Genomic DNA, 576716 nt, shown 5'->3' with positions numbered 1-576716 from the left:
TAATTTTCTCTGCATGCTCTTTTTAATGCACCACTCTTGCATAAATTCACCCCGCGTTAATTTTAATGCACTCGATTTTAAATGGGTTAACACTACATTAAGCATAGTGCAGAGATGAATTTACATGAAAGCGTTATTTGGTCCAGTAAAATATTGCACTGGGGAAATCAAACCCACAAATGAATTTTTTTTATTCATTCATGGGATGTGGGGGTTGCTGGCAAGGCCAGAATTTATTACCCACCCTAATTGCCCTTGAGAAGGTGGTGGTGAGCCATCTTCTTGAACCGCTGCTGTCTGTGTGGTGAAGATACTCCCGCAGTGCTGTTAGGTAGGGAGTTCCAGGATTTTGACCCAGAGACGATGAAGGAATGGCGATATATTTCCAAGTCAGGATGGTGTGTGACTTGGAGGGGAACGTGCAGGTGGTGGTGTTCCCATGCACCTGCTGCCCTTGTGAGGGAGTCATTACTCCCTCGGTATGACATTTTAGCAAATTCCTGCCTGTGCACTTTTAATGCAGTCATTAACCCATATATTTTACATAAGTTAATGAATGTGAATGGTTTGATTTACCAGGAGAATGGGAAGGTCCTATTGCAGTTACTGTGAGCAAGCTGAAACCTATGGTAATCCTGGTGCTAACTTTCTCAGAACTCTGGACAGCAAACCTTTACTAATTTAACAATAACAGTTTGCTTACATCAAACATGGTGCTTTTCCTTCACCGGTTTTACATGTGGCACATGGAGCTCTGAGCAACACTAGGACGCTGGCAGGTCCACATCTACCCTGAAGAAATAAATCTTTTGATGTTGATCACGGAAAACTGTTAACAAAACCTGGGAAGAGGTGCACAGCTATGAATTGGTATTCTTTAACTGACTTGCAAGCTGTATTTCTTTAAGTCTACCATCTTGTTAAGGTCACCTTTAATTAAAGTTCAATTGTTCTGATTATGCTTGAATTGCATTACAGTTGGATTAAATAACTTGCTAAGCAGAGTTCAAAAGCCATAAACACCAAGGAAAATTCCAAACCATTAATGAGATTTTTTTATGATCTACCAAAAATCATCTTGAGTCTTTATACAAGGTGCAAGTTCTTCTATCTCTTCAAATTCAAATTCAAACACCATAATATTTAAGCTCTAAACAGAGGTTTGAGTTTGTGGATCTTTATGGAGCAATGTTTTTAAAGTTAAAGCTTTAGACCAGAGAGTAAATGTATGTCACAGTGAGTCGGATGGCACAGTGAGTTGCAGTATTGTCTTTCTGCCTTTAGAAGTCAGATCAGAATTCAGTCCTGACAAAATGGATAAAAGAATCTCCTCTCTGATGACTGTGACTATTGGTGTAAATGAGTTCTAATCCAGATGCTAGGGACTAGCATTCAGGTTAATTAGGATTGTGGATTTGTCTCCTCTTTCCAAATTCCTTTCCATTTCTGTGGAAAAAGCTCCTTCTTTCCAATCACCACTTCCCTTGACTCCATTCCTTGAACCCACCACCTCCAATCCCTAGCAAGCTACGACCAGACTCTAACATGCAATGCCACAACAGTGCTTCAATGCCCCTTTTTCTGAAAGAAGCCATCCATATTCTAAAACAATATAACCATCCCCCACCTTCCAATTTAAGAGCATTGTAATTGTAAAGGAAACATGTTAAACTTTGTGAAGTTTCTGAAAGTTCAAAGAAATTATTTAATTGCAGGAAATGGCAATTAAAAAGAAACCCGTGCCAAAATATATAAATCTGAATATTTCTTATAAATAATTCAGCTTGTAGTGTTCTCCTCACACTGTTCTTATTTGTGTCATTACCCATGGAACAAGTACTTGCAGGCTTGTCCAGACCACACAGGTCAACAAATAATGGGTTTAGGCCTCCACATAAGTGTCTTGAAAATGTTAGTAAATTGTCTTTAAATGCTGTCTTTAGAAAAAAAGGACTTTTTACAAGTTAAGACATAAGGGACAATTTATAAGTCCATGCTGGTGTTGGGGAGCCTCCTACTGCTCCAATTTTCAAACCATAATTCTAAGGTTACTCTGAGTGATGATGCATCGCCAAGACTTGTAAAATCACCTGTCTGGACTGATCCAGTCACAATCTGATCGGATAACATTATCTGGTTGTCCAAGTCATTTAATTATCTCTCTTTAAAATAATAGTTATAGCCACACAAAAAAGTCCATTTGTATTAAAAGTAACACTCTGTTGAACATTTTATTTTAACTTGACTTTTTCAGCTGATTCCATAAGCCTTTGATGTTATGATTTTAGTTTTGGTACATGTTTAAAGATTTATGTAAAAGGCTGGGATTTTCCGCTTCTGTGTTGTCCAACCCGTGATTTTCTGCCATTAAAATATATGGATGGAAAATAATGGATTGGTAAGCATTGTAATGGAAGACCCAGGTCAAAGAGATTAGCACAAGTGCCTCTTCGGCTAATTTACACTTCCTCCCCACCCTGTCACCCAATTTTTCCCCTTCTCTGCTGGAGGCTCTGCCTCTTGCTGGAGTGTGGTATTACAGACACTGGCAGCCCTTCAGTTTCTGAACATGTGGCCATTCTTCAATCAGGAGCTGAGACAATGAGTGTTGGTTGGCTGTCCAACTGTTGGACACATCATATACTTGATCATCATCCCATTCGCACCAGGTGTCCACCCGTGCACTTCCAGCCAGATCACTAGATAGAAGGAGGCAACCTGGCTGATTTTTTTCCTCCTCTTTGGCATTGAGACCAACTGTAGCACTGAGTAATAAAGCATTCTCCAATTCTGATGATGCTCTGAATGATGATGCACTAATTTAGAGGTAACTCTTGAGTAACAATCCTCACTCCTCATTTCCTCTGAGTAACAATGCATTTTTCTGATACAGAAGTTATTCTGAGTAACAATGGACTCCTCCGATTCTGAGGTTAATCTGAAAAACCGTGCACTGTCCTGTTTTTGCTGAAGTTAAATGCAATAACCGTTTCCTTTCAATACATTTTTTATTACTGTTGAAAATGAGGACCGAGTTAAGTTTTTGAAAAAAGTTTTTGTTCACCCGACAAGTAGGATAATTATAACAACAGTGAAAGTAGGACTAAAACTCTGCTGACTTGATATTTTAACTTTATTTTTAAAAATTAAATACTTTCAACTTCTCATTCAGCATGCTTCCTATCATCCCCTTCTATCTGTACCTCTCAACTGTACCATTTTATTTGTAACTTCCCAACATTAACTTCTGGTCACCACATTACAGGAAGGATGTAATTGCACTAGAGAGGGTACAGAGGAGATTTACAAGGATGCTGCCAGGACTGGAGAATTTTAGTAATGAGGAAAGATTGGATAGGCTAGGGTTGTTTTCTTTGGAACAGAGGAGGCTGAGGGGTGATTTAATTGAGGTGTACAAAATTATGAAAGGCCTAGATAGAGTGGATAGGAAGGGCCTATTCCCCCTTGCAGATAGGTCAATAACCACGGGGCATAGATTTAAAGTAATTGGTAGAAGGATTAGAGGGGAGCTGAGGAAAAATGTTTTCACCCAGAGGGTGGTGGGGGTCTGGAACTCACTAGCTGAAAGGGTGGTAGAGGCAGAAGCCCTCATCACATTTAAAAAGTACTTGGATATGCACTTGAAATGCCATAACCTACAAGGCTACAGACCAAGTGCTAGAATGTGGGATTAGGCTAGGTGGCTCATTTTCGGCCGGTGCAGACACGATGGATCGAATGGCCTCCTGCTGTGCCATAAATTTTCTATGATTAAACAAAGCTGCTGAGAAAATGAACAGTGCCGTGCCAGCCCTCTCATGCCAGCACAATCAGCTATTTGCTAGTTCTGCAGATAGAATCATAGAAAGGTTACAGCACGGAAGGAGGCCATTTGGTCCATCAAGTCCGTGCCAGCTCTATGCAACAGCAATCCAGCTAGTCCCACTCCCCCCACCCTATCCCCGTAGCCCTGCAAATTTTTTCCTTTCAAGTACTTATCCAGTTCCCTTTTGAAAGCCACAATTGAATCTGCCTCCACCACCCCCTCACCCCAATCCCCCCCCCCACCCCCCCGGTAGTGCATTCCAGATCCTAACCACTTGCTGCGTAAAAAAGTTTTTCCTCATGTCACCTTTGGTTCTTTTGCCAATCACCTTAAATCTACGTCCTCTGGTTCTCGACCCTTCCGCCAATAGGAACTGTTTTTCTCTCTCTATTCTGTGTAGACCCTTCATGATTTTAAATACCTCTATCAAATCTCCTCTCAACCTTCTCTGTTCCAAGGAGATAACTATGTTTCCAGCCAAAGCATTGACCTGAATTGCACTCTTTCAATATATAGCCACATAACTCTCACCCTGCTATCATTTTGTGTATAATATAAGCTAAGGATGGCAAGATGGTATTACAAAGAGAGCAGGTTGCTTGCCTTTGCCCTCAGCCTTCAGCTGGTATGTGGCACATGAAAACCAACACAGGGCATGGGCAGGAAATAATAGTTGATAGGGGTGGGAGGATGAATTGATATTACTAAGTTGTTGTCCCTGTGTCTGTTCGTGATTCTGTGCCTGAAGCTATGTGAAGTAAGGGAGCAGTGGATGCATTTCATGGAATCAATCGTCAAGTTTTTTTTTCTGCGCTATGAAACTCTTGTTGATGGATGAAAATACATTTCTCCTCACTGGTAACCGTAACAAAGATAAAGGCTGACAGAATCAGAGGTTTTTCGTGCTAGCATTTGAAGTGCCACATTTTTAACACCTTGTGGATTTCCTCGGGCAAATTGACACCTGAAAAGCAGTATAGTCTGCTGTGTTTTCAAATCAAGATCAGACTTCCCTGTCAGCAGTATTTTTTTTGTCTCCTGCGTTTCTTTGTTAGTTTTTGCTCAGAACTTTCACAAGTGAAGAAATAACCGAGGGGAACATGGAAAAGATTTAAACTGTTGAGATATTTTCATGTTACATTATGTATGCACGAGCACCATCAAGAAAATATATGATTGATACATAACATTTTAACTTTGTTTATGCCCCTCTTGTTTTGGATTTTTGCTTTTCTCCTCTCAGAGTGCCTATTTGTTCTGATGTTTCTTTCACTCTTCCTGTTGCTTGTTTGTCTTTTAATTTTTTTAAATGTCCGCAGAGAGAAGAGACAATCATGCAGTCACTCCAAACTAGGTTCAAACCTGATGGATGAAAGGATAGTGTTTTAACCTACTGTACCACACAATTCCTCATCACCTTAGTTTTCTAGTATGGGATAGTGAATAATAATAATAATAATACACTATCAAAAGAGAGTTAAGTACAGTTGAGTCTTGATAAATGCAGACTTTTTTGAAAAAACTATCATTAATGGTAATCTTTGCCTGGCTACAGGGCACACATAATATACATGTTCAACATAATCTTTCACCAAGTTCAAATGAAGGGCATGAGGTGATCATAGGGATCAAGCCAGCTTAACACAAATATCTAGTTTAGCACCCAATTCATATTGATGTAGTGCTTCACTTGGTTGAACAGGTTATTAATAAAAATTCTCAATACTGGCTTCTCTGTGGCAGGCCTATAGATTTCTGTTCATTTTACAGGTACCAATTCCAGAGAAAAATGGAGCTGATAAAATGTATGCTTTTTTATATGTCATGTTTCTGCCACTCGGCTTTTCATTATGCAGAAGTTGCAGCTGCCAGGATACTAGCAATACTGCCCTGTACCCATCTGATATGAAGTGAAAGTGACAGTGGACAGACTTTGCCTCCGCCTCTTTGGGTAATATCTCACATTCTATTAATCATTTCCTCAACACTGGAAAAGATGAGAAACTTGCTGTATATGTATGATAAATTTTATGTTAGGTCTTCGAACTCTGGAAATAAAAACAATGATGTCATCAGGTGATTTACTGTGGTTTCTCAACCTTAAAAAAAGTCAAAGCATTAAAATTATCTTTTTTTTGAACAAAGCATGCCACCAGTACTTTAAATCCAGAATATAGGACTTTATTTTGTGTATTTATGTTTTATATTTTCACGAATCAACCTGATTGCCTGTGTACTCATGAATTTTTAATATCATAACTGAGTTATGGCCATAAGTGGTAATGGAATTTATTACATCAGGAGGTGTTCAGTATTCAGCCTATACAAGTGACTATGAAAACAATTATATTGTTCACAGTAGAAAACATTTACATCCATCTAAAGCAAAAATATAGAGATAAAAAGAAAATCTATGAATGTTGGAAATTTGAAACAAAAATAGATAATACTTTAACAAGTGTGGAGTCTCATTCCTTCAGATTTTAATTTTAATTTTTAATTTTTTTTCTTTCTGTCCCATTTACATCTCTTAATTCAATCTTTCTTTCCCTCTCTTTATTTCGCTTTCTGTACCTGATTTGACATTGAATTCACTATTCTAACTTACACTTCCTGGTTCTGACTGCTGGTTAATTGGTTAAGGGGATAGCCAGTTGCTTGCCCTGTTCACACAGGTCCCAGATGCCCTGTGGAGGGTACAGGAAAGGTTTATAGGTAAGTGCAAGTCTAACGGGCGGCGGGCACTGTTCGTTCGCTGCTTAGAGGAAAATCTGGTCCAATATTTCAAGTAGCGTCTTTCACCAGAACCACAGAATTCAAAAAAAAAATTGCAAGAAACTTTTTTAGGTTTATTTTTTTACTTTACCAGATAAGAAACTTGAATAAAGTGATTGATAATGTAGCAGACAAGAGGAAAATAGCTTTTAACTTTCCATCTTAAAAATACAAATGGTAACAAAATGGCTGTTTACTCAGCACCTCTACTATCTTTAAGAGAACAGTTAATGACATAAAGGCAAAGATAAGTAATGGACGTACAATTGGAAAGACCTTTAGTGGGTGGTAGGAGATAAGTGCCTCCCTCCATTGTCTGTGTGGGTGTTCACTCAGCTAATGGACATTAGGCAGAGCATTGGGTGCTTGATCAGATGTTGGATTTGACACATGAAAGTGAGATCATTTCACCTTGGGAATGCCAATGAGTTCAATGTAAGTGATGGAATAAATGATTTCAAAAATGTTTATTCTGGTTGTCCACACATATTTCATAAGGACAGCTGACAATCTTAAAAATATTTCTAGAATATAAAATGTTACCTTGCAATGGGTACTATCCCAGAACAGAGATTATTAAATATCTCGAATCTTGTCACTGACATCCTGCTACTTCTCTACTTTAATCCTTACATAGATGCATTGAATATGATCACAGAATGTAGATAATATAAACAAATGTCATCCACTGTCATCATTTTTCATTACAAATTTTTATGAATAATACATACCTCTAAAAGGAGCATGACTGTCTCGGTTGATCGAAATACCAGTTTTGCAAAAGGTTTTCAGTGTAATTTTTTATTTCAGTACGTTATCCCATATTTCCTTAACGTTCCTCAGTTCACATCTGTGTTGGTGACTGAGAGGACAAGCAGAGAGGTCTGCTCCCAGATCTTCACCCAGCTGTGACAAAGCAGAAATCACTACACAGGACATTTCTGCTTGAATTTTTTCCCTTCTCCCTGCAAGGAGACACCACAGGGAGACTTTACTCAGCCAGTTCCTACTTGGCACAGGTCTGGTTGGGAACTGAATGTAGGATTGAACCTGCATTATTCCCACTTAGTGGAACTGAATGTTAATGCACCAACACTCAGCACCACCATGATGCCCTTAAGAGGGCTTTTGAAAGAAAGTGATACACAATTACATCATTCGAACATTCACTGTGTCGTTACCATTCATCCTGGGGCACCTCTTAGAATCCACTAGCAAATCACTAAGTCAACAATGCTTTAAAATGTAAACAATTTTACAACACCAAGTTATAGTCCAGCAATTTTATTTTAAATTCACAAGCTTTCGGAGGCTACCTCCTTCCTCAGGTGAACGATGTGGAAATGTACCCACTGATCCCCAACACTGAAAGTGTGTGATGAAAAGTTACAACAGCTATATTCTGATTATATTTGCCCTGAGGGGCCCATACTCAAAATGTTTCAAGAAAAAATCCATGACTAATCATCTTGAAAACAAATATCTCATCATCAGTAACATCTACTGATCTCTGCCTTTGGGTTTTCACCTCAGTAAATCGAATTTTAAGGTACCATCTCCATAAAATGATGGTCAACTTATTCATAAGACGGTCTTACATATATTTTTAAATAAATAAATTCACCGTAATCCACCTTTAAAAAAGACTTGAAAAGCTAGGTTAATTATAGATCAAAACGCGAAATACAAGCAGAAAAAAATACTGGCAATAATTTTCAACGAAAGGAATTGCATCCAGGCATGAATTTATAAGGTGGGCTCAGGTCGTGGAAGTGAGTAGTGGTTAATTGCGACACCTACACGTTTCCAGGGTATATAGCAATTTCGAATGAGAAATACCTACCAAGATACGCGCTTGCAAGCTGTATGTTGCAGGAGGGTGTTTTAAAGCTGTCTAACGCTCACTTACATGTGCTCAATGTGTTAGATTTTCCCTCCCCACCCCATGCAGTTAAATCTTCTAGGTGTCTTCCTAACCTATCTCTACAAGTAACAGAATGGATTTTTCTATATCCTGTAGGTTCATGGTTAGGGAAATTTACCAGTTCCACATCTGGGTGTATTTTTCAGTGTAATTAACTTCTATCCTTTCTATATCGCTACCCAGATAGCGAATAAAATGGTGACATATCTATGAACTGGGGGTACAGGGTTAAAGTTGGTGATGTTAAGGCAGTCAGTCATTCATATTCTGTCAAGTGTAGAATTGATGAAAAATAATTTTGGCATAAATATCACAATAGAACTCAAACCATATTTAATGTTCATTCTGTGATAACTATCTGCAATGCCACTCGAGAAGTGTTCAAAGGGTTATATGCTCTGAACTTCCGGTTGGGCAAAAGCATGAAATATCGAAAGTACGTTTTACATCATAACTCGTGTAAAATGTCAGCGGCTGTTACATATTGATGTCACGTCATCTAGTGGGACCCACCAGGAATTACTGTTGTAATAACCTGAACTGAGGTTTAAAGTGTTTCTGGACTATAATTATCACAAATCTGCATAACAACAGGGCGAATCCAAATAAAAAATAACTGAGCGGAATTTTAACATGCATTAATTTTAAGCAGGCTTATGCTACAGCCCTTAAAAACGAGGCACTAGTTCGTGTCCGACCGGATACAAACGTTGAAATTGAAACTTTCATTTGTTCGAGATTTCAAACAGGGCCTTTTTTGATCACCGTATTTGCTGCCCAAAAGCCTTTTGTATTTTCGGTTTAATTTTTTTCCCAACTTCCATTTAGATTAGATTTAATTCCAAAATGTAGTTAAGAAGATGACCAACACTTACATGATTTCTCCATGGGAAAAGCACCATTGCTATCAGACATTTAAACTCTCGATTTTAGATTCTTTAAATTAATCAAAAGTTGGTTAGTCTAATAGAAGAGAAACGAATTCGATAGGACTATTGACACATATATGTAATTATAGTTTTATTCTGCCATGGCTCAGTTTTAAAGGGCCGATATTATTTTAGCTGCATGCTTTGTAAACACAGCATCCTAACCGAGTTTTATGGTATTAAGGACACCTTCAGTGAAAAGTATCTCAAGACTTTTACAGTGTTTGATCGAATTATATTATTATTGAAATCTTGGTTTTGCGTATTAAATTCTATTACAATTCTTGGGATTAATTAATAAAAGCATTTCTGTCTGCTAAATTATTAAAAACAAGTGTTTATGTTATAATGTTGGAACAAATTGTCATTTTAAAAGGTTGGAATTAAAATAGTTTTGTAATTTTAGATATTTATCATACACACTATCTCCTCCAAATACTGCATGCATTGATAGAAATGATAGAAGTAGGGATTAGGGTACCTCGGAAACGAATGTCAGTTCTGCTACTTGTCTATTTGTTCCTTCTTGACTACTTTTTTATTGGGGAGGGAGGCGTATATTATGATTTTTACGGAAGATAAGATATCTGTCAGAACCGGAAAAAAAAAACCATGGAAAGTGAGTGGACATCGATTTTTCAATAACTCAGCAATGCAAAATAAGTCTAAGGAGGTGATGACAAAGGAGCGCCTCCCTCGTGGTCCTAGAGCCCGCGGCAATAAAAGGAGCTGAGATCTTGAGCAGCTTCAGAAGAGAACTGAACACGGCTGAGCAAAAGAAACAGGACAGGCACACTGGGATTTTCTCTGCTCGTCCACAAGACATCCAGACAACAGAAAATGTAAGTACATGTGTGTTTTATCCAGTTTCGAATTCCCAAGTTACTTTATGCTGCTTTTCCCCCCACAGATACGGTGTTGTCACTTTTAGAAATGTTCTAATCTATTAAAATGAAAGTGTGAGGTTGTCGAGGCAATGACAGCAACAGCCCGCGGATAGAAACCTGAATGAACACAGCTTCACATCTGAATAGTAGTGCATGCTAGTTTTGTAGGTCTAAGTATTCAGTAACTGTTGCTACCATTTCAAGAACATGTAAGTAGTAGATTTTGACCATCACTGTAAATGTAATATGTGAGGTGAAAGGGGAGAGAAGAAATCGAATTGATCACCAGAATAACACAAAACAAAAGCTTTCAGTACTCTCACTACTCACTGAATAACTCCAAACTAAACTGCTTTAAAGAAACATCATGTTCAGAGAAAGGTGTTTGGCAAAACCTCTTTGGGATTAGAGAAACGCTCTATATCATTTTTGCTTTATGGCGTGATGTGCATAGGATGCATTGATTGATTTCAGGTTATTGTATTGTCTGTGTTCAAAACTAAACAATAAAAGTTTACCGAACTCCTTTAAATTGAAGGGCCCCTTTAATACCAAGTGGTGTAAATTATTTGACATGGTACCTTTAACAGTGAGCACTGTTTGTCGGGGTACGACTTACCAGCAGCCTATTCTGCAGCACTGTGTGTTTTATGTAGTTCTTGCAGAACTTCAATGGTACAATGGAATCCCAATTAACATAATTAGATTGCCACATAATTAATTTTCCAATCATGTTTATGCCTGCATCATAAGTGAGTGGGAATGGGAGTAGCACAGACCTCTATATTTGGAGTCACAGTTCATATCCCAAATTCCACTGCATTGTTTAGTGTTATACATTGGCTTGGTGCCCAATGAAGGAAAAGTTCATTGTGATATGTCTTAAATAGCAGCAATAAGGCATTTACAGAAATAAGGATAACTTTTTATAGTAACTCATAGATACTTGGCTCAGTTGGCTTTATTGGTTTATTTTATCACTGTAGGTGGCAATGTTATATATAATAACACCAGTCTAAAAAAATTATATAGGGAATGAACAGGAGTTAACTGATGGCAAAGAAGGTATAGAAACCTAAGAAATGTCAAAGAGTTCATTCATACAGATCAGCAGAAAATGAGGGCATAATTCATAACCTCCAGTTTTATCACTAAGATAGAATGGAAAGTCTTTAAACCTTAAAGTGACAGATCAAAAGTGTATTACGTGGATATTAAGGTGGTTTATTTTAAATCATCCATTATTTGTTCTCCCAGATGCTAATTTTAGTTACTCAGAAAGTCTCACCTTCTTTCCCTTGGTATATTCATGTCCAGCATGTAGTCATCTATACTATGTCTAAATGCAAATGGAACATTTTATTTTTCATTTTTCTTACAATCAGATTGATAGGTTTTTGAATGTTTCAAATGTAGACTGTATGGTTTGCAGATGTTAGTTTTAAATATTCTCAATCACAAGCAGCATTTTTATGATTAATATATGATAAGTATCAGTCTCTACCGATGGTCACTTCGCATATTTTTGCTTCCCACCTCCACTCTTGTGCTAATCCCACTCTTAATTTTGTCATTGTTTTTTTTTACTTAATCTTCTGGTCTAAGTTATGATGTTCTGAATTCCCTTATTTGTTTGAAACGCCATAAATACACATTTTAAATATTTGTGTCCATGTTCATCCCATACTAACTTTAAACTTTCATTCTGGCATCTACCAGATACTGATTTTCAACCTTGAGTACTACATTACAATAAAAAGTTTCACATTTTCAAATAATTGAAACCATACAAGACCCAAAGAATGTTCTTTGCCTCTAATTGTTTCTTTTATATACTTTTCCTGCAAACGGTTCTTTGACTGACTGGGTAGAGTTCCACCAATTCCAGATTCTGTTCTTGGACTGCTCTCTACCAGGCATGATAGACTGGGGCAAATTCACCTTGTTCAGATTTTCTCTCTTCTGGTAGCTGCCTCCTTCACCAATCCTCCTCCCGCCCCCACCACCCCCCCACCCCCCCCCCCCCGCCATCTACCACCAGCTTGGTGCTTCTCCCATGGACAGCCAGATTGAGAACAGGACTGTACATCCCCACTCCATGGTGCATTGTGTTACCGTGCCAAAGCAGCAGCAAAATTTAATGGATCTCTAATCTGATGCATTTTAGTGAAGGCAAAAAAGCCCCTTTTTAAAGAACTAGAGAAATTCATTGTGTCTATTACTCCATTGAACATTGCATGCTCAATTTGAATTCTCTCTGTTCTCTAATCAGTACTTAAGACTTTGTTTTTAAATGTGTGGAACATCTTTGAAATTGTTCCAGAGTTACAGTAGTACAAAATTAATCATATAAATACCTAAACCAGCCTCTAGATAACCCTACACTAAATTGGTTTATGAACAGTCTTTGCTGATTTTCAAGAGTCCATCCTTGGTATGTTGCGCTGATTTTGGATTTTCCTTCTCTGTGTGACAGATGGTGGCTGTGCAGAAACCTTGGACAACCCTGATTGCTCTTGCTATCTGTGTGCTGGTATGCCTAGGGACCTTGGTGGATGCCTATCCTCCCAAACCTGAGAACCCAGGAGAGGATGCACCCCCTGAGGAACTGGCAAAGTACTACTCCGCTCTCAGGCATTACATCAATCTCATCACACGGCAGAGGTAAGCTGGAGGCACACATCATTGAATATGCAAGATAACAACCAAGTCAGCATCAATTCACACTGCATATTTATAACTCACACTAGAGTCAGTTCCTGCTGCACATCATTAACAGTGCTAAGCAGTCACCTCATGTGATTGATTTGATTACTTTACTCCCTTTGTTGTTTAATTAACATAATATAGTTTTCTATTAAAAACAAGCATAAGGTTCCCCAGTTGCTGAGTTGGCAAGTGCACTCCCAAGTATGGCACTGCACAGATCAGGAAAGACTCAGGTCCAATCCATGCTCTAAGCAGAGTTAGCTGATCAGTTGAACGTCCTAATCATGACCAGTATCTGATGACTCACGCTGGAAAGCGACTGTGACTGGATATTGAGTGAGAACAGGATCAAGCTCAGATGTGATGCCTCCCTCATTCAAATAGCCTGCTAACAACTACTATCCAGGCTCACACAAGGAATTTGAGCAGTTGAGTGAGGCACTGGCAGCGACTGGTGCCTGTGGAGCATGAGTCAGCGAAAAGAAATCAAAACAAGTTTAAAGCTTCTGTTTCACGCAGTGCAGCTATATGTGAGCAAGCTTTACAAATTGTCTTGTTTGAATTAAAGCACTCTTCAGTGTGACCTGCAAAGCTGATTTCTGTTACGCTGGAGTCCCTACATCCATGACGAATATTGTTCGGGCATTACGTGTAGTATTTGGTTTGAAAAAATTGCAAAATAATTAATCTGGGGAGCGCAGAAGTCACTAAACAAAACTGTATGGCTGAAAGTACTCAGTCAAGTAATAAATGCATTTGGCGAACATGGAAAATATTTTCAATTCATCTACAATTTTTTACTGTATGTTCATTGTTCAGCTTTGGCTATTATCCATGTGCTGTCAAATTGTTTCCTTATAATTGTATTAATACGAGTGATTCATACATGACTAATAACATTCATGAATAAATCATTAATGAAAGAAGTTTGCTCAAACTTAGAAAAAAGTCTTTAAACTTTATTTCTTATGGGAATATGAACTAATTATTTTTAGATAAAAATATAAATGTGCAATTTTATTTCTAAATGTTGCTTGTAATATTGGCTTTACATCAGCAACAGATTGAGAACAATGAAATTTTTTGTGACTGGAAGGCTGTTTCCAGTGGGGTTCTGTAGGGCTCAGTACTAGGTCTCTTGCTTTTTGTGGTATATATTAACGTTTTGGACTTGAATGTAGGGGGCATGATCAAGAAGTTTGCAGATGATACAAAAATTGGCTGTGTGGTTGATAGTGAGGAGGAAAGCTGTAGATTGCAGGAAGATATCGATGGACTGGTCAGGTGGGCAGAAAAGTGGCAAATGGAATTCAATCTGGAAAAGTGTGAGGTAATGCATTTGAGGAGGGCTAACAAGGCAAGGGAATACACAATAAATGGGAGGATACTGAGAGGTGTGGAGAAACAAAGGGACCTTGGAGTGCATGAACACAGATCCCTGAAGGCAGCAGGACAGGTAGATAAGGTGGTTAAGAAGGCATCCGGGATATTTTCCTTTATTAGCTGAGGCATAGAATATAAGAACAGGGAGGTTATGCTAGAACTGTATAAAACACTAGTTAGGCCACAGCTTCAGTACTGCGTACAGTTCTGGTCACCACATTACAGGAAAGATGTGATTGCACGAGAGAGGGTACAGAGGAGATTTATGAGGCTGTTGCCAGGGCTGGTGAATTTTAGCCAGGAGAAAAGATTGGATAGGCTGGGGTTGTTTTCTTTGGAACAAAGGAGGCTGAGGGGAGATTTAATTGAGATGTATAAAATTATGAGAGGTCCAGATAGAGTGGATAGGGAAGGACCTATTTCCCTTAGCAGAGGGGTCAGTGACCAGGGGGCATAGATTTAAAGTAATTGGTAGAAGGATTAGAGGAGAACTGAGAAGAAATGGTTTCACCCAGAGAGTGGTGGGGTCTGGAACTCACTGGCTGAAAGGGTAGTGGAGGCAGAAGCCCCCAACTCATTTAAAAAGTACTTGGATGTGCATTTGAAGTGCCGTAACCTACAGGGCTATGGACCATGTGCTGGAAAGTGGGATTAAGCTGGATAGCTCTTTTTCGGCTGGCACGGACACAATGGGCTGAATGGCCTCCTTCTGTGCCATAACTTTCTATGATTCTATGAAATCTATTAAGATTGAATGAAATGTGCCTGTCGTATGTTTATAGGGAGTGCAGGTGCAGAACGTATTGAAAAGAAAAGAAAGAACTTCCATTTGTATAGCGCCTCTCATGACCTCAGGACGTCCCAAAGTACTTTGGAAATGTAGTCACTGTTGTAATGTAGGAAACGTGGCAGCTGTCCTCGCTGGTGAGCATCCCCATTATAAAGCACAGAGAAACAAGTACCCAGGCATTTTATAAGCTTGCAAATGAGCATTTGAGGGCACATATATGTTTCAAATAGTGTTCCAAGGACATTCTGAAGATTTGTTTCACTTCTGAATGACATTTTATTTAATAACATTTGTTGTAAACTATCCTGTTGTGACATTAGCAGTGCTGAAAATGGCTATTGATGTTGTAAGACCCCAGTATACTCACTCATAATTGAAATCCAGAATTTTAATGATACCTTTTCGTTCCAGTGGCTTGTTTTTAAGCATACCTTAATATTTTGTGCACCATTTCCTTATTGATTGAAGGCAACAATGAACTCTTAAGATGTATGTATTTCAAGGGTTTTTAATTCTGCTTCACCTCATAATCCCTGGTGTAGTAAAAGCCCTGCTATATGCACACCCTGTCATTATTGCTTTATACATGAAATGCACTTGAAAATTGAGTGATCTTATTGACTCATCACTCTGTTCTGTTTTCCAACACTCAGAAAATCCTTTAAGCCTACCTGTATATTGTAAAATGTGAACCTAAAATAAATATGAACTTGGCTTATGCTGAACTTTATATAATTGACTGTAGCCACTGTGTCAGGTTGGAGTGTTAGAACTAATTAAAGTATTGACCTTATGCTTTAATTATGCTTCTGTCTCTGCTTAAATCTAAAATCTGAAGGTTCATTCACTGCATCTTTATTATTGGACATGTCAGCAGCTTACTGGTCATATCTCCACGGTGGTTGCTATCTAATGTTTTTTTCAATAATATAGCTTCAAAAAAGCACTGTAAAAAATAATTACCTGGGAAGGACTTAGAGGAGAGTAAGGTCACCTCAAATAATATTTAAAAAACTGCAAATGCTGGAAATGTGAAATAAAAGCCAAAATTTCTGGAAATACACTGAATATAAATCAAAATCTGTAAAGAGAAAAAATAATTATGATATTTCAGGAGTGTTCCCTTCATCAAAACCTGCCTTTTCTTTTTCCAGATGATGACTGACTTGTGTATTTCCAGCATTTTCTGTTCTTATGACCATATCAAATTGCACTGAGTAGTCAGTATACCTGGAGTGACATCAGAGTGTTTAATGTGATACTAGTATTTATATGTTTTCTACAACATCAAGAATATTCAAAACATTTAACAGCACTGGTTTGTTTTCCTCACACTATTAAATTTGGCAAATGATTCCAGAGCATCTTTTTCTAGTTCTATATTGAAAGAACAGAATGGATTAATCTTTACTTTTAAGGCACTTAGAAACCACTCTTGTATTTTTTTAAGTGGCAATATATATGACCAGAAGCTGCAGTGTCCTTTTTCCAACAGTTAACTTAAGGGACAATGGACAGCTGTCTGTACTGTGTGGAACAACAGGGATGCACAGGAAACTGTGGTCTCATCCTTCAACCATCAGTTTCTCAGTGTTGTACAATAGTCTCACTCTTAAATCATCTCTCCCCCATTCCCTTATAATGTGGAGATGCCGGTGATGGACTGGGGTTGACAATTGTAAACAATTTTACAACACCAAGTTATAGTCCAGCAATTTTATTTTAAATTCACAAGCTTTCGGAGATTTTCTCCTTCCTCAGGCAAATGTTTCAAGATCTCCTTGAAGCCTACGCATTTATACATATTGAACAATAATACATGGTGTTTACAGACTGCCCCTGCAACTGCCCGTTGCCAAGGCAATCACCGTGTTCAGACAGAGAGGTGTTACCTGCAGAACCTCCGAATACACATTCAATAAAAAAACAAACAGGGAAAAAAAACAGAGAAAAAAAAACACAGAGAGAGGCAGAAACATCCGGAAGGCAGAGAGAGCCAGCAAATGACCCATTATATTAAAAACAGATAACATTTGTTCGCTGGTGGGGTAACGTGTAGCGTGACATGAACCCAAGATCCCGGTTGAGGCCGTCCTCATGGGTGCGGAACTTGGCTATCAATTTCTGCTCGACGATTTTGCGTTGTCGTGTGTCTCGAAGGCCGCCTTGGAGTACGCTTACCCGAAGGTCGGTGGATGAATGTCCATGACTGCTGAAGTGTTCCCCGACTGGGAGGGAACCCTCCTGTTTGGCGATTGTTGCGCGGTGTCCGTTCATCCGTTGTCGCAGCGTCTGCATGGTCTCGCCAATGTCATTGCTCATTCCCTTATACACTAAGGGTCTCGCTCATTCCCTTATACACTAAGGGTCTCATCTTAAGTCATCCTAATAGCACTAATGTAGCAGTCTTAGCCTGATTTATTTAATTTCCTAATACAGGACAGAAAGAGTCTGCTATTAATATTATTCAATTAAAATTTCAACTGCTGTTTCAGCCATTTCCTTGTTTCTCTCCCCCAAGTGCTTCACAGCATTCAAATTTAGCTGCCTCAGTTCAAACATACAATCTTGGAAGAATACTCCATAGCTGCTATTGATTGGGACTGATTGATTGAAACTTGACGCCCTCCATATTATATGGTAGTGTCTCATGAAGGTATCTCCAACTGATGCTTAGTATCCTGAACTGAATTTGAGAGTTGATCAGAATGCACTGATTAAGATATCAATATAAGACCAGTTGAAATATTCAAACTTACCAATCAGAGGTCTTTCAGTTTTGTTTTTCCTTAGGCTGCTCTAGAAAGGAACCATTATTGCATAGATTACTGTGAGCATTTTATTTACACTGGTAAATTTTTATACAAATCATTATCAAGGACATCAATATTGGTGAATAGTACACTTTTCTCACTTTTTACACTCTAGTGTTAATATCGGGGAGGTCAGTTGCAAAGTAAAACTCCCTCTGCTCTACTCCATAACATGAGTTAACCTAATTCTGAGAATAACACTCCCTACTGCATCAGTGTGATATTTCAATTCTCCCCACCAGCTAGCCATTACTTGTCACTCAGACTGGCAATTTAGTGCCAACTAGTCTTGAGTTGTGAATAATTTTGTTCTGTGGAATGACTGCTCTTTTGAACTGGATTGGAGTCTGAAAAACTAATTTCACACGAGTCTCTTCCACCAGTATCCAACTGTACAGATGAGTTGAAGGAGACTCTGAATGCATCAATCTAGGCTGGATTCAAACCTAGGACTGAGGTGAAAGGAATGTGTTCAAACTCAATGTGCAATGCAGACCCCTAATTAATGCAATTTTTGTAAAAGAAGAAAAACTGAGAAAATAATTGTAGGATTGCTACTGGGAAGCAGTGTACTGAACACTTACACAAAGTGATTGGTGCATAGGTGGCCTGTTCCAACACACTGGTGGCTTTCTTATGGAAAAATAAGTGAAGTGAAGTCCACTTACTGCTTTTAGTTAAAAAAAAGTCTGAGCTCTTTTTAATAGCTCTCCATTCACTTTCTGATCTAAACATGCCACATTCTTATTCTCAGCACGTATCACCACTTTTTATACAAAATTATTCACATGTGCCACTGTACTCCTTCATTTTCATGTCACTCCAGTCAGACGCAAATGCTCACAGCTCCATGTAAATGGAGGGTGTGAACAGAAATCTCTTCAGAATTACAATATCAGTAACTGCAAAATGGGACTTACTCATTGCACAGACATGTTATCACAAAATGGTTCAACCTGAATGTTCGCCTCTAAGGAAACTGACATCCCATTCGACTGGAGTGAAACCTTGTTATTCTCACTTTGTCCTTATTATCTAGCTCACTGCCAGACTAAAAGTGACAGCAATAAGAATCATCTGCATTCATTTCTCTTGATGGACATTGTTAATTCAATTATATATGTATTTAGAAAAGAGGATTTGGATTGACAGCCTGTTAGCTGTAGTGGGACAGCATTGAATTCCAACATTGAAGGTCTTTGTCCACACTAGGTGAGTTTTTCTAGCTCTTGACTAGGTCAGACGAATATGGCGCCATATCACCAAGCTCCATCTCAAGACGGTCAGGAAAGGGTTGGGCGAGGGGTTACAATCTTGAAAATCGAAATTCCACCCCCAACCTGCCACGTTCCCGGTCACCGTAATATTTACGGCACCGATTCAGGTAATTGATGAGGCTCCTGCTGAAAGCAGGCGGGGGCCTAATTAAGATGCACACCGTGATGTAATATTAACATCAAGCTGGGGGAGTCCTGTACTGTCTGCTGCCCAGCAGCAGGGTCATGGCGGGAGGTACTGACTGACCATAAGAGGCCAAGGTAAGTTTCGAAAATGTCCTTCTCTTTGAAATCCTTGTGGCCAGGAGGAGCAGGAGTGGTCCATCCTCCCCAGCCCTCCCTGATTGCTGACCATGATTGCCGTGGAACCTCTGCTCGCACTGACTGCTGGGGATCATTCCCACGGATCTCTGACTGCAGCCTCCTGTGGCCAAATTCCTGCTCTTGCCCGTCGGCCAAGTAATGAATCTGGCCAGGTGTCGGATGGGACTCCGAGAAGTTTTATTTTATTTTGCCATTTAAAACGTGGGACAGCATTGCATTCCAACACAGAAGGTCACAGGTCCAAGTCTTTGTTCACACTAGGTGAGTTTTTCTAGTTCTTGACTAGGTCAGAAGAAATATGACATAATGATCTCTTAGCTATGAGAGAAAAGTGGAGGCTGGAGTCAGCACTTGAAGAGGTAAGGAGGAAAAGAGGAAGATAAACTATAAATGGAAAAAGAGAATTTGACTCACCAAAGATATCTGTGCTAAAACCTAAGAGGAAAATAAGACAGGCAATTTTAATTTTTCACACCATTAAATTAAATGAAATAACGATCTCCATCAATATCTAGTTCTAAGCACGAAACTCATTTTTATTATTTCATTTGAGTAGTGCAAACGTATTTAACATGGCTTTGTTCACCTATCTAACAACACCTATTGACACATATGTAGAGAAAGTATTGCATCCCAAAGCGCTTTACAATCAATGGATTTCTTTTAAAGTGCAGTCACTGTTGCTTTGCAGGCAAAATCAGCAGCCAACCTGCACACAGCAAGGTCCCACAATCAGCAAACAAATGAATGACCAGTTAATGCATTTTAGTGGAGTTGGTTGAGGCATAATTATTGGTCGGGACACCAGGAGAACTCCCTACTCTCCTTTGAATATTGCCATGGATCTTTTACTTCTGCTTGAACAGGCAGATCGGGCCTTAGTTTAACATCTCATCCAAAAGACAATACAGCACTCCCTTAGTACTACACTGAAATGTCAATCTAAATTCTGTGCTCAGGTCCCAGAGTGGGGCTTGTGCTCCCTTTTGACTCAGGTGAAAGTGCTAGCAACTTAGCCAACCTAGCATTTTGTATATATATATACACAATGACAGTGGTAAAGAAGTGAGTGACAGATGTGTGATTCCTCATTATTTTTAGGACTTGCAGCTGTACAGCTTGCACATACACAACCCAATACTCACGGTGGTACAGACATTTATAATTCACCATTTATACTAAATTGTTGCAGTTATACTGCGTATCTTGTATTAGCTCAAAATAGTTTTTGAGTATAACTGTGCCAAACCCATAAGGAAAGTGTCATTAAATAATCTTTTCAATAACAAAGTTTTTTACTTTCAGCAATATCCTGTTCTATTACAAATCTTGCACCATCACACTTAACAGTAACTTCCAAATACATGCCTCAATTTTTACCTGTATTACAAACAGAATATGTAGGGAAAGTGGAATACCCTTTTTATCGCAGTGCTGAAGGAAGCTGTTTACAACTCACTTGTAGCCGTCATTTTTGAGCCCCTTATTCACGGAGCTAAATCAGTATTCATTTTTTGTTCCCCATTATGTATCTTCCGTCATATACTCAGAATTGATAGTTTTCCAAAGATGTGCATATATAGTTAAAATAAACCAAATGTAATTATATATTTCCCATTTATTAATGTTCAGACTGGTTGAGATACGTACATGCAAGTGGCTGGGAATCTGTGTGAGCTCCTATTTTATACTAATTATAATGGTGCCAAAAGTTATTGTGTGGAAGGTATTTTGAAATTTCGTTGCTTAATATACAAAGGAAATTAGAATTTTGGAATTAAATTGACTTATTTTTTTTCTCTAACAGATATGGGAAGAGAGATAGTCCAGAAGCTTTGTCAGATTCCCTTTTTGATGATAGCAAGGATCACATTGGGAGGTCAAGGTAAATACAGTTTGGAGAAGTGTTTCTAATGCTTAAGAGCTCAGTGCCCTACAGTGAAATGGGAGCAACTCACATCCTCATACAAACACTTTTCAACCTACCCATTAATTATCATAAAACTGCAAAGCTGATTCACTATCTTTTGTTCCTAACTTATTCAAAAGTACTTTGATTCTTGTTTAAATCACTTTAGATCCTTTTACTTACTGGAGAACCCAAATTTTAGAAAAATGACTGTATTAGTGAAGTTAAAAAAATAGTAATATTATATGTTGATTGGAACTCTTAAAGCAGCAATCCCAATAGAAAGGATCGCACTGGTTCAGTAAATCAGCTTCAAAGTTTTCCTCATTTCTGGAGAGTCATGATGAGAAATCCAGTTGAATTCTAAATGTTATGCTGGAATCAGGACTATGCTCAGATCAATATTTATAGTAACAGCAGATAAAACTGCCAATTTGCAATTTGTACCACTTCCTTTAACCAATAGAAAAGACAAACCAATGCTTGCTCTGTACAAAAAGGAACATTCCTAAAATAGTTGCTGCTAGGTAAAATTTGGCAGGGATTCACTTTATTTAGTGTGTTTAGTATTAAAATCTGAATAACTAAGCAACATCATATGGCACAAAGATTGGGATTTTGTGTCTAAAAGCCAGGCTTAAATCGGGAACTCTTCACTGCAGGAGTTAGTGAGAAAGGGTTTGGCGCACTAGAATCCTGGAATAAATTTAGCAAAAATTTGAGTACAAATCATTTGCACAGACCTGCCTTCTGGGTATGAATCATGTATGGAAAGCTGTACATATAGAACATTACACACATTAGTATTGTGAGACATTTTTCAATATGAATGACGTGAAGTCATGGGTCGTGTGGTACTCTATGATGGTGTCCATGCTGTCACACACTGGCAGTGGTATGCTGTTGATATTTGGATGTCTGTATGTACAACCTGTACTGTATTGCACAGTGTAGAACAATATTTTAATTGTTACCAACAGCAGAACATTGCAGAGTCATTGAAAATAGGATTAATTACGTTTGGACCGCGTTATTATCATAATCATTGAATGGAGTCATGGAAACCATAATATTAAAGCTAAACTAAAATTAAAATGACATATAGAATAGAATGTTCTTATACAAACAATTCCAAAAATGATGCAGAAGTGTTTATTTGGTCTTGAGAGCTATATCAATTCATCATATTGTCTGAAGTGTACTGCGAAAGTATCCCAGTCGTTCAACACTACTGAACTTTATCCTTTTCTGGTGGTTTATATCAGTTCCATAGAGGGAAATCCACAAAGCTGTGAGTTGAAGTTCACAGTACGTGATTTAGGAACAGGACTGGTATGATATTGCAACACAATGTAAATCCAATACTTCCACTTTATAAAGCTCTTTGAAGCACCAAAATCTGCAATTATAAATAAAAGCTTTATGGCACCTGCCACTAACAAAGAACCTGTTAAAACATCATTTTTTATATATGCCAGCCAGAAACACTTCCAAATGTTATCTTTTTTCTGAATAGCTAATGTTAGATACATGGGTGGAATAAACTCTGGGGTGGATTTTAACTTGGAGCGGGTTTCGGAAACCTCTCCAGCAAATTAATTTCCCGCCTACCAGTGACAGCAGGAGGCTGTGGAGATTTTAACAGATGGGCCTCATTTAAATGCTGCCAGTCCACTTCCTACCCATTCCGGGTATTCCGAAGTTTCTGCTGGCAGGAGAAGCCTGGGCACTCTTGGCCTCCCACCGACTTCCACTTATTTGGTAGGGAGGGGGTTTCAGAAGGGTCTCATGGGAGAGAACGGGAGGAGGAGTCTGGAGCAGGGGAGGCTGTGACTTTCCTTGTGGGGCCTTGAGGAGCACTCCTGCTCCTCCTGGCCCCACAAAGGAAATTTTTGGACTTACCTGGAGGACTTCTTCATCCTTACCACAGTTGCTGACCTGCTTCAGCCTGGTGGGAAAACTGCAGCAACTTCCCCACTCAGGCCCCAGTTAAAATGCATTCGAGGTTCTAATGGCGTAATAGGACCCCGTTTTGCATAAATTCATGAGACTTCTGCCTACTTTGGGCGGGCACCTCAGAAATCACGGGAAAGTGTTACGGTCCAAGAAGGTAAGTAACATGTTCATTTTTAACTGCCCAACATCCAGTTTCCACTGGGCGGTTAGGGTTAAAATCAACCTCTCCGTTTTTATTTTACTCCTTTTGTACTGTAATAAAACTCAACCTTAAGCATCACATGCAACAGCATTTAGCAACCAGTTTACAACATTTTCTGGTGACTTTATAGCAATTAGCAGATGTCTGTAAGGTGCTTTGTTATTTGCTTTAGTTATTTCTTTAATGATTGAATAATGGACACTTTCAGTTCCTAGGAAACAGGGTGCCAGCAAATGTTGTCAAAATTGATGTTGAATAAGATTGGCTTTTCAAAAACTATAGTTAAAGGACATAATTGGGGGAAAGCTATTACAATGGGAGTAAAATGAATCCTGGAGAGGAAAATCCAGTGTTGGTACAGCCCTGGTAATGTGGAAAAGAACTGCAGCAGGACATAAAAGTTCTGGTGCAACCTGAAAGAAGGGAAAGAAAACATTTGAAGGACTGGAGATGGAAGAACAGATTAATATCAAGCCAGTGTGTAGGTTTTTTAACTCTTCAAATCAACAAAGTTCAAAATAACTTATTGCAGGCTAGCCCATAAGTGGAACATTGTAGACTTGAATGGATGGTACTTTTGATGAATTACAGTAGAAGCTGCTAATTATATTATTTTATATCATAATTTATTTATTGGCCCTAATATGCAAGACCTGTGGTCATTTCTATATCATGTAGGCTGTTTCCCACTAGAGTAGAATTGAAATGCTGTCTGTATTGAAATTGCCAGTTTATGATCGGTCTGGGTGTTTCCAAATTCACATTCAGATCAATTCAAACTTCAAATGACACCTGTGCCCAATACTGATTATTACAGCTTCAGGGCATCATGCAGTCTGAGATCTGAAAAATAAAATTGCTAATCCAATCGAAACTTAAATTAGGATTCACCAGCTATATGCATCTGTATTATGGATTGTGTAACACTATCATTTTTGTGAAGATAGGTATCTTGGCTAAACTGAAACAAACTTAAATCTAAACCCATATTCAGTTTAGACGTGTCTAATTTTATATTTAACTTCATAGTGATATATTTGTTTGCGCAATTAGCAAGACATTCAAGTTAATCCTTTCGACTGTTTTGTATCATTGCTTTCACCCTCTTTCTCAACTCTATTTATCTGCCTTGCAGAACTCAGTTTCTATTCTCATTATTATTTTCTCTTTTGATTCTTTACTGGTTCAATTTTTCTTTTTCCACTTTATTTCTAAACTCTTGCGATGTCATAGTCTGATAGGGTAATGTAACTCTTACTGAAATAATGGGAACTGCTGCATTTTATCAAAATGATTAAAGAAACATAAGGTCAACTTTCAGCAGCACAATGAGAAGAAAATTGTATTTTTTTTATTGAGAAGCCCAAGTGAAGGATTTAGGATTTGCCATGGTTAAAAAGAGCAGGAGAGAAGAAAAATAAATCAAGGAACAATGGTTGGGTGATGTTACAAGTTTCTTGAGGTCCTGAGAATGAATGAGCTTCAGTAGGATGAGTCATGATTTCAAGACAGTGAAGTTGTAAAGAACAGGAAGAGAATGTAAGATGGAGTATTTGGAGTTTAGTATAGTCTTCAATATTTACCTCAGTAAGCTGCAATACTCCATAATTGAAATATTTTAAATTGACATCCATTTCAAGTACACTCTATATTTAAGACCAGGACTCTCCATTCTCCAAGGTCTGATAGTTTTTGGACTTCCAATGCTCTGTAATTGTGACTGATTTGTAAGCTCAGGTGAAATGGTATATTAAATGTGAAAACATGTCAGTTGTACTCATGCTAGGCTATTGCCTCTTTTCCAGTAAATTTTCACCGTAATTGATAACATTGCAGATGCCTGCCCTGTAATTTGGCTGTAAGATCCCATTTGCAGCAGTAGAGTTGTTTTATTAAAAATGAACAAAACCCATTTAGTACACACAATACAGAATTATATTGTAAAGTCTTGAAAATCACATTGTGCATATTAGTAACAAATCATTTGGTCGGTTTGTTTGCAATTTCTTTGTCTGGTATTTTAATGAAGACATTAACCTGTTCTTACTGTATAGTGCAATCTAATGCATGTATTTGACTTATTTTTAACAGCTTCATTATCACTTTCCACAGGTTCGATGATTCCTTGATGTGGTGATTCCCTCCTCTTTGTACCTTGTCTACCTTTTGTGTCTTTGCGTTTTAATTATGGTGCAGAAGGACCTGACCTCTAAAGAATTATGTGAAGACTACACCAAACCAAAAGGATCACTGCATGCAAACCTTTTTCATGCATTGAGAAACCATTGAAGCTTTTCTGTGGCAGACAATTGTACATAATTTATTGTTAAATACAATATATGGCAATCAAAAAACAAAATGTGGGGTCTCTCTGAAAAAAAATCTTCTGTTTGTATTGTTAAAAATGTTTATGTGCAAATAAAGTTTAATGGATGAATCAAATTTGCATCCAAAAGGAAGTCTGTGCTTCTGTGAAATGACATTTTACTACCTGGGCATTTTTAGTGAACTGACTCCTCAATATAGAAAGAAAAGAAAGAACTTATTAATGTATAGCACCTTTCACTACCTCAGATCATCCCAAAGCTCTTCACAGCCAATGAATTACATTTGAACTGTAGTCATTGTTGTAATGTAGGAAACGCGGCAGCCAATTTGCACACAGCAAGGTCCCACAAACAGCAATGAGATAATGACCAGATACTCTGTCTTAGTGATACTGGTTGAGACACCAGGGAGAAATACCCTGCTCTTCTTTGAATAGTGCCATGGGGAGTTTTATGTCCACCTGAGAGGGCAGACGGGGCTTCAGTTTAACATCTCATCTGAGAGATGCCACCTCCAACAGTGCAGTACTCCCTCACTACTGCATTGGAATGTCAGCCTAGATTTTGTCCTCAAGTCTCTGGAGTGTGGCTTGAACCCTCAATCTTTTGACTCAGATGCAAGAATGCTACCAACTGAGCCACAGCTGCTACCTCAATATAGCATTCTCTCAGACACCATGGATTTAGATACAAACTATGCTCAAACCAGTTGGGTGGCATTTGTTAAATATCAATGTGCTCTCTGCAGTATATTTATCAAAATATTAATGTTGTATGTTGAAAGAACATTTTTTAAAACCCTGAGCTGTGTAACTTGTTAATATTTCAACATATGCTTCGACAGACGGGAAGTGTCGGCTGGATTTTACACTATCAATACATGCTGATGTTTCCGAGGGAAGGAGGTGCTATTTTAAATTCATTGCTTTCAGTAGGAAATTGCTTCAAATTTCTTGAAACGATATGGCCAACACCACGCAAACTTCATAACAACTGTGCATTCACTAATCCTCTCAGACACCTATGTTACAAGTGGAAATACTTGGAACTACTTCCGACATCCTAATGAGGCTAAAAAGAATAGTCCTTAATTATTGAAATTTCAGATACATTGATGTTTATATCAACTTAAAGCCTGTCAATAAAATATTAAGAGCTCCTCCCATAATAGAGAAACAATATAAAACATCCTCTATCAATTTATGCCTCATTAAATCACCTAATATACCTTGAAAGCAGTCCAATGTAACTCCTCTGGTCCTGACACATATTTTACCTCAGTTAAAATCCTGGGATTCAGTATCCCTTTACAATTAGCATTGCATGAAATGTTCTGGAACTGTTTTCAAGCTAGATGTCCCTATTAAACTTTTAAAGTTCAGCTTTACAATATGTTGCTCTCTTAAAATTGGATTTTAAACCAAATCCGTAGAATTACAAAGAAATTACAATGTGAAACAGGCCGTTTGGCTCACGTCCGTGCTGGTGTTGATCCTCCAAATGAGCAGTAGTTCTAATCGTATGTGCCCACCCTGTTCCTGTGTCCCTTTATTCCCCTTTCCATTTAGGAAATGTTTGAATTTTTAAAGCAGCATTTGCAGCCTTAATGTATAAAGGAGTGTAGACTACTATGAACAAAAGGATTACATAGGAGAGTTTTCAATTTTTGTAAAGCCTAGGATATATATGAAAGAACATACATAGGAAGTATGGTACACAAAAACCCAGTTAGCCCACGAAGCCCACTTCTTATACCATTTGCAATTGTACTTTCATATAAAGTATTGCATAGATCAGTATTGTCTAACACACACATTCAATGTTACGAGGGGATACGAATCTCGAATACTTCAGTAAAATCCTCTTTTTCTGTCAGCTGACACTACTATGGTCCTGGCATCATGCAAAGTACAGGTCACATGATGCAGAGCTGCACCGAAACCTTCAACAGGCGTAATGATGGCAATAATGGAAAACATATAAGAATGATAAAAATCCAGTAAGAGAGCTGTAAGAGGGGTGTATGTAAGAACTATATGTATTATAAAAGCAAATTATATAAGTAGATTTCCTGCGGCTTTGCTAATGGGAATTCCAGGGCATGGGACCAGGGAGCAGAACTTTTGGATAGAGAACAGAGTACTGGGCTGTGAGGTAGTAGAGTAAACAAACTACGGTTGGGTTAGACTTAAGCCCCAATTTTAACTTGAGGCATAAGTGTGACATTCGCCCACTGCAGCGTGAGGCCTGGAAATCAACTCCCGGGACTCATTTAAATTGGCAGGAATTGTTATCTGGCCGGCAGGAGGCTACCACCAGGGACCCGAGGGAATGGTTCCAGCATAAGGTAAGTGTGTAAGGAGGGTCCTGAGGTGATCACGGTCAGGGAGGGAGAGGGAAGCCTGGGACAGTGGAGGCCCAAGGTTTCCTTGTGGAGTTCAGAGCAGCACTCCTGCTCCTTTTTTGGCCACAAGGAAACCTTCAAAAAATTAAAAAATAAAACGTACTAGGCCCTCTTCTGGCCACGATGTTGCCTACTACCAGGTTTCACTGGCAGACCAGACATGCAGCATCGCTGCCACAATCGGCAGTAAAGATTGTGTCAGGGTCAGAATGACATCATCAGACCTTGACATTTAAATACTTATGAGGTCCACATCTGCTTGCGGCGGGCCACCCTGATACTGCCGGAAGCCCGTCAGTTAAAATGGCGATGGGCACAAACGCATCAGGAATGCAGCATTAAATCATTTTAATGCTGCATCATTTAACCACCTGCCTGTTTCATTTCTGCTGGGAGGGTAGGGTTAAAATTGGGCCTACAGAGGCTGAATACACTGGGATCACAGCATGCAGCTATGTTCAGGTCGGGCACAGCAGAAAAGTTGAGTGAGTCAGGGCCTGGCAGTGAAAGATCAAAAAATAATTATAAAACTGGGAAAGCGCGAAGGACGAAAGTAGAATTATTTTTTTAAATGGTTCGCTTATGCGTTCTTATGAGAATCTGATTGGACCACGGCATCATGTGGTTAGCATGGATTATTGTTGGGTTCTGATTGGTAATGGTGCCATGTGGGTAGCATGGACAAATCAATGTGATTAGAAACTCTGTGTAATATTACAGACACAAAAGGGCTGATTCCCAAATCAGGTGCTGCCAACGAGGAGTGGCGTTCGTAGGAAGTGCTGATTAAGAGCCCTTGATTTTCCAACCAGTAATTTGATTTAATCGAAAATCACAGATTGTGAGCCTGCGATTTTCCTACCAGCCACTCCTTGCCGAGAACGTCCGATTGGGGAACAGTCTTAAGAATTTTAATAATCTAGCAGGTAGATTTTAGAGTACGTACCAAGCAATCACATACTTGATGGATTGGTTAATATTGGTTAAATCACTTGAGGCTTGTTCTCACACTTTCCGACATTGTGTGGCCACTTGTGTGTGGCACTGCATTGCGACAAATTCCAGTTTATTCTTCTTTCATTGCCATTTAGTGCTGCTCCTCCTCCAATGGGCCGGAAAGTTGCAGCCTCCCCTCCCCCCTTCATCCTCTCTCCCCTTCCTGAAATCCCCTACCCGAGACTTACCAGATAGCCAGTGGAAGGCCAAGGACCACCCAATCGTTCCTTAACGACAGTTGCTCCGCGCCCCCTTTCCAGGTGGGTACTTGGACTGGCGGCATTTAAATGAGGCTTGGCAGTTAAAATCGCCAGGGGCTCCTGCCGTCACTGGTGGGCGAGAAACTGGCTCGCCAGACTGTTTCCCACCAGAAACCCGCTCTGAGTTAAAATCCACAACATCAGTTCTAAATTTGCCTCTTGTCCTACTGTCACAGTTTAAATTGAAATAAAATCATTTCAACATTACAACCAATTCCTGTTTGCCTTTTCTGTGTTCAGTATTTTATTGCTTTTTGACCATGCAGATTCTCTGTATATCACTTTCTTCGTTGTATTTTAAATAAAATGCAATGTTCCGCAACTCTTCTTCCTGTTCTTTTCCTTTTCCCCACAAATCTTCACTTACATTTTCTGCTTTGTACTATTTTAAAGTCTTCCTGTTAATTTCAAACAGTCTCCCCAACTTCTTTTCCATATTTTTAACTAGTTTGATGTTTATTTGGGAAAAGATTTCTGCTCCAATTTATAAAAATGTGTTTTCAGGATGTGGGTGTTGCTGGCAAGGCTGCATATATTGCCTATTATGAACCCCAATGTCTCCTTATTGGTTATTTTCGAAAAGGTACTGAATGTTATCCAGCCGTCTATTGGAAGAGTGTGTTAGGTTCTTGTAGAATATACTGGTTTAAATATTTATCTTCCAATGAGGACAGGGTTGAGTTCAGCTTAATTGGTTTCCACAGTCAACCAGCTCACTTTCAAGGTTTACATAAGAACGTAAGAAGTAGGAGCAGGAGTAGGCCATACGGCCCCTTGAGCCTGCTCCACCATTCAGTATGATCATGGCTGATCTTTTACCTCAACTTCACTTTCCTGCCCTGTCCCCATATCCCTTGATTCCCTTAGTGTCCAAAAATCTATCGATCTCAGTCTTGCGTGTACTCAACGACTGAGCATCCACGGTCCTCTGGGGTAGAGAATTCCAAAGATTTATAACTCTCTGAGTGAAGAAATTTATCCTCATCTAAATGGCCGACCTCTTATATGAGACTATGACCTCTAGTTCTGGACTCTCCAGCCAGGAGAAATAGCCTCTCAGCATCTACCCTGTCAAGCCCTTTAAGAATTTTATACGTTTCAATGAGATCACCTCTCATTCTTCTAAACGCCAGAGAATATAGGCCCATTTTACTCAATCTCCTCAAAGGACTACCCTCTCATCCCAGGAATCAATCTAGTGAACCTTCATTGCACCGCCTCTAAGGCAAGTATATCCTTCCTTAGGTAAGGAGACCGAAACTGCACACAGTAATCCAGGTGTGGTCTCACCAGAGCCCTATATAATTGCAGCAGGACCTCCTTACTCTTATACTCCAACCCCCTTGCAATAAACGCTAACACACCATTTGCCTTCCTAATTGCTTGCTGTACCTGCATGTTAATTTTCTGTGACTCGTGTACAAGGACACCCAAATCCCTCTGAACACCATCATTTCTTAGTCTCTCACCTTCTAAAAATTATTCTGCGTTTCTATTCTTCCTACCAAAGTGATAATTTTACAAATGAATGGCCACTTTGTTGAGGTAGCAGATGGTCATTCAATAATAATGCTGGTTGTTGATGCTGGAGTACAAATGAACACAATATCGATTCAGCTCATCTTGTCATCTGGTGGAGGCGGGGGGCCCCAATGGAGGGCTCTCTACGTGGGAGTCCTCCCCTGCACTATTGGGGATTTGGGATGGAGAGTTGCACAGAACAGTCACTTCACAGACTTCCAGGCCGTCTGTAACTTCTGCGGCTGATCTTTGGCTGCCCGGCGCGGTGGGGCGGGCGGGCAAGTTGGAGGACCTCCTCGTGGATCTGCTCCTGGGCCTGGCCAAGATGGCCATCCACAGGTCTAGGTTGGATGCGGCCTGTGGGGTGGTCGCTCTGGCTGGCTGCCTGCCTCTCTTCCACAGCTTTGTCTGTGCCCAGTTGGCCCTGGAGAAGGAGCACATGATGTCTGCCGATATGCTTGAGGTCTTCCATGACTGGTGAGCATTGCAGGGTGTGTACTGGACATGGGTGGAAACTTTATTGTATAAATCCTTTTTTATGATTTGGGTTTTACTAGTTGTGCCGCTCTAAAAAGGGGGCATTTTTGTTAGATCTTTTGTTTGATGACACTGGGGCAACCCAGAGTCTCCTTAAGGGTTAATTAAAAGAGGCATCGATTAGGTTGAGTGAATAACCAGTGCACACTGGTTCCTAGTTAATGGGGAAGTAAGACAGAGTTGCTGTGTAGTGCAAGAGGTAGGTACTGAAATATGGCTGGTAAAGACATGTTAAGTTGTGTTTTAATCCCTCAAATAATACAACTGCCATCTGTAGTACCACATGCAGCATAAGATATCATTGGCTGGACAGGGAGGAGGAGAAAATTGGATCTACAATTGAGCAAAAAGGTGAAAAATATTTGAGAAACTTTAACTTTAATGATTTGAAACTTAATTCTCAACCTCTTTTTGTTTCTTTTATTCTTTCTACTCTGAACTGGAGTCCTACCTCCTTAACACTTCTATTCCTGTGTGCTTTTTCCTTTTTTGTCCAGGACCTGAGTTTGAAACACCTTTCCTCTCTTGCTTTAGTTTTTTCTGTCTAAGTTGAAGTGGCTAGTTGTACCTATGTGAAATGCTTCTCCTCTTATTGTGAGTTTTCTGTGTCATTTTTCTTTGTCTTTGGCTTTTATACCTTTTTTTCTTTTGTCTTTTACCCTCTCTTGATTATTTGTAGCTTCATATTATTTTAGCCTAAGCTTACCTGCTTCAAAGATTTAGTGCTTTTCAGTCTCTGTTTTCCATTCAGCTCTTGTTATTTCTAAATTCTTTCTGCTTATATTTCCCTAAATGTACCTTCAAGCCCTCACTCAAATTTAGGCTAATCCTAGTTCTGCCATGTCCATCCCGCCATGACTTTTTCCTGAGTCATCATAGTTAGTCATGGCCTGTCCTGTTTACTTGCAGCACTTCCCTGCTCCTGGCTTCTACAGTTGATGGACCACCTGTGTTCAGCTTGAGCCTGGAATGAAATCTGCCCTGATGTTTGATTTGACTGTTATAAAACCTGATTTCTGTCATTGTCGCTGGATGTAGATTTCTCATTGCATGTAAATTAGAATTTGTAATTAAGGGGAAATGAATATGTTGTTTAACATATTTTAATTCATAGAATCATATAGAACAGAAGAAGACCATTCTGCCCATCATACCTGTGCCAGCTCTTTGAAAAGAGCTATCTAATTAGTCCCATACCCCTGCTCTTTCCCCCACAGCCCTGCAACTTTTTCCTTTTCAAGTATATATCCAATTCTCTTTGGAAAGTTACTATTGAATCTGCTTCCACCACCCTTTCAGGCAGTGCATTCCAGATAATCATAACTAGCTGTGTAAAAAAGAACTCCTCATCTTCCTTCTGGTTCTTTTGCCAATTATCTTAAATCTGTATGCTCTGGTTACTGACCCTCCTGACAGTGGAAACAGTTTCTCCTTTTTAAATAAATAAAATCCCTCATAATTTTGAACTTCTATTGAAACTCCCCTTAATTTCTGCTCTAAGGAGAACAATCCCAGCTTCTCCAGTCTCTCCACATAAAGTCCCTCATCCCTGGTAGTATTCTAATAAATCTTGATCAGGTGGATGCCGTAAGGATGTTCCCAAGGATGGGTGAAACTAGAACTAGGGGGCATAATCTTAGAATAAGGGGCTGCTCTTTCAAAACTGAGTTGAGGAGAAACTTCTTCACTCAGAGGGTAGTAGGTCTGTGGAATTTGCTGCCCCAGGAAGCTGTGGAAGCTACATCATTAAATAAATTTAAAACAGAAATAGACAGTTTCCTAGAAGTAAAGGGAATTAGGGGTTACGGGGAGCGGGCAGGAAATTGGACATGAATTTAGATTTGAGGTTAGGATCAGATCAGCCATGATCTTATTGAATGGCGGAGCAGGCTCAAGGGACCGATTGGCCTACTCCTGCTCCTATTTCTTATGTTCTTATGTTCCTCTGCACTCACTCCAAGGCCTTAACATCCTTCCTAAAGTGTGGTGCTCAGAATGGGATGCAATACTCCAACTGGGCACTAACCCCCGTTCTTGGGTATAGTATCTATGATTAACGATGCTAATATTCAATGGATCATATTCACTGATTCCCTGAACTCTCTTAATTGTAGAAACTAACTAGTTGAGGTGTTTCAATGTGATTCATCTAATGAATAGCACAACACAGCAATGTTATATTCCACTCCAACTTTATTAAACTGCTTGCAATAATGTCATATCATTAATGTTGGCCAAATGATTGATAACTTTGTTAAAGGGGCACTGAAAAGGCTTTGAAAACAACTGTTTGAGGGGTTGGTATCAGAAAAAGTCAAGTATTATTTTCACCATAGGAGCATCACACAACACTGGAGGCTAGTTTCTTATGGCCTGGCAGTAAAGTTGAAAGTTGCAGTTCTTAATTAAAATCCCCTGGTTGATATCTAGGAATCGATGAAATATTTGGCAACAACTTATTTCTAAAACTGATGTTTGATTATCTACCATTGAAAAACACTTTTTTTTTCACATTTCAAACTGACATCTAATTAAAGGATTTTTAAAAAGCCTCCACTTTTAACTTGGCTCTTGTGGGATATTCTGGTTAACTTTTTTTCCCCTTGAATTTACTCGCCTCCTTCCCCAAAGGTAATGACTCGTGTGACACCACAGCTTTATGGGTGCATGCCAACACCTTGCCCAGATGGTCACTTCTCATGCACAAGCTCAGAAGAAGAGCTGGGGAGTTCTCCCTGGTGTCCTGGCCAATATTTATCCCTCGACCAACATCACTAAAACAAATTACCTGGACATTATCTCATTGCTGTTTGTGGGACCATGCTGTGCGCAAATTGGCTGTTGTGTTTCCTACATTAAAAGAGTGACTACACTTCAAAAGTATTTAGTTGGCTGTGAAGCTCTTAGGGATGTCCTGAGATTGTGAAAGGTACTATATAAAAGCAAGTCTCTTTCTCTTTTTCAGCACAGTCAAGTTTTTATTATTGAAAATCTCACCACATTACCATTGTGGTGTCACCTGCTGGAGCTTCAGATACTCTGCATACAAGCTGCAATAACACTAACTGGTGTCCTTTCTGGATCAGGAACTGTGCTGGGGAAGGTACTAAACACTTTTTCTTTCATAGCAACTAAGTTAAAATAAAAGGGAGAAAACAGGAAAAACACAGAAATTCACAATGATCAAAATTACAGCCATTCAAAAGAATTACAGCAAAGAATGGCTCACCAATGTTAAAGCTGCATTACTGTCAGGATTTTCTGGTTTTCAAGCATGAGAGGATGACATGCAAAGCTAAGCAAAGCAGTATTTTTTGGCAAATCCAGATGGTGATGGAAATATATGTCTGCTGTCATTTTTCTAGTTGAATAGCTTTTCAGTGAAGATCAATGTGAGGATTGTGCCTTTTAAAATGTGTTTACTCAAAAAGCATGTGATGTTTTCCAGAGTAATGTCTGCACACTGTTAATGCAATCTTATATAATCATATTCCAAGTAAGTCCGTAAAAAGTTGTTCCCTTTCCTGTCCCTATAGTTTTGTCCTCACTGTCATGTAGCCCTTGCAGTAGCTATGTAAAGGAATGCTAGTGTCTGAGGAGGGGGGGTGGGGGGTGTTGGGTTATACTTAAGTCTCACAGTGCAAGGAAACTGACAAGTAAAAACCATGGGACAAGAGTGGCCAAAACAACCCACCAAAAATAAAAATTTAACTTTTTCATCATCTTATACAGATTGCTTGAAGTAATTTCTGAGGTAAACCTTTTTGGGATGAGGATTTTTTCATGTCACTGATGTTTACATCAGGCCTGAGGAGGATGTTTTTGAAGCACTTTGATGCTGAGCTCAGGTGTTGCAGCTGGAGTCGGTCAGTCGGGCCTTGCATGGTGAATGAGCATGTGTTCACGGTTCCAGTCATCGGAAAGTCAACAGTGGGAAGAGCCTCCTTGATGCATCACTGCACCAATGACCGCATAAGCAAGAACTACAATTCCACTGTGCCTTTGTCTTCGTTCTTTCTCATGCCTGAGACAACAGCATAACCATTGGCTACATGCTACAGTACCTTTAAATGGAGGTAGGAATTTCTAACTTTGGTCATCTTTGTTATTTTACTTTCACCATGGGTAACTTCATATTAGAAATAGGCAAGTACACAGGCTCACTCCTTGGCAGATGGCAAGTCCAAACATATAAGTAGCTATGGCCTTTAAGTTGCCATTTTGCCCTTTGATCGCTGGTAATGACCTGGATTCAGAAACAAAAGATAGGCTTCATATTACTTGTCACTGTTTGGATGTATTTGCTGTTGCCATAATCTACAGAATGCCCAAGTTCCTGATATTATGCCAACCTCTGCCATAGCTTGATGTTATTATGTTCGTAAATGGCCAAATCTATTTCTTTTGCCTCTAGGAACAGTTTTTGTCTCCACCATAAAGGTCCTAAGAGCCTAAGTATGCAGTTTAATATATCTGATAGCAGTGAGTGAATTCAAAGAGTTACATAAACATTAAGGTTCAAATTTTATAGTAAGATCTTCAACATATACCCTTATAATCTGAATGCCTTGTAGTGGACTTGCAGTCATTTGTTATTTTTTAAAATTCGCACCCGGGATGTGGGTGTTGTTGGCAAGGCCAGTTCCTAGTGGGTCACCTTTGTGAACCACTACAGTCCGTGTAGTGAAGTTGCTCCCATAATACTGTTGGATAGCAAGTTCCAGGATTTTAACCCTGTAACGATGAAGGAATGACGATATATGTCCAAGTCAGGATGGTGTGTGACTTGGAGGCGATGCTGCCCTTGTCCCTCTAGGTGGTGAAGGTCATGGGTTTGGGAGGTGCTGCTGAAGAAAGATTGTATCTGTTACACTGCCAATGCTTTTTTTATTAGTTTTTAATCAGACTTAGTGGACTATACATTAGATAGCTGTCCCTGTCATTAAGTTAATTTCTTTAGTTCAGCAAGCTACCCATGTAGTAATACCAAAAATATTTGGAGCTTGACACTTGCATTCCACATGGTGGTGCCATGGACCAAAATGTAAGGTACAGTGCAGGCAAGTAGTTAAATAAAAGGATCATCTGAGAGTTCTTTGACAACTCTCTATGTATCTGTGATCTATGAGGTCATGTACCATCGCACAATGTTCTGTAAGGAACAGTGCCCAGCCCATGACCTCTAAAAGATCAGACATTGTCAACCCTATGAAACCAAGTTAAAACACCACTCTCTTAAAATATATTTTTACATTTTTAAAAATGCATTTAGGCGGTCGCCAGAAGATTATAGGCTATTACAGTTTAACAGCACCTGGGCCTCTTGATTAGATTATGCCTTGCAATCTGGTCTCAACCTGTTCAAGGATCTCATTATGCTCCAAGTCATTTGTAGCTGAGCAGCCATGATTTATAAACCCAAAAATATTTATTAAAAGCTTAACATTTTGCATTTATTGAATAGAACCTGGAATAAATCCTGGAACTCCCTACCTAACAGCACTGTGGGAGAACCTTCGACTCACGGACTGCAGCGGTTCAAGAAGGCGGCTCACCACCACCTTCTCAAGGGCAATTAGGGATGGGCAATAAATGCTGGCCTTGCCTGCGACGCCCACATCCTATAAACGAATTTTTAAAAAAAGAACCAGTTGATTAAAAAAACTCTTGCAGTACATAATGACTGCCATTTTGTTTAATTTTAGGATGTATGATCAGACTTTTGCTGTAATTGTTTTTGCCCTCCATTTTTCCTGTATATCCCAGTTGTCATTCCTTATATTTCCCTGTGCACAAGAGTGCACCCATACCAAGAAAAAAGTCTGAAAACTATTAAACTGCACTTTGTCCAACTTCATAGCAACTGTTACCTGTACATAAGCAACCTAATGGCATGGTTTAAATGTGGTGCTGCGACCTGTGACCCATTGTCAGTCCCTTCTCCTACAGAATGTGTATACACTGAGTTTGAACTTTATTAGTGCCATGGATCCAGGCCAAACTAATGGGGTGAACGCGTCTTTCTACCAATGTAAGGATAATGAGTTTAGGTGGTTTCAACCTAGTTCCTTCCGGGCATGAGTCTGTAGGATGAATCACTATTATTTAGCCCTACTTAGGACTAAATTGGCACTTAGTCAAAGAAATCGCAAGGATGGTGAATTCAATTGGGGGGCTCTTCTGAGGCTGAGGTTTTAGCATGTTATTTGAGGGATTACAAGAAAGAGCTTTGCTCTACGTCTGACCATCCCACACTTGACCCAAGAATGCTTGATGCTAAGATTAAATGACAATAATTGAAAAGAGTTCCATTCCCTTGTACTAGCATCTTTCAATATGTTGACCATAGCAATATTCAGAAAACCTATTGTTAAAATCAATGAGGTGGTCACTACATTCCATTTCAAAATGCATTGAATAGTCCTATGTTAGGTTCTATCTATGGAAAAATTAATTTTTCCATCAACATTTGAATGCATTTAACTTTTGAACCTGTAGGTGGCAATATAATGGCGGTTTCAAAGGAAGAAAGACTTGCATTTATATAGCACCTTTGCACGTGACCTCAGGACATCCCAAAGCGCTTTATGGCCAATGGAGTACTTTTTGAAGTGTAGTTACTGTTGTAATGTAGGAAATGTGGCAGCCAATTTTTTGCACAGCAAGCTCCCACAAACAGCAACATTTATACCAGATGCCATTTTAAAAAAAAAATCGGACTTTTTTGTTTTTCCCCCCTCCTCGCTCCACGCGATTTAAAAAACGAAAAGCACAAAAGTCTCTTCATTCAGGACAACAGAACACACCCTTACGCTCGACACTGACAGATAATCTGTTTTCAGGATGTTGGTTGAGGGTTGAATATTGGCCAGGAAACCGAGAACTCCCCAGCTCTTCCTCGAAATAGTGCCATGGGACCTTTTACGTTCACCTGAGGGCGTACGGAGCCTCTTGTTCACGTCTCATCAGAGAGACGGCAACTCCGGCAGTGCAGCTCTCCCTCTGTACTGCAATGGAGTGTCAGCCTAGATTTTGTGCTCAAGTCTCTGGAGTGGGACTTGACCATGCAACCTTCAGACTCCGAGGCGAGTGTTTCAACGTTGATGGTGCTACATACCCAATCCCCACCACAGAGAAGCTTCTTTTTTTCCGCACATTGAATTATGCCAATAATGTTCAGCTGATGCGTAGCCTATTCGCGAGCAATTTGTTGCTCCCACAGTGCTCTCGTGGGAGAAAGAGGGAGAGATGAGCGGGCAGAGAAAGAGAGAAATTGACAGGATCGAGAGAGAGAGAGATATATTGGGAAACAAAGATTGTGGGCAAAGCTAAATATTGGAGGTAGAGAGAGAAAGATTTGAAAGACAGAAAGGGGTCTAGGTGGACAGGAAGTACAAAGGGGATAAAGAGATTGCAGGGACAGTAAATGTTGTGTGACAAAGACAGATTGGAGTGACAGATAGATGAAGGCATAAACAAGAAAAGAGATTGTGGCACAGCAAAAGTAACATTCAGGGGGAAAGACAGCACGAGATTGCAGTGAAAGGCACAAATCAACAGAGAGAAGAAGATTAGAGTGCAGACAAAAAAGCTGCAAGAGAGACACAGACAGTCCAGGAGGACACTGCAATCAGGAGGGAGAGATAGAACGATCGGAGACACTGAGAAAAACATCCGGGAGATATGACGAGAGACACGTCAGGACAACAGAGAAAGATAAGACGGGTCACAAGGTCATAGAAATCTGTGGATACTGAAACAAAGATCAAGTTACAGATAGACACACAAACATTGTAACAAAGATAAAGATAAAAGATCAAGGAGATTCACATATCGCAAAAAACAAAATTTCTAAGAGAAAGCACGTCCTTGAGGAAGAAAGACCACAGACAAAGCTCACAGCAACACAATTAGGAAGAGACAAACATCAGGGAGCAGAACGTTCACCATGAGCAATGACACAGGCGATCTACTAGTAAAAATATATAAAAAAGAAAATACTGAATGTGTTGGAGAGTAGGCATGATATGAATATTTTTTTAAAAAATGGATCTGCTTTACTCATTTAGGACCATGACAGAAAATGTTCACAAGCTGCCCTACTCTCAGCACCTTGCTGCACTAACTCAATGAACACTTTAATATAATTTTCACCTTGTAAATAAACATCCTTCAACAAGTCAGCAGCACGTACAAAAACCAAAGTATTTGAGCATCACCAGCTTCACAATCCATCCTGCGTCAGCCAAAGGAAGAAAAGAGGATACACTAAGAAAGAAGAAAACTTTATATATGTGGGAAGAAAATCATGACAGGAAATCCAAGCACCGACAAACCTATTAAAACTGTCCAAGGTTGCTGTCAGAAAAAAACATTCTTGACGTCATAGATTTTGATAAATTTGAACACACTATCTAGCATTTGCCAGATTGTTCTTGCAGACCGAACTCTGCAAAAATGCATCATAAATTCTTAAGTTTATGACATGTTTATGTTTGCTGTATGCCTAATATTATAGGAGTGTGGCCTTAGTACACCTTGCAGGAAAAATCACTGATAAACCCATATTGTATCAAGCCACGGGGACCTCTTTAGTCAACCAGTACACAGCCACCATTACTGCCTCATGGATAGTGCATTTTAATTCAGAACAGATGTAAACTTGCAACAAATCTGAATTTTACAGTTACTGCAGAAAGAGGGTGTGATTTCATTGTGAAGGTTATAGGCCCCATTAATAAACCGCTTCTGGCAGCAGGCCTCCAATGTACCAACAATATTTTAACAATGTAGCAAAATGTGTTTCTAATATAATAAGATTTTTGAGACCAAAATCTCTTTTCCATTCTTTTTGTTGTACTGAGAGTAATTTTGCAGGGCTGTTTATAGCAACAATGCGTCAAATTAAACTTGTTATGTAAGGGGTGAGGAGATATCTAAATGATGTAGGTGATTACATCTTTCTCATGTGTGGTTCACATAACTCAGTTGCAAGCTTTCACAGTTAGCTTATGGGTCACTTATGGAAATAGACTGAATCCTAACCACGTATTTACAGTGAGATGTTAGTTGATGGCACCATTTGTATATATTAATATTTGACTTCCCTTGCTGTTTTTTCAAATGCTATCTCTTCCTCTCAATTTCTCTCTTTGTCTTTATCTTTCTGTTTGTCTCCTTCTATCTAGATGGTAGATGGTAACATTTTGGGTTAAGCTTTTTATGTGAGTTTTTAATTGTGATAAACTATAAGAACATAACACTCACAAGATGTTTTTGATAGTATAGATAGATGTGATAAAATATGTGTAGAAGTTTGACTGTAGATTTTAGCCATGATTTTAATGTTGGTGGATATGTTTTGTTTAAAAAAAGAGAACGTGCAAGAGTAATCCTTGCTATCCAGTTTATCATAACTTCTGATGGAACCTCTTATAAGGGGAATAAATGTTTCCTATGAGCCAAAAAGAGATTTAAGGTGCAACAGTGTTGGTATTTGTCTGTGCTTATCTCCAACAAAGCATTTTCAGCTGGGACAAGGAGAAAAGCAAAACTTGAAGGACTGATCCAGTCTGATGTGGACCTTCTTCCCCTAAATCCTGAACCCCAGAAATGCCTTTCTACCTGCTCGGCTGGAAGAGGGAGGAAGAGCGATATCAAGGTTGCAGCAAACACTTTTGTTATGGGCAAAATCCCTTTTGTGTCAATATAACTGACTTTTGCCCTGATGAGCTTGCTAGAAAATTCAGCTGATTTAGTTTTGGTGTTCTCATTAAAATGAAACTAACATGCCCTTTTGGACAACTGTACGGAATCTTACAACACCAGGTTATAGTCCAACAGTTTTATTTGAAAATCACAAGCTTTCGGAGATTATCTCCTTCGTCAGGTGAGTGAGTGAATGAGAGGTTCTCAAATCGCATATCTTATATTAGGCTGGGACACCATCACACCAATCAAAGGTGTCGTTGGTGTTCAGACAGGTTAGCCACGGAAAACAGTAGGTCTCAGTATACTGAATACACAATGGGTCAAATTACACAGACAAAGAGAGGAAGAGACCCGAAAGGCAGAGAGAGAGAAAGAGAATGTCCAGTTGTATTACAAACAGATAACTTTTTTTTCCTGCTGGTGGGGTTATGTGTAGCGTGACATGAACCCAAGATCCCGGTTGAGGCCGTCCTCATGGGTGCGGAACTTGGCTATCAATTCCTGCTCGACGATTTTGCGTTGTCGTGTGTCTCGAAGGCCACCTTGGAGAATGCTTACCCGAAGATCGGTGGCTGAATGTCCTTGACTGCTAAAGTGTTCCCCGACTGGGAGGGAACCCTCCTGTCTGGCGATTGTTGCGCGGTGTCTGTTCATTGGACAACAGTCTTGCTGCACTGTAACTCACTCTTCGTATGGCTTCCAAAGAGAATCAGAAGGTTCTGCTATATTTTAATAGATGAAAGGTCATCCTGTACCATCTGTAATTTAACTTAATGCTCATTTGGAATCTGACATAAGGTTAAAAGAAAACAAAATGCTCTATAATACTATTATATTCAGGTCGAGCTTTGTATGGATGTTTCCCGTGACCTTTATAACGTCTGCAATCTTTGTATCTCTTGCTAACGTGAATCTGCTTCTGAAGTACAAAACTGTACTTCCCTGTACAGGCCTGGGTGTGTCATCATAATTCCAAATTGTTCCAAAGTGGGCAAATTCATCAACCTCTCGTTGATTCAAGTTCATTTAACTGAGATTCAGATGAAGCTTAGATCTGTTACCGCCTACATTAAATGACATGGTTTTCTTGTAAAATCCTAAATATTTATTTTTCATACACTATATAAGGTAAAATATGGTTCATATTTGGCAGTACAGCATATATAATGTTCAAAGGCTGTCAAGAAGAAATATCTAAAATATTTGCATTCTCCTTTAACTAGTAGAAACAATTTATCATTCTCTAAACTGGTTCAACTCATTGGAACAAATGGTAATATCCACTGATCATTCCCATTCCGTGACCGATGATGATCTATTTGTTGTACTGAGTTAGATAGATTCCACTCCTGCCTTCGGTGATGTGTAGCTTTGCACTTTGTTGATCAGTAAAAGCTTGATAGAGACATTTGAATAAAGGCAACATTTTGCTTCCCATAGTGTATTCATAAGCTTCCTCAATTTTAGTGCAGCTGTAATCTATCGAACCATAGAGCAGGCAGCACATGTGCCAGTATTAAACTGTGCATAGGGAATGACTCATTAGCTGTTAAAATATCCCTTTCAAAAGAAATCCTTTCCTATTTATGGAAATGCAAAGTGTATTTTGGTCCCTAAACTTGGGTAATAATGGATGCCTGTGTGCACTGCTGTGTCAAATACTCTTCAGTCTTTGAGGCAATCCTAATTACAGCAAGATGGTGCACACAAAATCCATAATAAATCAATCACAGAGTTTTGACCAGAAGTTTCCAAAGTATACTGGTATTTGGGTGTAATTACTGTCAGCGAAGGTCTCTTATATTAGTTGATAAACTAGCTATGATCGGATTTATTATTGGATTTTCTTATTTTGTTAACATTTCCCAGTAATTAACAGTAACTGCTAACATTTTTCAATTTAAAGATATTTATATTTAACCAAAACTAAGTAGTCTGGTAATTCACTTTCCTACTTCCCGGTAGCTCCAAGCTTCTCTCAGTGGAAGATTTGGTGGAGCTATCACTAGGAGGACATCAGATCATCAATTCGCATATGTAACTGTCTCCAGCTGGCATATTGTGCTACAGTGCATTACGGATGGCTGAAGAAAGTTTGCATATATCTTGAATATTTTTTAAAAGCTTGTCACAATGATAACAACCCCAAGGTGCTTCAAAGAGTTGTAATCAGACAAAAATGGACTCTGAGCCAAAGGAGGAAATATTAGATGGGGTGACAAAAAGCTTGGTCAAACAAGTGGTCTTTAAGGAAGAGAGGGAAGTGGAGAGGATTATGAAGAGAATTCAAGACTGTGGGGTCTAAATGTTGGAAAGCATGGTTGCCACTAGTGGGGCAAAGGGAGGGGAGGATGCACATGAAGCCAGGGTTGGAAGAATGGAGAGTTTGGGAGAAGGTTGCAGGGCTGGAGGAGTGGCAAGGCCATGAAGGTATTTAAAGATGAGGCTGAGAATACTAAATTGGAGGTGTTGGGGGATTGTCAGCAAGGACCAGAGTGATGGGTGAGCGAGACTTGGTGCAGGATAGGATATGGGTAGCACAGATTTAGATGAGTTGAATTTTACAGAGCATTAAGGATGGGAAATTGACCAGGAGACTTTTTGAATAGGCAATTCTGGAGGTGATGAAGGTCATGGACAAGAGTTTTAGCAGCAGATGGGCTGAGGTATGGGCAATGTTACGGAGGTGGAAGTAGGCGATCTTTGTGATGTAGAGGATGCGGGGTTGGAAACTCAGCTCAGGGTTGAATAGAATACTGAGATTGTGAACAGTCTGATTCAACCTGAGACAGTGACGGAAAGGAGGATGGAATCAATGGCAAGGGCACGGAATTTGTGATAGCGGCCGAAGGTGATTTGGACAAGCACACAGGCACTGAAGGGGTGGAGAGAGGTGGCAGAGATGTAGAGCTGGGTGACATCAATGTACATGTGGAAGCTGACTCAATATCTACAGATGTGAGCATTGGAAGAGAGCCATTGCTGGAGATGCTCTGGTTATGATTGATAGGTAAGAGTGGAACCAAGCGAGGGCATTCCCATTGAACAGTGGAGAGATGTTGGAGGAGGATGACGTGATTGACTGCATCTGCCGGACTCTGATTGGAGAGATTCAAAAATGAGCTGCAGGAAAAATGGGCATGGATTTGGGAGGTAACAATATATTCAAGGACTTTGGCGATCAATGGGATGTTGGAGATTGGGTGGTAATTTGCAAGGACATGAGGGTGGAGGATGGATTTTTGAGCAGGGGTGATGCCGGTTTTGAAAGGAAGGAGGACAGTACTTGAAGAGTGGGAACCATTTACATTGTCTGCTAGCATGGGAGCCAGGTAGGAAAGTCAGCAGTTGAATGGGAATGGAGTCAAGGAAGCAGGAGATGGGTCTCATGGACAAGATGAGCCTGAAGAGGGAATGAAGGCAGATGGGAAATAAACTAGAGAAAGTTGTGGGACCAGGGCTACAGCATGGGGGAGTCTTGGGGGTAGTTTGGCTTGGTGGGGAAGATAAGGAAGCAGCAAAGGTAGCTGAATGGATATTCTCAATAGTGACATAACGTCCATGAGCCCTTTGCATTTGTTGTTGGAGTGGATGGAGAAGAGGGATTTAAGGAGATGGTTGGTAGTAGAGAAAAGAAGCTTAGCTCTCCAGGATGATCTTGAAGTAGTGGATAATTTTGGCAGACAAAAGTGAGGCTCGATCGTGCCTACTGTGGTTCAGCCAGATCAGGTGATCGATGACTAAACCAGTTGTATGCCAGAAATCCTCAACTCTATGCCCCTTGGACTTGAAGTGAAGATGGGTGCCATACCGGGGGGAAATGACCTGGATGGGAAAGAGTAAAGATTTTTCTGGGGACAAGGACATCAGATAAGGTGAGGGAGTGATTGAGCAGATCGGCAGTTGCAGAAGTATTGTGGTGAATAGAAAGACAAAGGCTAGGCAGCTGGGAGTTTGAAAGTGCAGTTGTAAGTGACTTGAGTTTATGGTTGCCCACCCTCCCAGATGCTGCCTGACTTGCTGAGTGATTCCAGCGTTTTCTTCTTTTGTTTGAGATTATAAACAACAACAAATATAAAGCATTTGTCTTGCGGTAGTATCTCTAACTTGCAAGCCCATCTCGTATATCAATGTCACAAATCATGTGAACACTGTTGTTCAGAACCTTAAGATGTGGATCTTCACATCGCTCCCCCTCTTGCCTGGGCATTGGACAGATGCAGCGCACCAGAAGTGTGCTCTAAAAGACATATAAAAATAGGACATCTCAAAAGAAGCAAAGCTGCAAGCCTGGCTGCCAAGCTTGGGCCCTTCTAGCTGCTGTTGGAAAACCAAATTTGAACTGGACCTGCAATAAAATGAAGGCCACTTAACTATTGGCCCTTCTTTGTCTTGTTGCATAGCTCCCTCGCATCCTTTAGGAAAGGCCTGGAAATCCTGGGCAATGTAATGTGGGGCAGAGACCTAACAGTCCTCCAGCTGCTTTTCCTCTCTTTAGTGCCTGGGAAATAAGCATTCCCCTGATGCTAACGAGAGCAATATCAGAGCTGTGGAGTCCATTCAGTAAGCTGCAAGTTTCAGATGATTAGCTGACTGAAGTGCTTTATCTTCCCCCAATATTTTACCTTATACTTGAGGGTTGACATTGTTTGCTTTCTATTTAACCCCTTTGTGCATAGCATATCAGGCCTGCAAACCAATTCATGTCATTGAGATAATTTCTGCAGTCTTCGCTATCCTTTCCATTGGTGTAATTATTATTAATTTGGTCGAGCATCATGACGTTTTTTTTAATCTAATAACAGCCTCTTGCCTTTTCACAACCTCCTGACTGGCAAATCACGTTCTGAATCTGAATCTAAATCATGGCTTGTGTGTTATAGTCCTTATAGAGAACTCAGGATTAGCACTTTGTTGGTAAGTTTCTCCTGATTTAACAAACAAATAGCCCAGTCACAAACCACTCCAAAATCCAAGCCATAATCTTTAATTATTAGTAACCAATGTGCAAAAAGCAGGCACAATTGTGTTACTGTCAGGGATACAGTTTGATCTGTGTGTATAATCTTTACTATGGTTTTTAGCAAGCAATACAGCATATGGACCAAACCCTATTCATCCCAGACATTCTGGTACTATGTGCTGTGGTATATTGCTTGCCATGGAATATGAGTATTAAAACTTGATTGGGTGACATGAGTGATAACTGATCAATAATTGTTGCAGAGACATGGGGACTTTTGCCCTTATACAATCCCTAAAGGGGAACAAAGAAGGGGCTTTAAAGCTAATGAGATTCTGAAATCAGTCAGTTCTCATTGGGGAATATCAGCTCAGGGGAAGAATGGCTCTGATCGCTATGTGTAGTGACATCTTGTGTGGTGAGGCTGTGGTACGGGACTTGCAAACCAGAGTCAAGAGTTCAAATCTCACCAAGTTGTGAAACTGAATTCAATCTGGTAATCTGCATGCTTCCATCAGAAGAATGCCATGAAAAACTGTCAGATTGTCATAAAGTTAGTTCACTAATGTCATTTAGGGAATGGAACCTGCCCCACCTCTCTGGTCTGGCCTATGTGTAACTCCAGTACCGCAATATGTGGTTGACTCTTAATGTCCTCTGACATGGCCTAGTAAGCAATTAAACAGAATTCCCTACCTGATGTCATTATGGGAGCACCAGAATCAAAAGGACTGCAGTGGTTCAAGGAGAAGGCCAACAACACCTTCTCAGGGCAACTATGGATGTGCAATAGATACCTGTATCAATGGGGAATAAATGTGGCCTCGCCAGCCTCACCCACATCTGCCCACTCTGGTTAGACGTATTCCAGGAGGTTTCATCACATGATCTCCTGCCCCCACGCGCCAGCCATTGGTCACCTGACACATCCATCCTCACAGTGCACTGCCTTAACACGCCAATTGCAATACGAACACTCTTTTCCCATCTCCAATTTTTTTTATAATTAATAAATGAAAGTGTTCAAAGAAAATGAAAAAAAACCCACTCTTTTCATGCCCCTATGATTTTCTCCCGGGTTCCTTGCAGCAGTGTGATAGAGATTAATGTTCAATTCCTGTAGGGCTGGCAACCCTACCCACATTCCGAGAACAAATATAAAAAATAACTGCATTTCTTTTGATTGTATTTACGATGTCACATAGTGACCAAAGCATTTCTTGCCCCAGATATAAATAGAAGCTCAGTGTAGTACTTGAATATTCTAGCCATGGTTACTTGCTTTTCTCTAGTATGGAGATAATATAAACTAGGGAGAGTCGATCGTGGTGAAAATTGTATGTTTATTTTTGGAAAGGAGTGGGTTTCACAGATAAATTGCCCTTTTCACTCCATTTCATTTTATGTTCTCATATAATCTGCTATAGCATGTTTTATGTAAGGTGCAGGATGTCTCACCTGCAGGATTGCTGTGTTCTACAATATAAATAAAATGACTTGGTTCCTTCAACTGTGACTTCTGCTTTGCCAAATTTAGGAAAACAATTGTGCTAACCTGAACAGTCACCAGTGTACTCTTAATAAAACTCCACTGTACCTTTGAGCTATTCATTCAGCAATTGAACTATGCTTTTAAAACCTAATGGCCCAGGTTTTGCTGTCAAAATAATGGTGAGGCTAATGGTGCTCGCTGTTATTTAAGTGTAAATGGTACAGCAACTTCAGGCGGGGGGTAGATGCGCGGTTAAATGCCAATACCCAGAAGTTGCTGTCTGAGTTGCACCGCTCAGCCATCAGCTTCACACAAACGGCATTTCACTGCCTCACCACTGAATGGCATGAAGTTGCTGTATTTGCGCAGTGGACACGAACTAAACTCGCCACAGAAAATTAAGTCTTGTCATTTCAAGCATAAGTATCCTTTTAATGATGTGATATTTTGTTAATTACTGCCAATGAACCTCTCTAGCACTGAAAATTAACTGTTACAAGTGAGGAGTCTCATTCCTGCAGATACTAATTGTGGGAGATTTTAAAAATGTAAACTTTTAAATTTGTTTTTTTTTACTTTTCCTTTGTCTCTTTTCATTCCCTCTTAATCCAATCTTTCTTTCTCTCTTTACTTCTCTTTCTGTACCTGATTTGACATTGAATTCACTCATTCTAATTTACACTTCCTTCTCAATCCTTGTGATGTTAATTTCTCAATCCTTCAAGCTGATTAGTTAAGGAGATAGAGAGTTCCTTGCCCTGTTCACTTAGGCCCCAGATGCCGTTTCCCTCGCTGCGATGTTAGCAGCTCGCAACTTCAGCAAATTTCCATTCAAAAAATTTGATAACCTAAACGTCCATGGGCAAGTTTAACTAATGGCAAATGCCGTTAGATGTCCTGCTATAGCAAAATCAGGGCCAATGTATAACATTTAGTCCATTATACACTCAAACATGGATTAGACACTTAACTCTCACTACTACTACCTTAATCAACCATAAGGAAATTAATTAATATACAACGATGTGCATTTATATAGTGCCTTTAGCATAATAAAACATTCCAAGGTGCGTCACAAGAGTGTAATCAGACAAAAAATGACACCGAGCCAAAAAAGGAGACTTCAGGACAGGTGACCAAAAGCTTGGTTACCAAGGTAGGTAGGTTTTAAGGAGCGTCTTAAAGGAGGAGAGAGAGAAAGGGAGAGGCTTACGCAGGGAATTCCAGAGCTTGGGGCCTAGGCATTTGAAGGCGCCGCTGCCAATGGTGGGGTGAAGGAAGTCAAGGATGCGCAAGAGGCCAGAATTGGAGGAATGCAGAGTTCTTGGAGAGTTGTAGGGCTGGAGAGGGTTACAGAGCTAGGAAGGGACGAGACCATGGAGGGATTTGAACACAAAGATGAGAATTTTAAATTCAAGGCATTGCTGCACTGGGAGCCAATGTAGGTCACACGATGATGGGTGAAAGGGAATTGGTACAAATTAGGATACGGGCAGCAGAATTTTGATGAGCTCAAGTTTATGGAGGGTGCAATGTGGGAGGCTGGCCAGGAGAGCATTGGAATAGTTGAGCCGAGAGGTAACAAAGGCAAGGATGAGGGTTTCAGCAGCAGATGGGTTGATGCAGGGGCAGAGACGGACAATGCTACGGGGGTGGAAGTAGGCGGTCTTAGTGATTGAGAGAATATGGGATCGGAAGCTCAGCTCACGTTCAAAAAGGATGCCGAGGTTGTGAACAGTCTGGTTCAGCCTAAGATGGTGGCCTGATCCCTCATGGCCTCACCCTTCCCTATCTCTGCAACCTCCTCCAGTCCTACAAACCTCCAAGAACTATGCGTCCTCCAATTCTAGTCTCTTGTGCATTCCCGATTTCCTTCGCCCCACAAGTGGTGACCATGCTGTCTAGGCCCTAAGCTCTGGAATTCCCTCCTTGAACCTCTCTATTTGACAGCCCGGCCACAGTCATGTGGGGATGGTGTCTGGGATTGAATAGGTTTCACGAATCATGCACACTGTTCTCGATGATGCTGGGCTTTACCGAAAAGTGACCTAATGTTTAATCCGAGGAAATTTCTGCTCATCTAGTACTGGATGTCAGACAAGCAGTCTGACGACACAGAGGCAGTGGAGGGGTTGAGAGTGAGGTTGTGATGAAGTAGAGCTGGTTGCCATCAGCCTACATGTGGAACCTGATGTGTTTTCAGATGATGTCGCCGAGCGGCAGCATGTAGATGAGAAATAGAAGGGACCCAAGGATAGATTGTTGGGGGATTCTAGAGGTAACAGTGTGGGAACAAGAAAAGAAGCCATTGCAGGAGATTCTCTGGCTCTGACTGGAAAGATAAGAATAGAACCAGGCAAGGGCAGTCCCACTGGACAACGGAGGTGGATGGTGTGATTAACCATGTTGAAGGCTGCAGACAGGTCGAGAAGGATGAGGAGGGATAGTGCACCATGATTACAGTCACATAGGATGTCATTTGTGACTTTGATTAGGGTCGTTCCAGGGGTGGAATTCTGATTGGCACGGTTACGGAAAAGATGGGCATTGATTTGGGGGACAACAACATGTTCAATACATACTCATATTCAATGTATACATTTAAAAATAATCTGTACTTATCCAACCATTCATTTTGTTTTTCTTGGGCATCCAAAATACAGATTAATGCATATTTTGCTCCTGTCCAGAGAATGTAGCATTTTGCAATAAAATACACCTGTAAGCAGGCTGCTTATTAACTGTAAACATAAACTAGAGATTTTGCCTCTCCACTATTGCCATTTAATTGTAAAAAAATGGTGCTTGGTGGAATTAAGTATTAAAAGGAGTATTGTGAAGTGGTTTGCTCTACAATGAAAATAAGACTGCTTTTTGGGAGATTCATTGAGACACTGCACATTCATGATGACACTGATGGGAGATGGTACGACCCTCCCATTGGCATTGAAATTGAATTCAATTCATCTGATTGGGAAATCTAATGCTCTACATACTGTCAAAAAAGGTTTTTTTTTACAGCACAAGTTTGGAGCATTGCCATAACTTGTCCAGTCACAGACAATGTAGTGTTGTTCCACAAACTGAGATAGAGACATGATGTAATAACATTCATTGCAAGAGAACTGCAATTAACAAGGCCTATGAGGAAATCTACAATGATGACAAATTAAATCCAGTGGACTGTTAAAGAAGTGGCTACAATGAAAAAAGACCAGGAAGTAGTAAGGGATGAGGAAGCAAAAGAAATCTTTACATGACCACCTCAAGAAATGTCTTTTTTATATATATATAATACACATACACAGAGACCCTGGTCAGTAGATCTTGAGGTGAGTCCTGGCAACAGATCCCACATGTGGCCCTCTAGCGCAAAGAATGATTTGTGATCCATGGGGGACTAGCAGAGGGAGAGAGAATAAATAAATAAAAATTGGTTTTAAAAAAAACATTCATTTTCAGTTTCCATTTTACTAGTACAGTTTTGTAGTAATATCTTTGCTACAGGTAGTGATCAGAGGTATTTGTACCCCTCTACTGGCCTCAAGCTAGAGTTACCATAATGCTAATGTAATCCATGTTTAATTCTTTGTTATTTTGCAACAAAGGGCTAGAATTGAATTACATAGTAAATTTAATTAAACAATGAGGTCAGTGTGACTATGAAGGAAATGAATGAACAGACATGGTTGGAAAAATAGTTACTGATATTAATTCAGTTCATGACACTGTCAGGCTCAATTGATTCCTCAGCCAGTTTACTAATGGCATAAGTAAAAGAATTAAATAAATTAACAGAAATAGAAAAAGTAACATTGCTAAAGATAACTGCTTCTTTATTAATAGTTTGATTTTAATGGGTTACTGATAATTAGAATCTCCTAGTGTTATTGGGAAATGTGTTTTATCGGATAATACATTCTGGGCTATGTGATTCCATGATGTGTCATATTGCGGTTCCCCCCCTCTGAGCAAATTCCAGCTTCTTAATCTTAAAGGGACACTGCCTTCATGTTTAAATTAAGTTTTAAGAGCACCTTTTTATGTTTGGATGAAGAGCAGTGTGCCAATTTTGACTCCATAATCCGTACAAGTGATGCTTTGATGTAAATTGCATCAAAATGCACCTTGCACTTGGCAAACCTTTTCTTATTTTACAAATACTTTTTCAGAAGGGTGATGCCTCTTTGAAATGATGCAATGTGGTTGTACCTGTGACATTAGTTGCTGTCAATTACTTTGGGTTACCTTAAAGAGAATCTTCATGGTGCTGTAATGATTGGCAGCTGTATTGTGCTGCTCCTCTTGGTTATTGGAAGAACCCTTTTGAAAAGTAAGATGGAAAGTCGGGTTGTGATTTTAATCGCTCAGAAAGTAATATAAGGATTCCAGATTCTCAGACCCGTGAGTAGATTTTCTACTAGGTATTGCTTTGTAGTTCTGTCATCTAAGTCTGTCTGTCATTGCTGTCAACGTAAAAAAAAATCCAGCAATATTAAGGTAGCAGCCTGTGGAACAATCTATAATCACAGCTTGTGATGCGATTATATTGTGCTCACTTAAATTGCACAAATTGTAATCCCTATAAATTACAATGACATACTGAAACACAGTTGTGAGAATCATTGGCCTCGAGTTTTACAGAGGGGCGGGAAAGGTACGCGGGAGCCTGGGAATCATTCTGCCCCTACAGTGACATGCTGGGGAAATGGAGGTGTATGTGAGTAGCGTGTTATTTTGTACGTGTGGCCTACTTGTTAATAAAAGAGACACTTTAGGTCAACCTGAACCAACAACTTTCACAAAAAATTTGCAAATTGATCATGTAATTGCTTAATTGGGGTCACTGAGGTTTTGAGTTTGGTTCCAATCTTTTTCCTGTTTTCTTCTAATTTTATGTGCATTAAAATTTATGTTCTTTGAATTTAAGTTTTATATAAAGTCGTTCAAATCTAAAGAATCTCATATACTAAAGAAAATACTTCCTAAATTTCCTCCAATTGTTTCTGCACTTCCTTGGGGTAAATTTTTGCTTCAAGAGGCCAGGAATACAACATCAAATCAACTGTGCAAGATAACTGGTTTTACTAGATCTTTGTGGGAGTGCTTTGTTTAATTGAGTCTTGTACATGGACATAGACACACTGAGTGTTCTTTTTTTGCTCCTACATTTTCATATTCTGCAAATGGAAATTTACATGACGTTTATCCTTTAATGTTTTTTTCACATTCTATTTGGCTAACTGGACCCACCCTCTAACTGTTTCATGGGGCCGTCCTTGTCTGGTGTAATCTGGTGTGACTAAATATTACTTCAAACATTTAGGAATTTGGATTCAAAGTAAGTTGAACATTTCATTGTGAAATATAGATTTAAAAAAACACTCATATCTGTTGTAACAACAGTTGGACTAAAATTCCTTCTACTCTGCCATAATGATGGACTTTGTCTTTAACTACAACCTCAGTGCAGCAACTCCTACTGCTTCAGTGTGATATTTCCATTTCCTAAATCAGCCATTCTTCTGCCAAATGACAGGTAGTTTTGGTGCTATGGGCTCACTTGCCATTAATTGGAACAACACTAACTTACTTTACTTTGAAAACTGACAGCAAGCAACAATAGAACATGTTTGTCCCAACATTTGGGATGGATCTGAATATGCAGCAGTACTGGATTAGGATATGATTCATTGCCCCTAATGACGTTCAGCAATGAATAGGAAGCTGAATCCTGTTGTTAGTGGAGATGCTTGCTGATTGAGCCAATGGCTGACATCAGCTGAGTATATTGCAGGACCTTTGCCAGACCTGAAACGTTGGATCTCTGCAGTGGTGTGATGCCATAATATAATGACTTCCTGTAGGAAGTATCAGGAGAATTTTGATAAATTATATGTGGGAGATGCAATAGCAAAGTAAAGTATATTAAAAGCAATTACTTATAGTCTACCCTTCATTTTAATGGACTCGAGAAATGTTAGAATTGATTTTTTAGTCAAGATCCTATTTGCAGGAACCACAATCATTATAATAGTGATCTGGAAGCAGGGATAGTTCAGCAGTTTTACTCTTGCTTTGTAGGCAACTACTCAAGATACAAACAAAAATCATTGAGCTCCTCTCTTGGCAGGTTGCCATTTCGAGAGTAACAGAATAGGTTGGTAACTTGCACAGTACCATCTCATTCAACACAGCGCTGACACAGTGCTCTCCAGAGATTGTACTTCAGCTGGTACTAGTACTTGGACAAGAAAAATGTTTGCAAAATGACAGGTTCAGGAACTAAAGGTGTACTATCTTAAATATTTATCCGTTTGTAATTTAACTTGATTGGTGCAAGAATTTTTGGTCTGCTTTACATGTGCTTTGAATGCCCTTTCTCCTGTCTGTTTTTGAGTTTTTCTTTGGCTTCTTACTTGCAGCAAAGAAAATGATCATCTTCATTATGGGTTATTCACAGAAAACCAAAGAAAACTTGAGGCAGGGAGCCAAACCATCATGGGAACATTTTTCCCATACAATGCAGATGGGGATAAGATGGAAACCCAATTCATCATCAATGATCAAGTAACATCAAATAGGCATTCCAAGTTCTTCACAAAGCCTGGTAAGCAGGAGAAATTATGCAATGTTTAATTTTTTTAGTGCTTTTTAAAAACAAAATAACCTTACTTTAAACAGGATTGGGAGAATTGATCTTGCACATTGTGAATTAAGTTTTATTCCAAATAGGAATTAAGCAAGTATAACATTGGAATGAATTTCAAAAGATATTCAAGTGTTAGCAGTGAAGAATAAATTAAACAGTACTCTTTATTTAAATCTGGATCTGGCAAGGACGGATGAAGACTGCAGGTCGGCAGCATAAGTATTACATACATTTGTTTAAAAGTGGTCTGGCTTTGCTCTCCTGAATTTGGGGGGCTGATTTAATAATGAGGCTGCTGTAACTTTAACTGAGTTCCTCTGTACTAAGTTATCATCTTACAGATGTACTTTGGCGCTAGGACTCAGTAATCCACAATGGGTTTATGAAAGACTGCACAAATGCGTTTCGGGGGGTGGGGGAGGAATATTTGCCTCTATCAACGAGAAATTCAGACCTGCTCCAAGGAAACACGAGGCTGCGGGTTTAAAACCTCCACGCCAACGAGCGGAGCATTGCCACTTTAAGAGTCAGTGGATGAGACTGAACTGACAGCAGCTCTGTTACGCTGGGGAACCAACACGCCACTCTAGAAGATACACTAAAGCAAAAGGGAGGCTTTTGCGCGAAAAAAAAGGTAGGATCTGATTTACACGGTGAGCCATCTGCTTGCAACTTTTTTTTTATTTGCACAATTGTGAAAAATAACAGGCGCGAGTGTAATTGCATTTCTAAAAAAAATATATACAAACTGTAAACAAGATGTGACTCTCCTTAGGTGGCATTAATACGGATCCATGATGTATTTTTTGAGTATTCACTCATTAAATCTTTCCTGACGTCTTGATCATGCAAGTAATTGACTATTGAAAAGCTGTGATGTTAAAGGGCGTATTCACGTGTGTGTCTGTGTGTGTGTGCACAGTATAATGCTTTTTTTCACTCCGCTCTGGTTTTATTTATTTAACATTTCTTCAGACATCTCGAGGAGGGAAATGGACACGTTTTGTAAATACATTTAAAAAAAAATAATTCTCTGTGTTCAGGTTATTTTAAGGCCCCACTGGCTGACCAGTCCAATCTCTTTCTGACCACTCATCGTCTTAATACATTTTGGCAGAGAATTCCTCTGGGTCCTACCGCCTGTAGATTCATGATTGGATTGTGTAAATCTGTATTTCAGGATAGTGAGTGTACTTTATCATATTGTCATCATGCTCTGTACTCGGATTTAGATTTTTTTTAAAAATGTGAATGAGTTATTTAGTGTATTAGAAGCCCAGATGTTGGTGAGGGGTATTTTGCCCCCATTGAAAGGGATTTGGTGGAATTCATGCATAACAGCAGGCCCTGGAAGAGCTTGCACTGCAAAATAAATATTAACTCATCAAACCTGGTGCTAATAAAGAACAAACCAGTTGGCTTCATGGTAACTGTGCACCAGTGTTCTTTTAAGGAGTGACTACTGTCACTGATTATAATGGCATCATGGACCATGACCATTTAAAGGAGTTGTATACTTTTATACAATAGTCCTGGAAACTGATAAACAAAATTGTGAAAATGATCGTGGTCTCAGTTTGTTGTCATGTTGCATACTAGCTTGTCACCATGGTGTTTTCAGTTTTCAAGATTGTATTGTGCCTTTTAAGATTAATGCTTGAAGTGAGGGATGTCAGTGCTGGGAATCAGAATACTTTTCTACTTTAGGGAAATTGTGTTGACTTTGTGCTGTACCTGACCAGAAGGGCTCAATCAGATACAAAGTAAAGCTCCCTCTACATTACCCCAACAAGGTGCATTCATCCCTATCTAAAAGGTGCATCCATGAATAAACCATTGATAATGTTTCCATTTCCCCTTATTAGGAATTCTAATGGCCTCTGAGTGAGATTGTCAGTTTAATAACATTATGGTAGTTTGTGCTATAATCTTGTAACAGGGTTGAGACTGCCCAAACTAAGTTCATTTAGGATCTAGCAGCTGGCTATCAGAGGAGATTTTCATCCTGTCAGTTTGGGTGGATTTGAGCCAGGTCCCAGGGGTGAAAGGACTGTCTGCTACCTCAGTGCATCACTCTTTGAGTTTTGTTATTTGTCTTATAAAAACAACCAGGAATAACCATAAATGTTTGTTCAAAATGCTACTTTTTATACCTATTGTTCGGGTAGTAGAGCAAATTGTGATTTGAAATCCTACCTTGCTCTCGCCTGTGCTAGGCAGCTAATTGAAGCACTCCTTTTTATCACTATTACCATTGACTTAATATCTTTGCACACTACCTGTGGTATGGATTGTGCAAAATGTTCAAGGGTATAATGAAATCAGATGGTAACGTAGAAGTGATGAGAGAGTAGTTCATTTTCTTTCTGAAATTGAGTTGTCCCAAGTATTTGTTATCTTGTGTCATCTTTTGAAACTAAGGTTGAGGCCTAAGGTATTGCTGAATGTGATTAGGAATTGAAGGTATAGATCACTGTCTTGCCAGACAGGCTGTATCCTGGGAAGAGTGCATGACTGATTCATAAAAAAAACTGTCATGCACCTAAAACATTTTTGTAAGGTTTTTTTTTCTCTTCCACACTACACGCAATCGCTGACTGAGAGACTGGTCCGGGTAGTTGCTCCCATGCCACTACCTCCACCTTGTCTTTAAAAGGTTTGGGAATTTGTAGCACAGTTCATTTTGTCTAGGCATCAGTGCATATTCTTTCTCCTTTAAGGCTTTGTCGCTTTATTTTAATAATGGAATATTTGGATATATTAGTTTACTGTAGAGACAGTTACATTTAATGGATAGCTGTGTGTGGTGTAATGATGTGTTTTGTCCACCTGTCCTGAATAAATTCCAGCTCATTTTCAATTGTATTCTTGCTATTAAAGTGTCTGTTCCATATTAAACTTTGGCAGCAATAACTGCAATCAGCAGCCTGACTGCTTATCATTTGCTGTTCCTGTGTTGTTTCTCATGGCTATGAGAATTTACCTATGGTGTTCTGGGAATTTTCTTTGAGATTTTAAAAAAAATCAGCATGGAAAAATCAGCCAGCTCTCAACTGTTGGACCTCTAAGCGAGGCACTTTGAACTCAGCAAACATCATTCTCCCTCAGAAACCCATTTATTGAGCAAAAGCCCATTCTTCGCAGGGGCTAGAGTATTACAAATGTACATGTATCAATTGGCCAGGCAATAAATGAGAGATTGAAAAATACACTTCCAAATTTTGTTTGTGTAACCCAATCTTGTTTAGGACCAGTCTGAATGCATAAATGAAATGTACTTTACATGTCCATACTGGCAATTATTTAGATGGTTTTGTGATTGTTAGCCTGTTTTTAATGTGCCTTAACATTCTCGAGCTCCGTTGAATGAGGATTGACAAGTACAAGAAATTGGTAACAAAAAGGAACCTGTGCTACTGGTCAAAATATTGTCTTTTATTCCACAAAATATCTTATCTGTATGTATCCATTTGCTGTGTAACTAAGTCTATTGGTATACTGAATGTACTCCATGAACTTGGAGTTCTTACAGAAAACTGTCTTCCTTGGGAAGTTTTGAATCAGTTGATGAGAATTTGAGAAAGGATAGTCACCCCGGGTAGTCCATGAAACAGGTCAATTTTACAACAGTTACCAACCTGTGCCCTTTGGAATAATATAGCAAAGTGTTAAAGTATAATTTATTAAATTGGGAATAATAAAACTTCAACAAACCAATCTCTTTTACCTAGCTGCATTAATGGGGGCGGGGGAGTTGGAACGTTGTGGTGCAACTAATATTGGTGCCACCACTTCTGAGGATTTAATTTGTATTTTTGGCTGTGTACTGAGGTATCAAATGGAATAATTATTTAGCTATCTGCCAGTAAGAAATTTTCCCCTTGATTTACGATCAAGATCTTTTGAGGGGTTTGTTATTTTACACTTTTACCTCGTAATAGCCATGAAGAATAATCTGAGTAACTGTATTCTTCTTCATGGGTATTTCTGCTATTTTCCATTAATGACACCATTTATTTTCCTTTGCCAATTTTTTTTTTCTCCACCCTCCCAGAAGGCATTGACTCTTTAATGAAGAATGATTCCATGAGCCCCAGTCCTTCTTTGGTATTTTGAAAACTGTCAGCACATTGACTGTGGAATTTTCTGACGAGCTACTGATCACAGGGGACATCAAAGCCAAGCCTGAATCTGTCTTCACTTGATGTCCAGCTGGGGTGACTGTGATTGGAGCAGGAGTGCTAGACTAGCCCCCTGCCTTCTATAACCACAGGGCGTAGATACCAACTGTAAAGCCCCTACTGTCATCTTGGCTGAGCTCAGCTAATTCTGTACAGATTGGGAATTGAACCCGATATTGTCCTGTTTTCTGTAGCTCAGCTACTCACTGGGATAAACTCTGAGCCTTCAAGAGAACAGCAACCATCTCTCTCTGAAGTAAGTTTTAACTGATTAAATGAATGGTTATTTTCAGTTGAAGAGAATTTGTGTGTGTGTGCAGCGCATGAGTGTTCGAAAATCTTTGTTAAAACATTGGAACTCATTGAGTCACTGGCTCCAATAAACCTTCATGTTCATCAGGAAATCCAGAGAAATTAATATCGAATTTATAGACCATTGTCTGGCCTTAAAGAAAAATGGCGACCAAAGTCTTTGGAGTTGATAAAGTTCGGTTTACCGATTGCAGTTCTTTATCTTGTTAGAAAGTTTGTTATGAATCACTTACTAACCAAAAGAATAAATAGATTTTTGATGTTTCAAGTTTTTTTAGTCATTACCATTGCTTTTGTGTAACAAGAAAGATGCAAGTTCATAAGAACTTGCCACATTACAAATTTGCCACATTACAAATTTTTAATTTACATGTGCTCATGCTCCAAAAGTGAAAAAAGTATTAATTTTTTGCTGTTTTCCTCTTATCTGAAGCCAGGAACTTACAACCTGCCAATCTTCAAGCAGCACTTGAGTTCTAATTTACTTTGGGATATCCTATTTACAGCGACTAGACTTTGAGGGGGTGCTTCTATGTTAAGCACAGCTGCACCTTAGCAGAATAATACATTGTATAATGCCTCTGCCATTATAAAACAGCATATCATCTGACTTGCAGTGAGCACAGTCGTGAAAGAGCTTCTCATAAGATCTAAAATTTTTATGTTTAGTCGTGGTGTTTCAGTGCTGATAAGGGCTAACTGATGATTTTTGACAGCTCTAGTGTTTAATCCCTGTTTTTATGTAGGGAGTTACTGGCACTACTAAACATGAAAAGTTTACTCTAAATACCTCTATTCCCTGCTTCCTCAAGCATGCAATAACCCTTCCCTTAAATGTGTCAACGCCATCTGCTTCAACCACTCCAGGTGGCAGCGAGTTCCACATTCTTACCACTCTGTGTAACCAAAAAAAAATTCCTCCTAAAATTCCTTGTTTGATCCATTAGTGGCTATCTTGTATTCATGGATCAGCTTCGCTGATCATGAGTGCCAGCAATCTGCTGAACCTGATCCACCACACCCCCTCACAGCTCCTGTTGTCACCTGGTGCTCACACGTGCACACTTCCAATAGGAGTTGCTGTATAGCAACCAAGAGTAGGCACCCTGGCTGTGTTTTCCCCCCTTTTTCCTCCAACCCAGGAGCACTGCAGCCAATTGCACTTCCCATACCAATGCCCAGGCTCAGATTACCTAACTTGGCATTAACTGGGGATTGAGCTACAGACCCTATTAATCTGTATAGCCCAGAAATGGAGACCACTGAATGGTGCAGAAGACGTCAATGTGTATTCCAATCAGCAAATTATTACGGTGAAGTAAAACTTGGATTTTCTTTTATACTCAGAGTTGAGTCATGTTCATGTCATGGTGCATCAGAAAAATAAAAATCTTTTCAAGTCATGATTTTTAATTTAGTTTTGAAACTATGAATAACTCTCAACAGGGAAAATTAATTAAGCAAAATGGGGGAAATTCTTCTGAGAAAGAAAGTGCAGAGTTTCTATTAGTTGTTCCATAAAATTTGCCGAATATATAGAAATGAGAAACTTGATGTGGCATAGCCGGTTAATAATCAGAGTAATTATAAAAGTGTTGGTAACAGTACAGTCAATATAAAACAAATGTCATTGCTAATCTAGATTTTCTAGACTTTACAAAGTGAACATACAAGGGTAAATTTTACAAATTCACCCCCTTGGCATTAGCTTCACCCAAATGGCAGAAATTCAGGCATGGATGGCAGTGTATTTTCCATCCATTAAAATTAGTCATTTTGAGTTCCGACAAGGAACCTCCTATGCAGAGTTTATATCGGAGCCAATGCTATCAGCTCTGGAGCTAAAGCTGTCATGAGCCCTCCATTTGGAAAAAGCTAAATTTAACTCCCACTCAAATTGGGCCATCAAAATTTCTACAAAGCATACTAAGCACATTCTAACACTATCCCTGCTCTCTGCTTCTCAAGAGCTCTTTATAGGTACAAAGAGCCTTAGGAGTCAAGCTCTGTATCGCATGTTGTCCTCCTGCTCTGCTCACCCCTAGTGAAGGAAAACTGGTTATGTTTTATTGTGTCTGCAAACAGCTTGCAACTGAAAATGTGGAATCATAGGATTTTACAGCACAGAAGGAAGCCATTTGGCCTGTCGTGCCTGTGCCAGCTCTTTGAAAGAGCTGTCCAATTTAGTCCCACACCCAACTTTTTTCCCCATAACCCTGCAAATGAAAAACCCTTTTCAAGTACATGTCCAATTGTCTTTTGAAAGTTCCTATGGAATCTATGGAATCTGCTTCCACCATCCTTTCTGGTAGTACATTCCAGATCTTAACATGCCTCTGTGGAAAAAAAATTCTCCTAATTTCCCCTCCAGTTCTTTTGCCAATTATTTTAAATCTATGACCTCTGGTTACTGACTCACTTGCCAGAGGAAACAGTTTTTCCCTACTTGCTCTATCCAAATCCTTCATAATTTTGAATGCCTCTACTAGGTCTCCTCTTAACGTCTCTGCTCTGAGGAGAATAATCTCAACTTCTCCAATCTGTCCTCATAACTGAAATCCCTCATCCCTGCTATCATCCTGGTAAACCTCCTTGGTACCCTCTACTAGGCCTTGACATCCTTCCTAAAGCGTGGTTCCAGAATTGTACGCAATACTCCAGCTGCGGCCTAACCAGTAATTTGTAAAGGCTTAACAAGACTCCCTTGTTTTTGCATTCAATGCCTCTATTTACAAAGCCAAGTATCCCTTTCTTAACCGCCTTATCATCTTGCCTTGCCATCTTCAAAGATTTGTGGATATGCACCCCCAGGCTCTTGCACTCCCCTCAAAATAGTACTATTTAGATCATAGAAACATTGAAATTTGGAGCAAGAGTAGCCATTTGGCCCTTCGGACCTGCTGCGCCATTCAAAAAGATCATGGCTGCTCGTCTAACTCAGTACCCTGTTCCTGCTTTTTCCCCATATCCCTTGATCCCTTTAGAAATATATCTATCTCCTTGAATACATCTAATGACTTGGCCTCCACTGCCTTCTGTGGTAGAGAATTCCACAGGTTCACCACCCACTGAGTGAAGAAATTTCTCCTCATCTCGGTTCTAAATGGCATACCCCATATCCTGATACTATGACCCCTGGTTCTGGACTCCCCAGCCATCTGGAACATCCTCCCTGCATCTAGTCTGTCTCGTCCTGTTAGAATTTTATGTTTTGATGAGATCACCTCTCATTCTTCTAAACTCTAGTAAATATAGGCCTAGTCGACCCAATCTCTCCTCATACGTCAGTCCTGCCATGCCAGGAATCAGTCTAGTAAACCTTCGTTGCACTCCCTCCATGGCAAGGACATCCTTCCTCAGATCAGGAGACCAAAACTGCACACAATACTCCAGATGTGATCTCACCAAGGTCCTGTATAACTGCAGTAAGACATCCCTGCCCCTGTACTCAAATCCTCTTGCAATGAAGGCCAACATACCATTCGCCTTCCTAACTGCTTGCTGCACCTGAATGCTCGCTTTCAGCAACTGGTGTACAAGGACGCCTAGATCATACTTCCTCTCCATGTTGCCCACCCCCCCCCTCCAAGTGCATCACTTCACACTTATCCACCCTAAATTGCATCCCATTTCACCAGTCTATGTCCTCCCGAAGTCTGCTACTATCCTGCTCACTATTTACTACGGAAAGATTATACTAGGGCAGTAGGGGGTGCTGGGCTGGGGTGATGGCTCATGTGTTCCCTCTCCCCAGCCTAGTCAGCCTTCATCTAAAACAAAATCCAGGGGAAAGGCATTCTGTGTAGATCCAAGATCACTCATGGTAAGAAATAGAAACCCACCTCTGATTAACTTTGTGAGCCCCGCTGCAATATTTATCCTGTGTGAATACATTGAAAATATTTCGAAATGTCCTTCCCGCTTCCACATTAATCCTTTTCAAATATCTTTCTTAAAGATGGAGAGAAGTGGGTATTTGGTTGCTGTCAATTGGTGGAAAAGTGTATATATTAAACGGGACAGAGAGTGACGGGCGTTCACTGGTCCAGTGAAACAAAGCACAAGATTGCGTAAACAGACAGTCCCCTTGAGAATCCAAAATCCTTCAAGTGATCATTTCCTCCTTGGAATCATTTTCTTACTTTGACGTGTTGTTTCTGTACAGACGCTTTTGAAGGCTGAATAACATATTTATTTATGAGACCCTCACATTGTTTAAACTGACATTTCATTAAACCGAACTGAGCCTCCTGTTCCAGGCTACGAATCGAACATCTTCTGACGCTGCATTGAAGTTTAAACAGCGGGGATCCGGTTCCCTAAACGGGCTGTTTTCCATGTTCCCTTCACCCCTCCGATTGCTGATTTGTCGGAAGCCGAAAATAAACTTCTTGTAATGACGTGATCTCTTATCTGGAGCTTAAACATTTGTGCAGTATTACTTTTTATGAAACCGGTTTGTTGAAAATCAGAAATATAATCGGTTTTCCGGTTCCGATCTCCCTCTGGGTGAAATTGAAATCTCCCATTTCCCTTTTAAATTCCACTGACCTTAACCTTGCAACATTGATTTTTTTTCCCCCCCTAATCACGGAACCTGGGCTTACATGATTTCGTAACGTGTACACGTTGATGTGCTTGTGAAAGGGGCTCTCCTGGAGAAATATTTTACAAATCTGGAGTTCCAATGCAAATTCTGGGACCGCAGTGCCCTAAAAATTCTTTGTAAAAGACCGCCCTCGGTAATGTTGGTAATATTTTTCTCCCCTCCTAATTTTGCTCCCTTGATTTAAAAGGGTTGCTCTTGTTACCTCACTTGCTATCTCACCTGCATGCTACCCCTCTGTGTAGATAGATAATGGGAACTTGAGGTCGCGTTTCTGGTACAAACACACACACACACACACACTCTTCCACTAGGGATCACGACAGCACTCTTCTCCCTAACCCAGGGGGACTGTGACCCATAGTCACATACCTACCTCTGTCCCTGCTGTTCTTAGCTAACTCTGCATAGAGCAGGATTGAGCCTGGGACTTTCCTGGGCTGTGTATCTCACAGGAACCAAGAGGTGAGCCACTGGCCACAGAATAACTTCTGACCTGCTCTAGTAGCCATGGCATTTATGTGGCTGCTCCAGCTTAGTTTCTGGTCAGTAGTGACCCCCAGGATGTTGATGGTGGGGGACTCGACGATTGAACGTCAAGGGGAAGCGGTTATGCTCTCTCTTGTTGGAGATGGTCATTGCTTGACACTTGTGTGGTGTGAATGCTACTTGCACTTATTAGCCCAAGCCTAGATGTTGTCCAGGTCTTGCTGCATGCGATCATCATTATCTGAGGAACTGCAAATGGGGGCCTCTAATGACCACAACCATCTTCCTTTATGCCAGGTATTACTCCAGCCACTAGAAATTCTCCCCTGTGATTTCCATTGACTTCAGTGTTACAAGGACTCCTTGGTGTCACACTCGGCCAAATGCTGCCTTGATGTCAAAGGCAGTCACTCTCGCCTGACCTCTGCAATTCAGTTCTTGTGGCCATGTTTGGACAAAGGCCGTAATGAAGTCTGGAGCCGAGTGGTTCTGGCAGAACCCAAACTGAGTATTGGTCATCGGGTTATTGGTGAGTAAGTACCGACTGATAGCACTGTTGACGACGACAACTATCGCTTTGCTGATGATTGGGAGTAGGCTGATGGGCCGGTAATTGGCCGGGTTGGATTTGTCCTGTTTTTTGAGGACAGGGCGTACTTGAGCAATTTTCCACATTGTCAGCTAGTTGCCAGCGTTGTAGCTGTACTGGATGAGCTTGACTTGAGGCACAGCTAGTTCTAGAGCACAGGTCTTCAGCACTACAGCCGCGATGTTGTTGGGGCCTGTAGCCTTTGCTGTGTGCAATGCACTCCACCATTTCTTGATGTCACATGGAGTGAATCAAATTGGCTGAAGACTGGCATCTGTGATGGTGGGGACCTCAGGTGAAGGCTGAGAAGGATCATCCACATGCCATTTCTGGCTGAAGATGGTTGTGAACACTTCAGCCTTGTCTTTTGTACTCATATGATGGGCTCCATCATCATTAAGGTTGGGAACATTCATGGTACCTCCTCCTGTTCGTTGCTTAATTGTCCACTACCATTGTATGTGGCAGGACTGCAGAACTTTGATCTGATCCATAGGTTGTGGGATTGCTTTTCCCTGTCCATAGCATGCTGCTTCCACTGTATAGCAAGTATGTAGTCCTGTGTTGTAGCTTCACCAGATTGGCACCTCATTTTGAGGCATGCCTGATGCTCCTATTATGCTCTTCTACACGCCTCATTGAACTAGGGTTGGTTATCTGGTTATCTGGCTTGTTGGAACATAAGAACATAAGAAATAGGAGCAGGAGTAGGCCATCCAGCCCCTTGAGCCAACAAGATCATGGATGATTTTCTACCTCAACACCATTTTCCTGCACTATCCCCATATCCCTTGATGCCTTTATTATCTAGAAATCTGTCGATCTCTGTTTTGAATGTACTCAATGACTGAGCCTCCACAGTCCTCTGGGGTAGAGAATTCCAAAGATTCACCACCCTCTGAGTGAAGAAATTTCTCCTCATCTCAGTCTTAAATGCCCTACCCCTTATTCTGAGACTTTGAGCCTTGGTTTTGGACTCCCCAGCAGGGGAAACATCCTCCCTGCATCTACCCTGAGTGTGGGATATGCTAGGCTGCGAGGTTACAGGTTGTGGTGGTATCTAATTCTACTGCTACGTACTACCCGGTACTACTGGCCCAACGTATCTTGTAGTTGCCAGTTTAGAGCTGCTGGATTTGTTAATCTATCGCATTCAGTGCGGCGGTAATGCTACATGACACAATGGAGTGTGTCCTCAATGTGAAGACAGGACTTGATCTCCATGAGGACAGTGCGGTGGTCACTCCTATCAATGCTGTTATGGACAGATGCATCTGCGACAGGTAGATTGGTGAGGACACGGTCAACTAGATTATTCTCTTGTGTTGGTTCTCTCACCACTTACGACAAGCCCAGTCTGAAAGCTATGTCCTTCAGGGCTACCGGCGGTCAGTGGTGGTACTACTGAGCCATTCTTGGTGATGGACAATGAAGTCCCCCATCCAGAATACATGCTGTGTCCTTACTACCCTCCAAGTGGTGGTCAACATGGAGCAGTACTGATTCATCAGCTGAAGGAGGGCGGTAGGTGGTAATCAGCAGGAGGTTTCATTGCTCTTATTTGACCTGAAACCATGAGACTTCATGGGGTCCAAGGCCACTCCCACCTTACTGTATACCACTGTTCCCCCACTTCTGGTGGATCTGTTCTGCCAGTGAGACAGGACATACGAAGGGATGGTGTAAGGATTCTGGGACATCATGTAATGGGTTTGATTCTGTAAGTATAACTATATCGGGCTATTGCTTGACAACTCTTACCAACAGTCCCCAGATGTTAGTAATGATGTGGAGATGCCGGTGATGGACTGGGGTTGACAATTGTAAACAATTTTACAACACCAAGTTATAGTCCAGCAATTTTATTTTAAATTCACAAGCTTTCGGAGACTTCCTCCTTCCTCAGGTAAACATTTACCTGAGGAAGGAGGAAGTCTCCGAAAGCTTGTGAATTTAAAATAAAATTGCTGGACTATAACTTGGTGTTGTAAAATTGTTTACAGATGTTAGTAAGGAGGACTTTGTAGGGCTGACAGGGCTGGGTGTGGCTTTCGATGTGTAGGTCGTAGCCGAGTGGTCCATCTGGGTTTATTCTTTTGTTCCTTTCAAGCGGTTTGATACAACTTAGTGTCTTGCCGGGCAACTTCATAGGGCAGTTAAGAGTCAATCATTGTTTCTTTCTCCACAGATGCTGCCTGACTTGCTGAGTTTCTCCAGCATTTTCTGTTTTTATTCCAGATTTCCAGCATCTGCAGTATTTTGCCTTTGATTAAGAGTCAATCATTTTGACTCTTGATTTATAGCTGATTATGGGGTAGAATGGCTTTAAGAAGTGCAGAACTGAAATTGAAATGGCTTTTAAGTTGTGATTGAACAGCATTAAGAATACTGATGCATATGGTCATGCCAAACAGAGGATAAAATAGAAAATTGATGGACCTGACCGTGGGGTTGTCTCAATCTTCAATTCTATTTTCAGTCTGGTAAAATGGTATTAAACAATATGTCCATTATTACTAGATGGCTTAATATTGAAAACTAATATGGAACCTTCTTCTTAATCATGACTAGCCATAATGTAACGTAAGTGCGTGTTTAAATCCACTGAACACCCATGAGAACCAGTCTTACAATTGGGGCGATATTTTCCTTATTTTTTAAAAAAATATATTAGGCGACAAACCTATTTTCTTTATTTTTGACCAAATAACAAAATTGCAGGACTATGCACAAAACGTTCAGTGCTGAGAATGTAGTTTTGTTAGCAAAAATGTGGGAACAAAACCTTGGATAATCATGATCCATGTAGCTAATAAGCCACATAGCATGTAAAAGTGTCAAACCTTTCGTTTAGTCCAGCTGTGGAGTGTATAATTTTTATCTAAAATGGCTAAACAAAAATTCTGATTACCCAGGAGGAATATATTTCTAGGCACACACCTATTGACCTGTATATATTAAAAAAACGTGAGATGTGGGTGTTCACTGATTACCCTCAATCAACAACATGCTCCCAACCCTCCCAAACTCACTCAGCACAGTGTCTTTATTTATTCGTGCTTTTAGCATGAAATGTAGAATGTGTTGGATTATCTTTACAGAAAAATCACGCATTTGGTATCCAATTAAAGTAAGGTTTTACACATATTAGTGGAAATTATTTGACAGACTATTAAAGACCTGCACACACATTCCCATTTACTGGTTCATTCATACAAAATCTTGATTAAATGGATTTGCTGTACATTTACTTTTCATTTTGATGTGAAAAGGATTTCTGATGTTAATAAAACTTTCATTAAATTAAGTGTTTAAATTATATAACAATTACTGTTCCTGGAAGCATAGCAGGCTCAGCTCAAACTCTCGTGTCTTTTAGTAATTTAAAAAAAACTTTTAGTCCAGGTTTGTTTGTTTTTTCTTTGGTGCTTCCATTTATTTTTTCTTAATGTTTGCTCACTGTTTCTTTTTTACCTTGTTACTTTTCATTAGCTTCAAATAATAAACACAATTTGAATATCTGTGTAATATATTAAATATTATATCTAAGTGTACTTCCTGTTGGCTTTTTTCATAAATTCTTATGCCCATATTTATAATAAAAACTTTCTGTAAACTTGTCACACTGTAATTACTCTCCTGCCAATCGTGGCACCGTAGTACCTCAGTTTTGCATTGCTCAGCTCCTTAGCCTGCACTCCAGAGAAACCCCTAAACTCCAACCAACTCTTGTCCCAAACTGCCACATGCTTTGCTGTAACAATAAATAATATGAAATCAAAATATTATCTAAAAATAATAAAGAACGTATGATTTTTTTCTATATAAAGGTAGAATTGCAATATGTCTGTGTGCCTGGTTTAATACTCCCTGCCCTCTAACCCCATTTCACATATAGTCATGAATCCTTATGTATAACTGCACTGGAGATCGACATGTGTTTGTGTGTGTACATTTTTAAACATTGCACATATATAATCACATCCTTTGGCTATAGCCGGTACACGTTAATATTTAATGTCTGATTATCAATTTTGAAATTTTATTCACAAGTTGCAGCTAATTAAATTAGCTGCAGTGATGCTTCTGATAATTAATGAGGTTGTGCATTTTAAGTACTTTGAAAAAGAAGCTTTCCAAATTTATTGTCGAATTAAGACGCTCTATTTTCCTGAAATCGTCAGTGATTTTGGTTAGGTGGCTTTCATTTACTGCATTTCACTCTCTCTCATATCTTAATACAAATGATACATAGATTTACATTTTCATTGAATTATTCACTATTCTTTTTAATATAATTTCTCATTTTGTAATACCTTAAAACTGATGTGCTGTCCCTGATGAACTGGCCCTGCTCGCTTCGAAGTGCTCTGTCTTCCCACTCTCTCTGATATGATCGAGTTATACACCAATGAGGGAGCAGTGTTGAGAAAGGACCTTTCGAAAATGCCAGGCGCACACAATTCAAATGGTCGAACCTGTGACATACATAATATAAGAACTAATGGAAAATGTGTCATCAGGTTTGGTAGGCTAGATAGCCATAAGCTGCAGTTTGCAAAATTCACCTCCTTGTTCTCCATAACCTCTTCACAGCATTCAAACCAGTTGACAACTCCATCCTCCTCCTCCATCTCTCCTGTATGGTCCACCTGTGTAAGATCTCTCTTGGTTCTACTCCTGTCTGCCCCAAAGTAGCCAGCATATCTTTGGCAATGACATTTCCTCCTGTCCTTACAAGGCCACCTCTGGAGCACTTCAAAGTTGTCCTTGGCCCCTCCTTTTCCTCATTTTGATGTTGTCCCTGGGCTGCATCATCCTTAGGTATGGGATCAGCTTCCACAGACAGCTCTATCTATCCATCACCTTTAGCTCCATAACAACTAAAATCTGGTCAGATTGCTTATCCAACATCAAGTCATGGATGAGCTAGACCTTCCTCCAGTTGAATGTTTGGAGGGCTTAAGCTAATCCCACCAAAAACTCTGTACCCTTACCCCCTAACTCCATTCCATGAGGCTGCTTGTTCAGGTGTCACCAGATGTTACTGTTCAGTGAAATTTTGATACTGGCATTCATAGGCAGTTGTTTTTCTGTTGCCTTAAAGGTGACATTAACCTGTTTATTTTAAAAAGGTTGATGATTCCATTAAAATTGCAGACAAAGGAATTTCGTATGAGTTAAGTGTTCGAATGGTAATATTACACAACATTTTTTCACCCCACTTGTGATTTAAAGAACCCTCTCTCTATTAGTTGTGCTGAATTTCATATTAAATATTGAAAATTATTGCAAGAGCAACTTCAAAAATTCAAGAAAATACTTGTGTGGGGGGTGGGGCAAGAGATTTACATTTATTTGTAGTCACAAAATGGAAGTTCCTGCCATAACCAACCAGTCCAACAAGCATATGGTTTTGGAATGGGGGTACAGATGAAAGGTCTCTGCTTTTAAACAGGCAGAAACCAAGGTTTGTTATGCAGTGGGTTGGCTCATGCATTTCTGATTATTCGACCTCTAGCTAATGTCAGTGGACTCTACCGGTCCTCTCATACACCAGGTATTGTGTAAATCCTCAGTTAAATAACCTGCAGTACATGAGCTGACTGTTAATTAATGTACACGTAGACACTGCCGCTGAACTCTGTCCTAATGCCTGACTACAAATATCTATCTATGTACACGGTATTGAATTTCAGCCTATGCATGCTATATTTATAAATTGCTGCAAGCTATGCATTGTAGATTACACTAATCTGTAGTTGATGATTTTCTCGGCTTCTTCACAGTAAATTGTGTAGCTCAGGCTTTAAAATCCCAACTGTCTCACTAATGAAAGTAATGTTTTATTCCTATGGTTTAGAACCTTGAAAAATTATCTGGAAATTTTCTTTTAATTAAAGCAACACAAAATGTAACAATGAGTGATGGGGTTTCATGAGGACTGCAGTTTGTTTCTGCACCAAAGTTAAATAGAAAATGCAGATCATACTAACAGGCATTGAAGCATTGGGGATGAACATTCCAGTTGTTTTGGGTTAAGCTTTGGCAGGGCATCTAGGGATAGTTATACTTTGGATGGGAACCCCTCCTCAACCCAGTATCTGCATACATGCCAACCTAGAAACTGGCCAACAGCTTCAAAAAGGCTGGCACAACCCCAGAAAGCTGATACCTCAAGAACGATCCTGATTTATAAGCCTGTGATGTGTGACAACAGTTACATGGGCTTGGTAACTTAAGATGTAGGTATACCCAACATTCCTTGACTTGTATTGGAGGGGAAAGTGGGGGGGAGAACATAAGTACATGGCAGCTTAAAGGGAAATCCCAAATTGGTGGCGCATTCTAGGAGGTCTGTAGCTTGATTCCCCCCTGAACATTTTGAATTTTTACATTAAAATTATGGATTCTGTTTTGTTTTAAGCACTTCACAATTAATTGATTTTTAATCTTTTTTTGAAAATAAAACACCAGCAACCAGACTGACACTTAACCAGAAGTTATTTCAGCAGTCATACTCGCACATCCAATCACTCCACCAGGCCCAATTCAGATACACTGCACTCCATTCAACTCCCCGACCTTTTACACAGACACTCTTTCCTCCTTCAACCCTCCCAGTTCATATTAGTGTCCTTTTCTGTCTCCCTCCTCAATTCAGCTTGGTTTTTCTCCCCCTCCAATCTAAGTTAAGATGGTTATTATTTTCCACTCCTCCACTTAGGCTGGCATTCTTCCCTCATTCACACTGGCACTCTCCCTTCCCATTCCCCGTCAGGCAATCCTGGCATTTTTTTTCTTCTCTCATTCTCAGCACCAGTCCCAGCTTCTGTTCTCTTTCCCCCTCACATTCTTTCATCAATTCCCTCTTCCCTTCATTGCCGTTTACTTTCCAGTCCCCTTCCCGCTTCCCTTCATTGTCCTCTTCCCTACGTTGCCAACCATTTCCTTCCTCATGCTATTTCCCCTTTGAATGGTATCCATTAATTTGGTACCCTTCATTGTCATCCTTTTTCCTCTCTTCATTGCCATCCTTTCTCCCACACCCCCCAGTTTTACTGCTACTTGAGTCCAGCTGCTGATAGATTTGACACTAATAGTGATTCCAGGCTCTGTGTAGTGTAGGCGGCAATTTATGTTCTTACAAGAATGCCTACCTACGGTATACAGAAGCTACTATTAGTGCTGGGAGTGGCATTGAGAAGAATGGTGCCTGGGTGTGGTGAATTAGTAGCCAGATGTGCATAGGAATGGGACTGATGGCAGAGGCCCCTGGTTTATGCGAATTTTTGTCAGCAAACACTGACTTGGCCCAGAGAACACAGACTTCAGTGTTAAATACTGACAGTTGGCATGCACATATCAGTCATAATAGAAAAATGGAGGGGGGGGGGAAGCAAAGTTAACTTTATTGTAGTTTTTGACCCTAGAGAGGGTTATGTACATGTGCCCGTGTTTGAGAGAAATTCCTGTTTTAATAAATAACGGAGAATTTTCTTCTGTAATCCTACAACCCTCCGAGATCTCCATGCCCCTCCAATTCTGGCCTCTTGTGCATCCCTGATTTCCATTGCTCCACCATTGGCGGCCATGCCTTCAGCTGTCTAGGCCCTAAGCTCTGGAATTCCCTCCCTAAACCCCTCTGTCTCCCTACCTCTTTCCTCTTCCTTTAAGTCGCTCCTTAAAACCTACCTCTTTAACCAAGTTTTTAGTCTCCTGTCCTAATACCTCTGTGGTTCGGTGTCAAATTTTGTTTGATTACGCTCCTGTGCAACGCCTTGGGATGTTTTACTACGTTAAAGGTGCTATATAAATACATGCATGTTGTTTGTTGTTGTTGTTATCACCTATTTGTTAATAAAATCTTATTTTCAGAAATTGCATGTTTCAGGCACCATGTTCCTGCGATTTTTTTATCAGCAGGTTAATTGTTGGGGAAAAACAGATATTCTCAAGTGTCTCTTTCATTAAGAGGAATTGCATTTCTGGTATTCCTGTGCTCATTGTTGTCACTCTGCAACACCAGAAGTCCTCATCCACGGATTCCATCCCCTCCCTGGGCCACTGTCTCCGGCAGAACCAGACTGTTTCCTAACTCGGCGTCCTATTTGACCCTGAGCTGAACTTGCGACCCCCTATCCTCTCCATCACCTACATCCACCACGATAATATCATCTGTCTCTGCTACCTCATCTACGCTTTTGTGATCTCCAGACTCGACTGTTCCAATGCTTTACTGGCAGGCCTCCCATCTTCCACCCTCCATTAACTTGAGCTCATCCAAAACTCTGCTGCCCGTATCCGAACTCACACCAAGTCCTGTTTACCCATCACCCTTGTGGTCTCTGACCCTATATTGGCTCACAATCCCCGAACAACTCCATTTTAAAATTCTCATCCTTGTGTTCAATCCTTCCATGGCCTCACTTCTCCCTATCTCTGTAATATCCTCCAGCCCTACAACCCTCCGAGAACTCTGCGTTCCTCTAGTTTTGACCTGTTGTCCATCCCCCACTTCACCCCATCATTGGCGCTCGTACCTTCATATGTCTCGGTCTTAAGGTCTGCAAATCCCTCCCTAAACCCCTCTCTTCTCCTTTAAGACTCTCCTTAAAACCTATCTCTTTAGCCAAGCTTTTGGTCACCTGTCCTAATGTCTCCATCTTTGGCTCAGTGCCAATTTTTGTCTGATTACTCTCCTGTGAAGCGCCTTTGGATGTTTAACTACATTAAAGGCACTATAGCTGATGGCTGTGGGACCTTGATCATTTAGTACTGTTACTTTTGAGTTTGTAGCTTTAGTTTATTATGTAAAAATTCCAGTATTACACCTGATGAAACCCCAGACACATTCATATTTGATGGTTGTTACACATGGATTGGAATAATTAATTAAAATTTCACACTTTGAGAGAAATGATTAAAAGTTAAAATTTTAGATTCAGTGGGGAAATGGAGCAGATAATGAGGTGCAGTTTTACTTGTCATTATCCCCCCCCACAAGGTTAAAAAATAAGTTATTTTATAAGAATGATGCCTACTCTCCCACCAGTTACATTGGTCCCACCAGTTTATATGATACTCCAGTGTGCTGTGCATCTTTTAACCTGTCTTGGACTTTTGGAGAACCCAAATTGAGCAGCAACAGGATGTTATTGTGAAGCTGCAGCTTCCTGTGTTTGTGATCCAGATGATTGGAGTAGTGGCTGAACTGGGTGGTACATTTTGGACGTGGCATTACTTCAAATGGCCTTTTTGGTTCTGATTCTTCTCAATGTGTGTGGAATCATATTGGCCAAGTCCTCCTGCTTTTTGTGCTTTCCTTTAGTGCTATTGTGTTTCTGCAATTTCAGTTTACATTGTAACTTTCCTTCCTTCTCACTCTTTGATGTTAACTTGCAGGCTATCTGGTGGCTACAAAAAAAAAATCTATACGGGCTACTGGGCTGCAGGGAAGTGAGACAGGCTAGCATGAATTATCCTGGGCTGCAGGAAGGCAAGTGAGACCAGCAGGAGCAATCCTGTTCTAGCAAGGAGGAGAGTTACGCTGGAGGGAGGTAAAAGAGATCAGAGCTGCAGCGCAAGAGTGATGAATTAATGATTGCCACACACAGCACATGGCCAGTGAGTTTGAGCAATGAGACAAGCAGTGAGAGGTACTAGAGGCAATTGTACTTCTCAATGAAGAGACTCGTGCATTAACGCTAGCAAGAAGTTTCCTCAGCAGAACTCCAATGTTGACTTTGGCACTAGTGCCATGCCAAGAGTTTCATTGTACCATTGCCAGAAATGCATTGTAACCCTGCAGTGCTGGCTAATGTCCGGGAAAGCAGAAACATTCCGTCGTTTTGAATTTGTAATGGCACTGGTATTTTTAATGAGGCTTTTTTTTATGGGGAGGGGATGGAGAAGATCATCTTCCACCAGCTCTAATTCTTAATAAATAAAAATCTCACCAGTAATTTGAAGCCAACACTTTAACAGAACATGTAACAGCAGCATAGTGTAATGGTATAGTGTGAGCATTTAGAGATCTTCCCTTATTTAAGTGTCAGTGTTTCATATCAGTTAGTGTAAGTCAGAAATGCTTCCTTAACGATCAGTAACTGATGATTCTGCAATTAGACAATCAGTGTGATTCAGACTGCTAGGAGTCTGAAGATGGTATTTTTAAGCAGAATGCTGTCATATATAAAGTTGTTTTAAACATTAACAAAGTTATTCCTTTTTATTCAATCTTGGATTACCATGCATAGGTGTGGTATAATGACTGAAACAGCTTGGGGTCCTAAAAGCAGTGGAACTGCTAATTGATTTTTCTCCTTCAAATGCAAAAGCTACAATATCATAGAGAATCTTTGTCTTAAATGTCAGAAAATTGATTACTAAAAATTAAGACAGCGAAATCGATGAGTTGCGGTAATATTAAATATCTTACTATTCATGCCAAATTCCTGAAAGCTGCTGCAGGTGAGAGGGCGACAGAGGGAGGGGGAGCAGGGGTAGGGGGGGAGAAAGGAAGGAAGGGAGGGAGAGAAATGGCAATGTTGTTGAAGAACCCCCCGAATCACTGTTTCACTTCAGGGTTGTCCTTTTCAGGTCCTGAATGTGATTCTCTTGGCGTGATGCAGTTATGCCTTATATCCAAAGGTAGGGAAATGGTAGTGACCTGAAAACTACCACAGAATCTCGCTGATATCCATGGCTTTTAAGGTGGCCCTTCAGGGTGTCACAGCCTGCACGTGGATTCTCTGATGGCTTGCAGAGTAATCAGAAAGGAAGAAGCTGCATTTCTGTCTTGTGAGGAAGATGGAGGACAAGTTGGGGTTTTATGAGATTGCAGAGCAGTGTGAGGCTCAGGAAGTCCACTGGCATTGCTTTCATAAATTTTCAAAAAGTTTTTAATTTAATGCTTCGTTGGACCCTTGTGAAGAAAATGGAAACTATGGGAGGGCATGGCCAAATTTTGTATTTTACCTGGAATGTGTAATTCATCTCTAAGATCCACATAAGGGTAGATGAGTGCGAGCAATGAGGCAAAGTTGTCCACTGTCAACTATCTTATTCAGTGTGTTCATCAATGATGTGTTGGATGGCATCATAAGAGATGGACATGGAATGTCTGCTTCAGATATTTCTTCTGAAATATTGTGGCACTTTTTTGTGCAGATGAAATTGTTTTGTTGACCAGACTCACCTGGCGACCTACTGTGCTAAAACTACCATCTTAATCAATGGGCAGTGGTGGGCTGTACCGAAGTATAATATTATGGATATAAGGGGCATCTGTTCCAATTGTTGATTCATATTGGTATCTGGGGAGTCCTGATGGATACCAGCTTCAACCTGAACACAGCCTTAAGAAAGGGTGAAAGAACTTCATTATCAATGAAGAGAAAGACCAAAGTTTCAATGCAGGCTAGGTTCTGGCATAAAAGATATGCATCCAAACGGTTCTCCTTCATGGTTCAAAACCCTTCTTGTGGTCCATGTGTGACCAAGCATGGTAGATCCATGGCAAAAGGGGAAGCAGCTGCCCATAGGCACACTCGATGTGGTGTGTCGCCCTGGGCATAATTACATTTACAAGTTTAGTGTTGGTGTGAAGAGCTTTCCACTAAATGTGTGCATGTAAATCCAGAGTTAAGGTTCAAACTGATGCTGGAGGAAAAATGCCTTGCACGGAGGCTATGGTTATTGAGTAAATGTACTCCTAATGGCAGATGCCAGGGCATTGAAAACACATGCAGGATTTGAAAGCTACAAGTAGGTAATGCTTTTAATGTGTAGTGATACTATAGACTGTATTTTTCAAATAAATACAGTTTTTGGGCATGTTAGCAAGACTGAGTTCTGAGCTACTGTCTCTAGGGGAAGTGAGTATAGGAGTTCTCTATCCTGACATCCTTTGCCATTTGCTGTTTTGAATTCAAAGAGTTTCTTTGCAATAAGGCATTGTTTGGAAGTAACTTTAAAAGTCCTTGCAGTGTTAAATTCCTGGGAACACTTGGGGGCAATTCTTTATACAGGAAGACCTGGTGGAGAATGTGGCTTTATTTGCATGAGGAAAGCCTGGGTCACAGAGAATGTGTGTGTGTAATCAATGTAGATAGCATGCTGTGTTTCTTCTGTGTGTGGAGGACCCATGCTACTTTATGAAAGCTTACAACTGATCCAACTGAATAATTCCATAGATACATTAATGTTAATCATTTATAGAAAGCTGCTTATCCTATTCCTTTTGGAGTGTAGAATGGTTGGTAATGCTAAGTACTTACAGGGGCGGGGAAGAGAGAAATGGAAGTTTTATGTTAATATTGTAGTCCATTTGTTTTGCTTTCTTTACCATTTGTCTATGGTACAACAATTTAGATATTTGCTGCAGTAATTCTGTGGCCGACAGGTTCAATGGATGTCTAGTTGCCATTCTTCAAACAAAAACTGAAATGTAGACATCTATGTCCAATCTACATCAGATTGTCTGGCATGCATGAACAGTTCACGATTGACACGAATTTCCCTATGGAAGTCCATTAAAATCCACCCTGAGCTGGGAGGAACTGAATAAATGTAGTTTTTCCAGTTCATAAACGTATGTGAGCATTTGAGGTTGGGAGTGCTGTGGGGATTTACAACAATCAAAAATATCTGTTCATTCCTCCTGAAGATCTTATTAAATTTAAGAATTTTACATTCTTTGCATTTTTTCACAGTCGTCTTCTATTTTGATTGCATGCTCTTTGAAGGAAAACACACTTGTACATTGGGCTCCATGTTGTGCTGTGAATAAATGGAAAGATCCCTGGGATATGTGTAATCCCAGAGACTGATCCTTCAATGTTCTGAGGTTGCTAATAAATGGAACAGGAGTGGGAGATACTTCCTTTTGCAAAGAAAGTGCCTTTTGCCTGATTCCCATTCAAGTGCCAGGGAATGTTACAAAGATTTATTCAGTGCAGAGATACAATAAATTCTGGTGTATTGTTACACCAACAGCTTTGACCTTGACCAGATGACCTGCAAAATATTTGTTTTTACAATGGGCCATGAATTCAATCTTCCCCCAGATTTGCAGGTAATTTTAAAACCCAGATGAAGTATATACACCGTTTTTAAAAATACTTTTGAGTAGCATCATAAAATTACACTTGAGAAAGCACTCAAGGGTAATTTTGACTTTGCGATAGTCTAAAATGGGTAATAGCGAATTGGCAGCCTGTTTTACAGATCTCTTGATCCTTATTTCCATAGAAATAAAAATCGGTAAGATGTAAAAGGGGCTGCCGATTGGCTATGACTCGTTTTACACTATATTGTATAAAGTCAAAATTATCCCCTAAGGTCTTTTGTAGAATGTTAAGTAAAGTTTATATTCTAAACTGTAATGCATATGAAATGTAACTTGGAGATGAAGGGATAAAATGGGATTCTGAACCTAAATTGGTAATTCAGATTCAAACTCCAAATTTGAAGTTTGGAATGGGTTTCCGTTTAGTTTCATGCTTATAAAAGTGACCTCTGATAATGCAAGGGAATAGGGTATTTTCGCATCTTTGTAAGTGTCAGCTTGGCTCAGTTGGTAGCACTCTTACCCGTAAGTCAGTAGGTTGAAGCCCCGGTGCTAATGGAGTGCTGTATTATCTTGGGTGTCGTTTTACAGATGTGGCGTTAAACCAAAGTCCATCTGCCTGTTCAGGTGGACGTAAAAGATCCTGTGGCACGATTCAAAGAAAAGCAGAGCATCCTCTTGGTGTTTTAACTAATATTCTTCCCTCAGCCAACACCACTATAGATATTCATTCATTTGCTGTTGTGTAACCCTGCTGTGCATAAAATTGACTGTTGGGTTTTCCTACACGACGACAGTGATCAAACTTCAAGAGTAATGAAGTGGCTGTAAAGCACTTTGGGACATCCTGAGGACGTGAGAGGCGCTATATAAATGCAAGTTTGTTTTTTGGTTTGTTCATTCTTTCGTTCTTTTTATGCACTCAATGTCAGCATTAGATACAGGTTGTATAGCTGACTCTTCTAACTGCTTCAGAAAATGTGTTTTAATCTCAATCTCGAGTATCTCCTACTGCACCAGTGTGAATATTTCCGTTTCCCACACCACCAATGTTCATTCGATTAAATTCGCTCACACTGTTGGAGCCATGTTCGAATGGGAGAGCTGGTCAGAGTATCAGTGTTGCAGTCCTATCTCTGATCCGTGCTCCCTTTGAATGTGGCGCACCGTTGGGAGGGAAGGATTGGTAAATTTACCTTAGTCTCTTTGGTGCCAATTTTGGGCAATTTATTTGCGGTCCTTGAGGAAAATGATTTCTTGTAGGAGCCCTGCAGACAGCAGGGAAAGAAGACCATCATTCAAATCCAGGTCTTGGAGATGAAAGGACACTGTTCTAAATCACTGTGCCAGACAGACCCAACCATCCCTCCCACCTGTCTGTGACCAATCCAGTTTCAAAAATGTTAGTTTTACTGATTACTTCATTGACTTATTTAGTAGCCATTCAAATTTTCTTCATGATGTGACTCACAAATATACAATATGATTTTAAACAAAAAATGGCAGAATGAACATGAATAACCTAATGGGCAATGCAATGCTCCTGAACAGTTCCTGGACATTTTGTGTATTTTCTAATTGTATTAGACGACTTAAAAAGAAATTGTGACAGTTACGGGTGTGCGCGTATGTGTTGGTGCCTTGTCAACATTACTAGTCCTGATACTAAAAAACAGTTTTCAGTGAACATTCAGCACTGCATCAGAAATTATATTACTATTAAAGCAAATGTTAATACCTACATTTAAAGAAAAAAGCTCTCTGCTTTCCACATTGAAAGTTCTAAATCTCAAAATGTTTCTAGCTGCCTTCATGAATATCCAAAAAGTATTTTTTGTAAATTTCAAATCATTAAAAATGTGGAATTTTGAATTTTATCAGAATCATGGATTTTATTTTGTGGAGGAAAGCTTTATTCAACCCCCAGGTTTTGTGTGTTTGTGCAGGAGCCTAATGAGATCATTGCAATATAATCTCTGGTGACTGCAAACGTGACAAATAAAAATAGACTGAATGTTGTGGTTAATGCTTACTTTTTATAGCTGCTGCGATTTTGGACACAGCAAACTAGGAAATGCCAAAGGCGTGGGGTGATGTCAATGGACATCTGTGTGTTATTTCCTTGTGATCTTGAGGCAGTGAAAGTGAAGGACACTATGCCCTTCCTGTCACTTCAAGTGTTCATGTCAGCAGCATGACTGGAGCGGTTTGACAGCAGACTACAGAGGGACTTTAACAGAAATATTTAGGCTTAGAGATGAACCAGCAGGCTTACCCGAATGGTATGCCCTAATTGACATTAGCAATAGAATCTCTACGACCGGCAATCGGACAATTAAAAATATACTGTTTTAAAGCTTGTTCATTAACAAATGAGTCAAGTATCATGACTGGAATTGTTTCTGGCTGCCATTTTGAATATGGATAAACTGACCAGATTATGACCATATAGATGTTGGCAATGGACACTCTTTCCCAGGCTGTGTGTGTAATAGTGACAGGCTTTCTGTCATGTGTATGTCATTCCATCTGATCTGTGGGGACATGAAACTAAATTGTTGTCTATCTTGTATAGTCATACACAGGAAAGGAACATGCTCCTTTTAAAATGTTGTACATCCAATATAATACAGTATTATATTTGACTTTACAGGCTAGCTTCTCTGTCCTGTTTCTGTCAGATTATTGACAATATTGTCAAAGCTTTTGTTAGGTAGAAATTTACAGACATCCACTCGATGTTTTGAATTTGTCATGAATGGTGTAATTGCAAGGAAAGAACTTGCATTAATATATAAAAGTACCATGACCTTAGGACATCCCAAAACAGTTTACATCCGATACATTTCCTTCAGGTTGTACATTTTCAATGCCCACAAACTTTATTCCTCCCATACTACAACGGCTGAATGACTACTTGATCTGATCCTTGCAATTCAATGTAGCAGTGACAATCGTGGTTCTTTCGATTCTTCAAAAACACATTTTCTTCTTGTCTCTTGTAAGACTAATCAAAAGCTATCACATTTTACCTTTTGATGGCTGTAACCTTACTTATATTGCATTTACTGACCTTTTCAGTCTGGTTATATTCTTTAGCCTTAAATGGAATTCCCACATGTTCTCCATTGCTAAAGCTGCCTCCAATAAACACTTCTTCCGGATAGCAGCGCTTAATTCTCAATAAAGCCCAAGTCTGTTCAAGACATGAATACAGCGCCGATGTCTGAAGGTTTTCTAATATACTTCTGTACTCCTGGACAGATTACAAGGAAAAGCTTATTGCCTGATAGGAGATTACTCTCATTTTTCTTTTTTCCTTTTCCCTCTTGCCTCCCTCCATCACAATCTTTATTGCCTCTCTATATTTACCAGTTGGTTGAGGTTGAAGATCAGCCATGATCTGATTGAATGGCGGAGCAGGCTCGAAGGGCCGTATGGCCTCCTCCTGCTCCTATTTCTTATGTTCTCATACTATTATGGTTAATGCCCCTCTTATCTTTCCTCTTCTTGTTCCTCAGCTGCAAATATATCATCCCGAAACACTCCACTCCTCATCATCATTGTCCTTATTCTCTTCTCCTTTTTCACATCGTTAGAGTTGAAATCAACAGTTATTGTAAGGATTTCAAAATGGTGGAACCCCTTACCTCAATTAGTCTTTCCTCCGACAATTTTTTTACCAAGCTTGGTTTCACCAAATTACTATTTGCCGGTGTCAGCTGTGACTCACTCTTGCCTTTGAGTCAGTAGGTTGTGTGTTCAAAAATGTGATGCATTAGGTATTAGTTTTGATATAGAGTAAACCAAGACCATCTGAGGATAGAGCTCAAGCAGAAGTTGTGTTTGGCGTCTCCTCTATCACACTCATTATACCTGTTAGCTGATTATTTTCTTGTATTTTTTAACCAACTCCCTGATTACAAATCCCACATCGTGTAGGAGGAGAAATACTTGTTTGCAGTTCTGTTTATATAAAGGCCATTTTCTTCAGTGCCACCATCTGGGCATATTGGATAAGCCAGGAACACTAAGGCTGTTATGTTTAGCTAGCCTTTTCATTTGGGGCCAAAGATGACTTCAGCTACCTTTTATGGGACAAAGTGTCTGGCAAATCTTTTTTTCCTTGTACTTGGCGAAATGTCGATGCAATAACATAAATTGTATTGAAATACACCATTGTGTTGCGTGTATGTGAAAGTATCATGACAAAAATAATGGATATTTTTCACTGTTCTGTTAAGTGAAACTTTTGCCGATCCTGAGCGTGCTCCTTTTCGTCCTTCACACACATGCTAGGGACAGAATAAAATTCTACCAGAATTTGCACTATCTGTACCTGATCTTGTCAAAATCCATTTGGGAATGACAGCTCAAAGGTTCTGTTGTAAATCACTAGCTCTGGGCTCAGGCTATTAAAGGGAACTGGGCAGAGAGGCAGTTTAAATCGGTACAGTGAAACCATGTTTACACCTGTACTCCAAGAAACTAAGTCCAGTTTATACTCCCATGCCTTAAATCCAGACAAGAAACTGCTGACCATTTTTCTTTATTTTGAAGGGGGAGAAGGGTGGGAGGACAATATAAGGTAGATAGATTTAGGTTTTTAAAAAGCCTTTTCCTCCTCAATCAGTGGATTATACCATAATGTTTTGTCAATTCTTTTGAAATGAGGAACTATCATTAAGATTGGACTATCTAATGTTTTGTAAAAAATGATTGCTTTCATGTAATTAGAGAATTTGCAAGAAATGCTGGGAAATGTTTTTTTTCCTCCTAATACTCACCTATGTAAAATAGTATTTGTTTTGTGCTCCTTCATGCTCCCCAGATTGGGGAGGCCATAATCCTGATGGTCTTGTGTTTTACAATAGTTGAAAGGCTCCTTGTGAGTTTAGGAACTTGTAAACAATTTTACAACACCAAGTTATAGTCCAGCAATTTTATTTTAAATTCACAAGCTTTCGGAGGCTACCTCCTTCCTCAGGTGAATGATGTGAAAATGAAATCCTCGAAATGAAATCGCATTTATAATTCACAGAACAATGCTTGGTGATTACAGACAGTTTTTTCAACTGCCCGTTGCCAAGGCAATCAGTGTGCAGACAGACAGGTGTTACCTGCCAGGTCTCAGAATATACAAATCACCAAAAAAAACAACAAACAAAAAAAAAACAGAGATAGAGAGGTAGAAACATAGAAAAGACAGCAACTGACCCGTTATATTAAAAACAGATAACATTTGTTCGCTAGTGGGGTAACGTGTAGCGTGACATGAACCCAAGATCCCGGTTGAGGCCGTCCTCATGGGTGCGGAACTTGGCTATCAATTTCTGCTCGACGATTTTGCGCTGTCGTGTGTCTCGAAGGCCGCCTTGGAGTACGCTTACCCGAAGGTCGGTGGATGAATGTCCATGACTGCTGAAGTGTTCCCCGACCGGGAGGGAACCCTCCTGTTTGGCGATTGTTGCGCGGTGTCCGTTCATCCGTTGTCGCAGCGTCTGCATGGTCTCGCCAATGTACCATGCTCTGGGGCATCCTTTCCTGCAACGTATGAGGTAGACAACGTTGGCCGAGTCACAGGAGTATGAACCATGCACCTGGTGGGTGGTGTCCTCTTGTGTGATGGTGGTATCTGTGTCGATGATCTGGCATGTCTTGCAGAGGTTACCGTGGCAGGGTTGTGTGGTGTCGTGGACGCTGTTCTCTTGAAAGCTAGGTAATTTGCTGCGAACGATGGTCTGTTTGAGGTTGGGTGGCTGTTTAAAGGCGAGTAGTGGGAACTGAGAGGGTTATTGATTGGTTGGTTGAGTTTTCCCTCTCCTGCACTGTGCTCTATTTCACAGCTGGTTTTGCATCTATTATCTTCCATGTATGCTATTATTAGATGGCTATCAGCTTCTTAGAAAACCTTATTACATTTAATTCAAACTCCTGCAAAAATGTAATGATACAGGTTAGTTTCCAGAGATACTAAAGAAAATAGAATTGAGAATAAATTGCCATAATTTAACTTTAGTGGTAAAATCAGCACTTGAATTTCCTCTTTGTATTACATCAATGTTTATCAGCCTGAGTTTGGCAGACTGAGTAAAATGCAACTTGAACAGCTGGGCTTTCATCTGAATTATGAATTCACGATTGATTCAGTAACTGTTGCATAACAGGGAGTTGTAGATAGTTTTATCAACCCGCGTACGTGCTGTGTGAAATATTTCTATTATTTATTGTATTTAATATTTGTTCAGTCTGCTGCGTAAGAAATTGGTAGAATAGTTGCAACGGGAACTGTAGAAGACCTGATAACTTGTGATAGACAAGGTGACAGACTACTAAAGTATACCTAACAATTGGAATAAATTCTATAATCCACAATTCCCTATTGACGATCCTGCTGATCCCACTGGTGTATCTTTATAATGTTTTTTGAGCGTAGCTTGGCTCAGTTTTTTCTTCCTCATTAGTTAAGTCTCTGTTTTTCTCATTTCTAATTAGTTATTTTATACTGTTTTATATAGATCAATCATAATGCAAAAGCCTTTCCCCAATTACAATATTCTTTCCAATTACATTGGACAGAATTATTTTTTGATACCACATTCCACCAAATAAATCTCCACGATAAAGGTGCCATGATAGTTCCTCGCCTGCTCTACTACACACTCTGTCAAATAAAACTTAATCGTGTCACAAACACATTTTGAAAAATCATACTTGTACCCACAAACTTGGGTCTAACAACTTGTTCTCCCTTACAAACAACACAACACATCCAGCTAGGTTTCTGAACATCCGGGTCTCTGGGTAGTCCCTCCAGCCCCGTCCATACTTCATGATCCATAATTGGCCAGCTGACTACCCAAGTTCTAAGGCATGAGGTAATGGGTCTTGTATAAACAAAAAAAATGTGTGTACTTAGGAGTTGGTCTCGGCTGTAAAGGAAAAAAACACAATTCCCTAAGCCAATGTATGTACAAAAAGAACTTGCTTCTTTCTTCTTTTCACCGATGATGTCACAGATCTGCATGTGTGTATAAGAGATTATCTTTGAATGACTTCCCAAACTGGAGTATGAAGGGAAGAGGAGAGACCAATAGACAGATTCTAATGGAGTGAGGAAAATGGACCTTTTTGAGGGGAGAGGGAGCAAGACCCGGGGGAGGGGTGTTGGGGGGAAACAAAAAGCAGAGAGCCTTTTGGGGATGCATCTGATTAGGACGACCGAGAGAGACTGAGGATATAAGAGAAAGTCATCCTATTTGTGAGGGGAGGAAAGAAAAATAGACTCTGTTTAGTGGGGAACAATTGTAAACAATTTTACAACACCAAGTTATAGTCCAACAAATTTATTTTAAATTTCACAAGCTTTCGGAGGCTTCCTCCTTCCTCAGGTGAATGTTGTGGAAATGAAATCTTCGAAAATTCGAAGATTTCATTTCCACAACATTCACCTGAGGAAGGAGGAAGCCTCCGAAAGCTTGTGAAATTTAAAATAAATTTGTTGGACTATGACTTGGTGTTGTAAAATTGTTTACAATTGTCAACCCCAGTCCATCACCGGCATCTCCACATAGTGGGGAACAAGAAGAGAGAGGGCAAAATACATTTTTGTGAGTGGTGAACAAAGAGAAGCTGCTGGGACAGGAGTGGGACCTTGTGAGGAGCTGGTGAAACATAGTGAGGCATGCAATTAAGTTGTAGAGGAGGAGGAAGAAAGATTAAAAAAGCATCTTGCAGGATGAGGGCATCTTGATTTCTGTTGAGAGCATGAGGAATGGTTTATTGGGCCCATGTTACAAAACAGCATAACCTCTGACTTATCGTGAGGAACACAGAGATGGTAGGTTCATTAGTAGTTAAATTTATTTTGAAGTATTTATTTAAGGACTTTTACAAATGTGGGGATACTCTCAAAACTTCTGTATAGTTCATGTGAATTACCTTGCTCCAGATGTGAGTGGATGAAATATTAAATTCATATCTCAGGGGAGAGTAGAAGTATATGGAATTATTTAGATATGTATGAGGTGTTGGATCTGCGAATTAATGCAAGCAAGGAAGGAAAAATGCATTTTCACACCGTGAGGATGAACAAGATTTGAGCCCTACTGAACTGCATTCTGGGTCTGTACTGCATCAAGCAGCAGTTGCTAAGCCCTTATGCTGTCTCCTAGTGGAGGGAAGGGAAGAGAAGAGAAAATGTGTGAGGACAGTCACGCCTGGGATGCCCCCGGTACATTCTGGCACTAGGTGAGTACTGAGAGCTGGCTGGCAGCAGGCCATGTGCTTAGGTCCTCGGCTGCCAAATGGCTGAAGAGATGGGATAGAAATATATTAAAGATGAAGCCTAATGCTTCTAAAAGTAAACTTTATAAAACTGGAGTTGGATTGCTGTACTATATGAAATTACTTAGTATTGAAGGAAATGAAGGGGCACCTTGCACCTAAATTCTGTGTAGTCACCTAACTTTAGCTTTTATTAGAAACTTGCTTGATAAAGGCCTCCACTTTGCATGATACTGTCATGGTGTGTGATTGACAGGTAGTCTTCAAACCTAGCATGAACAAATATCCTCTAACACCAGGGATCGGCCACACTCAGTTATGAGCAAAAGTTAGAAAAATTCTAGCGTTGAAAGACGGTGAAGGAGAGGGAACCATATCGAAGTATATATGAGACTATGTGGAATTGAAAGGGTTAATCCGGAACACTATTCCGCAGGACATAGATACAAAATGGTAAAAAGCACGTTCAGGACTGATAGGATGCAAATCTTCAGACAAAATAATTAATACCGGAAATGTGGGTAGGGTAGTGGCGATAAATTCACTGGAATTAGTTAAGAGATAGCCAGATACTGTGCTGGAGAAGCCATAAGTTTATATGAAAGAATGAGATAGATGGGCCAATTTTCTGTGTTCAATGTTTAGCTTATTCTAATTTTAAAATAACATGCATCTGATTTCATTTTTTCAAATACACAATGCCCTGAACACCACCTGAATTTTGAAAATAATGATTCATTTCTGCATTTAAAAATAGTGGAATGAATGTCAGTTGAACTTATAGGCCATTGTTACTTAAGTCACATTGTCAGATTCCAAATCAAAATTAATATTAATGGTATATTGATATAACTTTTAAAAGCTAATTAAACCGTAATAATGCATTCACCACGTTATCAAAACTACAGCCTGGAGTTAAAATCATTTAGAAAATCATCCTGTAGATAACATGAATTATTGAATTCATTAATTTAATTACATTTTCCTCTTGAATTGACCATTTTTAAAGTAAATGTTAGCTTTCTCGTGCTCTCTGTTTCTGTCTCGCTCTGTTTCTCTTTCTCTCTTTGTTTTTCTCTCTGTTTCTCTTTTTCTTTCTCTTCCCCACTCACACCTATTCTTTCATGTGACTAATGTGTTTACTACTTATAGCCAGTTTGCTCTGTCATCATCTTGAGCTTCTACATTTTCTTTGGCCTCTTCCTAAATGTTGTTGATATTGTTCCAATGACTTCTTTTTTCAATCAGTTTACACTTTCCTGCAAACCTCCAAACTAGATTTAACTGCAATTGCATTTAAAGAGGGTTATAGTTTAGGAGTAAGCAAAAGGAACTCTACATCTTGCTGTCAGATAAATCCAGAAATCAGCAGTAGCATTTTTACCTAGTTGTGCCTTGGATCATTCATATTAATTGTCAAAGGCAAAAAGAAATTTGTTGTCCTTTAATCTGGGCAAGTACTTACTCTTCCTGAATAGATGCCCTTTACAAGGGGTTTGTGATTAGAATTTTAAGCCAGAAATAATTTCCTGTAAGCAAACTACCTACTTTGCAGTGCTTAGTATGGTGGTAAACTGCTACATTTGTTTTGTTATTTTTAAGGGTTTAAACTATTTAAAAATAGATGAACTCATTGAAGTTGAAGTATCAGGCTACTGAAGGAATTACAGCAGCCATGCATCCTATCATAATGTCTACAGTCACTTGAAGTTGCTTAATTTGAATTATTTGTTCATTCAGATTGAAATAGTGTATAAATAGCATCTGTTTTTTAAATTGCTTAATTTGTATTTCTGGATAATTTGCATCTTTTTCAAGCAAAAAGCAACTTTGAATTAACAGGAGCAGTAGTATAGCTGCTGGTAATAGTGTAGGTTATTCTAAGCTGTATCCATAATAGCTTGGTTGTTGCCCTCAGTTTTGGTACATTTCCCCTGTTGTGCATGTATATTTTGCACATTTAATTTTAAAATGCCTTCTATGCTTTTTCATACTGCTCCATCCCCACCACACCCTAAAAGATAGCTAACTGTTTGAAGTAGTACAGAGAACTTTTATGTGTGGCCCTGGACTAGAATTATGCCTAAGAAGCTCTTATGATTACACATTAAAGATGGATCTTTAATGATGGATGGTGTCAACACAAGATGATCATGGTACATAGCACATCCTTCCAATCCTCCATCATAGTCATTGCTATTCCCACAAGTAATAAAGATAGAGCATGCATTTTTTGCAGGACTCGGGGCACACCAAATGTTGGGCTAATGTTCCTTTTTACTGTTTGACATGACCTAAAGCAAAAGAGATTATTTGTTCCTTTTTTAATTCATTCTTGGGATATGGGTGTTGGTAGCAAGGCCGGCATTTATTGCCTATCCCTAGTTGCCCTTGAGAAGGTGGTGATGGTCCTTCTTCTTGAACCGCTGCGGTTCATTTGGTGAAGGTACTCCCATAGTACTGTTAGAGGCAGAGAGTTCCAGGATTTTGACCCATCGACATATATATGTCCAAGTTGGGATGGTGTGTGACTTAGAGGGGAACTTGGAGGTGATGGTATTCCCTTGCACCTGATGCTCTTGTCCTTCTACGGCCAGTACTTATATTGCATTAATGGGTTGAGTCTAGTAACTACAGAATCAATTCACAACTGGAAACACCAGTATGTGAAGGGGATGCAAAGGTGTTCTGAATGTTCTTAGTGCCCAGGCCCCAAGAAGTCCTAATCCAGCTCTGTTGGGATCCAATCCTAGAGATATGGGGCATGATTTTATCTGGGGTGCAGCAGGGGGGGTAAATTCCTTTAGGGAAGCCTGGAACTACAGGCTTCCCGGGCGTCCTTATGATTTTAATGTAAGGACGTTTTAATTTTTTTTGGCAGTTTCCCACTCAACAGGCTGGCCTGATTGATAGGCTGGCCTCAAATGGACAGGAGAAGAAGAAGAAGGAGGAGGACGTGAACAGGTAAGTGTTAGATGTTGGCGGGGAGGGGGTCAACGGTGGGGAGGGGGGCGCTCAGTCATCGGGGGTCACCAGGTCGGGGGAGGGTCAGTCATTGGAGCATGGGGCTCCGAACTGGGGGGGGGAGAGGGCGTGATGTTGAGTCACCAGGTTGGGAGGGGGAGGGGTCGGCGATCATGGGGAGGGTCGGGGTCAGGGTCATCGTGGGGGTCGGAGATCATGGGAGGGGGGGGTTGGGATCGATCGTGTTTGTAGGGTTGCTGCAGGCATGCTTGTTGGACCTGGGAGGACCTGCTCCTCCGGGCCCACACGCTATGCTATAAAGGCACTTACCTACAGTTTTGGGCTTCTCGCCTCCTGAAGGCCTGGGAATCTTGGCCCCTAGGGGTTAAAAACACAAAATCTGTCAAAATGGAGGCCCACAGCCTCCTGGAAAGCTTTTACTGACTGACCCGCCTCCTGAGAACAGGTTAGTTGCTCGTCCCTCGTCCCGCCTCTGTGAAAACTGGCTGGGGGCGGGTTTTAGATTTAAAATTTTTTTACTGCTCCCTGCCCCCCCACCCATTTTTCCCATTTAAAATCACGCCTGTGCTGTCAGTTTTACATCACTGCAAAATGGAGAGCACTTAGCAGTAATGCAAAAATGGCATATAAATGCACCCTTAATTCTGCAGTAGTTGGAAGCCTCTGAATTAAGTGCCTTTCTCAGTTAATTGCCAGAGAGAGGGACTGTGAGAAATTCAGCAACATCCTTCTGATTATCAATGGGGATTATTTACTCAGATCAGCATTTACAGGGAAATTGTAATCAGGTTGTTTGTGACGGTGCCTGTGATTTTGTCAGAAATATTGACCAGAGTAAAACTTCCCACATTTGTTTGCGGTGTTGCTGTACAAAGCAGCTAAAGAAGATCATCCCCAGAGATTGGAGTCTCTGATTTTAAACACTTGAAAATCTATTTGGCTTGAATGAGAGCACAGAGGTTTTCTTAATTGGTGAGAAGATTAGACTGGATCATTTTGATTCATCTCAGTGGGGTGTGGGACAGTTGGATTGGGAACAGCAGGTAGTTTGAGCATTAGCAAGACATTTCTTTGTGTTCAGTTAAGGGCCTGTGAATCAATAACTTCCTGACCATTACAATAAGTAGGTTGAACACAACTGCCTCATTGCATTTCAACTTGCTGTACCAAATCCATTGACGGTTCAAGGGCGTAATTTTGCATTGTAACACAATCATACAAATGCCATACGCATCATCAGGCACTGATATTTGGGGGCTGAACACCAGATGGTTTAGCATGTTAATACTTCCCCATTATCAGTTATGCTAAGGGGTTAGTATTGGCTTGACTCAAAGGGAGGGTAGGAGATCCAGCGAGAAGTATGACTTGTCCCTGTTGGCACTTGGGGCCCCTACTGTATTTACACAAGAGGAGATGGGGTACTTGTTGAATTGTGCAATCAATTGCATGAACTTACTACTGTTTACCTGTGTCCAGCTAACATTTCTGTTCTTTTTCTAATAAAAAGGTTCCCTTTTAGATATGGATTTTATTATAAATTGGGACCTCCTTGCTCTTGCCTCTGCATTTGACATTTACTTTTCTGTAACATGATGTGGAGATGCCGGTGATGGACTGGGGTTGACAATTGTAAACAATTTTACAACACCAAGTTATAGTCCAACGATTTTATTTGAAATTTACAAGCTTTCGGAGGCTTCCTCCTTCCTCAGGTGAATGTCTGTAACATATCATGGTTGCCAGATCAGAGCAAAACCTGTGCACTGCCATATAAATTGAACAAATTTAGAATGATACTTGTGTTTGTATGCTGTATGGCTCATGTCTTCATGTCAAGTCTATGCATGTATGTTGTAAACTGAGTAAGACATATGTCCACCATACTGGTATTTGACAGCATGTCAAATTGTGTTGGTGATGAAGAGCCTCAGATTGTACAAATGGTATGGAAAAAAAAAATATCTTCTGTTCAGATGGAGTGCAGTCCTAAATGATACAAGTAACAGTCGTAGTGTTTCAGATGATGTGTGGTCTGTAGGTGGGTAATATTCAACTGTTCTGTATACAGAATGTGAAGTGCATTAATCTTATGGCAATACAACAGAATACTCCTAGAACAGGTATGATGGGCCGAATGGCCACCTTCTGTGCTGTATCATTTTATGACTCTGTGATTCTTGATAACAAATACCCTTTACACAGGCGCACAATGGGGTGGGTAGGTCATAGGTCAGAATCTTACCCAATTCCAATCTCGCAATCTTTTCCAGTGGGACTTAGAAAATGTATAATGTGAGAAGCTAATTAAAGGGATGAATGTTAAGTAAATTTATGTAAATAGCTGTTGCTGATGAATTCCAAATGTATTTTGCTGACAGTGTAGTGAGCCCATATAAAATGGGTACTGGAGTCAAGGTAGGGTCTAACCTTTGAAAGTTGGATTCTTAGAGGACTGTTGTACTATTTTTGCTGTTGCATTGGAAGTTGTTTTATTACTACTATATGGAGCAGTTTTGCTGTCTTTTGTTGCAATCCTCTTTGCTTCTGCTGGGCTTTTTAAAAAAAACTGTTTTGTTTTCATTACCCCTCTTCCCATCAATCTAGTGTTGCAAGCTGCAATTTTGCTTGTAGTTTCATTTTAAATGCAAGCAGCAGCTCTTTAAGTTGCATCTTCGCTGAAAATCCAGCCCCTCCATCAGTGTGCTGCTTGCATCCGACTCAATGTGTGCAGGACGCATCAAGAATTTAATCAAATAAGCTGACCTCAGAATTTCTCAGGAGCTCTCCAGTGAACAGGTGCATATGCTCAGACCCAGCCCTATTGGGACTGGAATTTCTACCCTAAAATGTCAACTTAATTTTTATTTTCTCTTGTTCTAAATCTGTGGGGGTGTGTGTGCTCATGCGTGCACGTCTCTCTCTCAATCTGTGCCTCTTGCTGACTCTTACTCTCTATGTCTACGCTAGCTGCTAATGAAGTGAAAGTTTATGCCTTATGGGATATTCGACTCAGCAGTCATCTGCTGCACCCCTCATTGTTGTAGATATGCTCAATATTTCATTTGCTCTGGCATGTGTTTGGCTGTCAGAGACACTGAAAAGCAATTCAAAATGACACTGAAGAACAGATGAATGCATAGAGAATGTTAATTGACTGCAGAATCTATGCATCAGGCTTGTCTCCAGTGTGGAAGGCCACGCACATCACTGGGGAGGTGAGCACCAGTGAATTGTAATAGAATTTTCCAATCGAACAGGATGTTAACAGTGCTGAACTCCCAGCATGTAATACACTTGAATATGTGATTTTTAATTAGAAGTTAACAGATGGCTTTATATTTTTTTTAAGGCTGAAAAATATTGCAGTGAAAGGAAAACATAGAACCCTCCAGCTGAATTGAATTCTGGATAATGTATGAATGCCTGTGAAAACTTAATGAATGTTTCTGTGGAATTATCCCTGAACATGCTTATAAGTCCACCATATCGATTATCATCATTGATAAATAGCCATTAACTTTGAATAGCATGTTTACAGCTTGGGGACATTTGTGATTAGACCTGCATTGTGCTGTTAATGAAAGCCCATTGAAACACTGCAATATACATTAGCGGCATTTTCAGGCAAAACAGTCCGTGTAAATTCCTGAATACTTTTGAGCGGTAGAGCAATAACTCTATGATGTAATATTTACATCATCTCAAAGCCAATGTAGAATTATTTATCTAATATAGCGTGGTAATATCCATTTATTCCTTTTTTTTGGAGACTTCAGATCACTATGCTCTTGAGCAGGACGGATGTTTTATACTAGAGATCAAGGTGAACCCTATGAAATTAATACCTTCTCTGTCATACAGAATTCTTGCTTCTAGCTGCAGTTTGGCAACTGGTCCCTATTGGTATTGCCTACTTTGTAGGTGAAGCTGCTTTATAAATCATGATTTGGTTTTATCAGTGCAAAGAACTGTGGAAAAGGGTGACAGCCATTAGTGGGGAACTTCAGGCTCCAAACAACTTCAGTTCAATAAATAGAACACCTCTGAAATAATGGGGCAGAAATTGCTCGTGAAATCACAGAGAGCTCAATAGTGCTCTCTGTTGTTCATGGAGAAATGGAGGAGCAAGTTCTGGCATTCACACATGCGCAGTGAAATGCGGAAATCTGGATCTTGCTCCTACTGGTTCGCCGGTTTGATAGCTTCGAATTAAAGGGACATCACACGCTGCAATCAGAGAAATCATTGAGAAAGCGCCAACTTGCTTATCTGCTCAGCTGGAAAGTAACTAATTACGCCACCAAACAGGTACGCAAATACCAGGTCTAAACTAAGTTTTAACTGCACAGTTAGTCTTAATACCAAACAACTAAAAATTAACTTCAAATGTGGAGTCTCATATTACTCCTTATTTTAACAGTTTCTCGTCATTAAATTTTGTTTTTAAAACTTAAAAAATTTTTGTTTTACTTTTCCCTTCTGTCTCTTTTATTTAATTCAATTATTTTTTACCCTCCTTTTTTCGCTGTGTATAACTGTTTTTACATTGATTTAAAATGTTGTACTTTTCACTTCCTGGTTTTCATGTTCCAAGCCTGCAGAGACAGTGAACGCAGCTGTCAGAAATGCTGCGATCTGATTGGTCGTGGGGAGAAATTGATTCTCTCGCTTCCCCCAGGGTCCTAGCTCCGCCTGAACTGACGCTGGGCTCTTCTCCGCTTCCTGTTCGAGGAAGTGCCCGAAGAAAAGACCGCGGCAAGTTAGTGGGTTAGTATAAATCTATGGAGCGGAGAGGAGCGTTGGTTTGCATTGCTGGGTAATTTCTACCCCCTCGTGTCTAATGGTAATTCATTTTAATAGATTTATCGTGCTATAAAACAAACTTTTCAGGCTGATGTGTCACAGTTAGTGAGGACAAAATTTGACTTGTGGGAGTGCAATCAGTTTTTCCTGCGTAGATGACATTTATAAGAGTGAGTTGGTGCTTGGAGCTAGTTATCAGAGCAGTATTCTATTCAACAGACATTGCCTAAAGACCATCCATTTTAAAAAGATGGGAAAATATTAGGAAGAAAAATCTATGAAGGGTACTACGTGGATCTCGATATGATATATTTAAACAGTGAGTGGACTCGACCACATAATACACAAGTCACAAAGTTACAATTGTATTTTTTCTAGTTGGGTCTCCAATTGTTTTAATGTGTCACCTGTTACTGGCTTTAATACAGAGGGGAAGTAAAAAATGTTCAGAGAATTTTTAAGAACCTACCACATTTATGTACATGATGAAACGGGAACATTACAGTTGGTGTCATGATAATATAAGTTGTGCAAATCTATAGGTTGGAGATTGGGTAGTGAGCTTGAACATAGAGAATGCAATGATTAATTTTTCATTCGTCTTTGTAATGTTGGATACTTTCTCGTGTTTATTTGCACATTTCATTGTTACCTTGTATTTTGTATTTTTTTTGAAATTCGGTAAGTATAATAATTTAGCAAACCTATGTTTCTTATGTGACCATAAGTGGACAGAGTAAATTTTTTTCTGAAATAACTAAGTTGCAGGCAGATTCTTTGATCTGTAGATTGGCCAGGATGCAAAAGCTTGGAAATAGGTGCAAATCAAATTATTGGTCCGTTTGAAGGACCAGGGGTGTCTTATTTGTAGATTCCAAACCATATGGGAGACTTGATCTGCTTATGGAAACTGTCTTTCTACAGTGAACACAAATTAAAAACATTAATAGAGGATCGCAATAGTAACAGCAGCAGTATGACACCAGACCAGATTGTACACCTCATGGTTGATGAAAATCACCTTGAGAAAATGATATCACACAAGTATCACTTCATGAGCAAAAGTTAAGATAGGTGGAAATAAATGTGTGTGGGGCTAAACTTCATGGAGTTATAAAAAATCATGTAGGATGCTGTGATATCACTTTACAGACAATAGCTTCAATTCTGCTACCTGGATTTTCTTGCACTTCATCAGTTCTGAACAAAGTTATAAGACCAGAGGAATTGCCTGAGGCTTTCATTACAGAGTAGCAGATGATGTAATCCTCAAAATGAAATACCAAGCCTGAAAGAGGAGAGATGGAAACATGATATATATGATAAATTATGTATATTTTTTAAAATATAGATTAATAAAAGCACTTTGTAAAAAATAAATTATACTGCTTTAAGAACCGGATTGTTCTGCACTGATGGGGCCCAATTTGAGTTTTCATCGAATGATCTGGTCTGTGAAAGATGTGTGAAATTTCTTATAATTTTGACCCACGCCAATTCCATTAAACTGTTCAAACATTTCTTGATCAAATGCAAGAAATGGACCTTTATAAAAATAGAGGCCCATCTGTTATCTGAACGACAAATGCTCTGAACCTTCAATTATTCAAGCTGACATTTCTAAATTGCATTCTGCGTTCTGTCGATAGCACTAACACACACTGCTCCTATGAAATCCTTCACTTATTGCTGCTCATTTAACAGCCGTCAAATTGGCTGCGTTATCGGGGCATCGAGGTACTGAATCCATATACCTTTTTATATAGAAATGAACTCACTATAATTCTGGGCACAAAAGGTGCACAATACAAAGGAAAAGTAGCCTCAGGGAAAGAATGACATAAAGGATCAGCATGCCATAAATCAGTTACTTCACTGTGATTGACTGATATTAGCAGTCCTGAGACCGCAAATTTAGTTTTTTAAATATCTACCTTTATTTCTTTCCCACATCCAACTTCTCACATTTGGTGGGACTAAGCTCACTACTCAGTATAAATATTTACATCAATATTTTTGACTTTTTCACCCGCCTGTTGACCAATTGCACTCTGCCACCTGAGATATTGCTACCATGACAGTTCCCCACCTGACTAAACCTCTGCCCTGATCTTCAACACCAGCAGCAGCACAACAGCTATTTCTGTTGGAAGGTTTCTAGGCACCGCTGTCTGTCTTTTATTTCCCCACTGGCTGATCACTTGTGGATTTTTTTTGGACGTGAGCATTATAGTTAATGGTACTCGTGTCATTCATCTGTGGCTCTGCTGGGAGTAGGAAGCAGGGCTACTGACAGGGCATATTATAAAGCAGTGTATCACCAAGCATTCTGTGTGTCTACAGGACTCCGGGACTCCACCGGTATAGAATCATTGAATGTTACAGTACAGAAAGAGCCCATTTGGCTCATCGAGTCCGTGCCAGTGTTTTTCTCCATAGGAGCCACCAGATATAATTCCATTCCTGTTTACTTTCTATCCCCTTTAATATTGTTTACTTTTAAATAACTGATTCTTTGTGATTATATTAAATTTGTACCCTCTTGACACCATCTTACTGACCAGTGGAAACAATTTGTAACTGTCTGCTGGAGTTTTAAAAAAAAACAGCCCTAACTGCTCAAGTCTCTCTTCACAACTCTAACCCCTTATCCCTGGTAACATCCAGTAAATCTCCCTTTTCAATTGCATTTATCTTTTCTATAATGGGGTGCCAAAAACTACATAATACTTCAACCATAGTCTAACTAACAAATTCAACATTACCTCCTTATTTCTGTATTCTATACCTATAGATACAAAACCAAATAATCTGTTTGCCTTGTCTACTTGTGCTGCCACCTTTTTAATTCCTTGTTGTCTTTTTTTTATTCGTTCACGGGATGTGGGCGTCGCTGGCAAGGCCGGCATTTATTGCCCATCCCTAATTGCCCTTGAGAAGGTGGTGGTGAGCCGCCTTCTTGAACCGCTGCAGTCCGTGTGGTGACGGTTCTCCCACAGTGCTGTTAGGAAGGGAGTTCCAGGATTTTGACCCAGCGACAATGAAGGAACGGCGATATATTTCCAAGTCGGGATGGTGTGTGACTTGGAGGGGAACGTGCAGGTGGTGTTGTTCCCATGCGCCTGCTGCCCTTGTCCTTCTAGGTGGTAGAGGTCGTGGGTTTGGGAGGTGCTGTCAAAGAAGCCTTGGCGAGTTGCTGCAGTGCATCCTGTGGATGGTGCACACTGCAGCCACAGTGCGCCGGTGGTGAAGGGAGTGAATGTTTAGGGTGGTGGATGGGGTGCCAATCAAGCGGGCTGCTTTATCTTGGATGGTGTCGAGCTTCTTGAGTGTTGTTGGAGCTGCACTCATCCAGGCAAGTGGAGAGTATTCCATCACACTCCTGACTTGTGCCTTGTAGATGGTGGAAAGGCTTTGGGGAGTCAGGAGGTGAGTCACTCGCCGCAGAATACCCAGCCTCTGACCTGCTCTCGTAGCCACAGTATTTATATGGCTGGTCCAGTTAAGTTTCTGGTCAATGGTGACCCCCAGGATGTTGATGGTGGGGGATTCGGCGATGGTAATGCCGTTGAATGTCAAGGGGAGGTGGTTAGACTCTCTCTTGTTGGAGATGGTCATTGCCTGGCACTTATCTGGCGCGAATGTTACTTGCCACTTATCAGCCCAAGCCTGGATGTTGTCCAGGTCTTGCTGCATGCAGGCTCGGACTGCTTCATTATCTGAGGGGTTGCGAATGGAACTGAACACTGTGCAATCATCAGCGAACATCCCCATTTCTGACCTTATGATGGAGGGAAGGTCATTGATGAAGCAGCTGAAGATGGTTGGGCCTAGGACACTGCCCTGAGGAACTCCTGCAGCAATGCCCTGGGGCTGAGATGCTTGGCCTCCAACAACCACTACCATCTTCCTTTGTGCTAGGTATGACTCCAGCCACTGGAGAGTTTTCCCCCTGATTCCCATTGACTTCAATTTTACTAGGGCTCCTTGGTGCCACACTCGGTCAAATGCTGCCTTGATGTCAAGGGCAGTCACTCTCACCTCACCTCTGGAATTCAGCTCTTTTGTCCATGTTTGGACCAAGGCTGTAATGAGGTCTGGAGCCGAGTGGTCCTGGCGGAACCCAAACTGAGCATCGGTGAGCAGGTTATTGGTGAGTAAGTGCCGCTTGATAGCACTGTCGACGACACCTTCCATCACTTTGCTGATGATTGAGAGTAGACTGATGGGGCGGTAATTGGCCGGATTGGATTTGTCCTGCTTTTTGTGGACAGGACATACCTGGGCAATTTTCCACATTGTCGGTTGGATGCCAGTGCTGTAGCTGTACTGGAACAGCTTGGCTAGAGGCGCAGCTAGTTCTGGAGCACAAGTCTTCAGCACTACAGCTGGGATGTTGTCGGGGCCCATAGCCTTTGCTGTATCCAGTGCACTCAGCCGTTTCTTGATATCTAAACAAGGTTCTTCTGCTCCTCTACTCCATTTAAAATCTTACCATTTAAAGTGTACTTCTTTTTCCTAGTCTCACTTTCAAAATGTATTTCTTCACATTTCTCTACGTGGAACTGTATCTGCCACCTACCTGCCCATTCTGCTAGCTTATCTATGTTCTGTACACTTCCACAGTCCTTGTCAATCAATTTTCAATATTGTTCCTTCAGTTCCTAAGTCCAGATCTCTCAAATTTTAAAAAAAGAATCCCAACACGACCTCTGTGGAACGCTACTTAGCATATTTTCCAGCCTGAGACATTTCCTTTCTCCCTACCCTTTGCCTTCTGCCCGCCAGCCATCTCTTTTATCCATGTGGCCACATTCCCCTTAATTCTAAGCGTCATTATCTTTACAATAAGTCTCTTATGTGGTACCACATGAAATGCTTTTTGAAATTCCACATGAACCACATTCACTACATTTCCTTTATCTATTGTCTGTTATTTCTTTAAATGCTTTTATAAGATTGATCAAACACAACTTGTGCTTTTGAATTACTGACTGGCCCTGATTAGATCATATTTCTCCAGTGCTGAGTAACTTCAGTCTGTAGTTTACCCCAACTGAAGTAAGATTAACTGGCCCATAATTTTCTGTTTTTTTCCCTCTCTACTTTATTTGAAGGGTGCTTCCATAATTGGCATCTTCCAATCCTCTGGCACAATCTTTCTTTCCGCAGAGTTTTAGAAAACCAAGGACACAGCCTCTGCTATTTCTTTAGCTTTTCTCAGGATCCTCTGATGTAAATCATCAGTTCCTAGTGATTTGTCTACCTTAAGTTTGAGTGGCCTTTTTAGTACCATTTCTCGTTGAATAATAACCTCCATTAACTGTTCTGCAATCCCGATATCCACCTCATCTGTGAAAACTGAAGCAAAGTACGTGTGTAGAATCTGCTATTTGTTCATTCTCCACTACAAGCTTACCACTTTCATCCCTTAGTGATCCTTCTCTTATCTTGATTATTCTCTTACTACCAATGTGCATGTAGAAAGGCTTTTATTGCCATATTTTTTTGATAATTTCCTCTTAGCCTTTCTAATCTCTTTTTGCAGCTATCCTATATTCTTTATGTTAATATCGACTTTCATTTTTATTATCTGTCCTATAAATGCTTCTTTTAACTTAAAATTTGATCTAATCTCCCTATTAGCACATAGCCTTATTTTTGCTATTTAAGGGAATAATTGGGCAGAAATCGCTCCCGAAATAATGGAGTGCTCAACAGCGCTCTCCGTTGTTAGTGGTGAAATGGAGGAACAAGTTTTGGCATTCGCACATGCGCAGTGAAACGTGGAAATCCAGAACTTGCTCCTAGTGGTTTACCGGCAATGTGACAGCTTCAAATTAAAAGGGCCATCGCATACTGTAATCAGAGAAATCATTGAAAAAGTGCAAACATGCTTATCTGCCCAGCTGGAAAGTAACTTGTTATGCCACCAAACGGTAGGCTTAAAAATACCAGGTCTAAGCTACATTTTAACAGTGCTGTAAGTCTTAATGACTGCCAAACAACTAAAAATTAACTTTTAAAACCGTGGAGTCTCTTTAATCCTTATTTTAAGTTGTAATAGTGTTTTTAAAAAAATTAAAATTTCTTTTTACTTTTCCCTTCTGTCTCTTTTATTTAATTCAACTATTTCTTATCTTTTTTTCACTGTCTATTACTGTTTTTACATTGATTTAAAATGTACCTTTCACCTTCTGGTTTTCACGTTCCAAGCTTACAGAGACAGTGAACGCAGCTGTCAAAATGCTGCAATTTGACTAGTCGAGGGGAGAGATCACTCCGCTCGCTTCTCCCAAGATCCTAGCTTCCCCTGAACTAATGCTGGGCTCTTCTCCGCTTCCTATTCGAGGAAGTAGCCGATGAACAGACTGCGATAAGTTAGTAGGTTAGTCTAAATCGATGGAGCGGCGAGGTTCGCCACTCCGAGCAATTTCTAACCCATCATGTTTTGATTTGTGATCTTATCCATTTGCTATCAATCTGCCGGATGCAAATATGCAATTTTTAAATATGGAGTAGTACATTTTTTCCAGCGTACCAGACCTGTCATTTTTTTGTGGGTGGGTTGAGGTCACTTCACCTATATATTTATGCACCTTTGCAATCTTGCTTTGCTTCCAAGGCTGCTCATGACGCAGGGACAATAAAAGTCATTTCCTCACACTGATCTTGAGATTGTACCTTACCAGGAGATGGGCGAGAGGTTAATGAAATTAGCTTGGGCTAAAGGAGTATTAATGAAGTGCTTTTTGAACATCATTATATTTTTTTAATGTAATTTTTTTGATGTGCCTAGAGGAGCACTGACTAATGTGGTAGGCGAGCATACTGTCTTTTGACCACGTAGGACTTGCATCCAAATCCCACTCAGGCTGATGGGATGAAAGTTTCTATCTAATGGATCTAAAGGTCCTGTATGGAAAAAGCTTGGGTAGCTTCAATCTGTTTCCAAAGAACATGAATCCACAGTAAAAATAAACTTCCCAAAATTCAGCACAAGTTGCCAATGAAGCCAAAAGAATGGAAAATTTCACACTGGTGAGGTTCACATTGAAATGCATTATTGGGGCAAGCAATTTTTTATTCTGCATCTATGTGCTGGTCATGTTGTACCTGTATTTGGAGTGCATTGAGCTTAGATACAACAGGAAGATTTGGGGGCAAAACGTTCTGAAGCACTGGCATTCCTCACCTTGATGAGCACAAAAATTTATTTAACAAAGTAGAGTTAAGTTGAAGAGTTAACATAAAGAAATTGTCCCAAACACAGGCCAGAATGATAGCAGTATAGAATCAGAACATAGGAGGCAAATACTTAGAAAACTTGGGCACTCCAAACTCTGTGAGCATGTTTCTAGAGTTAGATTGTGGCATCATTCCCTCTGGAGGGTGTTAATTCATGTTCATACTGAATGGAGAGCAGATATTCCAAAAATCATAGAGAAATTAGCAAAGCAACATTAGAATTATTCCTGTATTGCCAGACTCTTCCCAGGGTTAGCTTTGAAAAAAGACTTCTCTTCATTGTGCCTAGTTGCTATCTGTAGGTTTGAAGTGAGTAAGTTGCAGATAATGGAGCTGTTCTTCCCAGAGTTGAAGCTTCAGTTCATAGGTTCGTAGAGGATTGATGTTTTCTATGACTACCTGGTAATGATCTTGCAAGTTGACATTCAGCTCATTCCATAAAGTTAATTAGAAACAATAGGTTACAATTCAACCATAAATCAAACAACTCTTGAGTTTTGTTGAATTGTTTTCACAATGCTCAGCAAACCATTGCATGAGTTTACTTGTGGCTGAGATCCCCCACCTCCATGGGATCAAGTTCCGCTTTGACCTCTCGGGAATGCTGAGAGACAGGTTGTGATTTGAACTACTTGACCTAATAAAGTTCACTATCTGCACTATGTTGGTCATCACCCGATCCATTTTAATGTCATCTCATCTTTCAATTTCTGTTTCTTGAGCCGTATCAAATCAATCTGGTGTGCCATCATGCATGCCGTTTCATGGCACATCAGCACTCTTAATATCTTTGTCGAGAAGTTAAGATATTTTTACTTTGTTCCTCACTGAACTCAAAATCTGCATTACACCCATGAATAAAATTTGCTAATTATGCAGCAGTAGAAATATCAGTTCTCATCAAAAACCAGAGCAAAAATACCTTTGCAGTCAGCCGTTGCAGGTACAAGCCAATCCATTTGTTCAGCTATTGTATTTCAATGGCCTTGTGATCAGAAATGTCTGTTTCTTGAGGGCATAAGATTTTTTGCTACCTTTAAACGGTGGATTACTTCAGAAGTTCATCCTTGGAACATGGTTTCGATGAAGGTGCAAATTTAACGATTACAAAAAAAAATTGGGGGAGGTTAGAAAAAAAATCTTCAAAGGGTGGTTTGAAGATGGAATTCTCTGCCATAGATTGTTGTTGAAGTAGATTCCATAAATTCTTTTTAAAAGGAAATTCTATAATTGCTTGGAAAAAATAAATAAATATTAATGGGTATGGGGAGTGGAGCAGGAGTGTGACATTAGACTAAGTGGCTGAAGTGGAGAAAAATATCAGGAGAGATTTATGGGCTGAATGGCTTGTTTCTGTGCTGCAACATTCTATGATATGTCTGAGTAATTTGGAAAGTAGTTAAGGAATCACTAATGTTATGAGTTTTTAAAAAAAAATTTGTTGATGTGAAAAGTCATTGTTCACTTCACAGAATCTGACACACTGCTTTCCTTCCACCTGCTCATACTTATAACATGGTGTATAGTGTTGACTCTTGACATTGAATTCTTTTGGCACAGCAATGGTTCTTTGGCAAATAAAGGAGCTCTGATCTTTATTATGGCATAATTTGTCATATAAAGGCTAATTATTGCAATTCTGATTCCAACATTCTAATAAATGGAATCTGGAATGCATTGCCTGAAAGGGTAGTGGAAGCAGATTCAATAGTAACTTTCAAAAGGGAATTGTATATATAATGAAAAGGAAACATTTGCTGGGCTATGGGGAAAGGGCAGGGGTGTAGGACTAATTGGATCGGTCTTTTAAAGAGCCGGCACAGGCATGATGGGCCGAATGGCCACCTTCCGTGCTGTAAGATTCTATGATTCTAGTGAATGCAGATACTTTGTGTTTACTTTTAAGCAGTGCAGTACTCTTGCTACTCTGCCGAACTTGCTCTTTTGAATGTGGGCACCTGCAGCTGTGTGTACACACCTACTTGTAGTTTCTCGGGAAATAGGTAACACAGGGCAAATTCCGTAGGTTATCATGTCTGCCAGCCCAGCTGTCCTAGAGAAGGTGGCAAGCCTGATTGGATGATCAATTCCTCAATTCTAAACGTACAATATAAAAATTGGAGGACCAAGCATTTTTGAAACAAGAAAGACGCTTGTTTTTAAAAAAAAAATCTGCTCTTCAGAGTGATTTACCTGACAGTTAAATATTGGTACAGAACTACGACTGACAAAGGAGCAGCATAAAGCTATCACTTGTCTGTATTTTTGCTGCAGCTGTCACTTCTTGATTATATTTTTGGTCTCACTTTCTATGGAAAAGCAAAATCTTTGGTCTGTCATAAATCTAATTCTTTATGACATTTTGTGTGCTCATAGGTTTCTGTGCACCAGAGAATTTTACCAGTTGTCAGGTATTTGAGTAAATTCTCTGTGCAATTAGCAAGTCCCATTTCCAATTTTAACATGCTAATGATCTGAAATTAGAGTAGAGGGAACACAACAATTATACTGAATGAGGGACTTGTTAAAGGTGATTGTCGTGGTGAGTAGCTCTCATACAAATGCCTCGACACATTGATACAGGGCTCCCAATCAAGGAGGCTAAAGTGTTGCTTTGATCATGATGCTAACGAGATGCATTAAAACTCAACTTGCACTGAACTGTCAAGAGTTTTCTAGCTATTTGAAAGAACCTTTCAACATTTCCAAGTTCAGCAGTCTTCTGTGTATAATTCTATTCTCTGATCTTTCACAGAGATGTTTAAGTTTGTAGTTACTGCAGGGACAAAGAACTGACAGTGGTGAACTTTATCTGTGCGTATAGTCACTGAATTTTGTCACGATAAGGCAATTCTTTTTAATTTAGGAACCTACTAATATTAGTCATGGGTGTTTTCAAAGTGTTATTGATTTGTAGTTTTAGGTTTTTTTTACATTCTACAGCAACAAATTTTCTTGTCTGTGGAGCCCTGGAGGATGCAATGAATGATGTGGAGATGCCGGTGATGGACTGGGGTTGACAAATGTAAGGAATCTTACAAGACCAGGTTATAGTCCAACAGTTTTATTTGAAAATCACAAGCTTTCGGAGGCTTTCTCCTTCGAAGCCTCCGAAAGCTTGTGATTTTCAAATAAAACTGTTGGACTATAACCTGGTCTTGTAAGATTCCTTACATGATGCAATGAATGTTCAACATTTTTCTTTGAACAGTGAATGGGCAGCCTGGTAGAGTGGGGTGGTTGACTTTGTGTTGTGCTTAAGATTTCCACTATGATGAGCTCCCCATCTCGGCTCACACCATCAGGTGAAACGGTAAGTGGAGGCTCGGGCTTCTCATTCACTTCCTACTGAACACTTAGGGGAAATTGGCAGAGTTTGGTTTGCCCACCAACGTCTTCAGCCAAAGAAATGGTACATGACAGGGAAAGAAAGAAATTAAAATGAAGAGAATGTTGGGACCAGTGACCCAGTTCATTTTAAAATTCCTTAATTTTTTATTCAAGATTTAATATTGATTTTTATCCATAGTCAAAGAATGAAAATAAATTTATATTAACTGAACTTGCCACTTAAATATTCCAGAAATCATTATGAAATCATTTTGAAGAGATTGATCATGGCAGCACTTTATTTTCTCAGGAGTGGAAGTTTGTCCCTGGGCCATTTAATTCCACCCGCAAAGATGTTGAATGTGTGTTATGAAATCCATCTAAAAAGCAATAAGTAAAATAAATGGATGTGGCCTTTGATCTCTGATGTGTAGTGCAACAGTATCATGACTGACGTCCTGAGCTGGCTTGTGAGCTGATGTGAATACATTAAATTGGATTTGGCAAATTTTCTATTTTGATAATGTTTTGAATAATAGCCCATCTAATCCTTTTTGACATCAGCTCCTTATTTTTGACTCGTTTTTCCAACAAAAGTAATTGTGACGAAACAAAGCTTGCAGTAATTTTACAGTTTTACCACCTGAACCTTAAGGAGGGAGGTCCTGCTTTAAAGATGCTGATTACTGATCAGATGAAAGAAGGCAGAGAGATGCATGCACACGAAACCAGGAATTCAGGAGGAAAGTTTTCTATTTGTATTGTAGAGACAGTGGGGCTGATAATATGATTGTGGGGCAGTGCTGCTGGGACCACAGCTCCAAGGGTGCTCCGTGCACCTGCATTGGGCTGACTTTGTGTGACAATACAAGGTCTGCTCATACAAGTGTGTAGGTGACTTTCCTGGCATACAGTACATGACATAACGGGAGCAACATGGGGTCAGGATCTGGAGTGAAAGGATGCTGCTTGCCTTTTCCTGGGTAAAGCCAGAAATAAAGTAACTGGAAAGAAAGAACTTGCATTTTGCCAGTATTAGCCTTGGCTCAGTGGTGACACTCTCGCCTCTGAGTCAGAAGATTATGGGTTCAGGCCCCACTCCAGAGACTTGAGCGTAAAATCTAGGCTGACGCTTCAGTACAGTACTGAGGAAGCACTGCGCTGTCGGAGGTGCCATCTTTCAGATGAGATGTTAAATCGAGGTCCAGTCTTCCCTCTGTGGACATAAAAGATCCCATGACACTATTCAAAGAAGAGCTTGGGAGTTCTCTCTGGTGCCTGGCCAATATTTATCCCTCAAGCAACAACACTAAAACAGATTATCTGGTCATTATCTCATTACTGTTTGTGGGACCTTGTGTACAAATTGACTGCCGTGTTTCCTACATTACATTTGAAAAGTATCTCATTGGCTGAAAAGCTCTTCGGGATGTCCTGAGGTTGTGAAAGGCGCTATATAAATGCAAGTTATTTCTATTTATATGGCACTTTTCATGACCTCAGGACATCCCAAAGCACTTTACAGGCAATAAAGTACTTTTCAAGTCTAGTCACCATTGTACAATAGTGACTACACTTGTAGAAACTTCTTTATCCCTGGATACCAATTTCCTGCTATTTTTTTTTAAAGTAGACCATCACTTGTGTTCACTCATTGTACATTTTTTGAAACCCTTTATTGTTACCTGAGATGCTGTCAACATTCTTGTAATCTCCTGATTCTCTCATTGCTTTTCTCAGCTATTTCTGCTTGCCTTTATAATTTACCCAAATCTTTTGACCTACTGGATCGATTGTACCTTTCTGAATGCCATGTGCTTATCCCCTGTACTATGTTTTACAGCACTCCTTAACCAGATTAGTCATTTTAATCTTTTCCCATTAATCAGTTTTGATTTGGCCGGAATGAATTTTGATTATGGCCTCAACAACAACAACTTGCATTTATATAGCACCTATAACATAGTAAAATGTCCCAAGGCGCACTTTACAGGAGTGCTATCAAACAAAATTTGTCACCGAGCCACATAAGGAGATATTAAGACAGGTAACCAAAAGCTTGGTCAAAGAGGTAGGATTTAAGCAGCTTCTTAAAGGTGGAGAGAGAGGTAGCGAGGCGGAGAGGTTTAGGGAGAGAATTCCAGAGCTTAGGGCCGAGGCAGCTGATGGCATAGCCGCCAATGGTGGAGCGATTAAAATTGGGGATGCACAAGAGGCAAGAATTGGAGGAGCGCAGAGATCTTGGAGGGTTCTAGGGCTGAACGAGGTTACAGAGATAGGAAGGGGTGAGGCCAATGGAGGGATTTAAAAACAAGAATAAGAATTTTAAAATTGAGGCGTTCCTCGACTGGGAGCCAGTGTAGTCAACAAGAAGGGCGGTGGTGGGAGAATGGGACTTGGTGCAAACTAGGCTACAGGCAGCAGAGTTTTGGATAAGCTCAAGTTTATGGAGGGTGGAAGATGGGAGGCCAGTCTGGAGAGCATTGGAATAGTCGAGTCTAGAGGTAACAAAGGCATGGATGAGGGTTTCAGCAGCAGATGAGCTGAGGCAGGGGCGGAGACGGGTGATGTTACGGAGATGGAAGTAGGGCGGTCTTGGTGATGGAGCAGATATGTGGTCGGAAGCTCATCTCAGGGTCAGGTAGGATGCCAAGGTTGCTAACGGTCTGGTTCAGCCTCAGACAGTGGCCAGGGAGAGAGATGGATGGAGTCAATGGCTAGGGAACGGAGTTTGTGGCAGGGACCAAAGACAATGTCTTCGGTCTTCCCAATATTTAGTTGGAGGAAATTTTTGCTCATCTGTTACTGGATGTTGGACAAACAGTGTGACAAATTAGAGAAAGTGGAGGGGTCGAGGGAGGTGGTGGTGAGGTGGAGCTGGGTGTCGTCAGCGTACATGTGGAACCTGATGTGTTTTCGGATGATGTCGCCAAGGGGAAGCAGATAGATGAGAAATTTGAGGGGGCCAAGGATAGATCCTTGGGGGATTCCAGAGGTAATGATGCAGGAGTGGAAGAGAAGCCATTGCAGGTGATTCTCTGGCCACGACTGGATAGATAAGAATGGAATCAATCGAGTGCAGTCCCACCCAACTGGATGTCAGAGGAGAGATGTTGGAGGAGGATGGTGTGGTCAACCATGTCAAAGGTCGAGAAGGATGAGGAGGGATAGTTTACCACAGTCACATAGGATTTCAGTTGTGACTTTGATAAGGGCCATTTCAGTACTGTGGCAGGGGTGCAAACTTGATTCGAGGGATTCAAACATAAAGTTGCGGGAAAGAGGGTCGAGGTTGAGTTTTTTGAGGAGGGGGGTGATGACGGCAGATTTGAAGGGGAGTGGGACAGTACCTGAGGATTGGGAACGGTTAGCGATGTCAGTTAACATGGGGGCCAGGAAGGGAAGTTCGATGGTCAACATTGTTAAATCACACCTTTCCATTGTAGATCTTCCATCCATTATTGGTTGTGCTCTTCAAGTCTGCTCTCTAAAGTCTAAAATTTTTGTGTCATTGTCCTAGCCTCATAAGCATTTCAGTTCTAATGATATGATCAATGGATCCTTGGTGTGCCTCTACCACTTTATATACTGTGCCTGTGTCATTACTAAAGATTAGGGGGTAGAATTTCCACTTTAATTGCGTCCAAAATGTGCCTGAAATTACGCTGGTTAGGTTACCATTCAAGTTTCAGATAAAATTCATTTGCATATTCACAAAAGTAAAATCTTCCATGACCAGCTCAATCGGGCAGTGTAATAGAACGTAATTGTTTATTTTTTTCTTTCCATTAGAACGTATTCATTGGTATATTTAAGAGTGGTAACCTGGTGCAGTTTTATTGTCTTAAACCCATTTTCATGAAAATGGGCTTATCACAAAAAATAAGCATTTTTAATAAGCATTTTAATACCTGTGAGTAACCTGAGTTAAAATCACTGAAAATTACTTTTTAAAAAAAAAACTATACTGAACCATTAACTAGTTTCATTGGTGAACATTAGTCAGGTTCTTAGTAAATTAAATATTTTTTGATATATAAAAACTTTTAAAACGTGCCAGTAGCCCAAGTAAATTAGCGTGATTTGAAAAGCCTTCCCTAACCAGTGCAATCGGCGGAATCTCGCAGTGTTGAGCTGGGGGCGTGGCCAGTTTTGTGGGCGGGGCCTGCCCCGGGCGAACTGAATCTTAAACCAGCGTAAAAGACTGCGGAAAACACAAACATAAGTGTTTTTGGGCGTAACTCGCTTACGTTTAAAATTCCCTGATCTTTTGCACTGGTTCGTCCAATTGTGCTGGAAACTGGGCGCAAAACAAGTGAAAACAAACAGAAATTCTACCCTTAGACCCCCAACATCTAAACATGTTGTCTGTTCCACAGTGTGAGAATAATTCAACAGGTCACTTTTCACTTGGAGTGACTAAGGAAAAAATATTCAATTATAAATACTACTTTCCATACAAAATCGTTACAGCACAGAAGGAGGCCATTCAGCCCATCGAGCCTGCTCTTTGTAAGAGCAATCCAGTTAGTCCCATTCCCCTGCTCTGTTCCCGTAGCCCTGCAAATTTTTTCTCTTCAAATATTTATCCAATTCCTTTTTGAAAGCCACGATTGAATCTGCTTCCACCACCCTTTCAGGCAGTGCATTCCAGATCATAACTACTCGCTGCGTAAAAACGTTTTTCCTTGCGTCACCTTTGGTTCTTTTGCCAATCACTTTAAATTTGTATCCTCTGGTTCTTGACCCTTCTGCCAATGGGAACTGTTTCTCCTTGTTTACTTTACCTAAACATATAGTGCTTTTCTGTATATGTAATACTGCAATTGATTGCAGTGAGAAAGCACAAAAAGCATGGAGCATTTGCATGTTTTTAAGAGTACATTTATAAAAGTGGAACATTTAAATCTTGTATTATTTATGGATGTGGTTAGAAAATACAAAAGTTGAGCTGAAAGGGCTCAGTTTCTGTTGATTTAGGATTTTTTTCTCCTTGTTTCTCTTCAGATTCAGTCAGACTCTCCGACACTCAAAAGATTGTGCAGCCACTTTATAGGCAGCTGGTGAAACCTGTTCTAGCCTAATAGTCGGTTTGCAATAATACCTACAAATTTGACGGTGATTTTTTTAGCAAACATTGCAGTATGACAAATGTAAACAATCTTACAACACCAGGTTATAGTCCAACAATTTTATTTGAAAAGGTGATTTTCAAATAAAATTGTTGGACTATAACCTGGTGTTGTAAGATTGTTCACATTTGTCAACCCCAGTCCATCACTGGCATCTCCACATCATTGCAGTCTGATTGTGTGACCCTGCTGATGCTCAGATACAGAAAGTTGGCTTACAATACTGTATTAATGATATGGGTGTTTATTTTCAGAGAAGGGCTCCAAGTTGCCATTGAAGTTTCAACACTTACAAGCTCTAGGTTTTAGCTTGTCTAATGCTGGCTTACGCTCTCCCTACATATATCAAGCCAGAAGAAATTTGTTCAGTAGCCCATAATTGTCAGGTCTGATTTCACTTTCCCATCTTATGTTTAAATCTCCAACCTTCTGAGGTACATGGAGGCCATATTTGTTTTTTTATAAAACTCTTATGTGATTTTTTTTTCTCTGCTTTTTTCCTGTATCGTTTTCTTTCTTTCCTGCTCTTTCCCTTCTAGATTTTCTTTCTTTGGCTCTGCTATACTTGTAACTTAGCACTGCATTAATTAAACTTTCAACAGCAACATGCAATGCTTGGACTAGAATACCATAAGTGAGGTGACACATTGCCAAACTAATTTAATTATTAGGCTTTGTCTCTTTCATTTTTGGGGATTTTGATCTTTTTTTTAATATGGCAAGGATTTTGGCATTGAGTTTTGTTTGAGTGTTGTGTTTTGAACGAGAGTGAATTTGCATAGGTTTTAAAAAGGGGGAAGCTACAAGAATTGGATATGTGTATTGAAATCAGTCTGTGAAATATCAAGGTTCACGCTCTGCTTTGTCCTGACACAATAAGGGTCAATTGTCTCATCCCAGACCCATTAGCTAGGATGACTCCCGTTCATCTTGAGAACAGCAGGAGATGGCCTCTTTAAAGTCACAGGTAGCCAGTTTTGTTCATTGGCCCGCTGGTGATTCAGCCCTGTCTCTGGCTGGGGAGACAAAGGGCCACGTGGGCAGACAGGTTTTAAGCAAGAGAGTTTGGCTCACAACTCCAAACCTGGAACAGGAAGCTTGAAGAAAAAATGCAAGAGGAGTGCTTAGAAAATATCTAAAGCACACCCCAAACTTGTAACAGATGAACAGTCTCTCGTTCATCTTGATCAGAAGGTTTAAGGATCAGATTTTTAAATGTGAGCATGGCTGACTTGCAATCACTGTGTTTCACTTGAGTCTAAATTTGCTATTTTGATTTACTAGAGACTTCATAGCAGATACCAGGATGGGCCTCGCAGAGCCTCGTTAGGGATAGCATGCTTGTGGGGTGATGACATGCTGCAATCATGATCTAGCCTGAGGGAAAAGAGAGGGGGTGGTGGGCGGTGGGGTGATTCCTTCTTTTGAACATCTTATTCGGTGCGAAAATCAGGGCAATATGACTAAGAATTTGCAATTGCCATAATTTGTCATTTTAAAAAATATTTAGACATTGCCATTTGTGGAATCTATTTGTTTTCTTGGTATATACTGGATTCAGCACAAATCGTGCATTTACACTACAAGTTTAACACTGGTGCAAAGTAGGTTCTGCTGCATACCGACACTAAACTTGTGTAGTGAAAACTCGGTGTTGTTAAGGCCCAAACTCTCACTGAAGCCACCTGACTCAGATGTCCGGTTGGGTCCTGAATCCTGATTCAGGCTGCATTTACATCACAACTGTAGCGATGGCGTGAAGCAAAACCACTTTGCGTCAGTGCTGCTGTGGTAATGTGAATTCACCCTAAATTTGTAGGTATCAGTTGTTTTGCTTGTTGCGTTACACTAAGCTAATGCTGCTGACTTGCAAATAAAACTTGAGGTCCCAGTGACCTTCACTGGTTTGAAGACATACTGAAGAAACACTGAGTTTTAGTTATTTCATGGTTTAACATGTTACTTGTATGTATCATGAATAGAAGATGTATATTGTGTGTATGTATATTATATGCGTGTGTATATATATGTATATACGCATGCACACGCGGATGTATACACACACTCATACATATATACACATATTCAGCCTAAATGTTTCATTCAATTCTGTAAATGTAGCTGTTTTAGGATACATATGAAATATTACAGGGCTGCATATAATATAATTATGTGCATTATGGCCGTGACTGTAACTCATGTGTGATGTTTCTAAATTTATAGTTGCGCACACACCATTTCTTTCTTTGTATATGGTGGTGCTTTTTGTCAAATTGTTACTAAGGAACCTGACACTGTCCTGTGCCGGATTAAACCATTTAGATTTCAGGCAACTCTCTCTGAGTGAGTTCTGTGATCTATCCTAACCACTAGACTTTAAGGAAGCAGTCTTTTTTAGGACTGGTATGAGTTGATATTTCCAATATTTAAAAACCTATCCAAAAAAGTACATATTTAAAAACAAATTGTAATTTTTCTGTGGACCAACTTGAAAAATCAAAGAGACCTGGTAGCACTTTATAACAAGCACTAGCATGATGAATTGAATAGTGCAGGCTTAAGCCCTGCCAGCTCCCAGATGGGAATTCTTGATTTTGGCTAAACCTACTTGAAGTGGCACAAAACAGGGAAGTGGGATTTTCCTTGAGGGAAGTACAAGTCTAAAGCAAATCGACCCAAGCTATTCTCGACCAGCTCTTGCTGAGTTATTCAGAACAGCATTGCATATAAAAATTAATAAATCATGTATTGTATCCTTTTTTTTGGTTCTATTGGATTCTGTAGTCTTCCAGAATCTGGGCCCAGGGCTGGGAACATACAGCTACAGCTCATCACCATAAATTATCATATTTTTCAAAGATTGTTTGACATTAAGTCCAAAAGTCTAATTTCACCAATAATCTTGATCCAAATTTGATCTTGGCAGGTGTAATTCATCACATTTTCCCAAGAACTCGAGCAATGATGAAGAATCCCCTTTTGGCAGATCTGTCTCTTCATCTGAAGCCAGCAATTGACTGCTATGTGTGACATTGCAGCTGACCTCCGAGCACCAGAGACTGTAAAGAGTGGCAGCGATTGATGACGCACTGCCTGAACTACATTGCAATTAATTTTCATTTAATTAAAAGAATTCTACAGTATTGCTTTTTGAGCTCAATCTTCACAAAGTATAATTTTCCATTACAGTCTAAACTATGGGCTTTGATTGCAAACATTCTTGTGCCATTGAAATGTTGGTCTCAGCAAAATGCAGCAGTGTTTATTCTGATCAGCGGAGCCTCTTGGGCATTCTGACTGTTCTATAGTAGACCTTATGTTAGATGTTAATAGCTGGGAAATAAATGGAAGCAGTACAATGTGACTCAATGATAAACCTGGCGTTACTGGGTATGCAGGTGTGCGGCATTACATGATTTCAAGAATCACATTAGTGTTGGCTTTATAAATAATCCATTTTGAATAAACCATTAATTGCCTTTATGCAATTTAATATTCTTTTTAAACTAGTCAACCTCCCATACACGCCATTACACAGAGAGAATGAAGACCAAATGCTGCCTTCAGGTCAAAGGGGGTGAGAGGGCAGGAGATAATTGGACCAGAAACATGCAGATGTAATTCAGAGCCCATTTTAAATTCATATTTTCTGCCCTTATTCTTATAAAATACTTACACAAAACTTGTGGCAATTTGGGAAGCGAAGAAGTACAAGTACAATAGTTTCCGTACCAGCTGAGGAACTGGGAGATGCGGAACTGGGAGATGAGGAACTGAAGCACCATTACTGGCAGGAAGATGTAATTTAAAGCCTGATATAATTGAAACTGCCCATGTAAATTTAAGTGTGGATATCGGCTTCATCACGGCTTTGACACAGGAAGTGCACATTTTTTAAAACATTATTTAGTAGAGAAATGTTTGTGTGCTTTTGTATTGTTGTGACACAGTTATATCAGGATATACACAGGAAAAGGCATCATCATACACTGCTGGGGTTGCAAACTAGTCTCCTGGAATCTATGATTAATCTCCTGGGCACTGCTGCGAGCAAACCAGGAGAAAATACTTCACTCCATCACGTGTCATGGTGACGCTTTGAATAACCTCTAACTTGTATTGTTTTCCCTTTGTCCGGCAATTAGCTGAAATAGTTTAACAAGTGTTGTTTCTGTCTTCAAAGGATTAAGAACATAAGAACATAAGAAATTGGAGCAGGAGTAGGCCAATCGGCCCCTCGAGCCTGCTCCGCCATTCAATAAGATCATGGCTGATCTGATCCCAACCACAAATCTAAAGAACACAAGAAGTCGGAGCAGGACCCGGCCACATAGCCCCTGGGCCCTCTCCGCCACCCACAGGGCATTGACCGATCCGAACTCAGCTTCATGTCCAATTTCCTGCCCGCTCCCCATAACCCCTAATTCCCTAAGCCAAGAGCCTGCAATAGTGCAGGTTTGATGTAATCACTTTTAAATCTGCTCGATAGAGATGGGCAAAATAAGACCTGGCTTTTAAATGGACTGGCTCATCAATACTATAATTAAAGGCACTCTCTCAGGCACAGTAGTTAACTTTGCTGCAGTAATGAATTGACCATTGACTGACACCTTTTTTAAACGTGACAGTTTCTGAGCAGGTGGTTAGGAACAACTTGGCAGCCGGAAGACTTATGATATCATCATTTTAATATGAAGATGTAATTATTCTATATAATCCAAGTGCTTTTTGAAGAAATGAACTGTTCCCCCATACTGCAGCAAATTTGCTTTGCATGACAGATGAGTTATGAAGACACTGAGCTTTGCCACTTAACCAATATTGAATCCAGTTCTCTGGAATACCACTCGATCTTTTCCAGGAAATTTGCATCTCCACAGGGATGCAACCTCATTCATGTGGCTGGAGGGGAGAGAAGCAGTCAATCTATTTTTAATCGCGCCATTAGAAAAAATGCTCCATCAGTTCCTCTTGAATAAAAGTGTGTTTCCCTTTCCTGGAGAAATTGGTTAACTACATAAATGAAGAAACAATTCTAAGGATATTTCATATATATTTGTGCTGTTACGAGGAAATAAAAGCTTGTGAGGGATGGAAGTCATACAAAAGATAACTAGATAAGAATACTGGCAGACTTGACAGTCTGAAAACTGATTTTAGATGACGTTACTAAGGCTCCAGAGAGAGATTGCATGTTATTGACTAGAATGGTTCTTTTAATGGGTAGGTTGGACAAGTTTGAGAGTAGGGCTATAGGCAGTGAATCCATAATTATGTAAACTCCATCCCTGCTACACTTCCCCTTGTGCAAGCATTTCTACAGGATTTGATGAACATTCTCATGAGAACATTTGTGACATGGGTTGGTAATTGGTTGGAAGGTAGGAGACAGAGAGTAGGGATAAAGGGAACGTTCTCTGATTGGCACGATATGACAAGTGGTGTTCCTCAGGGGTCCATAGTGGGGCCTTGTGTTTTTCACCATATGTACTAATGACTTGGATGAAGGAATAGAGAGGTATATATCCAAGTTTTCAGATGACACTAAGTTAGGAGGCACAGTAAGTTGTGTTGATGGGAGCACAAAGTTACAAAGGGATATAGACAGACTAAGTGAGTGGGCAAAACTATGGTGGATGGGTTCAATATGGGTAATTGTGAGGATCTGAGAAAGAAGAATTGGAACATGCTCTTAATGGTGAGAGACTAGGAACTATGGAAGACCAAAGCAAGTTAGGTGTCCATGTGCACAAATCACTTAAAGCTGCTGCACAGGTACAAAAAGTAATTAAAATGGCTAATGGAATGCTAGCCTTTATCTCAAGGGGGTTGGAATTCAGAAGTGAGGAAGTGATGCTTCAGTTGTACAAAGCCTTGGTCAAACCCCATCTGGAATAATGTGTTCAGTTTTTGGCTGAATCTCAGGATACATTAGCTTTGGAGGGGGTACAGTGCAGATTCACCAGCATGCTATCAGGGCTTAAAGGGTTAAATTATGAGAACAGGTTACATAAACTTGGCTTGTATTCCCTTGAGTTTAGAAGCTTGAGTGGTGATTTAATCGAGGTGTTTAAAATGATAAAGGGACTAGTTGGGTTGATACAGAAAAATGATTTCCTCTAGTGGGGGCATCAAGAACAAAAGGCCATCATCTTGAAATTAGAGCTAGGCCATTTAGGAGTGAAATCAGGAAGCACTTTTTCACACAAAGGGTAGTGGAAATCTGGAACTCGGTCCCCCAAAAGGCTGTGGATGCTAGGACAATAGGACCCTTCAAGACTGAGATCGACAGATTTTTGTTGGGTAAGGGTATAAAGGTTTATGGAGCAAAGGCGGGTAAATGGAGTTGAGGTAGTGATCAGCCATGATCTATTTGGATGGCGGAACAAGCTTGAGGGGCTGAATGGCCTACTCTTGTTTCTATGTTCAGAAATATTTGAATTTTTACATTAAAAGTTAGGAGAATGGGCCAATTTAAACACTTTTGTAACTTCACAATCAACAGATTTTTGGTCATGGGGCAGAAAATGGGAAAATTACATAGACATTACAGCACAGAAACAGGCGGAGCTGGTCTATTCTAGTGTTTATGCTCCGCGTGAGCCTCCTACCACCAGAAAGGTAAATGAAATATAGATTTATCCATATTCAACAGACCAATCAGATTATCACTTTTCCAAAAGCAACATGCGTAATTACTCTCCCATTAACAAAAGCACTCCCGCCTTATTCCCTTTGCAAAAGCACTTTTCCTCTCTAATTCTGCCCTGGTTCAGAGGTACTCATTCCTCTCTAATGATTCCAGATTACAAATGCACTCTTCTCCCCTTCAGTTATAGTGGCACTCTTTGTTCTCCCCAGTCCCCCAACATTACCCAGTTCACGGAGACACTCTCCCCCTCCATCTGCTTCCTCATAGTTCTTAGAGTCACTTCTCCCTGATTGGCAATTTTCTTACTGCTGATCCCTTCTAAAACTCTGGCCTGACGGTGGGCTGCTTTGCTCTGGGAGTGACCTCTATACTGTAGGCAGGAATTCCTGATCTACTGCAAGACCAAGCGCTGTCACTTGCAGCCCAGATTCCTTTTTGCAGCAAATTAGCTGTTGTGTTGCAAGCTTACTGTTTGCCACCCCAGAGGATAAAAAGTTTACTGATTTGTGTATAGTGCATAAGCTTGGCCAGCTCAGAATGAGAGTGATGTCGTGATCCAGGTCTTTAAAACATTCAGAAGCATGAAAAAATGTAGGGGTATAACAGATTATTTAACTTTGGCTGTGACTGCAGACCAGTTTAAAGTTAATGAGGTTCAAGCAGAATGATAAATTGCAAGAAATTATTTTTTCCATACAATTGTGGACATGCTAGTGAAAGGAATTCATTTAACCCCTTTAAAAAAAAAAAATGTTTTCTAATTTCTTCTCTGGATGTGGGCAACACTGGCCTGTAGTGGGGGACTGGAGTCACATGTAGGCCAGACTGGGCAGGAGTGGCATGATCCCTTTCCTGAAGGACATTAGTGAACCAGTTGGGTTTTTACAACAATACAAACAGCTTTAATAGCCATTTTCTGGTGATATTGTACAAATTATAAGATTAATTGAATTCAATTTCACACCTTGCCATGGTGGGATTTGAACTCTCAACCTGTAGGTTGCCAGTCTAATACCATAATGACGACTACTGTACCTGGAATTGGATGAATGTGTGGCGTTGAATGGATTGAAGGTTGTGAAGATTGTATAGTGGGATCAAATACTCCATGTATGTGTTACTGCAGCTGTGGAAAAGCCATCTGCAGAAAACAAATATCCGTGGTTCCATAAGGTTAGATATTCTGCAGTTTTGCTTTATTACTTTTGGGGGACTGGGAGACATTTTGTGTAATGTTGTTCAGATGATAGTACAAGACCAATGGAAGGAATGGGCTTGATGAGCTAAATTGGGCTTTTCTCATTCCACACTTATGTTACACTAAAATCATACCTTGCCGTGATAACTCTTGGAGCTAATTATTATTAAAATTTCCTTTGCCCTTTTTAAGTTGTCATACTAATTATAGGCAATGTAACGGCCGATTTTGTGGCCCCATCACAGTGGTGGTGGAACCAATACCCCTAGAGCCCAATGAGCATCACTAGTGTCTTGACTTGATCTGCATTTGTGAGGTCAGGTCATTTAAATAACGAGAATACTTTCCTTGTTCCACTGGTAAATATGGGGGGATATGGCAACTTAAAGGTACGTGACCAAGTTGGCGGGAGGGGGTGGGGGGTGGTGGTGGCGTTGGGAGGGGAATTCTTCCAGCCTTTAGAAAGGTATAAAATAGCTTTTTTTCCCTCAGTTGTTCCAAGGGCTGTATTTTGGGAGGGGGTGGGGGTGCTGGGCAGGGGGCGGTAATGGCAGGCTATATGCAAGCAAAGGCAAATGCACAATTGGGCATGAGAATCTGTGGGCATGTGGCAGAGGGATAACTTCTCAACTCCCTGTTTGTTAACTGGTGAAGTGCACTGTGTTGGGCAGAAGCTTACGACCGGGTTCAACACTTTGTTGGAGAAAAGGTGAAAGGGCAGATTACAAATTTTAAGGAACTTGGCAAAGTAAGACTACCCAACTGTTCTATGTACCAAACAGATGGCCCAAGACTGCATGCCACAAAATTTTGCCTGTCAGTCTTTTCCTTGCCAAACCCACGTACAACATTATACCTTTGTCATTAGACCTCATGCATATGCAGAGAATACAATGAATTTACAATTGAAAGCCTTGCTACACTCACATCTTCCCATGGCTTCACACATCAAGCCATTGTAACATAAACATAATCACTTACTGATGCCCACTATGTGCTTCAGGTTGGGCATATGTCAACCATGTACTCTAAGAAGTGTAGTAACATTGGATATCTAGTGTGTGCTATTCAGTGGGAAAGGAGATGAAAGTGCTGGCCATGCTAGTTGATGTATCAGGCACTTATTTGATACATATGTGAATAGCACATTAGTTGAGAATTGCAGCACTAGTTAGGAATAAACCACAGGCATATAACAGTAGAGAGCAGTAATGGCCTTGCCAATCACTGGCAGTCACTTGGCTGCAGGTATCCCTGCTGCAGATGGCAAACCTTTGCAACTTGCTACTCCTCGCTGGCCCAGAAGAAGCTGAGGCAGTTGTCCAGTCATTGGCAAGTAGTTGTGCCAAGGTCTCTTGATATGATCTGGTCCCTGCTGGTCTCCATGACATGCTTCCTTTCATCTTGTACCATCTCAACCATGAAAACTGTATTTGAGGAACTTTTAAAACAAACTTATTATAAGTAATAAAGAATATAATTGGATCTAAATTTTTTTCTTATATTAAGTTTATGGGGTTAGATGAAATCAGGTGGGAGGAGGCTCATGTGGAGCATAAACACCGGCATGGACCAGTTGGGCCGAATGGCCTGTTTCTGTGCTGTATATTCTGTCATAAAAAAAGTTCAGAAAAATTGAAAAACAATCTAATAAAAGCAGCACGGTACTATAAACATTATAAAAAGGCCCATACAAAGGCTGTCCTTTAAGAGCTTCATTGCCCATAACATTTGCTTTGCTCCCATTCCAAATGGGCACCGAAGAAAAAAAGGTCATCATTTAAATATTTTTGCATCAGATCTGATGCTTTAATGAGATGAAAGTACCAACTGGGCACAAACACTGTCCCACATAAAATGGGCGCAGGGGCGGCTCTCCCAATTTTGTCACTTTCCCCTGCCCCTGTGGTATAACTGCTGTCTTGGTGCACAGGTTGACATAGTTTTCTCCACATTGTTAGGGTATTTTCAAAGAGAGCTTCTAAATTGGGCACTTTTTTAGATTGATAGCAACCCATTCATTTGCTGATATGGTGCAGATTACAGGTTGTTGCTGATTGAAGAGTGACAAGAGGAGCTTTAGAACATAGTTGGAAATTTGCAGGCGGCAGAGGGTAGGAGGGAAGATGAGCCTTGTGTGGTGAGTCACATTAAATCTGAAATTAGATATATGCAGCCACCTCTATCTGTGTGATTGGCTGTTATAAAGATCTCATTATGAAGAATTATCTGATTTGCTTGGAGGAGTCCCATATAATTCTAACAGTACAGATTCTGAAATGAGAAGCAAAGCAGACAATTTATTTGAAGTCTGCCTCCAAGTATTAATTATCGGGTTGGCTTCAGTTCTATCTGCCATGGGGAAAAGAATCTTTTAATTGAATATTAGAATTAATTAGGAAATAATTTCTTCTAGGCCTGAAACTCATTGCTTTTTTCAACAAAAAAAATAATTGTGGGATAGAGTAGTTCCTATTGTGAACCCAATTTCATGTATAATTGAATATCATATTTTCAATATTTATTAAAAAAGTGTGTATAGCAGTATTCTCGTAATGGCACTTTATTGCCACATTCGGGGTTTCAGGTGCGATGGTTTTCCTGGAATATCCTACTTTGAAAACGCCAATGTAGCTGCACCATATTTGTCATGAGGGTTGGTTTTATATTGAGGCAAATACTGTTGATTATAGTGTGGACTGCAGCGGTTTGAGAAGGCGGCTCATCACCACCTTCTCAAGGGCAATTTGGGATGGGCAATAAATGCTGGCCTTGCCAGCGACGCCCACATCCCATGAACGAATAAAAAAGAACTTACACACAATGGTATCTGCACTTTTTTTAATTTCTCCTTTTCCTTTTCCACTCTTTCCCCTCACCCATTTTCCTTCCCAGATCATGTATTTGGGCTCAAAACACTGAAAAATGTATTAGGGTACCACCAGACAGAACTGCCTGTAATTCAGTGTCAATTAATACTAAATCGATGTAGTACAAATATAACCATGTGGGAAATGTAAAACTTCACATTAGTGCAGTAGGTTTGCTCTCCTGAGATTGGGGTACATTGTTACAGAGTGGAGGGAGCTTTGTTATATTCTTTAATATCTGTCTATAGATTGATTAATGTTTGTACTGGGTAAGAAAGATGGAAATGTTTAATTTGCAAACAAGGAAATCCTTCATAGAAACATAGAAAATAGGAGCAGGAGTAGGCCATTCAGCCCTTCGAGCCTGCTCCGCCATTCAATATGATCATGATGTGGAGATGCCGTTGATGGACTGGGGTGGACAAATGTAAGGAATCTTACAACACCAGGTTATAGTCCAACAATTTTATTTTAAAATCACAAGCTTTCGGAGATTATCCCCTTCGTCAGGTGAGTGAATAAGAGGTTCTCAAATCGCATATCTTATATTAGGCTGGGACACCATCACACCAATCAAAAGGTGTCGTTGGTGTTCAGACAGGTTAGCCACGGAAAACAGTAGGTCCCAGTATGCTGAATACACATTGTGTCAAATTACACAGACAGAGAGAAAGAGACCCAAAAGGCAGAGAGAGAGAGAGAGAATATTAAAAAGATAACTTTTTTTTCCCTTTGCTGGTGGGGTTACGTGTAGCGTGACATGAACCCAAGATCCCGGTTGAGGCCGTCCTCATGGGTGCGGATATGATCATGGCTGATCCTCTATCTCAATACCATATTCCCGCTCTCTCCACATACCCCTTGATTCCTTTTGTGTCTAGAAATCTATTTAGCTCCTTCTTAAATATATTCAGTGACTTGGCCTCCATAGCCTTCTGTGGTAGAGAATTCCACAGGTTCACCACCCTCTGAGTGAAGAAATTTCTCCTCATCTCAGTCCTAAATGTCCTACCTCGTATCCTGAGACTGTGACCCCTCGTTCTGGACCCCCCAGCCAGGGGAAACATCCTCCCTGCATCCAGTCTGTCTAGCCCCGTCAGAATTTTCTTCATCTTGATTAGCACAAAAATTCCCAAAAAGCGTGGTGGAACTGCATGTTAAAGTTTCAACAGTTGGCACTGCTGATTGGTGGAATGCAATTCTGAACTCCAATTTGTTGAATTTCTGGTAGAATTAGCACACTCAGGTGATAAGTGATGGGTGGAAGGAAAATTGGAAAGGGAATTATCCATGAGCTAATCTTGGGAATCTTTTATCAGCCAGGCCAGTCTTATTGGAGGCATGGGAACAGCATGTTCACTTTGCGGCACCCAAGGGGTCTGATGAGAAAAAAGAAAAGATGCGATAGTTTAAAATATTTTTTTTTAACATATATAAATATATATGTTCATGAATATCAAATAGCTTCTGTGAGAGCAAAGTGATATTCTATCATTGAATTACTTGTATTGACTCCAACCCATGACTATCTCTTTGTTTGCTTATAATCAATGACTTATCTTTAATTGTATTTTGACTTTTTGATGTGATTGTGCTTTATAAATTCAGCTGTTGTCTCCGATACAACATCCTTGATTTTTTTTTTTCCATGGCACATTAAAATGTTAGGGAGAAAAACAATACACTATATATTATCCTAGATACTGTAGATGAGAGATCAGAGAGCAAAAAAAAAATAAAACCCAGTTTGGACAACAAGAAGATATTTGTAACAAAAGCATTTAATGTAAGAGGTAAGTGCTGATAATCTGGTAGATAGATATTATTTGTCAACAAGTAATTTTTCATTCTTTCCATCTTAGTGGTTGCCGTAGTAACAGAGCAGTAGAAGCTGTCGGCAGCTTTTCTTTGATAACCTGCATTCATTGAGGTGCAATTTTCTTCAGTATGCAGTCTTACAAGGACTGAGGTGAATAGCTTAGTAAACCTGTCACTGATGTCACTGCAATATAGAACTCAGTAGTTTGATGTTTTTGTATAAAGAATCTTTGCTGTTTTGGCATTCAATGATGAATTACGCCTCAGAGGTGAGGCAACCTAATATCTTGTGCGCACAATAGTCATCTTTCACGAAGGGGATGAATTCTGAACTCAGTATTATGTATATACTGTTTGTACAAGTGCATTTCATTTTATAATGTCTTAATTTTTTATGGGAACTAATATAAGCTTTAATACTTGAATCTTTTATAGAATGTTGCAGCATTGATGCAGGCAATTCGGTCCATCAAGTGCACTACTGTTTTCCTCTACGTGAACTCTGCGGCTAGCTATCTCTACTCCCTAATATGTTTGAAATAATTATCGATGACCTTTCGTCAGAACTGGCGAAAGTTCATCGACCTGAAACATTAACTCTCTTTCTGCACAGATGCTGCCTGACTTGCTGAGAATTTCCAGCATTTTCTGTTTTCATTAATTATTTAATATCTTGTCATTCCCTCACTCTTCATTACACACTTGCCTTCTTCATATCTTGTGTGGAAAGCTGAATATATCAGGCTAAAGAATACTCCCTATTGTATTTTGCAAAGGAAGCTTTGATTTCTGTTATGAGAAATTGGACTGCCGTTTTCAAATCCCACAACAGAAAACTGCAATACAGGACATGAAATACATTTTAAACTACTACTGAAGCAGTTTAAATTTCTAGCTCAGAACTCACTGGGAATGTAAAAATGTAACTACATGGATACTGTGGTGAATTAGCACACTGCCTCTTGTACAGGTGCAAATCCAGCCCAGACTGATGGTGTGAATAGCTCCTTTACATGATGGTGGAATTGGTTGGTGTAATGTCACCAGATGATCATTTCGCCTCCGTTTGGGCTCAAATCAGTGCCCTGCTTTCAGTTGACCAGGAAATTTATATGAATATATTTCAAAATTACTGGCTAGGCTGAATGAAGAACTAAATCAGGATACCATATCTCTGTCATCGGTAAAATCACTGGGCATGATTTTCATGTTGGACCTAAATTGGGCGGGTGGAGGGCAAAGTGAATATAGTGGCTGCCTGGAGGAGTCGGACTGGACCCCTTATAAATTTGATGGTCAGCCCTAATTATCATGCATTCACCGAGCTACCAGTGCGAAATGTGCTCCCAATAGGCAGCTCACCAATTGGAAGGTGAAAAGTCCAGAAAGGTAGCCGGTTCTTATAGGCCTGCAGCAGCACCTTGAAGGGGAGGTGCTTTTATTTTCATGGGGATCACTGACAGGCAAGACTGTGCAACAGCATGCAACATGACTTCCAGCAGGGCCCTGAGATTTTCTCCGATGCAGCGGTAGAGATGCTGATCGAGCAAGTGATAATTAAGAAATAGGCCTTCTTTCCCACAAAGGGCTGATTGGGTGCCAAGGCAAGTTAGTGAATGGGCATGGAAAGGGTAGCACAAAATATCAGTGCCATCAGCATTGTCGCCAGGATCTTTTTGCAGTGCAGAATGAACTGCAGTGATCTACCTTTGCCTCAGCACTATCAATGCCAGAGCCCCTTAAGAGTTCAGAAGGTCCAGCAGCAACTACAATCATTTTGAAATTGTTTAAGATGAAAAAGCCACACATTAACACAAGCAAAATTTCTCTCAAAATTTTCCTCCACATTACTTGAGAGCAACAGATGATCCCTTTAAATGTTGCTGGTTGCCTCTTGACTTGTACCACCCATGGTTGGTGGGCGTGAGCAGGAAGTGGTGGTAGCAATGTGGGCAGAGACCAAAATGGCGTGGGAGGAGTCCTAATTGTATCATTTGACACCCTTTTGCATATATTTGAGCCTTGTACCTGTTTCCAATGGTTGACTGGGTGAAGGTCCGCCTGAAAATTGGCATAGATGGCAACTCCACGATATATTGGTGCTTTCAGCAGTTGTGTAATTTTGGTCCCATTACCCTTCCCCTCATGTTTTTAAGTGCAAATGGGGCAGTAGCAACACAAAAATCACCCCTACAGGGTTCAGATTGTTTTTTTTGAACCTTTTTCTCCCATCCTTTCCTTAAGGTGTTGGAGTATGGTTCCAAAAATGCTTCTTGCTCTGGTATCTCTATAATTGACCTTTCTTCATGTGTAGACAATGAGTGTTTGCAGCCTGTTCGACTATGGGAGTATCACAGGTGAGGATAGTTCTGTCCTTAATTGACACCCACACGTATGTATTTACTAGAAGTGGTCACTGGGTAATAATCAGGAGTGGAAACACTGGCTAGAGGTTTCTTTCCCCCCTTCGTTCAGGGACACTGAAGTCAATTGTAGCGCCCCAATCACTGCCTTGGCCGAGGTCAGATAATGTAGCACAGGTCAGGGATTGAACTATTTCCCTACCCCCTCCCCCCCACTCCACTTGAAGTGGGCAACATGGTGATAGAAATGCTAATTGGAACCTGCCAAAGTTCATGTAAATGAGTCTGACAGCAGAAAATCCACTGGAGTCAGCATTCATCATGATAGGAGCATGACACAATTCTGCCCCATAAGGGTTATAATTGCCAAGTAGGAAAAGCTGTTGTATTTATAAGAGTACTGTATGTTATTGTAGGAATTGTAGGTTTGGGATAAATAAACTGGACTGGGGTTTGTAGGTTCTACATGAAGGGTAGGAACTGACCTGGCCTCGAGTCTGAGCGATAAAGAATGAAGAGAGGGTCACAACAAGGTCTAGGGCCTGTAGGGTGACGTGGGGTCAGAGAGGGAACTGGTGCAGATTCTGAGATTTGGTTCAGAGCCTAAAATTAATTTGAGTTTGAATCGATCTGAGCCAGCTGGTTGCAGACTTCATATTTGTTACAAGTACAAAAAAAGTTTAACTGCTTAATTTGTAGAGAATATGTACAATTTCATGTGAACTGGAATACTACTTCAAAGTGGAAAAGAAATGGTTGGTTCTGTTGTAAAATGCATAGAAAGTATGTCGTTTTGAATTTAAAACAAATTGCTGCCAAACCAGACTTAACCGGCTGAATATGGTTCAATTTAATGTAAGCCTCAGGCTTTGGGTGAACTGGGAGTTTTGGTTCAGTGCTAATAAATAACTAGGTTTGCTGAGGGCCGCAATCAAAGCACACATTCGTGTTATGTATAAATGTAGTTTTCTCCAAGTGATGTTAACAATGTTTGATACCTAGTTTAAAGGCCCTTAGTTACCTCAACAGGCTTAGAGAGCTTAGTCTTTTTTACTATAGAAAAGCATAGACTTCAAGGAGATTTGATTGAGGTCTTTAAATAGACGAAATCTAATCCTTTCACAACGTGGCTAGGCTATTTAAGGTAGATAGGTTCGGGAGGACCAGGAGGCATGTGTATAAGTTGTGTAAGCATAGAAGTAGGGTAGATGTTAGGAGGCTTTTGTAACAAGTTGCAGTTAGTGTGGATTCACTGTAAACATTCAAAGGGAATTGGACGAGTTCCTAAATGTGGCTGACATCACAGTGTACAAAGAGTAGGTGGAGTATTGGGCGATGTGCTTCACGGTCACTGTGATCTCTCCTGAAACTTCTTTGCTTTTTGGGGGATGGGGGCTGGTCACAGAGGAATTTCCTAGAGTTTTTCCTCCCGAATTGACCTAGGGTTTTTTTTCTATTTTTTTTGCCTCTCCAGGAGATTAAGTAAGTTCTGGTGGGTAGGTGGTGATGGGGATGGGGGTCATGGTGTTAAGTTGCACCATGATGGTATGGCACAAGCTTGATGGACCAACTGGTCTTTTCCTGTCATTTTCCTATGTTGGTAATATTTCTGCTTCTCTATACAATGTCACGTGTTGTAGCAACCTTGAAGTTAATTCTCAAATTAATTTCTCCAGCTAATTGGCAAAGTTCATTCCCATCCTTAAACAAGAATTTTACTTTAAAGATCATTGACTGAAAAGGAATAGTCGTCTTGTTGAAGCACAATCTGAAATATACATTTAAAAAAAAAATCCATACCAGATTTCTTTTAATACTTTTGCTAACCTCTTGCTTTGCATTTATTTCTCTCTGGAGTCTGTAAAGGCCACATTACTATTGGCTAGCTATATCTGTAAATGAGACTGATGATGACATGAATCATTGAGACATCCACTGATGAAATTTAATGGAATTAAGGTGGCCAAGTGAAAGTGCATGGGAGATGTCGCGGAGTGGTGTAATGTGCATTTGCTCCTGTTGTCTTCCAAGGGCTAGTTCCTCATTTCAACCATTTCTCTCCCTAGATGCTGTCCCACAGATGCACCTCCAAGCTGCATCTCCAAGCCACCATCTGTAGAGCAGCAATGTAGAGCCATGGGAGCAGGCCTTGTCTGTCCTTCTCCACTGGGGAAGGTCCATGGAAGAAGACCATGTGAAAAGAAAGGGGGAAGACATTAAACTGTCCTTAGGAAAATTTAACACTTAGTTGCAGATCATTTCCTTTCAAATGCAATAAAGAAAAACAAGGCAATAAGCTTATTGAATTCCAATAATTGTAGCACAGTTTCGCAGAACTTAGACGGAAATGAAAGCCTGAGTGGTGAAAACCTTTTCATTGTATTATTTATTTTCCTGTCCTTTTATTTTCTGTGATAGCTCCTCAATGGGCTCCTATTTCTCTGGTTGGCACCGTGTTTAAATATTTTGACCACCAGGATTGCCATGACATCTCTTGTCCTGAGCATTATGAGTAAATGATAATGACCATAGAGAGGTGGTTTCAGTATAAAGCCAACCACACAACACAATTCCAACTTAATGAAGCTTAGGTTGAAGGAGGGGAAAAATTTGGGAAACACAAGCCCCTGATTGATATAATTAACCAAATAATCCTGAGCAGCAGAAAAAAAAATCACGTAGGTGAGGGAAGAGAAATAAAATGGAGATGAATAAGAGGGGCTTTGAAACATTGATAGGAGCTCATGGAGAGAAAAAGGACAATGGAATGAAAGGGGAATCTTTACCACGAGGGTTTCATTCTTCTAAGTCTCCTCACAGGTGGTGTACCACATTCTGAGTATCTATTTATATTTCACACACAGCACAATTATTGTTTAGTCCCCACTCACAAGCTATAGTGTGCATTGTAAAAGGAAGCAACCTGATCTAAGATCTGAGGGATAAATGATGAAGGGAGAGACACTGCATGGTTCCTCTAGGGCTTGCAGGATTAGAGGAGGAAACTGGGCCAGGTTCTGAAATGTAGTAAAAGGTAGTGTTGGAACAAGTTTCCTGGATGCTGTATGGGAGATGCACACCATTTGGAAAGATGTGCATCATTCATACCGCTGTTGTACCAATCTGTGGTGTTGGACAAATAATAAACTTGTGTCAGTGTGGCCTATCTTGCTCTCATGATTAGTTCCTCTGATGTGGTGAACATAAAGTGTAAATTTTTCAGTTGGTAATGCTGTTATTTTTTCTAAAGTCAGCATTGCCGATCGGTAATTGGAGCAGGAATCTATGATGCTGGATCTGTGCCTATTTTGCACATCACACACAATTCTGGTTCTGGATTATGCTGGTGAAGAAAGCTGAAATATTTTAATATTGAAATGAAGTGCCATGATTAGATATGATTTTCCAGTGATCTGCCCACACAGTGCTGATTGATGTTCCTGCCAATTGAAAATGGGCCGCAAGGTTTGCTAGATGCAGATGTATGTGGAAGTGGAATTGAAGAGCTCTGCCTGAAGATCACTACTAGTACTTTTAGGACATCACTGCAAAACATTTTTTTGTCTTTTTGCCTCTTTTCTAATTTAGGTAGTTAGTGGTTGGGAGACATTGTGGCACCACATAGTTGTTTTTAACTACGCTTCATTGTCTCCTGTGCTTAACTGAAGTACAAAGGGAGAGAGAGAGAGACTGTAGCGAAAGGACCAAATCAGAAACACAATGCAAAGTATCCATTAGGACTAGATGCATAGTGGAAAATAGAAGTGCTTAATTGCACCTGTAATACATACATTTTCCCTGGCCAGAAAGCAATGTGGAATCAGCACTTTAAATCATGACCGGTTGGGTTCTCCTTGTAAGCAGGTAACTGTACTCATAGTATAGCTTCCAACCCCAAATCCTCTCCCTCTCAAAGACCGCCTACTTGCACCCCCATAATATCACCAGCCTCCAACCCTGCCTCAAACCATTTGCTGCTGAAACCCTCATCCATGCCTTTGATGGTCTCCCATTCTCCACCCTCCATAAACTTCAGCTCATCCAAAACTCTCCCACCACTATGCTATCCTCCACCAAGTCCCACTCGCTGACTTACATTGGCTCCTATTTGCCTCAAATTTAACATTTTCATCCTTGTGTTTAAATCCCTTCAAGGCCATGTCCCATCTATCTCTGTAACCTCTTTCAGCCCTACAACCCTCCAAGAACTCTTGTGTTCCTCTGACTCTGGCCTCTTATGCATCCCCTACTCCCGTTGCCCTACCATTGAAGGCTGTGCCTTCAGCCATTTAGACCTTGGAATTCCCTGCCAAAACCTCTCCTCTTCTCCATCTCCATCTCCATCTTTAAGACCCTCCTTAAAACCCACCATTTTAGATCAAGCTTTCAGTCATGCCTCCTTATATCGTGAAGCGATTTGGGATGTTTTTCTTTGTTAAAGGTGCTATATAAGTGCACGTTGTTGTTGTTATAGTTATGTCCTTGGATATCAAGCAAAGACTACAAGTTTCATTATTCAACCCTAGCACGTTCCACTGAACACTTTCCAGATTTGGACAATTGAATTCCCTTTACGATCAAGTTTGATAACAACCAGGGTGTCAATAACATGCCCGTATAACCAATGGACAACTGTAAACATAAGCAAGTACTTTAAAGTTCAGATGACTCTATCTTGATAATTGAAAGCTTTGTTCCCTCCCACAGTTAGGTACTATTGTGGAGTGTTGTGGACTTACTGCATCCAAGTGTCTTGAACACCCACAGAAAATACCATGGATTTGGCATAGAGCCAGAACTCTGCACTCCGTACAAGGTCAGCTTAACTGCTCAAATCAGTCATCTGAAAAAAATTATAAATCAGCATTGATGAATTCTCTAATTATTGTCTTGTCTTTTCCGTGTATTCAGTTTTCACGTTAAGTCTTACACTTTCTTATAAATGGCTATACTGGGACAATAATGAGGACTGGTGATTGTAATTTCACCATGAACTTGACTATACTTTTTAAATGATACTAGTGCAACTGCTAAATCTTTACCCCTGCTTGAATAAGATGTTGTAATTAAGAGCACGTTCTATTAAAGGAGATAGCAGGGGCAGCAAAGTATGACAGTAACTTGGAGAGCACAAACACGTGCTATGGACTGGTGAGACTCATTTGATTTCTTTCAACAACAACAACTTGCATTTATATAGTGCATTTAATGTAGTAAAGCATCCCAAGGTGCTTCACAGGAGCGATCTTCAAACAAAATTTGACACTGAGCCGCGTAAGGAGATATTAGGACAGGTGACCAAAAGCTTGGTCAAAGAGGTAGGTTTTAAGGAGCATCTAAAGGAGGAGAGAGAGGCGGAGAGGTTTAGGGAGGAAATTCCAGAGCTTAGGGCCTAGGCAGCTGAAGGCATGGCTGTCAATGGTGGAGCGATTAAAATCTGAAATGCGCAAGAGGCAAGAATTGGAGGAGCGTAGAGATCTCGGAGGGTTGTAGGGCTGGAGGACGTTACAGAGGTAGGGAAGGGCGAGGCCATGGAGGGATTTGGAAAAAAGGATGATAATAAAATCAAGGCCTTCCTGGTCTGGGAGCCAATATAGGTCAGCGAGCACAGGGGTGGTGGGATGTGGTGCGAGTTAGGATACGGGCAGCAGAGTTTTGAATGAGCTCAAGTATATGGAGGGGGAAGATGTGAGGCCAGCCAGGAGAACATTGGAATCATCAAGTACACAGGTAACAAAGGCATAAATGAGGGTTTCACCAGCAGATGAGCTGGGGTAGGCGGTCTTGGTGATAGATCAGATATGTGGTCAATAGCTCATCTCAGGGTTAAATAGGACGCCAAGGTTGCAAGCGGTCTGGATCAGCCTCAGACAGTGGCCAAGGAGAGGGATGGAGTCGGTGGCTAGGGAACGGAGTTTGTGGCGGAGACCGAAGACAATAGCTTTGGTCTTCCCAATATTTAGTTGGAGGATATTTTTGCTCATCGGTCATCGATTGGATGTCGGACAAGCAGTGTGACAATTCAGAGACAGTGGTGGGGTTGAGCGAGGTGGTGGTGGTGAGGTAGAGCTGGGTGTCGGTTACAAGTCACATTGCCATGGGAAGGTTTTGAGCATGGCATTTTTCCATGTGAAATTGGGAGATATTGGAAACAGTGTCATCTCTGGGATGTACTCACACATGTCCTAGAAAGCAAGAGGTATAAGAGAGTGCTGGGAGCTGATTGCTTACCCGTCATCTCGAGTACAGTTGACACGTGGCTTACGAAACCAGGGAATTGGAACACAAATAAGAAGAATTTACCATTAAAGAGATACTAGATTCCCCAAAGAGTGTTGGAAATGTCTTGGTAGAGGAGAAGAGCTGCTGTGTATCACTTTTACCACAGTGATACCACTTACAAGTGATCTGGTAGTGGATTTCAATACAATTTGGGTCATGTGCTCATGTTAATTTTTTTTCTTGTACTGTTGAAGTATTTTTCAGAAGCACTGCTGTACCGTTACACAGTTGAGTTGACCCTATTGCTGTGTAGGCACGGCCCTGCTTATTGCTTAAGGGTACAGTGTTCCACAAAAAATACTTTTATTTCCAAAACAAGGATTTCTTTACCAGATAGACCTGGACCCTACTGACTTTTCTGTATATAATCTGTGCCTGGTGTGTTGAATTCTTCCTGGTCTTCCTCCTGACAACTGCTGGAAGTGCCTGATGTGTGCTATGGAGAAGGTGGTATCAAATTAATGCAGCTTCTGAGAAACCAGTACTATAATATGAGTAAATTTTAGTGGCTGAACTAGCCATGTAACCACACTTCCTTGGAGTGATGAACTTTCCCAGTCACTTATATGAGGAAAAAAAACAACAAAAGGTTTTCACACCAATTATTATTCTCTAATTTTTTAAAGGGAAACTAATAGATTCTTAAAGCAGTGAAAATCACCAGCTGATTACAATCACTCATAGGTTATGCACTTCAGTGAACAGCGAAAGTAATGGAACAGGATCATTTGAAGGGTCTCTTCGGGTAGCAAATCAGTTCAGGCAATCAAGTTCTAACTTGTCCTCTGAATTAATGAAACCTTTTGTAGTGCACCAGAACACTTTGCAGAGCTGGGTTAAAGAGGAATTGTGCCTTTTTAAAAATCAATAAAAGCACTTGCTTGTTAAACACAAAACAAAAAGGTTGCCAGACACTGTGAAACGATTACCCAGATTTGTTCAAATTGCCTTATGACCAGGATATTTTCCTTGTATGTGGCATCAGAACAAAAACTAATAACCGTAGCATACATCTCTTGTCCCAACAACAACAACTTGCATTTATATAGCGCCTTTAACGTAGTGAAATGTCCCAGGGCACTTCACAGGAGTGTTATCAAACAAAATTTGACACCGAGCCACATAAGGAGATATTAGGACAGGGTTTTGTCAAAGAGGTAGGCTTTAAGGAGCGTCTTAAAGGGTAGAGAGGTGGAGCGGTGGAGAGGTTTAGGGATGGAATTCCAGAGCATAGGGTCAAGGCAACTGAAGGCAATGGTGGAGTGATTAAAATTGAGGATGTGCAAGAGGCCAGAATTGGAAGAGCGCAGAGATCTCTGAAGGTTGTAGGGCTGGAGGAGGTTACAGAGATAGGGCGGGTGAGGTCATGGAGGGATTTGAAAACAAGGATGAGAATTTTAAGAGTGCCTTTCTGACCAGCGTTATCACTGTGTGGGGAATCTGCAGACGAACTTCACTCTCTTGCCTACAGAGGAGTTGTTGTGGCATTGTCAAAATCCAACCCCAGAATGCCTGATATCTTAAACCCATCAGGACAGGCACTCAACCTGATACAAAAATGAGATCTGTGCCAATCACTTTCTTCCTTGGACACATGCTTCTGAAATTGTGTTCTGAGGACAGCCATAAGGTGAGGCCAGCTGGCATATTGAGCTCAATCAGATTGTCTGCCAGCATGTGCAAACCTTGAGCAATAGCCAGCATCCTGTGATTACAAACACTAACATATAAGTGTAATCTGCTGTAAATACAGATTGGAATGTGTAACTTTATATCGGTAAATACACGCTACAGTTTAGAATCAATTTATATTATCAAAAATTGAAATTTCCTGCCTATTCTATTCAATATTTGTAATGAGGGACTATATTTGTCACAATCTAATTACATGATTGACAATTTAAGTTTTAAACCATCTAATCTGAACAAATCAGACCAAAAAAAAAATCAGTTGTCTGGGCAGTTTGTAAAAGGGAGGAGGCACTGAGCTGCCAGATTGAGCTGTTGTGGTTTTCAACAGCTCACTATAAGGATATTAATGCTGGAGTTCAAATGGACACAGAATCTATTGGGCAGAATAAATATCAAGTGCATACTGGTTCCTAGTTAGAGGTAGTGTCAGACAGTCACAGGACTGCTGTGTAGTAAAGGAGGCAGATGCTGGAATGGGGCTATCTGCTACCGTTTATTTCTCTTAATTCAAAGTTGCTTAATTCAAAACACACACTCTGTGTGCTGATTTAATTAAATTGCTTAAATCGAATTGCTGGATAATTAGAATTTTTTGAGCAAAAAATTAATTTGAATTAACAGGAGAATACTATTGCAACAGTCATTGAGTTTTGTGATGTTTTTAGTCTCCCAAACAACACATGTACTTAAATTGTTATATAGTTTTAAAAAAATTAATTCTCGGAATGTGGGCATGACTGACAAGGCTGGCATTTATTGCCTATCCTTAGTTGAGCTGAGAAGGTGATTGTGGGTCAACTGAGTGGCTTGCTAGGTCACTAGAGAGGAGTCAGCCGGGATGGTGTGGAACTGGAGCTACATCTAGGCCAGACTGGGTAAGGACAGCAGGTTTCCTTCCCTAAAGGACATTAGTGAGCCAGTTGTTCTTTTTAACGACAAACGACAGCTTCATGGTCACTTTTTCTGATACTAGTTTTTTATTTCCAGAATTTGTAAACTATTCAAATTCTCAGACTGCCATGGTGGGATTTGAACTCACTTTCTCAGCATTATTAGCCCAGTAACACAAAAGAAAGAAAGACTTGCATTTATAAAGAACCTTTCATGACCTCAGGACGTCCCAAAGTGCTTTACAGCCAACAAAGTACTCTTGAAGTATGGTTACTGTTGTAATGTAGGGAAACACGGCAGCCAATTTGCACACAGTAAGCTCGCACAAACAGCAATGAGATAAATGACCAGATAATCTGTTTTAGTGATGTTGGTTGAGGGTTAAATATTGGCCAGGACACCGGGAGAACTCCCCTGCTCTCTTTGAATAGTGCCATGGGATCTTTTACGTCCTCCTGAACCACTACATTACCATACCCCATGTGTGTAAAATGTTTTCAATATTTCATCTGTAAATTTATTATACTGCAAAAACTAACATTTTGGGGTTGAATGTCAAAACTTTTGTATTTTTGAATTTTGAATCACGTAACAACGGAACAAATAGGTATAGAAAAAAAAACCACACAGCAGAATAGGAATACAACAATAACAAACTCAAAGTTTGTAATAGTTGAGCAAATGAGCCAAGATTAGGTTAATTACCAGTAACATCAAAAGATCAAAGACAAGAGGTACTGTGGTGAGGATCTTGACAATGATTAAGCTGAGGAGTCCTTAGGAGACTTAGGCCCTTTATTGGTGGAAATATTGGTGTGTGGGATGAGTACAGGAAGTCATGAAATATACAGTAAGAAAGGACTTAGTGGTGATTTTCAGGGCTCTGAAGGATCAGTCCATCCAGACGGAATGCATATTTGGGGCAGGCAAATGGACAGCCTGCCTTTGAGAGGATAAAAATCAAAAGACAATGTACAAGTAATATTATGGGAAGGGGAAGGGTCACCCCATAGAACAAGTTGAGGTTTGGGAGAGAAATACTGAACCCTCTAGAACCTCAGACCCTGAATAAATTGGAAGATCAACTAAAAACATCAGGACTAGTGCATTCTGACCTTTCCATGTGTGCAATAATACAAAGAGAGAGATTATATCAAGTAATTTAGCCTGAGATTGACTAAGGCAATACGTAATTCTATCAGCAAGCTTCCACAACTGCTGCTTCTGTGCCGTGCTAGATGGCATTGTCGCCCTCTCCAGCGAACTGGAAGGCAATGATTGGAACCTCAAACGGGAGGAAATCGGTTTCAGTGCCGCATTCTGGAATCCAATTGGATGTCCATCGAAAGACCCAAGACACTATACAAATATATATAAATCAACTTTCATTAAATAACTAGAATACCAAAAAATATATATACTAAGGAATACACTACAACAATGTTAAATGTAATATTAAGCAAAGCTGCTGTGGACTTTCCAATAGACGTAGTCTATTATATAGAAATAGATTAGCAATATAGTTTAGAATTAATTGCCAGTGACTGCCAGGTAATCAAGGAAAGATTGGGTTACATCCTTAGAAATATGCCAGTTGTGTTACCAGTTACAGGAGAGTTTCTTTAGAATTCCTTATTTGTTCTCCAGTGAGGGAGTTAAACATTTGATTATCTAGCCTTTATATGTGTCTCAAAGCTTCTTTTATTCCTTTTATTTTCTGTGTTCAATCTCTCTTAATGGCATCTGATTAGAAAATTCTTCCTTTTTATGTAGCACCAAAACAACAGGGTTCAGTACTTAGCCCGGTTGTAGATACATTGCCTGAATTTAGTTATTAAGAATGGGATCCCGAACTGGAAGTTGAAAGATTGGATTTCTATATTCATGTTAAATTGTAATTCTCCCAGGACCAAATATGCCAGCCTGTAGCTGTTTATGTATTAACCTTTGCCCTTGCATTATAAGCCAAGAATTGCATATTGAACAAAAGCCAAGTTTAATGGGTTGTTGTCCCAGATTGATACAGATTCAAAGTAGGAACTCTATGCCTTTTCATTTTTAATATGATTTTGCTTTTCTCACGATTTGAGAGTGATTGGAGAGGCTGGGTAGAATAAATATATAATGGTCAAGGAACGCAATGCTCCGAATTGTGCGGTTTGTGCTAATATTTATAGTTGTGCTGTGAAACGCTTTAAATTAAAATTGAATTGAATTATTTAAAGTAATAGTGAGATTGGTGCATCATCTGTTTCTCATTTTATTTTTCCCCATGCAGGCTTATGGTGTGATGAAAGCAATGCAACAGCAGTGGCTAGTCATCAAGCTTTAAACAGGAAACGCTTCTGTTTGGGGTTTCATCCTTTAACCTGCAGGCTTTGTGATTTAAACAAGTATGGACAACAAATCTTAGTAACCTGTCTTGGTAACCAATATGGCTTATCTAATCACTTGTGGAGGAAGTGGTGAGGGAAAGGAATCAAAAGTCAGGAATAGCTTCTTGTTCAAATCTTCCACCTTGATTTGGCGTTAGGTAGTCATAAAATGGGTTCTATAATTTTTCTCCCATTTCTTGAATTTAGTTTTAATTTTTTTTATTGTCTCTGGTTCTGTGCAGCTATAAATGGAAAAGGGGCGCCAGAATGGACTGTACCCTCACTGGCTGCAATAATTTGGGTAAATGTGAGACCACAGAGAAAGCTAAGGGAGTTCATTATCTTGTCCTTTCTTCACCCACTGGAGCTCAGATGGGACATGACAGGATTGGTGTTCCTTTGTGCAGATCGACATGGACAGGACCTTAATTCTGTGAAATGTAACAAATGGTGTCAACAGGACCTTTTTGAGGCTTTGAATCTGCCAGGCAAATGATTTAAGGTGTGTAGCAGAAATCTAATCCTGAAATGTTATTTCCAATATCTAAACTGGAACCGTTCTTGTCCTTAATCTGCACAAATTGTATGGAATTTCAATGGTAAGAATTAACCAGCGATAGTTAGGAAATAAATGGTTGCTAATTAATTTTGAATAGAGTTTCAATACATTTTTGTTCAAATTATTTTTATCTTTTTGCTCATCAATTTTCCCCATCCATCCACACCTAAAGGTGTTGACTCCTTCCTGTAGTATGGTTGTATGGGTGGCAGCTGCCCTCTGTTACCTGGTCTAACTGACTGCTGTTCATGTGTGAGCCTTGATAGCGAGTTTCTGTAGGCTATTCAACTGCAGGGGCATCACAGTGGAGCCAAAGCATGTTGTCACCAGATGTCCACATGTGCACTTCTATCATGGATTACTGGATTATTCGCCCCTCCCTACCTAACCCAGGGCCTCACATTAGAGGAGCCATATTGTCAGCTGTGGGGTCTGTCAATAGCGCTCTCGCTTCGAGTCAGAAGGTTGTGGGTTCAAGTCCCACTCCATAGACCTGAGCACAAAAATCCAGGCTGACACTCCAGTGCAGTACTGAAAGAGTACTATAATGTCGGATGTGCCGTCTTTTGGATGAGACGATAAACCGAGGCCAAGTCTGCACTTTCAGGTGGACATAAAAGATCCTTCATTCAAAGAAGAGCAGAGGAGTTCTCCCTGGTGTCCTGGCCAATATTTATCCCTCAACCAACATCACCAGAATAGATTATCTGGTCATTATCACATTGATGTTTGTGGGGCCTTGCTGTGTGCAAATTGTCTGTTGCGTTTCCTAAGCAGTCACAGGGATATGATGGGTGACTGCAGCTCAGTCTAACTGCTAAAGTGTACCCTGAGGCTATTTGCTTTGCACTAAAATCCTTCTTCCCTCATGTACTCTTAAGGATGTCAACCTTGGCTCAGTAGTAGCGCTCTTGCCTCCAAGTCAGAAGGTTGAGAGTTCAAGTCCCGCTCCAGAGACTTAAGCACATAATCTCCCCTCTCCGTTGGACATAAAAGATCTCATGGCATTATTTGAAGAGGAGCAGGGGTGTTCTCCTGGTGTGCTGGCCAATATTTATTCCTCAACCAACAGTATTATAGATGTGACTATTAAAAGGCACAGCACAACATGATGATAATGGAGGGAAAAACATGCTCCTGAAACACAACCAACATAGTCAAGAGAACCAGGGGGAAGGTAACTGGTCTTCCTTGCAACGTAAACCAAAGAGTTCTAATGTTCTCATGCAGGAGTCCATTTGTGTACAAGATCCCACAAACAGCAATGAGTAAATGACCAGATAACCTATTTTAGTGATGTTGGTTGAGGAATAAATATTGGCCAGCACACCAGGAGAACACCCCTGCTCCTCTTCAAATAATGCCATGAGATCTTTTATGTCCGATGGAGAGGGGAGATTATGTGCTTAATTCTCTGGAGTGGGGCTTGAACTCTCAACCTTCTGACTTGGAGGCAAGAGCTCTACTACTGAGCCAAGGCTGACATCCTTAAGAGTACATGAGGGAAAATGGATTTGATTTTGTGTAGCAAACAAGAGATGATTGAACAAGTTAAGGTTAGGGAAAATCTTGGAAACAGTGACGGTAACATCATTGAGTTTGGTGCTGAACTTTCTTTGATTGCGCCTCTATGAAGCTCCTTGGGATGTTTTTCTACATTAAAGCCACTGCATATCTGCAAGCTGTTGTTGTTGACTCCCGATGCATAAAAAGATTACAACAAAACTCTTAATTTTAGGAAAGCGGACTTTGAGAAAATGAGGAAGCAAGTAATGGACCTGGTGTTACATAGATTATTAGAGAGACAAGGCTTGGAGTAGAAGTGGTATACTTTTAAATGGACAATGCAGGAATTAGAAGTTCATTTATAGGGACAGAATAGGACTTGAGGAAACCTATCTGGGCAACAAGGGAAGGAATACAAGAAATCAGGGCAAAAAAAGTGTTACTCAAATATAGATTTTCAGGTTCAGTGATCAACAGACAAGGATGTAAAAAGCTGGTTAGACAGGCAAAAATAGACAATAAGATTAGCATTGCAGGGAACACAAAAAAAATGAAAAGCTTCTATAAGTACATGTGGAGTAAAGAGAGTTGAGGAAGTAGTAAGGCCTTTGATAGGGTCTGATGGGAATGTGGTATTGGACAACTGGGAAATGACAGATACCCTGAACAATTTCTTTGTATCCATGTTCACGGAAAAAGCAGTTGACTCTTTCCCAGAAGTGAGGGCTAAATTTCCTGCAAATGGGGAAGACATTTTGAGGAAAATACTAACTTGGCCAGGATAAGTTGTGAGATAAGATATCAAATGGCACTTGTAATGCATATGACAATAGAATAGAAAAAAGTTCATTATTCTTAGTAAACCTTCTCTTACATGTAGCATTTGCTCCCTCTCTCTTTTTCTTCCTTTCTTTCTCACTATTAATAATACTACAGTTTAGTCAGTGCTCTTCTGATGTTATTATTTATCTTCCTCAACTCTAAATCCACGACTGTGCTTACTGTTTCTCCTCCCTGCATCTTCCCTATATTGAAATCAAGACACATCACATGATCTTCTACTCTTAACACATACATAAACTTGAAAGCTGTGCAACCTCCTGCTTCCTTTCCTCCGAGAATGTAAAGTTTAAAACCAACGTTGGTATCACTTAATGACTAGTCCTTGATTCACCTCATCATCTTTATTCCTTTTAACCTTTATGGCGTTCCACGTTTCTCTAGAAAATCAATGAAGATTCCAAGATACAAACAAACTACAGAACAATGGCATTGCAGTGATAATATGTGCGGTCTGTTAGGAGAGGCTAAATACTACTTGCGTAATTTCATACCGTTTTGTTATAAATTACAAACTTTATTTTCTTTAGTTGTCTGCAATTTAAGCAATCTTTGCATACCATTTATTAATGGTGCGGAATTTTCTGGAATGGCACAAATGGCGACGTACACCATAACTTACCCCGATTTGCGTGCCAATCTTCCTGTTGCAGACACAAAAATGTCCTGGAAAAGATTTTTGAATGTGGCACGGTGAACTCAATGGTGAATCAGGGACCTCAGAAGCACTATACCCAATGGTGGGCCCTGCAAACCTTCACGTGCCACAATAAAAGCTTGTTGGATAAAAAAAATTCTGATGACACTTGTTCGATAAAAGTTTAATAAAGGTTTTCTTTTAGCACAATTTTCATTGATGTTGTCTGCTGACTGTAAGTTCATTTTCAACTTGGACTGCCTGTTGTTCCATGAGTGTGCAGCCCCTCAGGGATCAGTTCACGACATGATTGTTTGAGACTTCCTCATGCAGCTAGATTTGGTAGGTTTGATGGTCACCTCTGAAAGCAAGCACAGCTCCTCCGACAGATGTTGGTATGCCAGTTGTTCCCTGCACAGTCTTGGGGGAGAGGGGTAGTAGCAAGTTTGGTGCAGTTTCTGAACATGTTTCCTCATGTGCTGTGCCTCCTGCCTCTGCTCCTCCTCCACATTGTCCATGAAAATAGGAATGCCTACTGGAAAGGCCATTGCAATCCTTTTGACCTTATGAGAGGGGTGTGGGTCCTGATCATATTTATTGCCTTCGGAAATACGCGACACTGGTTGGCAGAACTGACAAAACGGAAGATCTTAGTACCCAAGAAGTAAAAAAAAAAAGCTGAGGTCAATTCCAGACTGCAGAGACTAAGCTCCAAAACCTTAATGGTCCTCCCAGGCTGAGAATGATGAGTGCCATAAATCACAGTGCTACCAAGTGACCAAGGACCCACCCGTGCCATTATTTTTCAGTCTAAGTGGCTGCGGCAAGAAAACTAGCGTAAATCCAGGAAATTCATGATTACCAGTGTCTTGAATTGGGGGTGAGGGGGTTGGTGGTGATGGAGCGATGATAACCCTTCACAGTTTCACAAGGGTTTTGACAGAGCGATGCATAAGTCCTAGGAAATTCTGGCATAGCATGAATAGTGACATGATGCACTCACACCATAATTTCCTCTGATTTTGCACTGCAAAATGGACCTAACAACATAGATATTCTGTTCCAATGGCGCAAGTCTCCAAGAAATTCGCTCCCACTATTTTCAGAGGTCAATAATTATTCATGAATTCGAGATAATTGCTTGCTTGAAACATCCTTCATCCTAGATCGATTCAAGCATATTTTTTCCAGTCCCGATTTAGGCTGACCTTGATGGAAAATTTGCACAAACATATTCTGAATGTGTACTTAGCACATTGAGTGGAGTGAATATTCTGACCATGTATGGCTGAAGTGGATCTGATGCAATGCGTGGATGGCTTGAGTTGAAATTCAATTATTAATCCTATAAAAGTGGAAGGGAAAGTTACTGATACAATGTAGTGGATAATTTCATACAGTGGGCAGCATTCTTAGGAAATAAATTTGAATAAGACTACTTGTGAATTTGTACTGATAAAGAAAATAAGTTCAGTCATTTGAGGTGATAGGTCTGTGGATGTGATTGCTTTTAACTGGTTAGGAAATTTACACCGATGTTCCAGAACAAATATAATGCCCACCTACACTTGCAACAAGGTTTTATTTTCCTAGGACCTGCTGAGAAACCTTAATCCCTAGGCGGTGAGAATTTGTGCATGCAACTTGACCAACTTTGATACTTTGTTCAGAGTGGGCTACACATTTCTATGGACTTCGAAGACTGGCCGATAATCATTTTGACAAAAAACGTTGCTCATGGTAGTTCCTTAATGTGCAGAAACCCTGTAATTGAACATTTGAGAAATTTATATGCAGTTAGAATCTTACAACTACACTGCCGTAACTTTCCAGAACTTCCCTTCTCCTCCAAAAAAAAGTGGCAAGGATATTGGAAAATGCAATTGAACAATTTGTTGGATGTTCTTTGAGAATGTCTATTTTAAATGAATTAGAAGAACATGTCAGAATCATTTCAATAGGTATAAAAGAGCAGATATCTGAGAGTAGTGCTGAAGAGATTATAATATTGGTGTTCAAATAATTTATATAAACCTCCCAAATGTGTTGCAGCAATGCTTCTTAACTTACAAATCCAGTATGTATCACACAACTAAGATGTGTGACATTAAGAGGGAAAAGACTGAAGACTATGTGACAGTGTATAAAGGGGGGAATAAATGGAATTCAAGTTGAGCATGTGGAGCGCTCCCAGAGAAAGTTAACGCTTGACAGGTAGGATTACAACCTTCAAACAGACTTCAGCCATATGGCAGTATGTATCATACACTAAGCGAAGCTTAAAAATGTTGGGTTGGAAGACACAACACTAAGTACAAGTAATTCTAAAGTCGAGTTGACTTACTTCTTTTTTCGAGCACGTGCACAGTATGAGCAAGTCTTGTTGATTTGCACAGAACTCTGATGTGACACTGATGGTTCACAGAAACAGGGAAGGAAAAAAGTAGAGAATTGCAACAAGCTCACAAAAATGTATCAAAATGAACAATTGGTTCTACCCAGATTAGTCTGCAGTCTCTTCTGACCTGCCTCGATTTATCAGTACAATTTCATCTCCTCCCCCACCCTCCTCAATTCTCAACGCGCGCTGCCAAGACTTTCTAACCTCTTTGTGAATGATCACTATCAACAATGTCAAAAAATTCTCGGCACGACCTACAGAGCTGTTTGTTTTGAACTGTCTACTTACCTATTGATTGTGGTACGTGAGGGCTTTCAATTGTAGCCAGACTCTCTTTGTAGAAAGAAGAACCTAAAGGCACAGAGGTTATTTCAGTATAACATTAACATTACGTTCAAAATTGGGATTTTACACGTACTATAAACAGGAACTGGCAACTATTTATTTTGCTTAAAGAGAAGCTTTAAATTACTTAACACCCTATTTCATTAATTGGTGCTTACTTTAAATTCATTTCTTAATTATACCTTTCAGGAACTTAGGTAAATTGTTTGTATAGTGCAATTGTACCTCAAATCTTGTGTTGCTGCAATGTGCTTTCCAAGTCACACTGGTGCAATATGAGCAATATAATTGCAGATGATCTGACATCAGTTTGACATTTATATCAGGTGTGAGACCATCTACAGGCATTCAGCTCTTTTCTAATATTAGAAATGTCATCTGCTGTCAGAGACCAGTGAGCAGAGCTGTGTTTATGTGTTAATACTGCTGAAGGTATGTTTTTGAAATCTACATTTATTGAAGTGATGCTAATAAGTTGAAAAAGATAGCTGAAGCCTTCTTAAAAACCCTATAGTTTAGGACCTAACAAAACTGTGAGTTGCATTATTTTTTTCTTAATTCTCCAGCAGTTCTCCTACTCAAAATGAAATGGCAATAAAATCAAATGGTATCAATGGAGGGTAATAAATTGAAGCACATTGGTGCAGAGATGCAACATGAGGCCATCTCTGTACCTGTCACCAAAATTCAAGGTCAATGAGAGAAGACTTTTCTTTCTCCAGAGCCAACTAGACTACAGACATGGTCAATATTAAGTCAGCATAAAATCCAAATTACTTAATGAGCTAGATTTATGAAAGCTTCTGGCTTGCTGCATTCAGGAATGAATATCTAAGAGGCTAACACAAACACTTAGTTTTAAATTAAGTTGTCAAATTTTATACAGTTAAGTCTCCCTCCTTAGATGATTTTAGAAGGACCAATCTTTGCTGCAAATAAGTACATGCTAAATGTAATAGATCTTTGGTAGTAACCAGACCATTGTTGCAGCCTAGGAAGGATTTACTTGCAGAATGGGTGTGTAATTGGTAAATTAATTTCAATATAGACAAGTGTGAGGTGGTGCATTTTGGTAAGATGAATAAGGAGGCCACATACTGGTTCGATAATATAAGTCTAAATGGGGTAGAGGAGCAAAGGGATCTAGTGGTACAGATATACAAATCACTAAAAGTAGAGACGCAGCTTAATAAGGCCATTTAAAAAAAAAGCAAACCAAGCACCTAGAGGGATAGAATTGAAAAGCAGAGAAGTTATGTTAAATTTGTATAGAACCTTGATTAGACCACACCTGGAGTACTGTGCACAGTTCTGGTCTCCATACTATAAAAAGGATATACAAGCACTAGAGAGGGTGCAAAAAAGATTCACAAGGATCCTACCAGAACTGAGAGGGTATACTTAACAGGAAAGGCTGAACAGGCTGGGACTCTTTTCTCTAGAAAAGTAGAGGTTGAGGGGTGACCTGATAGAGGTCTTTAAGATTATGAAAGTGTTTGATAGGGTAGACATAGAGAAAATGTTTCCTCTTATGAGGGAGTCCAAAACTTGAGGTCATAAATATAAGATAGTTACTAATAAATCCAGTAGGGAATTTAGGAGAAACTTCTTTGCTAAGAGAGTGGTAAGAATGTGGAACGTGCTACCACAAGGAGTAGTTGAGGTGAATAGCATTGATGCATTTAACAGGAAGCTAGTGAAGTACATGAGGGAGAAAGGAACAGAAGGATATGCTGATAGGGTTAGATGAAGAGGGGTGAGAGGAGGCTCGTGTGGAGCATAAACCATTTGGGTCGAATGGTCTATTTCTGTGCTGTAGACTCTATGTAACTTTTGTTCCAGAAATACTGTAGAATAATGCTGGTTGGGATAAATATTTTTCTGTGGAGACCCAGTTCTCCATTAAAGTGATTAGGCCAAAGAAATACATAGACTTGATGAGGAGCAGTCCAAAGTGCTTTAACTGGCTTAGTTCCAAGGATTACACTGAAGATAATTTGGTAATGGGCCAACTGAGTCCAATTCAGTATTCAGTAAACCTCTAGGATCAACACCACAGTCATCCCTGTTGCGTCAATTGAAACCGAATTAACAATGAGTCAGTTTGGTTCTAGAGATGAAAATTGTGGATTAAAAACAGTAAAATTTGAAAAATCACAAAAAGTGTTTAAGAAGAAAGCAGGAGATGTTACGTTATACTCTTTTCCTTCTAACCCTTAAACAGGATCAGGATTAAAATTAGAACGACTTTGGACCATTTTAATGCAATTTATAATACCTTTGAAGTGAAATGAGCTGCATCACATTGTGTTTCTTCCTTTATGCTGCTAGAACTGCCTTTCTTCTGTGGAAGGTGAGGATGTGTATGATCTTATAGTATTTGCTTTAGTATACTAGATCATTTCTTTTCAATTGAAATGAGCTGGAATTGGTTCTAGCAATGGAGCTCAATACGACATTGTCAAGCAAATAAGTCGTTTTAATGCATTATGCATTATTTGTTTGTTGCAATTGAAATGTAAGCAATTCAAGAAAGGAGGGAGAGAGAAAACGGGGAACTACAGGCCAGTTAGCCTGACATCAGTAGTCGGGAAAATGCTGGAATCTATTATTAAGGACGTGATAACGGAACACTTAGAAAATCATAATATGATTAGGCAGAGTCAACGTAGTTCTATGAAAGGGAAATTGTATTTGACAAATCTACTGGAGTTTTTTGACGACGTAACTAGCAAGGTAAATAAAGGGGAACCAGTGAATGTAGTATATTTGGATTTTCAAAAGGCATTCGAGAAGGTGCCACACAAAAAGTTGTTACACAAGATAAGGGCTCATGGGGTTGGGGGTAATATATTAGCATGGATAGAGGGTTGATTAATGAACAGAAAACAGAGAGTAGGAATAAACGGGTCATTCTCAGATTGGCAGGCTGTAACTAGTGGGGTGCCGCAAGGATCAGTGCTTGGGCCTCAGCTATTTACAATCTATATTAATGACTAAGATGAAGGGACTGAGTGTGATGTATCCAAATTTGTTGATGATACTAAGCTAGGTGGGAAAGTAAGCTGTGAGGAGGACACAGAATCTGCAAAGGGATATAGACAGGTTAAGTGAATGGGCAAGTAGGTGGCAGATTGAGTATAATGTGGGGAAATGTGAGGTTATTCACTTTGGTAGGAAGAATAGAAAAATGGAATATTTTTTAAATGGTGAGAAACTATTAATTGTTGGTGTTCAGAGGGATTTGGATGTCTTTGTACACGCAATACAGAAAGTTAACATGCAGGTACAGCAAGCAGTTAGGAAGGCAAATAGTATGTTGGCCTTTATTGCAAGGGAGTTGGAGTACAAGAGTAAGGAAGTCTTGCTGCAATTGTACAGGGCTTTGGTGAGACCAGACCTGGAGTATTTTGTACAGTTTTGCTCTCCTTACTTAAGGAAGGATATAAGAAATGGGAGCAGGAGTAGGCCATATGGCCCCTCGAGCCTGCTCCGCCATTCAATAAGATCATGACTGATCATTCTACCTCAACTCCACTTTCTCGCCCTATCCCCATATCCCTTAATTCCTTTAGAGTTCAAAAATACATCGCTGTCAGTCTTGAATATACTCAACGACTGGCAATTTACAGCCCTCTGGGGTAGAGAATTCTAAAGATTCACAACCCTCTGAAGGAAGAAATTTTTCCTCATCTCGGTCCTAAATGGCCGACCCCTTAGCTTGAGACTATGACCCTGAGTTCTAGGCTCTCCAGTTTATAAATCATTTAAATTGCACTCTCATGAAACCTGTATAACTCTTGAATGCTTACAAAGGCTGGTTTAAAATCCGTATGACCAGAAAGGGTAAACATGGAGCTGCAACATTCTGTCAGGCTTCATGGTAGAAATACTGGCCAAAGGGTTATAGAAATGACTGATGGCGTGTTATAAGACTGAGGGAATCATTGTAGTGTCAGCCACATCTGTAGCCCAAGGAACAATACTTTGTGATCAAAATTTAAAATGAGGTCCAGAGCTCAGCTGCGAGGAGAAGGACTTTCTAAGGAGGCCCTGATGGCATGCATCCTAGAATGTTGAGGAAAATCGGAAAGGAAATAGCAGCGGTTCTGACCGTAATCTTTCAAACGTTCGCCAATACAGAAGTTGTACCAGAGGACTAGAGGTTAACACCTCTGTTCAAGAAGGAATAAAGGATAACTATAGACTAAGACAGCCTAATATCAGTAGTGGTATAAAATTAATACTCACTTAGAAAGACATTAGGTTAATTAAGGACGGGTAGCATGAATTTGTAAAAGGCAAATGGTATCTGACAAATTTAGTAAAATTCTGAGGAAATAACAGACTGTATTCATAAAGGAAATGCAGTGAATGTTGTTTATGATTTTCAAAAGGTATTTTATAGGCTCTCATATAAGAGGCTTGTAAATGAAATTACGGTATATAGTATTAACGAGAATGTGGCAGTATGGATAGGAAGTTGCCTAAAGGGCAGAAAATAGAGTAGTGGTTAATGGTGTTCTTTGGACTGGCGCGATATAAACGTCTGTGTCCCCCCATGGATCAGTGTTAGGATCATAGATCTATATATTTTGGACGAGTTCAGAGGGTACAATATCAAAATTTGCTGACAAGACAAAATTGGGGTGTGTGGTTAACTGTAAGCAATTTGAGGAGGACAAAGAGAGGTTAGTAGATTTGGCAGCTAGATGTCAGATTAAATTTAATGTTGAGAAATGTGAGATGATACATTTTGGGATTTAGAACAAGGAGAAGAAATACACACTAAATGGTAAAAGTTAAAGGGATAAAAGAACAAAGACCCTTAGTTCAGATAGACAATTTTTTATTGGGGAGGACAAGTTAGTAAAGCTGTAAAAAAAAATACAGGTTTAATAAATAGGGGCATGGCGTGCAAACATAAAGGGTAATGATAAATCTAGAAAAATCATTTGTTAGGCTGCAGTTTAAAAAAAACTGCATCCAATTTTGGGCAGCCCATTCTCGGAAGGATGTCAAGGTCATGGAGAGGGTACAGAAGAGATTCACTAGGATGATACTGAAGACGAGAGGCTTCAATTATGAGGAGAGACTAGAGAAGCAGGGACTCTTTTCATTAGAACTGAAAAGATTAAAAGGATACCTGATAAGGCCATTCAAAATGATGAGGAGTTTTGATAAGCTAAAAAAGGAACTGAGTTGGAACAATGTGAGTAAACATATAGAAAATGAGGCAAGGGAATTTAAAAAAAAACATTTTTAAAACATGAATTTAGTTATCTAATAAGCTCCAAAAGATCTCTCTAGTGGAACGTAACCATTTTCTGATGAGCACTCTGTTCTTTCATGCCTTAGAGGCGGTGCAATGAAGGTTCACTAGATTGATTCCTGGAATGAGAGAGTTGTCCTTTTAGGAGAGATTAAGGAGAATGGGCCTGTATTCTCTGGAGTTTAGAAGAATGAGAGGTGATCTCATTGAAATATATAAGATTCTGAGAGATGCTGAGAGGCTGTTTCCCCTGTCTGGAACTAGGGGCATAGTCTCAGGATAAGGGGTTGGCCATTTAGGATTGAGATGAGGAGGAATTTCTTCACACAGAGGGTTGTGAATCTTTGGAATTTTCTACCCTGGAGGGCTGTGGCTGCTCAGTTGTTGAGTATAGTCAAGGCTGAGATCGATAGATTTTTGGACTCTAAGGGAATCAAGTGATATGGGGATCGGGTGGGAAAGTGGAGTTGAGGTAGAAGATCAGCCATGATCTTATTGAATGGCGGAGCAGGCTCGAGGGGCTGTATGGCCTACTCCTGCCCCTATTTCTTATGTTCTTATGTAATTGGAGCCAGTGACAATGTGTACAATCCTTAAAATGGAACTGTCGGATACAAAAGGAAACAAGTGTAATCAAGTGAATGTTACGTGCAGGAGGAGTTTTGCTGTAAGATTCTATGACAGCATTGCCCACATCTTGACAAATTTAAAAAGGTACTGCAACGTGCCAGAAACAGCGAAGAGATGAATAATTAATTACTGTTTCTCTGTGGTATTTGCTTCAGGCAGGAATGTTGGCCAGGACCAGGAGGAACACTACATTGTTTTTTGAATAGTGCCATGGGATATTTAATGGCTAACTGAACACTGCAACAGGTAGATGGGACTTTGGGTTAATAGGTTATCCAAAGGACCGCACTTATGCAGCACTGGTATAGGGCTTGAATCCATAACATACTGACCCAGAGGCAATGGTGCTACAAACTGAGCAAAGCTGACACACAAATATCAATCCTGCTAGTGACTTTTTTTTAGTGGGGGGTCGGGGGGTGGGGTTGGGTGGAAGGAAAATACAAGATTAGAACAAACCTCAATATGGGTGAACATATGGGGCTTGATTTAAGATTTTCCTTTCAACTTGGACATGCAATTTTTTGAATTTTCCTTCACTGAACTGGGCACTTTTTAATTTTTATCTCCACTTCTGCCCAAAAAAAAAATTGGTTAAGTGTGACATAATTCTCCAGAACTGGAAAATTCTAAATGATGCAAGCACAGAGTTGTACAGATAAAATTTTCTTTGGAAATTGGAAAATGCAACTTTCTAGATCATGTAGTTGTGATTTGGAGGGTGTGGGACTAGCTGTAAGGAAATAAGATCCAAACCCAAGGCAGTGAAATTTTTGCACTTTGATTTGAGATGCATTCTATTCCCTGGCTTATATTCAGTGCTGACATGACAGTATATCGTAATGGGGCAAGCTGAATATGAATAGTGTTTTCATTCTAAGTACAGTAGTGAGCATGGTCTCTTCCTAAAGCTAGCATCCTTTCAAAGGTTCTCAGTGATGTGGAGCCAAAGCTGCAGCAGAATGGTAACTTGAGCTGATGCTGGTGCAGCTTCTCTGTACTAACCCAGGGGTGACGAGGAGGTGGCGAATGTTTTGTAATAGGAGGATATGGCATGAATGCTGAAATGTCAGGTAAATGTGCACATTGAGCTTGAGCCAGATAGATCTGAACGAACCTGGCTTTTTCCAATGTAATCAAATTGAGTGACGTTAGAACCTTCTCGTGTTGAATGAGAAGCTGAAAGAAATGGAAGAAGAATAAACGAGTAACACCAAATGGTAAAAGACAGGGGATGCCGAGGAGAAATGTTTTTCCATAAAGTGATGCATTAGAATCATGAAGGAGAAACATTGCTCACGATTCTCACTGACCTGGTTGTGGCTCCCGCCCACCATTGTGCATTTCAATCCTCGTATGGTTAAATCAAGGAGCAAACTTCACGAACAATTGTTAGGACTAAACTGAAGAAAAAGTTCTGCTCAAAGTAAATTGGCTCCATGTATTGACTTTCTTAAATTTACCACGTCTGATTTTCTGATGAGAAAGTCTTTTCTCCATAATTTGTACTTTCTCCTCAGTAAAATATGGCAGTCTGTATTATCAAGGAGGGGAGGACTGTCTGGGTGAATGGTGAACTGCTATTTAATACTGTTCATATTTTACCACATGCTGTGAGTAACCTTAATGTTGGTAACACCATGGTAAAGTAAATTAGGTGAAGCTGCTAAGAGTCTGAGACCCTCCCCCCCACCCCCCCTCAAACGAGAGCTGGTTTCCATAGACGACTTTGGATGCAACCATGTTTGCTGAATGGCTTGGTTCCCTGCAGGCAAGCCAGCAGAAGTTTGACCTGTATGTACCTTCCCCAATCAGCGCAAAAGGTAAAGTGACGTGGAAACAATTTCAGGTACAGCTTGTCTCTGGCCACTGTGTAATCAATGTTTGTGGCGCCAGTATTTTGAAGCATGATTTCAGGAACCACTACTCAAAACAGGTCTCTAATATAAATAATATGATCATAGAATGTTACAACACAGAAAGAGGCCATTCAGCCCATCAAGTCTGCACTGTTGCGTTTCTGCAATTGAACCATCTATTCAATTCCTACTCTTCTGCTATCTCTCCATACCCTTTGATATTGTTCTTTTCATGCAGCTATCTAATTACCTTTCAAAGTATTGATGGCCTACTTCAGCAGTGGTTTGTGGCAGACTATTCCACATGCCAATCACCCTCTCCATGAAGCAATCTTTTCTAACCTCCCTTTTAATTCTTTTTATAACCATCTTAAATTTGTGACCTCTTGTTCCTGCCATGCTAAGTACTGAAAACAATCTATCACTATTTGCTCTATCATAACAATTCATAATCTCATAATGGCAATTTTCCTTTGTAAACTATTGCCTGCCATGTGGTTTCAGGCTCTGGCTAGCAGGTGGCATTATGGCATGAGTTTATGAACACACTCTCCCAAGAACAAATGTTTTAAAAATCCATTCATCATCTTGATTTCCCCCCTTTTCATTTTGTCTATTGCTGGCCTTTTTATAAATAAACATCCCATTCTAAAATTCATTTAATTTCAAATTTGAAACATATAAAAAATAATTTTCTCCTTTGCTGGCCTCAGCAGTTCTTTCCTTGATGGATAAATAAATCAAGGGCCCATTGTGGTCTACCCCAAAGCCACTTCTGGGCCTCCTGTTCCTTAACAATTCACTATTTTATTATTAGAGGTTTCTTTTTTCAGTGGCCAGTTTATTGTGAGCTTCCTAATCATGTTAAAGTCATGCTGAAGCTTCCGACCAGCCATTGCCACGATCAGCTTCAGCTGTTGCCATGATCAGGTTTTGCTCTTCCTGCGACTCCCCATGCCTTACCGCCACCTACACCCATAATTTTATTTCGCAATTTCAGGCTTCCCCCTGCTGTTGCCACTGGTTCGCAGTCCCATGTTCTACCCTGCACCTATTTTCCATTCTTCCCATCCCTCACTGAAGCTTCCCACTGCCTTCTACCGTGCTTCACGAAGCTTCCCTGACGTCAGGACTGTCCCTGTGTTTCCTGCCACCTAACTGCTTCTTGACCTGACTCTTCTCCCCACCCAGTCTTCCAGGCTTCCAACTATTACTCCCAGAATCTTTCTGCCACCTGCTTCAATCATTGGCCCGAAGGCCTGCCTAGGGGTTCCAGCCTGACTCTGCTCCCTGACCTGTCTGTCTGAGTTGGCTTTAACCCAATCTCTGCCCTCTCCTTCATGCCCCCTCTGTCCATTTCAGTCCCCCCTCTCTGCTCCTTCATGGAGATCTCTTTCTGATTCAACACTCTTTCTCTGAAGTCCTGAATGGCTCCCTCTGTCAGCTTCAACCTTGCTGTTGCTCCCATGTTCTATACCAATTTTCCCATAGAAGCCTGCTGCTCTCCATTTCTATTTATTTTGAACTACTATATTTGCCTCTGCCCCGTCCTACACTCTATCTTCATCAACTCTCCCCTACGCCATTCCTGCTACCGTACTACCCCAAGGTACCCCCACTGCTCATCTCCAAACTATTCACCTTCCTAAATGATTTTCTCTTTCTTCAGCTACCTTTCCCCATTAATTACGACCCACCCCACTCTGCTACTCAAGGCACCCATATCCACAACCCTTCCCCTAAAATAGTATTTACTCCCTCCACAATTACATACTTCTCTCCCAACTCAATTCCTACTGCTCCACACCGTTCACCCTGATTTTCTCACGACCCCAATCCACCAAATACCCAGTACTCACAGCACTCCCTACTGCTCCCTACCTCTTCACTACTTAGTGCTCTACCCCAACTACCCTGATCCCCAAGTATTTAATGTTTTCCTCTCTGGCCGAATCACACACCACCTCCGATACTGTCCAGATCAATTTCTGCCCCTCCCCACAGCACCATATCCTATCACATACCAACGCCACATCACGCCCTCATAAAACACGATCTTTTGACTTCCTATCGCAACATAGCAGGAGATCACTAGTAATTTAAAGGAATATAGTTGAGAGGTTTCATATATATCTGCCTGTATACTGGAGTTAAACAGACAAAGGAGAAAGAAGCACTCAATGACAGCAATTCACATTTTTTTCTTAGTAAATTGATACTGATATTTAATCTTAATTTTAATTGGAATTGACTGTTGGTATACTTATTGACCAGTTCCATGGATAGAAAAATGTATTTGGTTGTGTTAACACTTTTATTGATTTACAGAGCCCATGTGCACTTGAAACATGAAAATGTTGCACCAATTTTAGATTTGAGATACAAAAAGATATCTGAAGTCCAATCTGCAAGAATTTCTTCATTAATCATCCTGGATTTTTGCTGCACAGATGGCCACAGTACTGTGGAGGATTAAAGGTGTTTGGAATCACAGCCTGTGTCTGCTTCAGCTGATTGTAATGGATCAGGACTTTTGAACTGTGGCAGAATAAATGCTTTCTGTCTCCAATGCAATAAAAAAGTGGTGATTTTTTTCTCTTTGAATGCCTGGAGTTCCAGGCCGTAAACTACAGGCCTCCATAAACTTGTGCTTCAACTGCATAATGCAAAATTTCTCTAGAGCACAGCAGTGGTAATCAAGATGGATGAGCAGGCTTCTGGGGATGGTTGAAATGTAGAGTTCTCCTTGAAATTGAAGGCCAAGTAATTCTGAACAAGTCAAAACTAAAACAGCAGGGCTTTCTTGCTCTATTTACATTAGCTCAAAATATTAATGAGTTTACAACCGGTTTTGTTTGTGTTCTCTGAGATCAAGGACCTCTCAGAATAATTTATAAGATATGGGATCTAGTTCACGAGGGGATTGACCTAATAATTCGGTCGTGATTTAAAGTGAGTCAAATGTAAGACTTATCCCATGATTCTCATCATACGATGTTGCAGCACAGAAACAGGCCATCAGGGTGATACTGGTGTTTTTTTTCTCCTAATAAACCGCCTGGTCTAATCTTATTTTTTTTGTGCACTCCCTGTACCCTTTAATGTTTCTCGTAAGCAACTGTCTAATTGCTTTTTGAAAGTATTTATGGACTCTGTTTCAGATACGGTTTGTGACAGAATTCCACAATCTAACCACCATCTGTGTAAAGAATTAGTTTCTAATCCCCTCTTTAATTCTTTTCATGATTATCTTAAATTTGTGACCTTGTTACCTGAACAATGGAACAACTATCACTATTTACCTTTCATAATCTTCAGGACCTTTATTTCATCATCCCTTAACCTTCCCAGTTCTAATGAAATCACTTCATGACTTTAAACCCTCATCCCAGCTAACATCCTGGTTAATTGATGCTGCATCTTTTCCACTGCTTTTAGATCTATCCCATTATGGGAACACGTTGCTCCAGCTATAACCTACCTAAGGTTTCATACAAGTTCAAACTTTCCCTCTTTGCTTTTATATCCAGTGCCTCCAGATACAAAACCAAATACTCTGTTTGCCTTTTTTGTGGCCTTATCTAATTGTGCTGCCACCTTTTAATGAACTGTATTAATCTGTTTTGTATGTAAGTAATAAATATAACAAATATAAATTTTGCGGGATGATTCTGCTGACAGCACTGTGAAATATATTTTACAATGTTATACGTTCTCCATTCTGACCTCTCCGTGATATATGAAAAATACTCTTAAATGATAACCAGAATGTTATGAAAGCTATTATTGATGGAAACCACTCTGACCCATATTTCACAGCTCTTTACAAGACTTTCGTCTTGTGGCTTCACCAGGGAGCCAGTGGAAGGGCTCCTCACGAGCTTTTCTGCTTCTGCCCACCATGTGGTTATTTACTGTTCCAAAGACAAACTCCCAGTTTCCAATCATTCTCTCACCTACTCACAGGAATACTCCTGGAGATCACTCTCAATACTCATAACCCCCAGGTTTAGGTGTCTATTGCCCTCCCCACCTGCAACCTCACTGAACCTGATCAGCAATTGAATACATTGCTAGCTTGCCCTCATCCCATACACCACTATACTGGACGAAAGAATTATCGAGCCACAAAGTCATGCTACACCTGTGGAGAAAACCTGTGCATTGGGCAGGAATATATCAAATCAGATTCAGGTTGGCCGGACTGTGAGGACTGGCCTTCATGCTCCCTCATCTAGCTCAATCCTACTTGGTATTCCCAGACCCCAGTGCTCCCATTTCACATCTCCATGTTTGCTGTTTGGTACAGCCTTTCCTCCTCTCCCCACCCGCTCCCCAACACAGATTGTTTCTCCCCCCCCCCCACCCACCCCAAAACTTGGTCCGCTCCCATTTACATTTCAACATTCAAACGTGCAAGCCTACGTTCCTAGAAAGCAGAAAGGAGGAGGAGAGTGAAATAGAAACCATGAGAAAAAGTGGCACAGTGATACAGACGCTACTATAAGAAAATTAAGTGACTACCATGGGGGCGGATGGATGACAGGAGGGAGACACAGAGGGGAAGATAAAGACAGAGATCATGACAGTGTTACAGAGGGGGAAAAATGCAATGACAAAGTTATGGAAAGAGAGTTTTTTTTATTTTCCGTGAGCAATGCCATGGGAAATTAATTATATTATTATGCATTGTGGTACAAAGGTGGTGTAATGCTCCTCTCCTCATGAAACAGCGTATCTTCTGACTCATTGTTATCAATACCACAGGAGCTCTGATATCTTTAAAAGTACTTCAAAATAAGGACACTTAATTGTGATGAAAGTAAGAGAAGAGCTTAGAATAAAGCAATAAAGATTCACGAAATAAATAACACATCCTACAGTAAACATGAAGTGTTTTCCAGGAGATAATTTCTGATGTTTTTTCATGCTTTCAGAATCCAGTAGATCCCTTCTTCATTCAATTTATCACCTGATGGGGTCTGATTTTAACTCTGAAAAATGGGCGGGTTGGGGGCGGTGGGGCAGTAAAAATCTAAAACCGCCCCCAACCTGCCTATTTCCGGTTTTAACGGAGGCGGGACAAAGCTTGGGCAACCAACCCACTCTGAGGAGGCAGGATAGTCACTAAAAGCTTTCATGGAGGCTGCGGGCCTCCATTTTAACAGAGTTTTTGTTTTTAACCCCTGGGGGCCGGGACTCCCGGGCCTTCTACTTCACGTCACGTGAGAGGAGGAAAGAAGGCCCAAAATAGCAGATAAGTGCCTTTATAGCACAGCTTGTGAGCCCTGAGGAGCAGCAGTGCTCCCCCCCCCCCCCCCGGTCCAACAAACAACCTGAAGCGACCCCCCCCCCCCCAATGATCTCCGACCCCCCCCCCCCCCATGATCTCCGACCCCCCCTCGATGACTGACCCCTCTCCCCCCCCAATCCCACCCGATGACTGAGCACCCCCCCCCCCCCCCGCCCCCGATGAAAATCATAAGGACATCCAAGAAACCTGTGCTTCTGGATTTCCCATCAGGAATTCCACCCCCCACTCCCTTCCCGGCTCCCCGATAAAATCATGCCCCTGGAGTCTTGTGCACTAACAGATGCTTGTGGGACTATAATATGTAATTTCAATCAACTCATAAAACCTATTTCAGTTTGGTAAATTAGGGTCAAGCACCATTGAGTGAATCTGAATGTGGAATAGAGAATGTAATTTGTATCACTGTGTTTGGAATATCAAATTCCAATTGTGTAATTCAGATTTAGATTTTCTATACGGTCTTGGCTGATTGCTGTACAGCTTGAGGTATTGAACTTTAAAGCCTATATTCATGAAGCAGAAGTTACATGCCTCTGAATTGGCTCATGCAAGTGTTGCCCAATGTCTGACCTGGATTAATTCAGCTATAGAGAGAAAACCTTGAGGCCAACAGCAACAACAAGAGTAACAAAACCTAATGTGTGGATGCTCGTTAAGTCCTGGAATACTAGTCAAATGCTGGTATCCTAGAGGACAGCTCAACGTTCTGATATTGTAGCTACTTGGCAAGTATAAATATTTTCTTTCATAAAGCTTCTAGCCGATTACAATCATTTTAGACTTGTGTAAAGTGATCAAAATGCTGTGGAAATAATATGAGCAACTAGAGGCACTGATTATTGTATTTTTTGAGTAAACTACATTTAGCAAGTGGCCTGTGAAGCTGTGGGTTTGGAGGACTCAGACAGCTGGGACTGCAGCTGCATCACTAAATAGCAGAAATCTAATGAGGGAGATGGAGGAAGAGTTCTCCAGTGTCACAGATGAGTGCCCTGTGGCATCCTTCACTGACTATGTGTTCATAATTTTAACACTCCAATATTTGTGTGCATTGTGTTTGTATAGTTGTCTGTCTAAATGCCAACTTGCTAATTTGTATGATCATTTGTCGATGAGTGAAGGAATGGAATGTTGCAACTCTGGTTGGCATGGTGCAGAGAAAACTGATTGTTTTCAGTACAGTCCAGCATCATCGAGACCAGTGTGCGTGATCACTGAAACCTATTCGATCCCAGACATCATCCCCCCACGTGGCCAGGTTGTCAACTCTTTGAGATCATAATCAGAACAGCGTCACCACCAAAGGCCTACGTAAATTGTGTTGCAATAGGCTGCTCCTCAACAGATGGAGTGCAGTGATGGCAGATTTCTAACAAAATTGACTCTGCTGGCAGAGGGGGGTCTTGAAATTACACTCTGCACTATTAGTAACAAACATGTTATCGTGTTCGCAGTATGATTTCAATGCAATTATTAAGCTGCACTAATATATTTATGCCAGCAATATAAGCATGTCAACATTCTGTATCATTCCTAAAGGCAGTCTATTGGCCCCAAAGTTTTACACCCTACTTTTGTTATCTTATGGTAAACTGGAGTCCATGGTCCCTCCCATAACTCTATCCATTTTATGCAGAATTTCAAATGCCGACTAACCAGCACCTGCTGAATCTGAACTGCAGAAGCATGCATTAGGCTACATAGGAAGGCTCTGAATTGCCTCTTGATAGCCCATTGTAAATTCCCCAGACCTTTTTGCTCTCACTCTACCATCAGAGTTAATTTTGTTTGAAGCCTGCTCTCACTGTTCATGCAGAGTATTTTAAGGGCTTTTAGAATTGTCATTTTTTTTGGCACAAACATGATTGATTCCTGTCCTGGGCCACCAAATGCGTCATTGTACACGAGAGATGTACCTACACCAGGTAAAATTATATCCCTGTCATTTTCCCAAGGTGACCATGTCCCGTTAATTACTTTTCCCTTTGCCATAAATTTATTCCTCTGATGAATGCTCTCAAGCCCATCCAGGACGGTCACATAATTATGACAAAGACAAATGTCAACTGGCTAAGGATTTAGAAAATTTATCCATCTGGTGTTTGTATTAATTGATAATCATTGTTCCTTTACAAACGTTATCTTGAGCACATTTGACATGCGTGCAAATTTGTACACCTTTGTTTAATATTTCAATAGGAATTTCTCTCCAGTAAATGTTTAAATGAACCACATGATCATCTGACAGTGATGGCTGTCCCCAAGCTGTCTCAAAGCCTTGTCTGCCTCTCAGATGACAGTGACTAGAGCATTTACTAGTGTACTGGATTCGCAATGGCAATATAATGAATGGAAAATGTATTTAACAAGACAAAAATTGGAATATTAATATATCCATGTAACTTACAGTGGAATGAGAACTGGCAGTATAGTTAGTCACAATTATGAGTTTAGAATAATCTTTGGCATTGTAAATCTGTTCCTTTACTCAAAGTATTTCAACTCTGTCCTACAAAGCTATGATGTGGAGATGCCGGTGATGGACTGGGGTGGACAAATGTAAGGAATCTTACAACACCAGGTTATAGTCCAACAATTTTATTTTAAAATCACAAGTTTCGGAGATAATCTCCGAAAGCTTGTGATTTTAAAATAAAATTGTTGGACTATAACCTGGTGTTGTAAGATTCCTTACATTTCTACAAAGCTATGTAAGTGTTTATGTGATGGATGTTCAGGTTCATTTGGGTTTCAGATTTGGACTACACTAATGGTCAGTCTATTGTTTCCCCTACTGCTGCCAAATCAAAAATGTAAACAATTTTACAACACCAAGTTATAGTCCAACAAATTTATTTTAGATTAAATTCCACAAGCTTTCGGAGGCTTCCTCCTTCGTCGGGCGGATGGTGGAAATGATATTTTCGAATCCTTCGCATTTGAAAAACATAGAACAATGCCTGGTGATTACTGCCCGTTGCCAAGGCAATCACAGTGAGCAGACAGAAAGGTGTCATCTAAAAGGCCACTGAATATACACCCCCCCAAAAAAAAAGAGAGAGAGAGAGAGAGAAGGAAGACAGTCAATGACCCGTTATATTAAAAACAGATAACATTTGTTCGCTGGTGGGGTTACGTGTAGTGTGACATGAACCCAAGATCCTGGTTGAGGCCGTCCTCATGGGTGCGGAACTTGGCTATTAATTTCTGCTCGACGATTTTGCATTGTCGTGTGTCTCGAAGGCCGCCTTGGAGTATGCTTACCCGAAGGTCGGTGGCTGAATGTCCATGACTGCTGAAGTGTTCCCCGACAGGGAGAGAACCCTCCTGTTTGGCGATTGTTGCGCGGTGTCCGTTCATCCGTTGTCGCAGCGTCTGCATGGTCTCGCCAATGTTCCATGCTCTGGGGCATCCTTTCCTGCAACGTATGAGGTAGACAACGTTGGCCGAGCCACAGGAGTATGAACCGTGCACCTGGTGGGTGGTGTCCTCTCGTGTGATGGTGGTATCTGTGTCGATGATCTGGCATGTCTTGCAGAGGTTACCGTGGCAGGGTTGTGTAGTGTCGTGGACGCTGTTCTCCTGAAAGCTGGGTAATTTGCTGCGAACGATGGTTTGTTTGAGGTTGGGTGGCTGTTTAAAGGCGAGTAGTGGAGGTGTGGGGATGGCCATAGCGAGGTGTTCTTCATCATTGATGACATGTTGAAGGCTGCGGAGAACATGGCGTAGTTTCTCCGCTCCGGGGAAGTACTGGACGACAAAGGGTACTCTGTTGGTTGCGTCCCGTGTTAGTCTTCTGAGGAGGTCTACGCGATTTTTCGCTGTGGCCCGTCGGAACTGTCGATCGATGAGTCGAGCATCATATCCCGTTCTTACTAGGGCGTCTTTCAGCGTCTGTAGGTGTCCATCGCGTTCCTCCTCGTCTGAGCAGACCCTGTGTATTCGCAGGGCCTGTCCATAGGGGATGGCCTCTTTGACGTGGTTAGGGTGGAAGCTGGAAAAGTGGAGCATTGTGAGGTTGTCCGTGGGCTTGCGGTAGAGTGAGGTGCTGAGGTTCCCGTCTTTGATGGAGATTCGTGTGTCCAAGAAAGAAACTGATTCTGAGGAGTAGTCCATGGTGAGCTTGCTGGTGGGATGGAACTTGTTGATGTTATCGTGTAGTCTCAAATCAAAAATGTGTATTGGGGGGTAGAGGAGGGGGATAGAGAGACAATTTCTTTATGCAATGTGGTAGGTTGAAGTTACTTGTTTTTCCTCCCAATTCAGCCACTGGAGAACATATGGGCATCTTCCCCACTCACTATGACAAGACACTCGGGTAACGAGATGAAATTTCCATACTGGGCTGCCAAAGAACTTGGATGCATTTCTTTTTCCTGCACCTACCCAGAGAGACTAACAGTAGATTAATCTCCATCCCCAATGAGACTGCCAATAAATCAATCTCCCCAAATTAGACTGCTGGTCAGTCAATCTTCCCCCACCCCAGACTGCAACTAGATCAATTTCCACCCCCACTTCCCCCCCCCTGCCAAGAGGTCAATTTCACCCCCCCGCCCACCAGACTGCCAATTACGATAACCCTCCAACTAGACTGCCAATAGATCAACTTCCCTTATGAGATTCTCAATAAATCTATCTCCCAACTAGACTATCAATAAATTAACCCCGCCCCAACCAAACTGTCAGTAGGTCAATTTCCCTTATCTCAACTGCCAATAGATGAGGACCCATGAGGACGGCCTCAACCGGGATCTTGGGTTCATGTCACGCTACACGTTACCCCACCAGCGAACAAATGTTATCTGTTTTTAATACAACGGGTCATTTGCTGTCTTTTCGATGTTTCTGCCTTTTTTTTTTGGTGGTTTGTATATTCGGAGACCTTGTAGGTAACACCTGTCTGTCTGCACACTGATTGCCTTGGCAACAGGCAGTTGAAAACACTGTCTGTAATCACCAAGTATTGTTCTATGATTTATAAATGCGAAAGGTTCGAGGATTTCATTTCCACAACATTCACCTGAGGAAGCCTCCGAAAGCTTGTGAATTTCAAATAAAATTGCTGGACTATAACTTGGTGTTGTAAAATTGTTTACAATTGCCAATAGATCTGTTCTCTGTTGCCATTAAAGAGGCAAAAAAATTCATAGACCATAATTGATTTTTAAAAAAAAATAGGACCCTCATTCAGACTCTTTCATTTATCAGCTGTTGACAACATGAGAGGGAAACTTTGTGCCACTGAAAAAAAACAGCTTAGTATCTGCACAAAAAGACTCAAACTGCCCCTCTACCCAAGTATGGATTACTTCTTTAAGCTAATGGGACAAGCTGAAGCAAAATGTGTGGGCTTTCTTTTCCAGTATTCCCTCAATACATTGAGGCAGAAATTACTCACTTGTGCATGTTGTTACTCAATGGCGTTCTCTCTCCGCCAGCAAATCGATGGAGTAAGCTCATGCATTTGCACATGCACACTAAATCACGGAAATCGTGAACTTGCTCCCATTGGTTCGCTGGCGATTTGACAGCTGCAAATTAAAGGGGCATGGTACGCTACAATCACTGAAATCATTCAAAAATCGTAAACTTGCCCATCTGCCCGGCTGGAACGAAAATACTTACCCCACCAAAAGGTATGCTGAAAAATACCAGGTCTACATTACATTTTAAAAGCGTGATGACTCTTAATGACTGCAAAACAACTAAAAAAAATTTAAAAATGTGGAATATCATATTACTCCTTATTGTAATATTTTTTGATCATTAAAAAAAATTCAAAAAATGTTTGTTTTTACTTTTAATTTCTGTCTCTTCAATTAAATTCAATTATTTGCGTGGCATTTTATTTTTTAAAAAGTTAAATTTTTACTTAGACTGACCTACAGAATAGTTGACTTTAAATGAATGATTTCTATTTGCCTGCTTGTGGGCGTGACTACTCTTCCTGACAGATTTTGTGGGCGTGACTTCCATTCTCACAGACATTTCCCATGCAAATCAACCCACGCTGTTCAGAGGCTGGGTTGATGGCGCGTATTTTTTTTAAACTTACAAATCACGCAAGTCTACGCCACGGATCCGCAGTAAGTAAAATTTGTACCTTTAATCCACAGGAGCTGCTGCGAGCGTTGCCATGCCTCTCTGAGCAAGTTCTAGCTCAATGTTTTATGTGCAGAATACCAAATGGCACATTTGGAGTTTTCAAACTCTCTAATACAAGTGTTCTGTTCTAAAAGCTGGTTTACCTATGTTAAGGAGTTTACAGTAGACATTCTAAACGCTCTTACCTGTTCTGAAGAGACTTTTACCTTCAGTGGCCATAGTTGAGAATGTCTGACATTTGCAAATGTTACATCATTCTGCTTAGAGTAGTTAAAACCAATATAGAATGGAACAGTTTTGCTGATAAAGTATTTGAAAAATGGCCCATAGAAACTGATGTGAATGAACTTGGCTAAAATGTGCCCCCTATGGTGACTTCTGTTATTACAAGTGTTTACTGCAATTGAATTTTGACACCATTTCGATGGGTTTGGAATTCAACTTTGACCCTTCCTAATGCAGTTTCAATTCAGTGACTGTAAACAATGCTGCATGTTGGGGACTGGGCCTGTGTTTGGAAAATGATATTTAACTGAGAAAAGTGTAGTGTTATACAGTTGGGAAGGTCAAATGATAAACATACATATGTCCCACAGGGAAAAGAATTAAAGCCAGTGGTGAATGAAAGAGATTTGGGTATTTTAGTGCATTCATTTTTAAAGGATCATGAGCAATGCCATGAAGCTGTAGCTAAAGCGAACAGGGTCGTGGGGTATATTCACAGGACAATTCACTATAAAACAAAGCATGCCGTTCTGACCTTATACAAGACCTTGGTTTGGCCTCAGTTAGAATACTGTGTCCATTTTTGGTCTCCTCACGTGGTGGGGGATATTGAGGCTGTGGAAAAGGTGCAGAGGAGAGCCTCACGTTTAATTCCCAGTTTAAAACACCTTTGTTACTCAGATAGATTCTGCACTGGGTCTTTATACTTTAGAGAAACGTAGATTTAGGGATGATTGAGGATTATAAAATAAAGAAGGGACTAGATTGTGTTTATGGAGACCAATTATTTCAACTGAATAGGTTAGGAAGGACCAGAGGTTGTGCTTACAAATTATGTAAGAGCAGAACTACGTGTTTCTTCTTTTCCTAGAGAATAGTGGATCCGAGGAACAGGTTGCCAGCTCGTGTGGTGAATATTGATTCGCTGTATTGCTTCAAGCGAGAGCTGGACCTGTTTCTGACTGGGCAAAGATCATCTTGTGCCATATAACTAAATATGATTGGTATCCAGTAAATCAAGGTTATTGTGATCACTAGTTCTGATTGCCGAAGGGGGATGGAGAGGAATTTTCCATTTTTTCCCCTTTAATTGGCCTGGGTTTTTATCTGGCTTTTCACTTCTCCCAGGAGATTACATGGCTGTGGGCGTGTAAGGAGTCTATGTATTGTGATGCATAACGTATCACAATTGTGTGAGACAGGCTGGATGGACTAGTAGATCGTTTCCTTTTCAAATATTCATATGTGACCCAGGCTAGTAGTGATGTAAAATAGTACACGGTTGCTTTAAATCTAACAAATGTTACACCTGTATATTAAGTCTAGCGTGTGCTCATGGCATCACACTTGAAGATGTGTCACACCTTATAGCTGTGGTGCAGAAAGTTGTGACTGTCTGAAATAACCACTTATTTATTAACTTACCAAACATCTTATTCATCAAGTATGGCTGAATCAAAAAGTACCAGAAAATACTAATGAGGGTCAAATAACTAGCCAAAAAAACAAACATTCAAACCATTCAATTTTTTGTTTCAGTGCTGCCATTCACGAGCTATCAAGTTCTGTAAAATTAACCAAGCAAATTACTTAATTTCTACACGCTGTTTTTGTCCACTGTTACCCTCCTTCACTTGCGTGAGTGTATTCTGCTAAAAATAGTCTTTATAGCATCACAAACAGATTAGAAATTATACAGTTCTGAAAAAATCGTTGAATTTGCCTATTAAATTGGTCATTTAATGGTAGGAATGCCTTGATGAAGTTCCCCTGCAAAGGCTTGTCATTCTATCTTGATGTGGAGATGCCGGTGATGGACTGGGGTTGACAATTGTAAACAATTTTACAACACCAAGTTGTAGTCCAGCAATTTTATTTTAAATTCACAAGCTTTCGGAGGCTTCCTCCTTCGTCAGGTGAACGATGTGAAAATTTTCACATCGTTCACCTGACGAAGGAGGAAGCCTCCGAAAGCTTGTGAATTTAAAATAAAATTGCTGGACTACAACTTGGTGTTGTAAAATTGTTTACAATTCTATCTTGAAGCCAAGAACTTGACTTAAAAACGTAATTTGAGCCTTGTATGCTGGGGAATTCCAAATTCGGTGTCAGGGAGTTGTGGTCTTCATTCTGTGCCTATGGAAGGTGTTAGTACATCAAGATAACCGATGTCACATAACAACCAAGTAGAAAGGGACCAGGGAGTGAGCTTCCTTTGATGGTGCGCATGACAGATGCAGCATGGGAGCTGTAGTTTTCAAATTCCCGGCATGTGCTGTGACAGCCAAGCAGAAATTTTACAAGTCAGGTTTTCACGAGCTTAAGCCGTTAAATAAAAATTCTGACCTAGTGATGTTGATTGGGTTTTGTTGTGTCAGAGGGGACTGATGTTTTAAGAGGGAGTTAAAGTATATTTTATAATCATGTAAATAACCAAGAAGAATGCTAAGAATGAACATTAATAATGTGTTTGCATCTTAATCAAATATTGCAAATCCACAGGAGGTAGAGCAAAAAAATAATATTTTCTAATGTAAATAACTGAGACTAAGGTTTTAGGGAGGGCAGACCAGTTACTTGCATCTTAAGCAATTTTTGTAAAGGGGTAGGTCAATAGTATTGCGTATATAAAACCTGTGAGTCTCTCTATCTTTTAGTATCAGCAAGATATTTAATATTTTTACCATGGGTCAGTCTTTGAACATATTGCTTCAGCAAACCTATGGTATTGAACAGGGTAAATAATTTGACATCCATGACAATATATGCATACTTGTATACACTTACCTTGTTTAGTGCAGTTGTGTTCTCATGTACTGCAATTTTGCATACAAGATCCACAGGGGTGTGAAAACGCTGGTTTCTGAGTAGATCTGAGTGCTAACAAAGCATATCATCATAAATCACTTGAATTAGTTATGAAGTAGAGTTGGTGGCAATTCTAAGGATGTGAGGTCGCAAAATCATAGCTTCAAATCAGGATTTCTGTCAGCGCATTTTGAACACAGTTGTTTCTGTTATCAGTAAAAATAAAAACAACTTTCTGCATTGATCATTTTGTCTACCTTTGTTGCTGATACCTTTTGAAATTTTATGGAGACAGGGTCCGTGGGCGTACGTCAGTATTTGCGGAGGGTCCTCAACACACACAAGTTTGAAAACCACTGTGCTGTTGTGTGTGATAAAATCATAGAATGATACAGCAGGGAAGGAGGAAAGAGCTATCCGATTTGTCCAATTCTCCTGCTTTTTCCCCTTCAAGTATTTATCCAATTCCCTTTTGAAAGTTATTATTGAATCTGCTTGCACCATCCTTTCAGGCAGTGCATTCCAGATCATAACAACTCACTGCGTAAAAAAAATTCCTTGTCTTCCCATTCCTGGTTCTTTTGCCAATTACCTTAAATCTGTGTCCTTTGGTCACTGACCTTTCTGCCACTGGAAATCGTGTCTCCTTATTTACTTGTTCAAAACCCTTCATGGTTTTGAACACCTCTATTAAATCTCACCATAACCTTCTCTGCTCTGAGGAGAACAATCCCAGCTTCTCAAGTCTCTCCACGTAACTGAAGTCCCGCATCCCTGGCACCATTATGGTAAATCTCCTCTGCACCCTCTCGAAGGCCTTGACATCCTGTGTGGTGCCCAGAATTGGACACAATTATCCAGTTGGGACTAACCAGTAATCTATAAAGGTTTAGCATGACGTCCTTGTTTTTGTACTCTCTGCCTCTATTTATAAAGCCAAGGATCCCGTATGCTTTTTTTTAACAGCCTTCTCAACTTGTCCTGCCACCTTCAAAGATTTGTGTCTGTACACCCCCAGGTGTCTCTGTTCTCTGTTCTTGAACCCGCTTTAAAATTGTACCATTTAGTTTATATTGCCCCTCCTCATTCTTCCTACCAAAATGCATCACTTCACATGTCTCTGCATTAAATTTCATCTGCCATGTGTCTGCCCATTTCACCAGTCTGTCTATATTCTCCTGAAGTCTGTTACTATCCTCCTCGCTGTTTAATACATTTCTGAGTTTCGTGTCATCTGCAAACTTTGAAAATGTGCCCTGTATATCCAAGTCTAGGTCATTAATATATATCAAAAAGAGCAGTGGTATTAATAACGACTCCTGTGGAATACCACTGTATGCTTCCGCCCGGTCTGAAAAACAACCGTTCACCAGCACTCCTGGCATTCTGTCTCTTAGCCAATTTTGTTTCCTTGTTGCCACTGCTACTTTAATCCCATGGGCTTCAATTTTGCTAACAAGTCTATAATGTGGTACTTTGTCAAGCACCTTTTGAAAGTCCATATACACAACATCAACTGCACTACCTTCATCAACCCTCTCTGTTACTTCATGCATTACTTCGCGATGTGCAGATTTATGTTAGTGAGGGAACACATGGTTATATCAGTGATTGAGTGCCAATGTTGCACCTTGTATAAAAATCATTTTTTAAATGTATGAAGGTGAGAATTTTTTCTGTGATCAAAGGGTTCAAATAACTCTCCTAACCATTACTCTATCCATTAAATGTTAGGCAAGAACTGATCTGGTAAATGTTGCTAATGAAGAAACATTCACATGCATTCTGCATTATTCGTTTTCTGCATAACTGCTCACTGGACCTTTTTGGATTTAAATCTTATTTGTTAATTAAGTTTCTGGCTGACAGTTTGATGGAACTTGGAAAACAGGAGATTGTAACCCTGCAATTGACTGCAAACCATCACTGTGGGGATTAATGCAAAGCCTGACACCATTTTCTGAATTGCAGTTTAACTTGAGCTCAATACATTTTTGGTTTCTTCAGGTTGTAAACCAGACTTTGAATCTGCAGGACACAACTCACGAAATGAACTACAGTCCTGAGGAAATGCAATCCTAAATGTCCACCTGTGTATGTATGTTAAGACATTTCATTTCTGGGGGGAGTCCATATCCTACCTGGAATGTTTTATTTTCCCAAATTATAGACATACGGGAAGTGCTTGAACAATGTGAGGGACTGAAACCTGTCTTTATCAATGTGAGGATTCCACTGCTTCTTGAGACCTAAATAATGAAAGATTAGTCCTTAATTCTGACTAGTTTCTTTCCATTTAGCTATATGGTAAGTGAGCTGGAAGACTGGTTTACAAAAAATTTGGTTTCCTCAGTTGTAAATCTGAGCCAAACCTTTGAATAGTCTTGTTTGAAAGGATGCGAATTGCAACTGACTGAACATCTTCAGAAACCAACTGACGTAGCTGATAAATGTTCATAAAGTCCTGATTTAGCTTTGAATTGAAAAGATCAGTACGCCAATAGCCAGAGATAATGATGGATTAAATACCCGGCATTTCTCTTTTAAGACAGATCTTTGCTGTTTATTCCCCTTTTTAGCCCTTACTCTTTAGCATGATTGTGTTATAACTCATGCTTTTTTTTGGATGTTGTCCATTTTGTGCTGACATTTATTCTAAGTGCAAATTATGTGCTGTGGTGCAAAAATCAAATCTATTCATAAACTCAGTGCGCTGTGTTGTGCCTCTGAAACAAGGTGTATTGCCTTGTGTTGCAGAAATGACATCCCACAGTGCTTAAAAGCTGCCATTTCCTTCTGATAGATATCAATAAATGAAAGATAAAAATTATGCAAAGAATAAAACAGCACCAAGGTTGTCGAGAAGTTGTGAGGTTAGCACTGTGTGAGTATATTTTTTTAACAAAACTAACAGTTCTACCTGTGCAGCTCACTGTAGTTTGGAGAATATATTATTTTATAGAGACAGAAGTATTGTATAACGTAACTTGCATGCATTATTCTCCTGCCAAAGGGGACTTTTGTGTGTTAGCAGATATGGTTAATGGTTTCCTCTCAGATGCTGTCACCCTCCTGTTCAAATCACCCCCCTCCTCAAAAAAACCCACCATTGACCCCTCTGTCCATGCAAACTATCGCCCCATCTCCAACCTCCCTTTTCTCTCAAGCCTTTGAATGTGTTGTCGACATCCAAAACCGTGCCCATCTTTCCCGTAACTCCATGTTTGAACTCCTCTAATCAGGTTTCTGCCCCTGCCACAGCACTGAAACAGCCCTTATCAAAGTCACAAATGGCATCCTATGTGACTGTGATGATGGTAAACTATCCCTCCTCATCCTTCTCGACCTGTCTGCAGCCTTTGACACAGTTGACCACACCATCTTCTTCCAACGCCTCTCCTCCCTCATCCAGCTGGGTGGGACTTCCCTTGCCTGGTTCCATTCCTATCCATCCAGTCATAGCCAGAGAATCATCTGCAATGGCTTCTCTTCCTATTCCCGCACCATTGCCTCTGGAGTCCCCCAAGGATTTATCCTTGGCCCCCTCCTATTTCTCATCTGCATGCTGCCTCTCAGCGACATCATCCGAAAACACGACATCAGGTTCCACATGTACGCTTGATGAACTGGATTCTTTTTTCCCCTCAGTCTGGTTCAGCAAACACTGAGTCGAATACACCTTTAAAGTTCAGCACAACTTTAATAGCAGAACTTAGTCTGTAGCTTCGATTCAGACTCCTGAGGGAGTCCGGTCGATTCTAACAGAGTAAGAAGACAAAGACACATACAGAAATTCATACCTTTATACAGATCAATAGGGGTTGGAACATCTTTAACACAAGGGTCAACACCAATCATAAGCTGGGCATAGGTTGGCCATGCGAGGTTACATGATTGCCGGCCAATCACAGATATTCCATGTGCTGATCATGCTGCAATTAGACATCAAAGGGGATACCTCCTTATCTTCCAACTTGGAATGTCCTTTTGGTCTTGCTGAGCTGTTACCAATATTGATTAGCTCGCTGCATGGAGACACTCAGACCAGACCCTGAAACACATCAAAGACTCCTACATTGATAAGACAATGCAGGCCTGCTGACTACGCAAACATATGGCCTAGAAGTGGGGGGGCCCTCTACCAACCTCAGCTACCAACTAATTAACCCTTGCCTAACCACATTGCTACTTCTGCTATTTTGCCACGTAGACACTTTACTATTTTACTGGACACTGACCACACAGGGATTCTCATTTCCCCCTTTTATCATTTCATGATAACCAACCCTTGCTCACTCATCAGTTCTGCCTGAGCAGAGTCTCATACTCGAATTTGTTCCATTGCTACCTTACAGCAGATTTTGACGCAAGCAACGATCAGGCTAAAAGTAAGTATTGCTACAATTAGAATAACTAATCCGTGCATCAAATACGATCCCCATGAGCCACTGAGAAGCCATTCTAACCAACCTTCTCCTGAGGTTTGGTGTAATTTTGTTACAGCTTTCTGTATATGCTCAGCCAGATTAGTTATATTTTCCGAGTTATCTGGTATGTAGGTGCAGCATTCTGATCCAATCAGTGCACATGTTCCCCCTTTTGCGGCTAACAGGTAGTCTAGAGCCATGCGATTCTGCAAGGTCGCTGTCCGAATGGCTATCATTTCTGCATTAATATCCTTCAGTGTTACTGTGGTGTCATTGGCTACTTCTTCTAATACCGAAGCCATCTGCCGAATTTCCTTAATTGTCCTGGCTACCCCATACCCAGGGAACAAAATAGAGAAATATCGTTCCGTTTCTGTAATTTCCCTTTTAGGTCTATACTGGTGATGATCCGCTAGGGAAGGCAAGTGATGAATATGGGGTACTACATATCCTAAATAACAGGACCCGATCCAGTTCTGAGGCAACCATGGGTACGCCTTATGGCCGCATATGAAATACGTACCATTATATGCAGTTAAATTTCCCTCTTTAGCCATATATATAAGAAGCCAAAAGTCAAGGTGATTCCACAGCAACCCACTGGTTTTATTAAGCGTTGGGGCCCACTGGCCCTGGAACATGACCTGGGTAGTCAGGTTGACCATGGGCGGTAGCCAATAGTGGGTAGTGCTGCAATCACTATGTCCCATAAAAGGGCCATTATTTGGGGCATTCTTATTCCAACATACCGTCCCGTTTGGTCTAGACGTGTTGGTCAAGAGCAGGAACGGGGGCTTATGGGCTCGATTGTAATTAGGCTGATACCATCCCCTAAATTCATTAAGGCTATACCCTGCTGATGCCCACTCTATTGTTTCTGGGGTTCCTATCGCATTTCCCGAATTGTTTCGTCTTATGACCCATTCTGCAGATTCATGGGACGTAAAGGGAATCGGCTTTAAATGGATACCTCCCTTGGAATGGGTAGGGATGTAGGAACACACCCAACAGCTAGAGATACCCTGCCGTTTGGCATACACATAACTCATGTACAGGAAGGTGTTAACGTGCAGTTCGCGCTTTTGGAGTTGGAGATCTCTCTTACGTCTCTGTGGCAGAGAACCCTCTAATCTTAGATAGTTAAAAATATCTATGGGGGCTAACCCATTACGCTTCCTCTCGGTTAAATCTCAGGTACCGATCGTACCTCTGTGTATCTCTCCCTTGTTGACACAGCTCAGGGGTCTTTTTCCCTTCACGTTTACAAACATAATCATATTTGCACTCAGTCCAATAACAAGGTATTCCTCCATGCGATATTCCTAACTCAATCGAGCGGTGGGGCTGCCTCAGGAGCCCAGCACATCCGTCTATCCGGGTGATGTTCCACCTTCCGAATCCGTCTGGGTCGTTATTGTTGCATCGAAGTATGTCTCCTTGGCATAGGTGGTGTATGCACTTAGGCTGGTCCCGTCGACATGTTCTCTTTTTGGTTACTCCCAGGGTCAGCAAGAGCTCAAGGCAGAAGATCCAAGGGAAGACTTTCATGGCTGTTCACGATACCTGTATAGGGAAGATTTCTTAGCAGAGAGAAGTTAGCATTTTAAATTTGAGACGCGGGACTGATAGTTTTACAGTGTTGGAGGTGAACCCAAGCACTCTTCCCCTCTACCTTCACAGCGGTAGGGGTGGTGAGTAGAACCTGATAGGGCCCTCCCAACGAGGTTCCAGTCCTTTCCTTGTCCAATTCCTGATTAACACATACGTTCCCGGTTCGATTTTAGATGGACTGGCTATAGGGGGAAGTTCGACGTAGGCAGCTCTTACCCGAGAGTGGAGGCTTCTCAATGCCTTAGTTAATGACAAAATATAGATAGTCATTTCTGTCGTCATGTGGTGAAAGTGGACAGTTTTCAGAGCGTTTTGATTCCAGGGGGTCTTGAGGGGTCTCCCGTATATAATTTCAGCAGGACTTAACCGTGCTACCCCAGCCGGAGTAGTACGTGTCTGAAATAAGGCTATAGGAAGAAGTTTAAGCCAAGTAGTACCAGTCTCTGCCTGCAGTTTAGCCAGTTTATTTTTCAAAGTCTGATTAGCTCGTTCGACCAACCCAGCGGCCTGTGGCCTGTAGGCACAGTGTAACTGTTGTTTAATGCCCATTTGGGTGCAGAATTCCTTGTTCACCTGATCCACAAAATGAGGGCCGTTATCTGAACTCAATTGATTTGGGATTCCGTACCTAGGGATGATCTCTTTCGTCAGAACTTTTACAACAGTGGAGGCTTTGTTATCTGTTGTCGGATAGGCCTCTATCCATTTACTAAATACATCAACAACAACTAGGACATATTTATAATCCTGACATCTTTCCAACTCAGTGTAGTCCATCTGGAGGGTCTCAAAGGGACCTTCCGGCAAAGGGGTCTTTCCCCATTCGCAAGGCACTCCCTTCCCAGGGTTGTGTTGTTGACAAATGAGGCAGCGACTGCTGATGCTCTGGGCTAGGGCTTGCAACCTAGGATGCCACCAAGTGGCCAGCAGCGTACCACTAGCAGCTTTGGCACCACAATGAGTTGCAAAGTGTACACATTCAATAACCCATAGTGCTAATTCATCTGACATACAAGTCTGCCCCGCAGGGGTAACCCACAATTTAGATACACAGTCATAAGTACAACCAAGTTGTTTCCACATTTGTTTATCACCGTCATGAGTGTCCTCCTGTAATTTAATGGCGTCTTGGATGGTTGGCATTGGCTTTTCAGAGGGAGACTTGCTTTTGTTTGAGATTTAGTCTGACTCATCATTCTAGGGACAACCACCCTCTGTGTCTGGGACGCTTCCTGATCAGCATATCTATTCCCTATATCTACTGGGGTCTGTCCTGTCGTGTGGGCGGAACATTTTATAACTGAGATCTGTCTTGGTAGCATAAGGGCTTGTAACAAATCTGAGACTAACTTCTGATGGGAAATCTGCGTACCTGCAGAAGTCAGAAACCCTCGGTTTTTCCATAACTGTCCAAAATCGTGAACTACCCCGAAAGCGTATCTCGAATCTGTGTACACATTAACCCTTTGGTCTTTTCCAAGGACACAAGCTCTTATCAGTGCAAACAGCTCCCTCTTCCCTGTCTACGGGAGGGACATTCCTTGCTCCAGTGGCCTAGCTGACCACAATTGAAACAGGCATCCGACCCTGTTTGTCTCCCTCCTCCCCTTCTCACTTCAAAATTACGTCTCAGGGGAACGTAGGGTGGGCCATAGTTAGGGGCGGTTGGTCTGTTAGGGTGTGTATCGTACCCATACCCTTCTCCGTCAACCCATCCTGGGACACAACACTGAGGCTCCATCTGATATCCTGTTCTGTCTGGGGTGCGTTTCGGCTCTTCCTTTTTCACCACATACTCAGTTTTAACTCTAACCTGGGCCTGACCTTCCTGGTGCTTATTATCCGTCCAGTAGTATTTCACTGCCCTATTCATCTGGCTGGAACTATTCTCTGACCAGTCCATATTATTAGTCCTAATTGCTTGAGCAACCGGAATCGGTAGGCAGTTCAGTAGCATAGCGCAATACTGTGGTGAGTCTCTTCCCTCACGGTACGCTGTGTCTCCTGACTGATTCTGGTATACTTCCGAGAATCTTTCCAAATATTCGTCTGCTCCCTCGCCCTTTTTAGGCCTGGTGTCTAAGATCTTAGTTATGTCAATTGGTTTTTGTAGAATAGCACTAAGGGCACCCAAAAGACGCTCCTGCCGCTCAACATCATTGTTTGGTATCTGTGCTACCAATGCGGCATGAGTCCGGACATTCAAATGGTCCAGGAGTTTGGTATGTTCAGCATGGGTTAAAACTTGCTGTATTAGCGACCATAAGTCCCTTGATTCTGCATTATAGACGGAAACGGTAGTCTTAAGGAATTCTATAAATGCGGTAGGTGACTTTCTCCTATCCGGCACCCCGGTTAGAATGGCCATTATCTCGTTGGGTTTCCATGGACAGTACACATCTATCGTTCGGGAGTTGCCGGCTACTCCGGCGTTGGCTGGGTTTGGGTCAAAAGCGGGGTTAGGCATCGGCCTCATTGGTAACTGACGAGGGGTCGGCTCATACCTAGCTAGTGTCTCAGTAGTACGTTCTAAGTTTAGTGATGGCAAGTCGTCTCCTGACTCTTCAGTGTCTGCGTCTCTAAGTCCCTGACTGTCCAGTCTCTGATCCCTCCACTGTCCTAAACTAAATGGGCTGGCTGAGAGTTTAAATGTTGGAGCCAATAATTCCCTAGTTTTACTTCTGGTACGGGAGGAGACCGGGGAGACAATTTGAGGCATTATCACAGGGGTTTGAACAGCCAGTCCCGCAGTCGCCGGGAGCGGGGGATAAATGTTACCGTACGCAGGAGGGGCATTAGGACCCTGGGGAGCTACACGGGACCTACAATTCCACTCATCCAATTCATCCTCATCCCCCTCAGCCAAGGCAAGGCCAATCATTGGATTACGTAATCCACTTTCATCAACTGCTTTAGACTCGCCCAAGGTCTTTTCAGACCTCTTTTTAGAGCGCTTTTCATGAGCACATTCTCCTTTTAGGACCTCTACGGACTTGACCACTCCTCCTTCAGTGAGTCCTATCCCTAACTTCAACGCGTTATCCTGCCAACTTGCTAATAACGAAGCTTCTTTCAGTTCTTGACAGTACTGTCTCCATAAAGCAATTAAATCTTTGGTTGCTTTACTTCCGTTATTTTTCCAAATTAATTCCTGCGCTTTTATGGCAGTATCTAGGTTTTTAGTTCCTCCCAATGGCCATTGACCATTCCACAGTTTTTTATTCAACCCGTCTGACAATTGTCTAAATTGTTTTGCCATGTCTGGATATTTTTCACACAAAGTCTGTAAGGCACTCCCTGGTTCTGCAGAGGTATCCAGGCAATTACCCATCTTATTTCCCATTTTCTTTTACTCTTAATCAACTAGTCAACACAACCGTATTCGAACAGAATTCAAGGATGGACCTGACTCCTTGTGCCTCACAATCCTAAGTGCCCTTGGTCTCTACGCCCACTTCAGGGTCCTGACCTTCGCATGGGGGATCTCCCCTCTTAACAACCGGTCTAAGGCTGCGCGTTTGAGACAGGCACTTCCTTCCTTAGTTGATCAGCACAAGCAATCAGTTCCTGTTCATACCCAATCCCCAGGGACTCGAAGTTCCTGTTTATATCCAATCACCAGGAACTCGAACCCTAACCCTCAGCGATAATTTGATCACTGACTCGAAGTTCCGGTTTATATCCAATCACCAGGAACTCGAACGTCGACTCTCAGTGACAATTTGATCACTGACCTACCACTTACAAGTTACTCCCTCAGTACATGTACTGACCCTCAGTGATATCCGACCACTGACCTCTTCCTGCTATTTCTGTGTATTCGCCAGACTGACCTGAATCTTGTAAGGACGCCACACAAGTGTTAGCGATTGGACGATTCGTCGTCAGACTTAACAGATTTAGGAAAGCCGATATAGTAAAGAAGGTTTTACTCACATCGGGCGCGCTCTCTCCTTCCTCCGCTGTCCAAGACAATCTGCCTCTTACTCCGCGAACTCTCGGTGAACGACCGTTGAAATCCCCGTATGGGCCACCAAATGATGAACTGGATTATTTTTTCCCCTCTGTCTGGTTCAGCAAACACTGAGTCGAATACACCTTTAAAGTTCAACACAACTTTAATAGCAGGACTTAGTCTGTAGCTTCGATTCAGACTCCTGAGGGAGTCCGGTCGATTCTAACAGAGTAAGAAGACAAAGACACATACAGAAATTCATACCTTTATACAGATCAATAGAGGTTGGAACATCTTTAACACAAGTGTCAACACCAATCATAAGCTGGGCATAGGTTGGCCATGTGAGGTTACATGATTGCCGGCCAATCACAGATATTCCATGTGCTGATCATGCTGCAATTAGACATCAAAGGGGATACCTCCTTATCTTCCAACTTGGAATGTCCTTTTGGTCTTGCTAAGCTGTTACCAATATTGATTAGCTCGCTGCATGGAGACACTCAGACCAGACCCTGAAACACATCAAAGACTCCTACATTGATAAGACAATGCAGGCCTGCTGACTACGCAAACATATGGCCTAGAAGTGGGGGGGCCCTCTACCAACCTCAGCTACCAACTAATTAACCCTTGCCTAACCACATTGCTACTTCTGCTATTTTGCCACGTAGGCACTTTACTATTTTACTGGACACTGACCACACAGGGATTCTCACGCTGACGACACCCAGCTCTACCTCACCACTACATCTCTTAAACCCTCCACTGCTTCTAATTTGTCACACTGCTTGTCCGACATCCACTATTGGATGAGTAGAAATTTCCTCCGACTAAATATTGGGAAGTCCTAATCCAATGTCTTCGGTCCCTGCCACAATCTCCGTTTCCTAGCCATCGACTCCATCCCTCTCCCTTGCCACTGTTTGAGGCTGAACCAGACCGTTCGCAACTTTAGCGTCCTGTTTGTCCCGGAAATGAGCTTCCGACCACATATACGATCCATCACCAAAACTGCCTCCTTCCACCTCTGTAACATCGTCTGTCTCTGCCCCTGCCTCAGTTCATCTGCTGCTGAAACCATTATCCATGCCTTTGCTACCTCTAGACTTGACAATTCAAATGATCTCCTGGCCAGCCTCCCACCTTCCACCCTCTGTAAACTTGAACTCATCCAAAACCCTGCTGCCCAAATCCTAACTCACATCAATCACTGCTGTGCACGCTGACCTACATTGGCTCCTGGTCCGGCAACGCCTCAGTTTTAAAATTCTCATCCTTGTTTTCAAAACCCTCCATGGCCTCACCCCTTCCTATCTCTGTAATCTCCTCCAGCCCTATAACACTCCGAGATCTTTGCACTCCTCCAATTCTGGCCTCTTGCGCATCCCTGATTTTCATCGCTCCACCATTGACGGCTGTGCCTTCAGCTGCCCATGCTCGAAGCTCTTGAATTCCTTCCTTAAACCTCTTCACCTCTCTACCTCTTTCTCCTCCTTTCTGACGCTCCTTAAAACCAATCCCTTTCCTTGTCCCACTATCTCCTTATATGGCTCGGTGTCAAATTTTGTTTGATAACGCTCCTGTGAAGTGCCTTGGGACATTTTTGAGGGCGCTATATAAATGCAAATTTTTATTTACGGTCCTGAGATACTTATTGTAAAAAATACCTTTTTGGGTCAATTTGAGTCTAATGTCTGTTGGTACATCTGGAAATCAGTTAGTGGGTGTTTGTTTCTGACTGATTTTGACAACTTTTGTAAATCCCTGGGTCCTCCCCAAGGTCAGAAAAACCGGCAGGAAAAGCCCATGAGTAGATCTCTCATGGCAAGGCTGACTAACCACTGGAAACAATGAGCAACAAGGTGGCAGGAACTCTGGATTATCACTGCATGTATGAAGGGGGAAGTTGGAAGAATATTTTAACGCAGGATTATTAGAACATGGAATGGCTTACCACAAGTGGCTATTGAGGGAGAGGTCATAACACAGATTATCAGACAGGGAAATGGGATGAGATGGATCCATTGAAGAATTAGCAGTGGCTCAGACACAATGGGCTGAATGGCCTCCTGTCCTTTAAATTTTGATTGTGGATCTTGAGCTTTATAATTTTACAGAAAAACAGTTTACTTGACTTTAAAAAAAAATGCTACAGATGTACAGATGTTGAGAACTGAGCAGAAATACTTCAATCCCCAGAGGTTATAATTGGCATTATATAGTTCTTCTACCATTCTGTTTTTTTACATTCTGTACAAGTTCTTAAAACCTTTTGGCTTTTAGAAGTTCATCCAGTGGAGAATTCGCAATGAAATGACGTTGTGGGCATTAGTTTTTTTTTACTTTAAGCATCATTTTATAAATGTGTTGTCTCCTTTTAGATATCAGTTGGTGGGTAACAATTCTTTTGAAAGAAGTACAACATTCCTCAGTTTAATTTCAAAATTAATTGGACATAAGTAACAGTTGGATGATGTGGATTAGCACAGTGTGCCATGCTAATTTTTACAGCCAGCTTGGAGGAGGGGAAATCATCCGTTCCTAAATTTAACTCTTTGGCACCATTTTAACTGTAAAAATTTTCACACTGAATGTGAATGATGGACAAATAATCAATACGAGACACTCTGGTAGATTTTTATGCAGCTGTAGCCCCAAACAAATATTTTCTTAATTTGGAGAATTAAGTGAGCCAGATTGGAAATGTAAAGTGTGCAAAATTTGGATTGTTTCTGTGTCTTGCTGCTGGGGTGTGCTCCACATTCTTCCTCCTTCTAATAGTCCAGTTAAGATTGGATATTTGACTTGTGGGTAATAATAGAAGAAACCCACATTCCCATCATTCCACAGTCTATGGCACATCAGTGGTTTGAGCTAACACTAAGCTCTTTTGTGAACTGTCAAACCAAATGGCCATGTCGAACACAGCGTTGGCAAGTCTACTGAATTGCATCTGGGGATGTACACTTGGCTTGTTCAGATAGCAATCATTTTACTACAGACGAAACTTTTAGAAGAATAACGAAGAAAAAAAAAACCCTGAGTTCAAGTGCTCACTGCAGGGCTGCTTTCAAGTATTCATTTTGCTTTCTTACTGGTAAAAGCAGTGATATGAACCAGTGTGTGGCCTCTTCATTAGATCTCTCCCACACCCAAAAAGCAATGTGGCACCGAGTCACTTTAATGAGGATATCACTGAGGAAAAAGTTGAACTCAAAATATTTCACTTTTTGTAAAATATGATTGTTTTCTCAGATGTACTAAATCTGCAAGGAGAATTATCTAGCAACTGTATTAAAGGCTAGAGAATATTCAAAGGGAGGACGGAAAGTTTGATTTTCTATTTTGAAATATTCTCTTTGGCATATAAAGGAACTTTGTATAAATTTCAAAGAAACCTTTTGAAACCGTGTCAAGTTCCTCCAGCAGGCTGGCAGCTAACCGATTCTTAGATTGTGAAATTTAATCCATGAAATTTTTTATATGAAGCTGTCCTCTGGAACAGGTGCAGTGCAAGCCTGCTTCCTTCAGATAAGTGAAGGTTTAAACCTGATTTTTACATAATCTATTTTCAAGCTGCCGTGCCAATCTGTGATCCTCTATAATAATAAACAGCATCACTTTAATCCTTTAGCCTTGAACCTGGTAGTGGAGTTTCTAGTTGTGTTAAATTTCCTAAAAGTACAAGTGAATTGCTTTGTTCTATAGGGTGTCACGTTTCAGGATTAGTTCGATCGTTTTTCCACATAGATTTTTGGGGGAGAAGTTATCTTTTAAATGTATTTTAAATAAAGTGTATTTACACAAGCTGAGGAAAAGAATGGTGCCTAGATTACAGGTGGTTAGTATGCTAATGAAAGATGTTTCCCCAAAGACTGTAAGCAATAAGCAATTCATTAGCTTGTCTCAGTAATAGATAAACACCTCACACCCATCATGTCGGGAAGTCTCTGGTCCCCGGCACTTGGCAAATCTGTCTGATTTGCCTTCCCTTTTGGCTAAGAACAGAGGGAAAAGAAAATGCAGAGACACAGGCAGTTAAGTCCATCAAAAGCTGTGAAGGCAATCGGGTTTTTCAAAACAGAAAGCTGCTAGGAGAAGCTTTCGCCAGGCTGAGAAGGAGAATGCAGAAGTGTCATTAGGATTTGTTTTACGTCAAGTAAGATCACCCACTGATGTGGAGAAGCGGAGCATGTTTGTTACTTTATATTACGCAAAGATAAGTTGTACCGTTTAAACTAAGTGAATTTGATCAAATAATTGCGATTTTATAACCACATGTGATGCAATAAACAAATGGTTATATAGAATCATAGAATGGTTACAGCACAGAAGGAGGCCATTTGGCCGTCGAGCCCGTGGCAGCTCTCTGCAAGAGCAATCCAGTTAGTCCCACTCCCCCGCCCTTTCCACGTAGCCCTGCAGATTTTTTCCCTCGAAGTACTTATCCAATTCCCTTTTGAAAGCCACGATTCAATCTGCCTCCACCACCCTTTCAGGCAATTCATTCCAGATCATAACCACTCGCTGCGTAAAAAGGTTTTTCCTCATGTTGCCTTTGGTTGTTTTGCCAATCACCTTAAAATATTTTGGGTTACCTGTTCCATTAAAGCAGCTATACCACCATATTCTGTGGTAATTTCAGATATATCAATGCTATTGGCTTCCATTTGTCGTGACTGCAAATCTGCAGGAAAATTCAAGAGTTTCATGTACAGATTTAAATTATTACGCAGTGAGATTTTCTAGCATGTTAAAATACTACACGGCATTTTGTTTTTAAAGTAGTCTTGGGATGGATGGTCACAGCATTGGTAAGTCTGGTTCCCTTAAACTCTACCCAAACAGATGGCTAATAGCTTAAAAGTCATGATTGAAGCTAATTACAAGTACCATTGCTCTTTAGCTGATTGATATGTTAAGTTTTGAAAAGAATCCTTATCTTTTTATATTAAAACAACTGAGCAAAAAAAAATCAATAATTACATTGGGAATTTATAATTTCTTGGTATCCCTGTTTGTATTTATCTTTTGAGTCATATTTCCTGTTAAAGAGGGTGATCCCTGTAAATTTGGGCATGTCAAACAAAGTGAGACCGTAGACCCTCAGAAGCAACTTTACATTAATAACACTGGTAGGTCTTCCACGATTAAGGCCAATGACCGACAAAAACAGTCTTGGTGCAATGAGTAATTTTTTTCTTCTTTTGACTTCCAAAGTTCCTAAAGGACTAAATCTGAATAATTTTTATGTATCTTATCGTTAAGTATAATTAACAATTGAATTTCATGTGAACCACATGATTCAAAATATTGTGATGCTGTTCTTCATGGACCTTTGTTACTTAGCATTGCCAACTTTGGTTGGAGGCATTCGTGGAGGTTTGATCATGTGACATTCTGACCATGTGATGTCTGATCACGTGACATCGGATCACCTGTTACTGCATTTACCTTATAAAGGTTGGGTCTCCTGTCGTTGAGTTTCTTTGCGTCTTGTGTTGTGTGAGAAGCTCCAAGAACTAGGAGGCTACCCATGAGCAAGCGAAGGAAACTGAGGCTAGGGAAAAGGGGAAACCAAATATGAGGGAGAAATTTGCAGAAGGGAAACCAGAGGTGGGAGGAACTTTGATTCCACCAGTAATTAATAGTAACTCACTGAAATTGTGCTGATAACTAAACGTATTACTGGTAACATTCAGATTCCCCATATAACCAATACAATATCTCACTGATCATCAATGTGTAGCTGGTAGTAATAGGTGTAATGCCTCAATATCTTACCTGTAACTCGTCGTAATCATATAACCCACTGATATTCACCCTGTAACTATAGCCAGAATCCCCCTGCACTTCACAAGGTGTGGTCAGGCTCCCCAGTCGATGCCACTTTTAACAGAACTGATCTCTCTCCCATTCTTGAATTTTGGTTTGGACTCGGGTTCTGTGTGAAGTTGACAACGCTGAACTGGGAGCCTCAGTCAGAGCTGATCTGGCCATGGACTTCACACGTCAAAACCAGCCAGTACAGAAGGACCTGAACCAATCTGAAAGATCTCACAAAGGGCAGCGGGCTCGGTGTTTGGGGCAGTTCTCACAGGGCACATCATCCTGAACTCAGCTCAGTACGACATTTCTAAACCACCCCCTGGATTCAGATCATATAAAGGAGAGTTTTCATAGAATGATAGAAATTATAGCACAGGAGGAGGCCATTCAGGCCTCAGTGTCTGTGCTGGTGCTGGCACTATCTCCTGTAACCCCATTCCCCCTAGATCTTCCTCAAATATTTATCCCATTCCCTTTTAAATGATGTTCTAGTCTCTATCTCAATACCTACCTGAGGTGAACAAATGTAAGGAATCTTACAACACCAGGTTATAGTCCAACAATTTTATTTTAAAATCACAAGCTTTCGGAGATTATCCCCTTCATCAGGTGACGAAGGGGATAATCTCCGAAAGCTTGTGATTTTAAAATAAAATTGTTGGACTATAACCTGGTGTTGTAAGATTCCTTACATTTGTCCACCCCAGTCCATCACCGGCATCTCTACATCATACCTGAGGTGAAGCATCCTGTAGTCTAATAGCCCTCAGTTCAAGAATCTTTCCTTGGGGCCCGATTGTTTACACCGATTTACGCCCATTTTTATGTTTGGGCGTATTCTAATTAGATTGGCGGGGAATTTTGTCCTATCTTGATTGGGAGAATGGGAGCATTTTTGGTCTAAGTTCCGGGATGCGCCCATGCAGGAAATTCAAGGCCTCTATCTGTATTTATTGTTCTGTGTCACCCATGTAGGCCTGGTTTAGATTGATATCTCTGGTCTAGTCATTGCCACATAAGATGACTGGTGAAACCACTGATAATCTTGAATAGAAGCATTTCATGAAATTAATACTACTTGCAAGATATTTTGTGTATGCAACTGCAGAAGTGATTGATACAAGTTATCTTGTTTCATTGATGCCTTTTGAATATTACATGCCCCATCGTTTTGTGGCGAGATGAATATTCAGAAGCAGTATCAGTGATATTCTCTCCAGAGATTTGGTGTTGAAATGATGTATTTTGGGCAATGTTTAAAGGTCATCCAGTTGCAGAAAAGATAGTAATCATGCAAAACTGAGAATGCCATGCAACTCTTTAGGTCGAGTAGATAGAAAAAAAACTGTTTCCACTGTAACCAGAGAACATAGATTTAAGATAATTGGCAAAAGAACCATGGGGGGATGAGGAGAATTTTTTTTTAACACAGCGAGTTCTGATCTGGAATGCACTACCTGGAAGGATAGTGGAAGCAAATTCAGTAGTAACTTTCAAAAGGGAATTGGATATATACTGGAAAAGGAAACATTTCCAGGGCTACGGGGAAAGAGCAGTGGAGTGGGAGCCCAAATTGGATAGCTCTTTCAAAGAGCTGGAACAGGCAAAATGGGCCGAATGCCCACCTCTTGTGCTGTATGATTCTATATCAGGAGTTCCTGTAAATTATTAGTGATTTTTTTTTTGTCCAGTTTAACTTCAAAATCAGTGTAGCTATCATACATTGATTGGATCTGCAAGATTGCAAACCTATAGATAGGAAATACAACAATTTTCACAAACACAGAATGCAATGTGGGCGGTTTGAGATACAAAAAACATTTTTTTTTTAATAAAGACTTCACTATTGACCCATTTCAAAAATGCTGCAACTATCTATTAATTTCCGAATGTTTAGGCATTCATAAGGTTTAACAAATCTCTGTCACATTCTATCCCCACCCACCCACCAAGAAGTTTGAGACAATGATCGTCATGCCATTAAAAATGATTAAAGTATAGAGCTGTGAGCTTTAATGTAACCCTGACAGCAGTCGATGTTATCTGGTTCTCTGTAGGACCTTGCTACACAGGGCAACTTGTTCTTGACTGCACAAATACCATTCCTGCCTCAGTGAACATTCAGTTTGAAAGATTATCACTGGTTTTATTGAATGGTGGAATGGCAAGCTGCAACATGTCTTTGGGCCCACTGAGGTAGTTCAGCTTGCTGTGGCACAGTATGCGAACTGATGAATATAATTGGTATTCTTCAGCTCTAATTGGTGTGCACAGCACTTCCTCTGTCTTTCAATTAGAAGAGAAATATATTTTAGATTGTTGAAAATTGCAATCTGGCAGTTCGAAATGTTTTCATTTTTAAAAAAAAGTCTACTTTCATGGGGAAGTTGTGATTACTTGTGTGCATTTTTTTTACAGAAATTAATAATGTTTGGACTGCAGAACATAAATGATCAGAGAGTGATTGAAAAATAAAGAGCATTGCAGCATGTACTATATATTTAACAAATTGAATGTAGAAGTTGTGTTGCATTCCATAGTGTATGAGTGGAGTAGTCAAATGTGAATTGTAAAATATTTTGAGGAAAATACTCAGAAGGTAGTCCTCTCCATTGTGTTAATTGAACACATTAATTCATACTTTAATGTATATGTAAAAATAATATATAACTATTATTTTCTCCCTGTTCTTCAGGTCCCTCTTCATCATGTAATCAATTGCCAGGCCATTGTCCACATTGCTCAGTGCCCAGCTACTAAGAGATGTGTGAGTGGTGCAGATACATTTTTCCCATTCCATCCATTCTTGTCTGAGAAAGTTCAGTATTTCTTTGGGTCAGCCTTCTGAAGTGAGGAACTCTGGGGATTTAAAAGAATCCCTATCGTACCACCACTTTGCACAGAGGCGCATACATTGCATACTTGTCTTAGATAAATTCAAGGTTTCATAGGTTAGTACTTGCAGCTGAAAGGGTTAGTTGCCAAATTATTTCAATGAAAGATTGATGTTGATTTTTTTTTGAATTCGTGCAGCCGACACAGAGCTTTGTACTGGGAGCAAGTATTGGGAATTTGTGCATGGAAGTCAGCAGGGCCCCATAGGATATTCCATCCGTCACAAGCTCCCTGCTGTGAGAATGCTTTTGAAAAATCCAGCCTATAACCCTGTGATAAAGCACAATGCTGCACTAATATGCTGAGTGAGGATAAGAAGAATGTAAATATGACAGACCTACTGATCTGTCCTGTTTGAGACCAGAAGAATCTCTATATTCTGTATTTATAGGAATGTGTAACTAACCCATTATTGTAACATTTGTGGATTCTTTTTGCCACTGCATTGAAACAGATTTGCCTAACTGTGCAGGAGACCTTTTTATCTTTCATCGATGCCAGCCTGGATATCAAAAGGAGATATAAGCAGGCTGGTACCCATGCCTTGCTATTTACCTACTTTGCTGTGTCACTACTTGAGCTGAAGACAAATGAAGGGCTGCACAGATTCATCTCTCATATAAAGCTATTTTTTATCATGCATGTATCGTCAAAAGCGACTGGAGAAAATGACTATGCTTGAGTTTTTATAATTTTGGAACCAAAGTTGTAAAGTTAAATGAAGTACTATAATCTATCTAATCTGCTTCTGTTTGATCTTAATTCTTAAACTATTAGCCAATAATTCATATTTATTATCAATGTTGTGTTTTCTGTTAGTCGAAGAGATCGGGAGTGTACAGTGGAATTCCAAGCTCTTTTCAGTGCATACTCTAGGATTTGTTGTTCATCTGGATGACTGCTATCCTAGATACTTTGTACACGGGTCAAGTTTTGGGTCATAGTCTGCGTGTGCTTACCTATGGAAACTGATGAAGCTCAGGAAATGTGTTATATTGTGTAGTTACTGATGGTAGATGGGCTGAAGGATGAATGTTAACTAGGACACCAGGCAAACTCCCTGCTCTTCCCCGAATAGTACCATGGGATCTTTAAAACCACCTGACCCCTAGGACAGGCAGACAGGATCTTAGTTTTGTGTCTTATCCTAAGGATGGTACCTTTGACAATGTGACACTCCCTCAGTACTACCCTGGAATGTCAGCCTAGATTATGTGCTCCAGTCCTGGAGGGGGGCTTGAACCGACAACCTTCTGACTTACAGGTGAGACCGCTACCAGCTAAGTCAAATTGACACTATGAAACTAACAGGGGAAAATGGCATTAAGAGGAAAGACCATTTCAGCACCATTAGTAAGGGAAAGGGCTATATCCGAATTTTCGATTAACTGAAGTATTAGTCCCACATTTATCTATTTCCACCTCTACAACTTTATCAACTTCCACAACTTTGTCATTTCCAGTCTTCACTTCTGCCATGCTTTCCTCATCAACGCCCCGTCCTCCACCCTACGTAAAGGCCAACTTGTCCAAAACTCTACGGCCCACATCCCATCCCACATTACGTCTCAATCCTCCTTCACTCCTGTCTTTGCCAACCTCCATTGGCTTTTCCATCCGCCAGTGCATTGAATTCAAAATTCTTGTCCTCTTTTACAAATCCCTTCATGGCTTTGCCTGATCTTAACTCTGCAATCTCCACCAGAACCGACATCCAACTGTGCACTCTTTTGACTCTGGCCTCCTTTGCATTCCCTGTTTTGCCATTCTGCACTCTGGAACACTCTCCCTAAACCCCTCTGCTTTGCTACATTTCTCCCACCTTCAAAAACTTCCTCAAACCTAGTTCTTTGACCATGCCTTCAGTCACCTCCCCCGATTCCTCTACAGCTACTAATACTCAGTATTGCTTTCCACCCCTCCACCTGGGACATGTACTGTGTTAAAGGTACTCTATAAATGCAGGTTGTTTGTGAAATTGCTTGGCTTGCACTCGGCATTTGTGCATTCAATACACTTAGCTCAGTTTTTTAAGGAAACTCCTTTCCATCATAGGAATGTAGGAACAGGAGTAGGCCATTCAGCCCCTCAAGCCTGTTTGGCCATTGAATTAGGTCTTGGCTGATCTGTATCTTAATTCCATTTACCCACCATGGCTCCACATCCCTTAATACCCTTACCTAACAAAAATCTATCAATCTCAGTTTTGAAATTTTCAATTGACCTGGGATCTTCTGGTCTTCCCCCTTATTGCATTAGAAGTGAGTAATTTGCCAGGCTAGGGAATGGCAGGCGAGACCCTCTTGTTTATGCTTTTGTTTTTAAAGCCTCCTAACTCCAGAGTGACAATAAATACAAATATTTTTAATTCAATCTGGTTAGTTTCTGAACTGGCTACTTACTATTCCTATCTCATGGCTGGTAAAAGTTAGAAATATAAAGGAAACCAAGTTTTTCTCTCTTTCTGAAGAGGGGCACACACCACTAACCACAGCAATGAATTGATTGATGGTATTCATTAGCAATAAAACATTCAGCAGCAGATTTTTTGGGGTAATAATAATTACACATGACTGCTATATAATTTTATGGTGCTGCAGAGTCCTTTTGAAATCATTGAGCTTCCTATTAATATTGTGTGGGTCAATTGAAATTTCTGAGCCCTCCATACATATTTGAGTCTCCTTCCACTTGTACTATATTTAACTCCTGTATGAGATCTAGAATTTGGTCATTCAAATCCATCTATCCATGTTTTATGGTAGCACATCTGACAAGGATTGTTTTTGGAAAATTAGTCTGTTTCCCAATTTGATGTTCTAATGTGAGTGATTGAAGAGTTTTATTTGGTACCAAATTGAAAGATTTTAAATCTCTTTTTCATTCTGAGTGCAATTTATAATCAAATGTTCTTGGACTAAAACTACATGTATATGTTTTGAATATCCTGCCATAATTTCAGTGACACTGACTGAACTTCATAACTTCTTGACACGTTACACCATATTCTATATTATAATGAAGAAAGCAATGACATTCATTCAGTTTTTATCACTTTAAACACATTAAGGTCTTGCTGTGCTTCACTGACTATTTCATTAAAGCCTTAACAAATGACACATAAAGATGACCATTGTGATCTGACCTGTAAAATGAAATGTGCTATAAACAGGGTGGTATAATGGAGCATTGTTCCAGGAGGGTTTCTTACCCGTGATTTCCGAACAAGTTCCTAATCACAGCCCTGTCATCAGAGGGAGGTGCCAAATTGGGGTCAATCACCTCTTGAAGGAGAGTTGGAGGATTAGTCAATGTTCTATATTCGAAGTGTATGGTTGTTTCATAATTGACATCACTGAGTAACATCAAATTGGTGCATTTGAAGCCTTATCTCAAAATTATTTGAATTTCAGAAATGCAGTAGATCTTGACAAAAAAAATCAAGAAAACATTCAGTTAATATTCAAACATAAGGTTTAAGAATAGCATGGTTAGAGATCTAGATTCAACTCGGCTCAGACCAATGGGGTGAAAAGCTCTTCTGTAAAGGTTAATAAATGAGATTGGCCACACCACAAAACTATCCACAATTCAGCAATGAATGGCAATAAATTGCCACATCCACTCGGAAGGGCCATAGTTGGTTGGGGTAAGAAATGATGTGGAGATGCCGGTGGTGGATTGGGGTTGACAAATGTAAGGAATCTTACAACACCAGGTTATAGTCCAACTGTTTTATTTGAAAATCACAAGCTTTCGGAGGCTTTCTTCTTCGTCAGGTGAGTGTGGGATTCGGATTCCATGGAAGGTTGCCGCATTTATAGTCAGAGAACAATACCTGGTGATTACAGATAATCTTTCCAACTGCCCGTTGTCAAGGCAATCAAAGTGTTCAGACAGAGAGATGTTACCTACAGGACCACCGAATACACAAACGGCCAGAACAAAAGACAGACAGAGAGAGAGAGAGAGAGAAACATCCCAAAGGAAGAGAAAGACAGAGAATGACCTGTTGTATTAAAAACAGATAACTTTTTTTCGCTGGTGGGGTAACGTGTAGCGTGACATGAACCCAAGATCCCGGTTGAGGCCGTCCTCATGGGTGCGGAACTTGGCTATCAATTTCTGCTCGACGATTTTGCGTTGTCGTGTGTCTCGAAGGCCGCCTTGGAGAACACTTAGCCGAAGATCGGTGGCTGAATGTCCTTGACTGCTGAAGTGTTCCCCGACTGGGAGGGAACCCTCCTGTCTGGCGATTGTTGCGCGGTGTCCGTTCATCCGTTGTCGCAGTGTCTGCATGGTCTCGCCAATGTACCGTGCTCCGGGGCATCCTTTCCTGCAACGTTGGCCGAGTCAATGGAAGTGCTACACTTTGCTGAGGGTAGGGTCACATCATGTTGAGGCAGTGGTGAAGTGAGACTTTTAACATCTGAACTATACGGTATCTTCAAGAGCTTGACAATGACACCAAAAGGGGCAAAATGTTCCATTCCCCATCACTGACATCTTTGGCCTTGGTAAAGAGAAGAATTCCTTACTGATAGACTGAGCCAATTTAATGGTGCGATTCTGGTTGAGTGCAAGAAAGCTGAATGTAAATAAAACAGTTGATTGGGAAAAGGAAGTCTTTGCATGTTGGAACTTCATCAACTGGCAAATATTAATCTATCTTAGTCCATTTCTTAACATTGAACTGAGGGTCGTAATAGTGATTCATTGCATTGAGCCAACTTTCAGGTACTTTGTTTAATGAAACTAGTTGGAATATTTTACTTCACATCCCTTAATTCACCTACTAATTGCTAGCTCTTTTCCTAGTTTGCTTGTGTCCTCTTGAACTCAAAGATTGTGTTCCATTTTCTCCTATCTCCTTTCACTCAACACATTGGCGAACATGAGCCCAAGCATTTATTTCTATCCAACAAATTGTCTCCAAGAGCTTGGTTCTAGGCTGTTGACATACATTGTCATTGTAGCACCATTTCTGTAAGTGTCAGTCTCCCCCCCTCTCTCTCTCATCTATCTATCTATCTATATAATTTCTGGAGTAAGAATGTATATCTATTTGATTTGCACTTAACATAGGTGAATGTTGTCTGCTGGCTGTGCAGGGTTTGTGATGGTTGTAACCCACACTTCTTAATTGGCACAATTTGACTGTACCCCATGATTCAGATTCCTATCACAGGCAATCAAAGCACAATGGGACTAACAAAATCCAATCAATATCAACAGCATATAAAAACAATCACTCCACCTGCCTCACGATCTTTTGCCATATATTTCAAAATATAGTTGTGGGCTAAGATAACATTTTCCAATATCTTGATCATTATTTTAGTGCTAAGTTTCTGTCACCAAAATTTTAGATGCCTCTCTTCTGAACCCTGAAATGTTTTTGTTACGTACACATTACTAAGATTAGCTAGTGAAAGAAGATTTAATAAAATATTGTGGCATGATGCATAATGTAGTCACCAGGGGGTGCTATTGAGTGGTAATATATTTAAGTTTCCTTTAAACATGACATGGTAACGTCATTTTCTCGGTGGAATGCTTATTTTAATTGGAAGTAAGCATGCATAATGTGTTAGTTACAGATGGAATATTTAGCTACTTGTAGCCTGGAAATATTTGATGATATTGTGATATATGAAATACATGCTAATTGTACCATCTGTTTTTTTACACTATTGTGATGGTGAAGCACAATAAATAAGGGACTCCCAGTAAATCAACTCAAAATCAGACATATTGAATATCCAACTAGACCCTGCCTAGTTATTACATTTTCAGTATTTTAGTACAATTTAGGAAACTTCTGTTATCTTTTAAAAATGTTCTTCCTTCCTGCCCCTCAATTTTCTCCTCTCCTAAAGGCAATAACTCTTGCTGGGGCTTGATTCCATGGGTGCCAGTTTCCCCAAGTACCCACCCAATTCTAAAACAGGAGTCTTGAGTGGTCAGTTTTGGCAGGTTATCCAATTATGCATGTCGACCTAGAAAATTAGTAAAAGCTAATCAACCCCTTCAATAAAATGGAGACATTGACAAAATTTTGACAATTTTAACATGAAAATAAGTAATTGTATGCAGAATGCAATGGGACATGACCTTGTAACTTAAGCTGCTATCAACAACTCTTCATTCATATATTGGAGAGAGAAAACAACTTAAATACATGAAAGCCTGAAGGCAGTACAAATGTTGAAGACACAGTATTTATTTTCAAGGGTGTGGTTGAACAAGATCCATGTCCCCTCAACATTTTTGTGTTTTAATGCTTTCATTTGGTATAGTTTCAAATTTTATTGAAACTATTCTCTTTGGGAACAACTTTTTTATGTTTACAATGTTCTTCTCCCAGTAGCAGCGGATAATCAATTGCTGAGAGAGATTTTTAATTAATTAAGATTAATTGTCAGATGTAGGATTTGAACCGTGTCTGATTCATTGTGGGGTCATTGCAATCAATGCTGCAGGCAGTAAATTTAGAATTCTGCATATTCACTCCAAATGCTGCTCCCTACGCTAATCTTCCCATATGATATTTCATTAAAAGTAGCATCGCAGGTTAACAAGGTCATAAAAATGCAAACAACACACTGGGGTTCATTTCTAGAGGAATAGAATTGAAAAGCAGAGCAGTTATCTTAAACTTGTACAGAAACTTGGTTTGACCACACTTGGAGTACTGTGCACAATTCTGGTCTCCATATTACAAAAAGGATATAGAGGCACTGAAGAAGGTGCAAAAAAGATTCACAAGGATGACACCAGAACGTAGAGGTCATAACTATGAGGAAGGACTGAACAGGCTGTGGCTTTTTTCTCTGGAAGAGAAGGCTGAGGGGTGACCTAATGGAGATCTTCAAAATTATGAAGGGGTTTTATAGGGTAGACGTAAAGAAAATGTTTCCACTTGTGAGGGAATCCAAAACTATAAGTTAATTACTAATATAGCCAATAAGGAATTCAGGAGAAACTTCTTTACCTAGAAAGTGGTTAGAAATGTGGAACTTGCTACCACATGGAGTAGTTGAGACGAATAGCATAGAGTCATTTTAGGGGCAGCTAGATAAACACATGATGGAGAAAGGAATAGAAGGTTATGGTGATAGGGTTAGATAAAGTAAGGTGGGAGGAAGCTCATTTGGAGCATAAACACTGGCATAGACTAGTTGAACTGAATGACCTGTTTCTGTGCTGTAAATTCTATGTAATTCTCTATGGTGCATGGAACATGCTCTTGGAGAATTGTGAAATTTACATTAAAAATGGGAAATTCTGAATAATTAATTAACTTTATACTCGGCAAAATTGATAACATTTTTAATCTTAAAGGAAGAACAAAATGAAATTTGGCTTTTTAACAGACTATCATTTCCTCAAAAGGTACCTCAACAGTTACTGTCCGAACTCCTCCTTCTCCCCCCCCCCCTCCCATTCTGAAAGGGACCCTACACCTTCTGGACCCTATTCAGCAATATTATGCAGTCCCTATTGCACATTAAGCTCACGGAGATTGTTCTCCATAACTCCCAGTTCATACTTCTCCCCTCTATCCCCATGGCGCACTTCTCCATTGTCCTCTACTTAATTCAATCCTGCACTTTTCTCCTCTCTTTTCCACCCCCCCACTTCAACTCTCACCATTCTCCCTCTCCCTCCACTTAATTTAATGTTGTACTCTTCTTCCCTTCCTCAGTTAGTTGGCACTCTCCTTGCCCCTCCCACCTCAGTTCATATTGGACTGTCTTTATGCACACTCTCAGTTAATGATGGTCCTTTCCTTCCTTCCACATCCCAAATACTGTTCCTGGCTTCGTCCTCCTTCCCACGCCCCAAAGAATCAATTCTGGTTTCTCTTCCTTGCCCCCGCTGATTTAAAAATGCTGCTCCCAGCAACCACCCTCTTTCTCTCCCCTTATCAACACACTGGGTCTGCTGCTCAAGTCATGTTGTAACTGTTGTAAGCAATTCCAGCTGCTGCATGCTGGAGCAGGAAGTCCTCGTCCCACCAGAATTCCTCCTCCGTGTGCAGCAGCCGCAACAGGATTTGGGTAGGGGTGGCACTGAGTGGGGGAGGGGCCTGATCCATATTCATTTTCATTTGCTAACTCGGGCAGACAGATTGAGCACCCAAACACTGACTGGTCATGTCATAATGCAGGTGGTTAGCATTGGTGTTCAGTTGGAGAGGGGTGAGGGGGTAAGAAATGAAGGATCATAGCTGAGCCCAATCCTGTCCAAATGTGCATTTTCCAGCAAGAGTCACCGGACAGCAGCAACCATGGCTGATGTGTTTCCTCACTCACTTGCTGGTCCAAACCCATTTGGTGCTGAGGCCACCTACAGTGTCCTTACTGCCACTCCAGCTGAGATTAACTAACTCGACTCAGAGCTAGGATCAAAGGAAAACATTATGTTATAAATCATTATAACTGAATTAAATAAACACTTTCAAATTAACTGTTCTACAGGGATAATGGAAATTGCTGCTTACAGGTAGAAAAAATCTTCGTCTGATGCGGCTTTCTAAATTAATTCAGCATGATAATGAATCTTTTCTTTAACTTGTTGACCTTGCACTGGAAGGCTAACGTTCTGAAAACCATCAGGGTTAGTGCTATTCTGTTGTATTGTGAATACTATGAAACGCTGCTAGGTAACCCTTTGAAATGCTACCATTTTACACTTGCTTATAAGAATGTCTGTACCCTTTTGTGGTTGCGTCACTGACAACACATGTGGTGGCTTCTTGATGAAGAATTACTTCACTTGCAGACAAATGTAAGGAATCTTACAACACCAGGTTATAGTCCAACAGTTTTATTTGAAAATCACAAGCTTTCGGAGGCTTTCTCCTTCCATGGAATCCCACACTCACCTGACGAAGGAGAAAGCCTTCGAAAGCTTGTGATTTTCAAATAAAGCTGTTGGACTATAACCTGGTGTTGTAAGATTCCTTACATTTGTCCACCCCAGTCCATCACCGGCATCTCCACATCTTCACTTGTAGACAGCAGAGAGAATTAGAAAAAAGTGTGTTAGGAAGAAACACCTAGTTCAAGGAAGCTATTTGCTTTCACTTCAGTAAATAACTCTACTAGTTGTGCTTTGGGATAATTTACTTAACAATGAGCTTGGAAGTAAGATATAGAAAAGAAGCAACTTTTTAATTATATCTACAATTACAATGTAACAGCAAGTTTCCAAACTGAAGGTAGTTTTCTCTATTAGTTTGCTTGTATTGTGTAACTTCACTTGATATCCACACAGTATGAAGGGCCATTTCATTACCTGAAGACATATTTAGGTTTGGCAGCAGTTCTGACTGCTTGGTTATGCATTTCTTTCCCTAATTGTATTTTTATTCATGAAGCAGTCAGAATATTTAATAGATTGTGTTGCTATTGTTAGCAAGTCAATTTAGACATTTTATAAGTTTGTTAGAAGTTCATTGCCAAATCTACATTAAATTGCCTCAGCTTGAGTGCAGTTGTGGGTGTTACAGTTGGCATAGGAGACTGTAATCTCAGAAGGATTTTTCAAGTTTTATTCACTACCGAATAATTGGCAAACTTGAAAGGTTGATGTTACTTTTTCTTCCTCTTCATAATTTTTGAACTCTTGCATCTGGGTTTTCCCACGGTATTGCCAGTGGTAATCCATTAAAATGATTGGGTTACTGTCTGCTTTATGACCAGAGAACCTAGGCCTTAATGGGATCTGGTGACCATTTACAGTTCAGCTCTCTCCATAATCTACAGCCCATGTTTCTAGACTTCCTATCCACAGCCTGTCAGCTCTTGGATATTGTAGGAGCCAGTATAAATTGGGATTGTGGCCCTCAACAAAATGTTAGAGTAGTCCTGGGATATCAGATGTATCTTTCTAATTGTATATGTACTGCTCCCCATTACCTAGGAGAATTTGTTTGCTGGATCATTTGGCCACATCATGGAGTTTTGTCTCAGGTGCAAACATTTCAAGACAAACTGTTAGGGAAAACTGTCAGGGAAGCCAACTTTCGGATGAGGGCTTCAGGCACAATCATTGCCCTGATGATTTGCACACAACATTGTAATTATTTTTGGAGCCACTGCTCAAATGTCTTCATTATGCTGTCTAGAAATAACAAAATATTTGTTGTAATGAGTGTTCAGGGAGGAATCAAAATCACACTGATCCTGCTCTGTTGGCAGAAGTGCAGCAGAGAGGGACCTAAATGTGTCCACAGGGAAGGATGCCAACTCCATGCCAAATTGTGAGGCGGGGTCCTATACCTGTGCTTGTAAGGACGCATCAGTGGCGTTCATCCTGATCCACTAGAGGGCACCCGAGGCTCTTCCCGGGCCAAAGAAAAAAGAGGTATATATTTCATCAGCTCAGAAGGGAGCCATACTTCTTTACAAAAGGTAATCAATCCCCTCCTGGATCGATTACCTTAGTCCGGGTACGGTCTGAAGGCTTTCTAAGGGCTTTAATGGTACTCATGTCAGCTGTCAGCTGGCAAGAGTTCTTTAGAAGGGCATGCTGAATGGAATTCCCGGTGTAACTCATGAATTCCTCTGGACACTCTCGCTTGACATGGAGGGGTCAGGCAGAAGACGGCATCCCTTCCCCCCAGGAATTTACTCGGTTAGATTCACAGGGCGGAATACTGGTAGAAGCGGGGCCTTCCCCAAATTCCAGCCCCCTTGCCGGTGAGGTGCCCCTTCTCCATCTCCTGGAATTTGAGAGCCAGGAAGTTTTGACTGTGAAACGAGGGCCTGAAATTCCTGCGCAATAATTTAGCAAAAAAGTCACTTGAGACTTTAGCAGGAAATATTGCTCCATGCTCTTAGAATCCTAGAATTTACAACACACATGCTTGTGCCTGTGCAGGTGCTAGCTCTTCAACTCTGCTTCATTTAAACCCTGTACCATTTTTTTCCAGCTCCTTGATTGCATGAAGAATAAACATAACCTGTAGAAGTCCATTGTTTTAACTCTAATTGGAGCATCTTCGCCTTTGGAGGACGGGTGTCAAAATGCCTGTGGCTTCAGCTCATTCGGACATGGGTGAGTTGTACAAAACCTTGTGCTAGCAGAGTTGTTCCAAAAAAATCTCGGTGCATTAGCTTTATACTTGGATACAGTTAACTGCTATTCTGGCTCTTATGTTAGGAAAGTTATTTTTCTCACTAGCTATTTATTTTGTCTGATTACACTCATGTGAAGCGCCTTGAGATGTTTTACTACGTTCAAGGCGCTATATAAATGCAAGATGTTGTTGTAGCCATGAACTGGGGTTCGTAAATTAGATGTGCATGTTGTTATCTACAAAAGCAGTTAAACGTGCTGGCTAGTTGTTTTTGAACTGGCCTGATATTCTTTGGAGGGGAGTGGGAATGTTAACCCAATTTAAACTATTTTGTTAATAATGCCTCACATAAGGAAGTCCTTTTCAAGTTAAACACAAGAAATGCTCCGCTACCATGTGCTGATAATTGGATTTGTGTTCTTTTTTTAAACTATGAGGGCCAATCAAACATAAATTAGACATTTTAACTGGAAACTCTTCCCATGTCCGTATTGCTTTTTCAGAAAGCCCCATTATTACTCTTGAAATGATTGAGATTTTCATCAATTCATTCTAGTAACTTAAAGCAAACCTGAAGCCTGGTTTATTAGCTGTACTGTTTATTTTGCAATTTCATTGTTGATGGCATTGATTGTTAGATGAGAATTGATGAGTTCTTTTGTGAAAAGAAGCCAGACTCGGGACCTTGTTTCTGACACGATTGCAGTCTTGTGTTAAACTGTCAAAATGTTGTTTGCCTCTGCCTATTCCTATTGATTTGTTTTTCCTCATTTATTACTGTTCGCAAACGTGTATGCAGTGCTGAGATTTTGCACCAGTACGTTTATGGTTAGGATTGTGGGACTTTTCATGTATTCACAAAGCTTCTTGATTTTCTAGTATGCAGTTCCTTGTGGTTATTTATAGAAAGGTTCCCTTGCTTCAAATAAATGCCTTTTTAACATTTTAAAAGAATTCATTAAACACAAAACAATTTATAACTTAAAAAGTCTGAACTTGCACAGTAACCTGAGCTGTATTTTGGGGTGCAGTTATACTGCTACTTTTGCATTGCTTTCTGCATCTCAGTAACACAAAAGTATCAATGTAACTCCATAGTCAGGGCCTGACCTGATCTCTGAGCACAGGAGCGGAAAGTCATTTCATACCATTTGGGCTTGGAATCAACAGAGCTTTAAAGAAGTGTTTGAGGTCTGTTGGAGCAGAGCTTCTTGAAATGTTTTGAGAAAGTGATTGCTCTCACCCTCACTCTCCACAAAAATGTAAGCATTTATCATTCAGGTGTATCGTAAGCTCTCTCCGGGCTGCGAGAGTCAGATTCATAGATAGCAGTATAAGTAAGGTGCTTCTGGCTGTGGATCAGTAACTACTGTATAATTTTGCTGTTTCGGATCCATTACAGAGATGGATATGCCGAAATAGCACAAACTATGATCCAGCTTCTCCATGCACTGGCCTCTGTCCAGAACCATCAGGACAAAGCACAGTCTTATTGTGATTTAAGAAAGAAGACAACGATGTCTTTTCAAATGGATGTCAATTTTTTTATTTCAAACTTTTGTTACGAGGATGAGATTTCTGGTTTGAAATTTTAGTGACTGGGAATGTTTTTATTTAACAAGTGAGGACAGTTGTCTTGTATTGGAGATGGGGTCCGTATATGCTCTCCTATTTGTTATTTCTGTGTACCTATGTTCTGTTTCTTCTTTTCCCCTCCTGAAGACACTGGTGGGACTCCAGTGTCTTACCTACATACCCAATGTCCAGGCTCACACACGAAGAGTGGCTATCAGAAGGCTATTCCTCCATAGTTGGAAGGGTAGGAAGGTTTTGCAGCCTAGCTTGATTCTGCCTTCACCCAATGTCTACACATGCACTTTCCAGAAGGACTGTCTGGCTAGAGATCGTGAACTTTGGCTGTGTTTTACCTCTGTGTCCCCACATGTACTCCAATGCTCAGGGGGCACAGAGGTCTATTATATTGCTGAGATCAGCTAACGTAGTACAGATTAGGGATTGAATCTGGGGCCTTCTGGCCTGTCTTGCTCAGTACCATGCATTGACTCACAGAGCCACGAGGGGGTATAGCTGTCTTTTTAAATGTCCTGTGTACCTGGTGGTTCTGGACAGGGGCCAGTGCATATAGAAGCTGGATCATTGCTTATGCTACTTTGGCAAATTAATCTCCATATTGGACTAGATACAGCAAAGTTTCTCAGTACTATTTATGTTGTATATGAAGGTTAAGTATACTATAAGTGAGCCTCTAGTAAAGGCTGCACCCAGGGCCTGTCCCTTTTCTACATCCTATGACATGCAAATCTGGTTATAAGCAACATGTTATACCAGTTGATACCTGTACCAGCTTCCTTCTGTACTCCAATATTGAAGTCTTTGGGGTGAACTTGAATGGTTCTATGTTTCTATTCCAGTTGTTTGATTCTCTTGAGAAAAGAAAATTTCTCTGAGGATTCTTATTCTGAAAGGATGAAAAACATTGAGCTGCTCCCAGTTTTCACTTGTACTGTTGAATTAGGTGCAGAATGTTCATTCGTGGGGAACATGGCTTCAAGGTTGAAGGGCTGGTACCTTAGTTGAAACTGAATTGATTTCCTCATCCTTGCAAAGTGCTTTTTCAAGGATGGACAATCTGGAACTGTTAAATTCTCGATACACACAGAACTGGAGCTACTCTGCTCTGCTGGGCTGCAGATGTGAAGAAAAAGTGAAGTCTGGTATTGATCTTCTAATGCTGCTGTTTTATTAACCTGTTCTATATCTTTACTACTGGGAAGAACACTAAAATGTAATATTTATTTTAGTGAATCGCTTGGAGTGGAGGTTTAAGGCAAAAACAGTGATGTGTCAGCTAAGGTCATGTACAGTTAAGGGATTCAATTAAAAAGAGCTAAACCGCACACTTTTTGCTAGCGTTTGCTTTATTTTTTATTCCCCAATATGTACATTTGAAGCAGTTGCGTTGTTTTAAGAATCCAGATGCACAGTGGGTTTCTTTCCTAATTAATTTTTCAAAATTTTAAATACAGTTTTGAGTTAATAGCTTCATTCAGGTTTCTGTGAGCTGAACCTAATTCTTGAACCTGAACCTTCGATTGCTCTCTGCTGTCTCTTTGCGTTTTCCCCATTAAGTGGTAAATCCATGCACTGTATGGAGCTGAATATGTTGTAGGATCCTTTTCGAATCTTGGTCTGGAATTATCCAAACTATTTTGGAATAAAGGCCCTGGGCCATGAAAATCAATCATTCTCTCAGTTTACCTTTGTCAGTATATGAAAGCCAAGAGATTTATGTAAAATTAATGTAATAGCGCAACCCAGCAAGACATTAATAAAACCGTGACATATTTAAATGTAGAAAGCAGTGGAAATAAATCTGGTATTTGGTACTTGCTGATTTATGGTGAATTGTAAATTTGGAACTTACTGAAACGAACAACTCAGGGATTGTGTGGAATGAATTAATTAAACCTACCTTATTTTCTTGAATAGAAGCAATGCTTTAAAGGGACACTGTCTTCATGATTTTTTTTTGTTTGAGAGGGAGATGAGCCAAGATTTGTGTGCTATTCTTAGTGACATCATGCAAAGTTGTTACCATTTGCGTATCCCATTGTGTTACACATTATAAAAAGATTTATTCATTATTTTTTTCTCCAAAAGATTGTAGCCCTTTTACTGTCTTTCTCTTCCCTCAATGAATGGCAACAAAAAACTGTGCAATTCATTCATCTTATTTGTTATTTATTCGATCTTATACACAATTGATTGCCATGTTTGCCTACATATCAAGTGACTGCACTTCAAAAAGTAATTAATTGGATGTAAAGCATTTTGGGATGTACTGAGATGAGATATGGCCAAATCCAACTGCTTACTTTCTTCCTTCCACAAAAGTTAAGGATATATTTTCCTCTGTTTATAAACTTAAATCTTCTTTTATGGCAACATTTAGCATTTTTGTATAGCATCTTCAACAGAGGAGAAACAGCTGGTGAGATGTAGTAAGAGAAGAATTAAAGGAGGTGAGCTGTAGGTACGATGGAACAGCTAGGTTTTGAGGGGGATTTGAAGAAGGGGAGAGGAGTAGCAAGGAGGGTTTAGGGAAAGAGGTCCAGATTATGAAGCTGAGATAGCTTAAAGTCCCGTCAATGATGAGCTACATCATTGAATAAATTTAAAACAGAAATAGACAGTTTCCTAGAAGTAAAGGGAATTAGGGGTTTCGGGGAGCGGGCAGGAAATTGGACATGAATTTAGATTTGAGGTTAGGATCAGATCAGCCATGATCTTATTGAATGGCGGAGCAGGCTCGAGGGGCCGATTGGCCTACTCCTGCTCCTATTTCTTATGTTCTTATGTTCTTATGACGGAGCAGAGGAAAGGGGAATTCTTCTTCAATGTTGCCCACCTTATGTCCTAAATTATTAAAACCAGAACAGACTTAACTTTAGGATTATGCATAAAAGACAAAGTGAAAAAGATTCAAAATTTGTACTGAGTAATTGAGCTATATTGAAGTTCATTACATGTAGACTGGGAACAATATCTATGGAAAAAGTATAGAGTATAAATCAATGGAACGCTTGTTCCAAAACTATGAGTTCATTTGAAATTAATTCAATCTTAAATCATGTACAAAGCATATCGTACCCCTTTCATACAGTAGAAGGCAAAAAATAAGCCTGATGCTTTTTGTTGACATTATAACTTGGTACATCCAGATCTGGTTTGTGTTTTGTGGGGGATCCAGTCATCTTACAATTCTGGAATGGAAGGATTCAGATGCAATTAAAAATGGTGTTTATTAGGGACATCCTAAAAGATCTAAAACTAGTATTATTAAACATCTGGAGGTTTCATTTTCTCTCTGTAATATTGCCAAATCAATAAAATTTAGGTCTGAGAACATCATGCTGGTACGTTGATCAGGCTGCACCTTGAGTGAGCTGTAGAGGGACTGAGTTATGAGGGAAAAATTAGAAAAATGTGGGCTCTTCAACGTTAAAAGGTGGTGAATGAGAGGGGACCTGATGGAGACATATAAGGAAGAAGGAGAAAGAAAGAAATTGCATTTAAAGATCACCTTTTATGAACTCAGAATGTCCCAAAACGCTTCATAGCCAAAGAAGTACTTTTGAATTGCAGTAACTGTCGTAATGTAGGAAAGTGTGGCAGCCAATTTGCACATAGCGAGATCCCACAAACATCAATGAGATAAATGGCCAGATAATATAAAGTGCTAAGTGGAAGAGAAAATGTTAATCCCGAGCACAATTTTAAGTTAAACCATGATGCAGGACTTGGATACAAACTAGCAAAAGTCAACTGCAGCACTGGTGTCATGAAGAACTTCTTCACATGAAATGATTAATACCTGGAATAGTAGCAGAGGCGAGAACTTTGCAGTCATTCAAGGGGCAGTTAAATGCTGTGATTGGTTTCTGTGGAAGGATGAGATAGATGGGCTGAATGGCTGTCCTCATCTTTGTGCAATTTTAATGCATTGTATAATGCATTCCTGTCAAATTCCCCTGTTTGGATTTTTTTACCACAGGCATTATCCTGTTTAAATGAATCAACAACTGCACTAAAATATTATAAACAGGAACGTTATAAAAACATGTTTATCAGTGTACCAAAGATAGCTCACAGAGGAAATTAAACTCTCGTGGATCAGAAAGGGGATTTTTAAGAACATTACTGAATTTGGGCCTTATGACATTTTGTTGGCCAAAAGAAAAATGACCCTCCAGCAGCAGAAATAGATTCCCACAGAATCTGTGAATTACTTTAATCTCTTCATGAAACGTGCTCATGCTGAAAGAATTACTTTAAAATTTAAATGACAAATTACTCTGTATGAAGGCAGATGTTGGCAGCTGTATTGCATAATTCTTTTTCTCTCTAACTCCATGGCATAAGAATGGCAGACAAATGGTGCATATGATAAACAGGGAAATGGCCTGTTTAATGATTTGTGGTATAATGGCAATGACTTTAGTTACTGTCACTTAATAAAATCATAGAATCATACAACACAGAAGGAGGCCATTCAGCCCATTGAGCTTGTGCCGGCTAGTAGTGTTTCAGAACCAGGAAGAAGGTCGATTAATAAGTTAGGGAACCCTCGTGCAGATATTAAATTGTGCTTCTATGATGTTGTGGGTTATATTTGTATACGTGTTTTATGTTTAATTAGCAGAAGGGCTGAAGAGGCTGTACAGTACAAGAAATCTAGTCCAAGGGAACTGTTGAACCCCTGAACTTTCACCTTTGATGATGGCTGTTGATATATGCACAGCTCTTGTTGTAATTGTGATAATATTTATTAGTAATGAGCAACAACAAAAAAATCTTCGTCCAATCAATAGCCAACCCAATAGCAAATTGGCATTGCACAGGTTTTACAAGTACTACAGTGTGATTTGTAAAGAGCAAGAGTGCCAGTTGCTCACAGAAAATGGTGCTATATGAAAAACTGTCTTGCCTTTTCACCCTTAAAAGATGGGTACATTTATTTATTTAGTGAGACATAGATACTGCAGAAATAAGCAAGCTATTTAATTGAGATTCTGACTACAGATCTAGAGGATATGAGGACAAATTTCACACAAGCCTCAACTGAGATTGGAGATTTTTTATTTAACAACAGAATAATTCATTTTATAAAAGCAGAGCAGAATAATTATCGAATTAGGCATAGGATTGTATGTTCAAAGGGTAAATATAGAAAAAGACAATCAAATACTGTGTGCTACGCAATTGCTCCCAAGCTACTAGGGCTATGAAAGGCAACTGGTCAAACACAAATAATGTATATGATAAGGTTGGATAGATATTGTGGACTTTTGCTCAGTTACCTTTGAGTAGAAACTTGAGGACATCCATCCAGAAGATTAAATAAGTCACACAAGTGCAAACTATACATGCTTTGTGAAAGGAATGAGCTTGATGGGCTGAATGGCCTATTCCCCAGTTGCTTTCTGATGTTATGAAGCTGTTTGGGAGGAGGGAGTGTAGGGGAACATTCTGCCGTCGCGTTCTGTTACACCAAGGTTGAAGTCAAACTTATGATGACCAGATGTTAGTGTTGGTTGAATGTGTTAAATCTATACCAGATGCTAATAGCAATGCAGTCTTTTGTATCACCTGCCATCGCTTTAAATAAAACCTGCTGAATTGGGTTTTTTTCTCACATAGTTCAGCCAGGGGATAATTATTCCAAATTGCTGCAAAGCTTTTTTTGGCAGGAAAATACCAGCTTCTTTTGCCACCAATTTCCAGGGGCCCCATATGCTCCTAATTCAGTGGAGTACCACTATACTTGCTGGCTTTGACACCATAAATGATTTCTTAAGGGGGACTTTCTTCTTTATATTCGGCCATTATCATGTAGCTTACTCATCAACACAGATCCATAGATGAATTCCAACTGTGTGGTAGCACAGAATTGTGTACTTTGGCATTACCTGAATGTTTAAAATTATACAGGATTATGCTGTTTTAAAGGCATTTTCAATATTTTGTTCAGACACTCTGCTTTTAAGTCCCATCTTCAAACAACCAACTTTTATGTTGTGGTGAAATACGACTTCTAACACTGCAGCGATTCTCCATAAGAGATATAACTATTTTGACTTCTTACATGTCTCTGATACATAGTGGACAGATTTCCCAGTACAGTAGCTACAATATCCAGGTTATGCAGCTTTGTTCTCTAGTTATGCATCAAAGTATATTTCATCATTTGATACTTTTCACATACGAGATGGTGTTAGACGCTGACTATCAAAGTTTCCCTTGCATTGATAAGTGGAAGATCAGTACTTTGTGTAAAGTTTTAAATAATATGCAATGTTATCTGATTTGTGAACTCTCACAGTAATGAGTTAAATCATGCCCTGAATGCATTGTATACAATACCAAGGAACTAGTCCTTTAAATAATTGAGGACGAATACTGTTTCTAAAAAAAAACTTAGCTTACATCCTCAACATCCATGCATCTCAGTATTTCAAGGATCACGTTCCTCTTCAATCTTCTCAGAGAAAACAACTTCAGCTCTGTGCATCTGTCCTTATAATGTAGACCTCTGAGTGCCATCATCATCATCTTTGCTGCACTTCTCTGAATCCTTTCACCATAACAATATCTGTTTGAAGGCAGGATGTTCAATATTGCACAAAATATTCCAAATGTGGCCTTGTGTGTGATCTATAAAAAGATAGAATTTTTTTTTAAAACTTGCAGTGGTCTACCTTTGAGACAGATCCTAATTATTTGATTCATTTTATTGACAACAGCTTTATGCTAACTGAAAAGTTTGGGAATGGTCAATAATGACACTTAAGTAAGCTTTTCCTACCTACCATTTCATCATTGTTAGACCAAGCAGTTTGAAGCCAAAAATGATAATTTCCTCCAGCAAATCGGAGTGATACTACAGACTGATCAGCATTGAGGTGCAGTCTTAATGGGGTTTGGTGCATGCATGCCTTTATGCCTCTACAGAGCTCTTTCCATTGCTAATTTTTAATGTTAGACTAGAATAGGCAGACATGTCCACTTTGTCCTAACTTTTAAAACATTCCACAGGAAGTTTTTAAAAGTTTTTTCTGGGTAATCTTAAAATGTGGTTTTACACCAGACTCGAGTTATACCGCTACTGGTGCAAAATTGGTGGGTTGTGAAATGATGTCTTGGCTGGGTGGGGGATGTCAGATTAGGATCTGTCATCCAAGTTATATTTACATCTTCCACATTGAAAACTGCTTTGCATTGATGTGAATGAGCAGTCTGCTTAGGTTATTTTAGTGGTTCAATTGCAAGTTCCTCTGTGAAACCCTGCAACTACCCAATTCCGTGGGTCTGCACGAGAGATATACACTGGGGTAGGATCCCCTTTACCTCACCAACTGCATGGAGTAGAAATCTTTCTCTGCCAGTCTTGTCGAGATTGTAAGTGGAATTTTTCTGCTTTCCTTTCTCCCCTCTAGTCTTCGTCTAGTATTGGCAAATAAACAGCAAAACTCTGCTGAGAAAAACTTGAAACAAAACCTCATTACAGACCATAGAAGACCTCTGGGGATAAGTACCAATCAGCTGTTATACTCACCAAAAAACTGCTTGCCTTTGAATGTGGACACTTAATGAGTTGAAACATAATGAAAATCTCAAGGATTAAACTCCGGTTCACTTCTGATGGATTATCTCAAACAGATGTAAAAGCCTGGTTCTTTTCAATTAAAATATATTAAAACTGGAATAATTATTCTTGCCCTTCCTGAGCACTGATTCACATATCCAATCTTCATCACTTGACCACATCAATAATACCAACGTTTCATGAAGTAAACCGGAATAGAGATGGGACTTTTCTTGGTATAATAAACTAGTCATTAAATCACCTGATCAGAGCAATTCTACAAAGGAGAGACAAATGCTTCTGTTTTTGTAGTTTCAGATGAAGGATTACATTTGAGAGATTCAGGCTAAACAGAATAAGATCCACCAAAATGTTAACTTATGGAACTATGAGGCCTCTGCACGAAGGAGAATACATGAATGTCAGGCTGAAATACAGCAGTCTTTATCCAGTTTCAAAGTTCACCAATTGATGCAGATTTAGGCACCTGGAATGAAGCTGAGGGAGCAGTTTTTTTTTCAGCAGCTGTCATCTAAGTGTCAAGAATTTCGTTATCAGCTATACAATGGACATCCACCTTCAGTGTGGTCAAAGGATCTACACAGGGCAGCTTGTTTTGTGCCAAGCACCTTGATGTAGATGTCAGAGTCGAGTGCTGCATACTTATTCATCACTAACTGCTCAATCCAGCTCAAAGGTGAATTGATTGTTCCTGGCACTGTTCCCAGGAACAGTGTTTCCTTGCTCCCCCCTTGTCCATAGTAGCTTTTAACAAATTGATCTCAATATTGTCTACACCTGCTGACCTATCATTAGCCCGGTGATGCAGTGCAGAGTCCACTTCCTTCCATCAAACTGCATTATTAAAGCCTTCAATCAATGCAGTCGACTCCATCGGCTTTTCCAACCTCCATGCAGATAAGTCCTTATTACGGTCAGATGCCAACTCTCTCTCGACCCCAGAGTGCCCTCAAGGCGTTATTGGAGCGTACAGGATTTTTCAGTCTTTGGCATTAGCCTGGTGTGGAATTTTTATCCCCACGACTGATGAAAGATGTGAACAGAAAAACATTTTAGAATTTGTTGTATTATCATGTGCTCTTGTGGATTTATGCAACCCACTGTTCCCATGTCATCTCAGTGAAGAGCCTCTGACCTCACAACATGCTGTATTGTAATCTACATTTGCTGCAGCTCTTAATTGTTCTGATAAGGCTTCAAATGCTATTTACAGAGGACATTGTTTTTGATTAACAGCTCTCCTTCCCTTTACAGTTACTCTCACAGGATGCTGCCTAGTGAATGCGCACCTAGCAGGCTCCAGCTTTAGTTTGTTTATGAATCTAGCTGCAGAGGCAAAGATGCTCTTGGCCATCACTGTTGTCATCAAGCTTGCCATATTGGCAGTCACACAAACCTGCTCACAGGCTTTACGGTCAGCAATGTCCTTTTCACTCTCACTTTCTCTTTCTCGCTCTCTTTCTCACACACACACTTCCTGTTGCTTCTATTTCTATTTGTTTCCAATTCTTCCTGACACCCTCTTTCAATAAGTCTTTCCTTTCCTCGGTTTCTCTTCTGTGTATCTACCATTCCCTCTAGAAATCTCTCACACTTTGTCTATGTCTGCATCCCTTTCTTTCTGTCCTCCTTTCTCTGCCTCTTTCTCTATGTCTCTTATTCTGTATGCCTGTTGTAATTTTCCCCCTTTCCCTTTGTCTGTCTGTACGTGCCTCTCTTTCTCTCTATATGTTTCTCACCTTTTCCTCTTCCCCTTTTCTGGCCATGGAGATCTGCAGCCAAACCCTTTAATAACCACAGAAATGATTTTGTTTTTTTCTCTCTCTCCATCTCTTGCGTGTGTGTGCTTGTGCTCTCACTCTCTCTTCACCCCCTCCATAATTCCTGGTGATGGTGTGAGCAGCTGACCTGCACATAAGCCTTGATGACTGCTTCTAGAGTGACCTGCCCACTGATGTTTCCTTCCCTGTGACAGTCAGCTGTGACTGTGATGGAAAATAATTGTCATGAAACTGTGCCCTGCCTCTCCACGACATGGCTCGTTGCTATGCTGAAATGCCAGTGTCAGGATGTGTACTGTTGAAAGCTTTATTAATATCTAATGAAGCGATACTTTCTGATTTTGCAGCTCAAGCAACAAAACTAACCTGATAACGCACAACTCATTAAATGTGACTGACTAACCCAATAAAGCTTGCAAAATGAACAGATAGGTCAACATTTTATAGTTTATACAGCAATTTAATAAAATTATCTGTGCTTTACTTGTGACCATAACACTTTATCCTTTTTGGGAATAAGAATTAAGCAACTATTTTTAAATACAGCTTTCTAAATGAATCCTTGCAGCAATCTAACTAAGTACATGAACTATGCTTCCCTCTTAAAAGAAAATCTATAAAACTTTACAGTAAGCCATTATTTGGGGATTTATTTCGCCCCCAACTGATAGCAGCTCTCTCCATTAACGGTTTATTAACCTTACTAACTTCAGCAGAGCACAGGAATAATCCTGCTCAACATCCACCAAAACAGCCTTTGATCAAGAATTAGATTGTCATCTAAATGATTATTTTGTATATAAAAATGGTTTATTTTTCTCGCAGCAGGGAGGAGCAGTGAGCTGTGTCAATTTGCTGCTTTGTAGCAGTAGTAGTTCAGGTTCAATCCCCCTTCTCTTGAGTTCTTGATTTCAGTCATGCTACTGTGAATAAGAGCTGAGGAAATGCCGGCCATCTCCCCACAGGAGGAGAGTGGGAAAAATTGGAAAGAGAGCTGTCACCCAAGCCGCCAGTGCTTGGCTGCTGTACCTCCTATGAATTGGCTGAAGAGCAATAATGATTGGGCCTATAGATCAAGCTACTACCTCTTCAGCTATGTGCATGTCTGAGAGGGATTGGGGGAGAAAATAGAAGGGATTCCACAGCCTGAAAAAAAAGGTTTTAAAACTCTCTCTCTCTTTTTCTTTCTAACGCCCAACAGAGCAACCTGCTAATCTGCTGCCAGTCCCTTGACTCCTCTATTCTGAGACAAATTTAACAAGTCACTTTTTCTTTTCCTGCCTGCGGAGCTCTCATCAACAAACACCATTGTCTAGAGCTATATGTCTTGTACACAGAAGTTCAAATGCGGAATTAAAACTGCATCCTGAATCAGGGTTGCTGGAGAATGCATTGGAAGGTGGAAAATCTGCTGCTTGCCTTTTCCTACCACAGGTCAATAACTCCATCATAAACAAAAAAAAAACAAAGTGACTGGGAGATGCGTGAGAACAGCTTGGATTGGCCCGCACGGCCTAGTTTAGAACACCCTCTCAACGAGTACCCAGTTGATCTCTTGTCAACCTCATCCAATGAAGGCCCAGCTGAATTTAGGAATTCAGTGTTGGGGAGAATGTGCATCCCACTGTGGCTAAGAACATAGGATTCTTTAGGAGCAGGGAAAATCCATTATGCGCAACAAGCCTGTACCCTCTGATAGCTCAACCCCAGCTATCTGCCTTTTCTTCAAATCTTTCTCTTCCTTCACTCTACAGAAGCTCATTCAACCGTCTCGATAAGGCTATGGGCCCCGACAACATCCCGGCTGTAGTGCTGAAGACTTGTGCTCCAGAACTAGCCGCACCTCTAGCCAAACTGTTCCAGTACAGCTACAACACTGGCATCCACCCGACAATGTGGAAAATTGCCCAGGTATGTCCTGTCCACAAAAAGCAGGACAAATCCAATCCGGCCAATTACCGTCCCATCAGTCTACTCTCAATCATCAGCAAAGTGATGGAAGGTGTCATCGACAGTGCTATCAAGCGGCACTTACTCACCAATAACCTGCTCACCGATGCTCAGTTTGGGTTCCACCAGGACCACTCGGCTCCTGACCTCATTACAGGCTTGGTCCAAACATGGACAAAAGAGCTGAATTCCAGAGGTGAGGTGAGAGTGACTGCCCTTGACATCAAGGCAGCATTTGACCGAGTCCTAGTAAAATTGAAGTCAATGGGAATCAGGGGGAAAACTCTCAAGTGGCTGGAGTCACACCTAGAACAAAGGAAGATGGCAGTGGCTGTTGGAGGCCAGTCATCTCAGCCCCAGAACATTGCTGCAGGAGTTCCTCAGGGCAGTGTCCTTGGCCCAACCATCTTCAGCTGCTTCATCAATGACCTTCCCTCCATCATAAGGTCAGAAATGGGGATGTCCGCTGATGATTGCACAGTGTTCAGTTCCATTTACAATCCCTCAGATAACAAAGTAGTCCATGCCCGCATACAACAAGACCTGGACAACATCCAGGCTTGGGCTCATAAGTGGCAAGTAACAATTGCGCCAGACAAGTGCCAGGCAATGACCATCTCCAACAAGAAAGAGTCTAACCACCTCCCCATGACATTCAACAGCATTGCCATCGCCGAATCCCCCACCATCAACATCCTGGGGGTCACCATTGACCAGAAACTTAACCGGACCAGCCATATAAATACTGTGGCTACAAGAGCAGGTCAGAGGCTGATTATTCTGCAGCGAGTGACTCATCTCCTGATTCCCCAAAACCTTTCCACCATCTACAAGGCACAAGTCAGGAGTGTGATGGAATACTCTCCACTTGCCTGGATGAATGCAGCTCCAACAACACTCAAGAAGCTTGACACCATCCAGGACAAAGCAGCCCGCTTGATTGGCACCCCATCCAGCACCCTAAACATTCCCTTCACCACCGGCGCACTGTGGCTGCAGTGTGTACCATCCACAGGATGCACTGCAGCAACTCGCCAAGGCTTCTTCGACAGCACCTCTCAAACCCGCAACCTCTACCACCTAGAAGGACAAGGGCAGCAGGCACATGGGAACAACACCACCTGCACGTTCCCCTCCAAGTCACACACCATTCCAACTTGGAAATATATTGCCGTTCCTTCATCGTTGCTGGGTTAAAATCCTGGAACTCCCTACCTAACAGCAGTGTGGGAGAACCTTCACCACACTGACTGCAGCGGTTCAAAAAGGCGGCTCACCACCACCTTCTCAAGGGCAATTAGGGATGGGCAATAAATGCTGGCCTCGTCAGCGACGCCCACATCCCATGAACGAATAATAAAAAAAAATACCCATTTGTGTTGTGTGCTTCATCAGCACTTTTCTGATCACTTTGGGTGAATAACTTCCTACCTGAGTTTCCTTCTTAATTTTTAACTTTTATTTCCTGTATTTGAGTGCTTTGGTATAGTGAACAATTTGTTGATCCACTTCAGTGATTCCACCGTAATCTCCAAAACTTCAATTAGATTGCCTTTAAAAAGTCCTTTAATATTGCATGAGACCCACGCTACTGCTGTCAGGTTCCCCACATAAGGGTCTTGTACAGATAGCTGCAAATGAAATGTGAAATTGCCAGGATTTGCTAAGTCTGACTGCTGGGAAGACCCATTTTTAGTGAGTCTTTTGGACTACCAGCCTTGACGAATCCCAACAGTTTTACATTTGGCTTGCAGCCAGTTGCACAAGACCTGTGCTTCAGAAACCCACCAGCTCTAGTGCAGGGTATAAGGTACCTGACGTCATCTCTTCTCAACAAAGTAGTCTTACTTTGGTAACTTTTCCTCATAACTCAAATATCAGATGGCTAGAATCATCTTTGTCACTCCTCTCTGTACCCTGTTGAGGACAATAAATGTCACTCCTATATTATGGAATAGATGTTTGTGCACTGTTCCTGGTGGAAAGTCTTGCTCGGTAGGAGCCTGGAGTTCAGTGTGCATGATTTGCAGTGGTATTTTCCAGTCATCAATCAGCCCTCCCATCGACCGAGCCAGGAGTGGAGTCTCTGAGAATTTATCTCCACTTGACAACAGCAGCAATAAGAAAATTGTATGCAGAGATACAAGTGTATCTTTAGAAATCTGGGTGCTTATATGGTGATACGTGTCCGTTTGCTATTCATCAAGTCACAGACCATTTAAATGCCTTGTCTGTACCAGCTTCCCTATGGCAAACAGGCTTGTTACTAGGGGAAAATAGAGATTTGGGAATCAGCTTGTCTGTGAGGTTGTGACGAAAATTCAGTGAAATTATACTATTGCTTTACCAAACCAGTTACTCCATGCAGCATTCCTGAAAAATGTGCACATGCTTGTCCGATACTGGAGAAAATGCATGTCGCACCATCTGAAAATGCTGATTGATTTAATATAATTCCTTTGTGCCCACATTTATTTCAGTCTTGATAGTGCTATACATTCTAATTTACATAGGGCATTTGTCAGCTAGCTGAGGGTCAGGGCGCTTCTGTGCATCATGTCAGCAACTACGCTGTAGTTATGGAAACGGAAACGACAGTATCTGCTGCAGTGATGTAACTCAGTGTAAAGGTCTCTGAAATTGTGATGGAATATATGAGAACAATTACCTTGATGAGCTGCAACGGTGAAATACCCACACATTATATTAAGTCTTTTTTTAATTAAACGTTCCATTTTCCTTTTAACTGTGTGGCGAATGTTTTGTGTTAAGCCACTTAGTAGAATAATAAGGAAGCCACGTAATGCTGTTTTCTTTTCATGAAGAAAGATAATTACTTGCCCTGTTGAACTCTGACATTTTAGAATTCTAGACACCGCTCTCGTTCATCTCCAGTCCAAAAATGAATGATCCTTTCTAATCCTTTAAGATCTTCACTAGTTTTTCTGCAGTTTATCACTAAACATGAGCAAATAACATCTATTTTGAGCATTTAGTCCTGATCCATTGTTAATTTTTAAAATTAAATCTATCTATGTTAAATAGGTTTAATATGCTATAGTTTAATACTGAGAGTACTGAACAGGGGATAAATTGGATAACCCCTGAATACGGGTGCGGGGATCGCAGTTTGCGATTAACCCACGCCTGCTCATTGCGCTGCAGGCAGCACGTTAAATTCCTGCTGCCTGCTGATTTCCATGATTGCTGCATGCAGCCAGCACTACCCGCCCTGTTGATTAGCTGCATGCATCAGCAGGGGGCCCGATATCGCGAGTGGCCAGCGCTACTTAAAGGTAGCCTGCACCTCTTGAAGGGGAGGTGCATTGTGGCTACTGGAAGTGGTGTCAGGAATTAAATTGATTTTGAACAATTTTGTCATGGTGGCTCAACCTGCGAGACAGCATGCACCAAGGTTCACTGGAGGCCTTGGTGCAAGAGATGGAGAGAAGTAGAGATATCCTATATCCACAGTGGGGCAGGAGGCCCTCGAGACATAAGCATGGGAGGAAGTAGTGGCAAAGATCAATGCCAGGAGTATAGCTCCAAGAACATGGATGCAGTGCAGGAACAAATCTAATGAGCTGACACAAGTTGATAAGGTGAGTGAGTTCAATCTTCAAATGGCATATCCCAGCAACTGCATCACTTGCCTCATCCACTGCTCAATTCACTACACCCCCAACACCCACCTACCAACAATCTCTATCAATCAGTACTCAACAACAGAAAATTTCCCCCAATCCATGTGAACACACAATAATGCATTCAATATTGATGTCTTTCCAGCCATTGCTTCAAAATCACAATGGTTCCGCAGAATTAAATGGACCTCTATGTAATATATTTATTTTCAGTCAATGATAGTAGAGCAATGGTGAAATGTGTACGGTATAGGGACTAGTGTCCAGGTCCGATGGAAATTGGAACTGTATCATCTTGCAATCAGTTAGCACTGAAAGCATTGGGTAAAAAGGGACACTGGGCAAAGCAGTACCTCCAAACTGAAGAGGAGATACGTAAAATTGACAAACATTGTGTTGGAATGTTGAATTTAAATGAATCGAGAGCCCCAGATTACCCTCATATATATATATATAATTCTTTTACCGTGTTGCTTCCTCCTTAAAAGTTGAATTGCTACATTCTCCTTTATGTGGAAATGAGTACATTAATAAATGACCATCAGCCCTCCTTTGTTTCGAATTGTTCATCTGAATTAGATTGGAATATCTTGGGCTCAATTTTACAATGGTGGCGGGGTGGGGGTGGGGGGGTCAAGGTGCACGTGGCAAACCCGCATGAACGAAACTTACCGTTTCCGATGTGATTGCATGTTGATTGATGATGATTAACGTCCTCTCTGGGATTCGCGCCCGGCAGTCAGCCTGATTGACAGGAGCTGCAACGCAAGGGGGGAGGAGGCGAGAAAGAGAGAGAGCGAGACGTCATCTGGCACTGGAACGGAAGACGGGAGGGGGAGGGGAAGATCTGGCGCTGGACTGGAAGAACGGTGGTGGGGGGGGTGGCGAAGAGGGGCACATCGGAGCAGTAGACATCGGACATCGGAGCAGGGTGCAACAGTAGGTTCATTTAGTGTTTTCACTTCCTTCCATGGTTTTTTATTTAATTTATTTCGTTTTTTTGTTCCCTGATCCAGCCCTTCATGCTCTTTAACCGTCATCCCGCCAGCTTTAATTGTTGGTGGGACTTCGGTTTTCGGGTCGCCTGCGTGCAAACAGGTGGGTCCCTGGGAAAATCAGAAGTCGGCGGGTTGGATTCGGCTTCCAAACCCGAACGGGATTTTTGGAGCCCCCCCCCGGCCCCCAATGCACCCGCAATTGCCTCCTAAAATCACCCCCCTTGTGTAGAATCTTTTGAGTGACTCGGTGATGTGATTTCATAAATTGGGAATGTGCTCAGAGGTCAGTCTCCTAACTCGTGATGTCGCCAGAGAGGATTCTTCACAAAATGTCTGCTCGCAGGCTGCTTCTGATCAGCAGCTCTCAAACACAAAAATGGACAGAGATGCCGACAAAAGTATTTTAATAATACATGCCCATTCTGTGTATAGTGGTAAATATGGATGATTAACACCAAGTGTTCAGAGGGATTATAAACTGGGGACACTTGGCTAAGGAAAAGAGTGCAATGAACAGCCTGCACTTATCAGAGATCACGAAAATAAGTGCAGATGAGGGGGTTGTTTAGCTCATAAAGGTATCTGAGCTTGCTTAAAAACAGGTGTGTGTCCTGAGACTTTAGTATGATGGAAATTGGGCTGCTCCTAAAGGGTCCGCTGGATGCTTCCATCAAATAGGATATTTAAAAAAAAGTACTTAACAGAATGTGAAGCCGGGAGGAGAAGGAATGCTCCTCCTGGCTCCACTGCAGTCCCGAAGATCATTGCCGGCCCCTCCTCCCCTGATTGCCTAAACACCCCCCCTTCCCAATCGCCTCTACATCCTCCTGATAGTCTCCCGATCACCTCCCCCCCGTCCCAGGTCCTGTCTGAGGGCCGTTGACATGGAGGCAGCCAGCCTAAATGCATCCTCGTAGAACCAGCGAGCTGGCTCCGAACCCCAGATTGGTGTCTGCAGCTCGCCAGCAATATGCTGATGATGCCTGAGGCCCAATTTCGGGTGGGCCTCTGGCTTCCACCTATTTCAGGCCTGAAAATGGAACGAAACAAATTTTCACCCCATTGTGCCATGGTTTTTGTCACCTAATGGTTCAGCTAGCTCTACTCCTTGAATCATGTCTGGGTAAAACGCAGGAAAGCATTAGGGACTCAGAAGAATTGCTAAAGTGAATAATTTCCTCTGTTAATGTTAGTAAATATATAATAATGTGTGTACCATCATAAGTGAAATGTATTCAACTGTTTGTACCGTGTTGTCAGGGTACCGTGGGCTTTGAAGTGTTTGTCTCATTAGTGGAGAATGATGTGGAGATGCCGGTGATGGACTGGGGTTGACAATTGTAAATAATTTTACAACACCAAGTTATAGTCCAACAATTTTATTTGAAATTCACAAGCTTTCGGAGGCTTCCTCCTTCCTCAGGTGAATGTTGTGGAGGTGAATGTCCACAATGTTCACCTGAGGAAGGAGGAAGCCTCCGAAAGCTTGTGAATTTCAAATAAAATTGTTGGACTATGACTTGGTGTTGTAAAATTGTTTACAATTAGTGGAGAATGACCTAGTATCATAGTCCATTAGCAAAATAAATCTCTCACAGCAGGTTCCATTTTATGTTAGATTATAATCACCATTCCTATTTAATTAAATGTCATTGTTACCTTCAATAGAAATATCGCTTCTGAACTATAAATTCACTGACTCTTATCTTCGGTGCCATTAAAAGGGAAGGAAAGTATTGGGAGGGGAGAGTACTTTTTGTTCTCAGCATTGCCCCTGTTTATGAAAGAAAGTAATACTGGATAGCTCTTTTGACATTTTGCTTCCTGGCATGGAGACTCTCGAGTCGGATCACCTTTCTTGGTAGGCCGCTTCAATGAAACCAATTATTGGGAGCATCCGAGAGCAATTGCATTGCAAACTCTGGGCATGTGACTTCAGCCTACCTTCAGGACTGCTCGAGACCTGTCCGCTTGAGAAACCCACACTACAGGCTGCAGGTACAAACTTCCCAGCCTGGAGCATGGTTTCCCAGGATAGGCGAGCTCTGTGGCAAATCTGATCTGGATTGAAGTCCTGCCCCTGCTGTTTGCAGTACAACTGCTCTGGGATACGTAGGGATGTTCCCATTAATTGGCTTCATTGGAGTCTTGCTGTCAGAAATTGATATTTCAAAAAAAAAAGGTTGATAAAACATAATTCATAATTTGGTTTACTCAGAAAGGTAAGTGATTCTTTTAATTCCCACATCTTTACTTGCCCCAGACATTCTGCATTGCTGCATACTTCACTTTGGACATATTAGGGAGGATTTCCCCGTCTTTACCAGTTTAGCATCAGTACTGAGGGGGGGCCAACAGAGGGAAATTGGGCCCGATGTTATGCTGGATCCCTGCCCATTTTTGTGCTTAATGTACTTTGTCAGAAATGACAGCAGATGTCAGAAACACCTGCACAAACATGGGCGAGTATATTCTAATGAAGTCTTAAGTCAAATAATCACATTTTCGGCATTACTGCCTTGGCAATGCTGGATGTCAGTAATGTCTGTATACAATAGATGTCTAGTGTTGCTAAATTTAGGTCCAAAGCTGGAGTCAAATCAGTAGCAGGTCTATCGATGTGCAACCCACATAGGTATACTATTAGCTCTACATCAACATCTGCTTTTTCTTGGAGGCTGCCTGCCCCTTCAACCTGCTACGGTTTGATTTGAGCATTTGATTGGGTGGATGTGCAGATTACACTAGTCCTAGGGTGACTTTCTATGTGCACAAGAGCTGCTGGTAGCCAAACCTTCAGCATGTGCTGCTCTCCATTGATGACAAACTTGATGGCCTCGATATTAACCCCGCCATGAAAGCAGGGCGGTACGGGTGGGCGGAGTTTAAAAATGTTAAAATGGGGCACTTCATTAACATATTTAAATCAGGCACCCACAGTCCAATTGGGAGCCTGATTTAAATTTAACAGTTGCCGCGCAGGGTTTCCAGGAGCCCAGGAAATCTGGCAGTAAAAGGGAGGTGGGAGCTGCCGGCTGAAGAAGGCAAATGCCTTTTCCAGGACTCTTTGTGAGCCGGGAGAAGCAGGAGTGCTCCCTGCGGCCCATTAAGGAAGCCTTCGGCTTCCCCTCTATCAATTGCGGCCTCTCTCTTTCCCTCTCCCCACCACGTGATTGCAGACCTCACCCCCAAACCCGCCCCCCCACCGTGCCCCAGTGGCTGTCTCTGCATACCACGATTGCAGCCGACCGCCCCCCTGCCCCCCCCCCCCCGGCCGCCCGCCAAAGCACCAAAGTCTCACTCTTTCTCTCCCGCGATGGCCTCTCCTCCCCCCGCACCCCCACTACCAATTGCCGGGAACAGCCCCCAAAGGCCCCCAGCTGCAGCGTCCTGCCACTGGAAGAAAAATATTATAATGAGGTCCTGCCGTTAAATTTGTTTAAAGTCCCCAACCTTGGCGGGATTTTCGTGCACCCCCGCACCCTCCTCGCCTCCCCACAAATATCGGGGCCAATGATTCTTTGGCATAAAGTCAGTCGGAAGAACCCACACACCCAATTAGTAGGAGCAGAGGAAGAACTCCAGCAATCAAAAATATTTAGATAGTGTGTACAAAATTGCACTGAATATTGCTCTTGTTTAAAAAAAAATGTTTATAAGTTAAGTCTTTGAATGTGGTGCCCATTAATAACAGTTGCTGGATACCTCTTTAGTCCAGTGATTTGCACATCAGTGTGGTGATATTGCATTAAATAAATTCGAGTGGTTAATATGAGGTGCACTCATTCAACTTCTGATAAGATATTTAATTACAAAAATAATCCATTGGATTTGGCAGACATGTGAATGAAACTATGAATCTTCCTAAGCCTAATAATAGGAATGTCCATTTCGATTGACTCAAAGTCCAAGAATTCAGAAGATCTAAATCTGAAACCAACAGTGTGCAAACAGGATTGAGATTTTCTGCGTATATGCGGGGAACCCAAGCAATCAGAAACCTTTCCAGGTTAGAAGACAGATAAATAACCCACTAATCCCCAGCTGAGATGAGAGTTGAATTCCAAACACAAACTGATGGAAATTAGAGCCAGTTCAGATACTTAATTCTCAAGCTGTCTTTGCTCTCTCTCTCAGAAAAAAACACAGACTGTTCTATATATACGTACGTAGCTGTAGATTTACACACACAGTTCTACAGCCGTGTATAGGGACAAAATATACAAATTGCACTTTATATAATGGCAGGCTGGTGGTGTTGTGTCTCATTCTTGTCAGGAATGGTGAAGATGTATTTGATTCCTTTTAACAAAGCATTTTTCAAAAGAAACTCTAATGCTTGGTCATCTTGTGATGGGATAAGTCAGGGTAAATGACTCAAGTGTAATGGTACATTTGTCCGATCTGCAATTTGAGAGTCAAGATGACCGTTACTTCTGCTCCTCAGTTTAGACTTTGGAATGGACAGATCCCCAAACCTTAAAATAAATCAAATTTTCATCTTTATTTGACAGGGAACTCAAGTGCCTCGAATCTCGGGCCAGTAGGAAATCAGACAGAACAAACAATCTAATGTAAATGAAAACACAGGAGTCACTTTCTTTCTGTCGATTACAGTCACTAAATATGGAAGAAACTCTTTCGCTCACCCTTGTTCCATTGCAAAATGGGCACAGGTTTGCAGGCTGGCCTACTGCAAAGGAAACATGAGTGCTGGATCTGAAACTCATACAGTCATGTTAGAAAGGGTGGAACAAATGGGCCCCTCATACCCAACAAGCCTACTTTGTCCAATGGAGCATGTATAGTTTGCAGTGTCATAGGCTAACCTGAAGATGAAAGATAGCCAGAGGGAGAAAAAGCATTAAAATTTGTTTTCCAAATCCAAAGATAATTAACAAGAGTTCCTAGAAATCAATCTGACATTGTGGACTTGGCTCAAGTTTGATCCCTTCTGATTTGGAAACTGCTCCAGTTCTAATCCAATTGGTAACCATAATAATGTATCTGTCTTGAGAACAGTGAATAGTCTAATGAAAATTAACATTTCTGGAAATACCTGAACTATGGCTTTTGAAGTATTGCAGCTACTTTGAAAACTTCCATTTCAGTGGAGCTCAGTGTCATACATGTGCATTCTTATTTTTATAAGGCTCTTTGAATGCCTGGTTGGCATATTATTGTGCTGTGTTTGAAATGAATATTGACACTCCAGTAAATAAGTGTTGGGACATAATGATGCGCAGAGCAGGAAAGTTTTATTGAGAAGTTTCGGTGCCAAGACATCAATATCTGGGGTATGTTGAGATGAGTTGTGATGAATAAATTGATGACAGATTATAACTTGGTTTTGAAAAGGAGTTAATCTACACAGTCATTTAGTGGTGAGAAGACGCCCAAACCAGAGAGACCACTAGTATGCATAATAGGAAGTAAAAGTCACCATTCATCTCAAATATAAGCTTTTGGAAAAGAGAGTTTTCAAATTGCAAGGAAAGATCTCGTGATAAATTTAATTTGATCTGGTTTTCCAGAAATGGGGTTCATTTGGGTCATGGCACTGACTCACCAACGCCAGGTACCCGGTGGATGCGCAGCATCGGATTTTCCAATAGGAGCCTCACCCCCTCATTTGAATAAGCTACTAGCACATGAAATGCGTGGCTAAAAGTCTTTGGCCTCGAGCAAACTTGGCAGGGGGAGCATAAAATATGACAGGTCAGCAGTTCTTAAAAGGATGCAGCTCGCTAATAAAGGGCTGCAGCTTGCTATTAAAGGAAAAGGTCAGGTGGTGACAGAAAAGTTGACTCATTGTGCACAATGGTCCAGCAGAAATGTGAGGGCAGCACTGCTACTTTTGATGTTGCAGGGTGAGAGATCCCACTGCCGATGATGCATGAAAAGCAGTAGGCTCTATTTGGGGTTGATAGTCATGCTTCACTAAAACCACAGATGCTAGCTGCGTAGAGGGTGGTCACTGAGTTGATGCAGTCACCCAGATCCCAATTTAAATTATTAACATTGCGTTATTTTTGCTATAACCACAACTTTAACTTGATTCCCCTTGTGCTATCAGTTTGTTTTATTGTCTTCCTTCCTTATCCGTTTCCCACTAATCTATTTTCACCAATGTGTGTCACATCTGCTCCCAGCGCTCCTTCACACAATTTCCTAATCCTGCCAGTTAATAATTTCCCATTTAATCTCTGTCATTAAATACCTTCAAAACACAGGGTACGGTAGCATAGTGGTTATGTTACTGGGCTAGTAATCCAGAGGCCTGGACTAAAATCCAGAGTCATGAGTTCAAATCCCGCCACGGCAGCTGGCGAATTTAAATTCAATTAATTAATTAAAAATTCAATTAATTAAATAAAAATCTGGAATTAAAATACTAGTATCAGTAATGATGGCTATGAAACCGGATTGTCGTAAAAACCCATCTGGTTCACTAATGTCCTTCAGGGAAGGAAACCTGCTGTCCTTACCCGGTCTGGCCTATATGTGCCTCCAGACCCACAGCAATGTGGTTGATTCTTAATTGCCCTCTGAAATGGCCTAGCAAGCCACACCACCACCTTCTCGAGGGCAATTAGGGATGGGCAATAAATGCTGGCCTCACAAGCGACGCCCACATCCCGTGAACGAATAAAAAAAAACATACATACAGTTTTCCAAGTTGCCTCTTATCCCTTCTCCAATATTTCCCATGAATCTGTCCCATTAATTTTGCTCTCATGATTTCCATTCAGTTTTCATCCTGCGTTCACTCTGTCACCATTACTTCTTGCCATCCCTGATTCACCCAGGATGCTTTGCAATTGGCCTAATGTTTACTTGATTTAACTTTGGCTTCTCCACCTTTATCTTCCAGTTTGCCCTTATTTTGTTTGTCTGTTGCTCTTTTTCCATCTGTTCCTGCGCAACAAGAACTGGCAACTTTCTCCTTTTTTGTTGCTGCTCCCGATTGTAGCAAAGTGAACTGCTGTGTTGAAGCAGCTGAGAGCAAGCTTACATATGGATTCCTAGAACAGTACCATCTGATGTACTGGCTGAATAATTACTTGTAGCTAAATATCTATAGCACAAGCCATTATGAGAGCAGGGAAGCAAAAGCTCAGGCAAATAGCATTCTTGTTTAGAACATAAGCCCCGATTTTAACTCCAGGCCAGTTTTGGGTGGGTGGGCAGTGGTGAGAGTTAGATACTCAGCCGCTCTTCCACAAATGCAGGCTACCACCAAAGAAATGAGAGAAGATGAGATAAACCAAGCAATAGTCGACAAGTGGTGTCATGCTTGGCTTTTAAAATACTTGCAGATTGCAGGAAGGGGAGCTCTTTTAAGGAGGTGAGCAGTTCCATAGTTTTCAATTACTGGGAAGAATGCGATGCAAAGAAAATAGTGCAATCAATCCCTGTGTAGGGTGAATTTCTTCAGTATCAGAGCCAGTGATTACATTTTATAAGATTTTTATGTTTCAGGACTACATCTGTTTTGGATGTAGCTCTTTTCTCTTTGTAATTAATGGGAAAACTGATCCTCTTTAGTTACAGGCTGCTGCTAATGGAATGGTTTTGTCAGATTTGACAGCACACTTATATCCATGTCTTGCTCGTCAGTTCTAGCAGTGATTTGTAACTGTGTCCTTTTTAGGGTCAGACTTGTCTGGGTTCCTGTTGTAATAAGATACCCATTAGCTTAATGTACAATGGTATGTTTCCCATTGTTAGTGGGGGGGGGGATTTTCATCTTGTTGCACATTTGTGAGATGTTCAAGTGCCTGATTTTATCCCATTTGTCACAAGCTATGAATGTGATGTGAGCCTTTGGTGCTCATTAAAGAGATGGATGATTGTGTTGAACTGAAAGGTTTTTCCATTTTGTATAAATCGACATGTGTTCTTCGATACGGGACACTTGGGGCTGTAACAAAGCTGCAGAATGTAGGTACTTGGATAAAATAACACTGCTTTCTTGACACTTGTTATGACCAGCTTGATCTTGTTCCCCTTCCTGTCAGACCCTGCACCCTGCAATTGAAATTAATGACTGATAAAACTCCAAACAAGGATAAGTGAGCTGGGATGTTCGTTTCAATTTGGCCAAAGTTATCTGAGCCTCAAGTGAAATCAGAATGGCAACGTTCGATGGAAGGCCAAACCTCCAGATGCAGGTTTCAATATCTGGTTCCTCATGATGTGAAGTGCTGTTACCAAATGGTTTTACTTTGTGACTGACGCTGTGTAAAAACTTCCCCTTCTCAGTCATGATATGTATTCTGCTTGCATATTATTAACTGAACACTAGATGGCCCCCGATGGGAGTAAGCACATTGTAGCAATTACACTCCAAGGTCACTCTTGTATTTTTGCTATTTTTTGTTCTATAGGGTCTGGAAATAAAATCAGTTATTTATTACCACACGATTATTCTGACATAACAAATATTTTATTCCCTAATCGATAAATATTTTCTTTTTCCTCCATGTTTGAATCCCTCCAATGAGGTTCCCGCCCCTGCCACAGTACTGAAACAGCCCTTATTAAGGTCACAAATGACATCCTGTATGACTGTGACCATGGTAAACTATTCCTCCTCATCCTTCTCGACCTGTCTGCAATCTTGGATACAGTTGACCACACCATTCTCCTCCAACGCCTCTCCTCCATGGTCCAGTTGGGTGGGACTGCGCTCGACTGGTTTCATTCTTATCTATTCAATCATAGACAGAGAATCCTGACTCCCCAAAGCCTTTCCACCATCTACAAGGCACAAGTCAGGAGTGTGATGGAATACTCTCCACTTGCCTGAATGAGTGCAGCTCCAACAACACTCAAGAAGCTCGACACATCCAGGACAAAGCAGCCCGCTTGATTGGCACCCCATCCACCACCCTAAACATTCACTCCCTTCACCACTGGCGCACTGTGGCTGCAGTGTGTACCATCCACAGGATACACTGCAGCAACTCACCAAGGCTTCTTCGACAGCACCTCCCAAACCCACAACCTCTACCACCTAGAAGGACAAGAGCAGCAGGTACATGGGAACAACACCACCTGCACGTTCCCCTCCAAGTTGCACACCATCCCGACTTGGAAATATATCGCCGTTCCTTCATCATCACTGGGTCAAAATCCTGGAACTCCCTTCCTAACAGCACTGTGGGAGAACTGTCACCACACGGACTGCAGCGGTTCAAGAAGGCGGCTCACCACCACCTTCTCAAGGGCAATTAGGGATGGGTAATAAATGCCGGCCTCGCCAGCAACGTCCACATCCCATGAACGAATTTTTAAAAAATCACCTGCAATGGCTTCTCTTCCCGCTCCCGCATCGTTACCTCTGGAGTCCCCTCCTATTTCTCATCTACATGCTGCCCCTCAGCAACATCATCCAAAAACACAATGTCAGAATCCACATGTACGCTGACGACGTCCAGCTCTACCTCACCACCACCTCTCTTGACCTCTCCACTGTCTCTCATTTGTCACACTGCTTATCTGAAATCCAGTACAGGATGAGCAAAAATTTCCTCCAACCAAATATTGGGAAGACCAAATCTTTGATGCCCACCACAAACTCTGTTCACGAGCCACCAACTCCATCCCTCTCCCTGACCACTGTCGAAGGCTGAACCAGACCGTTGGAAACCTTGGTGTCCTATTTGAACCTGAGATGAGCTTCCGACCACACATCCGCTCCATCAGCAAGACTGCCTACTTCCACCTCCGTAACATCACCCTTCTCCGCCCTGCCTCAGCTCATCTGCTGCTGAAATCCACATCCATGCCTTTATTACCTCTAGACTGGACTATTCCAATGCTCTCCTGGATGATCTCCCATCTTCCACCCTCCATAAATTTGAGTTCATCCACAACTCTGTTGCCCATATCCTAATTTGCACCAAGTCCAGTTCGTCCATCACCCCTTTGCTCACTGACCTACATTGACTCCCGGTCCAGGAGCGCCTCGATTTTAAAATTCTTATCCTTATTTTCAAGTCCCTCCATTGCCTCGTCCCTCCCTATCTCTGCAACCTCCTCCAGCCCTACGACCCTCCGAGATCTCTGCGCTCCTCCAATTCTTGCCTCTTGATTATAATCGCTCCACATTGGCGGCCGTGCCTTCAGCTGCCTAGGCCCTAGGCTCTGGAATTCCCTTCCTAAACCTCTCTGCTTCTTTGCCTGTATCTCTTTCTTTAAGACGCTCCATAAACCTACCTCTTTGACCAAGCTTTTGGTCACTTGTCCGAATATCTCCTTACATGGCTAAGTTTCAAATTTTGTTTAATATTGCCCCTGTGAAGCGCCTTGGGACGTTTCTTACGTTAAATGCCCTATAGAAATGCAAGTTGTTGTTGTAGTTCTATCCAATTACATTTGCTGTTTTCCAACTATCTCAATCATGGGTGATGAATCCCCATTTTTTTGTTTCCATTCTTGCTGGGCTAACTAGTTCTGTCCTGTTATCGATTTCAGACCAGGATGTTTACTCAGTATTAATGATAATATTTAATTTGCCACCATCTACCCACATGAAATACGTAGTGCTTTTAACACCATTAGTATTGATATTTTTCCAGCCTTCATACTCTTGTTGCGTTCACAGGCAAGTCCCAACTTCAAGAGCAGATTCATTAGCCTTGTTTTTTAGGTGAGATCTTACTAACAGGCCCAAAGAGAATACTTTTATATAAGTAGTGTTTCTTTTCTTTTATTTGTTAACACTGTGGGAGTTGATGTTGGCGTGAACTATTCTCTTGAAAATCCCAAACAACCCCTCAGATTTAAATCGATACAGCTTTGTGAATATCCCCGAAAACAGTGGCCAGGATTTCTTGGATTTGAGTAACTGTTAACTGCATTTGAAATGAACTGGTTGTTATACATACAATGAAACAAGTCATACAATCTGTGCTTGTTCGAAAGTAGCTTGATTCCTGAAGTTTTGCATACAACGGAACAAAACTTGAAATACAAGTTAAGCTTGGTTCAAGATGCTAGTTGCAGCTGACCTTTAAATACCTTGAGGTAAAATGTGTGCCGGTGTTCCCCGACCTCCTGCCGTAATTTTAGCAGAAGATCGGGAGAAACCCTGGAGAAACGGCATAAACAGCCATCTATGTTACTCCACCAGGCTTTCTGCTGATGTTCCACTGAAGCTATGGCAGGAGATTAGGAGAACCCCATGAAAGTACTGGCGCTTGTGTAATGTCACTCGATTTAAAGGGATAGCCACCAAACCAAAATTGGACAAAAAAAGTTTAAATTTTGTCACAAACACATCGGGGTAATTTTAACCTAACTTATCGGCTGGGAAACCCTCAGGATGGGATGGAAGACCAGATTTACACCCTGCCGAATATTACTTTCTGTTGACTTCAATTGAAAATAAAATCGGTGGGGGTGTAAAACCAGCATTGCACTCGATTCCATCAGTTTCTCGACAGGTGGGTTAGGTTAAAATTGACTCCAATTTCAGACCAATGTGAGTGTTTGTCCCCCATGATTTATTTTTGTGCGGAAAACAATGAACCAGAACATCACCAATGCACAACCTCCCCTGCTTCCCACATCACCACCTGTGTTGCTGTGGAACAGAGGGGCCATACTCTGAGTACATTTCTAGATCTGGATTTATTTCACAAAAGAACCTAACCCACACCACAATTGACCTGGGACACTTCAGTTCACCTGCAGATGGGCTTTGGGGTGAAATTTGACCAAATTTCTAGCTAATAATGTGGAGGACTGCACTAAAATATAGGAAGACAAAAACAGACTTGAAGAGTGAGTGGATAAATGACAAATGAAATTCAGTATAGCGAAGTGTGTGGTGGTTCATTTTAGTAGGAGAAATAGAGAGGCTACATATTCCTCGGAAGATAAGATAGTAAATAGGATAGAGCAAAGAGATCTACAGATACATTAATCACTAAAAGTAGTAACACAAGTTGATAAGACCATGGAGAGTGCAAACAAAGTAGTGGGGTTTGTTTCTAGCAGAATAAAATACAAAAGCAGGGCGGTCATGTTAAAATTATATAGAACCTTGGTTCTATGTAATTTTATCAGTTCACTTGGAGTACTGTGTGCAGTTCTGGTCTTCATACTACAAAAAGGATATTTGAAGCACTGGAGAAAGTGCAAGAATGATATGCATGGATGTTACCAGAATTGAGAGATTGCAATAATGAGGGAAGATTGAGCAAACTGTTTTCTCCTGTAAAAGAGAAGACTAAGAGACCTGACAGAGGTCTTTAAAATTATGAAGGCTGGATGTGGAGAAACTGTTTCCACTTGAGGGTGAGTCCAGAATAAGGGCGCATAAATATAACCTAGTCACTAACAGATTAAATAAAGAATTGAGGATGCATTTGACATCATTGGGACCTGACAGTGATTTTAACTTCGGTCTGATTGGGGAAGCCAGGTGAAGCGGATCGGGAAGCTGAAGAGGCCCTCCAGGTAAGTTTTTAAAAAAAAATTGTGGGGCTAGGAGGAGCAAGAATGCTGCTCCTGACCCGATTCTTTTCCCTCCTCCTTCCCTACCACGAGTCCCACCGGAAGCCCATCTCCACATTTACTTGAACGCTGGCGGGTGGTCTCGGGCCACCTGATTTTCCAGAGGCTGGCGGCCACCTCCTGTCCACTTCCCACTCGTTCTGGCCAGGAAGTCCACCGGCGGCATGTTAATGAGGCCTGGCAGTTAAAATCGCCGTGGCCTCATATTATCACAGGCAGGTCGGACGCTAACTGAAACCAGTGGTTTACTGCAGGCAGTTAAAATCCCCCCTCTTGGAGTATAATTTCACCCCATTCATTGCAAATGAGGGAAAATTCTGCCCTTGCCATCCAAAATAAACCTCAGCTACAGAAGTCCTGTGCAGTTGGGATCCTGAAAAATACACCTGTTTCTGCAGACCTCCCCGCACCCTCTCGCCCCAAAAGTGACTTTTACATGAAGACCCAGACGTGGTTTTAGGATCACAGAGGCATGTTCGCAGAATTTCTGTGCAGGCCGTGTTTCAATATTAAACGATTTGGCGAAAATCGAAATTTGAACCAAATAGCAAAGATTCAGATGTAGGCCTGGTCAATTTTGATGCATCAAATAAACCAATTGTCCTGATGTGAACGTATAGTGAAGCCTGTTGGAACATGAATGACAGGAAACAAATGAATTTATTGTTGAGCAGATTTTACAGTAATTAGTGGATCTCCCATGGAGTTGCTCACAGATAAAGCCAGAGGACTTGAGAGCTGGTGGGCCACGAAAGTTGCCTTGTCCATTCCTCTGAAATTGATTCTCTGAAATTGATTGGTCTATGCTGACTGATAATATGATTTAGTTAGGACGGACCAATTGTCAATGCTCCAAGGACTCTATAATCCCACAGTTCTACAGGCAGAGAACTTTTAATTAGATAGTTGTAAGAAATTTGTGTAAATTGGTGCCAAAATGTTGAAAGTTACCACAGTTGGAATTCTTAGATTCAGATGTGATATTTTGTTAATTTGCACTTTGAGAACATTGTCTGTATAAGTGAGTTTGCAGCTGTTATCTGGTCCTATTATAGACTCTGATGTGGAAAATAGAAGGCCAGAACATTGTGCTAGTGGCGCCTGCAAGTCCTTTCAAGCCCCATTAAAAAGGAAATTATTGTGGCTGCAGTTCTGGGCCCAACTTGACATTGTTGAATTGGATGTCATGTTTTGTGCTGTGAACTCGTGGCTTTTCTATTAGCGACATAGCTAACACTGCCAGAACTTGATTCAGCTATGACCTGTGGTAATTGTGCGAGAAAGCTTTCACTTCTCCAGACTGATAGAATTCAGTACCCAGCTACGTCTTTGCTTCAACTAAGTAGTTTTGAAAGGTGAAGCTCAAAGTACCAAAATTTCCAGCACATAAGTGAATGCCCACATCAGAAGAGAGCATGTGAGACTCAAGAGCGCCCATGTAAAAGCACATTTTCTATTTCAAGATCTTTTTTCTCAAAACGACTGAGAAAACAATTTAAAACAAAAAGATTTGAATCTCGAATCTTTTCCAAACAAAGCTCAGTTTTGCCTAGACTGTTCACATTAGCCAAATATTGATTGGTCGTGTTTACATAAAGATGGCAGAAAGCAACTCTTCCACTACTGGTCATTATATCCTCTCAATATTCCTGGACTAGCTGTAAAACGGGATGAGCAGAAATTTCCTCTAACTAAATATTAGGAAAACCAAAGTCATGGGGCTCGATTTTAAAAAGTAAAAAACGGGCAGGGGGGTCATTGAAAATTGCCACCATTTCAGACCCGCCACCAACCCGCCCATTTCCGGTTTTCGGGGGGTGGGGGGCGCGGGGGGGTGGGTGGGACAAGGGGCGGGTGGGCGGCCAACCCGCTCACAGGAGGCAGGTCGGGCTTAAAACCTTTCAAGGAAGCTTCTGTTTTATGCCTCGTGAAAGGAGGCGAGAAGGCCCGAGACTAACAGGTAAGTGCCGAGAAAGGCACATCTTGTGGGCCCGAAGGAGCTGGAGTGCTTCCCCTAGGCCCAACAAGCCTACCTGCACTGACACCCCCCTCCCCCTCCCCCCCGATTTGTGGACCCCTGACCCCGATCCTCCGACACCGATCTCAATCTTCTGACCTCGATCCTCCCCCTCAATGATCACGGAACCCTGCGATGACTCCCAAAGCCGCTCCCCCCGTCACTGACACCTGATCCCAATGCCCATGACTCGCGACCCCCGTGCCCACCTATGCCCCCTTGCCCACCCATGCCCCTTGCCCTCCCCCCATCTATACAAACAAAGACTTACCTGCAGACTTAGCTGAAGACGTCCTCTCCCTGGCTGGTCTTCCTTCCGACTGAAACCAGCCTGTCAATCAGTCGGTCAGTCGGACGGGAAACTGACAAAAAAAATAAAAGACGTCCTTACGTCAAAATCATAAGGACAACCGGGAAACCCGTACTAATGGGTTTTCCGACCTCAAATTGACCCTCCATCCCCTTCCTGGCTCCGTTTTAAAATTGAGCCCATTGTCTTCAGTCCCCTCCACCAACTCCGTTCCCAAGCCACCGACTCCATCCTTCTCCCTGGCCACTGCCTGATGCTGAACCAGACCGATCGCAACCGTGGTGTCCTATTTGACCCTGAGATGAGCTTCTGACCCTATATCCACTCCATCATCAAGACCGCCTACTTCCACCTCCATAACATCACCCATCTCCACCCCTGCCTCAGCTCTGCTGCTGAAACCCTCATCCATGCCTTTGTTACCTCTGGACTCAACAATTCCAATGCTCTGCTGGTCAGCCTCCCAACTTGCACCCTCCGTAAACTTGAGCTCATCCAAAATTCTGCTGTCCATATCCTAATTTGCACCAAGTCCCATTCACCCATCACCCCTGTGCTTGCTGACCTACATTGACTTCCAGTCCGGACAGTTTTCAAATCCCTCCATGGCCTCGCCCCTCCCTATCTCTGTCAGCTCCTCCAGCCCTACAACCCTCTGAGATCTCTTCATTCGTCCAATTCTGGCTTCTTGCGCATCGCTGATTTTCATCGCTCCACCATTGGCAGCCGTGCCTTCAGCTGCCTAGGCCCTAAGCTCTGGAATTCCCTCCCTAAACCTCTCTACCTCTCCTCCTTTAAAATGCTCCTTAAAACCTACTACTTTGACCAAGCTTTTGGCCACCTGTCCTAATATCGCCATATGTGGCTCGGTGTCAAATTTTGTTTGATAACATTCCTGTGAAGCGTCTTGGGATGTTTTACTATGTTAAAGGTGCTATATAAATGCAATTTGTTGTTGTTGCATCACACAATGGTATGGTGTGATAGCAAAATTAGGGAATATCATTACAACTGGATGGCAGTATCTGGGCATCTGGCAGAATTTATGGCTGCAAAACTGACCTTGCTGTAAATCTGCAGTTGGCGAATGTGAAGTGAACAGAGGTCTGCAATTCATAACCAAATGTCTGGACTGCACAGACAGCAGCGCTTCTCTATGATGTGTGTCTTTGGGGTTATTAACATCACATGAAAAGCAACTCAAATAATTGTTCTTCTCTTTACATGTGTTAAATAGTTCTGAAGCAGTGGAATACTAAGCAAGCAAAATTTGTGGGATTGTGTAATATTAAAAGATAGATCTTTAATTAGTACCTTATCACCTCTAATGTTTCTCAGAAACTTCTCAAAGTGCTTCACATTTAACAAATTATTTAAAACACAGCAATTGTTATGTAGACAATCATGGCTGCCATCTGTTACAGAACAGGATCCCACAAACAGCCAGTTAATCTGTTATTTGGTTGAAGGATGTAAGGAATCTTATAACACCAGGTGAGAGTCCAACAGTTTTATTTGAAAATCACAAGCTTTCGGAGGCTTTCTCCTTCGTCAGGTGAAGTGTGGGATTCCTTGAACGTTACCGCATTTATAGTCAGAGAACAATGCCTGGTGATTACAGATAATCTTTCCAACTGCCCGTTGTCAAGGCAATCAAAGTGTTCAGACAAAGAGATGTTACCTACAGGACCACCGAATACACAAACGGCCAGAACAAAAGACAGACAGAAAGAGAGAGAGAAACATCCGAAAGGAAGAGAAAGACAGAGAATGACCTGTTGTATTAAAAACAGATAACTTTTTTTCGCTGGTGGGGTTACGTGTAGCGTGACATGAACCCAAGATCCCGGTTGAGGCCGTCCTCATGGGTGCGGAACTTGGCTATCAATTTCTGCTCGACGATTTTGCATTGTCGTGTGTCTCGAAGGCCGCCTTGGAGAACACTTACCCGAAGATCGGAGGCTGAATGTCCTTGACTGCTGAAGTGTTCCCCGACTGGGAGGGAACCCTCCTGTCTGGCGATTGTTGCGCGGTGTCCGTTCATCCATTGTCGCAGTGTCTGCATGGTCTCGCCAATGTACCATGCTCCGGGGCATCCTTTCCTGCAACGTATGAGGTAGACAACGTTGGCCGAGTCACAGGAGTATGAACCATGTACCTGGTGGGTGGTGTCCTCTCGTGTGATGGTGGTATCTGTGTCGATGATCTGGCATGTCTTGCAGAGGTTGCCGTGGCAGGGTTGTGTGGTGTCGTGGACGCTGTTCTCCTGAAAGCTGGGTAATTTGCTGCGAACGATGGTCTGTTTGAGGTTGGGTGGCTGTTTGAAGGTGAGTAGTGGAGGTGTGGGGATGGCCTTAACGAGGTGTTCGTCGTCATCGATGACATGTTGAAGGCTGCGGAGAACATGGCGTAGTTTCTCCGTGCCGGGGAAGTACTGGACGACGAAGGGTACTCTGTTGGTTGCGTCCCGTGTTAGTCTTCTGAGGAGGTCTATGTGATTTTTCGCTGTGGCCCGTCGGAACTGTCGATCGACGAGTCGAGCGTCATGTCCCGTTCTTACGAGGGCGTCTTTCAGCGTCTGTCGGTGTCCATCGCGTTCCTCCTCGTCTGCTCAGACATTCAAATAAGGTAAATGCAATATGTCACATGATCAAAGTGTCACGTGATCAAGCCTCGGCGAACCAGAGTTGGCAACCCTAAATGTATGTGTGGGGTTATTTGTACAATTGACCCTTGTTGTGGGCTTGATCGATTGTAGTGGCAGTTATGAAATTCCACAATTAGCCAATGTTTTGATATAGTGTAATATTTAGAGCTCAAAATACCCATACAGGGTATATTAGTGACTCACTCACACTCATTGACTAGACACCATCCAGGTAACAATTTAGGTGCCATTAATGCCCTCAGGAACTTAATCATTTATCTTTAACACATTTCTCTGACGTTCATATGTGATTAGGAGCCTGCATTATTCTTAAAACTACTCCTAGTCATATGTATATGTGCTTAAGATTTTGTTTGGACTGGAGATTGAAACATCGGCCCCGATTTTAACCCTCCGCCCCCCTCTCTTTCCCCCCCACCCCCGGCGGAAACCGGACCGGGAGGCAATTGAAATGAGAGCAGTCACTTACCCACTCTGATCCTACTACCTTCCCACCGTGTCTCGATCTAAACCTGCTCTTTTGAGCGTGCGAGCAGGACACACGCAGGAAGGAAGCGGGTTTCTCCTTTTAAATATGCAGATCGGAGCCGGATGATGTCATCGGGACCCGACTGCAATATTAGTCGGAGGTCAGAGCGGGTGAGCAGTGACGACTTCATGGGCCAGAAGAGGCCCAGCAGGTAAGTTTTAAAATTTAAAAAAAATGTAATTTTCGATTTCCTTGTGGGCCAGGAAGAGCAGGCGTGCTCCACGGGCCTCACAAGGAAGTCTTAGGCCTCCCTAGCCCCGGGCTCCCTCGATCGTGGCCGGAGAGATGCCCCAGATCACCTTCAGGGCCCTCCCCCTCCCCCCCCACCCCCTTCAACAGACGGCAGACGACTGTTCCCACGGGTCCCTGGCTGCTCCCCCTGCTGTCAAATTCCTGCTCCTGCCTGTCAGTCAGGTGGTGCATCTGCCCGGGTTTGGCCGGGACTCCGGGAAAATGTATTCAAACGTGGCCCGGCCTAGCCGGGCCTCCACATCCCCAGACTCCACGGGTTCACTGCCCGCTTCAGGGATCGTGTTCTGCATTCCCATTCCCACTTTAAAATTTGGGCCATTTTGCTTAAAACAAATACTAAGCAAGCACCTGTGATGATTGTGGGGCTGATCTTCAGTTGTAAAGCCTTCCCTTGGATGAGAGCAGCTGATGCCAGTGAGGTTATCCGTAGTTCATGCGACGTTGCCTTTGATGTAAGGAAATTCACAGTTCCAGTGAATCTTATGTTGAATCACTATCTTCGTGTTCAGTCTGGGATGTGTGTATCAGTCCGTCATAATTAGGCGCAGGACATTGAGGAATTATTTCTCTCAGAAGTTTTTGTTTTACTTAATTTGACATTCCAGTCCCTGCCTCACCCCTAAGCCTATCGGTGACAGCTGTGATGAGTTTTGTCTGTTCACAGATGTACCTGTACATCCATGCCCACTCATAGCTCATAGTCTATCCCCAGTAAGGATGCCTACAACTGGAGTGCACTGAGAGCCATCAATTGTGTAGGCTGTCTTGGTTTATTCACTTGCTAATACAGAACAACATGGGGGTAGAAGGGGAAAGGGGAGGGATGGTGCAGGAAAATGGCGTTGAGGTAGAAGATCAGCCATGATCTTATTGAATGGCGGAGCAGGCTCGAGGGGCCAGATGGCCTACTCCTGCTCCTATGTCTTATGTTCTTATATGGTGGGCACAAATCAAGGAAATAAACTGTGAAAAATAACAGTCAGAATGAGAAAAAGTCACAAGGGCTGGAAATCTGAAATAAAATGAAAAAGTTTAGAAATACAGAGCAAGTCGATCAGCATCTGAAGAAAACAAATAGGTTAAAATGGATCAGGCGTTACTCTTCATCAGAATGGAGTTCACATTAAGGAGCACACCAAAATATTTTCTGTGTCACATTTGGTACACTTAAGAGTCCTTTGCATGAGTAAGTGTATGCTTTGGTGCTTTTGGCGTTCTCTCCCTCCATCCCTGTTTCGCCTGATTTGCTGTCTTTAATTCCTTCTTTCCTTGTTTCTCTAATTTCCTCTTTTCTTCTCATTCTCTGTCCTTGTTTCTCTTGTTCCCTCTTTCCCTTTTTCTCACTCTTTCGCTCTGTCATGCCTTCTCTGGCATTTTCATTCCCTCTCCCCTCCCTCTTTAGCTTATTCTCTCTCAATTTGAAAATTCGCATTATGATTGGTGTTATAAAAGTAGTGAATTCACAAAATATTCCCACCTGCTCCTTCAATTTCATAGAAGTCTGAGTTGGGAATAACCATCGATAATTTACTTCACGTGGGGTAGAGGTACAAATGAAAATCGGCATTAAGGCAGTTTATTAAGAAAATCGATGAAAGATCAAAACCCAACTGCTAAGTAATAGGAACACAGGAAAAAGAGTGGGCCATTCAGCCCCTCGAGATACTCCGACATTCAATGAGATCATGGCTGATCTGTATCCTAACTCCATTTGCCCGCCTTGGCTCCATATCCCTTAATACCCTTGGCTAGCAAAAATCTATCGATCTCTGATTTGAAATCATTAATTGAACTAGCACCTACTGCTTTTTGTGGGAGAGTGTTCTACACTTCCACCGCCCTTTGAGTGAAGAAGTGTTTCCTAACTTCTCTCGTGAATGGCCAGGCTCTGATCTTAAGGTTATGTCCCCTTGTCCTAGACTCCCCCACCAGTGGAAAAAGTTTCTCTCTATCTACTCTATCAATTCCTTTCAAAATGACAATTGTAAACAATTTTACAACACCAAGTTATAGTCCAGCAATTTTATTTTAAATTCACAAGCTTTCGGAGATTTTCTCCTTCCTCAGGCAAATGTTTCAAGAGCTCCTTGAAGCCTACGCATTTATACATATTGAACAATACATGGTGTTTACAGACTGCCCCTGCAACTGCCCGTTGCCAAGGCAATCACCGTGTTCAGACAGAGAGGTGTCACCTGCAGAACCCCCGAATACACATTCAACAAAAAAACAAACAGGGAAAAAAAACAGAGAAAAAAAAACACAGAGAGAGGCAGAAACATCCGGAAGGCAGAGAGAGCCAGCAAATGACCCATTATATTAAAAACAGATAACATTTGTTCGCTGGTGGGGTAACGTGTAGCGTGACATGAACCCAAGATCCCGGTTGAGGCCGTCCTCATGGGTGCGGAACTTGGCTATCAATTTCTGCTCGACGATTTTGCGTTGTCGTGTGTCTCGAAGGCCGCCTTGGAGTACGCTTACCCGAAGGTCGGTGGATGAATGTCCATGACTGCTGAAGTGTTCCCCGACTGGGAGGGAACCCTCCTGTTTGGCGATTGTTGCGCGGTGTCCGTTCATCCGTTGTCGCAGCGTCTGCATGGTCTCGCCAATGTACCATGCTCTGGGGCATCCTTTCCTGCAACGTATGAGGTAGACAACGTTGGCCGAGTCACAGGAGTATGAACCATGTACCTGGTGGGTGGTGTCATCTCGTGTGATGGTGGTATCTGTGTCGATGATCTGGCATGTCTTGCAGAGGTTACCGTGGCAGGGTTGTGTGGCGTCGTGGACGCTGTTCTCTTGAAAGCTAGGTAGTTTGCTGCGAACGATGGTCTGTTTGAGGTTGGTTGGCTGTTTAAAGGCGAGTAGTGGAGGTGTGGGGATGGCCATAGCGAGGTGTTTGTCCTCATTGATGACATGTTGAAGGCTGCGGAGAACATGGCGTAGTTTCTCCGCTCCGGGGAGAAACTACGCCAACTGTCAAAATGACAGTTGTATTATGGTAAGATTACTCTCCATTCTTCAAATTTAAACTAAGGTTGAAATCCAGCCTGGATATATTGGTGAGATTTAAATCTGATATGCTTTAGAGTATTTGTGCACAATCCCTGTCCAATACACATGCTGTGCTCTGTATGTAATATCGAATCAGCAGATTACAAAAGACTGATTAAAGCAAAGAAATCAGAATTCAGCGCAAAATGAGATGAGCTCTAACTGAGCTCTCACTACCCACTTTGTGTCTGAAATGCTTTGTTTAATTTGCCATCCCACCAGTATGATTCTGTGGAGCTCTTTTATTGTTTTTTTATTCATCACCTCACATTGGGACTGAGTGTATGGACAGGGCAGCATTCAACAAGCCACACTCCAGCAGCAGAAGAGCTACAGGCAGCCCACAGGAGTTGGCCACTCCTGGTAAAGATCATAGCAATTTCAATGGCTATAATAATAAACAGTTTTGCACTTTCCTAGGATGCAGGTGGCCTGTGCAGTCAAACTGAGGAAAGGATTTGTGCCTCATTATAAAACACTTGATTGGAACAATTTGGACCTGTAGTTCCCTGCACAGCGAGTTCCTAATCTCAACTGAGAGAAGCAAAACTCCAGAAGAAGGGAGAGAAAATCTGGTACATAGAACTGCTCTTTCACACTGCTTGATGCAGAATTTCCTGATCCTATACCAGGTGTATTGGATTGCCTGGGTACAACACCAAGAGGAAAATCAGGCAGAGAGGATTGTATGCTTGTTAAGGATCTCACCAATTTTCTGTCTATTAATTTAAATGGATAGAAAATGGGCTTCCTTATGGGCATGCAATTTTTTCACCCAATTTTCCTGTTAATGCTGCATTCAGGTGCAGGAACAGGAAACTCTGCCTCCCTGTGTCTGGTTCTAGAGTGGATCGGCAGAGGTCTGGATAATGGATGTAAAAACAAGTCCCATTCACCCATCACCCCATTATTCGCTGACCTACATTGCCTCCTGGTCCACCAATCCCTCAATTTTAAAATTCTCATCCTCATGTTCAAATCCCTCCAGGGCTTCACTTCTACCTATCTGTAACCTCCTACAACCCCCTGAGAACTCACGTTCCTCCAACGCTGGCCTCTTGTGCATCCCCCACTTCCATCACACCACCTTTGGCGGCCGTGCCTTCAGCCGTCTCGGCCCTAAGTTCTGGTATTCCTTCTCCAAACCACTCTCCTCCTTTTAAAATGCTCCTTGATCTTTGACCAAACTTTTGGTCACCTGTCCTAATGTCTCCTCCTTCAGCTTGGTGTCAATTTTTCTCTGATTATGCTGCTGTGAAGCGCTTTGGGATGATTTACTATGTTAAAGTCGCTATATAAATGCAAGTTGTTGTTGTTGTAGTTGTCGTAGTAGTAGTAGTTGTCGTGACCAATATCAAAAAGTATTCTTTCTGTTTCCTCCTTTCCAAAAATAAACTAGCAAATGCTTTCATGAAGTGAAAAGCTGGTATTATACAATAGTCTTTCAAGAACCTGTTGAGTTAACAGTTGCGATAATGGTACATTATGAACTGCATTGTAACGATATACTTCCAATGGGTGGGTTAATCCATCCTGATGGTGTGTTTCTTACATTCTGTATAGTGATGCTACTGGCCAAGGTGTTAAAGGAAGTAGATAGTCCATGCACTTTGCTCTGTATATATAGAAACAGAAGAAAGATGTAATAGTATTGCTGATCACATAGAATTATGGAAATTCCTGCATCTACCACTGCAAATTTTATCTTGTGTTCAAGAAAATTGAAGACATAAAATTGCTTTGAAATAGTTTAAGCTCCTGCGTGGTTATTGTCTGCTGCAGCCGCCACTTGCCACTGTAGCCAAAATGAAGTCATAACACCCAAATAAACTATTCCAGGAACTGAGGCTGTCACACACACCCCTCCCCCTCCCCCAGATGGTCACTCTCTTTTAATCACTAGATTAGGAAGCAATTCTGGCTAAGACAGCAGATATCCCTTCCCACCTAAACTTTGCTTAAGCTTCCAAGTTGTGCTGGACTGTGTTCGCCATAGACCCAGCTCTGGATTAAAACTGGTGATGCAAGCAATGTTTTTTTTAATTTGAGAAACACAGGGAAAGGTAAAGACTCGTAGTGCAGGACACCACCTGGGCTGAAAAGAGTAGGAGAAAAAGGCAAGGTAATTTACCAACATGATTACGTACCTAGATTGAAGGAGCAAGGGAAGACCTGCAAGAGGTATTGGGAAAGAAAGATTTGGAGTGCGTCACTTCAGGGTGGCATACAGACAGGTTGCTGGTATCACTCCGAAGGTTACAGGAGTATAAACTCAGCCCATGTAAGTTCAAGTGAGATCCTGCAGAGGCAGATGAAAGAATTCAGCAAGAGAAGATCCAAATCAGAAGTTCAGGATTATAAGAACATAAGACATAGGAGCAGAAATAGGCAATATGGCCCCTTGAGTCTGCTCCACCATTCAATAAGATCATGGCTGATCTTCGATCTTAACACTACTTTCCAGCCCGATCTCCATATCCCTTGATTCCCCCAGAGTCCAAAAATCTATCTATCTCAGCCTTGAACATATTCAATGACTCAGCATCCACAGCACTATGGGGTAGAGAATTCCAAAGATTCACAATCCTCTGTATGAAGAAATTCCTCCTCACCTTAGTTTTAAATGTCCGACCCCTTATCCTGAGACAATGCCGCCTAGTTCTAGACTCTCCAGCCAAGGGAAACAATTTCTCATCATCTATCCTGTCAAGCCCGCTCAGAATCTTGCATGTTTTAATGAGATCACTTCTCATTCTTCTAAGCTCCAGAGAGTATTGGCCCATTCTACTCAATCTCTCCTCATAGGACAACCCTCTCATCGGAGGAGTCAATCCAGTGAACCTTCTTTGCGCTGCCTCTAAGGCAAGTATATTCTTCCTTAGATAAGGAAACCGAAACTGTACACAGTACTCCTGGTGAGGTCTCACCAAAGCCCTGTACGGTTGTAGTAAGACGTCCTTACTCTTGCAATAAAGGCCAACATACCATTTGCCTTCTTTACTGCTTGCTGTACCTGCATGCTAACTTTTTGTGTTTCTTGTATGAGGACACCCAAATCTCTCTAAACCCCAACATTTAATAGTTTCTCACCATTTAAAAAAATATTCAGTTTTTCTATTCTTCCTACCAAAGTGAATAACCTCACATTTCCCCACGTTACACTCCATCTTCCACCTTCTTGCCCATTCACCTAACCTGTCTATAGTCCCTTTACCGACTCTTTGTGTCCTCCTCAGAGCTTACTTTCCCACCTAGCTTTGTATTGTCAGCAAACTTGGATACATTATACTCGGTCCCTTCATCTAAGTCATTAATATAGATTCTAAATAGCTGAGGCCCAAGCACTGATCCTTGTGGCACTCCACTAGTTACAGCCTGCCAACCTGAAAATGACCCGTTTATCCCTACTCTTTTTTTCTGTCCATTAACCAATCCTCAATCTGTGCTAATATATTACCTCCAGCCCCATCAGCCCTTATCTAGCATAACAACCTTTTATGTAGCACCTTATCGAATGCCTTTTGAAAATCCAAATATAATACATTCACTGACTCCCCTTTATCTACCCTGCTAGTTACTTTATCAATTTGTCAAACACTATTTCCCTTTCATAAAACCGTGTAGACTCTGCCTAATCATATTACGATTTTCTTAATGCCCTGTTACCACGTCCTTAATGATGGATTCCAGCATTTTCCCGACGACTGATGTCAGGCTAACTGATCTGTATTTCTCTGTTTTCTTTCTCCCTTCTTTCTTGAATAGCGGGGTTACATTTGCTACCTTCCAATCTACTGGGACCATTCTAGAATCTAGGGAATTTTGGAAGATTACAACCAATGCATCCACTATCTCAGCAGCTACCTCTTTTAGAACCCTAGGATGTAGGCCATCAGGTCCAGGGGATTTATTGGCTTTTAGTCCCATTAGTTTCTCCAGTACTTTTTCTCTTCTGATATTAATTACTTTAAGTTCCTCACTCTCATTAGCCCCTTAGTTCCCCACTAATTCTGGTATGCTTTTTGTATCTTCTACTGTGAAGACAGATACAAAATATTTGTTTAACATCTCTGCCATTTCCTTATTTCCCCATTATAATTTCTCCTGTCTCAGCCTCTAAGGGACCAATGTTTACTTTTGCTACTCTCTCTTCCTTTTTACATACGTGTAGAAGCTCTTACAATCCGTTTTTATATTTCTTGCTAGTTTACTTTCATATTCTATTTTCTCCCTTTTTAGCAATTTTTTGGTCATCCTTTACTGGTTTCTAAATCTCTCCCAATCCTCAGATTTACTACTCTTCTTCGCAACATTATAGGCCTCTTCTTTTAATCTAACACTATCCTTAACTTCTTTAGTTAGCCAAAGATGAATAACTTTACCCATGGAGTTTTTATTTCTCAATGTCATGTATATTCGTTGAGAATTTTGAAATATTTCTTTAGATGTTTTCCATTGCTTATTTACTGTTATATCTTTTAATCTAATTTCCCGATCTACCTAAGCCATCTGACCCCTCATACCTATGTAATTGGCTTTATTTAAGTTTAAGACTCTAGTTTTGGTCTTAAGTACGTCACCCTCACTCATTGTGAAATTCTATCATATTATGATCACTCTTCCCCAGAGGATCCTTTACTGTGAGATTACTAATTAACCCTGTCTCATTACACAATACAAGATCTAAATATAGCCTGTTCCTTAGTTGGTTCCATGACTTGTTTTTCCAGGAAACTGTCTTGAATACATTCAGGAACTCGTCCTCCAGACTGCCTTTGCCAATTTGATTTGTCCAGTCTGTATGAAGATTGACGTCCCCTACAATTATTGCATTACCTTTGTTACAAGCTCCTATTATTTCTTGATTGATACTGTGACCAATGGTATAGCTACTGTTGGGGAGCCTATAAACTGCTCCCACCACTGTTTTCTACCCCATGCTATATCTTATATCCAAGCATACTGATTCTACTTCCTTATCCTCTGAGCCCAGATCCTTTCTCACCACTGTCCTTATGCCATCCTTTATGATCAGGGCTACTCTTCCCCCCTCCTTTTCCATTCTGACAGTCTTTTCGAAATGTGAAGTGCACCAAGGATTGGCATTCCATTTTTCAAACCTCCCTAATCCAAAATTTGGAAATCCTATTGCTCCAATGTTCTGTTTCATAGCTTTAGTTTATGTTTGCCCCTTAAGTTTTTGTGCTCATCGAGGTAAGGGATATTGGTGTTAGAGCTATAGAACTCTTCTCATGTCAGCCACCCAGAGTCAGCTTCCAATATAAGTATAACACAACCATCAAGAGAATAAAGCTCCCATGACTGTCTCCTTGGCTTAGTCCCAATTTCCCAAGAGCATTGCCCACTGTACCAGTGTGACATTTTTTCCCATTTCTAAGATGCATCATGTTATGAGATTACCAATTAGTGCTGAATTAGGAAGAGATTTCTACTGTAGGTCCAGGCTCACTAGAAATTCGACTGAGACTGCCCAACTTAATTTCATGAAGAGCAGATGAGATGTTCATCCCATTAGTGTGGGTTGCATTTGAACCCAGTTCCCAGAGGTGCGAGGCCACTGCACTACCCAGTTTTGGTTTAGCTTTTTTTTAAGCCTCTGTGCTCAAAAGTGTGGCCACTTTGTATTTCATTTATGTTGTCTAGGTCTGAGTGGAATTAATACCAAAATATCGCAGTCCATCCAAACTGTTCAAACGATGCATGTGAATAAAAATTTAAATTTTGTCCAGTGACAGTTGTGCATGTTTCTAAGGACTTATTGAATTGAAATTATAATGGTTTTCAAGTTGGCTGTTGAGATCATTTTATATGGCTTTGCTGCTAACAAATAGCTCACCTGTGGTGTGTGTGTTTCAGAAAATTGAGGCCGTAATTTTATAGCTCAGTTTCCATTCTTTGCTTGCATCAGATGAGGTTCCATGCTGGCAGAAGAGCCTTGCGAGATGAGCCCTGTAGTCTCCATTTTGTGTAGATTCGACTTTGATCTGTTGTTTAATTAAGATGGGGTAAAGTGTATGCATTGCGCAAGAGACACTTGACTGATTGTGTTTGATTTTGGGCTGCTATATAAATGCAAGTTGTTGTTGTACCTGAGCAAATAAATAAATGTCCCTGCAGACGTTCCACATTAACATTTTATAGCATTTTCTTTGTACAATTGTTTTGAAATAGTCTGGTGTAACATTGCATCATTGTTAATTGTATCCAGAAATTAAAATCACCACATATTGAGCAATCACCCAACCTCATTGTTAATTGTTTGCATGAATGTTGATGCTGTAAAAATTGCAATTTGAGTTTGTCAACTGGGGCTCTTTGCTGCTCAGTAAATTTACCTGAGGCCTAGAAAGAAAAGTTGGCATCCAAGAATCAAAAAAAGTCAGAGCCGGAAGATGTTTTGGAGAAACTTCTAAATCACAAGATTGTTTTTGTTTATCAAAGTTCTTCTCTGGACTAGAGCAGAAATTGAAAAAGGGAAAATTGAATCTCTTACTTCACATTATTCCTGTAAATGGTACATGGTGTTTTATCTGTTAATTCTGCTGCTTGACTGTTCGATTTGTAAATAATTCTTGTAGTGATTTTCGTCTGTAATTCTAGCCTTAGGTTTGATATTCCTAGTATTTGGTGAAAGTAGCGACACAAGAACATGGTAACGAAGTCCAATGTTTAATTTAGTTTCAAATCAATTTCAGTCAGGACTTACGCCACAAGACTTGTTTGAGGGCTGAACACGTGAAATGCACAAAGTGAGCTTGTGGCAAATGTTGTACAACCAGTGAAAGAGAAAGCTGCATTTTAAAAGCATGTATCTTAATGATCCTTTTCAAGTATATTTGGATTCTAGCTGTAAGTGTGGTCCATTAAGTGTGCATGGGCATTTATAGTCAGTTGAGTAAGTATCAATATTTCATGTCAGTTTGAGTATGTGATTTAGAAACCTTCCCTTAACTATCAGTATATCAGTTGGACAACTGATTTGAGGCAGACTAGTGAAGATGGAGTTTTTCTAGTCGTCGCTGAATGCTGCTGAATATAATGTTATAAATGTAAAAAAAAAGTTTTCCCTTTGTGTTCAATCTTAGATCACACAGAATTGTGAAACAAGTGCAAAATAAGAACATTACTAAGTGCAGCTTTTATTTTTTGAAGAGGCCCATCAAAATTTGGAACCACCCACATGACAGATCATCCTAACTTCCTGTCAACAGGAAATGTTTATTGCCGGATATGTGGACCTACTATTATTTGAAGAAACCACCCTAGCTTTTTAATTGTTGCAGGAAACAGGAGGGGTGGGGCAATCTGTGCACAGTAGTGAGGTAATAATTCTGTTAACTTTCCAGTTTTTAGGAATGATTCCATTCTTTTGACTACCATTATTGAGTTCTTGGTGATTTTAAACCCCAAGAACGGGTGGGTTGGGGGCGGGTGGGAGTTGAAAATAGTTGTTTTTTTGGGCCGCGACCGCAAAATCTTCAGACTTTGCATTCCCAGTAGGAAGCCTGTACTTTTCCGCGCTGACGTTAAACCCGGAAATAAAGCCGGGTTGCGGTCGCGACCCAAAAAACAACAATTTTCAACTCCCACCCGCCCCTAACCCACCTGTTTTCAGGGTTTAAAATCATCCTCCTTAAGTCTGTTTCAATGCTTTAATGGTTGAAAATAATTGCCTGTACTAACACTTGAATATTTAAATCAGAATAAATGAATAGAGATTACATATAAATGACAAGGCCATATGTTATTGTTACAAAAGGCAAAATAATGAGGCTGTTCCAATTAGGACATTCCCTCAATACTCTTTATTTATATTCACCTTAAAAACAGCTTCAATAACTTGTGTTTGCCATGAACTGAAGTTTAACCTCATCAGTTAAGTGACTGGTATAATATGCCTCAGCATTAAAAAAATGACTTTGCTATTGCTAGTGTATATATTTAAAGTTATACAATTTGCTAACTTTACACTCCTGACTTCTCTAATAGATGGAGAAACACTGTATTGATGGGCCATATTAGTTGGGCTAAACTACAAAAATTGTTTCTTGTAAGATGTAAGGGACCACTGTTGTTCACCATTTACATAAATGACTTGGACTTGGGAATCGGAAGTTCAATTTCAAAATTTGCGGACTACACCAAATTGTGGGGTTCAATTAATACAGAGGACTGCAATAAAATATGGAAAAACATTAATAAACTTGCAGAATGAGTGTGTATTTGGCAAATGAATTTCAATGTAGATAAGTGTGAGGTGGTACATTTTGGTGGGAAGAATAAGGAGGCCACACACTCCTTGGAAAATGAGAGTCTAAATGGGGTTTAGGAGCAGAGGGATCTGGGGGTACAGATACAAAAATCACTAAAAGTAACGACGCAGGTTAATAAGGCCATTTAAAAAAAAAAGCGAACAAAGCAATGGGGTTAATTTCTCGACGGATAGAATTGAAAAGCAGACAAGCTATGTTAAACTTGTATAGAACCGTGGTTGGACCACACAGAGCACTGTGAATAGTTCTGGTCTCCATATTAAAGAAAGGAAATGGAGGCACTGGAAAAGATGCAAAAAAGATTTACCAGAACTGTGAGGTTATACCTATCAAGAAAGATTGAACAGGCTGGGCCTCTTTTCTCTCAAAAAGAGAAGACTGAGGGCTGACATGATAGAGGCCTTTAAGATTATGTAGGGTAGATGTTTCTACTTGCGGGGGAGATTAGAACAAGACCCATAAATATAAGGTAGTCACTGATAAATCCAATAGGGAATTCAATAGAGAAACTTGTTTACCCAGAGAGTGGTTAGGATGTGGAACTCGCTACTACAAGGAGTAGTTGAGGCGAATAGCATAGATGCATTTAAGGGGAAGCGAGATAAATGCATGAAGGAGAAAGGAATAGCAGGATGTGTTGATGGGGTGAGATGAAGTAGGGAGGGAGGAGCCTCATGTGGAGCATAAACACGGCATGGACCTGATGAGCCAAGTGGCCTGTTTCTGTGCTGTACATTCCATGTAATATGAATTTATACTGAAGCAAGATACGTTAGCAGATAAACAGTAACCCTGTATTTAACTTGTGCCAATATTTTAAACCACTTTATGAAGCTAAAATAATCAAGGGTTTCAAAATCCTTGGAGTGCTTTTTCAGAGTCCTTCAACTGAATCTTGGCTATAAATAATATCAGCACTCCAGCTCCTTGGGCTCTATTCAATGTTTGGGCACTCCATGGGCATGATTTTAAATGGGAGAAATGGGTGGGTTTGTGGTGGGGGGGTGCGGGGTGAGTAAAAATTTTAAAAATCTAAAACCCTCCCACTTGCAGTTTTCACGGAGCCAGGAAGAGGGGCGGGCAACCAACCTACTCTTAGGAGGCGGGTCGGTCATTAAAAGCTTTCAAAAAGGCTGCGAGCCTCCAATTTGACAGATTTATTGTTTTTAACCCCTGGGAGCCAGGATTCCCCGGCCTTCTACTTCACGCCACATGAGAGGAGGCGAGAAGGCCCAAAACTGCAGCTAAGTGCCTTTATAGCACAGCTTGTGGGCCTGGAGGAGTAGGAGTGCTTCCCCCACGCCCAACAAGCCTACCTGCAGTGATTGACTTCCCCCCCCTCCCCCCACAATCTCCGACCCCCTTCCGATGACTGAACCCCGCCCCAGGTGACTGACTACCCCCCGCCCCGATGACCTCCCTGATGAATGAACCCCAACCCCCCATGACTGACCACCCACCGAGATAATTGACACCCCGCCCTGATGTCTGACCCCCCCTCCTGATGGCTGACTGATTCCACCCCCCCCCGCCATGGCTGACTGACCTCCCCACCCCGTCGACTGACCCCCCTCCCGCACCACGATGGCTGGTCGACACCCCCGCACCACGATGGCTGGCCGACACCCCCCATTCCGATGACTGGCCGACACCCCCCACCCCGATGACTGGCTGACACCTCCAGAGGCTGACCTCCGTGACTAAGCCCCCCCCGACCCCATGACCCCCCAACACCCCCCCTTCTAACACTTACCTGTTCATGTCTTCCTTGTATCCTCTTCTCCTGTCCGACTGAGGCCAGCCTGTCAATCGGGCCGGCCTGTTGGACGGGAAACCATCAAAAAAAAAGAAGTCCTTACGTCAAAATTGTAAGAACATTCGGGAAAACCGTACTTCTGGGTTTCCCAACAGAAAATCTCCCCGCCGCACTCCCGATAAAATCATGCCCCATGTGTCTGCAGAGGAATGAGTTGATCTCAATCCAGAAAACTTGGATCGACTCATTATTATAATTTGGCGCACTCCATGCATAGCGCATGATATGCTTGGAGCACCAATGGGAAGGGAGCAGAAGTTAATGTGCCAATCCAGGGCTAAAGGTTGCTTACTGAGTGCTGGCAGGATTTTCCAGGGGATGGAGGGGATGTGCGGGAGATGGGGGTGCAGGAGATGGTGGCAGCCAGGGCACGGGACTAATGGGATATCTCTTTCAACGTCTATTTCAAACGATTTGTGTGTGTGCCTGGAATACTGCTCAAGCTACTGACTGCTAACGCAATAGTGTTATGGCAGACCCTGTTAATTTATTTATTTTCCTTTCTGGGCCCAATGAGTCCTTGTACATGGATTGCACAGAGGCTCGAAACATGCTTCATGCTGGCTGGCCACATTGGGCCATGGTAGATGCCTTGGGCATGTATCAAGCCTCTGTGCCCAATAATAGGAGATCAGGTGCTATCCAATGCATTATCAGTTCATATGTGTCAACAAGCTATCACATGCTGCCAAATGACACTCGGCCTTGGAGAGAATTTCTGTGCCATTAACACGTAATTCATCCAAATAGAATTGTATCTTCACTTCACCAACAGCTCTCAAGACAAAGGAATTCTTACCAGAAATAGTTGTGCCGGCTTCCATTCTAAATATCCTAGTCCCCTGGCCTAGTTTAAATTTAGATTTAAAAAAACCCTTCAAAATAAAAGATTTTAATATATCGCAGGTTGATGCCTACATCCATCATTGTTGTACCAGGATCAAATGGCATCATTTAATATGCCGAACAAATTTTGTCACACTGCTAACACTGTATGATTCAGAGTTTGTGGTTTACTTCATAGTAAAGGATAATTGTTTCGTTGCATAGTACAATGGACTGGTTGATACAGTGATGTGAGAATACTCTCCTTTTGCTTCTGGGACTGCAGAATAAACAAATAGAGTGAGAAAATGAGCGCTGGTTCTGCCATTAACAAAACATCTTGCAGGAACCAAACACATTTTTGAAAGTGTGGGTGGTAAGAAAACCATGAAGAAATGCTTGTGCCCACACAATTATTTAAAAAATTGGAACTATTTTTGGTGTACATTTTATTGAGCAATGTACTGCATGTGACTCTATTTATCATTGGTCGGAGAGTCCTTTAAGTTGGTCAATAAATATGAAAGCAGCCAGTAACAGATGTCATGTTCTTCACATGATATAAGGTTGTGGTCCTGTGTTGTAATGGGATGGTTCAACTTGAAAGGATCACGAGCAGAGATTTCTAATATTAGTGAAACGTAGTTTAAAATTAGATATCAGCCCTGGCTCAGTTGGTAGCACACTCACTGCTGAGTCAGAAGGTTGTGGGTTCAAGTCCCACTCCAAGACTTGAGCGCATAATCCAGGCTGACACTCCAGTGTAGTACTAAGGGAGTGCTGTACCGTCAGAGATGCAATCTTTCAAATGAGATGTTAAACTGAGGCTCCATCTGCCCTCTCAGGTGGACATAAAAGATCGCATGGCACTATTTCGAAGAAGAGTAGGAAGTTCTCTCTGGTGTCCTGGCCCATATTTACCCCTCAACCAACATCAATGAGACAGATTTTCTGGTCATTTTCCCATTGCTGTTTGTGGGACTTGCGGGTGCAAATTGGCTGCCGCGTTTCCCACATTACAACAGGAACTGCATTTCAGAAAGCACTTTTTAAAAATTCATTCATGGGATGTGGGTGTCGCTGGCGAGGCCAGCATTTATTGCCCATCCCTAAATACCCTTGAGAAGGTGGTGAGCCGCCTTCTTGAACTGCTGCAATCCGTATGGTGAAGGTTCTCCCACAATGCTGTTAGGAAGGGAGTGCCAGGATTTTGACCCAGTGACGATGAAAGAACGGCTATTTATTTCCAAGTCGGGATGGTGTGTGACTTGGAGGGGAACGTGCAGGTGGTGTTGTTCCCATGCGCCTGCTGCCCTTGTCCTTTTAGGTAGTGAAGGGAGTGCATGTATAGGGTGGTGGATGGGGTGCTAATCAAGCGAGCTGCTTTGTCCTGAATGGTGTCGAGCTTCTTGAGTGTTGTTGGAGCTGCACTTATCCAGGTAAGTGGAGAGTATTCCATCACAGTCCTGACTTGTGTCTTATAGATGGTGGAAAGGCTTTGGGGAGTCAGGAGGCGAGTCACTCACTGCAGAATACCCAGCCTCTGACCTGCTCTTGTAGCCACAGTATTTATATGGCTGGTCCAGTTAAGTTCCTGGTCAATGGTGACCCCCAGGATATTAATGGTGGGGGATTCGGCAATGGTAATGTTGTTGAATGTCAAGGGGAGGTGGTTGGACTCTCTCTTGTTGGAGATGGTCATTGCCTGGCACATCTGGCGCGAATGTTACTTGCCCCTTATCAGCTCAAGTCTGGATGTTGTCCAGGTCTTGCTGCATGCGGGCACGGACTGCTTCATTATCTGAGGGGTTGTGAATGGAACTGAACACTGTGATCATCAGCGAACATCCCCATTTCTGACCTGATAATGGAGGGAAGGTCGTTGATGAAGCAGCTGAAAATGGTTGGGCCGAGGACACTGCCCTGAGGAACTCCTGCAGCAATGTCCAGGGGCTGAGATGATTGGCCTCCAACAACCACTACCATCTTCCTTTGTGCTAGGTATGACTCCAGCCACTGGAGAGTTTTCCCCCTGATTCCCACTGACTTCAATTTTACTAGGGCTCCTTGGTGCCACACTCGGTCAAATGCTGCCTTGATGTCAAGGGCAGTCACTCTCACCTCACCTCTGGAATTCAGCTCTTTTGTCCATGTTTGGACCAAGGCTGTAATGAGGTCTGGAGCCGAGTGGTCCTGGCGGAACCCAAACTGAGCATCGGTGAGCAGGTTATTGGTGAGTAAGTGCCACTTGATAGCACTTTCGACGACACCTTCCATCGCTTTGCTGATGATTGAGAGTAGGCTGATGGGGCGGTAATTGGCCAGATTGGATTTGTCCTGCTTTTTGTGGACAGGACATACCTGGGCAATTTTCCACATTGTCGTGTAGGTGCCAGTGTTGTAGCGTACTGGAACAGCTTGACTAGAGGCACAGCTAGTTCTGGAGCACAAGTCTTCAACACTACAGCTGGGATGTTGTCGGGGCCCATTGCCTTTGCTGTATCCAGTGCACTCAGCCATTTATTTTGGACTCCGCCATTATTGAGGATGGGGATGTTTACAGAGCCTCCCCCTCCCGTTAGTTGTTTAATTGTCCACCACCATTCACGACTGGATGTGGCAAGACTGCAGAGCTTTGATCTGATCCGTTGGTTATGGAATCGCTTAGCTCTGTCTATAGCATGTTGCTTCTGCTGTTTAGCATGCATGTAGCCCTGAGTTGTAGCTTCACCAGGTTGGCACCTCATTTTTAGGTACGCCAGGTGCTGCTCCTGGCATGCTCTTCTATGCTCCTCATTGAACCAGGGTTGATCCCCTGGCTTGTTGGTAATGGTAGAGTGAGGAATATGCCGGGCCATGAGGTTACAGATTGTGCTGGAATACAATTCTGCTGCTGCTGATGGCCCACAGCGCCTCATGGATGCCTAGTTTTGAGCTGCTAGATCTGTTCTGAATCTACCTCATTGAGCATGGTGATAGTGCCACACAACGCGTTGGATGGTGTCCTCAGTGCGAAGACGGGACTTTGTCTCCACGAGGACGGTGCGGTGGTCACTCCTACCAATACTGTCATGGACAGATGCATTTGCGACAGGTAGATTGGTGAGGACGAGGTCAAGTAAGTTTTTCCCTCGTGTTGGTTCGCTCACCACTTGTCGCAGGCCCAGTCTGGCAGCTATGTCCTTAAGGACTCGGCCAGCTCTGTCAGTAGTGGTGCTACCGAACCACTCTTGGTGATGGACATTGAAGTCCCCCACCCAGAGTACATTCTGTGTCCTTGCTACCCTCAGTGCTTCCTCCAAGTGGTGCTCAACATGGAGGAGGACTGATTCATCAGCTGAGGGAGGGCGGTCGGTGGTAATCAGCAGGAGGTTTCCTTGCCCATGTTTGACCTGATGCCATGAGATTTCATGGGGTCCAGAGTCAATGTTGAGGACTCCCAGGGCCACTCCCTCCTGTCCTCCCAGTGGGACAGGATATACCCAGGGATGGTGATGGAAGAGTCTGGGACGTTGGCTGAAAGGTATGATTCTGTGAGTGTGGCTATGTCAGGCTGTTGCTTGACTAGTCTGTGGAACAGCTCTCCCAATTTTGGCACAAGTCCTCAGATGTTAGTGAGGAGGACTTTGCAGGGTCGACTGGGCTTGGTTTGCCTTTGTCGTGTCCGATGCCGGGTGGTCTGTCTGGTTTTATTCCTGTTATGACTTTATTGGCTGTAAACCACTTTGGGACATTGTGAGGTCATGAAAGGCATTCTATAAATGCAAGTCCTTTTTTTTTCCTTTCTTAAAATTCAAGAGTTTAAAAATAATATTTAATAAAAATATGACTAACTCTTCAGATCCATTTCATGGACTGTGTGGAGGGTTGCCAGGGTAGGTTTTGAACTGAGGTGAGCTATTTTGGGTTTCAGCCCAACTATATCTCAACTTTGTCTACACCACATCCTGTTGGGCTTTGTTGTTCCCTGTGTGGTATCCACATGCAGAGGGACTAGTGTTTCACTGTCGCTCCATTATTTTCTTGATATCAAGTGAGGCAGAAATGGTTTCTGTGCTGAAATTGTCACATCAGTAGTAGCTGTTCTTTAAGTTGCATTGTTAAATCATTTAAAATCTTATTCCTGGTTACCTAAAATAAGAAGTTGACCCAAATCAGTCAACTTCCAAAAGAAATTGCAGCTCGCAGAATTCAAACAATTGGCATGATTAGTCGCCTAAGCAAAATACCAATGAATAATGATATTTTGAGGAAGAAAATTGATAGCTTGCAGAGAAGTGAGCAAGATTACAACAAGGCAAGTGAGATAAAAGATGTGATTGTGTACCTGCAGCTATTAATTGAGAAGACAATAGACATTGATGGGAAAATCTTTACTGTGTTCGTCAATTACTGTGAACCATTTAATTCTGTATATCACTTTTTAACGTTAAGGTGGACTTTGTTAAGGTGGACTTTCCAACACATGGTAGGACTACAGCAGATGCTTAATATTCACCAGGAATTTGAATTAGACTGGGGATGTGTCAGAGTGGTTCAGGATTTTCTAAAGTAGTTTGAGAAAGGAGTATATAAGATCTTCAGTTAGATACCAAACCTGTGATGAGAAGACTCGCTAGTGTTGGAGTAGTAGTGGGAGGATTACTAATTAACAGCTGTCAGTGCATAGATAATTGTCTGCTACACAGGAATGTGGAAAGTACATACAAAGGCTTTTAGCAAAAGTTAATGATTGAAGAAAATTGATGTCAATGGACTTGGTGTTTGAAGTGTGGACTTGTAAACGTCTAATAACAGTGTCGAAGACTGAATTTGAAACAAATGTGTCTTGAAGAACTAATTAGCTGTGGAAAGAGAACTGATTAAAAGAGTGGTAATGGCCAATGAAGGATACTTTGCTCATGTGTAAAAGCAATGTAGTGATGAATTTCTAAATATGTTGCTTTGAAGGAATAATTCAAGGAAAAGGAGGACTCCATGTAATGGAATCAACAATTAGGCAGGTGTAAGCTCGAGACTGCATATGGTGAGCTCAAGACTGCCTTTCAGCAGAGGAAGATGTATAAGTAATGATGGAGACCTCAATCTTATTATTGATGATAACCTATCTATACGCTATTTCCCACATAAACAGCTTCGGAACATGATAGAATGTTTTATTGTTGTGTGCAAGGTAAGGCTGCTCCTCTCCCTTTTTTTCTCATTTATTCTACAACAACCAGCAGCGATCTCTACAACGTGCAATTCACCCTGAAAACGGGCTTATCTTTAGAGCCTTGATATAACTGTTGTAGGAACGCTTAGTATTTTCATGATATTCCTTTGTTAGCTATTTTAGTAGAAGCACCCTCACAAGCTCAAAATAATGCTTTTGTTGAAATGGTGTGAAGCATTCATATATTAATATGATAAACAATCATTTTTTTCGGCTTGTGTCTTTATTAAAGTTTGAACCATTGTAAAAGTAGGAGACGAATTGCATATGTATAGCAGGACTACAATTTAGCAATGCATTGGAAGGTAAAATAATGTGAGAGGGTGGTAAAATATGAACTGGCAATTTGCCACATTATTTGTGGAGCAGAGTGGTTCAGGAAACTGCTGTTCACCTCTGGAAGACCTGAGTAAGGATTCATTTATTTTACATTTGAAGAGAGTAAAGAGCTACATGAGGAATTCATTCTGGCAATCTAAATCCATAATGGAAAAAGAAATGCTCTTAATTTACTCATTTTATTTCTGAGGGAGACATGATCACGATGTGCGCAATGGAAAATGTTCTTGAGACACGACAAGTCTTCTGAGGTTATATTTACTATTAAGAAGGTGGTCACGCGTAAAATATTAATAGATTTATTATAGTCAGTGGATCCAATTGACAGAAACAGCAAGAATTGATGCATGGTAAAAGCTACTCGTGGAATGATTTTGATAGTTAAAGCCCAATATGACTTTATAGCCCTGATTTTGTGGGGCCTTACTAACACCTGGCACAGGTGGTAAAATCAGGCAACCGATCTTGTGTAATCGATTTGTGGGCACCCTATTTTATGCTGTGTAATTTGGACAGATACTGCGATGGTACTACAACCTCGTGACTGTATTTAAATAACCTGTTAAAAGTTCCCGCGTCGGATTTCATGTGTTGCGGCAAGATTGTGTCCACAGTGCAAGCCTCAACCATAAACAGTCGCCATACAATGAGCTCCAGGACCTGGTCTGCTGAAGTTGGCTTCTCAAAGGTAGATGGTGATTTTTTTTTTACATTTTCAAATATATTTTCCTGCATTTTTCTCTTTGCATTATTGGTTTTGCTGGATTGTCCTTCGTTTTTTGTTTTTATTCTCTTTCAGTACTTTCCTTCAATATTTTGGCGGCTGCTGGCATATAATTTACACCATACAAAGTGGTGAGGATGGTTATTCCTTTTGGGGTTCTGAACATGCTGCATAATTGAGATGAGAAGTGGGGTTTGTGAGGGGTCAGCAACATGCATGTGTACTGACACTTCAGTTATTTAGGCCGAATCTGCCACTACCCCAGGATCTATATATATGCACTTCTCCACATGTACCTGGGCATGTCAGCAGAGACCTACCTTCATCACAACATTGCGTCACAAGACAGGCCGCCACATTTACACCATCTGCTGCACAATGATCTGTGACGACATCTGCATCAGGAGTGGCTCTTCCCATTGAAGTGAGGGTTACCCCAGCGTGAAATTTTCATACCACCAAACTCTTCCAAGTGACTTTCAGAGACATCTGCCATATCAGTCTGCAGTGCACATATGTTTCAGAGAAGTGACATATGCTATGTTTTCAAGGAGCAACACTTTCATCACTTTGCCCGTGATCAGGAAGCATCATCTGGACAGGATGCAGAGCTTTCACTGAGTGATAGAGTTCCCTCAAGTGTAAAATGTCACATGTGGGCATCAGGACTGTTTGCATGAACCCTGTGACCTTCATGAACAGAAAGGCTTTGAATTCCATTACTGTTCAGGTGATATCTGACCCCAGAAATATCAATATGTGTATCAATGGCTGTCATTTAGGAAGCAGTCATGATGCCTTTATTGCGTGCAGTCCATGATGCCTGAATTATTTGATGTGGAGATGCCGGTGATGGACTGGGGTTGACAATTGTAAACAATTTTACAACACCAAGTTATAGTCCAGCAATTTTATTTTAAATTCACAAGCTTTCGGAGACTTCCTCCTTCCTCAGGTAAATGTTCAGGATCTCCTTGAAGCCTACGCATTTATACATATAGAATGTATTGTTCTATATGTATAAATGCGTAGGCTTCAAGGAGATCCTGAACATTTACCTGAGGAAGGAGGAAGTCTCCGAAAGCTTGTGAATTTAAAATAAAATTGCTGGACTATAACTTGGTGTTGTAAAATTGTTTTGAATTATTTGAAGGAGAAGAAACACTTAAGAGAACAGGACTGTCTTCTGCATCGAAGACTGTTGACCCCACTGAGGAAGCCCTTAATAACAAAGGAAGACTTTGGCAATGATGCTACAGTACCTGTTCCTTGGCTGCCATCTCCATCTTCACGGACATGGAGCTTTGGCACAATTAAAAAACATGTGCAATGTCTTTGTACAATGCTACCTCCTAGAGGTTGTTTCCAGCTTAGGTTTGTGCTAAGGTTGATGGGCCCCATAAGAAATGTGTGCATCAAACTGTTTCCTCCTTTGCAACCAAGTACAAAGGACCAGGGTGACTGCATTGACTCAGTTGACAGCCTCTCTCCATGCATTTGCACGTGTTTGATCCCCAAATGCAGCCACCCTGCAGCAAGCTCTTCAACTCTTAACCATCAAAAGGAGCAATGTTGCCCAAAGTTTTGTGCTGTGCCATTATGAACAATTTGTCCATTGTTTGACCAACACCACAAGTTTCCCTTTAACATAAGAACATAAGAAATAGGAGCAAGAGTAGGCCAATCGGCCCCTCGAGCCTGCTCCGCCATTCAATAAGATCATGGCTGATCTGATCCTAACCTCAAATCTAAATTCATGTCCAATTTCCTGCCCGCTCCCCGTAACCCCTAATTCCCTTTACTTCTAGGAAACTGTCTATTTCTGTTTTAAATTTATTTAATGATGTAGCTTCCACAGCTTCCTGGGGCAGCAAATTCCACAGACCTACTACCCTCTGAGTGAAGAAGTTTCTCCTCATCTCAGTTTTGAAAGAGCAGCCCCTTATTCTAAGATAATGCCCCCTGGTTCTAGTTTCACCCATCCTTGGGAACATCCTTACCGCATCCACCCGATCAAGCCCCTTCACAATCTTATATGTTTCAATAAGATCGCCTCTCATTCTTCTGAACTCCAATGAGTAGAGTCCCAATCTACTCAACCTCTCCTCATATGTCCGCCCCCTCATCCCCGGGATTAACCGAGTGAACCTTCTTTGTACTGCCTCGAGAGCAAGTATGTCTTTTCTTAAGTATGGAGACCAAAACTGTATGCAGTATTCCAGGTGCAGCAATACCTCCCTGTTTTTATATTCTATCCCCCTAGCAATAAAAGCCAACATTCCGTTGGCCTTCTTGATCACCTGCTGCACCTGCAAACTAACTTTTTGATTTTCTTGCACTAGGACCCCCAGATCCCTTTGTACTGCAGTACTTTCCAGTTTCTCGCCATTAAGATAATAACTTGCTCTCTGATTTTTCCTGCCAAAGTGCATAACCTCACATTTTCCAATATTGTATTGCATCTGCCAAATCTCCGCCCACTCACCCAGCCTGTCTATATCCCCTTGTAGGTTTTTTATGTCCTCCTCACTCTCTACTTTCCCTCCCATCTTTGTATCATCTGCAAACTTTGATATGTTACACTCGGTCCCCTCCTCCAAATCATTAATATAGATTGTAAAGAGTTGGTCACCCAGCACCGACCCCTGCGGAACACCACTGGCTACAGGTTGCCAGTCCGAGAATGTACCATTTATCCCAACTCTCTGCTTCCTGTTAGATAACCAATCCTCCACCCATGCCAGAATATTACCCCCAATCCAGTGATTCTTTATCTTGAGCAATAATCTTTTACGTGGCACCATGTCGAATGCCTTCTGGAAGTCCAAATACACTACGTCCACTGGTTCCCCTTTATCCACCCTGTACGTTATATCCTCAAAGAACTCAAGCAAATTTGTCAGAAATGACTTCCCCTTCATAAAGCCATGCTGACTTTGTCCTATTAAATTATGTTTATCCAAATGTTCCGCTACTGTCTCCTTAATAATAGACTCCAAAATTTTACCCACCACAGATGTTAAGCTAATTGGTCTATAATTTCCAGCCTTCTGCCTACTACCCTTTTTAAGTAAGGGTGTTACATTAGCAGTTTTCCAATCTGCCGGGACCTTTGCCGAGTCCAGAGAATTTTGGAAAATTATTACCAAAGCATCCACAATCCCTACTGCCACTTCCCTCAAGACCCTCTGATGTAAGCCATCAGGTCCAGGGGAATTATCCGCCTTGAGTCCCATTAACGGTGAGCTGCATCCTCTTTTAGGGGCTGCTGCCTCGTTGGATTTAAGGCTCCCCAACCATGCCACAGGCTAAGCTCTCTGAGCAAGTTTTTCATGTGCCAGTAACCTATTAAAATGAAGGGGTAGGAACTCCCTTTACAGAATTTGGCACGGCTTGCCCCTGTGTTGATGGTGTGGGCACACCTGCACCACAGGCCAACTCAAACTCAGTTTTGCCAAATTTGCAAAATGGGAGCTTATTTATACATTGTCAAGTTTACAAAAAAAAATGAAATTCAATTTTTGTCAGCTTTCCCTACATTTAATCAATAAGTCTACTATTTTTCCACAATAATTGTGAACTTATTTTATATTTGCATCACTGTTTCATTTAGGCAGGTTTTGTATTACATTGGATATGTATCCAATGTATTGCCTCTCTCTCCACAATGAATCGTCCTATGTTTTATGAGGTACGTTTTATGATTTAGCACTCCCCAGTGCAGAACTTAACATAGCAGGAGCCATATTGGGAATTCAAGTGCACAGATCAGCACACCCAATGATCTTACAATGAAGACCTATTAAGTACTATCTATGAATGCCAAGCGCACAGGCTCTGCTTGCTTTTGCCTAGCCCATATTCAAACTCCTGGATCCCTGGGGGGCTTGCATGTTGCAATGTGTTTTCATACTGCCCTTTCACATCTGGAACTAGGATTTGACTCAAGGGATGAAAATATAGTGTATGGGATAAGCTTGGACCGTCTTGACTACATTCCTAGTGGGTGTGCACCCACAGCACGACTGACCACAATTCAGAGCAAATGCCACAACATTGGCAATCGCCATCAGAGAAGCCATAAGTATGGGAAAAATCGCACTGACTTTGTAGTGAAGGGTGTTTTTCTCAGATTGTGGTGGAGTAGAAAGGAGCTTTGGTTTGTGTGTGACCATCACATACCTTTCGGTAACACAAGGTGCCAAAAGATTGCTAAACACATAAAACTCCAAAAAATGCGAATGCTGAAGAAATATTGACTGGACTAATTAGAGTGTTCTACCTTATATTTCTTTTTAAACATGCACTTTTTTCAACAGATGCAAACCTCTGCATTTGCCGTGCAATCAAAATATATATTAGTTTTACAAAATATGAAAAAAGTAATAAGAAAGGGGGAAAATTTATGTGTTTTAATTTGGCAAATGAATTTTGCTTGAATTAAAATCTTATCCATTGTACTCATGACAAAACCAATTAAGCTCTCCACTGAACATAAATCCATCATAAATCTGTGAGGTTAAACGTACAAAGAAGTGAAAGAAACATACTGGCCTCAATTTTAACTGAGGGCGCGCGTGATGTGCGGGTGGGAGGGAAACCCCCATGGGGATCTAAGGCCTTGGGCCATTTGAACTCCCAGGCCTCATTTAAATAATCTAGGACCGTCCCCCACTTGAAACCAGCAGGAATGATGTCAGGGCCGGTGGGCGGGAGCAGGAAATCGGGTCAGGAGACGTAGGAAGCTGGGGACCGAAAGGAATAGTCGTTGGCATAAGCTCAGCACTGGGCAAGGTCTTTAGCAGCCCATGCCAGCACGGAGAGGGAAAGGCAAGGCCACGGCACGGGAGGCCCAAGGACTCCTTGTGGGGTGCAAACCTGTTCCTCCTGGCCCGCAAGCACTTCACAACAAAGTTATTTTTCAGACTTACTTTGGCCACCCACGGGGTTTCTCCAATGGGTTTCACACCAAACGGACCTCCCCCGACTCGATGTGAAAATCACATCGGGGCACCAATGACGTCATCGAGCCACGACTTTTGAATTTAAATTAGGCCCTCGTTTGCCTGCAGAGGGACCCTCGGCCGATTCAAAGTTGGTGAAGATACAATGTCGCCAGGCCGGAACAGTGCAGCCTCAGGCCGGTAAGTGGACTTGGCCTGATCTTAACCCCTCCCATGGACCATTCTCACTGGGCAAAGCGGGTTAAAACTGAGGCCACTATTGCTGTTATGGGCTAAACGATGGATCATCCAAACAGCCCAGTGGAATAATACATTGAGCATGAATGCATTACACTATGAAAGGATAAGATTTGAGTTTATGCTCATGAATCCTGACATTGCAAACTCCAATTAAACCTTGGCCAGGAAGTCGAGGGGAAGCAGAAGGGGACAGATGGGATATTGTAGGGTGTACTGTACTATCACACACCTTTTTAGCTGCCAGGCCCAGAGAGCCATTGGCTCAGCTTTGTGAGCTGTTGCCTGCACAGTCATTTGGCCAGGAAATGTATTGGGATGGGAGGGGAAATCAAACAATATGGAGTGAATTGATTTTTTTAAACTGCAATGGAGAGCCACAATTATTTCAGCTATTTAGCTAAGCTAAGTTCGCACATATAATGCAACTGCCTAAGAGTTTACGGAGGAATTATGTAAGGGGTTGGGAAGGGGATCGGAGCTGTCGAGAACATGTGGATCCTGACAACCATATTTTCCTGATTTTTACTTGCACACTGTGCATAAAGTCAGTAGAATAGAGGCCAGTGGGGAATCTGCTTACTGTAGCATTGATGTCCGAATTCCCACACAATGCTCAATATTCAGAAACGAATGATGCCCACAATAAACTGGATTGAGTGGGATTGGTACTGTGACTGTATTTGGTTATTGTGTTTTGTTTATTTTTGTAACCTCTTTGCAACCTTTTTTGATTATGCAAAAAATTTTATTACTGCATAAATATGTAAGTTATTGTGAGAAAGTATGCTATTGTGATACTGATTTTTAATGTGTTTTCTGTGCAAGACCAGGGAGAAAGCAATGCAGATTGGTAAATTCAATGCACAAACATCAATTTGTTTAACCCTAAAATATGTGTATGTACATAATATATATTAATACGTATATATGTGTGTTCCTATAAAAGGGTGGATAAGTTGGACAAGAATGCTTTAACAAGTTTGTAAAAAAAAAACAACAAATGGTGGAATTGTTTTATTCTGTGCTCTGGGCAAGGACCTGCCCTATAATCAACTATAGATTACTTAGTAATAGATTTTAAATAAGGACTTTGCTACGTGTAATGCTCGTTCCATGTTGAGCACTCTGCATTGGCAGCTGCCACAAGCTCAGTAATTCACCTCAACAGGTTTCATACACCCTTCCACTGGAATTATAGCCCATTCCTGAGACAGTGCTCCTGATTTCTGTTTGATCCACGAGGTGCCTGGTGGGTTAGAGAACAGACACCGTCCCATTAACTTTAATGATGATGTGCCATAATCTTGTTTCCAACCATTTGATTACAAGTTTTTTTGTGGGGTGCAGCCGACTACCATCTGCAGATATCACATCACCATCGTAACAGGTTGGAAAAGAGATAGGTGTGTCACTTTATTTTGAAGATCCATGACTTGTTGTAACAATACCTGCTTTTATACAGCACCCTATAATTTGGAATACTTCATACAATGAATTACTGTTTGAAATGTAGTGATTCTTAAGTAGGATAACACAGCAGCAATTCTGTTAAGCGATGTACTTAACATTGCTTTTATTATATGCAGATATGTAGCCACAGTATTTCCCAGAAATAACAGCAAATTAATCATTCATAAACTTGTAGTACTGATGTCACAGTGTTTACATTATCACATGTTAACAGAGTAAACTGAATGTAGGTATCTCCACTATTAGCACAAGAACAGACCAAAAACTGAATAAAATCATCCATAAACTTTCCAGTATGTATTAGAATGTATGGACGGGTACGGTAGCATAGTGGTTATGTTACTGGATTAATAAACTGGAGACATGAGTTCAAATCCCACCATTTAAATTCAGTTAATTAAAAAATAAAACAAATCTGGACTAAAAAGCATTTATCAGTAATGGTGACCACCGGCTTGTCGTAAAAACCCATCTGGTTCACTAATGCCCTTTAGGGAAGGAAACCTGCCGTCCTTACCCGGTCTGGCCTAAGTGTGACTCCAGACCCACAGCAATGTGGTTGATTCTTAACTGCCCCTGAAATGGCAAGCCACTCAATTAAGAAGGTGGCTTACCACCACCTTCTCGATGGCAATGAGCCATGGGCAATAAATGCTGGCCTTGCCAGCGACGCCTACATCCCATGAATGAATAAAGAAAAAAAAAATCACTGCATCCTGGAGTTACCACTGGCTATCTAACAGTCAATCACAGGATAGTAATCTAATCAAGGCCTTGTAATGGAATCTGAAATCCTGTCGATGAAACACAAGCAGTTTGTTCATTGTCAAATCCTTGAGATTTGATGATTAGCAGTAATCCTCCTGTAATTTTATGATATATATGTGGTTAAAATGGAATTAATGTATCAGGGCTATGATATTGGACCTTTCAGTACATAGGATGATTTATAGGACCTCACAGGATATCAAGCTATTTTAGATGCTGAATGTAATAAGAAATCACCTTCCTTTCCATAAAGCAGTAATCCTATCCTTGAGTTCAGATAAGGATTATGCATCACTCAAGCTTTGCTTTTGTGGTTTTGACATCTGACCCTTCAATTAAATTGTTGTAATCCATTATTCTTTTGAGATCAATATATACAGACAAGGCTGCAAGTGATTTATACCATCTTAAAACAAAACTTGTATTTATATAGTGCCTTATATCATGCCCTTCACAAATGTCTCAAGGTGCTTCAAATATAATGAATGACTTTGAGGTACAGTGACTTGCTATGTTTGCAAATGCAGCAGGCACTTTGCATGGAGTGATATTTTACAGACTTCAATTAAATTAAAAACCAGTTAATTTGTTTTTGCTGCTGTTGATTGAGGGAAGAATATTGGCCAGGATACTGGCCTGGTTCTTCAAATACTGCCATATGATCTTTTAAAGCCCTCCTAAAGCACAGGAGCAGGCAGCCACTTTCATCTGAAAGACTGCACCTCCAATGAAGCAGAGCTACCTCAGAAGGCCACTGAAGTGACAACCTAGCTTAACTTCAAGTCGTGGAGAGGAGCTTGAACTTGTACAACCTTCTAACTCAGAGGCAAAGGTCCTATCAATTGAGCCAAACTGACAGTCAAATCTGATCATGTTAAAAGGGTTAAAATTTGTGCATAGATTTTGATTATATTGAAGTGTGCATAAAGTACACTGTCACTTTGAATTTCCACAATCATTTACTTAGAATTCAGTGACACTGAAGTGACAACACAACTCTCAATCCTTGAATAATGTGACCCCATCACCAACCCTCAGTACACTCTGCTGATGTTGTCAAACCATTTTAAAATCATGTTGTTTTAAAATTACACTGCCTGGGAGCCAATTAAAAATCATATTCTAATCTTAGGCTCAGATCGCACAGGTTTTGCTTAGTTACATTGTTAGTTACATTGCTTAATTCAGATTAGTGGATAATTCAGTTTTTTTGAGCAAAAATAGCGTTTAATATATCAGAGTAGGCTGTATACATGAGCAAGCTGACAACAACTTGCATTTATATAGCCTTTCATGGAGTAAAATTTCCCAAGGCACTTCACAGGAGCGTTAGCAGATTAAATTTGACACCGAGCCAAAGAGGTAGGTTTTAAAGATCATCTTAAACGAGAAAAGAGGTGGCGAGGCAGAAAGGAGAAGAGAAAAGTGGAAAGGCAGAGCGGTTTAGGGAGGGAATTCCAGAGCTTGGGGCCCAGACAGCTGTAGGCATGGCTGCCAATGTTGGGTTGAAGGAAATCGGGTATGCACAAGAGGCCCGAATTGGAGGAGAGCAGAGATCTTGGAGGGTTGTGGAACTGGAGGAGGTTACAGAGATAGGGAGGGGTGAGGCCATGGAGGGATTTGAAAACAAGGATGAGAATTTTAAAATCAAGGTGTTGCTGGACCAGTAGCCAATATAGATCAGCAAGCGCAGGAGTGATGGGAGAACCGGACTTGGTGCGAGTTAGGATACGGGCAGCAGGGTTTTGGATGAGCTCAAGTTTTTGGAGGTGGAAGGTGGGAGGCTGGCCAGGAGAGCATTGGAGTAGTCAAGTCTGGCGGTAACAAAGGCATGAATGAGGGTTTCAGCAGCAGATGGGCTGAGGCAGTAGCAGAGTCGGGTGATATTACGGAGGTGGAAGTAGGCGGCCTTGGTGATGGAGAGGATAGGGGATCGGAGGTTCTGCTCAGGGACAAATGGGACGTCAAGATTGTAAAGTGTTTGGTTCAGCCTCAGACAATAGCCAAGGAGAGGGAAGGAATCGGTGGCTAGGGAAAGGAGTTAGTGTCAGGGACTGAAGGCAATGGTTTCAGTCTTCAAAATATTTAATTGGAGGAAATTTAAGCTCATCCAAGTGGCCTGACAAAACACAAACCCTTGCTACACTGCTGACAAGTTATGTGGCCAAAGTAACATCTTGTTGCTCACTTCCATGCCTAAATTGGCTGAAAAACAAGCCTCTGGAGCTTTTTTCCAGTTAATCAAGGACCATTTTTTCAAAACAAAATTCACATGTAACCTCCAAAATAGAAAGGTAAGTAAAGTGCAAAAATAATTTTTAAACATGACTTGTGGATTACTGGCATTGTTCATGGGAAGTTGGAGGTTAAATTTGGTAGGAGGAGCAGGATTATGTGATGTAATGGACAATGTATTACTGTGATATATTTTAGTTGTTTATAATAAAGGAAATGATAAAAATCAAGAATGTGAAATGGATAAAATGCTACAGAAACTGAAATTAATATAATTAAATGACAAATATTGCATGTTTTTTGGTATTGTGGCTTATGTTTATGAAGGGAATGGGAGTTAAAATAAATTAATGTAAAATATGACAGTATATTAAAACATGTATGTATGTAATTTGTGTACAATTTGTGTGGAGTTAATATTTTCCTTTGATGTATGCATTTGATAGAATTTGTGTGAAACATTTTGTATATAGGTGTAATAAATTTATTTATAGAATTTTATATTTGTGACTCAGTTGTGTTCTGGATGGAGGCTGGTTTATGTTGGTAGAAAATTGGGGCATATTGTTTAAGCAGAAGATATGTTTTTGAAGGGGATAAGCTGTGTTGAAGTTTGAGTGTGGAGTTGGATGTGTGACGGGCAGCGGGAGAAGATTGGAGATTTCAGGTTGAGCAATGGGAGGTATAAAACAATTAGTGGAGGAATGAAAGATAAGAACGGGGCTGTAGAGAGGGTGATGGTGGCGGCAAGTGGTTGGAATTTGGGTTGAGTGGGGAAGGGTGAAAAGAGAAGGAAAGTCTGGAGTTCCTGAGTTGGTGGTGAGTAGTGAGGGAAGGTGGGATGAGGTACAAGGAAGAACAAAGTTAAGGCAATTATGAAGGAGAGAATGTTGAAAGGAAAATAAATGTTATATACGCATTGGGAATGAGAGTCTCGGGGTTTAGGAGAATGGGAGTGGTGGGGTTCAGGTTGTACAAGATTATGCAGGAGGTTATGTGGAGGAGAAGTGGGGAAAGCGTTCCTGGAGTATGGGAGGATTGGGTACAGGAGTCATGGGATATGCAAGTAATGGGAGGCGAGATCCTGAGATCTGGAAATGGTGTATGGGAGTGTGGTAGTGATGGCGGTGAGGGGAAGGGGTTAAGGAGTGTGGCAATGGTTGGAGGGTGGTACCATGATGTTGGAGTGGAGGGATCCAGGAATAATGAGGTGGTTTGGTGATGTGGAAGCAAAGCAATTTAGGAGACAATGGGGCATGGGTGTAATGGAGTTTATGCTTGTGGGGTGGAGGTGTGTGATACCCAGGTCCTAAGACTGGTGAGAGGGTAGTTCAGAGATTGAGTACTGGGAAAGGGACCCTAGCATGTAGGATCACTGATATGGCGGTTCTGCAGCGTGGGAATAATGGGAGGAGGTTCTCGGGATGTGGTTAATAGGGGGAAGCTGTGTTGGAGCATTTGGAAAGCAGTTTGTAAGTGTTTGGAAGATTGAGGAGAGGAATCTTGAGGTGTTGGAGCATTGGGCAGGTCGGAAGTGATCATATTAAGGGGTCTGAGGTGTGACAGTATAGGGAGAGGGTGTATGATTGTATTGAAAAGGTGGCCCAGGAGAATGTGAGTTAATTCCTTTGGACCTGTTTTGGGGCCATTAGCTGCTGTGACATTGTTGATCCCAGTGTGATTCAAGGCCAGGTTAAGAGCCCAATATGTGTATTGCTCATCCTTGTGTTCACATCTGTGAGCTGCTTGTTCGAGGGTTGCACCAGTAACCCGTCTCTAGAGAATATCAAACAGAGAGAAATGCCTGAGCTCACCCTCAATCAATTTCTCCTGTGAAAGCTGGTTTCTCCCCACCCCTATTTTCCTCAGTCAATTATTATAGCAGTAGGAGGTTGGAGTAAACCATCCTGTAGTTCTGAGAATCACAGGAGGCCAATAATGGATATCTGACTGGGATCTGTGCCCCATGCAATGACAGGACTCCTCTGCAATGACCTGGCTTTTCCTTGTTCCAGAGATTATGTGTGAACTACTTCTGGCAATTTTGAAATTTCTTACTGTCTTAATAATTTGTTTTTCACAGTGTTTTGCAGCATTACATTTCTTGTAGTCTGTCTAGGTTGTTAAACTAGCATCGGTATTTATTCTGCAGACTATCAAGGAACTGGGGCAATTGAATTAAATGTATCCTCTCTATCAGGTAATGGAAGTGAATGTATTGTGTAAAATGCTTTTCCCCATGCTTCTCCCAATGGACTGTTGTAGAATGAGGCAACATTCAATCAGATTTGTCAATGCATTGCTACCATGCAATTAACTAGCAGGAACATCAGATGCACTTGTCCACTAGACTGCTTGGGATATCAGAAAACATTGAAAAGGGGGAGGGAGAAACTTAATCATTGGCCTGAGTCAATTGGCAATTGGTATCTGGAACTACAAAAGGAAGGAAATTTTGCACAAAGCAGGGATTGCAGATACACAATACATGAGAGGAGTAGGAGTAGGAGTAGGAGTAGGAGTAGGAGTAGGAGTAGGAGTAGGAGTAGGAGTAGGAGTAGGAGTAGGAGTAGGAGTAGGAGTAGGAGTAGGAGTAGGAGTAGGAGTAGGAGTAGGAGTAGGAGTAGGAGTAGGAGTAGGAGTAGGAGTCCCTCGAGCCTGCTCTGCCATTCAATAAGATCATGGCTGATCTTCTACCTCAACTCCACTTTCCCACCCTATTTCCATATCCCTTGATTCCCTTAGTGATCAAGTATCCATCGAACGGAGTCTTGAATATATTCAATCACTGAGCATCCACAGCCCTCTGTGGTACAGAATTCCAAAGATTCACAACCCTCTGAGTAAAGAAATTTTTCCTCATCTCTGACTGAAATGGCTGACCCCTTATGTTGAGACTATGACCTCTAGTTCTGGACTTTCCAGCCAGGGAAAGCCAGTTTTCTGTACTGATTGCAAGCCTCCTCATGAGGATAAAAACAATTTTCATAGTTGCCTCAAAGCTACTGAGTGGTTAGCTGTTGTCAGGTGTTTATGGGCCAACAATTATGGTAGCCATGTTGCAAGAAGCTGTAGCTCAGACTATATTATCTTCTACTAGAAGACCATGTAGTGATGTTTGGGCCCCACGGAAAACCATTGGGAGGGAAAATGGATAGGAATTAAAATAAGATGGTCATTAATTCAAAATGGATGTTGGTACTCAAAGGGTTATTCAAAATGTAGGAGAAAATTTACAATTGCTGCCTATCTCACTACTTGGTGGGGGGTGGGAAGGAACCTGTGTAGTTAACATACAATAGAGTTTAAAGTAGCTGATATCAAGTGCAGCCGCTACCACTATCGCCTCCCATTTGAGGATTCTGGCCAATTCGAGTTGTGTGTGTGTGTGTGTATAGAAAAAGCAGGGCTTGGAACACTTAGCTGGACAGAAGCCACTGAGGGGGACCCTAAGCACATTAAACTGTTTGCTCAGTCAAACATAAAATGTGCCAGACTCTCTTTTCATTGATGAACTCCGTAAGAGCCAGCTGGCATGTAGCCTGTTTGACCTGAAGTAGAAAGAGGGCCACGGGAGCTTATACGTTTACCACAGACAGCAGAGGCTGAAAGATATTCCAGAGCTTAAGTAAAGCCCAGCATGGCTAATGGTCGGTCACACAGAACCTCATTAGAAGTGGATCTTTTAGCATCATTTGAAGGGACTGTGTCAAACCAGAGTGAAGGAGGTAAGATTTCTCTTCTGAATGAGCTATTTGGATTGTAATTATCGTCACACGGTTCTCTGTGATGAGGATTTAGTTGCTGTTTTCAAGTGTATGGTATTAATGAGGCTGGTACCTTACTGTCAATGCACAGCACTCTTATATAATATGCTGAATCGAATTAAATATATACGAATTAGGCTGAAATGAAAGCTTTGTTCCAACCATGATACATGCATTGCTAGATTGACTTGAACAATTGTACCTTTTATTTACTCTGTACTTGCTTTTTTCCTTTTAAATGATAAAGAAAACAGTGACAGTGAGAACAGTAAGGCAGACTTGGAGAATTGATATTGAAGACAATTCTACTTAATTACAGAAGCAGATGCCAAGTGTCAAATCTGAGTGCAGAAAAAGGCAGACATTAACTTGTTGTGACATTACCATACAGGGTAGAGACTGTAAAATATTTTACCTTTTCATGTTCGTGTCATCTCATGAAGCTTTGGAGGAGCAAAACCTTCGCCAGGCTACACGTATTCCATGAGTGAGCAGAGACGATTTGCATTTAAATCAGTCTGCTGCTGTCTGAGCATTAATTACAGATGAGCTAACTGTTTGAGTTGTCCTTTCTGGGACCAGTTGTTGGTGAACAAGTTACTTGGTGTTTGCTCTGAGATTTTTTTTAGTAAGTTATTTTGCAAAATTACAGCTGGGAAAGTAAATTCATTCATTCATTCATTCTATAGCCTGGACATTAATGCATTTCTATCAAACTCCGTTTCCTGCTGTTTTAACAGAGGTGTTAACCCATTTACAATAAACCGGTTAAAAAATAGTGGAGAATGGAATTTGAGCACATTAAGCAATGGTACGAAAAAATCGCCAATCATAATTTCTAGCTTTGTTTTTTTTGGAAGTTTTAAGCGGCAATTTTTGTTACATAGAATCCTAAAATCATAGACCGATACAGCACAGAAGGAGGCCATTTGGCCCATCGTGCCTGCACTGGCTCTTTGAAAGAGCTATCCAATTAGTCCCATTCCCCAGCCCTGCAATTTTTTTCCCTTCAAGTATTTATCCAATTCCCTTTTGAAAGTTATTATTGAATCTGCTTCCACCACCTTTCAGACAGTGCACTTTTATGTGACAAAATGAACCTGCCAAAAATAAGAATTCAAAAAATCTTAAGAGGAGAAGGTGGTATCTATGGTAAAGTGAAAATTAGTAACAAAAAGTAGACAAGAATCAAAACAGAGCCCCTCTGAGCAGGATAGTTTGCTCTTGCTTTCGACCAGTTCCTCTAATTGAACGTCTATGATTTTTTTTATTATTTCAAAAGTTCATGATTTTATGAATAAACCATAAGTAGTGTCAGATCTGTATATGACTATCTTGAGGTTGTGATTTTTGGAATGGGTTTCTAATTCTTTCAGGTCTACATAGCGGATGAATTAGTAAGGAACCTACAGGTGCTAGTTCAGCAGTCATTTGTTACGCAATGTTGTATTTTGCTCTCTGGAGAAGAAAATGAGGAGGGAAATGATAGCATTCCAGGAACAGGTCATTCGGCCCAACTGGTCTGTGCTGGTATTTATGCTCCACATGAGCCTTCTCCCACCCTAAGACATCTAACCTTATCTGCATATCCTTCTATAGTAGTTCTGTTGGACATAGGATTTGAGGGTTGGAAGACACAGTTCAAAATTGAGGAAATTTAGGCTACAAATGTTCAGTAAAAGTGTGATAGAATTGTGGAACAGATTATTAGCAGGGGAGGTGGAACAGAAAACCATTATGGGGTTTAAACCTTTTGGTTTATTATTTATTCCTCTTAGTTAAGGGTTTATAGGGCTTTTGGATCAGAGTAAGAAAACTGATGGGAGATTTGAAAGGGTAGCCTAGATGGACCAATGTCTCATGCCCAAAACATTACTATGTACATATATCACTAAGATATAAAACAGGATACATTTTTCACAAAGTAGTTCTCCTTACAGTAGCTTCTCTCAGTCAGTAGTGCATATCAAAATGGGCAAACTTCTATTTAGCTGGCAGAGCTCAAGTGAGCTTAGAGAAGCCCCAAGCTGTTTATTGAGCTTCCAGGATGACTCGTTAGATGAACCAACAAAGGAATGGCAACTTGGCTTAGTCTCAACTTGGTGCAAAGATAGGTTTTTTTTGGACTAAAACAAAGTACTTATTGATTGAGTGTAGCATTAAGAATTCACGGGTCACCGTGAAGTCGCAAGATACATTCTTGTAGAGCATATTTACAATTTTGCGAGAAATGCCAAGCAAAGGAATCCTTCATGAACACATATACATCAGTGCCACGCATAGAAACCAGGTAAATTATCAACTCTTGGTGACCCCTTTAAATCTGGTATGATTTTTTATTTGCAGGAACATTGAATATGGATTTTTAGCTGAATATTTGGACCAGAATTAGAATATATTTTATGGTTCAGTGCACTACGCTGTAGTGAACAGTGTCTTTGGGAATCTTATGAATAGCGGTTTATTGCGATGGGTGTGTTAAACAGCGGAACTTTGATATATTTCCACTATTCATGGAAGGTATAAACTATGTATTTTATATTGTTTGTCTTGGTACTTCAGAGAGTATCTGAGTAGGAGATTTGCCTTTAATATGTCCCAAAGTAGTTTGCTGAAACTAGAACGAATGCTAAGCAGTAGTAGAAAATCTAACAGAGGTGACTGAATGTATGGTCCAAGAGTTACCCAGCAGAACTGTTAAATCAACTGATTTCTTTTGATTTCCAAACATCTTATACCCTTTTTATTTTCAACTGTGAAATTGCTGAAAACTAATGAGTGCTAATTAATTGGAACTCAAGCTCATTAAATACTAACGACCCTCTCAATCTTAATGCGGCATTTCAATGCATGCAACTTGCTTGTGTGTGTTACAAAACTATATAGTGATTATGTTGCGCACTTAACCAAACAAGTATTGAGAAAAGTAAATAGGAGGAAATACTGGCTTTTTAAAAGTGGTACACTTGAGTAGGGTGTGTACATGGGTGGGAAGGTGTAACTTTACAAGCACTCCCATCAGTAAGCCTCGCTCACCAGAAATGCACATCAGAAATGCGGACTTGCACTGCCCACAATTTTCCAACCTTTCGTTTTCATAGTCGGAAAGATGTGGCAAATGTGTGCCCAAATTTCCAATATATGCTCCGGGCAGGCAAGGCTAGGAGCCATAGAATTGCCTCCAAGATGCATACTTCATGGCGCAGACTTTCTAAAAATTTTAGTTCCCATGATTTTCTATCAAATGATATTTTATTTACAAGGCATTGATGTCAAGTGCAAATTCACATTTCTTTGGATGCAGAAAAGAAAATGTTCAACTGTTTTCCTGTATTTATTTTTATATTAAAATAAGTTGTCATTTGCAGATTATCTACAAATTTTGAAACAGGAGGAACAGCAAATTGTTAACTCCTTTGTGCGTTCATTTTGGTGGTGCGAAGTGCCAATGAATGTGTTGAGCTGTAACATGGTAGAACACTGATTTGTGCCCACAACAATTTTATTTCCAAGTGGATCACACCATTATCTATGGTGCTGGTGGTGATGTTTGCTGATGCATTCTGAAGCGTTCACTTCTGCCAGTGATTATGCTGAAACAATGTTCCCTTTAGCCTGGAGCTGGGCATGTATCTAGTTAAAAATGGGGTTTGAAGATGTAAAAGTGTAGGGACAGAGAATCAAATATTCTGTAGAACACTTGGAGCCATCTGTGGTGTGTAGATGGTAATGTTTAAACTAACATTCAGGAGTCTTCGCTCAATTACCTTCTGAGTTCCAGAAAAGTTCTTGGAAATTGTCTCTGTGACTACTTAATTTCTTGAATGGATTAAACAAGTGGGGGAGAGCCCTGACCAGTGCAAATTATTCTCTTTGAAATGAACAGACTTGGTGGGATTTTGCAGGATTGTATTAGTGAGTTGCAAGGGCATTGAATGCAAAAGAAAAAAAGTGATACATTTGTACAAGACATGGATTAGTTCAAGATCAGAGTATTACATTTAACTCTCAAGGCCCCATTATAGGAAAAATAAATTTAGCAATTGGTACTAGCTCAGTTGCTAAATTTAAATCTGAGCTAGATAGCTTTTTGGCAACCAAAGGTATTAAGGGATATGGGCCAAAGGCAGGTATATGGGGCTTGATTTTACCAGGCCTGCGGGTTTCCGGCGGGTTGGGTTTCGGGAGCGTGGTCAACACGCTCGGTGAAATTAGTGGGTTGCCCGCGCGATCGTAGCAGGCAACACACTAATAGGAATCAATTACCTGCTCCTCCGGGGTCCGCGCTGCTGGTCTGCGCGTCGGGCGGGCTGCGCTTGTGCAGTACGATCTGTCAGCTGGAGGCGCTCTATTTAAAGGGGCAGTCCTCCACTGACAGATGCTGCAACCAATGGAACAAATTACAGCATGGAGCAGCCCAGGGGGAAGGCTGCTCCCAGTTTAATGATGCCTCACCCCAGCTATCATCAGATGGGGTGAGGAGGAGGGCGAAGACAGAGATCTTCCACCCGGCGGGCGGGAGGAAGCGGCCAGCCTCTGCCACCAAGAAGGCCTGGCTCGAGGTGGCAGAGGGGGTCACCTGCGCAACCAACATATCGCCCACCTCCATACAGTGCAGGAGGCGCTGCAATGACCTCAGTAGGTCAGCCACAGTGAGAACACAAAGTCTTTCCCCGACACCCCAACCCCACATCTCCTTCGGCACCGCCAACACTATTCTGTCACATCACCCCTCATACCCACTCAAACCCCATCCTCATCTTACCTCCACCTACTCACCTCGCCAGTACTCATCCTGCCACTAACACGCGACCCAATCCTCATACAATCTCATGGCTCTATCCCATACTCACCCTCTCGTGCATCTCACTCACGGCCAGCCTCACTCAACCTGCCACCACCTGTGCTGCAGCCACAGGGCATGCATCACATATGTGCAGTAGGCAGCGTAAGGCAAATGTTTCGTGAGCATGAAGGGGGTGCACAAGGGTGTCGGAGGGTTTGCCATGGGTGTTACCTATATTGAATTTCAGAGCAACAAACAGCACACATTATATTGGCACCACCACTGCCATGTCTCCGCGAATCCTGTCTGTTGTGTCCAATAATGCCCGCTCCTGGGTATCACTATGAGGACCCACCACTGATGCCACCCATCGTGTTACTGCAGAGTAGGTGCAGGTGTATTTGCAGGGCTCTTCCGCGCAGACGACTGAGAGACATCGGCGGTGTAGCCTGCTGCGCCCTGGAAGGATGCGGAGGAGAAGTTGTGGAGGGCAGTGGTGACTTTGACAGCGACAGGTAAGCAGTTGGTGCTGGGGCCAGCCAGGAGCCACTCGGCATGAAAGAGGCTGCAGATCTCCACGACTACATGTCGAGCGAATCTGCGCCTCCCTGTGCACTGCTGCGCGGAGAGGTCCGGGGAGCTGCTCCTCGGTCTGTGGACCCTGTGGCGAGGGTAGTGCCCTCTGCGATGCGTCTCTCTCTGCGGTAGCCCTCCCTCCTGCTGTGCAGGTGGACGTGCAACAACACCGTGTTGGGGGGCTCCACGTCTCTGCGGCGGACGGCGTGGACTGCGAGGCTGCTGGGGCTGGTCATGCTGTTTGTCCTCCGAGGGTGTCCACGCACCACCCATCTGGCAGGCGTTGGTCTGAGGGGTTGTGCAGGGTAGGTGGGTGGTTCCTCGGACTGGGGCTGCAGTTTCGTGTCGGTCTGTCCTCTGGCTTGGCGGGGGGTGGTGGGGGGCAGGGGTTGCCCTATGTGACGCGGTGGCCTCCTGCGTGGGTGAGGGCTCTCCCCCGTGGGGTGCACCTTGGCACCTGTCACACGCTGCTGGCTGCAACACGCCTGGTAGGAGAGAGACTGTTTCCCCCAGTGTGGGAAACACTCTGCGATGCAGGTAAAATCCCACACTTCCTCTTTTGACAGCTGATTCAGCTCATTAACTGACCTCAACAAGCAAGGTAAGTACTCTCAAGTGGAACCCCGCTGGCTTTAATTGCCTGCGGGATTCCCACCAGTGGGGGCCACGCACGCAGCCCCGCACGTCATCGGGGAACCCGGAAGTGGTCGGGATCGCAGCGCGATCCGGTCACGTGACCGCATATCGGGATTTTCGGGGCCCCCCCGCTGGAAACCCGCAGGAAACCCGACCCTAAAATCGAGCCCATGGAGTTAGATCACAGATCAGCCATGATCTTATCAGATGGCGGAGCAGGCACGAGGGGCTGAATGGCCTACTCCTGTTCCTATGTTCCTATTTGAACCATGGATGGGACGCAGTAAAGAGTCACTAGAAAGATACAAGTATTGAGAGGTTATAATTTTCCAAAAAGGCTGGGAAACATTGGGATTTTTATCACTGGAACAGAGAGGTTAAGGGGATCTAATAGAGATTTCCAAAATTAGGAAAAGTTTTAAGATGGTAAATAATGAAAGATTTTTTCCACTGATGGACAAATCGCTAACAAGTGGGCATAAATTCAGGATTATGATGAGGGGAGAAGTTAGAATAACACACAGAGGGTTATCAGACCATAGAATGCTTTACCAGAAGTCGCTATTTCTGACTTTGCTTTGCTGGTGACAGCTTTGCATTGCCCATCATTTCCTGATGCGCACGGCCGGCTGGTGAGGCTCCCTGTCCGGAAATGCAAACTTGGAAAATTACCCCAGAGAACATAAACATAATTTAAAAGGGAATTGGATAAATATTTGAAAAGGAAGAATATAAAAGATATGGGGAAAAGAGAGCAAAATGGGATTAAGGTAGAAAGCTACAATTAAAGACCTAGCACTGGCTTCAGGTACAATGTGCTGAATGGTGATCTCTTGTGCTGTCATTTGTATGCTTCTATGCTGATGTGTCATAGTCCATATTTTAGACTGTGATTCTGGTTTCTGACTCTGAATCTACTGGATAACATCTGTCAGATGTAATTTTTTTTTTACAGTACCAGTTTAATTCCCGATATGGAAAAGCAGGTTCAATTAAGAACCCTTGAGAATTCACTAATGGCTCCTGACACATGTTCAAGACCAACCTACCACATTCACTCGTATTCTCGCATAACATTAACTCCCTTTTCATTTTTAAATGCCATCGATGTCAGGCCCGATACAGTCTTTCTCCATTTTCTCTTTCTTGCTCAGATTTTTGCCCTTTTTATGACAGACCCAGACAAGCTTACCAGAATAGTTGGTAATTCATCCAGCATTGCTCAGATCCTCCCATAAACTACAAGGTACGAGTACAACTCATCCCAATCACATTTGCAAATAAATTCTCCATTATGGAAAAGTTTTTTTCTTGTATTTACCACAGTGGCCTGGCCAGAACCGTGGTATAAAGGGAACATGAAATGAATGCAGTGTTTATTTTCATTACTTCATTGCTCATGTGATCTGCGTACGCTTTTCGTTGTATAAGTACCATATCTAAAGGCACTCTACCATGTATCCTTAAGCGATAGCATGTATAAAAATGTGGGTATGAGTCACAGATATTTATAGAATCATAGAATCATAGAAGTTTACAACATGGAAACAGGCCCTTCGGCCCAACATGTCCATGTCGCCCAGTTTATACCACTAAGCTAGTCCCAATTGCCTGCACTTGGCCCATATCCCTCTATACCCATCTTACCCATGTAACTGTCCAAATGCTTTTTAAAAGACAAAAATGTACCCGCCTCTACTACTGCCTCTGGCAGCTCGTTCCAGACACTCACCACCCTTTGAGTGAAAAAATTGCCCCTCTGGACCCTTTTGTATCTCTCCCCTCTCACCTTAAATCTATGCCCCCTCGTTTTCGACTCCCCTACCTTTGGGAAAAGATTTTGACTATCTACCTTATCTATGCCCCTCATTATTTTATAGACTTCTATAAGATCACCCCTTAACCTCCTACTCTCCAGGGAAAAAAGTCCCAGTCTATCTAACCTCTCCCTATAAGTCAAACCATCAAGTCCCGGTAGCATCCTAGTAAATCTTTTCTGCACTCTTTCTAGTTTAATAATATCCTTTCTATAATAGGGTGACCAGAACTGTACACAGTATTCCAAGTGTGGCCTTACTAATGTCTTGTACAACTTCAACAAGACATCCCAACTCCTGTATTCAATGTTCTGACCAATGAAACCAAGCATGCCGAATGCCGCCTTCACCACCCTATCCACCTGTGACTCCACTTTCAAGGAGCTATGAACCTGTACTCCTAGATCTCTTTGTTCTATAACTCTCCCCAACGCCCTACCATTAACGGAGTAGGTCCTGGCCTGATTCGATCTACCAAAATGCATCACCTCACATTTATCTAAATTAAACTCCATCTGCCATTCATCGGCCCACTGGCCCAATTTATCAAGATCCCGTTGCAATCCTAGATAACCTTCTTCACTGTCCACAATGCCACCAATCTTGGTGTCATCTGCTAACTTACTAACCATGCCTCCTAAATTCTCATCCAAATCATTAATATAAATAACAAATAACAGCGGACCCAGCACCGATCCCTAAGGCACACCGCTGGTCACAGGCCTCCAGTCTGAAAAACAACCCTCCACAACCACCCTCTGTCTTCTGTCGTCAATCCAATTTTGTATCCAATTGGCTACCTCACCTTGGATCCCGTGAGATTTAACCTTATGTAACAACCTACCATGCGGTACCTTGTCAAAGGCTTTGCTAAAGTCCATGTAGACCACGTCTACTGCACAGCCCTCATCTATCTTCTTGGTTACCCCTTCAAAAAACTCAATCAAATTTGTGAGACATGATTTTCCTCTCACAAAACCATGCTGACTGTTCCTAATCCGTCCCTGCCTCTCCAAATGCCTGTAGATCCTGTCTCTCAGAATACCCTCTAACAACTTACCCACTACAGATGTCAGGCTCACCGGTCTGTAGTTCCCAGGCTTTTCCCTGCCACCCTTCTTAAACAAAGGCACAACATTTGCTACCCTCCAATCTTCAGGTACCTCACCCGTAGCTATCGATGATTCAAATATCTCTTGTAAACAATTTTACAACACCAAGTTATAGTCCAGCAATTTTATTTTAAATTCACAAGCTTTCGGAGATTTTCTCCTTCCTCAGGCAAACATTTGCCTGAGGAAGGAGAAAATCTCCGAAAGCTTGTGAATTTAAAATAAAATTGCTGGACTATAACTTGGTGTTGTAAAATTGTTTACAATTGTCAACCCCAGTCCATCACCGGCATCTCCACATCAAATATCTCTGCTAGGGGACCCGCAATTTCCTCCCTAACCTCCCATAACGTCCTGGGATACATTTCATCAGGTCCCAGAGATTTATCTACCTTGATGCGCTTTAAGACTTCCAGCACTCCTCAAGACATCACTATTTATTTCCCCAAGTTCCCTAACATCCATGCCTTTCTCAACCGTAAATACCGATGTGAAATTCAGGATCTCACCCATCTCTTGTGGTTCCGCACATAGATGACCTTGTTGATCCTTAAGAGGCCCTACTCTCTCCCTAGTTACTCTTTTGCCCTTTATGTACTTGTAGAAGATTTCTCTGAGACACCTAAAGGGTGTGTTGCCCTTTGACATTGTTTAACTGTTTCTGTTGTTGATACGCAGAAGCCATCATGTTCGTGCCAATTCCAGAGATTATTTCTGCAAAACTTAAGAGGCAATGCCACATTGTGTGGTATCTACATGACTGGCCTAGGAAATCCTAACCTTTTACAAATCACTGAACATATACTTTTTATTATGCCTTCTGTCTATTTCATCTACTTATTTTTGTGGTTTTGATTTTTCAGTAAGCTTGAAATCCCATTTTCTCATCTAAAGACAAATGACTTAGCTACAGTAATTAATGTCTTGATAATATCTCTAGGTACAGGTGCACATTTAGATGCCAATTCTGCTGAGGTGGCAGGTGATGGTTTTGATTAAACTGTGCCTGTCTACCCTGAAGCAATATTTGATATTTTGTTCATTCATAAGTTAGCTCATTCAAAAAGGTGTATCCCATTGTTGAATTGGAATGCCATTGCTATGGGTATCACGTTACAGTCTCTTAGAACATTGATGTGAAGAGCTTTGCTGTTGAATTGGGGAGTGTTTGAACAGATCAAATATCTTGGACAGCTATGAATAGCACAAACCAATTAGTACTATTTCAAAGGGGAAGGAAAGGCCATGGGAGCACTTGCAGTACAAATTAGATAAATTCACACTGTAGGAGATGTGTCTGCTGCAACATTAAACTTTGCAGTGAGGTTCCCCCTCCCCACCACAATTTTGACAATTTAAAATATACCCTGGACACACTGATCCTGTCGTGTTAACCAATTCCAAGACACTTCACCAGGTCGTGCTTTTTTAAAGGGGAGGAAAGGCCAGGGCAAAGGGAGCACTTTCAGTTATTCCATCTCTTGTATGTTTTGACTCTTTTTTCGCTAGTTTTCTCCTTGACCTCCTGTCTGGAAGGCATTGTTTCCTTGCTGTGATATAGTTCCATGGGCACTGGCTTGCCCACCCATTTTTCATGTGTTGACCTGTTGACCACTTATCAGTAGGCTGTTCAATCATGAGGCATGGGAGCCGAGCCTGAACTTATCCTCGCCGCCGTGCATATTTCCATTAGGGGTCATTGGATAGCAAGAATCCTGTCTGATTTTACCCTCCTTAAAGCAGGGGCATTGAGACCAAGGTCCCGATATTACCAGGGAGATGGGATGGCAGCAGGGGGGGGGGGGGGGGCGACTGGGCGCGTGGGTAACCCGCCCAGTGAAATCGGTCCCTTCCCCAAGCGATCGCAGGTAAATTGAAGGCACTTACCGTGGCTTCCGGGTTTCCCGTCGTCAACCTGTACGGCGGGCGGATTGCGTGCCCGCATCACAGGCTGTCAGCTGGAGCAAACACCCAAAATTACACAATGGAGCAGACCAGGGGAAAGGCTGCTCCCAGATTTACCGATGCCTCACTCCAGGTCCTACTGGATGGGTGAGGAGGAGGAGGGATATTTTCTACCCAGCGGACAGGAGGAAGTGGCCTGTCTCTGCCACCAAGAAGGCCTGTCTCGATGTGGCAGAGGAGGTCACCAGCAGCAGCAACGTCTCCCGCACATGGATCCCATGCAGGAAGTGCTTCAATGACCTATGTAGGTCAGCCAAAGTGAGTACACTTACTCATTCTCCTACACTCTGTCTTCCACATCACCGTCCCCACCCCACAACTTCTTCTGCACTGCCAACACTACTCTATCACATCACTCCTCACACCCATTCAAACGTCATCCTCAACTTAGCTGCACTTACTCACCTCCCCAGTAATAATCCGACCACTACTGCTCAACCCAATCCTTATACAATGTCATGGCTCTGTCTCATACTCAGCCTCTGATGCAGCTCTTTCACGGTCAACCTCACCCAAACCAATGCATTCAGCGGTTGGCCACGTCACCATCCCTCACTCACGCCTCTCTACTTTCTCCCCTGATGGGGGAAGAGAGCCCAGAATGCACGGGAGAGGGCGAAGACCGGAGGGGCTGCAACATCTGGTCGTCCTCACAGACACGGAGCAGGAGGCTCTGGAACTAGGCCGCACTCTCGAGTGCCTGTCCGTCGGGGACGCCGAGACTGGCACCTGACAAACAACTGGTGACAGAACTTTAAAATTCAGCACTCACAATAGGAAATGATGTTAACATGCCTTGCCATCTTCAGCATCTCAACATATGTCATCATGCTTAATATTGCCTTCTGTTCTCTTACAGGGCCTTCAGTGACCGCCGTCATGGTGGAGGGTGATTCCTCAGAGGACCAGCTGGCCTCTGAGGGGGCATCATCACATCTGAGCGAGCCATCCATCAGTGCAGATACACACACCTAGGTGGGTCCCCGTCCTCACTTAGTTGGGGTCTCACATGGTGAGTCACCACACACGTGAGCACGAGCAGACACTGGTGGCAGGGGCAGTTGTGGAGAATCTGCGTTGGTGGGAGCAATCTTCTCCAGGCTCTGCTCAGCTGGACACAGATGCTGAACCCTGGGGGCCATCCTTTAAAAGGGGAATGATCGAGGGCCAGCAGCACATTTGCGAGGTGCTGGAACAGGTGCCACGCGTGCACTCCACAATCGCACAGAGGATGGAGGAGTCCAACTCCTGCATGAGTGGAATGGTGGCACAGGTACAGGAGGGAATCTCTGAGATACTGTCACAGGGACATGAGGGCATCTCTGAGATAGTGTCGCGGGTAAGTGCGGGAATGTCTGTGATGGAGAGAAGGCTAGCCTCCATGGAGTTTCAAGCATGGCTCACCAGTGAGTCCATGAAGGCCCTGACAACGGCCTTCCGACTCAGGGTGAGCAACTTTCTGCGGCCTTAAACAGACAGGCAGATACTCTGGCACTGGCCTTACAAGACTTCACACATGTCCTCCAAACTGTCGTCCAGCAGGGTGGTAGGAGCGATGTGGGCCTGGCCCAGGAGAGGGATGATGGCGAAAGAGGACATGGAAGTGGGGACGCTACTCAAAGCGCTCCCACGTCTCACCCATTGCCCCCCTCTCAACCAGTACCCACAATGCTGCCTCCTCTCCAGGTGGCCGAGTCTGCCCCAGCACAGGTGCAGGTGGAGCAGTCTTTGGAGGGGCCCTCACGGGCACCGAAACCCAGAGGACATAGGCCCAAAGCATCTAATTGGTCAGGGCATGAGCAAGAGCAACCTGCCACTACCTCTGCTGCAGCCACAGGGGAAGCACCACGTAGGAGTAGTCTTAAGTGTAAGGTGAAGGTTTTGTGAGCATAAAGGGGATGCACAACGGTGTTTGACGGTTTGTCATGTTTTTTATTTATATTTGATTTTTGTTAATGGCACATTAAATATTATTATTGTCACCACTGCTGCCACGTCTTGACTATTCTTGACTGGCTTGTGTAATAAGTCCCTTTCATGAGGTTCACCATGAACGCCCACACTTGATGCCACCCATTGGGTCACTCTACAGTGAGTGAAAGTGTAGTTGCATGACTATTTTGTGCAGGTGCCATTGGCACAGCACTGTGTTGTGGAGCTCCACGTGGCGGAGGTGAACGGCGTGCCTGGCGAGGCTGGTGATGTTGCTCGTCCTCGGATGAAGTGATGAATGCAGCCATGGCGCCCCCCCATTCTGACGGTGTGAGTTTGAGGGGGTCCGCAAAGTAGGTAAATGTGTTTGCACAGCAGAGTTTAGGGTATAAATTAATAATTTTGAGTGGAAAGACAAAGGTGTTGCAGCCAAAACTTTGTCTGAAGTGACAGAGTGCCCTGCTGCAATAAATGAGGTTTCCCCCCACCTGTCAAATAATCCTTTGCATCTCCCACTGGTTCCTGGCTGAAACACGTCTGCTCCAACAAGGACTGTTTCCCACAGCACGGGAAACATGCTGAGGATCCTTCAAAATTGCACCCCTTCCAAAATCTCCACTCAATGAGGCATGTCAAGTACCTCAAGTATCTAAATACCTATTTAAAGCAGCATCCCGCTGGTTTTAATTGCCGGTGGGAGTCCCGCATGCGGGAGCTGCGCGCGCACCCGAACGCATCACTGGGGAACCCGGAAGTCAGCGGGTTGGAGCCGGGCTCCGAACCCGCTCCGGGATTCCACCATTTTAAAAGCCCCCCTGCCCCCCACGCACACGATCGGCCATCCGAAAATCGGCCCCCAATTGTAGCTCCTCAAACGATCAGCAAAGTCGGTGCAGACAGGAAATTGAACTGGAAACATTCTTGGTTTGTTTGGCTCATCTACTCATTAGATAAACACATTGAGAGAGCTGTCCACCCCTTCAATTTATGGACATTGTTTTCGTCAGTCATTTCCCTTCCTGCAGAGGCCCATTATTTCAATTGTCTTCTTGCATGTGAAGCTACTCTGATGATCTGTTTGTGTATGTAGGCTGTTTGTATTTTGTGTGGTAGTTGATGCTTAAGATTGGCCTGGGCAGTGATCTGGAGGTGCTTGAGCTGGCAAATTCTAGTAAAGAAAGAAAGGCTTGCATGTACGTAATGCCTTTCATGACATCAGGACATCCCAAAGCACTTTACAACCAATGAAGTGTAGTCACTGTTGTAATGTAGGAAGTACTCAGTTGGTACTGTAGTAATGCCAGTCAGGATCTGTTTCTGGAGCGAGTGGCAAAGTACAGCCAGGGACATGTAACTAACAAGTGGTTTCCAGCTGGGATTTCTGTGGAAGAGGCAATAAATAAAATTGGACAGAAAATAGAAGGTAGAAGGCACGTGGATGATAGAGAGGGATATTTGGATATGAGAGATTTCTGTTGCAATTAATAAAGGAGGTACCAGAAACTTTAGATGTTTTACGTGATAAGGAAATGCCACGTTATTGTCTAGATTTGAGAATTAACTTTAGACAATTTTTTTTTTAAATGCAATCTTTTTTGCTTTTGTTTTTAGAATGATGCTCTCTTTGGAAAGTTTTTATTTCTCCGTCCCTTTTCTTGGGTTTCCCTTTGCCATTAATAATGGTTGACAGAGCAGGCAGGAGCACAAACAACCTGCTCCCTGCCACTGCCATTGTTGCTTTGTAACCAGCTGTTCGGAGGTAGTAGAAGTGGCCTATTATGTTTCTCCTTTCCTTCTGGTGAGGAAGTCCCTGCTCTCTGCTCAGTCTATTCCCCCATCCCTGTACTGGTTGAGATTGTGTCAGGCATTCACTTATGAATCTGTGTCCTACCACAATGGGACTCTGAAATATTGCACCATTGCGCTGTCCCAGAAAGTTTACTCTTTTGAAATAATGCTATAATTAGCTCAGCTACCTAACTGCCTAAGACCATAAAAGTTAGATTTATGGGTCTCATTGTGACATGTATAAAGTGCCCATGATGTGTCATGTGTAATGTTTAGCACCAGTAATGGACAGTATATGAGACCTCCTCTATCGGCTGTCTTTCAGAAATGTGCAGGGAGCGTTGTCTAGTGGGGGGCAGATTATAGAAAATAATCTTTCTGTAATATTTTTGTTATACTATACAGGCTTTACCAGAACGTGTTTGTAGGGTACTTTATACCAAGTAGAGAAAAAGCAAAAACACTTACATCCTGGTGTATTCTTGTCACATGTCAAATCCTGTGATATCTGATATTGTCACACCCTAAAAGGATTAGCTTTGTGATTCCAAGTTATAAATCTGGGTTTGACAGAAACAATACATTGCAATAATGGTAGACTGAGAAATCTAATAATGAGTTGCAAATGGGATTCATTCTAACTGTACAGTTAAAAAGATTATATTGTCCTTGATTAGTCTTATGATAATTGTAAGGTTGTGGGAGACCTTTCTCTGGGCATGTTATGAACTGCAGTGTTCCCACAGGTAAATTCTATTCCTTCAAAGGATACAACTTGCCAAGATTTGTGTTTATACACAGTACCTTTAAGATACTTTGTTTTGTGTCTAAATGCAAGAGGCTATAAGACTGAACTTCCTAACTATGCATTTACTTGACAAAAATGCAGGGATCTTCATCCAGCTGCATTTAAAGCTGCATGGCTCTGTAATTTTCTTAATTTTAATTCTAAAGTGCCTTCCAAATTAACCTTTACTTAGAAACAATAAGCTTCCAACTTCTTCCAGGTTCTGAGATGATGTAATGTAAAGTCGGTTGAATTGTTTGCCTTTTAAGCTGTTACTCAGCTTCATGGGTGTGACAGAGGTTTCTGGCTCCAGCCTGGCAGCAGTCTGTGTCTCCAGCCATACCCACATGGTTGACTCATGTCTGTTATATAACCGACATTATTCCTCAGTAATTAATGGGCCTTAGCATTGTTTACTTTGGCAATGTAAGGTTATTTTGGGATATACCGTACAAGATAATTGTGGGGTGCTGCAGCCTTAAAATTCAGTTTGTCACAGGGCTCGAAGCTGGAGGTGCAGAGTGGAAATCAGCGTCGTTTAGAAGGGAAATGCACCATTGAGAAGTTTGAGCTCGGCTACAATCAAAAACCATAGAAACTGAAAGAGACGATTAGAAACGTGGGGTTTGTAAGTAGCATCCTTCAAAATTAATCATCAAAAGACAGAGATGGGCTTGTGGGCTCCTGCAGCTTTAATTTACTGTTTTAAATGGGAGTAACTGGATTTTTTTAAGATTGAAGGATCTAAGTGAAGGCCAATAATACAGAAAAGAAGTCGATGTAAGTTGAGAAGTAGTGATTATGTGATGCTAGGCTTTGAGTTTTAAAAGTTTCCAGGTTATAGGACATGAGGATCATTGGGTGGATGTCAGCAGAAAGATCTTTTTTCCTCCAGACTCTTTGGTGAGTAAAATCCCGTTAGAATGATTCGGTTATATTTGTCTAATACTATTGTCATTTTGAATGTTAAATCAGACTTTGTGCAACATAAAGGAGGTAATCAAGCCTTGAAGGTTGTTCAGGGAAGAATCATGTGATTGGTCTCAAATGTCAGAGGACTGAGTTACAGAGGAAAGACTGAAGAAACTTGGGCTTTTCAGCCATGAAAAGAAACAACTGAGAGGTGATCTTATGGCGGTGTATGAGACAGTAAATGGTATCGAAAAGGTAATTCCAAAATATAACTTCCAACTAAACCTGGGCAGAAGGACAAGGTGATTATGTTCAAAGAAGCAGCAATTTTGGATTGATTTCAGGGTGTTCATTACACATAAACGTGGAATGGACTTCAGGGCAAGGTGAGCAAGGCAAAAACCTTCGAATTATTGAAGAAACTTAGTTTCAGGTTTGGGGGCGAGGGGGGGGGTGGTGGCTGTAGGATTTTTCTGGATGGATGACCGACTATGGGCCAAAATAGCCTTCTGTATCTACCTTGTGTCAATATAAGAATAAGTTTGTCACAATTCATACAGTGCTAGATGACTATAAATGCAGAGCATGGACATTGTGGTTACAAATGGAATTGAACTCAATAGTAAGTGCAACAAAAATTAATTTCAAAGCCTAAAATTCAGTCTTGTTCAAATCAAAATGTCAGGAGTTCACGGCGGTCTGTGTCTAATTGAAGGTACATATCAGATGCCACCTGAGGAGAATAGGAAGCATTATAAACAATCCTTAGTCTGGAAACAATTTGACAGACCAGAACATGACAACAGTGCAGCTGGAAAAAAACAACTAAATGCAATAAAATGTCTTCTACATGATCCAAGGTGGTGAAGAAGTCTCTGCAGATCCTGTGGAGCGTGTGCTGGGATTCTGTCTTACCTGGAACCTAAAACTCCAGAGGGAAAAATAGTGGCAGAGAGGATAACATACTGCTTTATCCTTAAAACAGGTCGTAACATTCTGTGGATGGTATTGAAAAAGCTTACAATGGGAATTGAGGTTCTCAGCAATAAGAGTCTACTTTGCCACTCTTCTTCCTGAATACCTTGATTATGTGTCTATAATTTTAGGGTAGGAGCAATTTATTCCTTTGAAAGAGATTTCACTGTATGTCTCTTGTGTTTTTTTTACTGATTTGTGGTCACAGCCAGAAGCAAGTATTTGTTTTGATAATCACTGTTGCAGGTAGGATTCTAAACTTCGAATCATCGTGTTCAACTGGGCAAAAAAGACCTAGCATCGAAAAGAATTGGAATTCAGCGAACAGTACCATCATTAAGACAGTGCTACCTTGTGCGTGTGCATGTATAAATATAAGGTGTATTAAGTGTATTCTCACCAGCAACTTTTGGCTTGCAAGTAAGAAATTCTTCTATATACAGTACAGTTATTTTTAACTCCCACATGTTCAGAACCAAACCAAATTCATGAGCTCAGCAGGGTAGTGGGATAAAGGTAGTCTTTTATTCCTCAGTCACATAGATTAACATCTTATTTAATAGTACACAGCTGGCTGGAATATGCTCAATTTGTTTCTTTAAATATTTTCAGCAAAATGTACTTTTAAAAAAAAAGTCCAGCTCAAACTTTCAATGCATGATTGTGAGTTAGCTGTTCGTAGTGTATGTAAATAAAGGCTGATTCAAAGGAGTTATCAATAGTTTTCATACTAATTTTAAAACAGTTTAGAAACTTCTTCCATAAAATCTAAATGGGCAAGTACACAGTGTCGTGTGAGCCCCTCAGACTAGGAAGGAAACAAGCTTTCCCTCTTCTCCAGCACATTTTGTCCATGTGCTATTCAGTGTTGTGTAAATAGGTCTGAAACAGCTCTCTGAGATCACAGGCCCACCGGGCCTCGTTGATGCCCAGTTGGGCTGCTAGATTAGTCCTTAGTCTGCCCTACTTAGTACAGTGGTAGTGCCAGGCTATATATTGAAGGGTATCTTCACTGTGAAGTTGAGACTTTGTCTTCCAAGAATTGTGTGGTGTCACTCCCTACAAGTGCTATCATGGGCAGATATATCTGCAACAGGTAGGTTGATGAGGACGAGGTCAAGTACATTACTCCCCCATTTTGGTTATCTTACCACCTGCTCCAGGCCCAGCCTGGCAACTATCATTCAGAACTCCGCCAACTTGGACAGCGGGGGTATTATTGTACCCATAGTACATTCTGTGCCCTTGCTTCCCTTGGGTGGTGTTCAACATGGAGGAGTCCTGATTTGTCAGTTGAGGGGGTGAGGTAGGTGGCAATTAACAGGAGGCTTCCTGGGCCTTGTTTGACTTGAAGCCATGAAACATCATGGGAGTCTGGAGCCACTGGCCTCGATATTAACCTCCTCCCCCCCACGATGGGCGGGAGAGGGTGGGGGGGGGTGGTGCTGGGGTTAAAAAATTTTAAATGGGGAACGCATCCCCAACCCATACACACTCGTTGCCGTTTTTACAGCAGTGGGTTTTGTGGCGTCCGAGTGTCACACCATGGAGAGGCGTAACACCTCATTAACATATTTAAATCAGGCTCCCACAGTGCAATTGTGATTTAAATTTAAAAGTTGCCGCTGGGGGCTCCCAGGGCTTGGGAAAGCCAGCAGTGAAAGGGAGGCTGGAGCTTCTGACTCAAGAAGGTAAATGCCTTTTATAGCACTTCTTGGGAAGCCTTTGGCCTCTAGGCCTCCCCTCTGCTGATCGTGGTTTTTGCAGTGATCATTTAGCTTTTTTCCTGATACTAGCCCATAAATTACCAAATTTAGTTTCATAACCTGTCAAGGTGGGACTTGAACTCGCAATCTTTTGGGTTGCTAGACCAGTACAATAACCACTATACCACCATACCCAGTTATAGTACTGGACTGGCTGATGATGCCTCTTTGGTGGGACTCTTTGCATGTGGACTGTTTCTACAATGCTATCTTCCTTCAGAAATACCGGACTGCAAGCTTGTGCGGTGCTTAGATTTGGGAGCCTCCTTGCTCTGTTGCTCAAGCTAATTTAGAAAAGTGACAACTTGATTATTAATGAAGGGACATCACAGCATTCTGTATTTGTCTCTGCTTTTTCTTGAAAGCAGGCCTGTTCGACCTCCACTCCCTCGACACCAGCTCACAGCTGTAAAGCAAAGATATTCTGTCAACCAATTTACTGCAAAATAATAGTTGTACAGAGAATACTGTTAACCAAGCCGATTCTCTGATGTGTAGTATAAGCAGGCACATGGTGCTAGCTAATTTGATTTATATATTTACACATTCTTCCTAGCTTCAGATGCGTCATCCACTTACTGGCAATTAAGTGAGCAAATGTCATTTGATTTTTTTGGGAGCGCAAAAGGTGAAGATGAACATTTATGAAAAGTGTATTATTTATAGTTATGCTTTAGAATGTGGATGTGACGAGTGTGTATCTAATTCGTCAAATACTACGGTGTGTTAGAACACAGTCTGTATCATGCTGGATGTTAGTGAAAGTTGTTTAGTGAATATGTTCTTAGCGGTGGAATACAGTTGGATTCTAACAGAGCTGGAGAGCTTAGTAAAAGGCATTTTAAACCAATCTCCTTTTTCCTCACTCGGGGTATTTTTTTTAAAGTCTAAATTAGAGGCAAAACGAATTGAACATTAATGCAAAACATTCCACAATTTAGTAACGCAGATGTAATTGCATAAACTAAGGCAAGTCTTAGGTGAAGAAAGCTTTTTGTAAGAGATTGTGCCTTTGTGACGTTAATTCATTGGGAGCAGAATTTATGCCAATGTGTAAAAGTGGACACTTCCCTTGTATCTGGTACTATGGCCTTGATTTTATATCCACCCACCTGGTTTGCGGGGGACGTACCACTCTTTTCCTGCCCCATTCTGGCCGACTGCAACTGTAAATTGCAGGTGGCAAGTAACCGTCCCCAAGCTGACGGGGTCCTCCTTAAATATGCAGGTCGGTTTGACAGTTTTGAGGCCCTGGGAAGGAATGAATGAGAGTGCAGTTATACTGCCACCTTTACATCACTTTAATATGGTTTCTGCATCTCAAGACGTGAAAATGACAGTATAACTCAGGAATTGGATTGTGACCTGACTCTAGCTCACTGATGCAAGATCCCCCTTCTCTCCCTTTGCTTAAACTTGACACCAGTGCAGTCTCGAGCTGGGTTTAAAGTGTGCAGGTAATCTGCTGAACCTCATGTACACTTTAGAAATTGAAGAAGAGCTTATTTAAATGTTTTGTGAAGATAGGCAGTCCTCTCTCTGCTGTACATTGAAAGTTTACCAAGTGGGAATGAAGCTCTGTGTATGTATATATGCAAGCACGTACAAAATTGGCTCCTGGCTGAGAGAGCTGGATTCTCAGTCTGGCAATATAAATAAGGTGCTGCCAACTGCGAATCAATACTGTGAGGTCAGTAGGTACTGTATAACTGAAGTCTTGGAGTAGGAGATGGTGAAATGAATCTTGATTCCAACACAATGCAGCAGAAGAGCATGTAGGATGGTGTATTTGGAGTATAGAAGTAATTAGAGGATTCAGAGGAATAATTACCATAGTATGAATAATATGGAGAAAGGCATGAACGGTAGTGACACAGATTAGAGGCTGGAGGTGAGAGACGGACTGGCTATCGTACAACAAACATTTTCTTATATTCTGTCCCAACGGTGGAAGAGATCTGCTGGAAAAAGCATTGATTGGGAATTGTTTTTAAGTGATGGACAGTCTTGGACTTTATGGAGTTAAGGGTTGTGCATTTATACTGTAAACTAGGTTTTGCCCACCGCAGCGGACAAGCTGAGGAATGAGAACAGGATAAACTATGTTGGTGATAGGAGTCGATATTCACTTGTCTGACCAAACAGATAGATGCAGCAAGCTATGTAAATGCAATCAATTTGTACAGACGGATTAGAGCGAGTGATACTATGACAGCTGTTAGGCAGTATTCATGCTGTACAGAAATAATAGCATCACTTTCTAAAGTTGCTTTTACACTATATGTAAGATCCCTGGTAGCACCTCCAGTTCGCAATGCATGGGTCTCCTAGAGCTGACTGCAACATAAAGGTGAACTTTTTTTGAATAAAGTCTTCCTGGTGGCTGGCCTCCTTGAATCCACCAGGTATATGTGCGGATTGCAGCCAGCTGTAGGTGACTGGTACATGGGAATTAGTGATGCCGGCACAGGTCTCAGTGTAAACGCAGCTTACGGGTTTACACAAAATATTTTCTCCAGTTTTTAAAGGGTTGAGAGAAATAAGAGGCCACCTTTTGTCTTATGGTAATTTTGTTTGCATTCCTGGAACTTTGAAAACATGGTATTCTAAAGATAGTAAGGGGAAAAAAGTGATAATGAGCAAACAACACTTCACATTCCTCTAATTTCCCAAGACAGAAGTAAAAAGACTATAAATGATGAAGCAATACAGGTAGATGCAACAATGGTCCTGATGAAATTCAACATTGTATGACAAGTGTAGAGTTCTTGTATTGCTTTTAAAGTTTCTAAATTGAATGATAAAGGAATAACAATTGTAGCATTAATAAACTTCACGTACGGCAGCAAACTGCTTGCCCACTTTGAGCTTTAGTGCAAGTCGATGTGTCCCTGGAGTATTGGTACGCAGTGTCCAACAATTCTCTGGAAGCCTGTAACCAGTGGACATTAAGTGGGTTTCATTGCCTCATTCAACCAGATGAGACCATTATACTTTTGAGTTAATTTATGTTTATTTTAGGATCTCAGTTTGGATAGATTATCAATGATTGTTGGTTATGTCCTTCTTGTAGAGAAGACACTTGCAGACGCTCCTAGTCTGTACAAACCAGTACATTCAGCAGCTAGGTGTTGGCTAACAAACTCCATCTTGCAGACTGACTCACTTCTCCAGTTTGGATATGACCAATTGATTAGTGAAACATCGTACTTAAGGCTATGTCTCCAAATGCGCATACTCAAAATGAAACATCATTACAACGAGTAAAAAGAGTTTTCACAGAACATAGGGAAATACAGGTAGTTGCTGATATAGGGACAGTTGAAGGCCATTCAGCTCCTCAAACCTGTTCCACCATTCAGTTAGATCATGGATGATCGAAACCTTAAATGAATTTGCCCACCTTTGCTTCGTATCCCTGGATGCCCTTATTAAACCTAGCCTCTTTATATTTGTTTTAAAAAACAGTTTGTGTGGTTTAAGAACACAAGAACGTAAGAAATAGGGAGCAGAAGTAGGCCACATGGCCCCTCGAGCCTGCTCCGCCAGTCAATCAGATCATGGCTGATCTTCGACCTCAACTCCACTTTCCTGCCTGATCCCCATATCCCTTGATTCCCCTAGAGTCAAGAAATCTGTCTGTCTCAGCCTTGAATATACTCAACGACTCAGCATTCACAGCCCTCTGGGGTAGAGAAATCCAAAGATTCACAACCTTCTGAGTGAAGAAATTCCTCTTCATCTCTGTCTTAAATGACTGACCCTCTTATCCTGCAACTATGTTTTTTTTTCTTGCCTCTGATTAAAAGCTCCTGTGGGTATCCCTGTCATTCTGTGGGCATTGACAGCTTCTGCAGTAGTTGGAATGCATCAGGCTAGTGCTATTTCAGGGTAAGAAAAGTATATAGTACAGAGTGATCTGTTTGGTTCTAAATTCAGTCTCCATTAGTGAACAATATAATTAGTTAATAGTTTAAGTAGAGTTTGAGTAATAGGTAAGATGAGCCCAGAATATTTCTTTGTTAGTCAGACCAATAGAACAAGAAGCCATAAAATCTAAAATGGGGCTTGAAAATAAAAAAACATTTTTATTCAAAGGTTAATGATGCTGTAGCAGATAATCAAAGATTTTAGAGAGTTTAACAAACTCAAAACCATCCAGGACAAAGCAGCCCGCTTGATTGGCACCCCATCCACCGCCCTAAACATTCACTCCCTTCACCACCGGCGCACCGTGGCTGCAGTGTGCACCATCCACAGGATGCACTGTAGCAACTCGCCAAGGCTTCTTCGACAGCACCTCCCAAACCCACGACCTCTATCACCTAGAAGGACAAGGGCAGCAGGCACATGGGAACAACACCACCTGCACGTTCCCCTCCAAGTCACACACCAACCCGACTTGGAAATATATCGCTGTTCCTTCATCATCACTGGGTCAAAATCCTGGAACTCCCTTCCTAACAGCACTGTGGGAGAACCTTCACCACATGGACTACAGCGGTTCAAAAAGGCAGCTCATCACGACCTTCTCAAGGGCAATTAGGGATGGGCAATAAATGCTGGCCTTGCCAGCGACGTCCACATCCCATGAACGAATAAAAAAAATACAATTGAATGTTAGGCTGGGTTAAAGGGGGAGCTTGATGTCTGCTTAAACCTACCTCTTTGACGAAGCTTTTGATCACCTGTCCTAATATATCCTAATGTGGCTTATTTTGGCTGATAATGCTCCTGTGAAGCGCCTTGGGATGTTTTACTATGTTAAAGGCGCTATATAAATGCAAGTTGTTACATGGCCTTTTCTTCTCCTTGACCTTTTTTTGTGTTCTTATGAATCACCAGTCTGGTCAAGTTGGCAATCCATTAGACAAAACCAATCATCTTTCTTCCAGATCACTAGGGGGTGTGGGACAACAGAGAGTTGGAGATAATCTGATTATTTGACCATGAGGAAGTCTGACATGATCCTCCACCTGATAAGCAGGAATTGCACACCCTGGTGGAGATTTGAACATTGTCACCTGAACCACTGCCAAGAAATGGTTTAGAATTTTTACAAAATATATTAACAACTTGCATCAGTATTTATCCCTGTGACCCAAAGGTAAATTGTGGCCATCTTCTGACCTTGTTGACAGTAGAGAAAGTTATGAATAAAATGACCATGTTCATGTAGGACACACTTCGGGCCTTTGTTTATGTAGGAGACAATCTGGTCCTCTGACAGCCAAAGTCATGTGTTTGAAGCAGTGCCTGTGGAGCCCATTCCAAGTACCTTCAATACTGTAGGTACAAATACATACCATTATAAATTGGTGCTACACACATGTCCCTTCTAACAACTAATCCCTGTGTACCACTGTTGCTTCCTGCTTGCATGTATGCACACAGGACACGAACACTACATCTGGCATACACCTTGTGCATGCCTCTTCATTCTAAACTGCAAAGGTGCCATGCTATATGCTATTCCATCTCCCCACATTGCCACTGTGTTGAAAATGAGACTCATCATGTATTCTTTTACTTCAACCCATTCTTTCTCAGGACCTGAAAACAGTAGAACTCCTTACCCCCTCCATCAGCCCCAGCAACTGCCCCTTTGCCTACACTCTTAATGCTTTTAACCCCCAGGTTGGTGTCATCTAATTGCTGCTTCCTGATCTGTCTCATCTTCTCCTTTACTCATTTCAACCTTGTGCTGAGCTATGGAGTTTGACCCTTCACATTGCTTTCTCAATTTAAAAAAAAATCCACTAGCAAAAATACAAACTGTATGTGACAGTAGAACTGCCCAGCAACATAGAAGTGGCAGTTCCACTCAATCAGCAAGGGGTTAACATCAAGATTATAAATTCAAATTTAAAATTATTCCTGCTGTCAGTTACTATCGTTGATCAGCTGTGAACTGAACAGACAGTTTGATTTTTGTAACCAAGTCACCAAGAACAGACAGTTGGATAGAAGGAACTTCTCTGGGTTTGAATCAAAAAGACGTTGTCACTTCAAAAGGAACTCTTGAATACAAAAGTGTTTTAAAAACTTCTTTGATTTGTAGCAGTGAAAGGGCTAACCCATTATTTTTGTAAAAATTGTATCTCACACCAAATGGAGGGGGGGGGGCAGTGATATTTTACAATGTGATTCACCCCATTCACAACACTTCAAATAATTGGGGGAAAAAATCACCAAACCTTCCAAACCCTTTTTGCTTTCAAAGTTGCTTTCAAAGACTGCTGTAATTGCAAACAGATACATAATGGGCAAATTGGTGGTCTAATTTCTGCAGTTAGTCATTTCCACAAAATGAATTGATTTAATTCACTAATGATTTTAACAGTCTGAAGCAATTGATTTTAAATACATTTTTACAAAACAGCACGCTTTATTGACTGACTGGGTTATATTGCGATGACCTATCTGTGTATATTTCTGCTCGGGTGAAGTAAAACCATAAGGCAAGTTGGTTATAATATAATTTTTCCTCCATTTGGTAAGGTGGAACACAAAGTCCATTAGCGACGCTTGCTTTTCTTTCCCGGATTGTTTAAATATCTCTTGCTGTGGCCGATGAGAGTCCAAACTTGAATTTCAGCTTTTGTGCTACCCTGATGCCACCAACACTTAGAGTTGCTTCAGCTCAGTATAGTGCTACAAGTTGGACGTGCTGACTGTACTCCAGCATTGTCTCAGCTGTCACGGGCGCCAATTCAGTACAAAACTGGTGGTGTAACAGGCACAAGGCACACAGTGAATTTCTTACTATGAACAAGTCAGGGTAAATTTTATACTTGGAGCTCTTGCCATAGAGATTTGCATGATAAGAAAGAAAGAATGGAATTTATATAGCACCTTTCATGACCTCAGGACATCCCAAAGCGCTTTACAGCCAATGAAGTACTCTTGAAGTGTAGTCACTGTTGTAATGTAGGAAATGCGGCAGCCAATTTTCATGCAGCAAGATCCCACAAACAGCAATGAAATAAATGATCGTATCATCTATTTTAGGTGTTGATTGAGGGATAAATGTGGGCCAGGACACCGGGAGAACTCCGCTGCTCTTCTTCGAATAGTGCCTTGGGACCTTTTATGTCCACCCAAGTGGGCAGGCAGGGTCTTGGTTTAAAGACTAATCTGAAAGACGGCACCTCCATCAGTGCAGCACTCCCTCAGTACTGCACTGGAGTGTCTGCTTGGATTTTGTGCTCGAATCTTTGGAGTGGGGCTTGAACCCACAATCTTTTGACTCCGAGGCGAATGTGCTACCAACTGAGCCAAGGCTAAAAGCTAGTGGACAGGTTCAAAATTAATGAAAAAGGCTAATGGAATGTTGGCCTTTATCTCAAGAGGGCTGGAATGCAAAGGGGTGGAAGTTATATTAGTTATATAAAGCTCTGGTTTGACCCCATTTAGTGTACTGCATTCAGTTCTGGGCACCGCACCTCATGAAGGATATATCAGCCTTGGAAGGGGTGCAGCGATTCACCAGAATGATACTGGGCTAAAAGGGTTAAGTTATGAGGATTACATTCCCTTGAGTATAGAATTATAAGAGGTGATCTAATTGAGATGTTTAAGATAACTAAAGGAATTGATAGGGTAAATAGAGAGAAACTATTTCCCCTGGTGGGGGAGTCCAGAACAAGGGGGCATAACCTTAAAATTGGAGCTAGGCTCTTCAAGGGTGATGTCAGGAAGCAGTTCTTCACATAAAGGGTAGTGGAAATCTGGAACTCTCTTCCCAAAAAGCTGTTAGGCAAGGGTATTATGGGTTCAGAACCAAGGCGGGTAGATAGAGTTAAGATACAGATCAGCCATGATCTAATAGAATGGCGGAACAGGCTTGAGGGGCTGAATGGCCTACTCCTGTTCCTATGTAAGGCTGACAAAGAGCACATGCTGGAAATTCAGATGCCCAAGTTATGGCGTGTGAGCTTTTCCGCCCCAGGCAGGCTGCCAATTGGGCATGTTGCCCTCAGTACCTGAATTCTCAATGCCAGCACGTGACGTAGGAAGCTCTGCTTTAAGAACGCTAAATTGTAAAACTTACACAATTTCAACTGCCAGTGATTGGAAGTAAATCATTTTGTGTTAACTTCTGAATGATTGAATTTTGTCCAATTCAGGTTATTCTCTGCTTTATTCATGACAAAAACAGGTTTCTGTCACAAATTTCTGCAATGCAAATTGCTGTTATATTGTATCTTACATTGATTTGCTATGGTAGTGCAGGTGCGAGAAAGACAGGATTATTGTAGGCCCTGAGATGCAGCTACTGTCATCTTATTTTGTTTTAAATGTGCCTCCTGCTGTGTAACCATTGTTTGGACGAATACTGCGGAATAAGTGGCACGAGGATTTCTGCATTTTCTTACTTTACACCTGATCACAATGCGTCAGATGCTCAAATTGGTGTTTTCTTCATAAAAACATAGTTCCTGGTTCTCTGTCCCAAGGTAGAAATGGTTCTCTTCTGTGTTGATATGCTGTGTGAAACCATTTAGGCCAGCGCGAGCAAATGAAATTCTGCAGTGCGATTGAAAAAACCGCACGAGAAACCAGTTGAGCCACTTTGTGGTTAGTTAGCGGTGCAATGGAGCTGTGAAATTGTATGCCAAAGAAGAAAGGTCGGACCATTACTTATTTATTCATACATAAATTTGGCTTGATCAAGTGCCTCCACCTCCTAATAGTCAAGGGGAGAAGTGACTTAATCCCCGATGACTCAGTACGAGCCTTTCTTCCTGGGTAGTGCCTGGAACATGTTAGTGCCTTATGAATTAATTGACATTGAGGCTCACACACAGCAGGGATCAAGTATTTGAACTGGATTAGTAAAAATTCAAATTTGTAAACCTACAAAGCCAAATTCAGAGACTAAATTTTCATTCTTAATTATTTTTGAATGCTCAGCAGCTTTTGGTGAGAGGTAGAAATCTCTGCAATAAAGCGAGCTGCCTGTTTCTGACAGGAAGAAGCGAGTCCAATGTTCTTGTGGTAATAGCATTGGCTTTTTGGACTATGATTTGGGTCCTGAATATCTGAACTTTGGAAAAAGGACATGGGACATGTTTCAGTTTAATATCTCAAATTTATTGTCAACAAAAATCAAAATACTGCAGATGCTGGAAATCTGAAACAGAAAATGCTGGAGGTCAGGCAGCAGTGACCGTCAAGAGAACACAAGTTAGTTGGCATTTCAGGTGTAAACCCTTCCTCAAATATATTGTAAGGAATCTTACAACACCAGGTTATAGTCCAAAAAATTTATTTTAAAATCACAAGCTTTCGGAGATTATCTCCTTCGTCAGATGAATGACGAAGGAGATAATCTCATTCATCTGACGAAGGAGATAATCTCCGAAAGCTTGTGATTTTAAAATAAATTTGTTGGACTATAACCTGGTGTTGTAAGATTCCTTACATTTGTCCACCCCAGTCCATCACCGGCATCTCCACATCAAATATATTGTGCATGGGTTCATTACACTATCTTCTAGCTCATATCATCTCTTTGCTCCTTCCTTGCTTCAATCACTAGGCTCACTGCAAACGCCACAACACATAGATTGAATATATCTCTCATGAGCCGAGCAAAGGACCTGTATTGATAAATAAAAAAGAAAAGCCTGGAACTATAAAGCAGGTTAGTCAGTATCACAAAAGAGGAAAGAAAGGCTATTTTGGGTATTGATCTTTCATTGCAAAAAGGAAAACTGTGAACCCCATTATAGGACTGAGCCAAACAAAGAAGGGAAAGGGGAGAACAGGTAAAGTTTGAGAGTCAAATATGCTAAATAAGAGTACAAAGTGGCAGCTCTAGGTTTGATGGCCTGTGAACATTTCTTTAAAAAGAGCTAGAAAGAGATGAAAAGTACTGAATAATGTACAAGTACCTCGATCAGATCATTAGAAAGATGAAAGGTAGGTAAAGCAACTCCAATATGCAAGCTTCGAAGTGGAGTGTGATTAAGAGAAATTGGCAGGAAAATGGGAGAGAAGGTTAAGAATTGATGTTCAGATCAGAGGATGGCAGTGTGGGAAGATGAAGTACAGTACAAGTTTTGTAACTACATAAGAATTTCTGAAGCTGAAGCAAAACTGCTGGCAAATTTCACCCCTGACCATCGCCCCCCCACCCATGAAAGTCAATCCCAAACAACCACCATTTGAGACAAAAACAGGAAATGCTGGAGAGAGAAACAGAGTTAACGTTTCAGGTCGATGACCTTTCATCAGAACTGGCGATGTTAGAGATGAACAGCTTTTAAGCAAATACACACCAAGGAAAAGGGGGAAACCAATATTTGGCGCTCCCTGTTAGTACATCAAATGCTACTCTCAGAAAATGCATATAGAAAAGTTTTGTTATTAACATACTAATAAATGTGAAAATGGCAGCTTCCCCTCAGTGGGCACAATGAGTTAGCGCCAAGAGCAAGCTGAGAACTGATGAAGTGCATCATAAAAAAAAATTATAACATTTTAATAGCATAACATTATAAACATTTAAAAACACACAGTACTTTAAGCTGACGCTGACAACTTTATCTTCCTGCACAATAGTGCCCTGTCAGCATATGTTAATTCAGATGTCAGTCTGTCACCGAGTCAGAGTAAAGCAGAAAAGAAAATTGTGATGGGGCAGCACCAGTGCATTGCTCACCATGCAGTCGCTACAGCAACAATATCAGGTTGTCAAGACAATAACGACGTAACAAATTCAGCTCTCTGTTAAATTCACTCACACTGTATGATAAGCCATTAAAATCCTGGACTTGGGACACAGAGGATGTGAACAGCGAAGGATGACTTTGGGTATAAGGAAAGTAATGGATTTTGAAGAAAAAGGTGCACTTTGCTTGACTAAGATTCAAAATAAGCAAATATCAAAGCAACTTAATATAATGCTTTAAATCTTTCCTGAGGTATTTGGCAACACAGCTCTCCCGGTTATCCAGAACACATAAGATATTGACTGCCAACATTAAGGAAATTAAAAACTCCCAAAATGTGAGCTTTTAATACTCATTGTAAAGCCGTATTTGTACAATCCAAAATTACTGTGTAATGGGCTATAAAATTCAAGGCAGGAAAAATACATGTGAGTGCTGCAAATACATCTGTATCCATTTTGTCAAATTGAAACAGTTGAGAAACATGGGGTTAAAGTGTTTCCGAACTCACAGCGATGTCTGTTTAATTTAAACCATAGAAAATAAAAGTGTTTAGTAGATAGTCAATTTCTGGTACAAAAAGAGGGTCACTGAGCCAAGGCTGACACCTAAACACTGGGCCGAGATTTGCTGGAACAGGGCATCTCGCTGGTTAGTTGGACTTTTTCCTGCACCCTTCAACTCAACACAAGCTGATAACGGCGCTGCAGGGACAACAGGGCATCTGGGACCTTGGTGAACAACAGGACAAACAGTAAATCAAAAGCAAAATACAGCAGATGCTGGAAATCTGAAATAAAAACAGAAAATGCTGGAAATACTCAGCAAGTCAGGCAGCATCTGTGGAACAAGAAAGAGTCAATATTTCATGTCGATGTCCTTCCACCTGACAAAGGTCAAACAGTCTATCTCCTTAACCAATGAGATTTAAAGATTGAGAAATAAACAGAGGAAGGCCTGTGAATTCGAGGGGTGAATTCAATATCAGATCAGGTACAGAAAGAGTGGATTAAGAGAGGGGAAAGAAAGAGTGGATTAAGAGAGGGGAAAGAAAGAGTGGATTAAGAGAGAGGAAAAGAAAGAGTGGATTAAGAGAGAGGAAAAGAAAGAGTGGATTAAGAGAGAGGAAAAGAAAGAGTGGATTAAGAGAGGAAAAAATAGAGATAAAGGAAAAGTAAGATAAACTTTTTAAAATTTAAAATTTTTTAAATCTCTTAAGAAGTTATGCAGGCATGAAACTCAGCAGTTTAAATTATTCCCTTTCTGGGCTGGAGAGATTGATTGGCATTGCACTAATAATTATCACGTCGTTAAAAAGGTACTTCTGCTGTTAATTACCAGCCTTAAATTTCTGCGGCGAGTTTAATGGGCAATTAATGTGCAAATCCAATAAGTTCTTAAAAATCACCAGGAGGCTAAAGGTGAGATGCCATATGTGCGAAGCAAATGGCAGAGCAGCGTAAATCGACCAGCAAATTCAGGAGATTCACAACACACGATGTATCTCTTAATTGTCTGAACTTGTTGGTCGATTTGCGCATTAATAACGCTGCTTTTTTTCCAGCAAGCTCTGGCCAATTATGCTTAACTCATTGGCCCTGAAAAAGGTGGTAATCATTACCAAATCACAAGTTGCACCAGGATCGAGCCTTCAAACACAGATCCCCCATCAGAGATTGAAGGGATAGTGGGAGCGCACTTCATTTGCATGGGGCTAGTGAATAGAAGTACCAAGTGGGGCGCTTTAGCATCCGTCTGCCCCATGCCAGTGGAAATTCAGCCACCAGCCCACCCATGGCAAGGTGGATTATTTCCTAGCCCCCTCTTGCTCCCAATCCCAGCCACAATTCCAATCAGCCCCTGAGCATTCAGGAAATTTGGATTGCTAGGCTGCATGCCAGACCTGGACCCTATCAGTGGAGTAAATGTATACGTTGTGGAAGCTGGTACAGCTTATCTCTCGGTGTATTGGTAGGGTTGCCAACTCTGGTTGGACGTATTCCTGAAGGTTTCATCACATGACCTCCAACCTCCCTGCTCAGTCAAACAGCCTTTTTTTCCCCAATATAACCAATAAACAAAAGCGTTCAAAGAAATTGGAAAAAAAAACATACAATTGTCTTATTTTATCAGTCCCAAAATAGGTGAGCATGATACTTGCAACTGCAATTTTATGCTAACTAGCCACTGTTCTTGACCTTGTTTGTTGCAAAAGTTAATGAAATGCTCATTTCCTACTCAACAATAGCCTGTTTGCCAATGCTCAGTTCAGGTTTTACCAGAACCACTCGGCTCCATACCTTGTCACAGCCTTGATCCAGACATAGGCACAAGCTGAATGTTAGAAGAGAAGTGATATTAGCTGCCCTTGACAGTAAGGCAGCATTGAATTGAGTATGGTACCAAGGACCCTAGCAAAACTGAGTTTAATGGGAAAATCCTCCAGTGGCTGGAGTCATACCTGTTGCACAAGAAGGTGGTCATGTCAGGGCCAATCATCACAGCCCCACGGTACCGCTGCCAGAGTTCGTCAATGCAGTGTCCTGGTCCCAACTATCTTCCTCTGCTTTATCAATGATCTTCTATCGGGAGTAGGGGTGTTGGCTGATGATTCTACAGTGTTTAGCTCCATTCACAACTCCCCCAATAATGAAATGGCCCATTCCAGTTTACAGCAGAACCTGGTCAACATCCAGGAAAAGTGGCAGGTAACATTCAAGCCACAAGTGCCGTGCAGTAACCATCTCCAACAAGAAAAGGCCTAACCACGTACCCTTGACCTTCAATGGCACCACCATCACGATGTTTCTCGCCTTCAACATACTGCGGATCATCATTAATCAGAAGCTTAACTGGACCAGTCATATCAACACCATGACTACAAGAGCAAGACAGAGGCTGAGTACTGTGGGACTGGTGGCTCACCTCCTGACCCTCTTTGCCTTTCCACCATCCACAAGACTCAAATCAGGACTGTGATGGAATAGTCACCAAATACCTGGATTGTTGCAGCCGCAACAAAACTTGAGAAACTCAACAGGACAAAGTAGTCCTTTTGATCGGTGTCCCTGCCACTGAACTCAATATCCACTCCTTCAACCACTGACACTGCAGAAATTTGCCAACCATACTTTGATAGCACCACTCTCTCCTGCGATCTCGACCACTGAGAAGGATGTGTGCGGGAAACCCCATTAGCTGCAAGTTCCTCCCAAAGTCACATGGACAAGTACTGCCATTCTTTTGTTGCTGGGTCAAAGTTCTGGAATTCCTGACCAAACACCATAGTGGGAGGACTATTAGGTTAAGGACTGCAGTGGTTCTAGATGAAGGCCCATTATCACCTTCTTAGGGGTGGGCACTAAATGTGGTCTTGCCAACATCCACATTTCAAGAACGGATTTTAAAAAATACATGCTTTCTATGACCTATTTAGTAGGTATCAGAATCGTAAAATTGAATGGGTGCAGCTGGCATACATTTATCAACAGCATGCCCACTTGTGTGGGTCTGTAACACACCGTTGACATCGGGGAAATGGTAAAAGTGAGATTTGCATTTTAAAAACAGTGAAACAAATCATGGAACGCACATGGAGCTGATTTTAAGAGTGAGATGCATCAAATTGGATGGCACAGTGGATTAGGCACTAGCCTTTCACTTCTGGGGCCTGGTTCAAATCTGGCCCAGACTGATAGGATGAACATTTCCTCTGTTTGCAAGCTGTAAAGGTCCTACGTAAAATAAGTTCAGTTCTCCAGTTCCTATTGGCCATGGGCCGACAGCACTGAATTCCTCCCAGTTCGACATTAATTGGCAATCTTACTCCAGAGGAAAGCTGGTGTGGGAGATAGAAAAATGTTCTACTGAGTAGCTGTATTGGTATTGAGGCATGTGTTGTTGGAGCCAAGTAAAGGGAGCTTTGTTCTGCATCTAGCTGTCTTCAGCCGATCTGGGTGCCTGAAATGGAAAGTGTGCCATTCTCCCAGCAATAATCTTTCTTACCTTGATATGCACAAATTAAAAGAATGAGATGCAGCAAAATCAGTTGCACTTTTAAACCAAAATGCATGAATGCCTCTCCTCATGAGTTAGGTGTGATTTGGAGTGCGACTGATGAGTCAGAGTGAAACTCACTTTTTTATTGAGACATCTCTGGAGATTACTTTTGTGCTAGATACTATTCCTCACTTTGCATGGTGAAAGTAATAAAACTGCAAATGATTTCTCCAAATTGTCTTAGTTTTTAATGAGTGAAATGAGTTTTTTTTTTAATGCAATGATTAAAAAGACTCCCTGCCAAGCTGTTTGTAACTTTAATACTTTGTGTGTGAAAAACTCACTTGAGAATTCACCTCTATATAGGTGACACCGGAATCACAGATTTATATGTTTACCAGTTGATCTTCTTGGAGTTGCACACAGAGTGAAAATCAAGGCCAGTATTCTGATCAAGCAACATTAGACAGCGGGGGATAACTGGATCCAGATGAAGATGGAGAGAAGGGGTAAGGGAGAGGATGAGGAGATGGAGAAGAGGAGAGGAGAAGGGAGAGCAGAGGGTGAGAATATGGGGATAGAAAGACAAGGATTGGTGGAAGGTAGATGGGGAGAAATGGATGTGGATGGGGGACAGGAAGGGGAAAAAGGAGGAGGGTGCAGAATTATGATTAGTGGAGGGGGAAGTAATGGGGGGGGGGTCGCAATGCTGTGGCAGGGTGGTAAAGGCCAGAAAGCCACTCACCAGGGGATGGGTGAAGGTGAGTGGGCACCATAAGATGTTCATTTGGTGGTGAAAGAATCAAGGGCCAGAACAATGCTTCGTGGGGACTGATAGACAAGAGCCAGGATTCTACCCAGCTGGATGGGGATCACAATGCTGCTTAGTGTTGAGGGAGAAAAACAATGGCCAGCATCTTGCTATATTGATGGATAAATACAGCAATAAACTACAAAGCAGCTTAATGAAGGGGAGGGGAGGCTTAATGTTGCTGATGGGAATGACATATCCAAACTTGCCCCTGGACTAGCCAGGTGTGTGATTGGGTGACTTCTCATCAAAGGCCATGGGAGCTACTGAATGACTTGACAAGCAGGTTAGAGTAGCAGGCATACAGAAATAGGAGACGTGGTAATGGTTAGAGCCAGAGAAATAATCGGACATTCCTGGTCCACTGGTTAGAAAATAATGGGTAGCACAACCCTCAGATTTCTGATATGTGCTCCAGGTTGGCAAGGCTGTCTGCCAGGAGTGCAGACTTGTAAATTTGCCTCAAATGAGTAAAGCAAACAAAAGCTTTTACATTCAAGAGCTTTCTTACCAGAGAGCATTGGAGATAGTAAGTAGATGGGAGCTGTGTGCATTGGTGCCAGAGCAGGCCTTTCTAATACCACTTGCCTTTTTAACAACAAAGAAACAAAAGTTTAAAATAAAAGAACAGCCGCCAGGTCCTTCTCTGTGCTTACCATCAACTAAAATAGAATCTTGCCCTCGGCTGTTGTTTTTTTGGACTGACGCCTTCAATGTAGCTAGAATGATAAAGAAAAAATCCTATTAGAATTGCTTTGGGGGGTTTTGGTGAACCGGTTCAATTTTTGTAAGCTTTTTTTTATTACTGTATTCAATCAACGGCTGAAATGATACTTTAGGTGAGGATGTAGCACATTAATTTCTGGTTGCTCAGATAAATCTAATTTAAAAATCGGTAGGAAGGGCTCTGGTTCCAGTATAATTTCTGGCCTTCAACAGCATATTGTTTCCATCTTTTTAATGTGTGTGCTCCTTTGACTCACTGGTCCATTCTGAATTCTTTGTTGTTGCAGAGGACAGGTTTACTGCAACATTCCAACTGTTATTAGTGATAAAATGGAATATGATTGATCATCCGACGATGTTGCAGAAATATTGTAAAAACTCTCTGTATGGGCAATCTGGTCTCTGGATGTCTGTGGTTTGTGGTCACATTAATCAATGCAAATGAGCAGCCCAACATACTTCTTGATAATTTGGGGCCAGTTAGGTGCAAGAGTCTGATATAAATCTTGTTGATTAATCAAGGTGAAATATGACACTGGGAAATGGAACAGTTTTCACCCATTGACTGTATCTGGCTTTTGCAGATCTACTATTATACAGTCTAGACTGTGTATCATTTTACAAAAATAATTATGACTTTTACTACAGTTCTATGTACCAGAAGGTGATGGAATCTAAATAAAATAGTTTATAAATTGCTAGTGTGCTTCCAGAACTGGGTGATGATGTGAATTAAAACACTGTTTCTTCACCTCTGGAACATGGGTTTATCTCCAGAACACATTGAAGAGACAAACGTATTCTCTCTCTCATGATTATAAGGGTCTTAAATGAAATGAGTTTGGCCAATTTCAACCCACTAACTGAGTTTCGAGCACAACACTATCAATAATTTTGCACTAGTTGGCATCGCAGTTGAAGTTAAAATACTTAAATCTCAAGATCCAAACCAGAGATTAAATTATAGGAGAGTGGAGAATCTGTTTTCTTGGAGATACTCCGAGGCATCTTAGTATCAATATTGTATTTGGTTCCCTCAAACTGTGAGGTTTTGATGAAATTAAGAGTTGAAAGAAGCTAAGGTGCAAACATTGGGCCAGAAATCACTCCCGGAATAACGGAGGAGTTCAACAGCGCTCTGTTTTTAGTGGTGAATTGAAGGAGCAAGTTCCCGCGTTTGCACATGCACAGTGAAACGCGGAAATCACGAACTTGCTCATAGCGGTTCGCTGGCAATGACAGCTTCGAATTAAAGGGACATCATACGTTGTAATCAGAGAAATCATTGAAAAAGTATCAACTTGCTTATCTGCCCAACCAGAAAGTAACTAATTACACCACCGAACAGGTACTCTTAAAAAATACCAGGTCTAAACTAAGTTTTAAAAGCACGGTAAGTCTTAATGACTGCCAAACAACTAAAAAGTAACTTTTTAAAATGTGGAGTCTTATATTACTCTTTATTTTAATAGTTTTTGGTCATTAAAAAAAATTAAATTTAACATTTTTTTTACTTTTCCCTTCTGTGTCTTTAATTTAATTCAGTTATTTATTTGTAAATTTTTTAAAAATTAGAGAAAAACCAATGACATTCAGAATACTAACTTTAAATGAATGAAGTCTGCTTGAGCAATGCAGCCTGAATCTATGGGCGGGACTTCTCTTCCTGTCAGATTTTGTGGGCGTGTCTTCTCCTCACGGACATTTCCAGCCGCGTGGCAACTCATGCTGCTCGGCACACGTTTTGTTTAAAGTTTAAATTCAAGGAATTAGACGCCACAAAGCCCGCAATAAATATTTTGGTTAATTAAATTTGCAGGAGTTGCGGTGAGCGTTGCCTGCGTGATTTCTGGCCCGTTGAGATGTTTTGGGCTTCGAGTGTTCATGAAGCCGAGTCTGATCCTTTCAATCGGTGCGCTTGGCTCTCTGGACCAGGAGTTTTCGAGTGCCTATGGTGTACTTGACTAAAACCCTGGTGGAAGTGTGCTCCGTATTGTATCTCTCCTCAGCAGTTGTCCTTAATTTTCACAATCATTAGCCATGGCGACTATATTTATGGTCCCCCTGCAATCATTGCTGCCTTCTACATGGTCCTTCAAATAATGGCACCATGGAGTGCCATAGGACGAAGGGATGATGGCAGCTGTCATAGTAACAGGTATTCAGTTGCAGAATTTTGCTCCTGTGATTACATATACATGACAGCGGTAGTCCTTTCTGTTCATGAAGGGAATGGCATTGAGTGTAAGTGCACTTATGGCCATCTGAGTGCAGTCAATAATGCCCTGCACTGCTGCAGGGTACATTACCCTTCTGACCTCTTGAGGCAGAATTGTTTGCTTGATGCTTAGACTGTAGTGTTGAAGCTTTAGTTGCGGATTTAATTCAATAAGAAATGAATTGAAATGGTCTGCACTTATTTCAGTTGGTATCTGAATCGCTTATTGGAACCTTCAGTGCTGCAGCTTGAAATCAGATTCAGAACCTGTTAATGTTACCTCGTCTAAGTGTTTTGGCTTATTTACGGAAAAACAAATTTGATTCCTCCCTTTTGCTTTGGGGAACAGTTTGTGTTTTTTTGTAAGTGAGAACTTTACAAAACAGCAACACCTTTTCTTTGCATAGCGGCACAGAACCACAGTGTTGTGCATTTAGAATTTATATTATCTGCTTTACAAAAGAAGTACGATGAATTCAGTTGTACTGCAAGTTTTTAAACTTCCAGTGACTTCTGGTCATTATGCTTTGTGCTGTGCTATATTTCTGTGTTTTGTGCATTGGAGAGTTGTGATTTAGTGGAGTGGTGTGCATCCCATTCTTGGCAGTCTTCTGGTGCACATACATCCCTGTTTGCTGGCAGTACATGCTTGATCCTGGTGGTCTGTTTAGTGGAGGAATGCATTTTTGTGCCGTGTAGATTAGCAATATCTCTAGCCCAGCTGAATTCATCCTGATGGTGCTGTTGTTATCTCACTTACAGAGAAAGCTGCCCTCTCTATCTGACTTCTCCTCCAACTGAAGATTTAGGGTTGCTTTAGGGGCACTGCTGCAAGAAACCCTGGAGAAAATCTTTTAAAAATTGTGGTTTTTTTTCATTTTCTCCAACACTTTTATTTATTAGTTATAAAAAATAGTCAAATAGCCTTTTTTTACTATCTCTGATGGTCAAGAATCGTCCAGTCGGCCAACAAACAATCTGTTCACTTTCCAATTGGCATGGGAAGGTGGTGTGCCTTGATGATGGGCATGGCAGGCAACCAATGGCGGGAGTGTGAGGGCGGGTCAGTTGGAGGCGGAAGGTAATGTGATGAAATCTCCTGGAATATGTCCAACCAGAGTTGGCAACCCTATGTATATTTCATGAATTTACTGAAGAACCTTCCGCTATTGTGCTCTACCACATGATCAGCATTTGGTTTTATCCCTGCCAGATTGAATTCTTCCCCTCAACTCCAGTGAGACCGCTGGTCCTGATCTCTTCAATCTCTCTTACTCCCAGTCTGTCTTTTCTTCTCCTTGAAAATTTGCTCAAGTTCATCCTTCCAATTTCCCCTCCATTCACCCTCCCTCAAAATACGACAATGTCCATTGTAACTCTTATTGCCTTTTACCAATCCCTTCATTTTACAGCAGTGTTGTTCTTGCTTTTATGTAAGTTTATCTGGTAGTTTTGTCTAAGATAATGAATATTCCAGGCTCTCGCTCTCAGGAACAGGGGACTTGAACTGACTTAAAGCATGCAGCTGTGCCTCATGCTTTGATCAGCTTTCTATCCTCTATTCTGCCATGAAATAGACTGAATCATTCATTGCAGTGATATTACCAGCAGGCATTGCATTCTGATTTAAGACACTCCAACCTGATTGTACAAAAACGACAAAGAAAATGAATAGGATGGCACAAATTGATAAATAATAAGTAGTTTGTTGGATGCTTTCCAGAGCCTTACAGACTTCTGATGCAGTAAATTAAGGTACAGAATTACATGGTTGTAATGGGTTGTGTAGTGATTACTGGCCTGGGAATCAATGTGATGTTTGACCATCTGATTTCAATGATAATCTTTGGAGGGGAAGGAAGAGACAAATGTATATTGAATTAATGAGACTATTCTCCTATTCTATATCAAAATCTTTTTTTTTTGGGTGGGAGAGGTGGCCTTAAAAGCATAGCATATCTTATGTGAGAGTTAAAGTGATAAATTCTCATTTTTCCCTATTGAAATCAGTATTCAGCATGAAATATCTAATAGTAATAATAATCATTTCTTAAATATTCCAGAATATAGAAACATTGGTAAAGCCTTTTTTATTCATCTCTTCCTCCAATATTTGGGCTCTAACTGTATTTTCCAGACACGATTTACGTCTTTGGTTTCTAATTCCTATCTTTCTGCTTCCTCCTACCTCAGAGAACACACAACCTTCTTAAAACGTTAGGTTTTAGATGATAAACTATGTTGTCATGCCATTCATGGAATAACATCCAGTTATAAAATGGTTGTATGTTGAACAAGGATAGAGGCGTGGACGAATCATAAATAAATCTACAGATGTTTTTACAGGTTTTCACCAATCGACACACTGAAAAGCTGTGTGTTTGACGGATCTGACTTACCCAAAGATCGTGAGAATGTGACTATAGCACATAGGCAAGTGTCCGATTTGTCTTTAGTGTATGAAACATGCTGATTTGTTCAAATTTCACATTCTCTCAAAAAAACAATCAAAAAAACGAATTTACAGAGGCAACCGGTGAACTTCACTATTTTACAAAATTCGCAATCTTATCCCTTAAAAATAAAAAAAAAGGAAAAACCTTTGGACGCCAGATCGTTTGCCATTTCCCATCTTTTAATTCTGCCCCCACCATTTTAGAGATTCTTGACATGTAAATGTTGATTTCCTATCCCCACTTGTCCCTGCTGTCATATTTCTTCAGTAGCTTCTCTGATCCTCCTACCCCCATCCTGGGCCTTACCTTTCTGATCAGACTCGACCTTGCATTTTGCTCCATTCTTGCTGCTCCTGTTGTCGATGTAGGCCCTATTGTCATGTTTTTGGAGTCACTGCACATTTGCTATCTTTTAGTAATGTAGACATGCACAATTTTACACACATCATCATGAACAACTCAGTGTTGTTTTTTTCCCCTCAGCTTGGATTTTTTTTAAATGGTTGCTGTTTCTGTTTTAGATTTTTTTTTGGGCTTGAGAGCCTGTAAATAAAACAAATGCAGACATTGTCTGGGTGTTAGCTTCAATGGGAGACTGCCTGCCTCTATTTATATTATTGGATTTGCAGGATTTTGCGGAGGCAACGTTGGTGATATCTCTCCAGGGATTTGAGGTGTCTGCTGTCTCCAGGATTGGCCTATTCAGTCATCGCAGAACCCACCCTCCCAGAGTGGAAGCAAGTCATCCTCGACCCTGAGGGGCTGCCAAAGAAGATTTATATTATTACAAAGCATGCTGATGTGTTCAAATTTCACATTCTATTTATATAAGAAAACAATCAAAAATACAAACTCACAGATGCATACAATGCACTTCACTATTTCACATAATTCGCAATCTTATCCCTTAAAGATTAAAAAAACGATGAAGACAGATCCCTATCAGGGAAAAGCAGTTTGATTAATTGCTCAGACAATGTATGCAAGTTTGCCACTACAAGAAAGAAACAGTTGACTTAGGTAGCCCATCGTGGGTATCCTGCTAGAAAGATATGTTATTGCTACAATTAACAGATGTGACAAGAAAGACTTCTCTTACATCGAATTTTACAGCACAGCAACAGGCCATTCGGCCCAACAGGTCTATGCCGGTGTTTATGCTCCACATGAGCCTCTTCCCACCTTATTTCATTTCATCCTACGAACATATCCTTCCATTCCTTTCTCCCTCATGTACTTATCCAGCTTCCCCTTAAATGCATCAATTTTATTCGCCTCAACCACTCCGCGTGGTAGCGAATTCTACAGTTTGGCATAAAGGTCTTGAGCAGCTGTTCATTTTTAGTTCCCTTGATGCAACCATGTGTTTAAATCACTTTAGTAAGGCATAACTCCATGGTGCTTAATGCCCATGTTTATGTGCATCCAAACTTCAGATAAAATATTCAGAGAAAAGTGAACTCAAGAATTTCAAAATGTTTTTGATGTTTTGGTCTCACAAAATGGTTGAAAATGTCAGAGAAAGTGAAATACAGTATTGTCATTTTATCTGATGATTTATTTTGCTTCCATACAACTTTATATTTTACAGTAAATTCAAATTATTAGTTTTAGCCTGAGTTATATGGTCCGTCAACATAGTGTTTTTCACTTACTGTTGAGATCAGGAGGATATGGTGGGCAAAACATACTATTTCTGGTACGATCCAGCAGTAACTGGGTCGATTGTTAGCCCTGAGATACACTACATCTCATTCACTATTACAGCAACAACTCTAATTTATTTTGCACCTTTAACATAGAAAACATACCAAGGCACTCCATAGAAGTAAAATCAGACAAAAACTGCACACGCATAGGCCCCGATATTTACAGGGAGGTGGGGAGGGTGCAGGTGAGGCCGAAAACAGTTGGAGAACCCGGCAAGGCTGGGGATGCGGAGGTCCTGCCGATCTTAGTGGCAGGACCTCGTTAACACTTTGTAGGTCTGTATCCTGCCTGGCAGCCGGCCAAATGGGCAGCCAGGCTGGTGGGAAGGAACACCAACAACGGGAGGGGGAGGGGGGGAGGAAGGGAGGGAAGAGAGACCCGCAATTGGGAGGGCTGGAGGTGGGAGTTCGGCAATCGGAGCTGGTTGTGGGGGGGGGTGATGTCGCCAATGGGGGCTGAGGGAGGCTGGCTATAGGGGCTGGGGGAGGCTGGCGATTGGGGCTGGGGGAACCCAAAGACTTCCTTGAGGGGCCCCGGGGGGAGCACTCCTGCTCACCCTGACCCACAAGGAGTGCTGAAAGAGGCACTTATCTTGGGCAGCTCACGCCTACATTTCATTGCCGAGTTTGCCGACCCCTGGGAAACCCATGCAGCAACAGTAAATTTCAAATCAGGCTCCCAATTGCACTGTGGGAGCCTGATTTTAAAATGTTAATTAAGCGTCCCCCCTCTCCACGGCGGGCACTCGGAGGCCCCAATATCCACCACCTTAATAAAGGTCTACGGGAACCTTACCCACCCTGCTTCACATTTGTAGTTGATGTGCCACTCCAAGAAATTGGCTGAAAAGATGAGAAAAATAACTTGAGGGAAGAAAGTGGGCTTTATAGTTTGAGATGGTGAGACGTGAGAGGTATCTCTGCCACTGGTGGACTTTGTATACCTCCAAGTGTTCTAGTGAACCCTAGTTACGTTGTAGTACTACATTGTAGTAACATAGCAATGTTTGCATTCAAAAGACCAGTGGTCCAACTGTCCTACCCTTCAAAACCTCCCATTAAATTACTTGCCCAGTTCTAGAACTAGCATTCCAGTATTCCTTACTCCTCTTTCCTATTAGGGATTCATCTAGTAATTGTTTAGACCTGCAATGGTTTTTTGTTCAATCACACTATCACCCCCTTAGCTTCAAAAAAAATTTGACTAAATTTCCTTTTCACATCCTTAACTCTAAACTTAACCTGACAGAAAAACTTTTTTGGATCTAATTTCTCCTTTCCTGTGAAAATCTTAAGACCTCTGGCAAGTTCCCCTTCAGCCTTCTCTTCTCAAAAGAATGAAGTCTCAGAGTGGACCATCTATTTTCGTAACTCAGCTTCTTAAGTTCAGCCGTCGGTCTTGTACCTCTTCTTTGGACTCCGTCCAATACATCCCACTTCTGACGAGTACATGGAGATATATATGTACTGTACCAGCAAAACAGTTTCTAAAGCTTCAAGAAAAATGAAGCAGTTAGATGTGGGTGTCTTGTCCAAACAAAATAAAAATCTAAACTTTAAAAAAAAAATTGAAATGGACTTTACATAAGAACATAAGAAATAGGAGCAGGAGTAGGCCAATCGGCCCCTCGAGCCTGCTCCGCCATTCAATAAGATCATGGCTGATCTGATCCTAACCTCAAATCTAAATTCATGTCCAATTTCCTGCCCGCTCCCCGTAACCCCTAATTCCCTTTACTTCTAGGAAACTGTCTATTTCTGTTTTAAATTTATTTAATGATGTAGTTTCCACAGCTTCCTGGGGCAGCAAATTCCACTGACCTACTACCCTCTGAGTGAAGAAGTTTCTCCTCATCTCAGTTTTGAAAGAGCAGCCCCTTATTCTAAGATTATGCCCCCTAGTTCTAGTTTCACCCATTCTTGGGAACATCCTTACTGCATCCACCCGATCAAGCCCCTTCACAATCTTATATGTTTCAATAAGATCGCCTCTCATTCTAAATGGACTTTATTTCATAAATAGCTGCAAGGTCCAAAAATGTCCTTCTGAAAAGCCATGGAATAATGCTGTGTTAATATTAAAGTATAAACACTTAATACTTTGCTGCAATATTCCTTTGTCTGCTATTTTAACAGAGGCATTAGTCCATTGTTTTAAATGGGTTAAAGCTGCTGTTAAATAACTTAAAAGGAATGTCATTGCGAAATATTCAAGTTTCATACTTCGATATTCGCATAGCATAATTTGAAGGCAAAAGTACGGTGATTGCCTATCTTTTATAATTCCCCTGGGGAGGAGGGATTTATGTTATGTTGATCTGCCCCTCCATAAATGAGCACTTAAGCAGATCAGTAGCTTTGAAATGGTTCGTTAAAAATTTACACAAACATCAGTGACTTCCTCAATGGAAACTGGGTCCTCTTCACAACTGAGAATTTTTCCAATTTTATTTAATGGTTTTTGGATTAGCTGCAGGTTGGTATCTTGAAATAGAAATTTATTATGGCTTTTATGCTGCTATCTATCCGATCCTTGATGCTAAAAGCTTTGTCTTCCTCTGCTATAATAGAATGTTTTAACTTGCGTTTTGGACCTTGTTAAATTCTTCCTGTATTTGGCAGACACTAACATCCATTTTTGTCAGCTTGTGTTGGTGTATAGAGCAGAAAGCATGTGGGCTGAATCTGGAATGCTCGATTAATTTTAATTATTTAAAGGGCTGAAGCACAGAGCGGGCTTTGCGAACAGAGTGGATCGTGAACCGAGTGGGAAGTTGAGAATTTGGTGAGAGTGGGAATTGGATGTAGAGGGCGAAGGAGGTGCAAAATATTTTTTTAAGAAAAGGCGAAAAAAATCGAGAACAGACTAAAAAGTAATTATCTATAAGTAAGTAGATAATTTAGTTGAGAGAAGTGGCACTGAGCACCAGGGGAGGAGCCCCAGGTATCAGTACAAAAGCGGGAGTGGAGCGGGGTTGGGAGGAGCAGTGCTGAGCACCAGGGGGGGAACTCTTTCCCCATTCACTAAGAACAGAGAGAATGATTTCACAGTGAACAGAGAGGAGGACCTCTGAGAGACCTGGAATAAAAGGGTAGGTTAATCGGGGTAAGTAACCAGTAAGTAAATTAATAATAATTATGGAGTATCTAAAGGAAGTTTAGAAAAAACAGATTTCTAAATATAATGGACGGGTAGCTGAGACCCATTGCCTGCAATTCCTGCGCCATGTAGGAACTGCGGGACGCTTCGTGTGTCCTGGAGGGCCACGTGTGCCGGAAATATCTCCAGTTGCTCGAGCTCAAGATGAAGGTTTCTGAGTTTGAGGGGCAGCTGGAGTCACTGCAGAGCGTAAAGGACCTGAAAGTTTCCTGGATCGTACGTTCCAGGAGGTAGTCAGGCCGCAGCCACAGGGAGTTCAAGATAGCAAGTGGGTGGCCATCCGGAAGGGAAGGAAGAGGCAGGCAGTGCAGGAATCTTCTGGGTATGTGGCACTCTCAAACCGGTATTGAATACCAGTGAGGGTGACGACACCGCAAAGGAGTGCAGTCCTGAGCATGGCACCATGGGGCCAAGGACTGCACTCGGGGGGGGCACAGTGAAGTGTAGGAATGAAGTAGTCATAGGGGATTTGATGGTCAGGGGGATAGACAGGTGTTCCTGTGACCACCGACATGAGTTCCACATGATGTGATGCCTCCCTGGTGCCAGGATAAAGGACATCACGGAGAGGGTGCAGAACATTCTGCGAGGGGAAGGGGAACAGCCAGAAATCGTGGTCCATGTAGGTACCAACAACATAGGAAAGAAAAGGGATGAGGTCCTGCGGTCAGAGTTAGCTAGGGAGGAAGTTAAAAAAGCAGGATCTCAAAGGTAGTATCCTCTGGATTACTCCCAGTGTCACACGCTAGTGAGTACAAAAATAGCAAGATAAGGTAGGTTAATGCAAGTCTAGAGACATGGTGCAAGAGGGAGGGCTTCAGATTCTTGGGGCATTGGGACCATGTCTGGGCAGGAGGGACCTGTTCAAGATGCATGGGTTGCGCCTCAGAGCTAGGACCAATGTCCTTGTGGGGAGGTTCACAAGTGCTGTGGGGGAGGGTTTAAACTAATTTGGCAGGGGGATGGGCACCAGGATGTAGCATTAGAAAGGAGAAACAAGAGGCACAAAGGATTGAGAGAGACAGATAGCGTTAGTGTAAGAAATAGTACAGTATTAGGTGGGATCAGACTAAGAGAGAATACGAGAAGGCCTAAGATAGATTTAGAGTGCATGTGTATAAACGCACAAAGTGTGGTAAATAAGGTTGGTGAGCTGCAGGTGCAAATAGCCATATGGGAATATGATGTAGTGGCGATAACCTGGCTCAAAAAAGAGCAGGATTGGATACTAAATATTCCTAGATACAAGGTGTTCAGGAAAGATAGGGAAGGAAAAAAAGAAGTGGGTGGTGGCAGTATTGATCAAGGAGAATATTGCAGTGCTGGAGAGAGAGGGTGTCAAGGACAGAATCTGTTTGGTTAGAGTCAAGAAACAATAGAGGTGCCATGACTCTACTGGGTGTATTCTATAGACCACCAACCAGTGGGAAGGATATAGAGTAGCAAATTTGCAGAGAAATTACAGAGAGATGCAAGAACTATAAGAGTAGTGATAATGGGGTCTTCAACTATCTTAATATCGACTGGGATAGTAATAGTGTAAAGGGCAAAGAGGGGAAGGAATTTCTGAAGTGTGTTCAGGAGAACTTCCTTGATCAGTATGTTTCCGGCTCAACGAGGAAGGAGGCATTGCTGGATCTAGTTCTGGTGAATGAAGTGGAGCAAGTGTCAGTCGGGGAACATTTAGGGAACAGTGATCATAGAATCATAAGGTTTAGATTAGTTATAGAAAAGGATAAGAAGCAATCTAGTATAAAAATACTGAATTGGAGGAGGGACAATTTCAGTGGGTTGAGAACAGATCTGGCCCTGGTAAATTGGAATCAACGATTGGCAGGCAAAACTGTAATCGAACAATGGGAGGCCTTTAAAGTGTAGATAGTTTGGGTACTTTCCCACGAGGGGGAAAGGTAGGACAAGCAAAGCCAGAGCTACCTGGATGACGAAAGAGATAGAGAGTAAGATGAAGCAGAAAAAGGGGGTGTATGACAGATGTCAGGCTGAATATAGAAAGAACAGAGGAGAAGTGAAAAAGGAAACGAGGGGCAAAGAGAGAGTATGAGAATAGACTGGCAGCTAACATAAAAGGGAATCCAAAAGTCTTCTATAGGCATATAAATAGTGATGGGTAGTAAGCAGTGGGTGGGGCCAACTAGGGACCAAAAAGGAGATCTACGCATGGAGGCAGAGGGCATGGCTGAGGTACTAAATGAGTACTTTGTATCTGTCTTTAGCAAGGAAGAAGATGCTGCCAATGTCACATTAAAAGAGGAGGTAGTTGAGATACTGGATGGGCTAAAAATTGATAGAGGAGATACTAGAAAGGCTGGCTGTACCTAAAGTAGATAAGTCACCTGGTCCGGATGGGATGCATCCTCGGTTGCTGAAGGAAGTATGGGTGGAAATTGCAGAGGTGCTGGCCATAATCTTCCAATTCTCCTTAGATATGGGGGTGGTGCCAGAGGACTGGAGAATTGCAAATGTTACACCCTTGTTCAAAAAAGGGTTTAAGGATAAACCAGGCAACTACAGGCCAGTCAGTTTAACCCTGGTGGTGGTAAGCTTTTAGAAACGATAATCCGAGACAAAATTAATAGTCACTTGGATAAGTGTGGATTAATAAAGGAAAACCAGCTTAGATTTGTCAGAGGCAAATCATGTTTAACTTGATTGAGTTTTTTGATGAGGTAACAGAGAGGGTTGATGAGGTAACAGAGAGGGTTGATGAGGGCAATGCGGTTGATGTTGTGTATACGGACTTTCAAAAGGCGTTTGATAAAGTGCCACATAATAGGCTTGTCAGCAAAATTGAAGCCCATGGAATAAAAGGGGCAGTGGCAGCATGGATACAAAATTGGCTAAGTGACAGGAAACAGAGTCATGGTGAACGGTTGTTTTTCATACTGGAGGAAGGTATACAGTGATGTTCCCCAGGGGTCGGTACGAGGACCATTGCTTTTCTTGATAAATATTAATGACTTGGACTTGGGTGCAAAGGGCACAATTTCAAAATTTGCAGATGATACATAACTTGGAAGCGTCGTAAACAGTGAAGATGATAGTAATAGACTTCAAAGAAGACATCGACAGGCTGGTGGAATGGGCGGACGCATAGCAGATGAAATTTAATGCAGAGAAGTGCAGAGTGATACATTTTGGCAGAAAGAATGAGGAGAGGCAATATAAACTAAATGGTACAATTCTAAAGGGGGTGCAGGAAAAGAGAGATCTGGGGTTAGCCGCACAAATCTTTGAAGGTGGCTGGATAGATTGAGAAAGCAGTTAGAAAAGCATATGGGATCCTGGGCTTTATAAGTAGAGGCATAGAGTACAAAAGCAAGAAAGTTATGTTGAACCTTTATAAAACACAGGTTCGGCCACAACTGGAGTTTTGTGACCAATTCTGGGCACCGCACTTTAGGAGGGATGTAAAGGCCTTAGAGAGGGTGCAGTAAAGATTTACTAGATTAATTCCAGGGATGAGGGACTTCAGTTATGTGGATAGACTGGAGAAGCTGGAGTTGTTCTTCTTAGAGCAGAGAAGGTTAAGAGGAGATTTGATAGAAGTGTTCAAAAGCATGAAGGGTTTAGATAAAGTAAATAAAGAGAAACTGTTCCCATTGGCAGAATGGTTGAGAACTAGGGGACACAGATTTAAGATGATTGGCAAATGAACCAAAGGCAACGTGAGGAAAAACATTTTTACGCAGCGAGTAATTATGATCTGAAATTTGCTGCCTGAAAGGGTGGTGGAAGCAGATTCAATCATGGCTTTCAAAAAGGAATTGGATAAATACTTGAAGGGAAAAGATTTGCAGGATTACAAGGAGAGAGCGGGTGAACAGGACTAACCAGATTGCTCTTACAAGGAACCGGCATGGGCTCGATGGGCAGAATGGCCTCCTTCTGTGCTGTAACCATTCTGTGATTCTATTTGTGGAGATGCCGGTGATGGACTGGGGTTGACAATTGTAAACAATTTTACAACACCAAGTTATAGTCCAGCAATTTTATTTTAAATTCACAAGCTTTCGGAGGCTTCCTCCTTCCTCAGGTGAACGATGTGAAATTTTTTTTTCACATCGTTCACCTGACGAAGGAGGAAGCCTCCGAAAGCTTGTGAATTTAAAATAAAATTGCTGGACTATAACTTGGTGTTGTAAAATTGTTTACAAGTGATTCTATTTAGAAGAGGCATTTGATAACTATTTCTCCCAAATGCTGCTAAGTGTTAAAAATAATATTCCAGTCATGATAATCCCTTATTTATTCACCTAACATTTTTCCATTGGTGTTGATTTAAAATTCGAAATCATTAAGAAAGGAAATTAAATCTGGTTCCATCATTGTGTGATATTATACCCAGTATTAAATGGGTCATAACAGAACTCCTCATAGATTTGTCCCTCGAAACAATGAAAAGGATGCATTGTGGCCTCTGAGATCAAAGAATTCCTGCAACTAATCCTTTGAAAACTATTAGTCTGTGTTAGGACATTATCCAGGGTACAGTGACGTATTCTGGCATTGAGTGCTAGAATTTGGAAAGCAGGGGAATTCTGTTTGTTGCACACCAAGTTGTTGCCAGGCACATCCTCACACAAGTAGAGGGTAAACCAGAGTACAAGTCTTGCAGCCATTTTTGCACCCCTTCTGTTGGTCTGGGATTAGTTTTTGCTTTTGGCCTCTGGGAAGAAAATACATTTTGAAAATGGAAATTGAAAAATGACTACTACAGATGAATAATTTCCTCATTTTTGTTCCTCATGCCACCTAATAAAACTGAACATTAAGCTAAGGGGTCTTGCACAACATCCGGGAAGTACCGCAAGTGAACGTGGCTTTTGGATGCGAACCTTAGCATGGGATATCCTCTATTAGCAACTAATTTAAAAGAATCGAATTGAGGCTTGAAAGCTGCCCCTGTTCATGCATTTGTTAATCATTATGTACACAATTTCTTCAAAAGCCTTAGTATTAGCCAACGCCACTTAGTTATGGTTAGATATAACAGGTAATTGCACCTTAATGAGGTGTGAACTACTCATTGAACACTTGTTCTGCCCGAAATAGCCAGCGCAGTTAAGACTCTATCAGCGGCAACTTTGTAATTGACAATAATGGTAATGCCAAATGGTTTGTGCTATTAGCCCGATTTAAATGTGAGCGGTTTAAGTGGTGAGAACTGTACATGCAAAGAAGGGGAAGGCAGTCATTGACTTGCAGCCTGAAATTTACAAGCAATTACAACTGCCTCTAATTGACCTCAGCAGTTTATAAGTAGCGACAATTACCTGAATTTGCCTGGTTAGAACAGTGGCCTTAAAGGCAATTGTAAACAATTTTACAACACCAAGTTATAGTCCAACAATTTTTATTTGAAATCTACAAGCTTTCGGAGGCTTCCTCCTTCCTCAGGTAAACGTCAAGAGCTCCTCGAAGCCTACGCATTTATACATATAGAACAATACATGGTGTTTACAGACTGCCCCTGCAACTGCCCGTTGCCAAGGCAATCACCGTGTTCAGACAGAGAGGTGTCACCTACAGAACCCCCGAATACACATTCAACAAAAAAACAAACAGGAAAAAAAACAGAGAGAGGCAGAAACATCCGGAAGGCAGAGAAAGCCAGCAAATGACCCATTATATTAAAAACAGATAGCTTTTGTTCGCTGGTGGGGTAACGTGTAGCGTGACATGAACCCAAGATCCCGGTTGAGGCCGTCCTCATGGGTGCGGAACTTGGCTATCAATTTCTGCTCGACGATTTTGCATTGTCGTGTGTCTAGAAGTCCTCAGAAGACTAACACGGGACGCAACCAACAGAATACCCTTCGTCGTCCAGTACTTCCCCGGAGCGGAGAAACTACGCCATGTTCTCCACAGCCTTCAACATGTCATCAATGACGACGAACACCTCGCTATGGCCTTCCCCACACCTCCACTACTCGCCTTTAAACAGCCACCCAACCTCAAACAGACTATTGTTCGCAGCAAATTACCCAGCTTTCAGGAGAACAGCGTCCACGACACCACACAACCCTGCCACAGTAACCGCTGCAAGACATGCCAGATCATCGACACAGATACCACCATCACACGAGAGGACACCACCCACCAGGTGCATGGTTCATACTCGTGTGACTCGGCCAACGTTGTCTACCTCATACGCTGCAGAAAAAGATGCCCCGGAGCATGGTACATTGGCGAGACCATGCAGACACTGCGACAACGGATGAACGGACACCACGCAACAATCGCCAGACAGGAGGGTTCCCTCCCAGTCGGGGAACACTTCAGCAGTCAGGGACATTCAGCCACCGATCTTCGGGTAAGCGTTCTCCAAGGCGGCCTTCGAGACACACGACAACGCAGAATCGTCGAGCAGAAATTGATAGCCAAGTTCCGCACCCATGAGGACGGCCTCAACCGGGATCTTGGGTTCATGTCACGCTACACGTTACCCCACCAGCGAACAAAAGCTATCTGTTTTTAATATAATGGGTCATTTGCTGGCTTTCTCTGCCTTCCGGATGTTTCTGCCTCTCTCTTTTTTTCCTGTTTGTTTTTTTGTTGAATGTGTATTCGGGGGTTCTGTAGGTGACACCTCTCTGTCTGAACACGGTGATTGCCTTGGCAACGGGCAGTTGCAGGGGCAGTCTGTAAACACCATGTATTGTTCTATATGTATAAATGCGTAGGCTTCAAGGAGCTCTTGACATTTACCTGAGGAAGGAGGAAGCCTCCGAAAGCTTGTAGATTTCAAATAAAAATTGTTGGACTATAACTTGGTGTTGTAAAATTGTTTACAATTGTCAACCCCAGTCCATCACCGGCATCTCCACACCTTAAAGGCAATGGTTAGGTTAACAGCTAATCATCACAATTGTGTACCATACCTGAGACTACCTGTGATTAATGCCACTGGAGATCTATTAATACTTTATCCAAAACATAACCCAATTGGACATCATTGAAATCCATGGGAGAAATTCAAATGGAAAATTTGCTTTCAGCTGCTTGGGCCCTAATCCCTAGAATTCTCTCCCTAAACCTCTCCGCCTATCTACCTCTCTCTCCTCCTTTGAGACACTCAGTCCTAAAGGAGGAGACCAAGTTTTTGGTCACCTGTCCTAATACCTCCTTATGTGACTCGATATCAAATTTTGTTAACACTCCTGTGAAGCGCCTTAGGACGTTTTACTACATTAAAGGAGCTATATAAATGCAAGATGTGGTTGTTGTTGATTACTTTAAATACTGCACATAAAATGCAAATAGATTATAACAAAAGAAATTGTAGCTTTGAAGAGATGGCATTCTGCAAAGTGTTGACTAGTAAATGATTGTGGGAGTGTCTTAGTTCTCGGGAGCAGTTTTATTAACAGTGGGAAATCCAGAGCAGGCTGACAGGCAGGGCTTTCAAGTAGCACTTGAGTAGTTTACATATCCCTCTTAAATAGAAATCGTAAGCTCATTAGGGAGTTTTTGGTACGAAACAGCCTGCTGCACAATATCGTCTATCAGGCTCTCAGGCTGGAGAGTTGATGTGGAGCATACCCTATATCATCAGAACAAACCTTTTTGATGGATTAGATTTTTGAACACCTTACTGGTGCAGACACAGTTAATAGTGCAATATTGTCTTCATGTCATCAAATGTGAGAGCACATTTTGAGAACCTTTTGAGAGACAGACTGTTAGCCCAAACACCCACAATAGGGACTGTTTTTTATTATTAATGCTGAGCTTTCGTGTGATCTCCATAAACCAGGGGTTTGTTTGGCTTCCAGATGGTGAAATAACATATGGGTGGGCTACAGCCTGACTGAGCCAACATCGAAGCAAAATGAATCACTAAGACCTATTTTCCATTTTACATCATTGAATTTGTAAAGAAACTGGATAAGTTGTTCATTAACAGATTACATTAAAAGCCTTCAAATGTGTAAATTCTTAAAAATTGTGGAGAGCCCAGAAACATCAAATACCAAGTTACAGCAAGAATTATATCTCTACTGAATGATCCCTGTGCAGTGTACATGAATTTGAATGCAAAATAAGGGGCTTTAAAGTTAGTCTGCTCTTAAGCCATTAGCAAGATTAATGGGCCAAGGGTTCCCAGTATTCAGTACTCTCTCCTCATTATACCACTTTGATCTTTGAACAAGTAAAGTGGAAAAGACGCAGCATCCGCAGACCTGCAGAGAGTACCCAGTATTCCAACCCCACGTGCTTACTGTCTGTGCCAGGTTCACTCCATGTACATTGGAGCTTTGTGTGAAGTTCTCAGCATTATTCAGGTACAATAGCTGCAGTAATGAACAATCTGATTAATGGAAAGGAAAAGTTCTACTGCATTTGGCACCAAATAAATGAATGCCTGACCCTAATATCCAAACCCAAGCATTAAATTCCTCTTTAATAAATCCTATCCCAGTTGCTTTTATAATGCATAATTCCTAAGATTCAGCTGGAAGAAAATCCTAATTTAAATGTTCCCACATTATTTGAGTTTTGTTTATTACTGGGAAGAACTATTTCAGTTTGCAAAACATCCATTTTTAAGCTTCACATGGCTGCATGAAATTATACTAAACCCCAGGAAAAGAGCTTTTAAAGCGAGTCAATAAAATATAACAAGAATTGTAGACTGGTACAGTGGCATTTTACCACAAGATTAGAATGATTTTTTTTCTCAGTGTTATTGGGAGCTGGAATGCTTTACCTAAGCAACATTTAAGAGAGATCTGAAGAGAAATATTGAAGGTTAAGGGGAAACATCAGCGAATTGGGATTAGAGTAGATAGCTCTTGTAGGGGATCCAGCACCGTCACAGGCACTCGGGCCAAATGGCCTTTTTCTGAAACGTTTGCAGATATGAGGCAATTCTCCGAACTTTGTGCTGCCCCAGGCTTCAGCGCATGGTCAAAAAAAAATCATTCCTTTAACTGCACATGCCTGATATGGAGGTTATCAAATAAAAGAACTGAAATGCACAGAATCAAAAAGTGTTAATTTAGAGCCGCCTTCAAATAGGTAGAAAGAACTGAAGCAATGGTCTGTCGAAATGAAATCGCTTTCATGTTAAATATCTCGCTGTTAGTTGTTTCCTGTTTTTGTTCAGATTGAATTACTGAATGAAGGATTAAATAGGCATTGGTTAAAAAGACTTGATAATTGGTTGTTTTTTAAAAAAATAATCTCAAGTGAATAAAAATCCTGATCCAAGCAGAAAATTTCTTGGCAAGCTCATTTCTGTGTTTATCAGGATTTGAGTATAACAGCTCTATGAGCAGCTCCTGGCTCAATGTGCCATTTGTATCAGAAATTTATACCATTTGTTCATAAATCTGCTCTCTGAGATACCAGATGAATTGTTAACAGCCCCGTTCACACATACTGGTTGGTCCTGTTATGTTGGGTATCTAAGTCACACAGCGTACACACCTGAACATTGTATTAGTTGGGACACAGGCATCAGTGGGGCTGCTGAGGTGCTCCACTCCCTGTTCTCCCACCCCCATTGTCAGTTGCTGGCCGTTCATTTTTCAGTTGAGAAATGGGTGGTTTTCAGTTGATAATCGCCCCCCCCCCGGGCTCTCCAAATTTAGCCTACATGTGTGTAATACTAAATATATATAATTAATAATTGTATATTGAGGGAATATTATTTAAAGTGAATTGATAAAATATTAAAAGAATTGTAGGACAGCTGTACTACCCAGGCAAGTGATCAGCAGTATTTGTTGAATGTGGACCAGTATTCCAAGTGCTGTCTGTGTTTTCCATTTTTCCCATGATTTTGCACAGAATAAATGGCATTCGCAGCTGTACAAGAAGTAGAAAAACTTTCTAAATCAACTGCTTTGACCCAGAATTTGGTTACATCATCTCTGAAAAGTACATGAAATTGCAGTTACATACAAATGAAGGAATTTAAAAAAAATTATCTATATAAGGCCTTGAAATTATGCTATGTAAAGTTTGGTGTCCAAAAATTTAGTGTGTTCGTATTAAATTCCTTTGTCTGCTACTTTAACAGAGGCATTTATCTTGGCACAGTATAAACTGTAGGTGTACATTTTTAAATTTAAATTTCAGCTCTGCATTTTTTCCACACAACTTTGGGCAGTCTGGTATTGAAGAACAAATTTTAAAAAGAAAATGTCATTAGTTTTGGTTGTGAAAAACTTATTGCTATCATATGCAAATGATGACCAATGATCCAAGGATCCTTAAGTGATTTTAAGATGTTGTGTCACTGTTCTACAGTAAACGCTGAAGGAAAGCCAACAATTCACTTACATCTGGTGCCAGCTGCCTTGTATCACAGCAGTAGCCCCTTACGTGTTAGTAACATGTACACCCATCATAGCAGAGGACCTGATAATTAATTTGAAAGCTATGATGTTGATGGAATCAGTATTCATTTGTCTTCCATTTTTAAACTTTGCCTATAGTTGCAAAAGGAATCTGGAACCTACCATAATCTGGCCACTTCTTGTGATTTTGAACCATCAGATCTCCTTGTGCTCGCACCTGAGCCAATGAGGCCCACCCTTGAACCTTACCCAGGGCCCCCACTGTGAAGAGTAGGTTCTTTCCAATAAAAGTTGGCTGGTGGACTGTCCCACAGAATCCCTACCACTCTGCTACTCCTGGAGTCCTACACAGGAACTTTTCCAAGCTACCTTGGCCACTGCACAGAGCAGAAATCTATAATTGAAAAGATTCTTAAAATACTGTGACTCTAGTTATCTGTATGCGTGCCTAATACTAGTGCAAGCTTTCCTAATTCTGGCCTACTTTTTGTCTTATTTTGTGCCATGCATCTTCTGCTGACCCATACGGCAGCCAGAATAGGTAGAAGAAGAGAAAATAACACTGCAAGGCAATATGTAGCTCAGGGATTGTACATGAAGTAGCAGAACACACTTGTGAGGGAGCTAAGGCTAATTCCATCACATCTTACCTCTATTTAAGTACTAAATGTGGAATTAGAGGCACTATATCATTCTGCAAGATAATCTGTAAAGGTAATGTGATCCCAGAACCAGTTTAGAAGAGTCTAAGCTGTACCATAGCAGAGATGTTGGCACGGTACCAAGGAAAGTGATGGCGAAAATGTGTGTTCATTGTGATCTTTACAATAAGTCTGTTTTGGAGTTTTAAATTGAATTATATAAAGTGAAACCCATTTGGATCAGCTATAATACCACTGATGTATTCACATAATACACATCTGATTTAATGGGACTCCTGACAATGTCAAATTACTACCCATTTAGAATGAAAAGCTTTATTGGTTAACAGCTTACAATAACATAGCACTCCTCAGGAAAAAGAACATCTTGAGCACCTTTACAAGGGGAAGAGAGGGACACCAAGTAAAAAGTAAGGCAATTTGAGGGGGAACACGAAAGGCATGTTTGAAGAACTGGTTTCGTTCGAGACTTTTGAAGGCAGGAAGCTGGGCAAAGTGGTTTTGGAGGAGAGGTCCAGAAGGAAGAGGCACAGTGAGAGAAGATCCACCTCCTGTGGTGAAGCAGAAGGGACTGGAGCACACAGTAATCTGGAGTCAGAACAATATTGATTGTGGGGCTGGACATAATGGCGAGAGCAGATTACCTGAATAGGGGGATGAAAAGCTTTGAAAATGAGGATCTGGATATTGAAGTCGGTGAATTTGGGTACAGGGAGCTGGAGTTGGTCGAGGACAGGGTGGGGGAGGGGGCGGGGGCCTGATGGATGTGGAGGACATGAGTCACAGATTCTGGCATAGCGGCCGATTATAAAAGATGGAGGCTAGTGAGGAAAGATTTTAAGAAGCCAATCCTCAAGGTGAGGGCTTCAGCAGTGGTGAGGTGAAAAGTGGTATGAGTGAGTAATGTTCTGATGATGGAGGAAAACTGCTTTGATGATGGACCAGATAGGGAGTAAAAAGCTTAGCTTCAAGTCAAATTGAATGCTGAACCTCTGCATCTAGGCTCGGCCTGAGCAAACAGCCAGGGAGGTCAATGGAATTGGAGCCAGAAGTATGCAGACTTCAGTGTCGCTGATATTAAGCTTACCACATGCTTGTAAATGATGTCACTGTACTGAACCATACAGGTAAAGAATAGGCGGGCACCTAGACTGAACCCCTGGGCTGATTCGTCGATGACCTTTTTGGCACAGGAGGAGAAACCATTTGAGGAGATGCGTAAACTGCATTGGGATAAATAGGAATAGAACCATCAGAGATCAGTGGGCTGTGGAGAAGCAGTGTTAGAAATATTAAAAGTGGTCATGAGATTGAGGAGGGACAGCAAGCCATGGTGCTGCTCACACAAAATGGAAGTTGTGACATTTACCCCATAGGAAGCGTTGGACTTTAACGCATAGATCAGTGGGACCCATGCTTCCAGTCCTAAAATGATCAAGCTCTACCTGAATCTTATAATTATGCTGGATGAAAGTATTCATCCAATGTAGCTGCAAGAAATAATCAGCCTCTGAGTTGCGGTTCTCCCTGTAAAATGTGTAGTCCATTTCAGGCTAACAACCACAAGAAGTAGAGAATGTGCAGCTTTGTCGAATATGACTGTTGTAGACTATATCAAATAAAAATTTCAAGCTAAGCTCTTTGCTGAAAATTTGCACCAAATCAGCCAGCATCCAAAAGAGAAAGACGGTTTACTATTTTGCACCAGACTCATGGGGGGAATTTTAACCCTCAAGAACGGGTGGGGTGAGAGCGGGTGGGAAGTTAAAATAATAGGTTTTCCCAGCTCGACCGCAACCCGGCTCCAACGCTCCCACTTCCGCAATTAATGGAGGCGCGTTTGGATGTGTGCAAATAACCTACTTGCCAGAGGCGGGTCCATAATTAGTGCAGGCGAGCAGGTAGTTAATGGAACAATTAACATGAATATGAAGCGTTAAGTAGGTGTTTTAAAATTGAATTTAAGACACCATTGAATTACAGGCCTCCAGCACAGGTTTCCCGGGCTGCGGGAATCACGGCAGGTAAAAGGAGGCGAGGAGGTCTCACCGTCATGAAGTAAGTGCCTTTATTGCACTGCTTGTGGGCCAGGAGGAGCAGGAGTGCTTTCCCGCAACCCCCCAAGCTTACCTTCCACGATCGGGACCTCCCTCCCGACCTCCGACGTCCAGTCTCTCAATCTGGCTGGCTGCGGGCAGGAAACCGATTTGAAAAATTTAAAACAGGTCCCACCGTTAAATTTGGTAGGATCTGCGAAAAACCCTTACTTCCGGGATTCCTGTCTGCTACCACCCTCCTCTTCGTCCCCCCTCCACCCCGCTCTCTTTCTGGTTCCAAGTTAAAATCCAGGTCATGATGTGAAGACATGTCATTGTCAGCTAATGAAATTACTCTCTTAAATTAACCTAATGCTCAGGCAATCACAGGTTGTTTACATGTATAGATTGTATCTTACTTTAAATAGAAACATTTGCTTTCAAGTAGGCACTAACCTCTTTTAGGTTCCTTTCACCCCACTCCCATGCACTATTGCCTCTCTTTATAACTGGCTGGTGGAAGCTACATAGGAGCTTAGATGGACTCAATCACTTGCCTACTGGGTATCCTCCCCTTTTCCTGCCTGTATTGACCCTTTCTCTGGAAACCTGGTCAATATTGTGAACTCGTTGTGTAAGGAATCATGGGTGCAAATCCACATCATAGTATTCTTTCATTGGAATATGAATGTTGCCAATGGTGAATCTCTCAACATAAGTTTGTATTAGGTGATAAGTGAATATAAAGTTGGCCCATTAAGCTGCATGGGGGCTGGTCTAATAAATGGCAACAACCAATGTTAATGTGAATTCCACTTAAAACAGTCATCATACCTCCACATCATTTGTTTATGAAAAACCTGATCAGCTGTCTTCTCAAAAAGTCCAACACTTTAAGTAAATTTATGTTTTCTAGTGCTTGTTTTTTTTTGTAAAAGGAAATTGTTTTGGAGAGTTTACAAGCTGGCTCCATTCTGGAACAGCCTTCTCTTAGGCTCCATTTTGGATTGCAGCAGTTACTATGAAAGTTCACACTGCATTGGGTGTGATACCTGCTGCAATGTACACTTGTGTAATGCTATTTTAGTGGAAAGGATTTAAAGTTTAATGATCTTCCCTTTAAAGACTCATGTGGCTGCAGCAACATCATCACTTTTGCATTGATGCGCAAGTGGCAGTATAACTTGGGATCATATTGCTTGGTGCTCCCCTTCTCCACCCACCCTCCCCCCACATATACCGGAAGCCCATCTCTCACCGGTTTGAGTTCACTATATAACTCCAGTCTGATGTGAAGCCACATTTTAATAGTGTTCAGGCTAGCAATTGGACATTACACAATTCACATTCTAAATGAACAGCCTGTGAGCGGAACACTGTGCATGGATCCAAGCACACATGAGCAGAGTTCCATTGTGGTTGACCTTACTCTGATCCGAATGACTGTACAGCTAGCAGTATAACTCCACTCTGCTGGTTGCATGTCACACTTAACAGATACCAATTTGAGACTGATAGTTGCAATATAACTCCAGCCTGTAAGTACAGTAACAGATCAATTGCAGTGCTGCCTACAAATTGAGTCTCTATGGTTCTTCCGATTGGCAGTCATTGCCATCAGTGGGAATTGTCTCTACCTGAGCAAATGTCCACTTTAACCAAATGCTGTTGGTAACCAAATGCCTGTTTATTGGCATGTGCTATCAAAAAGGCTCTAAGCAAGAGCATTGATGCACTCTAATATTTGTGTACCTTCATCATTTGTAGGAATACACTGGAAGTGGAGCCTATAAGTCAAGAGGTTCTTGTTGCAGCTATTGAATGCACATTTTTTATGCACAAAGCCATTTGTAGGTAGGAAGTAAGATACTTTGTACAGGAAAATGGATTAAGGGCAGTGGAGGAGGCAGTTCAGGCGTGTGTGGGAGATGTAAAAGTGTAATTGTGATACAGCAGCAAAATAGTGTAATTATTATGTCTTTCAAAGAAACTGGGATTTTGGCAGATACAGTGCATTTATTTTATATATTTGGCATATGGCTGTGGTTTGTGCATTCAAAAGGTGATCAGGAGAATTGTGTTTTCCCCAAATTGTTGGACAGGAACGATTTGATATGATGCAAATCACCCATGAAATGTACTAGTTATTTTCCATATGTTTTATATTTTTAAAAATTAAAGTTGAATTGATTTTGTTCTGCTTTTATTTTGCTGATTTGAGTGCTTCACTTGATTTTGTCACATTCACTCTACAGCCCCCCATTAAACGTGGACTGACAGGCCTACCAGAAATAACCGAAACATAGAGGCAAAATTTATCTGCTTTAAAAAGAAGTTATGAATAGAATGCATTGTTTAAATGGAATCCTTTTGGGTGCTGGTGGATTACACAAAATGAATCAGTCATGTTATCATTGTCATATCTCACTCTTGCCTGTAGTGTGTGTATTTTGCAGTTATTGACATTTTGGGGCTAATTTTATAAAGGTGAGCAATCTCTGACATGTATCCTCTGTAAAACTTGAGTTAGATAATGCTGTATACAGTCTACTCCTGATTTCAAAATCATTCCTTTTGTGCTAAAATAAATTTGAATTATCCAACAATTTGAATTAAGCAACATAAATACCAGCAAACGGGAATTTAGTGCTGAAGAAAATTCAGATTATCAGATTCATATCTTTCTAATCTACTGGACTTCTATAGGCCAAGATTATGGTTTGTCATTGTGCTAACTGGTGGCTTTAGTGGTGTAATTGGTTAGTGCGCGGTATTTATATGACAGTACATGGTTGGAAATGCTGAGGTACATGTTTGAATCTCACCTCCAGCAGTAGTTATAGTGTTCAGCAATACCTTTGTGGCTGGTTTTGAAAGCACAGAGGAGATTATGGGGTGATTTGATAGAACTGCTTAAAATTATAAGTAGAAACAGGCTGGTTCCAGTGATTGTGGGATTTAGAATGAGGGGACATTATTATAAGATTGAATGTAAGGTATTTAGGACAGATACAAAGAGAAACGTTTTTACACAGAGGATTGTGAAACTGAGGAATTCACTACCGGAGTTAGAGATTGAAACAGAGACCATGTCAATATTTAAGAATAGGTTGTATAGGTGGTTGAAGAAAAGAGGGATATGGCAACACCAGTGTTTCATGGGATTAGGACTATTTCTTGTGTGGAGGATTACCACCAATATGGACTGGTTGGGCCAAATGGCCTGTCTCCACATTGCAATTTCTATATAATTACTGCATGTAGAAGTACTATAAGGTAGGCTGATTTTGTCTAAGTCAAAACAAGTTATTTCAACCTTGAATAGTTGATTGTTGAGATCACATTTGGAATATTGAATGTAAGTTTGGGCACTCTAGTTTCAGGGAGGACATTGATATATTGGAGAGGGCTCAGAGAAGAATGACAGGGATTATTTTCTGCGGTTAGGACTCTCAGTTATGAGGAGAGATTCTCACCGGACTCTGTCATATTGGAAAAAAACTATTGAGGAATCTGGTCCAGAATTGTAAACTTCTGATGTACAACAACTTGCATTAATATAGCACCTTCAACATGGTAAAACGTCCCAAGGCGCCTCACAGGAGCATTATCAAATGTGAACAGGCCATTTGAACTGGACAATGAGCCTAAAATTAGAAAATGCAAGATCAAAATTAGCAAACCTGAAATGAAACTTGAGATTAGAAGATTTTCCCCCACATAATAGATAAGAGAAATAGACTCGCATGAAAGCCAGCTGGTATTGCAATGATAAACACTTTTTAAGAAAAAAGGTGAATAAATATATTTGATTGGGAATGACAATTCAAGGTTCATAAGTATAAGTAAAGATCAAGAGGATCATATGTTCTGTAGAACATTGCATGGTACATAATTATTTCCATGCTGTTGGGATGGAAAGGTTTGTGTAGTTTGTTTTCGGTGGAGAGATGTAGACCAGGAATGAATAATGGAACTGTAAGGGCGGATTAATCTTGACCTTTGCTTGATTACCTTTTTATACAGAGTTTCCCTTCAAATGATTAATGATAGAGTATATGTCAGAACAGATTGTACATGACCTCTGAAAGGACAGATCTTCATGTGCTGAATGACCTTTTCTCATCCTATGCTTTTTATGTTATACCTGTCACAGTAAAGGTGAGGTTTGAGAGAGGAACGAGCTTTGTTACTGATGGATGAGCTGGAATTTAAGATTGGAACAGATTGTGTCATGGATGGATGAGCTGGAATTTGAAAGCAAGATGGGCTGTTTTGGTGTTGGAGAAGTTGATACTTGTCTATCTAACATCTTGAATAGGTATACTAAACAGTACAAATGGTGTACACAGCCCCAAAATCTGTGTATCCTTCAAAATTCACTATCACTGTTACCTTCTATACATTGTTCAGTCTGTAAGAGGGGAGAGAGAGAATCTTTACAAGGAATACATTTACATTTGATGGAGAGGAGTTCCAGTGTTTCTGTGTTGTGTTTTTAGGCAGGATACATAATTCTTAGTTCCACATACCTAATAAATTCTGCCAGTTTAAAACAATTCTAATGATTTAAAATTCACAGTTTTTTAACCTTTTTATCAAACCAGGTTTACAGGTTTTAGTATTTACGGTAAGGTGGTGGGGGCGGTTGGAGGGATATAGGGATATACAGATTGCAATCTGTGCAAAGCCCAGCAATGCAGTATTTAATTCCTTTAAACCTAAAATGTATTAGCTAATGGATCACTCACTGATCAGGTTCTAGTTTTCCATCAAATGCCTAATCACTGGTATTAATAAAGTATCATCATATCTTTTATACAAGGAATGACTCCATGGGCATGATTTTTATCTGGAGCCAGGAAGAGAGCAGGGGGGTAGATTTTCACGCAGGAAAACCGGAAGTGAAGTGAGGGGATTGGAATCTGCGAACGCAACTTAATTGAAGCCAATTATTTTTGCATCCGGCTTTTGTGTCTCCAAGCTGTGCTGTGGGCATAATGCACACCCGCATGACGCGATCTGAAGTCCACTATTTAAAGGCCCAATGCAAAAATGGATGTTGGAGGAGAAAGGAAGAAATCAAGCTATGGATTCAAAGAGAGCAGGGGCAGCAGGTTCATGGATGCTTCATTTGAAGTACAGCTGGGTGCAGTGAGAACCAGGTGGGAGATTATTTACTCAAGCGATGGGAGGAAGAAACATGGTTTGGCCACCAAGAAGGCGTGGCTGAAGAGGTGAGCAATAGGAGCACAGTGCCCCAGTCTTGGTTGCAGTGCAGGAAGTGCTTTAATGACCTATCCAGGTCAGGAAAATTGAGTACAGTTGCTGATTCACTCACATCCTATGGTACAACACCTCCCCCTCTGTCTTGGCAAGCCTTCTCCATCACATCACTCCTTACACCCACTTAAGCTTTAGCAGCAACCATCCTTCACTTTCTATGCACTTCCTCACCTCCCCATTAATCCATCCTCCACTACTACTCACCCCAATCCTTATGCAACATGATCGATATGCCTCATAGTCACCCTCACCAAATGCACTGCACCCATCGGGTGAATACGTCACCTTCACTCACTCACAAGTCTGCTCTTTTGCCACTTATAGGAGAAAAGAGCACAAAACGCAAGGGAGAGGGAGAGGGCGAGGCCTGGAGATGGCCTCCCACAAATAGTCCAGCTGACAGATGCAGAGGAGGAGGCCATGGAGATAAGTGGGACATCTGCATCCCTATCCATCAGAGATGGAGAGACTGAGAACCTGCAGATGCCTGTTGACAGAACTTAAACATCTTTCACATACATGATGACTTTATTTCATCAATGACTGAACTATGAGAAACCTGAGTGTGGTGATTGGCAAGATTGTTACTTTGCCAGGACTAATTCATATCGCTTTCTGTTGTCTTCCAGGGCGTTCACGCGTAGAAGAAGAATGTGTGAAGATGGATGACATCGATTCCTCAGGTGACCTCATTCCTTCTGAGCGTGCACCATCACAGGACATACAGCCATGCACCAGCACAGATACTGGCACTTTAGTCCTGTTAGCCAGTTAGTTGGGTTGTCACGTGGTGATTCACAACTCACAAGTGAACATGAGTAAACACTGGTGGCAGGGGCAGCTGTGGAGAGTTCACGCCGGAGGGCACACTTCTCTCCAAGCTCTGCTCAGCTGGGTATAGATGCTGAACCTTGGGGACCATTGTTAAGAATGAGAATGATGAAGGTGCAGCTGCACCTTTGCGAGATACTGGAAAATGTGCCACGCACACTCTCCACAATAGCAGAGAGGATGGAGAAGTCCAGCTCCAACGTGAGTGGATTGATGTCGCAGGTAATTGCAAGAATGTCTGCCATGGAGAGACTGGCTGCCTCCTTGGAGCTTCAAGCATGGCTCACAAATGATTCTATGCAGGCCATGACCATGGCCGTGCATACTTGGGAAGCCAACATGTCTGCCACCTTAAATAGGATGACAGATACCTTACCCGTGGTGTTACATCCCGTCACAGATGTGCACCAAGCTACTGTCCAGCAGAAGGGTGGGAGTGATGTGGCACTGGCGTGGGAGAGGGATGGTAGCGAAAGGGGACATGAAAGTGAGAACTCCACTCAAAGCACTCCCACGTCTCATCCGTTGCCCCCTCCTCAACCAATACCCAGAATGTTGCCTCCTCTCCAGGTGGTTGAGTCTGCCCTTGCACAGCTGCAGGTGGAGCAGACTTTGGTGGGGCCCTCACAGACTCCAAAACCCAGAGGTTGTAGGCCAAAAACATCTCAGCAGTCAGGGCAGCGATCTGACCAACCTGCCACTACCTCTGCTGAAGCCACAGGGTATGCACCACGTAGAAGTGGTAGGAAGCGTAAGTTCAAGCAATTGTAGTTCACTAAGGGTTTCCTTTTTTTTAATTGGCACATAAAATGTTTTGATTAGCACCATGTCCATGTCTTGGCCATTATTGCGTCCTGAGTGCTAAGTCGCCCTTTCATTTGCTTTGTGATGAATGCCAATACATGAAGGCGCCTATCGGGTGGATGTGCAATGGGTGTATGTGCAATGGGTGTATGCGTGGTTGAAGGACTGTTTTGTGCAAAGTGGGGGAGGGGTGCAGGGAGTTGGTGGTGGTTGTTGTGTCAGTCGGTCTGAATATTTCAATATCTCTCTTTTGTACTGTTACTAAGAGAACCTGTGAGAGATGAGGGCATCCCGGGCATAATGTGCACAGCTGATCTGGCGATGGGTGCCCCATCTTTATATTCCTCCTCCTTCTCGTCCTCCTCTTCTTCAATGTTGTCGTCATCAGAGGATGATTGACGAGCGCCTTCATCCTCCTCCACCTCTGAACCTCTCTGCTGCGCTATGTTGTTCAGGACGCAGAATAACACAATTATTCTGGAGACCCTCGCTGGCCTATTCAGGCACCTAAAGCGCATCTTCAGGCTTATGGCTTGCTTCACGCCTGGTGGTCATGTGGCTCTGGTTGTATCGCTCTTGTGCCTCATTGGTGGGATTCCTCACAGGTGTCATGAGCCAAATTTGCAGGGGGTATCCCTTGTCTCCAACGAGCCAACCCTTAAGTCTGTCTCCTGTTTGGAAGAGATCTGGAATGGTGGACAGGCGCAGAATGAATGCATCATGACAGTTGCCAGGGAATCTGGCGCACACCTGCATAAATCTATTCTTGTAGTTGCTCACCAGCTGTGTATTGATGGAGTGAAAGCCCTTTCGGTTGAAGAAGACTCTTGGCTCATGTGGTGGTCCTCGGATTGCCACGTGTATGCAATCGATTGCACCCTGCGCCCGTGGGAAACCAGCCAGAGAGGCGAAACCCACTGCCCGCTCATTCTGGCTGATGTTGTCGTGGGGAAGTTCACGTAAGCGGAGTGCCTATATTAAAAAAAAACATCCGTCACTTGCCGTATACACTTATGTGCACACCCTGGAGATGTCACCAGTGGCCCCCTGGAAGGATCCAGAGGCAAAGAAATTGAAGGCAGTTGTTATTTTTACAGCGACAGGCAATGCATGACCACCAGGAACAGCAGTGAGCAGCTCTTCCTCAAGGAGGCTGCAGATATCTGCGACCACCTGCCGACTCAATCTGAGCCTGTGTAGGCGCTGCTCAGAGAGGTCCATGAAGCTCAGCCTCTGCCTGTATACCCTCTCAGGTGGGTAGTGCCTCCTGTGATCTTGGCCCCTCTGTTGCTGCCCTCTCTACTGTTCCACTCAGCTCTTCTCTCTGTTGTTCTCCAGAACTTTGGTTGTGCACCTCTCTATTGCACCTGCAGATCCGAACACAGCACGACGTGGCTGCCGTGGATGGTCATTTTTCCACCTACTTAGATGTCCTCTTGAGCGCATCTATTGCGCCCTCCCTCACCCCCACCCCAATCCTGAACTTGTCAGTTTGAAAGGCTCCAAGATTTTGCTAAAGCCTCAACACAAGAATTCTCAGTCTCAACACAAAGCGGGTTAAATTGGATAAGGCGTAAAACCGGGCATGGATACCGCGATCTGCGATTAACCCGTGCCCGATGCTTCCGTCGCAGGCAGGACTTGTCCTGCCTCAGCATTCACCTCAGCCAAGCGCTAAAAACCAGCGTTGACACAAGGATTCAAGGACATTCGTACTTTCCACCATCAGGTGGAGCCCGAATCTCTTAAAAGCAGGCTGTCGCTCTGAAAGCCAGCCAAAATCTCTTAAAGGTAGCCGGTGCTTGTAATTTGCTAAAAATAACAGTCTGCTGTCTGCACGGAGTTTGAATGGAGATCAGACATCGCACACCTAAAACACAGATGCAGGTCCCGTCCCTATTTTTACAAACACTTGAGTTATTTTAAAACATTGAATAAAGGTTGCGCACTACTAAATCCCACATCCTCCAATCTGCATGCCTCACCTCACCAACCTGCCGGTCCGAGTTGGTACCAGGCCTGCGAGACAGCATGCATCAAGGTTCTCTGCTGATGCACTAGAGGCCTTGGTGCAAGAGATGGACAGAAGGAGGGCCATCCTATATCCGTTGGGGGGGGGTGTGGGGGCGGCGGTGGCAGGGGGCAAGAGGTCCTCCAGACATAAGCTCAAAAGACAGTGGGAGGCAGCAGGGGACGCAGTCAATGCCAGGTGCATAGCACCATGAACATGGATGCAGTGCAGGAAGAAGTTCAGTGCTTTGACATGAGTGGTTAAGGTGAGAGGTCAACTGTTAAGTGGCGTCTCCTACCAACTACACCACTAGCCTCATCCACTGCTCCACACACTACACCCCCATCACCCATCTACCAACAAACTCTTTCAATCACTACTCAATCCTTCAAATCACACGCTGCCTCTTAGCCTCACACATTACCACTCTGGCAAGCCACACACCCACAACTCACAGGCCACACATACTGGCAGCTATTCAACAATGACAGGCACATCACCCAGATACATGTCCCGCTTTCTTGCAGGAGAAGGTGGCGCATAACAGGAGGCAGCAAGTGGCGGTGGCGTTTAGCCCCTCGAGCCTGTTCCGCCATTCAATGAGATCATGGTTGATCTGTGACCTAACTCCATATACCCGCCTTAGCCCCATATCCATTATTATCCTTGGTTCACAGAAATCTATCAATCTCAGACTTAAAATTCGCAAGTAAGCTCGTATCAACTGCCATTCCAAACTTCTCCCACCCTTTGCGTGTAGAAGCGTTTCCTAATTTTACTCGTGCACGGCCTGGTTCTGAATGTTAGGCTATGTCCCCTAGTCCTAGTATTCAAGTATAGAAGACCTCCAAAAACAGTTACAAATGCATCAGCAGCCAGAAGCAATAATCCAGCAACTAACCTGTGAATCCTGCCTGGTCCCTTTAAAAAGGGCTGGGGGGGTGATCCTCTATGTACTTTAAGACATGTTTAGATGGCCGCGGTTATGACAGTGCGTTGGGTTGAGCGTTAAGTGCCAAAATGGTCTCTATCACTTTAAATCAGCATTGCACACTGATCAAACGCATTTTCTCCCTACTTTACTCGATGCCGGGGTTCGTTATTTGCGCATGCGCTAAGCCCCTAACCAAGATGGCGTCCAGCGCACGTCATGCTAGAAGGGTGCTTGCACATCCAAGACGCCGTCTTGGATCTGCAGGAGGCCGCGTAGCACTTAAACAACGGGCGCAAGACGACCCAATTTAGAGCCCAAGAACTCCTAGTCAAACTTTTGCCTGAGAGAACTGAGAGACCAGCTGCCATAACTGACCTTTTATTCAGATGGGACGATCGCAGGTTTAAAAACTCAAATTATCTGCGGCTGAATTTCGGCTCCGTATCACTGACGAGATTCAGAAGCCCTGGGAAACCTGTGCTGGAGAGGTAAAATTTGAAATTGTTTCAGAATCAATTAAAAAAAAAACCTACCTCAACGAGGTTAATTGCCCCGTTAACAACCCACCCGCTGGAAGCAATTGGGGACGTGACTATGTGAATCGGCTGTGCACGCGCGTGTATCCAAACGTGGCCACGTTAAACCCGGAAGTGGGCGCGTTGGAGCCCGTTGCGGTCGCGATCACACGAGCTGGTATTTTCACCCCTCCCCCCACCCGACTTCAACCCACCCGTTCTTGGGGGTTAAAATTTCCCCTCCAAATCTCTGAAATCTTCAGAACAGGAAATCTATCAGCTACAGTTCACCTTTGTTAATAGTGGGAAGAGACATATGTACATCTATTTTTAGGTAGCTATTATGCTGCCAGCTGGAGGTTTTAGTGCTGTGTTGAAAACATTTGTTTTTCTCATCTGCACATTAAACTGAAATTTGCCTTGCTGTAATAATATCCACAGTATTTAGTTAAAAATAAAATCTTCTGAGGACGAAATTATCTCTGCAACTTCCAAAATGTCGAAGAGTAAAAAGTAAAATGACATTGGGACCAAATGACCCCTGGAATATTTTGTCATTCAGATTATAGTAGTTCCAGGATGCAACATATATTTTGGTGTTATCTTGACCTGTACTTTCTTCAGGATTTAGCTGCTGCTGTTGTTACCTCCTCAATTTTATCTCTTTTTCATCTCTCCTCTTCCTGAGGATTAATTATTCCCGTGTATGACGCTGAGCACCAGCAGCCCTGTGTTGTTTCATTGGCAATTCGTCATGCCTGCTCAGTTATTAAGCTGTGGGGAGGTGGGCTTCACAGATGAGCCTAACCCTGTCTCAGTTTCATATCTACAGATTTGCACTTTCCAGAAAGAGTCAGAAACTGGCTGCCCTTTTTTTCTCCTGCTCTCAAGTCCAGAATAGGTGTAGCACCCTATTGCCTTGGTGATGGAGACCAGCTAACTCAGCACAGACCTGTGATCGTACCAGGGACATTCCTGGTCTCTACAGCTCCGTAAAAACAGTTAGTCCATTTGTCTTTTGTGGGAAGCTTGCTGAGTGCTTGTTTCTGATTGCTATGCTCAATTTTTTCTGATATTTCTCTGACTTCATTTTGGTTTTCCTTATTTAAAATCAAAATTCTTTTCTACTACTTGTAGTTCTTTATTTTTAGCTTTTTGTATTTTGAGCTGGTACATTTGAAATGGCTGGCCTTGTACCTTCCTTACAAGGACAACAAATGTCACCGCAGAGACCACTTGAAATAAGGTGGATGGATGGTGGAGACTGGTCTCTTCTCGAGTGAACTAATGAAAAGTCTACCTTCATCACCTGAGTTGGATCTACTTTAAAAATATATGTAAAAAAACAGTCTAGTTTAAAGTACCACAATCTCAATATCCATTAAATGCCCGATCCTTGCAGCAAGCTTCATGCAGAGACACATGCAATGTAATTGGGCACTTAATTAAATACTGTCTTAGCATTTTCAGGGCAGACTCGGCCCCCTGTTGCGGAGTCAGTTCTGAATCAGCCCTGGATAAATGTTGCACACTGTGACATCGCACTAGGGAAGAGATTCGGTATGAGTGTATCATTAACAAAACAAATGTTTTTTTGAGACAAGAGGCTATTATCACTTTTGAATGAAAACATATGATCATTTTCTATATAATGTCTATCCAGGTATCTCAATCATGTATTGGCTTAGAGATAAGGTAGAATTTATTGCTAGCAAGTATTCTTTTTACTGCAGGTAAAAAAAATAGAGAGCAAAAAGTGATATAGATAACTTTGTAACCTAGATGAGTCCAACCTTGTTTTAGGGTAATATTCACACATTTCCACTTCCAGCAAGAGTGGAACATATTTTTATTATGATATGGAGACTTACATTTTGAATTGGTGCCGTCAATTGTATTTTATGAGTTATAAATGGGGTCATATTTTCGAGAGCTTTAATGCTTCATATGAAGTATATTATCCTGGAGTCATTTGTGATCTTGTTTGTGACTGGGCCCGATGCTTTGGAAAGTAATGACCTTGATTGATGAAATTAAAAAAGATCATTTAATAACTGTCAAATTCACATTGAATTATTTTTCTGAACAAATATACATTCATTCGCCTTGTGGAATTGCAGTGCAATCCGGACCAGAGGTAACCCAACATGAAGTCTTATCCTTCACTGATGTTTAAATCACGTTGAGTAGTTTTAGTAATTCTTAATTAGGTGATTAGGTGGAGAACTTAGAAGGAACATTAGTCTCGCTTCTGACAGATAATGTGTAACCTAAATTGTAATGGAGAATCCCTTATCTGATTTGGGAAATTTTACGCTCACATCTCCCTCAAATGATGTGGAGATGCCGGTGATGGACTGGGGTGGACAAATGTAAGGAATCTTACAACACCAGGTTATAGTCCAACAAATTTATTTTAAAATCACAAGCTTTCGGAGATTATCTCCTTCGTCAGATGAATGAATGAAAAGGTTCTCAAATCGCATATCTTATACGATGTTGGGACAGCATCACACCAATCAAAAGGTGTCGTTGTTATTCAAACAGGCCAGTCACGGAGAACAGCACGTCCCAGTACACTAGATATACATTGTGTCTATTACACAGGCAGGCAGAAAGAAACTCAAAATGGCAGAGAGAGAGAGAGAGAATTTTAAAAAACATATAATTTTTTTCCCCTTTTTGCTGGTGGGGTTACGTGTAGCGTGACATGAACCCAAGATCCCGGTTGAGGCCGTCCTCATGGGTGCGGAACTTGGCTATCAACTTCTGCTCGACGATTTTGCGTTGTCGTGTGTCTCGAAGGCCGCCTTGGAGAACACACGACAACGCACCCATGAGGACGGCCTCAACCGGGATCTTGGGTTCATGTCACGCTACACGTAACCCCACCAGCAAAAAGGGGAAAAAAATTATATGTTTTTTAAAATTCTCTCTCTCTCTCTGCCATTTTGAGTTTCTTTCTGCCTGCCTGTGTAATAGACACAATGTATATCTAGTGTACTGGGACGTGCTGTTCTCCGTGACTGGCCTGTTTGAATAACAACAACACCTTTTGATTGGTGTGATGCTGTCCCAACATAGTATAAGATATGCGATTTGAGAACCTTTTCATTCATTCATCTGACGAAGGAGATAATCTCCGAAAGCTTGTGATTTTAAAATAAATTTGTTGGACTATAACCTGGTGTTGTAAGATTCCTTACATTTCTCCCTCAAAGGCAGTGTTAGCCCTCTGCAATTTGTACCCGTAGTAAGAAGGATGTTTGTTATAAGTGAAATAGTCAAGAAAAATGAAATCTGTAAAATTTCTTCTGCACGTCTCTCTTGAAAGAAATTGAACCAGAAGTTTAGTCCGTCAACCATGATGTTTTGTTGTCCTTTTTGTGTCTCACGGTACATTCTTAAGATCTAAGGTCGGGGATAAGCAGATGGATGGAAATTGTGACCTTAATTTTGAAAAGGGCACTTTCTCTGCTTATTAGGTGGTGGCGATGGATACGGATATGGGGGGGAGAAAGAAACTGGGGGTTGAGTTCATCCCACTTGTTGGTTAAAAAGTAAAACATGGTGGCAAAAGATACCAAAAGATGAAAACAACAAAATGAAGTGAACCAAATGTATATATTTGTCACCATTTTGGAGGGGGCATTCACTAAACAGTCTTATCCTTATTCACGTATGTGGTGTAATAAGGGAAGAATGGAAGGGTGTGCCTAAGTCATAAATGAAATTTAGCAGTGGCTGAATTATCTTAAAGACTATAACATTAAAAACTGTAACACTAAATTCTATTTATCTTCATTTCCCCTCATTAATTGTAAACTACTAGTTCTTTTATTTTTGACTAATTATATTTTGATCAGCTCAAACCTTTTTATCACATTTTTACTCACATTTCAATGTCATTGTTTTGTCATTAGTGCTAAATATGCTATGAGCAATATGATTCTCACGAAAGTATAGTAACTTTTGAAAATGTAACTTGACTAAAATAAAGAACCAAGTGATTTTTATTTTACCTTTTTTGGCTAGTAAACTAAAAAAGGCGATAAACAAGAGCCACTTATTTGAACTAGACTCATGCCAGTGGTGCACCGTGCCCCCCAACCCGCCCTCACCCTCGCCCTCTAATATTAGTCCTAGGAGCTTTGTGATACTAAGGCGCACATTCCTGGAAGTTCACAAGTTAGATTGCTAATCTGTCCTCAGTGAGATGACCTTAGTCATCATTTTTTTTTTTTAATTCGTTCACGGGATGTGGGCGTCGCTGGCAAGGCCGGCATTTATTGCCCATCCCTAATTGCCCTTGAGAAGGTGGTGGTGAGCCGCCTTCTTGAACCGCTGCAGTCCGTGTGGTGACGGTTCTCCCACAGTGCTGTTAGGAAGGGAGTTCCAGGATTTTGACCCAGCGACAATGAAGGAACGGCGATATATTTCCAAGTCGGGATGGTGTGTGACTTGGAGGGGAATGTGCAGGTGGTGTTGTTCCCATGCGCCTGCTGCTCTTGTCCTTCTAGGTGGTAGAGGTCACGGGTTTGGGAGGTGCTGTCGAAGAAGCCTTGGCGAGTTGCTGCAGTGCATCCTGTGGATGGTGCACACTGCAGCCACAGTGCGCCGGTGGTGAAGGGAGTGAATGTTTAGGGTGGTGGATGGGGTGCCAATCAAGCGGGCTGCTTTATCTTGGATGGTGTCGAGCTTCTTGAGTGTTGTTGGAGCTGCACTCATCCAGGCAAGTGGAGAGTATTCCATCACACTCCTGACTTGTGCCTTGTAGATGGTGGAAAGGCTTTGGGGAGTCAGGAGGTGAGTCACTCGCCGCAGAATACCCAGCCTCTGACCTGCTCTCGTAGCCACAGTATTTATATGGCTGGTCCAGTTAAGTTTCTGGTCAATGGTGACCCCCAGGATGTTGATGGTGGGGGATTCGGCGATGGTAATGCCGTTGAATGTCAAGGGGAGGTGGTTAGACTCTCTCTTGTTGGAGATGGTCATTGCCTGGCACTTATCTGGCGCGAATGTTACTTGCCACTTATGAGCCCAAGCCTGGATGTTGTCCAGGTCTTGCTGCATGCAGGCTCGGACTGCTTCATTATCTGAGGGGTTGCGAATGGAACTGAACACTGTGCAGTCATCAGCGAACATCCCCATTTCTGACCTTATGATGGAGGGAAGGTCATTGATGAAGCAGCTGAAGATGGTTGGGCCTAGGCCACTGCCCTGAGGAACTCCTGCAGCAGTGTCCTGGGGCTGAGATGATTGGCCTCCAACAACCACTACCATCTTCCTTTGTGCTAGGTATGACTCCAGCCACTGGAGAGTTTTCCCCCTGATTCCCATTGACTTCAATTTTACTAGGGCTCCTTGGTGCCACACTCGGTCAAATGCTGCCTTGATGTCAAGGGCAGTCACTCTCACCTCACCTCTGGAATTCAGCTCTTTTGTCCATGTTTGGACCAAGGCTGTAATGAGGTCTGGAGCCGAGTGGTCCTGGCGGAACCCAAACTGAGCATCGGTGAGCAGGTTATTGGTGAGTAAGTGCCGCTTGATAGCGCTGTCGACGACACCTTCCATCACTTTGCTGATGATTGAGAGTAGACTGATGGGGCGGTAATTGGCCGGATTGGATTTGTCCTGCTTTTTGTGGACAGGACATACCTGGGCAATTTTCCACATTGTCGGGTAGATGCCAGTGTTGTAGCTGTACTGGAACAGCTTGGCTAGAGGCGCAGCTAGTTCTGGAGCACAAGTCTTCAGCACTACAGCTGGGATGTTGTCGGGGCCCATAGCCTTTGCTGTATCCAGTGCACTCAGCCGTTTCTTGATATCACGTGGAGTGAATCGAATTGGCTGAAGACTGGCTTCTGTGATGGTGGGGATATCGGGAGGAGGCTGAGATGGATCATCCACTCGGCACTTCTGGCTGAAGATGGTTGCAAACGCTTCAGCCTTGTCTTTTGCACTCACGTGCTGGACTCCGCCATCATTGAGAATGGGGATGTTTGCAGAGCCTCCTCCTCCCGTTAGTTGTTTAATTGTCCACCACCATTCACGACTGGATGTGGCAGGACTGCAGAGCTTTGATCTGATGCGTTGGTTGTGGAATCGCTTAGCTCTGTCTATAGCATGTTGCTTCCGCTGTTTAGCATGCATGTAGTCCTGAGTTGTGGCTTCACCAGGTTGGCACCTCATTTTTAGGTACGCCTGGTGCTGCTCCTGGCATGCTCTTCTACACTCCTCATTGAACCAGGGTTGATCCCCTGGCTTGTTGGTAATGGTAGAGTGAGGAATATGCCGGGCCATGAGGTTACAGATTGTGCTGGAATACAATTCTGCTGCTGCTGATGGCCCACAGCGCCTCATGGATGCCCAGTTTTGAGCTGCGAGATCTGTTCTGAATCTATCTCATTCAGCACGGTGGTAGTGCCACGCGACACGTTGGATGGTGTCCTCAGTGCGAAGACGGGACTTCATCTCCACGAGGACTGTGCGGTGGTCACTCCTACCAATACTGTCATGGACAGATGCATTTGCGACAGGTAGATTGGTGAGGACGAGGTCAAGTAAGTTTTTCCCTCGTGTTGGTTCGCTCACCACTTGTCGCAGGCCCAGTCTGGCAGCTATGTCCTTCAGGACTCGGCCAGCTCGGTCAGTCGTGGTGCTACCGAGCCATTCTTGGTGATGGACATTGAAGTACCCCACCCAGAGTACATTTTGTGCCCTTGCTACCCTCAGTGCTTCCTCCAAGTGGTGCTCAACATGGAGGAGGACTGATTCATCAGCTGAGGGAGGACAGTAGGTGGTAATCAGCAGGAGGTTGCCTTGCCCATGTTTGACCTGATGCCATGAGATTTCATGGGGTCCAGAGTCAATGTTGAGGACTCCCAGGGCCACTCCCTCCTGACTGTATATCACTGTACCGCCACCTCTGGTGGGTCTGTCCTGCCGGTGGGACAGGACATACCCAGGGATGGTGATGGAAGAGTCTGGGACGTTGGCTGAAAGATATGATTCTGTGAGTATGGCTATGTCAGGCTGTTGCTTGACTCGTCTGTGGGACAGCTCTCCCAATTTTGGCACAAGTCCCCAGATGTTAGTAAGGAGGACCTTGCAGGGTCGACTGGGCTTGGTGTTTTGCCGTTGTCATGTCCGGTGCCTAGTGGTCCGATGCCGGGTGGTCCGTCCGGTTTTATTCTTATTATGACTTTTCGTAGCGAGATTTTACAACTGAGTGGCTTGCTAGGCCATTTCAGAGGGCAATTAAGAATCAACCACATTGCTGTGGGTCTGGAGTCACATATAGGCCAGACCGGCAGGCTTCCTTCCCTAAAGGACATTAGTGAACCAGATGGGTTTTTACTACAATCCGGTAGTTTCATGGCCATCATTACTGATACTAGTATTTTAATTCCAGATTTTTAATTAATTAATTGAATTTAAATTCGCCAGCTGCCGTGGCGGGATTTGAACTCATGACTCTGGATTTTTAGTCCAGGCCTCTGGATTACTAGCCCAGTAACATAACCACTATGCTACCGTACCCCTTCATGGTGATAATTTCCCAAATTAGACAGATTCACTGTCATGGCTAATGGTGATGGAGACATGACAGTGAATCTGTCTAATTTGGGAAATGTCAGCACACTTCTCTAATACCTGCAATGCAGATGTGTCTTAAAGGAAAAATGCTATCCACTGAATTCTTCAGTAATCTCTAAATATTAGAGACAGCACTTTCAAATGTCTCGGTCTCAGTCACTTATCAGTGTCTTTCAATTATCCCTTGTTATTGTTTATGCTTTTAAAGGACTGCTGGTTCGAGGCAGCTAGTGACCAGACATTATGTGGAGAAGTATACCAATGTGACAAAATGAATTTTAGCCCCAGCCATGTCGTGATGGAGAAATTCTCATTAATCTCAATTCCATTAATTGTCATTCATAATTCTCTTGAGTCAGTACTTGACATCACATTTGGCAGCTCTGCACACAACATCTGCTGCCATGGTTTCTCTAACCAGCAGTTTGAACACAAAAACATGGTAACAAGGGACAATGGAGAGTTAAGTGTATAGATAATTCCCTTCATAACATTTTAGGATTACGAGACCAGTCTGTAGAGAACACGTATCTTCAAGCATCCAGACTTCATGTGCAGACAACGCATTCTGTCTACATGTGTAAACTGCGTTCCCAGTATTTATGGTTAAAGCAGAATGATACGGGCCTTACCATTGCCTAGTCCCAATTGCTTGTTTTACCTACAGCTGTGTCTTACATAAATAAAATATGCTCTGTATATTAAATGAATTGCAAATTTACAATATTGTGCACAGTGCTGACTGGATTTCTTATGGCACCTTCACAAGTCCTTCTAAAAGCTTATTCCCAGTATCAAGCATAACCTTTCTCTAAGAGGAGTCCTGCAGTGCTACTTGCTGCAAGCTCTGTTGAACCAAAAGGCAATGGAACAATGTAGTGCCTCTGTTCTGACTGTGCCTGCTGCTAGCTATACCAACTGTAAACTGTCACAGCTGCTGCTAGCCAGCTTCATTGTTTCCCTATTGTTGAGATTGACCTCAGTGAAGGCTTATGATGGCCCTGCTTGCTTGAATCAGATAAGTTGATCTTGAACACATGAACAAGTCAAACACCTTGCCAGACACCTTTACGCCTGACTTCTCCAGTGCTCTACTTGCGAGCCTCCTAAGCTTCAGCCTACACGAACAGCATCTCATTGAGAACTTCCTGCCTGCATTTTATCCTACAATAAACCCTGCTCGCCTAACATCCTTGTCCTTGCCCGGCTCCACAGGCTTCCTACCCTACAGTTCATTGATTTCTAAGATCTCATCCTTGTCTGTAAATCCCTCCATGGTCTTGCCCCACCCTATCTCTACCACCTTCTCCAGCCCCATGTCCTAGCTCACACGTTTTACTCTTCAAACTCTTGTGCATCTCTCACTCCTTCCATTCCAGCATTACGGGCAGAGCTCAATAGTCTGGGAATCCCTCCGTAAGTTGTTTTGTTAAATATTTGCAACCTTTAAATTAATTCATGCAGTGCAACATACTTTTTCAGGGGAACAATTTTGCAGAAATTATTGACCAATGAGTTTGTATTCATAACACCTTCTCGGGACCTGGCAACACATTTGACCAAGTAGTTTGTGTAGATTTTGTTGTAGTATTTAATGACTTCCCATATATGGGGAATTCTTTACTGAAATGTGCACTCTGTTCTTTCTGTAGCTATGCAACAGGTCCTGGACAACTTGAATGACTTGCCAAACTCTACAGGAGCCAAGGATCTAGATTTACTCTTCCTGAGGGGAATCATGGAGAGCCCAATTGTACGATCACTAGCTAAGGTAGCTCTTTAACCTATATCGACTCGTATATTGTAGTTCTCAGTTTGTAGGTTGTCTTATGTAATGAGACGGTCTATAGAATTCCACTGTGAAATATGCTAAAGTTTGTTTTGTTGTAAGCCTGTCTCTTCTGCTGTGCAGATGTTGGGCCATAGCATATTATATTAAAAGGATAGTCCAATGTATTTTTCAACTCAACTGCTGACAAATGCCACAAAATGCTTAGAAGAGAAAAGCAGCTTGATTGCCCACTGAGGTTAAGCAGTGTTGCTCAGAGAGTTATTACCTAATGTTCAGCCACTGAATTGATCCAAGTGACAGAACAAGCACTTTTTGAGTACTTTTCACAAAGCTACCTCACATGCAAATAGCATTTTAGCAAGAGGATATAGAGAAACAGACAGTAAGTGCTACTCTTGATCTTTTTGAAGAATGCTCGATATTCCAACACCAAAAAATGAAATACAAACGTACGAAATTGATGGTTAGGAAAAGATCAGCTGGTCCCATCGAGTCTGCCCCACACCATGATGGCCGAAGCATCATAACACATCAAATGGAATTAAATGTGTTGTACTTAATTTTCAAAGAATTAAAAAGGAACAGCATTCATCTGAATTGTGAGCGAATCCAATACATTGTAAAGTGATATATTGATATTTTTTGGATCTGTATTTTCTGTATCGGCCTTTGTTCCACGTTTCTTGCTTTAAAAGCGTGGGTGTCTAGGGAGAGGAATTTTGTCGAGAAAGTTCCTCGATGAAAGGTTCTGCACCAGTGGCATCAGGGATGGAGATACTGGACCGTGACCAGCACTTGTTATTCAGGAACTCACTGGCAGGGGAATTTTACACAAAGATATCTGTCTGTGAGGTTGAATATAACGTAGGACATGAGGGACTGCAAGGCACCACTTAATATAGATGCACTTCTTTTGTAAGGTTGAAGATTAATTGGTAAAGCAGATGAATAACATTTCCTTTTAAGCCAACAATGTGTGGTGACATGTTTTACACCACCAACATGCTGTGAGTGGTGTTCTTGTTTTAGGTTTATTTGTAATCCAAGGTTGGGTGAAAAGGAATAATATTATTATATTAATGTAATTATTACATTTTAAAACAATATTATTTGTAACAGTTCAGTTGCTATTAAAATCTACATGAAATGTTCTTGCTAAAGCCATCTGGTACAAACTGGTTTCTAATTGATGCATGGTGAGCATACATGCCAACCATCAGCATTTCACACTGACAGTCAATGTTTCTAGGCTTATGTCTGCTTGTCAGCAATTGCTGACAAAAAGCAATGAGATTAAAACTTCCCACACTGCCTGGTTGCTCCATTAAGATCACCGCAGAATGTTGCAGAAATGTCTTCTGAACCTGCTCATCTATGCAGTCATGTTGGTCCCATACTGGCTTATGACCCAGGCACCCAGTGGCAGGTAGCTAAACCAAAATCACTGCTTTACATGCTTAAAACTCGATGTAAAGCTGAGAGGCTGACTGGTAAATTGAAGTCAGGTTATAATCACAGTTGATCAGTTGCTGAGACTTTGAGATGAATTTCTTCAAGGTGATATCGATTTTTGCATAAGCATTTTGAAAGATGCCTAATCCTATTTCAATGTTTGCTTTGATAAACACTCAAAATAGAGTTAAATTTTCCTCCATTTACAAAATGATTGAACAATTCTCTGTAGATTCAAGTTCAAATTTAGCTCATTAAAGTTTGATGATCGTTGGGCCTTACTGATGGCTGCCATGAAAGAAAGCTTGGACCTTCGGATCCTGTATAGGGGATAAATATACTTCAGGATTATGAGGATTCAGAATGAGTTTTGCCAGATTAATTATTGATGCTATACATACCACGTCAGTGATTGGTGTTCTAGATAGGCGAGGGGATAATGGTCTTGGTGGATAGTGCCAGGAACCATCAACTTGCCTTGGAGCTTTCTCTTCTGAGGTTGGTGAAAGGGATTCTGTTTGAGATAGCGCAGTTTTGATTTCTATCCAGAAGCAGCAGATCCTAGTCGGTCTGAAAATGACTGAGGAATCTCACTTAACATGGTTCTTCAGGATCTCATGGGACGCATATCAGATGCTTTTGAAGCCTGCAGAGTCATCAGAAATAAATAGGGTCGATTGTGACTTTGAGAGATTGCCAGGTCTTAAGGCTCAGGAGAAAACCACTTGCATTGATTTCATCGATTTTCATAAGGTTAACAACATAGTAACAGCTTTGCCTTCGTGATAGCACTCTCACCTCTGAGTTACAAGGTTATGGGTTCAACCCCACTTCAGAGGCTTGAGCACATAATCTAGACTGACACTTCAGTGCAGAACTAAGGGAGTGCTGCACTGTCAAGAGATGTCATTTTTCAGATGAGATGGTAGACCGAGGTCCAGTCTACCCCCTCGGATGTGAAAGATCCCATGGCTCTATTCGAAGAAGAGCAGGGGAGTCCCCCCATGCGCTGGTCAATATTTATTCTTCAACCAACACCACTTTAAACAAAAACAGATAATCTGGCCATTTATCTCATTGCTGTTTATAGTATCTTGCGGTGCACAAATTGGCTGCTGCTATAGCCTACATTACAACAGTGACTACGTTTCAAAAGTACTTCATTGAAAGTGAAGTGCTTTGGGACATCCTTAAGGCACCATGTAAAATTAAAGTTCTTTCTTTTAGTGCCTCATGAAAAGGCTGATATGAATGGAGGCACGTAGGGTTGGTCTGGGAAGTGTAGTCCAGCTACAAGATCTGTGTAAGAGTAGATGGGAGAACTTGCAATAGAAATGCAAGTTGTGTTATTTACATTAAAATGTTGTTATTTCAATAATGTTATTATATTTGTTATAAAATAAATGTAGAGCCTATTCACATTATCACATCATGCAGCTTTAATACAAGCATTACCTTAGGCTACTGGGCTATGCATTAGCTTCTGATAGTACAAAAACCAAGATTCAATTGTAACTAATAACAAATACTTCATTTTAATATTTAAAAAATCTGTAATCCTCTCAGGATAAATTATTTTTGGCTTCCAAGGTAGAATTACTGTAGACCCCAAAATCATAGAATCATAGAATCATAGAAGTTACAACATGGAAACAGGCCCTTCGGCCCAACATGTCCATGTCGCCCAGTTTATACCACTAAGCTAGTCCCAATTGCCTGCACTTGGCCCATATCCCTCGATACCCATCTTCCCCATGTAACTGTCCAAATGCTTTTTAAAAGACAAAATTGTACCCGCCTCTACTACTGCCTCTGGCAGCTCGTTCCAGACACTCACCACCCTTTGAGTGAAAAAATTGCCCCTCTGGATCCTTTTGTATCTCTCCCCTCTCACCTTAAATCTGTGCCCCCTCGTTATAGACTCCCCTACCTTTGGGAAAAGATTTTGACTATCGACCTTATCTATGCCCCTCATTATTTTATAGACTTCTATAAGATCACCCCTTAACCTCCTACTCTCCAGGGAATAAAGTCCCAGTCTGTCTAACCTCTCCCTGTAAGTCAAACCATCAAGTCCCGGTAGCATCCTAGTAAATCTTTTCTGCACTCTTTCTAGTTTAATAATATCCTTTCTATAATAGGGTGACCAGAACTGTACACAGTACTCCAAGTGTGGCCTCACCAATGCCCTGTACAACTTCAACAAGACATCCCAACTCCTGCATTCAATGTTCTGACCAATGAAACCAAGCATGCTGAATGCCTTCTTCACCACCCTATCCACCTGTGACTCCACTTTCAAGGAGCTATGAATCTGTACTCCTAGATCTCTTTGTTCTATAACTCTCCCCAACGCCCTACCATTAACGGAGTAGGTCCTGGCCCGATTCGATCTACCAAAATGCATCACCTCACATTTATCTAAATTAAACTCCATCTGCCATTCATCGGCCCACTGGCCCAATTTATCAAGATCCCGTTGCAATCCTAGATAACCTTCTTCACTGTCCACAATGCCACCAATCTTGGTGTCATCTGCAAACTTACTAACCATGCCTCCTAAATTCTCATCCAAATCATTAATATAAATAACAAATAACAGCGGACCCAGCACCGATCCCTGAGGCACACCGCTGGACACAGGCATCCAGTTTGAAAAACAACCCTCGACAACCACCCTCTGTCTTCTGTCGTCAAGCCAATTTTGTATCCAATTGGCTACCTCACCTTGGATCCCATGAGATTTAACCTTATGTAACAACCTACCATGCGGTACCTTGTCAAATGCTTTGCTGAAGTCCATGTAGCGCGTTAAATGCTGGAAAGTGCAATAAAAGAGTAAAAAAAATCAAATTTTCTTGGGGGAGTCATGGCCTCAGACTCCCCTCGGCAATATCTTTCAGTGTTCACACCTACCTTTCGTATACTTGGGTATTTCCCTGCACTACAAGTAATGGAATATTTGTTATGCCTTCAGTTTAAGTTAGAAACTCATGTCCCACTGTGCTCAACATAACTACTTGATTTGACATGTCATTGGCAAAGTCACTGGGTTTTGGATTTCTCTGAAAAATGGACCATTTGTTAATGTGATCCCCAAAAACATTGCTAAAAATCTTGGAATTCCATATTTAAAAAAGGAGTTTAACTTACTCATTCAGCATAAAAGTGTTCCTGGCAATAGGCCTGTATCCAGGGCTGTTTCATGGTTGTTAGCTTTTATTTTTTGAGGACTTGTCAGCATTTGTTTTTAAGCTATCTGTCAGCTTTTATGAACATTCTAGGCTGCCATATATATGTCAGACATTGATTTATTAAGGGAATGACTCTAAATTACATATTGAAACTTGTGTGAAATTGGCAAAAAGAACGTGTTCATGTTACAGTTACACTGTGCATAGAGTTGTAGAAAGTGGCCTATGTCCATAATTTAAAGCAAGATACAATAAAATAGGCAGTTAAATGTGAGTTCCTATGGCTACAGTTTGCATTCATTGATGATGAGGGCATATCTTTTTGGATATTTTCAGCTGTGGCCTATGGGAAAGTAATACTTTAAACGCTGATGTCTCAAATTTCTGTTCTTTTACAATTTAATACCACCATGTAAGCTGAGGACACACAGTAGACTGTAATGTGAGATTACAAATATTATCACTTGACATTACTGAAAATGCTGGAAATACTCAGCAATTCAGGCAGCATCTGTGGAGAAAGAAACAGAATTAATGTTTCAGGTCGATGACCTTTCAACAGAACGGGAAGAATATTTAACAGTTTTTAAGCAAGTACAGAGCCATGGAAAGGTGAGATAAGAGGAGGGGAGGAAAGAACAAAAGGCAAGGTGTCTGATAAGGTGGAGGGCAGGAGTGATTAAATGACAAAAGGGATGATGGTGCAAGGCAAGGAGGGTGGTGATGGGACAAGTAAAGAAACAAAAGTTGGGTCTAGAGGAGAAGAACCATTACCAGCACCTGCTGTCTGAAAGAATGGGAGCAGTGGTTATGATCTGAAGTTGTTGAAATCAATGTTGAGTCCAGAAGGTTGTAAAGTCCCTAAACAAAAGATGAGGTGCAGTTCCCCTATCTTCCATTGAGCTTCACTGGAACAGTGTAAGAGACAGAAGACAGAATGGAAGTGGGATGGAGGATTAAAATGGCAAGCGACCGGAAGGTCAGAGTCATGCTTGCGGACTGAGCAGAGTTGTTCAGCAAAGCGATCACCCAATCTGCGGTTGGTCTCCCCAGTGTAGAGGAGACCGCATCGTGAGCAGTGAATACAGTGTACTAAATTTAAAGAAGTACAAGTAAATCGCTGTTTCACCTGGAAGGAATGTTTGTGGCCCTGGACAGTGGGAAGGGAGGAGGTGAAAGGGCAGGCGTTGCATCTCCTCTGCTCGCATGGGAAGGTGCCATGGGGAAGGGAGCAGTTTTTGGGGGTGCACACTGTTGGGTGGCAGGAGGCTGCAGAAGGCCTGGTACCTGGCAATCAGGTATGTCGTGGGGAGAGGATTTCCGGAGGGCCTCGCGATCACAGGGGGAGGGGAGGGAAGAAAAGCCTGAGGCAGGGGAGTCATTCCTACTCCTCCTGGCCTGACGAGAAAAATCAAAAGAAAACTTTTTGGACCTCTTCTAGCCCCAACTCCTCTTCCTGCTAGGTTGGCCTGGTGGGAAGACTACAATGGCTTCTCCATGCAGGCCTCTGCTTAAAATAGCAGTCAGTCTATGATTATGTAATCGGAGCCCGATCTGCATATTTAAAGGAGGAACCCACCTGTTTGCGGCAGGTTAAAATCAAAGACTGCGGGAAGAGAGTGGGACCCCGGTGAGCAGGTTCTGTGGGTGATTTTAACTGCCCACCCACCCTGTGTTCCACTGGGCGGTCAGCATTAAAAACAATTTTTGTTAACACTGAGGAGCCTCAGAGAAATTACTGTGCAGGTAGGACAGCTGTACATGAGTGATTTATTAAATCATCTTTGTGTTGACTGGGAAAAGAGGCAGATGACATGATGAAGGTGTTCTGTGTAAAGGTGATGCTATTACTCTGTTCACTGCTAAACTCTTCCAGGAGAATGTTTCTGTACCAACGCTGTCTGTAGAAAGTAGGAATGAGTCCAAAGTGGTTCCTGAATGTATTCAGATTTCCCTGAGTCAGCTAATGTTATTACTCAGACGTCATACTGGTACATTCCAAGCCAGCGCAATGACGGGAAACATCTGGACTTGCTCCATAAAAATCACACCTTCTCGACAGGCAAAATCCAAATCTAAATTTAAAATACCAATAATGGGAATAAATCTCAATGTGGTAAAATATCTTTTAAAAATTATCATTTAACTTTATTAAATTTGATCTATCTGTGTAACAATTTGGAGATATTCCTCATGTCATAGACATCACACTCTGTTACAGATGCAAAGCAATTTTTTTCCCCAGTAAAGCACCAGTTTCCTGCTGGTTTTCTGAGCTGAGGGAGGGGCCAGAGAATTACAGTCTGGCTGACAATCTATCTAGAGAAACAATTGCCCTCTATTTGATCGTTGTTCCTATTTATAGAAATTAAACCTTGTGGCCTTTAAGGGACACAGCTGACCTTTGCAACATGGTACAATACTCCTGTTCTTATAAAAGCCATGAGCAGTGCCACTGAAGATCTGCTAGTACTGTATATGTTTGTAAACATGCTCTTTGTTTCTCTGTGAAGATCTGAAAAATTAAAGTTGAGAGGTTGCAGATTTGGGAAGAACATTTTGATTTTTGAGTTTTGACTGAAAATAGGATAAAACTCTTAGAAGTCTCCAATGGATGTTTGAAGAGAAGAACATTAATATTCTGGTTTACTTTTTCAGAAAAGAAATATAAAAACAGGGTTTGCAAATATTAGTATTTTGTTTACTCATAATTTAATTTAAGCATTCAGTGCCACATCATTTACAAAGAGTCTGTTTTAAGAACAGATTTGAGAGCAGAGTAGACAGAGAACATGAAACAAAGCCTTCCAGCTGTGATTGGCTGGACACAATAGTCACTGCATCATCTAGATCCCACAGCTGCATCTGTGAAGAAACATCAAAAGATCTCAACATACTCGTGCCTTGAGGGTTAGCTGTGTAAATCCAAATATCACAGGGACATTATTGGTAAATCTTCAAATAACAGTGCATTACCCTATTAAAATTAATTCTCCAGTTTGTCATATATAATGATTTTTATAGAATTATTAATCCTGTATCCTCAGACAACACCATGCATTGCTGCTGTAGTTAAAGACACAGCGCAATTATCAGGTGAATTCAAATCTTGGGGTTGATTTTTCTTTTGGTTGCACCTGGGGAACATGAAGAGAAATTGGGGACAATTCTGTCCCCGCAATGCTGCTCTGGGATTTCCAAGGTTAGTAAGTAGGCCTGCGCCTGGAATCGGCACAGACTCAGCATAACAGTGTAGATTAGGCCGGTGGGGACGTTCTTGGCCTCTTGCTTCACTTTCCTCTTGCTATGACCATGGGACACCCAAAAGGGCGCCTCAAGAAATCTGGTGCTGGTGCCTGTGCCAGGACCCTCTGCAAAATGGAGGGTTTCAGAAGTTCCTTATTTTCTGGTTAGTTATGTGTTAACCCCAAATATGAGCCATGGCTTTATTTGACATCTAAAAGATAAAAAAGTTTTCTTCCAGCTGGCAGCCTCACTGGCTGCATTTCCGTGCTACCCATTGTTTAGATTAAATAGACTTTCAAACACTGGCTTCCAAATGTGATTTACTTTAAGAGACACAATTAAAATGGTCCTACAAAAGCATTGAGTTTTTGCATAGAAAATAAAGAAGTGCAGAAAGTGGAGCTTACAACCTTTTGTGTGCCATTTATCTTCATTTTGTTCCATGTATTCCTGTAACCAGGAAGGAGATGGCCCCTTTAAGCTTGCTGTGCTGGGCAAGGCAGTTTCCGATGCACCCATAGATTTAATTCCAGCACACCAAAAAATGTGTTTTAAATATTCATTTCAAGGTGTAAAATTGCATCACACCACATGAGAGCATAATTATTTCACACCATAGTGCACAGCACACACCGTGCTAAAGAAATCGAATTCATGTGTTTAAACAAAGGTAATAACTTACAAATTTTTAGGAACAAAAGAATGCCATTAAACCATCAGTTCTCAAACTGTGAGGTGCGAGAAATGTTCCAGTGGGAAGCAGCAAGTTTAAGATATGGAGTGCGAAACTTGCTGTAATCTCACAGCAGGCAGTGTGCCATGTGCTGAGATCCAAGCTGCTGCTGCTAGGGAAACAAAGTAATAGTGTAGATGGAAGGTGCAGTGGGACCTTGAATGAGTGGTGCTGGATGTGTGAACCAGTGTAGGAGATGCAATGTGTCAGATCACCAGTGATCACAACACTCTATTCTGAACCTGCTCTTCTCCTCCATTGTGCACAGGACACTGAATATACCATTAGATCCGCCCAAGGGGTAAGGAGCATGTGATGAAGTTGGTGGGCATTTTGATGTGAGGTTTATATATGTATTTACCAAATTATTAAACAGTCCCCACTTCCAACGTGCTAGATACATTTTAGCCATGTAGTGGATTAATGTCTGTCCTCTGGGTTCATTGAACTTTGTGTATGGTTATTAAAAAAATAAGCAGTTTATCTGTACATTGCCTGTATCATTCCCCATTCATTCTGGATCCTGCATATACTCCGCTGTCTCTTACCAGACTGAGAAGTCAACAGGACAAAAACATAGGCTTTAAATCCTGTTCATATCATTTTTAATTTAAGAAAATAACAAAAATCATCTTAGCAATAATAAGTTCAATAAAAGTTGATGCAATCCCCAATGTAAGAGTAAAAGAGACACTTTGTGATGTCAGGGAATGTTCATTATGTGGCAATCTGTCCTGAGAAGCAATGGTGGGCAGCCGGTTCTTACAGGACTTTTTTTTCCTTGCGGACTTGCGTTCACATTGGGCTTTAATTACTGAAAAATAAGTTTTTACCAAGATTTTCAGGTCGGTCAATACTTTGATGAACTTAAAAGGATTATGTTTTAGTTGTTACAGCTGAAAGAAAAAAGGTGCAGCATCTTCAGCTGGGGAAAGATGTCATTGCTCCCCAGACCTTTTCTTCCTGAAGGGCCTTTTATCCCCTCGTGAAGCAGTTGATGAGAACCCTAATTACCTGTAGCTAAAGAGGTACTAGAGGCGTAGAGAATTTTTTGGTGGGAATCACAGCCTCTAAAATGTTTGAGAGCCAGTAAGCAGATCCTTCAATCTCTAGTTTTAAAAAGGAAAACCTGTAAATCCTGGATCTAAAATTAAAATGAAGTGCTGAACTGTAAGGGAGAGCACAAAAGGATATGGGGAAAGGACGGAGCAATGAGATTTGAGTCAACAATCCCAATTGAAGCACTTACACAGGTACGATGAGCTGAATGGCTTCAGCCTGTGCTGTAAATTCTATGCTTCCAAACACACTTCTGAAAAGAGAAAAGTTTGATTTATGTTTTGCATGTAGATGTTTGCCAGGATTATTCTCTCTCCACAGAAGTAGCAGCAGCATTTGTGTTGGTCCTAATCACACCTCTCAGAATCATCCCAACACACAGTCGGTCATGTTATGCAGCGTACATTTTGCTCACAGCTAGACCCCACAAACAGCAATGAGATGACTACCAATTAATCTATGTTTTGATGGTGTTTGCTGAGGAAGCAATTTTAGCTGGGACTCTGGAAACACTCCATCCTCCTCTTCAAATAATGCAATGGAAGTTTATAGCATCCACCTGAATCACCAGAACAGTCAGATGTGACTGGTGTAATGTCTCATTAAAAGCTGACACCCCTAATTGTACTGGATTAGAATGTCAGTCGAGATATGTATTCAAGTCCTGGAGTGGAGCTTAAACCTGCAGTCTTCTGCTGACATTTGACTCAGTTGGTAGAGATGCATCTTGTTGCCTCTTGAACCAATGTATGCTCTTCACTTCAGCTATCTTCCCTTGATATCCTTTTCCCTCAACTCTGTTTTTCTTTATGTAAAATTAAACTTTGTTTGAGTTCCTTTCTTCGTCCAAATTTCCTCATTTTGAACTTGTATCCTCTGATACTTGAACTCTCTGAATAATTTTCCTTAAACCAGTATGTTTAAAAGGACAAGGTCAGTCCGAGAGTGGACATAAGACTGTTTCTAGTAATTGTCTGCCTCTATTCCCAAAACTTCACCGTTTCCCATTAACAAATAAAAGAGATTGATTGGCAATGTAATTAGACAAGATACAAGAGGTTTGGACAATTAGTTCTATTTGAAGAACAGTATTTTGTTACTGTATGGCCACCTTCAGAAAAATTAGTCTGGTCAAAATTAAAGCTCTTCCGTGTCGCTTTTGATAAATTTCAGGCTATTTTCTTCAAGTTAGAAGTCCTATAGACTGGAAAGTACAGATAGAATCCAGCATTGCTCAATGTGACTGATGATTGTGATGAAGAATGGAACATTTTTCACTTGCACCATGTTATGTGGTTAAACAACCACTCCATGTATAAGTCACAATCTTGACATTTTTTCCATAATTTTCCATCAGCTGGCAACCAACACCTAGAATTCAGCAAATAAATTTCAGGAAAAATATTTCTAAAGACTGAGGTTGTTTTATATCATGTTCACCATGTCAAAGGGTTGAACTACCATGAATTGTATGTACAATTTATGTTACATGACATTCATTACAGAGCTTGAAATGTTTAAATCTAATTCTACAAGCAGTGAGCGAGGATGCAGACATACTAACACTGAATATAAGCCTCCACTGTTGCTGAGATACATGGGGAGGGGGAATCGAAGGATCATGTGGTGGTGTTAGACCAGGCCTTCATTTACACAGCACCAGAACTGGTATCATACTGGTATGAAATGCATGGAGGGCAGCAAATCTTGAAATTGTCTTTTTATTGATAGCTGGTTGGACCGCCAACATATTAAAATTGACCAGCCACTAAAAGAATTGTTGCTTTCGTCACTTGTGTAAATTCAGCATTGGTTGGATGTTTTATTTCTAAATCTTATAACCATTAACATCTCATGGTACTAAACTTTGCAAAGATCGCTTGGTGATGCCATATTGGAAAATATTGTCTGAAGTTTTGGGAATATTGTCTGAAGTTTTGGGAATATTGTCTGAAGTTTTGGGCATCTTCCTTTCAAAAGGACACAAATGGAGTGAGGATTTAGAGAAAAGCAGCATGTGTGGTGCTTAATAGTATCTTAACACATGAAGACTCATGTATTTTCATTAAATAGACTAGGATTGGGACATCCTGAGGTCATGAAAGGCGCTATGTAAATGCAAGTGTCTCCTTCTTTACTCAGGAGGTGGAATGATTTGGACAGTGTAATTTGGAGATTAACTTGTATATGAGACTCTCCACTACCTCTCTTGACCCCTCCATTGCCTCTGTGCTGTCAGACAGCTGTCAGTCTTGGCTGAGCCGTAACTTTGTCCAGCTAAACATTGGGCTTATTAACTTCAAATGGAAAAGATAATCTGGCACGGTATAAAATGGGCTACTGATTCTCTTTTGCCCGTTTTGTGCTTACGCCAAACACCAATTACATCCTTTTTTTCACAAACTTATCATTGACTTCATATAGTACCATGTATTGTTACACTTTTTAATATTTTAACTTTTGCAATGTTCAAGTTCTGGAGTACTTCCACCATGTATCCGTTTGTCTCCAGGATTTGCTTGTTTCAATAATGAGCCATATTACCCCGGTAAAGCTCAGGTGAGTCTTGATTTCTGGTTGATAGAGATATGACTGGCCCATTTGTGTTTGTGTGAAACATTTTGCCTTGAAACAGAGCATGCATCATTGAAACTGCTTTTTGTAAATGGGTTTAGGCCTTAGATTATGATGCATACTATTCTTTTGTCCAGATCAAGAAAGGACCATTCATTACTTCAACACTCAATTCAGAGTCCCTGTATGATTGATTGTTCTATCATGCACTGCTCCCTTACTCAGCACCACTACCCATTGCCCCCATAGTTTTAGGAATACTAAGTCTGTTTCCCCTATCTTACCTGAACAAAGAACAAGCAATGCTGTTGATGTATCTATCCCCCTTCTCACCAAATCCAGCTCGCGTTTCAAGCTATCAGTTGACCCTGAATCAATTACCACCTTCTCTGTGTGTTTATGTGCCCAGAGAATGGAAACACATTTCCAGCACTTATGTGTTTTTATTATGTATGAAGACCAGTTCTGAAACGGCAGTCAATTTGGAAACAATTGCACTGATGTAGCCTGCGTACAATCCCAATCATTCTCACGGCGGTTGGTTATGTATTTAAGTCCCCAGCAATCCAATAGGGGAAAATGGGTATATGCGATCATGTCCCTTACCTCATCAAATTCAAATGCAAGATTTATTGGAAACTTGTTTCTAATCTTTGTTGCATTTAAACACTTCATACTTGACAGCATGAAATCAATGTTGGGCTGTGGAGACACTATCTGTAGCACAGACACGAGGCCTCCTTTTCGTCAGCTGGAATAACAGCAACTAGGACCTTACAACAGTGTAGGGACACAGGGAATATGTGACGACTTCGGAGTGAAGTTAACAAATGCTGTAGGTGGAAATGCACTGATATAATACCATGAATCATAAAGTAAAATGCAGTCACAGAAGGATGTATGTTATAGATTCACTCAGATTACATATCATTAGAAATGGCTCCCTAATTATTCTCCGTAAAAATCCACCCTGTTGTTAATACAAAAGCAAAGAAGTGAAAGTTGAAGTGATGGCGTCTCTAAACAAAAACCATCCTCGATATTGTTTGTACCTTTGGTTACTGGGGAAAAAAACATTTATTAGATTTTAATGTTGGGAGGGTTCTCTAATAAGGGCAAAGAGCTAAATCTGTGACTTTCTACACTTTTTATAGATTAAAAATAATATGTAAGGAAATATGTAATATTTAATTTGAAGTTGGGGAGGAGAGAAAGACGTAGTTTAAGGCAGCCTGGAATTTTGCCAGCTCTTCCAGGCCTTTTGCGACCATGACCTGTTCTTTTCTTTTTCTTTCACCGTTTTGCTCTATCGTATATTCTCTGCCTTTTCTTTCCTCCCGCACTCTCTCCACTATTTCTCTCATGCATGCGCTCTCTCTCTCTCTCGCTTTCACTCTCTTTAATTCACTCTCCCCCTCCCATCAGTCACTTGTGTATCAACAACAATGGCTTCTGACAACCACTCCATTCCAGTGGAAGAGAGAGGCAGCAGTTTTAATTTATGTTCATTGAACGACCCGTCTTCAGTTAAGTCTCGAATGAAGTGAAGTAGAAGTTGCCTCTGGCAGACAGCACAACAGCTCCGGCCATAAAGGTTAGTACTGCCCAATTACAGGTTACTTCACATAAAACCATTTGTAATGGTTTTAAAAAAGGTCAGATGTTTCACCCTTTCATGTTCCATGTTTACATTCATCCTACTCTATTATTTAACTATAGAGCCAAGGAGGAAGAAATTGGAAAAACCATTAATCAGCAACCCATCTGATCTCTTGTTATGCAATCAATACATCGGACAAGCTTGACTGCTGGTGTGCCTTTGATCCAAGTGCTGTGGCCTGTTTCTCTGAAGCTGTGACAAAAATAAAGCATTTTTGTCCATGATGAATTATTTATTAGATTATTGCTTGCTGGTCAAGCACGTGCGGGGCTAAAGTTGGTTACTGCCAGCTGTTTCTGATAGCTGCAGAAAATATATACATTACACCCTGATCTGCCGAAGGCCTTGATACACGTGGATTAGTTGGTACCATTGTCCTTGGCAGGGGATCCATCTCACAGATCGTTCAAAGTGTTTGAATCTGAGCAAGCAGTTGAGCCTTTTCATTCAAATACAAACATCCAGTAGGGTTGTTCCAGGACGTTTCTTTGGCGGTGGTATTTGTCTGGGCAAACACTTCTGAATTCTGTGAATGTCCGACCACCTAAATGTAATTAGCAGCAAAATAGTTCAAATGTTTTTATCCTCAAAGCAATTTGGAGCAACATCTTAGGCAATATTGCACAAATTCTGTAGTTAGTCTAAGGCCATTGGGATAAGAGGTGAGGCAGCGGGCTTTGGGTACCTACATAAAAATTAAGCAACTACATTTTGAGAGTCAGTTTAATGTGGAGGATAAACACAAGAGAAGTGTTTTTGTTGATTCCTAATTCTTGATTAGCAAAGTTTGTGAATGTTGTAAATATACTGCTTGTGAGTACTACATATTGACCTGCTTAATGTTCAATACATTTGTCTAGTATTTTATAGTAAAAGAGAGTGTATATGTTGCCACCTACCAAAAACAGTGCAGTGACAAGGGTTCTCCGTTCAACTCCCTGGATATCATTGCATTTACCTAGATTCTAGTGAATCTCCTGTGTCCTTGTTCTTGATTAGTTGGAGGAGATGGTATGTCTTTTAGCATTGTTTGTTGTAACAGGCTGAGAGAAGTTGCAGTGCCACCTCTGGAGCAAATAAGAATAACAGGTCCTCTTGTGATCTAGTTTTTTGGAGATTGCAATGCTATAATATGGAGGAAGCAGGAATAGCAGACCTTCCCATTAACACTACAGCGTTACCAATTCAAAGATTTTATTTATCTAATTATAGATATTTGTTATATAGATTGGGCAAGTAAAAGCACACTCTGCTTTGTAAAGGACAAGAGGCCTGTTTGCTGGAACGGCCAATGCTAAACCCAAGGAAATATCTAGTATAAAAACCCAAAACTGTAACCAAGGCCCTGCGACAATTTCTGGGTAAAACCAGATTAGGATACAAATCAAAATAGCAACAAAGAATATAATAGTTTTACTGTACTCTTTTTAGGATTAATAGGTACATTGTAAATGTAAAACTGTTGTGCAGGGGTTTTTAAATAATTATGTATAGTAGCAGTGCCATATTTGAATCATGATACAGCTTTCAGCACTAACATACAACAAAGCTCCTATTTCTGTTTGTTTCGAGGGAGTACTGACATGGAGCTGGTAGATAAAGAGATCTTTATTTTTTCTGCTTGTTTTATTTAGTTTTTGCCTCCGCCTCTTCTCCTGGTGGCTATGAATCAAGCTGGGGCAACTTTGCAAGTGCCCGTGCAAGATTTATATTTTTCCCAATATTCTCTCGTGCAAGTGTTAACTCAGCCTACACTATGATCCAAAGGCACTGGCACTCCTCCAGTATCTCACTCAGGTGGTCATTCTTCACATGTGACCCTAGACAGTGAGTATGAGCACATTATTGAATTTTGCAAGAGCCTAACGGGTGAGCCACATCTTCCACTCATTCAGGGCTATATTGTATTGAAATTGTGAGATGTGAAGTTCTGAAATGTTTGTTTCATAAGAGTGCAGTTTGAGCAGTGGGAATTCCAATCACATTTTGTAAGTAATTGGGCTGAATTTCCCACTCGTTAACTTTGAAAGGGCAAGAATCTACAGATCGTCCTAACTCTTTTCAAGCAGCTAACAAGCCATTTAACAGAGATAAATGTTGGAAACTTCCTTAACCCAGTTTGAATTGTGCAACTTTTGTACCAAATAGCTCAACAAAAAATTGATAAACTCCCTATTTACTCAGGAGTCACTGCATTTTCAAGACTGCCATCTTATATAGTCAATTGTGTGTGTTCAAAGTTCCCTGTCATGAACGATGCAGTCCTTCTAATCCCCACAAACTCACTCACTGCACAAAGTATTAACTTTGATAGCAATTGCAGCATAAAACATAGAAAGTTATCTTCTTGCAAAAGACAATCAGATGTGGAATCCAATGAAAGTAAAGTTTTAGAAGTTGCACAAACTGCATTGTCATAGAGTGGGTGCACATTGCCATTCTGCTAGTTCTTTCAAGTGAGACCATTTGTTGTATATGCACCTTTCAGTGATGTGCAAAGGTTTTCTTAGGTTCACAACCTTTATTGAACCCTTTTTCAAAAAATGCCATTGAATTAAGGTTCTCTATTGTGAAAATGGGAAACATTTTGAATTTCATTTAGTGTCATGTCCTAAGAGTCAGCAAGAAACACAACATTCATGAAAAATTGCAGTTTCATACCTAGATACATACCACCAAAAGTTTGCATTTGATGCCATTAGAAATGGTTATCCAGCTGTTATTGATACGAGAATTCCACTGAACACCGTTTACTGCACCAGGAAGACCATGGAAAAAACATAGGTACATCTTTTAAATAACTTGTCAATTAGTGTTCTTGGAACCATGATAATCTTACCTCTTCACTACTGTTTACTTTGTTTTTCTGTTTTCCTTTTTTTATAGATTTGATTTTCTTTCCTTTTTACTGGGCTGAAAGAATAAGGACAGCCTGAATAACAATAAAATAAACTGTCATGGTTACAGAGATAAGTTCAATGATTTGTTTACTGTGGTTTCACTGTGAGCCTAGATTTGTTTTATGCTAAAAAATTAGGAACTGTGTACACTTAGTACTATAACCTACAGGCTTTTAAAACGCAAACGTAGTGTCACTTAGCCATTACTCCCTGATAAATACATTTTGTCTTTTCAACGTTGGTATTGTCCTGCACTATGAGTCTTGGCCCTTCACCCTAACTCAGATGAACTGTGCATCATTCTCTGTGGTAGATATCAGATTTTTGTAGTTTTGTGTCACCCACACATGTTGATGGTGCAAGGCAACAATGAACATGTTGTCTATCCTCTGCTCAGCTGCCACAGTTGGGTTGGAGTGGTGGGGAGGGCTTAGATTCTGTATGTGAAACAGGCTGGTGGTAATGTGTGATAATTTCTAGCTCATTTTAACTACACGAGAAAGCATCCAAACAAAGACAGAAGGTGAAAACATCTGTGCAAATCAACAAAACTCCCAAAGACATTAATAAACATGGTGTTGGGTGGTTGCACATAAATGCACATCAGCATGGGTCATTGGATGAGGAGCAGGAACCCTGACTGATTCCCACCAACCCCCCTCCCCCCCACAATCTAAGAGCATTGAGGCGACATGTAACATCCCAACAAGTGCTGCAACTGATTTAACACGGACTGTGAATGTTCCTTAGTTGTATGTCTCAGTCACTCGCTAGATAACTTTCTGAAGTATCAAAGTGCTGCATTGAATTTTTCTTTTTTTGAAAAAATGTTGCTGATTCTGAGGCACCTTGTCTGTTAAGACAAGATCGGAGAAATCAAGTTTTAAAATATTTTTTTTTAAAGTTCTACCATCCCATCAGGTCTGTGTGTTAATGTTCTCATTCTTGTGAAATTCAACACAAAAATCAACATGCACAGTTCCTTTCATTACATCCCACAAATACTCCCAATGAAAACTACTCGCTGTCATGTTATCTAAATTGTAAACAATTTTACAACACCAAGTTATAGTCCAGCAATTTTATTTTAAATTCACAAGCTTTCGGAGGCTTCCTCCTTCCTCAGGCTTCCTCCTTCCTCAGGAAGGAGGAAGCCTCCGAAAGCTTGTGAATTTAAAATAAAATTGCTGGACTATAACTTGGTGTTGTAAAATTGTTTACAATTGTCAACCCCAGTCCATCACCGGCATCTCCACATCATGTTATCTAAAAACATGAAGCACTGCCTATCTAACAGCTCAAAAACTACTGCATGCAAACCAAGCCCTTTCTTATCCTGGCAGAAAAAAGTATCAATTTGCATCTAATGTCACTGTTGAATATCTATTTTGTTTTGGTCCGTTTAATTTCAGTAGCTTTGCCAACACTCAATTTCATGAGTGATTTTATTGACTTTGCACTTTCGTTTTACTGCATCCGACTTGCTGTGATTGAAGGTGCAAGACAGAAAAATGTACTCTTCCACCCTCTCCCTCCCTCGCTTTTTCCCTTCTCTTCCTCTGTCTCCAGTACTCTACCATTCTTGCTTTCTTTGATCCTCTTTTTTATACCTCCCTCTTTTTCTTTTTTTCTCTTCCCCCCCACCACCATGTGTTCTCGTTTGTTCTCTCTCTCTTGCTTTCATTCTCGCTCATTATCCCTCCCTCCTCTCCTGAGATTTATACATATTATAACAGTAGTGCAAAGTGAACAAGTCATTCATAAGATCATGATTATTGGCAGGGTGGAATCTGGGATCTTTCTTTACTACTTTCTCTGATTAACATTAACTTGGCTAGTTTTACTACCAGCCAACTGCATTGCTTTTTATAGCAGCATATTGGCCATTTGTGTTCATTTCAGTAGATTGTGAATGAGTAATGCATTTTAAATCTTCTTCTTGCTTCATCTGTTCTGAAGGGTAAAATACATCTTGTTATCTCTTAGCATCTCGTTTTAACTGAAGAGTTTGGAGGACATTTAACATGACATTTGGAGACTCATAATACAATCAAAGAGAGTCAACATGGTTTTATAAAGGGGAAATCATGTCTGACAAATTTATTAGAGTTCTTTGAGGAAGTAACGGGCAGGGTGGATAAAGGGGAACCAATGGATGCAGTATATTTGGATTTCCAAAAGGCATTCGATAAGGTGTCAAATAAAAGATTACTGCACAAGATAAGAGCTCATGGTGTTGGGGGTAATATACTGGCATGGATAGAGGATTGGCTAACTAACAGAAAACAAAGAGTCGGGATAAAAGGGTCATTTTCAAAATGGCAATCTGTAACTAGTGGGGTGCCGCAGGGCTCGGTGCTGGGGCCTCAATTATTTACAATATATATCAATGACTTGGATGAAGGAACAGAGTGTCTTGTGGCCAAATTTGTTGACGATACAAAGATAGGTGGAAAAGCAAATTGCGATGAGGACACAAAAGTGTCTGCAAAGGGATATTGACAGATTAAGCGAATGGGCAAAAATTTGGCAGATGGAATATAATGAGGAAAAATGTGAAGTCATCCACTTTGGGAGGAAAAATAAAAAAGCGAAATACTATTTGAATGGAGAAATACTACAAAATGCTGTGGTACAGAGGGATCTGGGTGTCTTCGTACATGAAACACAAAAAGTCAACATACAGGTGCAGCAGGTAATCCGGAAGGCAAACAGAATATTGGCATTTCTAGGGGGATGGAGTATAAAAGCAGGGAAGTCATGCTACTACTGTACAGGGTGCTGGTGAGACCACACCTGGAGTACTGCATACTGTTCTGATGCCGTTATTTAAGGAAGGACATACTTGCATTGGAGGCAGTTCAGAGAAGGTTCACTAGGTTGATTCCGGGTATGGAAGGGTTGTCTTATGAGGAAAGATTGAACAGATTGGGTCTATACTCATTGGAGTTTAGAAGAATGAGAGGAGATCTTACTGAAACATACAAGATTCTGAGGGGACTCGATAGGGTAGATACTGAGAGGATGTTACCCCTCATGGGGGAATCTAAAACTAGGGGACATAGTCTCAGAATAAGGGGTTGCCCATTTAAGACGGAAATGAGGAGGAATTTCTTCTCCCATAGGGTCGTGAATCTTTGAAATTCTTTACCCCAAGAAGCTGTGGAGGCTGAGTTATTGAATACATTCATGGCTGAGTTAAACAAATTTTTGATCAGCAAGGGAGTCAAAGGTTATGGGGAAAGGGCGGGTAAGTGGAGTTGAGGTAAAAAAATCAGATCATCCATGATCTCATTAAATGGCGGAGCAGGCTCGAGGGGCTGAATAGCCTACTCCTGCTCCTATCTCTCATGGTCTTATGGTCTATAGTTTGCTGATTCTATAAGACTAATCTTTCAGTCCAATGCCTTCTGAGCCTGAGACCCAGTGATGCATGATACTGTTACAATACTGATAAGAGCTACTGTTCTCTTCTTTGGAACTGGAGAGGACACTGGATCTTTGATTTCCTAGTTTCGCGTCACATTGATAGCAACTGATTGTTTTGTAAAAAGGAAAGTTGGTTTGAATTCAGGCAAAATTTCAACAAAAATCTGCTCAGTGTCTTGGATTTAATCCTTTACAATCTATATATCCATTAATAGACATTTCACTTTTTTTTGATAAAGGCAAAATTGACAGAAAAAACATACTGACCCATCCATGGTGTCTTGTGAGATGCACATATGTTTGACCACAATAAAGCTAATCCACTGTGAGTGGGATGAAAACAAGTTGGAGGTGGGAGTTTAGTGTGAACGTCATTGCGGTACTTATCATCAGCAATATAAGTATGGTCACACTTTCTGCCATCCTTTCCTGAGGGTAGGCACTTGTGTTGGCATAAACTTCTGTGGATGCCAGGAGCGCGCTCTTACCTCATTCGCTTGGTTATTCTTTAGGTACGAGTCTAGATGGTGAACGTTGGCAGGCTATTCAACTGAAGGGGGTGCATTTCAGTTGAGTCTGAGCTTAGTCATCCAACATTGTTTTTTTCACTCTCCCATTCTCTCGCTCTCTCACTCTCTTTCACTCCAGTAGGAATGACTGTCTAACAAGCAGAAATAGGACCTTGAGCAGATGATATTCTTCCCTCCATGGCCTACGGGTATTGAGGTCAATTGTCTGTGATTGCCTAACCCAGTAGAGACTGGGGATTAAACCTGTGGTCATCTTGGTTTGTAAAGTGAGTACAGTACTGGGTTTGGCATTTACCCACAAAGCAATTGGGGGCAAAATATGAACCTACTTTTAAAAATATATATTTTTCAAAAGTTTGACTTGTGCAACATTCAAAGGTTATTTTTCTTGCATTAACATATGCACAAGTGGAAGTGATTGCAGCTGTTAGTCTTCACAATAACCAGATACAGAAAGACACATCCACCTGCAAGCTTTATGGCATAGTTTCAAACTTATACAGTTTCAAAACTTGTCATTTATAAATAAGGCTGTCAACATGGAGGAGGAGGGAGTGGCGGCAATTGCATGAAATGCATGAGCAACAGCATGTTACAGGTTGGAAATAAATGGAGCCTTTCTGCTTATAAGAGTGAAATAAATCAAAATAGGTCACCTTTTTAAACCAAAATGAGTGAGTGCAACTTCTAATGAGTGAAATGCGACACATCCATAGTCATGTTTCAGGATTTTTGATTTTCTTCATGGAAAGGATTTGGGAATGAGTTATGATTTGAAACAGTGAACTCACACAGGTTTATAAAGCTTACCAACTATTCCAACTGAAATTAAGGGGATTTGGTATATTAATGAGCCAACCATCCTTATAGTTGCCTATGACAACTGGAGACATTAAGTAATTTGTTATCTTGTCTCTGATGGTTTAATACCACCTCTCGTGGTAGGGATAATCCTTTTCACATGCGGCCAGCATGACCTATCTGCTAAGAATATACTCTCGGACGAGGAGGTAGTCAGTTTTGTTGAAAGGCCTACTGGTGAATCCCTGAAAGGGGAAGGAGTTGAAGAGATAGCCCTCCCTCTTGCTGGAAACAGAAAGAGAGAAAAGAGGAAAATTGACACAAGGCTGCTCAGTCAGGTTTTAAGCAGGGAGACTGAGAGTTCCAGCCCTGGACCTGGAACTAAGATGTAGCAGGCCAGTTTTTGCAATTAGAAGTTGAGTAGAAAGGATGGTAATATTAAGAACAAGTCAGTCAGCCCACAAAAGGGACAGAGTGCAAGGTTTATTATTTTTCTCATTTTTCAAGGAAAGAAGTGAAAATTGAATGAAGTAAGGGAGGTTTAATTACAATTGCTTCTCTGTACATTGATTTGCTGTCTGTAAAATAAATTGGCTCAATGATTCATATTTGGCCTTGTCTCACTAAACTGTTTTTTCAGACTGCCTTTGGAAAATTGGAAAAGTAAATGCCAGGACACATGCAGAGATGCAATATCCTGTTAAGATGACAGAGAGATTCTAGTGTTATACCCTTGGGTTATGCTATCGGATCGTTAGATATTGAGAAGTATGGCACACTCCTCAATGTAAAATTCTTGGATCATTTATTGAAGTTAGCAGCACCGCTGTCCCAAGAGAATATCTAAGGCAGACCCAAAACTTTTAACATCTGCATATACCTTTACCCACTAGTGGACAAGGAATGGAGTGGGTTTGTTGCTCAGGAGTGTCGTACAAGAAACTCAGAACTTTTGCATCAATTACTGGTCAGCAATTAAGTGGGAAAGGGATTCTACAGTCACCTTTAATGTTAGAATCAGATTTTAAGATAATGAAGCACATAGAAAGCCTTTGCTTCTGGAAGAAGAAAAGTTGGAAGGAAGTACTTTTTGTTCAAAATAATGGACTTTTTTCCCCAGAAACATCAATTTTCCTCTCAGTTTGGAGACCCTTGAGTCAGTTCTCCAAAGCTGCTCTAGTGCCAACAGGTCATGTTCCTGTGTGGCTCCACAAAGAACAGTGTAAGCAGGGGTGGGTGGGGTGGGTTGGTGAACCTGTTTTTGGATTGCTGTTGTGGAGCTACCCAAATAAATGATTGTGTCAAAAAAACATCATTCCATCTTTCCTAATGGCTCAGCAAGTTTATCAAGTGAACGAGCAGCTGAGGCATATCGATCTGAAAGATGCCTGGTTCAATCCTTAGTCTCTGCTGAATTAGTTGATCTTGGCCGGAGCAGTAGGTGCGTTACAGTCGGCTTCTGTAACTCTGGGTTAAGGATGACAAAAATCAGCCAGACTTTATGGTCCTGATAACAAATCAGCTGTGCGTTGCCGGGCACCGACAAATTTCTACCCTGTGATTTTTAAGAGCTTTGATTAGAGTCGATTTTTGCTGGTATTTTATAGAGCATAAAATTCTCAAGTTATTGTATTTCTCCACCTGAAGCATCTCCTGGGTTATTTTTAGTATATTTTTTTTCTTTCTTTTAACTTCTGGCAAGATTTTCTTGAGAAATTTCAGCAGTTTGACACCTCTGTAAAGTAAACCTCTCCTGGTGTGTTTGGTAAAGTTTCTAATCACACTGGAAATTGCTTTTCTGATGTCCTGGAGCCAAACAACACTTTAAACGTCAGGACACCGTTCCCTCGCCCAATGATCTTGAGGCACAGCAATTGCTATTGATTTTGACAAGCACTGTGCTGAATTATGCTCTCTCGTATTTGGATGTCCAACCTTGTGTTATAACTTTGAAGCCTACATTCATTTTTTTTAAAGTTTATTAGCTGTCAACCTTGGCTCAGTGGGAGCACTCTCACCTGAGTGAAAATGTCATGGGTTCAAGCTCCACTTCAGGATTTGAGCACGTAACCCAGGCTAGCACTTTATTGCAATACTGAGGGAGGTGCCATCTTCTGGATGAGATGTTAAACCAAGGCTCAGTCTTGCTTGCTAGGCTGAATGGCCTTTCTCATTCTATAGTTCATTTTCAGACTTGAACTAGAGCTCTTCTAAGCAAAATTGTCTGCGATTTTTTAAAAAATTGGCCATTTTATCGATTTGGCTTCCTGCAGTACTTGCTGATGAAGTCTGATATTTTCCACCATCATTAATTGATGACCTCAGTGACCTGGAAGTGAAAACTCTGATATTTAACATTTTGCTTCAGAAGACAGTTTTATTTCAGAAGGCAATTAATTATTAGGCATTCGTATGTAGCTTTCAGGATTAAATGTTACTGACCGCCTCAGACGGTTACTTTGAGCTTGGAAAGATGTAAATTATACACCTAACAGTGGGACTGTGACAAGAAGCTTGAAAAGTGAGTATTATATCAGTTAATTTGCAGTGTGCATCCGTGGTGAAATAAAGCAGCACAATATGAAATGTCAGTTGAGTATTTTTAATCTGAAAGAGAAGATAGCACAAAATTCCTTGAACTCACATATGTCGGGTAATTGTGGAGGTGTTTCTGTTTAAAGGCACCTGCATTGTTCACACGGTGTGCCAGAACCAAATAGCTGTTATATTAGCAGCAAGGAGTAGGAGAAAACCTGAATGATTGTAGCTTTTATGTCTACCCTTGGTCCATTGCTTTGTGCAGAATTTACTGATTTGTAGTGTACTAGTGCAGGGAATAAGGCACATTCAGCATTACTGAATAAATACTGTGTCTTATGAAGTCAGGAGTATGATGGAATACTCACCGCTCAGATGTATGGGTGTAGCCACAGGCACACTCCAGATGTTCAACACTATCCAGGATAATGTAGTTTGTTGATTGGTGCGCCTGCCACTGGACTCAACCACCAATACACTGGCCTTTACCATGTTCTATCTACAGGATGTACTGCAGCAACTCACCAAGCTTCTTTTAACAGCTCCTCCAAGCCCCACAACCTCTGTCACTGAGAAGACAAAAGCAAGAAGATCATTGGAATATGATCAGCTGGAAGTTTGCCTCCAAGTCACACATCATCCTGATGTGAAAATATACTGCTGTTCTGTCATTGTCATTGGGTAAAAATTCTGCAATTCCCTATTTAAATTCCTTGTGGGAGCACCATTAGCACAGGTACTGCAGCAGTTCAGGAAGAAGGTCCACCAGTACCTCCTGAGGGCAAATTGGGATGCACAATGAATTTGTCGGCCACATCCAGGCGCAGACACGATGGGCCGAATGGCCCCCTTCTGTGCTGTATCTTTTCTATGGTTCTATTCCGAGAATGAAAGAGAATTAACTGTTGATGAATTTAGTGTTGATGTGGTGAAATTGAAGAGGGGATTGGTGAAGAAGTAACTTTGTGAGGTGGATTAATAATACTGACACCATTTTTCTCTGTGATACCCTTGGCTAAAGAATGCTGCAGTGGTCTTTTAGGGACTTTCCTTCCAATCTTTCCTTTTTTTTATTTGTTCATGGGATGTGGGCATTGCTGGCAATTGCCCTTGAGAAGGTGGTGATGAGCCGCCTTCTTGAACCACTGCAGTCTGTGTGGTGAAGGTTCTCTCACAGTTCTGTTAGGTAGGGAGTTCCAGGATTTTGACCCAGCAACGATGAAGGAACGGCAATATATTTCCAAGTAGGGATGGTGTGTGACTTGGAGGGGAATATGCAGGTGGTGTTGTTCCCATGTACCTGCTGCCCTTGTCCTTCTTGGTGGTAGAGGTTGTGTGTTTGGGAGGTGCTTTCGAAGAAGTTTGGTGAGTTGCTGCAATGCATCCTGTAGATGGTACACACTGCAGCCACAGTGCGCCGATGGTGAAGGGCATGCATATTTAGGCTGGTGGATGGGGTGCCAGTCAAGTGGGCTGCTTTGTCCTGGATGGTGTCGAGCTTCTTGAGTGTTGTTGGAGCTGCACTCACCCTGGCAAGTGGAGAGTATTCCATCACACTCCTGACTTGTGCCTTGTAGATGGTGGAAAGGAGTCAGGAAATGAGTCACTCGCCGCAGAATACCCAGTCTCTGACCTACTCTTGTAGCCACAATATTTATGTGGCTGGTCCAGTTAAGTTTCTGGTCAGTGGTGACCCCCAGGATGTTGATGGGTGATTCAGCAATGGTAATGCTGTTGAATGTCAAGGGGAGGTGGTTAGACTCTCTCTTGTTGGAGGTGATCATTGCCTGGTACTTGTCTGGCGCAAATGTTACTTTCACCGTGGGGAAATGCCTGATCTCAGCTGTTCGATGCTGGAACTCAACAGAATTGGAGCTCAAATTTGTGCCCTTCACTGTTTGGGACTGCACGTTGGAATACCAGTGCTCCATGCCAGGCAATTGAATATTTTCATAAACATCTGGTTTAAAAATAATTCACTGTATTAATTTTAATGTGTACAATTACTCAAGCAGCATATGTGCACTTGAAAGCTCTCATCATCATATTACAAAACTGAATAAATACTAAATAGCTTTTAATCATTCCTTGCCCAAAAATTATTGTGCTCTTTTCTTTTAGTCAGTCAATAATGAACTGAAATGAATTGGAAAATGCACATCCAGTGGTATCTGCTTTTAATGATCATGCAGACATTGGCCAAGAAAGCACAGTTGGTAATATTTAATGTTTTTGTATCTCACTCCTTTGTCTATTGTTTGGGTGGAAGTATTAACCCATTTAAAGTGGGTTAATGGCTGCACTGAAACAGCCAAGGAATTTCATATGAATGTATTCAGCCTCCATCAGTTAATATCACCAAAAATCAATTCTAGGCTACCATGTTCAAATGAAACTGCAAAATCCATTTATATTAGCTCTGGATTCTTTATTAGTTCTACTGATCAGTTTTGTGCTGGAATCCCCTATTGTTGCTGAACTGATGAGCAGTGTCCATCAGCACTTTAAATAGCAACACTTCTGATTAATCAGCTGCTCAGCCTCTCCCACTGATGGTCTGCTCAGAATGTTAGCGTTTAAATGCTAAACCCCTTTTGTTTAGCAGCTCAGCTGTTTAAAATGCATTGAGCACAGTTCCGCTCTTGGTACTGGGCTGAAAATGATTAGAACAAAAAGACTAATATTAAGAGTGAGAACATTCTGAGTGGTGCAATGGTGAGTCGAGGGGGGCAGCTAATTACTCAGTCGTTTAAAGCATTGATCAACTTTGCTCAGCAGTACTTCAAAAATTGCCTATACTGATCAATGATATAATAATTACTGACCAAATTGATCGCTGTAACCAGATTCTACTCTTAATGTGTGAACGTAGATGGTTGGTGTCAGCAGGCTATTCAACTGTAAGGGAACTCACAACCGAGGTTCACCCTACCCTCACCCAATTTCCACACATTTACACTTATCAGCAGGAGTTACTGGATAGCAATCAGAAGCAGGAACCAGGCTCATTCCTTCTTCCAAGCCCTGGGGTGTTGAACCAATTGTAACATCCCTATTACTACCTGATCTGTGATTGCCTAAATCAGCATAATCAAGGGATTAAATGTATCACTTTCTTGGTCTGTATGGCCAAGTTCCAAACTGGCCATTGAATTTATCAACTGAGCTATCTGGAGGATTTTAGGGGTTGATTTTAACTGTTCGAGCTCATTTTACACCCCACTCGATTTTCCCTTCCATCGAAGTCAATGGAAATGAAAATCAGGGAGGTTATAAAATGTATGGCTGACCCGCAGCTGCCCATTTCCCACCCGTCGGGAACAGTTAAAATTGAACCCTTAGTTTCTTCAATTATAATTTAGAAAATTATGATGAAATTTAGGCAACAGTAAAGCTCCAGGAGATTCTGGTGTCACCAATAGATGACTCTCTATTTTGAAGAAATAGTAAGCATCCTATTGTAATCTGTGGTTGTTGATTGCATTTTTAATGAGAAACTTTTGAGTGAGTTGAGCACACGGAGGGATATTGACTAATTCAAGAAAAGAAAATTGTATTTCCTTTTGTAAAGAGGATGATTTAAATTTCACAACAAAGTTATTTGTTGGTGCTTCTGCTGGAATTGTCTTAATGCTGCTATTTATTTTTTAATCAGAAGCGACATCCATTTGTGTGCAGAATTGGCATTTATTCCATTCACTGGGTATATAGAGTGAATACTGCATGACATAAATATCCTACTTTTTCCCATTATTGCAATCTTGAATACCAGTGCATAGTGCCAAATGTATGCATCTTTGGTTACCTTCATCCAAACCTGGTAGCTCAAGGTGTTGAGTAGTTGTACCACAACCAGGGTTACTTGCCCCTTGCTCTTTCTTAATTGAGTTGGGGATTTTTATGGTGTTATAAGTCACCACTGTAAGTTTTATGCTGCAGTGAAATGTTCCATCTTAGCAAGAGGGAGGCTGTAAGTTGCACGATTTGAATTGCACCTTTCACTCGGTGGCCATGAAGCAATCTATCTACCTGAATTAAAAACCTTATGTCTGCACATACGTCCTGTGAACTTTCCCAATTATAAATTCTTTTGTCCACAGTTATAATGGAGATTTCTTACGTAAACTTGTCACTGTGTATTACACCCTCCCACCAATGGTGATGCTGTAGTGTCTCAATCTGGCATCTCCCAGCTCTTCAGCCGTATTACAGAGAAACACCTATGCTCCAACCAACCAACTCGACTTCCCAAATTGACCCAAATGTTGCTATTTAATGATAAATACTAAGATAAAATCAAAGTTTATGTTATATAAAAATACGACAATGTATGATTTTAAAATGATAACTGAATTACGTTTGTGTACTCTGGTTCAATTGTACCCTGCCTTCTGACCTTAATTTATCTGAAGGCTACATGTTCTTTATTCCCTGTGTGCAACACCACAGGAGATGCCAACTAGTTTTTTATAAATATCCGCAGCCCAGACCATCTCTTGCTTTCAGCTGAAGGATGTTATTAGGATGAAGCAGCGCCTGTGGGAGAAATGGAGAAAAAAAACTCTACATTTTACAAAGCATTCACTCATCACTTGAAACTACTCGCCAAGTGCAGTGATCTTGCTGTTGTTGAACAAAGAAAACACATGTCTAATTTTTACAAATGAATTCATTCCACTGCACATATATATCATGCTGTAAGATCACAAGATAGGCATAGATCAGGAAGGCCATTCAGTTATTCAAGCTCATCCATCCAAAAAGAACATACATACTAATATCTAACTACTTCTGAAATGATCCCAGGGGTTTTGGCTCCATCCTCCTTCCTGGAAGTCCATTTTGTATACTGCCCACTCTTAGTACGAAGAAGAATTTCCTGACATCAATCCTAAATTTGGCTTCCGTTTGTTTGAACCTGTGCCTCCTTAGCTTACTGTCATGGTATGTACCAGGCGCATCTAATTTAGATTGGCTAGGCCTCTCCAAAGAGGGGGGATGTATGTGGCTGCATAAAGTGTTCATACTATATAAAGCTTAAATATTGATTTTTAGTAATTCACATCTTTCTGATAAAGAACTTGGCTAACCTGTTCCATGTCTCTGTTTTTAATAAATCGATTTATATCACATAGGCCCATGAGAAGCTGGAAGACACTAAGCTGGAGGCTGTGCGTGATAATAACTTGGAGTTAGTGAAGGAGATCATTGAAGATATCACCCCAATTGCCAAGGAGAATGCTTCTGTAGCTGAACTCACTCATATTCTCCAAGAACCACATTTTCAGGTAAAGGGCAGCCTCACTATTGTCAGATGTTCTTTATTTGTACTTTAGCTACAATGCATTTTAATTCTAGGTCAAATTACAATCTTAATTGACGTCACACTCGAGTTTCCCAGGCTGTAATTTTGCCAAGTGTCACTGGGTCACCTATAGACTAAAGGAAAAAGCCCATTGATGAAGTGAGGGAAGCATGTTTTAAATATGGACCCTATCCAAAAGCCACAGTCAATAATTTGAAATGTGACTGGCACCATAGTGAAACTTCTGAATGGTCAGTAATGGTAGAAGACCATAACCAATTCATCAAAGGATTCAAAGCAAATTTGACTCTAGTCAAACCATGTTTTAATCTTTTGTAACTCTGGTCTGAACATGTTTTGACCAGGAATTTATAAAATATAAAAGTTGTCAAATAATATGCTGTCACCCAGTTGGCCCAATACTTACCACTTCATTGCTATTTATTGATTTTGTGCTATTGTTCTAATTCGATTGTTTCATGGGGAGAGAGAATTTCTCTCTTTCTTCCTCCCCCTTTCTCTGAATCACGCAAATTCACAATGTCACGATTATTGTTGATGCTGATTATTCTGAACTTAACCCCCTCTGCTGCAAATATTCAGGCTGTGGACTAGCAGCCATTGTAGCCTCTCTATTCTCTCCACCCTCCCCCCAAAACAATTTCCTAGTCACCTGATGTCTTCAACTACAATCTTATACAAACTGCAATAAAATGTGAGATAAAGCATAAAACAATCTCTAGTCACTTGTTTTAAAAAAAAGAGACTTTGCAGACATAACAGAAATATAATTTGTGGAAAAGGGACAAATTTGGAGGTAACCCTCTAAATCAAAACCACAGACCCTCAACTCAGATGTGCACCTGAAGTGCCGTGACCTACAAAGCTACGGGCCAAGTGCTGGAAAGTGGGATTAGGCTGGGTGGCTCATTTTCGGCCGGCGAGGACACAATGAGCCGAATGGCCACCTTCTGTGCTGTAAATTTTCGATGATTCTATGATTCAGACAGCAGCCTCAAGGAGACATTTAACCTAGATTTTCCAATCATCCTATTTTAACAAAAATGGATAATCCTGGCAATGAAATGATGCCAGTTGGAAAATCTAGGCTATTTTGTCTGACCTCTATGTCCATTCGGTCCTCTACTGGTCTTGAGGATAAACGACAGTAAGCTCCATTTGCCATATTTTTGAAGCTACTTACCGTGCTCAAATTTATTCTAATATTAAATGGTATGACTTTATTATCAATTTAACAAATAGTGCACTTAGATAACTATAAAATTTCTCTCAACTTAAGCTCTGTCAGTGCTAATCTTGAAAACATTTACTGAAACAACACCTTTATTTGATTATTTTAATGATATGAATGTAATGGTTCCCTCACACAATTATCTCCGCCTATCAAATATGCCGTACTCTCACTTGATTAAGTACATCATTTGATAGAATTGCTACAGCTAAACCACAAATGGATGAATCACACCTCATCAATGCAGGTTCCGTAATAAATAAAGGGCTTAATAGTTGGACTGATTTTAAATGAAGTAGTCATCCCATAATAGGGCAAGTGATTTGTTACTGTTCAGGTCTGCTCAGAAACTACCATTTCACTGGGACATTTTACAAAAATTGTGATGCACAGGCAGCAAATCACACCACACGCAGTAAGTGTAGAAAATTACTGGGTATCTCATCACAATGAATCACTTGCTGTAGCCATTAATTTTAGCTCCTTATCAATGTTCAGTAAACTATGGGTTGACACTTTATATCTCTCCATCATCATTGTGCTGAGCTTAGAGCCTTGGGCCCAGACTTTCGTGCAACGGTGATGTAAATTTAGCCGTCCAGCGCACCAATCTCGCTGCCAATAACTTCCTCCAGATTTTCCTGTTGTTCCTGGGAAACATCCAGGAGGGAATCGGAAACGCTGACCAGGGAGTCGTGTGTTTCAGATTTTTTTATGACAGAATTATTCCAATTTTTAAACCCTCATCTGAGTGAAAGTGCTATGTGATTTAACACCTGCAAAAAGTCAACTTTCAGCTAAGGATCAGGCTCCCCAGGAGCTAAGCAAACAAACTCAGGCCACCTGTTTTAAGGAACCTGGGGCATGATTTTGACCTTGACCTGGGAATTCAGCAGGCGGTGTATATTCGCATGGGAACCCCGGAAGTGATTGTGTTGGATTTTGCGATTGCAACTCAGTTGAAGGTAATTATTTTTGCTTCTGGGTTTCCCGCGCAACAGCGAACCAGACTGACAGGCTGGCTGCCTGTCAGGAGGGAAAGCAGCCGGGAATTGGAGAGGGGAGATGGGGGGGAAGATCATGGAAGACATCGGTCGGGGGGGTGGGGAGATGGGTCTTGTCCGTGTGGTGGGGGGGATGCGGCCGATCGCAGGGGTGCAACCGAATAATGTTTCTCTTTATTCAGTGTATTGCGAATGATCAAGTGTTCTATGCATATTCAAACATTTCTCCAATATTCCTCTTCATAATATTCAGCATCACTGAACATATCATACAAAATGTGCATATTTGGAAATCTGCAAAGAACACTTTTTAAGGTTAACTAAGAATTCTTGCTACAATATTCCCAGCTTTAGATATTTGGAAATGAATACCTACGATAAAACAATAAATTACCAATTTGAGCAAATGAGCATTTCAATTATAAACAATTTTACAACACCAAGTTATAGTCCAACAAATTTATTTTCAATTCCACAAGCTTTCGGAGGCTTCCTCCTTCGTCAGGTGAACGGTGTGGAAGGAGGAAGCCTCCGAAAGCTTGTGGAATTTAAAATAAATTTGTTGGACTATAACTTGGTGTTGTAAAATTGTTTACAATTGTCAACCCCAGTCCATCACCGGCATCTCCACATCATTTCAATTATAACAGCGGTTGTTTCTGTTATGATACTTTTTTTTTTAATTTAGAAGTCTGTTGAAAAGGTGACTTTACATTCCAAATCTATTTCTGTCAGGATTTCAGCAACTAGTTGACATTATTTTAGCACTGTAAACAGTCTGTGTACAGAAACAACTGCTGATTAGTTTCCTTTATATTAAAGTCATGTACAAATGATACAGAGAAATAAAAAAAAGATGCACCTATGGAATACAGAGTTAACAATTAACACAATAAAAGGTACTCCATGCTACATCAAGCCTCCTGTTTTCAAAAGATCTTTTATTTAACAAGGTACACAAACAGGTCCAATGTCTTAAGGATAAGACAAGGCTCAAAACATGCAACCACCAATGAGGCCTGCAAATTGAATTTTTAGTCTCACAGTTTATGGTTACCATAATGACAATACCTGTATATATTTTGCATAATTTGCATATCTTTTATGTACTTCTGTTCTGATTATCTTCAGCATGGTTCCACCAAAGTTTCAGTTTCTAATGTTTTGTGTAAGGTAGAAGGGGGTTTTCCACTGCTTTACATTTCCTCTATACTGTGTCATTCAATTTATGATTCTTCCCATGGATTCAGCATGCCAAAATTCGAATACTAAAGTTTCTGTCACCACTGAGACAATGCGACGATGAGAGGCAGCAGCAGAATTGCAAGGCAAGGTCCTAGGCCCAGTACACCTCCACACTCTCTTGCATTTTCTTCAGCATGGAATGGCTGACAGGTGTCCAGACGTCTTCTAATTTTCTGAGATCTGTGATTATCACATATCAGGGATTCATTACACATTATTTCTATAGGGTCCATTGTAATTGGCCCAATAGTGTATTTGCAGCTGGTATCTCCACCTTCCATGACGTGGTTACTGCTTGGAATCTGCTGAATCACACATGTCTTGTGGCAGCTTTCAGAGTTGATTGTTCCTATAGTTTCCTTTACAATTCATTCAGACACAGACTGGTTATTCAGTATTACATGGCTGGAAAAATTGTTTAGGTCTCTGTGCTCACCGATACGGCCCTTCTCGTCTCCTTTTCCCTGGCAAGATTGCGAAGCCATGGGAACCCCGTGCAGGTAAAGTCAAATTGGTTTCATACTTAGAATCAACAAAAAATCAAGTACCTCAACTATTTCAATCCAGCCGCCAGCAGTAAGTGGGGATGGGACTTCTGGGTTTCGGATGTGTGTGTGCATCCAAACACACCTGGGTTAAACCCGAAAGTGGCACGTTGAAGCCGGGTTGTGCTTGTGCTTCAAAAAGCTGCTGTTTCAACCTCGCACCTGCCCCCAACCCACCTGTTCTTTGGGGTTAAAATTGCCCCTGATCTCTGAACAGTAGCTCACGTCGCTGCCAAGTCACCAAGGGCCACACCAAAGCCATTAATTCTGCCTAAGTGGCAGCAGCGTGAACACTGGCATTAATCCAAGAAAGTTGCGATCCCCTTTAATTTTACTGGACAGCGGGGCTATGATAATGAACTTTTTACCGTTTTTGGCGAGGATAACAACGGAGCAGCGCAAAAATCTTAGGAAAATATGGAGTGGCCTAATTAATGGCGTAAGTTACTTACTCCGTAATTTCCTTTTTTTTGCACCGTTCACGGGTCTCGACCCAGAGATGCGCCATTACAATGCAAGTCCTTGGGAAAATCAGGGGAAATGCTGAATCTCAATAGGTACATGATCAACCTTGAGCTGACTTCTGTCAGTGCTAATTGATTCCCTTGAAAATTTTTGTCAACCTCAATATTTGCCACCATTTTTAACATTCACTTAACAGTGATGTAATCTTATTTACTCCTTCCAAGTTAGCAGCTTCGCTAAAGGGGCATTAGAAACATAGAGGATAGAAACATAGAAAATTTACTGCACAGAAGGAGGCCATTCGGCCCATCATGTTAAAAAAAGAGCAACCCAGCCTAATTCCACTTTGCAGCACTTGGTCCATAGCCTTATAGGTTATGGCACTTCAAATGCACATCCAAGTACTTTTTAAATGTGTTGAGGGTTTCTGCCTCTACCACCCTTTCAGGTAGTGAGTTCCAGACCCCCACCACCCTCTGGTGAAAACACTTTTCCTGAGCTCCCCTCTAATCCTTCTACCAATTACTTTAAATTTATGACCCCTGGTTATTGACCTCTCTGCAAGGGAAATAGATCCTTCCTGTCCACTCTATCTAGGCCCCTCAGAATTTTATACACCTCAATTAAATCACCCTCAGCCTCTCCTGTTCCAAAGAAAACAACCCCAGCCTGAGCAATCTTTCCTCATAGCTAAAATTCTCCAGTCCTGGCAACATCCTCGTAAATCTCCTCTGCACCCTATCTAGTGCAAGCACATTTTTCCTGTAATGTGGTGACCAGAACTATACGCAGTGCTCAAGCTGTGGCCTAGCTAGTGTTTTATACAGTTCTAGCATAACCTCCGTGCTCTTATATTCTATGCCTCGGCTAATAAAGCAAAGTATACCATATGCCTTCTTTACCACCTTATCTACCTGTCTTGCTACATTCAGGGATCTGTGGACATGCACTCCCAGGTCTCTCTCTCCCTCTACACCTCTCAGAATCCTCTCATTTATTGTGTATTCTCTTGCATTGTTTGACCTCCCCAAATGCTTCTCTGGATTGAATTCCATTTGCCACTTTTCTGCCCATCTGACCAGTCCATTGATATCTTCTTGCAGTCTGCAGCTTTCCTCCTCACTATCAACCACACAGCCGATTTTTGTATCATCTGCAAACTTCATAATCATGCCCCCTACATTTAAGTCTGAATCATTAATATATACCACAAAAAGCAAGGGACCTAGTATTGAGCCCTGCGGAACCCCACTGGAAACAGCCTTTCAGTCACAAAAACACCCATCGACCATTACCCTTTGCTTCCTGCCACTGAGCTAATTTTGCCACTTGCCCTAGGATCCCATGGGCTTTTACTTTTTTGACCAGCCTGCCATGTGGGACCTTGTCAAAAGCCTTGCTAAAATCCATGTAGACTACATCAAATGCGCTATCCTCATCGACCCTCCTTGTTATCTCCTCAAAAAATTCAATCAAGGTGGTCAGACACGACTTTCCCTTAACAAATCCATGTTGACTGTCCTTGATTAATCCGTACCTTTCTAAATGACGGTTTATACTGTCTCTCAGAATTGATTCCAATAATTTGCCCACCACCGTGGTTTGACTGGCCTGTAATTATTAGGTCTATCCTTTATGGGATGATCAGACTATTCTGAGTACTCTGCAGCAGATCCACAGCGTTGGCTGTGGTGAGAAGCACTGAATTTGAAATATGTGTTTTAAATCTTGTTTTATTGAGCTGAGTTTATGAAAGTCAGTGGCAACGGACATGATTGCCATTTTGTTCCTGATTGTGCTGTCCTGCCTTAATGAACAAAATGTTGTGTGAGACACATTGATTTGGCAATACTACCCCTTTAAATCCTAATTTCTCCTTATTTAAGAATTTTGCAGTTAAATATCAAAATGAGACACTCTGATTTGGCAATACTGCTCCTTTAATTCATATTTTCTCCTGATTTAAGAATTTTGCAGTTAAATATCAAAATTTCACAAATCTGCCAACTTTGTCACATCTTCAGCCACAGTCAGGTCAGCTGATATGAGATTAATTTTTAATTTCTATTAAAGTATAAATGCAATGATATGGCGATCACTTCTTTGTGATTAACATGTGCATGTTGCAATAACTATCAATGACAGGATATCTGTGAGAACGCTACATTCGCACACTCTTTACAGACAGACTCATGGAAGCTGAAAACACACCAGGAAATTCCAGAAGTTGCAGCTTAGTGTCAACAGTTAAGTCAGTAGGCAGCTGTGGTCCATTGTAACCACTCAGCTTCTTGCACAGATCCATAAGATACCTGGCTGTCCTCCACACCTGGAATAGTACAAAGAAGCAAAGCCCCAAAGGCTGAGGACTGTAGCATCAATGTGAACCAGTTCCACTTTGCATCTTTATTTAACTTCAGTTACAGTGTAAAAACAGCCTGAATCTGGTGTCAGTATCTGACCTGAAAGTGGAACAAGGTGAAGTGAGACTCCATGGAGGGAGTAGTTTCACTCCGCTTCCCGTTCGTGTCAGTTTGGCCCTTGACACTGATCCACGTTCTAGAATTAGCGTTGTTGCAAAGCCATTTTGGCATCACACACACATCCAACTTGTGTAGTGAGAATGCACCTTGAAGTCAGGTAATGGGAAAATGTAACCTAATCTCTCAGAAGTGCCATTAATGATCTGAACGTCATCGAATTCTACCAGAAGTGCCACAGGTTGACAAGGGAGTCATCCCAAGCAAAAAATTGGGAGGCTCAGGAGCACAATTCACCCACAAACAGCCGAGATAATCAGTATCAGTTGACACTGTTGAATTCAATTGGCAACAAATTAGGCTGCAGATGCAGTCATCACCCTGGACCAGCACCAGTACATCAGAAAAGAGCTCTTCCAAAAGGTCAAGTTAATAGAGTTATTTACTTGGTATAAAATTATTGTGACAAAACTTAAAGGATTTCTCTTGTTTTACAAATTAGCAGAATTATCCTGTTAGATCACAAGGGGAGTTAAAACTATGGAATTACAGAGCTTATCATATTCTTCGCAGAAATAAAACTTGTGTCTCTTGCAGCCTTGCATCTGTTTATATAAATGTAATACTTGAGACAAAAGTAATGATTAATGGCACATTTCTGAATTTTGAAATATCAGGGTTTTTTTAAAATGAGTTCCCCAGAGTTTGATGCTGATTACATGTCCCATTCTACCTACAGTCCCTGCTGGAAGCTCATGACTCGGTCGCTTCCAAAAATTACGAAACTCCTCCCCCAAGTCCAGAGACTCTAATGGACTCTACGTTCAACAATCAGCCTATTCCGCCTGATGCTGTTCGAATGGTGGGAATTCGCAAGGTCAAGGGGGAACATTTGGTAGGTATAAAGATCTATGACTGTACTTTAGAGTTGGTAAAATTAAAAGTATTGGATGGTAACAACTGTTTTTATAAAGTTGAGAGTTTCTAACAAGTTTTTCATGCCTTTTGCCGGTTTTCTGTTTCACCGTATGACTCACCATTTTGGACCAAGTTGGCTTGTTCCAGTGCTCTACCAATGCTAATCCATAACTTGTCATAGGTAGCTAAAAACCCAAGTGACTCTGTTTCCTTCCTTCCCCCTCTTTGCTGTAAGGCATTACCTGTCCTCTCCACTCTGGTATTGCCAAAATCAGCAAGGTTCCCAGAGAGAAGCCAAGCTCGCAGGAATCACAGTCCCAAGTATCAGGAATAAAGTGGTGTACCAGGTAGTGCCTCAAAGAAAGAAAGAAAGAACTTGCATTTATATAGCGACCTCTGGATGTCCCAAAGCGCTTTACAGCCAGTGAAGTACTTTTCAAGTGTAGTCACTGTTGTAATGTAGGAAACGTGGCAAGGAAATTTGGCACAATAAGGTCTCACAAACTGCAATGTGATAAATGACCAGATTATCTCTTTTTTTAGTGATCTTGGTTGAGGGATAAATATTGGCCAGGACACTGACCTGCTTACCAATATTGCATGATTGCCACAACCATTGTTGTTGGAAAATTGGCTAGGCCACATGACCAACACACACCACCAAAGGGTTAGGCTTTACCAACTGAAATCAGCACTCGCATCTCATTCGCATCCTAATCAACATATTGAACATATTAAAACCAGGCAGTGGACTACAAGGCACTAAACAAGTCAAAAGGTTTAAATGATGTTACAAAGATGGGGCAATAATATTCATGATTATATATCTTGAGATTTGATTCCTGCCAGCAATCCTCTGTCAGACAGCCAGTTTATAGCACATCAAATTAAAGCACACATTTCACCTCTACTGCACTGTTCATTTTTGTGTTCGATTTATGGCGGTAAAGTGAGAAACTCGTGGGATATTGCAACATAATGCAGGGCACTGCAGGAAATTGTGTTTTTATGAAAGGTGAAATACAGAAACAAAAAAGAGGGACTTTATGTAGCTGACACGGAAAATAATTGTAATTTGGGTTCAATGTTAAAAGTATTACTGTTGAGCAGAGATAGAGTATTCTGTTATATATTGTGCTCCTGTATTTCTACTTTACAGCTAGCGTTAGGAATTTTAAAAATATATGATTTTGTACAGTAGCAGCTTAAAACTGACTATGAAGTGTGACAGTATCAATGTAAATCCAATACTCACAGGGCTGAATCCTCAGCTCCAGGCCCCATAGAAACTTGAACATAAGGGTTAAGCCTCGTCTTTCGGATGAGACGTAAAACCAAGGTCCTGTCTGCCATCTCAGGTGGACGTAAAAGATCCCATGGCACAACGAAGGAGAGCAGGGGGGTTGTCCCCGGTGTCCTGGCCAATATTTATCCCTCAACCAACATCACTAAAACAGATTATCTGGTTTTTATCACATTGTTGTTTGTGGGAGCTTGCAGTGCATAAATTGGCCACCGCATTTCCTACATTACAACAGTGACTATACTTCAAAAGTACTTGGCTGTAAAGCACTTTGGGATGTCTTGAGGTCATAAAAGGCGCTATATAAATGCAAGTTTGTTCTTTCTTTTTGTGAAAATATAAATGATTCCCCTGAGTCTACTCCCTATCCTGTGAAAATAAACCCTTTAAATACATTAATTATATAGAAAAAGAATGAGGCAGAAAATGGCTGAAGGGAAATCAGGAAACGAAAGTGAAGTGGTGAGCAAAAATGAAAGATGACAGAAAAAGAAAATGAAGGAAAATAAGTGAGGATTATACAAGCCTGGTTTTCTGCTGAAGAAATAGTCTCTGCAGCTCTCATCTATTCTGTATGTTACTTATTCATAGAATCCCACATAGAGGTGGACATTTAGGAATTGCAATGTGAAGGGGAATTGCATTGTGAACTTGCATGACAGTTAATATCATCCTGCAGGGGTTTTCCTTGAAAATCTAATTAATGGAAGGCGTTTCAAATTGTATATCAGCAGAACATTCCTGTTAGCTCATATTGACAAAAAAATTGATTATCTGGAAATTTCTAGTGATGGACATTATAAAAAGAGAATTGGAGAAATTTATGTAACTGTGAAATAATCCTTTAGAAAACCATGCTCCAATTAGTTTCAATTCAAATACTTCAATAATTAATGGAAGAACCCAAAAAAGGTTTTAGGATATGCATACATCAAGAAAAAGAAATGTTGGTTATCAGACGTAATATTATTAGCTCGATTAATATTAGTTTGATTCAGGCCTCAGATGATTTCATTTAGATTTTTCCCCAGAGGGTGAGTTTTGTAGGATTAAGCCACACAAAAAAAGTTTTACAATTGTGACTTAACCATGGCGGCTCAGGGGTCTTGCATGCTGCTGCTTGAACTCATTTGCAGTGCTGCAATATATCCACCAAACCTCTCTCCGTAGACCCACCAGCTGTCAGTTACTAACGTTCTCCCAGCCACATTCCTGTCTCTTTCCTTGCCTTCCTGCAGCTGTCTTTTTTCAGATTCATCCCACTCTCATTCTCCTTCTTTTATCTTTCTTTCTTTCTTCTCCTTCCTCCCTACTGCTTCCCACTGAAGATTCATGTCAGACATCCTTCCTCGTGTAAAGAGTGGGACTTGTAATATCCCCAACAACACTCAACATGACTTGACAACAAACCCATGTTCTGCAACGTACAGTCCAGCAGGGCTCTATAGAATTCATGCAGAGGACTACTAATATTTTTTAAAGCAATGGCACTAATATATGTGGAACAAACAAAAAACCCATGGGAAAATAAAACACCTAAAGCATAGGCTGTACAATTCACTTTCACCCATTTGTGAGTTATGTAGCCCCATTGTGCTGAAATGGTTTATTTTTGTGCTCCTCTGTTTCCTGACACATGTGTCCCCTCTATATCAAGAAACCATGGAATACAGTATAACACAGCTCGACTATTTAAAGGGGTAGTCCTCCACTGACTGATGATGCAGAAAATAGGAAAAATTACAGCTTGGAGCAGCCCAGGGGGAAGGCTGCTTCCAGGTTTAATGATGCCTCACTCCAGGTCTTATTGGATGGGGTGAGGAGGATGGGGAGGACAGAGATCTTCTCCCCGGGGGGCAGGAGGAAGTGGCCTGCCTCTGCCACCAAGAAGGCCTGGCTCGAGGTGGCAGAGGAGATCACCTGCACCACCAACATATCGCCCACCTGCACACAATGCAGGAGGCGCTTCAATGACCTAAGTAGGTCAGCCAAAGTGAATACACTTACTCATTCCCCTACACTCCGTCTGCCACATCACCGCCCCCACCCCACATCTCCTTCTGCACTGCCAACACTACTCTGTCACATCACTCCTCACACCCACTCAAAGCTCATCCTCATCTTACCTGCACTTACTCACCTCGCCAGTACTCATCCCACCACTGCCACTCAACCCAATCCTCATACAATCTCATGGCTCTATCTCATACTCACCCTCTCATGCATCTCTTTCACGGTCAGCCTCATACAACCTGCCACTACCTGTGCTGCAGCCACAGGGCATGCATCACATATGTGCAGTAGGAAGCGTAAGGCAAACGTGTCGTGAGCATGAAGGGGATGCACAAGGGTGTTTGAGGGTTTGTCATGGTTTTTACTTATATTTAATTTCTGATCAACTCACATTACATATTATGTTGTCACCACTACTGCCACGTCTTTGCGAATCTTGTCTGGTTTGTGCAATAATGCCCTTTCCTGAGGATCCACACCTGATGCCACCCATTGTGTCACTGCAGAGTGGGTGTAGGTGTATTTGCAGGGCTCTTTTGTGCAGACGGCTGAGAGACGTCGGCAATGTCCTTGGTGGCACCCTGGAAGGATGCGAAGGAGAAGTTGTTGAGGGCAGTGGTGACTTTGACAGTGACAGGTAAGAAGATGGTGCTCAGGCCAGCCGGGAGCAGCTCGGCATGAAGGAGGCTGCAGATGTCCACGACTTCATGTCGAGTGACTCTGAGCCTCCGTGTGCACTGCTGCTCAGAGAGGTCCAGGAAGCTGAGCCTCGGTCTGTGGACCCTGTGGCGAGGGTAGTGCCTTCTGCGACGCATCTCTCTCTGCCGTTGCCCTCCCTCCTGCTGTGCAGGTGGATGTGTCACAGCACTGTGTTGTGGAGCTCCACGTGTCAGAGGTGGACACCGTGACCAGTGAGGCTGGTGATGACTGCAGCTACAGCGGTCCCCATCCGGAAGATGTATGTTTTACGGGGTCCGCAAGGTAGGTAAATGTGTCTGGACACCGGGGTAAGTGTGCAAGTTGGTGAATTTTATTGTTAGGAGGAGGGTGGTGGAGGCCAAACTTTGTCCAAAGTGACAGAGTGGCCTCCTGCTCTGAGTGAGGGTCTCCACCCCCACCCCCCCCCCCAGCCCACCTGTCAAATGGACCTTTGCAGCTGCGACAGGCTGATGGCTGCAACACGTCCATTTCAACTGGGAGTGTTTCTCCCAGTACAAGAAACAGTCCCAATTGACTTGAAAATCCCACCCCTCCTTAAATATCAGGTCTGTAAACGATCTGAAATACCTAGGTAATTACTTTAAGGGGCATCCTGCCGGCTTTAATTGCTGGCGGGATTCCTATACGCGGGGGCTGCGCCGCATGTAAGCGGGTCACTGGGGAACCCGGAAGTGGGTGGGTTGGAGCCGGGCTCTGGACCCGCCCTGGGAATCCCCAATTTTCGGAACCCCCCCCCACCACGAACGCACCCGCTCGGGGGTGCGAAAATCGAGCCCAAAGTGTCTGCAAAGGGATATTGACAGGTTAAGCGAATGGGCAAAAATTTGGCAGATGGAATATAATGTGGGAAAATGTGAAGTCATCCACTTTGGGAAGAAAAATAAAAAAGCAAAATATTATTTGAATGGAGAAATACTACAAAATGCTGCGGTATAGGGGGATCTGGGTGTCCTTGTACATGAAACACCAAAAGTCAACATACAGGTGCAGCAGGTAATCCGAAAGGCAAACAGAATATTGGCCTTTATTTTTAGGGGGATGGAGTATAAAAGCAGGGAAGTCACACTACAACTGTATAGGGTGCTGGTGAGACCACAGCTGGAGTACTGCGTACAGTTCTGGTGCCGTTATTTAAGGAAGGACATACTTGCATTGGAGGCAGTTCAGATAAGGTTCACTAGGTTGATTCCGGGTATGGAAGGGTTGTCTTATGAGGAAAGATTGAACAGGTTGGGTCTGTATTCATTGGAGTTTAGAAGAATGAGAGGAGATCTTATTGAAACATATAAGATTCTGAGGGGACTCGATAGGGTAGATGTTGAGAGGATGTTCCCCCTCATGGGGGAATCTAAAACTCGCGGTCATAGTCTCAGAATAAGGGGTTGCCCGTTTAAGATGGAAATGAGGAGGAATTTCTTCTCCCAGAGGGCCGTGAATCTTTGGAATTCTTTACCCCAAAAAGCTGTGGAGGCTGAGTCATTGAATACATTCAAGGCTGAGTTAGACAAATTTTTGGTCAGCAAGGGAGTCAAAGGATATGGGGAAAAGGCGGGAAAGTGGAGTTGAGGTAACCATGGTCTCATTGAATAGTGGAGCAGGCTCGAGGGACCGAATGGCCTACTCCTGCTCCTATCTCTTATGGTCTTATTAAATCACCCCTCAGCCTCCTCTGTTCCAAAGAAAACGACCCCAACCTAACCAGTCTTTTCTCATAGCTAAAATTCTGCAGTCCTGGGCAACAACCTCGTAAATCTCCTCTGTACCCTCTCTGGTGCAATCACATCTTTCCTGCAATGTGGTGACCAGAACTGTATGCAGTACTCAAGCTGTGGCCTTACTGATGTTTTATACGGTTCTAGCATAACCTCCCTGCTCTGATATTCTATGCCTCAGCTAATAAAGGAAAGTATCCCGTATGTCTTTTTAACCACTTTATCTACCTGTCCTGCTACCTTCAGGGATCTGTGGACATGCACTCCAAGGTCCCTTTGTTCCTCTACACCTCTCAGTATCCTCCCATTTATTGTGTACTCCCTTGCCTTGTTTGCCCTCCCCAAATGCATTACCTCACACTTCTCTGGATTGAAATCCATTTGCCACTTTCTGCCCACCTGACTAGTCCATTGGTATCTTCCTGCCGTCTACAGCTTTCCTCCTCACTATCAACCAGCCATACGGCCAATTTTTGTATCGTCTGCAAACTTCTTGATTAAGCCCCCTGCATTCAAGTCCAAATCATTAATATATACCACAAAAAGCAAGGGACCTAGTACTGAGCCTTGCGGGACCCCACTGGAAACAGCCTTCCAGTCGTAAAAACACCCGTCAACCATTACCCTTTGCTTCCTGCCACTGAGCCAATTTTGGATCCAACTAGCCACTTTCCCTTGGGTCCCATAGGCTTTTACTCTTTTGACCAGTCTGCCATGTGGGACCTTGTCAAAAGCCTTGCTAAAATCCACGTATACTACATCAAACGCGCCACCCTCATCGACCCCCAACTTGTTACTGTCTCAAAAAATGTAATCAAGTTAGTTAGATACGACCTTCCTTTAACAAATCCATGCTGAATGTCCATGATTAACCCGTGCTTTTCTAAATGACGATTTATGCTATCTCTCAGAATTGATTCCAATAATTTGTCCACCTTCGAGTTTGGACTGACTGGCCTATAATTACTCGCTCTATCTCTTTTTCCCTTTTTAAACAACGGTACAACGTTAGCAGTCCTCCAATCCTCCAGCACCACACCTGTGGCCAGGGAGGATTGGAAAATGATGGTCAGAGCCTCCGTTATTTCCTCCCGTGCTTCTCTTAGCATCCTGGGATACATTTCATGCAGACCTGACGATTTATCTACTTTCAAAGATGCTAAACCCCTTAATACTTCCTCTCACACTATGTTTATCCCAACCAATATTTCACACTCCTCCTTAACTACAGTGTCTGCATCGTCCCCCTCTTTTGTGAAGACAGACGCAAGGTATTCATTAAGAACCGTACCCACATCATCCGCCTCCACACATAGGTTACCTTTTTGGTCTCTAATAGGCCCTACTCTTTCCTTAGTTATCCTCTTGCTCTTTATGTATTTATAAAACATTTTTGGGTTTTCCTTAATTTTCTTAATTTCCTTTTTAATTTCACCCCTGCATTTGCTATACTCCTCTAGGCTTTCTGCAGTATTGAGTTCTTTGGTGTCTGGCATAAGCTCCCCTTTTTTGCCATATCTAACCCTGTATGCTCCTTGTCCTCCAGGGGGTTCTAGATTTAGCAGTCCCACCCTTTTTCTTTGTGGGAACATGTTTGCTCTGAACCCCTTGGGTCTCCCCCTTGAATGCCTCCCACTGCTTTGACACTGATTTTACCTTCTATTAGCTGTTTCCAGTCCACTTTTGCTAAATCACTTCTCAGCTTAGCAAAATTAGCCTTTCCCCAATTTAGAACTTTTACTCCTGTTCTATCTCTGTCCTTTTCTATAACTATGCTAAATCTAACTGAATTATGATCACTACCACCACAATGCTCTCCCACTGATACTCCTTCCACCTGCCCAGCTTCATTCTCTAAAACTAAATCCAGAACTGCCCCCCCCCTCTTGTTGGGCTTGCTACGTACTAGTTTAAAACAAGTTCTCCTGAATGCAATTTAAGAATTCTGTACCTTTTACACTGTTAGGGTAGTTAAAATCCCTTACTATTACTGCCCTATTGTTTTTGTACTTCTCTGAAATTTGCCTACATATTTGCTCTTCTATCTCCCTCTGACTGTTTGGGGGTCTATAGTACACTCCCAGCAGTATGACTGCCCCCTTTTTTGTTCTTTTGCTCAACCCATATGATCTCATTTGATGATTCTTCTAACACATCATCCCTCCTCACAGCCGTAATTGTTTCTTTAACCAATATTGCCACCTTTTTTATCCCCCTCTATCTCGTCTGAAAGCTCTGTAACCAGAGACATTGAGCTGCCATTCCTGCCCCTATTTAAGCCATGTTTCTGTAATAGCTAAGATATTGTACTTTCATGTGTCTATCTGTGCCCTAGCTCATCTGCCTTATTCACTTTACTCCTTGCATTGAGGTATATACCATTAAGCACTGCCAAACTCCTTTCTTGTCTAGTTTCTAACCTTTGGTCTTCCAAACTCACATACTAATTTTCTGCCTTCGATTTCCAGCTCTGCTTCTCTCCCTTCTGAATCTATGCTCAGGTTCCTGTCCCCCTGCCAAGCTAGTTTAAACCCTCCCTAACAGCACTAGCAAACCTCCCCATGAGGATATTGGTCCCTGCCCTGTTGAGGTGCAACTTATCTGGCTTGTACAGGTCCCACCTCCCCCAGAACCGATCCCAATGCCCCAGGAATCTAAAGCCCTTCCTCCTGGACCATCTCTCCAGCCATACATTCATCTTCTCTATCCTCCTATTTCTATACTTGCTAGTGCCCACGTGGCAGCGGGAGTCATCTGAAGATTACTACCTTTGAGGTCCTGCTTATTAATCTCTCTACTAACTCCTTAAAATCTGCCTGCAGGACTTCATCTCTCTTTCTACCTATGTCATTGGTATCGATATGGGTCACGACCTCTGGCTGTTCACCTTTCCCCTCCACAATGTTCTGCAGCCGCTTGGCAACATCCTTGACTCTGGCACCAGGGAGGCAACATACCACCCTGGAATCTCGTCTACGGTCGCAGAAATGCCTATCTGTTCCCCTAACTATAGAATTCCCTATCATTATTGGTCTCCTGACCTTCCTCCTCCTCCCTTGTACAGCTGAGCCACCCATGGTGCTGTGAACTTGGTTCTGGCTGCACTCCCCAGAGGAACTTTCTCCCCCCACCACCAGTATTCAGAACTAAATATTGGTTAGAGAGTAATACCTGCACTACCTGCCTTGTCCTCCTTGTCTGTCTGGCGGTCACCCAGTCCCTCTCTGCCTGCACTCTCTTAAGGTGTGGGGTGTCCACCTCCTGAAACATGCTACCCACCAAACTGTCAGCCTCACAGATGCATTGCATTGACGCCAGCTGTTGCTCAAGCTCCGAAATCCGGAGCTCGAGCTCCTCCAGCTGACAACGTTTCCTGCACCTGTGGTTGTCCGGGACACGGGAAGCGTCCTGGAGTTCCCTGGAGATACAGTTGATTGAACCTGAAAGTCTCCTGGAACAGGTTAAATGCTAATAGTGTGTAATAGATGCACTGGGATCATCAAATTGAACAGTATTTTGTGTTAGCTTTTTCACTGAATATAGTTACATTGAGTTACATTGAAACTACAGCATAGAAATAGGCTATTCGGCCCAATTAGTCTGAGCCGGCGTTTATGCTCCACACGTGCCTCTTCCCTCCATACTTCATCTAACCCTATCAGTATACCTTTCTATTCCTTTCTCCCTCATGTGCTTATCTAACTTCCCTTTAAATGCATCCATGCTATTTGCCTCAACTACTCCTTGTGGTAGCACATTCCACATTCTTCCCACTCTGAGTCAATGAGCTGAGAGGAATTGTTACCTGTTTGATGTGGTGTTGTGCTCTTGGGCTTCAGATGTAATATTGTCCATTTGAATCATTATTTTAAAATTAAATGCAGTGACAAAACTTTCTCATTCTGTTTTTTTTTTAAAAACATGATTATTCTAGAACCAATGACTGCCAGTCAATAACAAGCAGTAAAAATCCTTTCCAGGGTGTGACATTCAGGGTTGAAAACAGTGAGCTTGTGATTGCTCGAATTCTCCATGGAGGCATGATCGACCAGCAGGGTTTACTTCATGTGGGCGACATCATCAAGGAGGTGAATGGAAAAGAGGTTGGGAATGATCCAAAGGTCCTGCAGGAAATGCTCCAGAATGCCAGTGGAAGTGTCATCCTTAAGATTCTGCCCAGCTACCAGGAACAACATCCTCCACGACAGGTAAGAGTTGCAGCTTTTACACTTGGTTGCTAATGATGGAATAGTTGACTAGATGAATATTGCCAATGATTAACATTGACTTATCTTCATCCCCATTTTTTTCATTGAATCACCAGTCTCTGAGGACTAGGTTAGACTTTATTTTAACAGAGAAATTTAGGTGAAGAGCCAAGGGGCACAGTGTGGGACAACAGCAAAATTGAAAAGAGTAGGATATAAGGCAAAAAAAAATCAAGAAGGAGTGTTTAGATGATGCCGAGCTTCGGTTTTAAAAGCCTATAGATTTTAGGATCATATCAAGTTTAAGATCAAGATTTCATGTCACAGCTTTAGGTTGTGGTGTTTTAAGAGGGAGTTGTCATCATGTCAGAAAGTTTTCAATCAAATGACCTTCCTGAAATAGCCAGGAATCAGCAGCTCTGAAAGAGGTGAAACACTGGCTGCAGGGATAGGTTTGTGCTCCAGAAGTTGTTGCATTTTTCCGCAGTGCGAACTCTTATAATGCAATTAAAAATCATTTATTTTTAGCACTGAATTAGAGTTAGTAGAATTGCAGGCCAAAGAGTCCTGCAATAGTTTGATGTTGTCCTGTCACTGGTCACAACAATGAAGAGGATCTTTACTAATAGAAGGATATCTGATGGTCAGTTATTAATAAAAATAAATAGAATTCTACATCTTTATTCACTTTTCACATAGAGGTGACACAAGCTTTATGTTTGACCATAAAATTGAAACTAAAGAAAAAGACATACTCTAAGTACAATAAAAGAGAGCATGACAAAAGGGAATATGAAGAGGTATTAAAATGATTCCCTTGTACCGACCATTTTAGTATTTGGGAACCGTTTTATGCCTCATAAAATTTAAACTCTGATATATATCACTTAAATGTCTTCTATACCTTACCATTATCTGTCTAACTACAAAAAGGAACCTGAGCACTGCTGCTTTAAAAAAACATTTTTCAAGCATACTCCTTAGAAGTGTTGATTTCAAATAAGGGCCAAGTTATTAATTTCTGTAGCTCAAGAGATAGCCCCTTTGGAGAAAGCTAAGTTCACTACATAAATAAGCTAATTGTTAGCCTCTTTCCCATCCCAATCAGCATAGGTTCCCCTGCTGGCTTACTCCAGATGAATGTCTCACATCTGATTGAGAATCCATTTTGAATGATTTCCAAAACCATCATTATTGAAGCTTTTTTTGCAGGGTATTTCTGTAAGTATTTCCCACTTTATCCAGAGATCTTAGGTGGTCAAGAGGATGTAATGCCATAAAGTTCACTACAGTGCCATGTATATTTCTAATGATAGTTTTAAAAATTGGCTATTACAGTGCAAATTTTCTATAAATACAGAAAATAATTTCTTTATTAAACCTGTCAAATATCAGTCCACCAATAACCTAGCTGAATAGTGAACTATATTGGGATTCAAATCTACAAATGTTGGGTTGATGAATGCTGATTTGTCTCATTTATAATGAATTTGACTGAGAAATGATGGGGTAATGAAGAGATGTTTACAATTACATCAAGCACTTCGGGTCATTTATAGAACTGGTTTGTGTAACACAGAATTCCCCTGCACTCACCCAACAATGTGCCTCTACAACAACAGTAGAGCTGCAGCAAAGTGTTATTTTGAGCTATCTACACCGGCTATATTCAAATGACTTTTTTTGAATTTTGTACTGTGGACTGATGTCACCTGGGAGAAAGCTTGACATTCCATGAATTAATTTTACATAGGAGCTTTAAGATGAGCTAAAATGGTTCATAGAGAAAGCTTTCTTTTGGATCAAATGCAATCTCCAGGCCTAAAGGTGATTTGTTTGCCTCAGTAGCGCATTCTCAAAAGCATCTTTCTTAATCTTTCAGCTACTGAGCTTATCATGGAATACTGAATTTCTCAATGTAAATAGAATTAATGTAGTCATTATTATAAGCATTCAAGAGGTCTTATCAGGAATACAAAGGTCCCAGGTTTAAACTCCAGATTCTGCTAAGTTAGCTGATTTCATTAGGGGGTGGTACAATTAGCCACCATAACCCTGGGCTGGGGAGAGGAAGAATCAGCCAAGGTTCTCAAAACTATTCGGTGACCCCTGCTTAAAAGTACATATCAGGTGAGGACAAGATTGGGCATGGCAGATCTCTAAAGTAGGAAATACTTACAGAAATACCCTGCAAAAAAAGCTTCAATAATGATGCCCCCATGCTGGAATAGTTTGCCAGCATTCATTATCTAGGCATATGGAGAATGAGCAGTAGGGTGAGGTTGCCAGCAGCCATGGAACTGTACTCCAACACAAGTCAGTGCCTCAGAAGAAGAAGAAAGAAAATTGTTTTTTTAAAAAAAACTGAAATTAATTACATAGAATTTACAGCACAGAAACAGGCCATTTGGCCCAACAGGTCTATGCCGGTGTTTGTGCTTCACACAAGCCTCTTTCCACCCTATTTCATCTAACCGTCTCCTTCTGGTCCTTTCTCCCTCAAGTACTTATCTAGCTTCCCCTTAAAGGCATCTATGCTATTTGCCTCAATTACTCCATTTGTTTTTATTTATTCATGGGATATGGGCGTCGCTGGCGAGGCCAGCATTTATTGCCCATCCCTAATTGCCCTTGAGAAGGTGGTGGTGAGCTGCCTTCTTGAACTGCTGCAGTCCATGTGGTGAAGGTTCTCCCACAGTGCTGTTAGGTAGGGAGCTCCAGGATTTTGACCCAGCGACGATGAAGGAACGACGATATATTTCCAAGTCGGGATGTTGTGTGACTTGGAGGGGAACGTGCGGGTGGTGGTGTTCCCATTTACCTGCTGCCCTTGTCCTTCTAGATGGTAGAGGTCGTGGGTTTGGGAGGTGCTGTTGAAGAAGACTTGGCGAGTTGCTGCAGTGCATCCTGTGGATGGTACACACTGCAGTCATGGTGCGCCGGTGGTGAAGGGAGTGAATGTTTAGGGTGATGGATTGGGTGCCAATCAAGCGGTCTGCTTTGTCCTGGATGGTGTCAAGCTTCTTGAGTGTTGTTGGAGCTGCACTCATCCAGGCAAGTGGAGAGTATTCCATCACACTCCTTGACCTCTGCCTTGTAGATGGTGGAAAGGCTTTGGCGAGTCAGGAGGTGAGTCACTCACCGCAGAATACCCAGCCTCTGACCTGGTCTTGTAGCCACAGTATTTATGTGACTGGTCCAGTTAAGTTTCTGGTCAGTGGTGACCACCAGGATGTTGATGGTGGGGGATTTGGCGACGGTAATGCCGTTGAATGTCAAGGGGAGGTGGTTAGACTCTCTCTTGTTGGAGATGGTCATTGCCTGGCACTTGTCTGGCACGAATGTCACTTGCCACTTATCAGCCCAAGCCTGGATGTTGTCCAGGTCTTGCTGCATGCGGGCACAGGCTGCTTCATTATCTGAGGGGTTGCGAATGGAACTGAACACTGTGCAATCATCAGCGAACATCCCCATTTCTGAACTTATGATGGAGGGAAGGTCATTGATGAAGCAGCTGAAGATGTTTGGGCCTAGAACACTGCCCTGAGGAACTCCTGCAGCAATGTCCTGGGGCTGAGATGATTGGCCTCCAACAACCACTACCATCTTCCTATGTGCTAGGTATGACTCCAGCCACTGGAGAGATTTCCCCCTGAATCCCATTGACTTCAATTTTACTAAGGCTTCTTGGTGCCACACTCGGTCAAATGCTGCCTTGATGTCAAGGGCAGTCACTCTCACCTCACCTCTGGAATTCAGCTCTTTTGTCCATGTTTGGACCAAGGCTGTAACAAGGTCTGGAGCCGAGTGGTCCTGGCAGAACCCAAACTGAGCATCAGTGAGCGGGTTATTGGTGAGTAAGTGCTGCTTGATAGTGCTGTCGACGACACCTTCCATCACTTTGCTGATGATTGAGAGTAGACTGATGGGGCGGTAATTGGCTGGATTGGATTTGTCCTGCTTTTTGTGGAAAGGACATACCTGGACAATTTTCCGCATTGTCGGGTAGATACCAGTGTTGTAGCTGTACTGGAACAGTTTGACTAGAGGCGCAGCTAGTTCTGGAGCACAAGTCTTCAGCACTACTGCCGGGATGTTGTCGGGGCCCATAGCCTTTGCTGTATTCAGTGCACTCAGCCGTTTCTTGATATCACGTGGAGTGAATCGAATTGGCTGAAGACTGGCTTCTGTGATGATGGGGATATCCGGAGGAGGCTGAGATGGTTCATCCACTCGGCACTTCTGGCTGAAGATGATTGCAAACGCTTCAGCCTTGTCTTTTGAACTCACGTGCTGGACTCCGCCATCGTTGAGGATGGGAATGTCTACAGAGCCTCCTCCCGTTAGTTGTTTAATTGTCCACCACCATTCACGACTGGATGTGGCAGGACTGCAGAGCTTTGATCTGATCCGTTGGGTGTGGAATCGCTTAGCTCTGTCTATAGCATATATTGCTTCCGCTATTTAGCATGCATGTAGTCCTGAGTTGTAGCTTCACCAGTTTGATATCACATTTTTAGGTACGCCTGGTGCTGCTGCTGGCATGCTCTTCTGCACTCCTCATTGAACCAGGGTTGATCCCCTGGCTTGTTGGTAATGGTAGAGTGAGGAATATGCTGGGCCAAGAGGTTACAGATTGTGCTGGAATACCATTCTGCTGCTGCTGGTGGCCCACAGCGCCTCATGGATGCCCAGTTTTGAGCTGCTAGATCTGTTCTGAATCTGTCCCATTTAGCACGGTGATAGTGCCTCACAGCACCTTGGATGGTGTTCTCAGTGTGAAGACGGGACTTCGTCTCCACCAGGACGGTGCGTTGGTCACTCCAGCAATACTGTCATGGACAGATGCATCTACAACAGGTAGATTGGTGAGGACGAGGTCAAGTAGGTTTTTCCATCATGTTGGTTCGCTCACCACGTGCCGCAGGCCCAGTCTGGCAGCTTTGTCCTTCAGGACTCGGCCAGCTCGATCCACTCTTGGTGATGGACATTGAAGTCCCCTATCCAGAGTACATTCTGTGCCCTTGCAACCCTCAGTGCTTCCTCCAAGTGGTGCTCAACATGGAGGAGGACTGTTTCATCATCTGAGGGATGATGGTAGGTGGTAATCAGCAGGAGGTTTCCTTGCCCTTGTTTGACCTGATGCCATGTAGTAGCAAGTCCCACATTCTAACCACTCTCTGGGTAAAGAAATTTCTCCTGAATTCCTTATTGGATTTATTAGCAACTGTATTGTATTTATGACCCAAGAAGTTTGCTTAGCTGCTTCATGTCTAAGGCAGGCTAAAATCATTACATCTGGGAATCTCACATCAGGGAGCATGAAGTTTTTATTCCTATTACGGTGAGAGGAACATCACTATTGCATGAGATTGCAGCAGTTTGCACAGGAAATAGAAAAAAAAGTTTCCTAGAGCATGGTTCACTCGATAGTCCAAATGCACAATTCCCTAAATCACCAGCAATCTAATCTGAAATGTATTGTTCTCCCTATTTACTGATTTGTAATGATGTGCCTCCAAATGATTTAAATATAAATATTACAGAACAGGAATGTTCTGTAATATTCTGGATGAATGGGTTATAGTTACAGCAGACTGAGCCTTTTCCTGCACAAACGTGTGGTGATTGATCATCTACAGCTACAGAGCCCTTTGAGAAAACATCTCCATTCACTGCAAATTTAGCTGCTTAGACTTGAGTGCAGGATTTCTCTATCCCCTGAGCTTGATCCAGAAATGTTGAGTGCCATTCAGGTTTCACACATTTGACACAATCCTGGCAGACTTTGCAAGAAAACTCAAAATACATTTTGCAAGCATTCAGATCATGCAAGACAGACACTAGACATTCAGTGGTCGTCTGTATTTTTGTTTACAAACTTTAATCCCAATTACTAAATGGTGTCATGAGAAGAAAATATTGAAATTTCGGCTCTATCTAACAAGAACAGATATGTCACTTACATCCTCTGCTGACAACAGGAAGCGGGGAGAAACTTTCATGCTTGAAGTGCCAGCTATGGGAAACCATCAATATGGAGCAGTGAATATTTAATGTTGGGATGTCTCACATAGGAGGTTGCCATCAACAAAAAAAAAAGCAGCAACCTGCATTTAAGCATGTGGCACATGGAGGCTAATAAATGAGGACTAAACTAATATATCTCCTGATTTACTTGTGGGAGAGACCTACAAGCGAGACATGCTTCCAGACACTATGTTGCAATTTTATATGTAAAAAAAAATAGACATTTCAAAATGGTTTATAGCAAATTTGTGAAAAATCCAATTGATGCTTAAGTTTAAAATTGGGCAGCAAAGCAAGAACAACAACTTGCATTTATATAGCGCCTTTAACGTAGTAGAACGTCCCAAGGCGTTTCACAGGAGCATTATCGAACAAAATTTGACACCGAGCCATGGAAAGAGATATTAGGACAGGTGACCAAAAGCTTGGTCAATGAGTTTTAAGGAACGTCTTAAAGGAGGAGAAGTTTAGGGATTAAAAAAGCCAATACAAAGGGGACACTGTGGCTTTAAATGAGTAACTAGAACCTTATTTATGTCACTTTTTCTTTATAATTAGAGACCTTTCATTTCACCACAGGAACCCTGAAAAGGTGCTAATTGATTCATGCACAAGCAAAGGCTGCAAGTTTGTCTTGTCACAGTGATTAATCATGGAATTTTAATTTGTAAACGAAAGGCAGAGAATGTGTTGGTTCACTTGTAGCTGCAATCTGCATGCTTAATTTACTTGGTTTTATTAGGTGGGCTGTGGAATAATTGTTTATTTTTATCTAAAATAACAACTATCCTTTACTTATAAGTCGATCTAAGCTTCAGTACCACATGATTTTAGTTGCTGTGTTCATAAACTGGGACGCCACTTTATTGAAGGCGCCTAGTGGTAAAAGAAAGATTTGCATTTATATAGCACCTTTCACATACTCAGGATGCCCCAAAGTGCTTTACACCCAATAAAGTACTTTTAAAGTGCAGTCACTGTTGTAATGGTAGGCATTCAGATTGGTTTGGCATTGGATTTAGACAAAATCTGAAAACTAAAATTAACATTACCAGAATGTGCAGAATCAGCAGGGAGAGTTTCTCTGGACATAAACAGGCCTGAGACCACGAGCAAAACAGATGCTTTGAACGCTTAGACCCAGCCTGTGGACACTATTCATAAATAGCTCCTTAGGCCACTGGGGAAAGAAACACCTTGAATGGATTACCATTTTGGACCATGAGTGAAATGGGGGCGCAGAATCATTTCACACCATAACAGAAAAGGAGTCTACATTGCGTCTACGCTAACACAAAACAGGTGAACTGGATATATTGAAAGCAGAAGATTTTTCAAAAAGGTAAAAGGACCACAAACCAGACTGTTGCTGCTTTTCAGCTATCAAAATGAAGTTGAGGCATGCAAACTGGGCAGATTTTTTTTACTTAAACCACAAATCACAGCAAAACAAACAATGGTAAAACACAAAATCTGAACACATTGGGCTGGATTTTGCTCTGGGCGGTGCCGTTCGATAGACACGCACTTGTCCACAGACTTTCTATGGGGTTTCGCACGGCAAGTTGCTGTCAGCCAAACATTCGAGGAGTGCAGCGCCCTCTATAGGTCATCTGGGACTTGTGTGAACAGGGCGAGCAACTGTGTATCTCCTTAATCAATCAGGTTGAAGAATCGTTAATGAGCAGCGCAGAATCTGAACCAGGAAGTGTAAGTTAGAATAGTGAATTCAAAGTCAAATCAGGTGCAGAAAACGAAATAAAGAGGGAAAGATTGGATTAAGAGTGAGATAAAAGAGACAGAAAGAAAAAGTGAAAAACAATGCCAATTATTGTAGGAGATTTTTTTAAAAATGTATTAAAAGCTGAAGGAGTGAGACTCCATACTTGTATAAGTTAATTTTCAGTGCCAGAGAGTTTGTTTGGCAGTATTTAAGACTTACCATGCCATTAAAATGGTACTTTGACTGGAATGGACAAGCCCTAACTTTTTTTGGTGAGTTTAGTCTGTATCTGTGAGGTTAGTACAGGAACTTCACGCCGTTCAACATATTTGAATGGTGAGTTAGATGGTGAGATGCCATTTTTATGCAGTTTTTGGAGGAGCAGGGCATCTTGGACAGCAACTTCCGTATTTCCGTGTTTAACCGTGCCTGTACGGTCATCTGAAGTTGCTGTTGGATTTGTACATAAATAATACTGAGCGCTGTTAGCAAAATCCAGCCCATTATACTGCTGTGAAAAATGCCAACACACAAAAAAAAAGCACAAAATGTATAATTGTTAAAGGATTGATTTAAATTAATTCCATTTCCTTGTGTATCATTTTTATTTCTGCCTAACAGAATACCTCCAATTGCCTGTCCTAAAACTTGAAAAATGAGCCCTCCTAAAATCTGGTACTAATATTCAATTATCTGCAGCAACTAACCAACTGAAATCTGATGATGCAATGGTCACTGTTGTCCGGATGTGCCGACACATAAAATTAAGATACCATCCTCTGGTCACTGCTAAGGACTAAATTCAATGGATTATTTTCCTTCGTATTCTGCCCAACATGTTGAAATACAAACAACCATGATAGCATCAACAGATATTTCTGCCTTGTCTCCCTCTAGAGTTGGCTGCCCCCATCAGTCCACTTAATGCGTGTGTAATCTTTCTCTTTACTTTTTCTCTCTCAATTTCCACTCTGTGTATCACTAACTCTTCTTCTCACTCCTCTCTGCCTCTTTCGGTAGGTCTCTCATTCCTTGTGTCGTCTTGGATGGACTGAAAGGGGGAGAGAGAGAGTTAACAAACAGGGCCATTTATAGCAATGGGGAGGTGGAGGTCCTGTGAAGGAGGGAAGGTTGTCACTGGAGACCAACACTTAATAAAATAGATCTAGATTTAAACTACAGAATAGAATAAAAACATAGCATATTTAGATTTTCCATTTTTACTAGAATTACTTCTCTACATAATATTATACTGCATGCAGTAAAGTATATTTTATTTAGGAGTTGTAGCATTTTAAATTTATCTAATATGCAGCACAAGCATTTAGTTTATACATTTTAACTATAATTATCTTTCTATGCATATATATAAAAAATCTTCTATATAGTGTGCACTTCTTGTCAATGTTGCACTTACTTCTTGTAATGCTGCTTCCTGTCACACTTTGTTGATAATATCTCTGTTATATGCACTTCAAAAGTATTTCATTGGCTGTGAGAATTTGTGTTGGGCTTCTCCTGTGTGACGCTGCTCTTCATCAAAGGCCCAGACCTGGACTGGAGCTGCATCCTTTGGTAAAACCCTTCTCGCATCCCTCTGAGCAGCTTATCAATGAACTGAAACTTGAGCCAGGAGCCAATGGTTCTATGATCCATCGTGTGTATGGGAGATACCATGCTCCTCTACCTTTGAACTCTGATTGCTGTTTGAGGTTGGCAGCATTGAGGGAGGGCAGGACAAAATTTAGGTCCTGACTGGGGATGTGTAGAGCAAAGGGATTAAATCAGTCCAGATCCTGCATGGAGGTGAAAAGGGAGGTCAGAATTAAGTCGAGAGTCTGGAGTCAGTGCAGGAATCCAGAGGTAAAATCAAGTTGTGCAAGCACGTAAATGTTTTTAATGTTAACCCTCAGCTGGGGGGTGACCTGAGCAGTGAAGTATTCGAGGAGGAGATACCCAAGATCTGTGGAAAGTTCACATTGTTTGAGGGTGGAGGTGTAGACGGGGAAATTGTTGGAGTAATTGTTGGAAGATGAGACAGATAAGTGTGCGATTTTTATTTTCAAAATTGTTGAATTGTTAATATGTTTATTATGTTTGATGGTAGTGGTGTACGTGGTGGGTGAGGAAATCTCATAGTGGCACTATGCTGGAGGATATTTTTTGAAGCAATGTGATTAGACAGAAGCATTTTGAGGAGAGAAAGTTTGGGCTGTATAACTGAATAGAAAAGTCTCATGTGGGAATTCACTTTTCAATCAAAAAAAAATGAGAATGGTGCACCAACAAATCTTGTGCATCTAAAGTGTGATGCAACTATCTGAAGTCAAGTTGAACTTTAGATATGGCAGTGAGCCTACCAGTTGCTAAATGAAATCTTTGTACTCAACAAAATCAAGTCAAGCCTAAGCAAGACATTCTGTGGATTGCCCTCAGTGCCTCTCTGTTGTGGTTAGGATTTACTTCAGCCAAGTAACCAACCTTAAAATTGCATTTTAGATCTAAGCTTTCATTCTATCTCTGGTTTTCATTGTATTAATTCAGCTCTGTTGACGTTGCTCTAAAGAAGACCGTGAACTAACAAACGCCAATAGATGGGGTAAAATTAACAAATAATGGGAAATGCATCTTTTTCTCTATAATGAATGACTTTAATTAAATCCTATTGAGAGCTTATCCAGGGTGTGAAGTGGGTAATGTGGATCTCAGTGAATAAAGGCTTGGAAGCAACTGAAGACCAGGCTCTAGTATTTTATCCTTCACCACATGGCTATCCAAGTTATTACATCTATTATCATTAAATGATTAAGTTACTGCCCTAGTGGCACCAACAAATTTCTAGGCCTCTATCTAGCAGTGTGCAGTCCTATAAATGTTCAGCTGCACCTACATGTAAAGCTGAGCATAATTCTGTTTTAATTAATAGAATGTCTTCCCAAAAATTGGTTTGGGATTTGCATCCCTAGTGAAGTGAGTATCAACTCCACGTGTATCACTTAATAATGTAAGATCAAAATGGTACACTTTACATTGGGCTGTCATTATCTAGAGGCTAAGCCATAAGAGGATGTTTCCGCTACCAGCCTCTTCCAGCCTTAACGGTTCAGGGCTCTCACTTGTACCTCATCGGCAGAAAGATCCATGCTATTAAGGAACATTTTGATGTTGTCATCCCATCTTGTTCTGGATCTGCCTTGAGGCCTCTTCCATGTTGGTGGTGAACACTCTGGTGGGGTCATTCTTGGGGTGGCACAGAAGGTGTCCATACCAGTGGAGTTAGTAATGTTCAACCAACCGGGACATGGTGACTGATTCATCAGGTTGTGTACAGTTTCATTTAAGATTTGTCCTGAGGCTTAATCGTTAGTATTCGCGAAGCGATCTAGATCGAAACCATCAATTTGCCTATTCATTAATTTTGTGTGTATCCAAGTTTCTGAGCCATATGGATACTACTAATGCATCGTAGAGCTACACTTTGAGGTGGTCACTTGTGTTTGATCTTCATATATTGGATAGAGAGTTAATTGCGAAGCTCAAAAGTGCAATCTGCCAGTGGCAATCAGGAAAACAGGAGGAAGTCATGGTACCTAAGCAAGTAATTTGTCTTGGATGGATCGTTGTCTATTATGAAGATATCTGGAATGATATCGCATCCTAGCAATTGCACTTTTGTCTTGTTCCAGCTGATCTGAAGACCAAGGCTTGATGCCTCTTGGTCAAGAATTCATCGGGCTTTGGCGAGAGTGTCTAAAGTTTCAGCCAAGGTTGCTATGTTGTCAGCAAAGTCCAAATCTGTATACATATAGTCATTGCCTAGGCTGGTCCTGCATCCACTTTATTCTGTTGTTGACTTCATGAAGTAGTCAACTCCTGGCAAGAATATGCTGATCGATCAGTGTATTTCCATTTTTTTCTGTTTTGGTTTCATAAAACCCACGAGTTTTGTCATCAACCAAATTAGAGCTGAGATTGCATAACTTTTTCTTTCTCTAACTGTTTTTGGCTGGATTAAATGAAAACAAAATGATTGTGAGTATAAAGCTAATTTGCAACATACTTATCTTGAATGTATAACTAAAGGAATTAGATAGAAAGAAAATGGTAATGGGATAACTAATGTATAACCATAATGGGGCAGTTACTGCCTGTTTAAAATGGGGCAATTACTGCCTGCCAGAAACATGGAATTTATACTGGATAAAGTCTCGCAGTTAATGAATATTGCAGTGTTGAAGTATCAGGATTATAAACAAAGGAATGTGCTGATATATCATTTTAGCATTTGCTGAAAATTATTTTAAAATTGACGTGAAAGTGAATTAAAGACAAAATTTGAAGTCAGAGATTGTGCTGCGTCACTAATACAGAACAGAGATTTGTGGGGGATAAACATACACTGAATTCCACAAAGATTGGAGTGCTGTAGGGCTAGCACGTTTAATGGATCCCACTGGATACATTGCTCCAGCTTTACACAACATTGAAATTTATCGGGTTCCGCAGAGGAATCTGCAAATATAACAAAAAAAACTAGAAATAATCTAGGACCAGGGAGGAACTCAGGCGTGTGTCAACCAACTCAAATGGAATTAGTCTCCTTGGGGTCAAGATTGTGAATGATGTGCAGAGGACCCAGTGCATGAAAATGGCAGATACCTGGGACAGTGGAGAGCTGAGAGCTTGCATCCATGGGACAGTGAACAAATATACATATAAATACAGATGAGATACAGATCAGCTATGATCTAATTGAATTTCAAAACAGGCTCCAGGGGCTGAATGGCCTACTTCTTTTCCTATGTTGCCATGTTCCAGTGGAGGGCTTGCATCCCTGGGACAATGAACAAATATACATTTTTTGTATTGAATTCCAACTTTTGGGAGAGTTATGCCAAGATCAAGCTTCTATGCGCCGTTATCTAGTGTTCATATTGTTCTGTGCTTCCACTTTCGTGCAAGCATAGTGCGGACCATTTTGGAAAATGGAAACTTGGTCTTCGTGCATTGAGGCACTGCGTGATTTGTATCTTCACAGAATGTTACCTCCACCTATTTGTTCTGCATACCTGCCACATCCAATCTGAAGACATTTACCTGAGCAGGTCCCACATGACAATAGTCACCTCAAGGTGTTATTTTGCATCATGATACAGGCACAATGAAACTGAATAAAATCAGTGCATTTAGGTGGCCAGAGTATGTGGTCCTTAATCTGGCAGCTGTTCAGAAGACCTATGAGAAAATGGGTGTACACTGTCAGCAGCTAAACGGAGACATGTAATTTTATACTTGTTAGTGCAATCGACTGTACAAGACCTGTGTGCCTCGAGTTGATGATAAATACCTTTACACAACTGACAGCACCAATGAATTACATTATTTTAACTTCCCTTTCATTCTCCAGCCATAGAAGTCTCTTATACTTCATTAATTACACTTTTTCAGGTTAGTGCTATTTTTGGAAATGCTTTTGAACTAAATTAAAGAAATTTTGCAGCTTTAAGCAGCTTTGAATCACAGATTCACCAGTTGTGTAAATTTTACTCCAGTGCTGCAGCCTCTTTTTGCTGTGTTTTCCTTCATGTGCAATCAATCATTTGGCTGTGATGTAGTATCAGTTTTTCACAACAAGATTTAATTATAAAAGGAGTCCATTATGATTTTGTATGGAAGTAAAATGCTGCACAATATTTTGTATTGTGCCACAGTAATTATTTTCCATGTTCATTTACTTCTAGTGCATTTTATAGGTAAGTGCATTAATTAATAGCTCATTGCTACTGATTGTAAGAGAGCTTTTAATTTTAATTCTCGGATTAAGTGCATCCAATAACTGCAGGCTGGTGGACAAATGCTAATTAGAAACAAACCCCTGATCACATCAAGCTCAAAATACACTATACCACCACCTGGTGGTCACTCTGTAAATAGGCTGTGTCAGTTACTGACAACATGGACAAGGGCTCATCTGAATAACTTCAGACCAAAAGATTAAAAATAGTTTTCTAACAGGTCAGGCAAATTTTAGTAGTGTTTATCTGAAATGGGTTTTCTTGCAAATTGCAGCTCTTGGTGGGTAGTTACAAATTTAAGGAGTTCTGAGCTTCATTGTTCCTCTCACAGATGTTTAGCTGAGAGAACCAAAGAGAGGCATCAGCTGAATGCATCTGTTCTCACAACATATTGGTAGCCATTAACTAGGAATCCTGGGAAAAGCGGAGGCAGTGAGAGATATAATTATTATATTTAAATTACATTTGAAGTCCTTCCCCCTGTTTAATATGTTCTGACATCCTCAGTATGTTATACTATGATTGCAGTGCTCATATTTGCACGGTGTATGCTTGTGCGTTTTAACCTTTTTATCTGTTTATTGGCAAAATGGTCAGACAAAAAGCAGAGTGTTTTTTGGTCATTGTGAGCACTTTACTTCCTTGATTACTGAATGATGGTAGATGTTTGTTAAGTAAATATACATTTGTGAAGTATATTTGCCTGTATTATGTATATAAGGCGTTTGTTTAAATCAGTGCATGTGGTGCAAACATTGTAGCCATAGCCACACCCGTGGCTGGTCAGTGATTTGTGTTGGAAAGATCTCGACCACACAAAGAAAATAGTTACTAGTTAAAGCAGTATCATGATCTCTGTGTGAAATTCAAGTCCTAATATTTAAATGAATTTCTCTGGAACAGCATTGATTCTATATGTAGATTTACGAGACTTAAATGTTTTCTTTTTCAAGAAAAGGCTAAGGTAAAACTGGATTATGCTGATTTGTGAAGTGGGATCCTGGTATTAATTATATATTTCAAGATTGTTTCACAATATGTCGATATAAATACTATCTGGTAATTCCATTAACTTTTATTTAACCTTGAACATTCTGAGATTACTATATTGTGTAGTATTGTAATTAATATAAGGTGATGATTTTTTCAAAATAATTTTTGGATTTTTCAATGATACTTTGCCATCCTTATTAATGAACTGTCTCTAATCTGTGTAGTGATTTTTGCTTTAGTGCAAATGGATGCACACAAACAACACACACACACACACACACACACACACACAGCCTGTGGTGAACTTGCCTGGCCAGAGAATCTCCTGCAATGTGTTCTCTTCCCGCCCCGCACCGTTACCTCTTAAATCCCCCCAATGATTTATCCTTGGCCCACATCTATTTCTCATCTACATGCTGCTCATCAGCGACATCATCCAAAAACACAATGTCAGGATCCACATGTATGCTGATGACTCCCAGCTCTACCTCACCACCACCTCTCTCGATCCCTCCACTGCCTCTGATGTGTCATGCTACTTGTCCGATTATGTTGTATTGGATGAGCACAAACTTTCTCCAATTAAATATTGGGAAGATCAAGGCCGTTGTCTCCATCCCCCCCACAAACTCCATTCCCTAGCCACAGATTCCATACCCCTTCCTGGTCACTGTCCGAGGCTTAACCAGACTGTTTGCAACCTGTCCTATTTGACCGTGAGCTGAGCCTCCGACCCCATTTCCTCTCCATCTCAAAGCTTGCCTACTTCCACCTCTATAACATCGCCTGTCTCTGCCCCTGCCTCAGCCCATCTGCTGCTAAAACCTTCATCATTTTTGTTACCTCCAGACTTGGCTATTCCAATGCTCTACTGGCTGGCCTCCCATCTTCCACCTCCATAAACATAAGCTCATCCAAAAATCTGCTGCCTGTATCCTACTCACACCATGTCCCATTCAGCTATCACCCCTGTGCTCACTGATCTACATTGGCTCCCGGTCCAGCAACGCCTCAATTTTAAAATTCTCATCCTCGTGTTCAAGTCCCTCCATGGCCTTGCCCCTCTCTATCTCTGTAACCTCCTCCACCCCTACAACCCTCCAAGATCTCCACGTTCTTCCAATTCTGGCCTCTTGTGTATCCCCGATTTCCTTCGGCCTACCATTGGCTACCATGCTTTCAGTTGTGTAGGCCCTAAGCTCTAGAATTCCCTAAATCTCTTCACTTCTCCACTTCACTCTCCTCCTTTTAAGACCCTCCTTAAAACTTACCTCTTTGACCAAGCTTTTGGTTACCTGTCCTAATATCTCAATATTTGGCTTGGTGTCAGATTTTGTCTGATGCTCCTGTCTACATCAAAGGCACTATATAAATTGTTGTTGTAATGCCACAAATTTGATCACACTCATTGGTGAGCAGGTTATTGAAGTAGAAATAACTTTGTGTCATTTTAAAAAAAAACTTCCAGGTGTTTGTGAAGTGCCATTTTGAGTATGATCCAGTCAATGATAACCTGATCCCCTGCAAAGAAGCTGGCTTGAAATTTACCTGTGGCGATATATTGCAGATTGTGAATCAGGAAGACCTCAACTGGTGGCAGGTAAGCACAGTCACTGAGTTCACTACTCTGCTGGGTTACTGGCACAAACTCTTCCCTATCGGTTGAGTTTCTTTACAACAGCTTTGATTCTACATGTAGATTTACATGCTTATTATATTCAGAGCCGTTCATGTTCCGAATTGAGGGCGCAGTTGTACTGTCATGTTCCTGCGTTGCACCAACTCAAAAGTGGTTCTTTCACTCAGGAACCGAATTGTTGACCTGAGTTCCTAATGTATTACTGCATGAGGGTTAAAATCAACTCCAGTTTCACACCCTTTCTGTTGCACGCACGCAGTATCAAAACACCAGCCTGCCAGTGTTCAAGTGGAGCCGCATGACTGCTCGACATTAAAAGCAATGCCCAGCAGGTGACAGTGCAACTTCCCTCAGCAAGTCAAGTATTTTTGCTGGAAAACAGAGTCCAATGCTTTGGCTACAAATTTTTATTTTTTCAAACAAGTTGTTGAGATTCTCCTTTCATCAATGGTCATGCTGATTTGTGCCATCACACTGGCAGAAATGAGTTGCGCATGCCCAGAAAGCCAACTTACTACCTATCAATGGAGCACTTGGCATGTTTTTTCCAATAAGCGTTATATAAATGCAGGTTGTTGTGTCTGCAGTGTGTCCTGCTACCTGATGAGCCATCGAATCACTGATTAAAAAGGTCTTTAGTAGATGTTGCATTTGATGTACTCCCAGTCTGGAGCACTAGGACACAAGGTAGGGGAAATACCTTTGTACCCAATACAGAATAAAACATGGGATTATAACTGGGGTTAGCAGCAAGCACTTGAGGAGTAGGAATGAAAAGGTCCACCATTTCATGCACTGTCAAGTTTCAACATCATTGCACCTGCAAGAGCGACTTTATTCAAATGTATAATATAAGGAAGAACCTGCATTGCTATTGTGCTTGACATGGCCTCAGGACAATTAATGGCACTAAGTGCAAAATGCTTCACAGCCACAGAAATACTTTTGAAGTTTAATCACTATTGTAACCTATGAAAACACGACAGCCAATTTGTGCACAAACAACAATTTTAGTGATGGTTGAGAAATCAATGTTGGCCAGGACACTGGGAGAGCTCCCTGTTCTTTGAATAGTGCCATGGAATTTTTATGTCCCCCTGAGAGGGCAGATGGGGCCTTGGTTTAATGTTTCACCTGAAAGGCAGCACCTTTTATAGTGCAGCATTCCCTCAGTCAGCATAGATTATGTGCACACGTCTCTGGAGTTGGGCTTGACCCCACGACCTTCTGACTCGGAGGCAACCAACTGAGCCAAGCCTGACCCTTATAATTTAGGACAAGAGGTGAGTGTGAGATTAATTAATGGTACTAAGTAATATATATTAACAAACTTTTATTTTTTGTGTTGTGCACCTTGGAAAATTTAGTTTGATAGACACATGACCCTCCTGTAGACTGGATGGTCCAAAAAATGATCATCAGTTTTGTTAGTTCAATCTGTTGTTTAGCAGTCCCACTACAGAAGACATCTGTCAATTGGCCTGGCCTGCAGGAGAGGGAGAGGACATAATCCCTACATTCAGTGACATTCTTGATGATATACAGTGTATGATGCTGTTTGGCTTTTCCTAGTTGGTTAATGTGTAGTTGTTGATAAATGAGTCAAATGCATTGGAGCCATTAATGCATAAATCTCACCATGAACAGAGATGATCAGATGTGAAGTAATGGCTGTGTAGGGACCTTTCATTACTGAATTACAGCTGTTGGCGTTTGATTTATTTGAAACATCAAACAAATCATTCGGGATCTTCAGACAGTGGCGAGGCACCAGCAGGAGTTAGCATTTTGCAATATTAAAAGTGTTATCATGAAAAGCTATGAAATATGACGAGGAATGAAGAAGGACCATTTAGCTCACTCCATTATAATTCAGATTTCCAGATCGAGCTTGTACTCCACTTGTACTCTTCATGTGTACCCCAGACATTCCTGGTAAAATAATTAAAGTTATTTTAAATTTAAGTAAAACCCTGACTATTTTCCTTATCCCAGTCTAGATCAATATCTCTGTATCCTGCTGTTTACTTCTGAGTCAAAAAAACTTGTGATTTTGCAAATTGTTTCCCTATTTAGTATCTGAACCTTCATTTTGTATTTGGTCAAACCTCAATGAGAATGCTTCACCATCTCATGATGTCCATATTTGGTGCTTATCCCCTCTTTGTGCACCCCTGATTTTGTATAAAAACACTTCCTTTTATCTTCCTTTCATCCATTTCCTTCCTTGTTTTAACTTCTTGTGCCATGTCTCCCTGCAGTATTCTTTTCCTAAGAAGCAGAATCTGAACCCTCAAATTACCTACACAACAAAATGGTCTAAATTCACCAATCATCCGAGTTGCTCTTCCCTGTATCCTTCTTGAAGCATTAAAGCCCTTTCAAAAGGTACAGGGATCAGAATTGAATCATTATCCTTATTGTGGTCTGCCATGCATTATGGAGAGTTAATATTCCTCGCTTTGGACTTAAACTCAATGCTTTATCTTTAAACCCAGCATTTTATTCATCATTATCTCACTTTAAAGAGATATTTGACTAAACACTGTTACTATTTCCCTTGTTCAGTCTTTTTCATTCCCGGTTCCTCTCTTCTCTGCTCCCCTTTTGAAGCACCATTCCCTGCTTCTGCCCCTTTCCATCTCTCCTTCATTACTATCCCTTCCCCTTTCCTAAATTGCCATCCAATTCTTCCCTTTCATTGTTAACTACTTTTCTCCCTTCCTCTACTCTTCATTCCTTCTTTCACTTTCCCTTTCTTCTCCCCTTTATTACTATCCATTTCCCCATTTAATTGCCATCTATTCTGGCTCCCACTAGCTGCTACTGGAGTCCATTGGCTAATGCACAGGACCAGGGCCTTGTCTGTTCTCCATGCCAGTCTCATTGCTAATATCTTCCTGCAGTCTACTGCTTTCCTCCTCACTATCAACCACACAGCCAATTTTTGTATTATTTGCAAACTTCTTGATCATGCCCCCTACATTCAATTCTAAATCATTAGTATATACCACAAAAAGCAAGGGACCTAGTACTGAGCCCTGCGGAACCCCACTGAAAACAGCCTTCCAGTCACAAAAATACCTGTTGACCATTACCCTTTGCTTCCTGCCACTGAGCCAATTTTGGATCTAACTTGCCACTTTCCCTTGGATCCTATGGGCTTTTACTTTTTTGACCAGTCTGCTATGTTGGACCTTGTCAAAAGCCTTGCTAAAATCCATGTAGACAACATCAAACACGTTACCCTCATTGACCCTCCTTGTTGCCTCCTCAAAAAATTCAATCAAGTTAGTCAGACACGACCTTCCCTTAACAAATCCATGCTAGACTGTCCTTGATTAACCCGTGCCTTTCTAAGTTACAATTTATGCTATCTCTCAGAATTGATTCCAATAATTTGCCCACCACCAAGGTTAGGCTGACTGGCCTATAATTACTCGATCTATCTCTTTCTCCCTTTTTAAACAACAGCACAACACTAGCAGTCCTCCAATCCTCTGGCACCACACCTGTAGCCAGGGAGGATTGGAAAATGATGGTCAGATCCTCTACTATTTCCTCCCTTGCTTCTCGTAACAGCCTGGGATACATTTCACCTGGACCTAGTGATTTATCTACTTTCAAAGATGTTAAACCCCTTAATACTTCCTCTCTCACTATATTTATCCCATCCAATATTTCATGCTCCTCCTCCTTAACTATAATCTCTGCATCGTCCCCCTCTTTTGTGAAGACAGACGCAAGGTATTCATTAAGAACCGTACCCACATCATCCGCCTCTACACCTAGGTTACCCTTTTGGTTTCTAATAGGCTCTACTCTTTCCTTAGTTATTCTTTTACTCTTTATGTATTTATAAAACTTCTTTGGGTTTTCCTTGATTTTAATTGCCAGTATTTTTTCATGCCCTCTCTTTGCTTTCCTAATTTCCTTTTTAATTTCACCCCTGCACTTTCTATGCTCCTCTAGGCTTTCTGCAGTATTGAGTTCTCGGTTTTGGACATAAGCCTCCCTTTTTTGCCATCTCTTACCCTGTATGCTCCTTGTCGTCTGGGGGCTCTAGTTTTGGCCGTCCCATCCTTTTTCTTTGTGGGAACGTGTTTGTTCTGAACCCTCACTATCTCTCCCTTTACTGCTTCCCATTGCTCTCACACTAATTTACCTTCAAGTAGCTGTTTCCAGTCCACTTTTGCTAAATCACTTCTTAGCTTAGTAAAATTGGCCTTTCCCCATTTGAGAACTTTTATGCCTGTTCTATCTTTGTCCTTTTCCATGACGATGCTAAATCTAACTGAATTATGATCACTACCAGCAAAAGGCTCTTCCACTGATACTCCTTCCACCTGCCCAGTTTCATTCCCTAAAGCTAAGTGCAGAACTGCCCCCACTCTTGTTGGGCTTGCTATATACTGGCTAAAAAAGTTCTCCTGAATGCAATTTAAGAGTTCTGCACCCTCTATACCTTTTACACTGATTGTATCTACTGGTTTTGTTGACTCCAGCAGGAACTAAACCATAAAAGAAAATGGTATAAAAAGAGATACAATGTTTCACTCAGTAGGAGCTTTTGCCTACCTTCAAGGCCAGGTAATGTGAATAGGCTTGGATAAGCTGTAAGCTCTTACTTTTACGGTCCGGCCTTCAATCAAAAAGACTTGCAGGTGGTTTGTTCCAAGTACAAATGCTTATTTAAGAGTTACAATGTGAGATACAATAATAGTGAAATTATAAAGTTATAACACACTTAGTAAGACATTAAACAAAACAACCTGACAAATGGTTTCCACAACAAGGCTTCTGAGGTGATCAAACCCCTTCCCAACGAGTTGTCCAGCGCTCCGAGAATATTCTAACAACTACATGTTACGCTGTAACCTATATACCCATAACCACACAGTAACATCAGCTGTATCCCAAACAACATTGGCGTTCGCAGGTCAATCAAGTACGCTGCAGGTCTAACACCATCTACTGATATTTCACATTCCCTAACAAGATGGTAAAATATCCTTATCCTCCATGTTTATAAACATCGAAAGTATCCGGAGACATAAGCCCCGATTTTCAAAGGAAATAGCAGGTGCGTTGGGGACGGGGGGGCTGCGAAAATCAGGGAATTCCCAAGCGGGTGAGGAAGCCGGCTCCAACCAGCCAGCCTGTCAATCAGGCTAGCTGCTGGGCGCAAAACCTGGAAACAACTTTAATCACCATCAATTACATCGCGATCGTGTCGGAAAAGGTACGTTTTTTTAAATTCGGGTTTACCACACACATCTTCACCCCTTCGCTGCCAACCCACCACCGTTTCAATTTTTAAAAATTCATTCTTGGGATGTGGGCATCGCTGGCAAGGCCAGCACTTATTGCCCATCCCTAATTGCCCTTGAGAAGGTGGTGGTGAACCGCCTTCTTGAACCGCTGCAGTCTGTGTGGTGAAGGTTCTCCCACAGTGCTGTTAGGAAGCGAGTTCCAGGATTTGGGCTCAGCGACGATGAAGGAACGGCGATATATTTCCAAGTTGGGATGGTGTGTGACTTGGAGGGGAACGTGCAGATGGTGTTGTTCCCATGTGCCTGCTGCCCTTGTCCTTCTAGGTGGTAGAGGTCGTGAGTTTGGGAGATGCTGTTGAAGAAGCCTTGGCGAGTTGCTGCAGTGCATCCTGCGGATGGTACACACTGCAGCCATGGTGAGCTGGTGGTGAAGGGAGTGAATGTTTAGGGTGGTGGGTGGGGTGCCAATCAAGCGGGCTGCTTTGTCCTGGATGGTGTTGAGCTTCTTGAGTGTTGTTGGAGCTGCACTCATCCAGGCAAGTGGAGAGTATTCCATCACACTCCTGACTTGTGCCTTGTAGATGGTGGAAAGGCTTTGGGGAGTCAGGAGGTGAGTCACTCACCGCAGAATACCCAGCCTCTGACCTGCTCTTGTAGCCACAGTATTTATGAGCCCACAGCATCTCATAACATCATCAACCAAGGAGATTTGAGCCAACAAGTTTGGAACAGTCTCAAATACATTCAAAACAAGTCCCTACCAAAGACCGTCATAGGAAAAATACTAACATATATCCTACCTATGAGCAACCTTGTTTTGCTCACCCATCCACCCCAACCTTATCTCTCAGCTTCACGTAGCATAATACATCCATTTGCAGATTCAGCTTTTTATACACAAAGCATTGTAATAGCAATTACAATAAGAATCAACTGAATGAGAATTAGAACTTGAGAGAATTCCAGCCCAGGGATATTGTCCTACGTTGTGCACTGTCTCTCACCATTTATATTCCCCTCCCTGTCCTATATCCCTTTCTATGGCTACATTTCGTTATTGTAGGTCAAGCATAGTTTTAAGACTCAGTGACAGTGGTGGAATCAGATGCCCAAACTGTATTTCCGCTTTCTTGGCTTCCTCTCTCAAACCGATTTCCATACCATTATGAACATTTACTGGGATCAGGACTGAACTTGCAATTCTCATAGGTAACTCAGGAGTAAAGCAAAAATGAAGGAGTTAATACAGGGTTCATACTGTTGCTTCCCATATCTGTGGACGTTGTTTATATGTTCTCCCAGAAGGCATTCGATAAAGTCCCTCATAAGAGACTGTTAGCTAAAGTTGAAGTTCATGGAATTGAGGTCAAATTATCGACCTGGTTAGGAAACTGGCTGACCAGCAGGAGACAGAGAATAGGGATAATGGGCAGGTACTCAAATTTGCAGGATGTGATGAGTGGTGTCCCACATGGATCTATGTTGGGGCCTCATCTATTCACTGTATTTATTAACGACTTAGATGACGGGATAGAGAGCCACACATCCAAGTTTGCCGATGACACAAAGATAGGCAGCATTGTAAGCAGTGTAGACGGAAGCATAAAATTATAGAGAGATATTAATAGATTAAGTGAATGGATTTCAGTGTAGGCAAGTGTGAGGTCATCCACTTTAGACCTAAAAAGGATAGATCAGCGTACTTTCTAAATGGTGAAAAGCTCAAAACAATGGAGGTCCAAAGAGACTTAGGGGTCCATGTACATAGATCATTAAAATGTCATGGATAGGTACAGAAGGCAGCTCACCACCACCTTCTCAAGGGCAATTAGGGATGGGCAATTAATGATGGCCTCGCCAGCGACGCCCACATCCCATGAACGAATAAAAAAAAAAGAAAACAATCAAAAAGGGTCATGGAATGATGGTCTTTATGTCTAGAGGACTAGGATACAAGGGGGGTAGAAGTTATGCCACCGCTATACAAAGCCCTGGTTAGACCACACCTGGAGTACTGTGTTCATTTCTGGGCACCACACCTTAGGAAGGATATATTGGCCTTGGAAGGAGTGCAGCGTAGATTTACTAGAATGATACCTGGACTCCAAGGGTTAAATTATGAGGAGAGATTACACAAACTAGGGTTGTATTCCCTGGAATTTAGAAGATTAAGGGGTGATTTGATTGAAGTTTTCAAGATATTAAGGAGAACTGACAGAGTAGATAGAGAGAAACTATTTCCACTGGTTGGGGAGTCTAGGACTAGGGGACATAGCCTAAAAATTAGAGCCAGGACTTTCAGTTGTGAAGTTAGGAAACACCCCTACACACCAAGAGTGGTGCAAGTTTGGAATTCTCTTCTGCCAACGGCAGTTGACGTTAGCTCAATTGTTAATTTAAAATCAGAGATTGATAGATTTTTGTTAACCAAAGGTATTAAGGGAAAGGGCCTAAGTCGGGTATATGGAGTTAGGTCACAGATCAGCCATGATCTTGTTGAATGTTAGAACAGGCTTGAGAGGCTAAATGGCCTACTTCTGTCCCTGTGTTCCTACGCCTGGCATTAGGGAAACACAGAAATACAAATACTTATCTTCAATTGAGTTGCGATTGCAGATTGTGACACACTCATTTGACTTCCTGGTTCCCCACGCAAATATCCACACACTGGGTTCCCAGCTCCGAACTAAAATTATGCCCACATTGTCTCATAATGGCATCAACCAACGGCATTTGTGTCAACAAGTATGAAACAGTCTCAAATACATTCAAAACAAGTCCTTACCAAAGACCTTCATGGGAAAAATGCTAACATAAGCCATGCTCGCGATTTCCCCTTGAAGTTCCCTCCACAGATGGCTTTAGATGTTGGGCTAAATGTGCACTATTCTGTTTGAAAGTTTAAGGTGAATGTTTTGAATCAAGAATAAATGAAGTTAATTCTCAGACATATTACTGTCTCTAGCTTTACGAATCTGTTAAAAGGATAAGCAAGGAATTATCCCAAAACCTGGCCAGCCTCCGGGCCTGTAAGAAAGTAGGATCTAGGAGGGGGGGTGCAAGGGGCAACGACCCAGGTTGATTTCTTTTTGTGAAGCCTAGAAGAGCAATCCTCCCGTCACACCTCACAACAATAAATGAAAACTTACCTTCTGGGCTGTTCATCGCTGGACCGCCAGCTGAAATGGTGCAGAATGTGTGTGGGGGACAGTTGTGTTCTAAAATGGTCTGCAGTCCTATGTACATCATGAGTCCATATTAAAAGGGCCCACTGCCTGACACAGGCGGGCGCTCCTGCCGTCTAGTGCTCGGCTTTTGGGAATATAGTGTCGGCCACACCGTCGAAGGGAACGGGGCGCTAAGTCGTACCCCACCATTTTGAAGATGCCACAGCCCCATTTCCACTGGGCAGGAGGCCTCATAGTTTCTCCACCCCCCCACCCTCACAGCTACTGATATAAAAAGTTGGACTTCAAGGCAATGATTGGAATTAAAGTTAGGGTTTTGGTCACCCTTTTTGCGCTATTGTCTTCTAGGCCTGCCATGTGAAGGAGGGAGGGAGTGCGGGCCTTATCCCGAGTCAGCTGTTGGAGGAAAAAAGGAAAGCTTTTGTAAAGCGAGACTGGGATTTCTCCACTTCTTCTGGTAAGATCCATGTGATTTCTAAGCCACTGTGTTCCCATTCCACTTTCAAAACAGATTCTGTCATATTCTTGGTTAATACATGAAATTGTGATGAGAACTATTTCAATTGAAAGCATGTTTATTTTTTTACCATGGAAAATTGCTTTGATGATGCCCATGAACCCCAAGTTCTGTCAGTTTTCTCTTCTCGGTATTATCGTTTATTCCTTCTGGCCACATTAAGTTAGGCAAGGACCAGTTCAAGTGAAATGAAATTCAGGAAAAATGCAATGATAAAGTATGAAGAAACATAATGAAAGAATGAAACATTAAAACAGAAGTTTAAAATCCATCAGGTAAAATTGGATGTCTCCTCCAGCTTTTCTCTTTCTCTTTCCTGTTGTCTTTCTTTCTTTCGACTTCTGTTTAGATTTCATGAACGTCCAAGATTCGAAACCTCAGACTTCAAGGAGGTCATTTTAACTTAACCCATCCATCAGGAAACTGTCGAGTTCGGATGCAAAGCTGGTTTTACATCCCACCTGATTTTACTCTCCGTTGAAGTTAATGGAGAGTAATATTGGGCAAGGTGTAAAACCGGCGTTCCACCCAATCCCGTGGGTTTCTCACCCTGCGAGTTAGGTTAAAATTACCTCCCAAGTTTCTAACATCCATTCATCCCACTCAGCCAGAGGGGTGGCCAAGGGACCCGCGAATGTCTCCTTGGCTTAAAGCGCAGGCGTAGGCCCTTCACGTTTCATAAATGTGTACGCTTTCTCTCCAAGGGTAGCAAATCAGCTGTTGTGGTGCAAGATCATGCTGATTGTTACCTCAGGAGAACTCGTCAGCCTCCTACCCAATGATGATGCCTAGCTCTGGATCCAGACTCTGTGCTGCGTGCTGCAGATGGAAATTAGTTTTGTCAAATCAAGTATCCCACCCTCAATTTGCAGTGTCAGTGTCTGGTCGGAGCTGGAGCTGGGATGGGCAATGAGGAGCATATCAGGGAGAGGGAGATAGGGGGAGAGAAAGAATGCCGCCTTCTGCTTGGAAATGCTTGTGCCAATGCACAGAGAAGGGGTGGGGTAGCATTTGCAAGGACTAGGGAACAATTTTTAATTTGTCACTGGTTTATAGAGCAACATTATTAAGTGCCTAAAAGCACATGAAAATATTGGCCCAGAAATTGCTGGAATGGCACATCTCGCGGCGAGCGATGTGAATTGGACTTTTTTTCCCTCACCCTTCAGATCATAGCATATTTGCGCCACGAATTGATAATGGCGCAGCAACGTCAACATCGCATCTGGAACCTCATGAATGTCATGCCCAATGGTCTATCTCCTTAACCAATCAAATTTAAGGATAGAGAAAGAAACAGAGTGAATGACGGAGAAGGAAATAGGGTGAATTGGAGTCAAATTAGAGAGAGAGAACAAAGAAACGGAAAGATAAAGTAAGAAAATTTAAAAGAGCAAGCAGAAGAAGAGGACATTGTAACCCAGTTGTGTTTAGGAATTGTTGTATTGGTCCTTGGGAGGTTATCAGTGAATGGCAGGATAGGCGCGCAAAATATACAAACATTCTTGAGCCATGAAGTATTGAGCCAGCATGATGATCAGGACTAGGAACAGTGGAACTGCTTTCATAGGAATTGCTAGATGTAAAAAGATCAAGATCCCATCTAGTTTTCCTTCTACCGTCCCGATAGTTGCTTAATGCAACTGACAGGAGTGTGGATGGCAAGACTGGCAAAAAGTGCTGCCAAGGCAGATAAAAATGTTTTAAAAACACCTCTAGGAACAATTTACTACCTGCGGGAGTGAGACTCCACAGTTTCATTGCTCCCTTTCTGCGCCTCCAAGGTTGAGTGGCATGTCAGGACCATAAATCACGTCACTAACAGGGTCTTTAAGACATGAATTGTCAGCCCTAAATGGCTGCGGTGAGGTTAATTCGCATTAACAGCGTAAATCCAGCAATTTCATGACACACAATTTATTTCAGTAGAGAGGCTCACAACGATGTTGCAATTTTTGGCGACTTTCAGTTTTGGCGAGTCTAACGGTGGAGCAGCGCAAATCGCCCAGCAATTTGTGGAGAATCAGAACTTATGACATATCTCCTCTTCGCCACAAATTGCTGGATTTTTTTCGAATTAATAATGACGGGTGCTGTGAACTCACCATTATTTTTCTAGCAATTTCTGGACCAATAACTTATTCTGATGGAATCTTCTGTCCCCTATTTTAACAAAGGAATTACAATAGAGAGAGAGTAACTTAATTCGACCGTGCTACTGAGCTGGTTGACAATATCGCACAGGGCAAGTTAAATCCTTTGGTGTTATGTGCACATTTACTTTTTTTTACAGCAATCTGTGTACGTTACAACCATAAATGCATTTTATTTTATTGACAGGAGCACTATGTGGGAGTATGGGTGGAAAAAAGAAGAAAAAGATGATGTATCTGACAACCAAAAATGCAGGTAACAATCAACAAAGTTGCCAAGTTGTTGACGCATTGGTTGCGATGAGAGTTACACACTCGGAATATCAACAATCAGTCTTTTCTCGCTATAGATGCTATCTGACCTGCTGCGTATTTCCAGTTTTTCCAGTCTAGATTACTGAGAATTTTACCATTCAATATGTTTGGCTGCTGTTCGTTAGACAATCTGTGTGGCCCAAGCAATCACTCATTTATATACGTTTGACAGGAATTTAATGATACACTGTCTTTATGAAAAATTGTTAGTGTAAACCTTTTTTTCTGGGGTGGGGTGAGGAAGAGCCATGAATTACTGGTGTTGTGTTAAAAGAAAGACTTGCATTTATAGAGCGCCTTTCGCGACCTCAGTACGTCCATAAGCACTTTAAAACCAATAATGTACATATTGAAGTGTAGTCATTGTTGTAATTTAGGAAACGCGGCCGCCAATTTGTCCCACAAACAGCAGTGTGATAATGACCAGATAATCTGTTTGTGATGTTGGTTGAGGGATTAATATTGGCCTGACATGCCACTCAACCATATGAACATATGAATTAAGGGCAGGAGTAGGCCATTTGGCCCCTCAAGCCTGCTCTGCCATTTGATAAGATCATGACTGATCTGATTGTGACCATTGAACAATGAAACAAATGAAGTCACACCTCCGCAGGTAGTAAACATTTTTCAAGTGTTTATCAGATTCCTATAAGACCTGACTTTACACTAAAATATTTTAAACTATCAAAATCTCACACCTGTGCCTACCTTCTTTCAACCTATTTGCATTGCTTTAAAAATAAATAAGTCCCTTCATTTCACCTCCCCCTTTTTAGTTTCCTTGCAGCCTCTTGTGTTCTCTCTGAAACAAGCACCATTACCCACCTGAGAATATGGCTAGCCAATCAATTCCCTGACCCCTCGCAATAATCCTGTGTAAGCAGTCACCAGAAGCTATGTAAGAATGGTCCTGGTAACTTGCCCATTACTTTTTACCCCAACCTTGTAAATGGATTCATGGAGGAATCCTATTTCCTAATGTAAGGAATCTTACAACACCAGGTTATAGTCCAACTGTTTTATTTGAAAATCACAAGCTTTCGGAGCTTATCTCCTTCATCACCTGATGAAGGAGATAAGCTCCGAAAGCTTGTGATTTTCAAATAAAACAGTTGGACTATAACCTGGTGTTGTAAGATTCTTTATATTTGTCCATCCCAGTCCATCACCGGCATCTCCACATCAAATTTCGTAATGATTAGTGATGTATTCATTGTACCAATTCAAAACAGTCACCAGCATTCATAATAACCCTGTATTATTTGTCAGTGTGAATCCAGCTTACTGTTCTGTTTAATTCCAGAATTTGATCGACATGAACTTTTGATCTATGAAGAAGTAGCGAAGATGCCACCGTTTCAAAGGAAAACTCTGGTCCTTATAGGAGCACAAGGGGTTGGGAGAAGAAGCTTAAAAAACAGGCTCATCATGTCTGATCCAATGCGTTTTGGGACAACCATTCCTTGTGAGTTGATGGAGAATTTTGTATACGTTTAAAATCTGATTACTAGGTGGTCTGATAATCATATTTATGGTTATTTAGCTAGTTTGTGACTTAACCACAATAGGTACAGAAAAGAGGGGAGTGGGACAGAGAGGATGCACAAACTGGGAGTGGCAGTTAAGCCTTGCAGGGAGAAATCTGTTCGATCAGGGTGTCCAATCTTTTGCAGCAGGAGACCAGATCCACGTGTCAGAATAATGAGTGGCCATATATGGTTAAATCACTTTGCAGTCCAACAGATCATGAGAAAAACACCACACTCCCAATATATTTGCATTTTTTTGGAGTCTTGGGACATTTCACCCAGAAAGTAAAATGACTAAATAAAACAACAGGAGTATTCTGGGATAGCAATAATTAGAAATGCACTTCTATTTGCAATGCTGTGTGATTTGCAGTAACCAGGTCACCTAACGACCTCCCTCATAGAGGAGGCACAGGTGATGCCACTGCCACCTTCTGCTCCTAGTTCTTCTGCTATATACTATTGCATTTAGACCCTCGTAATTGTCCTGAACCTATTCTTCATCCTTACGAACTCAATAATGAGGATGCTGCATAACAAATTCCTGGGCCTAGGGCTGTAATTTTGTCATTGCAAATTATGTATTAGACATAGAAAAAAGGCAAATGTTATGATAATTATACTAGAAATCGTGAAAAGCCACAGGCATGTCTGTAGTAACCAGTCTATATTTATTTTGTTATATATCTTCTGCCCTTAACTTCTACTATTTCTCTCTCTTCTCCCCCCCCCCTCCCCACACCGACTTCATTAATTTTTTTCCTCTCTCATTTCTGTTTCTAAGAGCTCAGCCTACTAAAAGCCAGAATAAAAAGCAAAATACTGCGAAGGCTGGAAATCTGAAATAAAAACAGAAAATGCTGGAAATACTCAGCAAGTCAGGCAACATCTGTGGAGAAAGCAACAGAGTTAACGTTTCAGGTCAATGACCCTTCATCAGAACTGGAAAAAGTTGAAGATTAAACAGTTTTTGAGCAAGTACCGAGTCTGGAGGAGCAGGGTAGGAAGGGAAGGGGAGGACTGAACAAAAGGGAAGGTCTCGGATAGGGTGGAGAGCAAGAGTGATTAAATGACAAAAGGGATGAAGGTGCAAGGCAAGGAGGGTGGTAATGGGAAAAGTAAAGAAACAAAAGATGGGTCTAGAGGAGCTGTAAATCAGAACCATTAGTAGCACTTGCTGTCCAAAAAAAGGGGGAGCAGTGATTATGATCTGAAGTTATTGAAATCAGTGTTGAGTCCAAAAGGTTGTAAAGTGCCTAATCGAAAGATGAGGTGCTGTTCCTCGAGCTTCCGTTGAGCTTCATTAGAACAGTGTAAGAGGCTGAGGACAGAGAGGTCAGAGTGGGAGTGGGACGGGGAATTAAAATGGCAAGCGACCAGCTGGCATCCAACTGCAAGCAATGCTGTCCCGAGCTTTGGAAATATGCAGATCACTTGATTTTATATTAGTGCTGGAGAGGGCAAGGTAACTTTGGTGCAATATTAGATGATCGTACAGAGGCTGAACTTTGTCCCTCAGTCTGAGAGATCATCTTTACCCTTGGAATGAGCTTCATCCAGTAACTTGTTCCCAGCTGTCTGTTGCTGATTCTCACCCATATGTTGCCACAATCCCACTGTTACCCTGACCAAATTGTTCACTTAGCCAGTAGCACTGAAAAGTAGGTTAATGATCTTTCATTTCATGGCTGCTTCTGGGATGTTGCTGGCACAGTATGGCTGCTGTGTTTGCTGACAGAAGATTCACTGCAGTCCAAAAATAATTCACTGTGTGAAACGCTTGGAGATTTTTCAGTCATGTGAGAAAAGATGCAAGTATTTCTTTAGTCGTTCTCTCCTTCACTTCTGTTTTTGTTTCTCTTTCTCTCTCTCTCTCCTCCATCACTAAAGAAGAACATGAGAAATAGGAGCAAGGGTTGGCCGTATGGCCCCTCGAGCCTTCTCCGCCATTCAATAAGATCAGGGCTGATGTTTGACCTCAACTCCACTTTCCCACCCAATCCCCATATCCCTTGATTCCCTTGGAGTCCAAAAAACTATCGATCTCAGCCTTGAATATAATCAACGACTGAGCATCCACAGCCCTCTGGGGTAGAGAATTCCAAAGATTCACAACCCTCTAAGTGAAGAAATTTCTCCTTATCTCAGTCCTAAATGGCTGACCCCTTATCCTGAGACTATGCCCTTAGTTCTACACTCTCCAGCCAGGGGAAACAGCCTGTCAGCATCACTTGTCTCGTTCTCTTAATTTTCATCCATCTTTCTTTGTTAATGCCTGTTTCTCCTCCTCCGTCTCTTTCTCTCAGTTCTTTTACTTCTTCTTCTCTCATTTCTTTTCACTTTCTTTTCCTCTTTCTTATTCTGTTTTTACCTATCCCCCTTGTGTGTCTCTGTAGTTGAAGGTAGGAAGAGTCAGCAGCACTGGTACCCATGTTTAGAGGCACTAGAATCGGTAGCCGTTGCATCTGGCAATTGGTGGGATGCGACACTGTTGTATACTGGGGGAGGGGAGAGGAGGAACGTCTACTCAGTAGTGGCTTTTTGTGAAGGAGCAGAGTCTGTTGAGGGGGCAGTGCAGAGGTGCTCTTGCTCAGCACTCCAATGGGAGCCATTAAGAGCTGTTTTGGCTGAGTCAGTAACTTACATATGGACTCTCCAAGCCTGAAGGGTAAACCTCCATCCCACTCCCAGTGCAGAGCCACACATGAGTGAGGGGAGCATTATTAATGAAAAGTGCTCACCCCAGGAAGGAAATAAACTCAGTGGCAGAAATAGCTGATATGCAGGTGGTGCATGAAAAATAAACAGATGCTATGCCAGCTCTCTTTGGAGGAGTGCATGTGAGCTGACATCTGCCTTCCACTTGCTGAAACACTACTCTTTCCTCTTCAGTCAGGACATGCCTCAGGAATCTGCCTTACTCCAAGTCCTATTTGGAGAGGGAGAGCAGCACTGCTAGAAGTGGGAGGCATGTTTCACTCCTGTGTGCTCATGCTGAGGTAGCTAGCCACATTGTCTGTTTTGAATTGCATCAGATCCCCTGTTTCTGGCAGTGGATATTTAGCAGGTAAGCGCATCTCATTTATAGAGCGCATTTGTGGCTCTGTGCTGGGAGTGGGAGGATGAGCAGAGCAACTTTTTCCCTGGAATGAAGAAGTGCTTCTTTGCGGACCAGATACAATAGAAAAGTTGGCTGGGTTCAGCCCTCCGAGTAAAAAGCTTAATGCACTTGTACTGTATTCCTCTGTGCGCCATTTTTTAGGCAAGTGTTGCTTTTAAAATAAACTTTGTCAATTGGAAAATATACTCCATGGAGTTTAGCTCCCCTTTCAGTAGATAAGGCACTGGATGCTTTCAGTAACTCCGTGTTGTGGTATCCAGCTGCTGATGTTATTTGCAATGATTACATGGTGATATGGGAGGACTGAGTAGTGATGGTAATTCTCATGCATTTCTGTTTCCTTTAATGTATATAATATGTGATGGGATTAATCAAATCCTACAAATTAAGAGAGAAGGCATTTGCTTTTTCATTATAGGTATTATGTGAACCAAGTTCTGATTTTAGTTTACAGCTTCCTGCTATTTGTAATTAGTTCTGAGTTTCAGTGTGATTTGTATTCCCAAAAGAAACCTTTTCTCCACTGCATCTTCAGCAGTAGCCTCAAAGTTTGCATCACATACAATAAGAAAGGGCATGTGTCGCTCACACAGACACAGTCTGTATCTCCTGTGCTTTGACCCATAGAAGAACGTTCAATCTAGGTGACTTGGATCAAATCCAGCCCACACGTAGGTGTGGAGGAAGTATTACCTGGATGCAAAATAGGAGAATATTGCATTCCTTTGGCCTGTTGTCCCACATTTTGTTCAGCAGAAGTAATAAAAACAAAAATGCCACTGCCCTTGTTTGTGTTGAGAGTGTATTTTGATTCTTAGCCCAAGCTTGCTGTTGAAAGCCTTGTATCAATAACTAGTTGTACAGCAACTCAGTTTAACATTGGATATGCAGCATGATTTGTTTCAGTAATGGATTTTATTCTTAATGGTGTTTAGCTTCCTGAAGATGGTGTTGGATTGAGATGTCCATGTATTCTGGATTATTTCATTTGTTTAAGATTCCTAGCTACTTTAATGAAAGGCAAGTAAACAGATTTGATGTAAATAACTCTCATTGAGGTATATTTTCTGCTGTTCACTAAGGTTAGTGAAAATGTTGATGTGAGTATAAAGCAGAAAAATCCACCTTATACTTATGAGCCTTTTCCATTGTCATTAGCGAACGTATAACCTAAATTGCATGGAATAGGACAGTAGCATAGTCCGGTGAGTTGATACATATTTTGCATTCAGTTATGTCAAAAGCACTTGTTTGTTTTTTTTGACCTATGCTATGAATAGGTTTTAAGTTGCCCCACACAGGTCTGCGCCACTTCCAGCAGCCTGGGTGTAAAATAGCAAATCTCAATGTACAGTGGCGAGTGCAGCGTTAACCACCACTGAGAATTGAACCTTTAACTGCAGGAGTACCAAGTAAAGAGTCATATTTTTCTATATTTCCAAATATGGAGTTGTTAACTGAACCCACATAATGGCAGCCAATGCTCGTCTTGCTTATTTCTATTGACTGCTGGTACAAAAAAAACACAATTTTTGATGTGTTGCCATCAATAGAATTTGAAGTTCAGTTTCACAAATAAACTGAACTTTGAGATGGTTTCAACTAATTATCCTTTTGAAGATCATGGTAACAAACATAAAAGCAAAATAGAAAAGTTAGTTTATGGTGACTGAAATAATATTGAAATGTGTTACTGTGCAATTCTTTCATTTGGTTTTAAAATATTCAGCGTTACAAAATCATGATGAAACGGTTCAATAGAAAAATTGCGCAAAATTCTTGATCGGTGTCTGGGAGAACTTTTTTAGCCAGTATGTGACTAGCCCAACAAGAGGGGATGCAATTCTAGATTTGGTCCTGGGAAATGAAGATGGGCAAGTGGGTGAAGTGACAGTGGGTGACCATATTGGGGACAGTGATCATAATTCAGTTAGTTTTAGCATTATTATAGAAAAGGACAGAGTTAAATCAGGAGTAAACGTTTTAAATTGGGGAAGGCAAATTTTACAGAACTAAGAGGTGATTTGGAAGAAGTGGACTGGACACAACTACTTGAGGAGAAATCAGTGGCAAGCCAGTGGGAGGCACTAAAACGTGAAATTCTACAGGTACAATGCAGACACGTCCCCTCAAAGAAAAAGGGTGGCACTGCCAAATTGTCTGGTTGTCTAGAAGCATGTGGGGCAAGATAATACAGAAATAGAAAGCTTATGACTGTCACAGAAAACTAAATACTGCAGAAAGCCTAGAGGAGTATAGAAAGTACAGGGCTGACGTAAAAAAGGAAATAAGGAGAGCAAAGAGAGGGCATGAAAAAATATTAGCTAGTAAGATTAAAGAAAACCCAAAGATGTTTTATGAGTACATTAAGAACAAGAGGATAGCTAAGGAAAAGGTGGGACCTATCAGGGATGATCAGGGTAACTTGTGTGTAGAAGCAGAGGATGTGGGTAGAGTTTTAAATGAATATTTTGTCTCCGTATTCACAAAGGAAAGGGATGATCCGGATGTAATAGTTAAAGAGGAGAGGTGTGAAATATTGGATAAGGTAAACATAACGAGAGAGGAAGTACCAGAGGGACTGGAATCCTTGAAAGTTGATAAGTCACCAGGGCCGGATGGATTGTTTCCTAGGCTATTGAAGGAAGCCAGGGAAGAAATAATGGATGCTCTGAGGATCATTTTCCAATCCTCACTAGATACAGGGGAGGTACCGGAGGACTGTAAGACTGCAACCGTAGTACCATTGTTTAAAAAGGGTATGAGGGAAAGGCCGAACAATTATAGGCCGGTCAGTCTTACCTCGGTGGTGGGCAAACTATTAGAATCAATACTGAGAGATAAACTGTCACTTGGAAAGGCATGGTTTAATCAGGGATAGTCAGCATGGATTTGTTCAGGGAAGGTCATGCCTTGCAAATCTGATTGAATTCTTTGAGGAAGTGGCCAGGAGGATTGATGAGGGTAGTGCAGTGGATGTTGTCTACATGGATTTTAGTGAGGCATTTGACAAGGTCCCACATGGCAGACTGGTCAGAAAGGTAAAAGCCCATAGGATACAGGGAAATGTGGCGAATTGGATCCAAAATTGGCTCAGTAACAGGAAACAAAGGGTAAAAGTCGATGGATGTCTTTGCGAATGGAAATCCATTTCCAGTGGTGTGCCACAGGGTCAGTGTTGGGTCCCTTGCTGTTTGTGGTATATATTAATGATTTGGACCTGAATGTAGGGGGGCATGAATGGCAAATTTGCAGACGACACAAAAATTGGCCTTGCAGTTGATAGTGAAGAGGATAGCTGTAGACTCCAAGAAGATATCAATGGGTTGGTGAAGTGGGTGGAAAAGTGGCAAATGGAGTTCAGCCCGGAGAAGTGTGAGGTAATACACTTAGGGAGGGCAAACAGTAAAAGGGAATACGCAGTAAATGGGAATATATTGAGAGGGGTAGAGGAAGTGAGAGACCTTGGAGTGCATCTGCACAGGTCCCTGAAGGTGGCAGTACAGGTAGATAAGGTTGTGAAGAAGGCATACGGAATGCTTTCCGTTATTAGCCGAGGTATAGAATACAAAAGCAGGAATGTAATGATGGAACTGTATAAAACGCTGGTAAGGCCACAGCTGGAGTATTGTGCGCAGTTCTGGTCACCACGTTATAGGAAGGACGTAATTGCTCTGGAGAGAGTGCAGAGAAGATTGACAAGAATGTTGCCAGGGCTTCAAAATTGCAGCTACAAGGAGAGATTGGATAGGCTGGGGTTGCTTTCCTTGCAGCAGAGGAGGCTGAGGGGAGACTTGATTGAGGTGAACAAAATTATGAGGGGCCCAAACAGAGTAGACAGGAAGTACCTGTTTCCCCTAGTGGAGAGTTCAAGAACTAGAGGACATGGATTTAAGCTGATTGGCGGAAGGATTAGAGGGGACATGAGGAAAAACTCAAATCCTTCCGCCAATCAGCTTAAATCTACGTCCTCTAGTTCTTGAACTCTCCACTAGGGAAAACAGGTACTTCCTGTCTACTCTGTCTGTGCCCCTCATAATTTTGTACACCGCAATCAAGTCACCCCTCAGCCTCCTCTGCTCCAAGGAAAGCAACCCCAGCCTATCCAATCTCTTCTTGTAGCTGCAATTTTGAAGCCCTGGCAACATTCTTGTAAATCTTCTCTGCACTCTCTCCAGAGCAATTATGTCCTTCCTGTAATGTGGTGACCAGAACTGGTGGTGGGTGTATGGAACTCGCTGTCCGAATTGGTGGTAGAGGCAGGGACCCTCAACTCTTTTAAAAAGTACCTGGACCTGCACCTAAAGTGCTGTAAGCTGCAGGGCTATGGACCGGGTGCTGGAAGATCGGATTAGAATGGGCACCTGGTTGTTCTTTGAGCCGACGCGGACATGATGGGCCGAATGGCCCCCTTCTGTGCTGTATCTTTTCTACGGTTCTATGGTCATAACAATATACTCAAAATAAATTCCCACAATTGAAACTACAATGACATTTATTGTAAAACTGTGACAAATTCTACTTTTCCACATCGGTGCTGTTGCTTAACAGACAGCTCTGTGCCCTCTTGACATTTGTCAACCGGAATTTCTTACTTGCAAGTAAGAAAATTTTGCTGACAGAGACTTTAAGCGTGCAGACAATAGCCACTGGCAAGACCAGTGCAGTGCACGTGCCTAAGCATTGTCCATTGTGTGCCAGTCATTGAAGCTATGACTGCAAGAAAAGGTCTGGTGCTTGATCGCTCTTTTCGTCCCTTCCGTAGGTTCCTTTTTTTTTCCATTTTTCTTTTTCTCTTTTTTTCTTCACTCCTTTTCCTGAAGGCACTGATTCTTGATGGGATATGGTTGCATAGTCGTTAGCAGCCCTCTTGTACCTAGTCCAAACGTCTATTCTTCATGTGTGAGCATTAGATGGGGTATATCGGCAGATCATTCAAATGTAAAGGACATCGCAGTGGAGATAATCCTCCTCTTGTCTGACGTACTTTGCAGAGCCATCACAATAAAACACAAATAAAGTCTTAAAGCTGCTGTAGAAATAACACCAAGTTTCCATTTTACTCCTTCAGCACCCATAGCTGAAGGGACCCCAATACATAGGCAACCTTGCTCGCAGTTTCCTGGAGTAACTCCAGTGAGCGGGGAAGGAAAATTGGACAGGTAGCCATTCGACTAGTTCCCCGCACTTCTGGTGAAAATACCTGCAAGTGATGGTGGACCACGGGAACTGGTAAAACAGGAAACTGGCGTATCTCGAGAGGAGGACCTGCTGTAGGATGGAGTGAGAGTGTGAGCAGATGATATGCACAAGGGGAGTGAGCTGCAATGCAAGTTACTCCCAGCTAATAATGAGCATACAATGAGTCAGAACTTGATCTAACAAAGATTGTGTGTAGAATCTACAGGAACTATTGATCCTGAACTTGGGAGTTGGAGAACACCGCTCAGTTATTCCATTTAGTGGTTGAGGCAGAAACCATATCAACAGGAAACTATCTCAGGCAGGGAGCCCTTTTCCTTTCATCCCTGAACGTTAGTGCTCGCTGTGGATAAGGAGCAGCTGTCTTCAGTTCAGTTATTGTTAAATTCTAGTCCTGCTTCTTCCCACTTTTGTGAACTCGGCATAATTTAGTGTGCCTGTGGCAGGATGTTTATATAAAAAAGATACAATTCCCTAAAGATCTTATCTCAATTATTTGGCTGATTGTGAAAAAAAAACAAACATAACTTCATCTATAAGTCAGTATTATAATAAAAGCATTTCACGAAGCACACTGTCAGTGACAGGATTTTCGATTGTGCTCAGAGTGGCTCATCCAGAGAGGATGCTTCAGGAGCATTTACACAGACAGTTGGAGTAATGAAGCTGGATCTGGTAACGGGCTTGTCTTTCCTTGCTGCGGACACCAATACCGCTGTTGAAAAATGCACAATCATCACTGTAATCTGTTTCCTAGGGGATTTGTTTGTTCAACTTCCAATGATACATCACAGTATTACCTGTATACTTAATCACTTGTTCGTGATATAATCTGGTTTATCCTGAACACTTAAACTGGTCGTAGAACACTGGTCCATTTGTAACAGAATTAAGGAACCATTTAAGGCCTGCAGAAATACTGTTGTTCAAGGGAACTTCAGTCATGGGTATCAGATAGTTAGCTGGTAAAGCTAGCATGCAGCTGGGTCTTGCAGATCCGAAAGTCTGAGGTTTCATTCCCTGTCTATGCTGAGCCAGCTAATCTAGGGACACAACAACTGGCCTTAGCATCTATAGATTAGGGAAGTTAAAATTAGCGAGGGTGCCTTTTCCAGTACCAGTTTTAAGGTGATTGGCAAAAAAACCAAAGGCGACACGAGGAAAAACTTTTTTACGCAGCGAGTGGTTATGATCTGGAATGCATTGCCTGAAAGGGTGGTGGAGGCAGATTCAATTGTAGCTTTCAAAAGGGAATTGGATAAGTGGATAAGTACTTAGAGGGAAAAATTTGCAGGGCTATGGGGAAAGGGCGGTGTAATGGGATTAACTGGATTGCTCTTGCAGAGAGCTGGCACGGGCTCGACAGGCTGAATGGCCTCCTTCTGAGCTGCAACCATTCTCTGATTCTATTCTATGATTCTATGTTGTATAACCCATAGAAAAACAGGCAATCACAGCAACCAATTTGTGTACAATACAACAGCAAGTGAGATAAATGACCGGCCTCCCCTGCTCCTCTTTGAATAATGCCACAAGATCTTTTACATCTACCTGAATAGGCAAGTGGGACCTTGTTTTAACTTCTCATCTGAAGGACAACACCTTTGACAATGCAGCACTCCCTCAATACAACCCTGAAGTGTCAGCCTAGATTATATGCCGAAGTCCTGGAGTGAGGCTTGAACACATGCCTGTCTGACTCAGAGGCAAGAGCACTACCACTTTTTTGAAAAGAGATGAAAACCGATGGACGATATACACACACTCAATGAGGCAGTAAAAAGCATGAAAAGAACAAAAGGGCATGGAATTAACTAAGTAAGTCAGCAAAAAGGCATTGGAAGGATTTACACAGATAAAAGACAAGAAAATGGGGGAAATAAAAATCAAAAATTCACAAATCCAGAAAAACTAAAATAAAACATAAAATGGTAGAAACATATAAGTAGATCTGTCAGCACCCAAAAAGAGGAAAATCAGGCTAGCACCAGGGCACAGACCCCCACCCCCACCCAAACAGTTTTAGATGAAGGTTTTCACCCATTATGTTCTGTTACGTCCTGCCAAGGTGCTCACTTATCTTTCAGTTTCTAGTTCTGCTGAAGGGTCGACATCTAAAACATTGACCTGTCAATTCTCTTTTCAGAGGTTGACAGACCATTTGTGTACTTCTGCTTTTGTTTCCAGCGTGTGCAGACTTTTCTTTCTCTTTGAAGTGCTTGAAGATTCTTGTTGTATCTCTTTATTATAGTCACCTCACGAAAGCCAAAGGAAGATGAGAACGATGGACATGTTTATGCCTTTGTGTTCCGTGTTGAGATGGAAAATGACATCAAAGCCGGGCGGTATCTGGAGCACGGTGAATATGAAGGAAACCTTTACGGAACAAAGATTGATTCCATTCATGAGGTTGTTGAATGTGGAAAAATATGCATCTTGGATGCAAACCCACAGGTATAGGAAGGATTAGATATTTTCATAATCGCAACATAATATTGTTATTAATATCACTTTGAAAATCAATCCATTGTGGATTGGTCTAGAGAATGCTTTTTGCTGCAATGCACTTTAAAACCTGTAATAAGTGCATTGCAGCCTGTACTGAAATCCATAAAACCCATCTGTGGGTGGATATCACAGTATTGTAAAACTCACAACAATCAGTTCAGAATTTCAATTGTATCCTCCTTGTACCGTCTAAATCAAGATCCTGCTGCAACTTACTTTGATTCTAAATTTTAATCTGAAATCATTTAGCTCTAATTTTAAAGGTTCAGAAAGGTTTTGAAATTGTAATTTTAAAACGAGTTGATTTTTACTTACAGGTCAGTCAACACAGTAAAGGATCAACAGCAATAAGATACATGAAAGGGTTGTACTGTGCCAGTCAATGTTTCAGCACTTGCCTTTGCCCCACATTGCCCCAGTATATTTGTCTCATGAGCATTGACTTCACTATAGTCTCAGCGTCAGCCTTAACTTCATCTGTTAATTTAAAAAATAAATTCCAATTATCCTGTGAAATTATCCACTTTGGTAGGAAGAATAGAAAAGCAGAATATCTTTTAAAAGGTGAGAGACTAAGAAATGTTGGTAGTCAGAGGGAGTCCTAGTACAGGAATCACAGAAAGTTAACATGCAGGTACAGCAAGCAATTAGGAAGGCAAATGGTATGTTAGCCTTTATTGCAAGGGAGTTGAAGTATAAGAGTAGGGAGGTCTTGCTGCAATTAAATAGGGCTCTGGTGAGACCACACTTGGAATACTGTGTACAGTTTTGGTGTCCTTATCTGAGGAAGGATATACTTGCCTTAGAGGGGATGCAACGAAGGTTCACTGGATTGATTCCTGGAATGAGAAGGTTGTTTTATGAGGAGAGATTGAGTAGAATGGGCCGATATTCTCTGGAGTTTAGAAGAATGAGAGGTGATCTCATTGAAACATATAAAATTCTGAGAGGGTTTGACAGGGTAGATGCTGAGAGGCTGTTTCCCCTGGCTGGAGAGTCTAGAACTAGGGCTCATAGTCTCAAGATAAGGAGTCAGCGATTTAGGACCGAGCTGTGGAAACATTTCTTCACTGAGAGTTTGAATCTTTGAAATTCTCTACCCCAGAGGGCTGTGGATGGTCAGTCAATGAGTATATTCAAGACTGAGATCGATAGATATTTGGACATTAAGGGAATCAAGGGATATGGAGATAGGGCGGGAAAGTGGAGTTAAGGTCGAAGATCAACCATGATCTTATCGAATGGCGGAGCAGGCTTGAGGGGCCATATGGCCTACTCCTGCTCCTATTTCTTATGTTCTTATATTGATATGAGTTGTTATCACACTGTTGTTCTTTCAAACATTGTCACACTGTGCACAGAGAGTATCTCAGTCATGTACTCCCTAATCGGTCCCACAACAGGGTGGAGGCTTTTCGTCCGGAGGCTACCTGGTGACCTGATCAGATTTTTCTAAATGATTCACAGGCCCCAATATTAACGGGGAGGGTACAGTGGAGCATGGTGAAAACCCGGCAAGGCCGGGGACGTGGCGGCCCTGCCGATCTTAATGGCAGGGCCTCATTTAAATAATCTGCAGACTTCCTCCCTATAGCCAGCCAAATTGACAGTCTGGCCAGCGGTGGGGGGAGTGTGGGGAAGAGACCATCGGGGCCTGCTCCTCCTAATCCACAAGGAGTGCTAAAAGGAGCTGATCTTCAGCACTTACCTTGGCCAGTCAGCCCCTCCCACCTCTGATCTGTTGCCAGGAATCCCACAGCACGTCCTCCCTCTCACTTACTTTTGAATGTTAATTAGGCCCCCGCCTGTCTATTGCGGGAGCCCTGTCGATGGCCTGATTTGTGCTCATTAAATTTTGAACGGGTGGGAATGGGGTCGGGCTGCTTGATACCAAATTTTAACCCCCCACCCCCGACCCTCTCCGGCTTGACGTGGCGGGGAGGAGGTTTAAATCGAGGCCATTATGTCTACTGAAGGGAAAAGTAATTTTTCTACTTTCTTCTGCAGGCGCTGAAGGTTCTGAGGACATCTGAATTCATGCCTTATGTGGTATTCATTGAGGCTCCAGATTTGGACACACTCCGGGCAATGCACAGGGCAGCTATTGATGCAGGAATTACAACGAAACAATTAACCGTAAGTTGAGTTTGTGTAAATTTATCTATTTCCAGCCAACACTTCAAATTTGTTTAGTGCAGTAAAATTAAAGATAAATATGACAACAACAACAAATTTATTTATATATCACCTTTAATGTAGTAAAATGTCCCAAGGCACTTCACAGGAGCAATTTTCGAACAAAATTTGATACCGAGCCACATAAGGAGATATTAAGACAGGTGACCTAAAGCTTAGTCAAAGAGATAGGTTTTAAGGAGCGTCTTAGAGGTGGAGAGGTTTAGGGAGGGGACTTCCAGAGCTTAGGGCCTAGGCAGCTAAAGGCACGGCCGCCAATGGTTCAATTCGAGGATGTGCAAGAGGCAAGAATTGAAGGAGCGCAGAGATCTTGGAGAGTTGAAGGGCTGGAGGAGGTTACAGAGATAGGGAGGGGTTTGAAAACAAGGGTGAGAATTTTAAAATCTACCAGACTGGGAGTCAATGTAGGGCAGCGAGCACAGGGTTGATGGGTGAATGACGCTTGGTGCGCATTTGGATACGGGAAGCAGAGTTTTGGATGAGCTCAAGGTTATGGAGGGTGGACGATGGGAGGCCAGTCAGGAGGTAACAAAGGCATGGATGAGGGTTTCAGGAGCAGATGAGCTGAGGCAGGGGCGGTTATGGAAGTGGAAGTAGGCAGTTTTGGTGATGGAGTGGATACGTGCTCAGAAGCTCACCTCAGGTTCAAATAGGACGCCAAGGTTGCAAACGGTCTTGCATCAGCCTCAGACAGTGGTCAGGGAGAGAGATGGAGTCAGTGGCTAGGGAACTGAGTTTGCGGCGGGGACCAAAGAGGCTTTGGTCTTCCCAATATTTAGTCGGAGGAAATTTTTGCTTAACCAGTACTGGATGTCAGACAAGCAGTGTGACAAATGTCAGACAGTGGAGGGGTCGAGAGAGGTGGTGGCAAGGTAAAGCTGGGTGTCGTCAGGGTACATGTGGAATCTGACGTTGTGTTTTCAGATGATGTCGCCGAGGGGCAGCATGTAGATGAGAAAAAGGAGGGGGCCAAGGACACAGATCCTTGGGGGACTCCAGAGGGAGCGGGAAGAAAAGCCTTTGCAGGTGATTCTCTTATAATGACTGGATAGATAAGAATGGAACCAGGCAAGGGCAGACCCACCTAGCTGCACGAAGGAGGAGAGGCGTTGGAGGGGGGTGGTGTGGTAAACTGTGTCAAAGGCTGCAGACAGGTCGAGAAGGATGAGGAGGGATAGTTTACCATGGTCACAGTCACATAGGATGTCATTTGTGACTTTGATAAAGGCCATTTCAGTACTGTGGCAGGGGTGGAAACCTGTTTGGAGAGATTCAATCATGGAGTTGTGGGAAAGATGGGCATGGATTTGGGAGGCGACAACACAATCAAGGACTTTGGAGAGGAAAGGGAGGTTGGAGATGGGGTGATAGTTTGCAAGGACAGAGGGGTCAAGGGGGGTTTTGACGGCAGATTTAAAGGGGAGGGGGACAGTACCTGAAGAGAGGGAACCATTAACAATATCAGCTAACATGGGGGCCAGGAAGGGAAGTTGGGTGGTCAGCAGTTTAGTGGGAATAGGGTCGAGGGAGCAGGATGTGGGTCTCATGGTCAAGATGAGCTCGGAGAGGGCATGAGGGGGGAGATAGGAGAGAAACAAGAGAAAGATACGAGTTAATGGCTAGGGCGGGGGGAACCGTAGGGGAAGTTTGGGTTGGTTGGCTAGGGGAAGGGAGGGAAGCAGCAGAGGCAGCTGAATGGATAGTCTCAATCTTAGTGACAAAGAAGTCCATGAGCTCCTCACACTTTTCATTGGAGGTGAGGGTGGAGGGGCAGGGGAAAGGGGTTTAAGAAAACTGTTTGTAGTGGAAAAGAGAAGCCAGGGGTTATCTTTGAATTCCAGGATGATCCTGGAATAGTGAGCAGTTTTGGCAAAGGAGAGCAAGACCCAATAGTGCTTGTGGCCCAGATCTAGCGATGAATGGCTAAATCAGTTGTCCACCATAAACATTCAAGTCTGCGTCCCTTGGACTGAAGGGAGCAGAGATGAGGGCCATATCAGGGGAAACGACCAGGGTAAGAGAGAGTATTGGTTTTAATAAGGACAAGGGCATCAAAGGTGGAGGTGAGATTGAGCATATCGATAGCTGCAGAAATGTCGTGGTGAGTGGAGGGCCAAAGGCTAGACAATTGGGAATTTGAAAGTGCCGTTGTAAGTGACTTGGGGGAGAATTTTTTTCCGGGAGCGGACACAGAAGGAAGTCGGGTTAGGAGGAGGAAGGGGGATGTGGGTGGAAAGGGATACAAGGAAGTGATCAGAGATGGCCTTATCCATGATTGACACGATGGGAGTAGAGAGGCCATGTGAGATGGCAAGGTGGGAGGGTTGAGTGGGATGGGAAGGAGATTGGCAAGATTAGCCCCCAGTGGGCGTGCTGGGCAGGAAAGTCAGTGAGAGAGTAGGATGGGGCATTTGGGGTTGCTGCTCGTGAGGGGGCAGCGACGAGTGCCTCATTGGGTCCCTTGGACGATGCCAAGAGAGGCACAGTGGAAAGCTGTAGGCTAATCTAAGAGGGAGTCAAGCCTGGGATGGTGGCAGGAGAGTAGGAAGGTCAAGGAGTGCTGAAAGGTTGGGGTGGGGATTTGGTGGGGCAGAGTACTCGAGAGGGGAGAAATGAAAGGAGGCATGATGACAGGAAGGAGGGGCAAAGAGAAAAGAAAAAAGGGGAAATAGAAACGATGGGCTCGGATCCGGAGCGGCAGCCAAAACACGCACGCGAATGGACACAGGGAAACTCAAGTTACATAGGCGTAGTTACGTAGCAAGATTGGGATAGATTTGTCCTGGTAGTAAACAGGGAATAAAGAGGAGACAACAGGAGGGAGTCGAAGGTTAAAGTCAGAGGTCCCGTAGTGGGATAAAGTTGATAGGGTGGAGTCATCTTGGAGCGTCAACGAACTGATGTCCAGGTTCAGAGACAGGTGTGGAGGGCAAGTGAGTCCCGAAGCCTTTTGAAGGGTAGAGTATCGGAGGATGTACTGCTGGAGGTATTTCTGTGGGAATGAAGAGCCAGGAGGTGTGCAGAATTGATCACTGGGCAGAAAAACGGTGGCAAAGTTAGAGGTCACTATAAGATCCAGAAGTGGCGGAAAAATGGACTACGGCCCAGCAAAGTGAATTTCTGACCAGGAACCACACTGTTCCACACAAACCACACTATGCAAAATAAAGCTGAGAAACCAGTAGAACAGTCATAAGCTCAGCAGGTAACAGCAGTGATGGGGGATGGGCTGTAGGCTAGACAAAGTTACCTTAAAACTTGAGCAATTGAATAGCAGATCGAAGTCACAGCAGCTGAGTCTTCGTGTAGTCCAATGGAGTAGCGTAGTCTTGAGGTAGAGAAGTCCAAGAATTTTGAAGCCAAATTTCAGCAGAGATCCAGAACACTGATGAAAACAAACAGCAGGTGTGGTCGGGGGCTGAGCAGTGGGCCCAGGTAACTTTAACTTGCAGTTTGAACTTGTAGTTAGGGCTAAAATACACCCACAATAAGAGCTAGGGTAAGTTAAACAGTGAAAGAGAGGAGATTGGAGAAGAAAGGGTAAAGGATGGCAAGGATGACCAAGGATAGCGTTGCACAGCTAGGGAGCTGCCTAGGGAGCAGCCAGCCCAGGAGCCATCTTAGGTTTAAAGTGATAAATAAAGGAATTTGATTTACTCTGTTAACATTCAGACATTGTAAATATTTATGTCCTTTTCACAGATTAGATTTGAAACTGAAATATAAAGATGATGAAGTATGCACATGGAGAAAAGCTGACAGTTCATTTGTACTGTATAGGTTATGCAAGTTTCAGTGTCCTCTGTTGTGCTTTTAAACTGGATCAATTGTATATCTACCATAGAAAACAGACTGTAATGTGACAGTGTGCCAAGTTGCGCTGGTGATGAAGGGGCACTTTATTCTTTAAGTGTGCATATATAGCATGTCTGATGGGCATGTCAGTCATATTAATGGTGCATATTTCTGAAACAAGCAATATACTTGTCTAGGGTATATATCTTGTACTCATGATATAAAGCTTCTGTGTAGTCTGAATGCGATGCACACCATGTATCAAGAAAATCAGCTTTTATACAGGGTCTACTGTCAGGCCTGGAAACAAAGTGTACCACAGCAGTGTATAAACACTTAACAAGTTGATATAAATTTTATCTGTATCTTATTTTAGTGGGAGTGTTAACCTATTGATGCTAGACATTAAGCATCTGTACACAGTTATTGAGCAGTGTAATTTCAACGCTTTTAGTCTTTTCAAACTTGTGTACTAATCCATTAGGCTGTGGAATGCTGAATATTTTGTGAAGCAGAGCACATATGTATTCCACAGTGTAGGAAGTAAGTCCCGATCTTCTTATTTCTTTCAAGGACACCGATCTAAAGAAAACTGTGGATGAGAGCTCCCGCATCCAACGAGCATACAGCCACTACTTCGATCACACCATTATGAACGATAACCTTGACAAGGCCTTCCAAAAACTTCAGGCTGCCATGGAGAAACTCTGCACAGAGCCCCAGTGGGTGCCAGTGAGCTGGGTCTACTAACACTTTCCAAACGGTCGAGGAATATGGTTTACACAGAGCACCATTAACTTTATAGAAAAAGTCCTTTAGAACTAAGGAGACCTCCATTTGGACTAGTCATTGTTGGGGCAGCAGCTCATGGTTCCAACAGTTATATTATGCCAATCAGCAATGAAAGTTAAATAAAAAAGGGTTTTTAAAGGAAAGGATGGGAATGCTCTCTGGCTACAAATATTTTTCTTTTAGGAATAATACAGGAATCAGGCAAATTTAAGATTCTTGGGCAGTGATGCCCAAAGTGTGTTAGTTAATGGCAAATTCTGCTGGATTGTTAAAGCAAATTAATTGATCCTACAAGTCCAGCAATTATCAAATGAGTTCACGAGGAAACCAAAATTTAACTTATTTTTTTCTTTGCTGGATTTCACCAGGAAAATGAACAACTAATTATTGCATTCCTTATAAGGGAGAATAATAATTGGCACATTTGTGTTGGAATTCAAAGCTGTTGTTCTTTAAATTTTTAAGTTCCTATTTAAATTATTTTTAAGTACCTACAATGATAAAAGTGACAAAGTTTGAATTCAAAGCATCTCCGGATTCTAACTTGAAACTCTATCACCCTTACATTTAACAGCTATCAAAATTTAGTTCTATGCTTTTACCATAGGCTGCTGGATACTGAGTTCTATGTTTTCCTGCAATAACTGTACACAATGTTTAATGAAAACCTTGTGCAATATTCGCACATGAAAGCTTTAACACAATTATATGAAACTCATTTCTCTGCTGTTTAAGAAGACAAACTCTTTACTTTAAATATGTTAAAGGGTTAATTAAATGATGAAGAAGGAATTTTGTACAAACACATTCATGTGCTCATGTGCTAATACTGCACAGCACGGCTTCAACCCAGATTTTGCCATGTTTGTGACTCCGACAAGTTGTTAACTGAATTGAACACTACTATATCGCTCTGTACTAGCATTGGGAATTTGCTTTCTACAATTCTTATTCTATAGGATTTTTTCCAGTCAGACCTGAACTAACATTTACTAATAACAAGGGTCCTCTATGGGACAGTATCTCTTTTCATTGGCTCACTTGGACTATATTTTAAAAACTGAAAAGAAGTTTGAATTGAGTCTTCTTAGGACACAGAGCTGTGTTTAGGTTCACAGCTAAAGCGTACACTTAGGTTTTTTTTAAGCACTACCCTATCCCATCAGAGATAGACAGATTTTATGTTTTTGTGATGTAAGATAATTTGGATATAATTCATGCGGTGAGGCAGGTGCCTATAATAAAATAATCAATTTTCTGTCCCCTTTGTGAATCACACTTTAAGAGCAGTAGTGATATGGGTTCATGCCCTTGAGACGTGAGCTGAATTGGTTCAAGTTCATCAACTTTAACTGCAGCATATTGACAGCCATTGTCGAGTTTTGTTCCACCCCAACGGCAGGGGCTGAAACCAGAACCCAGGTCCTCGAGGTGAAAGATCAGGCATTTACCAAACTTCGAGCCTCTGCTTCTCAATAAATTCAAAACTAAAGTGAAATTTGCATATAAAATTTAACAACATACAGCACTCTGAGCAAAATACCTTTCACATCAGCAAACTTTGCTGGTGAAAGGACTAATAGCATTTTGCCTTCACAAACATTCCACATATTAATTTAAAAAGACATATTCAGATGGTATTAATGGAGTATTTGTCGAGCATTATCACCACAGAATTGTTTAATTTTTTATTAATATACTGCAGAGATGCCCTGTTTATTTCATGGAATCCATCTATATAAATTCTTCAGCTTATTTAGATCATTCTCTTCTGCCCCCTTCTGCTTCATACACACTAGTCGGTAATCAGGAAACAAATTCAGGGATGAATTCTCTCCGGTCAATAATTTTACTGAAAAAGTCAATGTGACTCCAACCCAGAAAATCCTATTTTGTACTTGTGCTGACTTTTTCCACTAAAATTAACAACAGGAAGAATTTCACCTCGTGGACCTGAGATTAATTTTATGTAAATGAGGATTGCAGAGAGTATTGCTCACACATAAATATCTAGATATTCCTTGTAGATTTTCTTTTATAATGTATTTCAAGTGCTAGCCAATTGTAAAAAGACATTGCTTCTAGTGACCCATCCTCTATAGTTGGTCAGTTAATATATTGAAGATCATTTTTTAAAATAAATTCCTGGGGTGAGGGTGCTTTTAAAATGTTGTTTTTTATTGTATTTTTAACTTTGTAACAGATTTTAAAAATCTCTATATATGTAACGTGAAGGAATTATCAATGTAAAAAGAGACTCGATATAAATTTAATTTGAAAGAAATAGATGAGATAGTATACAATTGCTGTAAGTGTATAATTGGTGTTGATTGCATTTAACAGATTTGTGTTTTTCTGAATGAATGCTAATCACTGTAGATAAATAGAATTGTAAAAATTTGTGATAATTTACAAGCAGCAATTTATGCTTCAGCAGTTTTACTTTATAGTTCAGGAGGACACTGAGGAAAGCAGTGATCTGCAAAGTCCCTTTGAGAAAGAGGTTGATTCAAGTCATACTTGAAGTGCTGATTTTGGTTTTGCCTAAAGGCTAGCCTCCAGCTCTGGAGCAAAGTATTACTTCTTAACTTACTTAACCTCATACATTCCAAACCCATCATTTTATCAGGAAAGGGAGATCAGCCAGATGGACTGCAATGGTGTCTTCTAATCCCGTATATAATCCCATGCTTCTCAAAAGCGAACAGAAAAAATCTGGCATCTCTGGAACTATTAAGCCTGGACGTGAGCGATTTGGTATGAAAATGCACACGGGGAGATTTCCTTTGCGTGAAATTTGAAGCAAAATTTTAAATGCATTCTTTATAGACATCTTTCTATTTCCACTGTAACTGGTGCACAGAGAATGTCTTCCTCCGTAATTTGTACATCGTGAAAACACAGCAAAAAAACATTTTGAAATCCTCCCACTGTGTGTAAGAGTTGGGTAATGTTTAAAACGGCCGATTTTTGAGGGAGGGAAGTTTGTTTTATTCATCTCTGCAAACTTTAACGGCTAAAACGGTCCCCATGTATCTATATATGCTCTGGAATTACTTTGGGTATTCTAAGCTCTCTCTTCCCCTGACTCTGACATCTTGTGCTTCACCCCCTCCCCCCACCTTTCATCTCACCATTGGCAGCCTTGTCTGCAGTTGCCTAGATCCCACTCTCTGGTGTAGCTTCCCTACACCCCTCTGTCACTTCCTTTAAGACCCTCCTTATAACCCACCTCTTCGATCAAACTTTGTGGCACCCCTCCTACTATCTCCTTCTTTAGCTCAGCATTTATTTCCCCACAGCTCTGTGAAATGCTTTTGGATATTTTTCTATGTTAAAGGCACTATATAAATGCAATTTGTCGATAAGTATTTGTTTAGGATATAGAGCAAATTTCATTTATATTTTTCTATAATCATACAATTATTTTGAAGCATCTTTAATGTGTACATACATGTCCCGTTTCAAGATATAATTTTCTATGCTAAGAAATTAAATATGTGACCACATTTCCATTTGAAATGTTTAGCGTATTGGTTTTATGGTAAAGATCTTAAGCTGTTGTGATTACAAATTCTCTGCCATTCTAAGATTTATCACTAGGTTGATTCTGGGTATGGAAGGGTTGTCTTATGAGGGAAGATTGAACAGGTTGGGTCTACACTCATTGGAGTTTAGAAGAATGCGAAGAGATCTTATTGAAATATACAAGATTCTGAGGGGACTTGATAGGGTCGATGCTGAGAGAATGTTACCCCTCATGGGGGAATCTAAAACTAAGGGGCATAGTCTCAGAATAAGGGGTCGCCCGTTTAAGATGGATATGAGGAGGAATTTCTTCTCCCAGAGGGTCGTGAATCTTTGGAATTCTTTGCCCAAAAAGCTGTGGAGGCTGAGTCACTGATTACATTCAAGGCTGAGTTAGACAAATTTTTGATCAGCAAGGGAGTGAAAGGATATGGGGAAAAAGCGGGAAAGTGGAGTTGAGGTAAAAATCAGATGAGCCATGATCTCATTGAATTGGCTCGAGGGGCCGAATGGCCTACTCCTGCTCCTATCTCTTATGGTCTTATCTGTGTGCATATCCAGAATAGTGTCTAATCTGTGCTCTCCCAGTGATCCAGTTGGTAATGGCAGCATATGACGAAGGCATATGGACCACAAGGTCCCAAGTTTTGTTCCTGAGCTGTCATGATCTGAGTTGGGGTAATGGTCGGGGCATTAGGGTCGGTTTCAGCTAGGCTAGGGAGTGTAAAATAAGTCAAGGATCACTCTCCTGATCATTATTGAATGACCCGATTACAATACGCACATGTGTAGGCATTAGCTAAGGACAAGATCAAGCTGTGATGCCCCAATGGCCAAATAGCATACCAATACTCCCTGTTTAAATTTACGCATGAGGAATGACCATTGGGGAGAGGTTCCAGTGGGTGGCAAAATACCAGATGCCAGCAAGGAGTCCGCACTTTCAGGAGAGGAAAGGGAAGGAATAAATTGACAAGAAAGAACAGCAATGTCCAATCTAACATAACTTTTGGGAATGTCATTTAGGAATCTCAGTGCTACTGCACTAAAGGTTTCAGTCGCAGATTGATAGTAATAGCTTATCCATATCCGAAGATACACAAAGATTTATGGCAAAGACAGATATAATACGGTGTTCACTTGGAAACTCAAGATCCTTGGTCTTTAATATGGTTCTATGGTGAGATCCATATTTGTCAGAGATATTGGTCTGGAAATTGCTTAAAAAAGAATAGTGAGCTCAACAACGCTTGCCGTTGTTCGTCGCGAAATCGAGGAGCAAGTTCTGGTGTTTGCATGTGCGCAGTCAAACGCACAAATCCGGAACTTACTCCTCCTGGTTTGCCAGCGATATCACAGCTTCGCATTAAAGGGATATCGCCGGCTGGAATCAGCAGATTCAATGGACCAGCGCCAACTTGTTCTTCTGCCCAGCTCGAAAGTCACTAATATCACCACAAAAGAGGTACACTTAAATATACCAGGTCTGAGCTAAGTTTTAAATCTTAATAACAGCCAAACAACTAAAATTTAGCTTTTAAAAATGTGAAGTCTCATTACTCTTTATTTTAATAGTTTTTGGTCATTTAAAAAAAATTAGATTAAAATAATTTTTTTTACTTTTTCCTTCTGTCTCTTATTTAATTCAATTTATTTCTTGCCCTCTTTTTTCACTGTCTTTCACTGTCTTTACAAATGATTTTAATGTTGTACCTTTCACTTCCTGAATTTTACGTTCCAACTTGTTGAAACAGTTCGCAGCTTATCAGAGATGCTGCAATCTGATTGGTCGAAGGAATGGAGCGATCCTCTTGCTTCTCCCATGGGTCCTAGCTTCGCTGGAGCTAACGCTGGGCTCTTCTACACTTCCTATTAGAGGAAGTGCATGCAGTAAAGACCACTCCAAGCAAATTCTGGGCCAGTGGGGTTGTGGATTGACTGCCTGTTGGACACCCCACCCATTTTTGCTTTCGACTGAAGTCAATGAAGAGGGCCAAGGCATTTCTCTCAGTCCTGACTTGTTTTGGTCTTTGTCACTGAGGCCATCTTGCCAGAATCTCTGAAGGGTTTTGGAGGTACCCTTCAAGTAAGATTGAAAGAAACTTTGCTTTCTTTCACATCTTTTCTTTACAAGTTCTTAATATCTATCTTTGCAAGAGTTTTATCATTATCAAGGAGGCTTTTGTGTTTTTTTTCCACACTGTAGCATCAAGCCACTGGTTGTAAAGATGTCTCATTTACTGCCTCAATGAATTGATCAATAAATTGATCTATTACACTACAGGGGAAATGTCAACAAATCACTGCAATGACCCATCTGTGAATTCATGTTGAAGCTGACAATGAGGGAAGTAATGCCTGATGAAGTTGCCTTATATTGGTATTTGATCATTGACTTTGCCTTGGCAAAGATTTAGTTGATAACCATACTGCACAGTTATACTGAGGTGTTGGAATTAGAATGCTCAGCACAGAAACAGGGCATTCGGCCCAACAGGTCCATGCCAGAGTTTATGCTCCACATGAGCCTCCGCCCAACCTTCTTCATCTTACCCCATCGACATATCCATCTATTTCTTCCTCCCTCGTGTGTTTATCAAGCTTCCCCTTAAAGGCATCTATGCTAATCACCTCAAATACTCCTTGCGGTAGCGAGTTCGACATTCTAACCACTCTCTGGGTAAAGAAGTTGCTCCTGAATTCCCTATTGGATTTATTAGCGACTAGTAAAAATACACTCCTGGACCTATCCATTATTGAGCGCGCTTTCCGAGTTTTCATGTTGCTCGTCAACTTGAAAATATCTTGCAAAACCACAGATCAAGGGATGTTAAAACAGAGTCTATTAAGATCATGGTCAGCATAATTCACCAAGCGAGGGAAGATTAAACTAATTCAAACATTAAAACCTAACTTTAATATAATTAAAAACATGCAGTAGAATTTAAAATAATGCAAAATAGTCTAAAAGGTACAATTAATTAAAACAACAGAATCTAAGAGTCCATAAAAATCCGCAAAATTTTGAGGGTATGTTGAATAGTAAGACATGAGATTCGTGAAGCAAAAATCTTGTCGTGGTCGATCTTCAAAAATTTCAGTACGGAGTTGTTATTCTCAAATCATTTTCCTCTGGCACCCATTACAAACCCAAAAAATTTGATATTTTTTCCTTTTGCAAGGTCGATGATGGCCAGCTTCAACATTCTCTCTTTATTACATTTTTCCGTCCATGCTAATTCTAGCGAATGATTATTGTCCTCAAAAAGAATTGTACTGTCTACCACTGCAACATCTTCTTAGTGGAAAATAACATCTGGTTTCCATAAATTTCCACCTTCCGATCTTATTCTTGGTTCAACATACACCGTCCACCCATAGCTTGTTACCTTCTCCATTAGTTGTTCCAATATTACTTTATGGCATTTAATTCTTGCATTCTTCACATAAAGACAGTTGCCTGTAATATGAGAGATTGTTTCGTTAAACTGGTTACATCTCCTACAAGATTTAATCGTCTCGGCATTGCCTAATGCTAATGAATATCTGGTCGGGTATAAATTGGTTCTCATTAAAAGGCCGTTAATAAATTGGGACTGTTTCATACCAAGATTGTTCCTAATCCAGTTATTAGATGTATTATCATTACGATAATAATTGATACCAGATCCCTGGAATTGAAGTGCAGCCTCTTCATGAAATTCAAACTCTCGCCATTCACCTTAGATGCTTTGTTCCTGGATTTTCCTAATCCTCAGATGTTGAGGAATTAATTCACAAATTTGATTTACAAACTCAACAGAGGCCCCCCGGGCTGATAATTTCCGATGACCTCGCATTATGCAACCTCTAGGAAAATCCCCTTCCTTCTTTCAACACATCCAAATTTTTCATCCTTTCTATGAAACTGCAGTTATCTTGCCTGGCAAATTTAAAGGAGGATTTCAAGATTGGTTCTGATGATCTTTCAAAAGCTTCCTGCTTCCTCAAAACTGCCGATGGAATTTGAATTTCAACTTTTGGCAAACAGAGACCCCCATCTCTATGCCTAGAATATAGTAAACTGTCGCAGTTATGCTTTGCTAGATGCAATAGTTCCTTAACTGTTTTCTTGATTACACCATCAATATTGATTAACACATTTTGTGAAACCTCCTTTTGCGTAAGATGTTGATAAAACCTGAGAATGATGTATGTTTTAAAAATTTCAAATTTCTGTGTTGGCTTTAACTTTGCTTTCCTAGGATTTTACTAAACCAGTTGTCGTTGGAAAGACCGGCTCACGGATTAATACGAGCTCCTAGCTATTTCTCTACACCTCCTGGTTCAATAAATTCCAAATTTATACCATTGATCTTCCAATTCTTAACTTGATTGTAGATAAATGTTTTTCTACTGGCTGCCATATAAATCCTGCTGTTTTCTTTATATTAATTAAAAGGCCGGTTTTCCTACAGAACGATTCCAAAATCTTTAAATTTGTCGCCATACCTGAATGGGAGTCACTAAGGATAGCTATAACATCGGAAAAGGCCAGTGCTGTACAGGCCATCGTTTCAACATCGGACTTCATAACTACCCCGGACCCAATACTCTGGAGTAAACATATAAGGGGGTCTATAGCAATATTAAATAACATCGGTGATAAAGGGTCACCCTGCTTGACCCCTCTTCTGACTGTGACAGGGTTGGTACTGCAACCTGCACCTTCAATTATTGTAGTATTATCAGTATACAGACTGTCGATTAATTTAATAAATTTCTTTCCCAGACCCATCCTAATCAGTGTTTTGGATATTAATTTATGTCCAATAGAATCAAAGGCCTTAGTGAGGTCTACAAAGACGACGGCAAGATTCTTCTGATTACGTTTAGCACCTATCATGATATTCTGTAGTATGGCAATATTTTCATTGCAACCAGATGTACCTGCAATAAACCCTTTTTGTCTTTGAGCGTAATAGCGTCTGCTAGCCTCTTGGCCATAATTTTATTAAATAACCTTAGTAGGATTGGTCCTATGGTAATCGGCCTCCAATTTTCAATATCTTTTGGAACTTCAAGATCTTTGCGCTTAAGTAATAATACTATCCCACTACTTTTTAGTGCTTTTGGTATATATGTTGTTTTAAGCATTAAAGAGAAAAGCCTTGGCCATAAAGATGAATCACCTTCATCTAATTTCTTCAAATCATCAAGTGTGATACCATCAGGTCCTGGAGCACTTCCCTCTTCCATAGTTTCGATGGCCGAATTGACTTCAGTTTCAACAGTTGGCTTCATAAGATGTAACTTATTAGCCACCATTGTACATCCGACAAATTTACCGATATCTGCCTTATTATTTGCAACGGATAGTTTGTTTTAGAATTGCATTTCAAGATCATCTATGTCCAGAGGACATTTTATTTCAGCGGTGCCACCCATAATCTGACGAGCCAATTTCTTTCTATTTTTATGGTATAAGATTTGAGTAGTTTTATACGTAGCTTTATTCTTTGCGAATCTTTTGACATGTCCACTGTCTCGTCTGCCATCAGATCGATTTTTCTGTCGAGTACTCTTTCTCCTCTTATCGATAATTTCTTCGATAGCATGTTGTTCCTTATGGGGATCTTCAGGCCCATTCAACAATTCCTCCACTTCCAGAAGTATTTCCTGAATATTTTGTATTTGTTTGCCCTTCCTGATATCTTGGTTTTCATTATGGTTACTTGATGCTAATTGATGTGATCTGTCATGACCATCATCAACAATGGTGTCGTCACTTACCTCACTTTCCACACTGGTGTTCTGTATGGCATTTACATTATCCTTAATCACTAACCAGCGCCTCTCATTCGATATCTGTTAGTCTTCGATGTTAATATTTCACTGATTTTCTTATTGATAGTACGTTGACCATTAAATTTGTCTTCCAAATCAATCAGCATATTAACTTCCTCGACAGACCATACAGATTTCTTATTTCCATTCTTCTCAGGAATAAGGGCGGCTACCCTTTTATATTCCGTAAGTCTGTATGTAGATGTCTTTCATGTTGACTAAGCCCACTCTTCGTAGAGAAGGCCATCAGACATATTGAACAGCTAAACTGTATATCTGTTGTTTGACATGGCGTGCCCTGACATTTTGTGTAATGTCAGGCAATCAGATGCTATCATCCACTTTTATTACATTTAAAACACGTTGTAATGGTTTTCTCTATCGAACGTTTGACCTTCAAATGCTTTTTAAAAACAGAATATGTGTCCATGTATTGACTGCATTGTTTGCACAGAAAACTATCACTAGGATAGCAAATTGTTACATCAGTCTGTTGCTTTGGGGCCATTGTAGGCTCAATCCGTATTGCTTCACAAATGATACTGCGACTAGATATCTGTGACTCGATATCTGTCTCTTCCATACTATTCATGTCCAATACTTCCTTCCGCTCAATTGATGAATTATAAAATATTTTAGTATTAAAATAACACCTGTTCCCCATTAAAGGGAGTTAACAATGGTGGGTTCTTCATCACACACAACAAAGTCTCTCCCATCTCGTCCATTTATCCTAGGATTCAAGATGGGTCTTATATCGATTAAGTCATTGTCATCAGTTTGAGTATATGGGCTCTTAGTAGTCCGAATGCCAGGAGCAGTTCCGACACTTTTACAGCTAAAGCATTTCACACCAATTGTTGCTGCAGACATATCGGTGGGGAGTTTGTATACCTAGACCATCCCAACCGGGAAAAGATACCCCGAAGGGTTATCTAAAAGATTTTTTGAGGTCATTATTTCCCCTCTCCTGCAGGTACTAGGTCTACACAGACCACAACTTCTGTATGTGGTGTCAACTTAGCCGCTTGCCGTAAAAACGGCGAACGTTGCCCAGCAGGCCTATGAGGAGGTACGACACAGAGACCAAGAAGTTTAGAGAGTCTCTCTAATGTAACAGAGATAAGTCATAGTTACTCCCGCCATATTTATCACCCTTAGTTCTGATCGACCCTGCAAGTGGAAAAATCGTCTCCATGTCTACCCTATCAAACCCTTTCATAATCTTATAGACCTCTATCAGGTCACCCCTCAGTCTTCTCTTTTCTAGAGAAAAGAGCCCCAGCCTGTTCGATCTTTCCTGATAGGTATAACCTCTCAGTTCTGGTATCATCCTAGTAAATCTTTTTTGCACCTTCTCCAGTGCCTCCAAATCCTTTTTATAATATGGAGGCCACAATAGTTCACAGTACTCCAGGTGTAGTCTAACCAAGGTTCTATACAAGTTTAACATAACTTCACTGCTTTTCATTTCTATCCCTCCAGAAATGAACCCCAGTGCTTTGTTTACTTTTTTTAATGGCCTTACTAACCTGCATCACTACTTTTAGTGATTTGTGTATCTGTACCCTCTGCACCTCTACCCCATCTTATTTTCCAAGGAGTATGTTGTCTCCTTATTCTTCCTACCAAAATGTACCACCTCACACTTATCTATATTGAAATTCATTTGCCAATTACATGCCCATTCTGCAAGTTTATTAATGTCTTCCTGTATTTTGTTGCAGTCCTCCCCGGTATTAACTATACCCCCAATTTGGTGTCGTCCACATATTTTGAAATTGTACTTCCGATTCCCGAATCCAAATAATTTATATAAATGGTGAACAACAGTAGTCCCAGCACCGATCCTTGTGGAACACCACTTCCCACCTTTTGTCAGTCTGAATAACCCCTACTCTCTGTCTTCTGTTTTGTAGCCAGCTTGCTACCCATTCTGCTAATTGTCCCCTGATTCCACATAGTCTGACCTTAGGGTACTGTATAGCATACTCATGACTATCGAAGACCTTTTGAAAATCCAAATATATTACATCTACGACATTAACCTTGTCTACTCTTTCTGTTACTTCTTCAAAGAATTCAATAAGGTTGGTCAAACATGACCTCTTTTGAAATCCGTGCTGACAATTCCTTATTTATATTTTCAGTTTCTAGATGTTTTTCTATTTCATCTTTGAGTAAGGATTCCATTATCTTTCCTACCACCGTTAAGCTAATTGGTCTATAGTTCTCTGGAGTTGTTCTATCTTGCTTTTTAAATATAGGAATAACATTGTCTATCCGAATTGATTGACATTGGTCAACGTGAGGTTTCAGCTCCAAGCTGTATTCAGAGTTCACACGTTCAAGAAAAGCAAAGTAGCTGGTGCCATCGAGCAGGATAATTTGGGAATATAGTGATGTGTAAAGGTTTATCTTATAACCCAGACACTGTTGTATTTTGTGCAGCCTTCTTCATAAGTGAATGGAATTTTTGGACGGACATCATCTTAAAATGAAAATAAATGAATAAGTATTGCACTTTAGATCTTTTAGGGAAATGATAAGAAAACTTACTACAAATGTGTTTAAGACATGGGGAATGAAGACATTTAGTTTAGAGGATAAAATTATGGATAAATGTGCTGTGTTTTGTGTCACACTCATACAGGCCAGGATTGTTCCAGTTCGATCCCTGGTCTGATCCTGGATTCTTCAGGATATATCACTTCACTCAGGAGAAAATACAGAATGGTAAAAGAAAATCAGTGGGAAAACTGGATGTGGGACGAATTACAAACACCATATATTCACCATTCCCATGACTATCAAATTCATAACCTAATGTTTCGGAACACCCTATAATAACCTCAAAAATATCTAAATATAACATTTGCTAATGTGCCTTCGTATAGATCTTGCCCTTGTAGTTCAACAGATAATGGAAAGAAAGGTAACAAATTTCCTTTTCAAAGATAACCACATTTTAAAAAATTGTCTACTTACTACTATTCCATACACAAGTTTGATGTTTCAGAGCATTTTGCTGAGTTTATTTCTTGCTTCATAAACCATCTGCCTTTGAATCCGATTTTGTGTCTCCAGAATTAGAAGTTAATGGAGATATTGGGAGATTGTTGTGTTCTATTCATCCTTTGCCATAGTTTTTAATAAGGGGGTTACAAACTCATGCTTTGCCCCAAGATTGGACTGGTCAACTGGCTGAATAGAATCAAGTACCAAAATTATCAACAGCCACCTTTAGCAAAGTTGCTTCCTGGTGACCCCTTGCTTCAAACACTCCTGGAATAATCGGGTTCATTTAATTTTAACTGCCAAAAATATTCAATATTTTCACATTAAGAACCTTTAATTAAAATTTTGAGCAGCAAAATGCCTATGCATTTTACTTAATCACTTGAGTGATATTAAAGTCTTATAAATTAATGATGGGTTGCTTTGGCCGTGATTCAGAGGCCTTTGGCATTACTTTTGAAAATTGATTTCTATGATGGGGATTCTGACACTTTGAACAATATGAATTTAATGTTTTTTCTTAGTTTAGAACACTGTTGTGCTTTAAGAATATTTTAGAATCTTAAAGCTGCGCTCCATTGTTATTCTATCAAGACACCACTTAGAGATATGACAGAACAGTAAGACCCAAATAAGCAGTGTGTGAGGTACAGAGAAAATTGCATGTAATTATCATATGTTTTAATATACATGTTACTGAATGTACCACCTTCTGCAGTGAAGGTAGAGTACAGAGAATGGTGCTGTTACTTTACTGCAGTTTTCAATTGTTGCAAAAGATCCCGTAGCTCATTCACACTTACAGCGTTTGCTGTTTGAGAGTCTCTTATACATTCCTAAAAGGTGAGTGTCACTACACAGTCACAAGCATGTATTCTGTATATCATTAACCTGCATTTTGTAATGCTGGATACATCTGGATTTGCACAAAAAATGAAATCCTACACTTTACCATTCACATATAAAACTTGATAGGAGTTATTTAAGACCAATATCTTTTTCTTCCTGCTGATTGCAACATCAGAACAAAATGGATGTTTGGTTTCTTTGCTTCATAATCATAAGATGTCTAATTACTCAATTTGCTCTGTAAATAATGTTTCTCTTCAAAGTATCAAGAATATTCAATTAAAACTTCAATTAATTGGCTTGTTTTTTAGTTGGATGCATATCAGAAATTGTGACTTTTTTTTTGCTTTGCTTAAACCTACAGTTTTAAAATAGAAATTATATTTGAGAAGTGTATTTCTGATTAGTACATTTTTCATATTTTTAATACACGGCAATTGTATATTACCTTTCAGCTTCCTTTAAAACTTTTTGCCTTCTCCAAACAGTGGAGAACTTTCTGTATGATGTGCACATTGAGATTATTTGTATTCTGGTCTAGATTTTACCTTTACAAACAGAAGTAAGTCAAAATATTTTTCTTGGTAGCAAAAAGATGTAGTTTGTCTTATAATGCAGGTGATTCAGTGGATGCTTACTTGACACTGTGGTTACTTTCTGTATCCGTGTCTCAAACAAATTGTGAACAGTATTTTTGGTTGTAGCTTTTTCTAAATGATGTAAAAGGAAAGTTGTTCAAATTGGTCAAACCTTTACATTGTACAAATGATGAGGCATATTGTTTGTGAATGTACAGTATTATATAACCTATTAATGGTAAATTATGTCACTTCCTGTGCTTGCTAAGCAATAGTCTTTTTTTCAAAACAAAAGGAAAATCCATGTTGTCTGTAAAGTTATTGTTGTGATTTATCTATAATCAGTTTTTAAAAATATGTTTGGAGTAATCATCTATTGAATGATCACTGCTTAAACTGCAATATTATTGTTATTACGCAATACTTCTCTGATATTCCCAGGTCTGTCCATGTTGTGTTATATACTGGAGTGGAAACTCGGCTAAATTGGTTTAATAATGAAATCTACAGAGTTTCACTGTTGCATAGAAGGGCCATTTATTCTTATTTCTGAAACATTTGTGTATTTCTAATTTTAAAATTAAAAAAAAACACAAATTAGCACCAAACATTGTGTGTTTTAAGTTTCTTGGTCAATAGTGTAAGTGGACTGTTGAGGTCCTTTAGTTGGGCATTTGTGAAAGAAATGGTAAACTGACAGCTGGCCGCCATCCAGTACCTCAGTCATCGCTAATTGAGTGTGGACAGGCTATTTGATGATGGGAGGCATTATATTTGAATCTGATCCTGAACTCACTTGATGTCCGAACACTTCAAAATAGGGGTAACTGGATAGTGAAAAGGACAGGGATCTCTGGCCATTTTTCGGTTACAAACCCAGGAGCAGTGCTGCTAATTGTAGCACCTATCACAACCCTGGCTAAGAGCAGCAAACTCAGCATTATGACCTTATTTAAGGAAGATTCAACCTGCTTTCTGTATGTATAGTAGGGAAAAGTGCATCCCCTCCTTCAGTTTCATTTTCAGATGCAGTCCCGGCTGCTCCTATCCCTGCCAGAGTAGATAATAATTAGTACTTTTATACTGACTACAGAGATCTCTTCCCTCAGTTTCCTGAGCAGCAGTTGGACATGGTGCTCAGTCCCATTGCCCCAGCTCAGTTACTGGTGCCCCCAACCAAATTTTAATATCAGCGACCCTGAAGGCAGGGATAATGTGGTCCAGAGAGAGCGATGAAATTCCTCTCCACCCCGGCAGACGTGAAAATGTTAACTGCACACACGAAAGAATAAGAGCAAGGGAGAAAGAAAGGAGTGCATATAACCTATCAGACACTAATAAAATAACCAGAACTGTGCTCAAAACACTGATAACTTCAAGCAAATTGCGCAGAAGGACGAGAATTTAATGGTAGCCCTTTCAAAGCAGACAGGCTGTAAAGCAGTTATGTGTAAAAACCCTTGGAAAGTCATGCCAAGTGTAACAAAAGAATTAAGGAAAAGAGAGAGAAAAGAAAAGCCCACAAGGCTATTACCCGGACCTTCACCACGCCAGGTTTGGATGAAAACAAGGACTCTGACCGATGCCCCGATTACACTGAAAACATCATGGGGGTACACAAACCCATGTCTCCTGAGCTACTGAAGAAGGTAGCAAAACAGGAGGTCCAATGTAAGCCTGAGCTTGTAAATCCATACGGGGTTAAGTAGCAAACATCAGAAGCTGAAATGAGAGAAAAAGGATAAAGTAAAAGGCTGCAGGATTGCTTTTGTTTTCAGTGTCATGTCTCTTTAAAAATATGGGCGCGCCAAATTTCTAGGCCTTTAACTGGATCATTTATTTTACATTCAATTGCCACAGAGTTATAAATTCACAGGATGCAGGGTACCGCCATTAAATGCACAAAGAGTAAAAAAAACAGTAAAAGGAGTTTGGCGAATTACAAAGTTACAGGGCAATGTCTTGTTTTAAATTTTATTTAAGGCTGACCATTTGCTTCTTTCTACAGATAACTGTGGGCACTCCTGCCTCTGCCGTCAATCAACTCAGCCTGGATGTTGCTTTGTTTGAAAAGAAATATCAAACCGCAGACATACAACGGTACGGGTACTGTAGGAACACAGTGGTCTCTCAGAATGTACAATATGACCTGCAAAAACATTGGGAGGGGACCACCCGCACACTGAGAAAACAGAAGGAGAACTGCTTACAAACTACATGATATTTTAAAGAGGTCCAAGAAGAGTTTAATAAACTATGTAAATGTATTGATGGATTGGACTAAATTGTGAGAGAACTTTTAATCTATGTTTTAAGGATTAATGGTTTTTAGTTTATTGACACTAAGGTTCCTCTAGGGCTCACGAGATGGAATGGTATTATTACGGGGACATGAGTTCTTTGATGAAGTAACAGAGAGGGTTGATGCAGGTAGTGCGGGATGTTGTGTATATGGACTTTCAAAAGATGTTCGATAAAGTACCACATAATAGACCTGTTATCAAAATTGAAGTCCATGGGATTAAAGGGGCAGTGGGAGTATGGATATGAAATTGGCTAAGAGACACAAAGCAGAGAGTAGTGTGGAACGGTTGTTTTTCAGACTGGAGCAAAGTGTACAGTGGTGTCCCCCAGGGGTCAGTGTTAGGACCACTGCTCTTCTTGATATATATTAATCACCTGGAATTGGGTGAATAGGGCAAAATTTCAAAGTTTGCAGATGACACGAAACTTGGAAATGTAGTACACAATGAGGAGGATAGTAACAGACTTCAGGAGGAAACAGACTAGTGAATCTTTGAAGGTGGCAGAACAAGTTGAGAAGACTGTTTAAAAAAGCATAAGAACCTCCTTAACACAGCCAGTTTTTAAAAAAAACTTCCATTAATGTAAAAAAAACAGCAAAGTTAACTAGGTCTCAGATTTACAAATACCCTGAATATCTGTAGCGCTGATTGTTTCTCATAAGGGATCCGTGACTTTTTAAATAGAGGCGTAGAGTACAAAAGCTAGGAAATTATGCTAAACCTTTATAGATCACCAGTTAGGCCCCAGCTGGAGTATTGAGTCCAATTCTGGTCACCACAGTTTAGGAAGAATGTCAAGGCCTTAGAGAAGGTGCAGAGGAGATTTACTAGAATGGTACCAGGGATGTAGGACTTCAGTTATGTGGAGAGGAGAGAAGCTGGGGTTGTTCGCCTTGGAGCAAAGAAGGTTAAGGGGAGATTTAATAGAGGTGTTCAAAATCATGAAGGGTTTTAATAGAGTAAATAAGGAGAAACTGTTACCAGTGGCAGAAGGGTTGGTAACCAGGGAACACAGATTTAAGGTAATTGGCAAAAGAACCAGAAGTGAGATGAAGAAAATTTTTTTTACACAGTGTATTGTTATGATCTGGACTGCACTGCCTGAAAGGGTGGTGGAAGTAGATTCAGTAATAACTTTCAAAAGGAAATTGGATAAAGGTTTTGAAGGGCTGTAGGGAAAGGGCTGGGGTATGGGACCAATTGGATAGCTCTTTCAAAGAGCCGGCACCAGCACGGTGGGCTGAATAGCCTCCTTCTGTGCTGTATCATTCTATGTGACATGAGAAAGCTGCTGAGTGAGGTATAAACAAGAAAATTGCACCGCCAATTGATGTCTTAAAATCAGTGTCCCAGGTGATCATGGGTGCTGAATGCTAAAATGTGAAAATATTTCAATACCACCACCACCCCCATGTTTTGCTGTTGTTTTTTTCCTTGGAAATACAATAAAAGTCATCATTGCACTTGAATAGATGCAGCAAAGGTCTACCATACTGATACCTAACGTCAGGCATCTGAACTATAAGAGAATACAGAAGCAGAGTTTGTTTATGCTAGAGACGAGAAGACTTAAGAGGGGATGTTATTGTGGTATCCATGACTCTTAATACCATTGACTAGTTGAACCTTGAGAAAGAGTTTACCTTGGCCCTGAGAATGTTAATGAGGGAGCTTTAAATGAAGCTCAGAAGAGGCAATGTGAAAACACAAATCAGACATATTTTGGTAACTGCAACAAAAATGTAATTGGTATTACTCTCCACTTAGTTTTCTTGGAGTTGGATGAAGAGGATGAAAGAAGGGATGCATGTGACGGAGATTGGGTGCCTGCAGGTCAGCATTCAGCAGGTGACTGCCACCCTGGTGGACCTTTACCTGCGAAGAGAGTTCTCCTCAGATACTTCCATGCAGGTAAGCCTGTCTGTAAACATGTTTGTATGGGCAATGGTGGGAAATCTGCTTCTGGTGTAAGCTCACCTCCCTTGCATCCCTCATCTTCCACTTGCAAAACACTCCTGCACAATGGAACCCTAATAGCAAAATTCATTTTAGCAATTTTTGCTCACCTTCCCGTTGTGGCTGCATCAAAATTCTGGAGCTCCCTACCTAACAGCACTGTGGGCGCACCTTCACCACATAGACTGCAGCGGGTCAAGAAGGCCCACCACTCCCTTCACAGGGCAACCAGGGATAGACAATAAATGCCAGTCTTGCCAGTGACACCCACATCTGGAGAATCAGTATTTTTTTTTAAAAGCTGCTGGTATCTGATTTGGCAACAATTCCAGCAGCCACCGTCACTCTTTAGCATTGATTAAAGCTGCAATGCTATCCCTGACCCAGCCCAAACAAGGTGGAGTCTTCCTTGTCAGAAATAAAACTACAACTCTAGTGGAGACGCCCTAAAATATAAGATTCAATGATTGTGTGCCTCAACAGAAAGAAAGCTGCAGAGTTATCTGGCTGGAGGAGAACAACAGTGGAGTGAAAAAGGAAAGAAAAAACCAGTAGGCTGAGACAAAATGTTGCAACAGAATGAGAAAGGAAAGATTGACAGCAAAGACAGAGAAGAAAATGAAAGGAGTGAAGAGAATAAAGCAATTGAGGTGAGGAATGTTGAAAGGAAGTGAGAGAATAAAGAAGTTTTCAAAAGGGAAAAACAAGGAAAGCGTAACTTCTGCGATTAACAGGCTGTTAGAAAATGAATGTGCAAAAAGATTAACGCATTAATCACAAGTTGAGAGCAATAAATTGACTGCCCTAATTTTGATTGATGTATATTAGACTTTTATTTAATTGAAGGGATCGGCCCGACCTTTATCCAGCACTAAGTTTCATTCTTTTCGCTCTATCAGCAAAAAACCGCCTTCTGCTCGTATGTGGGTTTACTCTGCTCCAACTGTGCTTGATCTACTTCTTCCTGCCTTAGTTTCACACACGCTCAGCCTCTTTTATTTGTGTAATCTCAATTTCTAGTTCTTTATTTTGTTGTACAATCCATCTGATTGTAGAAGGTGCCTATGAGCAGCAATCTCTTGGCAGACATTACTAATTACCCGTTCTCACATGTCAAACCAACCATCTCTGGACTGTTACGGATTCTTCTAGCTCTGTGTTCTCATGTAGCAGTTCAAAAAAGTTTGGGCAGAGTTTCTTTAGACAGTAGCTCTGCCATTATGAACCTTTTAATTATCCTGAATTTAAATACTACCTGCAGGCTATAGCTCATCGTAAAGCAAAACATTTATGTATTTGTAAAAACCAAAATATTTATGCATTTATAAAAATAAGGTCAGTAAATAGTTACTTTTGTTCCTGGGAAGGAACTCTGTTGATCATTAGAGCAGCTCAAGCTGTGTTTATCTTCATCGCTAAAACAATGGGGCAATTTTAACCACCCTTGACTGATGGAAACTAGGAGGGGGGCAATTAAAATGGAACGGGGGACGTACACGTGTCGCTCCCACCCCGATCTGGCCGACTGCAATTTTAAATTTCAGATGGCAAGGACATTTTTGAGCTCTGAGGCCAGCTGGATGGACTGGAATGGTCTTTCTAGTTGTTTACGTTCCAATGTTCCTGTGATCTTTTCTCTGATGAACAAGGCATTAATGACTTGCTCAATGTCTGTAGTAAAGTATACTGACTGATGTTGCAGATGCTTCCTGTGGTAAAAAGAACACGAGCTGCTGCCAACCGCTCCAATCCCCACCCCTCAATCGCTGCCCCTTCTCTCCCCCCTCCCCCCCCGATCGCTGCCCCCACCCCCCCCCCCCGATCGCTGCCCCCACCCCCCCCCCCCGATCGCTGCCCCCACCCCCCTCCGATTGCCTCTTCCCCCTCCGATTGCCTCTTCCCCCTCCGATTGCCTCTTCCCCCTCCGATTGCCTCTTCCCCCTCCGATTGTGCTTCTCCGGCGAGCTGCTTGTTGCTCTCTGCAGCTCGCCAGCTCGATGGAAATGAGGCCTGAGGCCCTGTATCAGGGGCACCTCGGGCCTCAACATTCAGGCACAGGGATCGTTCCAAAAATGGGCGTGCCTGAATTTCTAGGCCATAGTATTAGAATCTGTAATGAACAGTTGACACCATTATCACCATTTTTCAAACAGTTTAGTACTACTGGTGTCTACATGCTATCATTTCATGAGCGACTAAATATTCTGTTCAACAAATAGATCCACAGCTCCCAGTTAGAAAAAAAAATGATTCCTTCGGCCTTTTATAATTATGTTATAAAATAAACATATTTATGTTTTCTGTGCGAGTATGTGTATAAAAGGGCTTAACAGCAAGGTTCAACCAATGGCAACTGTAACACAGAAATATATTTAACGAATTTGCCCCTGGTGTTGGCTGAAAGCATGGAAGTATTTGAAGAAGTTGGGGGGTGAAATTGAACTTTGCGTTAGTGTAAAGCAGGCTTGTAAGTAATCTGTTAACGGCTCGGTTTCTTTTACTAAGAGGCTGCAAGTATGTCTTGTTCCAAAGTATAATGGTTTTATTAAGAAGTTACAAATAAGTGGTAAAGATGTTAAAATAAAATAGTATAAGTTAAAAGTACCATTATAAGACTTTGGGATTCAACCCGGCAAAGTTTTACACCGACAAGGTTCCGGGGTTGATCAGTCCTGAAAGTCCTGGTGACAAGATATTGAGTGGCCCAGTCTTTGCTCCGAGAATATTCTAACTTGCTTTAAGTCTCAATTTATATATGTTATAACCACCCATTAGTTCTTACGGGACCTTGAGCTCCCCTCCTCCCTTATTGGGCTCGTACAAGTCAATCTGCTGACTACTGCACATTCCACAACAATACAGAAACAGACAACTAATGGTTTCCCATGCCATGATCTTATAAGCAGGCGATAGAAAATGGTAACAATGGCTCATGTTGTGATCAACCAAGGATGCATTAGCCAACAAGGTTGAGATAATCTCGAATATGTGCAAACAATATCCAACAAAGACTTGAGAGAAAATATTGTTTCTTACATGGTGATAGCAAATCAACCACCTGTTTTACAGCCTGTCGAATTTTCTTTTCCATTTAAATCAATTTTTAATCCAGTTTTCTATCCTCTCCCTAGTTCCATACCCCTTAATCTTCTCTAGTAATCTCTCATGTGGTACCTGGTCAAAGGCTTTCCTAAAGTCCATGTACACTACATCCACTGCATTCCCCCCCCCCATCTACCATGTCTCTGGCCTCCTCAAAGAATTCTATGAGGTTTGTGAAGCAAGATCATCACTTTTGAAATCCGTGCTGGCTGCTTCTAACTATTTTCTCTTTGTCTAGATACATGGTCATTTCATCCTTAATTAACGATTATAAAATTTTCCCTACCACAGATGTTAAACTAACTGGCCTGAATTTACCCAGATTCGCTCTGCCTCCCTTGTCAAAAATCACATTTGCCAACATTCCTTGTTCAATTGAGTGACATTTGACGACAAGGCTTCAATGTGAAATGAGTCCGGGCAGACATAGCCCATTTCCTTAAGGGCATAAAACAAGAACCTTGAATTTTTTTGATTGAGTGGCACCTCTTATTACGTCCACAGCTGAAGTCTGCTGATATCAAATCTGGGACTCTGCCAGTCTGTGAGATTCAGTGTGTACCACGTGGCACTTGTATCAACTTAGCCAATTGGGTGGTGGCTCTCTGTAAGTCTTCCTGTAATGCTAATCATGTTAGAATCATAGAAAGGTTAGAGCACGAAGGAGGCCATTTGGCCCATCGAGTCCGCACCGGCTCTATGCAAGAGCAATCCAGCTAGTCCCACTCCCCCGCCTTATCCCCGTAGCCCTGCAAATTTTTTCCTTTCAAGTACTTATCCAGTTCCCTTTTGAAGGCCATGATTGAATCTGCCTCCACCACCCCCTCGGGCAGTGCATTCCAGATCCTAACCACTCACTGTGTAAAAATGTTTTTCCTCATGTCACCTTTGGTTATTTTGCCAATCACCTTAAATCTATGTCCTCTGGTTCTTGACCCTTCCGCCAATGGGAACAGTTTCTCTTTATCTACTCTGTCTAGACCAGTCATGATTTTGAACACCTCTATCAAATCTCCTCGCAACCGTCTCTGTTCCAAGGAGAACAACCCCAGCTTCTCCAGTCCATCCAAGTAACTAAAGTCCCTCATCCCTGGAATCATTCTAGTAAATCTCTTCTGCACCATCACTAAGGCCTTCACTTCTTTCCTAAAGTGCGGTGCCCAGAACTGGACGCGATACTCCAGTTGTGGCCGAACCAGTGTTTTATAAAGGTTCATCATGACGTCCATGCTTTTGTACTCTATGCCTCTATTTATAAAGCCCGGGAACTCATATGCTTTTTTAACCGCTTTCTCAACCTGCCCTGCCACCTTCAACGATTTGTGCACATATACCCACAGATCTCTCTAAAACGGGTACAGGAACAGAGTTGTGCCCTATAATTTATATTGCCTCTCCTCATTATTCCTACCGAAATGTATCACTTCGCATTTTTCTGCGTTGAATTTCATCTGCCACGTGTCTGCCTATGCCACCAGCCTATCTATATCCTCTTGAAGTCTATTACTATCCTCCTCACTGTTTACTACCCTTCCAAGTATTGTGTCATCTGCAAATTTTTAAATTGTGCCCTGTACACCCAAGTCCAAGTCATTAATATATATCAAGAAAAGCAGTGGTCCCAGCACCAACCCCTGGGGAACACCACTGGCCATATGATGTTTAATTTTCATTATCCATCTGTCCTATTACATGTCTGCACTGAGTTCTTATGCCATCAATTACACCAACAATATGTTATATGTATTTCTCAAAAATAGCTTCCTCAAAAAGAAATGATCCATCAGTAAATTTTGAAGAATTGTTCAAATTCATCAATGATTCCATGGTAATGAGCTTTATGGCTGTTTTTGGACATTCAGAAATTCTCACCTGAGTTGAGGAAAGAATCAGAAAATCACAATGTGAAGAGGTTTTAGAAATGGATCTTCTGAGCAGAGTTTGTTATTTGCAAAGCAAAAGGCTGTCCCTTTCAATATTGTTGTTCTTTTCTGTAGCATTAGCTTCCATAATGTACAATTATCAGCAAATATATGGTAACATAACAGCCAAATCATTTGAATTTTAAAAAAATATATCCGTTACATTGAGAACTGAAACCGAGAAAGACTCTGAAAGGTTGAAAACTTCTTCAAAAGGCATTTGGACAATTAACTCTATTGGACGACTTGGCAACTAAATGGGGGAGTACGCAACATTATATGCATTGGCAAAATTGAATGGTCATCATGCATACCTTTTGTCTTTAATGGCCAATTTCCTGTCCCCATCTTCAAAATTACCCTTCCCACCCTCCATCAAAGTGAGATCAAAACAAAACGTTAGAAGCATTATAGTCTCCATGACTGGACAGACGATCAGTACTGCAGAATTCTAGAAGACTATGTTATGTTCTCAGGGTATCCATGTTCCTGGACTTTCTATTATCATATCTGAAAGGAAATCCTCCGTGAATTCACCTTTCATGATTTTATTATGGTGCAGACAAATGTATTCCTTAGACACATTTGAGGAGAGTGAAAAAGCGCGACATATGTTGGTGTTCATGTTCGAAGAGGAGACTACGTAAATGTCATGCCACATGTTTGGAAAGGTGTGTAACTGATAAGAAATATTTAGAAACAGCAATGGCTTACTTCAGAAATAAGTACAAGGATGTTGTTTTTGCAGTGACAAGTAATGGAATGGATTGGTGCAAGAAGAACATTGGTGACTCCAAAGGAGATGTTTTCTTTTCAGAGGATTCAAAAGAATCCAGTCCAGCTCAAGACTTTTCTATCCTTGCTCATTGTAATCACACTATAATGACATTAGGGACCTTTGGTTTCTGGGCAGGCTACCTGGCTGGTGGGGAGACAATTTACCTCACTAACTTTACTTTGCCCGAATCAGAATTTCTAAAAGTATTTAAGTACGAGGCGGCTTTCTTACCTCAATGGATTGGAATTCCTGCTGATCTCTCACCTCTTCCGCCCCAGAATGCTTCAAAATTAGCCAATAACTGCAGGTCCTGTAATCTTCAACCCTCCTTAATTGTATGTTGTTTGTGTTTAATTAATTTTAAAATATCGGAAACACCAAATCGAGCTTCTGTAGAGTAACTTAGGTCAGATTCAGAAAACAAAGCTTCCAGAAATAGGACAGAAAGTTATGTAAAATTTAAAGCATTTGTTTTGTCAAAGTCGCTGCCCAATGTATTTTAATTAGTCACAGATGTGTTGCCGAGGTTAGTGAATGAAGAGCAGTGAAGGGATTCACAATATAGAATTCACATTTGACTAGACAGTGCAGCATTAGGAATGTACGATCAAAAACATCTTTATGTTTAAGAATTTTCTCTTCAACTGATGGGGTGTAAATCTGACTTTATTATCTTTATTATTTTCTTTGTGTTACTTGTCTGTAAAAATGAGAGGCTGCCAAAGCTAATTATCACACCATCATTAGCAGCAATGTAATATCTCCAGAATTACACACAGTGGGATCTTCTGCCCTTTGATATGGAAAGAATGCTTCATAACATAATATTTATTAACCTTTCCTACAGCCTTGCAACAAGTCACACCTAAAAGATGATTTCACCATCACCACTTGGGCAGTAAACTGGCAGAGTGGATTGCTCACCCTTATAGAACCAAATGGAAATGAAAATCGGATGAAAATAAAGTCAGATTTACACCCCATCATTTGAAGAGAAAATCCTTAAACATAAAGATGTTTTTAATTGTACATTCCTAATGCTGTACTGTCTAGTCAAATGTGAATTCTATATTGTGAATCCTTTCACTATCACGGGCAGACAATCCGCTCCACCAGTTCACCGACCAAGGGTGAAGGTGAAAATTGCCCCCAATAATTGGTAAAACCGCTGTATGGAAATTCAACAATGTATTATATTTTCAAAAACTGATGTCGATCAAGAACACTCTTGTACTTGAACAATATCAGGAACACATTACTCATATATTCATAATACAGAGAAACTGGATTACAAATAGGTTATTCAATTATTTTCATGGGAATGTAAGCTGTGAGGAGGACGCAAAGAGTCTGCAAAGGGATCTAGCCAGGTTAAGTGAGTGGGCAAGAAGGTGACAGATGGAGTATAACGTGACGAAATGTGAAATTAACCATTTTGGTAGGAAGAATAGGAAAGCAGAATATCTTTTAAAAGGTGAGTGACTAAGAAATGTTGGTATTCAGATGGATTTGGATGTCCTTGTACACGAATCAAAGAAAATTAACATACAGGTAAAGCAATCAATTCGGAAGGCAAATGGTATGTTAGCCTTTATCGTAAGGGCGTTGAAGTATAAGAGTAGGGAGGTCTTGCTGTAATTATATAGGGCTCCGGTGAGACCACACCTGGAATATTGTGTACAGGTTTGGTGTCCTTATCTGAGGAAGGCTATATTTGCCTTAGAGGGGATGCAATGAAGATTCACTAGATTGATTCCTGGAATGAGAGGGTTGTTTTATGAGGAGAGATTGAGTAGAATGGGTCTATATTCTGGGAGTTTAGAAAAAACATGATCTCATTGAAACGTATAAAATTCTTAGAAGGCTTGACAGGTTAGATGCGGAGAGGCTGTTTCCCCTGGCTGGTGAGTCTAGAACTAGGAGGCATAGTCTCGGTAAGAGGTCGGCCATTTAGGACCTTGGCTTGGCTCTAATTTTAAGATTATGCCCTTTTGTTCTGGATTCACCCACCAGAGATGAGGAAAAATTTCTTCACCCATAGGATTGTGAATCTTTGGAATTCTCTAACCCAGAGGGCTGTGGATGCTTAATCGTTGAGTGTATTCAAGATTGAGATCGATAGATTTTCGGACACTAAGAGAATCAAGGGATACGGGATAGGGCAGGAAAGTTGAGGTAGAAGATTGGTCATGATCTTATTGAATGGCAGAGCAGGCTCGAGGGGCCACATGGCCTACTCCTGTTCGTATTTCTTATGTTCTTTTGTTCTTCAGGATACAACATCCACAGCCTTTTGAGAGAGAGAGTTCCAGATTTCTGCAGTGCTCTGTGTGAAGAGGTGCTTCCACATTTCACTCCTGAATGGCCTGGCTCTAATTTTAAGATTATGTCCTTTTGTTCTGGATTAACCCACCAGAGGAAATAGATTCTCCCCCATCGAATCCTTTTATCATTTTAAACACCTCGATTAGATCACCCCTCAATCTTCTATATTCAAGGGAAAACATGCCAAGTTTATGCAACCTGTCCTGATAATTTAATACTTTAATTCCCGGTATCATTCTGGTGAATCTGGGCTACACCCCCTCCAAGGCCAGTATATCTTTCCTGAGGTGCGGTGCCCAAAACTGAAGGCAGTACTCCCGATGGGGTCTGACCAATGCTCTATACAACTGAAGCATAACTTCCTCCCCTTTGTATTCCAACCCCCTTGAGACAAAGGCCAACATTCCATTAACTTTTTTTGATTGCTTTTTATATCTGTCCACTAGCTTTTAGTAATTTGTGTACCTGGGACGCCCAAATCTCTCTGCTCCTAGGGACATGGGAACAGGATATGTTTAGTGGTATGAAGTCTGGCACTCGTGCTGATATAGTTGTTTAATAATGTTAATGTGTTTATTTCCTGTTTCTGTAAATGAGCAATGGTGTTATTTAAATTATGTCAGATGAGAATGATTGGTTAGACTGATTGTAATGAGACAGGATGGAATTGGAAATTCTGACTTTATGTAATTGACTTCATGAACTAATGCCTTTGAATTACTAGCACAAGCTCTATGGAATTCTTTTCCTGAAAAAATTAAATTCCTGAATAAACATTAATGGATGCCAACAATTATACACAAACGTGCAACTACTACTGTACAGGTATATTTCGTCGTGTTGACATCTTTCATTAAATTTGTTATTTGAGCCGCAGTAATTTGTACTGATTGATGTAGGGATTTGTTTCTGAGAAATGCATTCTCCCATGTTTGTGAATAAATACACTTTAATCCTACCAGCAATTCTAGAAACAAAATCATTGGCCTGGAATTTGCTCTTAAAATAACAGTGATGCTAACAGGGCTCACCGTCATTTCAGGGCAAATGGAAGAGTAACTTCTGCCGAGCGCACATGCGCAGTGAAAATTGTCACACACACCTTCATCCCCTCCACCACCCTCCCCCCCACCCGCTGCTATTCCATCACCACTTCAAAATTGAGCCCACTCTTCCTCCTGCCTGCATTCTCCTTGTGTTGAAACTAGGAACCAGTGCTGAGTATAACCTAATCTAACTCATTCTTTCAGTAGAATCAGGTGAAGTCCAAATGGCGTAGCTAACCACAAATGTTAATGTTTGTTACTATTAGTCATAGAATTGTAGAATTTTACAGTGCAGAAGGAGGCCATTTGGTCCATAAATCCCGTGTTGGCTCTCTGAAAGTTCTATCCAATTAGCTCCAATCCTCCGACCTTTCCCCATGTCTTTTAATTTTTTTCTCTTCCAAAGATTTACCCATTTCCCTTTTAAAAGCTATATATTATGGAATCTTCTCCCATCGCTCCCATTCTATGACCGAATCGCCCTTGACATAAAAAGAATATTGCAACCCGTTACTTTGTTCTTTTGGTGATATATTTATGTCCTCTATGGGCCAAAGATCTGAAGCCCTTCCTAGCACACTCCAGCCATAATTCCAGTGGAAATGTACTGTAATGGCCATAAATGAGGCTGAGATACAGATACACCAGGTCTTGGACTTACATCAAGGACCTTTTAAAGGTGGAGCCTCAAATTGCACCTTTCAAGTTCCATGGCATAGGAGGGGCTGGGGCTGGATCTTGCAGATAATTTGAATAGCAGCATGCTATGGAGGGAGCTAAATGATCCCACAACCAATGGATTGGATCAAAGCTTTGTAGTCCTGCCACGTTCAGTCGCAAATGGTGTTAGACAATTAAGCAACTAACAGGAGGAGGAGGCTCCATAAATAGCCTCATCCTCAATCATGGTAGAACTCAGCGCGTAAGTGCAAAAGACAAGTCTGAATCGTTTGCAACCATCTTCAGCCAGAAGTGCTGAGTGGATGATCCTTCTCGGCCTCCTCCTCAGGTCCACACCATCACAGATGCCAGTCTTTAGTCAATTCGATTCACTCCATATGATATCAAGAAATGGCTGAGTGCACTGGACACAGCAAAGGCCATGGGCCCCAACAACATCCCGGCTGTAGTGCTGAAGACCTGTGCTCCAGAATATGCCGCACCTCTAGCCAAGCTCTTCCAGTACAGCTACAACACTGGCCTTTACCTGACAATGTGGAAAATTGCCCAGGTATGTCCTGTCCACAAAAAGCAGGACAAATTCAATCTGGTCAATTACCACCCCATCAGCCTACTCCCAATCATCAGTAAAGTGATGAAAAAAGTCATCAACAGTGCTATCAAGTGGCACTGACTCACCAATATCAGTTTGGGTTCTGCCAGGACCACTCGGCTCTGGACCTCATTACAGCCTTGGTCCAAACGTGGAAACGAGCTGAATTCCAGAGGTGGGGTGAAAGTGACTGCCCTTGACATCAAGGCAGCATTTGACAATGTGGCACCAAGGATCCCTAATAAAAGCCCATATTCTCTCCATCCCAAAGACCACCAAATTCCACCTTTGTAATATCGCCCGTCTCTGCCCTACCTCAGCCCATCTGCTGCTGAAACCCTCATCCATCCTTTTTTTACCTCCAGACTCACCCATTCCAATGCTCTCCTGGCCGGCCTCTCCTCCTCCACCACCCATAAACTTGAGCTCACCCATAAACTCTGCTGCCCATATCCTAACTCACACCAAGTCCCATTCACCCATCACCCTTTTGCTTACTGACTTACATTGACTCCCCATCCTCCTCGTGTTCAAATTCCTCCATGACCTCGCCCCTCCTCTCTGTAATCACCTCCAGCCGTACAACCCTCCGATAACTCTGCATTCCTCCATCTCTGGCCTCTTTTGTATCCCCCACTTCCTTCACCCCACTATTGGCAGCCGTGCATCCAGCCGTCTAGGCACTAAGCTTAGGAATTCCCTCCCTAAACTTTGTGCCACTCCACCTCTCCTCCTTTATGACGCTTCTTAAAAACCTACCTCTTTGATCAAACTTTTAGTCACCTTTCCTCTGATGAGCACTGGTAGGCAAAGAATTTTTAAAAAATGTTTCTGCTTGTTTTATTTAGATTTTTCCTCTGCCTCTTTCCCTGGTGGCTATGTATCAAGCTGAAACAAGATCATCTGCAAGTTGGCTCAGCCTGCACGATGACATAAAGGCAAAGGCAACCTTCCAATATTTCACCGAAGTAGTAATTCATGACGTATGACACTAAACAGTGCATGTCAGCGCATAATTGAATTTTTAAGGGCCTAACAGGTGAGCCGAAACTTGCACTCGCTCAGGGCTATAATTTATCTAAATTATGAAATGCGCAGTTTTTAACTACCCCCATTGACTTCAATGGAAGTAAAAATGGGGAGAGATGTAAAACTGTCTGCCGATTTGCTATCACCTATTTTACACTATCGCACAAAGTCAAAATTGCCCCCTTTGTTAGAGTGGCGGAGAGAGAGGCTGAGCTAGTCGGTGTGTCCTGTTAACTTGCCGAGAGGGATAATTACAGATAATTTTAAAAGAAATGAGTTGTCAGATTGCTACAGCAATTACAAAAATTAGAGCCTCCAATTGTGATATAGCAAGCTTTTTTGAGTGTCCATTGTGCATTGACTATGTGCTGGGGGAGGTGGGAGGTCAGGGCCGAGGGGGAAGGGAGAATGGGGGTCAGAGAGACTGGTGGTTGGAGATCTCATGGGGGAGGGAGATAGGAGGTCAGGACTAGGGCCTGGAGATCAGGGATCTCGGGGCTGGGGGAGCCAAGAGTGGCACGATTGGGAGGGTGGTTTACAGGTAAGTTACTTCCCTTTTTTCTGCAGGTGTTCTGCAAGGTTGGTTTCCCTGAGTGCAACCAGCGCTGCCTTGGGGCTATCCAATGTTGCAGCGGGGAATTGAAGCAGGTGTTTTGCCCCTCATTTGCATATGCAAAGGGCCTAACACCTGCTTCAGGTGTGGGTGATGGACTCCTCTTGTTTGCCTTTACCCAATATGGTGGACGTTGCACTTCTGGTCGGAAGTGTGCGCAGGCTTCCTGCCTGCCATTTTGGGGCTTTCAATAGTGAACGTTTGACTCATTTCTCCTTCTGTGCTGTAACCCTCTTTGATTCTATCGGTGTTTTTTTATTAAAAGAGGGATTTCATCCCCAGGTGGTGTTTAAAGAGGACGGTCTGGTAGCACAAGCTCATGAATGTAGCTACATTAACGACTTGGATATGAATGTAAAAGGTATGATCAGTAAGTTCGCTGATGATGCAAAAATTGGTAGGGTGGTAAATAGCGAGGAGGATAGCCTCAGTCTGCAGGACGATATAGATGGGTTGGTCAGATGGGCGGAACAGTGGCAAATGGAATTTAACCCGGAAAAGTGCGAGGTGATGCACTTTGGAGGGACTAACAAGGCAAGGGAATACACAATGAATGGGAGGACCCTAGGCAAGACAGAGGGTCAGAGGGATCTTGGTGTGCAAGTTCACAGATCCCTGAAGGCGGCGGAACAGGTAGATAAGGTGGTAAAGAAGGCATATGGGATACTTGCCTTTATTAGCCGAGGCATAGAATATAAGAGCAAGGAGGTTATGATGGAGCTGTATAAAACACTGGTTAGGCCACAGCTGGAGTACTGTGTGCAGTTCTGGTCGCCGCACTACAGGAAGGATGTGATCGCTCTGGAGAGGGTGCAGAGGAGATTCACCAGGATGTTACCAGGGCTGGAGCGCTTCAGCTATGAAGAGAGACTGGGAAGATTGGGTTTGTTTTCCTTGGAGCAGAGGAGGCTGAGGGGGGACATGATTGAGGTGTACAAAATTATGAGGGGCACAGATAGGATGGATACTAAGGAGCTTTTTCCCTTCGTTGAGGGTTCTATAACAAGGGGGCATAGATTCAAGGTAAAAGGCCGGAGGTTTAGAGGGGATTTGAGAAAGAACTTTTTCACCCAGAGGGTGGTTGGAGTCTGGAACTCACTGCCTGAAAGGGTTGTGGAGGCAGGAACCCTCACAACATTCAAGAAGCATTTGGATGAGCACTTGAAATGCCATAGCATACAAGGCTACGGACCAAATGCTGGAATATGGGATTAGATTAGACAGGGCTTGATGGCCAGCGCGGACACGATGGGCCGAAGGGCCTCTATCCGTGCCGTATAACTCTATGACTCACTTCCAACAACACAACTTCCAACAGGAAGTTATGAGTAGGAATTATGCTGAGCCCGTTTTCTAAATCCAGAATCAGTAAGTACAGGTCAGTCATTCATTCAAGGTGAAACAGCAAGGTTTCTTGGTATGAAAGTCTGCTCCAAATCAGTGTGCATCAATGTGAGCATTGTTATAATCCAAGTGTAGAATAATAAATTGACCAGGCTTCCCATACCAACCCAAACTCCCCCTCTCAAAACTGTAATGACTGAATTGGTAAGAGCACTGCTAGGTGTGAAATGCAGCCATGTTGAAAGGACCCAGGTTCATTCCTTAGTTTATGCTGAATTAGCAGATCTTGGATGGAACACCAGTAGGAGAGCCTCAATTGGCCTCAGTGCCCCCAGGTGAGGAAGATGAGAAATCAGTCTACTCCTAATTGCTATCCATTGATCCCTACTGGAAAGTTCTGCCTCTCACAGTGGAATAACCTTCCAATACTCACTGTCTAGGCACACGGATGAAGATTGTCTACTTGGGCGAGGTATTAGATGGAGTTTGGTGTCTGCGAAATTATTCTTCCGACAAGAAGTCAGTACCTTCAGGTTAGGAGGGGAAAAGTAAAGAATTACACCTCGTCAAACTGAACTCCAGATAATGAAACTTAAAAGTGCAATTTACATAGAATGTACAGCACAGAAACAGGCCATTTAGCCCAACAGTTCCATGCTAGTGTTTATGCTCCATACAAGCCTCCTCCCTCCCTATTTCATCTAACCCTATCAGCATATCCTTCTATTCCTTTCTCCCTCATGTGTTTATCAAGCTTGCCTCAACTACTCCTGTGATAGCGTGTTCCACATTCTAACCACTCTCTGGGTAAAGAAATTTCTTCTGAACTACCTATTAGATTTATTAGTGACTATCTTATATTCATGGCCCTCAGTTCTGATCTCCCCCGCAAGTGGAAACATCGTCTCTACATCTACCCTAATCTTAAAAACCTCTATCAGGTCACCCCTCAGTCTTTTTAATGGAGAAAAGAGCCCCAGCCTGTTCAATCTTTCCTGATGGATATGACCTCTCAGTTCTGGTATCATCCTAGTAAACCTTTTTTGCACCTTCTCCAGAGCCTCCATATCCTTTTTATAATTTGGAGACAAGAACTGTTCATAGTCCTCCAAGTGTGGTCTAACCAAGGTTCTATACAAGCTGAACAGAACTTCTCTGCTTTTCAATCCTATTCCTCTAGAAATGAACCCCAGTACTTGATTTGCATTTTTTATGGCCTTATTAACCTGCGTCGCTACTTTTAGTGATTTGTGTATCTGTACCCCATGATCCCTTTGCTCCTCTACCCCATTTAGACTCTTATTATCCAAGCAATATGTGGCCCCCTTATTCTTCCTACCAAAATGTAACATCGATTTAGAACAGTCTAAAATGTTCCACAATTATTTGTTCAACACTGTGATCATGGTTAGTCAAGAACATCATTCGTGTTTCTCATACTTATAAAATGTTCATCTAGATTCATTTACACTGAGTAAGTTAAGTTTCAGGATTGAATTCCAGTAGAGGGAGCAGCAAATCACATTTAGAAACATTTTGAACTGGTGGGATATGTAGAACCGGACAGGCAGCAATAATTTGGGAATGTTCTCATGTGACACAATGTTTCAGAAAATCTTATTTTCCAGCATCAGTTTAAGACCGCAACCTACCATAATTTAATATTCAGCTCAATCTCCTGTCTCACCATAATGATTTTCTGTATGTTTTTGAGTGAATAAAGTAAATTAATATCTGTTTGAATGCATGCGAGAGCAACCTGAATTGGTTATCACACCTGGTGTGAAATTCAGCTGGGAAAATTCAATCAAATTGAAAATATTCTAATGTTTATGGAATACTGGTTTGAAAAATAAACTCCTTCATGTTTTCACACACACGTGTAGCAGTGTTGTGGAGAACTGGGCACTTCTTTACTGAACTCAATCAAAATATCAATATCAAATTTGAACTCCACAGAATTCCCCATTTTCTATGTCAATTTGATGTCAGTGGACTGAAATTAATGAAATGAGATTTCAATGTACATTGATAAAAAGTTCTTTGTTTCAATATTTCAGTGTTGTCCATGCTTCTATGTTGGTTGATTTTTTTTTCTTTATCAGAGTAGGTCAATGTTATTCCGTTTCCAATTCTTCCAGAAATCCACACAGGTAGTCCTTTTGGTTAGGTATATTAGCATTTTTCCATCAGTGTTTACTCTGTAAAAGATGGCTGATTTTTCTTCTTGTGGTTAATTCTTTAGACCGACCAGGTGAAGAACTCCAATACCAGGGAACAGAATATTTTTCTACTTTTGGCTCCCACTGTTAGCATCGTACATTTCTTAATCAACTACAACAGAAGCAATGCAGAATAAATCTGTGTTACAGATTTTCGGCTTGCTGTAGATATTCCTTTAAGTTTGATGGCACTCCTGTAGGTGGACCCCCATAATCTCTTGCACTCTGGAGTAAACTCCCGCTGCCCAATATCCATTTATATGCTGGGGGAAGGGGGGTGGGCAATGAATCCCTATTGTTATCTGAACTGGATACTGTGTCCTTCACATCTGCACTTCTCCAATCTCCCAGTAGTCAGGCTGATGAACACTTTGGTGGCATGAGGCTGGATATGAATCTTACAGTTGCTTTATTTCACAGTCAGCCAGTGAATATACAGAATAACAGTTATAGCAAATCTCACTTACTCCAACTTAACTTTAGTTCTTTCCTCATAAATGAGAAAAACAACAATCCACACTACCTTGTTCCAATTAGTGGGCTAAATATATTTGATTTTGGCCCATCAGCATTATATCAGACTGAGGTGCACGCTGGCCAGATTGGCTCTGTTCTCAAGGTAACCTGTCTGGGTCTCACCTTTCTCAGCAATCCCCATGAACTGACTCCAACATGTGGGTCTTTTCTCAGGTTTCCAGCATCTGCAGTATTTTGTTGTTTGTGAGTCTTTGCTCTTTTGTTACCTGTCCCACAGGAAGTTTGGGGCTTAATTCCTGATCCCAACGCCCGTCCACGGGTCGGCCAATAGAGTTGCCAATCAAGCCTCCAATCAAGCTCTCCCCCTCCCCTTTGAAACTAGTCGCATGCAAAGCCCAGCAGGAAGGGATATTCCTACCCCTGAGGTGTGAATGTTTGCCAAGTGTGTCTGCTCATTAGCATATCAATCCTCCCTTTGTCTCAGTGGCTGCAGAATGCGGCTGTCAGATGGGTTTTCAGCAGAGGCAGAGTTTGCCTTGCAGGGGCCCCGTGCGAAGGTTTGGTTTGACCTTTTTCTCACACTGTGAGTGAGGTTATTAACTTTTGTGCTAAATGGTGGGCATAGTTACGCTGTGGACTTTTGCTTGATGGAAACTGCCCAAATTTATTTCACCAAAGACTCTTACTTTGGGGAAGAAATTATTTGTATCCCACCATTCTGGTTATGCATCCAGGTCAGTAAAGGACAGTATTTTGACCAACCGAGTTGTCCTTAACCACCACTTTACCAACTGAGTTGTCCTTACCCCCCAACAAGACAGCTTACTTCCACCTCCGTAACATCGCCCATCTCCACCCCTGCCTTGGCTCATCTGCTGCTGAAACCCTCATCCATGCCTTTATTACCTCTAGACTTAACTATTCCAATGCTCTCCTGGCTGGCCTCCCATCTTCCACCCTCCATAAACTTGAGCTCATCCAAAATTCTGCTGCCCGTTTCCTAACTCGCACCAAGTCCCAGTCTCCCATCACCCCTGTGCTCGCTGACCTACGTTGGCTCCCAGTCTGGGAATGCCTTGATTTGAAAAGTCTCATCCTTGTTTTAAAATCCCTCCATGGCCTCGCCCCTCCTTCTCTCCCTAACTTCCTCCAGCCTGACAACCATCCGAGATCTTTGCGCTCCTCCAATTCTTGCCTCTTGCACATCCCTGATTTTAATCACTCCACCATTGGTGGCTGTGCCTTCACCTGCTTAGGCCACGAGCTCTGGAATTTCCTCCCTAAACCTCTCCGCCTCTCTACCTCTCTCTCCTCCTTTAAGACGATCCTTAAAACCTACCTCCCTAACCAAGGTTTTGGTCATCTGTCTTGATGTGCCTTGGGTCATTTTATTACGTTAAAGGCGCTATATTGGCAAGTTGTTGTTATTGTTGGTAACATTTTCCTCAGATTATTTGAGTGAATAAGGTTGCAGCAATTGTAGTGTAAGAAAAAGAAATAAACAACTTTCATTTATATAGCGACTTATGTCCCAAAGTGCTTCACAACCAATGAATTATCTAGAAGTGCAGTCACTGTTGTTAGGCAGGCAAACATGGTCCTGCAAACAGCAAATGATGGACTCGATAATCTGTTTTTGGTGTTGGTCAAAGGAGGAATGCTGGCTTGGACTCCAGGAGAAATCCTTTTTGAATAGTGCCATGGGATGTTTTATGCTCTCTGAGCTGTAAGATGACCTTAGTTTAGCATCTCATCTGAAAGATGAATATATCCGGCCTGTATGAATTACCAAGTACTGATTCATGTTTTTCAGATCAAAATAAAGGCAATGGTGTATTGGAAGGTGGGGTTGTATAGAGGAATGTTCAGTGGGGATATAGGATTGAAAGACATTGCAGAGATAAGATGGGGCAAGGACATGGAGGGATTTATAGATGGGGACAAGGATTTTGAATTGAATGCATTTGGGGGAGGGGAGCCAGCGTAGGTCGTCAAGTGAGTGAGGGAGCACGGAGTAGCAGCTATCGACAGTCAATAATTGGGAATTTGGTGAGTGAGGGGATTTTGTGCAGTAAGGGGCGAGGTGCATTTGATTAGTCAGCGGAGAGGAGTGTACCGAGAGCAGGTCACAGCCACAACAAAACAAAACTGCAGTGTGACGTCACAGGTAAGGCAGGTAGGTGGTTGGTGGTGAGTATCTCTTCTGTTTTCTTCTTAGGACTGTGGGCGAAGTAATTTATAGCATAAAACTAATTTTTTAAAAAAAACTAAACTTAATTTAGTTATAGCAAGTAGCATTTTTTAGTGAATCAAGGTCCCTAGTGTAGTTAACATTCTCTAAATTAAGAGTAATTTAAAGGAGTAAACTCCTTAAAGGGAGTAACTAACGAGCTTAATCTAAGGCAAGTCATGGCAGCAGAGCTCACACCCGTGATATGCTCCTTCTGCGCTATGTGGGAAGTCATGGACACCACCGGTGTCCCTGGCGACTATGGGTGCAGGAAGTGTGTCCAGCTGCAGCTACTGGCTAACTGCATTTTGGAGCTGGAGCTGCGGGTGGATTCACTGTGGAGCATCCGTAATGCTGAGATTATCTTGGAGAGCACGTTCAGTGAGGTGGTCACACCGCAGGTAAAGATTACGCAGGCAGAAAAGAAATGGGTAACCGCTAGGCAGGTAGAGCAGGAGTCCCCTGGGGCCATCTCCCTCTCAAACAGATATTCCACTTTGGATATTGTTGGGAGAGATGGCTTATCAGGGGAATGCAGCAAGAGCCAAGACCGTGGCACCACGAGTGACTCAGCTGCACAGGTGGGGAGGAAAAAGAATAGGAGAGCAATAGTAATAGGGGATTCCATCGTAAGGGGAACAAATAGGCGTTTCTGCGGCCGCAAAAGTGACTCCAGGATGGTATGTTGCCTCCCTGGTGCTAGGGTCAAGGATGTCACGGAGCAGCTGCAGGACATTCTGAAGGGGGAGGGGGAGCAGCCAGAGGTCGTGGTCCATATCGGTACCAACAACATCTGTAAAAAAAAAAAAGGGATGAGGTCCTGCAAGCAGAATATAGGGAGTTAGGAAATAAATTAAAAAGCAGGACCTCTAAGGCAGTAATCTCAGGATTACTCCCAGTGCCACGTGCTAGCGAGAGCAGAAATAGGAGAATAGACCAGATGAATGCGTGGCTTGAAAGATGGTGTAGGAGGGAGGGGTTTAAATTCCTGAGGCATTGGGACCGATTCTGTGAAAGGCGGGACCTGTACAAGCTGGACGGGTTGCACCCAAGCAGAACCAGGACCAATATCCCCGCGAGGGCATTTGCTAGTTCTGTTGGGGAGGGTTTAAACTAGTATGGCAGGGGGATGGGAACTAAAGGGCAGGTACAGATAGGACAAATTCAGACCAGGAAACAGGAAGTAGAAAAGCAGTTAGTGACGTAGTTAGCAACTCAAAGGCAAAAGAAGCAAAGGTTAAATTGTGTTCAGCACAGGAATTTACGAGGTTAAAGGGTATATACTTCAATGCAAGGAGTATTACAAACAAAGCAGATAAGGCTAATGGCACAGACAGACACATGGCAGCATGATATCATTGCTATAACGGAAACCTGGCTTAAAGAGGGGGATAATTGGCAGCTCAATATCCTTGGATATAGAGTTTTCAGGCAGGATAGAGTGTGATAAAAAAGGAGGGGGGTAGCATTATTGGTTAAAGAATCAATTACAGTTCTGAGAAGGGATGATATGCTAAATGGATCATCAATCGAGGCCATATGGGTTGAGCTAAGAAATAACAAAGGGGCAGTCACATTACTAGGAGTGTATTATAGACCCCCGAATAGTGAAAGGGAGACAGAAGAACAAATATGTAGGCAAATTTCTGAGTGCAAAAATAAGAGGGCAATAATAGTAGGGGACTTCAACTTCCCTAACATCAACTAGGATTCAAACAGGCACAGAGGGCGCAAAATTCTTGATCGGTGTCCAGGAGAACTTTTTTAGCCAGTACGTAACAAGCCCAACAAGAGGGGATGCAATTTTAGATTTAGTCCTGGGAAATGAAGATGGGCAAGTGGGGGAAGTGACAGTGGGTGACCATATTGGGGACAGTGACCACAATTCAATTAGTTTTAGCATTATTATGGAAAAGGACAGAGTTAAATCAGGAGTAAACATTTTAAATTGGGGGAAGGCAAATTTTACAGAACTAAGAGGTGATTTGGCAGAAGTGGACGGGATACAACTACTTGAGGAGAAATCAGTGGCAAGCCAGTGGGAGGCACTAAAAAGTGAAATTCTACGGGTACAATGCAGACATGTCCCATCAAAGAAAAAGGGTGGCACTGCCAAATTTACAGCCCCCTGGTTGTCTAGAAGTAATGAAGAGCAAGTAAACAGATTTGGTGTAAATAACTCTCATTGAGGTATATTTTCTGCTGTTCACTATGGTTAGTGAAAATGTTGATGTGAGTATAAAGCAGAAAAATCCACCTTATATTTATGAGCCTTTTTCATTGTCATTAGCGAACGTATAACCTAAATTGCATGGAATAGGACAGTAGCATAGTCCGGTGAGTTGATACATATTTTGCATTCAGTTATGTCAAAAGCATTTGTTTGGTTTTTTTGACCTATGCTATGAATAGGTTTTAAGTGGCCCTACACAGGTCTGCGCCACTTCTAGCAGCCTGGGTGTAAAATAGCAAACCTCAATGTACAGTGGCGAGTGCAGCGTTAACCACCACTGAGAATTGAACCTTGAACTGCAGGAGTACAAAGTAAAGCGTCATATATTTTTCTATATTTCCAAATATGGAGTTGTTAACTGAACCCACAGAGTAGCAGCCAATGCTCGTCTTATTTCTATTGACTGCTGGTACAAAAAAAACACAATTTTTGATGTGTTGCCATTAATGGAATTTGAAGTTCAGTTTCACAAATAAACTGAACGTTGAGATGGTTTCAACTAATTATCCTTTTGAAGATCATGGTAACAAACATAAAAGCAAAATAGAAAAGTTAGTTTATGGTGACTGAAATAATATTGAAATGTGTTACTGTGCAATTCTTTCATTTGGTTTTAAAATATCCAGCGTTACAAAATCATGATGAAATGGTTCAATAGAAAAATTGCGCAAAATTCTTGATCGGTGTCCAGGAGTTGATGCGGGTAATTTGTGTGTAGAAGCGGAGGATGTGGGTAGGGTTTTAAATTAATATTTTGTCTCCGTATTCACAAAGGAAAGGGATGATCTGGACGTAGTAGTTAAAGAGGAGAGGTGTGAAATATTGGATAAGGTAAACATAACGAGAAAGGAAGTACTGGAGGGAATGGAATCCTTGAAAGTTGATAAGTCACCAGGGCCAGATGGATTGTTTCCTAGGCTATTGAAGGAAGCCAGGGAGGAAATACCGGATGCTCTGAGGATCATTTTCCAATCCTCACTAGATACAGGGGAGGTACCGGAGGACTGGAAGACTGCAAACGTAGTACCATTGTTTAAAAAGGGTATGAGGGAAAGGCCGAACAATTATAGGCCGGTCAGTCTTACCTCGGTGGTGGGCAAACTATTAGAATCAATACTGAGAGATAGGATAAACTGTCACTTGGAAAGGCATGGTTTAATCAGGGATAGTCAGCATGGATTTGTTCAGGGAAGGTCATGCCTTGCAAATCTGATTGAATTCTTTGAGGAAGTGACAAGGAGGATTGATGAGGGTAGTGCAGTGGATGTTGTCTACATGGATTTTAGTAAGGCATTTGACAAGGTCCCACATAGCAGACTGGTCAGAAAGGTAAAAGCCCATGGGATACAGGGAAATGTGACGAATTGGATCCAAAATTGGCTCAGTGACAGGAAACAAAGGGTAAAAGTCGATGGATGTCTTTGCGAATGGAAATCCATTTCCAGTGGTGTGCCACGGGGCTCAGTGTTGGGTCCCTTGCTGTTTGTGGTATATATTAATGATTTGGACTTGAATGTAGGGGGCATGATTGGCAAATTTGCAGATGATACAAAAATTGGCCTTGCAGTTGATAGTGAAGAGGATAGCTGTAAACTCCAAGAAGATATCAATGGGTTGGTGGAGTGGGCGGTAAAAGTGGCAAATGGAGTTCAACCCGGAGAAGTTTGAGGTAATGCACTTAGGGAAGGCAAACAGTAAAAGGGAATATGCAGTAAACGGGAATATATTGAGAGGGGTAGAGGAAGTGAGAGACCTTGGAGTGCATGTTTACAGGTCCCTGAAGGTGGCAGTGCAGGTAGATAAGGTTGTGAAGAAGGCATACGGAATGCCCTCCGTTATTAGCCGAGGTATAGAATACAAAAGCAGGGATGTAACGATGGAACTGTATAAAACGCTGGTAAGGCCACAGCTGGAGTATTGTGCGCAGTTCTGGTCACCACATTACAGGAAGGACGTAATTGCTCTGGAGAGAGTGCAGAGAAGATTTACAAGAATGTTGCCAGGGCTTGAAAATTGCAGCTATGAGGAGAGGCAGGGACTGATTAGGAACAGTCAGCATGGTTTTGTGAGAGGAAAATCATGTCTCACGAATTTGATTGAGTTTTTTGAAGGGGTAACCAAGAACATAGATGAGAGCTGTGCAGTAGACGTGGTATACATGGACTTTAGCAAAGCTTTTAACAAGGTACCACAGGGTAGGTTGTTACATAAAGTTAAATCTCACGGGATCCAAGGTGAGGTAGCCAATTGGATACAAAATTGGCTTGACGACAGAAGACAGAGGGTGGTTGTAGAGGGTTGTTTTTCAAACTGGAGGCCTGTGACCAGCGGTGTGCCTCAGGGATCGGTGCTGGGTCCGCTGTTATTCGTTATTTATATTAATGATTTGGATGAGAATTTAGGAGGCATGGTTAGTAAGTTAGCAGATGACACCAAGATTGGTGGCATTGTGGACAGTGAAGAAGGTTATCTGGGATTGCAACGGGATCTTGATAAATTGGGCCAGTGGGCCGATGAATGGCAGATGGAGTTTAATTTAGATAAATGTGAGGTGATGCATTTTGGTAGATCGAATCGGGCCAGGACCTACTCCGTTAATGGTAGGGCGTTGGGGAGAGTTATAGAACAAAGAGATCTAGGAGTACAGGTTCATAGCTCCTTGACAGTGGAGTCACAGGTGGATAGGGTGGTGAAGAAGGCATTCAGCATGCTTGGTTTCATTGGTCAGAACATTGAATACAGGAGTTGGGATGTCTTGTTGAAGTTGTACAAGACATTAGTAAGGCCACACTTGGAATACTGTGTACAGTTCTGGTCACCCTATTATAGAAAGGATATTATTAAACTAGAAAGAGTGCAGAAAAGATTTACTAGAATGCTACCGGGACTTGATGGTTTGACTTATAGGGAGAGGTTAGATAGACTGGGACTTTTTTCCCTGGAGAGTAGGAGGTTTCGGGGTGATCTTATAGAAGTCTATAAAATAATGAGGGGCACAGATAAGGTCGATAGTCAAAATCTTTTCCCAAAGGTAGGGGAGTCTATAATGAGGGGACATAGATTTAAGGTGAGAGGGGAGAGATACAAAAGGGTCCAGAGGGGCAATTTTTTCACTCAAAGGGTGGTGAGTGTCTGGAACGAACTGCCAGAGGCAGTAGTAGAGGCGGGTACAATTTTGTCTTTTAAAAAGCATTTGGACAGTTACATGGGTAAGATGGGTATAGAGGGATATGGGCCAAGTGCAGGCAATTGGGACTAGCTTAGTGGTATAAACTGGGCGACATGGACATGTTGGACTGAAGGGCCTGTTTCCATGTTGTAAACTTCTATGATTCTAGGCTGGGGTTGCTTTCCTTGAAGCAGAGGAGGCTGAGGGGAGACTTGATTGAGGTGTACAAAATTATGAGGGGCCTCGATAGAGTAGGCGTGTTTCCCCTAGCGGAGAGTTCAAGAACTAGAGGACATAGATTTAAGATGATTGGCGGAAGGATTAGAGGGGACATGAGGAAAAACTTTTTTACTCAGAGGCTGATGGGTGTATGGAATTTGCTGAGTGAATTGCTGTTCGAGGCAAGGACCCTCAACCCTTTTTAAAAGTACCTGGACCTGCACCTAAAATGCTGTAAGCTGCAGGGCTACGGACCGGGTGCTGGAAGGTGGTATTAGAATGGGCACCTGGTTGTTCTTTGAGCCGACGCGGACACAATGGGCCGAATGGCCCCCTTCTGTGCTGTATCTTTTCTATGGTTCTAAGTACGGGGGCTGACTTTTGGACAGGATACTTCTTGCAGCTCCGGGTTCAAGCGTTCATGCCAGTCAATAGCACTGATGTATCTATAACGGAGCCATGCCAACAGAATACAGGCTGCCTTCATAATAACTCATTAGTGTGGTTTGGGTGAAATGGAGGGAATGAACTGATTTAAAGCAAATATTACTTTTATTTTACTGATGAGGGAGTATTTTCTTCATTTCAAACACATATCCAGCAAAACATCTGGTGCCAAGCATCCTGTCACCCTTGATCTGGATGTGCCACATAATTAACCCATTGGATGAAAAATCCTTTGTGGCATCTAGAATTAAAAGACAAAAGGCTTTTTAGAAAAGAAAATTGCAATGTTCACAATTGACGCAAGGACGGGATGCCCTGTTTCTTCTGATGTGTGAGGCTGCACCAGAAAGGATCACAGGCAGAATTATCCATAAAGTCTTGTGTAAAATATTGTAATTGAATAAAATACTATGAATGATATGAATGTGAAAGTGATTAAATATAAAAGTTCACGCAATTAATGTCACAACTAGAAGTTATTTGCTATTTGACCTGTCAGGGATTTTCAGTTTAATTTATATTGGGCCAAAATTTACAGTCAATATAACGGTGAGGCTAATGGCGCTCGCTGTTATTTATGCATAAATGCTACAGCAACTTCAGGCGAGGGGACATGCGCAATTAAACGCGGAAATCGAAAAGTTGCTGTCGGAGATGCACCCCTCCGCTATTAGCTTCGTGAAAACGGCATCTTGCTGCCTGCCTCACCATTGAAATGCATTGAATGGCGTGAAGTTGCTGTATTTGCGCAGTAGATACGAACTAAATTCACAACAGAAAGTTCAGTCAAGTCACTTCAAATCTAAGTACCCTTTTAACAACATAAGTATTAATTACTGCCAGTCAACACCTCTGGCACTGAAAACTAACTTATGCAAATGTAGAGTCTCATTCCTTCAGGTATGAATTGTTGTTAGAGATATTGTTTTAAAATGTTAATTACATTTTTAAAAAACTTTTTCATTCTGTCTCATTTTTCTCTCTCTCTTTCCCTCTTCCTCTCCCTCCCTCTCCCCCTCTTTCCCTCTCCCCCTCTTTCCCCCCTCCCTCTCCCCCTCCCTCTCCCCCCTCCCTCTCCCCCTCCCTCTCCCTCCCTCCCTCCCTCCCTCCCTCCCTCTCTCCCTCTCTCCCTCTCTCTATGCCTGATTTGATGTTGTATTCACCCATTCTAACTTATTGCTCCTTCTCAGTCCTTGCACTGCTAATGTCAGAATCCTTCAATCTGATTGGTTGAGGAGATACACAGTTGCTTGCCCTGTTCACTCAGATCCCAGATGCCCTATAGAGGGCACCGCACCGTTTCCATCTCGCACTTCCACCAACTTGCAGGGCAAAATATTGTCAACATTAAACGGGCAAGGGCAAGTCTAACGAACAGCGGGCACCGTTTGTTGGCCTGCCACAGCGATTTTGGGCCATAGTGTTTCTGATATGAAGTCAGGTTCAGGATTTTTATGATTAATCCTCAAAAGTCCAGCACCCTTTCTGTCACCTTAACAGAAGACGACAGACTGGCGCCAATGAGACAAAGAGGAAATTGGAATGTTAATGAGCTCATTCGAGAGTTCATGAATGTAAGGAATCTTACAACACCAGGTTATAGTCCAACTGTTGGACTATAACCTGGTGTTGCCTGAGGAAGGAGAAAATCTCCGAAAGCTTGTGAATTTAAAATAAAATTGCTGGACTATAACTTGGTGTTGTAAAATTGTTTACAATTGTCAACCCCAGTCCATCACCGGCATCTCCACATCATGGCTAAATTAATTGACAGCTTTACTGATCAATCCCTGGACAGTAAAAGAGTCAGGGGTCAGGTGTAAATTATTAATGAATGTGCCACCTCCCACAGTGAAAGTACAGTACAGAGAATGGTGCTGCTACTTAACCTCAGTTTTCAATTGTTTCAAAAGATCTCCTAGCTCATTCACACTTACAGCGTTTGCAATTTGAGAGTCTCTTATATATTACTAAAAGATAAGCGTCATGACACAGTCACAAGTATGTTTCCTGTATATCAATAACCTGCAACTAATAATGCTGGAAACATCTAGATTTACACAAAAAACTAAATCCTTTTCTTTACTAGTCACACATAAAGCTTGATAGGAGTTATTAAAGTATAAGACCAATATCTTTTTTCCTTCTGCTGATTGCAAGGTCAGAACAAAATGGACATGTGGTTTCTTCGCTTCATACCCATAAGATGCCCAATAACTCAATTTGCTCTATAAATAATGTATTAAGAATATTCAATGAAAATATTGGCTTGTTTTTCAGTTGGATGTGTACCAAAAATTGTGACCACTATTTTTGTTTAGCTTAAAAATACAGTTTTAGAATGATTTTTTTAAAATTGAGAAGTGTATTTCTGATTAGTACATTTTTCACTTTTTTAACACATGGCAATTGTAATTTACCTTTTCTGCTTCCTTTAAAACTTCTTGCCTTCACCAAACAGTGGAGAACTTGCTGTATAGCATCATAGAATGATACAGTCAGAAGAAGCCATTCAGCCCATCGTCCCTGTGCCGGCTCTTTGAAACAGCAATCCAATTAGTCCCACTCCTCTGCCCTTACCCCATAGCTCTACAATTTTTTCCCCTTCAAGTATTTATCCAATTCCCTTTTTAAAGTCATTATTCCACCACCCTTTCAGGCAGTGCATTCCAGATCATAACCACTCGCAGCGTAAAAACATTTCTCTTCATCTCACTTCTGGTTCTTTTGCTAATTACCTTTAATCTGTGTCCTCTGGTTACCGACCCTTCTGCCACTGAACACAGTTTCTCCTTTCTTACTCTATTAAAACCTTCATGATTTTAAACATCTCAATTAAATCCCCCCTTAACCTTCTCTGCTCTAAGGAGAACAACCTAGCTTCTCAAATCTCTCCACGTAACTAAAGTCCCGCATCCCTGGTACCATTCTAGTAAATCTCCTCTGCACCCTCTCTAAGGCCTTGTCATCCTTATCAAAGTGAGGTACCCAGAATTGGACACAATACTCCAGCTGGGGCCTAACCAGTGTTTTATAAAGATTTAGCATAACTTCCTTGCTTTTGTACTCTATGCCTCTGTTTATAAAGCCAACGATCCCTTATGCTTTTTTAACAGTTTTCTCAATTTGTCCTACCACCTTCAAAGATTTGTGTATCCGTACAAACCCAGAACTCTCTGTTCCTGCACCCTCTTTAAAATTGTACCATTTAATTTATATTGCCTATCCTCGTTCTTCCTACCAATATACATCACTTCACACTTCTCTGCGTTAAAATTGCAAGTGCCATGTGTCTGCCCATTTTACCAGTCTGTCTATGCCCTCCTGAAGTCTGTTACTATCCTCCTCATTGTTTACTACATTTCCAAGTTCCATGTCATCTGCAAACTTTGAAATTATGCCCTGTATACCCAAAACCAGGTGATTGATATATATCAAGATGCGCAGTGGTCCGTATAACGACCCCTGGGGAACACTGCTCTATACTTCTCTGCAACCGTTCACCATTACTCTCTGCTTTTGTCTCTTAGCCAATTTTGTATCCATGCTGCCGCTGCCACTGCCCCTTTAATCCCATGGGCTCTGATTTTGCTGACATCTATTGTGTGGTACTTTATCAAATGTCTTTTGAAAGTCCATATACACATCAACTGCACTGCCTTCATCAAACCTCTCCGTTACTTCAAAGAACTTAATCAAGTTAGTCAAACACGATTTACCTTTAAGAAATCCATGCTGGCAGTCATTTATTAACCCATATTTTTCCAAGTGACAATTAATTTGTCTCGGACTACTGCCTCCAAAAGTTACCCCAAAACCGATGTTATGCTGACTGGCTTGTAGTTGCCAGGTTTATCCCTTTTCCTTTTTTTGAACAGGGGTGTAACATTTGCAATCCTCCAGTCCTCTGGCACCGCTTCCAAAGGAGGTTTGGAAGATTGTGGCCAGACCCTCTGTAATTTCCACCCTTACTTCCCTCATTAACCTAGGATGCATCCCATCTGGACCAGGTGACTTCTGCTTAGAGAGTTGATAACATTTTAAGTAACTCATCTTTATCTATTTTTGCCCTATGTTCCTATGTTCCTTTACCCGGGCAGACAACGCGTTACTGACTTGCTCAATGTCTGTCGTAATGCACACTCACTGATGCTGTAGATGCTACCTCTGGTAGCTTGGGCGGTTTTGGAGACATAAAAAGAGAGAGAAGAGCGAGACGTCATCCGGCCTTGGAACGGAAGATCGGGGAGGGTAGAGGGGAAGATTGAGGGGATGTCGGGAGAGGAAGAGGGGGAGATCAGAGAGGGAGACATCGGGGGCTGAGAGGGACATTGGAGAGGGAGATATCGGACATGAGAGCAAGATGGAAAGGTAGGTTGATTTTGTGTTTTAACTTTGTGCAATGATTTTTTTATTTAATTTATTTAGTTTATTTTTGCCTGGTCCGGCTATTCATCAGAAGTCGTGGGAAAGCCGCCCAGGTAAGTTAAAAATCGTTCTAACTACCTTATATGTCACAAGTAAAGTGCCTTAAGGACCTCAATGATCTCTAACTATCATCCCGATGGCTTTAATTGTTGGTGGGTCTTCCGGATTTGGAATGCCCGCGCGCACACGTGCGTCTGTGGGAAACTCGGAAGTCGGCAGCTTGAAGCCGGCTTCCGAACCCGCTCTCTGCATTTTTGCAACTTTCGCAGCCCCTCCGCCTCCAACGCACCCTCAATTTAAGTTTAAAATTGAGCCCTTTGTGTCTGCCATCCAACCCAGGTCAGAAATGTGAAAGAGGAGGAATTTCTATAACTAGCAAGAAAAATAATCAGTGTTGGCGTTTGGAAACAGAGTTTGAGAGCTCTCAGTGAAGCTGAAGTTAATACCATTGCTTATGGTTTGATAGGGTAAATAAGGAGAAACTGTTTCCACTGGCAGAAGGGTTGGTAACCAAAGGACACAGATTTAAGGTAAGTGGCAAAAGAACCAGAGGTGACATGAGGAGAAATTTATTTACCAGCAAGTTGTTATGATCTGGAATGCTCTGCCGAAAGAGTGGTGGAAGCAGATTCAATAATAACTTTCAAAAGGGAATTGGATAAATATTCAAAGGGGAAAAATTTACAAGGCTATGGGGAATGGGCAGGGGAGTGGGACTAACTGGATAGCTATTTCAAAAAGCCAGCACAGGCATGATGGGCCAAATAGCCTTCAACTGTGCTATATCAATTTTTGGACATGAAGGGCATCGAGGGATATTGGGATTGGGCAGGAAAGTCCAGTTGAGGTACAAGATCAGCCATGATCTTATTGAATGGCGGAGCATGCTCCTGCTTCTATTTCTTATGTCCTTATGTTCATGAAACTCATGGGGAGGTTAAGTGCAAGATGCCATTTTTGTGATGCTAGCAATGGAGCTGCGCGTATCGTTCAGCAACTTGTGGTGATTCGCAAATCAAGGGGTAACTTGCCACTGGTTTCTGGCCGATTTGCACAATAAGAACATAAGAAATAGGAGCAGGAGTAGGCCAATCGGCCCCTCGAGCCTGCTCCGCCATTCAATAAGATCATGGCTGATCTGATCCTAACCTCAAATCTAAATTCATGTCCAATTTCCTGCCTGCTCCCCGTAACCCATAATTCCCTTTACTTCTAGGAAACTGTTTATTTCTGTTTTAAATTTATTTAATGATGTAGCTTCCACAGCTTCCTGGGGCAGCAAATTCCACAGACCTACTACCCTCTGAGTGAAGAAGTTTCTCCTCATCTCAGTTTTGAAAGAGCAGCCCCTTATTCTAAGATAATGCCCCCTGGTTCTAGTTTCACCCATCCTTGGGAACATCCTTACCGCATCCACCCGATCAAGCCCCTTCACAATCTTATATGTTTCAATAAGATCGCCTCTCATTCTTCTGAACTCCAATGAGTAGAGTCCCAATCTACTCAACCTCTCCTCATATGTCCGCCCCCTCATCCCCAGGATTAACCGAGTGAACCTTCTTTGTACTGCCTCGAGAGCAACTATGTCTTTTCTTAAGTATGGAGACCAAAACTGTATGCAGTATTCCAGGTGCGGTCTCACCAATACCTTATATAACTGCAGCAATACCTCCCTGTTTTTATATTCTATCCCCCTAGCAATAAAAGCAAACATTCCGTTGGCCTTCTTGATCACCTGCTGCACCTGCATACTAACTTTTTGATTTTCTTGCACTAGGACCCCCAGATCCCTTTGTACTGCAGTACTTTCCAGTTTCTCGCCATTAAGATAATAACTTGCTCTCCGATTTTTCCTGCCAAAGTGCATAACCTCACATTTTCCAATATTGTATTGCATCTGCCAAATCTCCGCCCACTCACCCAGCCTGTCTATATCCCCTTGTAGGTTTTTTATGTCCTCCTCACTCTCTACTTTCCCTCCCATCTTTGTATCATCTGCAAACTTTGATATGTTACACTCGGTCCCCTCCTCTAAATCATTAATATAGATTGTAAAGAGTTGGGGACCCAGCACCGACCCCTGCGGAACACCACTGGCCACGGGTTGCCAGTCCGAGAATGAACCATCTATCCCAACTCTCTGCTTCCTGTTAGATAACCAATCCTCCACCCATGCCAGAATATCACCCCCAATCCAGTGATTCTTTATCTTGAGCAATAATCTTTTATGTGGCACCTTGTCGAATGCCTTCTGGAAGTCTAAATACACCACGTCCACTGGTTCCCCTTTATCCACCCTGTACGTTATGTCCTCAAAGAACTTTGATATGTTACACTCGGCATGTGTTGTTCACACACCGTTATTTTTTCAACATATTCTAAGAGCCCAATATTTTTTAAAAGGCAGCTGCTGCTAGCTGATTTGACAACAATTCCAGCAGCCAGCTTTACCATCAACTAATTCAGCAAAGCTGTTCCTGACCCAGCCCAAACAAGGTGGAGTCACCACCGAAAGAAGTAAAACCACAACTCTAGTGGAAACTCGCTGAAAATCCAGCGTCGAAGGACTGGGAACATCGAGAGAAAGAAGCAGCAGCAGCGATAATCTGGCAGGAGGAAAACGGCAGTGGAGTGAAATAGGGAAGAAAAAAAACGGTAATGGGAGACAGTAAAAGTGCAACAGAGTGAGAAAGGAAAAGAACGACGGCAAAGGCAGAGAAAATATGGGAAGAAAATGAAAGGAACGAAGGAGAGAAGGGAATAAAGCAATTGAGGTGAGGAATGTTAAGTGAAAGCGAGAGAATGAAGAAAAGGGGGAAAAGAAGGAAAGTGTAACTTTTGCAATTATTGGGCTATAAAAACGGTGAATGTGCAAAAAAAATAACGCATTAATCATAGAAGTTGACAGCAATGAATTGACTTCCCTAATTGTTATTGATCGACATTAGACTTTTCTTTAATTGAAGGTTTAGTTGGAAGGATCAGCCTTACCTTCATCCAGCACGAAGTTTCATTCTTATCTCTCTATATCAAAGAACCGCCTTCTGCTCGTATGTGGGTTCATTCTGCACCAACTTTGCTCGATGTACTTCTTCCTATCTTGGTTTCACACACGCTCAGCCTCTTTTATTTGTGTAATCTCAATTTCTAGCTCTTTGTTTTGTTGTACAATCCATCTGATTGTAGAAGGTGCAATCTCCTGGCAGACATTACCAACTACCCGCTCACACATGCCAAACCAACCTTTCTGAACTGTTACAGATTCTTCTGCTCTGTGTTCTCATATAGTAGTTAAAAAGTTTGGACAGTGTTTCTTTAGAGGGTAGCTCTGCCGTTATGAACTTTTTAAACTTCCTGAATTTAATTACTACCTGCATACTATAGCTCATCGTAAATCAAAATATTTACATATTTAAGAAAATAAGGTCATAGGATTGTTAGGTTAGTTCCTGGGAGGGGACTCTGTTGATTGTGAGAGCAGCACAAACTGTGTGTAGCTCCATCCCTAAAAGAATGGGGCAATTTTAATCCTCTCCGACTGGCGGAAAGCATATGAAGGACAATTAAAAGTGGAATGGGCGATGTACACGTGTCATTCCTGCCCCAATCTGGCCAACTGCAATTTTACATTACAGACAGCAAGGATGCTTTTGAGCTCTGAGGCCAGATAGATGGACTGGAATGGTCTTTCTGGTCGTTAATGTTTCAATGTTCCTGTTGTCTTTTTCCCTGGTGAACAACGCATTAGTGACTTGCTCAATGTCTGTCGTAATACTGCTTGGCGTTGCAGATGCTTCCTGTGGTAGAAAGAACGCAATAAGCTGCTGACCTCTACATCCCCTCGATCGCTGTTCCCTCCCCTCGATTGTTCCACCACCCTCCCCCCTCATCACCCAATTAGGCAGAGGGACTGTTCCAAATATGGACACGTCTGAATTTCTAGGCCAAAGTATCAGAATCTGTAATGAACAGTTAACACCATTATCACCATTTTCCAAACAGTGTAGTATTACTGGTGTATACGTGCTGTCATTTCATTGACTTTTTCCTGCATCCTTCAGCTCAAAATGTATTGCCCACAAAATTTCTGAAAGTGTGAGACAGAAAGAAAAAGTAAGAAAAAATTAAAACATTTAAAATTTGACAAATGTCCAACAACAATTCACTACCTGAAGGAATAAGACTCCATATTTTTAATTGTTCACTTTCTAGACCAGAGAGGTTAATTGGCAGTCATTAACACTTGTCATTAAAAGGGTATTTACGCTGTTAATTACTAAACTGTGTCGAGTTTAATGGGCAATTCATGGTATCATGGTATCTGGAGCACAGGAGGAGGCCATTCGGCCCATCATGCCTGTGCCAGCTCTTTGAAAGAGCTATCCAAATAGTCCCATTGCCCTGCTCTTTCCCCATAGCCCTGTAAGTTTTTGCCCTTCGAGTATTTATCCAATTCTCTTTTGAAAGTTACTATTGAATCTGCTTTCACCACCCTTTCAAGCAGTGCATTCCAGATCATTACAACTCACTGCGTTAAAAAAAAATGCTTCCTCCTGTCGCCCCTGGCTCTTTTGCCGATCACCTTAAATCTGTGTCCTTTGGTTACCGACACTTCTGCTACTGGAAATAGTTTCTCCTCATTTACTCTATCAAAACCGTTCATGATTTTGAACACCTCTATCTAATCTCCCCCTAACTTTCTCTGATCTAAGGAGAACAACCCCAGCTTCTCCAGTCTCCCCACATAACGGAAGTCCCTCATCCCTGGTACCATTCTAGTAAATCTCTTCTGCACCCTCTCTAAGGCCTTGACATCCTTCCTAAGGCGTGGTGCCCAGAATTGAACACAATATTCCAGCTGAGGCCTAACCAGTGTTTTATAAAGGTTTAGCATAACTTCCTTGCTTTTGTACTCTATGCCTCTATTAATAAAGTCCAGGATCCCTTATGCTTTTTTAACAGCCTTCTAAACTTGTCCTGCCACCTTCAAAGATTTTGCATGTGCACCCCCCCCAGGTTTCTCTGTTCCTGCACCCCCTTTAAAATTGTACCATTTAGTCTATATTTCCTCTCCTCATTCTTCCTTCCAAAATGCAATACTTCTCACTTCTCTGTTAAATTTCACCTGCCTTGTGTCTGCCCATTTCACCAGTCTGTCTATGTCCTCCTGAAGTCTGTTACTATCCCCCATATTGTTTACTACATTTCCGAGTTTTGAATCATCTGCAAACTTTGAAATTACACCCTCTATATCCAAGTCCAGGTCATTAATATCTATGATGTGGAGATGCCGGTGATGAACTGGGGTTGACAAATGTAAACAATCTTACAACACCAAGTTATAGTCCAACAATTTTAATTAAATAAAATTGTTGGACTATAACTTGGTGTTGTAAGATTGTTTACATTAATATATATCAAAAAGAGCAGTGGTCTTAGTACTGACCCCTAGGCAACACCACTGTATACTTCCCTCCAGTCTGAAAAACAACCGTTCACCACTACTCTCTGCTTTCTGTCTCCTAGCCAATTTTGTATCCACATTGCCACTGCCCCTTTAATCCCATGGGCTTTAATTTTGCTAACAAGTCTATTATGTGGCACTTGATCTAATGCTTTTTGAAAGTCCATATACACAACATCAACCACACTATCCTCATCAACCCTCTCCATTACTTCATCAAAGAACTCAATCAAGTTAGTCAAACACGATTTGCTTTAACAAATCTGTGCTGACTTTCATTTATTAGCCCATACTTTTCCAAGTGCCAATTAATTTTGTCCCATATTATTGTCTTAAAAATTCTCCCCAACACCGACATTAGGCTGACTGGCCTGTAATTGCCGGGTTTATCCCTCTCCCCTTTTTCAACAGGGGCACAACATTTGCAATCCTCCAGTCCCCTGGCACCATCCCCTTCTCCAGAGCCTCTGCAATTTCTACCCTTACTTCCCTCAGTAACCTGGGATACATCCCATCTGGACCGGGTGACTTTTCTACTCTGAGTACTGGCAATCTTTTAAGTAACTCGTCTTTAACTATTTCTATCCTATCCAATATTGCTATTACCACCTCCTTTACAGCTACAATGGCAGTATCCTCTTCTCTAATGAAGACGGATGCGAAGTATTCATTTATTACCTCAGCCAAGTCTTCTGCCTCCACAAGAAGTTCTTTTTTGTCCCTAATTGGTCCCACCCTTCCGATGACTAATCTTTTACCATTTATATGTTTATAAAATACTTTTGAGTTCCCTTTTATGTTAGCTGCTAATCTATTCTCATACTCTCTGTTTGCCCCTTTTTTAGATCTCCTCTGTACTTTCTATATTCAGCCTGGATCTCTACTGTGTTATGAACCATACCTTCATCATAAGCTTCCTTTTTCTGTTTCATTTTAATTTCTATCTTTAGTCATCCAGGGAGCTCTAGCTTTGGATGCCCTTCCTTTCCCCCTTGTAAGGATGTGCCTACACTATACCCGAACCAACTCCTCCTTGAAGGCCTCCTATTGTTCAATTACTGTTTTGCCTTCCAATTTTTGATTCCAGTCCACCTGGGCAAGATCCCTTTTTAACTCACTGAAGTTTGCCTTCCCCCAGCTAAGCATTTTCATATTTGATTGTTCCTTGTCCTTTTCCGTAACTATTCTAAAGCTATTGATATTATGATCACTTTTCCGAACATGCTCCACCTGCCCCACTTCATTCCCCAGAACTAGAACCAGCACTGTATCCTTCCGGGTTGGGCTGGAAACACGCTGTTCCAGAAAGTTCTCGAACACATTTCAGGAATTCCTCCCCCTCTTTGTCCTTTACACTGTTACTGTCCCAGTCTATATTGGGATAATTGAAGTCCCCCATTATCACTACTCTTATATTTCTAGCATCTTTCTGTAATTTGCCTGCAAATTTGCTCCTCTATCTCCTTCCCACTATTTGGTGGTCTTTAGTATACACCCAGTAGCGTAATAGCTCCTCTATTGTTCCCTAATTTTAACAAAATAGATTATGTCTTTGACCCCTCAACAACATCATCCCTTTCCAGTGCTACAATACTTTTGTTGATCAATACTGCCACCGCCCCCCCCCCACCTTTCTTTCCTTCCCTATCTTTCTTTCCTTCCCGATCTTTCCTGATTACCCTGTAGCCAGCGATTTTAAGTACCCAATTCCCCCCTTTTTTAAGCCTGGTCTCTGTTATCACCACTATATCATAGTTCCATGTGGCAACTTGAGCCTGCAGCTCACCAACCTTATTTACTACGCTACGTGCATTTACATACATGCACTCCAATCTCATCTTAGTCTGCCTTGCATTTGCCCCCGGTCTGATCCCTCCTATTCTTTACTCTAGTGTTACTTGTCCCTCCCAGTCCTCTGTGCACCTTGCGACTTCTGTCTAATGTTTCATCCTGGTACCCATCCCCCTGCCAAATTAGTTTTAAACACCCCCCCACTCGTTAACCTCCCTGCAGGGACATTGGTCCCAACTCTATTGAGATGCAACCCATCCATCTTGTTCAGATCCCTCCTGTCCCAGAACTGGTCTCAATGCCCCAGGAATCTGAAGCCCTCCCTCCTGCACCATTGCTCCAGCCACGCATTAACCTGTCTTATCCTACTATTTCTGTACTTACTAGAACGTGGCACTGGGAGTGCCACGTTCTAGTAAGTACAGAAATAGTAGGAGGCTGAGGGGGGACATGATTGAGGTGTACAAAATTATGAGGGGCACAGATAGGATGGATACTAAGGAGCTTTTTCCCTTCGTTGAGGGTACTATAACAAGGGGACATAGATTCAAGGTAAAAGGCGGGAGGTTTAGAGGGGATTTGAGAAAGAACTTTTTCACCCAGAGGGTGGTTGGAGTCTGGAACTCACTGCCTGAAAGGGTTGTGGAGGCAGGAACCCTCACAACATTCAAGAAGCATTTGGATGAGCACTTGAAATGCCATAGCATACAAGGCTACGGACCAAATGCTGGAATATGGGATTAGAGTAGACAGGGCTGATGGCCGGCGCGGACACGATGGGCCGAAGGGCCTCTATCCGTGCTGTATAACTCTATGACTCTATGAGTAATCCAGAGATTACTACCTTTGAGGTTCTGCTTTTTTACTTCCTCTGACTGCAGGACCTCAACCCTATTCTTTCCTGTGTCATTGGTTCCCACATGGACCATGACTTCTGGCTATTCCCATTCCCCCTCTCAAAATATTCTGCACCCTTTCAATGATGTCCCTTACTCTGGCACCAGGGAGGCAGCACACCCTGCGGGACTCACGTCAGTGGCTGCAGAAACGCCTGTCTGTCCCCCGGCTATCAAATTCACTATAACAATTGCATTCCTTTTGCCCCTCTGTAAGCCGAGTCTCCTACGGTGCTGTGAAATTGTTCCCAACTGCATTCCCCTGAGGTGTCAACACCCTCACGAATACCAGTTTGTGAGTGCCACACTCCCAGGGGAATCCTGCACTGCCTGCCTGTTCCTCCTAATCTGTCTGGTGGTCACCCACTCCCTCTCCACCTGAACGCTCTGTAGCTGTGTGGTGATCACCTCCTTACTCAGATTAGCTCTGTCTCCCCTTTTAAAAATCACATTTGTCAACAATCCTGGTTGAATTGACTGACTTCTGATTACAAGAGTTCTATGTGAAATGTATCCATGCAGACATAACCCAGTTCCCTAAGGGCATAGAGCAAGAAACTTGAATTTCTTTCGATTGATCGACACCTCTTCTTCCACAGTTTGACGTCCGCTAATTGATATCAAATCTGGGACTCTGTCAGGCTCTGTGATTCAGTGCCTGACACATGGTACATGTATAAAGTCAGCCAGTGGGGTGGTGGCTCTTTCCAAGTCTCCTGTAATGCCATTCCGAATGTTTAATTTTCATTACCCATCTGTCCTATTACATGTCTGTCTGCACCAAGTTCTTATGCCATCATTTACACCAATAATGTGTTTTATGTATTTCTCAAAAATAGCCTCCTCAAAAAGAAATGAGCCATCAGCAAATTTTGAAGAATTGTTCAAATTCATCATTGATTCCATAGTAATGAGCTTTATGGCTATGTGTTTGGACTTTCAGAAACTTATCTGAATTGAGGAAAGAATCAGAAAATCAACGTGAAGAGGTTTTGAAAATGGATCTTTTGAGCAGAGTTTGTGTTTTTCAGAGCAAGAAAAGGCTGGTCTTTTTAATATTGTTCTTTTCAGTAGCATTAACTTCCATAATGTACATATATCAGCTAAGTTATGGTCACATAACAGCCAACTATCTTCAATTTCTTGAAAATGTAGGCATCAAATTAAGAACTGAAACCGAGAAAGACTCTGAAAGGTTGAAAACTTCTTCAAAAGGCATTTGGACAATTAATTCTGTTGGGCGACTTGGCAACCAGATGGGGGAGTACGCAACATTATACGCATTGGCAAAATTGAATGGTCATCAAGCATATATTTTGCCTTCCATGGCCAAGTACCTGTCCCCTATCTTCAAAATTACCCTTCCCATCCACCATCAAAGTTGGTTTAATAGAATACAGTGGAATTATTATCCTCTCCATGACTGGATGGACGATCAGTACCACAGTATTCCAGGAAACTACATTATGTTCTCAGGATATCCATGTTCCTGGACTTTCTATCATCATATCCGAGAGGAAATCCTCCATGAGTTCACCTTTCATGACTTTATTACAGAAGAGACAAATATATTCCTTAGACGCATTAGTGGAGGGCGAAAGAATGTGACATATGTTGGTGTTCATGTTCGAAGAGGAGATTACGTAAAAACGATGCCAAAGATTTGGAAAGGTGTAGTAGCTGATAAGAAATATTTAGAAACAGCAATGGCTTACTTCAGAAATAAGTACAAGGATGTCGTTTTTGTAGTGACAAGTAATGGAATGGATTGGTGCAAGAAGAACATTGGTGACTCCAAAGGAGATGTTTTCTTTTCCGATGATTCAAAAGAATCCAGTGCAGCTCAAGACTTTTCTATCCTTGCTCATTGTAATCACACTATAATGACAATAGGGACCTTTGGTTTCTGGGCTGGCTACCTGGCTGGTGGGGAGACAATTTACCTCACTAACTTTACTTTGCCCGAATCAGAATTTCTAAAAGTATTTAAGTACGAGGCGGCTTTCTTACCTCAATGGATTGGAATTCCTGCTGATCTCTCACCTCTTATTGCTCAGAATGCTTCAAAATCAGCCAATAACTGCAGGTCCTGTAATCTTCAACTCTCCTTAATTGTATGTTGTTTGTGTTTAATTATTTTAAAAATATCAAACACCAAATTGAGCTGCTGGAGAATAATTTCGGTCAGGTTCAGAAAACAAAGCTTCCAAGACTGTCCACTGAAAGTTATGTAAAGTTTAAAGCATTTGTTTTGTCAAAATTGCTGCCCAATGTATTTTAATTAGTCACAGATGTGTTGCTGAGGTTAATAAATGAAGAGCAGTGAAGGGATTCATAATATGTAGTTCACATTTGATTAGATAGTACAGCATTAGGAATGTACAATCAAAAATATCTGTATGTTAAAGATTTTTTCTTTGAGTAACAAGCTGTAAATCTGACTTTATTATCTTTATTATTTTCTTTGTGTTACTTGGCTGTAAAATGAGAGAGTGTCAATCCTAATTATCACACCATCATTAGCAGCCATGTAATATCTCAAGAATTACACACAGTGGGATCTTCTGCTCTTTGATATGGAAAGAATGCTTCATAACATAATATTTATTAACCTTTTCTATTGTTTTGTTAATCATTCAAAATCTACAGCCTTGCAACAAGTCACTCCTAAAAGACTATTTCACCGTCACCACTTGGGCATTAAACTGGCAGAGTGGATTGCTCACCATTATAGAACAGAATAGAAATGAAAATCCGGCCGGTTCTATCATAGGCAGACGATCGGCTCTACCAGTTCACTGACCAAGTGGTGAAGGTGAAAATTGCCCCCAATAATTGGTAAAACCGCTGTATGGAAATTCAACAAGGTACTATATTTTCGAAAACTAATGTCGATCAAGAACACTCCTGTACTTCAACAATATCAGGAGTACATTACTCATTCGTTATACCATTGAGCAGAGGAACTGGATTCCAAATTGGTTATTAAATTCTTGTAATTTAGTCCCAATTCTATTGATGTGATGAGAGTCTCCTCATTCTATTAGATAGATGGCTGCTATGTGAAATGCATTTTGCCAGTCTCTGCTCCTTACCTAATGAATGTGAATCCACATTAGAAAGCTGTCCATAAATTAGCACTATTTGGCAATGTGGTATTGAACCAATTGATATTATTATCCATGATTATACATTGTTGTGAACATCTTGACATTCCTTCGAAGATTTTTTAATAGGACATCATGGGCAAGGTATCCTCTCTGCGACTTACAGCAAAATCGCATGAAGAATGCATTGATAATTCTGCTGCAAAAACCAAACTGAAGGAATCTTCCCCCCCCCCCCCCCATCTATCAGTAGGAGTCACAACTTGTGTAAATTGGGTGGACTCAATTGGAACAATGATTGGAGATTAATTACAAAAGATAACCTCCTACTGAATTATGCAAGATTGCCTCTGGATAGGGAATTATGGCATAATAAGTGCTCACATCAAACAGACAGGGCCTTTATGAAAATATTCGTTGGCAGAGCGGGGTGGGACAGGTTAGGGCAAAATGTTCTGCATAGCATTTCCCAATGTTCTGGTATGTAGTAAATCTGTCTTTCAACCCCGGGCAGAACCTCCTCCCCCTAAAGTCTTCTGTCTTTTCTCTTCTCCAATTGATTACCACCCCCACAACCAAGTGCAGAATCCACCAGCCTACCTTGGCAATGACCCCTGCACAGCTCGAATGAATAGTATGGTCTTCAGCATGTTGGTTCAGATGCCCCATTTGAAATCTAATCTACATCTGCTCTGTCTGCTCCTGCCCACATTGCTGCCACCTTCATGAATTGCAAAGGTACCATTTGATAAATGTTCAACTGGTGTGTGATAACCACGTAGGTACAATGCACACTTAGCTGGCAGCTGCTATGATACTTTATTCCGCATCAGATATCCAGTCTCCTACTGTTTGACCCAGCACGGAAAGTTCAAGGTTGACTCCTTGGACACTAGAACTATCTCCTGCACATTTGGCTCATGACATCTCTGAGAAATCCATGCTTATCAGTGGAACACCAATATAATCAGACACATGCTTCAATGAGAGATCTCTTCTAGCAGACTGTTGGAGTCCTGGAGAGTGCTGGTTCCGATACAGCCCACATCATTGTGGTGTACTGCAGAATGTTACAGTGCAACGAGGACTGCGTAAGGAGCTATCACTTGAGGAAGGTCCTTCAAAATTTTTAGGTGGGGAGGGGTTGAGAGACACTAATGAAGTGGAGGATGCAGAGGAAGCTAAAGGGGACTCTGTAACTCTGTAGTTGCCTTTCACCATAGGAACAGGAATCGACCATTCAGCGGCTCGAGCCTGATCCACAATTCAATTAAATGATAGCTGATGTGTAGCTTGACCCATATCCCTTCACATCCTTCATTAACAAAAATGATACCAGTCTTGAAAGCTTCAATAGACCCAGCATCCACGGCCTTTTGAGGCAGCATTCCAGATTTCTTTAGTGCTTTGTGAATGAGACGTGATCTCATTGAAACGGATAAAATTCTTAGAAGGCTTGACAGGGAAATGCTGACAGGCTGTTTTCCCTGGCTGGAAAGCCTAAAACTAGGGGCCATAGTCTCAAGATAAGAGGTCAGCCATTTAGGACTGAGGAGAGGAAAAGTTTCTTGATTCATATGGTTGTGAATCTTTGGAATTCTCTACCCCAAAGGGCTGGGGATGCTCAGTTGTTGAGTATATTGAAGATTGAGATCAATAGATTTTTGGGCACTAAAGGAACTAAGGGATATGGGGATAAGGCAGGAAAATGAAGTTGAGGTAGAAGATCAGACATGATCTTATTGAATGGCAGAGCAGGCTCGAGGGGCCATATGGTCTACACCTGCTCCTATTTCTTTTATTCTTCAGTTGACACAGCATCCACAGCCTTTTTTCGGGGGAGAATTCCAGATTTCTGCAGTGCTCTGTGTGAAGAGGTGCTTCCTCATTTCACTCCTGAATGGCCTGGCTCTAATTTTAAGATTATGCCCTTTTGTTCTGGATTAACCCACCAGAGGAAATAGATTCTCCCCTATCGAATCATTTTATCATTTTAAACACCTCGATTAGATCACCCCTCAATCTTCTATATTCAAGGGAAAACATGTCAAGTTTATGCAACTTGTCTTGATAATTTAACCCTTTAATTCCTGGTATCATTCTGGTGAATCTGGGCTGCACCCCCTCCAAGGCCAGTATATCTTTCCTGAGGTGCAGTGCCCAAAACTGAAGGCAGTACTCCCGATGGGGTCTGACCAATGCTCTATACAACTGAAGCATAACTTCCTCCCCTTTGTATTCCAGCTCCCTTGAGATAAAGGCCAACAATCCATTAGCCTTTTTGATTGCTTTTTATATCTGTCCACTAGCTTTTAGTGATTTGTGTACCTGGACACCCAAATCTCTTTGCACCTAGGAACATAGGCACAGGAGTAGGCCATTCAATCCCTCAAGCCTGTGCTGCCGTTCAATTAGATCAAGGCTGATCTGAATCTTAACTCCAACTCTCTTGAGATAAAGACCAACATTCCATTTGTCTTTTTAATTATTTTTTTGTACCTGTCCACCAGCTTTTAGTGATTTCTGTATTTGGATCCCTAAATCTCTCTGCTTATCCACAGTTCCTAGCTTCATGCCATTTAGAAAATACTCTGACCTATCTTTCTTAGGTCCAAAGTGGATGACCTCAAACTTTCCCACGTTGAACTCCATTTGCCACAGTTTTGCCCACTCACTTAATCTATCAATGTCTCCTTTCAACTTTCTGCTCCCATCTACACTATTTACTGTGCTACCTAACTTAGTGTCATCAGCAAACTTAGATATACAGCTCTCTATTCCTTCATCCAAGTCATTTATAAACATAGTGAAAAGCCATGGCCCCAGTACAGATCCCTGGGGGAAACCACTAATCACATCCTGCCAATTTGAGTACAAAGCTATTATCCCCATTCTCTGTCTCCTATCTCCTAACCAATTCCCTATCCAAGCCAAAACGTTGCCTTCAATTCCCTGTGCTCTCATTTTTGTAAACATTCCCCTCCACAGTTTTTAGTTTCTCACCAGAACTGTTCAGCAGCTGATTGAAGATAACTTCACTTGAAGAATCCATGTTGCCTTGTGTTAACAATCCTTGCAAACATCTACTCTAGTCCATCCACATAACAAGTAGTAACTACTGTCAAACTGACAAAGCTGCTGGTAATATGACATCATATTCGAGGTCACAAGCCAATATAGGAAAAGTCTCTGTGCACTAAGCCAGCAAACAACATTATGGCTTTATTGGTATACAGAAAGATTTGCCTGAGAACATAGGAACATCACAAATAGGAGCAGGAAAAGGCCATACAGCCCCTAGCTCCTGCTCTGCCATTCAATAAGATCATGGCTGATCTTCGACCTCAACTCCACTTTCCCGCTCGATCCCCATATCCCTTGATTCCCTTAAGAGTCCAAAAATCTATCAATCTCAGTCTTGAATGTAGTCGATAACTGAGCATCCACAGCCCTATGTGGTAGAGAATTCCAAATATTCACAACCCTCTGAGTGAAGAAATTCCTCCTCATCTCAGTCCTAAATGTCCAATCTCTATATCCCCCAGTTCTAGACTCTCCAGCCAGGGGAAACATCCTCTCAGCATCTATCCTGTCTCGCCCTCTTAGAATCTTGTATGTTTCAATGATATCATCTATTATTCTTCTAAACTCCAGAGAGTATAGGCCCATTCTACTCAATCTTTCCTCATAGGATAATCCTCTCATCCCAGGAATCAATCTAGTGAACTTACGTCGCACCATCTCTAAGGCAAGTATATCCTTCCTTAGGTAAGGAGACCAAAACTGCACACAGTACTCCAGATGTGGTCTCACCAAAGCCCTGTACAATTGCAGCAAGACTTCCTTACTCTTGTACTCCAACCCCCTTATAATAAAGGCCAACATACCATTTGCCTTCCTAATTGCTTGCTGTATCTGCATGTTAACTTTCTGTGTTTCGTGTACAAGGGCACCCAAATCCATCTGAGCACCAAAATTTTATAGTTTCTCACCATTTAAAAAATATTCTGTTTTTCTATTTTTCCTACCAAAGTGAATAACCTCACATTTCCCCACATTATACTCCACTGCCCCCCTTCTTGCCCACTCATTTAACCTGTCGATATTCCATTGCAGACTCTTTGCATCCTTCTCACAGCTTACTTTCACACCTAGCTTTGTATCATCAGCAAACTTGTATACATTACACTTGGTCACACATGTGCAACTACTCCTGTATAAGTATATGTCACTTCTTTCATTGAATTTGTTATTTGAGTCGCAGTAATTTGTATTGATTGATGTAGGGATTTGTTTCTGAGAAATGCATTCTCTCATGTTTGTGAATAAATACACTTTATCCTACCAGCAATTCTAGAAACAAAATCATTGGCTTGAAATTTGCTCTTAAAATAATGTTGATGCTAACAGCGCTCACCGTCATTTCAGTTGATTTAACACAGACCTTTGATGTTCCTGGGCTGTACATCTGAGTCACTCACGAGATAAGCTTGCTGAGGTATCAGGGTGCTACGTTGAATTTTTAAAGAAGAAATTGTTGTTGAGTCTGAGGCGTCTTGTCTGCTAAGAGACGGAAGAAATCCAGTTTCAAAATAATTTTAAGAAAGTTCTGCCATCTCATCAGCTTAAAAACTACTGCATGCAAACCAAGCCCTTTTTTGGGCTTCAGCTGATAAGTGCCAAGTAACTTTCACGCCACACAAGTGCCAGGCAATGACCATCTCCAACAGAAGTGAGTCTAACCACCATCCCTTGACATTCAATGGCATTACCATCACTGAATCCCCCATCATCAACATCCTGGGCATCGCCATTGATCATAAACTCCATTGGACCAGCCACATAAATGCCGTGGCAACTAGAGCAGGTCAGAGGCTAGGTATTTTGCAGTGAGTGGCTCATCTCCTGACTCCCTAAAGCCTCTTCACCACCCACAAGGCACAGGTCAGGAGTATTATGGACTACTCTCTACTTGCCTGGATGGATGCAGCTGCAACAATACTCAAGAAGCTCGACACCATCCAGGACAAAGCAGTCTGCTTGATTGGGAGCCCATCCGCCATCTTAAACATCCATTCCCTCCACCACCGGTGCACCATTGCTGCAGTGTGTACCATCTACAGGATGCACTACAGCAACTCGCCAAGGCTTCTTTGGCAGCACCTCCCAAACCTACGACCGCCACACCTAGAAAGACAAGAGCGGCAGGTGCATGGGAACACCATCATTTCCAAGCTCCTCTCCAAGTCACACACTATCCCGACTTGGACATATGTCACCGATCCTTCATCGTCGCTAGGTCAAAGTCCTGGAACTTCTTGCCTAACAGCACTGTGGGAGTACCTTCACCACATGGACTACAGCGGTTCAAGAAGGCAGCTCACCACCACCTTCTCAAGGGAAACCAGGGATTAGCAATAAACGCCGGCCTTGCTAGCGATGTCCATATCCCTGGAATGAATTAAAGACTGATAATCACTGGAAATAGCCATTCATATAATGGAAAGTATAACTGTCATTATTATTTCAGTATTTACTGCCCTGTGAAAGAAAGGGATATGGTCTATCCTTCATTAGGCCAGTATGCATAGCTAAGTAGGTTGACCAAACAGTGGCTGATGCATTTGTTCATTCTGGGCAAATCCTCTAAGATTTTACTATTTTATTTGATTCTACTCAACAAATTCTAAATTCTAAAATTAAAGCAAGAAGTTTGTTGTTCTAACAGACTTGTCACCAGTTTAAACACGTCAGTGAAGACTATAATTGAAAATAAGCTGGATATGGCATTTTTACTTGCAGGTTTAAAGACATTATCCAGAATTTTTTGGTAAATCTTTTAATATTTTTGAATTAAAATAAATAATTATGTCACATAAACAACATTCCATCTTTCCCGATGGCTCAGCAAGTTTATTAAGTGAGCAGCTGAGGCATAAAGATCTGAAAGATTCTGGTTCAAACCCTATTTGTTGCTGAGATGGTTCAGCATGCTGGGGCAGTAGATGTGCTACAATTGGCTTCTGTATAAACATCTTGTCACCAGTTTAAATATGTTACAGATCATTATAATTAAAAATAAATTGGGTAAGCCAGTTTATTTGAACACCTTCCAACATTAAGATATATAATCAGCTTATTGCTCAATGGCCATTGTTGAAAAATGTTTTGCATAATAAGAAAGTTGTCCAATAACATGCGGTTACTCACGTCAGCCAACACCCACCATTTCATAGCTATTTAATGATGTTGTTCTAATTCAGTTGCTTAATGGGGAGAAAGAAGCTCTTTCTCCCCCTTTCTCTGAATCACACAAATTCACAAAGTCACGAATGTTGTTGATGCTGATCACCTTATTCTGAACTTAGCCTGAATATTTGGAGCAGTGGGGGTTGTGAACTGGCAGCCGTTGTAGCCTCTTGATTTTCTCAACTCTTCCCCCCCAAACAATGTTAATTTCCTCATCACCTGATGTCTTACCTTCATACTGCAGAAAGCCTAAAGGAGTATAGAAAGTATAGGGATGATGTAAAAAAGGAAATAAGGAAAGCAAAGAGAGGGCGTGAAAAAATATTAGCTAGTAAGATTAAAGAAAACTCAAAGATGTTTTATGAGTACATTAAGAACAAGAGGATAGCTAAGGAAAAGGTGGGACCTATCAGGGATGATAAGGGTAACTTGTGTGTAGAAGCAGAGAATGTGGGTAGGGTTTTAAATGAATATTTTGTCTCCGTATTCACAAAGGAAAGGGATGATCCAGTCATAGTAGTCAAAGAAGAGGTGTGAAATTTTGGATAAGGTAAACATAACGAGAGAGGAAATACTGGAGGGACTGGAATCCTTGAAAGTTGATAAGTCACCAGGGCCGGATGGATTGTTTCCTAGGCTATTGAAGGAAGCCAGGGAGGAAATACCGGATGCTCTGAGGATCATTTTCCAATCCTCACCAGATACAGGGGAGGTACTGGAGGACTGGAAGACTGCAAAAGTAGTACCATTGTTTAAAAAGGGTATGAGGAAAAGGCCGAACAATTATAGGCCGGTCAGTCTTACCTCGGTGGTGGGCAAACTATTAGAATCAATACTGAGAGATAGGATAAACTGTCACTTGGAAAGGCATGGTTTAATGAGGGATAGTCAGCATGGATTTGTTCAGGGAAGGTCATGCCTTGCAAATCTGATTGAATTCTTTGAGGAAGTGACAAGGAGGATTGATGAGGGTAGTGCAGTGGATGTTGTCTACATGGATTTTAGTAAGGCATTTGACAAGGTCCCACATGGCAGACTGGTCAGAAAGGTAAAAGCCCATGGGATACAGGGAAATGTGGCGAATTGGATCCAAAATTGGCTCAGTGACAGGAAACAAAGGGTAAAAGTCGATGGATGTCTTTGCGAATGGAAATCCATTTTCAGTGGTGTGCCACAAGGCTCAGTGTTGGGTCCCTTGCTGTTTGTGGTATATATTAATGATTTGGACTTGAATGGGGGCATAATTGGCAAATTACAGATGATACAAAAATTGGCCGTGTAGTTGGGAGTGAAGAGGATAGCTGTAGACTCCAAGAAGATATCAACGGGTTGGTGGAGTGGGCAGAAAAGTGGAAAATGGAGTTCAACCCGGAGAAGTGTGAGGTAATGCACTTAGGAAGGGCAAACAGTAAAAGAGAATACGCAGTAAATGGGAATATATTGAGAGGGGTAGAGGAAGTGAGAGACCTTGGAGTGCATGTGCACAGGTTCCTGAAGGTGGCAGTGCAGGTAGATACGGTTGTGAAGAAGGCATACGGAATGCCCTCCGTTATTAGCCGAGGTATAGAATACAAAAGCAGGGATGTAATGATGGAACTGTATAAAACGCTGGTAAGGCCACAGCTGGAGTATTGTGCGCAGTTCTGGTCACCACATTACAGGGAGGACGTAATTGCTCTGGAGAGAGTGCAGAGAAGATTTACAAGAATGTTGGCAGGGCTTGAAAATTGCAGCTATGAGGAGAGATTGGATAGGCTGAAGTTGTTTTCCTTGGAGCAGAGGAGACTGAGGGGAGACTTGATTGAGGTGTACAAAATTATGAGGGGCCTAGCTAGAGTAGATAGGAAGTACCTGTTTCCCCTAGCGGAGAGTTCAAGAACTAGAGGACATAGATTTAAGCTGATTGGCGGAAGGATTAGAGGGGACATAAGGAAAAACCTTTTTACCCAGTGGGTGGTAGGTGTATGTAATTCGCTGCCCGAATTGGTGGTAGAGGCAAAGACCCTCAACTCTTTTAAAAAGTACCTGGACCTGCACCTAAAGTGCTATAAGCTGCGGGGCTACAGACTGGGTGCTGGAAGGTGGGATTGGAATGGGCATCTGGTTGTTCTTCGAGCCGGCGTGGACACGATGGGCAGAATGGCCCCCTTCTGTGCTGTATCTTTGCTATGGTTCTATGGTTCTAACTACAATTTTACACAAACTGCAATAAGATGTTAAATAAAGCATAAAACAACCTCAGGTCTCTCGTTAAAAAAAAATAGAAACTTTGCAGACATAACACAAATATAACTTGTGGAAAAGGGACAAATTTGGAGGTAAACCTTTAAATCAAAAGCACAGACAACAGCCTCAAGGAGACATTGTCCAATCACCCTGTTTTTTTTTAAATTGATAATCCTGGTATTAAAATGATGCCAGTTGGAAAATCTAGGCTATTTTGTCTGACTTCTATGTCCATTTGGTCCTCTGCTGGTTTTGAGGCTAAACTATAGTAGGCTTCATTTGCTATATTTTTTCAGCTGGATACCGTGCTCAAATTCACCCTAATATTAAATGGTATTACTGTTTATTATCAATTTAACAAATAGTGCATTGGGGTAACTATAATATTTCTCCCAACTTAAGCTCTGTCAGTGCTAATATTGACAACATTTACTGAAACAATGCCTTTATTTGATTATTTTAATGATATAAATGTAATGGTTCCCTCACACAATTATCAACTTCTATTAAATATGCTGTACTCTCACTTGATTAAGTACATCATTTGATAGAATTGCTTCAGCTAAACCACAAATGGATGAATCACACCTCATCGATGCAGGTTCCATAATAAATAAAGGACTTGATAGTTGGACAGACCCTAAATGAAGTCGTCATCCCATAATAGGGCAAGTGATTTGTTACTGTCCAGGTCTGCTCAGAAACTACCATTTCACTGGGACTTTTTACAAAAATAGTGATGCATAGGCAGCAAATCACACCACACGCAGTAAGTGTAGAAAATTACTGGGTATCTCATCACAATGAATCACTTGCCGTAGCCATTAATTTTAGCTCCTTATCAACGTTCAGTAAACTATGGGTTGACACTTTATATCTCTACAACATCATTGTGCTGAGCTTAGAGCTTTGGGCCCAGATTTTCATGCAACGGTGATGTAAATTTAGCCTTCTCGAGCGCCAATCTCGCTGCCGATAACTTCTTCCATATTTTTCTGAATTTCTAATTAGAAAACTCCGCAGCGAGCATGGCAGCGAATCAGAAGCAGCGCGGCCATTTTGTTTCAGCGATTCAACAAATACATTTGTTCAGTTCGCTGAGCCAGAAGTACTCATTCCCTCCCAGCAGCCTCTCCTTCTCCGGGAAAGTGGTCAGGCAGGATCAGCCGCCCGTCTCTGCGATAATTCAAACACATCCCCGAAGAGGAATCCATCCTGAGTCTGTAAAATAATGGTCCCTGTTGTCCCTGGGAAGCACCTTGATGTTGTTCCTGGGAAACATTATGATTGAATGATTCCAATTTTTAAACCCTCTTCTGGCATTTCCTAAATTGAGTGAAGGCGCTGTGTGATTTAACTCTTGCAAAAAGTCAGCATCAGGCTGCCCAAGAGCTAAGCAAACAAACTCAGGCCAACTGTTTAAAGGTACCTGGGGCATGATTTTGACCTGGAGCTGGGAACTCAGCGGGTGGGTATATATTCACGTGGGAAACCCGGGAGTGAGTTGAGCGCGTTGGAATTGGCGATCGCAACTCAAGTGAAGGTAATTATTTTTGCTTCTGGCTTTCCTGTGCGACAGCCAGCCAGATTGACAGGCTGGGGGGGGGCCGATCTCTCATCAGAGGGTCTCGGCCATCGGTGGCGGGGGGGTGCCCTGGTCGGCGGATCGCAGAGGTCTGATTGCGGCAGGTAAGTTTTTTTTAAATGTTTCTCTTTACTCAGAGTAATGTGAATGATCAAGTGTTCTGTGCATATTCAAACATTTCTCCAATATTCCTCTTTATAATATTCAGCATCACTGGGCATATCATCCAAAATGTGCATATTTGGAAATCTGCAAAGAACATTTTTTAAGGTGAACTAAGAATAATTCTTGCCATAATACTCCCAGCTTTAGGTATTTGGAAATGAAGACCTACGATAAAAGAACAAATTGCTAATTTGAGCAAATGAACATTTCAAGTATAACATCGGTTGTTTTGGTAATTATATAATCTCTTTGAATTTAAAAGTCTGTTGAAAAGGCGATTTTGCATTCCATATCTATTTCTAGTGGGATTTTAGCAACTAGTTGACATTATTTTAGCACTGTAAACAGTCTGTGTACAGAAACAACTACTAACTAGTTTCCTTTATGTTAAAGTCATGTATAAATGATATAGAGAAATAAAAAACGGTGCATCCAAGGAACACAGAATCAACAATTAACACAACAAAAGGTATGGATTTGTTCAGGGAAGGTCGTGTCTGACTAATTTGATTGAATTTTTTGAGGAGGCAACAAGGAGGGTTGATGTAGTCTATATGGATTTTAGCAAGGCTTTTGACAAGATCCTACATGACAGACTGGTCAGAAAAGTAAAAGCCCATGGGATCCAAGGGAAAGCGGCAAGTTGGATCCAAAATTAGCTCAGTGGCAGGAAGCAAAGGGTAATGGTCGACAGGTGTTTTTGTGACTGGAAGGCTGTTTCCAGTGGGGTTCTGCAGGGCTTGGTACTTGGTCCCTTGCTTTTTGTGGTATATATCAATGATTTAGACTTAAATGTAGGGGCCATGATTATGAAGTTTGCAGATAATACAAAAATTGGCCGTTTGGTTGATAGTGAGGAAGAAAGCTGCAGACTGCAGGAAGATATCAATGGACGGGTCAGGTGAGCAGAAAAGTGGCAAATGGAATTTAATCCAGTGTGAGGTAATGCATTTGGGGAGGGCAAACAAAGAAAGGGAATACACAATAAATGGTAGGAGTGTAGAGGAACAGAGGGACTGAGAAGTGTAGAGGAACAGAGGGACCATGGAGTGCATGTCCACAGATTCCTGAAGGTAGCAGGACAGGTAGATAAGGTGGTTAAGAAGGCATACTCTCCCTTATTAGCGGAGACATAGAATATAAGAGCAGGGAGATTATGTTAGAACTGTGTAAAACACTAGTTAGGTCGCAGCTTGAGTACTGCGTACAGTTCTGGTCACCACATTACTGAAAAGGTATGATTGCACTAGAGACGGTGCAGAGGAGATTTACGAGGATGTTGTCAGGACTGAAGAATTTTTAGCTATGAGGAAAGATTGGATAGACTGGGGTTGTTTTCTTTGGAACAGAGGAGGCTGAGAGGAGAATTAATTGAGATGTATAAAATTCTGAGGGGCCTAGAGTGAATAGGAAGGACCTATTTCCCTTAGCATTGAGGTCAATAACCTGGGAGCGTAGATTTAAGGTAATTGGTAGAAGGATTAGAGGGGAGTTGAGGAGACATTTTTTCACCCAGAGGGTGATGGGGTTCTGGAACTCACTGCCTTTAAGAGTGGTAGAGGCAGAAACCCTCATCTCATTTGAAAAGTACTTGGATATGTATATGAAGTGCCGTAACCTACAAGGCTACGGACCAGGAGCTGAAAAGTAGGAATCGGTTGGATAGCTCTTTTTTCGCTGGCATGAACACAATGGACACGATGGGCTGAATAGCCTCCTTCTGTGCCATAAATATCTATGATTCTATTATACTCCATGCTATATCAAGCCTCCTGTTTTCAAAAGATCATTTATTTAATAACGTACACAAACAGGTCCAATCTCTTAAGGATATGGCAAAACTCAAAACAATCAATCACCAATGATGTCTGCGAAGTGAACTTTTAGTCTCACAGTTTATGGTTACCATAATGACAATACCTGTGTATATTTTGCAAATGTTGCAAATCTTTTACCTACTTCTGTTCTGATAATTACCTTCAGCATGGTTCCACTAAAGTTTCAGTTTCTAATGTTTTCTGTAAGGTAGAAGGGGGTTTTCCACTGCTTTACATTTCCTCTATACTGTGTCATTCAATTTATGATTCTTCCCATGGATTCAGCGTGCCAAAATTCGAATACTAAAGTTTCTGTCACCTCTGAGACAATGCGACGCTGAGAGGCAGCAGCAGAATTGCAAGGCAAGGTCCTAGGCCCAGTACACCTCCACACTCTCTTGCATTTTCTTCAGCATGGAATGGCTGACAGGTGTCCAGACGTCTTCTAATTTTCTGAGATCTGTGATTATCACATTTCAGGGATTCATTACACATTATTTCCATAGGGGCCATTGTAATTGGTCCAATAGTGCATTTGTAGCTGGTATCTCCACCTTCCATGAAGTGGTTATTGCTTGGAATCTGCTGGATCATAAACGTCTTGTGGCAGTCTTCACAGTTGATTGCTCCTTCAGTTTCCTTTAGAATTCGTTCAGATACAGACTGGATATTCAGTATTACATGGCTGGAAAAATTGCTTAGGTCTCTGTGCTCACCGATACGGCCCTTCTCACCTTCTTTTCACTGGTGAGATTGAGAAGCCGTGGGAACCCCGTGCAGGTAAAGTCAAATTGGTTTCATACTTAGAATCAACAAAAAATGAAGTTCCTCAACTATTTCAATGAGGTAAATTGCCCCTTCAACAATCCGCCCGCCAGCATTAAGTGGGGATGGGACTTCTGGGTTTCGGATGTGCGTGCGCATCCAAACACACCCGAGTTAAACCCGGAAGTGGGCTCTTGGAGCCGGGTTGCGCTCGCGCTTCAAAAAGCTGCTGTTTTAACCTCCTGTCTGCTCCGAACTCACCTGTTCTATTAAAATTACCCCCCTGATCTCTGAGCAATAGCTCACGCTGCTGCCAAGTTACCAAGGGCCATACCAGAATCATCAATTTTGTGTAAGTGGCAGCAATGTGAACACTGGTGTTAATCCACGAAAATCGCGATCGCTGCGGGGGTTGGGGGTTGTCATTAACTTCTCACTGTTTTCTGCCAGGGTAATGGCGGAGCAGCGCAAAAATCCCAGGAAAATATGGAGTGGCCTAATTATTGGCGTTAGTCACTTACTCCATAATTTCCTCTCTTTTGTGCATCGTTCACGGGGCTGTACACTGTAGATGTGCCGTTACAATGTTGCATGTCCTCAGGAAAATTAGGAGAAATGCTGAATCTCAATAGATAAATGATCAATCTTAACCCTTCATTAAAGGGGCATTATGGGATGATCAGGTTATTCTGGGAACTCTCCAGCAAATCCACAGTGTTGGCTGTGGTGAGAAGCACTGAATTTGAAATATGTGTTTTAAATGTTGTTTCATTGAGCTGCGTTTATGAAAGCCAATGGCAGCATGCGTGATTGCCATTTTGTTCCTGATTGTGTTGTCCTGCCTTAATGAACAAAATGTCTTGTGAGACACTTTGATTTGGCAATACTTGACCTTTAAATCATAATTTCTCCTTGTTTAAGAATTTTGCAGTTAAACATCAGAATGAGACACTCTGATTTGGCAATACTGCTCTTTTAATTCATATTTTCTCCTGAGTTAAGAATTTTGCAGTTAAATATCAAAATTTCACAAATTTGCTAACTTTGTCACATCTTCAGCCACAATGCAGGAGAGCTGATATGAGTTTTATTTTTAATTTCTATTGAAGTTTAAATGATATAGCAATCACTTTACACATGCATGTTGCAATAACTATAAATGACAGGCATTCTGAGAGGACATATGTAAGTAATTTGATTACGGTTCAGTCTTTAATCAAAATGGCTAGGAGTATGCCTTGTCCCAAAGCATAAAAGTTTTATTAAGAAGTTACAAGATAAGTCGTAAAGATGTTAAAATACAATAGTACAATTGCAACACATGAAGTAAGACGTTGAGATACAACCAGGCAAAGCTTAACATCGACAAGGTTCCCGAGTTGATCAATCCCGTATGGCCCTTGTAATAAGATATTGAGTGGCCCAGTCTTCACTCCAAGAATATTCTAACATCTAATCTTTATGCTTTTACTTATATACCCACACTGACACCTTAAAATTTGCTGTACCCTAAACCTGCTTTGTGTCCGTATGTCAATCAATTTCTCTGTAAGCCAAAAAGATAGTAGCGCTTCCCATGCCATCATGCTTATAAACGTTGATAATAAAATGGAGACATGGCATCTCATGATGTGATCATCCACAAACACATTTGTCAACAAGGTTGAGACAATCTCGAGTACTTGAACAACAATATCCAAAGAGGGCCTGTGTGAAATGTTGTTTCTTACATATCCCATCTATTGAGCCGAAGGGGTGTCCCACTTAAGCTTAACTCCTGGCTCGGTAGTGCAATACCTCCATGTTGTCTTACGTTATGTTTCCCACCATTTATCCTTTCCAGCTGTCCTATATCCTTTTCTATGGTTGCATTTCATTGTTATAGATCAATTAGGTGGTGCTCTGATGTGACCATCCCATCAAGTACAGATTTTAGACTCAGTGACAGTGGTGGAATCGGAAGTCCAAACTGTATAACCGCCTTCTCGACTTCCTCCCTTAACCATTTCCACCTGAATTTCATAGCATTATGAATGTTCACTGGGATCAGGACTGAGCGTGCAATGATGGTAAGCAAAGTCCGATGTTGTTACAGTAACGGCCTCTTCCCATGACTTGCTCATTCCGATTTCCATCTTTGAATACTAACAGTACAATTAGAGGAGTGCTCATCTAGGGTGAAACCATAAGCCAGGACACAGTTCTGATGCCACCCAGGTTTCACCATTCTTTGCCAATACCATTGGATAGTTAACTAATTCCTTTTGTATGTTGTCGCAGCCGCATACAGTGTGTCTGCCTCGGTGGTTGCTTGTCTGTCTGTCTCTGTCTCTCGGAGCTGGCAGCTAGCCTGTTTATATTTAACCCTTTCAATCCCACACAGATGTACATAGGATGGATGAATGTTTTTAATGGTTTTCACCAATTCCCTCAGGTGAGAAGGGTTCAGAATATTCAAACTCCCCCTCATCACCCATGTTAAATTTAAAAGCTCATCGGAATTATAGCCCAGGAAGAATAACCCCTTTAACTGAAACAAACCCTGGAAAGAAAATTGAGAGACTAGCTCTCTGCCTTATCGCCCGAGGTTTTTTTTTCTCTCTCTCTCTCTTCCAATTAGAGGGTGAGAAGGTTGATTCTCAAACAAGCGTACTGAGCTTGAATAAAGGAGACTATGATGGTATGAGAGCGGAATTGATTAAAGTGGACTGGGAAAATAGATTAAAGGGTAAGACGGTACATGAGCAGTGGTGTTCATTTAGGGAGTTATTTTACAACTTTCAAAATAAATATATTCCACTGAGGAAAAAAGGGTGTAAAAGAAATGACAGCCATCCGTGGCTAAGTAAAGAAATCAAGGATAGTATCCGACTAAAAACAAGGACATATAAGGTAGCCAAACTTAGTGGGAGGATAGAAGATTGGGAATTCTTCAAAAGACAGCAAAAAGTAACTAAAGGATTGATTAAGAAAGGGAAGTTAGATTATGAAAAGAAATTAGCAAAAAATATAAAAACAGATAGCAAGAGTTTCTATAGTTATATAAAAAGAAAAAGGGTGGCTAAGGCAAACATAGGTCCCTTAGAGGATGAGACCGGGAAATTAATGGTGGGAAACATGGAGATGGCAAAAATGCTGAACAAATATTTTGTTTCAGTCTTTACAGTAGAGGACACTAAGAATATCCCAACACTGGACAAACAGGGGACTCTCGGGGGGGAGGAGCTAAATACGATTAAAATCACTCAGGAGATGGTACTCAGTAAAATAATGGGACTCAAGGCGGATAAATCCCCTGGACCTGATGGCTTCCATCCTAGGGTCTTGAGGGAAGTGGCAGTAGGGATTGTGGATGCTTTGGTGATAGTTTTCCAAAATTCCCTGGACTCAGGAGAGGTCCCGGCAGATTGGAAAACTGCTAATGTAACACCGTTATTTAAAAAGGGTAGTAGGCAGAAGGCTGGAAATTATAGGCCAGTTAGCTTAACATCTGTGGTGGGTAAAATTTTGGAGTCTATTATTAAGGAGACAGTAACGGAACATTTAGATAAGCATAATTTAATAGGACAAAGTCAGCATGGCTTTATGAAGGGGAAGTCATGTCTGACAAATTTGCTTGAGTTCTTCGAGGATATAACGTATAGGGTGGATAAAGGGGAACCAGTGGACATAGTGTATTTAGACTTCCAGAAGGCATTCGACAAGGTGCCACATAAAAGATTATTACTTAAGATAAAAAATCACGGGATTGGGGGTAATATTCTGGCATGGGTGGAGGATTGGTTATCGAACAGGAAGCAGAGAGTTGGGATAAATGGTTCATTTTCGGACTGGCAACCAGTAACCAGTGGTGTTCCACAGGGGTCGGTGCTGGGTCCCCAACTCTTTACAATCTATATTAACGATTTGGAGGAGGGGACTGAGTGCAACATATCAAAATTTGCAGATGATACAAAGATGGGAGGGAAAGTAGAGAGTGAGGAGGACATAAAAAACCTGCAAGGGGATATAGACAGGCTGGGTGAGTGGGCGGAGATTTGGCAGATGCAATATAATATTGGAAAATGTGAGGTTATGCACTTTGGCAGGAAAAATCAGAGAGCAAGTTATTTTCTTAATGGCGAGAGACTGGAAAGTACTGCAGTACAAAGGGATCTGGGGGTCCTAGTGCAAGAAAATCAAAAAGTTGGTATGCAGGTGCAGCAGGTGATCAAGAAAGCCAACGGAATGTTGGCTTTTATTGCTAGGGGGATAGAATATAAAAACAAGGAGGTATTGCTGCAGTTATATAAGGTATTGGTGAGACCGCACCTGGAATACTGCATACAGTTTTGGTCTCCATACTTAAGAAAAGACATACTTGCTCTCGAGGCAGTACAAAGAAGGTTCACTCGGTTAATCCCGGGGATGAGGGGGCGGACATATGAGGAGAGGTTGAGTAGATTGGGACTCTACTCATTGGAGTTCAGAAGAATGAGAGGCGATCTTATTGAAACATATAAGATTGTGAAGGGTCTTGATCGGGTGGATGCAGTAAGGATGTTCCCAAAGATGGGTGAAACTAGAACGAGGGGGCATAATCATAGAATAAGGGGCTGCTCTTTCAAAACTGAGATGAGGAGAAACTTCTTCACTCAGAGGGTGGTCGGTCTGTGGAATTTGCTGCCCCAGGAAGCTGTGGAAGCTACATCATTAGATAAATTTAAAACAGAAATAGACAGTTTCCTAGAAGTAAAGGGAATTAGGGGTTATGGGGAGCGGGCAGGAAATTGGACATGAAGCTGAGTTCGGATCGGTCAATGCCCTGTGGGTGGCGGAGAGGGCCCAGGGGCTATGTGGCCGGGTCCTGCTCCGACTTCTTGTGTTCTTTAGATTTGTGGTTGGGATCAGATCAGCCATGATCTTATTGAATGGCGGAGCAGGCTCGAGGGGCCGATTGGCCTACTCCTGCTCCAATTTCTTATGTTCTTATGTTCTTATGTTCCGCCCTGTGCTTCTCAAAATTCATTATTCACGTTGCTTGACTCCATATCAGACATGCCCAAGGCCTACATATTCTCAACGTCACCCTTATCTTGAAACCTGCAATGTAAGCTTTCAGCTCAGCTGTTGCTCTGCATTCTGGGTGGTTTTAACTTGGCTATTTCATGATCCTTAGCTACTGTCCTATGATTCCTAGCTCTCTTATGTTTATAAGCGTGTGCTGTTTATGCATTAAGATGTCTAACCTAAACGTTGAGTGGTTTATATAGTTCATATGTTAAAAACACCTCATCTAAACGTAAATTTAGATGCCGAAGCAACTAGTTCCTGGCCCCTCATTCTTTAATCAAAGCAGCCAGTTCCAAGTTCTGGATTTTCTGTAACAGTCTCTTAATTAATCATTTGAACCAACACACTGTACTACTTAGAATTATGAGGACAATTATCCGGGCTATGATAAAACCCATTGATATTATTCTAGCCCATGGGTGCTGACCTATGTTGTAAACCAATTCCCACCAGGCCTGATTCCCAAGGGTAGATGTCACCTTTTTAACATCAGCATTACATTGGTTCATATTCATGGCAGTCTATCAATATTAGGGTTTTTAAACTACAGAAATAATCCAAGAAAATGTTTCCATTTCCTACTTCTCAGTCTTAATCTCCAACAGCCCCTGGTTACCCTGCATGGCCTTATCTAAGGTCCTCATCTTGTTAGCATCACATACCTTTCTCGAGCCATTTGCTCTTTTAGTTTAAGTTTCATTTGGATAACAATATTCATCAGTATACAAACAAAGAAAATGGTAATACATTACAGAGAAAGCTACAGTATACTGAAAAAGTATCATGGATTAAAAAGATTCTCCAGCTCTCCTTTTACCATCATCCATCTTGTGGATAATTCTTGCTAAGTACTATTTCTCCCTTACCCTCAGTTGTCCCAATTTCATTGTTAGCTCAAAGGAAACCAACCCTGAATTTTGGAAATCTAAATTCTGTGTTCCTCTTCACTTTAATTAGTTGGTTTTTCCACGGAGCATGTGTCAATACCTTAATTAAAAGGTTTTCTCACTCTCCTGAGCCACATTAACCACTTCATGTCGTGCTGTTGTCAAGTAACTGAGCATGTCTGAGACCCGTTCTTCAGTCCACCTTCTTCGTGCATTTCCACAAGCTAACTGCCTCACATTTGCACATACACATGATCCCAAGATCATGCCACACTTGACATCAGATACAAGCAATTTCTGGGCTTTCAGGTTATCTTATCAAAAGATCGGCAGGTGTCTGGAGATCTTTGCTTATCTCCCCCTGCATGGTTCCGATGTCTGGGTAGTGGCCAGGCTATCAAAAGCATTTTTTTATTGTTCAGTATAGCAAGGACACAAACAACTCCAAGAGAATACTCCCACCTGCATTTTTCTGACTTTCACTAGAAAGTACTCGTGGGTGCTCTCGCACATCTTTCAATCACCTAGGACAATGACCCGAGACCCCATTTGGTGGTGCACTTTCTCTGCTTCAGTCACATACCTTCCATCATTTCCTCATACTATTTTACACATCCCATTAATTACCATTTCATCTCATTCATGAGCCCTGGAGCCCTGTCCAGTATGATATTATCATTAACCCTTAAAACATAGACTAAACATCCCCAACTTGGTCCAAGTTATCAACACATTTTTGTTTATTTTACTTAACCTCTTCTTGGACCTTTCATTTCCCAAAATATCCCATTTTGTCATTTCAAAATTATCCCAATTCTAAATGTCAACATTGTTGGACTGACCGAATTTGTCAATGTTCAATTTTATTTCCTCAAAAAAAATTGCCTCCTTGATACACAGCAATGGGCAGGAACCACTTAGGCCGGACTCTTTTTTAAAAAATAAAATTTGATTATCCCCTTAAACTTCAGGTAAATTTTCCCTTCTCGAGTGCTTAAACAGCAACTCATACCAATTTATCTTATCAATTCCAATTTTAGAAACAAATTATGCCCAGGCTTGGTGGTTTCACATTAGAGACAGAAGTGCTTGTAGTTACTTTTGAAGCTAACTCCCATATCTCCACCCTTTGAGCACTCTGTCTCGGAAGATAACAAATGACCCTGAATGGGTTAAAGCCGAGCCTTTGCAAGGCAAAGTCTTAGTCCAAATCATCACCACACTGTGACATTTGATATCTGCCAATGTCTGCAGATAAGGTCGAAAATTCTTAACACCACTGGATTGCTTCCTGCACCAACACTTTTCCAGCCAAGGTTGCTCCATAACATTGTGAAGCCACCTTTATGTCAAAGGACTACTCTCGATAATCCGACACCATCAACACTCATGTGGTCCTGAAAACCAAGATCCCTTGCTTTAAAAGGAAAGATAAACAGAAAATCCATTGTGGCTTTGCTTGAAAGCCCAAGGGGTTAATTTGTCAATTCATGACTTCTTTCTGTCGCCATGGGGAAATATCCACTCAAATCAAGAAATTTAAAATTTAATAATGCCCAATGTATGTTTACATTCAGCAATGTAAAAGTTGTTGCTTGGTGAATTAAAAACAGCTGTCATTGGAAGGGGTTAACTTTGTTGCAGTAAAAAAGAAAGAACCAGACAGCATCAGACTCACACAGCTTGCGTCTGCAGATTTCACGCTAAGAATTTTTAAAAACGTTGCCGAATGAAAAAGAATCAAACTCCATTTTGCTTCTTTTTTAAAAAGTCTTTGTGCTGTTAAAACTTGCACAAAGATCCCATTACAATTAAATTCTGGATTAACTTTAAACATATTCTTGTCGGAGTAGAAAACATTTCAGTTCGTTCATCTCATTTTAAAAAGAATAGGTTGTGCCTAGCCTTTTTATCCACACGTTTCAGGTTAAACTCCAATTGTTGTTAAAGTATTTAGTATTTACTTAAGAGATGTCCAAAGTGCTATTGACTCTTGGATAGTTAGTCCAACTGCAAGATATCGCCAGATTGTTGTCATAGAGATAGCAGGAGATCCTTTAATCAAGGTAAACCCAAAGATATTTTATAAATACATTAAGAGCAAGAGGATAACTAAGGAAAGAGTAGATCCTATTAGAGACCAAAAAGGTAACCAAGATGTGGAGGTTTTTTTTAAATTCGTTCATGGGATGTGGGCGTCGCTGGCGAGGCCGGCATTTATTGCCCATCCCTAATTGCCCTTGAGAAGGTGGTGGTGAGCCGCCTTCTTGAACCGCTGCAGTCCGTGTGGTGAAGGTTCTCCCACAGTGCTGTTAGGAAGGGAGTTCCAGGATTTTGACCCAGTGACAATGAAGGAACGGCGATATATTTCCAAGTCGGGATGCTGTGTGACTTGGAGGGGAATGTGCAGGTGGTGTTGTTCCCATGTACCTGCTGCTCTTGTCCTTCTAGGTGGTAGAGGTCGCGGGTTTGAGAGGTGCTGTCGAAGAAGCCTTGGCAATTGCTGCAGTGCATCCTGTGGATGGTACACACTGCAGCCACAGTGCGCTGGTGGTGAAGGGAGTGAATGTTTAGGGTGGTGGATGGGGTGCCAATCAAGTGGGCTGCTTTGTCCTGGATGGTGTCGAGCTTCTTGAGTGTTGTTGGAGCTGCACTCATCCAGGCAAGTGGAGAGTATTCCATCACACTCCTGACTTGTGCCCTGTAGATGGTGGAAAGGCTTTGGGGAGTCAGGAGGTGAGTCACTCGTCGCAGAATACCCAGCCTCTGACCTGTTCTTGTAGCCACAGTATTTATATGGCTGGTCCAGTTAAGTTTCTGGTCAATGGTGACCCCCAGGATGTTGATGGTGGGGGATGTTGGTATGGTTCTTAATGAATACTTTGCATCTGTCTTCACAAAAGGGAGGGATGATGCAGACATTGTAGTTAACGAGGAGTGTGAAATATTGGATGGGACAAACTTCGTGAGAGAGAAAGTATTAAGGGGATTAGCATCTTTGAAACATAGAAACATAGAAAATAGGAGCAGGAGTAGGCCATTCGGCCCTTCAAGCCTGCTCCGCCATTCAATATGATCATGGCAGATCCTCTATCTCAATACCATATTCCCGCTCTCTATACCCCTTGATACCTTTTATGTCTAGAAATCTATCTAGCTCCTTCTTAATTACATTCAGTGACTTGGCTTCCACAGCCTTCTGTGGTAGAGAATTCCACAGGTTCACCACCATCTGAGTGAAGAAATTTCTCCTCATCTCAGTCCTAAATGTCCTACCCCGTATCCTGAGATTGTGACCCCTCGTTCTGGACCCCCCAGCCAGGGGAAACATCCTCTCTGCATCCAGTCTGTCTAGCCCTGTCAGAATTTTATATGTTTCAATGAGATCCCCTCTCATTCTTCTAAACTCGAGTGAATACAGGCCGATTTGACCCAATCTCTCCTCATACGACAGTCCTGCCATCCCAGGGATCAGTCTGGTGAAAGTAGAAAAGTAGAAAAGTTGAAAGTAGATACATCACCAGGGCCAGATGAAATGTATCCCAGGCTGTTAAAAGAAGCAAGGGAGAAAATAGCGGAGGCTTTGACCATCATTTTCCAATCCTCTCTGGATGCAGGTGTGGTGCCAGAGGATTGGAAGACTGCTAACATTGTACCATTGTTTAAAAAGGGAGCGAGGGATAGACCCAGTAATTACAGGCCAGTCAGTCTAACCTCCGTTATGGGCAAATTATTGGAATCAATTCTGAGGGACAGGATAAACCATCACTTAGAAAGGCACGGAGTAATCAAGGACAGTCAACATGGATTTGTTAAGGGAAGGTCGTATCTCACTAACTTGATTGAATTTTTGAGGAGGTAACAAGGAAGGTCAATGAGGGTAGTGCATTTGATGTAATCTACATGGATTTTAGCAAGGCTTTTGACAAGGTCCCACATGGCAGACTGGTCAAAAAAGTACAAGCCCATGGGATCCATGGGAGAGTGGCAAGTTGGATCCAAAATTGGCTCAGTGGCAGGAAGCGAAGGGTAATTGTCAACGGGTGTTTTTGTGACTGGAAGGATGTTTCCAGGGTTCCACAGGGCTCAGTACTAGGTCCCTTGCTTTTTGTGATATATATTAATGATTTGGACTCAAATGTAGGGGCCATGAGTACTGTGTACAGTTCTGGTCACCACATTACAGGAAGGATGTAATTGCACTAGAGAAGGTACAGAGGAGATTTATGAGGATGTTGCCAAGACTGGAGAATTTTAGCTATGAGGAAAGATTGGATAGGCTGGGGTTGTTCTCTTTGGAACATAGGAGGCTGAGGGGTGATTTACTTGAGGTGTACAAAATTCTGAGGGGCCTAGAGTGGATAGGAAGGACCTGTTTCCCTTAGCAGAGAGGTCAGTAACCATGGGGCATAGATTTAAAGTGATTGGTAGAAGGATTAGAGGGGTACTGAGGAAAAACATTTTCATCCAGAGGGTGGTGGGGGTCTGGAACTCACTGCCTGAAAGGTTGGTAGAGACAGAAACCCTCAACTCATTTAAAAAGTACCTGGATGTGCACCTGAAGTGCCGTGACCTACAAGGCTACACACCAAGTGCTGGAAAGTGTGATTAGGCTGGGTGGCTCATATTCGGCTGGTGCCGACACGATGGGCCGAATGGCCTCCTTCTTTGCCGTAAATTTTCTATGATTCTATGATTTTTGTTTGGTCACTTTTTTTTCTGACCCACAGTCAATCACAAGATCAAAGGATGCTGTCAATTTGCTAACAGTTATCACATTCCACTCCAACCAAGATGATTAAACAAGCAGAATCACCTCAAATATCCCAATATTTTAACAACAATATTCACGCTCTCCGATACTCAACGCAACTCCAAACACATCAATTACACTTAACATTAACCCCTTATCCACTTCAAATCATTAAGCATTTAAGAAATTCAAAAATCCCAATTTTTTGATATGTGATAATCTCATGTCCGGAATTAGAGACTCCCACATAATTTACAATAATCAGAATTTCACCAAGACCAAAATAAAAGTCTGTTTTTCACAATTTAATAGGTTAGTTAACCTCAATAACTCCAATTTTAAATCAGCACTATCTTAAACTAAACACAATACCGAACAGATAAAATTATCAAAATAGCACATGCTGACAAAAACCCAATAAATTATATCAACTTTATTTTTGTTCTTTCTTCAGGCCCCTTTCCAAATGGCTGTAAAAAAATACTGAATATAACTGAAGAAAGTTAGCCTTCACAGCTAAACAAAGCCTTTGTAACAAAAGGGAAACACACATAACAAGCATTGAAAAGGAGACAGAGCCAGCCAAAGCAAAAAGAGTGCATTCACACAGACTTTTAAAGAGACAATACGCTGAAAATAAAAGAATGTCTGTAGCTCGTAACTAGAAAAGGGACAGGATCTCTCCTTCATCTCCCAAGGTTGCCGGCAGTTAGCAGTCCCCTGTATCATATTGACTTTTCCCTTTTTAGTGGAGCAGGAGCAGGACATATGTCCTCTTTCTCCACATTTCCAACAGTCTATTCCCCCTCCTTGCCTTCTACTGTTCCCCTCATCTTTCAACCTACCCTTCAGAATTTCAACTTCCTCGCTCAACTTTCCTAACTCTTGTAGTTAAAACAACAAGACTTCTGCTTTTCAATTATCCTCTTTAATTTTCTTCTCCTTTACCAGTTCCTTCACCTGATCTCAACCTCACACAAAGTCTGACAGTTTTTAATTAATAAAGCACAACATCCTAGTTTCTCATGGATGTACTTTTTTGTTTAATCCACCAGAGTTCTTATTGGTTTTCCTCCCATTTTCCTGCAACTATCAATTTCATCTGCAATGGCTAAATACACTCCCCCTTTCTTAAAGAAAAACTTTTTTTTTTGCAAAATCATGAGTTTGTGCGAGGATATAATCTCTCGGCATGTTATACAAACCATCACCAAAATTGGAGTAAACAACTCACCCCTGTACCACCTCTAGACTTTTACACAGTTCTCTCATGACCAGAAACAAATGTGTAATTACACAGGTCTTGCATGACCAAAAACGTCCCCTTTAACAGGTACAACAATCCAAACACATACATAAATACTTTGTATAAAATTTCACCTCCTGTCCCTTGTTGCAGCCCAAATGGAAGTAATTTGTTTACGGTTTGGTCTTAAACAAAATGGCGGGGAGTATGTTTTGTTCCAAAGCATAAAAGTTTTATTAAGAAGTTACAAGATAAGTAGTAAAGATATTGAGCGGCCCAGTCTTCGCTCCGAGAATATTCTAACATCTATGCTTTCCGCTCTTACTTATATACCCAAAATGACAGCTTAAAATCTACTGTACCCTAAACCTGCTTTGAGTCCATATGTCAATCAATGTCTCTGTAAACCAAACATCATTATAGACCAGTTAGCCTAACATCTGTTGTGGGGAAAATGCTGGAGTCTATAATTAAGGAAAGGGTGAATGAACACCTCGAGAATTTTCAGTTAATCAGAGAGAGCCAGCACGGATGCAGATGCAATACAATATTGGAAAATGTGAGGTTATGCACTTTGGCAGGAAAAATCAGAGAGCAAGTTATTATCTTAATGGCGAGAAACTGGAAAGTACTGCAGTACAAAGGGATCTGGGGGTCCTAGTGCAAGAAAATCAAAAAGTTAGTATGCAGGTGCAGCAGGTGATCAAGAAGGCCAACGGAATGTTGGCTTTTATTGCTAGGGGGATAGAATATAAAAACAGGGAGGTATTGCTGCAGTTATATAAGGTATTGGTGAGACCGCACCTGGAATACTGCATACAGTTTTGGTGTCCATACTTAAGAAAAGACATACTTGCTCTCGAGGCAGTACAAAGAAGGTTCACTCGGTTAATCCCGGGGATGAGGGGGTGGACATATGAGGAGAGGTTGAGTAGATTGGGACTCTACTCATTGGAGTTCAGAAGAATGAGAGGCGATCTTATTGAAACATATAAGATTGTGAAGGGGCTTGATCGGGTGGATGCGGTAAGGATGTTCCCAAGGATGGGTGAAACTAGAACTAGGGGACATAATCTTAGAATAAGGGGCTGCTCTTTCAAAACTGAGATGAGGAAAAACTTCTTCACTCAGAGGGTGGTAGGTCTTTGGATTTTCCTGCCCCAGGAAGCTGTGGAAGCTACATCATTGAATAAATTTAAAACAGAAATAGATAGTTTCCTAGAAGTAAAGGGAATTAGGGGTTACGGGGAGCGGGCAGGAAATTGGACATGAATTTAGATTTGAGGTTAGGATAAGATTAGCCATGATCTTATTGAATGGCGGAGCAGGCTCGAGGGGCCGATTGGCCTACTCCTGCTCCTATTTCTTATGTTCTTATATTGATAAATTAGGTGAATGGGCAAAACTGTGGCAAATGGAATTCAATGTAGACAAATATGAGGTCATCCACTTTGGATCAAAAAAGGATAGAACAGGGTACTTTCTAAATGATAAAAAGTTAAAAACAGTGGATGTCCAAAGGGACTTAGGGGTACAGGTACATAGATCATTGAAGTGTCATGCACAGGTGCAGAAAATAATCAAGAAGGCTAATGGAATGCTGGCATTTATATCTAGAGGACTAGAGTACAAGGGGGCAGAAGTTATGCTGCAGCTATACAAAACCCTGGTTAGACTGCACCTGGAGTACTGTGAGCAGTTCTGGGCACCGCACCTTCGGAAGGACATATTGGCCTTGGAGGGAGTGCAGCGTAGGTTTACTAGAATGATACCCGGACTTCAAGGGTTAAGTTACGAGGAGAGATTACACAAATTGGGGTTGTATTCTCTGGAGTTTCGAAGGTTAAGGGGTGATCTGATCGAAGTTTATAAGATATTAAGGGGAACGGATAGGGTGGATAGAGAGAAACTATTTCCGCTGGTTGGGGATTCTAGGAGTAGGGGGCACAGTCTAAAAATTAGAGCCAGACCTTTCAGGAGCGAGATTAGAAAACATTTCTACACACAAAGGGTGGTAGAAGTTTGGAACTCTCTTCCGCAAACGGCAATTAATGCTCGCTCAATTGCTAAATTTAAATCTGAGATAGATAGCTTTTTGGCAACCAAAGATATTAAGGGATATGGGCCAAAGGCAGGTATATGGAGTTAGATCACAGAGCATCCATGATCTTATCAAATGGCGGAGCAGGCACGAGGGGCTCAATGGCCTACTCCTGTTCCTATGTTTCTATCTGCTGACTCCTGTACATGCCACAAAAAGATAGTAACGCTCCCCATGTCATCGTGCTTATAAACGTTGATAATAAAATGGAGACATGGCATCTCATGACTTGATCGTCCATGGACACATTAGTCAACAAGGTTGAAACAATCTTGAGTACATGAACAGCAATATCCAAAGACGGCCTGTGTGAAATGTTGTTTCTTACAACATGACATTCACAAACTGTTTACAGATACTCATGGAAGCTGAAAACACACTGGCAAATGACAGAAGTTGCAGCTTCGTGACCACAATTAATTCAGTAGGCATTCAGGACAAAGCAGCCCGCTTGATTGGCATCCCATCCACTACTGTAAACATTCACTCCCTTCATCACCGGCGCACCGTGGCTGCAGTGTGTACCATCCACAGGATGCGCTGCAGCAACTTGCCAATGCTTCTTCGACAGCACCTCCCAAACCCTCGACCTCCACCATCTAGAAGGACAAGGGCAGTAGGCACATGAGAACACCACCACCTGCATTTTCCCCTCCAAGTCACACACCATCCCGACTTGGAAATATATTGTCGTTCCTTAATCGTCATTGGGTCAAAATCCTGGAACTCCCTATCTAACAGCACTGTGGGAGAACCTTCACCAGACGGACTGCAGCGCTTCAAGAAGGCGGCTCACCACCACCTTTTCAAGGGCAATTAGGGATGGGCAATAAATGCTGGCCTTGCCAGCGACGCCACATCCCATGAATGAATTAAAAAAAAGCTGTGGTCCATTGTAACCACTCAGCTTGTTGCACAGATCCATCAGATATCTGGCTGACATCTACTCCTGGATAATACAAAGTGACAAAGCCTTAAAGGCTGAAGGCAAGCTATTCAGGCAACATTCACACTGTAACTGTAGCATCAGTGTGAACTGGTTCCATTTTGCATCTTTATATAACTGCAGATTCCGTGTAAATGCAGCCTGAATCTGGTGTCAGTACCTGACCTGAAAGTCATAGAGTTATACAGCATGGATAGAGGCCCTTCGGCCCATCGTGTCCGCGCCGGCCATCAAGCCCTGTCTAATCTAATCCCATATTCCAGCATTTGGTCCGTAGCCTTGTATGCTATGGCATTTCAAGTGCTCATCCAAATGCTTCTTGAATGTTGTGAGGGTTCTTGCCTCCACAACCCTTTCAGGCAGTGAGTTCCAGACTCCAACCACCCTCTGGGTGAAAAAGTTCTTTCTCAAATCCCCTCTAAACCTCCCGCCTTTTACCTTGAATCTATGCCCCCTTGTTATAGAACCCTCAACGAAGGGAAAAAGCTCCTTAGTATCCATCCTATCTGTGCCCCTCATAATTTTGTACACCTCAATCATGTCCCCCCTCAGCCTCCTCTGCTCCAAGGAAAACAAACCCAATCTTCCCAGTCTCTCTTCAGAGCTGAAGCGCTCCAGCCCTGGTAACATCCTGGTGAATCTCCTCTGCACCCTCTCCAAAGCGATCACATCCTTCCTGTAGTGTGGCGACCAGAACTGCACACAGTACTCCAGCTGTGGCCTAACCAGTGTTTTATAAAAAACACTGGTTAGGCCACAGCTAACCGTGGAACCAAGTGAAATGAGACTCCATGGAGGAAGTAGTTTCACTCTGCTTTCCTTTTGAGTCGGTTTAGGCAGAGAGTCAGCACCCACCACATCAGCCAGTAACGTGTTCCACGTGCTCACAGCTCTCTGTAAAAAGAAGAACTGCCTAACATCCAGTCTATTCCTACTCTTACATAGGTTAAACTCATGTCCCCTGGTCCTCCTCAATCTGTTAAACTGGAATAATCTATCAACAGGGATGTGAGCCAGCCCTTTAAATATTTTATAGACCTCTATCAGGTCACCTCTGAGTCTACGGTGCTCGAAAGTAAATAGACCCAAGGCTCTTGAGCCTATCTGAGTAGCGAATGATCTGAATGTCATAGAATTTTGACAGAAGTGCAACAGTTTGACAAGGGAGTCATCCCAAGCAACAAATAGGGAGGCCCAGGTGCACAATTCACCCACAAAATGCCGTGATAATCAGTATCAGTTGATACTGTTGAATTCGATTAGTATCAAATTAGGCTGCAGTTGCAGTAGTCACCTAGGACCAGCACCAGTACATCAGAAAAGAATCCTTCCAAAAGTTCAAATTAATGGAGTTGTACTTATTTATATCGTGCCTTTCATGACCTCTGGACATCCCAAAGCAATTTACAGCCAATGAAGTACTTTTGAAGTGTAGTCACTGTTGTAATGTAGGAAACATGATAGCCACAAACAGCAATGAGATAAATGGCCAGATTATCTGATTTCTTTTAACAACATAAGAATCATAAGAAATGGAAGCAGGAGTAATATCAGGGCCTTTGTATCCTCCTTAGAGCTTACTTTCCCACCTAGCTTTGTATTGTAAGCAAACTTGGATACATTACACTCAGTCCCTTCAACTGAGTCATTAATATAGATTGTAAATATTAAACTAGAACTAGGGGGCATAATCTTAGAATAAGGGGCTGCTCTTTCAAAACTGAGATGAGGAGAAACTTCTTCACTCAGAGGGTTGTAGGTCTGTGGAATTTCCTGCCCCAGGAAGCTGTGGAAGCTACATCATTGAATAAATTTAAAACAGAAATAGACAGTTTCCTAGAAGTAAAGGGAATTAGGGGTTACGGGGAGCGGGCAGGAAATTGGACATGAATTTAGATTTGAGGTTATGATCAGATTAGCCATGATCTTATTGAATGGCGGAGCAGGCTCGAGGGGCCGATTGGCCTACTCCTGCTCCTATTTCTTATGTTCTTATGTTCTTACCTCCTTCGTCAGGTGAGTGAGTGAAGGGTTCTAAAATCGCATCGCATATATTAGGCTGGGAGACAATCACAGCAATCAAGGGTGTCGTTGGTGTTCAGACAGGTTAGACACGGACAGGCTAACCTGTCTGAACACCAACGACACCCTTGATTGCTGTGATTGTCTCCCAGCCTAATATATGCGATGCGATTTTAGAACCCTTCACTCACTCACCTGATGAAGGAGATAAGCTCCGAAAGCTTGTGATTTTCAAATAAAACTGTTGGACTATAACCTGGTGTTATAAGATTCCTTACATTTGTCCACCCCAGTCCATCACCGGCATCTCCACATCAGGGATATAAAGGAGCAAAGGAGACACTGTGCCACCTGTGCCTCTGTCTGTTGTAACAGTGAACATCGGCAGTGATGATGTCGAGTCTTAGTTGGAGATGAGGATGAGAGGCTGACAGGATGGTACTCAGTGAAATACATGCCAAGAGATAGCAGAAAAGGAAACTCAAGAAAAAGTTATTTTCTCTTGTCAGACAGTAACCTTTAAAGTTCTGTGAAAGTTTCATATCCTGTGGCAGGAAAGGGGAGGTCATATGATCCATTTGGGTCAGCTGATTGGAATGTACAATTTTCCTGAGAATTACTATCCTGTTTAGCAGAGATAGAATATTCTGTTATATATTGTATTCCTCTAATTCTACTTTACAGCTAGCGATAGGAATTTTTTAAAAATATGATTTTGTACAGTAGCAGCTTAAAACTGACTATGAAGTGTGACAGTATCAATGTAAATCCAATACTCACAGAACTGAATCCTCAGCTCCAGGCCCCATAGAAATTTGAACATAAGGGTTAAGCCTCAATGAAAGCCTCGTCTTTCAGGTGAGACGTAAAACTGAGGCCCTGTCTGCCATCTCAGGTGGACGTAAAAGATCCCATGGCACAACGAAGGAGAGCAGGGGAGTTGTCCCCAGTGTCCTGGCCAATATTTATCCCTCAACCAACATCACTAAAACAGATTATCTGGTCATTTTCACATTGCTGTTTGTGGGAGCTTGCTGTGCGTAAATTGGCCACCGCATTCCCTACATTATAATAGTTATTATACTTCAAAAATATTTCATTGGCTGTTAAGCACTTTGGGATGTCATGAAAGGTGCTGTATAAATACAAGTTCATTCTTTCTTTGTGTGAAAATATAAATGATTCCCTCGAGTCTACTCACTATCCTGTCAGAATAAACCCTTTAAATACATGCACTATATAGAAAAAGAATGAGGCAGAAAATGGATGAAGGCAAATCAGGAAATGAAAATGAAGAAAGGAACAAAAATGAAAGATGACAGAAAAAGAAAATGAAGGAAAATAAGTGAGGATTATACAAGCCTGGTTTTCAGCTGAAGAAATAGTCTCTGCAGCTCTCATCTATTTCGTATGTTACTTATTCATAGAATCCCACATAGAGGTGGACATTTGCGAATTGCAATGTGAAGGGGAATTGCATTGTGAACTTGCATGACAGTTAATATCATCCTGCAGGGGTTTTCCTTGAAAATCTAATTAATTGAAAGTGTTTCACTTTGAAATCAGCAGAACATTCCTGTTAGCTCATATTGACAAAAAAATTGATTATCTGGAAATTTCTAGTGATGGACATTATAAAAAAAGAATTGGAGAAATTTATGTAACTGTGAAATAATCCTTTAGAAAACCATGCTCCAATTAGTTTCAATTCAAATGCTTCAATAATTAATGGAAGGACCCACAAAGGTTTTAGGATATGCATACATCAAGAAAAAGAAATGTAGATTATCAGACGTAATATTATTAGTTTGATTCAAGCCTCAAATGATTTCATTTAGATTTTTCCCCAGAGGGTGAGTTTTGTAGGATTAAGCCACACAAAAAAGTTTTGCAATAGTGACTTAACCATGGCGGCTCAGGGGTCTTGCATGCTGCTGCTTGAACTCATTTGCAGTGCTGCAATATATCCACCAAACCTCTCTCCGTAGACCCACCAGCTGTCAGTTACTAACGTTCTCCCAGCCACATTCCTGTCTCTTTCCTTGCCTTCCTGCAGCTGTCTTTTTTCAGATTCATCCCACTCTCATTCTCCTTCTTTTATCTTTCTTTCTTTCTTCTCCTTCCTCCCTACTGCTTCCCACTGAAGATTCATGTCAGACATCCTTCCTCGTGTAAAGAGTGGGACTTGTAATATCCCCAACGACACTCAACATCAAAAGTAGTGACTTGACAACAAACCCATGTTCTGCAATGTACAGTCCAGCAGAGCCCTAAAGAATTCACGCAGAGGACTACTAATATTATTTTTTAAAGCAGTGGCACTAATGTATGTGGAACAAACAAAAACCCGTTGAAATAGTGGGTTGATTGGGAAAATAAAACACCTAAAGCATAGGCTGTACAATTCACTTTCACCTATTTGTGAGTTATGTAGCCCCATTGTGCTGAAATGGTTTATTTTTGTGCTCCTCTGTTTCCTGACACACGTGTCCCCTCTCTATCAAGAAACCAGGGAATACAGTATAACACAGCTCTACTGTGATATTATTCAGTTTCACCCGTAGTGTTTGCGTTTTCTCTGAGCACAGTGTTTTATCTTAGTTATTATATTCCAATTTAATTCTTTGCTTAGTGCCCACATATGCAGTCGAGCAGTTGGTACAGTGGAAAACTTTTGTAAACATGGGGAATAGTGTAGGAATTAGATCAGGCCTGGTGGTGGAGATACTGTAGCTTGAACCTGTCGAGTCTCCTGGGACAAATTACATGCCAGTAGTGTGTAATAGATGCACTGGGACCATCAAATTGAACAATATTTTGTGTCAACTTTTTCACTGAATATAGTTACATCGAGTTACATTGAAACTACAGCACAGAAACGGGCCATTCGGCTCAACTGGTCTATGTCGACGTTTATGCTCCACACATGCCTCCTCTCTCCTTACTTCATCTAACCCTATCAGCATGCCCTTCTATTCCTTTCTCCCCCATGTGCTTATCTGACTTCCCCTTAAATGCATCCATGCTATTTGCCTCAACTACTCCTTGTGGTAGCACATTCCACATTCTTACCACTCTGAGTCAATGAGCTGAGAGGAATTGTTACCTTTTTGATGTGGTGTTGTGCTCTTGGGCTTCAGGTGTTATATTGTCCATTTGAATCATTATTTTAAAATTAAATGCAGTGACAAAACTTTCTCATTCTGTAAACGAAAAAAACATGATTATTCTAGAACCAATGACTGCCAGTCAATAACAAGCAGTAAAAATCCTTTCCAAGGTGTGACATTCAGGGTTGAAAACAGTGAGCTTGTGATTGCTCGAATTCTCCATGGAGGCATGATCGACCAGCAGGGTTTACTTCATGTGGGCTACATCATCAAGGAGGTGAATGGAAAAGAGGTTGGGAATGATCCAAAGGTCCTGCAGGAAATGCTCCAGAATGCCAGTGGAAGTGTCATCCTTAAGATTCTGCCCAGCTACCAGGAACAACATCCTCCACGACAGGTAAGAGTTGCAGCTTTTACACTTGGTTGCTAATGATGGAATAGTTGACTAGATGAATATTGCCAATGATTAACATTGACTTATCTTCATCCCCATTTTTTCATTGAATCACCAGTCTCTGAGGATTAGGTTAGGGCTTATTTTAACAGAAAAATTTAGGTGAAGAGCCAAGGGGCACAGTGTGGGACAACAGCAAAATTGAAAAGAGAAGGATATAAGGCAAAAAAAAATCAAGAAGGAGTGTTTAGATGATGCTGAGCTTGGGTTTTAAAAGCCTATAGATTTTAGGATAATAAGTTTAAGATCAACTGTATCAAGATTTCATGTCACAGCTTTTGGTTGTGGTGTTTGAAGAGAGAGCTGTCATCATGTCGAAAAGTTGTATCAAACATAAAGCTTGATACAAGCTTTATGTTTGTCCATCTACATTCACATGGATGTTTCATAATTTAAAAACATCGATGTGGTTCACTTATCTGAGACTCTGGCCAGGACTTTAATTGGGGGGGGGGGGAGGGGGGAATGGTGCTTGCGAGCCCCGAAGCGGGCAACGCACCCGGAAACAACAGAGACGTCGAGGCACGGTTGGTTTGGCCTGATGGGGAAGCCGTCACTGCTCCCCCGTTCAGCCTTTGGACCCAAATTGAAGTCAAGTCCCGATGACATCTTTGCAACCCAATTTGCATATTTAAAGCAGGACCCGCTGCCTTCCTGTGGGCATCCTGCTCAAAAGAACAGGTTAATATCGGGATCCAGCGGGATCACGGGGTAAGTTGCTGCCCTCATTTTAACTGCCCCCCCACCTGGTTTCCGTAAGGCGGATGGGGAATTAAAATCGGGTTCTTTATATCTTTACCACGTTTGAAAATATTATAGACTGTAATGTATATTAAGTGAACCAGCGATGTATAGTGGTTAAATATTGTGCCATTTTTTAATTTGTTCCAAGAAAACGATCTGTTGAAATTGAAACCTGTTTAATATTAGTTTTTTCTCTGATAAGGAATTGATTTTAAGAGAGAGCCTTTGCACTTCTTTCCTGCATCTTAAAGAATTAGAATAAAGGCAACCTAAAACGTTGAATTTCCTACGTGGTTTTTAAAGTTTCCTTTCATGTATAGCTGACACGAACAAGCATTATTTACTGTGAATGGTAGGTGTGCTTAATGATTTTGTTGCATTCCAATTTATGAACGAATCTGAGGACTGCTTTCCCCATACAGGATTGGAGCTTAAAAGAAAAGGAAGGGTGGGGCGGTGGAAGGGAAAACACTCTTAAACCGTCCATAAAATGTGCAGTGATGGTGGAAAGGGCAAATAAGCCTGGGGGATAAAGCACAAGTCTCAGGGAGTGATCGTTAGCTTGAATAAGCACTGGTCCAATCCCAAGTTGGTGCAGTACCTTGAATATTGTGTACAGTTCTGAACACTGTACCATAAGGGGGCATACTGGCCTTGGAGGGAAGAAGGGCAACTACGTTGGTCAATGGAATTGGATTTAGAGGAAGTCTTATTGAGGTATTTAAGATCTTAAACAGAATAGACAAACTGGGAACATAAGATGCAGGACAAGAGAACATAGATTCAAACTTAGATGAGAAAAGGTAAGATATGACTTCTTCACACAGTGGGTGCAAATCATGTGGAATGGCCTACCCAGAGAGGCAGTGGAAGTGTAGGACATTATGAATTGCATGACTGTTGAAGGGTACCTCTGATACCCTTCAACAGTCCAATTCACAAGGACTGTTGAAGGGTATCAGAGGTAAAATGGGTTATAAAGTCAGTGATGTTTGGGGCTGGTTGATGGATGGAGATTATTATTTTTGGTGGTATGTAGTACTATGTTCCTAAGGAAATTGGGACATATTTGGCAGGTGGGGGGTGGGGTGGGTAGCCATGGTATCCCAGTGCTTCATTGATTGCCTTCAGGAGTCAGTGAGAAAGTTCACAGGGTTTTTCCATAAACTGGCCACAGGTCTTCCCACAGGAGTCGTATTACTAGAGGTTGGGGAGGACAATGCAAGAGGTGGCCCTGTCTAATGGATGGGGTGAGCTTTGATTAGCCTGATAGTCTTTTCTCATCTTTCTCTTCATATGCATTATTTATGACTCAACAATATTACTGGTATAGAATTCCTAAAATCATATTTTCTACAGGTCTAAGAAACAGTTCCATCAAAGTCCAACAATTATCATGATCTGGCCCAGGAGGACCAAGCCTGATTTATTACTCGGAGCTCAAAATTCTTATCCTAATTTCCATTAAGTTATTAAACACTTCTATTTTCTAGCCCATGATTCATCAATATACAGTATTAACAACACATCAAATTTACACTAATATTAACTCTTTTTAAGCTGAGTAAGTTATTTTTTAAGTGTCCCGAAAAAACCAAATGATTAGGAAAGTAAAGATAGAGTATCTTTGAAATAAAAGTGGTTTCCCAAATTAAATACATTTTTAGAAAGTTCGAATACCTTGATGGCTCAACTGAATTTAGCCACTGAGTAACCAAGCCATACAGGCGAGGGAAGGCTCGGTCTGCGCTGAGCTAGCTCTTCTCAGCTGGGGTGGCAGTAGGCCTACAGTTGGCTTCCATGGCCTCTCCATTCGTGGAAAATTGGGCAGGGCTTCTGCTCCTGATCACTATCTAACAATCCCTGCTAAAAATAGGCATGTGTAGACATCAGGTGTGAGCAGGATTGAGGGGACAGGCTGTTGATGTCCACATGGAAAATAGCTTGCCGAGAATCGTTGTCAAGGCTTACAAGTGAAGAATACCCAATTAGAGGGCACTTGTTCCCTGTAGAGCCTTAGCCCAGCCAGAAGTTAATGCCTTCAGGATAAGAGGGGGGGGTGGGTGGGAGAAAGTTGACACAAAATAAATTGAAGGAATCTCTTTGCATGTTAGAAGATAATAGCTATTTTACTTTATTTCTGCATCCCACAAAGACACACCATTTTTAGTTTATCTCCGCAGGGAGTCTCTCAGCTGACATCAACAAGCAGTGCTGAACAGCATCTTTTCCTTTCTAGATGTTGATCAGGAGACACCCAGGCTGAGACCATCCAGCCCAAGCTGAGTATCTCTGTATACTGAAAGAAACGGTTCAAAGGGTCAGCAGTGATAATCCCTTTTCAATGAACCAAGCACTCACTTCATCAAATGTGAATGCACACCTGCACCTGACTTGACATCATTACTTCTACAATGGAGATGCAGAGTCTGGTTTGTTTATTCAGAGCTTAGTAAAATCCAGAAAATTTAAACAGGAAGAGGAGAACGTCACCTTGTATATAAAGGTCAGTTTCTTTTAATTCCTTCCCACATACCTTGCTGGAGAGGCTCCTGCTGGCCGAAGTAAAATAACATCTTGCAGGAAAAAAAGCATGCTGCAAAAATGAAGACTATTTGACTCATCTTGGCTTATCCATTTTAAATTTGACCAATTTGCATTGAGATTCTGAATGCAAGTCACTAATAGGGCCCGACACAATGCATTCCTTCATGTTGTGGAGATGCCGGTGATGGACTGGGGTTGACAATTGTAAACAATTTTACAACACCAAGTTATAGTCCAGCAATTTTATTTTAAATTCACAAGCTTTCGGAGGCTTCCTCCTTCCTCAGGTGAACGTTGTTGGAAATGAAATCCTCGAAATGAAATCGCATTTATAATTCACAGAACAATGCTTGGTGATTACAGACAGTTTTTTCAACTGCCCGTTGCCAAGGCAATCAGTGTGCAGACAGACAGGTGTTACCTGCAAGGTCTCCGAATATACAAATCACCAAAAAAACCCAAAAAAAAACAGAGATAGAGAGGTAGAAACATTGAAAAGACAGCAACTGACCCGTTATATTAAAAACAGATAACATTTGTTCGCTGGTGGGGTAACGTGTAGCGTGACATGAACCCAAGATTCCGGTTGAGGCCGTCCTCATGGGTGCGGAACTTGGCGATCAATTTCTGCTCGACGATTTTGCGTTGTCGTGTGTCTCGAAGGCCGCCTTGGAGTACGCTTACCCGAAGGTCGGTGGCTGAATGTCCTTGACTGCTGAAGTGTTCCCCGACTGGGAGGGAACCCTCCTGTTTGGTGATTGTTGCGCGGTGTCCGTTCATCCGTTGTTGCAGCGTCTGCATGGTCTCGCCAATGTACCATGCTCTGGGGCATCCTTTCCTGCAATGTATGATCATACGTTGCAGGAAAGGATGCCTCAGAGCACGGTACATTGGCGAGACCATGCAGACGCTGCAACAACGGATGAACGGACACCGCGCAACAATCACCAAACAGGAGGGTTCCCTCCCAGTCGGGGAACACTTCAGCAGTCAAGGACATTCAGCCACCGACCTTCGGGTAAGCATACTCCAAGGCGGCCTTCGAGACACACGACAACGCAAAATCGTCGAGCAGAAATTGATCGCCAAGTTCCGCACCCATGAGGACGGCCTCAACCGGAATCTTGGGTTCATGTCACGCTACACGTTACCCCACCAGCGAACAAATGTTATCTGTTTTTAATATAACGGGTCAGTTGCTGTCTTTTCTATGTTTCTACCTCTCTATCTCTGTTTTTTTTTGGTTTTTTTGGTGATTTGTATATTCGGAGACCTTGCAGGTAACACCTGTCTGTCTGCACACTGATTGCCTTGGCAACGGGCAGTTGAAAAAACTGTCTGTTATCACCAAGCATTGTTCTGTGAATTATAAATGCGATTTCATTTCGAGGATGTCATTTCCAACAACGTTCACCTGAGGAAGGAGGAAGCCTCCAAAAGCTTGTGAATTTAAAATAAAATTGCTGGACTATAACTTGGTGTTGTAAAATTGTTTACAATTCCTCCATGTTGACATCAATCTCCTAACAAGTACCTACTATTTCTAAACCTAGAGTCTATTTCTCATCAATTTGTATTTTTCCCTTGAAATTGCATTGCCTTAAGCTTACAGCCTTTTGTATGGGACTGGGTTGAAAGAGTTTTTCAAGGTACATCATGCCATAAGGCTTTCCACAGCCAACTTGGGATGTCACTTCCTTCAAGAAAGTTGAGGAGATTGATTACATAGGATCTTCCCTTCTGAATCAACATTGGCTGCTATTTGACAGGTTGCTATCAAACAGGTAAGCCTCAAATTTACTCCTCCTTATCCATTCCATTACTGTACTTGGTATCAATGTGAGACTGACAAGTCAGCAGTTGTCTGGATCATATTTAAAAACCTGTTTTCCAGCTGTCTCAAAGTGCTTTATAGCCAATAAAGTACTTTTGAAGTGCAGTCACTGTTGTAATGGTAGGCATTCAGATTGGTTTGGCATTGGATTTCGACCAAATCTAAAAAACAGAATTAACATTACAGATGTGCAGAGCCAGCAGGGAGAGTTTCTCTAGACATAAACAGGGCTGAGACCACGAGGAAAACAGATGCTTTGAACGCACAGACGCAGCCTGTGGACACTATTCACAAATAGCTTCTTGGGCCACTGGGGAAAGAAACACCTTGGATGGATTACCATCTTGGACCATAAGTGAAATGGGCTCAGAATCTTCTTACACCACAACAGAAAAGGACTCCACATTGCCACGACACTAACACAAAAACAGGTGAACTGGATATATTGAAAGCAAAAGATTTTTCAAAAAAGTAAAAGAACCACAAACCAGACTGTTGCTGCTTTTTGACTACCAACTGCAAACTAGGTAGATTTTTTTTTACCTGAGCCACAATTCATAACGAAACAAACAATGGTAAAATACAAAAATTAATGTATAATACACATGATGCTGCTATGAAAAATGCCAACAACATAAAAAATTAAGCACAGAATATGTAATTGTTAAAGGATTGATTTAAATTAACTCCATTTTCTTGCGTATCACAGTTTACTCCTGCCTAACAGAATACCCCCAATTCACTTCCCTAAATGAGTCCTCCTGAAATCTGGTACTAATATTCAATTATCTGCAGCAGTAATTTGCCTAACCAACTGAAATCTGATGATGCATTGATCACTTTTGCCCAGATACCATCCTCGGGTCACTGCTAAGGACTAAATCCAATAGATTATTTTCCTCAGTATTCTGCTCAACGTGTTGAAATAGGAACAACCATGATAACATCAACAAATATTTCTGCCTCGTCTCTCTCTAGACTTGGCTGCCCCCATCAGTCCACTTAATGCGTGTGCAATCTCTTTTCTTTTTCTCTCTCTCGATTTCATCTCTGTATATCACTAACTCTTTTTCTCACTCCTCTCTGCCTCTTTCTGTAGGTCTCTCGTTCCCTGTGTCATCTTGGATGGTCTGGAAGGGAGAGAGTTAACAAACAGGGCCATTTATAGCACTGGGGAAATGGGGAGCTGGTCCTGTGAAGGAGGTAAGGTTGTTACTGGAGTCCAGCACTTTTTTATATAATAAAGTTAGATTTAAACTACAGAATAGGATAAAAACATGGCATATTGAATTTTCAATTTTTATTAGAATTAGTGCGCTACATATTATTACATTGCATGCAATAAAATATATTTTATTTAAGAGTTGTGGCATTTTAAATGCAGCACAAGCATTTGGTTTATACATTTCAACTATAATTATCCTTCTATACCTGTATATTAAAAATCTTGTGTATAATGTGTACTTCTTGTAAATGTCCGCTTACTTCCTGTAACACTTCTTCCTGTCACACGTTGTTCAAATATCCCTGTTATATGCACTTCAAGGGTATTTCATTGGCTGTGAGAGTGTGTGTTGGGCTTCTGTGTGAAGCTCCTCTTCATCAAAGGCCCAGACCTGGGCTGGAGCTGCATCCTTTGGTAAAACCCTTCTTGCATCCCTCTGAGCAGCTTATCAATGAACAGGAACTTTTGCCAGGAGCCAATGGTTCTACAATCCATCTTGCATATAGGAGATACCATGCTCTTCTAATCTTTGAACTCTGTTTGAAGTTGGCAGCATGGAGGGAGTGAGGGACAAAATTTAGGGCCTGACTGGGGATGCGTAGATCAAAGGGAGTAAATCGGTCCAGATCCTCCATGGAGGTGAAAAGTAAGGGAGCCAGAAAGTAAGACTGGAGTCAGTGTAGGAGGCCAAAGGTAAAATCAGGCTATGCAAGCACATGAATTTTTTAAATGTCGACCCTCAGCTGGGTGGGATGGCCTGAGCCGTGAAGTATTCGAGGAGGAGATACCCGAGATCTGCGGAAAGTTCACAAGGATGGGGGTGTAATCGGGGAAATTGTTGGAGTAATTGTTGGAAGATGAGATAGATAAGCTTGCAATTTTTGGTTACAGCACAGAAGGAGACCATTTGGCCCATCAAACCCGTGCTGGCTCTTTGTGAGAGCAATCCAGTTAGTCCCATTCTCCCGCTCTTTCCCTGTAGCCCTGCAAATTTTTTCCCTTCAAATATTTATCCAATTCCTTTTTGAAAGCCACGATTGAATCTGCTTCCACCACTCTTTCAGGCATCACATTCCAGATCATAACTACTCGCTGCGTAAAAAGGTTTTTCCTCATGTTGCCTTTGGTTCTTTTGCCAATTACCTTAAATCTGTGTCCCCTGGTTCTTGACCCTTCTGCCAATGGGAACAGTTTCTCTTTATTTACTTTATCTAAACCCTTCATGATTTTGAACACTTGTATCACAATTGTATCACTTTGCATTTCTCTGCTTTAAATTTCATCTGCCATGTGTCCGCCCATTCCACCAGCCTGTTGCTGTCCTCTTGAAGTTTATTACTATCCTCCTCACTGTTTACTACACTTCCAACTTTTGTGTCATCTGCAAATTTTGAAATTGTGCCCTGCACATCCAAGTCCAAGTCATTAACCTATATCAAAATCAGTGGTCCTAGTACCGACCCCTGGGGAACACCACTGTATACCTTCCTCCAGTCCAAAAAACAACCGTTCACCACTACTCACTGTTTCCTGTCGCTTGGCCAATTTCGTATTCATGCTGCACTGCTCCTTTTATTCCACCGGCTTCAATTTTGCTGACAAGCCTTTTATGTGGCACTTTATCAAACGCCTTTTGAAAGTCCATATACACAACATCAACTGCATTGTCCAATTTTTATTTTCGAAGTTGTTGAATTGTTAATATGTTTCTTATGTTACTATCAATATGATGATTATGGTCTACTTGGTGGGTGGGTGAGGAAATGTCATGGTGTCTCAATATTGCAGAATATTTTTTGCAGCAATGTGATTAGGCAGAAGCATTTTGAAGAGAGACAATTTTGGGCTATATAACTGAATAGAAAAGTAGAAAATGAACAGTTAACCAATCAGGAATAAGAAAATTGATGGGACATGATGGGCACAAGCCTTTTTAATTATTTAGATGGATTGGCTCATGTAGGAATTTGCCTTTTAATCATCTTAATAAAAAAGTGCACCTACAAATCTTGTGCATCTAAAGTGTGATGCAACTATCTGAAGTCAAGTTGAACTTTAGATATGGCAGTGAGCCTACCAGTTGCCAAATGAAATCTATGTACTCAACAAAATCAAGTCAAGCCTAAGCTGGACATTCTGTGGATTTGCCCTTCGTGCCTCCCTGTTGCGGTAAACCTAGTACAGGTTTAGGATTTACTTCAGTCAAGTAACCAACTTCAAAATTGCATTTTAGATTCAAGCTTTCCTTCTATCTCTGGTTTTGATGGGAATTTTGTAGTTTCAGAAGTCAGTAATGCAGCTGTGTTGACATTTAATCAAGACCCTGAACTAACAAATGCCAATAGATAGGGTAAAATTAACAAATAATGGGAGTTGCATCTTTTTCTCTATAATGAATGACCTTAATAAAATCCTATTGACAGAAATCCCACATTTAAAACTTGCGCCCTTCTATGATTTTACTATTGGGTTATTAATTATGGAGAAAAACAGGCATAAAATTAATGAGCACTTTGAAATGAATGAGTTAATCAAAGATGGATTTGTTAAAGGCAAGTTATATTTGACAAATGTAAGTTTTTTGAAAAAATGACCAATTGGTTAGACAGAGAAAGAAGTAAGTTGTAGTGTATATGGATTTTCAGAATGTGTTCGATAAAGTATCTCATAAGGGGCTTGTTAGAAAACTTCAGGTGTTTTGTATACGGAAGTGTAGCAGCATGAATAGAAAGTTAGTTCAGGGACAGAAAACAAAGTGCTCGGGAAATAGATGTGTGGATGGGAGGGTTCGAAGCGATGCACGTCTGTAGTAAGTGCTATGTCCATTTTTGTTCCTGGTCTACATTGATGATTTTGAATTGGGTACAGGGAACACAATTTCAATTTGCTGACAACACAAAAGTGGAGGGTTGGCAAATAGCAAGAAGTACTGTAAAAGACTTCAGGAAGATATTGACAGGATAGTGGAATGGGCAGACAGTTGGCAGATACAATTAACTATGGATAAGTGTGAGGTATGGGAGGAAAAACAAATTATAGCATTATACACTCAATGGAAAGATACAAGAGGGTGTGGATGAACAGAGAGACCATGGGCCCGATATTACCAGGGCGGCGGGTTCGTGGCGGGGGGGCGATTGGGTGCATGGGTAACGCGCCCGGTGAAATCAGTCTACCCCGAACGAAATCGCAGGCTAATTGGATCCACTTACCTCTTGTTCTGGATTCCCCGCTGCTAAGCTGCGCAGCGGGCGGACTGCGCATGCGCAGTAAGGTCGGTCAGCTGGAGGAGCCCTATTTAAAGGGGCAGTCCTCCACTGACTGATGCTGAAGAAAATAGGAAAAATTACAGCATGGAGCAGCCCAGGGGGAAGGCTGCTCCCAGGTTTAATGATGCCTCACTCCAGCTCTTACTGGATGGAGTGAGGAGGAGGGGGAGGACAGAGATCTTCCCCCCGGCGGGCGGGAGGAAGCGGCCTGCCTCTGCCACCAAGAAGGCCTGGCTCGAGGTGGCAGAGGAGGTCACCTGCACCACCAACATATCGCCCACCTGCATACAGTGCAGGAGGCGCTGCAATGACCTAAGTAGGTCAGCCAAAGTGAGTACACTTACTCATTCCCCTGCACTCTGTCTGCCACATCACTGCCCCCACCCCACATCTCCTTCTGCACTGCCAACACTACTCTGTCACATCAAACCTCATCCTCATCTTACCTGCACTTACTCACCTCGCCAGTACTCATCCCACCACTACCACTCAATCTAATCCTCATACAATTTCATGGCTCTATCTCATACCCTCTCATGCATCTCTTTCACAGTCAGCCTCACTCAACCTGCCACTACCTGTGCTGCAGCCATAGGGCATGCATCACATATGTGCAGTAGGCAAACGTGTCGTGAGCATGAAGGGGATGCACAAGGGTGTCTGAGGGTTTGTCATGGTTTTTACTTATATTTAATTTCTGACCAACTCACATTACATATTATATTGGCACCACTACTGCCACGTCTTTGCGAATCTTGTCTGGTTTGTGCAATAATGCCCTTTCCTGAGGATCACAATGAAGACCCACAACTGATGCCACCCATTGTGTCACTGCAGAGTGGGTGTAGGTATATTTGCAGGGCTCTTTTGTGCAGATGACTGAGAGACGTCGGCGATGTCCCTGGTGGCACCCTGGAAGGATGCGGAGGAGAAGTTGTTGAGGGCAGTGGTGATTTTGACAGCGACAGGTAAGAAGATGGTGCTCGGGCCAGCCGGGAGCAGCTCGGCATGAAAGAGGCTGCAGATGTCCACGCCTACATGTCGAGTGGCTCTGAGCCTCTGTGTGCACTGATGCTCAGAGAGGTCCAGGAAGCTGAGCCTCGGTCTGTGGACCCTGTGGCGAGGGTAGTGCCCTCTGCGATGCATCTCTCTCTGTGGTTGCCCTCCCTCCTGCTGTGCAGGTGGATGTATCACAGCACTGTGTTGTGGAGCTCCACGTGTCAGAGGTGGACGGCGTGGCCGGCGATGCTGTTCGCCCTCCGAGGAGGTCATGACTGCAGCTACGGCGGCCCCCATCCGGAAGATGTACATCTGAGGGGGTCCGCAAGGTAGGTACATGTGTCTGGACATCGGGGTGATTGTGCAAGTTGGTGAATTTTGTTGTTAGGAGGAGGGTGGTGGAGGCCAAACTTTGTCCAAAGTGACAGAGTGGCCTCCTGCAATGAATGAGGGTCTCCCCCCCCGCCCCCCGACCTGTCAAATGGACCTTTGCAGCTGCCACAGGCTGATGGCTGCAACACGTACATTTGAACTGGGAGTGTTTCCCCCAGTACGGGAAACAGTTCCAGTTGTTTGTAAAATCCCAACCCTCCTAAAATATCTTGTTAATCAGGTCTGTAAACGACCTGAAATACCAAAATAAATACTTTAAGTGGCACCCCGCAGGCTTTAATTGCTGGCGGGAGTCCCACGTGGGGGCTGCGCGCGCATGTCAGCGCGTCTGTGGGAAACCCAGAAGTGGGCGGGTTGGAGCCAGGCTCCTGCCCCGCCCCGGGATTCCCCGATTTTCGGAGCCCCCCCCGCCAGGAACGCACCCGATCGCGGGTGCTAAAATCGACCCCCATGAGTTTCAAATATATATTCCCATGAAAATTCAAATAGAGGTAGACAATGCCAAACAAAAGGCCAATAGCATTTTTGGTTTTATAAATAACAGCATAGAGTGCAAGAGTGAAGAGCTAATGATGAATTTATATATTTCTAGACACAGAAGGCATCAAGGGGTATGGGGAGAGAGCGAGAATATGGTATTGAGATAAAGGATCAGCCATGATCATATTGAATGGCGGAGCAGGCTCGAAAGGCCAAATGGCCTACTCCTGCTCCTATTTTCTATTAGTTAGGTCACAGTTTGAGGGCTGTGTGCCAGTTGTGGAACCGTGGGACAATGGGTTATGATTTTGAGAGTTTTTGGACCTTCAAGATGGAAGCCGCTGAGGTACATAGGTATAAATACCACCTGATAACTCCATTAACTTTTATTCAACCTTGATGATCTGCTAATTCCATTAGCTTTTATTTAACCTTGACAAACATTCTGAGATTACTATATTTCGCAGTATTGTAATTATTTTTGGATTTTGCCTGTATCCTAACTCCCACCAAGTCCCATTCTCCCATCACCCCTGCGCTGACTGACCTACATTCGCTCCCGGTCCAGCAACGCCTTGATTTTAAAATTCTCATCCTTGCGTTCAAGTCCCTCCGTGGCCTCGCCCCTCTCTATCTCTGTAACCTCCTCCAGCCCTACAATCCTCCGAGATCTCTGCGTTCTTCCAATTCTGGCCTAATGTATTACTGCAGGAGGATTAAAACCAACTCCAGTTTCACACCCTTTCTGTTGCACGCACGCAGCAACAAAACTGCCAGTGTTCAAGTGGAGCCGCATGACTGCTCGACATTAAAAGCAATGCCCAGCAGGTGACAGTGCAGCTTCCCTCAGCAAGTCAAGTGTTTTTGCTGGAAAACAGAGTACAATGCTTTTGCCACAAATTTTAATTTTTTCAAACAAGATGTTGAGATTCTCCTTTCATCAATGGTCATGCTGATATGTACCATCACACTGGTAGAAATGATTTGAGCATGCCCAGAAACCCAACCTTCTACCTATCTATGGAGCACTTGGCATGTTTTTTTTTCCAATAAGCGTTATATAAATGCAGGTTGTTGTGTCTGCAACGTTCCTCGCTACCCGATGAACCACGAGTCACTGATTAAAAAGGACTTTAGTAGACGTTACATTTGACTTACTGCCAGTCTGGAGCACTAATGCACAAGGTAGAGGAAATATTTTTGTACCAAATACAGAATAAAACCTGGGATTATAACTGCGGTTAGCAGCAAGCAAGGGAATAAGGAAGAAAAAGTCCACTGTTTTATTCACTGTCAAGTTTCAACCTCGTTGCACCTGCAGAGTGATTTTATTCAAATGTATAAGGAAGAACCCGCATTGCTATTGTGCTTTTCATGACCTCAGGGCAATCAATGGCACGAAGCGCAAAATGCTTCACAGCCACAGAAATACTTTTGAAATTTAATCACTAATGTAACCGATGAAAATATGGCAGCCAATTTATTTACTTTTTTTATTTTTTTCAATTCGTTCATGGGATGTGGGCATCGCTGGCAAGGCCGGCATTTATTGCCCATCCCTAATTGCCCTCGAGAAGGTGGTGGTGAGCCGCCTTCTTGAACCGCTGCAGTCCGTGTGGTGACGGTTCTCCCACAGTGCTGTTAGGAAGGGAGTTCCAGGATTTTGACCCAGCGACAATGAAGGAACGGCGATATATTTCCAAGTCGGGATGCTGTGTGACTTGGAGGGGAATGTGCAGGTGGTGTTGTTCCCATGCGCCTGCTGCTCTTGTCCTTCTAGGTGGTAGAGGTCGCGGGTTTGGGAGGTGCTGTCGAAGAAGCCTTGGCGAGTTGCTGCAGTACATCCTGTGGATGGTGCACACTGCAGCCACAGTGCGCCAGTGGTGAAGGGAGTGAATGTTTAGGGTGGTGGATGGGGTGCCAATCAAGCGGGCTGCTTTGTCTTGGATGGTGTCGAGCTTCTCGAGTGTTGTTGGAGCTGCACTCATCCAGGCAAGTGGAGAGTATTCCATCACACTCCTGACTTGTGCCTTGTAGATGGTGGAAAGGCTTTGGGGAGTCAGGAGGTGAGTCACTCGCCGCAGAATACCCAGCCTCTGACCTGCTCTCGTAGCCACAGTATTTATATGGCTGGTCCAGTTAAGTTTCTGGTCAATGGTGACCCCCAGGATGTTGATGGTGGGGGATTCGACGATGGTAATGCCGTTGAATGTCAAGGGGAGGTGGTTAGACTCTCTCTTGTTGGAGATGGTCATTGCCTGGCACTTATCTGGCGTGAATGTTACTTGCCACTTATGAGCCCAAGCCTGGATGTTGTCCAGGTCTTGCTGCATGCAGGCTCGGACTGCTTCATTATCTGAGGAGTTGCGAATGGAACTGAACACTGTGCAGTCATCAGCGAACATCCCCATTTCTGACCTTATGATGGAGGGAAGGTCATTGATGAAGCAGCTGAAGATGGTTGGGCCTAGGACACTGCCCTGAGGAACTCCTGCAGCAATGCCCTGGGGCTGAGATGATTGGCCTCCAACAACCACTACCATCTTCCTTTGTGCTAGGTATGACTCCAGCCACTGGAGAGTTTTCCCCCTGATTCCCATTGACTTCAATTTTACTAGGGCTCCTTGGTGCCACACTCAGTCAAATGCTGCCTTGATGTCAAGGGCAGTCACTCTCACCTCACCTCTGGAATTCAGCTCTTTTGTCCATGTTTGGACCAAGGCTGCAATGAGGTCTGGAGCCGAGTGGTCCTGGCGGAACCCAAACTGAGCATCGGTGAGCAGGTTATTGGTGAGTAAGTGCCGCTTGATAGCACTGTCGACGACACCTTCCATCACTTTGCTGATGATTGAGAGTAGACTGATGGGGCGGTAATTGGCCGGATTGGATTTGTCCTGCTTTTTGTGGACAGGACATACCTGGGCAATTTTCCACATTGTCGGGTCGATGCCAGCGTTGTAGCTGTACTGGAACAGCTTGGCGAGAGGCGCAGCTAGTTCTGGAGCACAAGTCTTCAGCACTACAGCTGGGATGTTGTCGGGGCCCATATCCTTTGCTGTATCCAGTGCACTCAGCCGTTTCTTGATATCACGTGGAGTGAATCGATTTGGCCGAAGACTGGCTTCCGTGATGGTGGGGATATCGGGAGGAGGCTGAGATGGATCATCCACTCGGCACTTCTGGCTGAAGATGGTTGCAAACGCTTCAGCCTTGTCTTTTGCACTCACGTGCTGGACTTCGCCATCATTGAGAATGGGGATGTTTGCAGAGCCTCCTCCTCCCGTTAGTTGTTTAATTGTCCACCACCATTCACGACTGGATGTGGCAGGACTGCAGAGCTTTGATCTGATCCTTTGGTTGTGGAATCGCTTAGCTCTGTCCATAGCATGTTGCTTCCACTGTTTAGCATGCATGTAGTCCTGAGTTGTAGCTTCACCAGGTTGGCACCTCATTTTTAGGTACGCCTGGTGCTGCTCCTGGCATGCTCTTCTACACTCCTCTTTGAACCAGGGTTGATCCCCTGGCTTGTTGGTCGAGTAAGGAATATGCTGGGCCATGAGGTTACACATTGTGCTGGAATACAATTCTGCTGCTGCTGATGGCCCACAGCGCCTCATGGATGCCCAGTTTTGAGCTGCTAGATCTGTTCTGAATCTATCCCATTTAGCACGGTGGTAGTGCCACACAACACGTTGGATGGTGTCCTCAGTGCGAAGACGGGACTTCATCTCCACGAGGACTGTGCGGTGGTCACTCCTACCAATACTGTCATGGACAGATGCATTTGCGACAGGTAGATTGGTGAGGACGAGGTCAAGTCAGTTTTTCCCTCGTGTTGGTTCGCTCACCACCTGCCGCAGGCCCAGTCTTGCAGCTATGTCCTTCAGGACTCGGCCAGCTCGGTCAGTTGTGGTGTTACCGAGCCACTCTTGGTGATGGACATTGAAGTCCCCCACCCAGAGTACATTTTGTGCCCTTGCTACCCTCAGTGCTTCCTCCAAGTGGTGCTCAACATGGAGGAGGACTGATTCATCAGCTGAGGGAGGACGGTAGGTGGTAATCAGCAGGAGGTTTCCTTGCCCATGTTTGACCTGATGCCATGAGATTTCATGGGGTCCAGAGTCAATGTTGAGGACTCCCAGGGCCACTCCCTCCTGACTGTATATCACTGTACTGCTACTTCTGGTTGGTCTGTCCTGCCGGTGAGACAGGACATACCCAGGGATGGTGATGGAAGAGTCTGGGACGTTGGCTGAAAGATATGATTCTGTGAGTATGGCTGTTGCTTGACTAGTCTGTGGGACAGCTCTCCCAATTTTGGCACAAGTCCCCAGATGTTAGTAAGGAGGACCTTGCAGGGTCGACTGGGCTTGGTGTTTTGCCGTTGTCGTGTCCGGTGCCTAGTGGTCCGATGCCGGGTGGTCCGTCCGGTTTTATTCTTATTATGACTTTTCGTTGCGAGATTTTACAACTGAGTGGCTTACTAGGCCATTTCAGAGGGCAATTAAGAATCAACCACATTGCTGTGGGTCTGGAGTCACATTTCGGCCAGACCGGGTAAGGACGGCAGGTTTCCTTCCCTAAAGGACATGAGTGAACCAGATGGGTTTTTACGACAATCCGGTAGTTTCATGGCCATCATTACTGATACTAGTATTTTAATTCCAGATTTTTATTTAATTAATTGAATTTAATTAATTAATTGAATTTAAATTCGCCAGCTGCCGTAGCAGGATTTGAACTCATGACTCTGGATTTTAGTCCAGGCCTCTGGATTACTAGCCCAGTAACATAACAACTATGCTACCGTACTATGCTACCGCAACAGCCCACAAACCACAATTTTAGTGATGTTGGTTGAGGAATTAATGTTGGCTAGGACACCAGGAGAGCTCCCTGTTCTTTGAATAGTGCCATGGGATTTTTACGTCCCCGAGAGGGCAGATGGGGCCTCGGTTTAATGTCTCATCTGAAAGACAGCACCTTTTATAGTACAGCATTCCCTCAGTCAGCATAGATTATGTGCACACGTCTCTGGAGTTGGGCTTGACCCCACGACTTTCTGACTTGGAGGCAAGAGTGCGACCAACTGAGCCAAGCCTGACCCTTATAATTTAGGACAAGAGGTGAGTGTGAGATTAATTAATGGTACTAAATAATATATCTTAACAAACTTTTATTTTTTGTGTTGTGCAGTATGATATGTATCTCTCTAACACCTTGGAAAAATTAGTTTGATAGACACATGACCCTCCTGTCGACTGGATGGTCCAAAAAATGATCATCAGTTTTGTTAGTTCAATCTGTTGTTTAGCAGTCCCACTACAGAAGACATCTGTCAATTGGCCTGGCCTGCAGGAGAGGGAGAGGACATAATCCCTACATTCAGTGACATTCTTGATGATATACAGTGTATGATGCTGTTTGGCTTTTCCTAGTTGGTTAATGTGTAGTTGTTGATAAATGAGTCAAATGCATTGGAGCCATTAATGCATAAATCTCACCATGAACAGAGATGATCAGATGTGAAGTAATGGCTGTGTAGGGACCTTTCATTACTGAATCACAGCTGTTAGCATTTGATTTATTTGAAACATCAAACAAATCATTCGGGATCTTCAGACAGTGGCGAGGCACCAGCAGGAGTTAGCATTTTGCAATATTAAAAGTGTTATCATGAAAAGCTATGAAATATGACGAGGAATGAAGAAGGACCATTTAGCTCACTCCATTATCATTCAGATTTCCAGATCGAGCTTACCATAGCAGGCAATTCCACTTGTACTCTTCATGTGAACCCCAGACATTCCTGGTAAAATAATTAAAGTTATTTTTAATCTAAGTAAAACCATGACTATTTTCCTTATCCCAGTCTAGATCAATATCTCTGTATCCTGCTGTTTACTTCTGAGTCAAAAAAACTTGTGATTTTGCAAATTGTTTCCCTATTGAGTATCTGAACCTTCATTTTGTATTTGGTCAAACCTCAATGAGAATGCTTCACCATCTCATGATGTTCATATTTGGTGCTTATCCCCTCTTTGTGCACCCCTGATTTTGTATAAAAACACTTCCTTTTATCTTCCTTTCATCCTTGTTTTAACTTCTTGTGCCATGTCTCCCTGCAGTATTCTTTTCCTAAGAAGCAGAATCTGAACCATCAAATTACCTACACAACAAAATGGTCTAAATTCACCAATCATCCGAGTTGCTCTTCCCTGTATCCTTCTTGAAGCATTAAAGCCCTTTCAAAAGGTACAGGGATCAGAATTGAATCATTATCCTTATTGTGGTCTGCCATGCATTATGGAGAGTTAATATTCCTCGCTTTGGACTTAAACTCAATGCTTTATCTTTAAACCCAGCATTTTATTCATCATTATCTCACTTTAAAGAGATATTTGACTAAACACTGTTACTATTTCCCTTGTTCAGTCTTTTTCATTCCCGGTTCCTCTCTTCTCTTCTCCCCTTTTGAAGCACCATTCCCTGCTTCTGCCCCTTTCCATCTCTCCTTCATTACTATCCCTTCCCCTTTCCTAAATTGCCATCCAATTCTTCCCTTTCATTGTTAACTATTTTCCCCTTTTCCTGTACTCTTCATTCCTTCTTTCACTTTCCCTTCTTTCTCCCCTTTATTACTATCCATTTCCCCGTTTAACCGCCATCTATTCTGGCCTCCACTAGCTTCTACCGGAGTCCTTTGGCTAATGCACAGGAACAGGGCCTTGAGTGTTCTCTATGCCGTTATCAGTGCTAATAGCTGGGATTTTGGCCTCTGTATACTCTGGATGGGAACTATGGCCTATTCTCACAAGGTCTCCCATTCAATATACAGAGGCCACAATCCCAACCATTGGTACTGGGTGTGGCGAGGACAGACAATGGATCTGTTCCTGCGCAGACTTGAGAGGAACTGTACTGGGAGGGGGAATGGGATCTGGCTTCACTGGTTCCTATCAACAAACACCAACTGAGCTCCCAGAACAGTGACAGTCAGTATGAAATGCCATTGGTTGACATGTATACCTGACTAGTCTTCACTCAGAGGGTTGTGAATCTTTGGAATCCCAGAGGGCTGTGGATGCTCAGTGGTTGAGTATATTCAAGGCTGAGATTGATAGATTTTTGGACTCTAGTGGAATCAAGGGAAATGGGGATCGGGCAGGAAAGTGGAGTTGAGGTCGAAGATCAGCCATTGTCTTATTGAATAGCGGAGCAGGCTCGAGGAGCCGTATGGCCTACTCCTGCTCCTATTTCTTATGTTTTTATATAGTCGTAATACACGTAGGGGCAGGGTTTTGCCCTGAGTGGTGTTCGGGCGGCTAATCACCCGATAGTCCCGATAGGAGGCCTGGTCCATTTGGAGGGCCTGGCTCACTAACATATGGACAGCAGTGTTGCGGGCATAAAAGTGCCCTGGGCAGGCCCGCTGGCTCTGATGACCTGGTGTAAGAATATAGATTTGTTTTTACATCATTCCAATACAGATCACGGACAGAACAGCCAATATAGCAATGTTGGTTTAAACTATTTGCTCGCAAATCCTGTGTGTTCCCCTCAATGATGCTGATAACATTGGAAAGGATGAATTTCAGGGTTGAAGACATTGTACTGTAAGGCTAGGCACACATAGATTATTAAATAAATAAGCTAGTTGGATAATATGGAGCTAAAAGCATTGTTAGGTTTAAATCACAAGCTTTTGATCACAGCGGGGGGGTGGGGAGGGGAGGGGGAGTGTGAGTGAGGAGATTACTGCAATATAAAAGGCAATAGGTTCCTATTACTATAAAGCATAACATCAAAGGTTTGTACAACCAAATTATGGCTCGAGAAAAGCAATGATAGGAAGTAACAGTATGGTATGACAAGACACGAGGCCCAGCATCTCTGTCTAGCAATCTCTTCAAAGCACTAAGGGTCATAAAACATCTGGTAGTGTTGAATCCAGCAGGAACTAGACCATGAATGAAAATGGTATAAAAAGAGATAAAATGTTTCACTCAGTAGGAGCTTTTGCCTAACTTCAAGACCAAAAACAGCAATTAAAAAAAAAATTGTAATTTTTAAATTTTTCCCAAGAAAATGTTTTAATGAGCAAAAACTATTAAGGAGTTCTGAGACTCCACATTTTTAAAAGTTAATTTTTAGTTGTTTGGTCATCAATAAGACTTATCGCGTTGTTAAAGCTTAGTTTCGACCTGGTATATTTAAGCGTACCTGTTTTGTGGCGATATTAGTTAGTTTCCAGTTGGGCAGAAGAGTTAGTTGACGTGGCTTTTTCATTTGGCCACTAACAACAGTGACTGCTGTTGAGCTCAAAGTTCTTTTTAAAGCAATTTCCAGCCCATTATTGTTGGCCAACAAGCAGTCGCTTGTTCAGAAGCATTTAAAGTTTCTGTAGAAAGGGACCGTCTCAAAACTGAGAGTGACAAGGGAAAATGTGAGAGGTGTAAAATGGTCCGGGGGTTGGAGTAAAGAGAGGCAGTTGTAATGATTCAGCAACCGAGAAATTTACTGGGACTTTTGACTAGTTCCCCAGTGTTCCCTTCCCCGTACCCTATGCCATTACACCCCTTCCTTTGTTCAACAGAGAGGGAGGCAAGAAATTGTGCAGGAGTTCGAGAAGTTTGTGTTAGCCCTTTCACAGCAAACAGAGACTGTGAAGCAATTATGTAAAAATTCCTTTGTTAAATATGCGAAGAGAAAGAAATTGAAAGTCCACAGCAAACATCAGAGATTAAAATTGTTGTGAGAAAACAGGATTGAAGTAAAAGACTAAAAGACCTTCTTTTGGATTTCATGTACTGTCCCTTTAAATGAATGTCCTGTTTTCTGCTGTTTCAAGCTGCAGCTTTCTCAGAACTAAAAGCAGCTTAACTATCTGTAGTCCCAGTCGTTGATATTCGGAGTAATGTAAGCATTTTGATCATTGTCTTTTCCATGAGCAGATGCTGTTTTACGTTTGTTAATTGTTTTCTCTATATATGTATTCAAATATGTGTTATTTATGAGATATTGAGTCCTCCTATTTTTAGGTCTGAAAACTATGTTTACAGACCAAGGGCTCAATTTTGAAATGGTGCTGGGATGGCAGTGGAGGGGGTGAAGATGCGCGTGGCAAACCCGAATTTTAAAAAAAATTACCTTTTTCCGATGCGATCGCGATGTAATTGATGGTGATTAAAGTTGTTTCCGGGTTTTGCGCCCGGCAACCAGCCTGATTGATAGGAGATGTGGGGGGTGGGGGCAGAGGGGGAGATTGGGGGGGCAGATGGGGGGAGAGGAGGACATCGGAGCAGGGGGGTGCATGTGACATCGGTGGAAAGGTAGGTTTATTTTGTTTTTTAACTTTGTGCAATGGTTTTTTATTTAATTTATTTTGTTTATTTTTGCCTGATCTGGCCCTCCTCGCCCGGTTTCACCAGACGTGAATCGGAAGCCATGGGAAAGCTGCCCGGGTAAGTTTAAAATCGTTTTCACTATCTACTATGTTAGAAATAAAGTACCTTAAGTACCGCAATGAGGTACATTTGGTTCTTTAACTATCATCCCGCTGGCTTTAATTGCCGGCGGGACTTCCGCATTCGGAAAGCAAGCGCGCATACAGGCACGTCTGTGGGAAACCCAGAAGTTGGCGGGTTGGGGCCTGCTTCCTCACCCACTCGGGATTTTCCCAATTTTCGCAGCCCCCGCATCCCCAACGCACCCGCACTTTGATTTGAAAATCAGAGCCCAAGTGTCTGACCATGTTATCAAATTATGAGTATTGTTTTTCTATTGGTGGTCACTTTAGAAAATTGGTTCTGTAAATTTTGTGAACAATCTCTAGCTCGCGACTAGGGATTATCATGTAAAGTTTGGCATTTTTGAGTTCATCAATCCATAACAAGGAATCAATATTTTAAGCTGGAAGAAAGCAAATAAGACTTGTTTGATTAAGGTGCTTGGAGTTGTTCTGAGTCCTTGAATGTGATTGTTAAAAGTATGTTCATTTCAATTTATGATTGTGCCTCAAAACCTTTGTCCTTTCCTAAAAAGTGTTTGGCTTTATACATTTTAAATTAAAAACGTGTCGTACGGATTTATTTTGACTGTAATTTACATTATACCACTGTTAAAATGCACAGAGTTTATTTTTAAAAAAGGTAAACAGCAGCTTTGGAGAATTACAAAGTTACAGTTTGAACTTTTTCAAAGCACTTTTTTTATTGATTTAACAGCAGGTCTGAAATTGCCGTTTTGCTGGCTGACTCCTTCCCTACCCCCAAGCGTTTTTCACAGTGAAGAAGTAACCCCTTACTTCTATTTGCCACATTGAATTGCCGAATGTAAGACATGCTGTATTAGTTTTTTTTCGGTATGAGCTCGAAGTGATACCACCATGCTCATTGCTGCGAAAGTTCTAGTGGAACAAGTTCTTTCATGGTGGGGAATTCGAGGCGATCAATCGTGATAGTGGAGCATGATTTGTGGGCCAGGTCACGAAAGAAATGTTAGGGATAGAATAGAAATTCCACATCCCAGAACACTCAAGTGTCAGGCTTGATGGAAAAAAACAAATAGAACAGTTAAAACTATGTTAAAGAAAGTGGTCAGTGAGACTGAGATCTTAAAGTATCACTGATTTTGATGGCAATCAGAGGAACTGTGTCCAAAGTACTGAAGTAACGCCTTTTGACTTTTAAAGCCATGACAGGTCATGAAAGAGCTTCTCCGAAACATCTCTATGCTGTGTTGATGACGGATATGTTAAAGCAAACTGTTTTACCAAACTGAACCCTTTCAGGGGCACCAACCATTGAAAGGCCTCCCTTTTTCAGTTCATAAATTTGTTTAATTTCTAATTAAGTTCTAACCTGTATGGAGAGTTGTTTCTTTTTAGATTGAAAGGATGGCGTGTATGAAATCCATCAGAGCAGCAAGGAACAATGTGACCAGACAGGAAAGAGGTACCAGAGTACCTGAATACTTCTCTTACCAATGACAATTGATGGTGTAAGGTGGGCCAATACTAATCTGGCAGAATGAGGCGTTAAAACTTTAAATTTTCCATATTTCTGGCGATGACATGGAGGCAAATGAACTAACGTTCTTCAATTGTGGCAATTGTTTGAACTGCGGACTCTTGTTTTAGGCAAAAAGGCGAGATCCCACATGTAACAAAACTAAATTAGACCAGGATGAAGCAACAAAATGTCCGAGACAAGGAGAAGGACCAAATAATAGACTGACAATGATTTGCAATTTGGAATTTTCCTAATCTATTACATTTTTTTTTGTAACAGTGCCTTCCGATTTATGTAATTGTATGTATGTAGAATTTAATCATGCAGTGCTAAGAGAAATGGTATACGATTTTACCAAGAGCAATTCGGGAAGAAAATCAGGTGAATTGACTTAAAGAGAAGGTGGGGAAATGATAAAGCAATGTGCAAGTAATTAAAGGGATTAAAATAGGCAAATGGGGGATGTTATATCAGAACAATAAAGACTATAAGGAACAACTGATCTCAAAGGCAATTACGTGTAGTATGTATGGAGGATTTTTTTTTTTTACTTAATCAGATCCAAGAAGGGGTTAAATGATACAGAAAACAATTGGATACCAAATGTTATATTAGGCAAACAACTGAAAATCTGGAAATCAGAATTGGTGTAAGGTGCAGAGATTCAGATTGGTGTATTATGCCAGGAAGCCTGTAAGCAGAGTGATATTATTTCGAACTGATTCCTGTGATAGTGGCAATACCATTGTTATCTGTTGACGTAAGACCGATGGAAATATTTAAAGTGGACTCGATAGACCTGTTGGAGGGTATGAGGGAGTCTCGAAACCCCCAGGCCTGGGGAAAGCACTCCTGCTCCTCCCAGCCCACAAGCTGTGCCTTTCTAGGCACCTACCTGTTAGTCTCGGGCCTTCTCACCTCCTTTCATGAGGCGTAAAACAGAAGGCCCGGGAATCCTGGCCCCCCTGGGGTTGAAATCGGGAATTAGTGAAAAATGGAGGACTGAAGCCTCCTTGAAAGGCTTTAAAGCCTGACCCACCTCCTGGGAGCGGGTTGGTCGCCCGCTCCTCGTCCCGCCCCGGTGAAAACCGGAAATGGGCGGGTTGGGGGCTGGTCTGAAATGGTGGCAATTTTCAATGCGCCCCCGCCCCTAACCCACCTCTTTTTTAATTTGAAAATTGAGCCCTTGCTGTTCCAGGAAAAGTGGTGTCTGGCTATGTGTCTGTGATGTGCTGCAGAGCACATCATTAGCAAGTGGCTACACTCTGAATGAAGAATCCCCTAACTTCACTATTGATTGATGGTTGATTGATGGAACTCAAAGAGAATTAATGTTCGGAGAGAGGAAGGGATTGTGTTACAAATCATGGGCTCAATTTGAAATGGTGGCGGGTTGTGAGCAGGGGGGTGAAGGTGCGCAAGGCAATCCCAAATAAACAAACCTTACCGTTTCCGATGCGATCGCATCGTAATTGATGGTGATTAACGTGCTCTCCGGGTTTCGCGCCTGGCAACCAGCCTGATTGACAGGCTGGTTGCCGTCAGGAGCTGCAATGCAGGGTGGGGGTGGGGACGAGAAGGAGAGAGAGTGAGACGTCATCCGGCACTGGAATGGAAGATCGGGTTGGGGGGGCGAGAGGAATATCGGGGGGGGTCGAGAGGGGAAGATCGGGGTGGGGCGAGTGGAAGATCGGGGGGGGGAGATCGGGGGGAGAGGGGGTGAAGAGGGGAAGATCGGGGGGAGAGGGGGTGAAGAGGGGAAGATCGGGGGGAGAGGGGGTGAAGAGGGGGAGATTGGAAAGGGAGACATTGGACATCGGAGCAGAGTGGAAAGGTAGGTTGATTTTGTGATTTAACTTCATGCAATGGTTTTTTATGTAATTTACTTTGTTTCTTTTGCCTGATCCGACAGTGGGAAAGCCGCCAAGGTAAGTTAAAAATCGTTCTACATACATAACTGTCACAAGTAAAGTGCCTTAAGTACCTCAATGAGGTACATCTGGTTCTTTAACTATCTCCCCACCGGCTTTAATTGCCGGCGGAACTTCCAGATTCGGGATTCCCGCGTGCGCACAGGCACATCCGTAGGGAACTCGGATGTTGGCGGGTTGGAGCCGGGCTCCGAACCCGAATGGGATTTCTGCGATTTTCAGAGCACCTGCTGCCCCCAACGCACCCGCATTTTCCTGAGAAAATTGAGCCCCATATGTATGATTTGGCGAAAAATATTTTGCCTCACACCAAGTAAAATGACTAAAATTGGGGATAAAATATTGATGCCTGTTGGGGCCCACAACGTTACACAAAATTCAAGTAAATGTTACCCTTCAGACAGAAGCCTTATGAGTAGTTGTAAATTTTGGCCATACAATTCCACCCCTTTCTTGAGTCTACAATCTATATTGCAATGCACCAGCACTTCTCAGGGACAATATCATCGTTATGCAGCGGAAGACTGATGAAATTGTACAGTCTATTGCCACCCTGGGTAACCTGGTGCGAGGTGGTATATAGCATCTCTGCATAAGAACAGCCTTTGTGTTCCTGCTAATTGTCCTCCCAGAAATGGTTTGCTTGATTTTTAAAAAAGCCTGAAACACGTTAAGATAAGAAAGAATATGATAAAAAAAATATTAGCTCTGACTGGGAAATAAGTTTGCGTGGCCACAAAAAGGAGGTTCTTTTTGGCCTCGAAGTGGGGGAATATAAGATATATTTTTACATTACTCTAATACAGGACAGGGACAGAATTGGTTTAAACTGCTCACAAATCCTGTCCTTTCCCCTCAATGACACTGATCACACAGGATTAATTTCAGGCCTGAAGACATAGTACGATAAGGATAGGCACATATGGACTATTAAATAAATAAGCTAAAAGGGTTGTTCGGTTTAAGACACAGGTATTTGATCACAGGCGGGGGGAGTTTGAGAGAGGAGATTACTGCAATATAAAAGGCAATTGGTTCTTGTTACTATAGAGCATAACATCAAAGGTTTGTACAACAAAACTACGGCTCGGGAAAAGCAGTGATAGGAAGTAACGGTATAGTACGACAAGACATGAGGCCCCTCATCTCTGTCTAGCAATCTGTTCAAAGCTCGAAGGATCATAAAACATCAGGTAGTGTTGAATCCAGCAGGAACTAGACAATAAAACAATAAAAGAAAATGGTATAAAAAGAGATACACTGTTTCACTCAGTGGGAGCTTTTGCCTTCCTTCAAGACCAGGTAACGTGAATAGGGTGGGGTAAGCCATGCTCGCAATTTCCCCTAGAAGTTCCCAGCACAGATGGTTTTAGACGTAGGGCTATTCTGTATGAAAGTTTAAGATGAATGTTTTTGAAATAAGAATAAATGAAGTTAATTCTCAGACATATTACTGTCTCTAGCTTTATGAATCTGTTAAAAGGACAAGGAAGGAATTATCCCAACACTTGGCCGGCCTCTGGGCCTGTTTAAAAAAAAAATTAGGCCCTGGGAGGGGTCCATCCTCGGGTGGGGTAAGGGGGGGATAACAACAGTCCTGGTTGGTTTTTTTTGTGAAGCTGAGAAGAGCAATCCTACTCCTCCCGTCATACCTCACAACAATAAATGAAAACTTGCCTGCTCTTCGGCTGGACCACCGGCTAAAGCGATGCAGAATGTGCACGGAGGCAATTGTGTCCTGAAATGGCCTAAAGTCCTATGTATGTCATGGGATATTTATTTGCATATTTAAAGGGCCCACCGCCTGACTCAGGCGGGCACTCCAGCTATCTAGTGCTCTGCCATCCACACTGCTGACAAGAACTGGGGGCTAAATTGAACCCCACCATTTTGAGGACGCCACAGCCCCAATTCTACCGCACAGGAAACCTCATAGTTCCACCACCCTCCCCACCCCTTGATAGTTACTGATATAAAAAGATAGACTTCAAGGTAAAGGCAATGATCGGAATTAGAGCACTGGCTAGGGTATTTGGTCACTCTTTTTGCACTACTTTCTTCTAGGGCTGCCATGTGAAGGAAGGAGGGAGGGAGTGCAGGCCTCATCCCGAGTCAGTTGTTGGAGGAAAAAAGGAAAGTTTTTGTAAAGCGAGACTGGGATTTTTCCACCACTTCTGGCAAGTTCCATGTGATTTCGAAACCACTGTGTTCCCATTCCACTTTGCAAAACAGATTCTGTCATATTCTTGGTTAATAGAAATAAGTTGTAGTAAATTGCTGAAGAGTAATAATCCACATGAAGTGATTTGAAGATTAAATACCAATGGTGGATACATGAAATTGTGATGAGAACTTTTTCAATTGAAAACATGTTTTTTTTTACCATGGAAAATTGCTTTGATGATGCTCATGAACCCCAAGTTCTACATAGGAACAGGAGTAGGCCATTCAGCCCCTCGTGCCTGCTCCACCATTTGATTAGATCATGGCTGATCTGTGATCTAACTCCATATACCTGCCTTTCGCCCATATCCCTTAATACCTTTGATTGTCAAAAAGCTATCTATCTCAGATTTAAATTTAGCAATTGAGCTAGTATCAATTGCCGTTTGCGGAAGAGAGTTCCAAACTTCTACCACCCTTTGTGTGTAGAAATGTTTTCTAATCTCACTCCTGAAAGGCCTGGCTCTAATTTTTAGACTGTGCCCCCTACTCCTAGAATCCCCAACCAGCGGAAATAGTTTCTCTCTATCCACCCTATCCGTTCCCCTTAATATCTTATAAACTTCGATCAGATCACCCCTTAACCTTCGAAACTCCAGAGAATACAACCCCAATTTGTGTAATCTCTCCTCGTAACTTAACCCTTGAAGTCCGGGTGTCATTCTAGTAAACCTACGTTGTACTCCCTCCAAGGCCAATATGTCCTTCCGAAGGCGCGGTGCCCAGAACTGCTCACAGTACTCCAGGTGCAGTCTAACCAGGGTTTTGTATAGCTGCAGCATAACTTTTGCTCCCTGGTACTCTAGTCCTCTAGATATAAAGGCCAGCATTCCATTAGCCTTATTGATTATTTTCTGCACCTGTTCATGACGCTTCAATGATCTATGTACCTGTACCCCTAAGTCCCTTTGGACATCCATTGTTTTTAACTTTTTACCATTTAGAAAGTACCCTGTTCTATCCTTTTTTGATCCAAAGTGGATGACCTCACATTTGTCTACATTGAATTCTATTTGCCACAGTTTTGCCCATTTACCTAATCTATCAATATCGCTTTGTAATTTTATGTTTTCATCTACACTGCTTACAATGCCACCAATCTCTGTTTCATCGGCAAACTTAGATATGAGACTTTCTATGCCTTCATCTAAGTCATTAATAAATATTGTGAATAATTGAGGCCCCAAGACAGATCCCTGCGGGACTCCACTAGTCACATCCTGCCAATGTGAGTACCTACCCATTATCCCTACTTTCTGTTGCCTTTCCTCAGCCAACTTCCTAACCAAGTCTGTACTTTTCCCTCGATTCCATGGGCTTCTGTCTTAGCTAACAGTCTCTTATGTGGGACCTTATCAAATGCCTTCTGGAAGTCCATATAAATAACATCCATTGACAATCCCCTGTCCACTACTTTAGTCAGCTCTTCAAAAAATTCAATCAGGTTTGTCAGGCACGACCTACCTTTCACAAATCCATGCTGGCTCTCTCTGATTAATTGAAAATTCTCGAGGTATTTAGTCACCCTATCCTTAATTATAGACTCCAGCATTTTCCCTACAACAGATGTTAGGCTAATTGGTCTATAATTCCCTGGTTTCCCTTTCTCTCCTTTCTTAAAAAGCGGAGTGACATGTGCAATTTTCCAATCCAGAGGGACAGTTCCTGAATCTAGAGAACTTTGAAAGATTATAGATAGGGCATCTGCAATGTGCTCACCTACTTCCTTTAAAACCCTGGGATGGAAACCATTTGGTCCTGGGGATTTGTCACTCTTTCGTGCTATTATTTTCTTCATTACTGTTGCTTTACTTATGTTAATTTTATCGAGTCCCTGTCCCCGATTCAATATTAGTTTTCTTGGGATTTCCGGCATGCTATCCTCTTTTTCTACTGTAAATACTGACGCAAAGTAATTGTTCAACATGTCTGCCATTTCCCCATTGTCAATGACAATATCCCCACTTTCAGTTTTTAAGGGGCCAACACTGCTCCTGACCACCCTCTTATTCCTAATGTAACTATAAAAGTTCTTCATATTGGTTTTGATATCCCTTGCAAGTTTCTTTTCATGCTCTCTTTTTGTAGCTCTTACTATCTGTTTTGTGACCCTTTGTTGATCTTTGTATCTTTCCCATTCGCCAGGATCTGTGCCATTTTTTGCCTTTTTGTATGCCTTTTCCTTATGTCTTATACTGTCCCTTACCTCTTTAGTTGTCCATGGCTGTTTTTTTTGGCAAGTAGAGTTCTTGCCCCTCAGGGGTATAAACCGATTCTGTATCACGTTAAATGTTTCTTTAAACATTTCCCACTGATCATCAATCGTTTTACCCATTAACAGATTTGCTCAGTTTACCGTGGACAGTCTCTGTCTCATCCCATTGAAGTCAGCCTTACCCAAGTCTAGAATCTTGGCAGCTGATTCACTTTTTTCCCTTTCAAACACTACATTGAACTCGATCATGTTATGATCGCTATTGGATAGATGTTCACGCACAGTTAAGCTGTTAACTAAATCTGGTTCATTATTCATTACTAAATCTAGTATGGCTTGCCCCCTTGTTGCCTCTAGGACATAATGCTGTAGAAAACTATCCCGGACACACTCAAGAAATTCACTATCTTTCTGACAGTTGCTAGTCTGCTTTTCCCAATCTATGTGAAGGTTAAAGTCCCCCATTAAGACCACTATGCCTTTCTTACACGCTTGTCTAATCTCTGCATTTATACAATCTAGCACTTCAGAGCTGCTGCCAGGGGTCCTATATACAACTCCCAATATAGTCTTAGATCCTTTCCTATTTCTCAATTCAACCCATGAGGTCTCTGTTGGCTGCTTACCTTTCGTTATATCCCCCTTTATCATTGAAGTGATTTCATCTCTAATCATTAAGGCTACTCCTCCCCCTCTTCCATTTTCCCTGTCTCTCCTGTAGACCTTATAACCTGATATATTTAGTTCCCAATCCTGACCATCCTGTAGCCATGTCTCAGTAATAGCTATCATGTCATACCCTCCAATTTGAATTTGAACCTATAGTTCATTTAATTTATTCCTTTTACTCTGTGCATTTGTATATAGAACTCTTAGTTGGGCCACAGACCCTAGCCTGACCTTCAGCTTTGTTGCTGGGTTAATCGCCTTACGCCTTCTAGTTTTCACTTTGGTGTCTAAAGTACACTTTCTTTCTGCTGCTCCACACTTTTCCCTTTCACTTGTTCTTGAACAACTGTTTGTACTATTTGTATTGTAAATTTCCCCTGGGTCTTCCTCTCTCTTGCTGCTCTCAACTTCAGTCCCTTCTCACTCCCCGCTCAGGTTCCCATCCCCCTGCCACTCTAGTTTAAACCTTCCCCAACAGCACTAGCAAACACCCCCGCGAGGACATTGGTCCTGGTCCTGCTCGGGTGTAACCCGTCTCTCTTGTACAGGTCCCAATGTCCCAGGAATCTAAATCCCTCCCTCCTACACCATCCCTGCAGCCACGCATTCATCCGGTCTATTCTCCTGTTCTCCTGTCAGTTTTCTGTTCTCAGTATTATCGTTTATTCCTTCTGGCCACTTAGGCAAGGACCAGTTCAAGTGAAATGAAATTCAGGAAAAATGCATTGATGAAGTATGAAGAAACATAATGAAAGGATGAAACATTAAAACAGAAGTTTAAAATCCATCTGATAAAAGCATAGAATCATAGATTGGTTACAGCACAGAAGGAGGCCATTCGGCCCATCAAGCCCATGCCAGCTCTTTGTAAGAGCAATCCAGTTAGTCTCATTCCCCGCTTTTTCCCCATAGCCATGCAAATTTTTTCCCTTCAAATATTTATCCAATTCCTTTTTGAAAGCCACAATTAAATTTGCTTTCACCAACCTAAATGGCTACAGTGAGATTCCAATGCTCTCCCAGCCGGCCTCCCATCTTCCACCCTCCATAAACTTGAGCTCATCCAAAACTCTGCTGCCCGTATCCTAATTCACACCAAGTCCCAAGTCCCATTCATATATCACCCCTGTGCTTGCCTACATTGACACCCAGTCCGGGAATGCCTCGATTTTAAAATTCTCATCGTTGTTTTCAAATCCCTTCATGGCCTCGTCCCTCCCTACCTTTGTAACCTTTGTAACCTCCTCCAGCTCTACAACCCTCCAAGATCTCTGCGCTCCTCCAATTCTTGCCCCTTGCGCATCCCCGATTTTAATCGCTCTACCATTGGCAGCCGTGCCTTCAGCTGCCTAGGCTCTAATCTCTGGAATTCCCTCCCTAAACATCTCTACCTCTCTCTTCTCCTTTAAGACGCTCCTTAAAATCTACCTCATTACTGTCCTTATGTGGCTCAGTGTCAAATTTTGTTTGATAACGCTCCTGCAAAGCACCTTGGGATATTTTACTATGTTAAAGGCGCTATTTAAATGCAAATTGTTGTTGTTGTTGATTAATTCGCATTAACAGCGTAAATCCAGCAATTTCATGATACACAATTTATTTCAGTGGAGAGGGTCACGCTGAAGTTGCAATTTTTTCAGTTTTGACGAGACTAACGGTGGAACGGTGCAAATCGTCCAGCAATTTGTGGAGAATTGGAACTCATGGCGCATCTCTTCTTCGCCACAAATTGCTGGATTTATACGAACTAATAATGACGGGCGCTGTGAACTCACCATTACTTTTCCAGCAATTTCTAGGCCAATAACTTATTCTGATGGAATCTTCTGTCCCCTATTTTAACAAAGGAATTACAATAGAGAGAGTGACTTAATTCGACCGTGCTAATTAGCTTGTTAACGATATCGCACAGGGTAATTTAAATCCTTTGGTGTTATGTGCACATTTACATTTTTAAAGCAATCTGTGTACTTTACAACTAGAAATGCATTTTATTTTATTGACAGGAGCGCTGTGTGTGGGAGTATTGGGTGGAAGAAGAAGAAAAAGATGATGTATCTGACAACCAAAAATGCAGATAACGATCAACAAAGTTACCGAGTTGTTGATGCATTGATTGTGATGAGAGTTACACACCCGGAATATCAACAATCAGTCTTTTCTCGCTATAGATGCTATCTGACCTGCTGCGTATTTCCAGTTTCGATTACTGAGAATTTTACCATTCAATATAGTTGGCTGCTGTTCGTTAGACAATCTGTGTGGCCCGAGCAATCACTCATTTATATACGCTTGACAGGAATTTAATGATACACTGTCTTTATGAAAAATTGTTAGTGTAAACTTCCTTTGTGTTGGGGGGGAGGAAGAGCCATGAGTTACCGGTGTTATGATGATGCCATGTGTTAAAAGAAAAATTTGTATTCATAGAGCGCCTTTCGTGACCTCAGTACATCCCTAAGCACTTTAAAACCAATGATGTACATATTGAAGTGTAGTCACCATTGTAATGTAGGAAACGCGGCAGCCAATTTGTCCCACAAACAGCAGTGTGATAATGACCAGTTGGTTGAGAGTTAGATATTGGCCTGACATGCTACTCAACCATGGAACAATGAACAGTGAAGTCTGACCTCAGCAGGTGTTTATCAGATTTCTATCAGACCTGACTTTATATTAAAATATTTTAAACTGTCAAAATCGCACACCTGTGCCTATCTTATTTCAGCCTATTTGCATTGCTCTAAAAATAAGTAAGTCCCTTCATTTTTCCTCCTTTTTAGTTTGAAGCCGTAGAAGAACATTCAATTATGTTGTATAACCCACAGAAAAACAAGCAATGACGGCAACCAATTTGTGTACAACACAAACAGCAAGTGAGATAAATGACCGACCTCCTCTCCTCCTCTTTGAATAATGCCACAAGATCTTTTACATCTATCTGATTGGCAAGTGGGACCTTGTTTTAACATCTCATCTGAAGGACAACACCTTTGACAATGCAGCACTCCCTCAATACAACACTGAAGTGTCAGCCGAGATTATATGCCGAAGTCCTGGAGTGAGGCTTGAACACATGCCTGTCTGACTCAGAGGCAAGAGCACTAACCACTTTTTTGAAAAGAGATGAAAACTGATGGACGATATACACACACTCAATGAGACAATAAAAGGCATGGAAAGAACAAAAGGGCATGGAATTAACTAAGTAAGTCAGTGAAAAGGCATAGGAAAGATTTACATCGATAAAAGACAAGAAAATAGAGGAAAATCAAAAATTCACAAATCCAGAAAAACTAAAATAAAACATAAAATAGTAGAAACATGTAAGTAGATCTGTCAGCACCCAAAAAGAGGAAAATCAGGCTAGCACCAGGGCACAGACCCCCACCCCCTCCAAACAGTTTTAGATGACGGATTTCACCCATTATGTTCTGTTACGTCCTGCCAAGGTGCTCACTTATCTTTCAGTTTCTAGTTCTGTTGAAGGGTCGACATCTAAAACATTGACCTGTCAATTCTCTTTTCAGAGGTTGACAGACCATTTGTGTACTTCTGCTTTTGTTTCCAGCGTGTGCAGACTTTTCTTTCTCTTTGAAGTGCTTGAAGATTCTTGTTGTATCTCTTTATTATAGTCACCTCACGAAAGCCAAAGGAAGATGAGAACGATGGACATGTTTATGCCTTTGTGTTCCGTGTTGAGATGGAAAATGACATCAAAGCCGGGCGGTATCTGGAGCACGGTGAATATGAAGGAAACCTTTACGGAACAAAGATTGATTCCATTCATGAGGTTGTTGAATGTGGAAAAATATGCATCTTGGATGCAAACCCACAGGTATAGGAAGGATTAGATATTTTCATAATCGCAACATAATATTGTTATTAATGTCAATTTGAAAATCAATCCATTGTGGATTGGTCTAGAGAATGCTCTTTGCTGCAATGCACTTTAAAACCTGTAATAAGTGCATTGCAGCCTGTACTGAAATCCATAAAACCCATCTGTGGGTGGATATCACAGTATTGTAAAACTCACAACAATCAGTTCAGAATTTCAATTGTATCCTCCTTGTACCGTCTAAATCAAGATCCTGATGTAACTTACTTTGATTCTAAATTTTAATCTGAAATCATTTAGCTCTAATTTTAAAGGTTCAGAAAGGTTTTAAAATTGTAATTTTAAAACGAGTTGATTTTTACTTACAGGTCAGTCAACACAGTAAAGGATCAACAGCAATAAAATACATGAAAGGGTTGTACTGCCTTCGCCCCACATTGCCCCAGTATATTTGTCTCATGAGCATTAACTTCACTACAGTTTCACGGTCAGCATTAACTTCATCTATTAATTTAAAAAATAAATTCTAATTATATTAATACGAGTTATTATTACACTGCCATTCCATCATTGTCACACTATGTGCACAGAGTGTATCTCAGTCATGTACTCCCTAATCAATCACACATATGGTTTACACAGAGCACCATTAACTTTATAGAAAAAGTCCTTTCGAACTGAGGAGACCTCTATTTGGACTTGTCATTGTTGGGGCAGCAGCTCATGGTTCCAACAGTTATATTATTCTAATCAGCAATGAAGGTTAAATAAAAAAGGTTTATTTTATTCTTTGCTGCATTTCACCAGGAAAATGAACAACTAATTATTGCATTCCTTATAAGGGAAAGTAATAATGGGCACATTTGTGTTGGAATTCAAAGCTGCTGTTCTTGTTTAAATGTTGAAGTTCCTATTTAAAATATTTTACAATGATAAAAGTGCAAAGTTGGAATTCAAAGCTCCTCCAGATTCTAATTTGAAACTCTATCACTCTTACATTTCAAAACATCATTTAAGAACTATTTAAATTTAGTTCCAATGTACAATTCTGCTTCTACCATAATGTGGAGATGCCGGTGATGGACTGGGGTTGATAATTGTAAACAATTTTACAACACCAAGTTATAGTCCAGCAATTTTATTTTAAATTCACAAGCTTTCGGAGGCTTCCTCCTTCGTCAGGTGATTTTCACATCGTTCACCTGACGAAGGAGGAAGCCTCCGAAAGCTTGTGAATTTAAAATAAAATTGCTGGACTATAACTTGGTGTTGTAAAATTGTTTACAAGCTTCTACCATAGGCTGTTGGATACAGAGTTCTATGTTTTCCTGCAATTACTACACAATGCTTAATGAAAACCTTGTGCAATATTCACACATGAAAGCTTTAACACAATTATATGAAACTCATTACTCTGCTGTTTAAGAAGACATCAAATTATTTATTTTAAATATGTTAAATTGTTAATCAAATGATGGAGAAGGAATTTTGTACAAACACGTTGGGCTCAATTTTAAACTTAGATTGCGGGTGCTCTGGGAGCGGGGGGGGGCTGCGAAAATTGCAGAAATGCAGAGCGGGTTGGAAGCCGGCTTCAACCCACCAACTTCTGAGTTTCCCACAGATGCAGGCGTCCCGAATCCAGAAGTCCCACCGGCAATTAAAACAGGCAGGATGATAGTTAAAGAACTAAATGTACCTCATTGAGGTACTTAAGGCACTTTAGTTGTGACATATTAGGTAGTTAGAACGATTTTCAACTTACCTGGGCGACTTCTGATTCATGCCTGGTGAAAGTGCGAAGGGCCGGATCAGGTAAAAAGAAACAAAATAAATTAAATAACAAACCATTACACAAAATTAAAACACAAAATCAACCTACAATCCGATGTCTGATGTCTCCCTCTCCGATCTCCCCCTCTTCCCCCCCCCGATCTCCCCCTCTTCATCCCCCCCCGATGTCCCCCTCTTCAACCCCCCGATCTCCCCCTCTTCACCCCCCCAATGTCCCCCCCGATCTCCCTCTCCACCTCCCCTGATCTCCCCCTCTCCACTCCCCGATCTCCCCCTCTTCACCCCCCCCCCCGATCTCCCCACTTCCCCCGATCTCACCCCCCCTAATGTCCCCCCAATCTCCCCCTCTTCCCCCCTGATGTCCTCCCGATCTCCCCCTCTGCCCCCCTGATCTACCCCTTTCCCCGTGTCCCCCCCTTCTACCCCTATTTCCCCCCGATGTCCACCCGATCTACCCCGATCTCCCCCTCTTCCACCCCCCCCTCCCCGATGTCCCCCTGATCTTCCTTCTCCCCCCCTCACCATGTCCCCCGATCTTCCCCTCCTCCCCGGTCTTCCATTCTCCCCCCCCCCCACCGACCTTCTGTTCTCGCTCTCTCTCTTTCTCTCCCCCCACTCCCAGGCTGGCTGCTGGGCGCGAAACCCGGAAAGAACTTTTAACACCATCAATTACATTGCGATAGCGTCGGAAACGATAATTTTTTTTTATTCGGATTTGCCACGCGCACCTTCATCCCCCTGCTGCCAACCCACCACCATTTCAATATTGAGCCCATTGACATACTCGTGCTAATACCGCACAGCACGGATTCACCCCAGATTTTGCAAAGTTTGTGACTCCTACAAGTTGTTAATTGAATTGGACATTATTAAATCACTCTGTACTAGCATTGGAAATTTGCTTCCTACAACTCTAATTCTACAGGACTTTTTCCAATCAGACTTGAACTAACATTTACTAATAATATGGGATAGTGTCTCTTTTCATTGGCTCGCTTGGACTATATTTTAAAAACTGAGAAGAAGATTGAATTGAGTCTTCTTAGCACACAGAGCTGTGTTTAGGTTCACAGCTAAAGCGTACACTAGAATTTACGCAGACTGGTGTGCCAATGCACATCCTGCGGATAAAAAGTACGAAAATACTTACTTTGTGGCCTGTGACATCCACTTGCCCCATTTTGAATTCTTTTCAACTTTTGCGCTCTGAAATCAGCATAGGTTTTCATTTGCATCGGACACGCTGTGGGAATGGAAGCAAGCCTCCTTATTCCTCCGACCAAAATGGACCACCTCATACATCATCTTAAAATGAAAGAAAGTGGAACTTTAGATCATTTAGGGAAATGATAAGAAACTTATTATAAATGTGTTTAAGACAGTAGAAATGAAGACATTTAGCTTAGAGGATAAAAACTATGGATAAATGTGTTGTGTTTTGTGTAACAGTCTTTCAGGCCAGGAATGTTCCAGTTCGATCCTTGGTCTGATCCCTGATTCTTCAGTATATATCACTTCACTCAGGAGAAAATACAGAAGGGTAAAAGAAAATCAGTGGGAGAACTGGATATGGGAGGAATTATAGGCACCATTTATTCACCATTCACATATCTTTTAAATTTATAAGATATCGGAACATCCTATAGTAATCTTAAAAATATATAAATACATTTGCTAATGTGCCTTCGTATAGATCTTGCCTTTGTAGTTCAATAGACAATGGAAAGAAATGTAAAAAATGTCCTTTTCAAAGATAACCATATTTTTAAAAATTGTCTACTTACTATTATTCCATACACAACAAGTTTGATGTTTCAGAGCATTTTGCTGTTTTTTTTTTCTTGCTTCATAAACCATCTGCCTTTGAATCCGATTTTGTGTCTCCAGAATTAGAAGTTAATGGAGATATTGGGAGATTGTTGTGTTCTATTCATCCTTTTCCATAGTTTTTAATAAGGGGGTTACAAACTCATGCTATGCCCCAAGATTGGACTGGTCAACTGACTGAATAGAATCAAGTACCAAAATTATCAACAGCCACCTTTTGCAAAGTTGCTTCCTGGTGACCCCTTGCTTCAAACACTCCTGGAATAATCGGGTTCATTTAATTTTAACTGCCAAAAATATTCAATATTTTCACATTAAGAACCTTTAATTAAAATTTTGAGCAGCAAAATGTCTGTGCATTTTACTAAATCACTTGAGTGATATTAAAGTCTTATGAATTAATGATGGGTTGCTTTGGCCATGATTCAGAGGCCTTTGGCATTACTTTTGAAAATCGATTTCTATGATGGGGATTCTGACACTTTGAACAATATGAATTTAATGTTTTTTTCTTAGTTTAGAACACTGTTGTGCTTTAAGAATATTTTAGAATCTTAAAGCTGCGCTCCATTAATTGTTATTCTATCAAGACACCACTTAGAGATATGACAGAACAGTAAGACCCAAATAAGCAGTGTGTGAGGTACAGAGAAAATTGCATGTAATTATCATATGTTTTAATATACATGTTACTGAATGTACCACCTTCTGCAGTGAAGGTAGAGTACAGAGAATGGTGCTGTTACTTTACTGCAGTTTTCAATTGTTGCAAAAGATCCCGTAGCTCATTCACACTTACAGCGTTTGCTGTTTGAGAGTCTCTTATACATTCCTAAAAGGTGAGTGTCACTACACAGTCGCAAGTATGTATCCTGTATATCATTAACCTGCATTTTGTAATGCTGGATACATCTGGATTTGCACAAAAAATGAAATCCTACACTTTACCATTCACATATAAAACTTGATAGGAGTTATTTAAGACCAATATCTTTTTCTTCCTGCTGATTGCAACATCAGAACAAAATGGATGTTTGGTTTCTTTGCTTCATAATCATAAGATGTCTAATTACTCATTTTGCTCTGTAAATAATGTTTCTCTTCAAAGTATCAAGAATATTCAATTAAAACTTCAATTAATTGGCTTGTTTTTTAGTTGGATGCATATCAGAAATTGTGACCACTTTTTTTGCTTTGCTTAAACCTACAGTTTTTAAATGATTTTAAAATAGAAATTATATTTGAGAAGTATATTTCTGATTGGTACATTTTAAATGTTTTTAATACACTGCAATTGTATATTACCTTTCAGCTTCCTTTAAAACTTTTTGCCTTCTCCAAACAGTGTATGATGTGCACATTGAGATTATTTGTATTCTGGTCCAGATTTTACGTTTACAAGCAGAAGTAAGTCAAAATATTTTCTTGGTAGCAAAAAGATGTAGTTTGTCTTATAATGCAGGTGATTCAGTGGATGCTTACTTGACACTGTGGTTACTTTCTGTATCCATGTCTCAAACAAATTGTGAACAGTATTTTTGGTTGTAGCTTTTTCTAAATGATGTAAAAGGAAAGTTGTTCAAATTGGTCAAACCTTTACGTTGTACAAATGATGAGGCATATTGATTGTGAATGTACAGTATTATATAACCTATTAATGGTAAGTTATGTCACTTCCTGTGCTTGATAAACAATAATACCTTTTTTTCAAAAAAAGGAAAATCCATGTTGTCTGCAAAGTTACTGTTGTGATTTATCTATAATCAGTTTTTAAAAAAATGTTTGGAGTAATCATCTAATGAATGATCACTGTTTAAACTGCAATATTACTGTTATTACGCAATACTTCTCTGATATTCCCAGGTCTGTCCATGTTGTGTTATATACTGGCGTTGAAACTAGGATTAATTGGTTTAATAATGAAGTCTACAGAGTTTCACTGTTGCATAGAAGGGCCATTTATTCTTATTTTCTGAAACCTTTGTGTATTTCTAATTTTGAAATAATAAAAGAAACACAAATTAGCACCAAAAATTGTGTGTTTTAAGTTTCTTGGTCAATATTGTAAGCGGACTGTTGAGGTCCTTTAGTTGGGCATTTGTGAAAGAAATGGTAAACTGACAGCTGGCCGCCATCCAGTACCTCAGTCATCGCTAATTGAGTGTGGACAGGCTTTTTGATGACGGGAGGCATTATAGCTGAATCTGATCCTGAACTCATCTGATATCCGAACACTTCAAAATATGGATAACTGGATAGTGACCAGGACAGGGATCTCTGGCCATTTTTCGGTTACAAACCCAGGAGCAGTGCTGCTAATTGTAGCATGGAGAGCAGCGAACTCAGCATTATGACCTTATTTAAGGAAGATTCAACCTGCTTTCTGTATGTATGGTAGGGAAAAGTGCATCCACTCCTTCAGCTTCATTTTCAGATGCAGTCCCCAACTGCTCCTATCCCTGCCGGAGTAGATAATAATTATTACTTTTATACTGACTAAGGAGATGTCTTTCCTCAGTTTCCTGAGCAGCAGTTGGACATGGTGTTCAGTCCCATTGCCCTAGCTCCATTATTAGCACACCCCGCTGATTGCTCAACCAAATTTTAATATCGGCGACCCCGAAGGCGGAGATTACATAGTTCGGAGACAGCGATCAAATGCCTCTCCACCCAGTCAGACGTGAAAATATTAACTGTACGATAGAATAAGAGCAGGAGAGAAAGAAAGGAGTGTACATAACCTGCTGGGCATTAATAAATCAACCAGAACAATGCTCAAAACATTGTAATAAATTGAAGAAATTGTGCAGGAGGATGAGAATTTGATGGTAACCCTTGCACAGCTGAAAGCAGTTTCGTACAAAAACAGTTGGAAAGTCATGCCAAGTGTAACAAAAGAAATAAGGAAAAGAGAGAGAAATGAAACGCCCACAAGGCTATTACCAGGACCTTCACCACACCAGGTTTGGATGAAAACAAGGACTCAGACCAATGCTCCAATTATACGGATAATATCATGGGGGTACACAAACCCATGTCTCCTGAGCTAGTAAACATGGTGGCTGAACAGGAGGTCCTATGTAAGCCTGAGGCTTTAAATCCCTACGGGGTTAACTCGCAAACATCAGAAATTTGTAAATTGAAATGAGAGAAAAAGGATAAAGTAAAAGGCTACAGGATTTCTTTTGTTTTCATTGTCTCTTTAAAAACATGGGCATGCCCAGATTTCTAGGCCTTTGATTGTATCATGATCTTTGTGCAAGTTTATTTTACATTCAATTGCCGCAGGGTTATAAATTCAAATGATGCAGTATACCGCCGTTAAATGCATAAAGAGTTTAAAAAAACAGTAAAAGGAGTTTGGAGAATTACAAAGTTACAGTTACAGGACAATGTCTTGTTTTAAATTTTGTTTAAGGCTGACAACTTGTTTGTTTTTACAGACAACTGTGAACACTCCTGCCTCTGCCGTCAATCAACTCAGTCTGGACGTTGCTTGTTTGAAAAAATATCAAGCCAGGAATATACAGCCGTACGGGTACTGTAGGTACGCATATGATGTCAGAATGTATAATACGACCTGCACAAAACATTGGGAGGGGACCAACCGCACATTAAGAAAACAGGAGAGCTGCTTACAACATGCATGATATTTTAAAGAGGCCCAAGAAGAGTTTAATAAAATGTATTGATGGATTGCTCAAAATTGTGAGAGAACTTTTAATTTATGTCCTAAGGATAATGATTTTGAGTTTATTAACACTAAGGTTCCTCCAGGGCTCACGAAATGGAATGGTAATATTATGGGGACATGAGGTCTTTGATGAAGTAATGGAGTGGGTTGACGAAGGTAGTGCGGGATGTTGTGTATGTGGACTTTCAAAAGGTGTTTGATCAAGTACCACATAATAGACCTGCTGAGAAAATTGAAGCCCGTGGGATTAAAGGGGCAGTGGCAGCGTGGATACGAATTTGGCTAAGAGACAGAAAGCAGAGAGTAGTGGTGAACAGATGTTTTTCAGACCAGAGGAAAGTATAAAGTGGCGCCGCACAGGGGTCAACATTAAGACCACTGATCTTCTTGATAGATATTAATGATCTGGACTTGGGTATACAGGGCATAATTTCAAAGTTTGCAGATTATACGGAACTCGGAAATGTAGTAAACAGCGAGGAGGATAGTAACAGGCTTCAGGAGGATATAGGCAGACTGGTGAAATGGGCAGAAACATGGCAGATGCAATTTAATGCAGAGAATTGTGAAGTGATGCATTTTGGTGGGAAGAATGAGGATAGGCAATATAAACTAAATGGTACAATTTTAAAGGGGGTGCAGGAACAGAGAGGCCTGGGGGTGTATGCACACAAATCTTTGAAGGTGGCAGGCTGAAGTTGAGAAGGCTGTTAAAAAAGCATATGGGATCCTTGGCTTTATAAATAGAGGCATAGATTACGAAAGCAAGGAAGTTATGCTAAACCTTTATATAAAAAACTGGTTAGGCCCCAGCTGAAGTTTTGTGTCCAATTCTGGTCACCACATATTAGGAAGGATGTCAAGGCCTTAGAAAGGGTGAAGAGGAGATTTACTAGAATGGTACCAGGGATGCGGGACTTCAGATACGTGGAGAGATTAGAGAAACTGGGGTTGTTCTCCTTAAGAGGGCTAAGGGAAGATTTAATGGAGGTGTTCAAAATCATGAAGGGTTTTGGTAGAGTAAATAAGGAGAAATTGTTTCCAGTGGCAGAACGGTCAGTAACTGGAGGACACAGAGTTTAGGTAATTGGCACAAGTACCAGAGGCAAGATGAGGAGAAATTCTTTTACACGGAGTAGTTATGATCTGGAATGCACTGCCTGAAAGCGTGGTGGTAGCAGATTCAATAATGACTTTCAAAACGGAATTGTATAAAGATTTGTAGAGGAAAAAATTGAAGGACTGTGGGAATGGGCAAGGGAATGGGACTAATTGGATAGCTCTTTCAAAGAGCCAGCACAGGCACGATGGGCCGAAAGTCCTCCATCTGTACAGTATCATTCTATGATTCTATGTGGCAGGAGGAAGCTCCTGAGTGTGTGAGGCATAAACAAGAAAATTGCACCACCAATTGATGTTTAAAATTAGCATCCTTGGTGATCATGGGTGCTGAATCCTGTAATATGAAAATATTTCAGTACCCTTCCATCCTGCTGTTGTTTTTCCCTTGGAAATACAATAAAAGACATCTCTACACTTGAATTGATGCAGCAAAGGGCTACCAAACTGATACCTGACGTCAGGCGCCTGAGCTATAAGAAGAGAATACAGAAGCAGAGTTTGTTTATGCTAGAGAAAAGAAGACTTAGAGGGGATGTTATTGCAGTATTCAAGATTCTTAACACCACTGACTGGTTGAACCTTGAGAAAGAGTTTACCTTGGCCCTGAGACTGTCAAAGAGGGAACTTGAGATGAAGCTCAGAAGAGGCAAGGTGAAAGCACAAATCAGACATGTTTTGGTAACAGCAACAAAAATAAATATTGTAATTCGTATTACTCTGCATATAACTTTTCTTGGTGTTGGACAACGAGGATGAAAGTAGGGATGCAAGGGACAGGAGCTCACACCAGAGGCAGATTTCACACACAGGCTAATGAAGGTTTGGGATGGATCACCAGGCAGCCAATTGAGACTGATAACTTCAGTAACTTTAAGATGTTGGACAGGCATTTATTGGGAAAATTAATTGATCGATATAAGTAGTGAACTGTGTATTCTGCTTTTGAGCCCTGGGGCCAGCCTGATGGACTGCAACGGTCTTTCAGGTTATTTATATTCCAACGTTCCTATGTTTCTTTACCCTGGTGAACAACGCATTAGTGACTTGCTCAATACCCACACAAATGGAGTCATCACTGAAAGAAATAAAACCACAACTCTAGTGGAGCCAACCTGAACACAATGAATTGACTGCCCTAATTTTTAATGATCTATATTAGACTTTTCTTTAATTGTAGGTTTCATTGGAAGGATCAGCCTTACCTTTATCCAGCACTAAGTTTCATTCATTTCACTCACTCTATCAGCAAAGAACTGCCTTCTGCTTGTATGTGGGTTCATTCTGCACCAACTTTGCTCGGTGTACTTCTCCTTCCTACCTCTGTTTCTCACACACTCAGCCACTTTTATTTGTGTAATCTCAATTTCTAGCTCTTTGTTTTGTTGTACAATCCATCTGATTGTAGAAGGTGCCAATGAACAACAATCTCTTGGCTGCCATTACTAACTACCCGCTCACACATGTTAAACCAGCTTTTCTGGACTGTTACGGATTCTTCTGCTCTGTGTTCTCATATAATAGTTCACAAAAGTTTGGACAGAATCTCTTTAGTTTAGAGAGTAGCTCTGCCGTTATGAACCTTTTAATTTTCCTCAATTTAAATACTAGCTGCTCATCGTAAAACAAAACATTTATATATTTATAAAAATAAAGTCAGTAGATTGCTACTTTGGTTCCTGATAAGGAATTCTGTTGATTGTGAGAGCAGCACAAACTGTGTGTATCTCCATCCCAAAAAAAGGGCAATTTTAACCTTGCCCCTGACTGGAAGAGAAAAGGCGGGTGGGGGGGGTGCAATTAAAATGGAGCAAGGCACGTACACGTGTCGTTCCTGCCCCGATCTGGCTGACTGCAATTTTAAATTACAGATGGCAAAGATACTTTTGAGCTCTGAGGCCAGCTAGATGGACTGAAATTGTCTTTCTGGTCGTTGATGTTCCAATGTTCAGGGCCTTCACTGCCACTGGCAGTATCATCCATGTGTTGCATGCTGGTGACAGGTGGACCTTTACCTGCGAAGAGAGTTCTCCTTAGATACTTCCATGCAGGTAAGTCTGTCTGTAAACATGTCTTCATGGGTAATTGTGGGAAATCTGCTTCTGGTGTAAGCTCACCTCCCTTGCATCCCTCATCTTCCACTTGCAAGACACTCCAGCAGAATGGAACCCTAATTTTAAGACTGTACCAGGTACGGTAGCATAGTGATTATGTTACTGGACTAGTAATCCAGATGCCTGGACTAATAATCCAGAGTAATGAGTTCAGATCACACCACGGCAGCTGGGGAATTTAAATTCAATTAATTAAATCAAATCTGGAATAAAAAAAACTAGTATCAGTAATGGTGGCCACAAAACTACTGGATTGTTGTAAAAACCCATCTGGTTCACTAATGTCCTTTAGGGAAGGAAAGCCTGCTGTCCTTACCCAGTCTGGTACTATATGTAACTCCAGACCCACAGCAATATGGTTGATTCTTAATCGCCCTCTGAAATGGCCTAGCAAGCCACTCAGTCAAGAAGGCAGCTCACCACCACCTTCTCATAGGGCAATTAGGGATGGGCAATAAATGCTGGCCTTGCCAGCGACACCCACAACCCATGAACAAATAAAAAAATGTTAGCAATTTTTGCTCACCTTCCCGTTGTGGCTGCATCAAAATTCTGGAGCTCCCTACCTAACAGCACTGTGGGCGCACATTCACCACATGGACTGCAGCAGGTCAAGAAGGCCCTCGGTTCCCTTCTCAGGACAATTGAGGATAGGCAACAAATACCAATCTTGCCGGTGACACCCACATCTCGAGAATCAATATTAAAATAAAGGCAGCTGCTGGTATCTCATTTGGCAAATTTTCCAATAACCACAGTCACTCTTTTGCATTAACACATGCAGAAAAGCTGTCCCTGACCCAGCCCACACAAATGGAGTCAGCACTGAAAGAAATAAAACCACAACTCTAGGGAAGCCAAACCTGAAAAGCCAGAGTCAAAGGATTGTGAGCATCGAGAGAGAGAAACGTCAGAAGAGTTATCTTGCTGGCGAAAACAGCAGTGGAGTGAAATAGGGAAGAGAAAAATAATAGAGGGAGACAAAACATTGCAACAGAGTGAGAAAAGAAAAAAATGACAGCAAATGCAGAGGAAATATGAGAAGAAAATGAAGGGAACGAAGGAGAGAAGAGAATAAAGCAATTGAGGTGAGGAATGTAAATGTGGAAGTGAGGGAATAAAAAAGTTTTGAAAGGAGGAGAAGAAGGAAGGCATAATTTCTGTGATTAACAGGCTGTTAGAAAATGAATGTACCAAAAGATTAACTGATTAATTGCAGAAGTTGAACACAATGAATTGATTTCCCTAATTTTTATTGATCTATATTAGACTTTTCTTTAATTGAATGTTTCATTGGAAGGATCAGCCTTACCTTTATCCAGCACTAAGTTTCATTCTTTTCTCTCTATCATCAAAGAACCGCCTTCTGCTCATATGTGGATTCATTCTGCACCAACTTTGCTCGATGTACTTCTCCTTCCTACCTCTGTTTCACACAGGCTCAGCCTCTTTTATTTGCGATGTGGAGATGCCGGTGATGGACTGGGGTGGACAAATGTAAGGAGTCTTACAACACCAGGTTATAGTCCAACAGCTTTATTTAAAATCACAAGCTTTCGGAGCTTTGCTCCTTCGTCAGGTTTCCATAAAAGCATCGCATATATAGTCAGAGAACAATGTCTGGTAATTACAGATAATCTTTCCAACTGCCAATTATCACACCTCTGCAGAGAGATGATTACAGCAATCAAAGGAGTTGAATGGTGTTCAGACAGAGAAATATTACATACAAGACTACTGAATACACAAACGGTCAGAACACAGAGAGAGAGAGAGAGAGAGAATGACCAGTAGTATTAAAAACAGATAACTTTTTTTCGCTGGTGGGGTTACATGTAGCGTGACATGAACCCAAGATCCCGGTTGAGGCCGTTCTCATGGGTGCGGAACTTGGCTATCAATTTCTGCTCGATGATTTTGCGTTGTCGTGTGTCTCGAAGGCCGCCTTGGAGAACACTTACCCGAAGATCGGAGGCTGAATGTCCTTGACTGCTGAAGTGTTCCCCGACTGGGAGGGAACCCTCCTGTCTGGCAATTGTTGCGCGGTGTCCGTTCATCCGTTGACGCAGTGTCTGCATGGTCTCGCCAATGTACCATGCTCCGGGGCATCCTTTCCTGCAATGTATGAGGTAGTTAACATTGGCCGAGTCACAGGAGATAGAACCATGTACCTGGTGGGTGGTGTCCTCTCGTGTGATGGTGGTACTCGTGTCAATGATCTGGCATGTCTTGCAGAGATTGCTGTGGCAGGGTGTGTGGTGTCGTGGACGCTGTTCTCCTGAAAGCTGGGTAATTTGCTGCGAACGATGGTCTGTTTGAGGTGAGGTGGCTGTTTGAAGGCGTGGGGATGGCCTTAGCGAGGTGTTCGTCGTCATCGATGACATGTTGAAGGCTGCTAAGAACATGACGTAGTTTCTCCGCTCCGGGGAAGTACTGGTACTCTGTTGGTTGTGTCCCGTGTTTGTCTTCTGAGGAGGTCTATGCGATTTTTCGCTGTGGCCCGTCGGAACTGTCGATCGACGAGTTGAGCGTCATATCCCGTTCTTACGAGGGCGTCTTTCAGCGTCTGTAGGTGTCCATCGCGTTCCTCCTCGTCTGAGCAAATCCTGTGTATTCGCAGGGCCTGTCCATATGGGATGGCCTCTTTGACGTGGTTAGGGTGGATCTCAAGTTCTAGCTCTTTATTTTGTTGTACCATCCATCTTTACTACTTTATTTTCTAAGAAGGGATTCTGTTGATTGTGAGAGCAGCACAAACTGCGTGTGGCTCCATCCCTAAAAAAAAGGGCAATTTTAACACCCTGCCCCCGACTAGCAGAAAAAAGGCGGAGGGGGGAGGGCAATTAAAATCGCTCCTGCCCCGATCTGGCTGACTGCAATTTTAAATTACAGGTGGCAAGGATACTTTTGAGCTCTGAGCCCAGCTCGATGGACTGAAAGTGTCTTTCTGGTCGTTGATGTTCCAATGTTCCTATGGTCTTTTCCCTGGTGAACAATTTCTAGCTCTTTATTTTGTTGTACAATCCATCTGATTGTAGAAGGTGCCAATGAACAACAATCTCTTGGCTGCCATTACTAACTACCCGCTCACACATGTTAAACCAGCCTTTCTGGACTGTTACGGATTCTTCTGCTCTGTGTTCTCATATAGTAGTTCACAAAAGTTTGGACAGAATCTCTTTAGTTTAGAGAGTAGCTCTGCCGTTATGAACCTTTTAATTTTCCTCAATTTAAATACTACCTGCTCATCGTAAAACAAAACATTTATATATTTATAAAAATAAAGTCAGTAAATTGCTACTTTAGTTTCTAAGAAGGGATTCTGTTGATTGTGAGAGCAGCACAAACTGTGTGTATCTCCATCCCTAAAAAAAAGGGCAATTTTAACCTTGCCCCCGACTGGCAGAAAAAAGGCGGAGGGGGGGGCAATTAAAATGGAGCAAGGCATGTACACGTGTCGTTCCTGCCCCGATCTGGCTGACTGCAATTTTAAATTACAGATGGCAAGGATAATTTTGAGCTCTGAGGCCTGTAAGGGGTTTCTTTTTTACTGTTTCTCGGGCTTATAATAGGTCAGCCAGTTATGTTTTCCTGAGCTGCCCTGCCCGCTGTGCGGTTGCGAATCGCTTACCCCTTCCTGATTCTGAGCTGAGGACTTATCGAGTGGTAACAAAGACAGACAAACAGACCAGTGGATTGGTACAAGGAAAACCAATGTTTATTAATAAGAAAACTAAAACTACAAGGTAAACAGTATAATACAGAAGATAAAGAAATCGCTATGGATGTAATACAGTCTTACGCTTAACGGGTTGGAAGAAACAGACACATCGAGGGAAAATTCTAAAATCACAAGTTTAGCAATATCCCCTTTAACCCCCCACCCTTACACTTATGCTAGGTTGTCTTGTGGCAGCCAGAAAATTAATGCTCACCGGTGAAAACAGATGAAAAGGCCTGGCCTCTGTGCCTGCTGTTGCCGTCGACATGTGGTTGCGAGGTTTACTGGATGGCCTTCCTTCTTAGCTGCTAGCAGACAGACAGGATGGGGCCAAGAGGTGAAGAGAGAAGAGAGAGAGAGATACTGGGCAGCCCCAGTTATACCCTCTTGGTAACAGGTTTTTTTCATACCTCATCAGCTTGCTTCATTGTTTGATTTAAGCACGAAACGTAAGACAAAGGACCCCATCTCTGGCCCATTTACATTAATGGCCAATTCCTGTATTTCTGAGTTCCATAACTGCTTTAAGACAAAGGACCTAATTTCTGGCCCATTTACATAATGGCCGGTTCCTGTATCGATCTGTTCGCTAACTGCTTTACCATTGTTCCGAATGTACCTTGATGGTTCACCTTTTGTCCTGCGATCACTTCCTGCTCGAATTTTGATGTGTTGGCCGGCCATGTTGATAGCTTGCCTCAGGGCTAGAATGCAGCTGCATTGTTTAAAGAAACCTGTCTGAAACACGAAGCCTGCCGAGTTGTTGAGAATGCAATTTCAAATCTGCCGGTCCTCGGCCATGTGTCTGACTGCAGCCATTTTGAGAGACCTTGGATTTTTTAAAACAGTCACACCAGGGTTTCTTTAATAACTCCAATAAATCTTCGGGGTGGGGGGAACATGTGAAATTTTGCGAATCCCTTCAGGCCAGCTAGATGGACTGAACTTGTCTTTCTGGTTGTTGATGTTCCAATGTTCCTATGGTCTTTTCCCTGGTGAACAATGCATTAGTGTCTTGCTCAATGTCTGCAGTAATGCATACTGACTGATGTTGCGAATGCTACCTCTGGTAGCTTGGAAGGATGGGGAGGCACAAAAATTCAGGGCCTTCACTGCCACTGGCAGTATCATCCATGTGATGGAGATTAGCTGTCTGTAAGTCAGCATGCAACAGGTGGCTGCCTCCCTGATGGACCTTTACCTGCGAATAGAGTTCTCCTCAGATACTTCCATGCAGGTACGTCTGTCTGTAAACATGTCTGCATGGGCAATGATGGGAAATCTGCTTTTGGTGTAAGCTCACCTCCCTTCCATCCCTCATCTTTCACTTGCAAAACACTCCAGCACAACGGAACCCTAATTGTAAAATTGTACTGGGTACGGTAGCATAGTGGTCGTGTTACTGGACTAGTAATCCAGTGGCCTGGACTAATAATCCAGAGTCATGAGTTCAAATACCCACCACAGCAGCTGGGGAATTTTAATTCAATTAATTAAATCAAATCTGGAATTTAAAAAACTAGTATCAGTAATGGTGGCCACGTAACTACCGGATTGCTATAAAAACCCATCTGGTTCACTAATTTCCTTCAGGAAAGGAAACCTGCTGTCCTTACCCGGTCTGGTACTATATGTAACTCCAGACCCACAGCAATGTGGGCGATACTTAATCGCCCTCTGAAATGGCCTAGCAAGCCATTCAGTCAAGAAGGCAGCTTCTCATAGGGCAATTAGAGATGGGCAATAAATGCTGGCCTTGCCATTAACATCCACAACCCATTTTAACAATTTTTGCTTACCTTCCCGTTGTGGCTGCATCAAAATTCTGGAGCTCCCTACCTAACAACACTGTGGGCAGACGTTCACCACACAGACTGCAGTGGGTCAAGAAGGCCCACAGTTCCCTTCACAGGGCAATTGGGGATAGGCCACAAATGCCAGTCTTGCCAGTGACACCCACATCTCGAGAATCAATATTAAAATAAAGGCAGCTGCTGGTATCTCATTTGGCAAGTTTTCCATTAACCACAGTCACTCTTTTCCATCAACACTGTCCCTGACCCAGCCCACACAAATGGAGTCAGCACTGAAAGAAATAAAACCACAACTCTAGAGAAGCCAATCTGAAAAGCCAGAGTCAAAGGATTGTGAGCATCGAGAGAGAGAAACATCAGCAGAGTTACCTTGCTGGAGAAAACAGCAGTGGAGTG

General features: G+C 41.5%; 3 protein-coding genes, 2 long non-coding RNA genes and 1 pseudogene across 7 annotated transcripts; 5 read left to right on the top strand and 1 right to left on the bottom strand.

The window, feature by feature from the left end:
• Positions 1-12792: 12792 nt before the first annotated feature.
• On the top strand, positions 12793-25990 carry LOC137300152 (peptide YY-like). The gene is made up of 3 exons (XM_067969235.1): positions 12793-13005; positions 21445-21522; positions 25817-25990. The coding sequence occupies exons 1-3, from the start codon at positions 12818-12820 to the stop codon at positions 25839-25841; spliced, it is 291 nt and encodes a 96-aa protein (XP_067825336.1). The 5' UTR covers positions 12793-12817; the 3' UTR covers positions 25842-25990.
• Positions 25991-161110: 135120 nt separating this feature from the next.
• mpp2b (MAGUK p55 scaffold protein 2b) lies at positions 161111-435805 on the top strand. The gene is made up of 13 exons (XM_067968959.1): positions 161111-161196; positions 193911-194035; positions 341104-341222; positions 370495-370647; positions 378395-378550; positions 388302-388529; positions 404539-404670; positions 413519-413627; positions 416028-416096; positions 417462-417623; positions 428262-428464; positions 430526-430654; positions 435083-435805. Exons 2-13 carry the CDS (start codon positions 194005-194007, stop codon positions 435257-435259), a joined length of 1668 nt encoding a protein of 555 aa, XP_067825060.1. The 5' UTR covers positions 161111-161196; positions 193911-194004; the 3' UTR covers positions 435260-435805.
• Positions 435806-441660: 5855 nt separating this feature from the next.
• On the bottom strand, positions 441661-546639 carry LOC137299945 (uncharacterized). Of its 3 annotated transcripts, none has more exons than XR_010958011.1 (5): positions 546570-546639; positions 544108-544155; positions 497895-498040; positions 467228-467321; positions 441661-442289 (listed from the first exon to the last, which is right to left on the bottom strand). It is a non-coding gene; the product is annotated as an uncharacterized lncRNA (long non-coding RNA). The 3 variants fall into 3 exon arrangements; XR_010958010.1 differs by lacking the exon at positions 546570-546639 and adding an exon at positions 526398-526494 and having other exon boundaries at positions 544108-544126; XR_010958012.1 differs by lacking the exons at positions 497895-498040; positions 544108-544155; positions 546570-546639 and adding an exon at positions 485211-486066.
• Positions 450708-464797, top strand: LOC137300049 (galactoside alpha-(1,2)-fucosyltransferase 2-like; annotated as a pseudogene).
• LOC137299944 (galactoside alpha-(1,2)-fucosyltransferase 2-like) lies at positions 484726-493529 on the top strand. Its single transcript, XM_067968960.1, has 2 exons — positions 484726-484993; positions 491314-493529. The coding sequence occupies exon 2, from the start codon at positions 491369-491371 to the stop codon at positions 492602-492604; it is 1236 nt and encodes a 411-aa protein (XP_067825061.1). The 5' UTR covers positions 484726-484993; positions 491314-491368; the 3' UTR covers positions 492605-493529.
• Positions 546640-558605: 11966 nt separating the features above from the next.
• LOC137300151 (uncharacterized) lies at positions 558606-560719 on the top strand. Its single transcript, XR_010958034.1, has 4 exons — positions 558606-559037; positions 559225-559604; positions 560032-560234; positions 560606-560719. It is a non-coding gene; the product is annotated as an uncharacterized lncRNA (long non-coding RNA).
• Positions 560720-576716: the final 15997 nt, after the last annotated feature.

This window comes from Heptranchias perlo, chromosome 30 (assembly GCF_035084215.1).
Source record: "Heptranchias perlo isolate sHepPer1 chromosome 30, sHepPer1.hap1, whole genome shotgun sequence".
Classification (NCBI taxonomy): Eukaryota; Metazoa; Chordata; class Chondrichthyes; order Hexanchiformes; family Hexanchidae; genus Heptranchias; species Heptranchias perlo.
Note: the sequence above shows the minus strand (reverse complement) of the source record. Positions and strands in the feature narration are given on the sequence as shown.

Coding starts and splice junctions, on each gene's coding strand:
- LOC137300152 (XM_067969235.1), top strand. CDS start 12,818: ATGGTGGCTGTGCAGAAACCTTGGACAACCCTGATTGCTCTTGCTATC. Junction 13,006..21,444: donor AATCTCATCACACGGCAGAG/GTAAGCTGGAGG, acceptor TTTCTCTAACAG/ATATGGGAAGAGAGATAGTC. Junction 21,523..25,816: donor GATCACATTGGGAGGTCAAG/GTAAATACAGTT, acceptor CACTTTCCACAG/GTTCGATGATTCCTTGATGT.
- mpp2b (XM_067968959.1), top strand. CDS start 194,005: ATGCCTGTGGCTTCAGCTCATTCGGACATGG. Junction 194,036..341,103: donor TTCAGCTCATTCGGACATGG/GTGAGTTGTACA, acceptor TTCTTTCTGTAG/CTATGCAACAGGTCCTGGAC. Junction 378,551..388,301: donor AGGTCAAGGGGGAACATTTG/GTAGGTATAAAG, acceptor AATCCTTTCCAG/GGTGTGACATTCAGGGTTGA.
- LOC137299944 (XM_067968960.1), top strand. CDS start 491,369: ATGGATCTTTTGAGCAGAGTTTGTGTTTTTCAGAGCAAGAAAAGGCTG.